This window comes from Sus scrofa, chromosome 5 (assembly GCF_000003025.6).
Source record: "Sus scrofa isolate TJ Tabasco breed Duroc chromosome 5, Sscrofa11.1, whole genome shotgun sequence".
Lineage (NCBI taxonomy): Eukaryota > Metazoa > Chordata > Mammalia > Artiodactyla > Suidae > Sus > Sus scrofa.
The window spans coordinates 73479148-73979032 of record NC_010447.5 but is presented as its reverse complement, the minus strand read 5'-3'; the positions used below and the strand labels follow the sequence as shown (position 1 = coordinate 73979032).

The 499885-nt window shown below is 41.0% G+C and overlaps 4 protein-coding genes and 3 long non-coding RNA genes across 32 annotated transcripts in view; 3 read left to right on the top strand and 4 right to left on the bottom strand.

Annotated features, from left to right (window-relative positions):
* LOC110260766 lies at positions 31770–60857 on the bottom strand. The gene is made up of 3 exons (XR_002344169.1): positions 60583–60857; positions 46927–47046; positions 31770–32922 (listed from the first exon to the last, which is right to left on the bottom strand). It is a non-coding gene; the product is annotated as an uncharacterized LOC110260766 (long non-coding RNA).
* LOC110260765 lies at positions 69460–80807 on the bottom strand. The gene is made up of 3 exons (XR_002344168.1): positions 80574–80807; positions 78879–78911; positions 69460–69624 (listed from the first exon to the last, which is right to left on the bottom strand). It is a non-coding gene; the product is annotated as an uncharacterized LOC110260765 (long non-coding RNA).
* Positions 152504–272007, top strand: PRICKLE1 (prickle planar cell polarity protein 1). 7 transcript variants are annotated; one of them, XM_021092560.1, is made up of 8 exons: positions 152504–152750; positions 259405–259586; positions 261499–261612; positions 262194–262331; positions 262877–263080; positions 264586–264772; positions 266148–267011; positions 269664–272007. In XM_021092560.1, exons 2-8 carry the CDS (start codon positions 259467–259469, stop codon positions 270524–270526), a joined length of 2490 nt encoding a protein of 829 aa, XP_020948219.1. In that variant the 5' UTR covers positions 152504–152750; positions 259405–259466; the 3' UTR covers positions 270527–272007. The 7 variants fall into 7 exon arrangements, with proteins under 7 accessions (XP_020948219.1, XP_020948218.1, XP_020948217.1 ...); XM_021092559.1 differs by having other exon boundaries at positions 259402–259586; XM_021092558.1 differs by lacking the exon at positions 152504–152750 and adding an exon at positions 243838–248197.
* LOC102162736 lies at positions 271999–278937 on the bottom strand. 3 transcript variants are annotated; one of them, XR_002344167.1, is made up of 5 exons: positions 277881–278937; positions 276398–276478; positions 275892–276046; positions 272619–272776; positions 271999–272130 (listed from the first exon to the last, which is right to left on the bottom strand). It is a non-coding gene; the product is annotated as an uncharacterized LOC102162736 (long non-coding RNA). The 3 variants fall into 3 exon arrangements; XR_002344165.1 differs by having other exon boundaries at positions 275892–276478; XR_002344166.1 differs by having other exon boundaries at positions 272129–272215; positions 275892–276478.
* PPHLN1 (periphilin 1) lies at positions 282630–422828 on the bottom strand. 11 transcript variants are annotated; one of them, XM_021092548.1, is made up of 11 exons: positions 422678–422764; positions 421756–422034; positions 406243–406334; positions 392740–392901; positions 389476–389537; positions 358962–359173; positions 347595–347651; positions 344545–344624; positions 336257–336376; positions 325973–326113; positions 282630–284994 (listed from the first exon to the last, which is right to left on the bottom strand). In XM_021092548.1, the coding sequence occupies exons 2-11, from the start codon at positions 421793–421795 to the stop codon at positions 284800–284802; spliced, it is 1161 nt and encodes a 386-aa protein (XP_020948207.1). In that variant the 5' UTR covers positions 421796–422034; positions 422678–422764; the 3' UTR covers positions 282630–284799. The 11 variants fall into 11 exon arrangements, with proteins under 11 accessions (XP_020948207.1, XP_013853401.1, XP_020948208.1 ...); XM_013997947.2 differs by lacking the exon at positions 421756–422034 and having other exon boundaries at positions 422678–422827; XM_021092549.1 differs by lacking the exon at positions 347595–347651.
* ZCRB1 (zinc finger CCHC-type and RNA binding motif containing 1) lies at positions 422793–440051 on the top strand. Its single transcript, XM_021092556.1, has 8 exons — positions 422793–422979; positions 424225–424310; positions 426776–426804; positions 433456–433567; positions 433923–434030; positions 438250–438362; positions 438461–438536; positions 439411–440051. Exons 2-8 carry the CDS (start codon positions 424227–424229, stop codon positions 439540–439542), a joined length of 654 nt encoding a protein of 217 aa, XP_020948215.1. The 5' UTR covers positions 422793–422979; positions 424225–424226; the 3' UTR covers positions 439543–440051.
* The window catches only part of YAF2 (YY1 associated factor 2), an 86319-nt gene continuing 68119 nt past the window's right edge, over positions 481686–499885 (top strand). For 3 of the 8 annotated variants that reach the window (XR_002344163.1, XR_002344162.1, XR_002344164.1), the window contains exons 1-3: positions 481686–481972; positions 482388–482513; positions 484069–484446. Coding sequence is in view for 4 of the 8 variants with exons in the window: in XM_021092547.1 (XP_020948206.1) it covers positions 481947–481972; positions 482388–482513; positions 484069–484270 (354 nt within the window). In the remaining 4 variants the exon portion in view is untranslated. Of the gene's footprint in view, positions 481973–482387; positions 482514–484068; positions 484452–497305; positions 497662–499885 lie in introns of those variants that run through there. The other 5 variants (XM_021092544.1, XM_021092540.1, XM_021092541.1 and 2 more) reach the window with 3 other exon arrangements.

Genomic DNA, 499885 nt, shown 5'->3' with positions numbered 1-499885 from the left:
AAGGACACCACATAATGATTAAGGGATCAAACTAAGAAGAAGATGTAATAATTCAGCTTCAGACTGTGCATTAGCTGGACTTGAGCCAAGTTGCAAGCTGTGTTCATATCTATCCTGCCTCTGTTTATCCTGGGCCTAGCTCAAAAGGACAAGAGCAATTGAGGGCATGTTTCTATCACAGCAGATAACCAGAATACAAAAGAGGAAACCCAACTGCACAAATTCCAAGCTTCTGCTCACATAATATCCATCAGCCAAAGAAAGTAGTAGAGTTCAGCCCAATGTCAAGTTATGGCTCTATCCTTCATCCACCAAGAAGCCACTGCAGTGGTGAGGATATATAATTCAATTACTAGGAAGTAAATAATTCAGAACGTCTAGTCAATTTTGTTTTCCAAGGTCCTTTTCTCAGCCCTTTTACCTTCTCATCTCTTCCTGGGGTCTTAATAGCTGTTACATGTTAATAATCTCTAAATCTGTAGAGATTCAATCCAGAGTTTTCTGCTGATCTCCAGATCTATATGACAGTGGCTAGTAGGAAGTCCAACAGGCATCTGAAACCTTGAGGAAAACATGTCCTGTGACCAGCACTAACCAAAAACCTTACAGGGAAGGGAGTTCCAGGAAATGTGGTTCTGGAGTAGCTACCTGGACACAGTACAAAAGCCATCACCATGTGTTTAATATATATATATATATATATATATATATATATATATGACCATAATATGACTTAAATGTAATCTGAATGGTGTGTAAAATTTGTATAAACCTATCATTGAGAGAATTCACACAAAAGGAAAAAAATACGTAATAATTTATTATGGTAAGTAGTCTGGCCTAGCTTTAGAGGCCTACCTTTAAAAAAAAAAGTTTGATTAATAATACAGTTGCCTGTTTAAAGACTTACAAAGATTTTTGTGGAAACCAATTAAATGATGCTGATAAATCAATATACAGGTCCAAAGTGTTAAGTTTTTGTCTTCTCGTTTGGGTTTTTGTTTTTTTGGGGTTTTTTTTTTTTTTTTTTTTTTTGGCTTTTTAGGGCCGTACCTGTGGCATGTGGAGGTTCCTGGGCCAGGGGTTGAATTGGAGCTACAGCTGCCAGCCTATGCCACAGCCACAGCAATGCCAGATCTGAGCCATGTCTGTGACCTACACCACAGCTCATGGCAACACCAGATCCTTAACCCACTGACCAAGGCCAGGGATCAAACCCTCAACCTCATGGTTCCTAGTGGAATTCGTTTCTGCTGTGCCACAACAGGCACTCCCAAAGTGTTAAGTATTTTAACTATTTTAAGGAAAAATACTTCACAAAGAGACCCCATTCTTCACATGTATAAGAATTTCAGGCCACTCTGTGGCCATTTATTGCTCTGCAGAAGTAACTTGGTGGTGACCTAAAAACATGAACGCAACAACCCCTAATGCTTGCTGACTAACTTACGTCACTGGAATTACTCCCTGGAAACATCTGGCTCATCACTTTTGCTATAGTTTCCGCACATATTCCGAAGAAGGTGTCAATCACTTGACTATCTGGGTAAAACTGACATAATTTAAAACAGATGTCACATCTCCAGAATGGAAAGAAGGTTCTGTGTGGAGAACTGCTGAAGGGTACAGGAAATGCTTGCAGCTGGCAGGCCCTGAGGCAGATCCCATAGGCATGACCATTGCTCCTACGTCTTAGCAAAGTCTGCAAGTAGAAGATGACCTAGAGTGTAACCAAACATCCACTTTCTTACCCTTTTTCCCTTTGCCCTCTCTCTCATCATCTGCTCATCATTCTCTCTGGATTTAAGGAAAGAAGCCAATAAACTAATTCACACTAAGGTGTAAAAACCTGATAAGACAGCTATGGGATATTAACAAGGTCAGAAGCCAAAGGGAAAAAAATCCTAGCAGTGAGATTTGAGGGAATCTTGAGCCAAGAAGGGAGGAAATAATCTAGCTCAGATTCCCTCAAACTAATCCATCTCCTCATTTCGAGCCTGCCTTATCCCCTGTCTGTCACAGTGGATTCACAGATGGTAAGAATGAGGCCTGGTTTTCCTCAGCCTAGTGTGTCCCCACGGACTCCAGATGTAGGGAAAACTTCAGCCCGCCATTTGTGCTTGTTTCTTACAAGCAATTTAGGTCTTCTAACGAATAACAGGCCAGCATTATCCTGTCCAGTATACTGCTTTTTCCACTGACTGAAACCCGTAAGCAGTATGCTCAAAATGGCTTTCTTGACATCTTTCTCTCACTACTGAAATCTCTCTCTGAAATCAAATGACAGAATGGTTGGATACAGAGAGAGAGATAAAAACCTATCATTAAAGGGGAAATATGAATTTTCAAACAAGAGAACAAAAGGAAACGAAATACAAAGTAGCCTGAAAATATTTCCTTTACTGAGAGTGTTGGAAAGGCTTTCAAACCAATGCTGGCATTTACACACTGCAGAACTGCACTTGTAGCCCTGCAGATTCCTAAAGAAGCATCCTTAATGCTCTAGCCTTGAATGGTCCTACCTTGTTGTCTGCCCTCCCCACTGTGCCAGGCCTCCATATCCCCAGCCCTTAAGCAGCTCAGACCCATTTTATTGCCAAGAGCGCACTGTATGGGGGCCCCAATTTACTGGAGCCAAGGGCAAAAATAAAGCTATGAGGCTGTTTGTGAGGGCTTAAAATAACTAGTCTGGCAATGCTAAGCTACACTTTGAAAGAGACAGCAGAGCGGCAGAAGAGAGAATTCTAACCATCCCGCTGCCCATAAATGACCTCCCTGCTCTGCCCAGCAGTGCACTTCCTCCCTATGAGAACATCTCCCCCAAGGCAGTGACCATCATTCAGCTTTTTATCTTTCACCCACATCTCATCTTTCCAAATGTCTACTGAATACTAAAAGACCAGTGGCAGTGAGAGAAGGGCTCTTAATGTAATTTAATATGACTTCAGAAACCACAGCCAGGAGACAAATACATCATAGACGTATTTTTCTTTTAGAATGACCAAAATTTACTCATCATGAAATCCTCTGTTGTAAGCAGGTCCCAAAGGATTGCAAAACAAAAGCTAGATTCACCGGCTTCTTCCTTGCTAAACAGGACTCGCCCTGTCCCTTGGGGCAACCAGCAACCAAAAAGAATTTGCAACCCTGCCCCATAGGGAAAGCAATTGAGAGCAAGAAGAAGCCTAAAAAGAGGAAGTGTGGGCAGAGGAGGTCCTGATCTCACCTGCACCATCCAGGGCACTGGACCACATCATTTGGATGGAGGTACAGCAATTGCACGCACATTAATGAAGAGCAACCTTGGAGTTTCTCTGTAGCAGGCACAAAGCCAACGCGAAGCACCAGCAGGCACACAGACACTTGCCTTCTTGCCAAACCCTCGGGCAAGCTGGATCCGGTCTCCATTATCTAATTTGATTCTGGGCCTCTGGCTACAATGGTGGATGAGGTCCAAGCCCTAGTAAATCCTCATGCCCAGAATGGTTCCCAGGAACTCAGGTCAGTCCTGGCATCTCCTTGAGGTTGATGCTCAGACAGCATACCCTCCCCTTCTCGGCTAGCAAACAGGCAGCTTCCCTGGAGACTTGCAAACTGGAGGGAGCCAGGAATCAGACACGATATTCTCAAGCAAATATTAGCAGAAACTGGCCTTAGCACCAAGCCAGGATTTCTGAAGTTCAAGGAGGCACAGCAGGTTCCTGAAAATGCTGACTTCCAGACTGAAGACCCAAGTTTCAAAGTTTAATATCTTCCTCAAATGTTGTTATTACAGATGAAACATGTCCTAAATAAATTTCGTCGGTAGCAATCACAAGTCACAAGACATTTTTTATCCTAACTCTGGCTATCTGATAAATTGAAGGGGGCTTATAATCAATTTTTGGTTCACATTCGTATCCCCAGAACCTGGCATTGAGTCTGGCACACAACGCGTAAGCAGAAAAACTTCACTGAACTGAATTACCTTCGCTGGCAATATGGTCCATACCACAGATCACATACGCCCTTGGGGTCAACTTACTTGTGGATTACATTTATTTGTATACCATCTTATAAGCCTGCAGAGGACTGGAGACATCAGAGCTGACCAATACATATGAGTTCATCAAAACACTAAAATCAGAGAAACTGTGAATTTGTCAAAACTATGAAATTTTTTAAAAAGTTAGGCTTATTATTTCAAAACTATCTACCACGAGTTTTTTAACCCCCATTGCTAAAATGTTGCAGAGAGATATGTGTGATATGTGTTGTCTTTAACCACTTCGTCTAATCAATACTCTAATGGAGAGAGAGAGACATCCCTCCAAAGCCAAACATTTAAAGAGAAGAATCCTTATTGCCTGGTGAATTGAGTGTTTTCTGTACTAGCAGAGTTACTTAGCAAGCTCACTGCAAAGGGGAAGGTTTTGGTGCTTTTGGTGGTCTCTGCATGTCAGCACCTGGTCTCTGGGCTTGCTGCCCAGCACTTTGGAGCTGGGGGCAGACACATCTCAAAGCAACTTTTTCTCTCTCAAACACATTAAATATTTAGCTAAGCTGGGCCAAATGGTTCCCATGGATACTCCTCATATCAAAAATTGTCGGATATCTCTATGCTATTTGGTTAACACATTTTCAGTGTTAATAAATTCACATTGGTAAATCTTTCTAGAAAGTAGGAAATTCCTAAGTGAAGGTAAACATTTGATGCAAATCCACTTCCTATGTGTTACAGATTATGATGCAATTCATTAAAATGAAATAGTACATTTCAGAGGGTCTAGAAAAATAGAACCTGGATGACATGTTAAATATACACCATTCTAATTTTACCCAAGCTAAATAATTGTATGTTATTATAATAATACACACTATTACTAGGTAATAATAGGGTTGCATTCATATACTAAGCACTTTACAAACTACAAGTACAATGGTATTTGCAGTAATGGTTCCCATCAAGTTTGATAAAGGCTTGCTGCCTCCATTTTCACGTGGTCACGTGTACAACTGAATTTTTCAAAATCCTTAGAAAAGTCACAAAAGGATAACTGAGGAGAAGAGAAAGGTGAGGGAGGTTTGATGTTTGCAAAAGGATCATGGTTTATGAAAAAGAACATGGATTTAGGGGTCAGATTGATCTGTATTTGAATCCGGGCTCTTTACAAGCTCTGCAACCTTGAGCAAGTGATTTCCTCATCACTAAGAATGGCGATAATAACACCCTAAGAAAACTGATGCAAAGATTAAGTCCGGGTAATATATGTGAAAATACTTCACATCACACTCAGAAAATAGTACTTGCTCATAATTATCTAGTATTCTTCTGGACGGGATTAAGATGGCAGAATAGAAGGAGTGGAGCTCAACATCTCTCCTAAAAACAACAAAATTCACAACTAAAGGCTGAGCAGTCTCCACCCAACTGGACTGGAAACCTTAAAAAAGACATCCTACTCCAGAAGACAAAGAGGAGGCCACATCAAGAGGTAGGAGGGGCGATTTCGAGACATAAGCAACCCCATACCTCCCGGGTGGGAAGCCCCACAGACTGGAAAGTAACTGGTTCACAGAGACTCACCTACATGAGTGAGAGGTCTGAGCCCCACCTCAAACCCCCACACGTGGGGATCTGGCACTGGGAGCAAGAGTCCCCAGAGCATCTGGCATGGCAGGCCAGTGGGGCTTGTGTGCAGGAGCTCCAGGGGACTGGGGGAAACGGAGACCCCATTCTTAAAAGGCCCACACAGACTTTCCCCTGCACTGGGTCCCAGGGCAAAGCAGGGTCTCGGTGGGAATCTGGGTTCGACGTGCCTGCAGTTCTTGGAGGACCTCCTGGGAAAGCAGTGGTGAATATGGCTTGTTGTGGGGAAAGGACATTGGAAGCAAAGCTCTCAGGAATCTTCCTCAGCTGCGGGTCCCTGGAGGCGGCCATTTTGGGAAAATCTGGCCCCGCCCATCAGCGCTGAGAAGCCCCAGGGCAAACAGCAATCCAGGTGGGATCACAGCCCTGCCTGCAGTAAACAGGCTGCCTAAAGACCCCCCAGGCACACAGCCGCCTCTAATCCCATCCAGAGACAAAGCCCCACCCACCAGAAGGATAGGAATCGCCTGCACCTACCAGTGGGCAGGCATCAGCCCCTCCCAGCAAGAAGCCTACAGCAAGCCCCTACCAACTTCAACCACAAGGGGGGCAGACGCCAAAAGTAAGAGAGGCTACAACTCTATTATCTGTAAAGAGGTCACCACACCAAAAACCTATAAAAATGAAAAGACGGAGAACTATAACTCAGATAAGGGAGAAAGGAAAAACCCCAGAAAAACAGCTAAGCAAGGAGGAGATTCTTAGCCTCCAGGAAAAAGACTTTCGACTGTTGATGCTGAAGATGATGCAATACTTTGGAAATAAACTGTAGGCAAAGAGGAGTTCCCGTCATGGCACAGTGGTTAATGAATCTGACTAGAAACCATGAGGTTGCAGGTTCAATCCCTGGCCTTGCTCAGTGGGTTAAGGATCCGGCGTTGTCGTGAGCTGTGGTGTAGGTTGCAGATGCGGCTCGGATCCTGCGTTGCTGTGGCCCTGCAGCTCCGATTAGACCCCTAGCCTGGGAATCTCCATATGCCTCGGCAGCGGCCCTAGAAAAGGCAAAAAAAAAGAAACTGGAGGCAAAGATGGACAACTTGCAGGAAACACTGAGCAAAGAGAGACAAGATATAAAACTTAAAGAAGAGATGCAAAATATAATAACTGAAATATCTAGTATTCTTCTTCCAGAAGAATGAATACTTCACTTAAAATGCACAGCTGACCCTGGGGAACTTGGATCACTCTGCACCCTTCCCCTCTGTTCTTACCTTCTCCCAGTGATCCAGGCTCATGCTCATATTTCTGCCCTCCGTTCTCTTATTCTTTGGGTCGAATAAAAACTTGATCTCAGATAACAGAGATTTGGGGAGTTAAAAGGGGATATCTTTCTACAGATTGGTGACTTTAGGAGAGTCTAGATTTTTAGGTTTAGTCTAGGTTTCACCCTGGTATTCTAAAGCAACTTCAGGTGGAAGAAGTGATCTGTGAGGTCTTTAATCTAGGAAAAATAAAACACAAGCTGAAAAATGAGTTTCTCTGCTCTGGAGACAGGAAAATATTGTCTGTTAACCTAACGAGATAATTGCAAAGGTGCCTTCCTTGCCGGGAACCCAGAGCCCTTTCATATCAAAAGTTCCGCTTGTGCTGAAAATATATTTGCCCTACTTTAGAAGCTCTGGAACTCTCTCAGGCCGCTGAAGGGAACGAAATTTTAAAACTGAAAGCTCTTCATGTGGTTTCCTTTTAGGGGAATTTATTTAGTTCAATACATGAAACGTAATTTACTTGAGAGATTTATTATGCATTACTAAAACATAGACGTTCACTCTCTCCTCATCAGCAGGATTGGGCACAATCGTGTCATTAACCTTCCAAACATTCCTTTTGGATGGTGGTGAATTTCCTAATGACCATTATGGTCAAGCTGAGGTCAGAGGTCAACAAAAGGTTAAGTATCACAGAGTCGAGGGTCATATAACTTCAGAGGCAAAAGCCGTGATTGGAATCTAGGTTCTCTGGCTAATTACCTCACTGCCATCCTGGCTGGTGTGTTTCTTCCAGGGCCTACAGAGACCTTTAGTTCCTGATGTTCGCAGATCAAGACGAAAGCTCCAAGGACATGGAAACATGGTCAAGTGACCACGGACAGAAGGAAGGTCTCCTTAGACTCTTTCATCGTGGTTATGGCCTGCTTAGTAGGAACACAGCATACACAGCCAGAGCTTCCTAGAGAAAAATCTACTCAAACAAGTGCATATATTTGACATGGCAACCAATGTGAAGCCAAGCATCACCAACCAGAGCAGAGAAAAAGAGGGCTTCTTGTGGCTGAACTTTTTCCTGCTCTCTACTTAGAAAATGAGCAGAAAATTCCCTTCCTCTCATTATGGGAATTACCCAGTTTGCAGCTCAGACCCAAAGTTTACAAACTTGAAATAACTGAAATTTTCTGAAACTCTCTTGCACGTGATATACTGTGGTGGATGTTTTATACCCATTTTTAATTTAATCTTTGTATTAAAGAAAATGGTCAAACCATTCCTCTCTCTCGCTAGACCATTCACCTATAACTTTAATGTTATACTTGCTAGAAACATAACAAAATCATAAAACAAGCATGTCCCCTGTCACGTCCTCCTCTTGCTGCTTGTATCCTTCCACCCCTGCTTTGGAACCTGCCCCTTGTCTCTACAATCTGAAGAATCTAGAGCAGAGTTTCTCAGCCTCTCCGCTGTCGACATTTGGGGCTGGATAATTCTTTGTTGGGGTAAAGGGAAGTCAGGCTGTCTATTGTGGAATATTTAGTAGCATTCCTGGGCTCTACACAATAGATGCAATAGCCACGTCCCTCCCCTGTCATGAAAATCAAACATGCCTCAAGGTGTTGCTATATGTCCCCTAGAGGATAAAATTGCCCCAGTTAAGAATCACTGCTCTTAATCATGCACCTGGTTACCCCCAAACTGCATGAAGCTCTAAATAGAGTGTTATTATACATCTTGAGATCATTTTCAAGAAACGACAGTACTTGCTCATGTTAAAGGCGATATTCTAGACTCAAAAGGACAGTGTCATTGCCAGAGTAAAGACGTTCTGAACTTAGAGAATTGTACAGGAAGTAGCCATCCACCCATTTTCTAGGTAAGTGGACCAAAAGTGAAACAAAACAAAGCTCTAGGATGAAAAGGATCACCATGTACATTAAAATGTGTGTTTATGTGTGTGCATTTTCAATGGAATATGAATTATGAATTCATAATTATGAATATAGAATTGTATTTATTCTATTCAATTGAATAAAATAAATTATGTGATTGAGAAAACACAATTTCTCATTTCTACTCATAATGGATACTTTTTTCGAGGCAAATAAATCAGAGAAAAAAAAACTTGAAGGTATTCAAATGGCTTCCCAAAGAAATAACATAAGAAACAACTTTCTGAAAAGTGTGAAGGAAATATCTATTGAGTCTTACAGAACTGTTTTAACTCTGCAAAGTTTTTGCTTTTATTGCTTGGCTTTAATAAAATTATAAAATGAGGAGATAGCCAAGAAATATAGAAATTTTTTTTTTTTTTTTTTTTTTTTTTTTTTTTTTTTTTTGGTCTTTTTGCTATTTCTTGGGCCGCTCCCGCAGCATATGGAGGTTCCTAGGCTAGGGGTCTAATCGGAGCTGTAGCCGCTGGCCTATGCCAGAGCCACAGCAACACGGGATCCGATCCGCGTCTGCAACCTACACCGCAGCTCACAGCAACGCCAGATCATTAACCCACTGAGCAAGGGCAGGGACCGAACCCGCAACCTCATGGTTCCCAGTCGGATTCGTTAACCACTGCGCCATGACGGGAACTCCAGAAATATTGATTTAGGTATGTTTGATCTTATTTTTCACCTTTGTCCATTTTAATTTTTTTTAATCTAGCTTGAATCAGTTACTCCAAGGATTAATCAACGAAGCCTTTGTTTGTGTGTTAGATTTGTCTGTAACTAAACATGATGTTATGGGTGAAATACAAGCAAATATCTCCGTGCATTTTAATGCAGAGCCAGAAGTAGGAGGGAAGGTTTGGGAGGGCCTGGAAATGAAATGATTTAAGGTAATAGGGCACACAAACGATCTAACCAACAAAGGAGTCATTGTTAAAATGAAGACAGAATGGAGTTCCATCGTGGCACAGTGGTTAATGAACCCAACTAGGAACTGTGAGGTTGCGGGTTCGTTCAATCCCTGGCCTTGCTCAGGGGGTTAAGGATCCGGCGTTGCTGTGAACTGTGGTGTAGGTCGCAGATGCGGCTCGGATCTGGCGTTGCTGTGGCACTGGTGTAGGCCAGCGGCTACAGCTCCGATTTGACCCCTAGCCTGGGAACCTCCATATGCCGAGGGAGCAGCCCTAGAAAAGGCAAAAAAGACAAAAACAAAAAAAGACAGAATGTTCTAAATTCTTGGAAAGGGTTCAGAGGAAAGCAATATACATAGATATAAATATACATGCAGATAATGGTTAAATCCGCACAACCCCAAGAGATAGATACTGTAATTACCCACATTTTTTCTGATGAGAAACTGAGGCACAAAAAAGATTAACTAGTTCAAAGTCAGTTAGTAAGTGTCAGAGCTGGGATTTGAACCCTGAGTCTGACTTCCAAACTCACACTCAATGATGGCACAGAACTGCCTCTTTAAGGGAACTATTCCTAACATCTTGAGATAGCACATGATGGAAGATAGTGTGAGAAAAATAATGGATATATATGTGTGACAGGGTCACTACGCTATACTGCAGCAATTGGCACAACAATGTAAATCAATTATACTTTAATTAAAAAAAATTGGAAGCAAGAAACTGGGAAGGAACTATTTGTCCCAAAGAGGTAATAGATCATTTGAAGGCTGCCGCATTGAAGGAAGACCTGGCAATTGCCCTGTTAATTTTCTATCTGTAGACAGAAGTTCCTTTGGAGATAGGAGAAAGGGGACTGAAACGCCCGCTCTGCTACCTATACTCATCAACTTAACCATGTAATTGTCAAATGCCAAATCCACTTGGTAGATAGAGCCATTCTTTAAAGATAAATTGTTTTGTCAACAAGCATCTTCCCACTCCTACCCCCACTGATGACTAAAAAGCACCTCTGTGTGGGATGCGGAGTAATTACTTAGGATCTGGAGTGAGGGACTCCAAACCCATGAAAAGACTCATGCTGGTTACCTCAAAAGTACTGCCAGGGAGTTCCCGTCGTGGCGCAGTGGTTAACGAATCCGACCAGGAACTATGAGGTTGCGGGTTTGGTCCCTGCCCTTGCTCAGTGGGTTAACGATCCGGCGTTGCCGTGAGCTGTGGTGTAGGTTGCAGACGCGGCTCGGATCCTGCGCTGCTGTGGCTCTGGCGTAGGCCGGTGGCTACAGCTCCGATTCGACCCCTAGCCTGGGAACCTCCATATGCCGTGGGAGCGGCCTAAGAAATAGAAAAAAGACAAAAAAAAAAAAGTACTGCCAGGCATCGGAAAAGCCCTGCCCCCACCCGCTGCTACCATTTCTCTTTCCCCCAGTCTTGGAAGTGGCCTTGCTCCGCCACTCTCTCCTCAGGCTCCCCTGCTTCCATCTGCCCTCTCAACATGTATATTCCCAAGGCTCTGGCCCTCAGCCGTCATGGATCCATCCATCTCTTACAAAGCGGTTCTATGTATGAGCCTCCCGCCAGAACCCTCCCCTGACTTCCAGACCCCTATTCCTCACTTCCTACTGGACAGTCCCTTCATTTGTATAAAACAGGACTCATATGCTTCCTGCCTCAAAGAAAGAAAAGTCCCCCTGTCAGAGAGGATAACAGCCACCATCTCTGTCACCCAGTCCTCCCTGGACTTCCTAGCATGCTCCAACATTTACACAATGCTAATTTCAAGGTCGGTCACTTTTGCGCCCTTCTTCCCTTCATATTTGCAGCCTCACTAGACTTCTAGCTCCCAGTAAGTCACCCTACCTTTAGAACTGTGCTGACCAACGCTGCAGCAATGAGCCATACGCAGCCATGGCCTCCTTGAAATTTGCCTCATCTGAAATGAGACATGCTGTTACTACAAAGGCATGCTGCATTTGAAGACTCCATAGGAAAGAATATAAAAGATCTCATGAATAACTTGTATATATAACTTATATATTGATCACAGGTAGAAATTGTTATATTTGTAATATACTGGGTTAAAATATTAAATTATTTCACCAGTTTCATTTTACATATTTTAATGTGGCCGAATAATGGCCTCCTAAAGACATCAACATCCCTGGAACTTTGTATTTACCTACAGAGCAAAAGGGACTTTGGGGATGTGATTAAGTTAAGGGTTTGAGGTGGGAGATTATCTTGGATCATCCTAGAAGAACTAATGTAATCACAGAGGTCCTTATTAGAGGGAGCTAGAGGAAGAGCTATGAAAGAAGCTGCAGTACTAGCTTTGAATACAGAGGAAGGGGCCATGACCCAAGGAATGTAGGTGGTCTCTAAAGGCCAGAGTTGTCAGGGCAACGGATCCTCACTCAAAGACTCCAGAAGGAAAACAGCCCAGCCAACACCTACAGACCTGCATAACTGTAAGAGAATAAATTTGTGTTGCTTGAGGCCACTAAGTGTATGGTAACTCATTACAGTAGCAATAGAAAACAAATGCATGTGGCTACAAGGACATTTAACATTACACATGCGGGAGTTCCCTTTGAAGTGCAACAGAAATGAATCCAACTAGTATCCATGAGGATGCAGGTTCAATCCCTGGCCTTGCTCAGCGGGTCAGAGATCTGGCATTGCCCTGAGCTGTGGTATAGGTCCCAGACATGGCTCAGCTCTCACATTGCTGTGGCTGCGGTTTAGACCAGCAGCTACAACTCTGATTTGACTCTTAGCCTGGGAACTTCCATATGCCACGGGTGCAGCCCTAAAAAGCCCTAAATAAATAAATAAATAAACAAACAAAATTACGTGTGACCTTGTAGCTCACCTGGTATTTCCGCAGGGGAGCACTGCTCTAGAATCTTTTCCCCGTCGGTCTTTTGCCCTGCTAGAGTGATCTCGTGCTGTGGCTCCTCTGCCAAACATGGTCAAAGGCGACACAGGTGAATGAAACAAACCCAAATTCCTGTTTGCCTTTTGAGGGTCTCTCCTGCACTTCACATTTTCCAGACAGTGCTGTTGCATCGGCACTATACCCCCTATACATCTTATCTTTCAACCAATCTGGCTTACTTCAGTTGAGACAAGTTTTCCTAGTTTTCACGTTCTTGTTCCCTTTTCTTAAATGTTCCCTCTACCTTAAATCCATTTTATTGTCACTTATGCCCATTGAAATCCCTTCCCTCCTTCAAATTTCGGTTGAAATCCTGATTCTTCTAGGTAGCCAGCCTTCCACAGCTCCAACAGGAGGTAATTCAGCTTTACTCTTTGTCTCCTGTTGCATCATGTTATCACCTGGATCAGAGCATTATTGAAATCTGACTTGGAGTAGAGGTGCTCCTGCACTGGGCCACTTCCCAAGGAAGGACCCCGCCTAACCCATCCAGGTTCTGTGTTCATTCATGGTGTCCTCTCTGTGCCAGTGACATCAGGGCAGAATTGTCAGGCTTGAGTCTCAAGGAGTAACAGCTAGTTTCTGTTCCACTGCCTGTCTGGGTGCTAATGATTGATTTGTGGGCACTGTGGAACTATCTGAAGAGGGGCTTCCAGGAAAAAAAAAAGTGAGAGTTCTCTGTGAACTGGTGGTGACTCAAAGCTGGTGAGATTTGAAATTAATGCCTCATTAGTACTCAAATGTCAATGAAAGCTAGGATATACTGCAGATCAGAAATAGCCAAAAGAATCTGTGATACCAAATTAAACACTAAACAGGAAAGATGTGCTTCCTGAAGGGCTATTATTTCTGCCAACCTCCTTATTTATAACAGAGCCACAACCACATTCCGGTCTCAAGGCTCCTTATTTATCATCAATCCCAGCAGTCACCTCACACAGTCATTTTTCTATAGTGAGAACTGTGAAGAGTTTTCATTTTCGTAAACAAAATATTTCAATAAGCATTAATTTCAATCTTTGTTCACTTAAAAATACATGCAAGGGAAAAAGGGCCAGAGAAAAACTACAAGTCCAACAATAAAGGTCCTAGAAATTTTTCGTTCGTGGTGACAGTTCTCTGTTCTTAGTTCAAGTGACACCACCGTGTGAATTCTGAAACATTTCCCCCAAAGATCAAAGGGTTAAATTATGCCACTTTCACCGCCTTGTGAGGTCACCCAGGGTTCGTGACCTAAAATGTCTGCCTTCAGATGGATCAGGTTTGAAATTGTGCACCAACTTAAGAAAAGCATCTTACATCCGTAGAGTGATATACAGGCTGTATCATTTTGTTGGACCCACGTAGTAACTATGGAATGTGGGTAAAACATATAGTTCCATCCCTATTTTATAGCAGAGGAAGTTTAAAGCTGGGTTGTGGTGGAGGGGAAATTCAAACACATGCTCTCACACCCATGATCACGAAACATAGCTTTGGATGTTAACAATTCAGAGACTGTTAAAAAGAAGTCAAGAAATTGTCTTGTACAATACCTTGGTTTTACGGGTAGAGCTAAGACTGGGAAATGCTGGCTTCCTCTCATCACAGTGCCTTTGGGCTTGCTGATCCCTCTTCGAACAAACACTCTGCCAGCTGTCCCTAGCTCCAGTGCAAATCCTTACAGAGAGGCTTATTCTCAACCAGGAAGCCTTGCCCGACCTCCCTGACTAAGCCGCATTCTCCTATTCAAGGCTCTGCTGGAGCCACTCTCTTCTCCGCAGCACCTATCACTCCAATAATTTTACATGTATTCAAGTAGCATTTTATTACTCAAGATTGCACAATCGATTTTAACGTCTATCTTTCCCATTCATTTATAAACTTCATGAAGGCACCACTGCATCCAAAGCATCCCACAGAATGCTCAATTTGAATAAATATTTACTAGATAGAGTCATTTATCTTGAACTCACGTCTCCTGACTCTAGTCTAATTCTTGTTATCTATTTCACTATGGAAACCTGAGCTAATTCTTCTCTATTTACATTCGTGTATTGGTCAGAATCTTAAGGGAGGATTCTGTTCTAAATAGACTTTCTTCATTAAGAGAAAGTAAAAACTCCACATGCAAACTGAAAGATAATTTATCCCCTCTCCTACAGCCCTAGGCCCCTATACCTAATAGCACCTGCCTGTTGAGAGAATCTGGTTCAATAATCTTGTTATCCTAGATGTAGCTGAAGATCTCAGGCTTCACTAAACGCTGACTACAGATAGATCCATGCCAGTATTAATAGCAATTGTCTTAGACTCCAAAAGCTGTGGAAGCTTTTAGAAAATGTCCCTTCAGCCACAAATATGTGAAGGAATCTTCAGGAAGAAGATTTGTAAGACCCTTTGTAAACCAAATCAGGAAAATGTAACCATAAGGAGAACGGCCACCCCAGCTCCAGTCCCTACAGCTTCCACCCTGTTTGGGTTAGAGTGGAGAACTAACGCTCCAGGTTTTAGAGACACTTGAAAAGATAACTAGAATAGTAGGAAATATCACAAGATCGGCAACAAGAGAGACTTTACTTAAATTCCAGCTCCATCATTTACTATCTAAATTACCTGGGGCAAATTTCTTAACTTGAGGCCTCAATGTCTTTATCCATCAAATGGGGATCCAAATACTTGTCTCAAATGGTTGGTGAGAATATTTAAAAACAAAATAGTATATGTAAAATGGTCTGGACAGAAAGGGAAACAGATGTAACTATCCTATCGCCTTCCTTCCAAAGGCATTGAGACTAGAACAAACAGAGGGAAAGAATGGATGTAAAAGAACAGAGTAAGAGGCTAGAACCCAACACTAGTGTCCATAGGTTTACACAGTATAAGACTTAATTTCCAAAAAGTATTCAAATCTCTCCAACAATTTGCCATCCATGCCTCCCTAGGGATTGGTTGATGTAACTACTGCTATCAACCCATTCTTAAGAAAATTGAGTGGGTTCCCATCGTGGCGAAGCAGAAACGAATCTGACTAGGAACTGTGAGGTTGCGGTTCGATCCCTGGCCTCGCTCTGTGTGTTAAGGATCGGGCATTGCCGTGAGCAGTGGTGTAGGTTCCAGACACAGCTCGGGTCTGGCATTGCTGTGGCTCTGGCATAGGCCAGCGGCTACAGCTCCGATTGGACCCCTAGCCTGGGAACATCCATATGCTGCGAGTGCAGGCCTCAAAAGACAAAAAAAGAAAAGAAAAAAAAAAGAAAATTGAGGCACCAAGGAAGTGAACTTCCAGGTTCTCCGTGTAAAGTCAAATCAAATTAACCATAAGGTAAGAGAGAAAACATCAACAGGAGCTATATTTTCAAGAGTTCCAATTGTGGCTCAGCAAGTTAAGAACCCAACATAGTGTCCATGAAGATGCAAGTTTGATCCCTGGCTTCACTCGGTGGGTTAAGGATCAGTGGTTGCCTCAAGCCGTGGTGTAGATCATAGATTCGGCTTGGATCCCTGTGTTGCCGTGGCTGTGGCATGGGCTGCAGCAGCAGCTCTGAGTCAACCCCTGGCCCAGGAACTTCCATATGCCATGGGTGCAGCCCTAAAAAGAAAAAAAAAAATACAAATAAATAAACAGGAGCTGTATTTTCAGACTTCCTGGTATTTTAGGAGACCAGTCTAATAGCTTCTCTTTACTCAGAGTCTACTGCATGTTAGCCACTCTGCTGCATGTATTAGGCAATATTTTCTTCAACAAATATTTGTGGAGCATTACCCAATAAGCCAGACACTTTACAACATACAGACAATATAAATAATAAGTAGAAGAAATATGGCCTCTGTTCTCATGGAGTCCTGTACAGGAGCTGAACATCAACCAAATAGACACACAAGTAAGTGAATAATTACACACTGTGCTAAGCACTATGAAGAAAAGTTTTACAGTGTGAACAGAGAGTACAATGGTGACAGTGTATAAGGAAGCTTCCCAACAGAAGTGTCATTCGAGCCAAAGTCTAAAGGGTGAGCAAGTGAACGAAGAAGAAAATAAATGTCCAGGCAGAGGAAACAGCAAGTACAAAGATCCTGGGGCTGGATGGAGCATACATTACTCAAGAAACTAGGTCTATCATAGCTTGTTCACAGACAGAGAGGGAAGAATGAGGTCAAATGAATCTAAAGAGACCTTGCAAGGACTAGTATCATATGTTGGAAACTTTATGCTTTATCCTAAAAGCAACAAGAAGTCATTAAATCAGTAATTAACCTACCAAGTGTTTCAGAATTGTTCTGGGATATCACCACACCATTAATATCTAGATAATATTCAGTGTAGAATACAAATCCACTATTCCATTGTATATATGTACCACATCATCTGTATTCATTCATTTGTGATGGACATTTAAGTTGTTTCTATGTCTTGGCTATTGTGAATAATGCTACAATGAACATACACGTATCCTTTTGAATGAAAGTTTTGTCTGGATGTAAAGTAAGTCAGAAAGAGAAAGACAAGTACCATATGATATCATTTATATATGGAATCTAAAATATGGCACAAATGAACCTATCTGCAAAACAGAAACAGATCACAGACATAGATTACAGACTTGTGGTTGCCAAGGGGGAGGAGGGCAGAAGTGGGATGGATGGGGAGTTTGGGATTAGGAGACACAAACTATTACATTTAGAATGGATAAGCAATGAGGTCCTACTGTATAGCACAGGGAACTATATCCAGTCTCTTGAGATAGACCATGATAGAAGATAATATGAGAAAAAGAATATGTGTGTGTGTGAGAGAGAGAGAGAGAGAGAGAGAGATTGGGTCACTACGCTGTACAGCAGAAATTGATACAACACTATAAATAAACTATACTTTAAAAAAAATTCTAAAGAATTCCATTAGACTACTAAATAAATAACTTTCTGCATCTGATTCACAATCCAATAGCCTTTGTGATTCAACAGCTGCCAAGAAGCCTAAATGTTTTTATCCACAAACTCTAGTGCAGACTTTTAGAATCAAACAGGCATGACATTAACTATGCTCTGCCACTCAACACATAGGTTCAGTAGTGATGGAAAACTTACTCATGATACTAAGACAGATCACTGCCTCTCATATATGTTATTATAAAAGTAAGACATGTGGAGGTAAAAGCTGGATTTTGGCTTCAAACGTTCTCAAGACAGCTACATCTGCACTGCTCGACATAAGCAATCTGGAAGTTCACATGGTGAAAATTAAGCATTTCTCACTCAGTATAAACTGTGAAATGTACCCGAAAATAGAATTTTCTACTAAAATTAGCATTTTTTTTTCATACCTGGCCAGCAACCACCATCTTGTTACAAAGTCATATAATTTACAGCAAGAAGCTGATTGAGATAGGCTGGTACCCTGATGGCCACGAGCTGTCACAGGCTTAGGAAGGCACATCAAGGGAGAACAAGTTCTTCTGGCTCTCAATACAATGATGAGATGGTGTGAGATCAGAAGACTGCTTTGTACGAGGTGGGGAAAGTAGAAATGCAAGCCAAGTAAAGTTTCCCGGTGCAAGCAATGGCCCAGTGAATCCATGATTTCTCAGAGCTTCTCATCTTCCACCCCCTATGCCAGGGACTGTAAATATTTTCAGTGTTTCCAAACCTGGTTGTCATTTGTTGTCTGTAGCAATATTTTTCTTTTCCTCTCAATTTACTTATTTTCATTTATCTTTACATTATGGGGGCATACCACTTTTTAAATTAAAATGAGTTGAAAGTTTTCTATTTTGGAGTTCCAGCTGTGGCACAGTGGGTTAAGAATCTGACTGCAGCAGCTCAGGTCACTGCAAAGGTACAAGTTCGATCCCTGGCCCAGCACAGTGGGCTAAAAGATTCAGTGTGGCCTAAGTCACAGCTGCAACACAGATTCAATTCTTGGCCTGGGAACTTCTATAAGCCACAGGTGCAGCCATTAAAAAAAAAAAAAAAAAAAAAAGTTTTCTATTCCAAGAATTTTTATATACCCTTAAGGTAAGCAAAAATACTGTAGGGGTTTTTTTTTTTGCCAGAGATAAGTAATCACTGTTTTTTGTTTGTCTATTTGTTTTTGTTGGGGTTTTTTCGTTTGTTTTGTTTTGTTTTTGTCTTTTTGCCTTTTCTAGGGCTGCTCCCACGGCATATGGAGGTTCCCAGGCTAGGGGTCTAATCGGAGCTGTAGCCGCTGGCCTTCTCCAGAGCCACAGCAATGCGGGATCCGAGCCACATCTGCGACCCACACCACAGCTCACGGCAACACCGGATCCTTAACCCACTGACCGAGGCCAGGGACCGAACCCTCAACCTCATGGTTCCTTGTCAGATTCGTTCACCACTGCACCACGACGAGAACTCCCCAAGTAATCACTGTTCTTTATCTTGGTCAGATTAAGGACCCTGAAAAAATATATAAAACTTACAAAAGATGGAGGAGGAAAAATTTCTGTGCCAAATATTCAGGGTCAATTGTTTTCAGGATCCTAAGTGTATGAGTTCCTATATAAAATACATGTCTTTGTTTGATAAATTTCTAATTTCTGAACTGGCAGCTCATCCAGGTCTCGTCTTTATTTTCTCCCTTTTGACAATTATGATGATTATTACTATATCTCTCAGAATGTTGATAAGGGAAAGGAAATCACTAAAATGGAAAAAATCTCCATGGTATCTAGTTAGCAAGTCTTGCAACAGTTTAATCAGATAGGATACAAACACTCCTATTGAAGGAGATGCCTCCTTCATCTGAGGACAGTCTGTTTTCATGCTCTCCCCATCCGTTTTTTGTTTTTTTTTTTTTTTTTTTTGTCTTTTTGTCTTTGTTGTTGTTGTTGTTGTTGTTGTTGTTGCTATTTCTTGGGCCGCTCCCGCGGCATATGGAGGTTCCCAGGCTAGGGGTTGAATCAGAGCTGTAGCCACTGGCCTAAGCCAGAGCCACAGCAACGCGGGATCCGAGCCATGTCTGCAGCCTACACCACAGCTCATGGCAACGCCGGATCGTTAACCCACTGAGCAAGGTCAGGGATAGAACCCGCAACCTCATGGTTCCTAGTCGGATTCGTTAACCACTGCGCCATGACGGGAACTCCCCATCCGTTATTAACATACCTCGCCAAGACCTTGACCTGAATCTCCTTGGGGATTGGAGCAGACACAACAGCACAAGAAACGTTAACAGCCAGCATACACATGAACTGTACAACACAACCCAACCTAAAACGTTGTGTGGTGGTGTGGAAAGAGCACTGTCTTTGAGTCAGGAATGCTGCTGGGTCTGCGGCTCTGCCTCTGCTGGGAGATTGACTCATGATCTTTGATAAGTGAAAATTCAGGACAAATCTCATCCACGTTTCACAGCCAACCCAAGTAGAATGAGACCTTCTCCATACTTCTCAAGCACTGTTTCCGTATCTAACGTTGGGTCAATAGTACTGGCTTGTAATCAGACAGATGCCTTTTATTCACCTCCCCCCCCGCCCCCCCACAACCACCGTTAGTTTCCTTGGGAGCAGAAATAAATCATTCATTTGTATCTTCGTAGTGACTTGAGTGGTGCTTGACACACTGAAGGCCTTCAACAAATATTCACTGCAGACACGATGGTTTTGCGTTCTCACGTCTATTTTATCCAATAATGACTTCTTTTTCCTTTCTAAATATCCCTGGGGCTCCTTCAGGACTTATTTTTCTATAAATAGTGTTCTGGTTGTTACTGGATAATAAGTTGACTCATTGTGGCTGCCTTAAACTAGTAGAAAATTAAGCACTAAATTTGAAATATCCAATTCCTTTCAACCACTTAACAAAGATGGGTTCTTAAATGAACTTGGCTCAATGAATTCTCACTCCCCCGCTGAATAAGTGTAGCAAGAAGCTACGGCAATTATTTCTTACCCCACATGCTCATCCGGAAACTTGCCTGCCTCTTTCAAAAAGTAGATCTATGTTTTCCCCCTTGAAGCTGGTAGGGCTTTGTGACTATTTTGAATAAAGGGTAAAGGGGCACTCTGCGATTTCCAAGTTCATGTATAAAAGGGAATACAGCTTCCAACAGGCTCTCTCTTAGGGCACTTGCTCTTTGGATCCAGCCATCATTCTGTGAGGCACCCCAGACCCATACGGAGGCCATGTGGGAAGGAAAAAAAAGCCCCCCATCCTCAGTCCCAGCCAAGCTCCCAGCCAACAACCAGTGCCTACCTGCCGAGCATGAGTCATCTTGGAAGCAAACCTCTGCCATCAGTCAAGTCGACACTGCGTGGAGCAGAGGCAAGCTCTCCTCGCCAAACTCTGCCCAAATCACAAATTCATGAGCAAAATAAAATGATAGTGATTGGAAGCCACTAAGTTTTAGGGTGGTTTGTTACATAACAAAATGTACTACGGTGATAGCAAACCAGGATGGCTACTTTTGCTTTCCAATTGCTTTAAAGGGAAACTTAGAATGTGCATGCATTCGAACACTTCCCATCTCAAAAATGTTTGTGATGATAAAAAATAAACATTTTTAAATAAAAATAAATAAACCCACCTGAGTACCGATTCATCTCTGAATAGAGTCTTTGGCCTGCAAGTTTTCCTGTCTTATTTCCTAGTTTTGGAGTCCTAAAGTAGTAAACTTTTCCAATTCTACCAATCTTTGTATTTTTGAAACTTTCATCTCATTTGTTAAGACTTTTTAACTACAGCCAGTAATAAACAGTACGTGCTACCTACTATTCTGGCTTCTAACCACTTCTCTAAGAGGCAGAGGCTGCATGGGCACTAGGTCTGCCTTCTGAGTTATTATAAATAATGGTTTTACCAAATGTTTTGCCACTGTATAATGTGAGTCATTGCTTTTCCAGTCTCTGATATCCATTTCCCTGATGTCCAGCGCTTGCCAACCTCCACACAACCACAAAGTCAACTTCACATCTCTTAGGATTTGTTAAAGAACATCACTTTGAATAGCAACATATATATACATTCATTATGATAATGCTAACTGTATACAAATAAAATCCCAGTGTTTTAATCAGTGGTGTGTTAGTAAAATGACCCCCAAATAAAAGCTCTAGTTTGTGGCATTTGCCAGCTTCTGTGTTGTAAATGCCCCAATCACGATGATTTCAAGCCATCAACTTGATGTTGACTAGTTTACAAAATTCCTAAAATTTAGCGATCAGCTCTTGCCAGCCAGTACAAGCCCAAGACAGCACACCAATGGATTTAACCCAATGCATGAAATCCAATCAACAGTGGGAACAGCTGAGGAGTTTCCTTCACAAGGACCAGGGTAATGAAGACTCTGCCAGGTTCCCCACATAGCTCCCAAGATCATCTTGATACCCACATCCGGGCAGCAGACAGGGAAGCAGGAGAGGTGAGGATTCCAAGAAGGACTTTAGGGGTCCAGTGTGGAAGTGATATACACACTCCTGGTCACATTCCATTGGCCAAAATTCAGTTCACGGTTATACTTCCCTGCAAAGGAGGTGGGGGGTGTTGTCTACCTGTATGAACTAGTGGAAGAGAAAACAGGTTTGGCAAACACCTAGCCTGTCTCTGGCACATTTCCTTAGACCCAAGTTCCAGCTCATCAGTAGTTTTATTAATGTCTTATCAACAGTCACTTGACAACTCCATTTCATTACCCACAGAGAAGAAAATTATGGTGACCTTGGGGTAAAGGACGGCCTAAGGCAGTCAAAAATTATGCAATAATTGTCACCGCAGGCACTGAGCAAATGTATCTCTCATTGGCACTGGCAAGAGAGGTATACAGAATACCCTGTGTGGCTAGTGTTCTACCGGGTTCCTGGTAGAGGTTACTTGTCTAAATTACAGTAACAGAATCACTAGTTTTCTTATCTGTTCATGCAACCTTGGACACCCAGGATGACAAGAAAAACCCTGAACTTGGAATGCAGAGGGAGCTTTATCCTGAATCCACATCTTTTTTTTGGGGGGGGGTTCTTTTTTTGCATTTATTAATTTTTTTATTATTTTTAATAGTTATTCCCCCGATACAATTTTTTTCTACTGTGCAGCATGGTGGCCCAGTTACACGTACATGTACACATTCTATCTTCTCACATTATCATGCTCCATCATAAGGGACTAGACATAGTTCCCAGTGCTACACAGCAGGATCTCATTGCTCATCCATTCCAAAGGCAATAGTTTGCATCTATTAACCCCAAGCTCCCCAACCAACCCACTCCCTTCTCCCCCTTGGCAACCACAAGTCTATTCTGCAAGTCCACGATTTTCTTTTCTGTGTAAAGGTTCATTTGTGCCTTATATTAGATTCCAGATATAAGTGATATCATATGGTATGTATCTTTCTGACTTACTTCACTCAGTATGAAATTCTCTAGTTCCATCTATGTTGCTGCAAATGGCATTATTTCATTCTTTTTTACGGCTGAGTAGTTTGAATCCACATCTTTAAAAAGAGAAAGCATTCAAGGGGTCTGCTATTCTCATCCCACCTTTGTCACCGTCAAGCTCTCTGTGACTCAAGTTCTTTATGTGAAGATAGAATAAGTACACTAGTTCATAGAGTAGTGATGATTACATTAATTATTACAAAATACTGGCACATAATAAGTACCTGCTAAGTGTTATTTCTCCTTCCCCTCCCTACCCAATAGGGGGCACTCTTGGCCACATTCTCATAGGCGAGATTGGATGCCCATGCTCTTGTTAGCACGTCCACCTCTTGCCATGATCTGTCGTATGTTCTGAAATTTCTGTTTCTTCTCTTCCCAAAGAAAATCTTGGTGGCCTTTCCACCTGGGTCATGCATGGCTCTCTACTAATCCCAGTAATATGTTTAGAAGCCTTGAACATTCTGGAGACATTGTTGTTGCCAAGCTAACTGGGGAGAGAAGGTCAGAGATGCTCAACATCCTGCAATACTCAGGAAATTCCCCACAACAAGAAATGATCCCGCTGTCATGTCAAGAGGGCTTCTCAAAGGAGTTATGTGAGAGCAGAAATTTCAAAATGCGTTATGAAGGAGACTTTTCTTAGAATGTCATGGCCACTCTTCTGCCCCCATGTAGCCTTCAACTGGTCCATCTCCCTGACATGTTTCTGAAAGAGAGAAAGCCTTATATGCCCACCTTCCCCCATGGAACTGGGTCATATTCCACCCCATCCCGACCCTGGAGTACTCTGCCTTCCCTCTACATCTGATCTCATGGTCTAACTACATATAATAAACTCTGTGGGAAACATCCCAGGGGTAAAGGTCATTTCTTTCCACTTATAATGGTGATGATTGGAGTTCCTGTTGTGGCATAGCAGAAATGAATCCGACTAGCAACCACAAGGTTGCAGGTTCGATCCCTGACATCGCTTAGTGGGTTAAGGATCCAGTGTTGCCATGAGCTGTGTTGTAGGTCACAGACACGGCTCGGATCGGGCATTGCTGTGACTGCAGCATAGGCTGGCTGCTGTAGCTCTAACTGGACCTCTAGCCTGGGAACCTCCATATGCCATGGGTATGGCCCTAAAAAGGCAAAAGTTAAAAAATTAAAAAATAAAATGATGATGATTGACCTGGGAAGCAATGATTAACCCTGGGTATAGACAAACAATAGGCCAACTTGCACAACCAAATTCCTCATTACAACCTGGTCAAAGTTAAAACTAATGACAAGTTGTGTCAAAAATGGTGACACGCACAAAACCCCCTTGCTCAAGTGTGTTTAGTTCAAAGACAGTCACTTCTAAGACAAAACAGGCCTCCTATTCATTTGGACGGCAGGAAATTATAAAGTTTTTGCTGCCTAATTTGGAAAACTCTTAGCTGATGCATATTTATATTCCTGTTTAAAAACGAGAGTGTTAAATCTTTTCCCCTAAAGAGATGTGGAGTTGATCAAAGATACAGGATTGTCCTAATTCTTTTCAAATGTAGACCATCTTTAAAAAGTTAGAGCAGGAAACATGTCTATGATTAAATGAAATGAAAACTCTTATGATGCTTGTAATTTACGATTTCTATCTTTTTGATGGGACTAAATCTCTAAGCGTTTTACTACTGGGTCAAGTCCCTGTTCTGGTAACATAGGTTCTGTGCCTGGAACCCAGCGGGTCACAGGTTTGCCTACAATTTATGGAATAAAACTCCTCCAAGGCTGAGCTAGAAAAGCACGGGAGGTTCTTGAGAGCGGCAGTCTGCCTTAAATCCTGTGTATTCGCAGACTCTGGGCATCTGGCCCTCTGGCTCCAAACCAAGGAAGTTGCTTCAGAACGAGCTGGTTCATCCCTGGGGTCTATAACTTTCACTCCTCAGCCAGAGCTTGTTTAAGTGTTTGCCTCTTCAGATCCAGGTTTTGGCCCCCTTGTTCTTGAGGGGCTCCCTCAACCTCTTGCTTCGTGTCTTACAACCCACAGAGGACCCCTCTGATTAGAATGGAAGAAGCAGATGAAGCTGCACTAAGCACTTTTCCATGAGCCTGAAATCTCTACTGACATCTCTGCCTTTCAGCCAGGACATTTTGAATCAGTCAGAACTGATCTGATTTCCCCATTTGATGGGATTACCTGAATATAGTGCATCAGGAGGGCTCCGCAAGCTGCTTGTGAACTAAAACTCTTTAATCTTTAAGATTAAAAGATATATGCTAATTCTGCTACCCAAAGCCCAAAGCATCAAATTTATCTCAATGCTGACTTCTCCCAAATTGGAAAGGAACTGTCATTAAAATTTTTTAAAAAAAAAATTTTTTTTAAACAAAACCTTATTAAAGATACTCTATTTCCAGGTGAGGCCCAACAATCCCTAAGTCAGATACCATTGCTCTCCTGCCTCCTAAAGATCGGTCTTTGGAGTCTGACAGCTTCTCCAGGGAGAGGGTCATATTCTCACTGGGTCCTCTCCTGACATACGTCCCTCACCATGATGCTGCTTAGAGAATGGCTGGCAAATACCAGTCTTCTCCACCGATGCCTTGAAGGTGGGGATCACTCTCAAACCTTCTCTCCCGTGTGCCTCTCATCTACGAGATCCACGTCACTTCCTCCATTGCACACGTGAGAAAAATGCGGTCTGGCTTCCATAAGTGACCAAGGGTCCAAGGGAAAGGCGAACGGAGCTCAGACTAGGACCCACGTGGTCTGGCTCCAAGACCCATGCTCCTGCACCACCCTGCAGCTGGCTCCTCTCCTGCCTCCCCTTCTGGCAGCAGTAAAGGACCCTCTCTCTGCCTGAGTTCTTGTTTACCAAGTCGGGCTGGCGGGTTGACTGCAAGAGGCCAGCAAGCGTTAACTTGCAGCTAGTGTGGGTCTCATCGGCTTTGTATACGAGTCTTTTAATCGGGGGGATCTAAGTAGAACACTAGTGTGGGTTTTTATTTTAATTCAGCCTCCAGACCACAACCGGAGAGCATGTCACTGCTGGTTCTTAGTGGGTCAATTAGTGGGTAAATACTGACATCCTCCAGGAACACTATCTTGCTTAATGATACTCAGTCTACACATACACCTTAAAATGATAGGAACTGAAACATAACATCTTACATACACAGGCTCACACAATCAAAGGGAACCACCTGAATGATATCCCATCAAGAATGGCTCAACTTGGTCCTGAATTGTTTAAGTAATTCAGTGCCAACTAAAGCTGCCTGTCAGACCTACCCAGTAGCTTGTGATTTTCTGTGCTCTGTACACAAGCCCTATAAACCTAAGTCATTCTTTTGTGTACCTTATATACTTTTCTATATGTCTATCTTTACAGTTTTATATGAGTTTTCCTATTTTACAGGCTCAGTTATTTCCTTGGCTATTTCCAGTCTGGAATCAAGGAGTGATTTCACAAACCACAATTTCAGCAGTTAGAAGATAAATTCTCTAAAGACAGAAGGGCGCTGCTTGAAAGCAAGTTGACAATTTACTCTTCTGTCTGGGTATTAACGACAGGCACAGCCAGCAGCCTGTGCAGAGTAAAAACAGCACAGAGGGGAGACCCTAACTGCTCTTTCCGTAGCCTCTGTCCTTCATCTCATATCGTTATTCTCGCCACCAAGTTCGATTTCTTCCTTTCCCTGAAACTAAATCATTCCAAAGAAATCATTCTCTAGGACACAGATACCATTTACCTCCATTGGATGGGTGAACTATAATAAGCTAAAAGTGAGTGGACCAGTTCTTTCTCCCTATATGAAAGTAACAATGGACTGGCTCAGTGTTATTCTCAGACTCTTTCATTGTCATTTTTCCCGCCTCTAATCACTTTTCCTTTTGCTGTTTGCAGCTGAATAGACAGCTGGAAGTCAGCTGCAGAGCATCTAGTTTAATAGGTTTTTAAATATTTCCCTTCCCATTAATTGTGTAACAGAGTCCCTCATTCTGTTTTGTGAATGGACTGGGGATGTATGCTGGAGCTAAGCAGACAGCTCAGCAATTCGCCACCCTGGCTTTTCAAGACCAGCAAACTCCCTGGAATCAAGGTTAGGAAACCAGGAAGGGAGTTCCCGTCGTGGCGCAGTGGTTAACGAATCCGACCAGGAACTATGAGCTTGCGGGTTCGGTCCCTGCCCTTGCTCAGTGGGTTGACGATTCCGGCGTTGCCGTGAGCTGTGGTGTAGGTTGCAGACGCGGCTCGGATCCCGCGTTGCTGTGGCTCTGGCGTAGGCTGGTGGCTGCAGCTCCGATTCGACCCCTAGCCTGGGAACCTACATATGCCGCAGGAGCGGCCCAAAGAAATAGCAAAAAGACAAAAAAAAAAAAAAAAAAAAGGAAACCAGGAAGAAGGGAGTTAGGACAGTTCTAAGTTTAAGGACCTCCCAATGCTGAAGTTCCTACTGGGACACCACTGGTCCCAAAACCAAGGTCCACTCATCCTCGTTAATAGTTTTGGTCACCCACATGAAGTCTTTTTATTGCTGGGGGGGGTGGGGGTGGGGCCTCTGTTTTTATGATTTTATAACACTGTCATTAGAAATGTTTGAAACAGCATTCCGCACTCAGGTTGCATTGTGTGGTTATGAACTTCATTTGATCACTGCTCCATCAATTTGACGTTAACTGCTGCAATTTACAAGCGCTCCAGCTTTCTACCTAGTGTTGTAGAGCATGGAAAAAGAGAAAGAAAAAGAGGGGGCAGGGAGAGACCTCTGCCGCCCAGGGGAAATTTAAAAGAATGTGATGTCTTGTTAAAACCTGAAGGGGCACTGAACGGGGGAAGGGGGATCTCTGAAGACGACAAACCCAAGGCTGGTAATGAATAACGCCTCGCTCCCGCTGTGAGCATCCGTGACCCCGCGTGTCCTGCATGGCCTGGAGTGAATTATTCACCTCACGAGTCATAGGCTTCCCGACCCTTCGGCCGCAGCTTTGCTTTGTCGCACAAATATGTTCTTCCACAGAATCAGCCTTGACAGGCAGGTTCGCTGGAGAAATGCTTAAACAAAAGCCTTGTGTGATGGAAAGAGCACCTTGTGATTTTGGCACCGGGCTCCCAGCTCTGAGATTCCCTGGGAGCGCTTGGCGTGTTAATAAATCCGCGCGCATCAAAGCAAAAGGTAATCAAAAGCGGAACAGGGCAGACGACGCCAGGCTGAGTTCGTGTCTGATGCAAGTGTGAGGGAGTCAGACAAGAATCCGTTTTCACACCACATGCAAATTGAAGGCACAATTCATTGTCTCACTTGGAGCCACAAAATGAGGAAAGTAGAGTGCAGCCAGGAGGCCCCGGTGACTTTTTGACCTTGATCCTTGCAATTTAATTTTAAATAAAAAAAGAAAATTCTATTTCTCTTTGAATGAAAAACCAGAAAGTGAGGGAGATTGTTTGGTTGAATTTGCCCTTGTTGGTGGCTTGAAAGTCGACGTAGAGGGTGATGTGGTGACCAAGGCAATTGGGGTGTTCTCTTAGATTTGGGGAAAAGGAAGTTTCCATGTTATGCCAAAGAATAAGATGGTCTGAGTCCTCAGCTCCTCTTTTTCCTGTAAGGGGACCAGGTCGCAGCGGTGAAGAGATGAATGAAACAAGTTAGAGCTGACCTCCAGGAAGACTTCAGATTGACTTTGGTTCCTGATGGGCCCCTTTCTGCTGGTCTGAGAAAGTGAAGTCATAGACACTTGGAAAAGACAGAGAGGCTGACCCCAGCAAGCGTCTGACACCCCCTTCCTAGAGAGCAAGATTTCTGCAGCTTGGCTGATTTAAATTTATACATTGGCTAGAATCTCGAGGACTAAGTTCAAAAGAAATGTTGACTAGGGCATCCTTGAATTCTAACTTGAATGTACACTATTAGAAGATCTCACTGTTAAATATATTAACTGTGAAATTTTAAAATTTAATACACCTTGAGACTCTACAGTATCACTTTATTGAGGAGAGGGAATTCCTTTATTCCTATTTTATAATAGTTATCATTGAGAATAGTTATTAAATTACATCAAATGCTTTTTCTGTATCTTTTGAGATAGTTTTTATATTAAATTTAATAATTTATATACCTTTTAATAGATTTTTAGATAATAAATGATCCTTATATTCCTGGCCAATGTCTTGGTTGCTTTTTTTTTTTTTTTTTTTAGGGCCGCACCCATGGCCTATGGAGGTTCCTAGGCTAGGCGTCCAATTGGAGCTACAGTTGCCAGCTTACACCACAGTCACAGCAACGCAGGATCTGAGACAGGTCTGCAACCTATACCATAGCTCACGGCAATGCCGGATCCATAATCCACTGAGCAAGGCCAGGGATCAAACCCACAACCTCATGGTTACTAGTTGGATTCATTTTCTCTGCACCATGAAGAGAGCTCCTATTTTTCTTTTTCTTTTTTTTTTTTTTTTTACTCAGCGAATTTAATTTCATTTATAGTTGTACAATGATCATCTCAACCCAATTTTATAGCATTTCCATCCCCAAATCTCCAGCACATCCCCCCACTTCCCAGCCTGTCTCATTTGGAAACCAAAAGTTTTTCAAAGCCTGTGAGTATCTGTTCTGCAAAGAAGTTCATTGTGTCCTTTTTTTAGATTCCACATATAAGTGAGAGCATTTGATGTTGGTGTCTCACTGTCTGACTGACTTCACTTAGCATGATAATTTCTAGGTCCATCCATGTTGCTGCAAATGCCATTATTTCTTTCCTTTTAATGGCTGAGTAATATTCCATCATGTATATGTACCACATCTTCTTTATCCACTCCTCTGTCGATGGACATTTAGGTTGTTTCCATGGCTTGGCTATTGTATATAATGCTTCAGTGAACATTGGAGTATGTGTATCTTTTCTAGTTATAGTTTTCTCTGGATAGATGCCCAGGAGTGGGGCTGGGGGGGTGTCTTGGTTTAATTTTTAACTGCTTAAATCCCCTTGTTTAAGCCCCCCCTTTTTTCAAATTTTATATATAAGTAAAGCTGATCTAAATTTTTTTTCCTGCTGCTCTTATTCTGTCTTAAGTGTCAAAATTCTCCTAATGTTATAACACAAGTTAAGCAGGTTTCCTAGGCTTTTTTTAATTCTTTGAAATTGTTTATATAACATAAAAATTATCTGTTCTTGAACAAGTTATTTTAAATTGTCAGTAAAATCATCTGAGCCTATTTAGTTTGGAGAAGAGAAGGCTTTTTGACTTGGCATTAAATAGCTGTCATCATTGAAATAATCAGGTTTTCTGTTTCCTTCTGTGTCAAGGTTAATAATTCATATTTTTCTAGAAAGTACAAATTGCATCTAAGTTTTCCAATTTATTAACACCAACTTGTTCATATGTCTTCATTATTTTTTAAAACTGTAGCTACAGTTATGTCCCTGTTTGTTCCTAATAGCATAATGATTGAAAGTATAGGGGCTGAGGTCAGACGGTCTGAAAGCAAAGGCTAGCCCTAGCACTTAGTTTTTCAGCCTTGACAAAATTATCTAACTTACCTATGCTTCCTTTTTAACAATATTCTAGCTTCATTTTATTTATTCATTTATTGCTTTTTAGGCCACACCCGCGGCATATAGAGATTTCCAGGCTAGGTGTCTAATCCGAGCTACAGCTGCTGGCTTGTGCCACAGCCACAGCCACAGCCAGATCTGAGCCATGTCTGTGACCTACACCACAGCTCATGGCAACAGCAGGTCCTTAACCCACTGAGTGAAGCCAGGGATCGAACCTGCAACCTCATGGTTCCTAGTCGGATTCATTTCCCCTGTGCCATGACAGGAACTCCATCTAGCTTCATTTTAAATCAGACAATTACTCTCCCTTCACAGGCAATGGAAGTCTTTGTTCCCTTTTCCTCTGTTATCTATTGTGGCTGAGATAAAGTCTGATGGCCACTCCTTTCTCATGGGGCATCTTAAGATTTTGTTCCTTATTCTTATGCTACACATTGAGCTGTATGCTCCTCAAAATTCATATTGTTGAAGCTCAACATTTAGTACCTCAGAATGTGACTGTATTTAGAGGTAGAGCCATTCATGGTGTCCTTATAAGAAGGACATGAGGACACAGATAGGCACTGAGCAAAGATGGAAGGAAGACAGTGAGAAGGCCATTTGCAAGCTAAGGAGGGAAACCTCAGAAGAAACCCACCCTGCTGACACCTTAGTCTGGTTTCTAGCCTCTAGAATAGTGAAGCTTTTCTTGTGAGGTTTTTTTTTTTTTCCTTTTTTTGGTTTTTGTTTGCTTGTTTATTTTTTGATTGGTTGTGAAATTTCTCCTGTGTAAGCCACCTAAACCTGTGGGACTTGGTTATGGCAGCCCCAGCAAATTAATACACCTTGAGACTCTACAGTATCACTGTCATTCATCTACTTATGAATTTATTTTTATTTGACTTATTTTTCATTCTGGAATTGGTACTCAGAGTACTCAAAAACTGATCTTCAATTCTGGTACATTTTTTAAATCATCATCTTTCAAAATATTGATTCTCCACCCTTACTTCTGTTTCATTTTTACTGAATTTCTATGAAAGATATTTTGGAGTATTGTCATTGATTCTCCATTTTTCCCAACTGTTTTTTTTTTTTTCCTTAAACTTTTTTTCATTTTTACCAGCCTTTGTTTCATAATTTCCTGTTCTTTTTAATGAAAATCCTTCTCCCATTTATCTTGTTGAGCACTCCATGTTAAAGAATAAAGGCTACTTCATGGCGTAAACTCATGTTCAGTTTGGTTTTTCAGAACCATATTACTGAATTTTTGATCTCTTTATTTCTTTTGGAAATTTGGTTTGCAATCTCCTTTTCACTGAGTGGATATCTCCCCGCCCACTCTCCTCACTGTTATCCAGTAAAGAGTGCATGTAGCAAAGCTTCACTGCATTTGAGTTCCTAAAATAAATTTATACAAATAGAATACATTTTAACCAGTTACATATTAGAGTTCTGTATAAGTTTCTATGCCTAAAAGAAGTATCTTTCAAAAAAATTTTTAAAATAAAAATAAATAAAAACCACAAAGTTTGAAAGCACCTACAGTCTACTAGAATTTTCAGCCCCAGGGAACACAACTTTCCTCAGCGAACTCTGTCTAAGAAGCTGTAATGAATGTTTGAGGCACCTTTCAGCTACTGGGAGAAGCTCAAGGTTTCTCCCGTCTGAGCTATTTCCTGAGAAGGGAGCATCCTAGCACCATGCTGAGAAGGTTCTATACCAAACAAAGTCCAGCATGAAAGCTGGAGATTCCATAAGGCCTGTCTCACTTTTCTCATCCATAAGCATCACATTCTCTCGCTTTCACATCTGACTTTAGGACTATGCTTTATTGCTTCTTATTCATATTTAGACTTATTTGACCTTGAACTTATCATTAGGCTTTTCGTCTTCCACCTGAATTTAGACAGGCAAAGGGCATGCTCACAGCTGACACATGCTCCAAACTAGCTCAGCTCAACCACAGAGATTTGAGACCAAAGCCCCATAACAACAAACAGGATACATTTGCCCAGACTGTTTCCTCTGTTCTCTTCTCTTTAGCACCCATTGTAGCGATCATGAAAGAGTTGAACTTTAGGGTCTAGGATTAAGGGTTCCATTTTCCACTCCAACTATCTTACAGAAGTCTTAGCACTTAACAATGCATGTGCCTTGGAAATGGAGTCGAAAGTCACTGAGCAATTCCCTGCCCTGCCACCTCCTCCATAAGAGACCTAGGAGAACCCCCGAGGGACACGGGTCCAGACCTTCCCCCAATCCAGGAGAACCCGCCGGGCAGGTTGTGGCAAGGCCACTGCAGAGACGTGATGATGGGCAGGTCCTGGGGCTCCCCGCCACTCGGTTCCTCACTCTCAGGTCAAGGAGTTGCTAAGAGCTTCCAGTCCTTTGCAGGTGTCCTCAGGGATTCGTCCTGGGAAGAGAGCCAAGCAAGTTATTTTCACAAATTTTTTCTGTTTTCATTAACATTATCCCACGATGCTCACTATTCCTTCATTTCTCTCTGGATTCTAAAGATCTTTTCCCCAGAAACTATCCAGGAGGTAGACACTCTTCTGTAATGACACTGCCAAGAATATCCTACATTCTTCCAAAACATCGAAAGCCTCTTACAGTCTCCCCAAAGACTGTCCCTGCCCCTGTCCCCTGATCTCCTCTTGCATGAAAACCCCCAAGACACACTGCAGAACTACAGTGGCACCTCAAGCAAACGCAAAAGCACTGTAGGACGTGGTCAGACGTGGTCTCTAAGAAGCAAGAGAGGAAAAATACTCCCTGAGCCCCAAACTAGTCATTACCCCAAACCTGTAATGATATGATGGTCTCTTTAGGATCCTTGAAAGCACTAAGTAAATAATGGAAGTGCTTGCTTAGCAGTGAGGCTGAAGCAGAGAAGGGGCTCCAAAAACGGTCTTATTTTCATTCCACCCACAACAGGAGCTCTTTGCCCATATAGTGGAATGAAAGACCAGACTTTTTTTTTGTTTTTTTCCCTGTCTTTTGAGGACCACACCCACAGCATATGGAAGTTGCCAGGCTAGGGGTTGAATTGGAGCCGCAGCTGCTGTTCTACACCACAGCCACAGCCATGCCAGATCCATGCCTCATCTGTGACCTACACCACAGCTCACAGCAATAATGGATCCTTAACTCACTGAGCAAGGCCAGGGATCAAACCCATATCTTCAGGGTTTCTAGTCGAGTTCATTACTGCTGAGACACAATGGAAACTCTAAGAGACCAGACAATTCTTAAACAAGAATTACTTGTCCATAATGGAAAGAACGCTTAGCCTGTACTAAACACTCTTTTAAGCACTTTGCAAAAGTGGTCATTCTATGCCACTTAACCACCAAGTCCCAGAGGCCTGGAGTGTTTATCCAAGTTACCTGAAGTCTCCCAGCTAGAAACTGCCGAGACAGGTCAAGGTTAAGAGAATGGGATGCAGATGCCAGAGAAAATAAAATTATATGCAGAAGGTTAGGAAAGTATAACTAGATAAGGGGCTAAAATTCATTTGGGGACAGAGAGGAATTAGGTGTGGGGAATGGCCTAAATGGTATGGGGCTGACATAGATGACTTAGATATTTTGGTCAAAAATCAAACATTTTAGGAATACATGTAGACCCAGAAAGGCAGCTGGGAATGTGGACACAGGACTACACTTAAGTACAATGTTATGTAGCATCAGTAATGAACCAAGAGTTCAGTTGTAAGTCATTCTGGGCTAAATTTCCTGCAAATCTAAAAGACAAGGGATGATCTTTACCACAGGTAAGCTGAAAAAAATGCAAGTTTTGCAGACCAATTAACATTTTTACAATATAATCACTTCTGAAAGATGTATGAAGTTACCCCTGAATATTTATAAAAGATCTCTGGAAGTTGCATTCCTGAACTTTAAAAGTTACATCACAGATTTTAATTTCTTCCCAAAACATAAATAAACTCTTCATATTGTTTAAGGTGTGGGTTTTTTCCCTCCATGCAATCAATCAAAATGCTGGTCTCCAGTGAAACCCCCACCTCTTTCCTCAATACCCAGTTAAATCCCTAGCAAGCTGTGTATCAGACCAGGGACCTGGTTGCATCAACAGCAGCAAACAGGGAAGACTCAGTGGAGCTGGACTGAAAGGGGCCCTGCCAGGGGAGGTGAGCAGTCACTCTGCTGCATGTGATGGGGAGACACGCATGGCAGGAAGCAGAGCACAGTGTCCAAAGCACTGGGCCGTAGACAATAGGTGAGGTCCAAGAGAGCTGCCAGTATCAAGAGGCCTCATCAGGGAACACAACATGGCATCTAGACATCCCAACAGGAGACAGGGCAGAGCTACGGGGAATTTTGGAGGGGGCAGCCCTTAGCAATCAAGGCAGGCATTGAACATTAGAAAGGTCTGTCTTCACCTAACAGAAGAGTGTCATAGCTAAGAGCTGAGATCCAGATGTGACTGCATTCGAATCTGAGCAATGACCTCCAGGTTCTTGGGCAGTTACTCAGCCTCTTTGGGCTTCAGTTTATCTACTTATCAATGGGGACATTAATATTATCTACTTGCTAAAATGTTTATAAAGATTAAGCAAGATGATGTGTTGAGTGATGAGTGATGAGTGCTGAGCACTGTGCTTAATATACGTTAGCCCTCATCATCACGATCATCGTCATTATTAATCCTGGTTTCTGTCATTTGTCTGTGATGAGTAAGGCTCCAGGCATTGGAAAGTAAGCCAGTCCATCAGCAGAGGAACAGATAAAGAAGATGTGGTACATATATACAATGGAATATTACTCAGCCATAAAAAATGAAATCATGCCGTTTGCAACAACATGGATAGACCTAGAGATTATCATACTGAGTGAAATAAGTAAAAGACAAACATCATATGAGATCACTTATATGTAGGATCTAGTAAAAATGACATAAAAGAACTTATAAAACTCACAGGTTTCAAAACCAATCTTATGGTTACCATAAGTGAAAATGCTGGAGGGGGAGGGAAGAATTCATAGGATGAAAATAACACATACACACTACTGTATAAAATAGATGATTACCAAGAACCTACTGTATAGCACAGGCATATCTACACAACAGTTTGTAATGACCTATATGGGAAAAAAGAATGGAGATATATATATATATATATATATATATATATATATATATACACATATATATATATACACATACACACACATATATACACACACACACGCACATGTATATACATATACTTATATATGTGTGTGTATATATATAACTGATTCACTTTGATGTACACCTGAAACTAAAACAACAACTGTAAGTCAACTGTACACCAAATAAAATTGTGAAGGAAAGAAGGAAGAAAGAAAAAAAGAAGAGAAAGAAAGAAGTAAGAAAAAACCAGCAGAAGCAGAAGAGGACTCGGCTTTAAAGGGACCAGGACTCTTGGAGACACTGATCAGGAGTCAGGCACAGAGGAGCAAAACAGAGCAGAAACAGGGTTTTCAGAGCTGGGACACAGATCTAAGCCAGACCAGCAGAAACGGTGACTTGCCACAGAGCCGAGTCTGGGATGAATGCCCTTCAGGCCTCTGCCTAGGGTCAGGTTGAGCTGTAGAAACCAGGTCAGGGCTGAGCTGCTAGGGAGGAGGAGCTAGAGAAGACGGCGGAGGGCAGAGGTCAGGCCAGAGGGGATGCTAGGGAATACTGAGCAAGGCACGCATGCTCTCTGGGCTATTGTTTCCTCTTTTGCACAAGGCACGTGCAACTGGATTCGATTATCCACGATTGATAGAACAACGGAGTTTGGTATTTTTCCCCCGGGGACATGTATCACAGGTTTCAGATCAAGTTTTACAACAGTGAAACAACCATGAAAATGTATTTGTCCCAGATCTCTGCTCTGCGAAAAAATATTATGTCTTCCAGACATGATCTGTTTATGAGTGGACATCAGAAGTTCATTTTAAATGTGTATTTACTTGGTTCTGGACCCAGAGGAAAGCCTGCAATTAGCTTAAAGTGAAAAGTTTTAAGGAGTTCCAAGGACACAGCATTTCTCTGAGAAGGGCCTGTGTCTATAATGGAGTGGGTTTGCAAACAGCCCCAGGCAGATGCCAAGTCCGCCAGTGTCACAAGACTTTCCTTATGAAGCGTCAGCCTGATTGGGTCAAGTCCTCAAGACAAGACATAATTATCTCTAGCATGATGCTGCTTCATACCAATACCATATATAGCTTTGGGTTTAGGCGTAGGAGAGGGAACACAACCGGTCTGGGGCTCAAGAAGAGTGTATGATTACAGAGACCACTCCCTTACACCTTTTAATTTTTTTACGATTCCCCCAGAAAAACCTTATAGTGGTTTGCTGGCTGTCTAGCAAGAAACCTGGTGCCCCTTAAGCTGTCCTGGCACAGCCTCTGAAAATTTTTAAGATGAGCTGAAATCAAGGAAAAACCGATCTGGGTAATTAAAAGACACATAAACAAAAGATCACGTACCAAGATGACTTGAAACCCTTTAGTAAAACCATTGTAAATTGTGCTTTGGGGAGAACAAAACCGTAAAATGGCATTGCGAGTAAACACATTATTGTATTAAATGTAATCTCAGGGCCATGGACTTTCCTGAGTCTGCTTCTATAATTTTCTATAATCTTTGCTATTTTTTCCTTGGCAAAAGCCCTGAGAAGCCAGCCTTTGAAACAATGATCTTTGTTACTGGGGGGAGGGGGAGACAGTTGACATAACGCAGGTTTGAATGTGATCCACAGCAAAATCCAGGGCGGGACCCGTCTTTGTTGCACATGTAACACACACACAAAACCTCCCCACCTTTGTCCACTGAGCCAAGTGCATTGGTTGGGCAAACAGGCTAAGTTCTCCAGCAGGAAGGAAGGGTGTGCTCTTTACAGAACGGAGGAGGCAGCTGCCATGTGACGAGCGAGAACAGCAAGAAGGAATGAGAGGGCACAGCTCACATACCCTATCAGCAAAGGAAGGACACACAAAACCCTTTCACCCTCACCCCCTTCGAGGGCCCCTCACAGGCCATGGGCCTGGAAAAAACCAACCTTTGGATCCAACACTGCCCAGGATCACCACTGGCTTTTAATTCACTATTGGGTAGACCAAAGCCAACCCAAAATTCAGAAGGGCGAGGCCATGTGGACCTCACGGCTAGTATAAAGACAGAAATAACCAAATTGGGGTGGTTTGCAAGAGGAAAATAAAACCAGTACTTGCTGAGACCCTGAGCCATGGGCTGTGCTGGTGCTTTCTATGGCTATACTATTCAATGACTACGTTATTCATGGTTATATAATTTAACTCTGAAGAAGAGAACAGATCCCTGGCTTCTACTAGAAAATTACACAAAAAATTCAGATTTCCTCCAGGGTAGGCCAACTCCAAACCCTGCTCAGGAAATGCCACGTCTGCAACCTATACCACAGCTCACAGCAACACCGGATTCTTAACCCACTGAGCGAGGCCAGGGATCGAACCTGCATCCTCATAGATCTAGTTGGGTTCATTACCTCTGAGCCACGAAGGGAACTCCCCAACCCGATAACATATCGACAGTCAAGTCACGTGCCAAAATTCCCTACACGCGGGTTACGTGTTCTCTATCTTCCTTTGTGGGGTCAGAACTCAATATTATATGTTAGATCATGTTCAGGTCAAGAAATGCCTACTACCATCAATTTAAAGAACCAGACTTGCAAGTTGCCATCATGGCTCAGAAGTAACAAACCCAACTAGCATCCATGAGGACAAGGGGTCAATCCCCGGCCTCACTCAGTGGGTTAAGGATGTGGTGTTGCTGTGAGTAGTGGTGCAGGCTGGCAGGTCCAGCTCCAGTTCGACCCCTAGCCTGGGAAATTCCATGTGCCATGGGTGCAGCTCTAAAAAAAAAAAAAAAAAAAAAAAAAAAAGACTTCCCAGAATGGAATTATAATAATTCCTTATATCACATTATGCAGTCATTATTCAATAACATTTACAGAGCAGGATACACAAGGGAGAAAAACATCCCCCTGCCCCTTCCACAGCTAAGAGCTTGATGTGGATTGTCACAGACAAGCAAGCAGCACACCACAGTGCAACAGAGGAAGGAGAGGCTGCTGGGAAAGGACACTGGCAGGTACCCAACCCAGCTTCCCAAAGGGCTCCCTCTGAACTTCCCAACACCCTTTAGCACCAGGTGTCACTGTCAGTTCTATAGATGAGGACACCAAGAGTTAGGAAATCTAAGTGTCTTGCCCAAGTCAGACATGCATATTCATAAAGCAAGTCTTGGTCACATCTAGGCATGAAATTTTTTTATTCCCCAAAGCAATAATTTATCAAACAGGACAGAGGATGCAGCTTTACTGGAATGGGCTGATGCAGCTTTCAAAGGTCCCAAACTTAATCTCAGGGACCGGTGTTCAAACTGGAGGAATCTGACGTGTAAGTCTCTATTTTAGCCTTACCTTTTAACCCCACGAAATTATGAGCCTGGTTCAAAGTCCCTTGAGAGAGACCACTGGAGACTCTACCTCCTTATCTGCAGATCTTTTCTATTAATACAAACTGCAGTTGACCCTTAACATTCACAGAGACTAACGTCATGAGAAATTTTGAATACTCAATATTTGTAAGTGCCTCTGCAACATATAATTTTCTCTATAAAATGTAGTCTTTCATTCACTCCTTCATTTAAGAAACAGCTTATTGAAATTTTGCTACAGGCAGGCAATAAAATAAAACCAAACAATTCAAGTGACCCCTTTAAAGAAAACAGCACATCTGGGTTAAGATGAGATACGAAACAGTCAGCGAGGCTCATTCACCAGGGAACTGACTCATCTCAATGGAACAACCTCGCCCACTCACATTCAAATCCCTATTTCAGCAAAATTATAAATACTGCATGTCATGGATTTTAGGTCATGGGTAGGTAATTGAAACGACAAGTGTTAAATCTATAAATGTCATAGGTTCCTATACCAGATGCTGGAAACTTAGATTCTAGTACAGTTTGGCTGTGTGGCACTTGGGTCAATCACTTGACTTCTCTGTGCCTTCATCAGAAAGACAAGAGGTGAAATAAATCATCTTCACAATTGTTCCTGGCTCTAAATACTAGCTCTATGAAGTGTTCTATTAAGGGCAGTTTGTAACCGTGTTAATTTTAAGGGCTTTGTCTCTTCAGGTTTCTATAGAAAAATGCCATTGACCAAGTGGGATGTAAACAACAGAAATTTATTTCTCACTGTTCTGCAGGCAGAACGTCCAAGTTCAAGGCACACATTTGGTGTCTGGTGAGGCCCTTCTTCCTGGCTCACAGATGGCCATCTTTGCACTGTGCCCTCACATGGGGGACTGGGTGAGAGACCTCTTAGGGGCCTCTTGTATAAAGGCACAAATCCCACACATGACAGTTGCTTTCTTATGACCCAATCACCTCCCGGATGCCCCACCTCCAAATACCAACATATCTATGTCCTTCCATGTTGCTGCAAATGTCATTATTTCACTCTTTTTATGGCTGAGTACTTTTCATTACACGTATGTACCCCACCTTCTTTATCCATTCCTCTGTCGACAGACATTTAGGTTGCGCCCATGTCTTGGCTATTGTAAAAAACAGGGCTGCAATGAACACCGAGGGGCACGTATCTTTTTGAATCATGGTTTTCTCTGGAGAGACACCCAGGAGTGGGATTGCTGGATCATATGACAGTTCTATTTTTAGTTTTTTGAGGAATATCCATACTGTTTTCCATAGGGGTTGCACCAATTTACATTTCCACCAAGAGTGTAAGAGGGTTCCCATTTCTCCACACCCTCTCCAGCATTTATTGTTTGTGGATTTTTGGTGATGGCCATTCTGGCTGGTACAAGGTGGTACCTCATTATAGTTTTGATTTGCATTTATCTAATAATTAGTGATGGGGAGCATCTTTTCATGTGTTTTTTGGCCATCTGTATGTCTTCTTTGGAGAAATGTCTATTTATATCTTCTGCCTTTTTTATTGGGTTGGTTTTTTTTGATACTAAATGAAGTTAGTCAAACAATGAAAAACAAACATCATATGATATCACTTATATAGGAATCTTAAAAAAAAGGTTGCAAAAGAACTTATTGAACTTATTTTCAGAATAGAAACAGACTCAGAGACTTTGAAAAAGTTATAAAAAGAAAAAAAAGGTGGGGGGGGGGAGTTCCCGTAGTGGCTCAGCGGAAACAAAGTGGAAACAAAGCTGACTCACATCCATGAGGATGCAGGTTTGATCCCTGGCCTCGCTCAATGGGTTAAGGAGCTGGCATTGCTGTGAGCTGTGTTATAGCTGGCAGGTGTGGCTCATATCTGGCGTTGCTGTGGCTATGGTGTAGGCTGGAGGCTACAGCTCTGATTAGACCCCTAGCCTGGGAATTTCCATATGCTACGTGTATAGCCCTAATAAAAAGACAAAAGGCCAAAAAAAAGAAAAGGTTATGTTTACCCAAAGGGACATGTGGGGGGGATACTGGGAGTGATGGACTGGAGGATTGGGATTGGCATATGCACACTGAAATACATGGCATGATTGACCCACAGAGACCTGCTGTGTAGCACAGAGAACTCTACCTCATATTCTGTGATAATCTATGTGGGAAAGAATCTGAAAAAGAATGGATATGTACGACTGGGTCCCTTTGTTGTAGAGCAGAAATTATCACAACCTTGTAACTCAACTATACGTCAATAAAACTTGAAAAATAAGAAAAAAGATCTCCACATTAGGAATATTAAAAAAAAAAAAACTACCATCTGAATTTCGAGAGAATACAAACTTTTAGTCTCTATCGAGGGCATTTATTTGTTAGGACTAATGTACACCTTATCACATCAATTCATTCTCGTAAAAGAATATTTGTATTCCCTTCAGGGATTAATCTCTTCAACTTTGTCCCCACACTTTTAAAATCTGGAAAGCCAGTGCTAATGATTATGATTCTAGAGAAGCAGCAGCTGCAGCAGCACTACCAATCAAGTAAATAAACATTTCATGGTTTCCGTGAAACCAAGTAGCCAGAATATGTATTTTTATAATCAACTGAACTAAGTCGTGATGGAAGGCAAGGAACTCGGGTCTTCCATCCACAGAAATTATTTTAAAATACTCAGCCTTTGGACCTCCTTGTTATCAAATTTCTTTCTCATGGCTTATAATTGCTTTTAGGTGTGTGAGTGGAATCTCTTTCTAGATGATCCTTTTCCAAAGCAGTCCCACAAATTACTGTTGCAGGTTTGCCACCATGTCTTTCTCAAGCTTGCATAATGGTGGTGATAAAACTGCTGTTAATGATTAATATTCTTGGGCTGCCCACAATATGTCTCCAAAACCATATGTGCAGCTCGAGCCTTCCAGCATGGTGGACTCAGACGCAATATGTTTCCCATGGCAGGATAGTCAACTGCAAATGCAGGGATCACATTCAAAGGTGCATTTGAAGCATTAGTCACAAACTGGGCTTTCTGGGAAGAAGACTTCAGCTCTTAGATGTGGGCTTTTAAAGTTCATGTGTGTGTTTGTTTTTCACTTAGTTGCCGACACTTAAAAACATTCTAAAAATCTGAATTTCTTGTTTAGATGAGTTGGCAACTACAAGGCCCATGTTTCTACCTGGTAACAGTGGCCTGGAATTGACTGACCCCCAGATGGGCTTCTCCCCTTTCCCACTCGTTCATGTACAAGATTGTTCTGATAGACATCGTTTTCAACCCCATTTACACCTATTTTTAAATAATCTATTGGGAAGAAATATGGACATCCTGGCCTAAGTTAACGTGGAGTCCACATGTGGTTCATGGTCCATGCCTGGCACAGAGCAGGCATGCAGAAATATTTGTTGGACTAAATTGAATGCAATACTCAGGAGGGAAACTGGATACAGGGTTTAGCATTTTTGTTACCTCTGGAAAAATTGGAAACAACCAATTTCAATCAGATTGTAACCGTGGGTACGGGCTTTTTGCCATGCTGGCATCGGGGGACAGTTTCCTGTTGCCCCTGCCCCTACATGCTGTGCACTCAAGGGCCTGGATACCACACCCAGAACAGAATACTCTTTTTTTTTTTTTTTGGCTTTTTAGGGCCTCAGGTTAGGGTTGAATCGGAGCTGCAGCTGCAGGCCTACACCACAGCCACAGCGATGCAGGATCTGAGCCATGTCTGTGACCTACACCACAGCTCACAGCAACGCTGGATCCTTAACCCACTGAGCCAGGCCAGGAATCAAACCTGCATCCTCATGGATGCTAGTCAGATTCGTTTCCTCTGAGCCAGGACAGGAACTCCAGGACACTCTAACGGCCTCACCCAAACATCCAGAGGTCTTCAATCTCACATCAGAGTATCAAAGTCACACTGGTGGCAATAGGGGCCACGGGAATTGGGATTGTATTTATCTTCTGATCCCTACAGCAAGTAGCACCTGCCAAGTTAGGAAGTGCTCTAAGCACTGTCCCTTCAGCTACTAGGGGACCAAACTGATCCCCTAGTTCTACATGGCTCCCACACTTTAACACAAGCAGCACATGGGTGCCCACACACCTCCACATACACAAGCCCACATACTGTGGTTGTGTGCTTGCAAGAGTAGAACAATGGCAAACAGACACTTCGTTCATGGCTCTCCAGCCAAGAAGTTTCCCCCAGAATGATGCATTTGTTCCATACTGGCTTCACAAGAATTCCAAGCCTGGGTAAAACCTCTTTATTTGCAAGCTATGTCGAATTAAGATGCACAGAACTTTGGGCCTCTAGTTTCTTACTTGTAAGAAGAAAGGTTCAGCGGTTCTCAAATATTTTAGTAGGAAAAATGGCACAACACTGCTTTCCCTAAAGAAATCCTACTCAGAACCACAGTACGTAAAACAAAAGCTGACCTGTTCTTGGTGAAAGGGATCGAGACTTCCTTTCTGTCCCCTTTCCCAACACCCATACCCTGGGGAAACTGTGAAATCCACTCTGCAAAATAATCTCAAAGGCTCTGCCCAGCCTTGACCTTCTCTGAGTCTCTAAGTCCTGTATATGGTTATGTGTACCTGTAACTCCTGTACTATGGGATACAGTAAACTGGGCAGTAGCACCTTTTGGATATTTTAGTCTTTGGCTCAGTGGAGTGTATGTTTCAGCAGATCACAATCCTTCCCATCACCAGTGCCAGAGAAGGAGGTACTCAGATCACGGGAGCCTCAGCTCCACCAAGCACAGGAGAGGGAATGAGGGGACAGGGCAGAATGAGTCACACAGGGACAGTACACCATGCCAAACACTGCTTTACCAAGACGCCTTTATCTGCACCACTCACACGTATACATAGTTCTCACTAAGGTGCTATGAGGAGCATCCACAGCATAGACTTGATGTTCAATAAATAGCATTACAGTCTGATTTTCCCACCTTTGGAGTCTGGATAGAGGTACCACACTTTCACTTTCACATGATAACCTAAAAATGATGGCATCTGTTTACTCAGCCATATGAAGAATCAAAGGTCAGCTGAGCATACCACATTAGCATAAAGATTCGAATTTATTTTTTCTACAAATGGAAAAATTACTCTTGAAATATCACCAAATACTCCCTTTTTCTGACAGTAGCTTGGACATGAAAACAATGGTAGCTGAATACATTCTTTTTGAGAGTACATTTGGGTAGAGACCTTTAAATATAAAGCCATCTTCAAGTCAAAAGTGGATTCTGCATAAAATATTCATTCCACCTTCTGAAATGTATTAGAAATGCAAAGTGGAATATTTTTAAGTAATTGTGTTCCGGCTATTTCTTTTTATACTCAGATACTCTCTTTTTTGAGATCGCATTTAATCAGAAGAAAACCAAAATGGGAATTCTAAAGGTGAAAATGCTGGAATATAATTCGTGCTCTCATTTAAAATATGCTTTGTTTAAACTCTCAAAATGAAGAAAAACATAAATTGTACTGTATTTTACAGTGGAGCAGTAATCCAAACAATTTAGCTGCAAGTATTGTCATTAAAGTAACAACAGATTATCCCATCCAGAAACTGCATTGTCTTCTTTGCAACACTGCTCTGTTTATCTCCTTAATAAGAATTCCTATTCATTCACTTGGAAATGCTTCACTTTAAAAGAATAACAAATGGAGAATATCATTAATGATGACAAGAAAAGAGGGAAATTTTGAAGATGTTGCCTGGCTTTCGTGTATAATTGCAAAGAGCTTGCAAAGTAATAACATTAGTTTTATGAAGACTACTGGGCAGTTAATTCTTACTCTCTTTTCCTCTATTTTAATTCAACTACTTTTACTTCTTCTAAAATTTGACAGAATTTTCAAAAAGTTGCCTAACATAGGTTCGAGTGCTAAGATTTTCCAGATTACAGATTTAGATGGCCACCCTAGGCATGTGGCTTAGAACTTGGAAACTGTTAGCACAGTCAGCAGACTGGAGACAGCAGTCTCCTGTTCTACTCTTCCAGTCTCAATGGCTTATAACCGTATGAAACATCCCTGCTAAAGGTACTCACTATTAAAAGAAGGCTTCAGACGCACAAAAAATAACATTATGGAACCTAGTGTCCAGAAACAATTGTTCCACCTTCTCCAGTACAACTGGATGGAAAGCAATACACATGTCTAGCATAAATGGTGAGTTGTCTGGAGCAATTCCTGGGAACGGAGGGTTGATGACACTTGGTTGGAGTTAATGCTGTGAATCCCTCCCAGCAGGTCGCTTATCCTTAGGAAATGTCCTGATCCTCTATCACCTCTTCCTAAATCTTGCAATCGATCTCTCTTGGAATCTTGGAGCTGTCAAGACATGGAGGGCTTTACGTGGTTCCCAGATGTAGGGAAATCTGTGGTTCCTCCTCCAGGCTTGCTGGCACCAACCAAGATTCACAGCAATCTCATCAGTCCTAATTGATCGATAACTCCAAAAAAAATGTGACCTGTCTAATAATAATTTATTTCTAGTTTGTTGGTGTTCTCGCTTTTTGTTGGGGTTTGTTGGTTTGTTTGTTTGTTTTTGCCAAGGTGATTGATCACGTAGACCTTACTGTCAACAACTGGTAGAGTTTTCCTTACTCGCGACACATGTTGTGGTGAGACTTACCGTCCCACAGGATAATGTCAGAGAGGTTTCTGAATTTGTACCGCTTCTAACAACTGACTTAACAAGAAACCATTTGGGGATGGGGTTGGGGGGGATTCACGATCCCAAAAAAGAGATTAAAGAAAATTTCAGAAAGAATAAGTTAAGACTTTCTTAGGATGCCTGAAAACAAATCAAATGTAGTTTTACTTCAGAAAACTTGACAACCGCTGCTCTGTAATTTTTAAAATATTTACTATAAACAGCATTCAGAGTAGACTTCTCTCCTTTTTCTCCTTTGAGACACTCTGGGTTGTTGGGGTTTTTGTTGTTGTTGTTGTTTGGTTTTTTGGTAAATGTCACTAGCACCCACTGGCATATCCTCTTACTAAGGGTGCTTAGCTGCTGGGGGGTTAGGGTTTGAGAATATGGAGAAGATGGACTTCCAGAAAATCAATAAATAGTTTAGAAAAAAATAACCACAGAGTTGTTCCCTGGTGGCTCAGTGGGTTAAGGATCAACATGGTCACAGCCTTGGCTTAGGTCACAGCTGTCACGCATGTTCCATCCCCGGAACTTCCGCATACCAGAAAATGACCATAACACCATCCCTGGAGTGGATTCCATTAGGAAATCCCACTGAAGCACCCCGCTCACTACTAATTCTATTCAAATTTTACTTATTCTCATTGGGTGCGATCTGTCCTGCAGATCTGGCCCAGATATGGAAAATAAACCTTGGCCCTATTTCATAGAAATCCCTTAGTTTTTATTTCCATACACATTTGTTTGCATGTCACATAGGCCTGTGCTGTTTCCTTTGCTCTCTACATGCTGCCTCATCCTGATCCCCACCTTCTCCAGAGAGGGAAGCTGCAGACCCTCTCCCTCCCCGTCCCCCAAACCCAAGCAAGGAAGAACAGCTTTCCCCGAGGAGCAGGCAGCCCACAGAATCACCAGGAAAAAAAAATGCGCCTTCGGAAACGTCCTCAGAAGAGCCCAAACATGAAGTTCGGAAACATACACATGTTCATCGAATGACCCTGGTGTGAATTCCCACGTACAGCTCTCCAGCCCTTCTGCACAACAGGACCGGCCACCAGGAGAGAAAGCCCCAGAAAAGCTGTTCCCAAGCGATCAGGCATCTTCCCTGAGCCCCGGAATAAACCCGATGCCGATTAGCTCCTCTGATCTTGGGCCAGCTTCGTCTGCCACAGCACACGCTGGGGCTGCCTGTCGCATGGGGGAAGAGGGCTGTTCCGTTCACTGAGTACATTCTTGGAGCCACTGCAGCCAAGAGGTAACGTGTCAGAATACCTTCCCAAAATAGACGGTGCTCCTGCCAAGGATAAATGCGGACGAAGGGGAGGCTGCGGCATTCCGGTTCGAGATAGTTGGTGGAGGCATCTGCTTGCATCTCAAAGAGGAATATCAATCCTGCAGAGTGTGAAGGTTCTGGTGAGTCAACCTATGACAGGAGCCTACAAGTTAATTATAGTTATCAGAGATTATTCCCTATGAACACGGCAGTAAACCTGTTCAGCCATCTTTAGCTCTTCCATTAACAGGAAAAGGAGTCCCTTTGTGAATTAGGGTGAGATGAGCACCTTGAAGCTTGCCAAAAAGATTTGAAAGGAAAAAAAAAAAAAAAAGTCATGGCATGAAGCTCATTGATTTTTTTTTTTTTTTTTTAATATCTGCTGCCGAAGATTTCAACAAAGCCTGGACTAAGAAAAGATTGTGTTCAAAGTTGCAATTTGGAAACCCAAAGAGGAGATACATCAGACAATTTAAGAGAATCGAGAGTTCTCTTGCGTCACGGTGGGTTAAGGAGCCATCATTTGTCACTGCAGCGGCTTGGGTTGCTGCTGTGGCATGGGTTCAATCCCGGGCCCAGGAACTTCCAGCCAAATTCTTTCCAGATTCTAGGTGCAGCCAAAAAAAATTTTCTTTAAAGAATCAATGGAAACCTTTTTAACCAAGTATCACAGCATTGCAATCAGAGCCTGAGAGGCCAAGTCTAGAATCTGAATTCACTGCAAAGATTGCCACAATGATTTAAAAATAAGGATGGAAACCACACATTAGTGTGCAAAAATATGACAACAGTGACACAGTGGGACAGTTTGTAGGAGACAAAAGTCACCTTTAAGAAAAAATAATCAAGAAGTTCCTGTTGTGGCTCAGCAGGTTAAAAATCTGACTTAGTGTCCATGAGGATGCAGGTTTGATCCCTGGCCTCACTCAGTGGGTTAAGGATCCAGCATTGCCTCAAGCTACAGCATAGGTCACAGATATGGCTCAGATCTGGTGTTGCCATGACTGTGGTGTAGGCCTGCAGCTGCAGCTCCTATTTGACCCCGAGCCCAGGAACTTTCACATGCCACAGGTGCAGTCCTAAAATGAAAAAGAAAAATAATCATGGTCGGAAGGATGCAGAGGAGTCAGCTAGTGCAGCCTCCCATCCCCCACCCTTCACCTCTGACCTCACCTTGCAAATGTGGAAACTGAGGCCTGAAGAGACAAGGGAATCTGTCCACTGTCCCACAGCTAGAACCAGAGCCCAAGGCAGCTGATCTGCTAGTTTACTGATTTTTCCAACCTCCACACATAAGAGATGCCAGCTATAAATCCCTAGCTTTTTCAAAAACTTCAACTATGCTGTGAAATATTACATAAACCTAGTTTTAATCCTTTTTGGACAATGAACAGTTTTAATGCATGCAATATGAATAGCTAGTTACATATAATTAGTCTGGATAGAAAAGAAGATGGGAGCTCCTGCTGTGGCTCAGCAGGTTAAGGAAACAACATAACATCCATAAGGATGCAGGTTTGATTCCTGGCCTCACTCAGTGGGTTGAGGATCCAGTAATTGCCCTGGCTGTGGTGTAGGCCAGCAGCTGCAGCTCTGATTCAACCCCTCGCCTTGTAACTTCCATATGCCGCAGGTGCAGCCATAAAAAGAAAACACAAGAAAACCAAACACGAATGATAAAAGGTGTTTTCATACCAAAGTCCAAGACTAAGGTGAAGCTAAAAGCCACTCTTTGAATGCATAAGATCCCACCACTTTTCCAGATTTAAGTTTGAAACAATAATAGCGACTTCAAAACGTGTAACCAGTTGACAGATGCTAATATCACACTGGGAGGGACCTGAAAATTTAGGGTTGGTGGGTAGAGAATCTCTACTTTTTCTCCCCAGCTCAATTCAACTCAACCCCAAATCACAAGGAATGAAACCATCTCCCACTAATCCCAACCCAAATCAACACAGAGGTGAAGGGAATGGGGCCAGGTCATCCCCCAAATGTAGTCCCATCCAAGCCACAGCACAGCCCAAGCAGAACGAGTCCAAAACTCTAAAAGTAGTAGATTTGCCAGCAATGGGACAAGTCTCAGATTTTAACCTCTATTGAAAAGCAAAGCAACAACATGTTATAATAAATCAGGTATTCACTGCCATCCGATGCCATCACTGCTGTTACATAGAGACCTATAATAAAGACTGGGGCCATTGTTGTGGTGTTTTTGTTGATTCAATATGAACTAGCAGAAAGGAGCACACTGGGAAAAATGCCGAAGTTTACTTTCCTTCTCCAGCCACCCTCCAGTCCCAGGAGCCTCCATCCTTTCCTGGGGAATCGCAATCCTGGGAGTCTCCATCTTCCCATCCAGCCCCATTTTTCAGAGTCTTTTCTATGACATCACTCTCCAAACCTGCCACAGTCTCAGGACCAGACAGGCAGCCTCCTCCCATCACAACCTAGATCTTCTGTGCCCTGTTTTCGGCAACCCCTTACCTATGGAAAAAAGGATGACAGACAAACCCATACTGGCTTGTTAATGATTGAAGGTAATTTAACGCTAGATTGAAAGTACATTCACCTAAAGATTTTTAAAAGGTGGCATACTCTCCTGTGACACAACCAGGTACTTGCAAATAATGGCTAACCCTCGGAAGTCAGCATAGGAGAGGAAAAGCATGGAGGTTCTGTAACAGGTGTCCCAAAAAGTGAGAAAAGGAAGTCACAGGCATTGGGAACCTGGCCAGATGAAAAAAGACTAGGGTGGGATTAGGGGGAGGTTAATTATTTTGAGCTGTATCATGTGTGTGTCCAAGGTCTTTGCCCAGACCTTAGCTCCTTTCATTAGAGAAGCAGAGGCAAGAGAATATCATTCTTCCACTTACCAACTGAGGGATTTTTGACCAAATTGCTTAACCACTCTAAACCCCAATTTTGTCACCTGAATCCCAAAGGTTTATTCTAAGGATTGCAAGAGTCAACAAATATATGATGTTTTGCACAGTGCCTTGCACAGAGTAGAGGCTCAGCGGTGTTAAATCATCACTATTATGTGGGGGTTTTTTTCTTAATAGGGCCGCACCTGCAGCATATGGAAGTTCCCAGGCTAGGAGTCAAATGCGAGCTGCAGTTGCAGGTCTGTACCACAGTCACAGCAACACAGGATCAGAGCTGCATCTGTGACCTATGCCACAGCTTGTGTAATACTGGATCCTAAACCTTCTGAGTGAAGTCAGAAGAATTGAACACACACCTTCATGGAGAGTAGTTGGATTCTTTTTTTTTTTTTTTTTTTTTTTTTTTGGTCTTTTGTCTTTTTAGGGTGGCACCCACGGCACATGGAGGTTCCCGGGCTAGGCGTCCAATCGGAGCTACAGCTGCCTGCCTATTCCACAGCCACAGCAATGCAAGGCCTGAGCTGCATCTGCAACCTACACCACAGCTCACAGCAATGCCAGATCCTTAACCCACTGAGCAAGGCCAGGGATTGAACCCACAACCTCATGCTTCCTAGTCGGATTTGTTTCTGCTGTACCATGATGGCAACTCCAATAGTAGTTGGATTCTTAACCCACTGAGCCACAACAGGAACTCCATACTATTGTATGTTTTTAATATTAGCCATCCTCATTGTCATAATAAGCCTGTGCACTCTATTTCATCATGCTCCCTCTGCAGTCAGCAGGAGCAGCCTTGCACCATGATAATGGGAAGCTGTGTAGCACCAAAAAGGACAAGCTTTGCCATCACACAGAGCTAAGTTTAATGGTCCAATCTGCCATGACTGGTTTGACCGGAACAAAACACTTAACATCCCTGTCGCCTCAGTTTCTTCATCTGCAAGTGGGAGTAATAACATCAGTCTCCTAGGCATTCTGCCAAGATCGAACAAAATAGAGCACAAAAAAATGTTTTTAACACGTGGAGTTCCCACTGTGGCTCAGAAGTTTAAAGACCTCACATAGTCTCAATGAAGATGTGAGTTGGAGCCCTAGCCTCGGTCAGTGGGTTAGGGGTCCGGCATTGCCCTAAGCTGTGGTATAAGTTACAGTCTCGGTTCAGATCTGGGGTTGCCGTGGCTGTGGCGCAGGCTGGCAGCTGCAGCGCCACTTCGACCCCCAGCCTGGGAACTTCTGTGTGCCTCAAGTAGGGCTCTCCAAAGAAAACAAAAACATGTTTAACACAAACCCCAGTCCGATGCACAGGAAATGCTCAGTAAGTAATAACTATCGTGATTATCATCACCCTCCTCATCACCATCACAGTCATCATCCCCAGCATCACTATCATCACCACCCTCACCACCACCCTCACCACCACCCTCATCACCCCCCTCATCACCACCACCCTCATCACCCTCCTCACCACCATCCTCACCACCACCCTCACCACCACCTTCCTCATCACCATGACATCTTGGGCATGTGTGCTTCAAATGACTCATCAATCTGCCCCAGTTGCAGACATGACCCAAAAGACGTTCATCCATCAATTCTCAGCTGAAATGCCACCTCATCCTTTAAAGTCAATCCCTTCACACAGTACTTTGTTTATTTACCTCCTTGTGGTGGTCGCAATCTGTAATTAACTTGGGGATCTTGGTTTACTTGTTTATTTTCCTTTTCTCCTTGCTGAAACGTGAACTCTATAAGAGGGGAGGCTTTTTGTCTGTCTTGTAAAAACAATAGAACACAATCTGGCTAACAGAAGATACCGCAAAATATATGAGGAATAAAAAAAGGGAAATGAAGAGAAAATGGTGATGAAGGGACTATTTGCAGATTCTTTAAGTTTTACAATCCAGAGGTGGAGACTGTTTCAGTCCATCTCCCCATCATATACCTATACCTAGCAGAGTAAGATCATGATTAATGTTTGTTAAATGAATGCATGTACAAATTCTACTCTTAGGCCCAGCCTGCTGGTCCCTATGGCCCTCAGAGACTTAACCCGAGGGTATCTTAGGAATGTCAGTGGGAAGCAGTTCAAGCCAGACATCATATATCTTCCTTGTGCCTATGAGGCTGCAGTCCTCAAATTTAGTGTGCATAGGCATCACCAGGGGAAAGGATTGTTGCAATCCCTGTTCTCGGTCCTCACTGTAGGCAATACAGGATTAGTAAGATGGGTGGGGCCTTAGAATCTGCATGTTTAGTTAGACTTTCTAGATATCCTTCATATGGGATATTGAGGACCACACTTTGAGAAACTCCCATTAAAGTCTTCACCTTGAGAAAATATGGTTAAGAGTTAGTCTCTTCCCACAAGCTGAAATATGACAATCTGATTGAAGAGATAGGACAGTAAATTCTGAGGGGTCCAAATCAAGATAGTAAAGTAGGAAGATCCTGAGGTGCCCTCTCCCATGGACACACCAAAACTACATCTAAATATAGAACGACTATCTCTAAGACATGAGGATTAGCAGAACAGATTTTCTACAATTAAAGATATAAAGAAAAGGCCACATCAACACAGGTAGGCGGGACAAAGATGCAATTTGGTCAGAACCAATACCCATGGTAGAGCAACTCACAAGTGGGAGGGATGTCACAAGCATGGAGGCCATCCTTCAGGAGAAAGGGGTCCAAGGCCCACATCCAACTCCCAGCCTGAGTTACCTGCACTAGGAAGACAAGACACCATGGTGAATGTCTCTGAAAACTAGTGGTGCTTACATCCAGGAGAGCCAGAAATCTGCACAAATGACTCTGCTCTTGCAGTTCTTGAACACAAACTCACTTGCTCCAAATTCCAGCATGGAGGCAGCAGGTTGAAAAGTGCCTATATCATATGAGAAGGAAATTTATTGACTAATTATAGGGCATGTGCCAGAGGGCAGGGATATGCTAGAACTTTCTCTCTGAGCAAAAGCACTGAAGGGTGCCATTTATTTTACTCTCCTTCCACCTAACTAATACCATGTGCACTGCTCCAGCATCTCTTGAGAACCAGTCCCACCCAACCCACTTGCTGTGGTTGGCCCCACCAAAGCAGTTCCAACCCCACCCCGCCTGGCAAGCTGTGTCACTCTGCACTGATGCCCCTCTAAAGTGGCATCACATGCCAGCATGCCTGCAATAGTTGCAGCCAGGCCTCACAGCCAGTCATGCTAGGAGCAAGCCCTTCACATCAGCATGCCTGCGACAGTCACAGCCAGACTGCTCAGCCAGCTGGCCTGACAAGGGCACTCACAACAAACAGACCCAATCACAACAGGAGGGTGCACGAAGCCCACAGAGGGGATTCCACCTGGAACACCTGGCTCTGGTGACCACAGGGATGGCTACACTGAGCCCCACAGAACACCTTCCTCATAAGGTCACTCTTTCAAGACTGGAAGCTATAGCTAAAGTACCTAATACAAAGAAACAAATACAAAGAGTTATGCAAAATGAGTAGAAAAAGGAAGACCTTCCAAATGAAAGAATGAGATAAAGCCTTAGAGAAAGAGAACTGAAAAAAAAAAAAAAAAGCAGATAAATATTTCAAAGGTATAGTCATAAAAATGCCAACCAAACTGGAGAGAAGAATGAATGAATTCAGTAAGACCTTCAACAAAGAAATATAAAATATAAAAAAGCAATTATAATGGAAAAATACCACAGTAGAAATGAAAAATATAATAAAGGGATCAATAGCAGATTAAAGGATGTGAAAGAACAGATCAGGAATCTGAAGACCTAGTAGTATAAATCATCTAGTCAGGATAGCAAAAAAAAAAATAATAATAATAATAATAATAATAATTAAAAAAAATGATAGTTTAAGGGACCTCAAGCATACTAGTATTCTAATATTCACATTATAGGGGACCCAGAAGGAGAAGAGTGATAGAAAGGGTCAGAGAATTTATTTGAAGACATAAACCTGAAAATATCCTTAACCTAGTAAAGGAAACAGACATTTGGTCCAGGAATCAAAGAGAGGTGTACACAAGATGCACCCCAAGAAACCCATGCCAAGGCACATTATAATTAAAATGTCAAAGGTTAAAAATAAAACGAGAATCTTAAAAGCACCAAGAAAAAACAACTAGTTATGTACAAGGGGATCTCCATAAGACTACCAGATTCTTTTTCAGCAGAAACTTTGCAGGCCCGAAGGGAGTGGCATGATATACCCAAGGTGCTAAAAGTACAACCAAGAATACCTACCCAACAAGGTCATTATTAAGAATTGAAGGAGAGATGAAGAGTTTCCCAGATAAACAAAAGCTAAAACAGTTCGCTACCACTAAACCACTTTTACAAGAAATTTAAAGGATTTCTTTAAATGGAAAAGGAAAGGTCACTACAAGAAATAGGAAAACTATGAAAGAAAAAAATCTCACTGATAAAGGCAAACATAAAGCTATTGTGAGGTTTTCTTAAAAATAGTAAAATTTTGTGTGTGTACAATAGGAAGTTGAGACTTCCAAAATTAAAAGATGTAACGTAAAATGTCAAAAACATAAAACATGGAGGTGGGAATAAAATTTAAGACTTTTAGAGTGTATTTGGACTTAAGACATCATAAACTTAAAATAGACACTTATATATATAGGATATAACATATGAACCGCACAGTAGCCAAAAATCTATAATAGATATACAAAAAATAAAGAGAAAGGAATCTAAACATAACACTAAAAATAGTCATCAAATCATATGAGAGCAAAGACAGCAATGTAGAAGAACTACAAAAACAACTAGGAAATAATTTTTTAAATGGCAATAAGAACACACCTATCAATAATTATTTTAAATGTAATAAACTAAATGCTTTAATCAAAAGGGTTAGAGTGGCTGAGTGGATAGAAAAACAAGACCCATCTACATGCTACCTACAAGAGACTCGTTTCACAACTAAAGACATACACAAACTGAAAGTGAGGAATTGGGAAAAGTATTTCAGGCAAGTGGGGGAAAAAAAAGAAAGCTGTGGTTGCAAGATTTGTATCAGAAAAAATGACTGTAACAAGAAAAAAAATAACATAATGATAAAAGGATCAATCCAATAAGAGTATATAATATTTGTAAATACACATGCACCCACCAAATAAGCACCTAAATTCATGAAGCGAATATTATGCTTTTGTTCTGCTTGATGGACCTAGAGTGCATGATTCTAAGTGAAATAAGTCAGACAGAGAAAGATAAATACCATACGATTTCACTTATACAAGGAACCTAAAAAACAAAACAAATGAATAAACATAACAAAACATAAATAGACTCAAGATACAGAAAACAAACTGGTAGTTGCCAGAGAACTGGGGGAGGAGGGGGAGGAGAGGAGTGAAATAGGTGATGGAGATTAAGAGGTACCAACTTCCAGTTAATAAAATAAATAAGTCATAGGGATATAGGGAATATAGTCAATAATATAGTCAATAACAATATAGGGAATATAGTCAATAATATTGTAATAATTTTGTATGGTGACAGCTGGTTACTAGACTTGACCTGATGACCAATTTGTGTGTATAAAAATGTTGAATCAGTACCTTGTACACTCGAGACTAATATAACTTTGTATGTCAACTACAATTTTAAAAATTTAATAAAGTGAAAAAATACAGTCCACCCTGAGACAGAAGCACAAGACCCATCTAAGGGTTGAAGTGAACATGGAAACTCTTGAGCCCTTTGGCAGTGCATCAGATGGAGAAATCTAAGTGGGCTCTGGGGCAACCGTTCATCTTCGAGCTTGGTATGAAGAAAGGAAAAGGCCATTCCCTTGTTGGTGCCAGAAAACTGGAACTAAAATTTCCCCTACTTATCAAGCCATTTGGCTAAGCAGTGAGTTACCAAGACTGCTGATATCATCGACATCTCAGAAAAAAATGTGTCCTGATTTCAAAAGTCTGACCTCTACCCGTGGCCATGACCCAGCCAACAAAGGCACTGCTAAAAGACATTTCTGGATAAATGAATTGATTTTTTTTCAAGTTGTTCTTTAAAAACAAATGTGATGGAGCTAAACAACTTCAAAAATCCCATTTCTATTTTTTTAGCTTGTTTTCAAGAGCTACATGAATGTGGGAGAAATGAAATCAGGATGGATCCTTAAGAATTACATAAAAAGTAGATGACAGATTTGAGGGGGAGAAGTTAACAAGTTCTTACTTCATTAGAAGAAAAATCGTCTATTCAATTAGTATTTATTTCATTTCTGCATGATGGAAGGGCATTTTTCTATGCAACAAAATACTGAAGATCTTATTTCATAAATTAAATAAATGCAAGCTAATTAGCAATCATGTTCACTTCCTTCCAAAGCTGCCTCATTCTATGGCACAAAAATATGTAACGAAATATGTTATATTCCACAATTGGAAAGTCCCTTATCAGCTCCAAGATTATGTTACCACCCAAGCTCTACATTTTTTACTTAGGGGGAAAATTCATTTAAAAAAATCATATTCAAAATGTTTTCTCTATGTTAACCATTTTACTTCATTTTGCGCACTTGCTTAAAATTAGAGCCATGACTAGGATGAGACAGTTTTTCTCTGATACAGTTTTCCAGCAGGTTTTTCTAAAGATAATTTAATCCATAAGAAAGAAAGGAAATAGACAATGTTGAAAGTTTGCCTGGTCAATGTGACGTGCTGGCAAAATTCCACTTTCTGCTCTGCAGGATTCTAAAAAGATGAGCTCATGTATTTAGAGTAGGATTTAACTCTCACTTCTGGCCCCTCAGGGATTCTTCCATTCATGGAGTTCCTTCTGAAATCAGGACAGCAGATGAGTTTGGGCAACAATATCAAAGAATGTATGATGGTGAAGGTGGGTGGTATTTGAATAATCCGATTACCAAGTATTCTCAGAATTGTACTAAAGCTAGTGAAGTCTGACTGGAGGGAAGAGTAGTTTAAAACAGGTCAGTTTAGACATTTTCATGTAGTTGCCCTCACATCTACAAATATTGTCAATCTCTTGGCTGGATGCTTAAAAGGTAGAGGTGGGAATAGGTGGATTTGCTGCTTTCTATGTGATTCTAATCAAGAAGGCAGGACTGGTTAGGGATATGGAAGTGACTGAACCTTGGAAGGGAGTGATGGTGTTTCTTGAAGGCGAACAAAAACAAAGAAAGAAGGAATTTTCCCCCCAGACTCTGCATAGAATATTTTAAAATCAAGGGGGGAAAAAGACCTTGTGGAGGAAAGAAACTATAAAAAGAAACACATCTTAAGAAACTCTAAAAATTGAAATTCCCACTTTAAAAAAAAATCGAGGGATCTTGGAGAGAAAGAAGAAGCACAGAATTAATGACTGTGCTTGCATAGGCTGCTCTCAGAGAAGCCACAGTTTTAGAAGAAGCTGAATGAGAACAGCCCTGATGACTCCACAGCCAAGCTCAGGCTTCCCTGGCCAGAATGCCTCTTCCCCCTACAACACAGTTAAGGGCTATGATTTATTGAGCCTTTACTATGTACCAAGGAAAAGATATCCAACTGTTCTTTACCTAGCATTTAATCCTCACCACAACTCTGCAAAGTAAGGATTATCTCTAGTCTAAAGGTGAGACAAATGAAGGTCAAAAAAATTGACTACAATCCCTTAAATCACACAGCTAATGAGCAGCAGAATTGGGATTCCTATAAGTGGGTTTATATTGTACTTTTAAATAATTTATGAGGAAAGCATAATGGAAAGGTGGGAAGATGCCATAATGTTCACAGGGGACAATAATGGTGAGAATAAGGATGCACTTACTCTAATGCATCATCTCTGTAGAGCTATTCTACATGTATTATCTCACTTATTATTTTTCCTGTCTCCCTGCATATATTATCTCACTTAATCTTCTCAACAACCTACTATAGGAACTTATTACCCAATTTTACATTGGAGGAAACAAATTAAATAACCTGCCAAAGGTTACACAGACAGGATTTTGAACCTATGTTCTGAAGCATTAGGTCATTGTTCCTTGCAAAAAGAGACCGCATTGGTCAATTCTTTAACTTCAATTAGCTATTCAACAAATATTTGAATCAAATACGATCATTGAGCAGAGGATTTCCCAATGTGGGTGACATTGGTGACCTCAACAAAAGCAGTGTTGGTGAACTGGGGTAGCGAAAACTTGAACAGAATCATGAAGAGCTCAGGTACAGACAACACATCCAAGAATTTTTTTCCCACAAAAGGAAACAGAAAAATGAAGCAGTAACTGAAGAGGGAAATGGAGCCTCCAGAGACTCCACTGGACTATGACTATGAGAGGGAGTTGCTGGTGTAGGACAGAGGACAAGATAATTGGAGAAAAAGTCAAGAATCCTCTACGTGTCTATTCAAATTGCCAACAATCAAAAAAGAGTGATGAGGGAATGGCAGTGAACCAAAGCTAATGTCGTCAAGAAGTCAGGTGATCCAAGTTGTGCCAATCGGATTTGGGGCCAGGGTTGATTCAGCTGATCTGGCCAGTTAGGTGAGTGTCCCCTTCCTCCCTCATCGCTCCATGTGCATCCCTCCAGAAGCTGCATGCTTGGTCGAAGAGGATGACCATCCCCAACAGAGGAGAACCATTCTTTGGTCAAGGGGATACAAGTAGCTGCACTCCCCCGCTAGAACCTCCAAACAGGCTCTCGGTTGGAGGGTTTTCCTCCTTTCCCAGTGGGTTTCCCTGACCACAACAAGGGAGTGAGGACTAGTGGGTGAATTAAGCTGATCACATGAGATGCATAGCTGAGTGATTTTAGTGGAAGAGAGAGTATGAGCCAGTGGTGGACATGAGGAATAGAAGACTTCACCTACCTCACCTCCAGCTCCGGCAGTGCGACAGAAAAGGAAGAGAAAACAGGGACCTCCTGAGAGGGCAGCAGGGAATCAATGTCTTAGGGAGAACAAGGAGGTGGAGAGAAGATTCCACGAAGCCTTGAGGATGCAGGGGATTATGCTGACAACTGGTCTTAAATTCCAAAGGGCCAGTGAACTCCTTTAACAAGGAGACATAGACCCATAGGGGAATTAGTGGCTACAGATGAAGACAGCCAGGCATTATGTCACATGTGCGATGAGTGACATGATGAGAGTAGCCCTGGTGGTCCCAAGGCAGCAGAGGAGGTAAAGAAGGTATGCGTTGGTGGGGAAGGAGAGCGAGGTAGTTATAGACAGCTGAAGAGGTCTACAGAACTCTTTGGACTTCTACTGATGGAGACCTACAGGCCAGCATGGGGTGATACTAACACTCTCTGACCATCTAAGCCAGTGTTGTTCAATAGAGCCTCTTGTAATGATGGAAATGCTCTGTATCTGTCCTGTCTGAGAAGTAGCCCGTAGCCACATAGAGCATATGGGAGAGCACAGCTCTAACCCCCATCCATGTTGCCAATCTTGTTGACTAGTCTCTTCACTGCTGACAGAAGACTTTCTCCTTATTTAGCCACCCAGGAAAATCTTCTTCAAATTAGAAAGCATAGCGTGAACTACATAAAACAGACCAAAACCCAAGGGAGCTAGTCACTATTCCTTTTGAATAAATTGAAGTCTACTGTTCCAGAGAAATTATTAGAGGTGATAATTAAAAATGCACACACATTATCATAAAGCTTCAGCTTAAGAAAGTTCTAGAATAGATTATGACGGAACTCATCTCTGACACCTACTGAAGGATGGTCACCAGAAGCCGGCCTGGGCTCACTAAGAAAATGTCATGGGAAGCTCGCCATGGACCATTTTACATCACCCAGTAAATATTCTCTGCTGATGATGACAGCACACTTTCACCCCAGCCATGCAGCCTGATGTCCAAGGGGATCACAAGAGAGGAAGAGTGAACCGCACCTGGGCAACTAGCAGAAGAACAGCACATGAATTAAGTACCTCCAGACTCAGTGAGCAAAACATGGAAGCGCATCAAAATAGATTAGGAAAAATTCAGTTGGGAACATCAAGTGGAATAATTTCCATTCCCATCACTGCATACATGGGCCACCAGAGATGGAGGAGAGGAAATAAACCAGTTATTTTAAATGCTTCATTTGAAAGACAGAATAGCATTGTTTTTTCCTCCTTTCCCAGTGGGTTTCATTAAGGTCCCAGCAGTGGCCACAGCAGCACTGCCTCTAAGCTGCTCACTGTTGTAGATGCTGGATGTGAGTGGTTCTCTTTAGCAAATAGAGAGATGAAAGATGGAAAGAGAACAGGATCAAATTTGAGACCTCCTACCAAAAAGCCACACAGAAAAAAAAGCAAAGGCTTTTCTTTTCTAATCCTTTAAAAAAATACGTATTTTTTCCCCTCATTTCCAGGGAACCATGGCCATCCAAGGATGACATGTGTGTTGTCTCACTTGTCTTTCTTTCAAAGGCAACATCTCCCTTTGTAAAGCTCTGGTGATGGCTATTTGCTGAGGTTAACACAAGTTTTGCCACCACTGACCCCCAGGCGGACACAGTTTAATGAGTCAATAAGGGTTAACCTTTAACAGCTATTAAGTCCCAGAAAGGGGAAGCTGAGAAACATCTGTCTCCTCTGCTTGACAATGGTGTCATCTATGGTACATGTTTTCCTGGCTCTCAGAGTTAACCATGCAGCTAATAAGCTGAATTCCACTGAAAGAGAAATCTGTGGGCCGCTGATAGGACTTGCTCTCTTTCTGTCATTCAGTCACAGTGTTATACACTTGACCAGAAAAAAAAAAAAAAAAAGCAAGTATTCTGGAAAACTTACCAGTTATCATTTTCAGCTGCAAATTGGCAGTGTTTTGTGGGCACATCCTTGTGAATCTTCCTCTTAAAATAATTAAAATCATGGCTACTCTACTGAGTACTGACTGTGGATTCAGGAGGAACCAAAACAAGCAACAGATGCCCTTTCTCCCATCATCCTCACACCATCTCATATTCTTGATACCATTCAAATGATGAACTGAGTGTCTGAGGTTTCAGCTTCAGTTTGGTGGCGAGAGGACCTCGGTCCTTTTCTTCCTGGGAGAAGGAATTCAGCAAGGAGAACAAGACTGTGAAGCAAGTGCAAAGATAATTAACAGCACAGTATGTGAGAAAGAACACACAGGGGATCTTGCAGAATGAGCTGCATGCAATAAGGCATGGCTTAGACTGCTTTTAGCGGGGCGGGCAGTAGTCCAGGTTGTCAGGGTTGGGGGTTATCGCTAGCCGACTGTCTTGTTTGTGCCCATATTTGTTCTGACTTAGGGACCTTCCCGATGGGCACATATGTCTTTTAGCCAAGATAGATTTCAGCATGAAAGTTTCTGGGTGATTGGCAGGATATATTACGGGCTGGCGACCGTCTCTCCTTAGACTCCCTCCCTAGACAGAGGACCTTCTGTCTGCGTGTTTTAGATTGGAGGATCCCTCTCATCCAAAGTTGGGTGGTGGTGGGGACTGTAGTTACCTTGTCTCTCACCTGGCCAGGGCCTAATGTTCCTACAGGTGTCTTATTTGAAATATCAAGGAGCAGGTGGCAGCTGCTCAACCTGGGATCCAGCTAATCTCCTACCTTAAGCTATAACCTTAACCAAGTCGGTAAATGGTGGAATCAGGGAAGTCAGACTCCAGAAGCTCTTACTCAAGTGGTGCTGTTGGATAACAATGTCCAAGGTGAAGGCAACAATCAGCCACCACACCCTAAGCAGCAACCCCTGCATCCCACTGAATGTTCTGCAGTCTAACCTAATAAAAAGTATCCTGTATGGTCTTCAATTTCTGTACATCTAATTTTTTAAAAAAACCTATTGTCTAACTTCTAAGTTTGACTCAGTTTTTATGGAGTCCAATTAGCCTTCCCTCTCCCCCACACCCAATGAATGAGGTTATTTGTATTTGTCACTAGGCTAATCTAGGGCTCTGCAGGAAATTATTATTGCATTCAACTGCTACTTCAAACAAGTCTCCAGGCTCATTTCAAGATCACTGCCAACTAATCCTTTAAAAATCTTCAAAAATGAGAAAACTCCAGAAAGCCAAAGATAAGAAAAAATTGTAACTCTGATAATGAAAATTCAGTCTTTGTGGTATCTAGTGGATATGCTAGAGAAAAGAAATAACACGTTAAATAAATGACATTAAATGCTTAGCATTCGTCTGACACTGTGATAAAATTTTTACATAATTTATCTTACTTATCCCTCTCTGCAACTCTAGTAGATAGATATTTTACGATTGATGAAACTGAGGTTCAGAGAGGTTCTATAACTTTCCCAAGGTTGGCATGCTAATCAGTGAAGAGCTTCAAATTGGGTGGTGATTTCAAACTCTGACTTGTAGGAAGAATCAACTGGTTGAATCCAAAAGCCAAAGAGTGTTGATTATTAGATGGGTAAAATCTCAGAGCAAAATCTGTGGTGGGTGCTGGAGAGTGCTAACTTTGCCTTTTTTTATTCAGTTTATGCTTATCAAGATTACTGATGGCACAAATACATCTAACTGGCAAATTCAAAATTACATCAGAGGGTGGATGAGCTGAAGTTATTTAAAATGAATTCATGGGGTTCCCGAAATGGCTCAGTGAAAATAAACCTGACTAGGCTCCACGAGGACGCAGGTTCGATTCCTGGCCTCACTCAGTTAAGGATCTGGCGTTGCTGTGTGCTCTGGTGTAGATCACAGACATGGCTTAGATCTGGCATTACTGTGACTGTGGCTGTGGCACAGGCCAGCGGCTACAGCTCTGATTTGACTCTTAGCCTGGGAACCTCCATATGCCATGGGTGCAGCCCTAAAAAGACAAAAAAAAAGAAAAAGAAAACGAATTAATATAAATAGTTGCATGCAGGCTCACAAAGCCAGATGCATAACTATGGGGTGGGAGGATGCCGGGTGGATAATGGCACTTATATAAATTTTCCTTTGAAAGTTAAGGGTCTTAGGTTATACTAGTAGATGTAGAGCATCAAGGGGACTCATTCTACATGTGGTATGTTGAAACTAAATCTTTATGCCAAATTTTAAAAAGGAGATTCCCAGACTGAGATTCTTCTCAAGAAAAAGCAATCAGGATGGCAGAGAGTGAGGAACTCATGCCATATACATTGAATGATCTGAATCTGGACCAATGAGTCTGAAAAGGAAACTATTTAGGAAGATAACATATGCCATGAAATATATAAAATAGAGATTTGACTTGTCTTTTTGCAAAACCTGAGTAAGAATCACCAGATGGAATCTGTTTGGGTGGATTTCTGGTGCTGTCTGATAGGACAAGTAGTGTAGTCCCCATGACTGGCCTCATCCAGTGAGTGACAGAGTGAATGAAGGAATTAAATATTCAAGCAGAAGCTCAATGACTCTCTCGCAAGGAAGAGTGTCGAAAGAATCCTGAATTGGGTGAAAAACTGGATTTTCTTAGAATGCATAGGGCTTGTTCAGGCAACTGTCCAGTTGCTACGTGCTAAGGGTCATTCTCAGGAGCTAGGCTCCTTTTACTACTTATAAGGACAAGGACTCTTGCAACCCCACACTCATGCCTGCATTCTGTTCTAAGGTTCATCTCTTCCTGGGTGAGATGTCTTTGACCCTCACAAGCCCAGCCTATTAGGGAAAGACCATTTCTTATCATTCTCTAGCGCCCATAGCACTCAGCCTAAGGCCACATCAACCCCCGACTAAGGAACAGGCTGGAGACTGACACCAAAGGCCATACGTTCCAAGAGCAAAGTCAGAAAGTCACAAACATGTGGAAGCTAGAAAGTCCCTGCTGATGCTGGGAATGCGCTCCAATGGCCCCAGTTACCCTCCACCCCACCCAGGAGGAGGACTTGGCATTGGAAAGAAAGTCTGGAGCAGCACCGCAGATGTCCCATGTCCCAGGTTGTATTCCACATACAAATGATATCTCATGGAATTCTCCTATCAACACCCCTTCTACAGACTAGAAAACTGAGGCCAAAGGAGAGCAGACAACTTCCCCAAGATCACACAAAGAGTAAGCAATAGAAACAGGATTAGAAGGCAGCCCTGGAGTTCCCATCGTGGTGCAGCGGAAACAAATCTGACTAGGAACCATGAGTTTGTGGGTTTGATCCCTGGCCTGGCTCAGTGGGCTGAGGATCCAGCAACGCAGTGAGCCATGGTGTAGGTCACAGTCATGGCTCAGACCCTGCATTGCTGTGGCTGTTGTGTAGGCCATAGGCCAGCAGCTATTGCTCCAATCTGACCTCTAGCCTGGGAACCTCCATATGCCTCAGGTGCAGCCTTAAAAGCAAAAAAGAAGAAAAAGAAGAAGAAGGCAGCCCTGCCTTGGGTTCCTCACCAAGCTCTTTACTGTTTACTAAGCTGGGAGTTTGTACCCACCTCTCCTCTTCTCAAGATGAAACTCCTTTCAGATAGCTTCTGGCATTGAGCACATAACATGTGCTCCACACAATATTGCTGAATTCAATTCATACTTGAAATTACCTGGAATGTGCTTGCTGCTGGTGACCAGGGTATTCACGACTAAAGGTGCCCAGATGCATCCTCTGGCTGAAGTTTAATCCCTGGCATAATATCTGCTTGTTCTCCACATGCCACATTGACTTTATAGTTTTTATATTACTGGCATGTTATTATGATTTAGCTTGGGTCTCACAGGTATGTATTTGGGCTTAGGTAAATCAAAGATAAACGTGGATCCTAAGGTGCTAGCCCTCTGTTGCTGATTGATTTATTTTAAAAAAATGCAGAAAACTTTAATCTAAGCTTGTCAATTGGTAACTCAGTAAGGAAAGTAACTTCCTTTACCAGAAAGGACAGAATTTCTTTAATATCTACTTAAGTCTTCCTTTGTGACCAGGCTTAACCCTCAAAGCAGTGTTTGAGACTTCAGTTGAAAGCCCCAAATTTCAAAAATCTCAGTTTTCAAAACTTCAAGGTTGTGGAGACCTGAGAATTTCATCAGAAAGATCTGGACTATATATTAGCTTCGACATATAGGTGATATCATATGGTTTGTGTCTTTCTCCTCCTGACTTCACTTTGAATCTCTAGTTGCATCCATGTTGCTGTAAATGGCATTATTTCATTCTTTTTATGACACAAATGAGCCCATCTACAAAGCAGAAACAGACTCACAGACATAGAGAACAGACTTGTGGTTGCCAAGGTGAGGGGGAGGGAGTGGGCTGGACTGGTAGTTAGGGATTAGTAGATGAAAACTATTCCATTTAGAGTGGATAAGAATGAGGAACTATATCCAGTCTCTTGGAATAGATCATGATGGAAGATAATTTAAGATAGGGAATATATATATATGTATATGACTGGGTCACTTTGCTGTATAGTAGAAATTGGCACAACATAGTAAGTCAACTATACTTTAAGATGAAATTTTTAAAAAAGAAAGAAAGGTCTGGACCAGAAAGGCCCACCCCTGTGCCTTCACCTAGCTGGGGTTGGGCCTGAGATTTGGTGTAGTATGGTTACAGCAGCCTCAGCAGAACAGCTGGTGGATGTCCTAGGGAAGCTGGAGTGGACTTCACAGGAATCCTCACAGCCCTGGCTCTCAGTCCAGCTGGCTCCCAGTTGTAACAAGGCAGATTCCACAAGCTGAATGACCTCTAGCAGCTGTGGTCGCCTAGAGGCCCCATCCTGTACAATTCATCAGGCAGCTGGCCAGTTCTGAGCCAACTGCTTTCTGTGTGATGAATCAGCCCTGACCCTCAAAAGGGAGATATGTCAACACATATGGGGTCTCTAGAATGTTCATGTCCCTTCATGCAATCATCCCATTTTAACCTCACCAAGAATGCCCACTGAGATTTCATTAGTGGACAAACAAGTCAAAACACTTGCTCTTAGAGCAGTTATATTTGGAATCCATGCTAAAGAAATGATCAGAAATATAAACCAAAAATTAGCACAGAGTATTATTACAGTAGCAAAATGCTGGAAACAATCTAAATAACCAACAATGGTAGACTGGTTAAATGAGGTGTAAGACAACCATTTAAAGTCACACAAATAACTATTTAAAAATCACATTATATAAGAATACTCAGGAAAATTAAAGAGGATTCAAAGAAATGGAAAGATATTCCATGCTCCTGTGTTGGAAAAATTAATATTGTAAAAATGGTCATACTACCCAAAGCAATCTACAGATTCAATGCCATCCCTATCAAATTACCATGACATTTTTCACAGAACTGGAACAAACAATCCAAAAATTTATATGGAACTACAAAAGACCCAGAATTGCCAAAGCAATCCTGAGGTACAAAAACTAAGCAGGAGCCATAACTCTCCCAGACTTCAGGCAATATTACAAAGCCACAGTAATCAAGACAGTGTGATACTGGTACCAAAACAGACATGCAGACCAATGGAACAGAATAGAGAACCCAGAAATAAACCCTGACACCTGTGGTCAATTAATCTTTGACAAAGGAGGCAGGAAAATAAAATGGGAAAAAGACAGTCTTTTCAGTAAGTGGTGCTGGGAAAACTGGACAGCTGCATGTAAATCAATGAAACTGGAACACACCCTCACACCATGCACAAAAATAAACTCAAAATGGCTGAAAGACTTAAATATAAGACAAGACACCATCAAATTCCTGAAAGAAAACATAGGCAAAACATTCTCTGACATCAACATTATGAATATTTTCTCAGGTCAGTCTCTCAAAGGAACAGAAATAAGAGCAAAAATAAACCAATGGGGCCTAATCAAACTGAAAAGCTTTTGCACAGCAAAGGAAACCAAAAAGAAAACAAAAAGACAACTTACAAAATGGGGGAAAATAGTCTCAAATGATACAACTGACAAGGACTTAATCTCTAAAATATACAAACAACTTACACAACTCAACAGAAAAAAGCTAACAACCCAAGTGAAAAATGGGCAAAAGACCTGAAAAGACATTTCCCCAAAGAAGATATATAGATGGCCAACAAGCACATGAAAAATTGCTCAACGTCCCTGATTATTAGAGAAATGCAAATCAAAACTACTATGAGGTACCACCTCACACCAGTCAGAATGGCCATCATTAATTAAGTCCACAAATAACAAATGCTGGAGAGGGTGTAGAGAAAAGGGAACCCTCCTGCATTGTTGATGGGAATGTAAGCTGGTACAGCCACAATGGAGAACAGTATGGAGGTACCTTAGAAAACTAAATATGGAACTACTATGTGACCCAGCAATCCCACTCCTGGGCATATATCCAAACAAAACTTTCCTTGAAAAAGACACATGTTCCCACATGTTCATTGCAGCACTATTTGCGATAGCCAAGACATGGAAGCAACCTAAATGTCCATCAACAGATGAACGGATTAAGAAGATGTGGTATATATTCACAATGGAATATTACTCAGCCATAAAAAAGAACAAAATAATGCCATCTGCAGCAACATGGATGGAACCAGAGATTCGCATACTAAGTGAAGTAAGTCAGAAAGAGAAAGACAAATACCATATCATATCGCTTATAGCTGGAATCTAATACATGGCACAAATGAACTTTTCCACTGAAAAGAAAATCACGGACACAAAGAATAGACTTGTCGTTGCCAAGGGGGAGGGGGAGGAAGTGGGATGGACTGGGAATTTGGGGTTAGTAGATGCAAACTATTGCCTTTGAAATGGATAAGCAATGAGATCCTGCTGTATAGCCCTGGGAACTATATCCAGTCACTTATGATGGAGCATGATAATGTAAGAAAAAAGAATATATATATGTATGTGTGAGTGGGTCACCTTGCTGTATAGTAGAAAATTGACAGAATACTGTGAACTAGCTATAATAGAAAAAAATAAAAGTCATTAAAAAAAATAAAGAATACCTAGGAGTTCCCTGGGGCTTAGCAGGTTAAGGATTTGATGTTGTCACTGCTGTGGCTCAAGACACAGCTGTGGTGCAATTTTCATCCTTGGCCCAGGAATTTCCACATGCCACAGGAGCAGCCAAAAAAAAAAAAAAAGGAATATCTAATATACCTAATGATTGAGACAAATGTTTTCAATAGATTAAATGGAAAAAAGATTACAAAGAGTACAGTGTGACTCCAAAATTGTGAAAGAAAAAAATGCATATATGCATATGAAAACAAACTAGACGATTACACCTCAAAATATTAACCACAGTTATCTTTGCCTGGTGAGGTTAGTGATGACTTCATATTCTTTGTTGTATTTGCTGCAAAATTCTCCTTTGGCCAAATTTCTACAATAAATATGTGTCCCTGTCAAGGCCCGCCTAGGAAAATAGCCCACACCAGGTAGTTCAATATTAGGAATTTAATATGGGAAATAGATGCAAAGGTTTTATAAGAGATGAAAGATACATAAGGAAGAGGGAGCCCAGCAATTAGCGGCATCAATAAGTGAAAGGAGAAGGGAGGAGGTGGTGTTACCCTCCGCAGCATCCAGAGCCACTCAGCGGCTCCTAGAGCAGAAGACAAGGGCTCTCCTGGAACACCATTTGAACCAAAGATAGAGAAGTGGAAATATCCTGGTTCTTCTGCATTTACACCCTCTAAGCCTCTGCAGAGTTTCACACCAGCTGAGCCTGAGTTAGTTGCAAGGGAGCCTGAGAAATGTAGTGTGTAGAGGAAGCCACCTGTAATATGAAGAGTCCCAGGGAAGGATGGGATATGAATCTTAGAGCAAGGATAATAATAGATTTTTCCACAAACCTATTATTTATGAAAAATAGATGCTATATTTTTAAAGAGAAGTAAACATTAGAGCACATTTCCAAATGTCTTCTTACTTCCTCTTGCAATTCAAGAACTTGAGGTTCAATGAAGTCCTTGTGTGTAGGCCATACGGGGGCATGTACAATGTCAAAATAAGGCAAGTCAGAATGCTGGAGGTGTTAGGCTCCCCCTTCTTGCTTTTCAGATGCTCACCTCCTCCTTGCAGGCACCTGTCAGCTGAGTACACTCAGCAGCCCCAGGTTTCCAATATGGTGCCCACATGGGCAAACTCCACCCCAGTCTCTCTCCTTCCCCCAAACTCTGGCGCAATCTCTACCTGTTCTATGATCCACACCATCTAGGTCCCATTTGCTGCCAGACAGTAAACACCACTTTGAGAGATTTAGTGTTAAGGTTAGGGGAAACGTGTATGTGAAACAATCAACTAGCTATTTAATCATCCCATAGGGTGTATGTTTAGAGGCTTCAGATCTTTCAATTAATTTTTTTTTTGGTCTTTTCAGGGATGCACCTGTGGCATATGGAATTTCCTAGGCTAGGGGTTGAATCGAAGCTGTACCTGCTGGTCTGTGCCACAGCCACAGCAATTCGGGATCTGAGCCATATCTGCAACCTACACAACTCAAAGCCACGCCGGATCCTTAACCCACTGAGCAAGGCCAGGGATGCAACCCGTGTCCTCATGAATACACATCAGGTTCATTACCACTGAGCCACTCGAGAACTCTGCTTTCAATTAAATTTAAATAGTTTCTATGGAAAGCTTGAAATTCACCCCAAATATACAAAGAAACATACAAAGAAAAGTAAAATCAGTTCCTTAAGGACAGAAGAAGTTTTGCCATTGCTCAGGCCAATTTTGGAGTCTTCCTTGCATCATCTGTCAGGAAATTTTTCTGGCTCCATCCTCAAGACAGATCCAGAGTCTGACTAATTGTTCACCTTCTCCATTGACACAGAGACGATACGGTGGCTCTCCCAAGCCACTGCCAATCCTTACTATTGCCGTAGCTCCTTAGAGGGTCTTCTTGCTGCCACGTTTGTCTCAACTTCCATCCTCGCTGGAGTCTCTTCTCAACACCACAGCCAGAATCATCCTTCTAAACTATAAGAGAACAATGTACTGGAAGACAGAGTTATCGAACAATATCCTCCACACCGAGAAGGAACTCGGAGACTGAAAAATGAAGCCAGCAACTCCATAAAGTGCAATTATGAAGTTTACTGTGGGTAACTTCCCTACAGGCAGGATGGAGCAGACAACAATCCAGAGGCATTCACAGCTCTCTGCACCCCTGAAAGGGGAGGGGAAGAGTTGAGGGGCCAAAGCTGAAAATAGAGTCTGACTACCCAGTGCGAAGCATGTCATCAGACATCAACAGGAACAGGTGTGTTTTCTTCCCTCTGGGGGTCTCTTGACCAGTAAGCATCTGTGTCAGCAAAAGACATTCTTCCAGGTTTCATATCAGATGAAGGCAAGGGTAAGAGTCGATAGGAAACTTTCCTGGCTTGGGCACATTCCTTGAAAGTTAGGCTAAAACTCAGTCACACAGAAAGGGTGGAGGGTAGGGCTGTGTGCCTAAGACAGAGCTGACAAAATGGAGCCAGCGTGGCTCCGCCACACACGACGTTGCTCGTCTGCTCAAAATCTTCCAGGGATTTCCTGTCTCACTCCTAATAAGGGCCAACACTTTAAAACGATAGAAAAAGCCCTAAATGACCTGTCACCCCACACCAGCATCTCTCAGACCTCACCTCCCACGACCCGCCACCCAGTAACTCAGGGCGGCCAGGCCTGCTCCCTCAGGGCGTTTGCAATCACCGTTGCTCTGCCTGGAATATTCTTCTTCCAAACATCTGCACAATTCCTTCTTACCTCCTTCCATGAGTTTGCGCACACCTCTACCTCTTCAGGGAGGCCCCCTCTTCCTCCCCAAGCACTTTCCTTCCTGCTTCTGCTTTATTGGTTTCCTAAGCCCTTACCAACTTTTAATGTGCTAACTTGCTCCGGTATTTTATTATCTGAGAGTGTAAACTCAAGAGCTGGGACTTTAGTATGTTTTGAACACAAATGTGTCTCCAGCATTTCAAAAAAAAGGCTCGCACATAGTATGTACTCAATCAGCTCCATGTTCTTTTTTTCTTTCTTGACTGCGTCCATGGCATACAAAACTTCCTGGGCCAGGGATCAAACCTGCACGGAGCTCTCCATATTCTGTCCTGTCCTATCTCTCTGTGCCCTTGTCATCAATCCTCCCTCTCTCCCCAGCTTCACTCTTTGTTGCTTTTCTCAAGCCCTAGTGAACTTCTTGCAATTTCCCATAGTAACAGGCTCTCTGTTACATCCGTCTGGACTGCCCACCCCACCTCATCAAGTGCCTAACAGTTATGACATCAGGCCCTGGAGTGATTCAGCCTGTATTTGGTACCTGGATCCACCACTTACTAGCTCTGTTACTTTGGGAAAACTGCTTAATTTCCCCGTGCCTCAGTTTCCTTATCTGTAAAATGGAGGTTATAATAACAGTGCTTATATCATAGTTATATCATGTATACACACACACACACACACATAAATACAATACACTTAGAATAGGTCCTGACACATACCAATACTGTACACATGGTGGTAGTTGTAGTTGTTGTCATCAATATTTCTTCACCTGATTATCTATTATTTGCCACTGCCTCTAGAAAGATTTTTCTGAGCCCTTAGGTCTAGGTCAGGGGCTTTCAAACTAACACTGGTAGAGGCCAACTATTCCATTTAGGATGGATAAGCGGGAGTTCCCATCATGGCGCAGTGGTTAACGAATCTGACTAGGAACCATGAGGTTGCGGGTTCCATCCCTGGCCTTGCTCAGTGGGTTAAAGATCCTGCGCTGCCTTGAGCCGTGGTGTAGGTCGCAGACGCAGCTCAGATCCTGCGTTGCTGTGGCTCTGGCGTAGGTGGGCAGCTACAGCTCCGATTAGACCCCTAGCCTGGGAACCTCCATATGCCGCAGTAGCGGCCTTGGAAAAGGCAATAAGACAAAAAAATAATAATAGAATGGACAAGCAATGGGGTCCTACTGTACAGTACAGGGAATTATATCCAATGTCTTGGGATAGAATATGATGAAGATCATATAAGAATATATATATATACACACACATACACACACGTGTATGTGTATTACTGAGTCACTTTGCTGTACAGCAGAAAGTTACACAACACTGTAAATCAACTATACTCTAATAAATAAATAGTTCATTTTAAAGAAGAAACAGCCTGCAGGTGGTGGGGAGGCTTCAAGGTCATCAAGAACCAGGCTCTCTTCTTCCTTCAGCTCCATCATCTAATATGTGGTGGGCAGAATTCTAAGATGTTCCCCAAGATTCCTGCCTCTGGGGTGACATGCCCAGAATAACCCCCTCGATATGAGTATGGGCAGAATTGTGCATCTGACAGGTCTCACTATCACAATTAGGTTACATTATATGACGCAGGTGAAAAGATGTTGCAGAGGCAGCTAAAGTCCCAAATCAGTTGACTGAGGAGACGGGATTAAGATGGTGGAATAGGAGGACTGGAGCTCAACGTCTCTCCTAAAAACAACAAAATTCACAACTAAAGGCTGAGCAGTCTCCACCCAACTGGACTGGAAACCTTAAAAAAGACATCCTACTCCAGAAGACAAAGAGGAGGCCACATCAAGAGGTAGGAGGGGCGATTTCGCGACATAAACAACCCCATACCTCCCGGGTGGGAAGCTCCACAGACTGGAAGGTAACTGGTTCACTGAGACTCACCTACAGGAGTTAGAGTTCTGAGCCCCACCTCAAACCCCCACACGTGGGGATCTGGCACTGGGAGAAAGAGCCCCCGGAGCATCTGGCATGGCAGGCCGGTGGGGCTTGTGTGCAGGAACTCCACGGGACTGGGGAAGCGGAGACCCCATTCTTGGAAGGCGCACACAGGCTTTCCCCTGCACTGGGTCCCAAGGGCAAAGCAGGGTCTCGGTGGGAATCTGGGTTCGACGTGCCTGCAGTTCTTGGAGGACCTCCTGGGAAAGCAGGAGTGAATGTGGCTTGTTGTGGGGGAAGGACGTTGGAAGCAAAGCTCTCAGGAATCTTCATCAGCTGCGGGTCCCTGGAGGCGGCCATTTTGGGAAAATCTGGCCCCGCCCATCAGGGCTGAGAAGCCCCAGGGCATACAGCAATCCGGGTGGGATCACAGCCCTGCCCTGCAGTAAACGGGCTGCCTAAAGACCCCCCAGGCACACAGCCGCCTCTAATCCCATCCAGAGACAAAGCCCCACCCACCAGAGGGATAGGAATCACCTGCACTTACCAGTGGGCAGGCATCAGTCCCTCCCAGCAGGAAGCCTACAGCAAGCCCCCATACTGACTTCAGCCATAAGGTGGGCAGCCACCAAAAGTAAGAGAGGCTACAACTCTATTATCTGTCAAAAGGTCACCACACCAAATCAGTTGACTGACTTAATCAGAAAGGAGGTTAGTCTGGTGGGCCTGACCTAGCGAGGTGAAGCCTTCAAAAGTACTGGGCTCTTCCCAAAGGAAGCTATTCCAAGCTAATTTGTAAACCTCTCTGGGTCAGTTTCATGAGCTGGTCTTTAAGAAAAAAGCTGCCATGTGTGGGAGGGCCATGTGGCTAGGACCTGCAAGCAGCCTCTAGGAGCTGGGCAAGGAAGCAAGATGTCAGTCCCACAGCCTCGAGGAACTGAATTCTGCCGAAAGGACGCAGAGCTTGGAAAAGGAGCCCAAGTTCCAGAAGAAAACACAGCCCAGCTGACACCTTGACCTCAGCCTCACGAGACCTTGAGCAGAAAATCCAGCTGGCTCCAACCCAGCCCTCAGACCCAGAGAAACTGTAAGACAATAAACTTGTGTTGCTTCAAGCTACTAAATCTGTGATAATTTGTTACAGAGGGGTAGAAAACTAACATTACGAGGCACACCTTCTATTCCCAAGCACCTCGGGATGCACGTTGGCTGTTGAAATTCTAACATCTGCATGCCAGGTAGCAGGAATGAAGAGAGGAAAGGAAAAAAGAGAGCCCCTCCGCACTGAATTACCTCCTACGTGAAAGGATAAGTACTATAAGTCCTATACGGAACTTCACTGAGATCTCCCTAAGCCTCAGTTTCTTCATCTATAAAATGGGTGTAGGAGTTCCTGTCGGGGCTCAGCAGAAACAAATCTGACTAATATCCATGAGGACGCAGGTTCGATGTCTGGCCTCACTCAGTGGGTTAAGGATCCGGCGTTGCCATGAGCTGTGGTGTAGGTCACAGACACAGCTTGGACCTGGTGTCGCTATGGTTGTGGTGTAGCTCCAATTCCACCCCTAGCTTGGGAACGTCCATATGCCACAGGTGTGGCCCTAAAAAGCAAAAATAAATAAAACAAAAGTGGGTATAATTATAGTATCTACCTCATAAAGGTATTATTGTGAGAATTAAATGAGACTGCATTTCAAGCCCTTACCACAATGCCTGGCCTTTATTCCCAAGGAGGCTGGGAATTACACTCCTTTATTGAGGCAATTTGTCACCTCCAATAACAAGGGAGATCAGCCACCAGGGAGGCGTCTCATTTAGAGAATCTGAAGCCCTGAAACATTGTGACTGACTTGCCCAAGGCTTCAAGCCCTCTCTTGGCCGGGGCTACATGGCCTGACTCTGGCATCACATGCCAGGTTCTGGGAGCAGGCCCTTTGTGGGAGCCAGAGGCGTTGACCAACGCCTGGAGCCAGCACGTCACCCACCCTCCTGGTGTCTTTGCCTATTGCTTTGTCTTTCCTTTGCCTCCTGTGACCCCAAGCACACATGCGGCTCACACTGGGCCCACTTACACTCATTCACACCCTCCTTAGAAAGAAAAGCATCTCTTTACCGGTTCCTAGCAGGATTTTTTTTTTTTTTTCCACTGATCAGAAGTTATAGAGACCAAGGTGGGAGGATGAACACAGGGGGGATGGGACAGGGGCGGGGGGGGGGTCATGACCCTTTAGAAAACGAGGAGACGTAGAGCTGTTGGATCTAAGAGGTGAAAAGGAGAGAGTGGGAGGAGATTTTAGAAGTGTCACGGAGGTAAAAGTCCCTAGATAAGCCAGCCATCAGGGACAGAGGGCACAAGGGACTTAGAGCAGAACTGACCTTAAGACAAAGTTCTTATCAGACGAGGACGAAGGCGTTCTGCCCACAAAGACCAGGCAACTGGGTGCGAGAAACAACTGAGGGGAAAATCAGTTGTGCTCAGCAGAAGCCAAATCCACTTCATCAGGCAGAGACATTACAGAGGCAGCTGGAAATGAGGGAACGATAGGGAAACTGGGGGAGAAAGGGTAGATCTGGGAGTTGTTCACATAGAGAAATAGGAACCGTGTCTGGGGTGCCGTCAGAGCTAATTACTCGATCACTCTGTGGAGTGAAACATTTTGCAAACGGAAGAGGATTATCATTGTTCTATCTGTGCCTCATTTCCCTCACCACTAATGAGAACTCCGAGTGAGTTTCTCAAGCTTTGCTACATTTCCCGTCTTTGGTGATCTCGTAACACCAGATCTTTCCTTCACCCCAGGCATTTCCTTCAGAAAATTCCTTTCATATAACCAAATCGGTCCTGGTATGTATGACAGGATAAAAAGATGCCACTGTTGCATGCGTCTGGAGTGGTATGCTGTAAAATTTTCCAAAATTAGGAGTTCCCTGGTGGCCTAGTGGTTAAGGATCCAGTGTTGTCACTGCAGTGACTCAAGTTTGATCCCTGGTCTGGGAACTTCCATATGCTACAGATGTGGCCAAAAAAATAATAATTAAATAGCCAGATGATGTCGCTTTGCGTTGTCTTCATAAAAACTATTATTCTTCTGAAGGCACACATCACTTGGCAGGCACCAGTAGGGAAGAGGAACTGCAAACTAATAAATTCAATATTTATAAGAATCATATGACAACTCCCTACATGATCACAACCCCCACTACACAAGCAACAGCTAAGAGAGAGGCAGCCAGTGGGTGTTTAAATACAGGTTCTGGGGTCAGGGAACTCAGGTTTGAGCCCAGTTCCAGGGCTTAGTCACCTAATTTAGCAATTTGGCTCATTGTTTAAACTCTCTAGGCCTCAATTTCTTCATCTATTAAATGGGTGTAGTAATAGTATCTGCCTCATAAAGGTATTATTGGGAGGATTAAATGAGAATGCACGCCAAGCCCTTAGCACAATGCCTGGCTTAATAAATACTAGCTATTATTATTTAGAGAATTGCTCCAACTCTCTGTTTTTCTGTCTCTTAAGTACTAACCTTTCACTCCAATCTGCTCACTTCCATCCACCTCCAAGCCACAGCAATATCCATCAATCCACATCTATTTCTGGAACCAGAAGGCATCTCGTGAGTTGTGTAACCAGTCAAGGATGCCCACTAAGGACATGCCAGACCTTCTGGACACCAGTGGTGTTGAAAAATCACACCTCATTGAGAACAACAGACCCACTCTAAACGTCTCGTGTCCCAGAAGAGCAAACGGAGGCCCAGAAAGGCGAAGCATCTTTGGGGCCATAACACCGTTCTCAAGGCCTGATTATGGACAGACCTGGCTCAGGCCTGAGAATGGCTGCCAAGTGTCTTGACTCTGATTGCACAATTTTGGCACCACTTCAGGCTGCCTTATGGAATTCAACAAGCATTTCCTGAGAAACCACAGGAAGGGTCATGAAGGCGAACAAGATGGTGACCCTGCCAAGAATGGTACTGAAACCTAATCAGGGAAACAGGCATTGGCAGTGTTAAGAATTCTAAGAGAAGTGCCAACAAAGTGCTAAGCAGTTTTAAGTGCTGCCTCTAACTCATGAAACGCTCATGAAACAGGTAAATTTCTACGAGACTTTAAAGGCTAGGGGGTAAAAGGAGCCATTCTTGGTAGAATAAATCATTTGCGCTCTAGAGAGAGGTTATCATATTCTTGAACAGGGAGCTGCCTGGCAGCAGAGAGGAAGCAAATCCGATTAGTATCCATGAGGATGTGGGTTCGATCCCTGGCCTCGCTCAGTGGGTTAAGGATCTGGCATTGCCGTGCGCTGTGGTATAGTTCACAGACATAGCTCTCACCCCGTGTTGCTGAGGCTGTGGTGTGGAGGCTGGCAGGTACATCTCCAATTCTACCCCTAGCCTAGGAATTTCCATATGCCACGAGTGCGGCCCTAAGAAGCAAACAAACAAAAAAATATTCTATTGAACAGATGAAGGAGATGAACTATAGAACGGAAACAGCGGGGTCTAGGAAAAGCCAATTGTCCAAGACGCAAAGAGGATAAAGCCCTTCTATTCTCTCCCCGTGAGCTGAGGTGTAGGTTGCAGATGCGGCTCAGATCCCTCGTTGTTGCGGCTCTGGCTTAGGCCGGCGGCTACAGCTCCGATTGGACCTCTAGCCTGGGAACCTCCACATGCCATGCGTGCGGCCCTAAAAAGACAAAAAGACCCCCCTAAAAAAAATAGAAATAGAAATACAAACATATACATACAAAATTTGAAACTGGGATTTATGGATAATAGTTGCAATCGTAGAGCAGCCTCAGCACCAAATTTGTTTATGTATTGTTTTGATTGTGCAGAATCAAGAAAAATTCTAATTGAGAAAACTAAGGAGTAGGTTCCTGCTGTGGTGCAGAGGAAATGAATCTGATTAGTATCCATGAAGATGCAGGTTCCATCCTTGGCCTTGATCAGAGGGTAGGGGATCTGGCATTGCCGCAAGCTGTGGTGTAGGTCTCAGACAAGGCTCGGATTATAGGCCAGCAGCTATAGGTCTGATGTGACCCCTAGCCTGGGAACTTCCATATGCTGCACGTATGATGACCCGAAAAAGAAAAAGAAGGAACTTCAGGGTTGCTTTTGTTTTGGGTTTGGTTTGGTTTGAACCTACAAGATTTCCTGAGATACACAGATCCTGAAGGCTTTGTATAAATTTTATTTCAAATTTGAACAGGTAAGTCATACACTTATCACAAATATAGATCCAAAGGCTGCCTTCTTTTTTTTTTCAATTGAAGGATAATTTCCAATATTATGTTAGTTTCAAGTATACAGCAAAGTGATTCAGTTATACACATACACACACTTGCATATATATATAAATATATATTTTCTTTGTCAGGTTCTTATCCATTATAGGTTATTACAAGATATTGAGTACAGTTCCTGGTACTATACTGTAGGTCCTTGTTTTTTATTATTTTGTGTATAGCAGTGTGTATCTGTTAATCCAAAACTCCTAATTTATCTCCCCCGCCCCTGCTCTCCCTTTTAGTAACACTGTTTTCCAGGTCTGTGAGTCTATTTCTGTTTTGTAAATAAGTGCATTTGTATCATTGTTTTAGATTCCACAGACAAGTGATACCATATGATATTTGTCTTTCTCTGCAAAGGCTACCTTCTCACACAGATTTAAGTTGCTTCTAAATTAAAATTTCCCTTTTAAGCTCTCCCTTTTATTTTAAGTTATCCCTTTTAAACTGTGTGTGTGTGTGTTTAGGTGGCATGGTCTAAAGAAGACTGGCTGCCACCACCTTCATCCCTCTGACTCAGCACCATGGAAAGTGATCAGCAGCCTTTCAAGTAGATTGGTTCTAAGAGCAGAAAAGGAAGGAGTTACCATTGTGGTGCAGCAGAAACAAATCCGACTAGGAACCATGAGGTTAGGGTTCGATCCCTGGCCTCGCTCAGCGGGTTAAGGATCTGGCGTTGCCGTGACCTGTGGTGTGGGTCACAGGCTCGGTTCGGATCTGGCGTTGCTATGCCTGTGGCGTAAGCCAGTAGCTGTAGCTCCGATTAGAACCCTAGCCTGGCAACCTCCATATGCTGCAGGTGCGGCCCTAAAAAGCAAAATAAATAAATAAATAAAAGAGCAGAAGAGGAAAGAGGGAACGTGAGGGGGTAGGAGAGAAGTGGTTAATGGAGAAGGAAGGTGGGAAGAAGACTCTTCCTTCTAGCGGCATGCCAATTCATAACATGTCAGCATATGGTGGACATGGAAAGTCACCATTTTTTGTAACCATCATAGCAAAGACTGGCTTAATCAAAAGTCATTCATGAGTGCTCAATCTAGTAGAGAAAGTTGGATGAGGAGCCATATATGTACATGTTGTTCAAATGTCTTCCCAAGGACTGCAAGGGAAAAATAGTAACTCTACACCCAGTGAAGAAACTGGGCAACACCGTGACCAGATGATCCGAATCAACCTCACAAGCCCTGGGATGTGATGCCCTGAGAAAGACACAGCATCCTTTTGATAGTATCCATGCTGGAAACGTACAACTGAATCCAACCACAGCGAAGTATTGTAAAACTCACGTTGAGAAATCCTCTTTTGAACAGGCCACTGTCCTGAAAAAAAAAAGAAAGCTGAGGAACGAGTCTGAAGTACCAGACTAAAGAAACATGACCTCCCCCCCACACGCAAATGCAGTATATGGTCCTAGGTGCTGTACTGGAGGGAAAAACATTCTGCAAAATACACTACTAAGACAATTGAAGAAAATGGCATATAGGCTACAGATTAGTTAACATATTAAATATACAATTTCCTAGATCTAATAATTGCCCCATGATTACATAAGAGAACGTTCTTGATCTTAAGAAATACACATGGAAGTATTAAGGAGTAAGAGAAAAGGATACTTGCAGCCTCATATTCTCCAGTGACTAGGAGGGGAAAAAGCGTAATCCTGTGGATGTAGATTTGTGTGTATGTGTGCTGAAAAGTCAAGTCAAAAGAATAGCCAAAAATGGATTAATCAAATACTATTATAATTGTATTGTTTATATGGAACCCAGGTACTAAAAGAACAGAAGAGCTAAGAGTGTAAAATGGTTTCCTCTGAGGAAGGAAGAAGTAAGGCAAAGATTTGTTGCTTTTCTGTCCCATGTGATTTTTTTTAACCATTTAACAAAAAAGAATTTAAAGAAAATAACATTGGCTGTTCTGATTATTGACATCAGACAGACTACAAGCCAACGAAAGGTGAGCAGACTGTATTTTAGGCATAAGCCCCTGGGTGCGTATGGAGAATGGAACTGACAGAGACAGTTTGCTGGCGTTAGAAAGCTTTAATGATTATTCTTCACAGTTGTGTTGTATTTTATAACCAACTCTCTCCATTATCGAATCTGAATCCTCCCCATTAAAAAGGCAATAATTAGACATCAGGTTGCAGGGAAACAAGCATGTAAGTGAGGGATCAGACAAAGAAAACCTCACAAACCTGACCCTCCCTTAAAACCTACAATAAAAATACCAACAGTGTACAGCTGCCAGGAAGCTCTGAGGCACTTAATGTCATCATAAGATCTGTACTGAACTATATTTTCATTGTATCTATTCTGCCCTCTTTCCTCAAGGTCTTTTGATACTTTGTTCTTATTGGAAAAAAATCTTGCCATTGTCCCCCGAATGTTAATTGGTTGTCCTATGTTTATCTTCAAGCTACCACACCCCAGCATTCCTATCTCCCACATTTGTACCCAAAAGACCAAATGGTTCCTGGTGGCTTAGACAGAGGAGTTCTCTATTCCCCAGGATATTTTTAAATCCTTTCCTATTTATCACTCTAGGTGGAAGGAAAGGAAGAAAGAAAGGAAGGAAGGAAGGAAGGAAGGAAGGAAGAAAGAAAGAAAGAAAGAAAGAAAGAAAGAAAGAAAGAAAGAAAGAAAGAGGCAAGCCAGCAAAGGGAAGGGAAGGAGAGCATTGGCAGAAGATTTGCCCCAACCTGGAATATTGGTCCCACTCAGGCTACACCAGTCCCTGCCCACCCCTTCTGAGCTCAGAAGAGAAACATCGATTGTGATGGAGAAGCTCTGTCTGGCCTTGGAAAGAGCACTTTACCCACACAGTTTCAGCCCTGTGGGATGAATACTGTCGTCCTCGCCCCTCAGCTGTGTAGAAAACAAAGCTCAGAGTGACCTAGTAGCCAGCTAAGTCCACATGGCTAGTCAGTAGCAAAGCTAGCGTTCAAACTCAGGATGGGTAACTCCAAAAGTTTTGCTTACTCCGGGTGATGAACGAAGCACTGTTCTTGGGTGGTCTCCCAGGCCAAGTGCCCTTCATTCCTCTAGCTTTCACTTAAAGCAGAGAAGGGGGTCTTTGTGAAGGCACTGAAGGCACCAGGCCTCAGGACGCTTTGCTTCTAGTGAAACCCGGGAGGAATATCCTGCTCTTCTCATCGCAGTCACTTGAATGCACGAACTCATTCCCGGGTTTTCACTGGTGTATAAAAACGGGCCTATTCCTGAAATGCTATGAAGCATCTGAGTCAGATTAAACCAGAGCATGTGCTGGGCTATTTTTAGAACAGGGCTCTATATAGGACATAGTTTTCTGGTTATGTCACAATCTCGCAGGTGTGCTTTCTATTCACATTTTGGATAAAAATAGATACATGTATTGGTGATATAAAGAAACAGGCAATGCAGTTTCTGCCCTTGAAGAATCCCAAGGCTAGTCACAGGGACAGAAAAAGTAGAAATCAGGCAAAAGAATGTTAAGGGGCGGGGGGAGGGGGGCATAATGGAGGCAGAGGAGCACAGAGAGTAGGAATTGAAGACACCTTAGTTCCCTACTTCATTTGTGCAGCAGACTTTGTTGGGTGCAGCACTGAAAAGACAAAGATACGCAAAAGCAGACACAGCCCCCGCTCCCAGGACACTTCCATCTTTCTGGTCACACTGCAGCCCAACAGCAGAGTATGAGATGCTGAGAGCAGTGCTGGGAGGGAAAGCCATGTTGTCTTGGAAGACTCGTGACAAAGGACTTGACTTGGGCAGGAACTGGGACAAGATGCTCTGATTGGGAGATGATTCCTGAGCTGAGCCCTGAGGAAAGAGGAGGCCAGTGGTGGAGACCAGAACAGAGAGAGGCATTCATGGGCCAAGGCCATATGATAAGAGAAAGCAGAGCCTTCCCAAGACATTGCAAGAAACTCATGTGATACAAGTGCAGAGAGCAAGGGGAGAGGGGCTCAAGACATGGAGATCAATGCTAGGGACTTGGCCAGTGATGGTAAGGACAGCGGTTAGGGAGCTATACCTTCAATTTACCTCTTGGGTACCGTGCCATTTAGGCAGCTGCCCTTCAATAGCCACACGCAGGAATCAAAGTATCACAGACTAACGTTCAGACAGGCCATGGAACCTCTTTGTTTCATCAATTAATAGAAATCAACATTTCAGCCAAGGTAAAAGTTTTAAAATCTTTTCAATTATGTGAAATATTTTTGCTTCATCTAAAATTTCTCAGACCTTCCTCCCTGCCAAAGGTTCATAGTACTTTTACTCAATACCAATTGAAGAAATATAATGATAAATAGCTACTATACTTTCAGTCCAGATTCTACATGAATCTTAACAAAGTGAATCCTAGTAGCAGCTGAAAAATATAATTCAGGTACACATGCCAGATGTGTGCTTTCTTTCACCTACAGGGCAGACGGGATTAAGATGGCGGAATAGAAGGACTGGAGCTCAACGTCTCTCCTAAAAACAACAAAATTCACAACTAAAGGCTGAGCAGTCTCCACCCAACTGGACTGGAAACCTTAAAAAAGACATCCTACTCCAGAAGACAAAGAGGAGGACACATCAAGAGGTAGGAGGGGCGATTTTGCGACATAAACAACCCCATACCTCCCGGGTGGGAAGCTCCACAGACCGGAAGGTAACTGGTTCACTGAGCCCCACCTCAAACCCCCACACGTGGGGATCTGGCACTGGGAGCAAGAGCCCCCGGAGCATCTGGCATTGCAGGCCAGTGGGGCTTGTGTGCAGGAGCTCCAGGGGACTGGGGAAGCGGAGACCCCATTCTTAAAAGGCACACACAGACTTTCACGTGTACTGGGTCCCAGGGCAAAGCAAAGTCTCCATAGGAATCTGAGTCAAACCTGAGTTCTTGGAGGACTGCCTGGGAAAACAGGGGTGAATGTGGCTTGTTGTGGGGGAAGGACACTGGAAGCAAAGCTCTCGGGAATCTTCAGCATATTCAGCAGTGGGCCTTTCTCTGGAGGTGGCCATTTTGGGACAATCTGGCCCCACCCATCAGGGCTGAGAAGCCCCAGGGCAAACAACAATCCAGGTGGGATCACAGCCCCGCCCCTCAGTAAACAGGCTCCCTAAAGACACCCCCAGTCACACAGCAGCCTCTAATCCCATCCGGAGACTAAGTCCCACCCACCAGAGGGATAGGAATCAGCTCCACCTACCAATGGGCAGGCATCAGGCCCTCCCATCAGGAAGCCTACAGCAAGCCCCCCATACCGACTTCAGCCACAAGGGGGGCAGCCAGAGAGGCTACAACTCTATTATCTGTAAAAAGTTCACCCACAGGGCAAAGTTTGTGACATATATGGATATAAAGACCACTTGTAAAACCTCCATGGGCCGTAGCTTGGAAACCACCAGTTTAGATAAATTCTAAGGTCCCCTTCAGCTCTGAGATTCTGATTCTCATAATTTTCAATGAGTAGTCTTAATCCTTCTATGTAATGGAGCAAATGGCAGAAATAACTTCTTCGGCTGACGCTGCATCTAAACGCTTCTTTGGGAACATGAAACCGATTGGGAAAATCTGCTTCAGTTGACCATGATTGAGAGAGATTCTAAACATGTGTGCTCTGCAGCTGATTAACAACTCCCTTTAATGTGTTTTTTAAGCTTCCTGAACTTCTTAACCTCAGCTGTTCTGAACCCTGATGTCATCAGCCTTGATCTCTCTGTGTTCAAATTTTCTCTGTGGGCTTTGCTTCTAGACCGGCCCCTTCCACGTAATGGCTCCAACAGTTCTGTGCTGGCAACCTCCAGCAATGTAATTCTAGAGAAAAACTGGCTTCTTGGTTCCAATAGTTCCTATAAAAATCCCCAAACTGAGTCTCTTGGACATGGATTATACCTTGTGCCAGTCCCTGAACCAACCATTGTAGCCAAGAAGATGGAATTTACCAATTGTCCAAGGCAAGTACCACCACCCTTGGCCTTAAGAGTGGAGATGTGTGTGGGCTCCAAAAACAAAGCCGGGGGCAGGACGGGAAGCAGGTGATATGGATGCTCAGTAGCCAAAACAGCATCTTTTACATCTTTCTGGACATAGGTTTCTGTTGCACATGACAGAAACCAAATTTCTCTAGTTTCACCAAAAGACAGTCTTAATTGCTCACAGACATAGAGAACAGACTTGTGGTTTCCAAAGGGGAGGGGGAAGGGAGTGGGCTGGACTGCGAGTTAGGGGTTAGATACAAACTATTGCATTTAGAATGGATGAGCAATGAGGTCCTACTGAACAGCACAGGGAACTATATCCAGTCTCTTGGGATAGAACGTGATGGAAGATAATATAAAAAAAGACATGGATATCTATGAAGGACTGGGTCGCTTTGCTGTACAGCAGAATCTGACACAACACTGTAAATTGACTATACTTTAATTTAAAAAGTAAATAAATAAAAAGTCTTAGTTGGCTCATATAACTAAAACTTCTAAGAGTAGTTTGGTTTCTGGCATGGCTAGCATCAGGGATTCAAATAATGACAGAATTCTCTCCCTCTCTTTCTCTTTCTCTCCCTTCCTCCTGCTTTCTCCAAATGAAAGTCTAAGTCCTCCCCAGTAACACCTCCTAAACTTTCCAAAGGAGAATGGGCCTCTCTTTCCCTCTGTATCCAGCTTCAGGAAGACCTCAAATAATGCAGCTGCGGTCACACATCCACCCAGTGACAAGTCACCTTGACCAGGCAGGGCATGAGCTACTCTGGCCAGAAAGCTGAGAGTTCTTACGGTAGTAGCAATCCGAGCAAACACTCCCTCAGCACTTACCAGCACCAAACACTATTCTAAACAGTGTAATAAGATGTCTCTCAGTTGAAACCACAGCATGTAAGGCAGGTGCTCCCATTTAGCCGCATTTGACAAATGAGAAACCGAGGCACAGAGAAGCTATCACTTTCCCAAGGTCACATAGGACATGGTGGATTCTGGGATTCAGAGCAGGCATCTCAATCCAGAATCAATGGACTGACTCATAAACTACAATTTATAGGCAAACGATTTCAGACAGTAACAAGATAAGGAAAAAGTCAAAGAAGTTGGTGTGAGCATGTGCAGAGAGGCTGCCTTAGACTGGAGGTCAGGAGAGGCCTTTCTGAGGAGGTGATACTAGAATTGGGACTGGGAGGATGAGGTTTAGAGGAACAGTGTTCAGGCAGATGGAACAGAGAGTGCAGAGACCTCAGGTGGGACTGAACTTAGCATATTTGAGGACCAGCAGGACAGTCAGACAGGCTGCATAATAAACAAGGGGGGCTGGGCCTCAAATCCAAGATCAGCCAGGGGGCCAGGACCATGTAGGGACATAGTGTGGGTTTTATTATGCGTGGACAGGAAGTCACTGGGGCCCTTGGAGGGACTTCAGTCATCCCATAGTGACTGAGTCGACCACAGGCAGGGGGTGGGAGTCTGCGGGGTGTCCCACGGGAACCGATAGAATCTGCTCTCCAGTGTTTATAAACAAATTGCATGAGTGAGAGTCCTCTTGGGGGCTAACATGTTTCAAAAAAAGCAGTTTTAATAACCCCTTTTCTAGGGAATTCCTGTCGTGGCTCAGCAGTAACGAGCCCAATTAGGATCCATGAGGATGTGAGTTCAATCCCTGGCCTTGATCAGTGGGTTAAGGATCCAGAGTTGCCATGATCTGTGGTGTAGGTTGCAGACATTGCTATGGCTGTGGGGCAGGCCTGCAGCTGTAGCTCTGACTTGACCCCTAGCCTGGGAAACTCTCTATGCCATGGATATGGACCTAAAACGCAAAATAAAGATGAAAATATTTTGTTCTTTCTTATGGCAGAGTAGTATTCCATTGTGTATACATACCACATCTTCCTAATCCAATGTGAGAAAAAAGAATGTATACATGTATGTGTAATTGGGTCACCATGCTGTACAGTAAGAAAAAAAAAACAATGTGTTGGGGAAATAAAAAAATAAAAATAAAGTGACTGGGGAGAAATAAAAATAAATAAATAAATAAAAATACAAAATAACCCAGTTTCCAATAGCTAGACTTTCTAAACCTGTCAGTTGGGGTTTATTGTAAGGCTGAGTGACACAGACATGGTATTTATGTTTATGCAAATGAATTGGGCTCACATGGCCACTTTTCCCCTTTTAGGGAACTGTCTTCAATGATGGTAGCTCTTGTGGCCTCTACTGATTTCCCTAAGTCTCCCTTACCTAGGGGCCTCCCTTCTTCCAGCTTTCTCCTCCCCCATTCTGCCAGCAAATGCAGAAGCTCTGTGTGCTGTTTTCCCAGAATGCTCTGAATCTTCTTCATCTGAGAACCTCTTTCTTGCTAAGGCGTTAGTGGAGTCTTTTCCCTAGTTAATATTCGAATAACACAATGAGGACAACCCACTTTAAGTCCTGGGAGCGGGGGCGCTCTAACACTAACAATTTCAAGAATTATGGGTGTTACCCTTGTGGCTCAGTGGAAACAAATCCAACTAGTATCCATGAGGATGAAGGTTCAATCCCTGGCCTCACTCATTGGGTTAAGGATCTGGCATTGCTGTGAGCTGTGTTGCTATGAGCTATGGTGCAGGTTGCAGATGGGGCTCAGATCTGGAGTGGCTGTGGCTGTGGCTGTGGCTGTGACTGTGGCCAGCAGCTGCAGTTCCATTCAACCCCTAGCTCAGGAACTTCCATATGCTACAGGTGCAGCTCTAAAAAGCAAAAGAAAAGAATTATGGCAAGATAAGGAGGGGGGATAGGAGCAGTCATTGGAGCAGTCACACTGCGTGGCTTCTGTCTACATCCAGAAGCACGGCAATGACCCTCAACCTGTTCCAAGAGCCCCTGGAGTGTTGGTCATGCTGGAGTCCATTGATCCCTGTATTCCAAGTTCCTTCCCTGAGCTGCTGCTACGGCTGATGTGTGTGTGTGTTTACTAAATTCACAAATAGAAAAATTGATTTTTTTTTTTTTTTTGGTGTACCATCCTACAGGTTTAACACTTGGGTTTTGACACCACAGTCAGGCTATAGACTCGTCCCATCACTCTCTGTCAATCCTCTCCTCTCACACCTAATTCCTGGCAAACAAGGATCCATTTTCTGTTGCTATAGTGAGAAATACATAGTTTTGAAAATGTCATAGAAATGGAATCATACTCTGAGACTGGCTTCTTTCATTCAGCATACTGCTGTTAGCATTTATCTTAGTTGCCGCATGTATCAATAGCTTGTTCCTTTTTATTGCTAAGTGGTTGCATTTACTGTCACCCACTGAAGGGCATTTGGATTGTCCCTCTTATTGGGTGATTATGAATGGAGATGTTTCCTTCTATTGTGTGAATAAAAGTTTTATCATGGGTAAATATCTAAAAGTGGGACGGCTGGGTCCTAGGATAAATATATCAAATAATAAAAATAATTGTAAGAAATCACCAAACCATTTTCCATTACCCCAGAATAAGTGATGCTATAGAAATGGCTCTTCTGGTGCCTCAGAGCTCACCCACCTAAAAGCAAAGCAAAGGAGTATTCTTTTCTAAAAGAAGCAGCCATTGATAATTTGTCTTACTCAATGTTTATCCCTACTCACTCACTGCTCTGAGAATTCACCCCCAGGGGGAAAGCAAGCACTCTGTGTCTCTTTATGCCAAAGTGGGCTGGATTTATGTTGAGCTTAGATACAGCTTAGGCTGGGGCACTGTCTGGGTCCACAGAATCAAGCAAAGCCTGGAATGAACTAAGCAGGAGTGGTGGGAGACTGGCATGCTTACTGCCTAAGTTCAAAGGAAGAAAGCAAGCGTGAGGTCAGCAGCATAGCCCTGGGTGACTGTGAAGCAATCAGCAGGATCAATGCCTGAACTGGTCTTCCAAATAGTATCATAAAAAAAGAAGCAGAGACTGACAAACATCTAGCACTTCTTCCTGTTGGTTGTCTTTTCTTCTGATGGGTCCGAATGCCTGGAACAGTTCCTACAGCCTGAATTGCCGGGAATTCAGATCGGCTAGTAGCATCCTACCACCCTTCTCATGGAATCCATCAGTGACTGCACTCAGCAAGAGTTTAAGCAAATCTTAAGAAAAAAAGCTAATCCCAGAAAAAAAATCACTCTTTGCTTACATTTTAACACCTCCCACTGTGTTAAACCCAGCGCAATGAATCAGAGAAAGTTATACAAAGGATATACATACATTTCAGAGGTAACATGTTGGCAACATTTTCTAAATTTATTTTTCTGATTTAAATTATGTAATAGCACCATTTGAAATCACTCTTAGGATAATTATTAAATCGAAAAATTGATGTATGTGTACAGGACATAATGGATCAAGGATCGTATCAGACAAACCTATTAATTACAAGAATTGTGGTGAATGATAAGTAGCAATTGGAGAACCTCAGAAGGCTTTCTGGCTAGTCCTGGATGAGTACCCAAAAGTTTTCATCTCTGCAGGCTGGAAAACCCAGACTGGAACTCTGAGGAGAAGAGGGATTTCCTCTTTCTCTCAGGATATTTAGCACTTCTTCTGTAGGCCCTTTCAGAAATCAGAGGTTCAGGAGTTCCCGTCGTGGCGCAGTGGTTAACAAGTCCGATTAGGAACCATGAGGTTGCGGGTTCAATCCCTGGCCTTGCTCAGTGGGTTAAGGATCTGGCATTGCCCTGAGCTGTGGTGTAGGTCACAGACTCGGCTCGGATACTGTGCTGCTATGCCTGTGATGTAGGCCGGCAGCCGTAGCTCTGATTAGACCCCTAGCCTGGGAACCTCCATATGCCATGGGTGCGGCCCTAAAAAGCCAAAAAAAAAAAAAAAAAAAAAATCACAACCCAACAATGAAATATAATCAGTTGCTGGTCCCTTTTCTCTCCCTCAAAATGTCCACACACAGCTACCTCGCTTTCCCGAAGTTTCCCCCCACACTTCCTAGGTTGCTTGCACCTTGCTCTTGTATGAAAAGGAATCAGGGCTCAGAGTTCCACCTTTCTTTCTGTAATTTTAAATTATCTAGAAGGCAAACAGTACATGGGTATTTGTGGTCACCCTAACTTGAAATGCTCCCTCTTCCCCTGAAGGCCAAGCATCCTGGCATCCCATGTTTGGGTACCACTCCTGTATTATTCAACCCTCACTGGCCTGTATTCTAATTAGATCTTTTTTTTTTTTTTTTTCCTTTTTACAGCCGCACCTGTGGTATATGGAAGTTCCCCAGGCTAGAGGTCAAATCAGAGCTACAGCTGGGGCCTGTGCTACAGCAACAGCAGATCCGAGCCTCATCTGCAACCTATGCTCCCATTTGTGGTAGCACCGGATACTTAATCCACTGAGCGAGGCCATGCTTGGAACCCACATCCTCACAGAGATAATGTTGGGTTCTTAACCCACTGAGTCACACGGGAACTCCTAATTAGATCTTTTTTTTCCTCTGAGAGACCAACGTTATCACAGATCTGGGCACGTTCATCCAGTGTTTGCCTCTCCCTTAATGGCTAGAACTGTCTTAGAATGAATAGACAAGAAATAAGCATTGAAGATTGAATTTGTTCGTTAATTTAATAAATATTTAGGGAGCACTTGTTTGCCAGGTCCTATTACTCTAGACACAGAGGAGGCCAGAAACAAAGCATGGAAATTAGACTTCTGTCCTCAAAGAGCTTATACGCCAGTGAAGGAGAACTCTCAGCTCTCCTGACTTGCATACATCACACATCAAAATTATTATTTTGTCCCAATCCATCATATTCAGCCTCTGGTGCCATCTCAGTCCTACACAATAGATATAATTGAGGAGTAGTGAAGGGTGTGTATTTTTTCTCTTTATTGTGTATGTATCATTCTAAATAAAGCAGTACCAACCTTGGCAGAGTCCCAGCTAAGAACCACATATAGCCCCACCTGAATCCTTGGGTAGATTTTATTCTATCTTTAGGTCTCTGTGACTTCTTAAATATCCAAAATTGATGTGGATTACTCATTGAAATTTGAAATGGTAATTTTTAGTCACCGAATAGGAATGAAAAATGAAAATGATTGCTTCAAGATCCTGCAAGATGTTTTGCTGTAATTACATACCAGGTTTAATAATGGTCGAGTCTGACACACACATTCCAGCATCCTGGTGAAATTAATTGAGGTAAAATGTTTGTGGATCTTGTCCCTCTTTTCTTCTCTCAAAATTTATAATTCAAAAGAATAAAAGGCCCCTGATTGCTAACTAAAGAGAGTTCACTAGGTTGCCTTTTTCAGTTTGGGCTTTTTGTTTTTGTGAAAGCTGCATAGCCACAAATTACTGTTACAATGAGGAACAAGTAACCTGTCTCTCTACCTTTGGTAACAAAACCTGGTGATCAAGTTGCACAGAGAGACGCTATTTTGGTATAATGCCTTAGAGCATATGCATGGAAGATTTTCACATCTGACATTACGAAACATAAACGCACTGGAACTAGTTCCAAATGAATCTTTTCATTTAACGAATTTCTAAAGAATTCATCTTTTGCATGTACCAGTTGTCTTGTACAGTGGGACAATGGCAATCCTCAGAGGTCACTGTGTGTCCTATTGCACCACAAAAATAGCAGTGCAATGGTCTAGAGCCGTTCGGTGTCTTATTTCCCTTATATGCCTTCTTTCTGGTGTAAAAGCATTAAGGCATTTGGACATCATGATAAGCTGCTATTTGAAGTTCTCACTTGTGAGACTGGAATGCAGAGCATTCAGAAGAAATGTACATGCTGTGCATTCACGCTGGGTGAGAGCCCACCATAGAGAGCATCGTTTAAAAGGTGAAAACCATTCACCTTTAAAACGTCTATGACTTTGAGCACAACTCTTGACTATGGAGTTGATTATCAGAAAAATTTGATAATATCGTGACGCTGCTTTGACAGTCTTATAGGAAGCAAAATAATGCTGGTGATAACGAAAAACATTTTATGGCTACCCAGATGTTTTGTTCTGGTTAATGCCAAACATCTGGATGTTAAGAAACATTGCTTTTAAAGTTGTTTCTTAACGTGAACTTATGCTGGCCAGCATGTGGTCATAGCTGCACAGTCAACGTCAGAACATGACTGTTTCGGAGTTTTATATCATAACATTAGAAGAAAAAGTATATCTGGAAGAGATTTCTTTCCCAGGTAGAATCCTCCTTGATTTCTGAAGAAATTGCAGCCAGTTGTAGGAGATGTTTATAAGAAAAATACATAGATGAGTGATCATTATCCAATTAAGCTGATGTTTTACAGCAGGGACCTCCAAAGCTAGGGTTACACATCAAGATGGAATCGAAGGAAAACTTAATTTCAACTCAAGGAACTGGAAAGGGATCCAGAGGGTTATAAAGAGTCATAGGCTAACCCCAACACCTCCGACAAGCAACACAATCTCTTGTAGGGCAATAGGGACCCTTAGTGATGACTGACACCTGGGTTGAAATTTTCACTAAGGGAAATCACTATACAAATTAATGAAAAGTATTGATCTCCTTGTGAGTAAAGCTGTATTTGATCGAAAGGTATACTAAACAAATAGAATCAAATAGAATTTTGACGCAATTACGAGATGTTAGAACTCTGTCAAAAGATATTTGATCTTTCATGCTTAAACGAAACAGTTGATAAGGATAGAGGAAATTTTCCCCATTTATTTTGTGTCCTTCCTCAGTTCTCTGGAGCGTTTTTATCCCTCCTAGATACGCAGTTAAGTGCTTGTTTCTTCTAAAAATATCCAAAACTAAACAGCCAAGATCTTAACACTGTAATTTATGATTGCCTATAAAGAAAGATAAAATATCTCCATTCTGTATTCTAAATGCCTCCAGGTACTTTTTTTCAAAGTTTGTACTATCTAGGCCAAAAATTAGTACAAGTCAACAAAAGCTTCCAAAAGTTCCTCTTTCACTTAATCATTTACTCAACATATATTTGATAAATATTTACCACAAGCAAAACTCCTTGCTGTGTATGGAAGGGACACAAAAAGGCAAAGGGCAAGGGGTGGGATGAGAGACCATGTCCCCAAGCACAGTGCCAAAGAGTTTGTACCTGTGGGGCTATTTGAAGACGTGATTACTGCCTTCAGCAAGTTTTCAATACAGTAAAAAGGCTAGAATCATGGGTTCTGTACCCATGATTCAAGGTAGAATGTGAGCAGCACTACAATAAATGCACAAACTACAGTATATAGAGAGCAGAGAGGAAGAGACAAGTTTCAACTGGGGAGGTCAAGAAATCCTACTCCTGAAAATGGGCCAGAAGTTCAACAGGAGGAGATGGTGCTGGTGGGTAGAAGTTGAGGAAATTAGAGGTCAGTATATGAAGATACATGATGCGAAGTGTAGAACAGGAAACGAGTGGGAAATGCTTGAGCAAAAAGAAACACAGTTGAGCGGGTGTATAAGGTACATTAGTGCCTCCCAAAGACAGCAGAGCAAAAGAATTACCTGTGTGTGTGTGCGCGCGTGCGTGTGGACCGATGGAAATAGGAATTGATTCCTCGGCCCCATCTAAATGTGTTGATTCAGAATCTCCAGAATACATTTGTGGCAAACATTTTTCTTCTTTCAATAAGCATTCAAAATGATTGCTAATATTCTGTAAGTTTGGGGAACCCTGGAATGTGAGGCATCGAATTTGAAGAGCAAGTCTTTGCATTTTGTTTTTATTCAGGAGATAATCCATTTGCAAGTAATGATTCTCACTCCTTGGGTCAATAAGCAAAATATTTCTGAATTTTTTTTTTGGCTCTACCCCTTTGACTCTTAAATCACATTCTTGAAGACCTTTGAGAACCCAGGCCTATCGGGTAGATGCAACACTCACCCCTCCCACCCCACGGCCCCACAACCCCTCCAACACACACACACACACACACACACACGCACGCACGCTCGCCACAACAAGCCTACACTGAGCAGCTGAGAACCTGTGAAGCCTGGATCCCCACTGTCCAAGCTGAGGAGGCAGCTGCCGCATTAGATGTTTACATTGTGCTGAATCCGGCAGTGTGCTCAGCGGAAGGTTTAAATAGTCCACTGAAGGCAACTTAAAACAGTATTACCCATCCCACTCCAGAACACTGTACACCAGCTATAATGGAAAAAAAATAAGAATCATTACATTTAAAAAAAAAAAAAAAAGTGTTATATTGCTCACGCCTGCATCTGGGTTGCCCCGCTTGCAGGGTTGGGACCTGTATTGAGTGGACGGGGAATGCCAATCTATCTCTAATATTTAAGCAGTGAAAACACAGGAGCTGTTGAAGAGCGGAGAGACAAAATGAAAACACTGGTGTTGGATTCCAGTCGTTTTCATTTTATGAACAAATGCTGTCCCGTCTGTGCTGCAATGCTAACACCATGTTCTTTATTAAAATGATGTTTTTATTGCACACTGCCGAGGACCACAGGGGCTCGATGCCATTTTGAATGCCTAGGGAAAGGACCTTCTCATTTCCACTTGTCCCTTTTATTTTATTATTATTTTGATTATTATTATTGTTTTGTCTTTCTATTTGATCTTTCTAGACCCAGACCCCATTTTCTAAACTCATCTCTCCTTGGCTCTGCCTCCGAGGACCCGCTCCTCCACGCCCCCTTCAGTCCTGCGTGCCGCCCCTTCCTGCGGTTCCTACTCCTCATGGGCTGAATTCATTCTCACACCTCCTCAACTCTCCCAACCTCCTGCTTTTCATTCCTGCCCATCAACACCATCAGCCCATCACTAGCTTCTCCCTTCTTCACTCTGTCCCTTCCTTTTGTCCTCTGGTCCATTGTCATCCCTCCTGCCCCCACGGTACCTTCGATCTCTGCTCTGTCTCTTCTCATCTGCTCTTTGACAGCTCTTGATCTGCCTAAAGCTGTGATAATAGCATTGAGTTGTGCTCAGAGGTGGGACTGAAGGGTGGTTAGAAACAGAGGTTAGGAGTTCCCGTCGTGTTGCAATGGTTAACGAATCCGACTAGAAACCATGAGGTTGCGGGTTCGGTCCCTGCACTTGCTCAGTGGGTTAACGATCCGGCGTTGCCGTGAGCTGTGGTGTAGGTTGCAGACGCAGCTCGGATCCTGCGTTGCTGTGCTCTGGCGTAGGCCAGAGACTACAGCTCCGACTGGACCCCTAGCCTGGGAACCTCCATATGCCGCGGGAGCGGTCCAAGAAATAGCAAAAAAAAAGACAAAAAAAAAAAAAGAAACAGAGGTTAAAGGAGGGGATGGTTAAGAGCAGAGGTTCTTGGGCTCGACTGCCTAGCTTCAAAGCCGGACTGTGTGATTCTTGGGAATTTGGTGCCCCCTCAGTGTCTCATCCTCATCTTTTTTTTTAATTGAAGTAAATTTGATGTACAATGTTGTGTTAATTGCTGTACAGCAAAGTGATTCAGTTATGTGTGTGTGTGTGTATATATATATTCTTTCTCATATTCTTTTCCATTCTGGTGTATCACAAGATACTGAATATAGCTCCCTGTGCTGTACAGTAGGACCTTGTTGTTTATTTGTCCTATATATATAGCTTGCATCTGCTAATCCCAAACTTCCAACCTCCCAACCTCTCCTTCTCCCACCCCTCCACTGGCAACCACAAGTCTGTTCTCCCTGTCTGTGAGTCTGTTTCTGCTTCATAGATAAGTTCATTTGTGTCATATTTTGGATTCCACATATAAGTGATATCATACAATATATGTCTTTCTCTGTATGACTTACTTCACTTACTATGATAATCTCTAGGTCCATGCATGTTGCTGCAAATGACCTTATTTCATTTCTTTTTATGGCTGAGTAGTATTCCATTGTGTGTATGTACCACATCTTCTGTATCCACTCATCTGTTGATGGACATTTAGGTTTTTTCCATGTCTTGGCTACTGTGAATAGCGCTGCTGTGAACATATGGGTGCATGCATCTTTTTGAATTATGGTGTTGTCTGTATATATGCCCAGGAGTGGGCCCTCTTCCTCATCTTTAAGGTGGGCCTGCTAGCAGTATGTAGCTCACAGGGCCATTGTGAGGAGTAAGTAAATTCATATAAGCCAAGCACTTAGAACAGGACCTGGCATGTAAATACCATGTAAAAGTTCATTGCTGTTTTTTTCTTTGCTCCAGACCTGTAACCAATGATGTCTTTTTCCTTCACACTGACCATGTCTCTGCACCTTTGCCCAAGTTAAAACACTAGCATAATATTTGTGTAAAAAAAAAATATATTTTTAAAATGTGGTGAAGAAAAGGGAACCCTTCTACACCATTGACGAGACTGTAAATTGGTAGAAACACTATGGAAAACAGTATGACATTTCTTCAGAAAATTCAATATAGAACTACCATACAATCCAGCAATCCCACTCCTGGGCATATATGTAGACAAAACTACAATTCAAAAAGATGCAGGTACCCACATGTTTATAGCAGCACTATTCCCAATAGCCAAAACATGGAAGCAACTTAAATGTCCATCAACAAAGGAATGGATTATGGGAGCTCCCACTGTGGTGCAGTGGAAACAAACCTGACTGGTATCTATGAGGACTCAGGTTCAATCCCTGACCTCACTCAGTGGGTCAAAGGATCTGGTGTTGCCATGACTTGTGGTGTAGGTCACAGACACAGCTCCTCGGATCCCACGTTGCTGTGGCTGTGGTGCAGGATGGCAGCTAAATCTCTGATTTGACCCATAGCCTAGGAACTTCTACGCTACTGGTGTGGCCCTAAAAAACAAAAACAAACAAGCAAACAAAAGATGCCACACATATTTACAATGGAATACTACTCAGCCATAAAAAGAATAAAATATGTATTTTCAGCAACATGGATACAACTAGAGATTATTATACCAAGTAAAGTAAGTCAGAAAGAGAAAAACAAATACCATATGATATCACTTATATTTGGAATCTAAAACATGGCATAAATAAACTTATCTGCAGAACAGAAACAGACTCACAAACATAGAGAACAGACTTGCCATTGCCAAGGAGAAGGGAAGAGGGAGTGGGATAGACTGGGAGTTAGGGGTTAGTAGATGCAAACTATTACATTTAAAATGGATAAGCAGGAGTTTCCGTCATGGCGCAGTGTTTAGCGAACCCGACTAGGAACCATGAGGTTGCGGGTTTGATCCCTGGCCTTGCTCAGTGGGTTAAGGATCTGGCGTTGCCGTGAGCTGTGGTGTAGGTTGCAGACACAGCTCAGATCCTGCGTTGCTCTGGCTCTGGTGTAGGCCGGTGGCTACAGCTCCGATTAGACCCCCTAGCCTGGGAACCTCCATATGCCGCGGCTGCGCCCCTAGAAAAGACAAAAAAAAATTTTTTTTAAATAAATAAATAAATAAAATGGATAAGCAGTGAGGTCCTACTATATAACACAGAGAGCTATTTTATATCCTCGGATAGGCCATGATGGACGATAACATGAGAAAAAGAATGTATATTTATATAAGACTGGGTCACTTTGCTGTACAGCAGAAATCGGCACAGCATTGCAAATCAACTATACTTTAATTTTTAAAATGACAAAAAAAAAAAAAAGATTGGATAGACAATGAGGTCCTATTGTAGCACAGGGAACTATATCCAGTCTCCCTGGGATAGACCATGATGGAAAAGAATATTTAAAAGAATGTATATATATATATATGTATAACTGAGTCGCTTTGCTGTACTTCAGAAATTGGCACAACATTGTAAATCAACCATATTTTAATTCAAACAAAAAAAGAAAAGAAAGAAAAAGGAGTCCATCCTGCTGATGCCTTAGTTTCAGAGTGAGGGACAGCCTTTGGAACAATAACAACAGTTTTATTGTTTTTTAAATAAAATACAAGTGTATTATTCTTTCATTTCAGATGGGAAACTAAAGTTTGATTCCTACACTGTTTGCATGTCTCTGTGTCTGTGTAAAGTATTGTCAGCTAAAGACTGTGCAATCCTTTCTTTGATAAATGTCTGCTCAGATAAATGACCGATGAATTTTTGTGAGCAGGCAGTTCACAAGCTGAAGTTTGGATTGATTCAAGTGATTTCTCCTTGCTAATATACGCCGAGAACTAGTAAGCGGTTCTTTTTATTGCTTCAAGCTATGTTCATTGACCCACGCCTTGACTGGTTGTGTAATGCTCAGGGGCTGCAGATCAAAATTACAGAAAACGAGGAAGAAGGAATAGAAAGAAAGGAAGCTTTTTTTTTTTTTTTTTTTGGTCTTTTTAGGGCCAAATCTGAGGCTTATAGAAGTATCAAGGCAACGCCAGATCCAAACCACATCTGCGATCTACACCACAACTCACGGCACTGCCGGATCCTTAACCCACTGAGAGAGGCCGGGGATTGAACCCAAGTCCTCATGGATACTAGTGTGGTTTGTTACCACTGAGCCACATTGGGAACTCCATAGCAAGGAAGCTTCTTACAAATTGCTAAAAGATAAGCATCAGCACCTTACTTTAAACGAAGCAATGGATCACATGATAGGAAGGATCCATCATCCTCTAGAACAAAAGTCCTGAAAAATGTCCTGCATCAGATTCACCTGGAAGGTTCTAGCCTCAGAATTTCTGACAAGGGTTTTGGGGGTGGGGTTAAAGCAAGAGAAATATTACCATGAGATTTCCCCCGGGAGTGTGCGGAGCCGGGAAGAAGATAGGAAAACCACAGGGTCAGGAGTCAAATGCTGAGTAACAGATGTGAGAGGTGTCCAGGTGCATGTTAGGTGAGGACTGTAACAGACACCTGTCACTTCTGCTTTCCTAGCACCCCCCTCCCTCCTCCTGGTACAGCATCTGACTTTAAAAAGCTATTTCTCTTACACTCTGTGGGCTGGTCATTTAGGGCCTCAGCGTCCTCATTATTCCATCACAAGAATATAAGCGCAGTGGGTGTAAAGAGCTGAACTGTTTCTTCATTCTGCCCGGCATCTAGAACTGCGGCAGCACGTAGTAGGCAAGTATTTATTGAGCAAGTGTAGGAAATGTTCTATGAATATGTGCACAAATGCTCGAGTTGCCATGGAATTCTGCAGCGCTGCCAGCAATTACATGGAGCCTGGATGTTATAGGATCAAAAATAAAAACCATTCCTTCTGCCCCCAAAAGTTATTAATTAATTAAATAAATAAAATCAGCCCCAGCTGCAGGGAATATGGACTATGCAGAACTGGTCCCATAATTTAAACCTGACTAATATCCACTTCCTCGAGGACAAGACCTGTTTATTTCAGTGTCGCTGTAATTCCTATGCTCCCAGAAAACTAAAAAATGCCTACTAGTTTTTATTTTATTTTATTTTATTATTATTTTTTTTCTTTTTGGGGCCGAACTTGTGGCATATGGAAGTTCCCAAGCTAGGGGGTCAAATCGGAGCTGTATCTGCCAGCCTACACCACAGCAACACAGGATGCAAGCTGCGTTTGCAAACTACACCACAGCTCTCAGCAATGCTGGATCCTTAACCCACTGAACGAGGTCAGGGATAGAACCCACAACCTCATGGATAGTAGTCAAGTTTGTAACCCACTGAGCCACAACAGGAACTCCCCCTACTAGGGTTTGGGGGGGGAGAGATTTTTTGGTTTGGTTTGGTTTGGTTTTTTGGGTTTTTAGGGGCGGCACCTATGGCATATGGAAATTCCCATGCTAGGGGTCGAATCGGAGTTGTAGCTGCCGACCACAGCCACAGCCACACCAGATCTGAACCACACTTGTGACCTACACCGCAGCTCGCAGCAACACTGGATCCTTAACCCACTGAATAAGGCCAAAGATTGAACTCAAGACCTCATGGTTACTAGGCTGGTTTGTTACCGCTGAGCCACAATGGGAACTCCCCTCTACTCGTTTTTTAAATAAATGGAATGTATGAATGAATATGCAAGGGTTAATAAGACATTCAAGAGTTCCCATCGTGGCTCAGCGGAAATGAATCCGACTAGGAACCATGAGGTTTCGGTTCCATCCCTGGCCTTACTCAGTGGGTTAAGGATCCAGCATTGCCATGAGCTGTGGTGTAGGTTGCAGACACGGCTTTGATCCCGCGGTTGCTGTGGCTCTGGCGTAGGCCAGCAGCTACAGCTCTGATTAGACCCCTAGCCTGGCAACATCCATATGCTGCAGGTATGGCCCTAAAATGACAAAAAAGACAATCTGGAGCTCCCTATGCAGCAAAACGGGATTGGCAGTGTCTTGGGAGTGCTGGAACCCAGGTTTGATCCCCAGTCCAGTAAAGAGGGTGAAGGATCTGGCGTTGCCACAGCTGTGGCTTAGGTCAAGACTGCAGCTTGGATCTGATCCCTGACCCGGAAACTTCACATGCCACAGGGCAGCCAAAAATGAAAAGAAAAAAAAAAAAAACATTCAGACTGATCGATAAGAACGCTTTTATATCAACTATATGTCAATGAAATGAAAAATTAAAAAAATAAAACAGAACACTTTAACCAAATCCCCTTCCAAGTTTCTCTTTCCCACTTTCCAGCCTGAAACCCTTGGGTTCATAATCCAAATCCACAGACTTTGTCAGGGTAGAAATACTGCCTTAGAACCACATAAGTATCTCCCTCTGTGTTTACAGAGGCAGATGAAAGAAACAAGGTAGTATCACGTATTTCTCTCCCTGGTCGAGGCCATTTTTAATTCATGGCATTATCCTCTCCACCTGTCTTACACTCTCCTGGTCACCGCCTCTGTCCACCGTGTTGGAAATCCACCTAACTCTTCTCCAATCACTTTCCCCTCCACTGGAGAGTAGACAGGTCAGGGGCTACATTTCTAGAACGTACTCTCAAAAGCCACTCAGATCCTGTCTAAATGTGTTGACTGTCTAAAGGTTGAGGTGGATAATTAGACATAGGTTTCATTTCCTCTCTTCTAAAATGAGCATTTTTTAAAACGTCACAACCAAGAATTCCCTCTGTGGCTCAGCAGGTTCAGAACCCACTATGATCCATGAGAATGCAGATTTGATCCCTGACCTCACTCCGTGGGTTAAGGATCTGGCATTGCCACAAGCTGTAGCATAGGTCACCGATGAGGCTCAGATCTGGTGTTGCTGTGGCTGTGGTGTAGGCCAGTAGCTGCAGCTCCGATTCAACCCCTAGCCTGGGAACTTCCATATGCTGCAGGTACAGCCATGAAAAGAAAAATTAAATAAATAAGTAAATAAACTCCCCAACCACACATTAGTCTTCTTTCTTTCCTCCTTTTTTTTTTAACTTTGACATCAAAATATTCACTCAATTTTTTATATAAATGTACCAATCACATTACAGGCAATTTTCAAACATTTTAGTAAGGAAGTAATTACAGAATTATACCTCAAAAAAGTATTACCTGGGTGATTTTTAGTATGAGGAACTATCCATTTTTACAAAAATTACCTTTTTTTCATGAATGTAACTCTTTCTCTCTCTCTCACACACACACACACACACACACATACACACACGCACACACATGAACTTGTGATTCTGTTTGAAGACTAAACTGGTATTGGCTTCAGTCACATAGTATCTCTTTTCATTAAAACAGAACTTTTTTTCAGTAAGAGCATGGCAAGACCTGAAGGAGGTCCAGCCTTTTGGCACAGAGTGCAGACACAGCCCTACTGTTCAACATTGAAATGCTCTTTATTAGATAAACATTACATTGAAATAGCCAAAGAACACACAAGGCTATTACACGAGAGGACTTTTTTTTGCCCACCACTTCTTTCTTTTCATGTTATCTCCTTAAAGAAGGACTTTCATACCAGAGCAACCTTGGGGAAAATGAGACCACAAAAAAGGCTTTCATGGTGGTGATTTTCTAGACCCTCCATTCTATTATTTTGGATATTTCCTTTTAAACATGGGCTCTCTTTCCCACAGCTATGCTTGGCCTCCCTGTTTGCAATGACGTTATGTCTGTGTTGGTGACTTCCCAAACTGCCACAAGAAAAATTAGTGCCACAAATGTCACATAAGAAGCTAAATTCGAGCCTCCGTTGTTTCATTCTAATTCAAGGATTCTTTGACTATAAATGGAGTCTGAATGTGGGGGTTCTTTTTTTTTTTTTTTTTTTTTTTTTTCACCATTTATGGGGATGGAAGAGAAAATAAAGGTAAAACTAAAATCCATATGCCAGATACTTATCATCAGCATTGCATACAACTCCTCCCAGCTCTGTCTCATTTATCAGGTACCTTCTGTGTGAGAGACAACAAACAAAATTCCCTAGAAGCTATGAAGAAAAATAAGAAACAATGTTAATTTGAAAGAATTTACAGTCTGGTAGGAATACCAAGGAGAAAATATCCACTACACACACTCCTAGATGTGTACCAAATGAGAACAACAAATCAATGGAAATGTAAAGAGAAGACATTACCTTGGGAACAGAATTAAGAAAGTAAATTAAAGAGGCGTTCATGAAGGAAAATGATTTGAACTGGGTCTTACAAAATGATCGAAAGTTCAGAGAGCTGAAACTGGAAAAAATGGATGAAAAGGCATGTGCAGATGTCAGAAACAAGCAACCGTGGTGCCTGTTAGAACAGTGAATAGTCCCGTTGTGTGGCTGTGACCTGTCTAGGCAGCATTTCTATGCTTTGTGATGGCAACACCTCCCACATAATGCTTCGGTGTGGTTCTTTCTCTCCTCCACATGGCTCTCTAGAATCAGCTCACGAAAACCAGGTTTGTAAGGGGAGGGTTGACTCTGATTATAATTATCATGGCCCTAGAGAGCCAAGACCAGAAAGGAATGAGGTTGGACCTAATTCTAATCTAAAGGATTAGAAGATAAATTCCATGAATATTTCTAAATATGAATAAGAAATGTCAGGAGTTCCCTGGCGGCCTCACAGTGAAAGATTCAGTGTTGTCATTGCTGTGGCATGGGTTCGATTCTTGCCATGGAACTTCTGCATGTCATGGGCACAGCCAAAAAAGAAAGAAAGAAAGAAACCTCAGACCTTTTTTTTCTTTTTAGGGCCATGCCTGCGGCATAGGGAAGTTTCCAGGCTAGGGGTCGAATCAGAGTTGCAGCTGCTGGCCTACACCACAGCCACCACTACATAGGATCTGAGCCATATCTGTGAACTGCACCACAGCTTGGGGCAACGCTGGATCCTTAACCCACTGAGCGAGGCCAGGGATCAAACCCACATCCTGCTGGACACTATGTTGGGTTTTTAACTTGTAATGGGAACTCTGGAACTTCACACCCTTAATACTCAAAACCATTAGCTGTAGAAGTAAGTACAGCTCCATAAATATCCTTTTGAAAAAAATGAATGAACAAGAAGAGCAAGAAAGTTGATCAAATTTTTGCAGGTTGCTAAAGTTATTAGCAAATTGTTAGATTTTGGTCATTCTGTCTGGAAAGGCTATTCTTTCAAATTTGCCATCTTTTTGTTAACATAAATGCATTTAAAATACAGTCTATTGATTCGAGATTTTTCATATTTCAATTTTTACATTTCCTTCGGCATATTCATCTTCTGCCAGATCACGCTTCCATAGCTCAAATGGGAAGAAATTCATGAAGTAGCCCCACATTTGATTTGAGAGTTGTTGACAATCAAGTATACTTTTTTTCTCACTCTATTCTCAGACCCTCACTTTTCAAACCAGAAAACTATGACAGTATTTATGTTTATAATTTTCTAACATGACCAAGCAAGATAGAAAATGTAAGGCCAAAAAGATCAATTGCTGCTGAAAATGCAACCCTAGCACAATTTATCTTAAAAGCCTAGGACTAATGAAAAAGAGTTCAATCTATTTGTTTTTAAGGAAACGCTTTCCTCAGTTCAGCTTTAGGAGATGATTAATTGCAGTGAATTTCTCATGTGTTCCACTGATCTCACTGGACTGCCTTCCCTGAATGCAAGTGGCAGTTGGGGCTGAATAGTTTTATATCTTCTGTATCACATGTACCGCTTCAAATGTAATTACAAGTTTCTAGAAGCTAAATATAAAGAACTCATTTAGAGCAGCTATTCAGGTTGTTTACTATATGCCATGCATACAGTTATTCAGAACTGTAAACTCATTCAGTTCCTAATAGGTGCTTTTTTTCCCCCAGAATGAATAAACCTCTTGAAACGGGGAGGTTTTACTTTAATCAGTACCTCAATGTAAAAATTTTGCTGTTAAACCGAAGTCTAAAACTGGGGTTTGGTTTTATGCCATTACTGTGTAAATCGTTCATCAGTCTGTTACCACAATGGCCTGGTTCTCTGATGCTCAGTGAGCAGCCTCGGCATCTGAAAACCAGAAAAAGGAAGTGCCTGTATCTGCGAAGGAAAAATGATGGTTATCAACCTGGAACTTGAGCCATAGAGAGGAAAGAGGAACAGCTCGTGGTTCATTCTATAGTTCTATTTTTTTTTATTTTATTGAGGTATGGTTGATTTGAATGTCATGTTAATTTCTGCTGTACAGCAAAGTGACTCAGTTATACATATTATTTTTCATGTGCTTTTCCATTCTGGTTTATCACAGGATACTGAATATAGTCCCCTATGCTGTATAGTAGGACCTTCTTGTTTATCCATCCTATATACACTAATTTGCGTCTACCAATCCCAAACTCCCAGTCCTTCCCTCCCCCCTTGACAACCATAAGTCTGTTCTCTACATCTGTGAGTCTGTTTGGGTTTCATAGATATGTTCCTTTGTGTCATATTTTAGATTCCACATCTAAGTGATATCCTATGGTATTTGTCTTTTTCTGACTTACTTTGCTTAGTATGTTAATCTCTAGGTCCATCCAGGTTGCTGCAAATGGCATTATTTCATTCCTTTTCATGGCTGAGTAGTACTTCTTTGTACATATGTGCCATGTCTTCTTTACACATCCATCTGTCTGTGGACATTTAGGTTGTTGACATGTCTTAGCTATTGTGACTAGTGCTGTTATGAAAATTAGGGGGAATGCATGTTTTCTTTTTTGAACATTTTTTAAATTACAGTTTATCTATGTGCCAATTTCTGCTGTTTAGCAAAGTGACCCGTACGTATATATACATTCCTTTTCTTATATTATTTTTCCATCACGGTCTATCTCAAGAGATTGGATGGTTCCCTGTGCTATATAATAGAGTCTTATTGTTTATCCTTTTTAAATATAGTAGTTTGCATCTACTAACCCCAAACTCCCAGTCCATCCCATTCCCTCCCTCCTCCCTCTTGGCAATCAGAAACTTGTGGTTTCTGTTTTGTAGGTAGGTTCATATGTGCCATATTTTAGATTATTATGTTTTGGACATTGAGATTGCTTCCATGTCTTGGCTATTGTGTATAGTGCTTCAGTGAACACAGGGGTGCATGTATCTTTTTGAATTATAGTTTTGTCCAGATATATGTCCAGGAGCAGGATTGTTGGATCATATGGCAACTCTCTTTTTAGTTTTTTGAGGAAACTCCATACTTTTTCCATAATGGCAGCACCAATTTACATTCCCACCATTCTTTAGTTTTAAAGAAAAATAACCCCAGGAAAGTTCTAATTAGCAAATTGGTACCTCGGTATTTTTAGTTTGCTCTGTGTTGTCATTTTGTGCTTTATTTGTATTATCAACATTTTGTCCCTTGCTTTATCTTCTGCTTCTTTTTAACCAAAAAAAAAAAATGGATTTTTATATTTTCTGCGCTGTTTCAGGAGCTGAAGACTCCTATGGCACATTTAATAAGTGTGAAGAGTATCCTGTCACATGGTGGAGGGCTTCCGTTTCTGTGAAGTAGTAATAATATTACCTAAATTAACCACCATTAGAATTTTCATGAAATTTTAATCATCTTTAATAAGATCTTTTCTGAAATATTAGCAGATTGATCTGTCCTGTTGCAGTCAGCCTCATTTTTCTTCCCAGGAGTAAAATCGATTATCATGGGTCTTTATTTCACCTGGTAGCTCTTAGATTGTCGTTCACCCATGCCAGCAACAAAATTATGAAAGATCATCAGTCTTTACAATACAATAGATCCATCTGAAATTGTGAGACCAGCCAGCCTGACTGGTAAAGGATTGGCAAGATTGGATTAGTTATACCATAAATGGAATTTCCACTGCTTTTAATCCTCTGCCATATGTATGTCCCTGAGGATATGAGGTCCTCAGCATAATGGGAAAAAAATGTTCAAATAATCATATTCCTCAGCTACTGCTGCGAGAGGGTGTTAAATGGGGTGACGAGAGATGCTTGGCATCCACGTTGCTGCATCTATTTTCAGCTCTGACTCCCCACACAGAGTAGCTTTCCCTACCATGACATACAGAATGGTGATTCTTCCTTCTGTGTATCTACAGCACATTCTTTTCCTCCCATTATCCTCCATCATGTTCCATCACAAGTGACTAGATATAGTTCCCTGTGCTATACAGCAGGTGTACCACATCTTCTTAATCCATTAGTTTGTGGATGGACATTTAGGTTGCTTCTTTGTCTCGGCTATTGTGTTGTTGCCAATAATTTTTAAGTGGCTTATGTATGGTGCCGATTTGGTATATAGCTTTATATGTGTTTCTGTGTTCTTTTGAAATCATTGACACATAATAATGGTGAATTAGTTCTTATGTATTTTTATTAGTCTTTTTTTATGGCCACACCTGCAGCATATGGAATTTCCCAAGCTAGGGGCAGAATCAGAGTGCAGCTGCCAGACTACACCATAGCCATGGCAACACCAGATCTGAGCTGCATGTACAAGCTACACTGCAACTTGGGCCAACACCGCATCCTTAACCCACTGAGCAAGGCCAGGGATCAAACCCACAACCTCACAGAAACAATGTCAGGTCCTTAACCCACTGAGCCACAACAGGAACTGCTTATGTCATAGTCTTATCACGAGGATTTTATTAGGCCCTAGCACAGTGTCTAAAATTGCGTAGGCACTCAAAGTGACAGCTATTATTGAAAGTGAGCCCTAGATCCCAGTCAGAAGCAATGTTCCGTTTAACTACGTACAAAGAGGAAACTTCCCCAAAACAAGCCTTCTCCAGACACTCCCTCAACTAACTGCAGAGAAGCTCGGGAGGTGAGAAACTATACACTTACTGCTTTTTGAACACGGTGAGGAGACAAACTTGCTCTGTTGACTGGGATCCTGTGGGACCAGGGTGGCCAGGGCTGGAGGATCGCTGGCCCCGCGAGGGAAGAGCAGCCCTTCCCCTGCCTCACACCCACTGCCCCTGACCCCACTGCCCGGCCTTTCTGCGTCCCCCACCTTCCAAGGCTGCCTTTCTGTGCAGCGCTCCGGCATGAGCCCCTGTGTGTGATCCTCACGTAATAGGACTAAAAGTAAATAAAAGGGAGCAAGGGAGAGAGCTTTTTTCCTCTCCTAGTTGCCAGAAACAAAAGCCCTCAGAAAACTCCAGAAGGGCTTTGGCTTGGGCGAACAACCATATATTTTATTCCACAGTGAGCAAGTAAGGATAGAAGGCTGTTGTTGAGACCAGTGGAGGCAGCTGAAAAGAAGTAGGTGAGCCAACCATTTAGGTCCCTGAGAGAGAGAAGAGAAAGGAGAGACCCCGAATTCTCCTCAGATATCTCCCAGAGGTTTAACTTATACCAGGACAATTCCCACACCGCCTCCCCTCAAAGATGGTAGTTCCTCAGCTGCCCTTCACCTCCCAGCCCCCACCCTGCTCAAGCCCACACCACAGACCCTGCAGCCACCACCTATAACCCAGAAACTGAGTCCTCCGCTCACAATTTCCAAACATATGAGGAAAAAGGAGAGGCAATGATGAGGATAAAGGGGTGGGAAGGCTGAGAAGACAGGGGAAGGGCATCCTCTTGAGAAATCTGAACACGTTTTTCTAAAAAACATGTCATTCATGGGTTTTGTGTCAAATAGTCTCATTAGTGCTTTTAATTTTTTTTTTTTTTTTTTTGGTCTTTTTGCTATTTCTTGGGCCGCTCCTGTGGCATATGGAGGTTCCCAGGCTAGGGGTCTAATCAGAGATGTAGCCACTGGCCTACGCCAGAGCCACAGCAACAGCTTCTGCGACCTATACCACAGCTCACGGCAACGCCGGATCTTTAGCCCACTGAGTAAGGGCAGGGACCGAACCCGCCACCTCATGGTTCCTAGTCGGATTCGTTAACCACAGCGCCACGACGGGAACTCCCTCATTAGCGCTTTTAGACGGCAGCACTAAAAGAACAAAACCTGGGGAGTCCCTGTTGTGGCGCAGTAGAAACAAACCCAACTAGTCTCCGTGAGGATATGGGGTTGATCCCTGGCCTTGTTCAGCGGCTTAAGGATCCGGTGTGGCTGTGGCTGCGGTGTAGGCCGGCGGCTGTAGCTCCACACAGCCCCTAGCCTGGGAACCTCCATGTGCCACGGGTGCGGCCCTAAAAAGCAAAAAAAAAAAAAAAAAAAAAAAAAAAAAAAGAGCAAAGGCTGTTGTATTGGGGGTCACATGAGATCGAATGTCTAGCCTGGAAGCGGCGTGGTATTGCTTCTGTTGGAAAGTGGTAAGTGCAGTATGAGTTCAGAGGGGATTCGATGCGCTTTTACAAAACCATTTGTTATCCTGACCACTTGAGGTCAGCAGAATAATGATCCGCCCCCAAATACAGTCATGTCCTACTTCCCAGAACCTGGGAAGATGTTATTCTCATCTGGTGAAAGGGACTTTGCTGATGTGCTTAAGGTTAAGGACCTTGAAATGGGGAGCTTATCCTGGATTCCTCAAGTAAATCGGTTCGAATCATAAGGATCTTTAAAAGCAGAGCATCTTTCCCAGTTGAAGCCAGTCAGTGGGAGATGCGACCATGGAGGAATGTCAGAGACATGGAAGAATGTCAGAGACATGGAACATCGCTGTGGTTGAAGACGAAGGAAGGGGTCACAAGCCAAGAAATGCAAGTGGCCTTTAAAAGTGGAAGAGAGGTGAGGAAATGAATTTCCCTCAATGCCTCCAGAAAGGAAAGCAGCCCTGTTGACATCTTGATTTTAAGCCAGTGAAACTCATGTTTGACTCCTCACCCACAGATCCATAAAATGATACATGTGTGTGTGTTTTTAAAGCCATTGAGTCTGTCATAAGTTTTTATGGCAGCAATATAAAACTAATACACCACTTAAGTACTGTGTGCTTATCTCAGGCTTTTTGGAAATTTGGGAAAAGATTTTAAAAGGAAACGAAAATCACCCAGAATTCTACTACCCTGTAATATCCATTATTAACTATTCGGGGTATAGACATCCAGGCTTTTCTTACAAAATTAGAGCACACCTTTAACCAAACTACTTTTAAAAGCATAAATATAGTACAGCAGAAATTGACAGAATATTGTAATTCAACTATACCTTAATAAATATGTTTTAAATAAAAATAAATACCATATGATATCACATATCTGGAATCTAATATAGGTCACAAATGAACATTTCCATAGAAAAGAAAATCATGGACTTGGAGAATAGACTTGTGGTTACCAAGGGGGAGGGGGAGGGAGTGGGTTGGTTGGGGAGCTTGGGGTTAATAGATGCAAACTATTGCCTTTGGAATGGATGAGCAAGGAGATCCTGCTGTGTAGCCCTGAGAACTATGTCTAGGCACTTATGGTGGAGCCTGATAATGGGAGAAAAAAGAATGTGTACATGCATGTGTAACTGGGTCACCATGCTGTACAGTAGGGAAAAAATTGTATTGGGGAAATAACAACAAAAAAATTTTTAATTAAAAAAATAAGTAAATAATAACGAATATAGGCTTTTCCCAATTAAAGGTAGAATCACACTTCACCTTTTATGATTTACTTTTCTTCTGTATTGGGTGAATATTCTCACATGTTATTATATATTTTCCATAGCAGTGTTGTTTAAGCTACAGCATCGTCCATCTTCTAATTGTAATATCAAGATTATGTTTAAAATTCTTTTAAAATTGACCACATTGCATTCACTTATAAAGTTATAACTACAGATTATTTATGAATACGTTCATGCAATATAATGCAACTGTAATGTATTCACTTATAAACTGGTACCAGTATATGTTACCACTGGTTATTTTCCCATCACCTTGAAAATATCAAGGTTATTTTTCTATCACCTTGCCTTTGCAGTTCCCACTCAAAGACCTTTCTATTAAGGAGGTGCAGATGTATCATCATGACCTGTGACCAGTCAAGTGTCGGCCAGCAGGTGTCAGGATAGAAAAGGTCAAAAGGTTTATGGGCTACCTCAATACAGGCACACATATTGTACTATTGAGCTTAGCTATATCTGGAAGGGAGAGTTAGTTCAATTTTCCATCTAAGATAGGAATCCATTGAATTCCATCTCTTGCAGAGGGCAATGCAGCCTTTGCCCAAATTGTCCCAGTGACTGAAAGCACTCTGTAGCATTAAACACCTGATTCATGTCAGGGAAGCTCTTATTGATAGAAAATATAACCTCCTACCAAGCCCAGGATGGCCCCCCTCTAATTTCTACCCACCAGTACAGTTGACCTTCAGAAGCAGGACACAGTCATGCTGTATCTAGTCTTCTCCATGGCAGTTCTTCAAATATTTGAAGAGAGCATTTATAAGCTTCACATGGGTGAATCTCCTGAAGGAATGCTGGGACTTTGAGATACAAGTGAATGGCAGTTATAGCTCTACCATTTCTCTTAAACTCAAGCTGTACGAACATTCTGTGGCCAATCTTTGGAGGAATGTCAAGTAATTCACTTATAACTCAGAAAGCCACAAATGAAACACTTTCTTCTCTCTCCCGTGGCTTCATTCTCTTATATCTAAATTTTGAAGTGCCAGAGGGTCAAAATATTTCAAGAAAGTTAGGGTTAAAAACCATTTCCTCCTCATGGAGGAAGACCAGGCCTATGCAGAGAACTATCCTTCTAGAAGATCACAGACTAAAACGGGATTGAGAAAAATGGGCAAGGCTGTCTAGTTTTACATTATTCTGTTTCCATTCTGCTATTCACATAGCCTTGATTGCAGTCCTAATAAAACATTCCAATCTTGTCTCCACTGTCACATGGGTATTCAAATAAGGGTCATAAAACCCCTTCGGTGGTTGAAGGGCAGAATTACCCTCCTGGCAGCAGTACTTAGCAAAAGAGCTTTAAGGTGGGGATTGCAAAGAGGTAATCTTTAATGCCAACACTGATCAATTAGTAGTGGCTGCCCGGAGCACTGGTGAGAAAGAGTCTGAGGCCATTACCACTTTCAACAGAAAAGAATGCTTTGATCAATTACAGCTATAGATCATGAGTATGACAGAGGGAGCAGCAACATAGATGAATGATGAATATCATCCTTGCCCTAAAGGAAGCTGCACACCAAGGAACAAGGGTTACAACCTTGGAGGATCTAAGTTTTCTTTAATTAAGAAAGAAAACTTTAATAAAAAAGAAAAGTTACTAAGGAAGCCGACGCATACCTTACAATTTCACACCATAATTTTTCTAAGACATTGGCCTCCATTTCCTTCAAATGTTCATCACTCAACAGGATTGTCAGATCTTTTGACATTCATGTTAAACCTCCATGGGGGTACCTCCGAAAATGTTATGCTCAGAACTCCGTGAAAAGCAGTTGGGGTAGGAAAGAGCACAGCCAAATAGCCGAAGAGCACCCCCCAAATACTAGAAACAAAGAAATAGAATTAGAACCACAAAACAGCAAAATGAGCCTCAAACACATTTATCAAATCCATGAAAAGCCTAACAAGCATGGCACCTCTGAAAAAGAGCAGGTAAAAAGTTTGAGGACAATAACCCCAGTGGCAGAAGTTCCAGTACAAGGAAAGACACATTCTAATTCCGTGGTTTTTCTTTTAACATTGATAATTTAACAATTACTGCAGAAATAGTAGGTGAAATACTTCATTAAGTAATATTTCAGAAATAGGACATAATTATAGACAAACATAAAAGTAGAGTTTATAGGAGTTCCCGTCGTGGCGCAGTGGTGAATGAATCCGACTAGGAACCATGAGGTTGCAGGTTCAATCCCTGGCCTTGCTCAGTGGGCTAAAGATCCGGCATTGCCGTGAGCTGTGGTGTAGGTCGCAGACGCGGCTCGGATCCTGCGTTGCTGTGGCTCTGGCGTAGGCTGGCAGCTACAGCTCCGATTCGACCCCTAGCCTGGGAACCCCCATATGCCACGGGTGCGGCCCTAGAAAAGGCAAAAAGACAAAAAAAAAAAGTAGAGTATATATATATATATATATATATATATATATATATATATAAAGTAAAAGGATCAAGGCCAAAACACAACTATAAGTGTTCAACATATTCTCAGACTATTCTAAATTTTTTTGTCTACATAACTGATTTACTTTTCAAATGTACATGAAACCAAAAGTCACGGGATCGAACAAAGTTCAGCAATGTCTACTCTTCCTTTGGAGAACTATGAGGACTCTAATTAAAAATTTTGCGTTAAAAAAAAATAGAGTGATCCAGCAATCCCACTCTTGGGCATATATCCAGAAAAAGCTTTCCTTGAAAAAGACACATTCATTGCAGCACTATTCACAGTAGCCAACACATGGAAACAACCTAAATATCCATCAACAGATGAATGGATTAGGAAGATATGGTACATATACACAATGGACTACTACTCAGCCATAAAAAAAGAATGAAATAATGGCATTTGCAGCAACATGGATGCAACTAGAGACTCTCATATTAAGTGAAGTAAGTCAGAAAGAGAAAGACAAATACCATATGATATCACACACCTGGAATCTAATATACGGCACAAATGAAACTTTCCACGGAAAAGAAAACCATGGACTTGGAGAACAGACTTGTGGTTGCTAAGGGGGAGGGGGAGGGAGTGGGATGGACTTAGCACTGGGAACTATATCTAGCCACTTATGATGGAGCATGATAATGTGAGAAAAAGGAATGTATATGTGTATGTGTGACTGGGTCACCTTGCTGTACAGTGGAAAATTTACAGAACACTGTAAACCAGCTATAATGGAAAGAAAAAAATAAAAATAATTTAAGAAATTAAAAAGAAATACAAACTAAAAAAAAAAAAACTCATGCAGTCCTTGAGTTCCGACTGTGACTCCTCAGGTTAAGGTCCTTGAGGATGCAAGTTGCCTAGCTCAGTGGGTTAAGGATTCAGCATTGCTGCAAGCTACAGCGTAGGTCACAGATGCAACTCAGATCCAGTGTTGCTGTGGCTCTGGCAGAGGCCTGCAACTGCGTCTCTGATTTGACTCCCAGCTTTGGAACTTTCACATGCTACAGGTGCAGCCATAAAAAGAAAACAAAAACCGTGAGGTCCAGAGACCTCATGGTCCCAGGAGTGGCTCTCCTGGCTGCACACTGCAGACACCTGGTGACTCACGGAGTTTTGTGCTTGATGTTTATCTTGTTTGCTGTTTTTATTAATTCCAAAATTTGGCTGATAAAATCAAGCTCTGGGGAGGGGGCAGAGGACCTCTCTAGAGGACACTAATACAAAGCCAGGTTGAGTCCTAGCTGAATTCTATTAAGTGTAACCCGCCACCATAATCTCCAACCACTACTCAGCCTGGTATACCAGCTGGCAGGGTGAAAATTGACCATAAGCTGGGAAAATTAAATTCTTCCTGTGCTTCTTTCATGAGGTAACTTCTCTCCATTCACAATTCATGCAGGACTCAGTACCTTCTCATTTGTGCAAATTGTAGGTTGAAACTAGGAGGCCATAAGAAAAGCAAGGTGCCAAGTAAAGACAGGGCCGGTCAAACGCATCTGTAATGAAAGCATCTTTTCAGTCATGTTCATCAGTTCCAAAGCTGTGAAGACTTGGTTCCAAGAGTGCAGATGTTTTTCCATAAAGTAAGAGCATTTGGTACATTTTTGGCAGATGGCAAGATAAAGTCCATTTGCTTAAGAAGCCAGTCCTTCTTTGATGTGGGTAATTATGACCTCTTGGGGTACATACCAACCTTATCAAAATCCATCTGGGCAGTGTTCTGCTCCCTCCTGTAAAAATGCCTCCTGTTGCTTTACTATTAGTCTTGCTTTCATGCCAACCGTGTTCCTGACACTCTGTAAGCCCAGGAAGACAGAGTTCTGCACCAGTGACTTGAAAGACATCAAGACCCAGACATGGAGACATAAATCTACAGGTGAGAATGTGGAGAATCTGAAGATTGCAAATGTCATCTTCATGTTTCTTCATCTTTCCTTGTGTTATCCATTAATCCATGTGGTAGGTTTTTTTCTCATTTTTTTTTCTCCCATTTTACAGAATAAACCTTTTGACTGTAAGGGGGAGATTTTTTTCCCAGAAATACCAGGGTACATTTAAAAAAATCGAAAGGTCTTTCTCACCGTTCCAGCGCTAACAAGTGAGGTGTGTGTTATTTCAGACTTTTTTCCTATGTATATACTATACATGACTTTCAGTGTTGCTTTAAAAAAAAAAAGTTAGGAGTTCCCGTCGTGGCGAGTGGTTAATGAATCTGACTAAGAACCATGAGGTTGCGGGTTCAATCCCTGGCCTTGCTCAGGGGGTTAAGGATCCAGCGTTGCTGTGAGCTGTGGTGTAGATCGCAGACGCGGCTCGGATCCCGTGTTGCTGTGGCTCTGGTGTAGGCTGGTGGCTACAGCTCTGATTGGAGCCCTAGCCTGGAAACCTCCATATGCCGCAGGAGCAGCCCAAGAAATGGCAAAAAGACAACAACAACAAAAAATTAAACTGTTTTACACAGAAACAGTCCCACAAAATGAGTTCTATAAAGATTTTTAGGACAGAAGTTTTAAGTCAGCTTGGTACGTTCAGAGGAAAAAGAACCAGTATGGGCAGTAGGAATAGAGAACAGGAAACCAGGAGATGAGAAAAGAGTTTTAAGCCATCAATAAACACAGAATTAAAGGAAGACTTCACTGTGGCCCGGAGAATTAAACAGAGGCAGAAAGAAAAAAAAAAGAAAGAAAAAGAGGAATGATGTCTATTTTATTCTCAGTGGTATACCTAGGGCCTAGCATAGTAGGTGCTTAATAAATATTTGTTGGCTAAATGAATACCCTAAATGTCACTTCCGTTGCGTAGCCTAGATGAAATGAGAACCCAGCAAGGCAGGGGCACGTTGATGACAGTTAAGAAGATTAGAAATTGGCTCAAGAAAAGCATTTCGCTCATGAAACAGAGTTGACATTTGATACTGGCTTTGATATGTGGAAGAGGAAGAAGATAAAATTATATGAAAAAGGCAACATAGATCAAATAGAGTTGGTGCCGGGGGCAGACACAGAGGGAATCTGCTCCGCACTCGTTAGAGAGGATGAACGGGGAAGCCTGGGGGGATGAATGGACCTGTGTGGAGCCCCAGCCTGGGACAAACTCTTTCGACCAGGTTTTCTCCGCCATCTTCAACCCCGAGAGGGAGGGATTAATGGTGCCCATCTAAGATGGGAAACTGAGGCTCAGAAAATTCAGTGTCCCACATCTCTCAGCTCATGGGTAACAGAATCTATTTGCAAACCCAGGCCTTCATCCTCCAAGCCCGAGCCTCATTCCCAGAGACCGGGGCTGCCTCCGGAGCAGCCTGTTGTGGGAATGAGCCTATCAGAGTGACACACAATAGGGTGGCATCTTGCTTTTCAGAGCACAACATAGGGACCATCAGCATTGGTATCACCTGGAAACAGTCTTGGGTCCCACCCCAGAATGACTGACCCAGCATCTGCCTGAGAATGGATCACTAGGTTATCCATACAGGTCTTCGAGTTTGAGAAGCACTCCTGCAGACCATTGTATTACCTGGCACTCGGCACCAGCTCTTTGGGGGAATCTCAAGAAGTCCCGACAACTGAAAAGCCTGTAAATAGTGATCAGCTCCTTTCCAGTTGGTCCCTGGCACGTTGCCTACAGTACCCTCTTCAATCGTTTCATCCCTGTTCTGTGTATTTCAGATCATTTGATGGCCACGATTGCTCTGATTTGGCCTAGATTGGACAATGTTCCCCAGTAGCATCCACTGAAAAGGCAATTTTCCACCCAAGTTCATGCCTTTTCTTCCTATCCAAACACAGGCAACAGCTACTTTTAGCTCTCTCTCCACTGCTTAGACCTCAAAAACAACCCCTCACAGGCTGTGCCTGTCATGAGGGGATGGGAAAGGGTTTGCTACCAACTTCCAGGGCTTAGGTTACCAAGACCCAGAAGAGCGAGGACTTCATCCTAGTGTGTCCCCTCCCACCCTCTTGCCCCCGAGATGCAGCTGGCTCTGGACACAGGAGGCACAGAGCTCTCCAGGCTTCTGAGCTCTGTCATCAGCTACCCAGTGGCCTTGAGAAAGCCACTTGTCCTTTCCATGCCTCACTCTTCTCACCTGTAAAATGGGCCTCACCTAGTTCACAGGAACACTGGGAGAATTAATTAGTGTTTGTAAAGCTTTAGATTCCCTAGATGAAAGTGGCTATATATGTGTAAATCATTATTATTATTATTATTACATAAAGTATGGATGACAGCTTGAGCATGGGATTATATGTTGATTTCTGGATAAACAACAAGTGCTACAGACTGTCATTATCCACCCGCCTTTCCCATGTCTGTTCAGAGACGCACCATCAAGTTTGCTAGGCTGATAATGCAGAAAGAAGTCTTCCTTGATTCACTAGTAAAATGGAAATGACTGCAGACTAGAGAATCCCTTGTGCTGTATGTCTCCAGGATCAAGCCCATCCTGCTACCCAGGTGGATCGTAATCATCTGACGAATGGATATGGAGACAATTCCGAACGTTGTATACCACCGAACCAAATGACCGAGTCAGTCCAACTAAAAGTTTGCATTTTCCTCTCAGACATACTATAAAGTATAAATAAATGCTAAGAGAGGTCTAAATCTGCCCCAGATGATCTTACCACACAACAAAGTTAAGGAAATCTGTGGGGGATTAAGGCCACTTCTGTTCACTCTGAATAAAATTGAATCAGCCTCATAGCATATATTTGGTCCTGTCCATGTGCTAGGACCCGGCCCCGGGGGGTGAGGTAGGGGAGCCGTATCTGTATAACAGGGCTGGAAGTCCCAGATGCCAGCCTACATGAGGAAAGTAGGAACTTTGGGGGGGAGTGGCTAAATAAGAGGTGCTAATGTGGGGTCCCACATTCCTTGGGGCCTGGGGGTCTGTAAGGTCCCTGAAATAGCCTGAAGGTTCTTAGGTCTGTGTGAATTTTTCCGGGGAGAAGGGTCACTCTTTTCAGAGATTTTTCAACAACTGCTGTGACCTAAAAGGATTAGGATCCAAACATCTTTCTCCCGTTTATTTCACTCTTCTTGGACATACACAATTTTAGTTCCCCTGAAACCCTAATTCACACCACTTTCCGATATGGAGGTGATAACTGCCTCTGACATCATGGTTTTCCCAGCAATTTCTCTACCAGCTGATCATTTTTAGGAAGGAGTTTGATAAAGTCAACATGAGCCCCACAACCTGAATCTGATTCTGATTTTTGTTTAGTTAGGGTGGCTTTGCTGTTCCAAACATTTCTCCATTTGGAATCATGTTTGCGCTCTGCTCTCCACATTTTGAACCAAACTTATAATGCTTATGCCGTTCACTTAACTGCCCTTTCACTGTGTTAAAACGACTGAGAAAGTATGAATCTTTATTTTATTTCAGATAAGTTCCTGGAAAATGTACATATTTTCCAAAGCAATCAGTCAGAATGCACTTGGCAACTAAAGCCATCCCACAGGCTCCAGTTCTCTCATGTGATTTATGAGAACTTCTCTCTCCAATAACATTGAGAGGACCTGAACTGAGGTTCTCACCCAGCAGGATTTAACTGGAGCTTCCAAGCTAAGCCAGGAATCAGAGGAGCACAATGGGATGCAAAAATTCAAGGAGTGGGGAAAAAAAGAGCTGGGACAAATTCTACTTGGAGAAAGAATGTGCACCTTAAATCTCTTTCCAGCTCGAGGAGTCGGCATTTTGGAGTTTCCCTTGTGGCTCAGTGGGTTAAGAACCCGACACAGTGTCTGTGAGAATGCAGGCCTTGCTCAGGTTAAGGATTCGGCATTGCCACAAACGGTGATGTAGTCCAGAGGTGTGGTTCGGATCCAGTGTTGCTGTGGCTGCAGCATAAGCCAGCAGCTGCAGCTCAGTTTGACCCCTAGCCCAGAGCTTCCATATGCCACAGGTGTGGCTGTAGAAGGAAAAAAGAAAAAAAAAAAAAAAAACGCATTCTGCATTTTTCACTGGTGCAAATATTAATTTACATACTGGTTTATGACATAATTCAGCCAAGGTCCTGATATTATTGGGTCGTGTAAGAAATTTTTTTCTGTAATTACACAAACCACCTTGGGGTGGTCAAAAGAACATCGGATTGGGAGCTAGAGGACTTGAGTCCTAGGCCACCACTCGCTTCCTGCCGGAACTATCACTTTCTTATTTGTAAAACCAGGAGAATCTACTAGACGGGCCTCTGGTTCTAAAATTCTACATCCAGGGAACTCTAGATAAATACCCTGGAGACTGTTTAGGGGCACTCTATTCAGGTTTCCGAGCCCCTGGCCACCACAAAGAAACATTTATTGAAATGCTGTTGGATGCGAGGCGCTGAGCCTGGTACCAGACAGTCAAGATGAAAGGAGACAGTAGCCCTGCCCTCAAGGAGCTCCAGATCCAACTACTTACCATTAATATAATATTACGGGATTACGTTGGCAGAATCAGCAAAATCCCATGAACACAGAGTGGGAGAGGAAAAGGCCAGGGATTTGAAACCAAGAAGGGGACATGTGCAAAGTCACCAGGATGTGAAGTACCTGTTCAGGGGACAGAATGTGCTCAGAACCTTGCCTCCTCCTCTACCCCAGCGAACCACCCAGGCAATGGAAAAGGAAACCCCCAGCTCTTTCTCCCGCCCTCCTTCCTTCCGGACCTGTCTCTGCGCCCTCTACGTCTAGAACCCAGCAAAAGGCAGCCCCGCCCCAGAGAGAAGGACCCACTGAAGTCTCCCAAGTTCACCCTCGTGTATCATTTCTTTACTCCCTGCACCTTCCCTGGCTCTGTGTTGTCTGTGCCTCAGGGGAGAAGGCTGGAATGCAAGACCGGGGTCCCCATTCTCCCTTTCTGCTACAGTAGGTGAAGAATGATTTCACTTCCACCCGACTTCCCAGTCTAATGTATTTTTCCCCATTGTTCAACTTGCTTGGCATTTCTAGAATAGCTCCTTTCTCCTCTATCCATATCTGCCGTTGTAAATTAGTAACCAGCTTCCCTGGGTACATAGAGTGAGGTGATAGAATGTCTGGGCAAAGTACATTCCCACCAAGTATTCACGGGTGGTTGTTGTCCTTCATAAAAGCTGGCAGTACCAAAGGGCCTTTTTGTTTAAATCAGTTTTCTAACAATGGTTCTGAGTTGGTACTAACTCATGTTTTTATTTTATTGTATTTTATTTTCCTTTTTGGTTGTGGCAGGCGGAAGTTCCAGGGCCAGGATCGAATCCACACCATAGCACCGACCTGAGCCACTGCAGTGACAACACCAGATCCTTAATCTGCTGAACCAGCAGGGGAACTCCTAGTAATTCATGTTTTTAAATCATCTCCCTTGGGATGAAGGAACATTAATGGTCAGCAACTGAGCCAACAGTACCAAATCCAGGATTCACACACACGTCTTCCCATGCAATGCTCATACTGAGATACCACATTCATTCATTTTTATCAAACTAGCAAGCACCTGCAGCAGTCTACAATTCTTTTTTTTTTTTTTTTTTTTTTGTCTTTTTGTCTTTTGTTGTTGTTGTTGTTGCTATTTCTTGGGCCGCTCCCGTGGCATATGGAGGTCCCCAGGCTAGGGGTTGAATCGGAGCTGTAGCCCCCGGCCTACGCCAGAGGCACAGCAACGCAGGATCCGAGCCGCGTCTGCAACCTACACCACAGCTCACGGCAACGCCGGATCGTTAACCCACTGAGCAAGGGCAGGGACCGAACCCGCAACCTCATGGTTCCTAGTCAGATTCGTTAACCACTGCGCCATGACGGGAACTCCCAGTCTACAATTCTTATGCTATTGGTTAAACATTCCCAATAGTATTTGGTCAAACAGCAGATATCCTCCCCAAAGAGTTTTATAATCAAATAATTTGAGGAAATCTTGGGTTTCAAAAGTTACCCAGTGGCCCTACTATAGGATTCCTCAGAGCCTTTACTATGTGATTTTGGTTTGTAAATCTTCAAGAAAGTGGTTCACAAGTTTATTAGACCCTTTATTCCCAGAGGATGTATGAATCACTCTGAGGAGCTATTAAAAATCTAGATTGCCAAGGAGTTCCCATCATGACTCAGTGGTTAATGAACCTGACTAGTATCCACGAGGATGCGAATTTGGTCCTTGGCCTCACTCAGTGGGTTAAGGATCCAGCGTTGCCATGAGCTATGGTGTAGGTCGCAGACGCAGCTTGGATCTGGCATTGCTGTGGCTCTGGCGTAGGCCAGCGGCTACAGCTTCCATTCAACCCCTGGCCTGGGAATCTCCATATGCTGCGGGTGCGACCCTAAAAAGACAAAAAAAAAAATCTAGATTGCCAAGCCCTAGAGTGTCCAAGAGAATGGGAGTGCATCCCAGATCTAGAGGCAATATTTTAACGGGCACCCCACATGGCTCAAATGCAGATGACCAGCACATTGAGAAACACTGAACTGGATTATTTCCCTCACTAGACTCCTCAGAATACACTTTAAGTAGTGCAAATACTGGTGTAGAGAATTTACTCGAGGTCAGGCAGAAAGAGAGCTACTTTGTTGCGCTACTCCATGGTCCTGTCCACACTGAACACAGTTTTTGTTACAGCAGCAAGATAAGACCTCCTGAATGAAAAGAAGGCCAAGGAGCAATAGAATTGAGAGCAGGCAGCCAACTACTGGCAACCAGACCCCAAGGCTTTAGCATCCAAAAGCAATTCTAGCAGAGCTACGAGTACCAGTGTCGAGAGTTTCATTGTTTGGTTTATTTTTAAATGTGATCATCCAAATCTAAACAGACTTTCTTCAACATCTTTTAAAAAGCAGAGAAGGGACCATTATATTGGGAGGGGCGGGGAAATTTAAACCCTCTTAGTACTTGGCACATTATCGGATTTAGTCCCAAGGTTTTTGTGAACGGGGACATTAACCACTAACACCTCCGAGTTATCAATAGTCACGTACCCGAAAGTAAACATACCAATGGGATTTTGATTCTCTTGAACCAACAGAATGTGAAATGGGTCATAGCTGCAGCGAGCCAGGAAAAAAAGTGTTAAATACACACTGGAGTAGTGTCAAATTGGAGAGTATTCCCAATACTTCAGTAGGACCTCCTCTGGACTCAGTTGCTAATTAAGAAATAGTACCTCAGGGTACACATGGGCAGGCAGGGCTTTGGTAAAATGGAATCAATAATTCAAAGAGGGAGGGGCAGTGTTCTGCGAGTGCAGAGTAACTACATTCTGACCGGTTTTCTGGAAACAGTGCTATGATTGAACACAGGTCAGCCTCATTATCTGGGGATAATTAAAAGTCGGCTTTTAAAATTCTTTTAAAGTGAATCAACTTAAAAGAAACACAGTCTTTCAATTTTAAAGGAAATAGCAAACGTTTGTAGAATGAACTGAAATTATTAGCGTGGGTTTATTTCATCTATCTTATGACTTTAAAATTCAGTTCTAAGGCTTTTAATGCTCACATTATATAGAATGGAATATTTGCATGAGGACAGATTAGGTGAGCTCACCAGGGACTATTTTTATTTGACTTTTTTCAAATAAAGTGACTATGGGCACTCAAATATTTCACTAAGGAGTTCTCCTTTTATGTAGTTTTAGAGTCATATATTATTAAATGTATCATTAAGGCTATGTGGGGTGGAGGGGGGAGTTAGAGACCATGGGATATATTATCAAAGGACTTTCATTCAAAAGTTACAGAAAACTAACATGGTTTGAGCTTGTTTCTGTATTCACCTTGATGTAAAATCAGTTTAAATTTTTCTCCTGGAGATGGATCCACCATGTGGCAAAAATAAAAGGAATGAGAAGTGTTAAAAACATAATTCAAAGAAAATCGGTATGTAAACATTCAGTAAAAGAAGTCTGATTTCTCTGGTCTGCAAACGCTACAGTTTGCAACTCTATACTGACTTTTCCACAATTGTTCTAATTTTATTTTTTTGGAATGGATAGGCATTTTGGAGTTTTTGGGGATGCTAACTGTTATATTTGGAATGAATGGGCAGTGGGATCCTGCTGTACAGCACAGGGAACTGTGTATGTGATTGGGTCACTTTGTTATACAATGGAACTTGATGAAACATTGTATATCAACTATATTTTAATAATAATAAAAAATAAATAGACTGCCTACTTTGGGAAACTTTTGTAAAACAGCAGAAGTAGACGTCAACTCAGATTATTTCCAAGACTCTTCTGTTTCCCATGTAAAGGATGACTTTAGAGACCCATGGGCTTTTAAAAAGCCAACAAAGACTTCACTGAGGTGTGAGAAAATCTTACAGTTCAGAAAAGAGTCAAAAGATCAAATATTGAATTCATTTAACCAGAGGAAATTGAAGAAATAAAATTAACTGAAGGATACGAAACATGGGGGGAAGATTATGGTAAATGAATCTCTTTAAATTCAAAGTTTGTGAATGCACATTTTAAAGCACACAAATATACTTTTCTTTTGCAAGCCACAATGAATTTTTAGGCTACCACACTCACCTAATTGAAGATAAGATATCCAGCAACACAAATGGCAAGGAATCCCCAAAGGTAGAAATCCATTTATTTATTTTGCAATTAAATAGTAAGTGAAGAAGTGGAAAAAGAAACAGGATGAACACGGCTACAGAAATGTTAGCTTCAGGGCCTAGATTTTAAGGTTAAAGCTATTGATTGCATCAGAAAGAGGACTATACTTGAAGACTGAAAATAGGAGTTTGGGTCCTGGCTTTGCAGTTTACCAGCTGTATTACCTTCTGAGGAATACTGAGGGAAAAATAACTTCACCTCAATATTTCAATCTTAATATATGGATAAAATGATAGCAACTATACAGGTGTTACAAGCCCAATGACTGGTGCATATTGGATGCTCAATAAGTACTGGTTAAATGAATCAAGGGTGTTTGCGAGATTACGTTGCAAACTGGGTAGACGACAGTACTTCCATAGCTCCTGACCCAATAGCATGTATTACTTATTTATTTCTTATTTTCTGCCTTCCCCAACTAAATGCAAGCTCTATGAAAGCAGGAAAGTATTATGCCTTTTCTGACTTTGCTTCTCAGTTGTTTTCACTTTTTTCTTCTTCTTCTTCTTTTTTTGTCACTCCTGCGGCATTTGGAAGTTCCCAGGCCAGGGATGGATTCTAAGCCATAGTTGTGACCTACACCACAGCTGCAGCAATGCCAGATCCTTAACCCCCTGTGTGGGGCCAGGGATCAAACCCTCAGCTCAGCAGAGACAACACCGGGTCCTTAACCCACTGCACCACAGTGGGAACCCCTCATCTTTACATTTAAATTTAGAACAAGAACCTCAGGGCAGAGAAGTACAAGTACCCATGGAAAGGTCTGTGTTTCAGGCCCTCTGTTCTCATGTACCCTTGATGACCAGACTAATACATCTGTAGCAGAAAGAACTCTTGGGGAATTCTCTTGTGGAGCAGTAGGTTAAGGAGCTGGCACTGTCACTGCAGCAGCTTGGGCCGCTGCCGTGGCACAGTTTCCATCCTTGGCCTAGAAACGTCCACATGCCGCAGGTGCAGCCGAAGAAATAAAAGAGATTTTGGCTCCAAATTACCCATGCCTGAACACAGTGAATGCGATTTTCTTTTAATAAGAATTCTGTCCTGGGGGAGTTACCACCGTGGCTCAGTGGTTAACGAATCTGACTAGGAACCATGAGGTTGTGGGTTCGATCCTTGCTCTTGCTCAGTGGGTTAAGGATCCGGCGTTGCCATGAGCTGTGGTGTAGGTCGCAGACGCATCTCCGATCTGGCGTTGCTGTGGCTTGGGCATAGGCCGGCAGCTACAGCTCCGTTTAGACCTCTAGCCTGGGAACCTCCATATGCTGTGGGAGCGGCCCTAGAAATGGCAAACAGACAAAAAAAAAGAATTCTGTCCTGGAAATTCCCTGGTGGACTGAAGGTTAAAGATTCAGCATTGGCACTGCTGCCACAAGCACAGTCCAAAAAAAAAGAGACGGTTTTGTCCCAATCTTGGTAAAGTGTGTCTGAACCTCACTGGTACACATTACACATCTTGGATGAGAAAGCTTGAGAAGATTTAAGGGAGACCAAGTTATATTTTCAATAAGAAGCTGCTATTTCAGAATACAAAGCTGCCCTTGGACGGTGGAAAGACAAGTCTAGGCCATGAGCCTGGAGTCTGAGAAATAATGACCATAATTTTTTTCCCCCCCTGGCCGTGCCTGTGGCAGGCAGAAGTTCCCAAGCCAGGGACCAAACCCTTGCACCATAGCAGTGACCCTTGCCACAGCAGTGACGTCAGCACATCCATAACCCACGGAGCCCCTGGGGAACTCTAACAATGCTCGTAACCTTAACAGAGCAGGATAGAGACAGAGGCAAACTGAGGGCAAGGAAAGGAAAACACTGGTGCGGATCTGAGGGGAAGAAAATTCCTCTCTGGCTTGGCTGATCTTCCCTTAGATCAGCCAAGCCAGAGAGAAGCCTGAAGCTGACGGAACTGTGTTACATTACAGTTCCTAACCCAAGGTCCACACATTAAAAAAAAAAGAAATCAGCCAGAAGAATGAACTTGGTTTTTGTCATGTGAGAGGCAGCTACGTAAAATCGTCAACCTCTCTTCAAATAATTTGCTCCTGGTCACCTGGAAGAATTACAACAGAGAGAAAATGGACTAAAATCAATTTTCCCCACTTAATGCCTTAAAGCAGCTTCAGTGTTAGCTATTTCACAGGAATTCACCAGAAAATGCATTCCTTTATTCTCTCAGACAAGTTCAGTTGTCTCAACGCTTTCTTCATGTGCGTTCGAACTTTGACAGTTAATTAAAGAGCCGTTGGGAAACTGCACCCACGGAAGAGGCAAGGTACCTTTTAAAACCTCTTATAGTGATCTGAAAAGCCTCTCTCACCTCCAAAGTTGTGGTTTCCTCAGTTTCCCTAATTGATGACACCTCAGTGAGGTGATTCAAGTTAGTGCAGCTCTGTGTGCTCTTCCCCAAATCCAGTGTTCCTTTCAGACTAGATGGGCGTGTGTAAAAAGAAGAGAAAGTGGTCTTTCCTTTTAAAATAGGCACAACACAGGGAAATTTACTCAGTACTGCGTGGTAACTTGTATGGGAAAAGAATCTGAAAAGGGATGGATATATGTATGTGTGAAACTGATTTACTTTGCTGTATGCCTGAAATTAACACAACTGTGTAAGTCAACTACACTCCCAATAAAATTAAAAAGAAAAAAAAAAAAAAAAAAACAGGTGCAACAGACTCCTAGTAAAGGCCCACAGAGATGGCCTATAAAGCAAGGAGCTGTGAAAAGTCCCAGTGTCCTGCCACAAACAGTGACACAGATTAAAATAAAGACCTAAGATGCCTCTTGTAAACTAACGTGTGCTGCAGGTGGTGGTCAGTGCTGTAGACTTGGGAAAGTTTCTTTCAACTTTCTGAACTTTCTTGAAGCAACTCCTCAGTTTTCTTCAGACATAGGCAGGAATGCACTTGGCAAGCTTTCTAGAAAAAAAAAGGGGGGGGGGAGAATTCAGCTTTGAAAGTACTTGGCATGATGTAATGGGACCTTCAGCCAGAGAGAATGGAAACAGCTAGCCAGAGCTCACTGGGCATCTCTGCAGGGTGACCCTGAGTTCCACATCACCTTGAACCATTGTTGGTGGAGCGAACAGGTTTGAGACACCTGTAAATGACAAGTCCAGAGGGTGATGGCCGCATAAGCCAGGATGTCACCCAACAGACATTCCTACTTGAGGCTCTCTAAAGCCAGTTACAGTCCTCGGCGAGTCCTACTGTCCAAACTACCAGCATCTTTTTTTTATTTTATTTGTTTATTTATTTTTGGCTGCACCCAGGGCATTTGGAAACTCCTGGGCCAGGGATGGAACCTAACCCAATCCAGTGGCGACACTGGATCCTTAACCTGCTGCATCAAAAGAGAACTCTAGCAGCTTTCTAATATTCAACAAAACTCATACTGGTCTTGAAAAGGGGAGCCCAAAAAACCTCACACAATAAAATGGAGGACTTAACCTCCAAGATTGTGTTATCAAGTCAAATGTTCTCCTAGAAACTACTTTTAACAATTAGATAGTCTATCAGAAGATACTGCATGTTAACTGTACATGATCTTTGGGAGAGAAAAAAAAAGACCATAATTACTGAAATATCCCTCGGTTTTGAGAGGAGTCAAGGCTACAGGAAAAGGGCCAGTGTGGCGTTGTTGGCTGTCACCGTCCTGGATCTGGACTCTTCAGGTAGACATTTTGTATAATGGCAACTTGGAGCTGCAGTTGGTTCGTTCACCTTTTAATTACATTGTTGTTTAATTGTAAAACTTGTAACTTGAAAGGAAATGGTTGGTATGAAACCCTACAGTAATGGTTTTATTTTATTCTTTCCATAGATTGTTCTCTCACAATTACAATGATGAATAATTGATTTCTTGTCACAAGTCTGTGATGAATAATCAATCAGTTGGTTTAGTGGTTTTATTTTGCAATTTACATCTAAATAAAAATGGGTGAGGGTATTCTCCCAAGTGGTTGTTCTTTTTTTTTTTTTTTATTCCTAATGAGTCTTACTTATATGACTTTTAAAAGAAAACACAAAAGGACTAAAATAAGTCAAAGTGACATCTTCTACTCCATTTTCACTGATGATTTTGCAATGCCTGGGGACACGGGTAGGTAGTGACATGAAAAAATGGTGTGGAAAAAGAAAGAAGAAAGAATTTCATAAAAACAGATTATTCCTATACTTGAATTTAGCCAGTTTATCTTCCTGATATTCTGACCTTTAGGTTTATGCAAAGATTTTCTTAGAGGCGGCTGAGGTATGCTGGAAGGAACTCTGTAAGCAAATCCTTTAAAAAAAAAAAAAAAAAAAAAAAAAAAGGTATGAATTTGGCTGCTGGTTACCTGTGTGATCAATGTGGAACTTCAAGGAGATTGAACCCAAGACCTCTGGCAGGGACAAGAATCACCAGACCTTTATCATCGCCCTACCCCGCGCATTGTAATGCCCCTCTCCAACCTGAGCAATCTGGCCTGTTCCTTCCTACCCCTACTAGGAAGGGTATGTGGCCCACTCCTCACCCCTCTCTTATAGGGGCCTTATATGCCCCCAACCAACCAGCGACTGCATCTTAGGACCCTCTTTCCTGAACCAATCAGCGGTTAGCAGGTGTATCCTAAGACCTCTACTCTCTCTGGGCTATAAAATCAGACGTGACCATGAACTCGGAATGGGCTCTCCCTGGTTATCAGGAGGTCATCCTGCTGCGCCAGCAGCATCACTTATCTCAATATTTATCTTTCTCTTCACCCTGCTATGAGTCTGGAAAATTTGTTTTTCAGAAATAAAACCTGCATGCACGGACCATGACAATCAAGTCACAACCTCATATTGTAATACATTAATATTACATATGTAATATGGGGCCAATAATTCAAACTTTTCATTGCATGTTGAGGAGTCAATAAAATAATCCATATGAAAATGGTTAAGTACAAATTATCTGTGGTTGGATGTTAAGTTCTAAATGAGGGTCCCATCCGGTTGCAGAAAGCCTAGACTATAGCAGCCAGCACCTTACTTCCTGTAGCCTAGTCTGGAGACCTCTGAGTCTCTCAAAAAACTGGGGGGTTCTGGGGAGTTCCCATTGTGTCTCAGCAGTAACAAACTAGTATCCATGAGGACTCAGATTCGATCCCTGGCCTCACTCAGTGGGTTAAAGGATCTGGTGTTGTCATGAGCTGTGGTGTAGGTCAAAGATGCGGCTTGAATCCCGAGTTGCTGTGGCTGTGGTGTAGGCCAGAGGCTACAGCTCTGATTCAACCCCTAGCCTGGACATTTCCATATGTTGAGGGTACAGCCCTAAAAAGACAAAAAAAAAAAAAAAAAAAGGTGGGGGGTTCTGTTGGCTGCAGGGCAGATGAACAGCAGTGCTCAGCACAGAACCCAGGGCAGTGTCCTGGGGTTGTCTTATAAACCAAAAACCTATTAGGCGTTTGCTATGTACCTACCATGCACTTTTAAAAGCATTTCACATACTTTAACCTACTTATACCTGACAACAACCCTCTAAAGGAGAGATACCATCATGATCATCCTCATTTTGCATGTGGAACAGCTGAGACAAAGAGGAAAACACGAAGAGACTCAAGGCCACATGACTCCACAGACCCAGAATGCAAACCCAAGCCTGAGGCTTAAGAGCTTGGGTTCCTTTTCTTTTTTTTTAATTGTATTTTTATAATGATGTTTACTTTTTCCATTATAGCTGATAAGAATATTATTTTATTTTTTCCACTGTACAGCATGGGGACCAAGTTACACTTACATGTATACATTTTTTTTCCCTCCCCTTGTTCTGTTGCGATATAAGTATCTAGACATAGTTCTCAATGCTACACAGCAGGATCTCATTGCAAATCCATTCCAAGAGCAATAGTTTGCATATGTTAACCCCATGCTCCCAATCCCTCCCACTCCCTCCCTTCCCCCCCCCCCCCCCCGGGCAGCCACAAGTCTATTCTCCAAGTCCATGATTATCTTTCCTGTGGAAAGGTTCATTTGTGCTGTATATTAGCTTCCAATTATAAGTGATATCATATGGTATTTATCTTTGTCTTTCTGACTTATTTCACTCAGTATGAGAGTCTAGTTCTATCCATGTTACTGCAAATGGCATTATGTCATTCTTTTGTATGGCTGAGTAGTATTCCATTGTGTATATATACCACATCTTCCGAATCCAATCATCTGTCGATGGACATTTAAGTTGTTTCCATGTCCTGGCTATTGTGAATAGTGCTGTAATGAACATGCGGGTGCATGTGTCTCTTTTAAGTAGAGTTTTGTCCGGATAGATGCCCAAGAGTGGGATTGTGGGGTCATATGGAAGTTCTAAGGTATCTCCAAACTGTTCTCCATAGTGGCTGTACCAGTTTACATTCCCACCAACAGTGCAGGAGGGTTCCCTTTTCTCCACACCCCCTCCAGCACTTGTTATTTGTGGACTTATTAATGATGGCCCTTCTGGCTGGTGTGAGGTGGTATCTCATGGTAGTTTTGATTTGCATTTAAGAGCTTAGGTTCTTAATGCCTCTCACACCCCCTCCAGCAAGCGGAGAACAAGTCTCCATGCCCTAGCAGTACTGAGAGAAACTGGGTCTAAGAGCCGCAGGCTGCTGGGTGTGGGATCCTGGGGCCTGGAGGCCATCGTAAGGCCAGTGGTTATCAGCGGTGGTGACCAGATTCAAGTGCAGAAGAGGAAAAACTGCATCAGGGCCACACTGCATTAACCTCAGCAGACAGAGCAAGGACAGAGGCTGATCAAGGCAGGACCAGATATTTCCCTGGATTTGAAGCAAGCACCATGCTGTGTAGATGAGGTGAGAGGAGCCCCTAGTAGAAGATAAGGAGGAACCACTGCAATAAGGCATTTACTGAAAGCAGAAGAGATTCCAACATTCTTCATCAGCAAATCAAGTGTTTCCTTCCCTGAGGGAGTGGGGAGCCTAAAGGCCAAGATCCATTCATGTGGGGAAAAAAAACCCCAAGGTCTTCTGTTCACTGTTCCCTCTACCTGGGCTGCTCTTCCTGGGATCCTAACAGTCTTTCTTTCACTTGGTTCGGGTGTCTGTCCAAATGTCACCCTGGGGAGCGCTCTGCATTACATCCCATGCACCAGCTGTGATCGCTTTATCATCTTTCCTTCACCTAGAACATTGAAGCATAAGGACTTGTCTCCTTTCCTGCTTTATTCTCCATGCCTATAGTTGCACCTAGTGCATAAGAGATGCTCAGTAATATTTGTTGACTGATTGAATGAGTCAGAGTGTGTTCAGGTCAACCCCAACCCAAACATATTCAGGATAACAGAACTAGGAGGGAGCTTAAAGGTCAATCTGATGAGTTCCACACATTTTTTTTCTTTTAATCAGCAGAATGCCATTTTTAAAGACTAAGACATAAGTAGGAAAAGCCCTAATAGCTCTGCTTGTACCCTAGAAGTGAGGGAGAGGCACTTTCTAGGAAGAATTGTAGAGAACTGTTTGGAGAATGCTTATTTAGACCAAATGCTTCATTTTTGATTGAGGAAATTGAAGCCCAGAGAGGTTATATAATTTGCTGAAAGTCATTACGTCCACAAGTTAGCTTTCATGACCTCCAGTCTAAATGAATACCATATTTGTGAGTTACCTGTTTTGTGCTGGGCAGAGCGATGGCTCTGGTTCCAGAAGTAAGCCCCTTGTTTAGATTTTCTGCGATGGTTACTCTGCTGGCAGACTCCATGAGTCATGGAATTTCTTGACTATTGTAAACCCAGGCTCTGGGTACAGAGTTCCATTTCTCTTCTGTTGTTGTTCTAATGACCAAAATTTGGCAAACGCTGCTAACGGCACGACGTGAGTTTGTCCTGTCTTTTTAATATCCGATTCCCTCCCCAAGCCCTCCCCAGCATACCCAGGATCTGAGCTGCTTCTCTTTTTTGCAGCTCGGCTGATGTCCCCCACCCCACCCCCTGGCCTCCCCTCCTCCGTGCAAAGTTGGGCCACACATGTTCCACATCTGTCAAAATGCCCTCCAGCAGCTACACACTCTGAAACACTTACATACACAATTCCTCCTGAGTACGCGCATGTGGCTCGTGCTCCCCCCCCACCCCCCCCCACCCTCACGCTCTCCTTTTGCTGCTCCTTGTGTTTATCATAGCTTTCACAAATAAGTTCTGGGGGTCTTTTTTGGGGGGTTTTCCCTTTTTGAACTGTATGCTGGCTTATTTAAGTGATTACTTTGCAATTGTGAGTTCCTCCATCCTGTATCTTCTTACTTCTTTCCTACTTAGAGGAGACCTTTCAATATTTCTTTGAGGATAGGTTTAGTATGGCTGCATTCTTTCTCTCATGCTCTCTTCTCTCTCCGTCTCCTTCCTTTGTCTCTCCCTCTCACCCTGTCTCCTCCCCCCCCCACAACCCTGCTCAGCTCCTGCTGGGACAGGCTCTTCCTTCAGGTCTCTGCAATCCAAGCCTCCCCCCACCTTGGTGCATCTTCCTTCTCCCTCCCCCTCCCCGCTGGGCCAGCCCTGACTCGTTGGCCACTTTCCTGCATCCCAAGGTTCCCTGCAGATAGCAGGGGGTGGTGGGACCGCTGGCCATGAGTACCGGGTGATCTGTTATTATGGAACATTCTTCTCTAAATGAAACTCAGCCATCTGGCACACTGTGTAGCAAGGGGAAACCAAAGCAAGAAAGAAAAAAATCCATGAAACATTTGCTCATTTCAGGTTGGGAAGGAAAATAAAAATGGAAGAGGATCTTCTCCAATCCATCTTCTTCACTTGGAACATAAAGTAGAACAGCCTAGACTAGAGATAGACACACCCCTATTCCAGTCTCGGGTCCGTAATGTTGAAATTCAAGATCTGACATTAAGATTCATCAAGAGAAATCTATGGTAGGCAACACTTTGACAAACAAAGTTAGGTGGGGAGAAAATTTGCCCCTCTGCCTGAAATGCTCTGTAAATAACATGTCTTTGCCTTGAGCTTCCTAAGTGAGAGTAAAAACTGTCCTATGGAAGATTTTTCTTTACGTCTTTGGTTAACTCTTTAAAATATGTTAATGTCAAAATGAAAAATTACCTAACATTTCTTTTATGTCCATATTCTAAACCCTCTCTCTGATTTTTAAGAGTTCTACTCGTGTAAACTTAAATCAGAACAGAAGGTCAAAGGATAGAGTTAGAATCATCATATATTCCTTCTCATAAAAAGCTATACATCAACCACAATGAAGATTTTTCCACTTTATTTTCCACTGAGACAGGATTTTGGCATGAAGCAGAGAAAGAATGTGCTTTATGAAAAACAGACAATGCTGACTTTTCCATAACTTGGCTCTATCAAGGAGAAAGTTATTTTCTAGTAATGAAAATATACGACTATTTATGTTTGAATATAAAATTATATGTGAATCAGCCACATCCTAATTGGGATATAAATGATCTACATCCAATGTGGGAAAAGGGAGTGGTACTTATCTAAACAACTTTCAAGGCTCTCTTGGTGCCCCTGGAATGCAAATGAGATGACAATATGCAAATTTCAAAACATCCCAATCAGGTCTTCAAGAACAAATCCTTCTTCCTGCGGAGGGAACCAAGGGTCAACATTTGATCTGCCCAAGAGGACCAGGCCTCTTCTGTCAGGCACACATTCCACGTATGGGAAACTTCAGACTCAGAGCCTGTCTTTCCAAATGGTATTTCCTTACTGACCAGAGCTGCATCATGCTCTGTGTCATTTGTTGCCACAAGCTCTCGGCTCCAACCTCCAAGTTCGCCTTAGGATAGAGTCTACGACAGTGATGAAACAAGGAAGAAAACCTCCCATTTCCCAACCTGATGATGAACTATTTGTTTATTTCGTCCTCACTTCCTCATTCTTTATCTGCAACCTGGAGTAGTCGCAGTGCCAAATGAAATAGTGACTTGGTAAATAGGGACTAGTTAAGAGTCTTTTGGATTAGAAAACCTCACACTTGCTCAAGCCAAAAAAAAAGGAGGAGATTTATCATAATGATACAGAGGTGATTCACACACACCCCCAGGACAGGAATGCAGCCAGGCTTCAGGAAGACTGGGACAGAAGTGGAAAGAGGTCAAGCGTTTCTCCACCTCTCCTCCAGATTCTTCTGCCTCATCCTTCTTAACCTGGTGCTACTCTGTTCAACGGGGTGAATATAAAAAAGACACTTAGAGAGTCTCAAGGCAGCTCAGTGGGTTAAGGACCTGACATAGTCTCCATGAGGATGCAGGTTCAATCTCTGGCCTCACTCAGTGGGTTAAGGATCCAGCATTGCTGTAAGCTGCAGCACAGGTGGCAGATGTGGCTCAGATCTGGTATTGCCATGTGGTATAGGCCTCAGCTGCAGTTCAGATAGAACCCCTAGCCAGGGAACTTCCATATATCACAGAAACAGCCATCAAGAGAAAGAGGGAGAGAGAGAGGGAGAAGGAGAGGGTGAGGGAGAGGGGAGAGAGAGAGAGAGAGAGAAAGAGAGAGAGAGAGAAAGGAAGGAAGGAAGGAAGGAAGGAAGGAAGGAAGAAAGAAAGAGAAAATGGACACCCATAACTCTTGAGTTCAAATATTTAAGCTTCAGTATCTCAGAAAAACAGACTCTTCCTCAGAATCCCACAAAAAGTTCTACTCGGCTTCACTGGGCACCCTTGACCTAATGAATGGACGGGGGTGCAGTCATCTTTCCATAGAGCTGCTGGGGGCCTCCTGTTCAGACGGGCTGAATCACTGGCAACTTGCTGGGCAGACACAAAATAAGTCACTTCCCAGGGACTAAACCAAAGAAACTAAACAGAAAGTGGAGTCGAGGTGACAGGAAAGTGAAACCGACTCTTTTAGCCATCAGAAAAAAATATATTTGTGACAGACAGGGCTTAAATAAGTGCCAACCACATAGACTCCATCATAACAGAGATTAAACGTGTTCCTTGGGTGACCTCAGAGGAAGCGTTTCTCATCTCTTCTCAGAACCCCCAGGAAAATGAGCCCCAGAGTTGTCGTTGACATAGAGTCAGGCCTCCTAGATGTTCTTGACCATTTTCTTTTTAAACTCTGAGGGAGAGTTGGGGTCACAGCAGAGGAAGATGAGAGCACGGGAGGACAGCTTGAGAAGAGCGTGTTTGCCAGACGTGCACCAGAGCTCCTCTCTGCTGTGACCGGAGACCAGGGGAGCCGGGGCTTCTGCTCAGGGCCTTGGGAAAGCTGTCAGCAGCAGTCAGCTCCACCTCTGTCTGCTTCTTTGGCGTCTGTCCCTTCAGCCCAAAGCACAGTTCGAAACCAGAGATAGCTCCTGCCACTTCACATCTCCCAGACTCAGAATGCAGTGCACTGGGTGTTGTGAGTTCCTGCGTGTCCATCACATGTCACCTTGCCAGCGTCTTCCCAGATATAAAGGGGATGCTGAGATCATGAAGCGTCTTTGCAGAGGGGGAGGACGCACAATGTACCACACAGGGCTGTCACCTCCTCATCCCATTCCCTAAGTGACCCTCCCAGACTTAAAGGCCAAAACCCAGATGTGAATAAGGGCAGGGCCTGTGGGTAGACCTTTTTTTTAAAGGTATAAGTGGCCTTAGGATGTCTCTGGGGACCAGTGTGAAATCTAACAATGTGTTCACAATCTAGTGCCTATCAACGAGAGTCCACCCTGCAACACCCACGTCTAACTCAGAGCAGTGAAAGTGAAAGCAGCAACCAGCCAACAGTGAGAAGAGCGTAGCTGCGAGCAGGCTGCCGTATCGCCCACATCAACTGCAGCCCACTCCCGGGACTCAGGGACGCTGATGTGTCACCCTCCTCCCATCTGTCCCAGCGGAACACTCTTCCTCCAGGAGAAAGATGCAAGTCTCAACAGAGCCTCACCCTCTCTGCTTCTCCTCTCCCCTATTAGAAGCTTCAAATCACACAGGAAATGTTATTTGAGACAATGGGAGAGGAAAGAAAGGAACCATGGGGACCAGGGCGAACATGAGCCCATTGAAAATAAAAGAAGGGTGTTGCTGACTTTTAATTCCCAAATGACATTGGTAATGAGATACATGCTAATGAGTTTATAAATTCCCTGTGAAAGAAGTTGAACTTCATGGGCTTACTTGACTTCTTGCCAAAGAGTTTTCCAAAGACCCTAGGACCATTTATTCCAAAGGGATTACTGGTGGCAGGGCCTTGATACAAACTTAGAACATCTGAGCTTCTGTCACCCTCCTCCTTCTGAAGAGTATCATCGGAGTCACTGAAATCCAAATGAGCTCTTTGTCTGAAAAACTTAACTCCCTCCATCCGTCAGCCAGTCTTTCATTAACTCATCAAATACCTTTCTCTCTCTTATCTACTCTGTCCCAGGCACTGCACTAGATGCTGGAGATAAAACAGTGAATCAGACATGGACACAGTTCTTAAGGGGGTGTCAGTGGGGGGAGGGAAAAACCGTGATAGAAACAATATGAAAAATTCCTTCCTGGAATCCCTTAGTATTTCCAATCCCGCCCAAGGGTCCTGACCCTATTTGAACAGCGTGTGGCCCATTTCGACCCACAGTCAAATAGTTTCAGTGCTGGAGAAGAGGCTATTGTCTGATCATGGAGAAGTACCAACGATCAAGATAAAGTACCAGCCAACATTTGAAGAAAATCTAGTAGAGAAAAGTAAGTAAGTTGCCATCTTCAGAAAGAAGGGCCAGGCTACGTAGGCACCAAAAAATGACACAAAATGTCTCTAGATGAAATGTGTAAGGTAGAAAGAGTAGGTTTCAGCCATCACACGTGTGCCTAAGATCCTAAACGCCAAGAGTAGGGTGGAGTTGAGTTCATCAAACATATTGTCCCAAACCATAAATTGGACCCCTCTACTGCCTTCCCTAGAGACCTCCCTTGGGTGATGGTAACCATCTCACAATATATAAATGTATCAAATCAACATGTTGAACACCTTAAAATTACATAAGGTTTTACGTCAATTACATCTCAGTAAAGCTAGAGAAAAAGAAAGCTAGAGATCTCTCCGTGCATTGTTGCTCACTTAACAAAATCTTAGTGCATAAGTGAAGTCAGAAGGAGAAGGACAAATACCATATGACTTCACTTATATCTGGAATCTAATATATGGCACAAAGGGATTACTGGTGGCAGGGCCTTCCACAGAAAAGAAAATCATGGACTTGGAGAACAGACTTGTGGTTGCCAAGATGGGGGGGGGAGGGAGTGGGAGGGCCTGGGAATTTGGGGATAATAGATGCAAACTATTGCCTTTGGAATGGATAAGCCATGGGATCCTGCTGTATAGCAGTGGGAACCATGTCTGGTCGCTTGTGATAGAGCATGATAATGGGGAAAAAAAGAATGTATACATGTATGTGTGGCTGGGTCACCTCGTTGTGCAGTAGAAAATTGACAGAACACTGTAAATCAGCTGTAATGGAAAAAATAAAAATCACTATTAAAAAAAATCTTAGTATACATTCTTCTATGAATAGATCTTTCATTCATTCCTTAAGCAGAACCTAAAACATGATGTGTAACATTCTAGGCCACGGGAACACAAGGCCATGATCCCCACACGAAAGACTCTCAGTCCACGGGGGTTTGTCTAGGCACATGCACACTGAGGCATATGGAATGACTGGCCGGTGGGGACCTGCCGCATAGCACAGGGAACTGTACCCGGTATTCTGTCATCACCTCTGTGGGAAAAGAATCGGAAAGAGAATGGATGCGTGTGCTTGTATAACTGAATCGCTTTGTTGTACAGCATAAACGATCACAACCTCATAAATCAATGGCACTTCAATAAAGCTTTAAAAAAATGGAAAAAAAAAAAAGAATCTCAGTCCAATGAGAACACAGATTTTAAAAAGAGCTGCAATATAAAGCCCTCAGAGCCATATCATCCTATGTGCAAAGTGTCTTGGGAGCACCAAGAACAGACAGCTGAATTCCTTCCCAGGGCAAAGGGGAAATAAGAGAAGGTTTAGACGGAATAGATTTTCAAATGGCGACTTGAAGAGTAAATGGGAATTCTTTAAGAGGTAGAGGAAGAAAAGGCAACACAGCTAATTAGTCAACGCAAAGGGACTGAAGCACAATTTCCCTTATTCTTTTCTGTGGAATTATCCAGTCGTTGATGGATCAGCCATGCACTCAGTCAAGGTGATTAGGCCTCTATTCACAGCCTGTACCATGCAGACATAACTCTGGCCTTTAAGAAATGCGAATGTTTCTAGGAATATTTTTATATTCGAGCCCTTTATCTGCTTGGAGAAGATTTCTCAAAAGTATTTGATGCGAGAGCAGATGACTTTATGTTTACCGCTGAAAATCAAGTTCTATATGCCTGTTCAGACTTTATCACTGTATTGTTTTGTTGCTTTTTTTAATCTAAAAATCAAGGATACTTTTAGTAAAAAAGCGAAAGGAAAAGTTGGGACTTATCCAGGTAATTTGATACATCGAGATAATTTTTATTGCATGAGCAGAAGGAAATAATCTGGCAATAACGTAATTTAGGCCAAGTACGCATCTGAATGATGAGATGTATTTACTTTAAACGTCTCCTAGGAGTTCCCACTGTGGCACGGTGGGTTAAGACTCCAGCTGCAGCAGCTCAGGAGGAGGTGCAGTTTTGATCCCCGGCGTGGTGCCATGGGTTAAAAGGATCCAGCATTGCCGCAGCTGCAGCATAATTTGTATTTGTGACTCGGATTCAGTTCCTGGCCCAGGAATTTCCATATGCCACTGGTGCGGCCATTAAAAGCAAAAAAAGTCTTCGAGGTGTGAGATTTGATGCTAAATCATTGAAAAGACACAGCCCTCCCTCAGATGGCATACATTCCAGCGGGAAAGACAGACCATAGATAGGAGTCTGAGTGTAAGAGGTCATGAAAGTTGGCACACATGATGGGAGGGATACTCAGGCTGGTGTTCCAGCCAGGCAGCTGCTCTCTTCTGGGGCAGTGCTACTTTGGCAGAGACCTGAAGTGAGATTGAAGAACTGTACTTTTAGAGCTCATGTTTCACTGGAGTTTCTACATGGATTAAATTAGTACTCGTTGTGTGAAAGGGAAAAGAATGCACTTTGGAGCCGGATACACAGAATTGGCTGCTTTGGGCAAGTCACTTCTCATTTCTGGGCATCTGCTTTCTCCTCTGCAATTTGGCCAAAATAATACCCATCTAGCCGAGCCATGGAACTAAACAGGGAAATACACTAATGGGTCAGAAACACATTTCTGTACTGAAAGTCATTTCTATCACCCAGCACCCCTAGAAAGGAGGGTTATTAGCCCCATTTTACTGAGGGCTGAGGACTGAGCATCCCTAAGGTAGAAGTGGGTTTTGAATGAGGACGGTTGGACCACAAATTCCATGCTTTTTAAATACTGTTATGCTGCATCCCCTCACCCCACCCCCGCTCCCATATTAGTACCTAGCAGCCAGGGCTTGGTTAGTCTTCTTCCCTTCAATGTGGGTAAATATAATTTTAGAAAACAGCAATTGCTTTACAAGTTTTTCCTGTGCAAATAATGGACAAGCACGAAGAGGTAGCTAAAGAATGTTCACCACCACTCAAAGCCCATTTACAAAATTTTTTTAAACGTTTATGTCCAGCAAATGTATCATACAGCCATAAAAGAAGGGTTATGAAATGATATGAAATGACAGGGAGAAATGTTCATTATCCATGAACAGAAAGACAAGTTCTACTTGTCCAATGTGATCAATTTTTGCAATAACGGTATGCCTAGGGGAAAATAAGACCGGAAGATACATTTTCTTGTGCTTTTCTCTATTTTGCAAACTTCTGATAATGAGTATGTTTGTTCAGTCGAAGAGAAACAATAGAATGGAAGTTCTCTAAACACTTCTTTTTAAATAGCTGATTCATCTTTGTGCATTCATGTAATATTTTTCCTAGTGAAATAATACCTCCATTAAAGAGGAGAAAGCATTCCAAGCATATATTGCATTCTCGGAAGTTTAAAGACTGGGGGCGGACAAATATAGACTCAGCCCCGACATTGTCTCCTAGTCTGCCGGCAACAGAGCCCCTCCCCCCCCCCCCGGAGGCTCCTCTCTCCAAGTTCATTGCTTGCACCACAAAGGATCTTCACCCGTCTCTCCAGGCAACAAAAGGGGCAGGCCGACTGTGCCTGTGTTTCCCCAGTGGAGAGGAGGCGCCTCTGGTTCCTGCTCCTTAAAACAATTAAAAGCTTTAATGTGGAACAGTGCTAATGAATGGGTTGTGGGAATGAGACAGGTTAATGTAACGGCCACTCTGCCAGGGTAAGGAAATGGGCCCTCATTTGATCTGAATTTCCCTGGAAATCTCATCAGCATTCTTCTGACCACAACTACACATGATACCTTTATGGCTGGAGAGCTCTAGAGCACACTAACCTATAAAACAGATGAATTAGAGGAAGCATGTCTGCATCACCCAGAAAGATGCTATGCTTTACAAAAGATTCACCTCAGGGTTTTTTTTAATATAGAGACTCCTGTGAACTGCTGTTTATTTGTTTACAGGTCATTAACTCTTTGGCTGAAAGAGGAGTTGAGGCCAGGGTGGGCTGAAGAGCCTGTGCTACCCTGAACTAGAGATCAATTAAACCTGGAAACAGAGCTTGCTGGTGGAGAATCCTATGCTTTTTTTGCCAGCCTGGTGTCTGGAAAGGAATTGTTAGGGAGCCAGGAAAAGACAGGCAGACTAGCAAGAAAGTATGTGACTTTCCTGTACTTTTGAGAAAGCTGGGTTCACACATAGCTGGGGAGGAGAGACAGGGAGGGCTGCCTACAGACCTCAGTGGGGAGCCTGGCCCTTAGACTGTCCTTGGTGGCTAGGGCTGTGTTGTCACAGGACTGTGATGGGCAGAACTGTGACTTCCAGATCCCTGGCAAGCTGCTGCAGCTTTGGGACAAAGGCTCTTGTTTTGCCTCCAGCACACTCGCTGAGCCACATCTTAAACCAGAGAAGGGTCTCTCCCCTGGGTGCCCTTGGACCTCTACTGCAATGAACGAGTCTGATTTTTGAAGAAATCTGTACCCCCGTTAACCAGATAGGCCCAAAGACTACTCCAAATAAAAATAAGACCCAGAGCTCCCATTGCCGCTCAGAGGTAACGAATCCGAATAGTATCCATGAGGATGTGGGTTTAAACCCTGGCCTCACTCAGTGGCTTAAGGATCCAGTGTTGCTGTGGCTGTGGTATAGGCCAGCAGCTGTAGCTCCCATTCGACCCCTAGCCTGAGACCTTCCATAAGCCACAGGTGCAGCCCTAAAAAGCAAAAAAAAAAAAAAAAAAAGAAAGAAAGAAAGAAAGAAAAAAGACCCAATTCACCTCCTCTCGTTTCTTCAGAATTCTAAGCCAATTCTCCTCAACAAAGTCCAGACCTGGGTCTCTCCCTCTCTCATCCCCCCACCCCCATGAAAGCAGGCTGGTTTTAGGTTTACCTGTTCAACCGTTGCTTTCTGTTTCACTTAATGAACAATTTTATTTTTCAGGCAAATATTGATCTGGTGTCAGTCCTTCATTCTCCAGGCAATGATTTATGGCCAGATTACATAATGTGCATTGATCCAAGGCTTTGAATAGCCCTTTACCAAGTTTATGTTCCTCCTCGTCTTGGAATCAGAGGATTCAGGAGTTCCCGTCGTGGCGCAGTGGTTAACGAATCCGACTAGGAACCATGAGGTTGCGGGTTCGGTCCCTGCCCTTGCTCAGTGGGTTAACGATCCGGCGTTGCCGTGAGCTGTGGTGTAGGTTGCAGACGCGGCTCGGATCCCGCGTTGCTGTGACTCTGGTGTAGGCCGGTGGCTACAGCTCCGATTGGACCCCTAGCCTGGGAACCTCCATATGCCGCGGGAGGGGCCCAAGAAATAGCAACAACAACAACAACAAAAAGACAAAAGACAAAAAAAAAAAAAAAAAAAAAAAAAGAATCAGAGGATTCACTTTCTGGCAACTGCAGCATCCTTTCAGCGGTACATGCAGAGGGCCGCCACAACTCCCTCTGAGTTTACCTGGCACCTGGGCTATTTGGCACCAGCCCCAAAGGTACCTACCTTGACCAACAGAAGAAAAGGACCTTTTTCATGGTGGTCACATGGGGCCACTTTCACATTCCAAGAGTGGCCTCTAAAAGCAGTAGAACCTGTTCACCAATAACTGCTTAGGAGAACAGCTACATAGTAATTATGTCAAACCAAACTCTTTTATCAGTTGCACCATCTCATATACATGGATAACACTCAACAATTTTAGCCAAAAGACGATTCCCCATTCAGTTATACAAGGCTTCAGTTGGGGGCTGAAATGTTGGAATCAAATCAGATTGTAGTCCTTTTCAAAAGGAAGCATAATTCAGAAGTTAAGATTCCCCGAAGGCAGAAATCAATGAGGTTTAGGGGGCAACTTCTTCCCTCAAAATACTCCAGGCCAAAATCTGCTCTTCTTGCTTTTTTTAATGGGACATAATTTGGAGAATTCAACTCAGTATTTCTTTAAATTCTGAAACATATAATGTGTTTAGAAACGAAAAAATCCTGTACATTGTATCACTGAGTTTATTTTCCATGATTTTACTTAAGAACCTTTGTTGTATAGATATCCTTTTGAAAATTTTCTTTGTTGTTGTTGTTGTTTTGTCTTTCTTTTTTTTGTCTTTTTAGGGCCACACCGGCAGCATACAGAGGTTCCCAAGCTAGGGGTGAAATCGGAGCTGTAGCTGCCAGCCTACACCACAGCCAAGCTGCTTCTGCAACCTACACCACAGCTCACGACAATGCTGGATCCTTAACCCACTGAGCAAGGCCGGGGATTGAGCGCTCATCCTCATGGATCCTAGTCGGGTTTGTTGACCACTGAGCCATTATGGGAACTCCTGAAAATTTTCTTTAAGAGCTTGAAATTCTTGCGGTTCCTGTTGTGACTCTGTGCATTAAGGACCTGATGCCTTGTCTCTATTAGGATGCAGGTTCTGTCCCTGGCTTCATTCAGTAGGTTAAGTATCTGGCATTGCTACAGGCTGTGGTGTAGGATGCAGATGCTGCTCAGATCTGGTGCTGCCATTGCTGTGGTCTTAATTGCAGCTCTGATTCCACCTCTGGCCCAGGAACACCCGTAAAAAGAAAAATGAAGGGAAACAAGAATTCAACATTCTCCTCCCCCTCCCCAAAAAAGGGGGGAGAGCCTTTCTTTTATGATAAATCTTGATTCTTGAGGGCTTTGCAAATTGTCCTAGTTCCTACCTTATCTTGGCAGCTGGAGAGTATAGTGTCTGCCTGGAGGGAGAAAGCCTGGGTGGCTAGGAGAAAGGGTGAGACAGAAGCTTTTATCATATGCATTTTTTTACCTTTCAAATTTTGAAAATTATGCACGTATTATCTATTAAAAATTTAATAAGATTTAAGTAAGATAGCGTGTTGGCAACTCAGAAGACTGTTCCTTATTCTGCTATTATTCCCTTCCTTGATTTTGGTAAGAATCAATAGGTTGTTTTACCTTGCTTCGCTTATTTCTATAATAACTTTATTTAGCAAAATGAAACATTAGCGACCCTGTGCCATCCCTCTCCACTCTGTACTACTTGACGTCTGTCTTCTAAGTTTGAGATTTTGACTCTTATTGAATCAGTACCTTTTATTCTCAGTTGTCTAGTGTTCTCATTGGAATTAGGCTTGATTTAAATACGCAGATATGTACACACAGAAAGCCATGTCAAATGCATACACCAGTGACACTCTCTAATCCTCATGCCAAAAGATCCCTGGAAAGCTCCTTTTCACCGCCCCTGACCTGATGAATGAGGAAGAAGGAACAGGGGAGTCCCACCATCCCCCCTTCATTGTGACCCTATACCCAGAACCCAGGTCTCACAATTCCCAGTCCATTGCCCTCTCCATTAAATCCAAAAAATACATTTCCAGTCAATAATAGACATGATTTGCTTTCTAAAAGTACAATTTCATAATTGAAAAGCTTAATAATTGCAAAAGCAAAAGGTATCTCCAAGAACTAATTTTCATCCTTAGGAAAATGAAATGAGCCCAGATTTATTCTTCTCTTGGGCAGAGCTATTTATATTCGGCCACATGTGTAACTTTGAGCAAAAGGACATTAGTACAGTTGGTTTCTACTCTGCTGGTTCTTTCCCCCCCATCACCGTGAGCTGAAATATAAACTCCTTAGCACGGCATCCGGTGCCCTTTCGATTTCTACTTTCCTGCCTCATCTTTCGGCTCCCCTCCCCACCACTCTGCGCTTTCCACCATCCCAAACTACCTCTGGGTGCCTCATGTTTTCCTGCATCTACACATGCTGCCCCCTCCACCAGGGCCATCTCGCTTCTACCAAAACTCTTCCATCAAGACTCTATATCGGAGTTCCCATTGTGATGCAGTGGGTGAAGAACCTGAGTAGTATCCATGAGGGCACAAGTTCAATCCCTGCCCTCGCTCGGTGGGTTAAGGATCAGTGTTGCTGTGGCTACGATGTAGGCCAGCAGCTGCAGCTCCAATTCGACCCCTAGGCTGGGAACGTCCATATGCCACAGGTGCAGCCCTAAAAAGAAAAAACAAAGAAGACTCGATGTCACTTCCTGGAAAACACTCACCTGGGCTCACAGAGGTTAGTAGCTGCCCCTTCCTTCTTGGTGCAATTAACGCTGCCAGATGCTTCCTTGAGTGCTGGGTGAATATTGATGGCTTTTGTCTCCATAATCATCCCAGGTGCTCCAGAGCAAGGACAGCTGGCTTTTTCATAACTGTCTCCCTGACATCATGCTCAGCATATAGCAGCTGATTAAGGAATGTTCTCAGAAGGAAGGAGGGAGGAAAGGAGGCCATTATTTAGGATGCAAACAGAAAAAAATGCATTCCTATATGTTTGCATTTGGATGGTGGTTGAAGAAAAGAATGTTTTCCCTGCGGCCTGTGGCCCAGAAATAGCTGTTTAAAAAGAACCTTTATAGAAAAGCATGCAGCCTAGGCCTGGGGTAAGAAAGCCAGCAGGCACACTCTTGGCTGCCACATTCTCTCGTTCTCTCCAGGCTCATGCCTGCGAGCTACTGCCTACTGGAACATTCTCTTTGCCCTCCATCAAGGCAGAGAAGCATTTCCAATAGCCCTGGGTCCTGAGTGACCTGCAGAACGCCCTGGGCTCTACTTGCCTATCAGCCACCACACGCAAAGCTGAGAACAACGCCTTACCAGCCAGGACTTGTGCCACGCATTCGCTTTACCCCCAGCCCCTGCCCCTGGTCTCTCGAACTTCATTCAACGTTACTCAGGGGCAGCATTTTCTCCAACTGGGAAGGAACGAGAGGAAGAAGAAGTCTGACCACTGAGTTCTAATCCCTACCAGACCCTGTGCCTGTGAGCACATTTTTTTTTCCTCTGTCTTCTGAGTTTCTTTTTCTATAAAATGAATCTCTCAGAGTTCCCATCATGGCACAGCGGAAACGAATCCGACTAGGAACCAGGAGGTTGCGGGTTCCATCCCCGGCCTCGCTCCGTGGGTTAAGGATTGGGCGTTGCCATGAGCTGTGGTGAAGGTCAAAGACGCGGCTCAGATCCTGTGTTGCTGTGGCTGTGGGGTAGGCAGGCAACTACAGCTCCGACTGGACCCCTAGCCTGAGAACCTCCATATGCCGCGGGTGCGGCCCTAAAAAAGCAATAAATAAATAAATAAAATGAGTCTCTCACAGCTTTTCCATAATTCTGTGCTCAGAGCATACAGATAATGTGAAAATACACAATAAGAATAATCAGCCAACATGTGTTGCTCTCCGATGACATGCAGACAGAGTTCTACATGCATGGGTCTATCCTAGGGATAGAAAGTCTGTAGGAAATGACTCTTGCCCTCAACCTAATGGGTGGAGATTTAAAGTGTTCCAACCTTGCCAAATGATAGGAAAGCAGATGCGCCAAGTGCCAGATGAAAGAGAGATGGTAAAAAAAAAAAAAAAAACCAACTTTACCACCACATAGCTGCTATGTTAGCAGTCCTCACTTATCAACAGAATAAGGAGAAAATGAACCACTTAATAATGACAATAACACACCAAACTTTCCCCATCTTTATGACGCATATAAATCAGTGAATAATCTACATTTTTTGGTTAAGACATTTTAAATCAATTTCAGTATCAAATCTTAAAAGTGAGAGGAAAACGCCATCCTCCAGTATTAACCTCCAAGACCCTAATAAAAATGTCAACAATGGAGTTCCCTGGTGGCTCGGTGGGTTAAGTATCCATCTTGCCACTCCTGTGGCGTGGGTTTGATCCCTGGCCCAGGAAATTGCACATGCTGCAGACACAGCCAAAATAATAACAATAATAATATTAATAATAATAATGTCAATAAGAGTAGCAATAACTTGCCCAGTGCTTGTCACTGAGTCCATTGATGGGCTTCTGCACAATGAGAAATCGAATGAATTAGATCTGTTTCCAGGACTTTGCTCCCCTGGAAAGCGCTTCCCTAACAGGCGCATCCACCTCAATTGTGGGGAAAAAACAGCCTCAACGTATTCCTGCCATGGTTGTGACAAGCGCTTCATTGCTTTCAGCTTTGTTTTGAGAGCTGCCCCTCCTTTTTCTTCCTTTTCCTCCTTACTCTTGTCACCCACACACCTTTGTGGATTCTGGCAGAGAAAAATCAATGAGCAGAAACATAAACTTTCCTACTGTCTTCACACTTCTCTCAGGCCCTGCTGACAGGCCAGCCTGCCTGTTCTAAGCTATTTAACGAGATAGTAAGAGAATTATCGCTGCTTACAGGCAAACGCAACTCTCAGACAAGACGAGAATTCGTGTAACTTGTAAATATAAGCACCACCCAGGAGCACAGGCTGGAGTCTCCCCATCTCCAGCCATTCATTCAGGAAAATTCACTGATTTCATTTTCGGCTCCTTTCTCTGTAGGGCTTGAGGGTGTTTTTTTGTTTTCTGTTTCTTCTATCGACTTATTCTGCTTTGGTGGCCAGAATAGTACTTCCTAGCAGGAGTGGGTTGTAACTCAGAGACTCTATAAAGAGAACTGAGCATGTTGATTTGCTGGGCACCCTCATTTCCTGTGTCTCTATTAGGCTCCTTCGACTTCATTATTTCGCCATGCAGACAGTTAAATTAAAAGAGAAACACCCTGTCGGAGAACTAATTCTAAAAATTAAAATATTACCATTTGATTATTGTTTCACTCTCCCACTTGCCTTTTAACCTAATGGAGTTAGTAAACTCATTTCCTTTATACATTTTGCTCAATCATATCGTGGATGACAGGTTATTTCGCTAATGCCTTAGACAGTAATAGAGTCACACGGTCGGCACACTAACATAAAAGGCTAATTTCTAGGCCCATCAATGGTTCTCACTCACAGAAAACCACATCCTGGTGGAGGGTGCTGGCCTGGGAGCCAGTTCCCAGGGGACCAGAAAGGCTGCTCCAAGCCGATCCCACCCTCTTCCTACCCCTGTGGCTTGTGTCTGGGGTTTCTGAGTTGGTAAGCAAAGCCGACAGTTCCTTTTTTTTTTGGCTCACGAAATGGCACACAGCCAGCATCCCACAATCTCCCCCTCCCCATCTTAAATGCCAGAGGAAAATGGGTGGAAATCTAGCCATCTCTACTTGAAAGTTGCTCCGTTTTTACACTTGTAGTCCATAACCACACCACTAAGCATGCTATTTTTTTTTTTCTTACGCTTGCTTGAGCTTCGTTTTACTTTACTGCCCCAGGAATCCTGGGCTCAGGGTGGGTGTTGTTGGGGTGTGGGGTGGAAGTATGACCAGGAGTCATGGAATTATTTAAACTCCGACATCTGGGAACTTTTGTCTCACTAGTGAAGGCAAAAGCTAATTCAGACATTGCAGGTCATATTTGAAGATATGCATGGAACGCCATGCTCTATCTCCAGGAGTTCTTCAAGCCCGGGGCCAAAAGTATAGACAGCATTCTGAAGCAGGAGTTGTTACTTTTTATAAAAAGGCGAGATTATATAGTAAAATCTAAGATCTACAGTTTGAGAGGCAACAAGTTGATTTGATTTTAGTCTTCCTTCAGGGATTCAACCACAAGTTTGAAAGCTCCTTTTAGGGGGCTCCCCTTGTGGCTCAGCAGGTTACGAACCCAACTGGTGTTCATAGGGGTGTGGGTTTGATCCCTGGCCTCGATCAGTGGGTTGGGAATCCCACGTTGCTGGCAGCTGCAGCTCTGATTGGACCACTAACCTGAGAGCTTCCAGATGCCTGGGGTGCAGCCCTAAAAAGAAAATAAATAATAAATAAATAAATAAATGTTCCTTTTAGATGAGAGAGAGAATAAAGCACCATTTAACCCAGGCGATTTCCAGAAAGGTCATTAGAAGCCATCATGCCACTGTCTTAAATTTTGTAAGCTGTCACAGTGATGGATTTGTCTTGGTGTCTCCACATAGCACAAAGATTTAAAATAAAATAGAAAGGGTTAATAGCTGTGAGCAAAAGGACACTTCTTTCTCTCATACTCACAGATACGTGAAATTGAATTTACCTGGTTTTAAGTACAAATAAAGAAGCGGAATCAGAGACCAAAATAAAACACCAATCAAATTCTCCAGTTCAGCATCCCATTTTGTCCTTAGGGGTCTGGAATGCATCTTGTTCTCCCAAATTGGGGATCAGCTCTGCAGTTTCTCCAAGCAACAGCTGTGTGCCTAGTACATGCAGACGCTGCTTTCTAATTTGGCCACCAGGACACTGGTCCATTCTTGAACCTCAGTTCCTTTGGTTGAACAATGACCACCTGACACTCCATCTTCCTAGGACCTTCCTCTGTCCCTAAACCCCGATCGCTGCTTCACCTAGCCCACTGCCTCCCCATCTACAGGCTCCCTAGTGTTCAAAGGCCTGGCCTCAAGTGCCTTTAGACTCTGGACCACACTAGGTCCTTGGTAGATCACCTGAGGGCCAGGCTGACCAGCCCTACCTGCCCTCACCTCACTCCCTCTTCCCCAGCATCTCTCCACTGAGGTCACAGTATTCACTTATCAATCTGTGTATATTAAGCACCTACTCTGCTCTGGTCACTCTGCCAAGCACTGGAGTCACGACATTGAAACGGGCAATTCTCTGCCTTCAAGGAACAGACCAGTGGAAGAGAAAGAAAATCAAAAGCCACAAAGATTGCTGTGACAGAGTGGACACTGACCCAGTGTCTTCCACTCACTTTTGAAATGGCCTTCAATTCTCACATATGTCCTGAGTGGGCACAGTTTTCACAAGAAATAAATAATTGGCTCAATTGGCTGTTAAAACATTTAACTCCTTTTAAAATGAGCGACAGGGAATAGTTCAGTATTCCCCAGGGATTATAGCCTCAAGATTATGGCTGGCCAAACTCCCAAAAGCCTGGTGCACATTTATTTAAGCAGGGTTGCCTGAAGGATGTGCAGATTAGCTGGTCCACTTTAGGGATGTACAATAAACTGCTGAATCCCCTGGAGGCCCTAGGACCCACCCATCAGGCCCTCTGAAGGGCCTCCATCAAATCTCTTAGGGGCTTAATAGAACACAGAACTCAGTGGAACACAGTTTGCTCTGGACAGTCTAAAATTTAGGGAGTTCCTGCTGTGGCACAGTGGGTTAGGAATCCAACATCAGTGGCTTGGGTCACCGTAGAGGCACAGGTTCGATCCCTGGCCCAGGAACTTCCATACGCTGTGGCTACAGCCATAAAAAATAAAATAAAACTTAGCAGAAAGAGGTAGATACTCCCTTCTTGAACTACTCTCCTCTTTTGAATTCTCTGAATTCACCACTTTCTCCCTAGCTGCTTCCTCTTGCTTTAACTTCTTCTTAGTCCATATTGAAGGTTACTTTCTCTTGTCTTCCAAAGCTGAACCTTCCCCACCAAACGTGTCCCTGCTTTTAAGCGCATTCATGACCCAGCCTTTGCCCATCTCTTGAGGCTCATCCAAGCCTCTACCCCCGCTCTCCCCCTGTCTCTCAGACTGCAGCCCGATGGGACAGGCTTCAGTTTCTCAGAATTGCCTTGATGGCCATCACCGCTTACAGGTGATTTCCCCCTTGCCTAAAATACTTGAACATGTGTGTGTGCGGGCGCACACACACACTAGGTTAGCTAACTAGGTTTCCCTGGTTAGCTCATCTTTCAGGTGCCTCTTCTTCCAGAAGCCTTCCCTGACTCCCGCCAACTGTGCTGTTTGCCCCACTGTGCCCTACCAAAGCACTCTGGACCACTTGGTTTATTGTCATTGCCATGCACTCTGTGAAGCACCTGTCGCAAAGCTGCATGAATTAAATTGCTCCTTCTGAAACATGGATTTTCTGAAACATGGATTGAGGAATGCTCAGAGAAACACATCATTGTGTGCTGCTGTGAGGCTTTTGATGAGGACATGGTTTATTATTCTTCCAGAGCTTTCTTCATGAAGATCTGGGAGGAGGGTGCTCCTTTCGGCTCTTTGATTTAGCAATAGTTGTGCTTCTCCTAATAGGAACATTTTTATCTTCAATACATTTCCAATTGTGTAAGAATTACATAAACCTTTAATATAGTGACTGCTAGAAACCTAAAAGCAAAATTTTGTCCCATTCTTTATGTGGTGAGTTTTATGAATTTGTCTCGTTGCTGTTTCACATTTCATACCTACTTTCAAAGTACTATTTCATGCTAACTCGCTGCATGTTAGTGTTGCATAATTGTTAGTAGACCTAAATCTCTTTTGGAGGAAGGACAGATTTAATTAAGCAAAACGATGAAGTGATAAAGGAGTAGAAAGTTGAACAGAGAAAAGTGGTGTCTAAATGGCGGAGGGAGGTACCAGTTAGTATTCAGGTCACTTAAACCCCTTACTGGCTTAAACAACAAGTTAATTTAATCTGACTAGTTCAGTGGTAGTTGTTTTCAGGTAGAGTTTGTTCCAGGGGCTCAAAGAGGACCCATACAGTAGAGGCTTTGGTTGGTTTACTGCTGAGTTTCCGGCAAAAAATGTGGCTGGTATATCAGTATATCATTTGTTGAGTTTGCTTTTGTGGAATTCTTCAAAGCTCATGCACAAATCCCAGGACCTGGAATTCCTGCTGTGGTGCATCAGAAATGAATCTGACTAGTATCTATGAGTATGTGGGTTTGATTCTCGGCCTCACTCAGTTGGTTAAGGATCTGGCATTGCCATGAGCTGTGGTATAGTTTGTAGATGCGGCTCAGGTCAGGCATTGCTGTGGCTCTGACAGGCCAGCAGCTGCAGCTCCAATTGGGCCCCTAGCCTGGGAACTTCCATATGCCTCAGGTGTGGCCCATAAAAAAAAAAGAAAAGAAAAAAAAAAAAAAATCCCAGGACCTGACCTGGATCACATACACTTCCCTGAACCAATCTTTTGATCAAAGGATCCAGAGCTCTCACTTTCCAGGTGATGTGAGCACAACAGCAAAACGAGGGATGAGTCTCCAATGAGATCTTGTGCCCTCATAGTGAAAATGTTTGAGTTGAATTTTAAAGGATAAGCAGGAGTTAATTAATAACAAGGGCCTTCATCAGTGGGTAACGTAGGTGTGTTCAAAGCAGAGGCATAAAATAGCTTGATGCTTTCGAGGAATGGTAAATAGCTTAATTTGATAAGAGCAAACAAGGGTAGAGTGGTAGGAAAATAAACTAGAGAGATAGCAGAGTGTAAATATGAAGTGCCCTTTAGGCTAATCAAATAGGGTGCACTCCATCCACAAAGCTCTGGGAAGTCTATGTAGAATTCCTCAAATTAGAGCTTTCTGCAGATATGTGCCCAGGAGTGGGCTTGTAGGATCATATGGTAACTCTATTTTTTTTCTTCTTCTTCTTTTTAGGGCCGCATCTGTGGCTTATGGAAGTTTCCAGGCTATGGGTCGAAACGGAGCTGTAGCTGCCAGCCTATGCTACAGCCACAGCCACAGCAATTCAGGATCCAAGCTGTGTCTGCGACCTATACCACAGCTCATGGCAACACCAGATCCTTAACCCACTGATGGAAGCCAGGGATAGAACCTGCAACCTCATGGTTCCTGGTCGGATTCATTTCCGCTGAGCCACGATGGGAACTTCTATTTTTCATTTGTTTAAGGAATCCCTATACTGTTCTCCACGGTGGCTGCACCAATTTACCATTCCAAGCCTCTTGCCTAGCTTCGGGTGGTTCCTTGGCTTATCTTTAAGGCACATCACCCTGACCTCTGCCTTCTTCACATGGTTTTCTCCCTGAGTGCGTGTCTGTTATGCTCTTTCTAGAACACCAGGCATACTGGATCAGATCTCACCCAGTGACCTCATTTTAACTTGCTTATCTTGTAAAGAGCCTATCTCCAAATAAGGCGACATTCTGAGGTACTGGAAGAAGCGGAGATGTCAACACACGAATATTTGGAGGATACACTTCATTGCATAAGGTATCATTTTTAAAATTATACATTCATTATCAAAACTTTAAAAGTAGACATTCTCAAAGGGAATTGATTTATTTCTAAAAGATTTGGCACCATGTTGGTTTGTAAAGATCCAGAAAGTAACACTATTGACATAAAAGACCTGGAAGCAGAAGAATAGTCCACAATGACAAATGCCTTTTCAGACTAAGTTCAAAAGAGTTCTTTCCTAATTTGTAGGACTTTGCAGGGAGGCTGGAGTAGAGAAAGGTGCTATGAGACAAGACCTTAGACACTGGCATTATATAAACTTTCCACCTATTGAGTCTTCTCTGCACACCTACCATTCATCCTCCTAGCAGCTCTCTGAGATGGATCTTATTATCCTCACTTACAAATAAAGATGCTAAGCACCGCTTCCAGGCTATCTGAATGACTCTAGGTTGCCTTTGGTAAGCAGTTGGGCTGACATTTGAATCCAGTCATCTCTGACCACAGATTATCACATATACCATCCAAAATAATTCTGCGAGTGCTGGTCGAAGACCAAGTGTTCACCTTTGAAATGGGTCCAAAAGATGCTGGCCAGTGCACTGTCCAAAGAAGCAACAATCCTCTTCGGGGAGAACTGTGAAAACCCTACAGTGCCTGATATGTTTGCTACCAAACAGCAGGTGCTCAACAGACAAAACCTTTGTGAGGTCACTGCAGAGCTGTAATTCCTCCGATACCAGATTCATTTCTTACCGTAAGAAAGTAGCATTGTCTCCAATTGATAGGGAGGTTCAAGTGCAGGTTCCGTAAATATCCTCCTCTTGAACTTCTCCATACTCAACTCTGCCTGCTACAAATGCCCACTGGTCCATCAAAGAGTACTTTCCCATGAAGATGCAGCTACAGAACTTCAGCGATACTGTTTTGCATTCCAGCCTCCACAAATTCTCTTCCACTGTGTCATTCAGTTTGTTGGGAAACTGCTTTCATTTGAAGGTCTCCATTGAGACAACAGACAGCCGCCCATAGATGCTAAGAGGAGAGTGGACTCTGCCCTTAAAAGCACTGATTTTCATGACCTCCATGGGTGGATAAATCATTTTGTTGGTCTTCCCAGAAGTTCTGGATTTTAGGTAAAGCCAAAATTTTACAGCTTAATAGAAGCATTTGTTACCCTGGCAAGATATACAGACCTAACTTAAAAGGGCAACTGCAATAAAATGCTGAGGACCAAGACAGCCTAGGTTGTTTCCCCCAGATTCCCATCAGTTACAAACACCAGGAACAAGTGGAATTATTTCATCTTTCCTGAGGGCTCTGTGATCAGAGGTTTAGAAACTCAGCCCTGAATCTAGAGGGGAGAAAGTTTCTACAGTGCAGGGAGATCTGAATCAGACTTGGAATTACAGAGCCCAGGGCTGAGGCCAAACATTCCCCAAGATTTGTAACATTTCCCCTTCCTCTGCCTTTAGATGTTATTGCTTTAATCCTTTTTTTACATCAACTCTGAATCTGTCGAGAATTCCCTTATTTTATTCCCAATGATAACTGAAACTCGTTATTCTGAAAATTTTTGAAATTGACTCTTTTGATTTTTCTTAAAGAAATAGAAAATGCATCAATCCCCTCTGCCCCTCCCACACATCCTCATCTTTTTGGAAGATGTTACAGTGTCCTAGAGGGTTGTGGAAGGGATTGAGAGGTCAATGAAGCCCCAGCTTTGCAGAGACACCTGTCAAGCTGGGCTCAGCGGCTGCCGCAGAGATGTGCCCTCTGTAACCCCAGGGGACACGGTACCCACACGGTGTGAGACTCCACTGATCTGAAGCTGGAAAGAGCGAGGGGTTTTGAGGTTCTAAGATGACACAGATGTCAGGGTAGAACTTTCAAACAAGCTAAGCCCCAATTCACCCTGAGCGACTTTGCCTGAGAGCCCAGCCCAGGAAACTGGGCAGACTGAAAACATGGAGAGCAGTCAGGCCGATGAAAAATGATCCTCGAGATCAAATTAATGCTTTAAACACGACCTGAAGTGCGCCACGCTAATTTGGATCGGGCCAGGGACATGGCGATGGGCTGAGGTTCTCCTGTGCAGTACCCAGACTTTGAGATTTCGATATGACCAGCACCGTCTAGGAGGGAAGGGAACGGACTAAAAGCCAAATCTTTGGTTGCTTGCTCCGAGGTGGAGACAGCCCAGAGGGGGGTTACACAAGGTAGGATCGAGTCCAAGCGGGCCCCCAGCAAGGCGAGGCGCGCGCCGGAAGGAATCTAAGTAAGAGTTTAATTAACTCTCCCCGCCCCCGCCCAAGTCAAAGGAAAAGAAACCCAAAGAGGCAACCCCCAAATCGTTTGATCAGAGGAAATTGGGTTTGTCTTTTCCCCCCCTTTCACCCTTCCTGTCTTTCCATCCATCAGAATGGTTTGTTTAAAAAAAAAAAAAAAAAGAAGAAGCCTTTAAAAGGGGGGGGGCGGGGCAGAGGAGACGACCCAACAGCACTTGAGAATCTGGGTTGTGCCCTTGCGAACTTCGTGCAACAGATCCCTGGCGCCCAGCTCAGCCCTCCCGCTGCGCCAAGCAAGTCCTGCACGCCCGGCCTCCCCGCGCCCTCTGCAGCAGGAGCCGGGAGCAGATCTTGCCTCTCGTGGCCGAGCAGGGGGCGCGTGGGCGCGCGAGCGTCCCGGATCCCGCGGCGGCATCCGCGCTCCGCGTTTTCGCTCGCGCCGGGCCCGCGGCCGAGGACGGGGTGCGCGGTGGCGCGGCGCGGGCTGGGCTGCGGGGCGCACTCTGCCTGCAACCCAGCGAGCGCCGCCTCCCGCGGCCGCCGCGCCCGACAGCGCGCCCCGGAGCGTGCCCGCCTCGCGCTGCCTGCACTGACCTCCGCGGGGGCGCCGCGGCCGCCCCAGCCACGTCCCGGGCTCCGGATGGTTCGCGTCCTGCCCACCCTCGCCCGCCCCTGACTCCGTGGACCGCAGCTCCGCAGACCCGCCGCGGCGCCGACGACCGTCTAGCCGAGTCCGGCTCCCTCGCCCGGGTGAGTGGGCTCCGCAGAAGGGCTACGGGTGCGGCGGTGGGGGGCGAGCGCGCAGGGGAAGGGCCGGGCAAGGTCCGCGTCATTGCGGGGGGTCATTGGCACCCAGGCTGGGTTGGTGTCGCAGAAAATGGGGGAGATGGGTATAATTGGTTTGTTGGGTTGTGTAGACAGCGAAAGCAGATACTGGGGCTGCAGTACCAAGAGGGCTTCGGATAGGCTGCACGCACGGCTCCGGTTTGCTGCATCACAACCAACTCTTGATTCTCTCCTGCGGGGAAACCCGCTCAGTGGCCCCAGAGTTAGGGCTCTGCGGGACGCAACGAGGCCAGGAAGGTTGGCCTGTGTCCGCCGCTTAGGATCGCCTGTCACCTACTGGCGTCCGCGGGGAGGGTGCGGATTCTCTCCTAAGGCTCTGGGGGAAAGGACCGATTGCTTTTTGGCTGGGGTGCACCAGCTCCCCGCTCCCCTCCCGCCCCAGCAGTGGTGTTTTCTGAATGTAACACGGATATGGGAAAGAATGGGAGCGTCTTCTTCCCTTTAGGGAGAAAAAGTTGAAGAAATCAGGCATGTTAATAATTAGCAGGACCGGGACTCAGGATGCAGCAGAAAGCTGTTAAATTTACATTGCCCTCTAAGAAAAACAAACGGCATCGCCGGCGACTATTGGCAGTGCGGTGTTATTCTGGGGACTTTGGGAAAATTGTCCACAGATTGTCTTGGGGAGGCTGAAGAAGGAGGTGGGGGTGGGGGAAGGATGGCTGGCTCCGCAGAGTTCCAGCTTGCCTAAGGAGGACTCAGAATCACAAGCCAAACACGTTTGGTTGCTGATTTTGAAGAGTATGGGAAGCAGCTGTTGTGGCCCTGAGCAAGGTGAGGAAGCCAGCACGGGAACTGCCTAAAGGAGAAGAGCCTGTGAGGCTCCTGCCTCTCCGGAGGAGTTCAGATGCATCTGTGCTATAAAAAGCGTGGGTATATATGTGGCTTTTCCTATGGCTTTTATGAAGGACAGGGTGTAGGTAATGAAATTCTGTGTGTGCCTGCGGTACAGTTTTGCCGACCTCCCAATTTGAATCAGTACTTCGGAAGGCAGTGTCTGCAGCCGACGTTACATAATTGATGTGGTTCCCCATCAGATATATTTTTTAATATGCTTCTGGAGTAAAAGGAACGTCCATCTGTTACTTCAGACAGACCCAAGGTGTAGACCGGTGAGGGTCGCTGCATGTTTGCCCGGTCTGGCTCCAGATGTGTGAGCTCAGCTGTTGCCTGTCACTTAGGTGACAACTGGCCTTTTCCCACTAAGCCTTTGCTGTCTCCATTATCCTGAGTGAAGTGTCAGTGTTCAGCCGCCTTCTATTATCGGAGTGGACTCTAACCCCTTGGGAGGCGGCAGCCTTGTTTGACCATCCCCAACAATATGTCTGTTTTCAGACTTGGAAGGGAAAAGAAAAAAAAAAAAAAATCCCATGACAGCAAGATCGATACATTTGGAATTGAGCACCAACTTAATCCAAAGATTCTGTTTTAATCAAGACAGTTCTGGAAGGATGACGCAATATTTGTCAAGGCTTTTTCTCTGGAACAATATTTACTCCCACCAGGGGATTTTAAACTTAAACAGCAGCCATTTATCTTGCTGTCTGGTGGGGCCCGGTTCGGCTTGCCTCCATGTGGTCCTAGCCTAGGTGGCTGGGCCTGGCCTGGGATGGGAATCTGTCATTGTAACCCAGCTGGAGCCTGAAGAAAGCAAAATACAGCACCTGCTGGTACCAGGGGGTTTCTAAATGCCATCATCTGGTGAGTCAGGAAACACACAAGATATTTTACAAGCTCTTCCAGAGATGTTTATACAAAGGATTTAAAGGTTAACAATGCATTGCTCTCCGTATTAAAACAGAAAGGTGCTGGAAATAAATGGACGTTACTCACAGTTGAAAGTTAGCACACTTGCTGATGAACTTGAAAATCTGTGTTTTGATAAGCCATGGCTAACAATAGTGACTCTTTCTTGTGAATAAGCCTAGGCAGGAAGGAGGTGGGGGCAGTTTTGTTGGAGGACTCGTGGCCTGGGTGGGACATAGGGGTAGCCATATTGACGTAAGCGACTGGGTCCTGTAAATTAAGTTTTCCACCCTTAATTTGGTACTAATTAGTGGTTTATCACCGAGTGAGCCTGTTGGTTCACAGGTTTTTAAAAGAAAAGAGATGTATTTCACTCAAGTGGCAGATTCAATCAGTTCTGCCAGCAATGCCAATGAAATCTAAAAAGTTTAATCATGTTTTGAAAATCAAGGATTTGTCTGTATAATAAAGGAGATTGCAGTGAGTCAGCTTGGGTCACCCAAATAAAATCTAATATCAGCTGGGGCGGCAGGGGAAGGCCCTTATAGGGTTCAGGGCTAAACTATGGTTGAGAGTTAGATGTGGGTAAAAGTCTGGTTATTCCTAATGTCCTGTCCTGTAATAACTCTGAAAAGACATAAAAGAAGAGAGGTTACAATTTAAAATTTCTTAAGCTAGAATTTTAAAAAGGAAGCTGAAATCTAAGGTTCAAAAAGTGACATTGTCAGATACAACCTTTTGTTATTACCTGAAAACCAGAGAGGGTGTTACAAGTGATTTTTCATAATACTCATAAAATGGAACAAGAATTTTGAAAATGGTTTCCCAGTAGATAAGTAACTCTTTTAGTGATGTATACCTATAGTTTGGGCTTTTCATTTTACAGGAAGCAGTTTTCAGGAAAGATTGTCGTTAGTAGTGTTCTAGTTACTGCAGTTAATTTTCTGGTTAAAGTAGTTTACAAAGAGCAAAAATGTCCTTTTAACGAAGGAAAGTAGTTAAAAAGTCAAAGTGATTCTCATATGTGCATGAAATTTTAAATATGCCAATAGACCACCATAGACTCCTTTCCCTTGGGGGGAAAAAAAACCTATCATTTTTCCTCCAGTGTTGCATAAAATAATGGTAACTGCTTAACTCTTAAGTGTGAGACTCTTCAGTTTTCTTAAATGCAGGTATGATTATTTCACAAGAAGGAGTTGGGAAAATGAAGCGTTGTGTTGCTTGGTTGGTTGGTTGGTTGGTCGGTAGGTGTTTTCGAGGAGCCATTCCTGCCTTTCCTTCTGGTCACAGGATAACTGTGCACTAATATCGTGCCTGGATTGTGCACTAATGTCCTAAAAAGGTTGGTGTGAGCGAACAAGCTGGATGAAGAAAGTCTAGCAGTCCTGGCACCAAGTCCTGCATTGGTGCAGTTCCTCGAAACCTCAGGCAGCATGTGGAGCCAGAGCTGAGTGCCAGGACCTTCCGGGCTCTTCCACCTCTGGACACACACAAGGGTTGCACCTGAGCACCACCAGGAACCAGTACCCAACCTTCTCGTTCATGGCCCTGCAGAACTCATGTCACAGAGGTTAACTGTGTGTGTTGGTAGAGGAACGTCTTGCAAGAGCGGAAGAGGCCTGGCTGGAACATGCAGAGGGACCCACCTGCCTCCCTGTTCCCCTCACGCCCTCTCTCCTGAAGGAGGGCTGGTGGGAAGAGACAGGCTTTACAAGTTGGAGCACGCTGATGTCATGACACTTCTGGCGAGGAGACAGGACAGGATAATCGGATCCTTTTCCTGAGTGCCAGAATGACACGATTTTTCCAAGAACCATTCCTGAGCCAGGGGTCCACTGACTCGGACTATTTCCAGGTCCCTCGGGGGTGGGGGAGGAGGGATCAGACCTCTCAAAGAGAACGTAATATTTCTTCCTGTAGTCTCTGTTGCGTGCGCTTGTTTAGACTAAACTTTAAATGCATTGTGGTCACATTTGAAGGGACCTCTCTAGGAACAAGAACAATTGCCCAGCCTGAACTGATTAGACCTTTCCAGATTCATTTCCCCGGGAAAAGAGATTTTCAGTGTAAAAATGACAATAAAAATGGCAGCAAGGCAGAAGCCAGTGGAAACATTTTAAAACTTAGAGCTGTAAACTAGCAAGCAGCTGTCATTTGCCTTGACTTTGTCCCACCTGTCCCTAATTTGGTCCTAAGAAATCCTAAAAAACAACTGATCAATTCACCCGCACTTGCCTTTTTCTCGCTGGTAGGCTTTGGGCAAACTCTCCGGAGAGAAGCCTTTCATTTCTGGTGGATTACACACTTGGGGGTGGGGGAGAGTGCGGACTGTGTTATTTCAGTTGTTAGAGTACTGAAGTCAGGGACTCCTTTCTAAGAGTTTTGTCCCAGTTGCTGAGTGGTGGCACCCACCAGCTTTTGCTCTGTGCGCGCCTTGCTCTGTTTGCTTCTTGTCCCATTGGGCCTCCGGAAAGAAGAGTTGTCAATAATCCACTGAAAATATTGTAGTCAGATGCGGCCGGTAAGGGGACCCCTCGATGCAGCATGCTCTCACTCAGCTGCCCTGCTTTTATCCCAGGCGAGATCCCACAGCTCGCAATTAAGGTCTTTGACTTGGGTAACAATTCTGTTTGAAATGTTTCCAATTACACACAATATTGGCGGCATGTAGCAGCTGCATGCCAAAAAGCTTTTCCAAGTGTGTTCCAAGAATCAGGCTGTGATTGCTTTTAATTTAAATAAAGGCTATTTGGTTTCCTGTGAAGTTTTTTATAACCACCTTCCACCACCACCACCCCCCTTTTGTCACCTTTCAAAAAAAAAAAAAAGTTGATATGAAGTAGCCACCACTTAATGTGATACAATATTGGCCCTGGTTTCCTAGGATGGCTGGCTTTGCCCAAGCATGAGGACTATTCCATAAAGGAGAACTTAGAGAACCGTTGTGCAGCAGTTTGGGTTTCCCCAAAGAAGAAAAGAAGGAAGGATGATCTGATAGGCTATTTTAAGTAGCCAATGTTTCCGAATCTTTTCCCCTCCTTCTTTAGGGATCTGTCCTTATAATTATCTTTTTTGGTCACCGAAGATTTGATATGGTGTCTTTCCTTCACATCTTCTATTTTTCTTTTTGTCTGCCTGTGAACATGTGTTAAAGACACATTAAAAGCATAGAGAAAATTCAGTACAAATATCCTTAAAGCAGAAGAGTTTGGGGTGGGGTGCAGTTGCAGGGAGCCAGTGAAATAATTTCACCATTCTACAGTAGCCAAGCCCTCCAGATTGCCCCCTCTGTGGGCTTGAAATCTCTCAACACTGAAACCTTTGAAAAACGGTAGTGGCTTAAATCTTTTAATAGCTACCAGATATACTTATTAAATCTGAAAATAAAATATACACTCTCAGGACTCCGAGTTACAGGGATTAGTTACAGGACTGAGGTCGGGGTGGGAGGAGGTTCTGTTTCCAGGATGATTTGTTGGCCCATTTGAAATATAACACCTAGAGCTAGAGGGTATCCAGTAGCTGAGGTGCTAAGATGGTCCTAATTAAGGCGTTTTCACATAGGCCCTTTCAATCCTGGCAAACACAGCCTATAGAATCTAGTGCTTCTTTGGGTCACACAGTAGTCGACTTGCATAAACGCCAACGTCTCTTCTGGCATTTGTGGAAGTCTTCCATCAGGTAATAAATAGCACTATATAATCCAAATTTGTAAATGCCATGTTTCATGTAGCCCCAGTAGAGACAGCTGAAATTAACCCGGGCTGCCAGGGATCTTTGAGATCTGGAGGTTCGGTTACTGCCTCAATGCAAAAGACTACCACCAATGAATGTTGGCCTTTGAGCCAAGCTAGAAGGGGAAGGTTAGCCTTAGGAAAGCAGCAGACCTTAAGAACTGCCCACCAGCCATCCCTCGGATTTGCCCTTTCTCCCTGGAAACTTTCAATCAAGCAAACCTTCTTAGAGGAAGTTTGCTCATTTCGACATAAAATGAGGTTTATCTTGCCTTACCAGGCGAGCACCCCGGCCTGCCCATTGTGGTAGTGACACAACCCACTATGGTCACCATGGTTCAAGTAGAAATTCTATTAAAACCTGCTTCTGTGTTGGCCAGGTCCTCTGCCCCGATTGAAATACTGTCTTCCGGATCCACACACACACACTCACCCCTCGCGTACTCCTTCAGCCTAATAATAGCAAACGGATTTAAACCATGTCAGAGTTGCAGCAAAGGCATTTGTACTTCTTTTTTTCGTTCTTTCATCTTTGTGATAGAAAGCCAATCTTTGTGATAGAATGCCAATAATATGGCATTCTTCTGAAGACATTCATAACTTGTTAACTGTAATGGATGTTTCTAACTATGTTATTTACATGCTTGAAGACTCTAAGTTCCTTCATTAGGACCTGAAAAAGAGCCAGATAGCGTGGCATTTTGCTTTGCTCTAAAACAGCGCTGCCGAACAATTTAAGGAACTGTTAGATCTTATGTAAGAAGACTGCTTAGTGCTCTTGTTTTTTTTTAATTTTTTGTCTTTTTGCCATTTCTTGGGCCACTCCCCCAGCATATGGAGGTTCCCAGGCTAGGGGTCCATTCGGAGCTGTAGCCACCGGCCGCGTCTGCAACCTACACCACAGCTCACGGCAATGCCAGATTGTCAACCCACTGAGCAAGGGCAGGGACCGAACCCGCAACCTCATGGTTCCTAGTCGGATTGGTTAACCACTGCGCCACAACGGGAACTCCTGCTTAGTGCTCTTGTGTTGCAATACTTTGTTATAATGTGTGTCCAAAGGAGACAGGCATTTGAAATTCTTCTGTGACTATGTAATTAGTAAGTATGTTCGGTGCTTGAAGTATATGCATGTTACATAATTTTTAGAAAGAGATAAAGTTAAGGCTGAAGTGCATTAGAGAATCACAGATGTTTCTTGTAAGAAACTACATATGCTTCATAGGAATTTCGAACTCCTTTCTGATGCTTAGCTTTGTTCATTGCAAGGATCACATGAATAATTTCTTTTGAGTTGCCATGGTTCTTATTTACACAAGCCTTGAGAAAGGAGCTGAAGTGATAAATAACTTGCCCCCCTCACCCAGTTAGTTCTGAAATGCTTTAGCCTTTAATGTTTTTGTGAATGTGAAGGGAGGGAATAAAATACACAGAGAAGATGTTTGTGTTTAACTGACTTAATCATATAAGTTCCCTTTGTGGGTCTTCTATAAGCTTAAACAGCTTGTCAGGCTAATAGCCAAAAACATGTCCTCAAGTCCTGCCAAACGTGTTAAAAGCAGACCAGGCTTTCTTCATATTGAGGTATTGGAAACATATTTTTAACCTTCTGAATTTGAGGAATAAACCAGAAAAATCATCCTCTTCTTCTAATCCACAAAACCCCAAAATGATTATTCATGGCAGTGCCAAAATGAGAAACTGATAGGCATAAGGATGTTTGAATGGGAGCAGCTTGACTTGGCTGTTGAAGCAGGAAGGAACCGGGTTACTATGGTACGTGATGGCTCTTTGTTTGTTGTTTGTGTTGCCCGTACACACTGGCTTTTTTACTTTGGTTCCGTAACTTTTGGTTGAGGAGTTGTCCTGACCAAAGCACTTATCCTGTTTCTTGAGTAGAGATTCAAGAATCATCAGTAGTGATGTGGCAGAAGAGTGCAGAACTGGATAGTTTTTCTACCATCATTTTTCTGTAAATCAGAAAATTTGGAACACAGTCCAATAACTGTGCGATTTTGGGTCAGCCACTCAGCCTCTCTGGGCCTTGGTTCCCTCATATATAAAGTGAGGGAACTGAGCCAGATCAGTGCATATTAACCAAAGGTTTGAGCCATAAACACCTATGGAGCTTTTTCAAAATGAAAATACACAGAGATTTTTAAGGCAGGAGGCTTGGGGTGGAGTCTTGCACATTTAACTTGGAAACGCTCCTCAAGTAATTTGATGCACAGCTGTGGTTAAGAGCCACTAAATTAGATGATCTCTGAGATTTCCTTCCAGTTCTAAAATTTTATGTTTCTAATCCTACTAGGCTGAACATTTTTCCTTCCTTCCTTTCTCTTTTGTTCATTCATTCATTGATTCTTCATAGCGAATGTTGCCATCAAGAAATAGACGTCATTTTAACCCAGGTCCAGGAAATTGTGTGTTCTCCTCCTGTGAGTGGACGGTGATAGATGTGAGCCAGGAACCATGTTAGTTCCCCGTTGCACACCCAACGCCTAACACAGTGCCGGACTCACAGTGCGCATGGCAACTTCAGAGAGCCCCCCAGAGTCAGGAAACTTTGAAAATGTGATGTTAGTGATTTTAAAATACTATTGTTAGCCTTCCGTAGTGTAAGGAGCATCAATATAATGTTGTCTGCATGAAACTTATATAATGTTGCAAGCCAATGTTACCTCAATAAAAGATAAATTAAAAATAAAGTAAAATAGGAGCTCCCATGGCAGCGCAGCAGAAACGAATCCAACTAGGAATCATGAGGTTGCAAGTTCGACCCCTGACCTGGTTCGGTGGGTTGAGGATCCGGCGTTGCTATGAGCTGTGGTGTAGGTCGCAGACTCGGCTTGGATCTGGTGTTGCTGTGGCTGTGGTGTAGCCACAGCTGCAACTCCGATTCGACCCCTAGTCTGGGAACCTCCCATCTGCTCCATAGCTCTAAATAGCAAAAAAAAATTTTTAAAAGTAAAATAAAACAGTATGCTCAATATGTTTTGTCAACTTCCAGACACCTTTCAGGTAAAGTACCTCCAGATTTCAAAGAATAGGTATAATTGTTCATCTGAAAAGCAGCATAATAAATTCATTCTATCTCTTATGTTTCCAGATCTTCGAGGTACTCTATCATGTTTTGTTTTTGTTTTTGTTTTTTTTTTTTGTCTTTTTGCTATTTCTTGGGCTACTCTTGCAGCATATGGAGGTTCCCAGGCTAGGGGTTGAATCGGAGCTGTAGCCACCGGCCTACGCCAGAGCCACAGCAACACGGGATCCGAGCCGCGTCTGCAACCTACACCACAGGTCATGGCAACGCCGGATCGTTAACCCACTGAGCAAGGGCAGGGACCGAACCGGCAACCTCATGGTTCCTAGTCGGATTTGTTAACCACTGCGCCACGACGGGAACTCCCTCTATCATGTATTGATTGTATTTTTTTGCAAGTTACCAGTTGGTCTCGTTGCTTTCAATGTGAAAGTACTTCACCTGAAAAAGTATCTGGAGGTTGACCAAAAAAAAAAAAAAAAAAGATACCAAGCTTATTACTTGAAAATATAACTAATATAGTATGAAAAACTAACATAGTTTATCCTATGAAAACTATAGTTTGTCAGACGTTTCCTTATCTCTTGGGCTCCTGCATTTGTGGAATAAATGATTGACCGGTCTTCTGCTATCACCTTTGTGTGTCACTTTAAGAAGTATAACCCAACCAAATCACTATACAGGTTTCAGAGCTTATCTGACAAATTTACAGTGTCATTACAATTTTAAGTCTTATTTCAAAATATTTTAAATTACAAAGGTCAAACAATTTAAAGAGATCTTTATTAATACAAATTTCTTAATAAAGTGTGCTTGTGTGTAATTAAGCTCTTTGTTCATTTTCAACAAAAGAAATGCCAGTTTGCATTTTTTTTTAGATTCATGAAGTAATCTTTAAACTAGCTAATTATAATTATTTTTTATAGCTAGCAATTATGTTGGATCCTTTGACAGACAAGATTGCACATCATGTATTTCATAACATATAAAGTGCTTTAAAACGGTCTATATCCACAGCGTGTGTGTATATGTACGTGTGTAGGTATTTATCTTCTAGGTAAGATAAATCAGAATATCTCAGTCAAATAGGAGAAGCACATACTCAGTTTTTCTCATCATAGCTATGGTGCATCTGAAAGTTTTCTTGGCAAGTGCAGGAAATTTCTTGGGTGCATCATTTTGTGGAAATTGATTAAAAGAGCTCGCTGCCCATCTTGTTTCTGTGCTTTCTTCCTTGTCTTTCCTGTCATTACTGTAGAACATAGACTAAATAAAAAGAACTTAACGCAGTCCGTTTTTCTGCTGGCTGTGTCCACATAGTAGGGACAGAAAGGAGAAATTTGATACGTAGCTGGGTTCCTTGATTTTTGTTGTCGTATGTTGCCAGGCTGAGGCGAGGAAGTGTGGTGTTTTCTTTCAGAAGAGCTTTAAAAACTCACCGTTCTAAAACCTGGATAACTGTCCAGTTTCCCTTGAACTTTTTCACTGTTTAGGCACGGACAGTAGCAAAATCAGCCCGTGTCAGCCTTTTTTCCTACTGTATGCCCATTGCCCATTGCCCATTCAGCGAACAGGGCCTCGGAATGGACACTGGCACCTGAATTACCTGCTTGCGTTGTTTGCACAATGTAACTGGAAAACTCTCTCTTAGTCATGACATGAAGAGAGACGGCTGTGAGGCATGTCCGTCAGGAAAAATTAAGTAGTCACCAAGCAGGGTTTCGGGATCATTGGTGAGAAACTGAAGTCTGGTGTAAGCCTTACAGTTTGCAGGTGCCACTTCCCTGAACTTTCATAGCTCATCTCCTTGGTGGTTCTGGACTTCAGGCTAATAGAAAAAGACACGTGTCAGTTTTTCCAGGTCGGCTCATGCCTTTCTCCAGCCTTTCAGGTCTCAGCTCAAAAGTCACCTGATAGCAGGAAGTCCTCCTTGATCACCTTCCGTAAAAGAGCAGCACCTTCGCCTTCCCCAGCCACCACCCAGCACTCCAGAAACCCCCTTCCCTGCCTCGCTTTTCTCCATAGCACTTGCCACTACTGGGCAGGTATTTGCCTATTGTAGCTACTTATTCCATGTAGAAATCTCAAGGCCGTTTTGTCTATTACCTTATCCCCAATCTTAGAGTCATGCACATAGTAGGTGCTTAATAAGTACCTGCAGAATGAATGACTGCCAAAATTTAGGGAGCTTCTAACTGGAACGCCCCCTCCCCAGTCTAAGAATACATATAATAATATGCATAAACAAGTTGGAGTTTTATACTTATGTTCTTATTCTTAGCCTGGGACTCTAGAGTTAGCAAATGACCACCCACCCTCGTTTCACAGGGTGGGCATTTGTGGACCATTTAACTGTTACATAGAAGAGAAAAGCAGAAATCAATATTCTGATTTGTGTTTTTTGCTTTTTGTTTTGGCTTTTTTAGGGCCATACCTGCAGCATATGGAAGTTCCCAGGCTAGGGGTTGAATGGGAGCTACAGCTGCTGGCCTACGCCACAGCCACAGCCACAGCAACGTGGGATCTGAGCCCTGTCTACAACCTACACAACAGCTCATGACAACACTGGATCCTTAACCCACTGATCGAGGCCAGGGATTGAACCTGCGTCCTCATGAGTACTAGTTGGGTTTGTTACCACTGAGCCACAGCGGGAACTCCCAAAACAGGTTTTTTTTTTTTTTTTTTTTTTTGATGTGTTTTTTCTTTTCTTTTTTTTTCTTGGTTGGTGGGGAGTGGGGATTGGCAGCTACAGGGGAGTTTCCTCCTGTATCTGAATAAAGCCAGAGAAACTAAGTGTGAGGAAAGAAACTGATCACATAGGCCTCTCTTCTCTCTACCACAAAGTGGTCAATGATATGTAACGGCATAGCCATATTAATGGAAGTAAGATTAAATATTCGTAACAAAGAGGCTATGTGACTGCCCTCTTCACAGTGCATGCATGCTCTTCTGTAACTTTAAAAAAACACATTGAGGCAGTATCTTCAGACAGACTTGCAGTGTTGCCTTTTAGGTTGAAATAAGAAGGATGGTGGACTGTCTTTCACTTGAGAAATCTTGACAAATTCCAGAGGTGGAAAGCTAATCCTCTAAGTGATTTCAGCCAGCTTAGTAGAAAACCTCGTTGCTTGAAATTATTATTTTAATGTCTCATTTTCCAGGGCCAAATTGGCAGTGAGTCAGCTTTCCTATTACGGAGCTGCGCTAACTTATTTGTCCAGAAATGATCAGGTTTTAACTTGGGGCTTCTGGACTAATAATAAGGCTAATACCTCTGAAGTACACAAAGTATTTTGGGATTCATCTCATTTAGCTCTGCAGCATCTTTATGTAGAGGTCTAACCAAGGTTATCCCCAGTTTAGGGTTTTTTTTAATTTGCTTTTTTAAATTAAGGTATAGTTGATTTACGGTGTTGTGCCAATTTCTGCTATACAGCAAAATGACCCAGTCTCTCTCTCTCTCACACGCACACACACATTCATTTTCTCATATTATTCCCTATCATATTCTGTCCCAAGAGACTGGACACAGTTCCCTGTGCTCTATAGGAGGCCCTTATTGCCCATCCATCCTAATTATAGTAGTTTGCATCTATTAGCCCCAAACTCCCAGTCCATCTCACTTCCTCCCCTCTCCCCCTTGACATCCACAACTCTGTTCTCCATGTCTGTGAGTTTGTTTCTTTTCTATAGATAGGTTCATTTTTTGCCATTTTTAGATTCCAGATATAAATGATATCATATGGTATTTGTCTTTCTCTTTCTTACTTAGTCTGAGAATCTCTAGTTGCATCCATGTTGCTACAAATGGCATTATTTCATTCTTTTTTAAGGCTGAGTAGTATTCCATTGTATATATGTACCACATCTTCTTAATCCATTCATCTATCAATGGACATTTAGATTGTTTCCATGTCTTGGCTATTGTGAATAGTGCTACAGTGAACATAAGGGTGCATGTATCTTTTTGAATGAAAGTTTTGTCCAGATATATGCCCAGAGTGGCATTGCTGGATCATATGGGTAGTTCTATATTTAGTTTTCTGAAGAACCTCCATACTGTTCTCCATGGTGTTTATAACTAAGGCAAGGAGGAGGAGGAAAGAGGTGCCACCCCTGCCCTGACCGGTCTCCTGTCACTCCAGTTTAGTTTTTAACAGGAGAAGCTGCCTGTTGGGTCAAGATGCACCCTCCTAAGGAGCTTTGGTTTGGTGGTTCCTTAATAAATCCATGAGGATCGGGTTTGATCCCTGGCCTCACTTAGTGGGTTAAGGATCTGGTGTTGCTGTGGCTGTGGTGTAGGCCAGCAGCTGCACCTCCGATTCGACCCCTAGCCTGGGAACTTCCATATGCCACAGGTGTGACCCTAAAAAAGAAAAAAATATTTTTTAAATTAACATTTTATGGTTCAATTTTTTGAAGGAAAGAGAGAAAAGAAAGAGGAAAATTAGCAAGCACTTGTAATTTATCTAAAATTTTTTGATGTTTTATTGTTTTGTAACTATCACTGTTTATATTTGTCTCATATTAAATGCATTTAGATAATTATAGCCTCAACTACCAACTGGCATGCAATCTTAAATAAGTCATTTAATTTCTGGACTTCTTCCTCACTCTGGGCCTTAGTTTCCTAAATGATAAAGTGAGAGACCTGATGACCTTTTAGGCTCAAAATTTCCTTGACTCTAAAACACTGGATTTGGAGGCTCTAACTTCAGGGGGATTGGTAATAAATGGAGTTGACGTTATCATCATCAGCATCACCTGAGTCTTTGACTAGACTTACTTGACAATCTATTCAAGGAGATCCCTTCATGGCTCAGCGGTTAACGAACCCCACTAGGATCCATGAGGATGTGAGTCTGATCCCTGGTTTTGTTCAGTGGGTTGGGGACCCATCATTGCCATGAGCTGTGGTATAGGTCGCAGACATGGCTCGGATCCTGCATTGCTGTGGCTGTGGCATAGGCTGGCACTCGTAGCTCCAATTTGACCCCTAGCCTGGGAACTTCCATATGCTGTGGTGTGGCCTAAAAAGCAAAAAAAAAAAAAAAAATTAAAAAAAAAAAACCCAGTCTATTCAAAATTATTCATGTTCGCTAGATGCAACTCTTTAAAATGATCTCTTTATTCATAATTCAGTGTGGCCAATTCAAAATTCAACAGTAGCTGTCTTTTAAAGACCTAAAAAGAGTATACATTTCCCGTTACTAAAGTCTGGTTTAGTAAGTTACATTATAATTAATATGAGAAGGTTAAAAAATGCAGTAATCTTAAGAGCAAATGATTAATCTGATTTAGTTACAACCATGGCATATTTATATTCATTCTAAAAGTTACAAATGTGAGTACAATGTTTATACATGGGAAATGTGGAAATTTTATAGAAAACTCAAAGTAGTATGTTCACTTATGTAATCACATGTGATTATAATTTTGTTTAAAGTTTGTATGTCCATTGACCAAATTGGAATTAACTGGGGGAGGTTTAGCGATGGTTTGCTGGAAAACAAGAGTAGCCCACCATCCATTTTAGTTGCCTTCCTAATATTTTTGAAAACCGTAATAATGTCTCCCCCACTCTCCCAATAAAATTGGTGTAAATACTCAGTAAATGGTGAAACTCTCTGTGTATTCATCTTAATACATATTGGCTTATGTCACCACACCTACTGGCCTGGGTGTTCCATTTTTGTAACTCTCTGATTAATTAAGTCAATAACTTTTAAGCAAATGCCCAGGCCCTTGGATCGTAATCACATCTGATGGGGCTGGGCCCGAAGCTGCAGACAGCCCATGGGGAAGGAGGGTACCGTTTGTATTCTATCTCAGAAGCTGGAGTTTGTGAGCTCTTCACAGCCCTGAGCCGTGGCCCATCTCCCAGCACAGTCGCCAGTGACTCTAAGTGCTGTTCCACTAGGAAGACTCTATAAATGTGGCATTAATAAGCACCAGTTTGAATCTGGGTCACCTCAGGCATGCCTCAAAGATCAAACGCTATCACATGGTAGTGCGGGGTGTGAACCGTTCCCAGGGAAGGCAGTCCATCTCTTAATGACACCTTTGTGGGCCTCCTCAGCAGCCCGGTAGAGGGGGGCATAAAAAGAAAGTCACATCTGCTCCTTGGTGTGGAGGCCAGCCCTCCAGGTTCCAGTTGGCATACTTTTGCAGAGAGGTTTTAGGAACGGGTCACAGCGGTTTCTGTTGTTCTGGCTCCTTAGATGGATATACAGAACCTTTCATCTTTTGCCTCTTTTCCCCACCATTTATTGACTTCAAAGTGACAGTACCTATCCATTGCCACCTTTCCTCTCCTCTGAAGAATAAGAAGAAATTGCGCGTACAGAAGCGTGTTAACCATTTCGTGTTCAACCTCCCCATTTTTATTTCAGTTTGGGGGCATCATTTTCACTTCAGCACACGTTCATTGAACCCTGAGGTTCACCAGGCACTGTGTTAGGCTCTGGGAATACAGACATCTAATACAAGTGGTTCCTGGCTCTGAAGAGCTCACCGTTTTGTTGGGAAGGAAAGCTGTAAGCACTAAGCTGTGAAATCCTGTGAGAGAGGCAGGCCTAGAGAAATGCACTGGACATGGTAGTGGCACAGAGCCAATGGTGGGAGTCATTTGTTCTGTAAATTGTTACGGAAGGCCCCTCCCAGAGAGGAGTCAATGGTCAGCTTGGGTCTTAACGATTGAATAGGAGTTGGCTAAGCCATGAGAATTGGGCAGTGGCTCATTTTATACAGAAGGAAAACTGTGCTGAGGCAGGAAACATAAACATGATGCTCGCTGAATTTCAGATCTTTATGTGTGGTTCTAAGATTAATTATGCTCTTAGTCATGGACTTATTGCCACCTTTCTAATAGCTCGGTGTCAGTCAGAAGTAAAAGATGAATTTTGACAACTGTAATTGTGACCCTGTCTTTTTGACTGTAGTTGACTTTAAGCATCTGAATAAGGGCTCTCTAGTCTCCTCAAATATTGCATTAACCTGGCCGACCCACCAGGTATTTATTTACACTTGTGACTTTTCATTGTTATGTTGGTACAATCTAAATTTATTTACGCTTCAGTTTCCCTGCCAGGTTTCAATTTCAGCCTCAAGTGTTTAGACAACATTATACAATAAGTATACATTACCCTTTTATGACATCTGCTTCAGTACTGGAAGAGCCTGCCATGAAAGCTCGTGGTTGGATAAAAACGAAGCCTGAATGTCACCAAGTGGCCTCCAGATGTGTTTTATTATGTTGGTATCTCCATTTTGTTTTCATAAAACTTTTTTTTAAGTTTAAAAAACCTTACCTAGCAGGAACAGCGGACAGTAGACTCAGAAGAGATGAACTCTTTTCTTCATTTCCTGATTGTTATTTCTTGATCTCCTGTTAAAACTGTGATTCAGCTGGAAAAAACAACAACAACAAAAAAAAACCCCATAACAACATAAAGTATCCTACTTTTTTTTTTCTTTCCATTTTTGGCTGCCCCACAGCATATGGAATTCCCAGGCCAGGGATCAGATCTGAGCCTCAGTTGCAACCTAAGCCACAGCTGTGGCAACACAGGATCCTTAACCCGCTGGGCAGGGTCGAGGATCGAACCCGTGTCCGTCCCAGCGCTCCCAAGATGCCACCAATCCCGTTGCACCACAGTAGGAACCCCTAAAGTCCCCTACTTTTAAAAAGCAAATCAGGAGTTCCCGTCGTGGCGCAGTGGTTAACGAATCCGACTAGGAACCATGAGGTTGCGGGTTCGGTCCCTGCCCTTGCTCAGTGGGTTAACGATCCGGCGTTGCCGTGAGCTGTGGTGTAGGTTGCAGACGCGGCTCGGATCCCACGTTGCTGTGGCTCTGTCGTAGGCCGGTGGCTACAGCTCCGATTCGACCCCTAGCCTGGGAACCTCCATATGCCACGGAAGTGGCCCAAGAAATAGCAACAACAACAAAAGACAAAAATAAATAAATAAATAAAAAGCAAGTCACGTGTGTTTGTTTTTCAAAGATAAGTTCACTTCTTAAGTCGGAAGGCCCCGCTGCGTTTCAATACGTGATTCTTCAGTGTGGCAGTATCAAGATTATGATTAAATATCTCTCAGAGTTTCTGCCGTCTAATTGTTCACTGAGCAGTCAGTCTGTTTTCAGGCAGTCTGGCGTGTGATAAATATTTTGTAGCATATGCAGCTGAACATGCCAATTTCAAAGGGCTTTACAAGCTTTAATTAATTTTCACAACAACCAGATGCACTCTGCTTTATTGATGAGCAGCCCACAGACAGTGGAGTTCAGAACGTGGCCCAGATTCCCCCAGCAAAGTGATTTATAAAATTTTGTGGGTAGCTGAACACCTTTCTCAAACACAAGCTCACACGGAACTCCAGCATGTCAAGTAGGACGGCTCGTGTTAAGAGGAAGAAAGGGATTTCATTGTAGGGCTTCCAGATTTAGCAAAATAAAAAATAAAAACAGAAAAACACCCAGGATGCCCAGTGAATTTGAATTTCGGATAAACAATGAATAGTTTTTAGTGTAGGTGTGGCTCAAATATCGCATGCCCCTAAGAAAATGATTTGCGGCTTATCTGAAGATCACCTGTAACCCTGCATCCTCTATTATACCTGACAACTCAACGTTTGTGTTCATAGCCCTGCCCTTTCAGTGCCCTTGTCTCTTCCCAGCCAGGGGAGGGTCCTGGTTCTTGCACACAGTTTGAAAACCACAGATAGAAGAAATCTGTCCAGATGCTGAGAGAGGTAACAATGCATTTTTCTTTTCCGTCCCAGTTTCAGAAATATCACCACCTCCTTGGCTGTGTTAAAGAATCTCCGTGGTCATGTGTTCACTGCTACCCATGATCAAGGTCAAGAATGAGTGCCTTGCTTTGCCTTTCTTACTTCTTAGGAAAAAATACTTGAGTTTCTCCATCTGTGGGAACAATGTTTTTCAAGTCACCTGCTTGTAGAAGTCAGCAATTGAGGAGGAAGGAGAACTGATGGTAAATTAGGAGTGCACACTGGCCAATCAGAAGTGCAGAGTCCAGGAGTTCTGTCGTGGTGCAGTGGTTAATCTGACTAGGAACCATGAAGTTGCGGGTTCGATCCCTGGCCTTGCTCAGTGGGTTAAGGATCCGGCGTTGCCGTGAGCTGTGGTGTAGGTCGAAGATGTGGCTCGGATCCCACGATGCTGTGGCTCTGGTGTAGGCCAGTGGCTACAGCTCTGATTAGACCCCTAGGCTGGGAACTTCCATATGCCATGGGAAGTGGCCCTAGAAAAGGCAAAAAAAAAAAAGTGCAGAGTCCAAACATACAGAGAAAAATGGATGGGAGCTTGTGTGCCTCATACTAAGGCATCCCAAGGGAGAGGTGTCTGGCACGGGCCCATCCTTGTCTTTTGGTCTCCTTGGCATGTACATCTTTTAGTGGTGCCGGCTTGAGGATAACACCCATTAAAGTAATTCCATTACTTTGCTCCATTATTTTAGAGCAGCCCTCAGGTTATTACTCTCATTTCTCAAGCTGACTCCTTTGTGGAATATTCTTACTTATTTGGCCATTATATTTCTCCCTGAAACTGAGTACAGTCTGATTAGCCATTTAGTCAGAAGCCATGAAACGTGTTTAGGGTGAAACAGTCCTGCAATGCTCTAAAAACTCTCTGGATTAACTGATGAAAAATCTTTTAAAAACATGCAAGAAATAGAGGACCTTGTCCCAGACCTATGGGCTGCCAGGTGCCTTGAGTTGGATGTCCTGCTTGGGTGCCTTGCCAACTCTACCTGAAGTTTTTGTATCAGCAGAATGCTGATATTGGTTTATTTCCTGATGGGTAGATTAGGAATGAATACGTTTTGGGGTATTTTTGGTCTTCTTTTCATTTTTTCCAAAGTTTGTGCTATAAGTGTGTTACTTTTATATTAAAAAAAAGTGTTAGTGATATATTTTAAACATTTCTTGGGGGGAGCTCATAAATGTGTGTTTAAATGTTCTAAGTATAGATGATTACATTTAGAATGGATGAACGGTAAGGTCCTACTTACAGCACAGGGGACTATATCCAGTCTCCTGGGATAGATCATGATGGAAAATCATATTAATAAAAGGAATATATCTACCTGTATGACTGAGTCACCTTCCTGTACAGCAGAAATTGGCACAACATTGTAAAGTATGAAGTTTTATATTTTAAAAAATGGTTATCAAGTACAGATGAAGATCATCTAGAATATAATGTTTATTTGCTAATGTTTATGTATCTTTGAAGGTTAGTTGTAATATGAAATCTACCCACGTCGTTCACACTTAAAATTTACCTCTCATTCATCCATCTCTTTTATTCATTCAACAAACACTTATTGAAGAACTATAGACATATTCTTATATAACACAAGAAGGGAGGTGATGAGTGGAAGCAGAAGGAAAGGGGGATCCAAAGATGTGACCCACCCACTCCATCCTTCTGGTGGATCTGGGCTGGGCAATGCGCTGATGCAGAGGAAAGATACTTGGGCTCCGATGCTCAGTGAGCAAAAGTGAATTTTACGAGGCTGTTTGTCATGTCCGTACCTAAAGACCCGAGTCATCTGAGTCCTGCTAGGGGTTCATAATCTTGCACCATGAAAACAAGGGCAAGCTCCTATCCCAGAAGCTGGGTGTGCAAAGCCACCAGAATCCTTGCTTGGTTCCACACACAAGGCCTGGGATCCCAGAGTTCATCTGCTTCTCACCACTTGCTTTAACTGCAGGCTGGGTTTGTGCTGGATGGTTTCACCCTCCCCTTGGCTGGTTTTAGGGATTTGGATTTTGATCAACTATATGGTGTAAGCTACATGGACATTTTCTTTGTTCTTCTAGCTGCTTTTTGAATTTTCTTGGAGGAGGAAATAGCCTCTTCATAAAATCCCTTTCACTGGTCTTTTTTGTCGATGCTGAAACTTCTATACCAAATCTATTATGTGGAGAAACCCAAAATATTTGTTAGTTTTCTTTTCTAATATTAACACATGCAGAAAGGACCTTTTCATGACCTTGTTTCGCAGTTCAAATAGGCTATATTTTACTGTGCATTTTTCAGTGGCTTGAGGAAGGTAGAATATGACCGGGGATTTGCATGATGAAACCTAGGAAATGAAAGATTTCGTATTTGCTAAGACAACTTTGGGGTCAGGGTTAAATTCACACAAACTATTGTATATTAAGTTAATCTAGTTATTGTTGTCATTAGCATGTGAATGCTTGTGAAAACACTCTCCCAAATATACAGGATAGTTGCTTTTCAAAATAAAGCTAAATATTTTCTTCTTGAAATTCCTGTTGTGATGCAGAGGAAACTAATCTGACTAGGAACCATGAGGTTGCGGGTTTGATCCCTGGCCTCGCTCAGTGGGCTAAGGATCTGGCATTGCCGTGAGCTGTGGTGTAGGTCGCGGACATGGCTCGGATCTGGTGTTGCTGTGACTGTGGTAGACGCTGGCAGCTGCAGCTCCGTTTCGACCCCTAGCCTGGGAACTTCCATATGCCACAGGTGCGGCCCTAAAAAAAAAAAAAAATTCTTCTTTATTTTGACTATATTTTTTAAAGTTTATATAATAATTTCCAAGAACTCACTGAATATGGAATTCTTAAGATTGCACATTTGGATTTGGAAAGCCACTGAAATAAATATGAAAGAACTTCTTAAAGATTTATTTTACTTATGAGTGAACTAAGTGTTTTCTAGAAAGAGAAATATGGGTGCCATTCAGAATTGCTTAATCGTAATTCTGTGAGCTGTTGACATCAACTCAATGTCCCGATCAGTTGAGCTGCTAGATGGAATTTTATCTAAAACCAGTCCACTTTGTTCATACCTTAGGACTCCCGTGAATTTTGTCACAAACTCGCTTCATACCCCATTTGGAAGGCAGCCACTCAAGCATGGAATATGAGAGTCGTTTAACAGTGCATGGTAAAACTTAAATAATTTATGACTATGGAAGGGAACTGTGTCCAATCGAAACCTCCAGGGTAATTCAGGTAGGTGGACATAACCACCCAGGTGTCTTGGAACTCTTCCAGTTCCCACTGGCTCATGAGCTCATAATGCTGAGCTCTTTGCCATGTGCCCCCCGCCCGAGTTTACTTGTCCATAAGCACAGTGCCACCGAACATCCTGCTGGGACATTGATTTCACATCGATTCACAGAGGAAAGTCTGGGGTTACCCAGCGACTGTCGGGTCCATAGCAGGTGTCTCTGTGAGTCTCTGATTTTGGAATCTGTGCTCCTCAGCTCCTGATGTAACCTTTCAGCTGTACCAGCCCAAACAGAATTTCCAGCGCCATCATCATCGTAAACATGAAACTTGCTGAGGTTACATGTTTCCATTATTGATCCATCTGTTCTGGGGATGACATCACCGCAAAGGAGTTCGTCTGTCTTGTGTTGGAAGGTCACGTTTAATTCCCTAGGTCAGCAGAGGGTAATAAATGACTGCTTTTTACTTCACGTCCTGTGCCTTACTTTTTCTCGAAGACGGCTGAGCAGTAGTTTCCTTAATCTTACGGCACTGCTGGTGCCATAAGAATGCCATACGAGCTGAAAACGCTTCCTGCTGTCTATCGAAAATCTGAGTTAACCAGTCCAGTAAGTTAAATGTTTCTCCTCCGTAAACTGACTTGCTCACAGAAAGCCTCTGCATCCAATAGGAAGGAAGGAGGCACTAGATGGCAGTCTTAAACAAACTTGAAGTGACCTTCCTCTTAAAACAGATGCATCACCTAAAAGCAGTTGCTTCTGACAGACAGAAACAGACTCACAGACATAGAGAACAGACTGGCTGCCGAGGGGGAGGGGGGAGGAGTGGGATGGACAGAGAGTTAGGGGTTAGTAGATGCAAGCTACTCCATTTAGAAGGGATAAGCAATGAGGTCCCACTGTACAGCACAGGGAACTATATCCAGTCTCTTGGGATAGAACATGATGGAAGATAATATGAGAAAAAGAATGCATATATTTATTTATGACTGGGTCACTTTGCTATACAGCAGAAATTGGCCCAGCATTGTAAATCAACTATCTTTTAATAAAATAAAATAAAAGCAGTCACTTCTGTTCCCAGTGAACACAGACTTGAACTCTGCTTTATAAAAATTACACATCTAAGGGTATTATGAGGTTTGTTATCACACTCTAAAATCTTGCTTTTGATAGGAAAAAGCATTCCATATACAGATCTTCCTCACCCTAAGGGTTATGTCCCGATAAACCCATTTTAAATTAACAAGACCATTACATTGAAAATGCATTTAGTACACTTACCCTACTGGTCATTGTAGCTTACTTAGCCTGGCCTGCCTTAAATGTGCTCAGGACACTTAGCCTACACTTGGGCAAAATCAGCTAACACTATGCCTGTTTTATAATCAATCACGTTTTGAATATCTCAGGTAATTTAGTGAATCCTGTACTGAAAGTGAAAAAACAGGATGGCCCTCTGGGTACAGATTGGTGGTTGTGAGTGTTTCTCTAATTGACAGCCCCCCCACCCCATCACAGGGCTGACTGGGAGCTGAGGCTGCTGCTCCCCCAGCACCACGAGACAGGATCCTCCTGCATATCACTAGCCCAGGAAAAAAAATCAAAATTCAAAACTCCAAGCACAGTGTTTACTATATGCGTATTGCTTTTACACTGTTGTAAAGTTGAGTAATTAAGTTGAACCATCTTTAGTTGGGGTAGCTGGGGACTGTCCGTACACTTTAAAGATCTACTGCTGAACAGATTTATTTACTGAGTTATCTTAAGGCTTTTTTTTTTTTTTTTTTTTTTTTTTGGTCTTTTTAGGGCCGAAATGGGGGCATATGGAGGTTTGCAAGCTAGGGGTCCAATTGGAGCTGTAGCCGCTGGCCTATGCCACAGCAACAGCAATGCGGGATCCGAGCCGAGTCTGCAACCTACACCACAGCTCACATCAATGCCAGATCCTTAACCCACTGAGCAAGGCCAGGAATCAAACCTGCATCCTCATGGATACTAGTCAGATTTGTTTCTGCTGAGCCACGATGGGAACTCCCTTAAGGCCTTTTTTAACTTTACATGTTAAAATGCTGCTAGAGAGCTTTTTACGTTTGAAAAACTAGAAAAGAATGATATGTTCATAAAGTGGAAAATAATGCAACTGTTAAAAGTAGAGATACAGGGGTAAGTCATGGAAAAGGCAAATTATAAAATAGTAAGTAGGATTTGATCATTCTCTGGGGGAGAACGGTCTGCTTTTACCTGTTAGTCTGTTTGTGTGCCTGCGTTGGTCTCTGGGAGATGGGGCTATGGATCTCTTTTCTTTCTGCTCATTATTTTTCTCCCCAAACTACATTTCTTCTGCATTACAGTAGTTTTTTTAAATGCGCACAGTAGAGTAAAACTGCCTTCCTGATTTAAGATGAGCTTCTTGAAAATACAGCTTACTGTCATTTCACTTTTCCCATCAGGTACATTTGCCACCTTACCTTGTGTGCTTTTCCATGTCGTAGAGTTAGTATTTATGCTGTGGGATCTTCATCATCTAAAATAATACGGGAAGTGTTATGCTCCAAAGTAGAGTGAAGATGATACTATACATATTAGCAACTTCCACATAGATGCCGAAGGACAATTTGTATATTTATATTGGACCAGATTCCATTTGTAATGAACACTAATTAAACACCAGAGATGCACACATCACTTATTATCAGACATTATAGATACTGGGTTGTAAGTTTGGAGATGAAGCTTTGGCAGGGGTTGTTAAGTGCTATTCCTCGTCACTGTGTGTTTAAAGAGGATGCACAGCTCACCTAAAGATGACAGCATTTTGGGAGTTCCCGTCGTGGCGCAGTGGTTAACGAATCCGACTAGGAACCATGAGGTTGCGGGTTCGGTCCCTGCCCTTGCTCGGTGGGTTAACGATCCGGCGTTGCCGTGAGCTGTGGTGTAGGTCGCAGACGCGGCTCGGATCCCGCGTTGCTGTGGCTCTGGCGTAGGCCGGTGGCTACAGCTCCGATTCGACCCCTAGCCTGGGAACCTCCATATGCCGCAGGAGCGGCCCAAGAAATAGCAACAACAGCAACAACAACAACAACAGACAAAAAGACAAAAAGACAAAAACAAACAAACAAAAAAAGATGACAGCATTTTTACGTCTTTCCTTTCTGTCTTGGACAGTGATTTCATGGGGAATTAATGTTCTATTATGAGGTGGAGAAAAGTGTGATTAAAAAAGAATAATTAAAGTATTTTTTAATTAACAAAAACACACCAGATGTTTAACTCCTTCTGGGAAATACCCCAGAAATTGTCTGGCAAGACTAAAAATTTCTATACTAGACTGTCCCCCAATAGCTTTCTATAGTGAAAGCTCACAGAATGCCATTCCCTTCAAAAGGGGTCAGTGTAGACGTTGGCGAGACATTACAGATCATTAAAGAGTCTGTCCTGTGCTTGGTAGGATGTTTGGCACAAAACGTATTTTCCATACACACTTGTTCATCAATTGACTGTCTATCAAGAGCTTTTTTTTTTTGCTTTTCAGGGTTGCACCCATGGCATATGGAGGTTCCCGGGCTAGGGGTCCAATCAAAGCTACAGCTGCCGGCCTACACCACAGCCACAGCAACTGGGGATCCGAGCCACATCTGCAACCCACACCACAGTTCACTGAGCAAGACCAGGGATGGTACCCGCATCCTCATGGATACTAGTCGGGTTCGTTAACCGCTGAGCCAGGATGAGAACTCCAAGAGCCTTCTTAGTTCACAACAGATCATTCGGATCGATGACTTCTACATACCCAATGTAACAAGCTTCAGAGAAGGGCTTCGGTATGGTCCACGTCTGCTGGACATTTCGTCTTGTTGATTCCCTCACAGAGCCAGTTAGTTCATTGCAAATAATTATTTTAAATAGTGAAAAAAATCTTTTGCCCCCTTATGTACAGAAACTAGAATAGTAAGGGGATCAGCTAATAACCCTTCGGCAAAGGTGGCGTGCAAATTCATCCCATTCATCCAGCACTGAACACATATTATAATTCGTCTGTTTATATTTGATCTTCTGCACCCTGAACTTTGAGGCCCTTAAGAATACAGTTGTCCATTACTTGTGTTTCTATTGTTAGAATAAGTGAATAACTGGGGGCTCAAAATTTTTTTCTTCACGCGTCAATACATGTTTCTCAAGTGGAAAGCCAAGTTTTGAGACATCAGATGGTGATGACTCTATCAGCCCCTTTGAGATCTCTGTCCTCATCTGTATCTCTGGTGCCAGGCTGAAAAAAGTACCAAATGCATCTGGGCATGGGGGCCAGGGGGGAGGAATTCTTAAATTAAAGCTTTAGAGTTGAAAATGCTTTTACACACAGTCTCATTTAATCCTAGTAACAAATTGTAAGTCTGTTAATCTCATTTGATAGGTGAAAAATCAGGTTCCAAATGGTTGAGGGCATACCCTGGGTCACACAGCTATGAAATGTTACCACCAGACCAGAAACCAGGTCTGCTTACATGAGTCCAGTACACTCTGCCCCAGTTTGCTTGAGATGGATACGTGGAGTTTTCAAACCAAGACACCACTGTCACCTCCTGGGCCAGCCGCTCTGCTCACCATTGGCCATCCTCAAACTTCCCCACCATCTATAGATGTCCTTCTAAGTTAGTAGCTTTGGAAACCTCCTGTTTACCCAAGTTAGAAACCTGGATGTTGTCCTTGACCCATTTTCTCATGCCTTCAACCACTTGTCCCATCTAGTTTACCTCCTAGATGGTTCTGGGACCAGCCCTCCTCTTCTCTCCAAGGCTCAATCTTTCATCTTTGTTCACTCATCCATTGTCCAGGCTTCTGGCCTCCAGTCCTGCTCCATTCACACTGCAGAGTGATCTTTCCTAAATGAAAATTTGTGCCACTTCTTCCATCAGCTTGTGCTCTTCCCACGAACCCTCCATGGTCTGGTGCTTGAGCCCAACCTGACAAGCATCTCCCTCAAGTCTCTCCTTTGTGTTTAACCATCTGGCAGAACAGGTAGACAGAGAACCCCCATATCTGGCTTAGGTTGTCTCTTCCCAGGGTAGAACCTCATTTTCCTCCCTCCCCTCACCCCCATTGTATGTGAGTATAGAAGCCCCAGGCTCAGATCTCAAAGCCGGAGACTTGGAGTTCCCCTTGTGGTTCAGCGGGTTAGGGACATAGACATAGCGAGGATGCAGGTTCAATCCCTGGCCTCGCTCAGTCGGTTAAGGACCTGGCCACAGGCTGGGGTGCAGTTCACAGATGTGGCTCAGATGCGGTGTTGCTAAGGCTGTGGCGTAGGCTGGCAACTGCAGCTCTGATTTGACCCCTAGCCTGAGAACTTCCATATGCTGCAGGTGCGGCCATAAAAAGAAAACGAAAACAAACCAGAGACTTGGAGGAAAGCTGTTCGTCTTCCATCAGCTACTTTTAGTTCGGTTCTTCTCCAGACCCTCCCCTTACCAGCCTCCAGGATCATGAGGTCAGCCCTGGTTTCAAAAGAAAAAAGGAAGCTCAGGAAACTGGCTCTGGGTGAAGAGCAGCTAGTAAAAAAAACAGATGCAAACAAATACACAGAACACATGGATGAAACTGCAGGATTGGCCAGGCTGCTCCATTAAAGAGGAGGTGCTGCTTTGGTAATTGGGGAGGGTGAACCCATAGAGAACTTCCTTTTTGTTTACCTCTTCCTCTGTGTCCCCCCCACCCCACCCCCTGAATATTCCATCCCCTATTCCATGCTTTCCATGCACTTTCTTTAATGGCAGTTCATCAGTGGGTTTTTTTGTTTGTTTGTTTGTTTTGTTTGTTTGTTTTTTAAATTTTATGGCCAGGCACGTGGAAGTTCCTGGGCCAGGGATTGAATCTGAGCTGCAACTGGGACCTGCAGTATAGCTGCAGCAACACTGAATCCTTAAACCCACTGTACCAGACTGAGGAATCAAACCTGTGCCTCCGCAGCAACCCAAGCCACTGCAGGCAGATTCTTAACCCACTTTGCCACAGCAGGAACTCCCATCAGAATCTTTATAGCCTCTGGAAAAGCACCACCTTGGAGATGGGGGTTGTGGGGTGGGGGCGGGGTGGAGGGGGTTGAAGTAAGACAGTTGTTTCCCACGCCCCTGCTCCCACTCTCCCGCTCCCCAGAACACACCCCTTCTAGATAGGGGTACTTCCTGAAGCCTCTTGGCTCTTAAAGTGACACCACTCACTGGTTTCCTTCTCCCTACTGCTCTGGCCCCTCTCTCCAACTTGCCAGGCTCGTAGGAGTTTAGAAGAACCCCCTGTTTTAAAACTTTCAGAGCTGATGGCCCCTCACTTCAGGCATCGCCTACAGCACAGTCCTGCTGCTTGAATGCTGCTCAGTATAGAGAGCCGCTGTTCCCCGGAGGCTGGTAATATCCACTGGCAACCTAGATGTCCGGGAATCTGGGGACCCCAATTAAGGTATTAATGTTGGTATTTGACCTTGACCGAACTGACTCAGACATTTAGGAATGATAGTTTCAAACATGTGGTATCCATGTTAACTCCTTTTAGGATTCTTTGTTTACTTTCAGCTTGCTCGGGCTAGGGTTCTTACCCCAAATAAAATGTATTTAAATAAATTCAAATGAAATGCAAGCTCATCCTTTTTGCAGTAATTGAATTATTGTTCTTTATTACCAGTGACACTGAGCTCTACATCTGGATACACTATGGTAAATGTATCCTTTTGCTTTTGTTTACATTCCACTAAGACTTTGGAATCCAAATGATTCTGAAACGGACCCCCCAAATTAAATCCTTTTAACAAGGAATCTTCCAAGAATATTTCTTTGACTCCTTCAGTCAAGTTTGGGAAATGTTAGTACTCTTACATTTTCAGATAGGACCTCTTGAAAGATTTCACTAGTGTTTTGGAAAGGAACATTTTTTGTAGTGGGAGGAGGGTAGGGTGATGAGTTCAGTTTTCTTGATGTTATTTCACTTCAGAATTGCGTGATATTTAGGGTGACTCTACATCCTGCTTGATGTTTATTGTCCCAACATTGTTATTAATTGAACTCAAAAATTGTTCTGGTTTGCCTGGTAGATTAATTATATGTTCTCCCGACTATTCTATTCAGTTATCAAACAATTGATCAGGATATTTGCTTGTCTATAATTAAGCCTTGCAAAGAAATGCAAAAAAAAAAAATTATTGGGCTTTTAAAAACTTCAATATTTATGTAGTTTGAGAAGAAAGTAGCCAGGATTCTTACTCAGCCCTCTTGAACTTGGCTTGCCACAGACAAGTTTCTCTTTATGGCAGTAATTTAGCTCTTTATTTTCCAGAGCTGTGAAATGGGCCTGATCATAATTTTCTAATTATAATTAAACCTGCTGAAATTTGAATGCCAGCTCTGTCTTTGTTGGTGGTCTAGTGTTTCTGGCCAGTGACCTCCATCTACTGTCTTAGCGGCAAAGTTTCTTCCGCCTTTATATCATTGATTTTTTTCTCTTTTCCAATTGTGCTTTAGAGTGCTGAAGCCAGTCTTTCTCCAGGAAGACTGTTCTCCACATTGTGAATTGATATTTCAATTTTTTCTGCAGGTATTGGCCTGCTTTGGTTCTTTCTCATCTGTTTGCTAGTGAATCCTTGTACCTTTGGTTTTTCTTGCATATATTCATTCCTTTATTCATTTCTCACCTCTTTCTTGCTAGTTCTCATTTTTTCTCTTTAATTTTTTTTTTTTTTTTTTTTTTTGTCTTTTTAGGGCCAAACCCACAGCATATGGAGGTTCCCAGGCTAGGGGTCTAATGGGAGCTACAGCTGCTCGCCTACACCACAGCCATAGCAACGTCAGATCTGAGCTGCGTCTGCAACCTACACAGCTCACAGCAACGCCGGATCCTTAACGAACTGAGCGAGGCCAGGGATCGAACCGCAACCTTATGGTTCCTAGTTGGATTCTCTTCTGCTGTGCCACAACGGGAACTCCTTTCATTTTTTTTTTTTAATTTTAAAAAAAATTTTTTTAATTATTTACCCAATACGATTTTTTTTTTCTACTGTACAGCATGGTGACCCAGTAACACATAAATGTACACATTCTATTTTCTCACATTATCAGGCTCCATCATAAGTGACTACACATAGTTCCCAGTGCTACAGAGCAGGATCTCCTGGCTCATCCATTCCAAAGGCAATAGTTTGTATCTATTAACCCCAAGCTCCCCATCCACCCCACTCCCTCTCCCTCCCCCTTGGCAACCACAAGTCTATTCTCCAAATCCTTGATTTTCTTTTCTGTGGAAAGGTTCATTTGTGCCCTATATTAGATTCCAGGTATAAGTGATACTTTCATTTATTTAAGGTATCTTCCAGTGGTGCTTTATTTCAGAGTTCACTTAAGCTAATTTCAAGGATATTTCAAGTACATTAGCAACTTTTCTCAATTGTCTTTAGCTCTATTGTGTTTATAATGTGCTTTGAGTCTGCTATCGATGTCTTTTACATCTTCAAATGGCATTTTACTCTTTTACACAATCTCTAGTGAGGTTCCTTCCCCTCCTAATCTTTCCCTTTGTAATCGTACCATGTTAGCACATATATTTTAATTTTCTAATACAGTAAATGAGATAAGATATCTTTGTCTTTGGATTGATTTGAAAGTAGAAGGTGAGACATTACGTTTTCACCTGTTTGTCTTGCAGCAGCCTTTCAATGGCTGACAGATTCCCCACAGTGATTTTGAATTAGCAATATATCTTGCCCATTCTTAGAGATGACTTTCCATGGTTACTGTTACATAAACATGAGTCCTTTTCATTAAACATGGCCATCTAAAATGGAAAAAAAGATAAATTACATTGTACACCCTGATAAAATCTCTAGTGAGGATTTGTAACGTATGCATTTGCCTGCAGCTGAAAACCATTTATGGGCTTCTAAAAGTACGGGCCTTTAAGTTTAAACCAAATTAGTTCATTTCATTCTCGGATGGGATAGAGTTAACTTTCTACCGCAAATAACGCTTTTGAAAACATGTCTTCACTGAAGAGAGATGCCATCAGTAAGCTATTCTGTGACTGCGTTTTACAAAATCTGTGAGTCGAATCGCATAGAAAAAAATTGTATTCAGGAGAAGAACTTGGGTGGAGTAACAGGAAAGTTTAGTCGAAAAAACAAGGTCGGAGAAGTGGCTGGGAGTGGTTAGAAAGGGCTTTCATAATGAAAAATGCCTTCGTCGGCTGGAGAGTTTTCTATTGTGTTATTATTTTTTTAATAGCTCTTTCCCTCACGAACACACACAAAAGAAACACAGAATAAAGGTTATTACTAAATATATGGTTCCCTTGTTGCCTCAATGTCCACCATGTTGCTATAGCAGATGAGGGTGTGATATTGGTGGGAGGCATTTGAAGGATGCTGGTTTGATAAAGTATAACCCCTAAGCCACTTCCCTAACATGATCTTTCTAATGTCTTCAAGAAGTGTCTGAGGCTTATCTGGTTCTAATCTTGTCTGGCAATGTGACAAATGCCTCAGGGAAGTGGGAAGGATATAACCTGTCTTCAGAGATTTATAGCGTTTCAGGCATCACAAATCCTGCAAGACATTTTCATTCTTTTGGGGGATTGGAGTCTATTAATATTTTTGATGCCATTAACACCCGTTAGCAGTGGTATTACTGGTTCTCAGAACGGCCAGGAGCACCAGTGTTTTTTGCATGAAGATTAGGGCTTTTGGTCAAGATTAAGGGATATTTTTTTCCACAACCAGATACCCATCTACGCTTGCCTACCGTTCTCTGCCAACAGTCGTGCCCATGTGTAAGATGACTCTCCAGGGCTGGGCTCCTGGCTTCAGCCACAGCAAAGCGCAGGTATAACTAAATAACTGCCTAGTCCAGAATAAAATGTGGAGTCATAAATGCCTTTCATGGAAAATTGAATCCCTTCTTCTCTCTCCCCCAGACTCTCTGTCTCTGACATTATTCCCACACCCTCTAACAAATAGTCTCAGACCATAGACGTGGTCTAATGAGTCTGAATCCGGAGTTCAAAGACGAAGAACATCTAAATAATGAATGATTGCCCCTGTTATCCTTGGTGTCTAAAAAAATGTAATTCTCTGCTTTGTTTGAAGAACTCGTTCCTGTTTATTTCTTTTCCAGTGTGTATTGAGCTACTGGTTAGCACATTAATTTTGTGAAGTAATGTTTAGGGAGCACGGCGAGCGTTGTCTTACTTGCCATCGATTCGTGTATTGTAGAAAGGCTTTCAGCATGGGCTCCAGACTTTGCACCTGGAATGTACTTGCCCCCCACTGCGAGCATGTGGGAAAGACCTGTTTAACTGTGGTCCGTCCAATCAGGTAGAATCAATATTGGAGTCAAGGACAGGTTGGTTGGCAGCATGTATCTAAGGGAAGAGAGACTGGGATGTCCCCCTTCACAGGGAAAGTCCTAAGTAGGGTAATTTTTTTTTTTTAATTAAAAACAATTTTTTGGGCGTTTCTGTCATGGCTCAGCAGTTAACGAACCCAAATAGTATCCATGAGGACACAGCTTCCATCCCTGGCCTTGATCAGTGGGCTAAGGATCCAGGTGTAGGTGGCAGACCTGGCTCAGATCCCGAGTTGCCGTAGCTGTGGTGTAGGCCGGCAGCTACAGCTCTAATTCGACCCCTAGTCTGGGAACCTCCATATGCCACCGGTGCAGCCCTAAAAAAAAAAAAAAAAAAAAAAGACAAAACTTTTTTTATTAAAGTATAGTTGGTTTACAATGTCATGTTAATTTCAGGTGTCTAGCATAGTGATTGAGTTTTATATATATATACACACACACATACACTTATATGTATAACTATAATATGTTCTATATAAAAGACTATATATATATTTTTTAAGAATCGTTTGCCTTATAGGTTATTACAAAATATTGAGCGTAGTTCCCTGTGCTATACAGTAGGTCCTTGATAGTTATCTATTTTATATATCATCCTGTGTATACCTTAATCCCAATCTCCTAATTTTGTCCCTCCCCCCCACCCTCCTTAAGTAGGTTTTATTTTGGTACATTTCATTATTTATTTATTTATTTATTTTTGCTTTTTAGGGCTACACCTGTGGCATATGGAGGTTCCCAGGCTAGGGGTCCAGTCTGAGCTGTAGCTGCTGGCCTACACCAAAGTCACAGCAATGCAGGATCCGAGCCACATCTGCAACCTACATCACAGCTCACAGCAACACCAGGACCTTAACCCACTGAGCAAGGCCAGGGATCAAACCTGCGTCCTCATGGATGCTAGTCAGATTTGTTAACCGCTGAGCCATGACGGGAGCTCCTATTTTGGTACATTTTAATGAGGAAGGAGCATTTAAAACACCTCAGACATCACGGTAACTCTTCTGAATAAAAGATCTATTTCAGCTAAATGGATTATGTAGGTTAACGTCATTTTCTCAAAGCTGCCAGGAAACAGTTGGAAATGAGGTATGATGAAGGTGACGAAGAAGAAAAGGGGGTTTCTTTGTAGGAGTTTCAGTCCATGTCTCGCACTTCACAGAAGCCTGAACTCCTTGTCCTTTGGTTTTCTTTTTTTCAAACTCCTTCCTTTTCCCAATTTCTCAATTTTCTACAGAAATTTGTCCTCTACACTGCAACCTAAAAGCTAGAACTTCTTACAAATGAAAAAAAAAATGTGTAAAAAGTTAGATTTTTAAAAATTTTTCCTTTCTATTTGCTAGCTATTTGACTACCTAAGAAAATGAACGAATCAATATAATTAATTTTCAGTTACTGTATATAGTTATGTCATAGTTCACTTCCAACCGTGTGTTCTGCCATCTCAGCACAGCCTCCCTTGGCTGTGGTTCTTACTGTATCACCCATATAGATCAGCTCTGGCTGCTCTAGGAGAAAATGAAGTTCTTTAAAAGACTATTAGGTCATAAAAGCCAAGAAACAGCACTTTAGTGCTTTCCATAAGAAGACTTTTCAAACAGAGCATTTCTTTGTAGCTTGGGGACCCAAAGGCCGCGGTGATGCTCATCCGGCCAGCCTGTGGTCCAGCGCCCACTCCCGGCTGGCATCTGCTGGCCCAGGGACAGCCGCTGGGGACCCAGACAAGCCGTGTCCTGTTGGAGACCTTCCCTGCATTTTCCACAACAGCATCGGAATTTTCCTAAGGCACTTTCACATCTGGAATTTTAAAGAAAGTTTGCCCTTCAATAAAATGGCAGTAAATCTTAGGAAACATTGTGCCTTTTTTGCTTTAATTAACCTGGCATTTCTCTCCTAAACCATTAACAAATTATTGGTTGTTCCCTTCCTTTTTCACCCTTAATGGTAACAATGGACAAAGGGAGGACTTTTGAAATGCTCTTTTGTACACGCTGCATTTGAGTTAAGGTGGCATAAGTATTTAGTAGAGTGTCTTTTCCATTTCTTACATAAGACTCTATATATGCACTAGTCAAAAGTATCAATATCACCCTTTATGCAAAAAAATCATTATTTTATTGTGAAGATGTAGCATTTGTATGGTTAAACAAGACGGAAGCACATTTCTAATGGGTGGCTTGTGTGTGACACGCCTTTAGCACCGTCTTTCTTGGAAGCTTGATGCGGAGACTGTCCTTGCTACAGTATGCCGCTTCCTAAGCATGTGATGTCTCTCTCTAAAATCTAATTTTAAGGACTCCAGCCTGCTATGAGAAGAGTTGAATCAAATTCTGAAAGCGACAGTCTCTTATTTTAAAATGTCAGCGCTGCTCACTTTTTTTGATTGAAAAAATTGTGATGCTTTTAGGATAAGTATTTCAGTGTCTGAGGAGCAGTTTCTAATGGAGAGAGAAACACCTTGCATAGTTACATAGAACAATCGTGAAACCTAGAATTTTGATTTGCCAGTTTTGCACAAACAAAGTGACTCCCACAGAAACCTCAGAATTGTAATAGCTCAGGTATTCCATGAATTGTGCGTGACAGGTGAAAGAAGAAAGGATCCCACTCTTTGAGTTCCTAAAGCAACTTTTAAGCATTTGCAGAAAGGGAGACAGGGTGGTGTGTGAATAGGTGATAAAAAATCTAGAGTTCCATTTGCTATTTTGATTATTGATTTGCCACCCCCCCCCAGTCTTAGGCGAAGCATATGTGGGGGGCAAAGCTGCAAGTTACGCATGCTTCTCTCCTTCTCTAATGTAATGAGAGACCCCAACTACATGAGCTTGCGAATTGAGGGAAAATTCGAAATGTGTTTTTTCAGACAGTGTGACCAGTCACAGTTGGCTTCACAGTAGGCTTGCTTCCTTTTTTTGTCCCTTCCTTTATCCATTTAACAAACAGTACTTGAGTTTCTCCTCAGGCCAGGCACTGCCCCAGGCCAGCTCACAAAAAGTTAAAGCAGAATGAATGTGTGTTGAATAAACTGGCTTTATTTATAAAGCATTCACTATTGTCTTGAACCCACCCCAGGGCTTAGCTCTGTGCAGCTAAGGAGCTAAGGATGAGATTTTCTGTGGCTGAATATCACCCCGGAGTCTCCACTCTGGTAGAAATTGATGGCCCCTTCTTAGTCTGGTCCCTGCTCTTTGGAGGCAGGACAGTATCTCCTTTTACCCTGGGAGCCTGGCGTATTGGAGAGGCCCTGAAATACTTCTGAACAAATTTCTGCATCGTCTATATAAATCCTCCTTTGGAAACTCAGAATGCTGATATGTATAGTAGAAAATGAAGGAATCAGGATTGACTGTATAAAATTCGTGCCTAATTGTAGAAGTTGTTTGTTCGGTCATTTAATAAAGATTTATTGAGGCTCTACCTTGAGACAGACCCTATCTCTGAATAAGGATCAAGATGCAAGAGCTCAGACCTGGAGCCGTACCTCGCTTGTGTAAACCAGCCTCCCGTGCTTCCATCTCAGGAAGGTCATTGTCAAAGGTCATTGTGACTCTTCTGTACAGTGGGGGTGGTAATAGTCCCTCCTCTAAAGGGTTGTAGTAAGGATGAAATTGACGGTTTGATATACACTGCTTATTAGGTCCTGTGGGTGTAGTTATTACTGTTGGTGGTTATTAGAAAGAGCAAAGATGAGCATGATCTGAGATGAAACTGGACAGGTAGGAGGCCTCCCAGTTTGGGGCCTCATCCTCTGCTCCAGGAAGCCATCGAAAGCTTTAAAGCTGGGGAAGGGTAGTGCTGAAGTCTGCCGGTAGCTTTGTGTCACTGCCAAGGCCAGAAAACCTCATTCAGTGAATTCAGTAAGCACTTGCTTAAGGCACCCTTGTAAGTGGCCACTTGAACGTAATCAACAGGGCTTTATGTCTGAACCACAGAAGAGAATATGGATTGTATTTAGGAACCAAGTGAGGTAGTAAATGTTTGCTTACCTTCAAAGTGGAATTAAGAGATACATAATATTACAGACCTGCCTTCAGGCTATTTGTAAAGAAAATCAAATTTGGTGATTAAATACTGAAAGGTGTAATTCTTTTTCCTCCCTGGGTTCCTTGGAATAATGAAAGGTTTATATGCACTGGGAATAAGAGTACAGTTGTTGCTAATTCTGAGTAACCAGGTAACACATAAAGAAAATACTGTGTAGAAATAACGGTTCTCCTAGAAGGATTCCAGAGGGATGATTTTTGAAAGCTGTTCTTTAATAAATAACCTTTATTTCTTATTGTTAACATTTAGAGTGTATATAACATACACATATCCATTTGTCATATTTCAAAATTATGTGTTAAACCATAAAAAAAAATGAGAAAAATTTCAATCCTGGAGCTCTTGTGTCATTTAAAACTTGAAACTACATTGGGAGTAATTATTCTTACACATTCTTATTTTAAAAATTAATTATATACATGTAGTCCTCAGGTAACCCTCTCTATGTTGTGAAAGATTTTAAACTGTAGAGGTGGGGATAAAGCAAAGCAAAGCGAAGAAACATCACTGAACTGATTTTATACTCGCACAGAAAGATGATTGTTTTCCACATATTTAAACACAATAGTACTATTTAAACTCCACGAAAATGCTTGGGCTAAATTTATTCTATTTTCCTTTGTAGTCTAACAGATTTGTGTATTCTAAAAGAGTTTGAAGGGTTTTGTTTGTTTGTTTTGTCCGCACCCATGGCATATGGAAGTTCCTGGGCCAGGAGTTGAATCTGAGCCACAGGTGCAGCAACACTGGATCCTTAACCCACTGCATGAGGCCGGGGATTGAACCCATGCCATGGCGGAGACAATGCCGGATCCTTAATCCGCTATGCCAGGGAACTCCTGAAGATTTTTTTAAAGCTACCTACCCGCAGCGATACTCAAGGGAACCATCCCATTTCATTGTCTATATTGCACTACTTGGTATGGTGCTCTGGGTTAAAAAAACAAAACAAAACGAAACAGGTCTAGGTCCATTCTATTCCATGTGATTAGACTAGAGGAATTTTCCGATGAATACCCATTATTGCCCAGTGCACTTGGGAATGAGTCGATGAAGGGAACTTGAACCAGGGTTTTAGGGGGAAAGTTCCATGCTTTAAAACCTCCACCTGGAATATAACTTGGATTTGCTGGCATTAACAAGTGCTTTCCCCTTTCTTCTCTTGGGTTTGGCTGAGTCCTTTTGAACTTGAACCTTGCCCTTTTCAGTAGGTTTTTGCCTCACTTCCTGTCATGCTTTTGCTGTCGCCTGGGTTTCTCGTTCCTCCATCACATACCTTGTAAATGGCTAATGAGTGCAAAGGGAAATACAGAAGTCCTCTCCCACCTCTGGACCATCCCATTCCAGACTCCTTTTTAAGGGATAATTAGGGGAATAAATTTCCATAGTGTTCTTGGCTGTAGTGGTCTTTCTCCACCTACAACCCTGGTCATTTTTTAGAGTATCTTACTTGGTTTTAAAGTTTCCATTTAGGCGTTCCCATTGTGGCTCAGCAGAAACGAACCTGACTCGTATCCATGAGGAAGCAGGTTTGATCCCTAGCCTCGCTCAGTGGGTTAAGGACCCAGCATTGCCTCAAGCTGTGGTGTGGGTTGCCGATGCAGCTTGGATCCAGCATTGCCTCAAGCTGTGGTGTGGGTTGCCGATGCAGCTTGGATCCAGCATTGCCTCAAGCTGTGGTGTGGGTTGCCGATGCAGCTTGGATCCTGCATTGCTGTGGCTGTGGCGTGGACCAGCAGCTGCAGCTCCAATTCGACCCCTGGCCTGGAAACTTCCATATGCCACAGATGCAGCCCTAAAAAGACTAAATAAATAAATAGAAAAGGACGTAAATAAATACATAAATAAAAGTTTCCATTTAAATACTGTTATTTTACTTTTTTTCGTTTTTGCTCATTTGCGTCTCCTGACTTCTCTACAGTAAGAATGACAGGGACCGTGTAATGAGCACTTAATACATGCAAGGTGTACATGCATTCTCTTTTAATCTTCTCCACTGTAAGCAAAATGAATGAATGGGTTCTAGGATCCATTGCAGTATTAATTAACTTACTTCAGGCTTCCAAGACTTGATGAGTATTTTTATTACTCTAAGTAGGAAGCAGACCTCCAGTGATCTGCCCCAGGTCACCTAGGATAAGCAGCAGAACCATGCTTGAACCCAGATGGTCCAGTTGTATGGCCCACACTCTTTAATGGCTGTACTGTGGTTCCTGTCCCACTGTCACAGTCAGGTTGCCTGTTATTATCTGTATTTTACAGGTGAGAAAATGGGAGCTGAGAGAGGTTAAGTAGCTTGCCCAAGGTGACCACACAGTGGTAAATGGGGAGGCACCCTGGTCCCTCTTATTCTAGAGCCCATATATATATACCTTTCAGAAACAATGAACATATTTGTTTGCAGTTTGTTTTTAAAGAACCTGATGGTAGCATACAAATATTCATATTCTAAAACGCCGTCACCCTGCTTGTCAGATTTATTGTTTATTCAACTTTAAAATAGGGTCGTGGGAGTTCCCGTTGTGGCTCAGCGATAACGAACCTGACTAGTATCCATGAGGATGCGGGTTTAATCCCTGGCCTTGCTCAGTGGGTTAAGGATCTGATGTTGCTGTGAGCTGTGGAATAGGTTGGATCCCGCAATGCTGTAGCTGTGGTGAAGGCCCGCAGCTGTAGCTCCAGTTGAACCCCTGGCCTGATGAACTTACAGATGCCACGGGTGCAGCCCTAAAAAGGCATAAATAAAATAAAAAAAAGCATAATAGGGTCTTTATAGGAGTTCCCACTGTGGTGCAATGGGTTAAGGATCTGGCATTGCTGCAGCTGTGGCATAGGTCACAGCTGTGGCTCAGAAGCAGTCCCTGGCCCAGGGACTTCCATATGCCCCAGGGGCAGCCAAAAAAGAAAAGAAAAAGAAAATTAAAAAAATAAAATAGGGTCTTTATATACATTTCTGGTAGAACGGCTGTACTGCTCATAGCTACCTAAGCACAGCTGTTTTAACTTCCTCCCTGGGTTCCTTTTCAAAAGGAGAGGATCCCTTCTTCCTGGCAGTGATGCCCCTGGCAGGGGTGACCCTCAGGAATCTTGATGATTCTTGACGTTTTCCTGCTAGTTTCTACCAGGAGGTTGGCCAACATGATAATAAGAATAAAAACAATAAATTTCAAGTCGCATTTGTGGGGCTCTTTTTCTGTTCCGGACCCTGACCTCAGTGCTCTTCGTACTTTATCTTCTTTGACTTTTCCCAGCCCTCCATGGTAGATACAGTCATTTTCTCCATTCTACAGAAATAGAAAACAAGGTATAAAGATGTTAAGTAACTTTCTGGAATGGATACAGGTAGTGACTGAATGGCTAATGGAGATTTCAGTCAGTATCTGTCATCCTTTGCAAAACCCATCTTCTTAACCCCTCTGCTGTCCCATAGATTAAGGGTCATAATCAAAGCTAGTTAAATAGGGCAGAACCAAAGTGGGCTCTTGGGGTGGGCCGGGGCGGTGAGGATCAGCTGCTTCTTAGCAACTGGTTTTAAAAATTCAAAATCCTTCATTATGTTGGTTAGAAACCGGAGGGTCTCTGCCTATGAAATTAACTGGGCTCTGGCACTGGACCCATTCAAAAGCAGACAGTCCGCTGGCTCCTTTTCGGAAGGGAGGATGCCCAAATGAGCATCCCGTCCTCCCCTGGACCACACACACAGAGGAGGAACTGGCTTGGACCTCTTGGCCTGACGAGTGTGTTTCTCTCTCCTCTGTTCTGCTCCTTCTTTCTTTATTTGCCACCATACAGAGATGGCACCCTTATTCTTTACAGGTGGTTCAATATTTACAGCCACTCAGAGGAGACGTTGGCTCTTCCCCCCACCTCTGTAGGCTGTCATGGAACAAAAGCTGCCTGTTTTCCTTCGCATCTGCTGGCAGAACTGTAGTGAGAATTAGCAGAAGCTTCAAGAGATGGCTCGTTCAAAAGAATTTTGTTTCGAGCACCTCCTAGCTGTTTTCCCGTTTGCTCAGAAAGAAAAGGAACCCCGCTACACAGGGGTAGGAGACCCAGAAGGCAGCTCTAGTTCAGAGTGGACAGGTATTCCTCATCTTCATTTATTCTCAGGATCACCTCAGCATTCTGAGGTGTGATCACAACCATTGGTACAATTATAGTTATTTAACTTACCGTCAGTTTAGAATTGAGGGTTGCATAGGTGCGTATTAACAAGGGCGGTGCTGATAGATAAAAAGTAGAGGCAGCTGATCGTAAGAGCATTTTCAAATTAATGAATGTGATTGGCTTTAATTATAAAAGAAATACATATGTCTAGCAGGCTTCCTCAACAAGCCTTTTTTACACTGACTGCAGCACATTTTTCCTCAAATAATTGCAGAGCTCAGCTTTATCATTAGGCAGATGGTCTCTATTAATTCCCAAGGAAAGTAAATGATTGCAATTAACCAAATCGCAAAACTTGAAGATGTTCGAGTTGTCCCATGACTTCCGGCTTGCGTCTGTTTTGTCACTCTTTTCTTCAAGGGACGCAAGACCAGTTTCCCATCTTATAGGGGGCTTTGAAAGTGACTTTGAGCATTCTCAGCGCTGAGTTGGTGCTAAATCCTGGTTGCCTGGATGGTTCTAGATTTTTGTGGTGTCTTTGATCTATTTTTGTTGTTTTGGTTGTGGATTAGGGGTTGAAAATATTTTCGATAAACTTGAGTACCAGCAGAAGAGAGTTCCAAGCTCTAAATTCAGGTGGTACCATAGAGGTCCTTTCTTTTCAACAAAAGCTCTTTTGGTTCTTTGCCCTATGGTACAGCCTGTGTGCGTCTGTTTCATTGGCAGTTTCAAAGAAAAGATAAACTGATGGAGGATAAGCCCATGCAAGTCCACTCCCATTAAGTGAACTAACGTTTGCAGTGGATTTCTTCAAACTTGCCCATTTTAACTAAATAATATTGATTCCTCCCTCCCTTCTTCATTTTAAAATTCAGTTGTAAGGAGTTTCTGTTGTGGCTCATTGGGTTAAGAACCTGACATGGTGGCTATGAGGATGTAAGTTCCATCCCTGGCCTCGCTCATTGGGTTAAGGATCCGGCGTTGCTGCAATCTGCAGCATAGGTCACAGATGCAGCTCAGATCCAGTGTTGCTGTGGCTTCAGTGTAGGGTGGCAGCTGCAGCTCTGATGAGACCCATAGCCCAGGAACTTCCATGTGCTACAGGAGTGGCCATAAAAAAAGAAAAGAAAATTCAGTCATTTTCGCTCAATAAACGTTTGGAAGGATGCTGTCTGCACGATGCCAGAGCTGGAAGGAAAAAGGCTTTTGTTGCTGGTTTCAAGGAGCTTATGCAGGAGGTACAAAGACAGACACTGTGCATTATCACATTTCTAGGAGAAACATGGAAGGGGGCACCTCAGCACATGGGCAGGTGTCCAGAAAGAATCAGGGCAGAGATAGAAGTTGAGCTAAGGCTGGAAGAATGAGTAGAAATGTTCTAGGTTGTCAGCGTGGTGGGAGGGAAGAGCAGGCACAGCCCAGGGAGGCCCCAAAGCAGGGGGGTTCTGGGACCTTTCAGGATAATTAGATGTTACCAGGATGCAAATTTCAAGGGAAGAGTATTGGAAGCTCAGGCCAGACTGGTTGGCTGGGGCCAGATAATGATGCCCTTTTCTGCCTGCTAAAGAGAAGTTAAGATTTTATCCTGCAGGTGATACTCTTGATGATAGCAGTCTGGAAAAGAGGTGAATTAGAGGAGGTGAGAGCAGACCAGGGAGATAAGTGAGCAGTCCCTTGCAGAGTCTAGGGAGGGGGCAGAAGTCCCTGGGGACCTTCAGGTTCCTGCTTCAGCCCGCTGTTGGGAGGAGGCATGCACATCCTGTGAGACAGGACCCACGCAAGGAGGAAGGAGAGGTGCCTTGGATCCTCCAAGTGGAGATGGTCCGTGTGCAAGGTGGGTGGAGGCTGAGAGCCTTGCAGGGTCCGAGGGCCAAAAAAGGACATGTGGCCTCGTCACAGTAGGCCCTAGCCTGACAATGCTGCATGTGACTCCTGAAACCATGTCCAGATAAGCTTAACAGGGACAGGTATTTTCACCTGTCTCCCCTTGAGTTTCTTACACTCTTTATTTGTATTCTCCCGAAGCCCCTTCGGTGTGGATTCTGTCGTAGCTTGTCTTACCCGGATGCAGCTTCGGCAGAACCACTTGATGCTGCAGGGGGCTGAGGACACTGGGGAATAAGTACCAATTGTTCACTAATGTTACTCCTTAATACTTTTTTTTTTTTTTTTTTTTTAATGGCCACCACTGCCGAATATGGAGATTCCCAGACCAGCGGGTCAAATTGGAGCCACAGCTGCCAGCCTACGACACAGCTACCGCAGCGCTAGATCTGAGCCGCATCTGTGATCTACACCACAGCTCACGGCAGTGCTGGATCCTCTACCCAACGGAGCAAGGCCAGGGCTGGAACCCGTATCCTCAAAGAGACTGTGTAGGGGCTTTAACCTCCTGAGCCACAGCAGGAACTCCAATTCCCTAATACTTTCATTTGAGCTTCCTGCGGGGAGGGGCCTCTTTAACTAGAAAGCTCGAGGCCCACAAGTTCTCTCCCTCCTTCTTACATCAAATTGCAGAACCTTCTGAGACCCTTTGCAGCTTTATCACTAGTTTAAATTGTGAGTGGAGGTTGGCCAGGGCAGCACATTCTTTCCATCTGAAATAAAGACCTTCTTCGGCCGCACCTCCTCCCTGAATCCCCACCTCTAAGACCCAGCTCGGACTCCACCTCCTCCCCCCTTGACCACACCTCCTGGAAGTGAGCCAGCCCTGCTCCTTGGAACTTTCTATTTAGGGACATCGACTCGCCGCTCAGCTTATGCAGCCTTGTGTAGCTGCCTTGTGCTCCTGGATGGAACGCTCCTCATGGGAGCATCCCGGATTGTCCTCTTTCTCTCCTATACATGCCTATGCTTGCAAAGCACTGGGAGTTCCCTGGTAGCCCAGTGGGTTAAGGACCCGGCCTTGTCACCTCTCTAACTTTGGTTACTGCTGTGGCAAAGCTTTGATCGCTGGCCTGGGAACTTATATATATGCTGTGGGCACGGCCAATAAAAAAGGAAAGAAAGAAAGCACAAATACCTATTTGTGTGTTAATATATTAGGGGGATTTAAGGATATGGGATTTTTCCGACTACTTAGACTGTGAATGTGTAACCTTGATTTTCTGCTAAAGTGAAACTGTCGGTTATCAACATAGCTGCTTCTATTAGGTACATAATAATGTTAATCTGAGAACCTTGAACAGGAGTTTATCCAGTTCCCAGTTTTTAATCTGCATGGTTTTAGTAATGGTATCTCATGCTAATTGAGTTTGACACTCTTTATACCACTTAGTTTTTAAAAATAACCTCCCAAATTAGGTGTCATTGTCTCCATTTGACAGAGGGGGAAGTTGGGCCTTAGAGGAAAGAAGTAACCTATCCCAAGACACACAGCTCCCTATCCTGTGAAGCCACAAAGCTCCAACCCCACATCCTGGGTTTTGTCCATTGTGTTGCGCTCCATTGTATTGCATGCGCTGTATTGTGTGTGTTAGGTAAACTGCCCAAGGGCTTCCTGGATATCGTTATAAGCCTGGGTTAGCCATGGTTAAAGCTCTCTGGCTCCCAATCCCTTGCTCTTTGAACCACCACACACCACTTCTTCTCGTCAGCACTCTCAGGAAGATGCCCCCGATGCCTCAGGTGGAGATTGAAGGTGGCTCACTCTTAAGAGCCTCCCCCTTCTAAGACTCAGCATTATAAAGGCTAGACGTATAAGGGAAATAATATATGGGTAGAAATGATTCCAGCTACAGAAAGTAATTTCAAATCTGCTCCAGATTGCTCCTGTTAGTAATAATACATGAATACTTGGAGCCTGCAGCTAATTACACACACACACACACACACACACACACACACACGCAAAACCCCAAAAGTAAGGGTATGTTTTGTCAGAACTATTAACAAGTATCAAAATGACTGGTTTGCATTCCTTTCCTTTCCCTTCTTGCCACAGAGTTGAAACGCAATGAAAGCAAAAGGCTCAAAGATACACAACAACAACAACAAAACACAGAGAGAGAGCCCTCAGAAAATTCACAAAGCTACATAATACAGCCAGTACACTTAAGAGTGGCATTGCCTTGCTAGAAAATCTGATGCTCATTGATATCAGCTTGGGAAATTCTTGAGTACTAAATGGAAGATTCGCCACCTTAAAAGGGTTCCCATGAGTCCCCTTGTGGCAAAGAGGGGTAAGGATCTGGTGTTGTCACTGCTATAGCTCAGGTTGCTGCTGTGGCGCAGGTTCACTCCCTGGCCCCCAAGTTTCTACATGCCATGGGTGAGGCCAAAAAAGTAAATAAAAGGGTTCCAAGTGAAGAAGAATATTTGTCTTCCATCAGACTCCCCTTGGACGATAAAACTGTAGCCCACCAGATCCTCGGGGCAGAGCCTCCTTGCCTGCCTGCTTGCATCTCTCACAGCGTCCTATTCTAATAAATCTATTTCTTGCCTATCATCAGTTTGCTTCAGAGAGCCCTGAAAGCTGGATAGAATAAAGAGGCAGCAGCAAGTCAGGTGAAAAGTTTCTTCCATTCTATGAATCTGTTTTCATTTAGCTTTTATTAATGTCCACTACTCCCATTTTGTCTCTGTATAACATAATTTTGTCTGTGATTGATTACCAGTCCATTTCAAATTTATGTGTACTGTGATTTAATTAGCTTTACCCTTAAGCAATGTGTTTTGAGACATATTAATGAGGTGGGAGTCTTTGCCGAGTATTCATAATTTATACTTTTTTTGGCTGAGCATCAAACTTTGAAATTCTCTGAGGCAAAGGGCTGAAATCTCAGCCCACGTGACTCCAGGGAAGGTCTCCCGTATATTTTCAAAAGCATGTTTGCTCATCATTGCTTAGAAAAGATTACTTTCTGGCATCTAAATTCTTCTTTTCTCTACTGCCAATTAAAATTTTACTTGGGGGAAAAAAAAATCTTTAGACTGCGGAGACTTTTTTTTTACTGAGTCTTCTCAGTTAGTTTCATGACTTTCTTCTTTTCAAGATATTTTAATGTGTTGAATGTTATTGTTTTCTAAGAACATGCTAAAACAAGATACAAGTGACCAATTTAATGCCTGTGACTTTGGGAGAGCATGTATGTCTCCTACGTTCTGCTCAGCACGTATTTGCTCTGAGAAACCGCAGAATGCATCCTGGCCCTATGTGTTTGGGTATCCGTGTCACTCATCCAAGAACATTGAGCAGGACTTTTAAGACCTGCTATGTGTTAGTTACTGTCAGAATTCACTTCAGTCCACCTAGAAGGTCATGTTCACTTCTCCAAAGCCAGATCTAGGACAAGCAGCTGATCCTCATCTGCTCTTAACAGGACATCAGAGGTAATGACTACAGTTTTTAAATTAAATGTAATTCTTCTACATATTATTTAGAAACATGGAGGCAAGTATCAGAAGAAATAACTACACGAGTTAAAAATGATTGACTCTGGTGGCCAGATGACTGCTGTTTCTGTTGTAAGCCTATTAGCACTGGTTTTTTTTTTTTTTTGGGGGGGGGGGTCATTTTTAGGACCACACCCTCACCATATGGAAGTTCCCAGGCTAGGGGTCCAATCAGAGCTGCAGCTACCGGCTCACGCCACAGCCACAGCCACACCAGATCCAAGCCGCGTCTGCCACCTACACCACAGCTCACAGCAACACTGGATCCTTTAACCCACTGAGCGAGGCCGGGAATCAAACACGCATCCTCATGGATACTAGTCAGGTTTGTTACCATTGAGCCACAAGGGGAACTCCAGCACTGTTTTACTTTTAGGAAGTGTGTGTGTGTGTGTGTGTGTGTGTGTGTGTGTGTGTGTGTGTGTAAAACTTTCATAAGATAATTTGAAAAAGCGTAACTAATTTTACCAGTTGGTTAGCATTATTGAGAGTTTGGGGTAGAGCGTGAAGTCTGTCCCTGTTCTGATCAGCTCTCCTGTCCTGCGGAGAGAAAGGCCCACTGTCTTTACTTGGCAGGTGGAAGAAAAAGGCCTGGACCCGTGTTTGGGCCCATGAACCTAACACTGGGAGACGGGGAGCAGGAGCCATTTGGCCTCCCCAGATTTCCAGCCCAAATAATGAATGTTGCAGGAGGATTTTAATTGGCGAAACATGACAGCTTTACAAACATAACATAGAAATGAGCTACAGAAATTGAGAAGTTGTTGAGGATACCCACACAGTACCAAAAAATTACATGTGCATTGACAGAAACAAAAGCCACTTTATAACGGAGAAATACGGTGCTCACCAACTTAACCTAACAATCACTCCGAAATTCAGCCCCAGTGGGCAGTCTGCTGTGCTTCTCGATGTGAGACGATACAAAGTACACATCACCCATGCCATCTCCTTTCCAAGAATTTTAAACTTGAGTCCAGTCAAACCTGACACAGTTTACAGGAAATAGAGGGGCTAACAGAATCTGTTAAAAGATAGTATAAGGAGGAGTTAAGGTTGGGGCTCAGTGGAAAGGAATCTGACTAGTATCCATGAGGACGAAGGTTCGATCCCTGGCCTCGCTCAGTGGGTTAAGGATCCAGCTAGTGTGGCTGTGAGCTGTGGTGTAGGTCGCAGACTCAGCTCAGATCCCACGTTGCTGTGACTGTGGTATAGGCCGGCGCCACAGCTCCAGTTCACCCCCTAGCCAGGGAACTTCTATATGCCATGGGTGCAGCCCTAAAAAGACAAAAAAATTCCAAAAAAAAAAAGAAGGACAGTATAAGGAAACACCCAAACCCAGAATGGGGCCTCTACAAGATAGCAGTTGTGACTTTTCAAAGAGCCAATGAAATATTTTAAAAATGAGGACACTATTCTAGGCTGAAAAGACTAAAGAGAAGACCTCCTCGTGGCTCAGCAGGTTAAGGATTTGACATTGTCACTGCCATGGCACAGGTTTGATCCCTGGTCCAGGAACTTCCCCATGCTGTGGGTGTGGCCAAAAATAAAATAAAAGAAAGACACATAGGAACCAAACGCAGTGTTACCTCCTTGATTGGATCCGGATGAGGTAGAGGGAAAATCTGCTATTAAAATATTTTTAAAACAAGATGAAATATTGGATGGTATTGTGAAAAAATGATATTAAAAACTCTAGTTTTATGACCTCACTTGCTTTGACAGTATAGAGAAATAAAACCAAAGGCCACAAGGACTGTCCCTCTGTGAAATCTAATGCTGTCCCAGCCACGCTCTCCATGCTTCACTCTCCGTAACTCTTTTCTCTCCCTCTGCCCCTGGAATGACACGGATGGAGTTCCCACCTGTGCCACTTAGGCCGTTGCTGGTGTTCCTGGGCATGTGCCATCTTCCCCTCAGAGCTTGCTTGCTTGCTTTTCTTTCTTTCTTTTCTTGTTTGGCCTCCCTATAGCGTAGGGAGTTCCGAGCCAAGGATCAGATGGGAGCCACAATTGCAACCTGTGCCTCAGCTGCAGCAACACCAGATCTTTAACCCACTGTGCCAGGCCAGGGATCACACCTGTGCCCTGGCGCTGCAGAGACGCCACCAATCCCATTGTGTCACAGCAGGAACTGCAGAGCTTCATGTCTTGATAAGATAAGGTAACTGTACCAACCTCGTGAGGACTGTGGCCAAGCTAGGACCTGGTAGACGGGAAGTGCTGTCCACACATCCAGGGTCAAGCCTGTTTCTCTTTGCTCTCGGCTCCCCTCACCCTGTGATTGGAGGGGCTGGAGTCTGTTACTGATTAGCAGTGTCATACACCCCTTCGACGAAAATGCGTGCACCACGGTCTCGAGAGAAAGGTCAGCCTGACACAGGGAGTGCGCACATCGGACCCCCTCTCTCCTGACTGTGCTGATACTCAAGTCCTTTGGCTGATGATGGGCATCTGGCCAGCCTTGGTGATTGTCGCTGGGATCACTTGCCCTTGTTCCTGATAAGGAAAGCAGTTCTTGCTCTGCCTCAGTCAGTTGTGCTCAGAAAAAGAGGAGGTAGCATGATTCTTGTGTAGGCCACACCCAAGCTAGATAATGACGGACAAAAGCAATCCTCTTTGTGCACTGAATACATAGATGTTCGCTCTATGCAATATGAATTATATATGTAATGGCCAACTTCTACTTTGTTCTGGGCTATCTGGACCTCACTTCAGTAACCACATGACTGAGCGTTTTCTCCTGGAATGCTGGATCCAATGTTATTGCCTTAATTTGGATATGTTTCTTAAGACTGTACGTCAGTGTCTTTGAATCATTTTCTCTCTTAACGGGGCTATAGAGCAGTTCCAGGTGAGCAGATTACATACTTGTTTTCTTTTTTTTGGTCTTTTTAGGGGTGCACTCACAGCACATGGAGGTTCCCAGGCGAGGGGTCGAATCGGAGCTGTAGCCGCCGGCCTATGCCACAGCCACAGCAACGCAGGATCCGAGCCGCGTCTGCGACCTACACCACAGCTCACGGCAACACGGGACCCTTAACCCACTGAGCAGGGCCAGGGATCAAACCCGCAACCTCATGGTTCCTAGTCAGATTTGTTAACCACTGAGCCACGACGGGAACTTCCCCTTTTGTTTCTCTTATAAGTAGATATTTTGTATGTCTTAAGGGAAGATTTCTGAATACAGACACAAAGTAAGGAACTTGATGAGAGTGAAGGAAAATATTTCATGGCCTCTGAGCTATGATAAATCCCTTTCAGATCTAATAAAAATAGTTACCATTCATTTAAAGCTCACCATGTGCTAAATGCTTATTTACTATGTTAAGTGCCATATGATCAGTATTGCATTAAATGCTCCCAGCAGTCCTATTCTCATTCCCATTTTACAGATGTAGAAACTGAGTCTTAAAAAGGCAGCTATGTTTAAAAATGTTTCTGAGGCCAACATGAAGAGTGGAGAATTTGTACACAGGCAGTGACTCCAAACAAACTCTCAGCCATCCCACTGCTGCCATCATCTTTGTCAGAGCAGCCTGCTCGCTTTCTGGAGCCGGGGGTGGGTACATGCTGTCATTTAGCTCGCCCTCCCCAAAGCAAAGTGGGAGTTTTAGGAATCTTAGCAAAAACTTTTATTGGCTTAGGTTGCATGGCATAAATAAGTGTATTTTTGATTTAACTCACAAAGGATTTCCACCTCTTAATGTGTCCAAGATCTTAAACCAAACCTGGGAGATTCATGACGTCCACACAGTGTCATTCCTGATTAACTTGACAAGGTGGCATGATTTTATGCTGTACTCATCGCAGTTGGTTTTCTTAAGCCAGCTCGAATGCCAGCTGGAAGAGATATCAAATATTCTTCTCTGGGACATTGGATTGTAATTAAAGGGCTTTTCTGTTCGACTGCTTCTTTTACTTTCTCTGAAGTTCAAAATCAAAACCAGAACTTGAGCATACTTGACATTTCTTTCAGTCTTGTGCATTAATAAAACTTTTTCTGGTTGCTTTATAAGGAATACATTTAGAAGGGCACAAAGGACTCATTTCTTTAAAGGCTTAAGGCATTTTTAGATACAAAAAAAATGACTGAACCCTTAAACCTAACTGCAAAGGTCCTAATTAATAACGTAATAACTGACTCTAGCATATACTAATCACTGACATGTCTAGGAAAATGGAAATTGCTGATGGAAAGCTATGATAAGAATTATAGAGCTGCCTGCTCATACCAAGACAGCTGTCAGCTGTCCCATTAAGAAAGGGTGCTCTCTGTTTCCAGGGTAGGAAATAAGGTCACAGTAGTATAAAGACAGATAAAATTTGATTTGGTGTTATTTTTGTAAATATTTTAACCACTGTCCAATTTTGGACAGAGCTAGGATGTTCAGATGTATGTACTTTCAGGAGGCTATTGAGCATCCATTTAGCTATCAAATATACCTTATATATTTTTCTTAATTAAAAATTATATTAAGTATATGTATTTTAGAACAATTTACAATTCTTTTTAAAGGCATTAGGTAGAATTAATTACCATGTATTTTCTTGAAGCTGATATAGTACAGCTACCAGTATTTCAATTTGGGGACATCAGAGGCAATGAATGATTAAGTCAAAGAACTAGTGTCTTTTAAAAAGAAAAAGAGGAGTTCCCATCGAGGCTCAGTGGTTAGCGAACCTGACTAGCATCCATGAGGACACAGGTTCGATCCCTGGCCTCACTCAGGGGGTTAAGGATCCTGTGTTGCTATGAGCTGTGGTGTAGGTGGCAGATGCAGCTTCAATCTGGTGTTGCTCTGGCTCTGGCATAGGCTGGCGGCTGCAGCTCTGGTTCGACCCCTAGCCTGGGAACCTCCATATGCCATGGGTGCAGACCTAAAAAGACAAAAAACAGTTTCTTTTTTCTTTTTTCTTTCTTTCTTTCTTTTTTTTTTTTAGGGCCCACCCACAGTACATGAAGATTCCCAGGCTAGGGGTCCAATCAGAGCTGCAGCTGCCAGCCTGCGCCAGAGCCACACCAATGTGGGATCCAAGACACGTCTTCGATCTACACCACAGCTCATGGCAACGCAGGATCCTTAACCCACTGAGCAAGGACAGGGATCAAGCCTGCAACCTCATGGATACTAGTCAGGTTCATTTCTGCTGAGCCACAACAGGAACTCCCAGAAACTGTTTCTGTGTGCATTGTGTGGTTATTTGCACGAAATGTAGTGCATTTATAGGTAGGAAAACCTACTCCTGATAAATCCAACACTGTGCAGTTGTGATGAGGGCTAGGAAGAATAAGATGTGGTGCTCTATCTAGAGGAGTTTACAATCTCATTAGAAAGACAAAAGCATCATTAAATTATTCGGACACTAACCCTGGCGGTATTAACTTTGGTACTGAGCGAGAATCTTGACACTCCAGACTCCGGGTGTGGTCCTCAGACCCAGCACAGTTCTGTGGCTGGAAGCTTATGCAGACTGTAGAATCTCAAGCCCCATCCTGACCCAGTGTATCAGAATCAGCATTTTTACAAGATCCCCAGGTGGATACTATGCCTGTTAAAGCTTGAGAAATGCTGAGCCGGGTAAATGCAAGTAGTGTGTTTTAGACCCCACAGCATGGTCCACTGAACTTTCTGCACTGATGGAAATAGTCTGTCTTCTTTGCTGTCCAGTATGAGATCCACTAGCTCATGTGGCTGTGGGTACTGGAAATGGAGGTAGTGCATCCGAGGGGCTGAATTTTTTAATTCTGAATTTAAGTTCAGCCTGTAGCTTGTGGCTATAGTACTGGACAGTGCGGGAAAGGAAAGAGCCCTGGATTAAGAATCAAGAGTTCTGGCACTTTGCATCATGGCTCAGCGGTTAACGAACTTACTAGCATCCGTGAGGACGTGGGTTCGATCCCTGGCCTTGCTCAGTGGGTTAAGGATCTGGCCTTGCTGTGAGCTGTGGTGTAGGTCGCAGACACAGCTCGGATCCTACGTTGTTGTGGCCGTGGCATAGGTTGGCGGCTACAGGTCTGACTCGACCCCAGCCTAGGAACCTCTATGTGCCATGGGTGCGGCCCTAAAAAAGACAAAAAAAAAAAAAAAAAAAATCAAAAATTCTGGAGTTCCCGTTGTGGCTCAGTGGAAATGAATCTGACTAGTATTCATAAGGATACAGGTTCGAACCCCGGCCTCACTCAGTTTGTTAAGGATCTGGCATTGCTATGGCTATCGCGTAGGCCAGTGCCTATAGCTCTGATTCGACTGCTAGCTTAGGGACCTCCGTATGCTGTGGGTGTGGCCCTAAAAAGACCCAAAAAAAGAGGGTTTTTTTGGCGGGAATGAGTGGCATTTTTATTTTTTCATTTTTTATAATGCTTTTTATTTTTTTCATTGCAGTTAGTTGACAGTGTTCTGTCAATTTTCTGTGCTACAGCAAAGTGACCCAGTCTCTCTCTCTCTCTCTCTCTCTCTCTCTCTCTCTCTCTCTCACACACACACACACACACACACACACACACACACACACACACACACACACACACACACACACACACACACACACACACATTCTTCTCACATCATCCTCCATCATGTTCCATCACAAGTTTTAGTACTTGTTTTAACACTAGCTGTATGAACCGCCTTAGAGAAGTACTGCTCTTACCTTCCCTTTGCCTCAATGTGGTCACCTGTAGATGATGGCTCAATTAGATGATCTTAAAGGTTTTGTGGGGGTTTTTTTTTAGCATTGCTATTATAAGACTGCTTTTGGAGTTCCCGTCGTGGCGCAGTGGTTAACGAATCCGACTAGGAACCATGAGGTTTCGGGTTCGGTCCCTGCCCTTGCTCAGTGCTTTAACGATCTGGCGTTGCCGTGAGCTGTGGTGTAGGTTGCAGACGCAGCTCGGATCCCGCGTTGCTGTGGCTCTGGCGTAGGCCGGTGGCTACAGCTCCGATTCGACCCCTAGCCTGGGAACCTCCATATGCCGCGGGAGCGGCCCAAGAAATAGCAACAATAACAACAACAACAACAACAAAAAAGAGACAAAAAGGCAAAAAAAAAAAAAAAAAAAAAAGACTGCTTTTATCAGAGTTCCCATTGTGACTCAGCGGGTTAAGAACCCAGCAGAATATCCATGAGGATGTGGGTTCGATCCCTGGCCTCACTCAGTGGGTTACATATCCCCTGTGGCCACAAGCTGCAGTGTAGGTCACAGGTGTGGCTCGGATCCAGTGTTGCTGTGGCCTAGGCTGGCAGCTGCAGCTCCAATTCGACCCCTAGCTGGGGACCTTCCATATGCCACAGGCATGGCCCTAAAAAGAAGAAGAGAAAGAGACTGCTTTTGTTGAACAAAATGCTTCTTTGAACACCCGAGTCTTGAAGTGGACATGCCACACGAAGAGCATGTCCTGGGCCGTCATCAAAGCAGGCAGGAAAGTTGGCTTTATCAAGTGGTGGTTCCACAAAGGAGGAGAGCATAGTTTGGTGCTTGGCACATGCAAACTATTCAGAAAATGTCTTATTCCTGCTTTATCCCCAAAGCCTGTCACTGTCTAGTACATGAATGACTCAATGTGGTGCTTAAATGAATACTCACATGGTCAGAGTTGGTATCCAAGTCTGTGACTTGGTGCACATTGCTGGGTTTTGCTTTTTTGTTCCTTGGTGCATTTATTCAAGAAGAGTCTCAGCTCAGGCCCCAGTTAAGGCAAAAGCCGATCATTCAGGAGGCATGTTTGTGTTGAGTGAGGTGTTTTAATGTAGCAACACCTAGCTAGCATCTTTCTGTTGAGAGGTTGTAAACAGAAGAATAGAGAAACAGCTCTGGAGGTGGATTCCGTGTATTTTTACCAAACAGTGTTAAGAACATCCACCCCCACTAAATATGGATGAAATCCAGGATTTAGTCATGAAACTTAATGAGTCTTCACAGCACATAGGGCAAAAACCCTACACACCTGCACAACAGGTGAGGCGGAGGCCCCCCCGTTTGAAGGCTGGGCACACCCCAGAAGCAGGGAGCCCTTGGTTGGTTCTGGGGCCCTGGATCCCACGTTTGGCAGGCAGTTCATGCCCACCCCTCACTAAAGAGGGAGCCGGATGTCGAACTCATCCGGGGAAATACGGTAATGCGCCAGGAAGAGAGAGGAGCTGCCGGGAACAAGAGTGGTAAAAGGCCAGGAAGATTGCACAGGGCGCTTTCGCTTTGTAGCAGCTGGGGGTATTTTTAACCTTGAGGTGTCCTCCCCGCCCCCTGACATGCTGTCCTCAGGTTCTGGATGGATGCCTTTCTTTAGCGACTTAATTTCTGGAAGCAGACCAGAGTCCACTCGGATCCCTGCAGTTCTGCTTCTAAGCCTTGCTGCCCATCGGTGCTGTGTTCCCAGTGCCGTCTCTCATCTCAGGGGTCTCCCTGTCTTTGAGCCTCCGCACGGCTGAGCCTTACTTTATGCAGTTCAGAGGAAGGTGGTCATGTCTAGACCGGAGAACCGAGACTTTCTTTAATCAGGCGCTGCTCTTACTGCGCTGAGTTCAGTGTGTAGGTCAATCATGATGCCGCAAAGCTCATCCGGGCTTCCTCCCTTTTACCCCCAGAGTAGCCGTGAATTCCAAGGGGGAAAGGGACCGTGTCTGGTACATTCGCATATTTCTGCACCTTCACCTGGAGTCTGGCACACCTTAAGTGGCCAAGAACTCTTTACTGGCTGCTGGCCGTTTGCACCTGCATCTCAAAGTTGCTCTTTCCACTTTGTTCGCTGCCTGCCACCCAGGAGGAGGAGCAAGTTTTACTCCAGCCACCCAACTGTCTCAGGTTTCTCAGGGGTCACATAATTGAGGCGCTCTCAGACCACTGAGCTGCCCTTTTGACTAATACTGGCCTTACTTTGGCCTCCATTTCTTTTCTTTCTTTCTTTTTTTTTTTTCTTTGCAGCTGCACCTGCAGCATATGGTAGCTCCAGGGCTAGGGGTCGAATCTGAGCTGCAGCTGAGGCCTATGCCACAGCCACACTGGATCTAAGCTGCATTTGTGACCTACACCACAGCTTAACCCTCTGAGCTACACAGGGAACTCCTGGCCCTCATTTCTATACCATCTGATCTGACTCTGATCCACACTAGGTCTCTTTTTGGTTCAAAAATTCAACTCTAAATGGCTTCTCCTGGAGTTCCCGTCTTGGCGCAGTGGTTAACGAATCCGACTAGGAACCATGAGGTTGCGGGTTCGGTCCCTGCCCTTGCTCAGTGGTTTAACGATCTGGCGTTGCCGTGAGCTGTGGTGTAGGTTGCAGACGCGGCTCGGATCCCGTGTTGCTGTGGCTCTGGCGTAGGCTGACGGCTACAACTCCGATTCGACCCCTAGCCTGGGAACCTCCATATGCCTCGGGAGCGGCCCAAAGAAATAGCAAAAAGACAAAATAAATAAATAAATAAATAAATGGCTTCTCCGCAAAAGAGACCTCGTGAGTTCATTCACTGGAAAGTGTTGGCTGCTAGTTTGTTTGAATCCACATGTTCCGTGATTCATAAGGATGCTACCTCTGCATCGCCAGGCACGTTTTTCTCTGGACTGGCATCACTCGCAGGCAGATCCCCCAGCATGGAGGCGGGGTGCACACCGGCCGCTGTGACTATCTTTCTCAGGCATTCAGGAAAGTCCTACATTGAGTTCAGATGCCCTCAGCTAGATACCATCTCTGAGCCAGATACTGGCCAAGGGGATGGAATGTTCCAGTTACCTGAGTTTGAAGGGTCCTGTGCTCAGCCCTAAAGCCAGGGCTAGGTCTGCCCCTCCAAAACCACTTTGGCCTGAGAGTCGGGGAGGGATTGTTGCCCAAAGAAAGCAGTCTTTACCCAGAAAAAAAAAAAAAAAAAAGGCATGTCAGGAAGACGAAACCTGTAGATCTCTAGTACGGCTACACATGTTTTTCTTTGTCCTTTCTTCCTTTAGACGTGAGCAAATGTGGCCTTTAGTGTCCACAAGATAGGTTTATCCTTCTAGGAACATAAATCTCAGTTTCTTTGTATTTTTTTTCCAGTATCTTCTTTTAAAAAACGATTCCTTTAAAGGACAGACGGAACTTCTTTGCAGAACAGATGCTGACTCACAGACATTGAGAAACTTACAGTCCCTGGAGGAGACAGTTTGGGGGGGTGGGGGAATGTGCTTGGGCTATGGGATGGAAATCCTGTGAAATCAGATTATGATGATCATTATACAACTACAGATGTGCTAAATTCAAAATAATAACTAAAAATTTTTTTCAACAAAAGGGTTTCTTTCCTCCCTAAAAAAAATAAATAAATAAAGGTTCCTTTTGCCTCCAGTGCTGGGAGCCGTGGACATCAGGGTGCAAAACTTGGAAGGAGAGGCTGTTCACCAAAGAGGTGCTCTATTAGCAGATCCCTGCTCTGCCATTTACAAGTCATATCCCCTCAGATAAGGTACTGACCTCCCAGGGGCTCCATCACCCCCACCTCAAAGAGCTTCTCTAGGAATGAATCCATGATTGGGTGTAAAGCTCTTAGCACATACCTGGCTCATCAGAAATGCCGAATGCATTTTATCTATTGCTGTTCTTATTAATAAAAACAGTGAGAGTTTCCGGGTGGCTCAGCAGGTTAAGGATCCAGTGTTGTTGCAGTTGTAGCTTGGGTTTGATTTCTGACCTAGGCACTTCAGCATGCCATGGGCATGGCCAAAAATAATAATAATGGTAATAACAGCGACCGTGCTTACGCACTGTTGCTGGCCTCTCTGTGAGACTCCCACAGGCAAAGAGGCTCCAGGATTCTTCCCCTCCCTCCCACAGCCCAGCCAACCTTGGACTTGCTGAGTGCACCTGACCCCCCCCACCTCACCCCGCCACCATCCATCCGGGGTCAGGACACACTTCTCCGCAAGAAGGCACTTCTCTCCCCTTTCTCACCTTCATCCATCAGGTCTGAGCATCAATGGCTTTGTCCTCTGTCATTGGAGAGGGCTTTCCTGACCACCGCTCCCCTCCAGCCCCCATCTATTCATTTCTTTCTTTCATAGCACTCTCTTCTTTCCCTTCCCATCATTTAAAATTATTTTTGGTTTTTTAAAATGTGTTGGGGTCTTTCTCTTAACTGATGCAAGCCCCACTGTGGGAAGTAAGCAGGAGCTCAGGAAATATTTCTCAAAAATGTCAAGGGTTTTCGGAACCTACCTAAGGGTCATGGGCATTTTGTGGCATACAGTGAGCGGTGCCAGAGGGCCACACAGTGCAGAGCTCAGGAGGCGGTATATTGAGGGAGATGGTTGAGGAGGAAACACGGGCTAGTTTTGTCCTAAGAGCCTTTTCGGGGGGGCAGGGGATCCAATACAGGGAAGAGGGTCAAGAGAACAAGCTCTCTGCTCCAGGAAAGTGGATGCTAAGCATGCAACCTTCATTTCAGCTTAGCCTCACTTTTTCAAAGTGGACTTTGTGTTTCACATATTTGGCAATTTTATGTATTTTCTCTTTTTTGTGTACGTGGTTTGGGGGTACAAGGAGGTGTTGATCTCATTGCCTCTTTATTATACAATTCCCCAAGTACTTTGAATGGAAACTTTATAAATAATGGCTATTTATAACTGTTGTCTAGACTTAACAAATGGTTATTTAACAGGCAATGAAATCATTTACTCACAGTGCTTATACTGTAATTACACACACCACATTGAAGGGGCACATGTTAGGGCTCCTGCTCAAAATATAAGTCTTGTTCATAGTGGTGAATTACTCTCTATGGACAATGAAATTTGTATTTCACTCGTATGAAATACAAAACAAAGACAAATACAGTTACTTTTTGTTTTTCTTTTTTTTTTTCTGTTTTTCTTTTCTTTTTAGGGCCACCCCTGCAGATATGGAAGTTCCCAGACTAGGGGTTGAATCGGATCTACAGATGCCAGCCTACGCCACAGCCACGCAGGATTTGAGCCACATCTGTGACCTTCACCACAGCTCACGGCAACGGCGGATCCCTAACCCACTGAGCAAGAGCAGGGATGGAACCCGCATTGTCATGGATACGAGTGAGGTTCATTACTGCTGAGCCACAGTGGGAACACCCACAGTTACTTTTAAGGGATCAAATTCTTAGAGTCCAATATCTAAGGTCATCGTACATCTGGTCAGTGTGGATTGGAACATATTAACAGCAACATTTATTAACTTAGTAATAATACAGGTTTATTGTAAACGTTTAGAAAATACAGAAGAGAAAAAAGAAAATAAGAAAACAACTATAATCCTGCTTCCTAGAATAACTCTGTAAACAAAACATTTTGGCATGTACTGTCCTCTGCTTTTTTTCTCCTATTCATGAATTTTTAAAGCTTATAATTAGAATCATTCTGTACTTATGTCATATAATTAGTTTTAAAATTGTCTTGTATTGTGAATGACCTTTGGGTCTAAACATTGTCTGAAACTGCACTGTTCAGTACTGTCACACAACAGCATGGGCTGTCGATCATGAGACCTGTGGCCAGTTGAAATTAATATGTGCTGTAACTGCAAAAAACATCAAATTCCAGAGCCAGGACAAAAAAAGGGAAGATGCCTCATTATTCATTTTTATATTGATTACATGTTGAAATATTGAGTTAAGTAAAACATTCATAAAAATTAATTTCACTTTTTTGAAAACTTTTTTTCATGAGCCTACTGGAAAATTGAAAGTTACAGATATTGTTCATATTCTGTTTGCATTGGACAGCGCTGGTCCTATGGCATCATTTTAGAGCTGCAAAATTTTATGCCACATGAATATAATTATTTAACCAATTCTTAGTCCCATCATGTTGCAGCTTCAGGGTACTTCTTATTTTTCAGGATTTTGTTTTGTTTTGTTTTGTCTTTTCAGGGCTGCACCCATGGCATATGGAGATTCCCGGGCTAGGGGTCCAATCTGCGCTCTGGCCACCAGCCTACGCCACATCCACAGCAACACCAGATCAGAGCCGTGTCTGAGACCTACACCACAGCTCACAGCAACACCAGATCCTTAACCCACTGAGCAAGGCCAGGGATCAAACCCGTGTCCTCATGGATATTAGTTAGGTTCATTAACCACTGAGCCATGACGGGAACTCCCTTATTTTTCAGTATTAAAAACTGCTCTTGGAAGATCCCCCTGCAGAAATCTTTTTGAACATCCCAGATTTATAGCTAGAAATAGAAATACTGGGAGAATAGAAATTTTTAAATGAGAAATAATGTTATAAGTAAATGAAGTAAAAAAAACAACACATATTTGTTTCTCATTTATCATTCTCCTTTTAGAGAAAGATATGCTCTGATCATTAGCAACTGCTCATTTTACATTAAATCAAAACACCATGTCAGCTGTATTCAAAATTAGCTATGACTAGTTATCTTTGAAAAATCTGCCCTGAACTATTATGTTTTATGTGAGTTGCAAAAGGTTAAGGATTGAACTCAGCATTATTCTTCATCCTGAATTAAAACACATATACTTTCTCAGGTGTTGATTGTAGGCAAATATGAAATGGAAAATATTAACAGTATATAGAACAGTGGAATACTACTCAGCCATAACAAAGAGTAAAATAATGCCATTTGCAGCAACATGGATAGAACCTAGAGATTATCATACTAAGTCAGACAGAGACAAATACTGTATTATATCACTTATATGTGGAATCTAAAAAAAAAATTATACAAATTGCACAACAGAAACAGACTTACAGGCATAGAAAACAAACTTATGGTTACCAAAGGGGAAAGTTGGGGAGGGTATAAATTACGAATTTGAGAGTAACAGTATATTTCAACAGTATATTAATTGTACCTTTAAAAAAAGTATTAAAGGCAAAACAAACAAAAAACCCCACAAAGCAGAGTTCACGTGGTGGTGCAGCAGAAAGGAGTCCGACTAGGAACCACAAGGTTGTGGGTTCGATCCCTGGCCTCACTCAGTGGGTTAAGGATCTGGTGTTGCCATGCACTGTGGTGTAGGTCACAGATGTGGCTCAGATCCTGCGTTGCTGTGGCTGTGGTATAGACCACAGCAGCTGTAGCTCTGATTGGACCCCTAGCCTGGAAACCTCCAGACATCACAGGTACAGCCCTAAAAAGCAAAAAAGCAAAAAAAACCCACAAAAACACAAAAACAAAACAACACAAAGCCTTAAGAGGAGTTTCCATTGTGGCTCAGCAGGTTAAGAACCCCACATAGTGTCCATGAAGATGCACGTACAATTCCTGGCCTTGCTTAGTGTGTTAAGGATCTGATGTTGCCACAAGCTATTATGGTGTAGGTCTCAGATGCAGCTTGGATCTGGCATGGCTGTTGCTGTGGCCTGCAGCTGTAGCTCCAGTTTAACCCCTAGCCTGGGAACTCCATATGCTGCAAGTGCAGCCTAAAAAAAAAAAAAAAGCAACAACTACAAAACCATAGGATATTTAGCAATAAGGCATATATTCAATAGATGAAGTTGTGCTTTTCTTGTAATATAAACTGGACAAAATACACTGAACTTTTTGCATCACGTGGCCAATAGATCCTCTGTAAGACCTTCCTTCCTTCCTTAAGGTTTTTGCACTTTGTACTTTTCTCTAGTGTCGCAGGGATTCTTAGGAAAAATGTCAGGAACCTTCAGGAGTTGCTGAATGCTTGTTCGTTTCCCCTGGGGAGTATTAAAGAAAATGCCAATTCAAGAAAGAGCTTATGTTTGACTCGGCAAGTTAGCATTATTGAGGATTTATTGGACTAAACAGTGACTTGCATATAATTTAAGGGGGAGTGATTCATGGCATTTCTAACGTATAAAATAAAGAGTTTCAGGTTCTCTGTCAGTGTTTCATTTACAATAAGGGATTAAATTGTCTACCAATGGAAGAAGCAGAAATGAAAATCCATCATTTAATCCAACTTGGCAAATTCTTCCTTTGTCCTAACTTTATTTTTTTTAATTTTATAGAAGTGTAGTTGATTTACAATGTTGTGATAGTGTCTGCTATGCAGCAGAGTGACTCAGTTATACATATATATTCTTTTTCATATTCTTTTCCATTATTGTTTATCACTTATTGAATATAGTTCCCTGTGCTATACAGTATGTCCTAAGTTTTTTTAAATTTTTTATTATTGTTGGTTTACAGTGTTCTGTCATTTTCTTCTGTACAGCAGTGACCAAGTTATACACATATATATATATATTCTTTTTCTCACATTATCCTCCATCATGTTCCATCACAAGTGATTAGATGTAGTTCCCTGTGCTATACAGCAGAAGCTCATTGCTTAGCCACTCCAAGTGCAATAGCTTGCATCTACTAACCCCAAACTCCCAGTCTATCCTACTCCCTCCCCCTCCCCCTTGGCAGCCACACATCTCTTCTCCATGTCCGTGAGTTTGCTGCTGTTCTGGAGATAGGTTCATTTGTGCCGTACATTAGATCCCAGATGTAAGTGATACCATATGGTATTTGTCTGTCTCTTTCTGACTTACTTCGCTTAGTATGAGAGTCTCTAGTTCCATCCATGTTGCTGTGAATGGCATTGTTTTGTTCTTTTTATGGCTGAGTAGTATTCCACTGTGTATATGTACCTATCTTCTTACTCCATTCATCTGTCGATGGACACTTAGGTTGTCTCTGGGTCTTGGCTACTGTGAATAGTGCTGCAGTGAACAGAGGGGTGCATGTATCTTTTTCAATGACAGTTTTGTCTGGATATATGCCCCGTAGTGGGATTGCTGGATCATATGGTAGGTCCATATTTATTTTTCGGAGGAACTTCCATACTGTTTTCCATAGTGGTTATGCTAATTTACATTCCCACCAACAGGGCAGGAGAGTTCCCTTTTCTCCACATCCTCTCTAGCGTTTGTTGTTTGTAGACTTACTAATGATGGTCATTCTGTATGTCCTAACTTTTAATCTGAAGAGTTTGAAGAATCAACCCTACCTCCATGAAGCAGATACTCCAAACTAGATGTTTCTCCTTATAAGTGAGGGGAGAAGAAAAGACTGGCGTTCAATAGGGCAGTATTCAGAACTACAAAAAAGAATTTTTACTTCCTAAAGATAATGTTTTCTAAGTCTCTACCATCTATACATTTTGATGATTATTTAGTTGCTTTATCTTCCCTCCAGAGTAGGTAATCATCCAAGATAAAAATATTCACATAGCTCTTCTATTTCTAATTTGCAGTAAACCTTTCCCATCTTTGCCATCCTATTGCAAAAGAGAGTTTCTCCATTTATTCATTTAAAAATGAGTCTTGGGCTTCTCATTGTGGCTCATGGGTTAAGAACCTGACATGGTGTCTGTGATGATGTGGGTTCCATCCCTGGCCTCGCTCAATGGGTTAAGGATCCAGCGTTGCTGCAAGCTGGGGCGAAAGTCGCAGATGTGGCTCAGATCCAATGTGGCCGTGGTGGACCACAGCTGCAGCTCTGATGTGACCCCTAGCCCAGGAACGTCCATATGCTGCAGGTGCAGCCCTAAAAATACATACATATATGCCTACATACAGACATAAACAAAAATGAGTCTTCAGTGAAAACCATCTTTTACAGACTTCCCTGTGTGCTTCTCAGCAAATGTATGCGAAAGCTTGGGATAGTTACCAGTTTTGGATCAGATAGAGTGGCAAGAGATCTGAGATGACAAGACTTCTCTAGGAATCACATTTGTATCCTATGGTGGCATTTGCAGTAAAGGGCTAGTATTTTATTTCATATAAACAAGTAGCAAAGTACAAGCACTTCATCCTTACTCTGACTCTAGCTTGATTTTTCTGTCTCCCAGGTAAGTGGCCAAGCAGCTACCATTTCGCCAATTAGAAGTATGAAAAAACTTTTTAAAGGTCATTCATTTAGATTTCTTTTTACTTGTGTATATAATTAACAGCTTAGTTTAATTCCATATTAAATCTTTGCCATCTGCAGGATTATCATGCCATAGTGACATAAAAGTCCCTTGGGAATGTATTTAATTGAGTAATTAAGAGTACAGAAAATGCTTCGAGAAATATTTTGATTACAAAGAAACTCAAAGTAAAATATAGAGTTTTAAAGGACTAGAAACTTTTCCTAATTAAAAAAAAAAAAAACACCTTTTTTTTAGTGTAATTTTATAAGTGTTCCCATGTGTAATGCCACAGAGCAGAAGGTCTAAATTTGACACATTCATTCATTAAAAACAAAAATCGCAGAGGAAGAGGAGCTGTTTTCGGGGGAAGCTTCTCTTAGTGGAGGTGCTTTAGAGGCAAAGAGCTGCCTGTTGGTTTTCACATGAAGGTTTATTTGAGATGCTACATGGACTATTTTCTAACTATGATGATAGAGAAGCAGCTGTCAGTCCTCTTGGAAAATGAGCAAGCACAGCTCACGCATGTGTTCACCATATAGATTTCACGTACATCATAGGTACGTGATTATTATTTCTTGATTTTATTCACACTCAATGGATTTTTTTAAAAAAATGATGTTTCAGAGCAGCTTTAGCTTCATAGCACAATCAAGAGGAAGGTACAGAGATTTCCTACATACTCGCTGCTCCCACACATGCATAGCCTCTCCTGTTAGCAGCATCCTGGCTGGAGTGCTACATTAGTTACAATTAAGGAGCCTCTAGGGACACAGCATAATCCCCCAGAGCCCCTCATTTACATTACAGGTCCCTCTGGGTGTTGTACACTGTATCGGGTGCAACGACGTGTGTTTATTATTACAGGAGACAGGGTATAGTCTCTGCCCTCAAGATCCTCTGTGCTCTGCTCTCCCCCAGGTCCTGGCAGCCGCTGATCTGTTTACCGTCTCTGTAGGTTTGTCTTTTCTAGAATGCTGTATTGTTGGAATCGTACAGTATATAGCCTTTTCTGATTGGCTTTGTTCACTTAGTAATAATGCCTTTTAAGTGTCCTTTCCATCTTTGCATGGCTTCGTCGCTCCTTTCTTTTTGTGCTGAATCATATTCTACTCTCTAGATGTACCACAGTTTATCCATTTACCTATGGAAGAACATTTTAGTTGTTTTCAAGTTTTGGCAGTTATGGATAAAACTGCTGTAAACATGCATTTGTATATAGTTCTCAACTCCTTTTGGTAACTACCAAGGAGTGTGATTGCTGGATCACATGATGGGAGAATATTTAGTCTTGTAAAAAACCAGCCCACGATCCAGATTCTTCTATCCATGATTTTGTACTTGAATTCTCTGCTTCTCAACCACATAACCTCTCGCTACTCTTTAGGCAGGAAGATAGATGCCTGGATTTCTTGGGAAGAGGCATTTATCCTCTCCTTGTCCTTTGTGGGTGTTTGTTTGTTTGTTTGTTTGTTTTTTTAGGGCTGCATCCACAGCATATGGAGGTTCCCAGGCTAGGGGTCTAATCGGAGCGGGTGCTACCGGCCTACGCCAGAGCCACAGCAACGCCAGATCCTTAACCCACTGAGCGAGGCCAAGGATTGAACCTGCAACCTCATGGTTCCTAGTCGGATTTGTTACCACTGCGCCACGATGGGAACTCCCCTCCTCGTCCTTTGTGATGGACTTTGGTCCATTGATAGTAGTGACATTTAACATCTGTTGAGCACATACTGTGTAGCAGGCATGGTGCTTTACATAAATTATAGTTTTTATTGGTATTGAAATAGGTGCCATTATTGTCCCAGTTTTACAGAATAGGAAATGGAGCCCCGGGGAGGTGGCACAGCTAGTAACTGACAGAGCTGCCATGTGAACCAGGTCTTGATAGTTCTAGAGCCCATGTCTATAACCACTATCTTCCAAACAAACATCCCTTCTAAAAAGGATCATGAATGGATGTAGAACTTTCAGATACATGTAAAAAATTTTAAACAGTAATTGTTACTAATGATTTTTACCTGCTAATTTAACTTTAGTTGTTGTTTTGTTCAGGAAAACTTTAACCCTACCGTTGGATTAGTAAGACAAATTAATTTAAAAAAGGATCACATAGAAGTTCCCGTCATGGCTCAGTGGTTAACGAATCTGACTAGGAACCATGAGGTTGCCGGTTCAATCCCTGCCCTTGCTCAGTGGGTTAAGGACCCGGCGTTGCTGTGAGCTGTGGTGTAGATTGCAGACACGGCTTGGATCCTGTGTTGCTGTGGCGGTGGTGTAGGCAGGCAACTACAGCTCCAGTTAGACCCCTAGCCTGGGAACCTCCATATGCCATAGGAGCAGCCCTAGAAAAGGTAAAAAGACAAAAAATAAATAAATTAATAAATAAGGGTTTCATAGCTAACATCCAGGTGCTTGCACTTAGCTGGCCCTTTGTTTTCTATAATTTGTGGTGTTTCAGAATAGCCTTGATTTTTATAATCACATATTCCCTACAAAACATGTTGTAGAGCTGCTATGTTAGAGATGCACTTGCTATTTCAAATTACCTGTGTTGCATAGGCCTTTTTTTAGTGGAAATAAAATTAGCTTGAAGATAGGAAGTGCCTCTTATTAGCTCATCGAAGCCATGGTCAATTCAATTAAAGTGTTAAAATATATTTCAGAAGAATGTTTAGGGTCATAAATTAATTCCACACAGTTTTTCCTAAGCACTTCCTGTTTACCTGGGACTGGGTATTGTGTTTGGCACTTTGAAGATAAATGTTATTTACCAAATGCCTAGTGAATAAAAACTTGCTTTAGAATGCTGTGTTTGACATCAAAGATCTTTATCCTGAACTTTGTGGCTGACAAGGTTTAATTTCATTTAAGTATGGGATAGGAAAGTCTTAGAGGTTCAGTTGGATAGGAGTTGCAGGTTTATACAAACCGCTTGTTTCGACTGTGTTTCTAGATGCATTTCTGCCTATACTACGTAATATGACCCCCAGATTTTTACCCTTTGATACACCAAGAGAAGTTGTATTTGTAATTGGGCATTCCTTGAGTCGTCTGAAACCCCGTGCATGTGAAAATCCATTGCTTCTAACCATCTTTCTTTCCTTTCTTGGTTGTTTGAAGACTCAAGAAAGGAGGTTAGTAGCAACTTATTATTTCAAACAAGGTTGGGAACAGATGCACTAGTGTGAAAAGAAGTTTATTGAAATATTTACCAGGTGACCTCTTTGTAAAGTAGCCGTGAAAAGGAGTTCCCGTCGTGGCGCAGTGGTTAACAAATCTGACTAGGGACCATGAGGTTGTGGGTTCGATCCCTGCCCTTGCTCAGTGGGTTAAGGATCCGGCATTGCCGTGAGCTGTGGTGTAGGTTGCAGACACGGCTCGGATCCCGCGTTGCTGTGGCTCTGGCGTAGGCTTGGCAGCTACAGCTCTGATTCGACCCCTAGCCCGGGAACCTCCAAATGCCACGGGAGCGGCCCAAGAAATGGCAAAAAGACAAAAAAAAAAAAGTAGCCGTGAAAAGACCTAGTTCCCTGTGTCTAGTTCACAATTCGGGAGTTGCCTCTGCATAAATTGGGCTAGAGGGAAAGTCAGAAAATGGGCATCTCACTTAACCTTTGAATGCCTGTTCCAAGTTTAAAAGGGGCTTTAAAAAAAAAAAAGCTTTCTTGGAGTTCCCTTATGGCACAGTGGGTTAAGGATCTGGCATTGGCACTGCAGCGGCTCGGATCGCTGCTGTGGTACAGGTTGGATCCCTGGCCCAGGAATTTCCACATGCAGGAAGGAAAAAAAAAAAAAGGCCTACTTTTAAAATCACCTTTCAGCTAACACAAATTGCTTTGGGTCATGGGCAGTCTTTGTATTAAAGTGGGTAAGGATAAAATGGATGGAGTAGTACAAAGCTTGCTTTCTTTATGAGAATTCACTGAAAATTCCTAGGTCACTTAAGATCAAATTTATGTAATATATCCACTTAAAAATAACTTGGCCAGTTTCTTGTCTTAAAGAAAGATTCGTTTGCTAATGGGGAAAACAAAGCTTTGTTCTGCCACCAAAATAATATTTGGTGCTGTGGTGGGTTTCCCATGGCAAAGTGCCCTATGGGGTACAGAGGAAAGGAGCATTAATACGGCCGGGACCCTAATCCTGCCACATGTACATGGCTCTCTTTTTCAGATTTTTAGGGCATTTTTTACACTGTTAAATTTATTAAAACAAGATACCTATCAGATAAGTGTACTTTCTCTTGTCACGTTAGGTGGTAATTCTGTGGCCCCTGCTGTGATACCATTTAGAAACCAGGTTTACAATGCCAGACTTGGAAATTTCAAGGCCAAAATATAGCCTGAATCATCTAAGTACAACACAGTAAAATTCGCCCTGCTTTGATCCAGTTCTATTGCAGATGGACGGTCGTCATTTAATTCCACGTTTTTCTAGTGGGACAGAGAAAGTAGAAAGTGGAAGTCCTAAAAACCAAAACAAACCTGATTTCACTTGAAATATTTAGGTAATTAGAGCCAAATTAGATTGTTCTGAGGGTAGTCGTCTCATTCTTTACTGTTGGCTTATAGAGGCAATGGCTTCGTAGCAGACATGCTCAGTGCTGGGAGAAATGCGGCAGATTGCAGATTCTTTCTTCTGAATGTTAGCTGGTTGGTTAACTTCTACTGGTAATCCTTCTTTTAAAAAGTTTATTTCATTTTATTTTTATTAGAGTATAATTGATATACAGCGTTGTGTCAACTTCTGCTGTACAGCATAGTGGCCTAGTCATATATCTATATATATACACATACATACACATTCTTTTTTTTCTCATATTACCTTCCACGTGGTCTTTCCCAAGGGATTGGATATAGTTCCCTGTGCTTACAGTAGGGCCTCCTTGCCCATCCGTTCTAAATATACGAGTTTGCATCTACTAACCCCAAACTCCAGTCCATCCCACCTCCTCCCCCTTGGCAACCACAAATTTGTTCTCTATGTCTGTGAGTCTGTTTCTATTCTGTAGATAGGTTCATTTTTGCCATTTTTAGATTCCAGATATAAGTGATATCATATGGTATTTGTCATTCTCTTTCTGACTTACTTCACATAGTATGAGAATCTCTAGTTGCATCCATGTTGTTGCAAATGGCATTATTTTGTTCTTTTTTATGGCTGAGTAGTATTCTATTGTATATATGTACCACATCTTCTTAATCCATTCCTCTGTCGATGGACATTTAGGTTGTTTCCATGCCTTAGTTACTGTGAGTAGTGCTGCAGTGAACATATGGGTGCAAGTATCCTTTTGTATGAAAGCTTTGTCTGGACAGATGTGTGGGAGCAGGATTGCGAGATCATATGGAGTTTTATGTTTAGTTTTCTGAGGAACCTCCATACTGTTTTCCATAGTGGTTGGACCAATGTATGTTCTCCTACTGGTAATCCCTCCTAACTGCAGTCCATCCCCAAGCATTCTGAATTACATTGTCATTTTAAAAGTCTTCTTCTTCATCCGTTAACTGTCTACCTAATAAGGAAAGGCAATGTTCCTCAAAATAAGGTTTGAAAGGATTTTTGCCGTCATTCTTTTGACTTTCAATTATATCATCAGTATCTGTATTAATACCATATAAATTGCTTAGATTATAAGGAATGTCTTTAGCTCATTTATCCTTCTCTCAATAGCTACAAGCCTATACGACCACATCGTGGCATTATATGTGACTCCAGTTGCACACATATGGAAATTTCTCTGACGCTTATGTTCAGACTTGCCAGCTGAAACCAATCAACGGTTTGATGCTCTGCCTAAATTAAAGAACTTTTTTTTTTTCCCTAAGTTACAAACCTTTTGAATTGCAGGTGTATTGTTAGGTTAACGTACTTACTAACACATAAAGTGCAGCCTCAATCCAATTAAAGCAATATAAAGGATTATTTGGCCTGGATCCTGTTCACAGCATCTCCCCAACTGTGCTAAGCACTTTTCACGCATCATCTCATTTAATCCCCAGCACAACTCGGTGAAAGGAATTGTACGTTTCCATTGCGTAGTGGAGGCAAATGAGGCCGAGAGAGAATGAGATGGCCTGCCCCCCATCACGGAGTTACTAAATGGGAGAGCCAGCCCTCTAACTCAGGGCTGCCCTTCTGCAGCATCCACTCTGTTACTATTCTTGTACATTGTCCACCAAGGCCCCGTGTATTAGGTTATGTTGGAAAAGGCACAGAGAGGTTCAGTTGCCAGTGTGACTTGGGGGCTGACCCGTCTATGGCCCTGTGGAGATTCCATGTGACTCTCTCAGCGCCAACAGCTCCAGATCCACCACAGAGCTGGTTACCTGTGGATATATGTTGACCTTATATTTTGTCCAAACCTAAACACTTGAAAGGATGAAAGAGAGTGTTGTCAATAACTTTATGTGGAAAGGAGGCATGAAGTAAGATTTTCCAAATTCAGACGGGGCGTGCGGTTAGCTTACAGAAGCAGGGGTTGTGGGGAGGGCACACGCCGTAACAGAAATTCAGGGGAAAGGCACCATCCTGGGTACTGCTACTGATCGGTAAGAAGATTGAAAAATTCTGCTTTAGATCCGTACTTCTCAGCTGTTTGGGGGTGGGGGTGGGAGCAAGGGGACATACCCCCAGAAGGCAAAGATTCCCAGGCCAGGGATCCAACCCATAACACAGCAGTGACAACGCCAGATACTTAACCTGCTGAGCCACTAGGGAACTCCCCTCAGCTGTTTTGAAAAGCACATGCCTTTGTTTCTAAACACATAGGTGTTCCTTTCATGTTATTTGAATTGCTAAGTAAACATTGGACAAAAACCCTCAAAGCCACAGGAGAGTTCTGCTTTGTTTCCAAACTGCCCGACTCCACGTTACTCCTTGTGGCCACTTCACGAGGTGTGTCCTCACCTTCCCCATCAGGGGCCTAGCGTTGTGTAAAGCAGGCTGGTGTAAGGGTTCATCCAGCCGCGGATTAAGCAACAGGATAGGCCCTTTTCCTAAGTCTAGGAATGCAGTTTTATTACCCTCCCCAGCCCTGATCAATAGTCACTCACCAAGATCAAAGGGCTCAAGTTGATCAAGTGCATTAAGCCACAAAAGTCTGAAGGATCCCTGTCTCTTTGGTGAAAGTCTCAAGCTCATGTTAAAAATTCAGTAAATGCCTCTCAACCACCTAATGGAGGTAGTAGTTTCGTTCCCCGAAGGCTATTTAAGAATTGGTCATGTTAAAGACATTTTTCATTTTTAAACATGGTAATGATTACTACTGAGGGTTATATACGTGAGAGAGAAAGAAGTTAATCCTTCTTTCAGCATTTCAGGGAGGACCTTCCAAAATAAAGCAGAGAGTTAGCAATTATGAAGCCACCGTGCATCTCGTGGCAAGCCTACTGCTTTATATGAGTGATCATTTTTTGCTGTTTACGCCAGTACCGTTATGCTGTCGGGGCTATTACTGCCCCCCTTTCAGAGACGAGGAAGTCGGGGCACAAGGAGGTGGCACTACTGGTGAGGGGCTAGGCTGCCATGTGAACCAAGGCCCCAAGATTATCTTGTTAATGAGTACAGTTTATAGTTTTTTGGAAGACTGTAGGGATAGCATTGCTAGTTTTTTGAGAAATACAAGATTACTCCTGCCTCCACCAGTGCATGTTGCCAAATATATTTCGGGATCGTTTAACTGGATGCTAATCTTGAATGCGGTTCAGCTTTAAATAAAAATGGGATTAAAATTCATCTTACAGCTTTTATATAGGTGAATTCAATCATGTTTGCATTTTAAAACTGGAAGACAGATGCGAGGGCAAATTTAGAAAAATTAAGGACCACTGAACTATTTTTAACACTTTCAAAATAAGTTGGCAGCTGTTGCGTCGACACTTAAATAACTTTGCTTGGTTAAAAAATAAATCCACAACATATGGATTTCAGCATGTTGTATATTTATCGTTAGCTCTTATTAGGGAAAGGCACATCAGTAAAAAAAAAAAAAGAAAAAGAAAAATTCTCCAAGGTGTAAAAAGTTGTCCTTGTTAATGGGCAAGCTATCATGATATCAAATCTGCCCTCAAAAACGTCTGATGCTTTTCATTTAACTAACTTTTTTTTTTCTTTTTTTTTTTTGGGCCTTTTTTTAAATTTTTTGGGCCGTTCCCATGGCATATGGAGGTTGCCAGGCTAGGGGTCCAATCGGAGCTGTAGCCACTGGCCTACGCCAGAGCCACAGCAACTCCAGATCCGAGCCACATCTACAATCTACACCACAGCTCATGGCAATATCAGATCCTTAACCCACTGAACAAGGCCAGGGATCAAACCAGCAACCTCATGGTTCCTAGTTAGATTCGTTAACCACTGAGCCACGACGAGAACTCCTCATTTAACTAGCTTTTACAGTAAGACCAGTTTTCTGGCTAATGGAAGGAAGGTACCTTATTAGGCTGGGTTTTAAATTCTCTTATTTTTAGAATTACAAACTCTAATGGAGAAGAGACATTGTGAGACCTTTTTATTCCCCTTTCATGCTCCAGAAAGTCACGTCTATTCAGTGTGTAGAAAGAAACCCATCTATTATGTAGAAAAAACATCTTTCAGGCTACCGAAGTCCCCACTCTCCTTGTTAAGTGTCCAGTGAGGTATTTAAGGACACATTTGCCTCTTATTAACTGCAGTTTCTTTCTTTTTCCTTTCAACTCAGACCTCCAGAGCTGCAAGGTGACCTTGCGCGAGGAGGAGACAGTGAGGCTGGTATTTGAGGATGACCTTAAAAAGGAATCTATAGAAAAAATGCAACAGGAACCACTCATTAAAGATGGCAGATGAGGAGTTCCCATTGTGGCGCAGTGGTTAACGAATCTGACTAGGAACCATGAGGTTGTGGGTTCGGTCCCTGCCCTTGCTCAGTGGGTTAACGATCCGGCGTTGCCATGAGCTGTGGTGTAGGTTGCAGATGCAGCTCAGATCCCACATGGCTGTGGCTCTGGCGTAGGCTGGTGGCTCCAGCTCCAATTTGACCCCTAGCCTGGGAACCTCCATATGCCACAGGAGCGGCCCAAAGAAATAGCAAAAAGACAAAAAAAAAAGATGGCAGATGAAACATACTTTTATCCCTGTATTCTTTCAGAATTTCACTAAAATGACAGTCAATAAATTATTTTTTGAAAGGAGATAACCTGGGAAGTTCCCTGGTGGCTTCACAAGTTAAGGCTCTGGCATCGTTACTGCTGGGGCTCAGGACACTGCTGTGGCGCTGGTTTGATCCCTAGCCCCAGAACTTCCATATGTTGTGGGCATAGCCAAAAATTTTTTTTAATTTAAATTAAAAAAAATAAAAATAAAAAATGAAATAACCCACAAAGATGAGAATGGGAAAGAAGAAAATAACACATTTTGGAGGCTGGAGGCAAAAGCTGCAGTCACCCTCATATCCCTGGGTTCTGCATCCTCAGAAACAGAAGGCTGATTATAAGGGACTTGAGTATTCTTGGATTTTGGATTTGTGGGGGGGGGGTGTCCCGGAACCAATTCTCCGTGGACACCTAGGATGGACAGTAATTGGTAACTGACTTCAAAGTCCCAAGTAGACCGATCCTGATCTAAAAGTGGAGAAAATTGAGATGCAACCTCTGTTATGCTCCAGACCTCCCAAAGGCTCAAGAAGGTTTATCCTTGGGTGAGAGTAGAACCGAGGCTCTCTAGCTTGTAACATACCAGGCATGGCAGAGGGAGGAGCCCTCACCAAAACCAGAGGATTCAGGTAATGCACCTCAACTTCCCTTCTCCATCATTCAGCCAGGTATCATCCTGTAGGCAGGAGCTGCGGAGTCTTCCATGGAGAATCTGGTTTGCCAGAGGGGGAAACAAAACGAGAGATACTGACTTTGGGCTTTCCTTTATTATCTTAGTCTAGAGTGAAGACAGAGTCGAGAAGCTCCCCTCCCCTGTCCCCATTCTCCCAAATACAGATGGTGTCTAATCAGCCTTTTAGTGTCTCACTCTAAACTTATGAATGGGTTGCCAAGGATCATCAGACATTGGAAGAAATACCTACTGTGAAAGGAACAGAGAGAAAGAAGAGATAGAACAGGTACTACCCAGGGAGAAGAACATAAGAAACAAAAAACCATTCACCAGAAATCTTGGAAGCTGCAATAATAGAAAAATCTCTTAGAAAGTAAAATAAAAACACTAAGAAATGCAAAGTAGAAGGGAAAAGATAGGAAAATTAGAAGCCAGGTCCGGGGAGCCAACCTCTAAATAGGATGTAAAAACCGAGAAAAGAGTGTCATCAAAGAAATAATTCCATAAATTGTCCTGAACTAAAGGACATGAATTTATGGCCTGAAAGTCCCACCATATACTCCACACAGTGTGTAAAAATAGATTAAACATGAGAGACATTTTCAAGTAGTCATTATTAGAATGCTAGGAATATAAAAGGTCCTAAAACTTTTCAGGGAGGAAAAAAAAAAACACAGGTTTCAAGGATAAAAAATCAGAATGACACCACTGGAAGCTAGAAGACGGCAGAGCAGTGCCTTCAAAATTCTAGGGAAGGGACTTGCGGTTTGGCACAGCAGAAACGAACCCAACTAGGATCCATGAGGATAAGGGTTTGATCCCTGGCCTGGCTCAGTGGGTCAGGGGTCCAGCATTGCCATGAGCTGTGGTGTAGATCACAGATGTGGCTCAGGTCGTGTGTTGCTGTGGCTGTGGTGTAGGCTGACGGCTGTAGCTCTGATTGGACCACTAGCCTGGGAGGAACTTCCATATGCCACGGGCACAGCCCTAGAAAGCAAAAAATAAAATAAAATAAAAATTCTGGAGTTCCTGTCTTGGTGCAGTGGAAACAAATCTGACTAGGAACCATGAGGTTGCTGGTTTGATCCCTGGCCTTGCTCAGTGGGTTAAGGATCCGGCGCTGCCATGAGCTGTGGTGTGGGTCGCAGACGTGGCCCGGATCTGGCGTTGTGGCTCTGGTGTAGGCCAGCGGCTATAGCTCCGCTTGGACCCCTAGCCTGGGAACCTCCATATGCCATGGGTGCAGCCCTAAAAAATAAATAAATAAATAAATTCTAAGGAGAAATCAGTTTGGGCTTAAAATTCAGTAGTCCATCAAAGTATCATTTGAAGTTAACTGTAGGTAATGGTAACATCAGGCATGCAAGGTTTCGCCAGTTTTCCTTCCCATGAAAGGATGCATGATGTAGAGTGAGAGTAGAAGTTAATAGGTAATATGTTTTTAAAAAAAATGAAAAGAACTCAAAGTAGTAATAATCTCTGTGCTATCTAGAAAAGTGGAGATCAGTAGTGAAAGAAACAGTAAAGAGATGAACTTGGTTGCCCTTGGGAAGCAGGTACCAGGAAAGAGAGGGGACTGCTATTTTTTTTCCAAAGAAAGGCAGCAGGGATGGGGGAGAGGCATTTAGAATTGTTAGGTTTTTCAGTTCTGTGCTTAATTTCAATGAAATGAAATTTTTAAAAAGAAACGTGGGAGTTTCCTAGTGGCCTAGCAGTTAAGGACTTGGTGTTGTCACTGCTGTGGCTCAGGTTACTGCCACAGCTTGGGTTCAGTCCCTGGCCTGGGAACTTCTATAACAAAAAAAAAAAAAAATTAGAATTAAAAAGCAAAAATAGGGAGTTCCCATTGTGTTGCAGCAGAAATGAATCTGACTAGGAACCATGAGGTTGCGGTTCGACCCTGGCCTTGCTCAGTGGGTTAAGGATCCAGCGTTGCCGTGAGCTGTGGTGTAGGTTGCAGATGTGGCTCGGATCCCCGAATTGCTGTGGCTCTGGTGTAGGCTGGCGGCTACAGCTCTGATTCGACCCCTAGCCTGGGAACCTCCAGGGCCGCAGGAGTGGCCCCGAAAAGCAAAAACAAACAAACAAAAAAACCTTGAAAAGTGGAGCAGCCCAGGATGGGCAGAGAAATGGTTTTCATTTTACTTTGGTGCTGTGGATCTTTCATTTTGACAATGCATAATGGAAAAATTGTTCAAATTTAATGTGAGCTCCTGAGCCCTTGAGTTTCCCAAGGCATTTCTGGTGCTCTGCCTGCATTTGTTTGCAATAATAGCTCAGCCGTATTTGGATCTCTTTCTTATAAGAACACTGGCAAGAAATTTAGGAAAAAATAGACAAGCATCATTCGTCTTCCACCGAAGAACCATGAGATAAGAGATCTATCTGGTGGGGGATTTCAGCGTTTTTTGGCGCACACACAGAGGAAAATATGAAATACAGAAAATAAAAGGATCTGAAATCCCAGAACAGAAGACATAGTTTCAGTTGCTGCACCCTGAAACGAATTGCTTTTATTAGATCATTAATGTTTCATGATTTGGGGATATATTTGAATACTGTACGACTGTTTGACAATTTTATTGCCATGAAGATGCCTCACAGGATTTTTAAGAGCCACAAATGTATATTGGAATGGTTATAGTTTTGGGGCTACCGAATATACTAAATGGAATAACTTCCTCTAATATACAGTGAGATTAGATCCATGTTTTATTGTGTGATAATTTTTTTAAAAAGACACACTAAAGCTTTAAGAGAGACCAGAAATGAGGGAAGGCTTGACCCTACATTTTATATAAATACCACGAGTAGATAGTGAGTCACTTTAGGGCAAAGCTCAACTCTTGTTCCACTTTAAATGCTCTTGTCCAGCACAGTTCTTGTATCCACTTATGTAATGGATATGAATTGAGTACCTACTATGCAAAAGGTCCTGGAGCTACATCAGTGAGCAAAATGGAGAGAAATCCTTGCCCCGTAGAGCTTACATTCTAGAGGTGTTGGGAGCAGGGACTGAGACAGGGGTCAAATGAAAGGATTATGTCACATACATAGCAGCCTGCCAGATGGAGGTAGGTGCTGTGAAGATAAACAACTCAGGAGAAATAGACAAGAGGCGTGGGGCAGAGAGTGGGCAGGGTGCAGCTTTAAAGAGGGTGGGTTGGGAGTTCCCGTCGTGGCGCAGTGGTTAACGAATCCAACTAGGAACCATGAGGTTGCGGGTTCGGTCCCTGCCCTTGCTCAGTGGGTTAAGGATCTGGCGTTGCTGTGAGCTGTGGTGTAGGTTGCAGACGCTGCTCGGATCCTATGTTGCTGTGGCTCTGGTCGGATCCTATGTTGCTGTGGCTCTGGTGTAGGCCGGTGGCTATAGCTCCGATTCGACCCCTAGCCTGGGAATCTCCATGTGCCGAGGGAGCAGCCCAAGAAATAGCAAAAAGACAAAAAATAAAATAAAAAATAAAAAATAAAGAGGGTGGGTACATGACAGGCACACTGAAATGCCTGATGGAACGATTTCCTGATGAAACCGAATCTGCCCATCTGTCTGAGAACCTTGTCTGAACATTTTTTTTTTTTTTTTTTGGTTGATTAGTAGGACTAACCTATTGGGCCATTCACGCCCCCTCCTTGGGAGTGAAGCAAAGACAGGAGCCTGAAAAGAACCAGGGTGAGGTTGCTTGAATAGCACAACCCCAGCAGGGGCAGAGTGATGGCATAAAGGAGGCTCAGATGCAGATCCCAGCTGCCCAGACCTGCTCTTACCATCCTGTTGGTCTTTGGCAAGGCCACCAAGCTCTTTGTGAAGTACAGAGGTTCCCTATAATAACGGGAGGTTGTTTGCTTGCTTTTTGGTGGTTTTTGGTTTTTTTTTTTGTTTTTTGTTTTTTTTTTTAATCCTTGATAGCCCAGAATCTCCAAAGCACAGGCTTTGAGAAATAAAAAAACCTTATAACAATGTTTGATGTCAACACGATCAAGCTGTTCCTTATTTGGCCTCCTGCTTCCAGTAGCTAAGTGCCCGGGTTTCTTTGAAAGCATTCTATTTATACACGTCTCTAATACAGATCTAAGAAGGGGCTGGGAACCCTCAAAGTTAGTTTTTCAGTCTAACTCTCTTCCGGCGGAGCTCTTTCGGCCACTGACCCAAGTTAAGTTTTTCAATCATTCCCATACCCCTTCTCCAGTGGAACTTGATTTGGGGAAGTTGGTGATCCCTGGCCTCACTCAGTGGGTTAAGGATTTGGTGTTGCTGTGAGCTGTGGAGTATTTGGTTTTGATCTTCAGGGATGTTAAGCAGGGCCAACATATCAGAGCCCTCATCACGGGCCAAGGCCAGATAGTCAGAAGGAATTCAGTACATTTTTTTTTTTCCTGTTAACCTCATACCTGTAGGCTTTTCTCTTTGCCTCCTGCAAAGCCAGTATAGATATTTTTTATTATTTTTATCCACATCTGCACATTTCATGTGGATACCTGCAGGTGATTCTGGTTTATCTGCAGACATATTTCTCCCTCCCTCTCTCTGCACTCCCTCCCTCGCTCTCTCTTTCTCTCCCTCCCTCCCTAACGACTTGCCCCCCTGAAACTGACTTCCATCCCTTGGTACCTTCCTCACCCTACTAAGATAATGAGATTCCCTGGCTTTTGAGAGTACGCGGTGTTGACCCTGAAGTTTCCCCAGCTGTGTTGGTGAAGACGAGAGTCGTTGGCTACTCTGCAGGCGCAATGCCCTTGACTGTCCCCCTGGCCCGTTGTTGTGCGGATGAGCTGTTGGAACGTGTGTGTAAACATCGCCCTGAGGGGCAAACTCAGGGCATCCTCCGTGCAGCACCTGCTCCTTTTGAAGTGTGTGATTGTACCATTGTCATGCCAGTTGGAGGAATCCTCTGGTTTACAATGGCACGGTTCTGAAGAGGCAGCTGATAAGACTTGGGACCCTGGTGTGAAACTGACCCTTTGAACTAGGAAGACTCTTTAAGATAAGCAAGCCTTGGAATTTTTATCACACTTTATTAGAGCTCTGAATGGAGCAGGTTAGCGTCGTTGCTAGGCAGGTAAATAAAGGTTTCTCAGGCTCTTTAGTAGAGGACACAGACTGGGACCTGGGCTCCTCTTTAACAGAGACCCACCTTCCAATTGCCTGTCATCATGAAGATCTTTGGGAAAACAGCAGGCATCTGGGGGGGGGTCGGTGTGTTTACTCCTAATGAAACGATTGACTGTAGCAGGAATAAAAAACAGATGAAATCCAGTTAAAGACATTTTCAAGAAAATGTTATGCTCTCTGACTCAAAAATGATCTTTATTTTTCAGACCAAACGGTGTGAATTCTTTCTTAATAAAGGTCATTGGTAGAACAGGAAATAGAAAAATTAGATACATGGTAATCGTGTTTTCATTGACATTTTAACATCCCCAGTGGTCCACACCTGGGAGAGTCTCATAAAATGAATGGCATTCATCCTTCAGCCATTCAGTCATTCAACCAACGTTTGTCTGTTGCGCCAGTGTGATGGGTGGGCATCAGGCTTGTGCTCAGAGGCAGTGCTGAGCAAGGCGGCCTCGATCTCCACCTGCACAAGGCTTCCCTCCCAACAGAGACCTCAGGCATCATCACACAGACGATTAAAGCATGAACCGAACACGGCGGGGAAGTGGCAGGAGCTGGGGTGATATTCTTCTGAAGTCCCCTAGAACTTTATTCTGGGGTGCCCCTTATAGGAAGAATCTCATTTTCCTTTTTCAACATTTCCTTGAGCGTTTCTGCGTTTCATGTCTGAGTTTGCATTCCAGCTTTTCCTTCATGGTCGCCTAAATGCATCTCCGGATGGCTTCCCAAAATGGAATTTTCCGTTTCAGACTAAGGAGCTGCAGGTGAGATGGGGAATTTAGGGTCCATGCCTGGGAACTTTCATTTGAAGTTTTGTACCTTCTAAACCCCAAAGAGACAAGAAGGGTCCATGTGGCTGCTCAGATGCTCAGGCCTATCACTCCACCCGGGCCTTCCCTGTAGGGAAGTGCGGGCAGAGGGTCTGCTTCATGCTACAGTGTGGCAACAAACGCTGAAAACCGCTTTTGGTTCAAGGGGTCCCTGTGTATACAGCTAACCTCCATTCCTAGTTGTTCTAGACTGAAGAAATTAGAGAATCATAAGATTTCACAGCCTCAGAGACCATTTTGGTTTTTTTTTTGTTTGTTTGTTTTAGGATTGGTTGGTTTGTTTTTTGTATTTTGGGGGCCACACCTGTGGCATATGGAAGTTCCCAGGCTAGGGGTCGAATCAGAGCTGCAGCTGCCTGCCTACACCACAGCCCCAGCACCACAGGATCCGAGCTGCATCTGCGACCTACACCACAACTCACAGCAACCCTAAATCCTTAACCCACTGAGGGAGGCCAGGGGTCAAACCCGCATCCTCATGGATACCAGTCAGGTTCATTACCACTGAGCCACAGCGCGAACTCCTCATCTACCCTTTCGTGGATGAGCATCTGAGGCTTAGGTGGTAAACCTCTCCCAGCCGGTAACTGACAGAAGCAGAAGTACGGTGACAAGCCCTGCTCTCTGCTCCATCCCAGACTCGGAGTGGAGCACCTCACCCTCCAAGAACCTGGAAAGTGCCCCCCCCCATCACTCATTTTTCCTTTTCACTGCTTCTGGGCCCTTTCTGCCCATCTGTGTTTAAAGCCAGGCAGTCATGAGCTATTGCCCACATTTGACGTAACCCACACGTCTCTCCATATTGTTCTTTCTTTAAACAAACAACGCGATACTAATGCTACTCCTACTAGCTCTCTAAGTCATAAATAAATAAAGCTCTCCAGGATAAAGCTGTTTATTCAGCAGTTCTTTATCAGTGAGGTCCACGGATGCATTTCTCACTGGGGCTGTGTTACATACTGAGGTATGAAACTATTGAGCCCAGACCCACAAAGGTGATCCAGAAAACTGCAGTAGGAATTTACACATGTGTCACCACTTGCCTTTCCCCCCCCCCCAAAACAGGAGCTCATTTGTGGGACTTACATTGCACGTTATGATCAGGCCCACTGCAGTTCCAAGCCAGAAAAGTCCCTGGCCCAGGATATTCTAACAGGAAAGTACGTTGTGCTAGAATTATTGCCATATGATAAAGTTCCTCATGCCCTTAAGTAGCCTGAGTGTGGAGGATCCTTTGTGCAAATACTCGGTCCAGGACAGACATTCCACCCCTCCCCCTTTCCTGCTCCCTCCCTCCTCCTTGGAGCCACTTTCTCCAGACTTGTCATTTTCTGCTCTAGCCGTTACAAAAGAAGGATTATTATCTTTTCATGATTTTTAAAAAAACGTAAAAGCAGTGTCCCCAGTCATTGAAATACATTTTCACTTATGTTTGTTGATACCGTGAACATTTATAAAACCCCCACGTGACAAATCGATGGATTAATTCAGATAAGATTGACGTGCTTGCGTTTCATACCCTGATAAAAATCACACAGGAACAGGCGTTGTAATCCTGTCCTACCCCATCCCCATCCTCAGATATGTATTTATCTTGTTCTCTGGCTAATGAGGAAAAATTAATCCTGTCAGTACTTCGATTCAGCCCCTTGAGGAGCTGATATGTTGTCTGTCACATGACTAGCCAGAGTCATCTTGTTTCGCTGCATTAAATCAGCACAGATGCATGGGTTTTGGACACGTCTGTCTGCTTAGCGCAGTGCCCGCCTTCATTGATGGTATGATGGGGCTTTACTGGAGCTTAGTTCCTCCCGAAGAATCCTTCCTTACGGTAATACTCAGAGTGTTTGGAGGAAAAAAAATGCTTCCATGCAATCCAGCACACTGGAAGATTGAGCAAGAGAAAAGCTGGTGCAGGAAGAAAGGGAATATACTATAGCAGAGAAGAGTGAGGGAGACACAGTCGTGAACTGATAGACTCATTCGCTGTTGTCACTTTGGGACAGACAGCAAGTTGTGGGAAAGGGGGAGCCTTTTCTATCCTCTGCCAAGACAGTACTCGCCTAGTGAAATAGGTTGTTTAGTTCAAATGGGTTCAGACACAACTTCCCAGCTTATGTCTATAAGGGTCATGTGACTGATGAGTTTTCCGCCTTGGCTACACACCGTGATCTTAGTATTTTCGGTAAATAATCCCCTGTCCCAGAAATGCTATGTGATCGGCTTGCTGTGTGTCCCAGTTCTGGGAAGCTAATGACCATCCGAACTCAGGGGACAGCAGCTGCCCAGCAGCCTTCGAGTTTCAGCAGCCTTCCCCAGCAGGACAGCAGTTAATTGTCATCCATGGGAGCCCCCCTTGCCTCAAGAGCATCATGGAAGCAGAGCGTTTGCATAGCAAACATGCTGCAATTGCAGAAACGGTGCATAATCAAAATCCAGCATTGCATTGTCCCCCAAATAATGGGTTTAAATATTAGCTATTAAAGGGCTTTAATTGCTAAATTTCTCATTTCATGCTTTTTAAAAAAAAAACCCGTTCTAACGTTCATGAGAAACCATAGTTTGCAAAGATTTTGTGGATTACAACCCGTGCTGCAAGCCACGTCAAAAGAATAGTTTCGCCCAATAAAGTAAAAAGAAGTTACCTTTCACTTAAGAAAGCCATCTTAACAAAGGTGGGCTGGGTCCCTAAAATGACATTGATCCCTTCAGCACTTTTCATGAATTAGATCTGAGGTTTACTCATCAACATACCTGCTTCAGGAGTTCCCATCGTGGCTCAGTGGTTGGCGAATCCGACTAGGAACCATGAGGTTGCGGGTTTGATCCCTGGCCTTGCTCAGTGGGTTGAGGATCCGGCGTTGCCGTGAGCTGTGGTGTAGGTTGCAGACGCGGCTTGGATCCCGCGTTGCTGTGGCTCTGGCGTAGGCCGGTCGCTACAGCTCCGATTAGACCCCTAGCCTGGGAACCTCCATATGCCGTGGAAGCGGCCCTAGAAATGGGGAAAAAAAATAATAATAATAACTGCTTCATAAGCAGTACTGAAGACCTTGCATTGTCTGGTGGAATTTTGCTTTGACCAACTAGTCAGTGAGAACTTGATGTCGCTCTTCTTTGGCCTTCTACAAACTTACCAGTGTCTCAGGAGAGCTAGTAACTGAAGTGAACAGACCACATGCATGGTTTCTAAACCCAGTTGCACATTGCAGTTACCTGGGGAGACTACAGGACATGCACATTTCCGGGTCCTAACTCAGACTTACTGAATCACAGTCTATAAGGATATGGTTCAGCCTTTTATATATATTTTTAGATTTCCAAGGGGATTCTTACACTGCCAGCCAGCTCAGCCTCAACTGCTGTTGGCTCCCCATTAGAGACAACTTGATAGCCATCCATAATATCTAATTGCAAGGACTCTTGCCCCATTCTACAAACAGAATATTAAAATCCATTTCACAGACATTTTTGCAGTATCCGTGCAAGACAAAACAATTCCACCTTCACTGGGCATTACTGTCTTGCAGCTCATAAAGCACCCATGCCCAAATCTGAATGCTCCTATCCACGTGGATACATGATGATGCCAGATTCCATGCCCAGACCTGGGAGGCACTGGTTTTTAACCTTACTGATCAAGAAGCTACAGAGTCCTGTCTGCAAGGAGAGAAGCACAAAGTGTTATCCAGAAAGAAAGAGACAGAAGCCTGGAGGAAAAAGGAATACTGTCTAGATTTCTCAGGGTTTCTCTTTCTGAGTCGCAGTCATTTTTGAAAGTCCACTGACATTCCTGCCCTGGGTTGCCCGAGACACCTCTCTATCCTTCCAGTAAATGACCCCACCCCACCCCCTTTTCCCTTAAATTCATCTGGTTTCTCTGACTTACCAAAAGTTCTAACTCACATAAACCTCATTATTTTCAACACAGCCCTGTGTGTACTAGTTCCCGAATGTACTCTCCAAGCTGCGATGCCACCAAAAGGGAGAGGTGGCCCCTCTGTGCAATCAGTTCATAGTGACCCACATTCCATTCAGATTTTCTGCCCAAATGTGTTCATTTGAGAGGCAGGTATGCTTTTGTTCATCAGAGTAGTCTCCTTAAAGACCCTTGAATTATAACTGGGAGTTCCCTGGTGGTACAGCAGGTGAAGGATCCAGTGTTGTCACTGCAGCAGCTTGGGTTGCTGCTGTGGTGCATGTCTGATCCCTGCCCCAGGAACTTCCACATGTCGTGGGTATAGCCACCAAAAAAAACGAAAAAGACCCTTGAATTATAACTAAGCAATTTTCCTGTCCTCTGCCCACCAAATTTCCCTGAACAAGAAGTTCCCTTTCCTGGCACCACTCCCAGGACTCCTGGTCCAGGAGAGCAGCCTCTGAGCTTCCTCTGGCTCTGTTCTCAGAAGACTGCATTCAACTTTTAATATCCCCTGCTTTTTAAGTACCTCGTTTTATGATATAGCTTTTCTTTGAAACTCATTCCCCCTTTTCTTTGAAACTCATTCCCCCCCTTTTAAAAACCATCAACAGAATTGATACTCCAGTGTGATCATCATTTAGAACTTCTAAAATCCATATGTGAGTTTCATGAGGAGTGGGGTTTGGTGTGTATTTTTGCCCCAGATGCAAAATGTACATTAGTTTGTCTCAAAACTCTTTGTCCCAAGCATCCCCTTTGCCACTTAAATAACCAGAACCAACCCCCATCCCCGCTTTTGAATTACATGGCGATTGGTGATGGGAGGACCACAGGGAGGGGTTTGTGGACAGTGTAGGAATCTCAGACTTGACCTAGGCTTCATCCTTTTATTATGTAAGATGAGTTAGGAAAGGAAGGAGGTGGGGGGGGCGTAATCAGAGATTCCTACAGCTTATTCTGATGAGAATTTATTCTGGACATTCACATCTCCTATGACTGTAACACCCAGAAGAAAAATTAGCTTTCAGGAGTTCCCATCATGGTTCAGCAGTTAATGAACCCGACTAGTATCCGTGAGGACACGGGTTCGATCCCTGGCCTTGCTCAGTGGGTTAAGCATCCGGCGTTGCCATGAGCTGTGGTGTAGGCTGGCAGCTGTAGCTCCAATTCAACCCCTAGCCTGGGAACCTCCATATGCTGCAGGTGTGGCCCCAAAAAAGACAAGAAAAAAGAAAAAAAAATTAGCTTTCCAAATTTCTCTTACTGGTTTGGTTTGGTTTGGATGGTGCTTTCCTTAAAACAGATACTGAAGGCCTTGATTATTGCCTTCATCGTTGTGTTTTATGTGAATGTGTTACATGGACGAGCTCTTAACAGACCGTCTCTCGTGACGGGTTTGTAAGGTCTGTGCTCTTTTCTGGGGTTACTTCAGTTAAGATCTGTATTGTGATAGTCTCTTTGGGAGAATTCCAGAGATTTTAGTGTGTGTCTTAATTTCTTTACTACCTAGCCCTGCAAAGCATCCATCCCCTCGTGTACAGTGAATGTGAGGAAAGTCTGGACATGCTCATCCAGGGGGAGTCACTAAGCCCAGGACGTCCCTAGATAAGTAGCAGGTGTGAAGTGGTGTCAAAAGGCTCTTCGCTTTGACAGCTGAATTGAACCATAACATGTTTGAATAATTTATGCAAGTCTGTGGAAGCCCAGGTAGAGAAATCCTTACAGGTAATTGTGTGTGTGTGTATGTCTCTTGTCTTTGGCCTAGGTGAAAATATTCAGATTGCCCCATAAATCAGAATGAATTTTGTAAAGTATCATCCATGGTCTTAACATCTTCTGTTTGCCTCTAAATATAAGCAGAGCTTACCATAATCGTATGCTTTAATTTATATTTTAAAATATTACAAGATGGTCGAGACTGAAGTTAAGAAACCTTTCAAACCTCTTTAATTTCAATGAACTGCTAAGTTCGCATACTCTTCTTGTAAATTGGATTTTTCCTCCTCCTCAAAAAAAAAAAAAAAAAAAAAAAAGGCAACGCAACATGTGGCTTGGTATATTCCCGGCTCTTCTTAGCCTGTTTTGCATTAGGAGGTTATGGAAATCTAAGACTGAAAGCTCCATAAAGAAAACTTTACAGTGAAGGAAAGAAGTAAAGAGACCTCTGAAACTTGGCCCTTTTTCCTCACCTGCCTTAAAAATACATTCCAGTATAAAATGTGGGTCTCTGATAGTTGGAAGAATAAAGGAGAAGTGAGTATTTAAAAAAGAAAAAAATCATACCTGTGAAGTACCTTGGCTAAGTAGCCCCCAATTTCCCCCTTTGAGAACGATCTAAAACACAAAACCATCTGGGAAAAAAACAGAACCATAAATGTCCATTCATTCCCAAGCCATTCTGTAACGGTCAGTTCCTCCCCCACTCAAAACAAAAACTGCTACAAGAATCTACCAGGGAGGAGCTCCCTTTGGGCCTCAGCGGTTAACAAGCCCTACTAGGATCCATGAGGATGCGGGTTCAATCCCTGGCCTCACTCAGTGGGCTAAGGATCCAGCGTTGCCGTGAACTATGGTGTAGCTCTAGCCTAGGAACTTCCATATGCTTCGGGTGTGGCCCTAAAAAAAAAAAAAAAAAAAAAAAAAAGACTCTACCCAGGGAGGCTCATAGCTGCCATGAATGCAGCATGGCAGGCCTCGGGCAGGAACATGGCAGAGGCCCCCAGCTCTCTTCTTCCTAGTTCGTCCCAGCATTAGTAATGGTGACAGTGAATATTTTCCTTATACTGTTAAAATGTGTGGTCTAGTAAGCATACTAGTGGTCATTTTGAATTTTTTCTCCTAATATTTCCACTACAAATTAAATGTGTTATTACACAAAATCAGCATTAGAATGCCTAGGGGTTGCTGTTACAGGCTTTCAGTGGTCCCAAATATTTGTGTGTGGGAACATGATATTTATTCTCCCTAAGAACTCTCTTAGCCAGGGCATGAGAAACATTTTTCTGTAGAGCGACAAGCATTTTTCCATAGACTGAAATTTGCCTAATTGTGTCACAAACACACACACACACACACACACACACACACACACGCAAATTGTTGCACGTCATGAAAGGTGTTCTTAGGATTCAGTTGCATGTTCAGGAAAGTCATTGTAAGGATTTTCAGAAAGACAAGAAGGTGATCAGAAATGTTGCCTGGGCAGGAATGGGCCCTCCGCTGTTATCTTTTGAATGGTGGCTCTGTTTGAAGAGGTTATCTAACCATGGGATTGGATTCTTTAAAAAAAAAAATTTTTTTTTTGACTCTTTAGATCCTAAAAGCATGATATGTCATAAATCTCTTTTTCTAAGGATACTTTCAGTCTTCACTAAATTGCTCCTGCCTCCCAAACATACTTTTCCAAAAGGTGGGGAGAAAAGCATTTCAGAGATTCCTGGAATCTTGTTAGACTATATTGAAAGAGAAGCTAAAAACTTCAGAAACAATTGATAATGGAAATGTGGTTTGGTCTGTTACGCAAACAGCAATGCAGTCGGCAGCCCTAAAATGGAACGAGAGTTTGTATTAAGTAAAAAATGTGTGCCTTTCAGTAAGAAGCAGATTGTTTTTACAAGCCTGGGTGGTATTATATGAGTCTTAGTGGCATCCTATTATTTGAACTCATCTGCAACAAATTTTTGTTGGGGGACACGTTGGCAATTAGAATTGCCAGCAAAGGCTGTCAGAGAGATTATTCATTCTATTGTCTTTTTTTTTTCCCCATTTGCAACTGAACTGAAAGACCTTAGTAAAATAATAATAATAAGACATTATGGTCCTGGGAGTTGGGCTGTAACCGGTTTTGTCTGACAGGTTTATGAATGGCTGTGTTATTACTTCAGTGCCTTTTCGCTGTCAGGATGTCATGTGAGATGCGTTCAGTAGAATAGGTTACGCCAAGCTATACACCGAAGTGTCCTCATGGTTTGCCCTTTGTTCGTCATGATCTGCCTTTAAGTTAAGAGCTGGTGGTTGGGCTTCTGAACGCATCCAAGAGTGGTACCCTTATTTGAGTGAGCGCTTAGTACGCCCTGATACTGTCATGACTAAGAGTTGCAACAGAGCAGCTATTATATACATGAGCTGCACATGCAAGCCAGTTTTGTTGTATTTGGACAATAAAATGATTTTGTATGGAGAGAAATGAAAATGTGGTGCAGTGAACTGCTTCAAGAAGCTCAGAGCCTCGCTTGTCTGAGGAGCCTTGGGATTGAGGGCTGCGGGGGAGCCCCCTCTGAGCTGCACACATTTTGATCCTAGAGGTCCGCCAAGCCAGTGGGGTTGTCACTGGGACCTCTCCGTGAGACTGACAGTCACGTCTTCATTTCCAGCTAAAATCGTACAGCATGAAACTTGTAGAGTTGCTCTTCCAACTTTCTGGTGACGTTGCTGAGGGACAAGTTGGAGAAAGCAAAGCATTTTATTTTGCTGTTTGTAAGAAGCTGGGCGTTGAAAGCAAATAACAGTGGTTTCAGACTCTAGGCTTCGATCTCAGACTTGGTGTGGAATCTAGCCTCTTGCACTAATTAGCTGATGATGAGATGACTGAGCAATGTACTTTTCTCATTTGTAAAATGAGGAATATAAGATCTACCTGACCATGTTGTTAAGTGTTTTTTTAGAGCCGCACCCATGGCATATGCAAGTTCCTGGGCCAGGGATCGAACCCTCACCTCTGCAGTGGCCTGGGCTGCTGTAGTCAGATTCCCTAGCCCGTGGTGCCACAGTGGGAACTCCTATAAGGATTTTTTTTTTTTAGTGTACAAGATTTGGCACAAGGCCCAGCATACAAGTATTTCATAAGTTATAGCTGCTTGATGATGATGATAATAATAATAATAAAACAGGTTCACTTGGCATCGTTATGTTCTTAGTATATCACCAAAAAAGATGCAGTAACATCGTACTCTATGTCCAGAATGAGGCTCAATTCTAATACATACTTGACCCCTCATTCTGTACTGATCCCGTCTCTGTCTTGAGGTCATGGAATATTCACTGAAACGAAGGCCCTGTACCCGGTATCCAATGGACTGCTAGGAGGCAGGGCTCCCCTTCCCCAGAGGGCACCACGGATGTTTGTAGCCTCCAGATCCACCCAGACCACGCTCTGAACTTCCTCCCCATGCTTATCATCAGACGATGTTATGGCATTTTGTTTGGGAAAGCTCTTTGCAGGAACTAGAAACACCAGAAGGCCTCTTTCGCCAACATACATCTCTTCCACTCATTAATATTAACCAAAATAGTGACTAGGGCACTTCCTTACTGGTTCAGCTGCTGAGTGGACCAACCTTATCAGTGCAGCCTCTGAGTTATCCCAAAGCTCTGTGCACATGTAGGAAGAGAAGTGCAGCACTTCAGTTCACAGAGTCTCTAGTTGACAAAGCGCAGGGATATTGACGGAGGGACTGGCCTAGATAAGACGGGAGTCTTGGGACCGATGGAGGGCCTTGGAGCAATGGAAGCGCAGCCTAGACACCTCTGGTCTCAGGGAGCCTTGGGGAACATTTCCCAGACCCATCCCATGTCAGGTCCAACAGCAAGCATTAGCCAGGCACATACAAGCAAGTGACTAGACAGTCGCAAGTAGAGGAAACAGCAGGGTTAGGCAGAGAGTCGGAGAACACGTGCTGTGCCTGGAAGCCACCAGTTCCGGAGCCCGAGTGAGGGACAAGGGTTAGAGAGGGATCAATAGGGGTGGAAGTAGAGGGCCTCCATTTATCCCATGGAGGTGTCAGGGGAGCTAAAGAAGGAATTTTTTTTTTTTTTAAGTTTTTATTTATTTATTTATTTTTATTTATTTATTTTTTTTGTCTTTTTGCCATTTCTTGGGCCACTCCCCCAGCATATGGAGGTTCCCAGGCTAGGGGTCCATTTGGAGCTGTAGTCACCGGCCTACGCCAGAGCCACAGCAACGCTGGATCCGAGCCTCGTCTGCAACCTACACCACAGCTCACGGCAACGCTGGATCCTTAACCCACTGAGCAAGGGCAGGGATCAAACCCGCAACCTCATGGTTCCTAGTCAGATTCGTTAACCACTGCGCCACGACGGGAACTCCAAAGAAGGAATTTTAAAGCAGGAGCCTGACATAGACTTGTGGTCGGTGAAGTGAAGGGGAATGGGTACCGGGGAGAGGAGACCTGGGGTGATGCTAGGCTGCTGTGGATCCCAGGATGGGGAAGGGGCAGGAGAGGGATACAGATCAATAGAGAAAACTGAAAAGATGCAGGATCTGTTAAGTAACTGAGGGAGGGCAGGCAAGAAGGAGGGCACCTATGATGATCTGGTGTCTGGCTCACTGGGAGCACTGGTGGTTCCCTACACAGCCTGGGAATATAGGAGGAAGGAGGCTGTTGGTCTGGAGGTGGGTGGAGCGCATGGTTTAGCAGTTCGAGTTTTCTAAAGAGATTTCATTTCAGCCAGTTGGTTTCAGTTCATATCCAATCTTTTTGTTTGTATGTTTGCTTTTTAGGGCTGAGCCTGAGGCATGTGGGGGTTCCCAGGCTAGGGGTCAATTTGGAGCTGCAGCTGCCAGCCACAGCCACAGCCACAGCAATATGGGATCTGAGCCACGTCTGTGACCTACACCACAGCTCACGGCAATGCTGCCAGATCCTTAGCCCACTGAGCGAGGCCAGGGATGGAACCCACGTCCTCATGGATGCTGGTCAGGTTTGTTACCACTGAGTCAGGACGGGAACTCTGATATCCAGTTTTATATGCCACAAAGAAAAAGTGACTTCAGTGATACTTTTGATCAGATTCCTTTAAATATTACAATTGGAAAACCAAAGCCTAAATTTATTGACTTGCTTTTTTTTTTTTAATCCAAAAAAACCAAATCCGTGCATTGATAATTGAGAGTGTTTAACAACATCTGAGTCATGGTCTGTGGTCAGTCAGATGTGACCCAGAAAATTATTCACAAATCACCACTGAGAATCCTCTTCTCTCTGGCAACGTACCTAACAGTCCTGTGTATCTAAGCCCTTGGGCTAGAACTATCCCCATACAAAAACAAGCAAGAGGCCTGCCCTTAGCCCCGCTACAATTCAATGCAAATGTGATGCTGAAGAGCCTCAAGCTCCAAGCAGAAAGCAGAAAGGAAATATTAAAAGTAACTTGCATCAAAAGACCGTTACGCAATTCAAGCCAGCAGAACAATTTGAGTGCTAAGGCTAGAATTCTGGCACAGTCCAATTAAAGCTTGTAAGCCAGTCCCCACTGCAAAATCACTTTATTTAAATTCCCACAGTTGCAGAAAGGACCTTGGGATCTTAGATAAGATAAAGAAAGGTTATAGAAAGCTTTGCTGACCTTTTTCTTTTTTTGGCAAGAGGCTGCTTGAAATAACTCTTTGCTGACACCTCCGCAGGAACCGCACTGGGTAGTTATTGTCCATGGTAACAGGGTTAAAGCTGGCCCGCCTTGGCTGGCCTGGATTTTGCCTCGTGGAGAATCCACCACCTTAGGTTGTGGAGAGTTTAAAGAGCCTTGAGAAAATACACAGGTGAGCAAAATAGCTTTGAGCATGTAGTTCATGAAGTGAAACAGCAAATATTTTGTAACTTTAAAATTTAAGACACAGCCCTACTTATGTTTTGAGATTTTTGCACAAAACCCTAACTGCAGGCTGTAAGACCCCACGTTAACATACTACCTTTCCTCTTCTTCCCTGCAGCGGGGCTTGCTTGGGCAGTTCTTCTGTATAGACGATCTTCCAACCCGAAGGTCATGAGCCTGTTTCCTTCATAATGATGGACGCTGAGCTCTTGAAGGATGCTGGCCCTATGTGTTAAGGGAGGATGGAGGCTATGGGGGCTGTGCTGCAAGGGTTCGATGGTGGATGCCATGCCATGGCATCAGGTGAAGGATGCCAGTGCTATATTTTAAGGGTGAATTTCAACAGAAAGATAAAGTTTGAGCTTTTTCAGTGTAAACACTGGAGTGTCTGTTGTGGCTCAGCCGTAATGAAGCCGACTAGTAGTATCCATGAGGATGTGGGCTCCATCCCTGGCCTCGCTCAGTGGGCTAAGGATCTGGCGTTGCTGTGAGTTGTGGTGTAGGTCACAGGTGCGGCACAGATCCCATGTTGCTGTGGCTGTGGTGTAGGCCGGTGGCTACAGCTCCGATTTGACCCCTAGCCTGGGAACCTCCATGTGCTGTGGGTACAGCCTGACAAAGACTGAAAAAAAAAAATTAAATACTTGGAGTTACCTCGAGTTTGTCTCCCTCAGGCACTGGGAAATATCCACAGTTTTGGAGTTCCCGTTGTTGCTCAGTGGGATAAGAACCTGACCTAGTGCTGGTGAGGATGTGGGTTGGATCCCTGGCCTTACTCAGTGGGTTAAACATCTGGCATTGCCATGAGCTGTGGCCTAGGCTACACATGGGGCTCAGATCCTGGGTTGCAGAGCCTGTGGTATAGAACACAGCTGTGACTCTGATTCGGCCCCTAGCCTGGGAACTTCCTCATGCCGCTGGTGTGGCTGTAAAAAGAAAAAAAGTTTAAAAAAAAAAAAAATATATATATATATATATAGCCACAGTTTCAAGCTGGAGCTCACATCAGGGCCAACCATTCAAGTAAACTGTGGGAAGGAGGACTCCTTCAGAAATGTCAGCCCCCATCTGCCACCCTCCCATCCTCACCATCCATCCTGCGCCACCACAGTCCAGGCTCTTTGCCCTCATACACACTGTCTCGTGTTTGCTGCCACTGACTCCTGGAGCAACTTCTGGGCGCATCCCATCTGGTTTCCCTTTGCTGTGCTCTCTGCGTTCCCTCTAATGAGGGCAGAGATACCGTCCTGCCACTCTTCTAGGGCTCCCCGTAGAGCCTGGAATAGCTGAGCATCTTGGCAGCACTGCCTGCATAGCCATTCCCAGCCTGGTCCTGCCTTCCGCCTGTGCTCCTGTCTTCCATCGCATCACCTGGGGTTTAGTAAGGGCTGCACACTCCGTGGGCCGTCAAGCTTTAACTGCCTCAAGCCGGGCCCTGGTTGCTACCCCCACCCCCCACCCCTTCCACAGTCCCACTCCCTCAACTGCCCTGATCAACTCCTTTGACTCCTTAAAGGCCCAGCTCACATGTCACCCCACCTTCCACGATTCTCCCCTTCTAACCAGAACTGATAGACCAGTGCTTCCTCCTAGTCCCATGCTAGAATTTTCACCACGCCTCAGCCGTAGTGTCATCACAGCCTAGCGGAGTGTAGCGTGTATTTTGGAGAATTAGTTGGGTATTTTCCTCACTCATCTTGGATGTTTTTCGGGGCTTTCTGTCTTATGAATAGAATGTGAAATTTAAACCTGAAGTCCTAAGGGGAGGGTCTAGGTCTAAGAGTGCTGCCCCTCAACACGTATCTTTGGATTCAGCCAAAGAACACATCAGTAGCTCAGTGGATGGAGGCATCGGCCAGGGCTGCTCTGGTTCCATAGTGTCTGGCTCCAGGGCCATGTGCGACTGGTGCCATCCTGTTCCCCAAGTGTTATAAATAATGCAGCAGAGATTTCACCCTTGAAGTTTGTGACTGAAACGAAGATAGCGGGGCGAGGAATTATCTATTCATGTATCTTCCCAGGTCAACTTGCATCAAGAAAGTCGCTTTCTGCTTCCAAGCTTTTCTTCCTTGTATTAATTTTGTAGGATATTTATTGTTTCTTCAACCATGTATAGAAGTTGTAGATGATCATTATAAAAAGAAAAAGGTTACAGGGAGTTCCCTTCATAGCTCAGTGGTTAACAAACCTGACTAGGATCCATGAGGATGCAGGTTCAATTCCTGGCCTTGCTCAGTGGGTTAAGGATCCATCGTTGCCATGAGCTGTGGTGTAGGTCGCAGACACCGCTCGGATCTGGCGTGGCTGTGGCTGTGGCGTAGGCTGGCAGCTACAGCTCTGATTGGACCCCTAGCCTGGGAGCCTCCCTGTGTCACGGAGGCAGCCCTAAAAAGGAAAAAAAAAAAAAAAAAAAAAAAAGAAAAGAGAGACAGGAAAAGAAAGAAAGGTTATAAATAATGTGAAAGTACAAAAATACATCAATTTTAGGAATATACAGTTGACCCTTGAACAACACAGATTCGAACTGTGCAGGTGCATGTCTGCTGGGATGTTTCTCAGCTGTAAATGCTACAGTTCTGCGCTGTGGTTGATGGAATCGGCAGATACAGAGGAATTAAAGGAATGGAAGGAAGAGAGGGCCGACTACAAGTTAGACTTGGATTTACCCCCATGGAGCTCAGGGGGTCAACTGTTAATTCAAAAGTGATAGTCTCCTATCATCTGCCCTCCCCTAGAGATCATATGAATGGTTTGGTATTTATATTCCTCTAAATAGTGGTGCTGTGCATATACCAGCCCATGTCTGTTTAGTTATAACTGTGTGATCATACTGTGTAAGGGGAATTGCATCTGAATATTATCTTGGACATCTTTCCATGTACAGACCTCTCAATATTTACTGGGAGATTTAGTCTTCATTTCCTAACATCCTGGCCGTTTTTCAGCAATGAGATTTTTAAGTACGTTTGTGTGAACTCACTGATATACACAAGCGTTGAGAAAGTTGAAGAACTTAAGGTAAAGGGCCTGAATACTGGTTTAATTATCTGTCCATGGAAAGGAACAAGCTGAGAGTGGTGGGTGGGGTGTTCACAGATGGTCCCCTGTTTATACTAGAAGTTATAATCCTGAGCCAGAGTCAAATGAAAGGCCCTTACCCCCCCCCCATCCTCCCACTCAGCCTGGGCTGTAGACTCCAGACACTGCCTGGTGTTAGAGTCACACCCAACTAGCAAATGCTAAGAGACTCAAGAGTATTGGAGCCTGGTGGGGCCTCTGGGAGCATCAAGTTTGGGATGGAGGAACCTGAGGTCCCGCTGGAAGAGAGGATTTGGGGAAGTCGCCATGGGAGGGGTTTGGGGAGAAAGTCACCTGGACTTCAGCAGAGCAGGTTTACTTTCATCTGTTTCTATATTAAGATTCCTCTTTTAGTTGAAAAGTGGCCTGTGTTCCCTCCTCAAAAGTTCTAACCATGGACCTAGCCTAAACTCTGGCATTTTTCAAAATGAAAAAAGACCTGAATACCTTAGAGAAGTGATTTATCCCAGTGTCGCAGAGCTAGTAATTGACAGAAAATCGACTTTGAAGCCTCCTAATTCCCAACCCAGTGCATGCGGGTACTTTGCAGGGAGGATTACCTCATTCACACAGGCTCTAGGAGTTGGGGGAGGGACCAGATGGCTAGGAGGCCTGGACTGGGTGTAGAAAATGTTAACGAACCAGTGCTCTCTAATCACATTGCTTTAAATATAATCAAAGGGGGAAAGAGAGTAATTGGAGGCCTAGAGAGACTTGCAACCTATTATGAAACACCATCAAGCCTGTTAAATCTTTGCCGGGCTGATATCTGCCTACGAGCCCTGCCCTGGGTGTGCTCCAGACTCAGTGAATGGTCCAGGATGTGTAAATGTTCAGTGACCTGCCAGGATGTGCTGCCCAATCAGAGATGCAACACAAATGTTTAAAATGAACAATGAAGTAAAAGAGTTTACATAAGCTTGTAGGGGTAACCAACGGGGTAACAAGCACGAAGAATTACCGTCCTTCCTGGTTATTCTTCTGGATCTGGCTTTTTTCTTTTCTGGATAAGAAATAGGACCCTACAGGTTGTCAGCTCTAACATTATTTGAGTTTGTGATTCTTTTTTTGAGCCATTTTATTCTCAAGAGTCAGAAAAACCAAACTGCGGTCCTGAAGACTAAAACTGTCACCCTGCTTACTTAACATTCCATATGCCAACTGCCCCCCCCATTTAGTGAGTGAAATGTCACTTGATGAATTGCAGAGTCCTTGATCTCTCTTTTCTATTCAGAAACTTAAAGATGTCCAAATCCTTCTAAATGTCTGAGACCAAGAGCAAAACTAGAAAATCAAAACCAAAACGCGGGTCTGTTGTACAAATGAAAAAAAATAGAGGTAAGGAGCAGAAAAGACCTCAAGGTCACCACGTACCAATCACAGAAGAACCAAGAACCCAGGTGCGCTTTTATATTCTGTACTTATCTCTTTCTTCCAGACCCAGAAAAGTTGGCTGGCATTTGACAACCAAAGGGTTCCCTCTTTATTTCTCTGCCCCTGGCGTTTTTCTATCATAGTCTCCTCCATTAGGACACTGGAGTTGAGTTGAGTTTTAGGTTAGGACCATTTACTTGGATGGGTGTGATACAGTGACAGTCCAAAAATGATTCATTCATTGAACGCTTGTTTATGGAACTTGACTTGCTAAGTGCCAGGCATGATTCGAGGTGCTGAGAATACAGTAAGGAACCCCCAAAGCCCCCACCTTCTAGGAGAGAAGAAAGCAACCATGATCAAATATGCATACTGTCAAGCGAAGCTAAGTGATGTGGAGATGGCAGCACAACTAAGAGGGAGGGGGGATGTTTGGGATGGGCAGTTAGAAAAGGCCTCTGTGAGTGAGAGGACAGAGACGGAGATTGGGAGAGAACCGAGTCCTGTGAATTTCGGGGCTTCCTCTCTCAGCCTCCCAGAGAAAGTGTGATCTGCAGGCAATGAATATTCCACCTGGCTGAAACAAAAGGATGCTGGTTGGGGGCCTTGCTCCCCATTCTGCATAAGTTCACCCTTGACCATAACAATGCCTTTCAGACCAGACTAAAGTCTGTTGCATTCAGATTGATTGAACTTTAGTGGGAAGCTTTTACCTCCAAACTGCTTCATCACTGAAAACACTTACAATAGGCAATAAAGCTGACAGTACCTGTTGAAAATGTAACAAACAGTATTTACAAGTAACTGTGTGAGAGGAAGCACATTTACAATGGCTGTCATTTAATACTGGTGAGTGTTGCTAAGGCTGGCAGTTGGGAGGGTTCTGTGGCCTTGGCTAATGTGTAGCTTCCATTAAAAGCCTTTTCAAAATGGATCCACCTGGCGTCCAGCACTGGCCTGCCGATAGTCCTTTTATTATAATGAAATGATAGTTCAGGGCTTGATTTAAATCAGTAATGGGCTGCACACTATCAGGTGACAACTTCTCTGAGAAAGGCCAAGCGGAATGAAATAGGAAAAGGGAAATGTGACTTAGGTGTTCATGGTTAATTTCATAGCTCCACAGAGGAAAGTGGTCACCTTTGAAATCCGCCCCCCTCCCCAAATCCCCAGGCCACCTGAAGGCTAGAGAGCTCCGCATTAGAACTGTTTAGGAACCGACTTCAGAACAGAATGGAGATTTGCCAGCAGAATCTATTTAAATCACAAATCCTGTTGTCTAAATCAGTGTTCCAAGCTAGTCTACCAGCCAAGCCATGCCCTTTTTTTCTTTTTTCTTTCTTTTTTTTTTTGTCTCTGCCACTTTAAAAAGTAACTTCTCAACTGCTTTGCTTTGCAGCAGAGATAACAGAAATTGGCCACAGAGTCATTTACTTGGGCAGAGTTATTTATGGCAACTTGTTTGTGTATTTTTAAATCAGTTACAATGGGCTATTGTTCATTTGTATACTGTTCATATATGTTGCAAATCCTCATGGAATACGAATTCCTTAAGGAATCCTCATGGTATAAGAATTTTTTTCTAACCTCAGGAATTCAGTGACCATTTTAAGTTTCTTTTACTTACTAAGCACCTTATACACTGATAAAGCTTTTATTAAATATTGCACTGTTTATTTTGGCATTTTATCACCTCGTGATGAGGCTAAGGTGGAAATTAAAATTTGTAGTTCCAAAGAGATTCAGACCTCTGCGGGGGATTATCAGTCTGTCCTTTCTCTCTGGGCTAGCTTTCTCGCTTTTGCTTCTCTTCATCCTTTCTGTAGACAACCAAAGCCAAACTTCACTCTTAGTGTACCTAGATACAGCTCAGAAACAAGATTAGCCTTGAGTATGAGCATCTCTGATGTTTGAATAATGATACTCACTTAACCTATTTATAAAAACTCTTATTCGTGTACTCAAGTGTATCCTGTGACTCGGTTCCTTTTCTTTTGCTGTTGTTTACTGATAAAAATAAATCTCCTGCGCTAAGCAGTAGGAATCTCTCCGAAATGCAAGACAGGTCCTAAGAGGAGAATTCATATGTTAATGAGCCCTTCCAAGTGAGAACTTGGTTAAACGTGCCATTTGCTGACATCATTGTTATGGGCAGAGTGAAGATGATTTCTTTAAGAGGTGGCCTTGCATATGCTCCCAGCGTTTTGTGGCCCGCGCGTGCACCTGCGGGAGGGGGACGTTTACATAAGCCTCCTGGGGTATTCGCAGCTAGCTGCTCCATTCTCTAGGGCTCCTGGGAATGAAGCCGGCTGACCGAGGTAAGTGCTCGAGCCACAAAGCTGGCCAACTTTTCGAGGAACTGCGTGCGCGCGGGACCTCGTGGAGACCTGCCAGGGGCACGGTCAGCAGTGACAGTTCCTGGAAAGCGGGTGGCAGCGAGATCAGGTCGGGCGGGCGCCTCCTGCGGACGGGAGCCCGGAGCCGAGCAGGGCGGGGATCGCAAGCGGAGCCGCCAGTCGGCAGCGCTCCGAGGTGGGTGGGACCGTCAGGAAGCGAAATGGTTACTTTTTCTTTAAATGAGGGCTCTGGTTTCTTTTGAAGATCGCCGGCCCCGGGGCAGGCTCCCGACGCAGAGGGGAGACGGATTTTGTTTTTTTTTTTCCTCTGCGTAGTGGAGGATCCTGGAGAGACCCAGTGCTGGGGCGTGGGGGATGCGGTGGCTTGGGCGAGGCTCCTCCAACCCGGGGAAGCAGAGTCGGCGACGCCAGCGGGGACAGAGGGTCTCCGGGGAGTTGGAGGACTTTCTGACCGCTCCGCCTCGGCTGGTTAGCTGCAGCCGCGGGTGAGAATCGCCGCGTTGCACCGAAAGGGGGGCTTGCGGAGGACCGGTCCGTGGAGAGCGCGTCACTGTGGGGCGGTGGCGACCACTTGCCCGCCGGGCGGGGCCTGCACTGCACCGCGACGGGCCCCCCACCCCCCGAGCTGGCTGCCCCCGCCCCTCGGTCCCGCCCCGCTAGGGTCTCCTCCGGAAATGGGTGGGCGCGGGTGACCCGCAGGGCATCCAGCCCTGTTTTCCTCCGGGAGCCACCCGCGCCGGGCCACCAGCCTCGGCCGATCGCAGAGAGGGGGGCGGCGAGTGCGCTCCGAGGGCTCCAAGGAGGGGCTGCAGGCCGCGTTCATCCCCGCTGTCCGCGGCCGCAGGTGGGGAGCTGCGGTCTGGGAACCGGAGTTCGATGGCAGCCGGGCGGCGGGGGCTGAACGCTGAGATTGCGGGGAGGGCTTGGCGTCGGAAGCTGGGGTAGACGCGTGGATCTGCGGCCACGCGGTGCCGCCGTCCAGCAGGGGGTCAAATACCGTCCCGTGAGGTGACGCTGCACCGTGAGCGGCGCCGGGCTCCTCTGGAGGTGGGTGAGGGGGGTCTGGAAGGCTCCGGGGGTCGGGGGGCTGCCGTCGGGGGCCTCCTGCCGGCGCAGAGGAGGGTTTCGCTCTCGGCTGCTGGGTCTGGCGCTCGGCGTCTGGGTGCGGGAGGCCGCGGGGGCAGAGGAGCAGAAGCCAGAGTCCGACCCGCTGCCCGGGCGCCCCCTTGCGGCCCGAGTGTCCAGCGCGGCGTGGAGGGTGGGCGCGCGGGGGCGCGGGCGCGGGCCCGGAGCATCTTGCGGATGCGGCCCAGGAGGAGCCGGCGGACCCCGCCGCGGTCACCCACGGCGCATATCCAAGTAGCCCGCGGGATTTGCCCCAAGGACGGTGACTTCCTTTTCTCCGGCTCCCCTCCCGCGACCTTTTTAACAAGCTCGGGTTTTCACATTAGTCCGTGTCAGTATAAGCCAGGTTATGTGTGGAATTTGTTTTTACAACTCGAGTCTTGTGACTTCTCAAACACTTTCTTGAAGTGTTTTCTCTGGAAACTTGTTTCAAATGAGGGCTGTAAGCTTCACAAAGAGGAGTGTTGTTCGGGAGCCAACAGGTGACGGGGTGAAACCTGAGTCTGTGTGTACATTGGAGTCAAGTCTGGCTGCCGTTTCCTTGGGCCGCCGTTGAAAATAGAAATTCAGAAAATCAATAGGAGGCTTGAACACGATTTGGAGAAAACATCTGCGCCCCGCCCCGCATTATGGAAAATAGTAAGTTCCTTAGTGCCTCGCGTGGCCCGCCTCACATCATGGGCATGCGTTTCGGATTTTGTCTTTACGGCCAGGGTTGCCGCCAAATACCCAGACCTGCAAAGCGCCGCTCTGGCACAGGACCCCGCTTTGTCATCATGTTTCCTCCTTTTGTTAAGCAGTCTGTCTTACTGTCGTGGAATGTATTTGTGCATGAAATTAGAATGCTTTGAAACCCTGCAGAGTTGCACATTTCCTCTTGGAAAAATGGATAGCTTCTTGGCAACGGGAGGGTGCCTGACGGGCCACTCAGCTGTCGGAAAATGTACAAGCTGGATGGAGGTTTACCTGGAAAATACAGAAAATGCCAAAGGGCACATGGCCTAATGCCACTAATTGCCAGTATGAAGTCCTTTTAAATAAAGGAATGTTTCAGAAGCAGTATCTTTGGATACCTTTGTGATGTTTTTATTTTAGATATATCATAACAGTTCATTTCAGTATAAGTGAAATTGGATTGGGCTCTGTTGGCAATGACTTTTCTATTGTCTTTAGTGGACAATAGGCGTGAGGGCTCTTTGAGTGTGAAAACTTTAACTCCTACTGTTTAGTGTCATAAAAATCACATCTCGATTGTACTAGCTTTGAGACCTTTGGCTTTTATAGGCCTCTGACTTTTTTTTCTTTTTTTTTAGGACCGCACCCACAGCATATGAGGTTCCCAGGCAAGGGGTCAAATCAGAGCTGTATCCCCTGACCTACACCACAGCCACAGCAATGCCAGATCCGAGCCGTATCTGCAGCCTACACCATTATAGCTCATGGCAATGCCAGATCCTTAACCCACTGAGCGAGGCCAGGAATCAAACCTGCGTCTTCATGGGTCCTAGTCAGATTCGTTTCTGCTGAGGCACGAGGGGAACTCCCCTCTGACTTCTTTAAGTTTAAACTAAGGACACCATAAAACTAAGATTCTACACACACACACACACACACACACACACACTATATACTTAAGATTTGTATATTTTGTGTCTTGAAAAGCGTGGAAATGTTACAGCGATCTCTACTACCAAATTAGTCTGTAGTTAAATTTAATTCACCTGCATATTTAGCCCTGCGGAATTAGAGTAGTTCTTGAATGGGTGCGTGTGCTCTGCATCTTCTATGTACAAAGGACTTGTTAACAAGCAGTTTAACAAAGAAGTTGTTAAGCAGTTTGTGGCCCACAGGATGGCACTTAGCAGCAGGGGACACGTAGGGAATGTGAGCCCTACTGACTTCACAAATTGATATCTGTTCTGGGTTTTGGTGATCAAAGGACCTCTAACTTCCCCGGGTGTGTTCACATAGGACAATACTTTTTCATGGGGGATCCTGCAATGCTACGGTAGTCTTCTCATAGGAACTAGAGTGGCATTTCATTGGGAAAAGTATTCGTAATTAGGGCTGTGACCTTGGACTTCATTATTCAGTGGCAGGCACATGAAAATTATTGTTTTCTATTTGCATGATTTTGATTGGATCTGGTGAGTTGGTCCAAGAAAATGATGAATCATAGGGACCATACCAGAACCAATGTACAGCTATAACCTCAGTCTGAACCTGGCTGAACTTACTTTCCTCAATGCTCTCAAATCCTCACTCCCCCCCCCCTTTTTTTTTGTCTTTGCCAAGGCTGCACCCTCGGCATATGGAGGTTCCCAGGCTAGGGGTCTAATCAGAGCTGTAGCCACCGGCCTACACCAGAGCCACAGCTGCGCGGGATCCGAGCCGTGTCTGAGACCTACACCACAGCTCACAGCAACACCAGATCCTTAACCCACTGAGCAAGGCCAGGGATGGAACCCACAACCTCATGGTTCCTAATCGGATTCATTAACCACTGAGCCACGACGGGAACTCCCCTCACTCCCCTTCTGATTTGTCCAGGTCGTGTTTCCATGTTGGTGCATCATCTTTCAATCACCCAGGACTCAAACCTTTGACCCCATTTTCACCTTTCTTTTTGGTTGCTTTAACGCTCCCCAAGCCACCAGGTTTAGGTTCTCTTGATGACAGTGGGCTAATAGGCGCCTCCCAGTTTCCTGTTCACGTCTCTGACCATTGCTCTGATATCAGTGTTAAGACCAGGAGCGGCACCCCTGTACTCCAAGGCCTTTTGTTCTTTCCCATTGACTGCAGGGTTAAGTCCGAAGTCTTCTGCTTAAGATGTATAGTTCTTGAAAATGTTAGTTACTGCTGCCATTGTCCTCTATTGCTGCTTCTTTGGAAGAGTATGTCTTCCGGTGAAATGTTGACTCTTGACTGCCTCTAGACCTTCATATTATTAAGCTTTTTAGGGAAAAGCAGTAAAGTCTCCTTTATGTATATGTCAAGGCCAATCAGAATAATAATCCTTCACTGTCCAAGATGCAGCATACAGCCCAGTAGAAACTCCAAATGGCCAGAATAACACAGCAAAATAATAACACAGCTTTTTAGTTTGAGTAACACCTTCACATTCTCTGTTATCTTACTTAACCAGTGATCACTGTACCTCTGGGAAAAATGCTAAAACCCTTGTCCACTACATAATTATTCTGTGCACTTTTCAACAAACGTTTCAAGCTGTAGTCGCCTAATTTATAGAATATTGAAAACAACAAATTAAAGTCACATGTCTGGAGCCATGCAGTGCTGGACATCAGCTCTGCATCTTGAGATAACCCTCAACTGCTGTGTTCCCAGGTCCTTCCCAGCCACATGGATAATTGAGAGCTCCTGTTGCTTGAATCCTGAAGCAGTGTTCTTTAATTGTTCATTTTCTACTCAAAATGAAAAAGCAGTGATCAGCCAAAGGCTAAATCACATACAGTTTACACACCTCCCAGCATTAAAGAAAGCAGGGACATTCCAAATGGAATTTGGAAACATTTTTATCATGATGGAAACTTTTTTTTTTTAAGTTTTAAGTTCTAGCTTTTAATGGAAAATTGTCAGTTGCCTTTTTTTTTTTTTTTTTTTTGCTACTTTCAAGAACCTCTCAGTAATGGTCTTTAAGGATGCATGTCTGAGTGGATGAATCTAGAAAGTCAGTTTCACAAGGAACCCTCCTCCTTCAATGAATGCATTTAGTCAATGAGTGCTGCCCCCTCACAGCCGGTTATATACTGGGTGCTCCCAGTTGTTGCTCCACCTACAACACCTGGAAAGACCCTGCCATGCTCCACTGACCACCACGAATTGGTGCGCATGTGTTTCTGTGTCCACAAGCTGTGTGCGCTGGTGTCAGAGATTTTATGTAGGGATTGGTTAGGAGCTGACTCCAAGGGAACTGGGAAGGGTGGCCGATAGTTTACCAGAATTATTGGCCCTTCAGAACAGAGGCTAGAGCCTCTCGAACTCAAAAAGAAGCTGAACCTCTTCTGTCAGCATTCGGTCTTGTTATTCCAAATGTTACCGGTCAGCTTCAAGAAAATGTGCATAATCAGAGCAGAAGTAACAGTGCCAATGGCACATGTCCATGATAGCTTTAATTCTTTATATTCATATAATTATTCTTTAAAATTTTCGCATCCTTAGACCATCTTTGGAGGGAAAATAGTTGCTGTTTTAAAGAACCAGGCTCCTTGGGTTCCCATCATGGCTCCGTGGTTAACGAGCCTAACTAGTAACCATGAGGATGCAGGTTTCATCCCTGGCCTCACTTAATGGGTTAAGAATCTGGTGTTGCCATGAGCTGTGGTGTAGGTCGCAGACATGGTTCGGATTTGGCGTGGCTGTGGCTGTGGCATAGGTCGGTGGCTACAGCTCCGATTAGACCCCTAGCCTGGGAACCTCCATATGCCTCTGGTGCAGCCCTAAAAAGACAAAAGAAAAAAAAAATTAAAGAACCAGGCCCCACGATGTTTGGTGACTTGTCAAAGGTCTGAAGACTTCAGGGCTGAGCCTGCTGAGTGCTGAGAGCGCCAGATTGTGTCCCCAGTGCCCTGTGCCTGTCCCTTGGGTCAGCTGTTTTCTTGACAAGTATATGATGATTGAGAAGTCATACATCTGCGAGCTGTTTGTCTCTGAGTCCTTTTAAATGGTGAGAAGGAGCTCTTTAACTGTTTGGAAGGAAGAAGGGAAAGGAAGGACAAAGAGGGGGAGTGGGACTCTTCCACTTTGTTGCATGGTTTGCACGGAGCACTCCCACCAGAATCCCCATCTTTCTAGGAAAAATAGCGCATTTCTCATTACCCAGCCTCTGGCCTCTTTGACGGTGTTACTAGCTCTTAATGATGTTGCTTCCCCTGCATGTTTCCTTCAAGGTCAGACTCTGTTTCAAACCTGAACAAGCCCATTCCTGAAAACTGTTTTATATCATTTCCCTGCCTTATGAGACTTATTTACATTCAGAATCATAAAGACGTCGGAGAGGTGGGACCCCTGCCGATGCATTTCCTTAACAGAGAGGGGCAAACCTGGCACAGAAGGGTTCATGCATGCGTGGCATTCATGTGTTAGGTTCACCCCATTTATGACAGCATTTCAAGACCAGGACAATAGACCTGCCTTTAGAATAAGCACCAGATACTGATGGTTTGAGCTCTTTTGGCTTTTTATTCTGTTTCTCTCCAGCATCTAACTACCTTGCACCTAGTTTTATTTTTTTAATAAACTCTTTTTAAAGATACCATGTTTAATTTAAATGTGGTTAGATTAGAGAACGTAAAAAAATACTTTCAAATGGTTCCCACAAAAGTGTGTGTGTGTGTGGAGGAGGAAGATAAAGTAAATGAAACAAATTGTAAAGAGGTGATGAGTCTGGGCTAAAGGCTTTTGAAGAGTTTCTTGCTCTTCTTACAGCTTTGCTGAAGTTTGAAATTATGTCAAAATAGAAATTTATATAAATAAGCAAATAACATTCAAAATAGGTAAAGGAGGAGGCACAGGACAGGGCCACTCTTGTCCATCTGTGTGGTTCTGCCAAAAAATTCTTGAAAAACTATTTCACTCTGTATCAGCCCCCAACTTCAAATAATGCTCTTTCCATTATTATTCAACTGATTTGCAGACCTGATTGGTGACCCTGTTTCACATGATCAACCCTAAGAGACAACACCTGGAAATGGCATGAGTGGAATTTTCCTATTGTGATTCACCCGAGCTTTTGTGTTTGGCCTTAAAAGGTGGTATTTTGGCAAAGCAAACAACCACCACGTGTAGCTGTCATTAGGAAAAGCCCTCATCACCAGCCAGAGCATAAGGAATGGCCAGGCTGCCCTCTTGTGCTGCAAAGCAGATACCATATAGTGTATGTTCTTGCATGTGCAAGAACCATGCTCAGCAGTCAGCTGCCTTCATACAAAGTGGTCTGAGACAGTGACATACTGAACAGTATACTCTGTGGGTCTGCTGCTGACGAGCACAGGTGATTTTTAAGAAGAAGGAACAAAGAAAAAATCCAGCTTCAAGTTCTCATGTTATCAGGTAGAGAAAAAGGAGCCAGCGTTCGTGTAGGGTCTGTGCCATTCACTGCCTGGTAAGTGGAGGCCGTGCTATGTAACTTGTATTTTTTTTTTTTTTTTTTTTTTTTTTTTTTGGTCTTTTTGCTATTTCTTGGTCTTGGGCCGCTCCCACGGCATATGGAGGTTCCCAGGCTAGGGGTCCAATCGGAGCTGTAGCCACCGGCCTACACCAGAGCCACAGCAACGCGGGATCCAAGCTGGGTCTGCAACCTACACCACAGCTCACGGCAACGCCGGATCGTTAATCCACTGAGCGAGGGCACGGATCGAACCCGCAACCTCATGGTTCCTAGTCGGATTCGTTAACCACTGCGCCACGATGGGAACTCCTATTTTTTTTAATGTTAATTTTTTGGCCAGCTCTTAGAACCTGTTCTTAGAACCTACTGATGCATGTAATGTGTTGTCTCTTTAAGGACTTAGCCTCTGATATAAAGGAAAAAGAGAGGGTTTCTCCAAATTAAAAACTCTGAAGCCACAGCTCATGAGGCCACAGAATTTTTGTAATCCTTCTTGACTGTATGTTCTCCTTAAAATGCCCTCTCTTGATGAAGCGGATTATCCCCTGTCCAGTTGTGTCATTGTGAGTGTCTGCAGTGTAGCAGCAAAGAAAAGGTTCCACCAGGGAGGCAGTGCAGAGTTGAGGGGGTTGAGAGGTCACAGATGAGCCGGGTTCTGAGGCCACTGCCCTTGGCCAGCTGACCTGCGGTGGATCACGCTGAGGCTCAGCTCTCTCCTGATTTAAGCAAGACACATCCTGGTGGGGTTGGTTGATGTGCTGATCAGAGGTCCTAACACCAGTCACACCAGGCCAGGCACAGAGGAGTTGGCTGTCAGAGCGCCCACAAGGGACCCTCAGAGCCTCGTCCGTGTCTTTCATGTTGTATTCGTCACTTGTAACAGCTCCCAGCGCAGTTTAAGGCGACGCTGGCACGGACTGACGTGGGGGTTGCAGGCTGGAGACGTGGCAACCCGTCCCGGTGATGGAGAGGATGGGGCCATGGCATGTAGTGCTAAAGTGATTTACCTCAATGAGGCTGGTCGTTTACTCTCCATTTCCCAGAAAATGCTCATCAGGGAATACAGCTGAAGTCGGCTCATTGGCCGTCTACATCTTTGTGCTAGCTTGGAAAATGCACAGTTTATCTTAATGTGTGGCGTTACCCTTGTTTTAAAATAGTGGCATTCAATTCTTAGGTTCTACTTAATATTTATGTTCTTAGTCTCTGCAAGGATGGCATCTCCATCCTCAGCCAGATTTGGCAAGGAACACATGTGCATATTTCATGATTCAGATTAAATTGCATTGAAGGCCGGCATTGTGGTGGGGGTGTGTGAGTTCCTAATTAAATTCTTAACCTCTCGTTCTCTTCCTTGGACATGTAGGAATTTTTTTTGGGGGGGGGCATAGCACGCAGCAGGTTTATGTGGGATCTCAGTTCCTAGACCAGGGGTTGGACCCAGGTTGCAGTGTTTCAGGTGAAAGTGCCAAGTCCTAACTACTAGGCCACCAGGGAGCTCCTAACACATCCTTTATTTATTGAGGCGTAAAAGAAACGCGCAGATGATCAGGAACCCTTTCCTAAGTGGGGAATGAATGAACGGCACCTGTGAGATGATACCCTGTTTAAAAGGTCGGACCCTCCCAGTGCTGAGGCAGAAAACGGGGTCGTCTTTACTTTTGGTTCCAGGTGAATGAAAGGTAAAAGTAATAATTGGATTAATAGCTGCTGTGTGGCCTTATTCCTACATCTAGTAGAGACTGTAGCCAGTGGATGCTTAGCCTCCCATTTGTGTGCTGTTAACATTTTAATTTTTTAGCATCCTTTGATTGATAAAAGAATCCCAGGTTTTAACACTCATGGGTTTGAATAGGTAACACTCTCACACAAGTATTTCAAGGTACATTGAGAGAGATTCGGACAAGCGGCTGAGTCTCAGGCTGACAGCGTTTAGGTTCCACTGTTTTTCCCACTTGTAGAAACAGATGAGAGACTTTTCCAGCAGAGGAATGTCTGGAAGTCGATGTGTCAGGCACGCGGTGTGACTAGATTGGCTTTTAGCTTCGTGACCCTGGGCAAGTCACGTCCCTTCCCTGTGCCGTGTTTTCTTTTTTTTTTTTTTTTCTTTCTTTGTCTTTTTTTTGCTATTTCTTTGGGCCGTTCCCGCAGCATATGGAGGTTCCCAGGCCAGGGGTCCAATCGGAGCTGTAGCCACCGGCCTACGCCAGAGCCACAGCAACGCGGGATCCGAGCCGCGTCTGCAACCTACACCACAGCTCACGGCAACGCCGGATCGTTAACCCACTGAGCAAGGGCAGGGACCGAACCCGCAACCTCATGGTTCCTAGTCGGATTCGTTAACCACTGCGCCACGACGGGAACTCCCGTGTTTTCTTTAAAATTGGGCTGGGTTGCGTACCCTTCGATAACTCCGCTGGTAAAGTGGAGGACTATAGACCAGACATATATAAAACTGGATTGGGCTAATTATCGAGAACTTTCTTTTTTGGTGGCGGGAAAGGGGCAGGTATTAAAAAGCTGCATCTGATTCTAGGAGTTCCCGTCATGGTGCGGTGGAAACAAATCTGACGAGGAACCATGAGCTTTTGGGTTCGATTCCTGGCCTTGCTTAGTGGGTTAAGGATCCAGCGTTGCTGTGAGCTGTGGTGTAGGTCGCAGACGCAGCTCAGCTCTGGCGTTGGCTGGGCTGTGGCTGTGGCCGGTGCCTACAACTCTGATCTGAACCCTAGTCTGGGAACCCCCACATCCCATGGGAGTGACCCTAAAAAGACAAAAGACAAAAAAAAAAAAGCAAAACAAAAACTGCACTTGATTCTAAAAGGCTTATATCTTTTTTTCTTCTTAGTGCCTGGGGATGAGGGCTAATTTTTAAGAACCATTAGAAAGATAGACGGGACGTACATGGCGATTTCTAAGTGCCTGCTGGGTTTTAGGTCAGGGGCTGGTGTCTTTAGAGGCCTTCATCTGAGGAGCGTGTCAGAGCCGGCAGCCGGCTGATAGCATGTCACACACGGTAGGTGCTGCAGAGCTTGTCAGTGAAAGCCTGATGGTAACAGATCAACACTAACAGTCACCAAGCTGGATTTTAATTTAACCTGGTACTCCGAGTCCATGCCTTTCTGTTGAAGGAACTCATCAGTCGATGTCTGGCTGACTTTACCCCGTAGATAGTAAAGGCGTGTGGATTCAATGTGCTGGGTAAGGATTTAACTGTGCCTTTTCCTCTCTATGAGTCAACTCAAGTTCACTGCCTCTCAAACTATACTGGAAACCTGAAACCTTAGCACAGCGGCCCAGTGGACCCACTCTGTGCAGGCACCCTGCTTCTCTTGGGAAACTGGATGAGGAAATGGGGTGACTGGAGCCAGTCTTCATGGCACACAGTAGTGGGCAGGGCGAGAGACCCAACCTGACTTCCGTCTACACCTCCTGGGGCTTCGCAGGGATTTCATTTGTGGGAAGTTAAGTCAGCAAAGCAGTTTTCTTGAGAACCTTTGTAAAGTTTAGAGAAGCACCTTTTAAAGGCATCTGGAAATAAACTAGTTTGGGTGGCATTTTCTGAAATGCTGAGCTGGTAAGGGGCCTCTTTCCAACCGGGGCAGCCCTAGGTTCTGAGGTCCCGGGGCCGGGGTTGGCGACACTAGTAACTTGGTCCCTTTCTCTGGGCCCCGCTGTGTGGGAGCGAGCACCAGTGAAAACTCTCGGAGGGCGGGGTTCCCGGTGGCTCAGCAGGAGCAGACGGGGGAGCTGAGCGTGGTTGCTGCTGTGGCTCCAGGGACAGCTGGGGTGCGGGTTTGATGGGAACGTCCGCATGCTGTGGGTGTGCCCCCCCCCCCAAAAAAAGCTTTGGGAGGGTAAGAGCGTGCCTTCAGGTGCCTCTCTTTCATTTTTGCACTGTTGTCCCCAGCAGCCGTTGTTGGATGTCCCGTGACTGAGAAGCCGTCGTGGGACTCGGTGGTCCTGCCTCTGGAGATGGAGCCCAAGATGAGCAAACTCGCCTTCGCGTGCCAGCGGAGCTCCACGTCGGACGACGACTCGGGCTGTGCGCTGGAGGAGTACGCCTGGGTGCCTCCGGGCCTTAGGCCAGAGCAGGTACCAGGCTAGCCACCCGCCTTCCTGGCTTCCCACGTGATCTAATGTTTTAAAGAGTTTTCGTTTATTCTTTCTGCCATTTCTAGGGCCAGACCCATGGCATATAGAGGTTCCCAGGCTAGGATCTAATCAGAGCTGTAGCTGCCGGCCCACGCCAGAGCCACAGCAACACGGGATGCAAGCATGTCTGCAACCTACACCACAGCTCACGGCAACGCAGGATCCCTAACCCACTGAGCAAGGCCAGGGACTGAACCCACAACCTCATGGTTCCTAGTCGGATTCATTAACGACTGCACCACAGCAGGAACTCCCGGCCTCACTCTCTTTTAGATGGTTTTAAGTGGTTGCTTTTTAAGGTCACACTTAGTTTCTCAATGCAGGTTTTCAATCCCTTTTGTACGCTTGGACCCAGAAGCCCTGTAGGGATGCTGTTTTTGCCCTAATGAGTAAAATCCAGAGTCCTGCCTGTGCATTTGTCATCTGGATTTCTGGGGAGACCCTTTGGAGGGTGAGGGAGGAATTTAACCTTTTTAAGAACTTCAGTAACAACAAAAAGGTAGTAAAAGGTAAGAGGAAAGTTTCCATGCTGGCTCTCAGCAGCGCCCTTGCTTTGGAGGAGAGGAGATGCAGAAGCTGTAAGAGACCATCTGAAGGGTTATTGCTCGGGATTTGACCTTTGATAACTTTACACATGAAGGATTCTGTCTCACAGTATGAACTAGGAAAAAAATTAAAGAGCTAATTTTGTGTCTTGCTGTATTATTTTTAGGAAGATGAGAACAGTCTGTGTACCTGTTTCTAGCTTCCCAGTATCCTTACAAAGATGAACTTGTTAAAAATTACTCATGGTGGATATAAGGGCCAAGATAGTTTGAAATCCAAGGATCCGGTTGGGCATATGTTTGCTTCTGAATTGTGGTTGTGTTGCCCGATTGGTGGGAACTCCTTTGAGAAGAGGGCTTCTTGCTTCATCTGGGGCCAGCACGATTCTTGGCTACACCTGTAGCTTGTATTCAGTGTTTACAACTGTACAAGCTCCTGTGACTGATACAGTAGGAGAGGGCAGAGAGCTGTGCTCCAGGCAGGAAAGCAATGTTTTGACAAACTCCTTATTGAGAGAGAATCCTTCTTGCGGCTTAGAGTGAGGAGGTTTTAGGAGATAAACTAAGATTGAAGCCAGCAGGCCCTCACTTCCCTAGTGTCCTGTTTTTTTGCCTTGAAATTTTCTTCATTCTTCCTCAGCACTGCCGTATCCTTTGCAGTACTCCGGAAGGGATGTTTCTTTAGATACAATAGGAAAAAAATCGACTGAGTTCTCCTTTCAAAATGAACTAAGTACAGCTTAATATGGCTTCCCTCTAGTGTCTTTGGGGAAGCTGACTCCGGGTATTTAGAAAAGGGCACCCATGGAAGCAAAGAAAGCTGAAGCTTGAGAAAAACCTGATAAGGGAGCATTTACCAAGTTTAACAGAACAGCTTTTGTCTTTGTATCGTGGCACATTTGGAGAGCAGATTCCGTGTGTTTGTGTAGCAGCTGGATCTTGCACAGTGTCACACGGCCTGTGTGGTCATGTCCTATAGTCATGCAGAACTCTCCTGGCTGACCCTGGGGCGATCACCTACGCAGAGTAGCCTGAAGCATGCGTGTTTTATGGTGCATAATTAAGGATGCCCCTAATTGTCACTCCAGATCACATTCCCGAAGAGCAATTGAGCAGCTGGATGCCGGCTCTCCGGAGGGTGTGCAGGGCTGCTGAGTGGGCTCAGCTGGTCTTCTCATTAGCTCCAAGAAGCCAAATCCTGTCAGAGGCCAAACCCAGACCCTGAGAGGCCAGGTATCTTTTTAAGGTGGAATGAGCTAATGTGTTTGCTTCCCATGGGCTGACGTGTCCTCTCCTCTCTCCCTCAGATCCAGCTCTATTTTGCTTGCTTACCAGAGGAAAAGGTTCCCTATGTTAACAGCCCTGGAGAGAAACACCGGATCAAACAGCTTTTGTACCAGTTGCCACCACATGATAATGAGGTAAAAGAACAGGAAGAAGGCTAATTAGGAAAAAAAAAAAAATCCACCCTAAGCATGGAGATGCCTCCCATAAACCCCAGCTCCTCCTCCCTGGCTAGGGTTCTTTGGTAAAGAGTACCGCTCTCCATTCTTTAAGAGAGGGTGTCAGTGCAATAAACTTAACACAAGTTGGTTTTTATAGTGTTTGCAGCCACCCACTGATTATCAGGAGCCTGCAAGTGCCCGCAATTTCCCTGCCTCTTCACCCGGAGTCCCTGCTTTATGGTGGTTCAGGCCCACAGATGCTTTGAATGCCACTCGAGAATGAAAGTGGCCGTTAACACGTTGTATTGTAACCTTTTGGGGAAAGGTTGATGTCTTACCTTTTCTTAGTGTCTTTGCTGGTAAGAGTTTAAACCTTGCATATTTTCTTTTTTTAAAAACTCTTCCTTCATTTTGCATTTCCGTTTTGCTAGAGAGGCTGCAAGAGCTGATGTCTTTTTAAAGGCCCGGGGTCATTTTAAACTGGAGGTCCGTGGGGACAGGCCATCCACCCTTGCCGTTTTATTTCCTGACACTCTCTTCGTTTCCTTTCTGCGAAGGTGCGGTATTGCCAGACTTTGAGTGAAGAGGAGAAAAAAGAGCTGCAAGTATTCAGTGCTCAGCGGAAGAAAGAGGCACTCGGAAGAGGAACGATTAAACTTCTGTCCAGAGCCGTGATGCATGCTGTGTGCGAGCAGGTAGCCTGTTCTGGGAGGAGGAGCTCGTGAGCGGGTCAGCTGGAGGTCGGGGGCAGAGCCAGCACGGGCCTGGGCCTTAAAAGCCTCCTGAAACTAAGAGACAGAAAGACAATCTAGCTTTTTTATTAAATGGGGATTGATGCTGACAACGGGCTGTCCTGTTTGGGGGAGGCAACCTCCCCTTATGTAAACAGCGGGCGAAATCCTGCCTTTCGGGGGGTCCTGGCGTGGAGGGTGGTGCTGGGGTACACCCAGTGTTCCAAAAATGCAGGGACAGAATGAAGACATTCCCAGGGCAGGGAGACATCCACCAGGGGGCTGTTCTTAGAAACAGTCCAGTGTGGTAGTTCTATCGGAGGCATGTTTATTCCAGTGGAGCATCACATATAATCCAGCATCAAAGAGCTATGCAATCCCTAGCAGGAGAGGACAAAAATTAAAGTTTCCCCAACACATTTCAGATGTCATATAAAATAGGAAAGGCTGAGAATCCAGTCTTAAAATTTAAAAAGGGTTATTTCAAAGCCCCGTCCTCTTGTTTTTAGTGTGGGTTGAAGATAAATGGAGGTGAAATTGCTGTGTTCGCCTCCCGAGCGGGCCCCGGAGTGTGCTGGCACCCATCCTGTTTTGTCTGCTTCACGTGCAACGAGCTGCTGGTCGACCTCATCTATTTTTATCAGGATGGAAAAATTCACTGTGGCAGGCACCACGCCGAACTGCTCAAACCCCGGTGTTCAGCATGTGATGAGGTAAAAGAGTTCACCCCTTAACACTGGAAACAATAAGCTTCGAGCAAGCCAATATTCCACTGCTCTTCCCCAAGCAAAACATCATTCTCTCCTGCCTGTGAATTATGGGTACATTGTTAAGATACCCCTGTAGAGGAATAAGATGCAGCTAATAAAGGGAAGGTAGCAGGTGTCTTTGTGCCTTGAGAAGTAGGATGTCCCCGATGGGTTGTGAGACAAAAGCAAGTTGCAAGAAGAGTAGGTAGCAATGGATCTTATTTTTTTTGTTAAACAGTGTGGGGCGGGAGGGCAGGATTGTATACGTTTTTGTAAACCCTCAGAAAGGATATTTGTGAAGGCAAACAGTAAGTGAGCAGTGCTTACTCCTGGGGCATGCAGGAAGGGCTGGTGGTGTGAAAGGAAAATTTTGTCCTTAAGCTTTTTTTAAAGTAATTTTAGATTTATGGAAGGGTTGCAAAGATATTACACAGAGTCCCTGAGTACCCTTCTCCCAGCTTTCCTGTTGCTAATATCTTAATGTAAACATGGTATATGCATCAAAACTAAGCAGTTCACTTTGGCATAATACCGTTCACTAAACTACAGACTTTAGGTTGCCTCAGGTTTTCTGCTCATGTCTCTTTCCTATTCCATAATCCGCTCCAGGATACCTCTTTGCATTTAGTCACTGTATCGCCCTAGTCTACTTCAATTGGTGACAGTAAACTTTCAGTTTTTACTTTTATATGCTGATTTTTAAGTGTTTTCAGAGTTGTGCTACTTGAAAAATTTTTGAAACCAAAAAATATTAAAAAATTTAAAAGTCCTTAACCTGGAGATGGCCAACAGGTCAAAGGAGTGTTATCTACACAAGTGTGCTTCACACAATCCAGCATCCAGATGCCATACGTGTGTTGACTCCACAAGCCATTTTAATGAGTTTTCTGTTAAGACATGCACACAAAATTATTTTAATATTCATGTATTCTTTGCCAGAGTAAAACTATGACCAAGTGAGTTATCTCCAATGTAGAATTCTCTTTTCTTGTTTAAAGTATAAGCATGCACTTAGTTTCTCTTTTTCAACATTTTCTTTTGTGTGAGTGAGTGTTTTGCTTTTTAGGGCTGCACCTGCGGCCTATGGAGGTTCCCAGGCTAGGAGTCTGAGTAGAGCTGTAGCTGCCAGCCTACCCCACAGCTCACGGCAACGCCAGATCCTTAACCCACTGAGCGAGGCCAGAGATCGAACCCTCAACCTCCTGGTTCCTAGTCAGATTCATTTCTGCTGCACCGCGACAGAAACTCCTCTTTTTGAACTTTTTCAGTCTCTGTTTTTGTTTCATAGCTGAATCAAGTTAGATTTAAACTGGAGGCTGTAAGAAAAGAAAGTTTGCTAAGTTGCCTTTTTGAAGAGTCAGTGCCCAGTGTCTGTCAACTGCCCAGAAAACAGGCAGTTACCGACTAGGGTTTTTAAATGGCTCAGAGTGATTGTCTTTCTTCTTCTGGTTTCGTGTTTCTTTTTAAAGATAATTTTTGCTGATGAGTGCACAGAAGCCGAGGGTCGCCACTGGCACATGAAACACTTCTGCTGCCTGGAGTGTGAGACGGTCCTAGGGGGACAGAGGTACATCATGAAGGATGGCCGCCCGTTCTGCTGTGGCTGCTTCGAGTCCCTGTATGCAGAGTACTGCGAGACCTGCGGGGAGCATATTGGTGCGTCCATGGCCCGGCCTGCTGGCTCTGTCACCTGTCCGTTAGTCTGTCTCGCATTTTCCAGGCTTCTTTTTCGTTTAGTTTACATACAGTGAAATGCAGAGATTTTAAATATTTCGGTTTGATGAGCTTTGATAAGCGGGCAAACACTCATTCCCATCCCTTGTGGTGCTTCTGTCCTGTAAACTCGCCGTGAAGACTGAAGCAGCCGATACTGAGCCATCGCCGCCAGGGAACATGGGTTAGGTTCCTGCGAGCCTCCGATCACAACATGGTCAACAACCAATCTGTATGTAATCGTATATCAGGTGTGTTTAGGTTTAAAGACACCTTATTTAATATACATCGTTGACTCATTAACATTAAACTGGAGCCAGCAGCTCCGTCACTCCTATCTGAACAAAGCTAATCTAACACGTAGATCAAGTTTTCTTCTGGCGCAGTGACTTAAGATCTGGTGTTATCACTGCAGCGGCTTGGGTTGCTCCTGTAGCTCAGGTTCGATCCTGGGCCCAGGACCTTCCACAAGCTCATCAAACTGAAATATTTAAAACCTCTGCATTTCACTTTATGTAAACCCCCCCAAAACCCCACCAAACCCATGAATCACCCCTGTAAGGCACTTCATAGCCTTCTTGCGCTGAAGAACTCTAGCCAGCAGTTCAGCACTATGCTTGGGCCATTTCCAACAGCAAAATCCCCAACAGAAGGCATAAAGATGCGGGGGGCAGAAACATGTTCCTAAATCAGCCACTTGTGTAAAAGGGTGAGCGCTGAAGCAAAAGCTGGTTGAGTGCCCTTGGACCTTGGCTGGGACATGTGCATGTTTTGACTCTAATTTTTTGCCCCTCTGCACATGTTCGTGGGTGCCCTTGAAAGCTCTGGTTTTATTTATATATGTAATCTTTTTTTAGGGTTGCACCCACAGCACATGGAGTTTCCCAGGCTAGGGGTCCAATTGGAGCTACAGCTGCCGACTTAACACCACAGCCACAGTAACGCGGGATCTGAGCCGCATCTGTGACCTATGCCACAGCTCAGGGCAACCCCAGATCCTTAACCCACTGAGCGAGGCCGGGGACTGAACCCGCTTCCTCATGGATACTAGCTGGGTTTGTTTCTACTGAGCCACAGCAGGAACTCCAGTACTGATTTTAGAACTACAAATACAGTTTAGCACACAGGCAAGTTGATAAACACGGAATCTGCAGGTAGTGAGAATTAACTGCACTGTGTCCCTCACGGCCCTCTTGAGATCCAGGACATTCCATCACCCCCGAGCATTCCCTCCTGGCCACCGTGTGTCTTTTCTCTGTCTCCTTCCTTTGTTTCAAGATGGAACTCTAACCCCTTATTTCATCCCTTTTCGGGACAGGGGTGGACCACGCGCAGATGACCTACGACGGGCAGCACTGGCACGCCACGGAGGCCTGCTTTTCCTGCGCCCAGTGCAAAGCCTCTCTCTTGGGATGTCCTTTCCTTCCCAAACAAGGGCAGATTTACTGCTCGAAGACGTGCAGCCTCGGTGAAGACGTGCATGCCTCGGATTCTTCCGACTCTGCCTTCCAGTCGGCTCGATCCAGAGACTCCAGAAGGAGTGTCCGGATGGGCAAAAGCAGCCGGTCAGCAGATCAGTGTCGACAGTCTCTCCTCTTATCCCCTGCCCTGAACTACAAGTTTCCTGGCCTTTCCGGCAATGCTGATGACACCCTTTCTCGGAAACTGGACGACCTGAGTCTTTCCAGGCAAGGAGCAGGTTTTGTCAACGAGGAGTTCTGGAAAGGCAGAGTAGAGCACGAAACCCCAGAGGACCCCGAAGAATGGGCTGAGCATGAAGATTATATGACCCAGCTCCTCCTCAAGTTTGGTGATAAAAGCCTCTTTCAGCAGCAGCCCGGTGAGCTGGACATGCGAGCTGGTGAGCACTGGTTATCTGATAACATGGTTAAAAATAAGACCGAGTTGAAGCAAAATAACCAGAGCCTTGCAAGTAAAAAATACCAATCTGATATGTATTGGGCACAGTCACAAGATGGACTGGGCGATTCTGCTTATGGCAGCCACCCGGGCCCTGCAAGCAGTCGGAGGCTCCAGGAACTGGATCTGGACCACGGGGCTTCGGGATACAATCATGATCAAACACAGTGGTATGAAGATTCCCTGGAGTGTCTGTCAGACTTGAAACCAGAGCAAAGTGTTCGCGATTCAATGGATTCTTTGGCTTTGTCTAATATCACAGGTATGTAATTTGGGGATTATGGGGTATTTGCAAAGGAGCCACTAAAAAGTGTATTCCAAAAATGACAGTTCAACTCCAGAAGGGGCTGTGTTATTTAAAACTGTCGACCGAGGGGAGGAAGGAGTTTCAGTGACATGCCAAATGCTATAGCGAAACAAACACCTGTGTACATGTAAAATATATGTTCAGTACAGTCTTTGGGGATAGGTTTTATTATCCCTTGTTGGAAGAGCAGTGGAGTTATTGAGACCATGGAGTCTGCATCTGTATCTGAAAAACATTAGACTCTCTGGATGATACTATATGAATTTCAAGATATTAAAATCAGCACGTGTAACTTTATAAGCACATAGCATTTTCTGGTATTTTCTTGAATTGCTCTGTGGCAATAGACAGCTCAAAAATAGCTGATTTCGGATTTCCTGCTGGCTCAGTGGGTTAGGATTCCAGCTGCAGTGGTTCGAGTCACTGTGGAGGCTCAGGCTCAGTCCCCAGCCTGGTGCAATTTCAGTGGGTTAAAGGATCTGACATTGCCACGGCTGTGCTAGCCTGAGTCAATCCATAGCCCAGGAAACTTCCATATGCTGCGGGTGTGGCCATTTAATTTAAAGGGTTTTTTTTCCTAAAAGTTTTTTGTTTTTTTTTAACCCAGATTATGAAATAATTCACTCAGTGTTTTCAAAGCACATTCATATCAGTTATCTACATTTTTCCTTACAATAACCCTGAGCTGTATAGAGTAGATATTATTGCATTTTACAAATGAGGAGACTTGAATTAGCAAGAGGCTAAATGCCCAACTTTAAATAGGTGTTTAAAGGCAAGACTGAACCTGGAACCTAGCGCTCCTGAATCTTATATTTGCCGTAAGTCTTTGGATGCAGACATATGGCTGTTAGGTGGCTAGTGTCACAGTCAAACAAATGACATCCAGTCCTTTCTTAAAGGTTATGGTACATTGTGACATAGATAGAAAAGGCTGCCGGGAGGGCCCCTGTGTCAGGGCTGCGGGGGTAAGGAGGGAGGGGACAGCTACCCCTGGCTTCGGTTGGACTTGTCAGAGTCAAGGCCGACAGCAAAGGGGAATGGTGGGTAAGACCAAATTATGAAGCACCTCCTATTTGCTCGGCCTTAGGATAGGTGTTTTAACATTTACTATCAAACAGACATCATTTGGTATACAGCAGGTGTCAGTGTGGACATTTCTTGTCGGTAATGGGCTGAAAAACAGGCTTCCTTTGGAAAGTAGGAGCTGTGTAGCCTCCATTGGACAACAATTCATACAACTCCTATTGTGAGTTATAGTCAGCTGGGTTATGTCCATTTCTCCTAACTTGCCTGAGCCCTGTTACAACAGGGGAGCAATAGCAAGTTTGAGAAAAGGTTGGTTTTTGTTTTGTTTTGTTTGCCTTTTTAGGGCCTCACTTGTGCCATATGGAAGTTCCCATGTTAGGGGTCGAGTCAGAGCTGCAGCTCCCAGCCTACGCCACAGCCACAGCAATGCCCGATCCAAGCCTCATCTCTGACCTATACCACAGCTCACTGCAACACTGGATCCTTAACCCAACCCACTGTGAACCCACGTCCTTATGGATACTAGTCAGGTTCGTAACCTGCTGAGCCACAATGGGAACTGCCAATCAAGTTTGAGAAGAATTTCAAAATGAGATTCATCTGCAAGTGGCATATTATTTTATGGTTGAAAGGGCAGAAGCCTGGATGGAGGGTCTGGGTCAGAGGTTGGCAGACTTTTTCAGTAAAAGGCTAGGTGGTACTCTTACAGTCTCTGTTACAGCTACTCAGCTTTGTCACTGTGCAGAGCAACCACAGACAGCAAGTAGGTGTAGCTGTGTTCCAGTGCAACTTCATCCACAAATAGGCTGTGGCCCTTGGGCCATGCAACCATTAGTCCGGGTAGAAGGTGAGGAAGATGAGCCTGGGTATGAGAAGAGGCCATAGTGGTGGCTCTGTGGGTACAAAGGAAAGGACTGGATTTGAGAGATGTTCGCGTGAAGCAGGCTGGCCTTAGTGACTGGAGAGGCAGAAGCTGCATGTGAGTAGCTTCAGCATGTTACTAAACGGATGGCAGGACATTTATGAAGAGCTTGTAAAGATCGGCTGCTCATTCCATGGGCTGTCACTAGCGTTTGTCTCCAAAAGAACTAGGCTCTTAAGAGATGCTGTAGTGCCTTGTTTCAGTAGCAAAATTCCTATCGCTTCTTAAGTGTATATGCACGTTGGTTTTGCCTAGTAATTTCTTTTTTGTTTTGTTTTGCCTTTCCCTAGAAAGGGCTACACCCACTGCACATGGAAGTTCCCAGGCTAGGGGGTCAAATCGGAGCTGTAAACGCCTGCTTACACCAGAGCCACAACACCTCAGGGATCCAAGCCACATCTAATCTACGCCACAGCTCAGGGCAACACCGGATCCTTAACCCACTGAGCGAGGCCAGGGATTGAACCCGCAACCTCCTGGTTCCTAGTTGGATTCGTTAACCACTGAGCCACGACGGGAACTCCATGTCTAGTAATTCTTAACCAGATGTTGAGATTTGCGAGACTTCTCTTTGAAATGCTTCCTTTCAGTAACTTGCTGGTTAGTAACTGTCAGGATTAGAGTTACTGAGAATCACATCTTGGCTTTTCTTTCAGGGGCCTCAGTGGATGGAGAAAGCAAACCAAGGCCATCATTATATTCTCTGCAAAACTTTGAGGAAATGGAGACAGAAGATTGTGAGAAAATGAGCAACATGGGGACTCTGAACTCTTCCATGCTGCACAGGAGCACAGAATCCTTGAAGAGCCTCAGTTCGGAGCTGTGTCCAGAAAAAATCCTGCCCGAGGAGAAACCAGTCCACCTGCCGGTGCTCAGAAGGTCCAAGTCTCAATCCAGACCCCAGCAGGTCAAGTTTTCAGATGACGTCATCGACAACGGAAGCTACGAGAACATCGAGGTCCGGCAGCCGCCGATGAGCGAGAGGACCCGGCGGCGGGTGTACCACTTTGACGAGAGGGGCTCCAGGCCTCACCATCATCGCCGCCGGAGAAGCCGCAAGTCCCGCTCGGACAATGCCCTGAACCTGGTGGCGGAGAGGAAATACTCTCCCAGGGCCAGGCTGCGGCTTTACACCCCCGACAACTACGAGAAGTTCATCCAGAGCAAGAGCGCGCGCGAGATCCAGGCTTACATCCGGGGCGCGGAGCTCTGCGGCCCCTACGCCCACGCCACTTCCGACTACGCGCTGCAGCCCCCCGGGGGCCCCCGCTTCCTGGGGCTCTACGGGGAGGACGACGACTCGTGGTGCTCCTCGTCCACCTCCTCCTCCTCCGACTCGGAAGAGGAGGGCTATTTTCTCGGACAACCGATTCCTCAACCCCGGCCGCAGAGATACGCCTACTACACAGACGACCTTTCCAGTCCGACGTCGGCCCTCCCTGCGCCTCAGTTGGGTCAGAGGACAACCAAATCCAAGAAGAAAAAGGGACACAAGGGCAAAAACTGCATCATTTCTTAACCGGGTCGCCGTGGAGCTCATATTTAAACTTCACCATTTAACCATCTTCAATCATATCTTTTTTTTTTTTTTTTTCTTCCATAGGAAAGTTGCTAAAATAGATTAAAGTGCTTTGCCCATGTACATGAGACCCCGACTGCTGTTTACAGTGTCCGATTAACATTTGGCAGGTGTGATGTCTCCGTTTGCCCTCCTTGGATGGTGCCAGGTGGACGTGACCTCTTGTGCCGGTCCGGGGCATCTCGGTTTGGTTTTTTTATGCGGCTGCTTTGGTCTCCCCGCCGGCAAGAGAGCCTCAGGAAGCTGTTGAGAAGGGGATTGGATGGGTGTGTTGATTTTAGACAATGGAGAACTCGAGCCACCTTTGTAAAGCAATAGCGTCTTTCAGCTGCACCAGGTTGGCCCAGGTCCAGAAGGCCTGACCTGTCGTGCGGGCATGCACGTGGTCACGTGACCCAGCCAACACCGTGCGTGCATCCCATCTGCGAGGCCACCGGGTCCCCTTTCAACCCTCATTAGCCAGGTAAACATTATATTGTATTAGCTCCAGCTACAGATTGGGAAAAAAAAAAATACCGCTATTTATAATGTAGTATTTCATAGACTTAAGTGTATTCCTAATTTAACGGTGCAAATATTAATGTACATACTGTACAGTTCAGATTTTAAAGCTCATATTTTTATACCCCGGAAATGTAAGATGTTTGTTACATTGCAGTGCTAGGTTTGCTAGGGAGCCAGGAACAGCATTTATGGATGAAATGATTGCTTGTATTTTAGTCAGGGTTTATAAGTTTAGATGGTCAGATTTATATTGCCTAGTGATGGGAAGTTCAACTTTTTTGATTTTTTTTCAATATTAAAAAGGCTCTGTATGCATGGTGGGGCTATGTAAATACTCTTTAAAACTATGGCCCTAGTAATCTTACAAGTGTTATTTATGGGTCAAGCAATGTAAACTGTATAAATGTAAAAATAAACAAAAAAATCCCCACACATAACCCCGGGAATATATGGTAAAAAACAAGTAGAAGCTGTTCGGGTGAGTATTTTTTTCCCCTTGGGGATGGCAGAGGGTGTCTTTCCCATTTTCAGCAAGCTGGTGATTAATCTCATGGGAAGAGACCAAAAAACTACAAGGACCTGCTTTCTGTGGCAGAGGATTTTGTAGATTTATTCCTTTTCATCCCTCCTTTCCAGCTACTTTGTTGGCTTTTAACAGCAATCTTGAAAACTGGGCTTTCTGGTTATGTTTTTCTTTGAAAGTCTTTAAATTAGAGGGTGCTGTGCCCCTGGTCACTGCAAGTTAATATGGGGTTCTGTTTCAAGGGGAAATTACGTCGGCTTTGAACTGATGCGCTAATACTTTGATATGTGCCATTCTTGCACATACGTTTCAATCCTAACTCAGTGTTCTAGTGGTATCTCAGACCTTTGGGAAGATATTTAATAAACGCTTAATAAATAACTACCTTTCTGAACACAGATCTCTGCAGAAGTATTCAAATCCCTTCCATCTTGCTCCTTTGCTCAGGCATGATTTATCTTGCTCTTCTCCAACCGTACAGACCCACGTTCGACTTCTTCGTGTCCACTTGTCCCTCCTAGTCGGTGTGAAATAGAACAGAGGCAATGTTGTCCATATTTACTGGTCTTGGGGAGAAGCTGTTAGGCCTTGGGAGGACAGACCTGAATCCAACAGAAAACCAGCAGTCACGAGCACCCCCTGTACCCATCCGTGGGTGGAGCAAGGCTTGGCAGAGGGACTAGACAGAACCCCTTCAGAAACACACCAGTGATGGGAGAGTGCCTTTCCTCAATAACTATATCATCATTGCCCAGGTCTGGTTCATTTTTGAAAACGCAGCAGTGAAAGTGTAACAAAGTGCATGCACGTGGTTAAAAACAAACAACACAAGACAGTGAAGCATCTCCTTTACATTCTTCATCCCTAGTCCCTCAGTTCCCCTCCCTAGAATTAACCACTGTTAAGTTTTCTACTTTTTTCTACTGTATCCTTCAGATGTTCAAAGCATGCTTATGTTAACATAGCTTTTAAAAATGACAGCAAACTGGAGAAGCCAAGACTTACTTTTTTCACTTTATATGTGGACATTTGACATCAGCGCATGTAGGTCTACCTCATTCTGTGCTTTGAACGACGGCATAATCGTCTACTTTTGGACACACCATGATTTACTGAACCAGTCCCTCAGTGATGGGCTTGAATTTCCTCATGGATGCTTTATCCTGCACGGGCACATCAGCACATAAATCCTTAGAAGTGTAATTACTGGGTCAAAGGTTATGCATTAAAAATTTTGATGGATAGCATCCATCTTCCTCCAGAAAGAATTGCTCCATGTTTCCACCACCAAGGTATGCGAGTGCTTGTTCCCTCACAACCTCAGATGACACAGGAGATTTCCCGATTTTAAAGACCTTTTCAAAACTATGCTGGAGTTCCCGTTGTGGCTCAGCAGAAACAAATCTGACTAGTATCCATAGGACACAGGTTCAATCCCTGGCCTCGCTCAGTGAGTTAAGGATCCAGAATTGCCATGAGTTGTGGTGTAGGCCACAGATGCAGCTCGGATCTGGCGTTGCTGTGGCTCTGGCGTAGGTGGGCAGCTACAACTCTGATTTGACCATTAGCCCGGGAACCTCCATGTGCTGCAGGAACGGCCCTTAAAAAAAAAAAAAAAGACCAAAAATTAAAAACTGCTGCAAACAGTGGGCAACCTTATAGAAAAGACTGCTGTGATGTATAAAGGATGGATAACAAATAGTAAATGGGTGATATTCAGCTTTCCTTGGTCTGGAGAAAGGCAGGTATAAATTTTGTCACCTTCTGAAGTAGTCTTGGTCAAACACCTTGAGAATTTTCAAGTCATAGTTGCTTGAACTTTTGGCAACAATCACCCTATTCATTTTTTCACTTCCTTACATAAGGGTTATATACATTGCCAAAGGTTTAAGGGAATGCAGAAACATTTATTCACAATAATAATGTAACCTTTAAAGCTTTTAAATCTTGGTTAATTAGCAATAACAACACAACCTACACAGGAAAAAAGGGGAGCAAGTGCCTTGCAATTCTTTAGAATTAGGCAAGAAATGCAGGCCGAGAGTTGGCTCAAAGGTGTTCATAAATTTAGTTAATAGACTATCTGATCAGTCACTAAATTCTCAAACTTGGTCCCAAGTTAAATATCAAATGTTAAAACACTACCTCTGGGAGTTCCCGTCGTGGAGCAGTGGTTAACAAATCCGACTAGGAACCATGAGGTTGCGGGTTCAATCCCTGGCCTTGCTCAGTGGGTTAAGGATCCGGCGTTGCCCTGAGGTGTGGTGTAGGTCGCAGATGCGGCTCAGATCCCGCGTTGCTATGGCTCTGGCGTAGGCCGGTGGCTACAGCTCCCATCAGACCCCTAGCCTGGGCCCTAGAAAAGGCAAAAAGACCAAAACAAACAAACCAAAAAAACCACTACCTCTGATCTCTACATGAGTGAAGCAGTTGCATTTTCCTCGCTTCAAATTGGAGAATGTTTTGCTTAGGGCCCATGGAGGGAGGCTGAAAAAATATCAATGGGAACTCCCTCCAGCACTCAGTAAAAAAAAATGATTCACTTGTGTAAGCATTTGCTGGAATTTTTTTTTTTTTTTGGCGGCGGGGGTAGGGTGGGGGGAGCTGTGCCTGCAGCAGTGTGGAAATCCCTGAGCCAGGGATCGAGCCCCTGCTGTGGCAGGGACCCACACTGCTGCAATGACAACACTAGGTCCTTAACTCACTGAGCCGCATGGGAACTCCATGCATTTGCTATTCTTGACACTTTGCTTTCTAGTTCCTGAGTTAAAAAGAACCCAAAGTGAAAGGAGATCTCATTTGCTGTCCTGACTTTAGACACAAACCATGGGCCATCTTTAAAGGTAGCAAAACTGGAATGGGCTCCCAGACTGCTCAGGTGATGGGCCAGCAATCCTAGGTGCGGAGGTGTTCCAGGAGTGCCCAGGATATCGGCACAGGCACCATTCATGTGTATGGGCAGCCTCTGGTTTAGTGAGCCACTCTCTTGTAAAGTGCATTCGACTGCTGCTGTCACAGCTGCAGCAGGGTTACAGGGCCTTCCAAAAGGAACCAGGAATTTGAACTTCTGTGAAATCTCCTAGCTTCTCAATGCTAGCAGCTAATTCAAACATTTCTGAAACCCTTTGAACAAAATGAGCTTGCCATCAGCCAGTCACCTGGCATGGGGTTATAAATTTAAGAGTTTGAAGCTGTCCCCTAGAGCTGTCTAGAGGAGGCACAACTAATTGCTGTTTATAGAAGTACATGGGACCTTCTTTTGATGTGCAAAATAAAAATTACTGGGATTTTTAAAAAATTCCCAGTAAGAGCCTTATTATCAACTTAATGTTAGTAACACAACTATAAAAAAAAAACCTTTTTAATTAGTAAAATGAGAAAATTGCTAATTACCTAGTTCAATTCTCTAGGCATCTTTGGAACTGTCTATAAAACAAAGACCTTCTCCTATGCAGTCACATGGGTTTTCTACTCCCTCTCAAGAACATGAGGAAGGCTGAAGATAAACTGGAGAAAAAAAGCAGGAGCAACTGAATTTCGCATCTCAGAGCTCACAGTTTGCCCAAGTCATAGTAACTTTACCAGGGGAAGAGAGCTGAAGGGTGACTTTCAGGAAGGAAGTATGGAGGAAAAGTAAGACATTGGATGTGTGTATAGACTTGGTCAAGAGTTGGCGTCAATCTGTTCTTTTGGACAGACCCAACTGGCTAGCCACGTGATCCCAAGGGCCAGTTTTAGCCACAGCTTTTCTTTCTGCAAAAGAAATTTCACGTCTCTACTGCTGGATGTGCTCTAGGTGCTGTTAGGGGAACTTTAGAAGTAAGTTGCAGCCCATTCTCTGGAAGTATTTGATTCTAGACAATACAAACAGTATGAATATGAAAGCAGTGCTTGTTAATGCTAATACTTGTTTTAGCCTTTTTTTTTTTTTTTTTTTTTGTCTTTTTGTCTTTTCTAGGGCCACACCCATGGCATATGGAGGTTCCCAGGCTAGGGGTCTAATCCGAGCTATAGCCGCAGGCCTACGCCACAACCACAGCAATGCTGGATTCGAGCCACGTCTGCGACCTACACCACAGCTCACGGCAATGCCAGATCCTTAACCCACTGAGCAAGGCCAGGGATTGAACCCGCAACTTCATGGTCCCTAGTGGGATTTGTTTCTGCTGTGCCATGACGGGAACTCCCTGTTTTAGCATTTTAAATAAATGAACCAAGCAATGGTTCTTGATGTTGGACAAGATGACTAGTGAAATAAAAACCTACTGCACAGCTGACCTTGACATGGTACAAAGCCTCCAGGATTCAGGCGATCTGAGTTAGGACATGCATCTCTTATTAACGCAAACAGGTTAAGTGCTCTAACCCAGTTTCCACTTCTGTAAAGTGAGAGTGCTCAGCCATCTCAAAGGTTTCCTTCCAGCTTCAGTATTCTGTGGAGAAGGAACGGAATTCATTGGGTCAGCCAACAGAAAACTCTCCCCGCTCAGGATAAAGTGTTTCTCTTTTCTGAGTCTTTCATTTAGCAACAGATTCGTCTGGCAAGGATTGCTAAAAGGGACGATTGTTCCAGAGACCACAGCTTACAGGAGCTGGGAACTCTAAAGAGGGTCGGTGCTTTTTTATATAAGTGTTTGGGACTCTGAACGGGCAAGAGGCTAAACGGAATCATGAAGCAGCTTGGGGATGGTTATTTCTATCTGCATATGCTTCCCACTGGCTTTATCCTTCCGAAGTAGACAGGAGATTGCTTAGAGTGTGTGACAAACAAGGTGTGCTCCTACCTCATGTTATTTCTCCCCAGTTACCAGGATGGAAAGATTTTCTTCTACATTGCCACTGGCAGCAATCTTCATCTGGAATCTCTGAACATACAGTAAACAAAGCTGAGAAAGTGTTAACTCTGTTTATTAATCTTGGTTCTTAGGAGAGTTGAATTACCAGGTTCACGCCACTTAAATGGCTCTTCTCAAACTCCACTGCGGGTCCAGGTACCACAGCCAAAGAGCTCAGTTCTGGGCTGCTGCATGGCTGTGGGGGCTGGGCTGTAACTCTCTATGCTGCCTACCCCTTACCAACTACCTCTTATGAACCGCAAAGCTATTTCCTTTTTCTTTTTGTCTTTTTGCCATTTCTTGCGCCACTGCCGTAACATATGGAGGTTCCCAGGCTAGGGGTCTAATTGGAGCTGTAGCTGCCAGCCTACACCACTGCCATAGCAATGCGGGAGCCGAGCCACGTCTGCAACCTACACCATAGCTCACTGCAACGCCGGATCCTGAACCCACAGAGCAGGCCAGGGATCGAACCCACAACCTTATGGTGCCTAGTCAGATTTGTTAACCACTGAGCCACGACAGAACTCCCAGGTGTTTTCTAAAATAACTCCAAAGTAGAAGTCAGGGGAACCCGTTTGGAAGGGAATAGTGACAGAGGATAGTGAAAAACAGAAAAAAATTTACTGAGCTAGTATTTGAATTCTAGCCAAAGTTTTTGGTAAAGTTATTTTTATATGTTACCCATTACAATTATATTACACATTAACTGCACATACCAACACCAGTGTGTCCTGGAGTTCAGATATGAACCTATTTCTGAAGGGCCACCAAACTTCCAACTTCTTTCAAGAATACTGAGCTTAGAGTTGACAGACTTGGCCAAAATCCTGGTTCTGGCCCTTCCCAGCTATATGACCTTAGGCAGTTTATACTCATTCGTTTATAATGTGAAAGTGTGTATGACTCTAAAAACACTAGAATAGTCATTCTAACCTTGTTCACATAATCAAATAAATGAAAACATAGTGCTCCTCAGAATCCTTTAGAGAATTTGATATATTTAACCTGAAATGTATTTTAAGCTACATCCAATTTGGCGCACTAGATTCTACTCTACGAAAGTAGCAGAATACAAAGGTCTTAAAAATTGGAAATTTGGAGTTTCCATCGTGGTGCAGCGGAAAGGAATCCGACTAGGAACCATGAGGTTGTGGGTTCGATCCCTGGCCTTGCTCAGTGGGTTAAGGATCTGATGTTGCTGTGAGCTGTGGTGTAGGTTGCAGACGTGGCTCGGATCCCTCGTTGCTGTGGCTCTGGCATAGGCCGCAGCTACAGCTCTGATTAGACCCCTAGCCTGGAACCTCCGTATGCGGTGGGTGCGGACCTAAAAAAAAATGACAAAAGACAAAAAAAAAAAAAAAAAAAATTGGAAACGCCTACAAATCGGGACTGGTCCCACACCCTCCCTCTCCTTACTAAACATTCCCACCTCAGACAGGGCCAGGCCACGGGCTTTGCAGAGGTCGAGCTGCCCCAGGGGATGAAGCATTGAGAAAGTGGTGTCTCTTCTCTTGGCCCCTGAGGTGGACCAGACTGCTCCTGTGTGGGAAAGGAAAGGTGACTTTGAACAAGACTCACCTCTCAGTGGAGTAAACCCAGCAGGGTTCAGCAGAACCCCACCCACTGTGATGACGGCTGTGGTGGTGGAAGGCCACGCGGGCCGCACCCACGTCATGGCTAACATTCAATCCTGTCTAGGAAGGAAAAGGGCAGTCAAAAGGCTTGAGCACAAAACAGACCTTGGCCTGGGAAGCTGCAGTTCCGCTGGATTGTATCTTCTCCCTTCCCTCCCCCAGCCCTCCACACACTCTCTCTCTCACACACACAGACACAGCCCCGTGTGCTGGGGGTGACCTCCTTCAAGCCTCACAGTGTGTGGGCACACCAGCTGAGTGGAGCTGGGCCACTTGAAGGCATCATGTTCATTTGGCCAATATGTCTTGCTCAGGGGCTTGGTCACAAAGGGCACAGGGAAGGCACCTGTGTCTTGCTGGTCCCTGGGTTCTCTCCCCTTCCTCAGGCAGATGGCCTAGCCTCAACCTCTCAGTGAACCCTTGTTGCCCTCAAAGACAAGAGGGTCTCAGCCTGAAAGTCCAGAAGAGTGGGCACTAGCAAGAGCCCCCAGAACAGGGCACTGAGCCAGAGGAGCTTCCCCCGAAGGTACAGTCCTGATGGCCCTGTGGCAGCTAGGGCAGCTCCGTCCTCTCCTCTTCCCCGCCTCACAAGTGCTCTAACCAGGAGAGACATGACAGCACACAGGTAGCCCAGGCAGTGGATAAATACCTCAGACATCCTCTTGCAGCAAGTGTTTGTATATGCCGTGGTTATTTTCTCTTATATGTCTTCAAATATTTCTATCTCAATAAACCTCAACCTTTTCAGACACACAAAGAGGGAAAAGGTTAGAAACCTTATATAGGAGTTCCCGTCATGGCGCAGTGGTTAACGAATCCGACTGGGAACCATGAGGTTGCGGGTTCGGTCCCTGCCCTTGCTCAGTGGGTTAACAATCCAGCGTTGCCGTGAGCTCTGGTGTAGGTTGCAGACATGGCTCGGATCCAGCCGTTGCTGTGGCTCTGGCCTAGGCTGGTGGCTACAGCTCCGATTCAACCCCTAGCCTGGGAACCTCCATATGCTGCGGGAGTGGCCCAAGAAATAGCAAAAAAAAGACAAAAAGAAAAAAAAAGAAACCTTATATAATTTTAAATAAGCATTGGCAAGGATGTGGAGAAAAAGGAAACTTCATACACTGTTGGTGGGAATATAAATTGCTGCACTCACTATGGAAAACAGTAATGGAGAGACCTCCTCAAAAAAAATGAAGAACTACGATATGACCCAGTCATCCCACTTTTGGGTATTTATTCAATAAATATGAAAACTCTAATATCTTTGAAGATATATGAACCCCATTGTTCATCACGGCATCATTTAGCCACGATAGGAAAACAACCTAAATGCCCATCGTCCAATAGATGGATAAAGAAGATGTGGCACATACATGGTAGTAGAGTAGTATAGAATACTACCCAGCCATTAAAAAAGAATGAAACTTTGCCATCTGCAACAACATGGACAGACTCTGAGGCTATCATGCTAAGTGAAATAAGTTAGACGGAGAAAGACAAATACTGTATGATTTCACTAATATGTGAAATATAAAAACCAAAAAACAGGAGTTCCCATTGTGGCGCAGTGGTTAACGAATCTGACTAGGAACCATGAGGTTGCGGGTTCGGTCCCTGCCCTTGCTCAGTGGGTTAACGATCTGGCGTTGCTGTGAGCTGTGGTGTAGGTCGCAGACGCGGCTCGGATCCCCCGTTGCTGTGGCTCTGGTGTAGGCAGGTGGCTACAGCTCTGATTCGACCCCTAGCCTGGGAACCTCCATATGCCGCAGGAGCGGCTCAAAGAAATGGCAAAAAGACAAAAAAAAAAAAAAAAAAAAAAAAAAAACCAAAAAACAAATGAGCAAACCAAGCAAAAACAAACATGTGAATACAGAATAGAGCCGTGGTTGCCAGAGGTGTGGCTGCGGGAGAGGGTGAAATGGATAATGGGATCAACTGTATGGTGACTGATAGACTCTAAATTTTTGGTGGTAAGCATATTGTAATGTATACAGAAGCAGAAACATAAGGTTTTACATATGAAATATATGAACAAATGTTACCTCAATAAAAAATAAATTAAAAAACAACCCCCCCCAAAACCCTAAACAATTTCAGTGATAATGGTGTAACATTAGAACACCATTCACCTATGGGAACAGAGCTCAAAAACAACATGCTATAAAAACCAGGTTGTCTCTACTTCTATGCAGATGTGCATGCAGCTTTATCAGTATTTGTCATCATGACTTTTTTTTTTAATTTTTTTTTTCTTTTTAAGACCACACCCATGACATTTGGGAGTTTCTAGGCTAGGGGTCCAACTGGAGTTGCAGCTGCTGGCCTACACCATAGCCACGGCACTGCCAGATTCGAGCTGCAAATGCGACCTACACCACAGCTCATGGCAATACTGGATCCTTAACCTACTGAGTGAGGCCAGGGATCAAACCCGCATCCTCATGGGTACTCGTCTCGTTCTTTACCACTGAGCCACAACAGTGACACTGTGGCCACAACTCCCTCAAGTGACTTTTTTTTTTTTTTTGGTCTTTTTGCCATTTCTTGGGCCGCTCCCGCTGCATATAGAGGTTCCCAGGCTAGGGGTCTAATTGGAGCTGTAGCTACGCCGGAGCCACAGCAATGCGGGATCTGAGCCGCGTCTGCAACCCACGCCACAGCTCACGGCAACGCCAGATCGTTAACCCACTGAGCAAGGGCAGGGATCGAACCCACAACCTCATCGTTCCTAGTCGGATTCGTTAACCACTGCACCACGACGGGAACTCCTCAAGTGACATTTTAAATGCAACTTGAAGTAAACTCAGTAGACTGGCAAAGCCTTTTATATAATCGGTCCCCATTTCTCCAAGATCAATTGCTACAATGGAAATGCAGGGCTGGTGCAGCCTGCTGAAGACCAACTTCAGTGAAGCTAATCCTCAAATATCATTTGTATTAATTCAAGCAAAAAGTGAGCTGCTAACCAGAATCCAATAATGCAACTTGAACAATACACACATTGGTTCCTCTTTCATATTGCAGTTCAGTACTCCATCCATGTGGTCACACAGGGATCCAGGCACCTCCCAGCTTGTGGCTCTGCAACTAATCAAGGCTGAGTTGTTATTTCTACTACTTTAGGGGAAGGGATAAAAGAGCATGAAGGAGGAGGTACATATCCTGTCCTAAGGGTCTTAGCCCAGAGGTACAGTACTTCCACAGAAAGCTTAGTCACTTAATCATACCTGTGACAAGGGGGACAAATATAGTCCTAACTGGGCAGTCCATGTGACTCAATTTCAATTTCATTACCATGAATAAAGGGGAGAATGGATTCTGCTAACTACCTGAGTTACTAGCCAACCCTGCCCTGCCACTTTCTCTTTTTCACTGCATTGAGTAACATCAGTGCTCTCAAGAGAACGGACAGGAAGGAGGTGGAAAATGTGCCATGCCCACCCACAAACCTTGGTCTGACAAGCAGTGTGTGGCCATTACTCACTGGAGCTCCAGGTGCCAGCCTGAGCAGTGTTAGAGATGTCATGCCACTGTGTGGCTGGCTGCCCAGAACACCGAATATTGTCCACCATGAGTATTTCAGGATGACCAGATCCCCATCTCCAAAGTTGTTGCCAAAGAACTGTCAGAGCTTCCCTTGGAGTTTAGGATCCCTTGGAGGAAAGTGAAATGAAGTTGAAACCACCATACAGTATCTTGGCAGTGTAGCAGAGTCCTAAGAAAGGGAACTCTCCTTCCTTCATGAGGTTCCAAGTCTATGAACTTGCTCAGGGCTGGGAAGTGGCTGAGGGATGTGAGAAATCATTAGTTTTGGCAAGAATAAATACAAACGTAATTATTTAGAAGGAGAGAGGAGAGAAAGGATTCACAGTTCTTCATAGCCTGCTCTCAATCTACCCTTTCCTACATTCGTCTCCTATTGTCTTCCCCAGCATGAAGCTGTAATACTGCTCCATCCCTCCTTGAATAAGTCCTATTCCCTCAAGATCCAGATATCGAATGTCATGTCTTACATGAAGCATCAAAAAATATGAGGACCTACAATGTTCCAAATTCTTCTAGGAACTGGGGTCATGATGACAACTTCTGTCCTGTCCTCCAGAAATTACTATGAGGATGTTATGATTTTAATCCTATAATTCTCTGAAACTTAGATTCATAATTACACAATTATTGAGCACTACTGTATACTCAATTATCTCATTTAAGTACTTTCTCAGATATGGAGACTCCCCAAGCCACCAAAGTTTATAGTTCTCAATTCTCAAACTTCCTCCAGCCTGCTGCTGAGTAGGTGAACTGAATACTGAGGAGCAATCTTGCAGCAGAGAGCAATAAAAGTCTACATTTCAGCAAAACACTCTAAGCCTGTTGAAAGAAAGAAAGAAAGAAAGAAAGAAAGAAAGAGAGAAAGAAAGAGAGAAAGAAAGAAAGAAAGGAAGAAGGAAGGAAGGAAGGAAGGAAGGAAGGAAAGAAGGAAGGAAGAAAGAAAGAAAGAAAGGGAGAGAGATAAAAAGAAAGAAAGAAAAAGAAAAAAAAGGACAATTTAATTATTTAAATCTGGTTGCTTTATTTTGCACTTTTAAAATTCACAAAAAGGCTTCACAATATTTGCTTTCCCCCTGTTGATCATCAAGGCTTTATGGTAAGACAATGAAAATTTCATCACATCAATTGGGGCATACTCAAAAACAATGGATAATTCACAAATATTTTTAATCAAGACCATTTTGCAACATACATACTCGTACATATTTGAATTCATCTATCCTAAAATTAGACTTTAAAAATTTTAAGCTTTAAAAATAAAACGGACAGATTTAACACTGCCAAGCCTACCAGAATAATGTTGATGGCAAGCTATAAACAGTTCTAAATGTTGAATATAATTTGGGGAAAAGGGAAAGAAATTATCTGCTGAACCTATATTTAAATGCGTCTGTGAATAAAACTTTTCAATTTAATGAATTTCAACAAAGTGAACAACTCCTTTGCCTCAAGGCAGTTGAGTCTCAAGTTTTATTTTTAATCTTGTGACATCCTGACTTGAGGAAATGAATCCTGGAATTAGAATATTTAAGAAGAAAAACCTGGGTGCAGGGAGGAAATAAGATCAGTACTTTCTTAGTCTTTCTAGTGGATAACAATAAAACCACTGTTAATAATGGGGAAGCATACCAAAGATGATATATAGAGTTTAGTTTTGGCATATGTACAATATCTAAATTTAAGGTGGTCTCATATAGGAAACTTAAGAAAATAACTGTTGCCTTCAATTAGTTTTTAAATTTGTGGAATGGCATAATATATATTTTGAGGCACCCTTTATAGGATCCACTAAAATTATTTATACTGCTCTTTCCACTTTTAATATACTTTTTATCTGCTCTTTAATCAACAGAGGCCACTAAAAATAATGCCAGAATTCAAGTGAGAAGAGAGTGGAAATGGAAAGAGGATGGGAGGATAATGAAACTGGGTGGTAATAACAAACATGATCTTTAAAGGGTTCCTAACCCAGGCACAAAGGTACATATGTTGGCTAAATGCCATTGGGCAGCTGGAAGGGATCAGGAAATGAGTGGAATATCCTATACGTCCCAGTTAGATTCTTAACTAAGCCATGACTTGGATGGCTCGCTCATGAAGGAGCGTTTACATGGGCTGCTTGGTGAAGGGTGGCTGTCCTAGGCTTACTCTGCTGTTTCTTTCAAGAACACTTTGAGAGGGCTCTGAATCCCTAAAAAGGGCAGCAGAACAAAGAGTGTGTGTGTTAAGACTACAAACAGAGGTTAACAAAGGGATCATCTGTAAATGCTTTAATGATGGATTTGTTATCAATCACATTCTTTCTTGAGTTGGAGAATATGGGCCTATGGAAAAATGAAACTCCATTACAGCCTCATATTCTAAATTTTTCTCTTCTGGTTAGAAAGTTTTAAAGAAATCTCAACTTTAAAACAGTCCTCATTGAACAGCTCAAACTGCCCCTTCTCTTAGTCTTCTATATGATTAGACTCACACATCAGCGAGACTAGGGGAGTCAGGAGTTTCAGGATTATTTTAATAGAAGACATTGAGTTCATTTACTTGGAAAACAGGATTTTATTATGAGGTGTCTTTTAGAGACTTAAGTGCTCTATTTTATTACAATGAGAATTATTCTCAAAGCAAATATTCTATAAGATATTTTATTTGGATAATATACTTAAACACCTTAGAAGCTACAAAGCCTAAGATAAGCAAGCAACAAGTCAATAAAACCACAACTCAGAATTCTAACATTTTCATATGGTATCATTGATTATGAAATGCAAAAAGACTATAAATGTTTAAGTGGAATGATCTCTAACCTATAAATTACACTAGTATAACCAAACATATGATCACATACCGTGGAAGACTACAGGATATGAGTAAGCAAAGAAAACTGCTCTCCAGGACTGCTTTTTCAAGAAAGCTTGAAAAATTAATTGACCCAACATTTTAGGATGGAAAAAAAAAGTTAAGTAGGGGTTAGGAGGCTCTACATGTAGATAAAAAAAAAAAAAAAATTCTAATTAAAATATCTTAGACTATTTTAGATGTTTATTTGATATTGGAAATATGGTCAACTATCATAAAGTATTTCTCTTCATCACAAAAATTCCATATATTAAGGATTTATACAATCCAGGAAAAAATCTAGAAACATTTTTTTTTGCCTGAGCAAGTAATCTTTTAAAAAGGCTCTCCAAAATCTTGACTAGAGGTGTCATATTCTGCAATAAAATGCTTGAGTTCTTCAACACATCGCTCACCTATTTCATGTAAATTCTGTCTCAATGCAAACTGTATAGACTTTTCTAATGAAGGATCTTTTTCAATCAGCATTTTCACAACCATCCCAAAAGTTTCACAGTCTTGTCGGTAAACCTAGAAAGATGAAATACATCGTGGTTAGCTAAGAATAGTGAGCCAAACTTTGAGCTGATTCAGTTGGCAGAATTAATGTTAAAATCTAAAAGGGAGGAGTTCCCATCGTGGCACAGTGGAAAAGAATCCGACTAGGAACCATGAGGTTGCAGGTTTGATCCCTGGACTTGCTCAGTGGGTTAAGGATCCAGCGTTGCTGTGAGCTGTGAGCTGTGGTGTAAGTCACAGACGCGGCTCAGATCTGATGTTGCTGTGGCTGTGGTGTAGGCCAGCAGCTGTACTCTGATTTTACCCCTAACCTGGGAACCTCCATATGCCATGGGCGTGGCCCTAAAAAGCACACACACACACAAAAATAAATAAATAAAATAAAAAATTTTAAAAGGCGACACTACAATACAATGAACCTCTCTTGACTCTGAGTACACACAACTGCCAAAGGCCACTGAACTCTGTCTTTGAGATTTGCTGAAAGCTGAATGAGCAGAAAATACCATATCACTGTCTAAAGAAGTTAGTCATGGCATTTGTCAAGCATAAGGCAGTTTACTAACAGGACCTCAGACTAGAGTTGAGAAGAAATGAGAACAAATGCCAACCAGGTAAGGCCTGCTGATTGCTTTATGCATTTACTTCTTTGGAAGAAATAAGTTTGTGAGCCCCTAACTTGAGATTATTTGTTTGAATCATGACCTAGATGACAAATTCAAAATTCTGTTTAGTATACAACAAACAACTATAAGAAGGCTGAAAGTATCTATTTGAAAAAAGCTTTTGAATTATAAATATTGAACCATAATTAAAACCACCCAAGGCAGGGTTAAGATCAAAACAGTATGTTATATCCACATATATTCATGCATGCATGTATGTATACATATATGTATATATAGAGACACACACACATATATACATGTGTATCTATATATTTTTTACCTCAATGTAAATATTTTACTTCTATATGCATATAATTTTTATTAGTGACAATCAGGTATTTCCTGTCCAAAAATTGCTACATTTTCTCCACACTGTCATTTTCCTTTGTTTGTACTCACAAAATGCATTTTAGACTTCTATGCTATTTTTCATACTCTGTAATTCTTGTATGTAAAGAAAATTAGTTAGGCCCCCATGAAAATTAAGTAAAATACAAATGTGATTTTAAAAAACTGTTATATTAACTTTAATTTTTCTAAATTTACAAAACCTATCAACATAACATGTTTATTCTCTGAAAAAGGATTTTGTTTACGTTTAAAAACTTTAGAAAGAAGTGATTCGAGACTCTGCTTCACTTATGATAGTTTTTATTCCTCAAATGATCACTACTAGTTGTGGTAGTTGCTGCTGTATTTTTTAAATGTCTGTGATTTTTTTTTTAATCCCTTAAAACAGCTATTTAAAGAAGAATATTTATTTTTGACTCTCAGTATTAGATTGTTATACTAAATTCAATTCCTTGCTCTTGAAAACCATTCACAAGCCCCAAAGAAATTAAAACAAGTTCTTCAATGACCCAGAAATTAAAGTATATAAAATTCTCAGCTGCTTTCTGCCATCTCAGCACTAATACACACACGTTTTCTAAAGTTATGAAATTTACCCTTAATACCCCTGAAGTTTCATTCAACTATTTAAGCCAAACATTTATTCCAATTTGTCTTTTAGGTTTACATGACCCCAACTTGATATTACTAACTACTCTAATAAACCAACTTAGGAAACAGTATCTCATCCACGTGATATTACATAGGATGTCAAGGCAACAGAGCACAGGAACTTGTCTAACAAACTCAGTGTACCTGAGTCAAGCCCACGCCGTCCCCGTGGGGAAAGTCACAACCATGATGTTTCACAGTCTTAGTGGAGGTAAATTCCTCACCAAACCAGTCAACCCACATAATAACAGCATTCTAACATCAACCACAGGCCTCAGCAGACCACACGGTGGGTGGCCTAAATTTTATAGGCTTCTTTAGAGCAGATGTACTAGACGAGGATAAGGTTACACTGTGAATTAACCTGCACATTCTTTAATGTAAATCTGCTGTCTTACCTAAACTGTTTCTCTTCCCTTAGCATATTTACAGAAGAGAAATGTGCTACAGATTTGCATATCAAAAGTAAAACCATATTAAAATGTGTTCATACACTTATTTAAACTGTAAACTACCTGTCACTCTGGAGACAAGATAATATAAGCATTTAAAGGTTGTGTTTTATTTTTTCATTGTAAGAAATTTTTGAATTATTCATTAAAATAACAAATTTTTATACATTACCCAACAAAAACAACCAGAACTGCCCAAAGCAACATAATTATCTACTACGGGGCGAATTTTCTAAAAAGACTGCTCATAGTGCACTGGTTGGGCATTAGACAGGAAATCATTAATTTTTTGTTAAAGGAAGAACCTCACCCTCCAACATTTTATAAATAAAACTCACAACGGTCAGAAACATTATTTCCGAAACGTGTTTCACAGTAAACTCAATCCCAAACAGGAAGGGTGTAGTTATCTGTGGAAGAGTTTGTTTGCTTATGGTCCCAAGCTGGAAATGCATTAATATTCTTCAGACCTGATATCTACAGGCCACACAGGAAGATTTTTTTCTTGTTGCTTTTTCCCTTGATTGGACCTCAGCAAAAAGGGAAACAGGTTAAAGTTTGGGTGGAGGTCACATACACTGCATAGAAACATAGTTAAATTTACTAACATAATGAAAATCCTATCCAAATGTGGTTTCCACACAGTCCTTTATTATAGTAGACCTTGTTAACAGTTACACTCTCACCAAGTACTTCTGGGAATAAAGGGATATGATAAACTAGCAAGCTGTCTGTGTTTGTTTGTTTGTTTTTTAACTATTAATTATGCTGCCTAGTGACTGAAAGAAGAATATCTGGCAAAACAACCTCCTCACTGGCAAGTCCTTTCTATCTAAAATGCTTCTAATGACATACAACTCCTCTAAAATAGGTATCATTTCTGTCCTTACCTCTGTTCCCACAAAAAGAAAAACCAAAAATTAAGGCAAAATGAGTTATTAGGATTTTCATTTTCAGACAAACCATCTTTAACATGTACATTACAGTTCTGTAAGAGCAGTCTGGTGGAATGATAGCGATTACCCAGATGTGCTACCTAATACAGTAGCCACTAGCCACAGCAGGCTACTTAAATTGAGGTACATAGGCATATACTTCTCTCAATATTTCATTTATAATTAATACTTGGAAGCAAATGAATAACTACAAAAGTGAGACATGCATACAGGCTTAAAGGACTGAGCAATCAAATAAAAACAATTATTTTCTCTATTGTTGATGTCTCAACATTTCATATAATTTCTTTTATCTGAACTCATTTCCAATGCTATGAGTCCTATCTCAGGAAAGTCACATCCTAGTGAGAAAGGTAAACAGAGACAATTAAAACACAGCATAAAGGAGATATTTAGATGTGGAAGGTGATAGGGAAGCCAGAAAGAGCAGAGATGTGGCTCCAAGAGCAGGCCTGTTGCGTTCAAATCCTGACTGTGGTGGGCTGAATAATGTCCTTCACCCCCACACCCAAGAGGTCCATGTCCTAAATCCTAGAAACTGGGAGTATGTTACCTTACATGGTACAAGAGACTTTGCAGATATGTTTATCTTAAGGATTTTGAGACGGGGAGATTATCCTGGATTATATTAGGTGAATAAAAGGTTAATACAAAAGTCAATTGCTTCCCTATATATTAGAAACTAACAACTGCAATTTGAAATTAAAAACACGGCAGAGCACCAAAAAAAATTTAGTATAAATCTACCAAAACATGTTAAGAGTTTTGGTAGACTGTATCCATATCACACACAGAAACAGAGGCTGATTGATGACTTTTAAAGATGGAGTAAGGAGCTACCAGCCAAGGAATACAGGCAGCCTCTAGAAATGGGCAAAGGCTCCTTAGAGCCCCCAGAGTAAGTACAGCCCTTGCAGACAGCTTGAATTGGAACTGGTGAAAACCTTTTAGGCTTTACACATTCTTCAGGCTCACATGGAGCATGCACCAAGATAGAACACATTCTAGGCCACAAAACATACCTAAGCAAATTTATGACAACAGAAATCATACAAAGAATATCTCAGACTACAATGGAATTAAATTAGAAACCAAAAAGAAAGATAGCTAGAAAAACCCCAGAATATTTGGAGGTTAAACAACATACTTCTAAATAACACAGAGATCAAGAAAGTCTCAACAGAAATTTTAAAATATTTTGAACTAAATGAAAATACAACTTATCAAAATTTGTGAGATGCAGCAAAAGTAGTGCTTAGAGAGAAATTTATAGCATTAAATGAATATGTTAGAAAATAAGATATAAAATAAATAAATACCTAGAATCCTAGAAAAAGAGCTAATTAAATGCAAAGAAAGCAGGAGAAAAGATTAAAAGTTAGAGTAGAAATTAATGAAATTGAGAAAAGAAATGCCATTTGGGGGAAATTCAATTGGCTTGGCATAGCTCAAAGTAGATATGAAGAACTTTGTTTCAACTCATAAATTAAAAATTAGCGAATGGGTAAAAAGCTACAAGCAGGAAGTTGGTCCTTTTTAAGTATCAAGGAGAGAATGGCTAGGAATCAATGCTATAGGGTCCTGAGAGCTGGAATAATAAATGTGATGTAATGTGTTTAAAATGAGATTAGAGGCTTAATTTAGAGTAATTAAGAAGCAACATAGACATGATAATGTAAAGAATAATGGGTGGAAGGTTTTTAATTTAATGCAAGGCGAGGGTATTAGGAATGGGAGATAAGTTTAGTAACTAATATGTAATCGAGGCACCTGTAAAAAAGGAGTACTGAGTCCAGACTTCAGGAGAAAGAAACAGAGGAAGAGGGAGCGAGAGAGATCTTGACATCTTTAGCACTAATGCCAACTGAGGCCATTGGGAGAAGTTCCTTGAAGGAGGGGATAAGTTCTTTCTAGCTCCAGTTATCTGGTAAAGTAGATACCAAGTAAATGTTGAATGAATAGCTGAAGTCAGCTCTGACACAATTGTAACGTAAGAACAAAAGACAGCCAAAAGCGGATATCTAAAAACATCAATATCAGCCTAGAAGAGACAATAAGGAAGTCTAAGAACCAGGAGAGAGTGAAGCGAAGTTTGAAAATAAGGACACAGTCAATCAAATGCCTGAAAAATAAAAGAAGCTGACAAATACAACGCACTGATCCGATTTGGAAATAAGGGAGTAACTGGTTAACTGTAACAGTAGTTTATAGGGATGGTAATTATAGACTGGTGCTACTCAATACAGTAGCCAGTAGCCACATGTGACTATTTAAATTCAAATTTTTATTAATTAAATCAAAATTTCAGTTCCTCAGTTGCACTTTAGTGGCTTCCACACTGGACAGTGCAAATATAAAACATTTCTATCATCTCAGAAAATTCTACTAAGCAGTGTTATCACTGAAGATTGAGGAGTGAAAAAGAGGTAAAGTCACAAGTGATGACCTGGTAAATTAATTAATATATATTTGTAACTATTTTACCATTAAAGTAGAAATGAAAGCTTGCCACTTTAAAGGAGTATTGTGAAATACAATTAATACCTGTGAAATATTCTACAACCTTTTGATAAATACATATAAAAATGTAAGTTAAAAAAAGTAACTCCAATTGAGGCTTAATATACAAGGGAACATTCATAATGTCAAACGTGTTGATGAGGTCAGGAAAACGGTGACAGCATACTGATGTTAAATACTGGAGACAAATTTAAACCCTTTAATTTGGGTCTGTAATAATGCAGAAAGTGCCAAAACTACTGTAATTACATTGCTCCTTGCGCTATATTAAAAGAAAAAAAAAAAAAGCTTTGAAATGTCCTCCTCAAAGCTGCAGCCCCACTGGCTCTTAAAAACACAGCTCCTAAAAAGAACACTGATGGTTGCTAAGAAATGCATTATGCGCACATGGATTAGATCTCAACCACCTACATTAAATACATGGGTATAATTATCACGGCCACATAAAAAAGTCCACAATTAATGATAAAATGGTAAATGCTAAAAAAAAATCTTAGCAATCAATGTTTGTAAAATTCTCATCTATAAATACAGACCAATTTATAAATTCACAGGATTCAGTCAAAGATTAATATTTAAATGACTTCCGTTTCACCCTTTTCAGATTATTGGTTCTTTCAATTAAATATACTTAATAGACAAAAATAAATAAAATAATTCCAAAGAGTCTACAAAATCTTTCACTGATGCCAAAACCAGGTCCCACTGAGGTTAAATACAGGAACTAGACAAATCTCAAATTAATACTTAGTAAAAAAAAGTTGCAAAGGAAATTAAAGATACCATTTATATATGTTTAAAAGTTATTTAATTCAGGGATACATACATACATACTAAAACTACAATGACAACTCTGAGAAGGGAGGGAGCCAGCAGGGAGCTGAGAAGGGCTTTATCTGTATCTGTAATATTTTACTTCTTTACAAATGGTGGGGGCAACAAATATTAAACTCTAACATCATACAAGCTAAAGTATTTAGAAGTGAGGTTTACTGATATTTGCAATATACTTTGACATGTATCAAGAAATAAGATGAGGAGTTCCTGTCATGGCTCAGCGGAAACAAACACAGGTTAGATCCCTGGCCTCGCTCAGTGGGTCAAGGATCTGGCATTGCCGTGAGGTGTGGTGTAGGTAGTAGATGCGGCTTGGATCTGGGGTTGCTGTGGCTGTAGTGTAGGCCAGCGGCTACAGTTCTGATTTGACCCCTAGCCTGGGAACTTCTATAAGCCGTGGGTGTGGCCCTAAAAAGACACACAAAAAAAGATGAATTAATGAATACAAAAATGGATAGATATGTCAAAGCAAATAACAACAAAATGTTAGAGAATCTAGGTGATCAGTATATGGGTGTGCACTGTATAATTCCTAATGTTCAAACATTTTTATAATAAAATACTAAAGGGAAAGAGAGATCTAAAGCAAAATAAGGCCCAGTGACTAGTATATGGGTCTGGTCATCTCAGCTTACAAATGAAGATGGATCCCTGTTTTGCTTGGACTCTGGGTAATGAACTTTGCATCTTCTCAATGTGGGCTGAGAGTTATAGATATTAACGACTATAAATGCAGATATAAATTTGAATGACAGATAACATGGCTGTCAGACAACTGCCAGGCACTGGAATTTATTAGTAATATACTACACCCTGCCCAAGGAAATGAGATTCTAGTAAGAAGAATGATACATTTAAGATAACCAAAACGCAAGGCAAAATACAGGCATACTTGAGAGATACTGTAGGTTCAGTTTCAGACCACCATAACAAAGCATATATCACATAATTTTTTTTGGCATATTAAAGTTATGTCAGACAACCTACAGACTAGGAGAAAATGATGAGACTGACAAGGGATTAATTTCCAAAATATACAAACAGCTCATACAACTTAATATCAAAAAAAAAAAAAAAAAACCCAATCAAAAAAAACAGACAGAAGACCCAAATAGAGAAATGTAAATCAAAACTACAACTATGTATCACACTGGTCAGAATGGCCATCATCAAAGGTCTATAAATAATAATTAATAAATGCTAGAGAGGGCGTGGAGAAAAGAGAACCTTCCTATACTTTTGCTGGGAAGGTAAACTGGTGTAGCCACTCCAGAAAACACTATGGAGGTTCTTTTAAAAACTAAAATTAGAGCTACCATATGATTCAGCAATCCCGCTTGTGGGGATGTATCTGGAAAAGATGAAATCTCTAATTTGAAAAGATACATGCACCCCAGTGTTCACAGAAGCACTATGTATAATAGGCAAGACATGGAAACAACTTAAGTGTCCATCCAACAGATAAATGGATAAAGATGCACACACATATGCTGGAATATTACTCAGCCATGAAGAATGGAACAATGTCATTTGCAGCAACATGGATGGACCTGGAAATTATCACATTAACTGAGGTCAGACAAAGATAACTATCATATGATATCACTTATAAATGTGGAATCTAAAACATGATACAAATGAACTTATTTACAAAACCAAATGGACTCACAGAGAGAAAAACTTATGATTACGAAAGGGAATAGTTGGGGGGGGTTAGAATCAGGAGTTTGGGATTAACATATACACACTACTATAATATAACAGTAAACAACAAGGACCTACTTATAGCACAGGGATCCCCAGTATCTTTTAATAACTTATAATAGAAAATAATCTGAAAAAGAATATATATATACCGCTCTTCCAATCCCAGGGACTTTGAGATCTTCAGGCCCCAATGCAGACATGGCCAAGTCCAAGAACCATGCCACACACAAGCAACCCTGAAAATGGCACAGAAACAGCATCAAAAAACCCTATCACAATGATATGTCTCTCTTAGATAGACCCCAAGTTCCTGAGGAACATGTGTTTTGCCAAGAAGCACAACAAGAGGGGCCTTAAGAAGATGCAGGCCAACAATGCCAAGGTCATGAGTGCACATGCTAAGGCTATCAAGGCTCTTATAAAGCCCTAGGAAGTCAAGCCCAAGACCCGAAAGGGTGGCAGCCGGAAGCTCAACTTGCCCACATTGCTCACCCAAGCTCAGGAAATGTGCCAGTACCTGCATTACCAAGGGTCTCAGACTGTGACAGCCAAAGTCCCAGGCTGAGGCTCAGACCAAGGCTAACTCCAGCTCTGGCTCAGGCTCCCAAAGGTGCCCAGGCCTCCACAAAGGTTCCATAGTAAAGGGCTTTATCTGTGAATGTGAGGACAGAAGGAGTGGTGTGACCCCTGGGCTGCTGCCTGCATGGGACGGATGTCCTCCTGTGTTATTTGTACAAATAAACTTGAGGCAGGAAAAGAAATATATATATATATTATATTTGTATGTGTACATATACACACACACACATATTATTTTGCTCTACACACAAATTATTTCTGAAAAAAATGCTAACCCTCATCTGAGCTTTCATTAAGATGTAATCTTTTTGCCACGGTGATATCAAAGATCACCATAACAAGTGTAATAATAACAAAAATGTTTGAAATATATAACAATTAGTAAAATGTGACACAGAGACAAAATGCAAGCAAGTGCTGTTGGAAAAATGGCATTGGTAGACTTGCTAGATGCAGATTGCCACAAACCTTCAATTTGTAAAAAATGCAATATCTGTGAGGCCCAATAAAGTGAAGCACAATAAAACCAAGTAGGCCTATACAGTAAAAAACATAAGATAAATGCAAAACATTATGATAATTCCAAAGAAAAGACTACAATGGGCAGGGTAGGGTAGGATTAAAAGCACTTAAGAATGTTGGCTATTCCAGGCACCCTGGAAGATTGCAAACAAAAAAAAGCACAGTATGCTTAAAGAAGAATGAAATCTGGAATCCAGGGGAAGTTTGGAAAAGATAGCTAATGGATAGACTGGAATCAAAATGGAGCTAGATACGAACAGGTTAGAGTTTAAATAACTTACAGTTGGCCTTAGGGCTTAACTCCTCCTTGAACTAAAAATAACTTATACTGTAGACATGTGTTTTCTTACTCAACAGACAACAAATAAACTACTGAAGACTGCTGTTTAGAGGAAAATGAATGTATTCATTACTCAATATCTGCCTTTTAAATATGATTCAGTAGGCCAGGAAAAGTAATTTGGTGCCCAATGTCAGTTACTGGTTTGAGAAAATAAATTCCAAGATTCAAAACATATAAAAAGGCCAAATCAAAACAAAAAGTTATAATGAAAATAAGATAAAAGGCAATTAAATACATTATAAAATAGGCTTAAAAACTCTAAGTTTCTGAGAAAATAGTTAAGGATTTTGCAAAATGACAAAATTTTTTAATATTTTTATTCCGAGAACTATAAAAATTATTTAATAATGGCAGAAAGGGGTATGCTCAATTAGAGATACTTTCTCAAGTTAATGTATAAAAAATACCAAAACTTAATATTTTCATTCTGAAAACTATAAAAATTACTTAATAATGGCAGAAAAGGGAGTTCCCATCGTGGCACAGTGGTTAACGAATCCGACTAGGAACCAGGAGGTTGCGGGTTTGATCCCTGGCCTTGCTCAGTGGGTTAACAATCTGGTGTTGCCGGTGAGGTCACAGACGTGGCTCGGATCCTATGTTGCTGTGGCTCTGGCGTAGGCTGGCAGCTCCAGCTCCGATTCAACCCCTAGCCTGGGAACCTCCCTATGCCACGGGAGTGGCCCTAGAAAAGACAAAAAGACAAAAAGACAAAAAAAAAAAAAAAAAAAAAAAAGCAAAAAGGGGTATGCTCAATTTAGACACCTTCTCAAGTTAATGTTCATTCATCACAATGAAACAGATCACAGATTAAAATGGCAAGTTAGCTATTTAAAAGATATTTTGTCACTTAGAACTTCTTTTGAATAAAAAATACAAGTTACAAGGTTAAATTTCTCATGTATATATTGAACTGATTTTTTACATATAGCTATTCATTATAAAATAAATTATCATATTGGTTGAAAATTAATAAAGCTAATGAGTATACAACCAAAAGCAAAACCTAACTTACAGTTTAAGTTAGTTACCCAAAGAAAATGTCTTAAGATTAGTTCTGAATAAATCCTTTTTAGAAATTAACAGATTTTAAATTGTTCATGAGGTTGATCTAGTCCTCAAATGACTTAACATTATCAATCAAAAAAGCACACACTCCTGCCTCACAAAAGGTCACATCTTAGATTTGAATGAGGCTGGAAGTAAATATTAGCAACATCCTGTTCCATGAGTGAAAAATCTTACACTGGTTTGAGAGGTCTAAGAGGAGCAACCGCCATCTACCCAGCAACCCTCTGACAAGAGAAACTGTCAGGAGTGACCAGCAGAGAGCAGCTTAGCTACTTCGTGACCCATCCACCCCGCCTCTTCCTACTGGCTCATCTCTCACAAAGGACCTTGGTGAGAATCCACTTGGCGAGCATCCACAAGTAAGGTTGCTTTCACTGTGAAGATACAGAAGAATGGCTCAGAACCTTTTAAAAAGTACGAACAGCTACTGAGACCAATCAGCGAGTCGTCAGGAAGGGCTCACTACACAGGAAGACTTTTAAGTGAATACGGGGAGGAATTTTAGGCAAAAGTTTTTAATGACTAGAAATGGCTGTGGGTTACAAATCTAAAGGATTTTTTTGTTTAAAGATAATGACATTTAGAAATTATTGCATATTACAAACATTAAGTCACTAACAACATTTTCACATAGGCTTTTTACATAATTTTATACACACAACTATCCTCATTTTATAAAATTATTGAAGCAGAGAGATTAAAGGAGTTTAGTTGCAAGAAAAATGACTAACATTCACAGCCTAGGTTTCTAATTTACCCCTTAAAATACTGCTGCTATAAGCCACAAGAATTATTTAAACCAAAACAGAAATAATAAAGCCAGTCTAAGACTAAATCCTTGGCAAGAATAAATTAATTTGCTTGGTTTTGAAGAATGGTGCAAAGAAAGTGGCTTGGAGGGGCCTGGAAGGCAGGTCATCTGATCATGATTCCTAATTATCTTGAGACAATGAGACCTTATTTCTGTATGTGTGCTTCACGTCTAATACTTTATGTCACTGCTCTCATGAAATCTGAAACTTGTGCTATTTCTCCACACAGTTTCAGGGATGCCACTAAGATAAATTTATGAAAGATAAACAAGTCAGATCAGCCATCTCCCCCATGCTGGGAAAGAGCACTACTGTTCTGTCAACTACTTATACCATGGTTGGTTAAAAGAGCATTTTATGGCTGAAGTGGGTCATTCTCAACCAATTCTACAGGGAAAGTAAGTTCTTTAGCTTTTTTGCCAGGTGATTCGTGAACCAGGTACATTCACTTGATCATTCTATTTCCTTTAACATTAAAATTCTGTATTGTAAAGTTGATTTTACAGGAAATTACTTTACCTACTGTGAAATTTCTCCATGTCTCAAACTGAAAAACCAAGTCATGGTTTTAGCACACATGTGCTGCTGTAATACTTTTCCTCAGTTTTCTGTGACATTAGATTAAATATTTTGTATGCATTGCCGTTTAGAAAAACTTTCACTTTCTTACAGTATTGTGAATTTTAAGCTCAAGATAAAGAAATCCATGCTAATGAAACAGTTTTGGGAGACTTAAAATGCGTATCATTGTCTCTTTTTAGTGACGGCAATGGGAGTAAGGGTTTTGGTCAATGAACCAAAAGGTGCCAGTGAAGGGGTAAGAAATACTACAGGCGGTCAGGACTGATTATACCTCCAGAACATAGGCAGCTTTGGCAATTTCTGCTTAGATATCCCTTCCCCATCCTCACCTCCCATCCTGAGAGAAGCCTCCAGCAGCTAAATTTATATTACATTCCAATTGAAATATATATACAGAATTTAAAGGATTTTGGTGATAAAGACAAACCCCAGGGCTTACTAAATTATGAGTCGGGTTTATGACCTTACATTGCCAAGGAATAAAGGAAAAGTGGACAGCAGGTGGGCAGGGAGGCAAGGGGAGAAAGAAGGGAAATTAAGGAAGACATTCAGAAACTGCCTTATGGACTTCCAGTTTCAGGCTCGGAACCTGGTTTCTGTCCTGTGTTTCATGAGAGATCTGCATGAGCTTTCAATATTTTCCCCTTACTTGCTAAAGGTTGTCTGAGTAGGTTTTACAACTTGTAATCAAAAGGAACTTCCTCCAGATACCTGGCAGATAGCCTGCTACAGATGTTACCTGGCCTTCTGGGAACAGCACAGACCCATGCACTGCAGCGTATCTGCTCAGCAGCAGCACTTTCATACTGGCAGGAGCACCAAGGTGATGGCAGAGATAGATTTTCTCTTCAGTCCGATTGATTGCAAAATCATCAAAGGTGCTACATCAGGCTTTACCCAACAAAATTAAAGACACGCTACAGTTTTCCTTGGTGAAAGCTAAGCAACTGCCAATCTTCGCAGTTTCCAGTGAAAACACAGCTTTTGTTACTATTACTGAAAAAAATAAAGCTATGTATTTGCTTTCAACTCATCATATGCAAATTTAAGAAACAGAATATATCAGTCTACTTAATTATACTTCTATCAGAGAGAAGCTTTTCAATTAGATAACATAAAATATCACTCTGCATATATCTGAGATGTGTGTTTTTTTCTTTCCAGAAGAAAGGAATTATTCATAACTAACACAAATAGCACGGCTTCATTTTAAAAATAAGAACTGTAGTATCAAGTATATTAAAAGTAGGTTAAAATTAATGAATATTTAAAACAATTCATTATTTTACTCTTCCCTCTGAAGGTATATTATGCACAGTGAGAAAAATCCATAAATCCCATTACATATCAATGGAAATACATATTTTCAAGGCTTCTCTACAGATATATTCTAGTCCATGTGGTATATGATTTAAAATTAGTCTTGATGTGTTTACTTGACATTATAAATAAAACTACTAATGATACTGAAGTACCTTCCAAGAATCAGAGACACATTTTTAACAATATTGTGCACACAAATGAACAGACACATGGTAGAGTCATATCATTACATCAACCGATTATACTGCTACTTCCATCTTACGCTCAAGATAATGACCAACTGTTAATCACTAAGAATGATGTTATTAAATTTGTAAAAAAGATGTAAATCTGGTCCTCCAAAAGCCCTTTTGAAGATGGAATTTAGCTACAGCCAAGGATTTGAGACAGGAATCTAGTCAAATGAAATTTTTTTCTAATGTTTACAGATAATTTGGGGAAAACTGGTACTACAGAGTACCACTAAATATTTCTATTTATTTGAAATTATGAGGGCAAAAATGAAAGTACAATAACTGAATTCTACCGGAATCCTAAAGGTCTAAATGAATCTTACCATATATATTTTCAATATGCTATATTCTTATTAAAATGCTTTTTTAAAAAATTTGAGTTATTAGTTTAAAAATCTATACTTTCAATTAATAACTTTTTTGCCTGGCAAAATCACTAAGATTGGAGTGACTAGTATATTTTAGGTAAGAATAATGGGGAACACTGGAAATGAAACCTTTGTTTAGATTAGCAGCACTGAAAATGGAATTGCTTCAGATAAAATAAAGGCCAAAGGGTGGTCACCTTACTACAAGAGCCAAAAGAAACATTAGGCTGTGATTTCCCCTTTAACCTTGGCTCAAGATTATCACGTGCTCGCGTAGATACAACACAGAAATTTTTCATATAAACACATCCTGGAAAAATGCATTAAACCATTTCTTTCCTTATACATATTTTTCAGTGTCCTATGTCAATAAAAAGCCTAAGTATCAAAATGGGGGTTGGCTCGCTGAGGGTTCAGTGTGTTCCATGTTAAAGTACTTAAGAGGCCAGAAATTAATATTTATGGTTAGGACTATTTGCAGAAGAAAAAAAATGTAATCACCTGTAAAAATTAATTGCTGTTAAAAGATTCTACTGTTAAAAGAGACTGTCCACACACCTTCGGGGGTACCACGGTGCAGAAATCCGACTCTCTTGTATACCTTATTTCTTGGTTTTGCTCCTTTTAGAGTCACAATACTACTGTGGACCTAACCAATACAACCCTGTTATAACACAGTATGCTTCTTTCTAGGTGTTGTGTTCCTAGTCGTTTTTTTTCCTAAACTTTCCTGCTCACAGAAGTCATCATCCTAAAGGTGGAAAAACCCTTCTCAGAAACTTGTTGCTCTGACTTCCAAGATCCGACCCAATTAAATTCTTTAATAAAATCTCATCTACTAAAATATTCTCATTACCTACCAAATAATAGTCTCATCATCCACCATACATTTTTCAGTATTTTACCTACTCTCATATCCCATCTGGGTTGCTTTTCTACTTTAACTTATTCAAACTTTTTGTTGAAGACATATTTTACAAAGTTTTTCCAGATCAATTTTTTCTAGTTACTTGAAATATTTAAGCAGCATACGTTTCTTTCTGTCCATACACTATACTGAGGACAAATATAATTTATTTTGTTTCCTTTATTTCTGTCTCCCATTAGGTATAAGGCTGGGAATGAAATGGATTTTTAATTCTCTCTGATTAATTTAAAGGTTTAACATCATATATTCTGGCCTTGGCTCAAAACTTAATTAGACATTTTGGCAACCCTCTAGTCAATCCTATGTGCAAATTCCCTAAGATTAGTAAATGAATCTGTTCAAAGGGTTGTCAATAAATATTATTCCTTGATAAAGTAAATATCATAATTAAATTTTTAATTGCTTTAGCATTACAAGGAAGGTGTAACCAGTCCTACCCATGCCCACCAGCCTGGAGGCATTGGTACTGGGACACCTCAGGCCACCAAGCACATAACTGGGCCCCTGCACAGCCCCACCCACCAGCAGACAGGCTGACCCCCTGAATACACAGTCACCCTTGGACATGGCCCTGCCCACCCTAGGGTCCGGGAACCAGTCCCCCATACCAGTGTTCAGGTACTAAACCAGGGACCCCAGGGTCCTGCAGTCACGCCTCAGGACACAGCTGCACCCACCAGTGGGTAGGCACCAGGCCCAGAATCCCTAAGACTCTGACATAGCAGAAAGCCTGGTCTACCCCTGAGAAAAGCTTTACCCACTAGGAAGTAGACATCAGGCCCGGGACCAATGCAGCACTACAGCCTGCCAGCAGGCCAGTACCAGCCTTTGGACAAGATAGGCTATGGCCTTGCCAATCAGAAGACCAATGCAATCTTTAGGACACCCTAGACCACACAGTCAGCTGTGCCAAGAATGTGCAAAACACACCAGGGGTCTGACGCCAGCTCTAGGACCTCTGAGCCTTGCAGCCAGACCCCAAAACCTGGCTCTGCCCACAGTGGGCCAGCACTAGCCCCAAGGCACACACCATGTTTCTACAGCCAGCTGCCTCATGAGGCAGCTCTGCCACCAGCAGCGGGTAGCCTCCCCACAAGGTGGGGCCTGGAAAACAACTGGACTGGGGGCCAGCCACACCTTCTAAGACCACCTAGAATAGTCAGCCCACCAAAGATCCACACAGCACACATAGGGGTATCCCTAGAGCAGATAAATCTGGTGACCAGAAAGATGTCCACTACTGGGATACATAGTATCTCCTATAAAAGGTAATTTCTTCAAGGTCAGGAAATGTAACCAACTGACCAGATACACAGAAATAAAAATGGAAAACTAGGGAAAATGAGGCAACAGGGAAACATGTTCCAAGATAAAACCCCAGAAGAATAACTAAATGAACAGAGACAGGCAATCTACTGAAGAAAGAATATAAGGTAGCAATTGTAAATATGATCAACAAACTAGGGAGAAGAATGAGTGAACAGAGAGAGAAGTTAGAAGTTTCTAATGAAGAGTTAGAAAATATAAAGAGCAACCAGGGATGAAGAATATCACAACTGAGGAGTTCCCGTCGTGGCACAGTGGTTAACGAATCCAACTAGAAACCATGAGGTTGCGGGTTCGATCCCTGGCCTTGCTCAGTGGGTTGAGGATCCGGCATTGCTGTGAGCTGTGGTGCAGGTTGCAGACATGGCTCAGATCCGACGTTGCTGTGGCTCTGGCGTAGCCTGGTTGCTACAGCTTCGATTAGACCCCTAGCCTGGAAACCTCCATATGCTGCGGGAGCAGACCAAGAAATCGCAAAAAGACCAAAAAAAAAAAAAAAAAAAAAAAAAAGAATACCACGACTGAAATGAAAAATACACCAGGGGAGTTCCCGTCATGGCTCAGTGGTTAATGAATCTGACTAGGAACCATGAGGTTGCAGATTCGATCCCTGGCCTTGCTCAGTGGGTTAAGGATCCGGCATTGCCCTGAGCTGTGGTGTAGGTCGCGGAAGCAGTTCGGATCCCATGTTGCTGTGACTGTGGTGTAGGCCAGTGGCTACAGCTCCGACTGGACCCCTGGCCTGGGAACCTCCATATGCCATGGGTGCAGCCCTAGAAAAAGATCAAAAAACAAACAAACAAACAAAACACTAGAAGGAATCAATAGCAGAGTAATTGATACAGAAACAGATCAGTGAGCTGGAAGAGAGAGTAATGGAAATCATTAAGGGTGAATAACAACAACAAAAGAACAAAAAGAAATTAGGTAAGTTTAAGACACCACTGAAACAACACCAAGTGTACTAACATTCACATTATAGGCATTTCAGAGGAGAAGAGGCAAACAGAAAGGGCAGTGAACATATCTGTAGACATAACAGCCAAAAACTTTCATAACCTGGGAAAGGAAACACACATCCAAGTCTAAGTCCAGGAAGCACAGGAAATCCTAAACAGAATGAATCCCAAAAGGATCACACAAAGACACACTGTCATTAAATGGCAAAAATTAAAATAAAGAGAAAACATTAAAAGCAGCAAGAAGGGCGGCAATATTGGGGTGGTAGAGCAGGAGGCAGAAGCTTTAGGGTGGAAGATAAGCTTAAGGATGTATTGTACAACATGCAGAATATAGCTAATATTGTGTAGTAACTGTAAACAGAAAGTAATCTTTAAAAACTACATGAAAAAATTAAAAATTTAAAAATAAAAAAATAATAATAAAATGAAAGCAGCAAGGGAAAAGAAACAAGTAACATACAAGGGAACTTCCATAAGGCTATCAGTTGATTTTTCAGCAGAAACTCTGCAGGCCAAAAGGGAGTGGCACCATATCCTTAGACGATGAAAGGAAAAAAAACTACAACCAAGAATACTCTCATTCAGATTAAATGGAGAAGTAAAAAGTTTTATAGACAAGCAAAAAAGAGTTCAGCAGCACCAAACAGCTTTATAAGTAATGTTAAAGGGACTTCTCTGACCAAAAAATAAAATACCACAACTAGAAACATGAAAATTATGAAAGGAAAAAACTCATCAGTAAAGGTAAATTTACAGTAAAGGTAGTAAACCAAGGAATACACACAAAAAAATAGATGAAAAACATGATGTCAAAAATAGTAATCCTGAAGAGCAGAAAGTAAAAATGAGGATGTTATAACGTATTTGAAATTAAGAGATCAGCAAATTAAAATAATCACATATATACAGACTGCAATAGTTAAACCACATGGTACCCACAAGCCAAAAAACTAAAATAGATACACACTCACAAAAAGAGAAAGGAATCCAAACAAAACACTAAAGACAGTCATCAAATCATAACAGAAGAGAAAAAAAAGAAGAAACAAAAAAGAACCCTCTAAACAATGAACAAAATGGCAATAAGTACACAGATATCAATAATTACTTTAAATGTAAATGGACTAAAGGATCCATTCAAAAGATAAGAGTGCCTGAGGAGTTCCCATCGTGGCGTGGCGCAGTGGTTAACGAATCCGACTAGGAACCATGAGGTTGAGGGTTCGGTCCCTGCGCTTGCTCAGTAGGTTGACGATCCGGCGTTGCCGTGAGCTGTGGTGTAGGTTGCAGACGCGGCTTGGATCCCAGGTTGCTGTGGCCCTGACGTAGGCCCGCAGCTACAGCTCCGATTCAACCCCTAGCCTGGGAACCTCCATATGCCGCGGGAGCGGCCCAAGAAATAGCAAAAAGACAAAAACAAACAAACCAAAAAAAAAAAAAAAAAGAGTGCCTGAATGGATATAAAAACATAACCTGTATATATGCTGACTATAAGAGATTCACTTCATATCCAAAGACACAAACAGACTGAAAATGAGGATATGGACAAAGATATTCCATGCAAATGGAAATCAAAAGAAAAAAACCAGAGTAGCAACATATAAATCAGACAAAATACTTTAAAACAAAGATGTTACAAAAGACAAAGACATTACATAATGATTAAGGGATCAATCCAAGAAGACATAGTAATTGTGTGTGTGTGTGTGTACAACACCCAACATAGGACCACCTAAATACATAAAGCAAATATTAACAGACATAAAGAGCGAAATGGAAAGTAATACAATATTAGTAGGGGATTGTAACACCCTACTTACATCAATGGACATATATATCTTCCAGACAAAAAAAGTCAACAAGAAAACACTGGCCTCAAATGACACTACAGACCAGATGAACTTACATATACATAGAACATTCCATCCAAAAGCAGCAGAATAACATTTTTTTCAAGTCACATGGAACATTCTCCAGGACAAATCATATGCTTGGCCATAAAACAAGCCTCAGGACATTTTTAAAAACTGAAACAATACCAAGCATCTTTTTTGACCCCAATGCTGTGAGACTAGAAATCAACTATAGGAAAAAAGTTGCAGAAAACACAAACAATATGCTACTAAACAACCAATGGATCACTGAAGAAATCAAAGAGGAAATTTTAAAAATATCTAGAGTCAAATGAAAACAAAAGCACAATGATCTAAAACACATGGGATGAAGCAAAAGCAGTTTTAAGACTTTAAAGTGATACAAGCTTACCTCAGGAAACAAGAAAAATCCCAAATAACCTAAACTTACATCTAAAACAACTAGAGAAAATCCCAAATAACCTAAACTTACATCTAAAACAACTAGAGGAAAAATCCCAAATAACCTAAACTTACATCTAAAACAACTAGAGAAAACTTACATCTAAAACAACTAGAGAAAAAAAAAAAAACATCTAAAACAACTTAACAAAAATTAAGTTAGTAGAAGGAAAGAAATCATAAGGATCACAGCAGAAGTAAATGAAAAAGGGACTTTAAAAAAATAAAAAGATCAATGAAGATCAAAGTTGGTTCTTTGAAAAGATAAACATAATTGATAAACCTTTAGCCATCATCAAGAAAAAAAGGAAGAAAAAAAAGAAAGAAAAAAAGGAAGCAATAAAATCAGAAATGGAAAAGGAGACGTTACAACTGACACCACAGAAATACAAAGGATCATAAAAGACTACTATGAACAACTACATGCCAAAAAAATGGACAACCTAGAAGAAATGGACAGATTCCTGGAAATGTGCAATCTCCTAACACTGAACCAGGAGGAAATATGAATAGAATAGAAAACACGGACAGATCAATTACCAGTAATGAAACTGAATCAGTAATTTAAAAAAACTCCCAACAGACTAAAGTCCAGGACTAGATGGCCTCACAAGTAAATTCTACCAAACATTTAGAGCAGAATTAACATCCCTCCTTCTGAAGCCATGCCAAAAAACTGCAGAGGATGGAACACTTCCAAACTCATTCTAGGAAGCCAGCATTACCCTGATTCCAAAACCAGATGAAGATATCACCAAAAAAGAGGAAATTAAAGGCTAATAATATTCCTGATGAACATAGATCCAAAAATCATCAATCAAATATTAGCAAAAGGATTTCAATGATACTTTAAAAGGATCACACACTATGATTGAGTGACGTTTATCCTAAAATGCTTAGTGAAGTAAGTCTGAGAGAGAAATTCAAAATACTGCATGATATCACTTCGATGGGAAATCTAAAAAATGCAACAAACTAGTGAATACATAACAAAAAATAAACCAGTGGTTACTAGTGGGGAGAGGGAAGAGGGTAGAGACATGATAGGAATAGGGAATTAAGGGGTACAAACTACTATATAAAATAAATGACCCGTACAAGGATATACTGTACAACACAGGGAATATAGCCAATATTTTATGAATATAAATGGAAAATAACCTTTAAAAACTGTGAATCACTATGTTGTACATCTGAGACATATAATATTGTACATCAACTATACTTAAATTTAAGTTTTTTTCCCTATAAGGCAATTATACTGTAGAAAGCTAATAAAATTCAATTAAAAACACTGTGCTTCACTGTACATTTTTTTCACTAAACCTGAATACCAAAGGAGAAAGAAATTGTAAAAAATGTAAAACAAGACTGTTATGCCATACAGTTTCAAAATGTCTAAAAATGTATTTATATATTTATATTGTCTTCTGCAAAACATAAAACCAAATACGCACAAACACTCATACACCAAACAACAAGAACAACCACAAAACCCACAACAAAACTCATCCAGAAATGGTACTATTCAGCACAACAATATCTAAGATGTCAAAAGAATTACATATTACTAAGATGAAGCAATAATTAATATGCAAACATATTGCATGTAAAACAAAGGACAAGTTTCCAGTTCTGTCTCTGTCTCTTTTGTGTGGGTAGAACCGGAAAGCTCTAAATTTTTTCCTCAAACACTGAATCATCTCCAGTGATTCAAAGCCAGTATTTATCTCATATAATTCAATTGTGTAGCAGCTGCATTCAGTATTTTTTTTTAAATAGCACTTAAGTTATTTCAGTTTTAGAGACAAAAGAAACCACACTAAATTGCAACAACCAAAATACAACTCTAAGTCAAAAAAGTCAAATTTTGATTATAACATCCTATATCTCTCTCAAAAAAAGAGAACAATATACCATCCTCCTACCATGAACCATTCAATCTACCATCCTGAACACATTGTAACTATCCAAATGAAAATCAGATCAGCTATGTTTTCTTAGCCTTTAAGTCATCATATAAGGACATAATTACTCAGCTATAGCTTCAAACTGAAATCCTTTACACAGTAAAAATCAATTTGTTATGACCTCAGGAATGAGCCATTTACAGCCACAGGCATTCCAAAAAAGAAGGAAGAAAATGTAAAAAAAAAAATGCCATAGGTATAATTTCTTACTATTTTCTTTCTACACCAGAAGTAATTGTCCATTCATACTGAACATAAATGTAATTTAAATATAATTGAATATTCAACACTAAAAGAATAATCTTAGTCTCCAATCCTTTTAAAATTTCCCACAGATACCACTATTACATAGAGAAAGGTTGGCCCAAAAGCATTTTAAATGTCTAGCTTTATTTTGTCTTACTTTTAAAAATATGTGGGAAAGAATTCAAATTACTAATGGGATGGAAGGGGAATATGGCCGAATGATAGAGATAATGGATTTTAAGGTCATAGAGTCCCTAGGTTTGTGCTGTTGTAAGCCCCTGGGCAAATTACATAATTCTGTAAGCCCCAGCTGCCTTATTTGTAATATGGAGATTGTGGCAGGCATTAGGTAACAGGGCTTTTGTGAGTACTGAGTGATAGTACAAAGTACTTAATACTCAGAAATCATTCACTCAACAAACATCTGAGGGCCTACTAGCCAACAAATATTTGAACCGCCTACTATGTGTAGACCTGTACAAGTGGTGAACAAAAAAGTATATAGTCCCTATTCTCAGAAAGTTTTTTTTTGTGGGAAAGATACATAATAACATGTTATGAAAATACATAAGGGTATGCGTAATTGTTACAAAAGAAATAAAGTAGGGTCAGTGATGGAGGAATTACTTTGATTGGTCAGAGAGGTAAAGAAACGTTTTAGTGAAAGGGTAACACTCAAGCAGGGGGCCTGAAAGATGAGAAGTTAGCAAAAGCATTCCAAGCAAAAGTAAATGCATCAGCAAAGCCCACCCAAGAAGGGGTAAGGCATGTCCTAGGCCAGTATGACTAGAGCCTGGGGAAGCAGGAGGGTAATGGGAAAGTAATTTGGAGGGAGAGGGAGTACACAGAACTAGCAGATCTCTACAGCCATGGTAAAGATCTTGGATTTTTATTTTGAAATACTGTAATAGGAAGCCACTGGAGGGTTTCAAATGGGAAATCGTTATATTCGACAGGTTTAGAAGACAGGAAATAACCATAGCAACATTCCATCTGGCTAGAAGAAGATCGAGATTCAAAGCATTCTGGAGCATTGCAACCCACTTTTGTTTAAAACACTATTGCTTGTTCCTTTTAGATGGAAAAATTCTAAAATATATTAGCCATTTCCTGCCTTCGTTAAAAAAAAACACACCTCAAAAACATTACAAACTAGAGTACTTTCTTCTTTTCCCCCCTTATAAATGAATCGTGATCAACAGCTATAGTGAGTTATGAGCATAAGTTTACTTTTTACCACTTGCCTCTTTGGTCCTGAGTGACATAATACGTAGTTGCTCAAAGGCCTGGGCAACAGAACTGGTCAAACACCCTATATAAATAACTGAATCGAAGACTGAATGAGACTAAGTTTGTGTCTTCTTCCCCACCAAATAAAACCATCACCCTCAGCTTTTATCAGTGAGCATTTTTTGATTACTTAGTAATATTTAAGGTGTTCCTACCTGGCCAACTATGGATAAACAATCTAATTTGCCTTTTCTACTCGTTTTCAAAGGATGCTGTGAATTGTTGGAAAAAATCCAAAACTGCAACTATTTGATCCATTGCAAACTGCTTAATGTCTCTGTTGAGTTCCATATGACCACACACCTTGGGGATAGTCTAAGCCCTTTCCTGGCCCAGTTCAGGAACTCCAACTGCTGATAGGACTCTCTCCTCCCTATCCTATTTCCCCTTACCTTGAGCAAAACTGCCTCTCCTGAACTGATCTCCTTGCCACTTCAAAAATGCTGCCACTTTATTCTCCATTGTCCTAGTCCCGGAAAAGAAGTTTCTCTAAATTTGCAAAGTTAGTCTATCTGTGCTACTGATAGCCTCTCTTGTTTCATCAATTATTTTACCTGTTTTTTACCTTCACTCTCTCATTTTACCCTTATCCTTTCACAAGTGGTCAAACATAAGTAAGCAAATAAATAGGACACCAAGTTTGATAGTTCTCTTACCACATGCTCTCCTGAGTGCTCTCTTGTTCTCAAGTGCTGACTCTGCCAATCTAGTTCAGGATCTCATCATCCCTCACCTGAAGAGCAGCCAAACAGTTCTATAGAGCCAAACTCATCACAAAAAAATCCATCCTAATTCTCATGTACTTGAAATACATCCATAAACCATATTGCCCATCAACAGAATTTAGGCTTTTTTTCTGGCACTTAAATTTTTCACTAATCTGGCTCCGATTCACCTATACTCAGAAAATGATCTTGGGCTTGCTATCTACTATCTTTTCTGTAAAATTTCTGTAAAATACAGTCTATAATCACACTTTCTCACACTATCTTTGTTTTTCATCTTCTACTTGGGAACCATGCCTTTTAACTTGTGGGAGCTACACCAACTCTGAGTGCTTAATGCCAGAACTGAATTGTAGTACACCAGCTGCAGCTGAAACAGAATATACCTCCTTCCTGATTTGTACCCTTTATAATAAAACTGTAATCGCAAGTTTAGTTAGCACTTTCCCAAGTTCTGTCAGTTGTTTCAGCATATTTTGGATATAATGGGGTCATGGGAACCTCCAAATTTGTAGTCAATTAGTCAGAAGTGTAGACAGCCTAGGAACCTTCAGAGTACAGTCAGCTAATATCTGAAGTAAGGGCAGTCTTGTTGTGCCCTTTAGCTTTTGGGGTCTGCACTAACTCTGGATGGTTAGTGACAGAGCTGAACTGCACTACACCAGTTGGGGTTGAAACAAAATATTTCCTTCCAAAGCCTTTCCACCAAATCAAGACAAAATTTTCCTAAGCCCATTGGTTCAAGAGAATTCCAGATCCTTCAAATATGCACAGTCAATAAAATTCTATCAACGTCTATTCTATGAAATCATAGCAATAAACATTGTGGCTGGGGAGTAGAATAAAGGGTATGGGGGAGAGATTTGTAAAATATTCATATAAAATATGGTTTTACCCAAACTAAACTACTTGTAATTATTGATTATTCCCTATAGTTCCCTATTTTTCATCTTATGTTCATGCTATTCACCATTATTTAGAATCTTTTACCTTGTATCTTTACCTATGAGACATCTACCTGAATTTTAAGGGTCCAAGTAAATGCCACTTCTAAAATGAAACCTCTTTGGTTCTCCTAAATAAAACTGATTTTTTATATCCCAGTTTCAAGGCAAACAAGAATAACAGAAGCAATAAGTCACATTTCTATCATTTCCAGTATAGACGTGAAAAAGTCATTTAAGCTTTTTAAACATGTAAAATGAAGATAAGGCAAAACAACACACTATATTTCCCAGAAAACACTTCTGCCTTAAAAAACTCAGCAGAGCCTGGCAGGGAATGAGAGACATGACTTTTGGCCCTTTCACGATAGTTGGGTTTGACGCCTCTGTATAAAAAAACTAAGATCTTTATGAAAGGATGCATCAGAAAAAAAAAACAAAAATCATCTGTCAATGAAAGAAAATGACAGGGAAAACTTCTCTGCCATGGTTTGGGCTCTTGAGGTGAGGAGATGCAGTTTCCTCTGAGATTTATAAGCATAGTCTACCTTCATACACATTTGAAATTCTAAACATAATCTCACAACTCCAAACTACAAATTATATGAGGAAACATGCTACTATAAACAAGAGTCAGTAGAAATAACAGCTGGATTAAAGCCCTCAGACTTCAGATATTAATACTGTCAGTTACAGAAAATACGATGTTTAAAGAAATGAAAGAATGAAAACATGAGCAGTAAACAATCTATTTCTAGGCAGACTTACAAAACGAACCAAACTGAACTTCTAAAAATGTAAAATATTAAGTGAAATTAACAACTCAGGAGTTCCTGTCATGGCACAGTGGTTAATGAATCTGACTAGGAATCATGAGGTTGCAGGTTCGATCCCTGGCCTTGCTCACTGGGTTAAGGATCCTGCATTGCCGTGAGCTGCGATGTAGGTTGCAGATGCAGCTTGGATCCCGTGCTGCTGTGGCTCTGGTGTAGGCCGGCGGCTGCAGCTCCGATTGGACCCCTAGCCTGGGAACCTCCATATGCCATGGGAGCAGCCCTAGAAAAGGCAAAAAGATAAAAAAAAAACAACAAAAAAAAACAACAAAAAAACCCTCAATGGATAGGTTAAACAACAAATTAGATAGAACTGAAGATTTAGAGGGAGCCCTGGACAAAATCCCCATAATTTCAGACAGGAAATGATAGAAAAGACAAAAAAAATTTAAGAGAAATGAAAGATTGGATGAAAAAAATTTACCTATGTGCAACTAGAGTACATACAAATAGAAACAGAGAATACTCAAAATTCGAAGAGTTAGTAACAGTTTATAATTTTTCAGCTCTAATGAAAAATGTAAATTCTGAGAAAGCATGAATTCTCTTATACAGAATAAATTTTAAAACATCTTTTTTCAGGGGGTGGGAGGCACACTCTTGGCATGTGGAAGTGCCCAGGCCTGGGACCAAACCTGCGCCACAACAGCAAGCTGAGCCACTGCAGTGACAATGCCAGATCCTTAACCCACTGAGCCACAAGGGAACTCCTAAAACCTCCTTACCTAGACACATTATAATAAAACGGCATTTCAAAAATAAATAAACTTTAAAATAATTATCTCATTCTTGCCCCTTCTTAGGGTTGTAAAGATCTAATCTTTTACATGGATAACAATTTTTATATCAATCTTCTAATACATGTTTTAGTCACATGCAATGAATGGATGAGAAATTCTCTGCAAATCCTTATAGACTCTGAAAACCATTAAAATCTGGCTGTGTTTTTGTAGTAAGATGAATAAAGATAGTTTTGATTCTTCTTTTACTTCTCAATCCCCTGAAGCTAAAATGGCAGAGTAAAACTACATGGGACTGAATGTGCTGTGGACACTGCTTCTAGTTCCATTCATTCAACTGTTAAACACTGTGAGCTTATCAGAGGCAAGGAATTCCGAGTGATACAAAGATGATTAACTGGTAATTTTCCTTTTGGCCTATTAAAAAGGTAAATGGCAATGTAGTTGAACATATGCTTGCTATGAGTAGGAGGAAAGATGTTATTAACTTTTGGTTGTGCAGTTTTCATGGGCAAACAACAGTTGGCTGTGCAACTGATGAATTCTGTGAATAAAAAATTTTAGCATAAATAAAAACAAAGTTTAGAAAAGTAAACATGCAGCAAACAGCCTTCCCATCTTACCTGATGTCAATTAAATAATCCATTAATCTAATAATTTTTACACTTTTGCTTTACATGGGGCCCTGATCCCTTTCACAATCACAATCAAGAATGTACTACATTTTTTTTAAAAAATTGAATGAAAAAATATTTTTATGTAAGGACAAATTCTCAGCATCTATTTCTTCAAGCTTAGTTCCAATGATACCAAAAATTTTTACCAACATAGCTTATGATTAAATATTTAAGTAGACTAAATGAGTACTCTTTAAATCTCTAGGTTAAAAAGTCTTCGTTAGGAGTTCCCTGGTGGCCTAGCAATTAAAAAGACTTGGTATATATACACCCCTTTAATAAGCTGTTGAAGCTAATGCAAATAGATAAATAATCTTCAAAATTAGAAATATCCATCAAAGTCCCCTTAGTGGCTCAGTGGGTTAAGGGGTCTAGTGCTGTCATTGCTGTAGCTTGGGTAACTGCTGTGGCACAGGTTCAATCCCTGGCCCAAGAACTTCCACATGCCATAGGCAAGGCAAAAAAAAGAAGAAAAAAAGAAGTAACCTAAGGATAGAAATAAAAACAAATAACTTGAATTTGCATACCATAAATGACTTCAAAGTTACTTTGAAATAAAATAATAAAAAGACAAAAGCCCTACTCAAAATATAAAATTGCTTATTCCTCTTTAAAAGATACAGGTAGAAAAATTAAGTCCTACTATAGCCTCAATATAATCACTACAATTATAGGTTTAATGGACATGACAATATAGCATCATATCATCACATTCTACACCCGTCCGTTATTCAATATCTACTTTGCCTTTTACCTTTCACTTCTAGAAAGAGGAACTCACTAGATGAAAGTAACAGGAGGAGGCTTTTTTTTTTTTCCTCTCCTTGGTTTCAATAATGTTAAGTATAATTTCAACCCGTTTACAAAGATTATTTAAAATACCAACGGAATAGATTATTTTTCTGTATGACTTACATGTTACTTGGTCAGAGTTGGAGACCTTATTTTTTCCAAATTGGGATTCCAAACTAACCTACAAAAGACTTGTAAACACACAAGCCTTGTAAACATCTACCATGAAAGATAGTACAAAACAGTAAGAGCAGCCATGCTGAAATCGACAATAAAGGCAACTTAAATATACATCCCCATATAATTCTAACATTATTGTGAAGTGGTAGTGTTACCACTTCCATTAGAGTAGTGAGCAAAAAGCAAGGCTCAGAAAAGTTAAGTGATTTTCCCAAGGAAGCATAACAAGCGGCTAAACTGGGATTTAAGCTAAATCTCCTACCTCCAAAGTTCCTACACTGCTTATTCTAACTACCAAAATAATGCAGCAGCATTGTGATAATTCTCCATAAATCTTTCTACTGATTATATAGAATTCCACAGTGTGGATTCACTAGAATCTATTTAGTCACTGATTTTCATGTAGAAGAAAATGATCCTTGAGATGAAAGAATCAATGAAAATAACAAAAGGGTAAATATTTAAATAAACTAAATGAATATTAACTGTATAATGTATTATTGGTATCTTGTAGGGTTTAAAATACATATGGGAGTAAAACACAAGCTATAATAATAAATCAATCAAGACAAAGTTCAATGGAGTTAAAATGCTCTAAGATGCCTGCACTGATCATCAAGAAGTGAAAAGTACTAGTTTACATTAGACTTCAATAAGTCAAGCATGCATGGTGTAAAATAATGTATAACAACAAAGAAAATGTGGGTGTATGGGAAATAAATGATAAATTTTTAAATTCCAAAGAAAGAAAAAAGAAAAAGGACTACAAAGCAGGAAAAACAACTGAACATAAATATATCAGTAACTACATTAAATGTAAATGATTGAAGTAAAAGACAACACATCAAAATCGATTTTAAAAAAACAACTATATGCGGCTTATGAGAGAAATACCTTAAATGTGAGAATGAAAGTAAGGTGACAAAAGAAGACATCATGCTACAACTAACTTAGATAAATATGAGACAGCATTAGAGACTAAGAGGACTACTCCATAAAGATAGAAAATAATTTTAAATCCATATGCATTTTACATCATAGCCTCAATACATGAAAGTGGTAGAACCATTTAAAAGATACATGCAAATCCACAAACATATTTAAACATTTTAACAGAACTCTTTTAGGAACTGGAAAGACAAGCAAACAAAATCAATAAGGACATGGAAGATCTGATATGATAATAAAGTTTATGGACATACTAATATAGAACAATGTGCTCAACCAATAAAAGATACATCTTTTTTCAACTGTATAGAACACTTAGAAAAATTCACCATGTGTTGGGCTACAATGTAAGTTACAACTAATGTCACAGGACTAAAATCCTAAAGAGTATATTTTCTGACTGCAGTGCTTGTGAATTAGAAATTTATTTAAAAAAAAAACTACAAAATCCCCATGTGTTTGGAAATTTCGAAATACGCTAAATAACTCTAAATAAGAAATCCTATGAAAATGCTCTAAACTGAATGACAATAAAAATAACATCAGAATTTAGAAGATGCAGCAGCTAATGCCATACTGAGGGAATTTATACATTAAAAGGAGAGCTACAAATTAGTTAAGTATCTAGCGTATCTAGCTCAAAAATTTTTTCCACAACAGCAATTAAACCAAAATAATGTAGAAGGAAAGAAAACAATCAAGGCAGAATTTATATAAAGTCAAAACATGGAAAACACGAAAAGTACCAAAAGTTGGTTCTTTGAAAAATAATGAAGCTGGTAAATACAGGTTTAAACTGATCATGGGAGATGTGACAGCCAACCCCCCCAAGACAGCCCCCCATGATCCCTATGATTCCCATTTCCTGGTATTTTCATCCTTGTATAATCCTTTCCTATTAATTGTTGGCCGGGCTTTGTGACTCACTTCTAATGAGGTGATAGACAGTAGGTGACTCAGAGAATAGACCAAAAAAGGCAGCAAAGCACCGATCTTTCTCTCTCTTCCTCTGGTCACTAGCTGAAGGTGGGGTGGGGGTATGGGGCACATCATTAGCAATCCTGTGGAGACATCCACATGGCAAGGAACTGAGTCTAGTGCCAACAGCTACATCAGTGAGCTTGGAAGTGGATCTTCCAACTCCAGCCACATCTTCAGAACTATAGCCCTTGTTAACAGCTTGACTGCAAACTCTTCAGCGATCTGCGCCCAGATCCCAAAAGGCTTGGTTTGTTATACCTGAGAACTTGAGAAACTGATTCTAAAGTTTCTACAGAAATTCACTCTTCCAGGTACAGGTACCCTTGGGGGGAGTAGGAGGCAGACTAGTAGGGTAGGAATATTTGCTCTACTGGATATCAAAACTTACTATAAAGCTATAGTAATGAGGGCTTTTGGAAGAACCAACAGACCAAAGAAATAGAATATAGGCTAGAAACAGATTCATACCTATATGGACACCTGATTTATTACATAGGTGTCAATGCAGAGCAATAAGGAAAATACAGTCTTTCCAATAAATGGTGTAGGGTCAAATAGATATCCACATGGGAAAAAAATGAAACTTGATCCCAGCTATATTTAATACGCACTCTATATAAAGTCATTTTCAGATGGACTGTAACTCAATGTAAAGGACAGAGGAGAAAGACACACAAAAAAAAAAGTTTCCAGAAGATAATAAAAGAGAAAGATTTTCTTAAATATGAAACAAATAAAACTAATAAAGACTGAAAAGTCTAGACTACATTAAAAGTAAGAACTTTCATTCATCCAAAGACATAAAAGAATGAAAAAGCAGGCCACAAAGTGGGAAAGGGTATCTGCAACACATGCAACTAACAAAAGGCATGTAGTCAGATTATAGAAAGAACTCCTACAAATCATTTAAAAGACAAGACCAAAAGATCTCAATAGGAAAAGAGGCAAGAGTCTCAAGAGGAACTTTACAAAAGAGGATTATCTATGTGCCAATAACCATATGAAAAAAATCCTCAGCATCATTAGTAACCAAGGAAATGCAAATTAAAACCATAAGGAGCTATGATACATGTAACAATAACTCTCATAAACACAAAGTTGAACAAAAAAAGCTAGACACGAAATAATATATACTCCATGATTCTATTTCTGAAAAGCTCAAAAAAAAGACAAAACTACAAAATACAAAATTTGTAGGAGCTTCCATTGTGGCTCAGCAATAACAAACCCAACTAGTATCCATGAGGATGTGGGTTTGATCCCTGGCCTCCCTCAGTGGGTAAAGGATCTGGCATTGCTGTGAGCTGCAGTGTAGGTCACAGACGCTTGGATCTGGCGTAGCTGTGATGCATGTAGGTTAGCAGCTACAGCTCCAATTCAGCCCCTAGCCTGGGAATTTCCATATGCTGCAGGTGCAGCCCTGAAAAGCACAAAAATAAAAATAAAATAAAATACAAAAATACTACAATGTTAAGAATCAATGTAGTGGTTACTTTTGGAAAGGGGGTGCAGAGAGCAATAGGAAAGGCATATGAAGATACTCCTAGGGTACTGGTAATATTCTCTTTCTTGCCCTGAATGGTAGTTTTCACTAGTGTTTGTGAGAAATCCTTTAGGTTAACAACTATCTCTTGAACACTTTGTTCTTTATACGTGAAACATATCATTAAAGTGACTTCCTTAAAAAAGTAGAGCACAGTATCTATCAGAGCAGAGTTTAGCATAACTGAACATCAGCTAACCACAAGATTAAATGTGGCTGAACTGCTCATTTTCCCCCAAGTCCAGATAACTCAGGGATTAGAAATCTTAAGATTCAGCTCTGAGGCCGACCAAAAAAAATCTCCAAATAATCTCCTAGCTAATTTAAGTAAATAAATATTCTAAACAGAAATGATATATATTCCATCAATTTCCTGTAATAGTTTTTTAAAAAACAAAAATTTAAAAAAGGAAGAATAGATAACAATATGACTCCCAATATCAACTCGCTTCTAATGTTTAATTTCAAGTTACTTTTAAGTAGAAACATAAGATTTTTTCAGTGCAACTTTTAAAACACCTTCTAGAAATGAACTGAGAATATCAATTAACTCACACAGCAAATGAATGTATAAAAATCAGACATGTTTGTTTTCTCCTTGCACAACACCTGTATTAAATAACCATTAAGAGAAGACAGCAAATGTTATAGGACTGATCACATCTTAAAAATAACAAATCTCAAATGAAGGGGGAAACATGAGAACAATTTATGTTTTAGGAATGGGGAGGGAAAGCAGGGAATTCTAAGGAGAAGGAAGCATTAATCTTTCTATGGTACTTCTTATGTCTAAAAAAATAGATAAGAACTGGTGGGAGAAAAAAGCAAGCCAAACAGAAAATGTGAAAGAAAAATTACAAAGCCTCCCAAAATAAAATATTTCAATAATATTATTCTTACATTTCACTCTGAATGAATAAAGGGGAAAAAAACCTCCAAGAAAAAGAAACAGAAGGAAAAGGACAAGAGGTAAACAGGCCAAATCCTCATACTGATGAGAAAATGGCCTCTCAAGAGTTAAACTTACATAGGAAACTTGCTATAAAATATTCCTAAGAAGTAATCTGAAAGTAGTCAGTATTCCGAAGCTGCAAAGAAACAGGCAAAGTAATACTTAAGGTTACCATAACTACTTGTAGAGTGATTTTCAATATATAAAGGGCTTTCATATACAAGTTTGTTTAGTTCTGCAGGGAAACATGCAATTAACCCCATTTAACAAATGAGGAAAAGGCTGTAAGAAGTTAAGGCACTAAATGGAAGCATCCAGAGTTTTCTATGCCACACTATTTATAAATGTCCCTAATGTGAAGAATTCAGACTGAATAAAACTCAACTTATAAAAGGGGAACTGAATAGCAAGCAATAGTAATTTGGAGCCACTAGAGAAAATCCTTACCTAACACTGGTTGACAGGAAACAAAGAAAAGGGGTGAGAGAAGGCACCTGTGTGTGGGCTTATTGCCATGGGCACACGGGTACTGGGTACTTTTGTTTAAATGATGGCCTCATCTCTTCTGGTACTTGCAATATTTTAAGTATGGTTTTTAGAAGGCTTGGTATCTGTAATGTCCAAATTTTATATTTCATATAAAAACAGCATTTTAACAAAGTCCTCAATCTTCACACTTATGGGTTTTTTCACCAGGTATAAATAACTTAAGCATAAAAGTTGAGTCACCTGGGTCTGACACTGCAAATACGATACAAATTTACCTTATAAGACAGCTTTCAGATGAAACTCCCTTAAAATGAAAACTTCACACTTAGCATTTCACCAAGAAATTTCTATAAGAGCATGATCTGAATCTGACTGATAAATTGTAACTTTCCAAAATTTTGAAATTTAGCCAAAACAAATGATTTATTGTCAATGTGTTTTGGGAATAAAACTTTTTTTTCAGAGGTAAGTCTTATGTAAATATATTTCGCTGAACCTATATACATAAAGTCTGAATAAGTGATTGGTAATAATGGACTGTTAAATACAGAAGGGTAGACTTGATGTCTAGACAAGATAATGGTGAGAGCTGCACTTTCAAGAAGTTTGTCACTTGCTCTGATAAAAAAAAAAACAAAGAATGTCTCTATCATGAAGGGCTGGTGTAAAATGCTTCGATCATGCATGTACAACAACAGGGCTATCCCTACTTTGGAACAATTTCATTTTAATCCATCATGTGTAAAAAGTTGACTCTTCCAGGTCTCCAACTCAGTTAACATTTCAGGAAGATGGTACATTTGATTAATTTTCTAGTCTGCTCACTTTAAAAGTAAAACAAAAATATCCTATTTTATATTGAGAGAGAAAGAGCAAGAGCTAGTGACAGTGCAGGGAAGCATCAGGCTATACAGAGGGTGACTGAAACTAAACTCTGAGAAGAGAGAGGACCACAAGTAAAACAGTGATCAAATGTTAACATTTTGTTACTGAAGAAAACAGTTCTGCCACCATTCATTAGCTCAACAAACACTAATTATGGACTGATGCATAGCAATGACATATTTGAGTTTTTTAGAGGCATTTTAATAAGTACCCAGTGTCCTTATTAAGAGGATTAAAAAATCAACACTTAAATATTCTATGATTAAATCTGAAATTAGCTTCTTTATGTATATACCTAATAGTGTGTTCAGAACAAACAATATTTAGCTTTTAATTTTTAATGTGATTTATGCTAGAAAGAGATCTACAATTATTCAGTCTAACTTTATTTTGAGGAAAAAAATGAAGAAAAGCCAGTGAATAGCTTAAAATCGTCACAAAATGGTTAACGCGTAGAATTCAAATTAAAAGGAAATCATGTATTAAGTAGCATGATCTAATTTACAATAAAACTTTATTAACCTGTAGGACTAACGACTGAGGCAACAAAATGATTTCTGAAGTAACGTGACATTTATTAAGTAATTGGAGTAAGGAAAGCGGCTCCTACATGGCTAAGAAATAAAATCTTCTCAATAGAACAAGTCTAGAAAAGCTATGACTGACTATTGAAGAAAAAAAAAAAAAACTTTACTAAAACAAATGTATATTCAGTTCAAGTCTTTTGAAGTTAGATGGAAAAAAGAAAAATAAACAATCCCCTCTGTCAAGAGTCTCTGAGTACTCTCTCTGTTGTAAAACATTAGATCGGCACCTTCTCTGAATCTAAAATGACTCCTCTCTACATTTCAATTATCAGATAAATGTATAATCAACCATTCTGTTAACAGAGAGACTTACTTATAGGTAGAAATATCAGCTTTTTCATAAAAGTTTTATGTTATTAGGATAGTGTCCTGAAACAGCCAAAGAGGTTTTAAAAATGAATTTGCCTTCAGCAGGTTAAGGATATGGTGTTGTCCCTGCAGTGGTGATGGTTCAATCCCAAGCCTGGGATAGTAGGTTAAGGATCTGGTGTTGATGCAGCTGTGGTGTAGGTCATAGCTGCGGCTTGGATTCTCACCCTGGCCCCAGGAAGTTCCCTATGCTGCAGATGTGGCCAAAAAAAAAAAAAAAAAAAAAAGAATTTGCTTTCATGGTACTTGTTCCTTTTTTTAGATATATTCCACCAAATCAAAAGAAAGAAGAGGCGGACTTTCCTCCTGAAAATGATTAACTTTCTGTGATTTGAGGAATATAGTGGATAATGCATTTAAAGAATATTATCAGTTATATCCCCACAAATACACTGGTTCAGATTTGATTAACTGTTATCTACTAATATAATTTTAAGAAAGGCTGAGAAAGATTGGTTCAAGAAATTCAGGTTCTCATACATGGACTTAGAGAACAGACTTGAGGTTGCCAAGGGAAGGGGAGAGAGTGGGATCGACTGGGAGCTAGGGTTTAACAGATGTAAACTATTGCATTTGGAGTGGATAAGCAATGAGATCCTGTTGTATAGCACAGGGAACTATATATCTAGTCACTTGTGATGGAACATGATGGAGGATAATGTGAGAAAAAGAATGTATGTATATATGAGTGACTGGGTCACTTGGCTATACAGTAGAAAATTAACAGAACACTGTAAACCAACTATAATGGAAAAAATCAAAATCATTAATAATAAAAAAAGAAATTCAGGTTCTCTGCAAACCCATATATTCTAGTTATTCTCAAACTTGGTACGCTATTAGCACCATAAGGGGTAAATAGGAGCTCTGTGGATCTCCTATGCAGTTACTAAAACTTGCACAGCACCTCGCAAGACATAAATACAGGCAGCTGACACCCACGGTCTGGAACAAACTTCTCCTCCAAACTGTTGATTTTAAATGTAGTTTTTATTTTAAAAATACACATTTTTTTTAATGTAGTGAAATCAGAGGATCTATTCATTATACCATAATTCACAAGAGACAGAAATATCTATTAATTGGGGAGTAGTTAATATACTGATATAGAATAGTCTCTAAGGTATACTGAACAGGGCACACAGTATTCCATTGTACTTAAAGAAAAAGTAATAAAGACAGACCAACTCTTATCTCTACTCATTTGGGTCAGTTATGATCCAGATGAGTGTGTGTGTATATGCAGACACACGTGGTATGTATGTATGTATGTATACATGCACATATAAATACTGTATATAAACTCTGTGTATATACATATACATGTGTACCATCTATCAGTATATCTATATGATGGGGAAAGAAAATGGGCAGCTAAGAGTTATGGGTGAGAAGGAAACTTGTTTTTTCACTGCATAATCTCTTGTGCTTTTTGAATTTTATCCTTGTGTATTTTATCACTTAAAATACAGCCTTCAATGGATGGGTTGGCAGATATGTAACATTAACCAAATCAGAGCATATGCTTTTGAGATATGACCATGACTTTAGTTCCTAACTAAATCTTTATTACTGTCAGTATAATCAACTACATATCTGCAGTTTCATAAATATTTGTTTTGGGTGATATTTACAAAGTGTTACTATAGCAGTTACAAATCATCCAATTGAATAGTTAAAATCTATGCATTTTACTGCATATTAATTACACAATTTAAAAACAGATCACATAAAGCTTCTCTAATTTACATAAAAGTAAGATGGGAATAGTTTTCAATCTTTCAGCAAACCTTTTAGAAACTATAGAAGAACTTAAGAAAAACAGTCATCTCCTTTCAATTCCTTGTTACTCCAAATATGATACGTGGACTAGTAGGATCAGTGTAACTTGGGAGAATGTCAGACATTCCAGTTTAAGCCCCACTCAGATCTATGGAATCAAAATCTGTATTTTAACAAGATCCTCAAGTGATTTACATCCACATTAAAGTCTGAGAAGCTCTGATAATCTTACTTATCAGAAAACTTACGGCAGAAATCCAAGAAGCTCTACTTTTTAAAAGCCCCACAGATGTACAATAAAAGTAGAGGATCACAATATAAGCATTGTACCTTGAGAGTGAAGAGATGAAAGGCTCTTTTTTCCTGACGAGTTTGCATAACAAAATATCTTAATAAACCTCAGCTACTCACCAACTATAGTTGCTTCATTAGCACCTGCTTCTCTACAACTTCTTGTGTCTTTAGGAAGATTTTAGCCATCCTGATACTCTCTGTCATATGATCTGTTAGGCCGACCATGCATATGCATATTTTGTATATGTGTGTGTGTGTGTGTGTGTGTGTGTATGTATAGATAGGTAGATAGATATTCTATCTTCCTCTTTCTTCAGGTAATGAGTCCATCTAGGATATATATATCTTGACAGTGGGGAATTATGAAATAACTTTTAAATATCATTAGAAGCCAGGACCCCAAGAAAACAGAGGATCTCACTCATAAGCTATATCTAAACACAATTTTATCAAAGTATGAGGGACCTTGCAAATCTTAAAGAAGAGAGTTCCAAAGAGTTAAGGTAAATATTGCTTTATCCCTCCAGGCATACAATAGAGGGAACAAGGGTATGTAACAATGGAGGATTTCAATCTTTTTTTTTTGGCCTTTTCTAGGGCCGTACCCATAGCATATGGAGGTTCCCAGGCTAGGGCTGTAGCTGCCAGCCTACACCAGAGCCACAGCAACGCCAGATCCAAACCACGTCTGCAACCTACACCACAGCTCATGGCAATGCCGGATCCTTAACCCACTGAGCAAGGGCAGGGATCCAACCAGCAATCTCATGGTTCCTAGTCGAATTCGTTAACCACTGCGCCATGACGGGAACTCCTCAATTTGTGTGTTTTATTCAAAGTAACAATTTGCCGAAAGATAAGATTCTTCACTGGTAAAATAACAAGGAGTAGAATGCACATTCAAATCAAATAGTTCAGTAATGATAGGCATGTGAGGACTTGGGGGATTTCACAGTCAAGGAATGCCAAATGCCTGAACCAGAATATGAATCTCCTCTAATTTTGTGGGTGACGTCTCTCTAGGAATTAATATAATGATGGAAGAAATTCTAAAGTTTGCTTCTCTAAGCTCAGAAGCCACGAAGCTTAGTAAAATATCCTAGTAATTGAATATAAAAGATGGCCCAAAATGGGTAAGAGGGGTTAATCTGGGGAAATAAGGGGGAAAAGATACACCACAGAATCCAAAGCATAAGTAGGATATATGTGCTATACCAAGAAAATGAATCACATCCACTAATATATTCATGTAGAAGTGAGATGATTCAAATGCTCTCTAGCAATACAATATTCAGAGATGCAATCTGATGTCTTCTGGCTCAAGGATTCTCTGCCATTTAAGACTATAACCCAGCAGCTTTTGCAAAAGACACATGCACCTCAACTCTACTGAATTCATCTATGTCCAAGGATGAGAATGTAATAATATGGCAAAGAACATGAATCTGCTCTTATTAAGGTGCTTCTGATACAATCTATCTACATATATATGCCCTTAAATATCAAATAAGCTACAAACGTAGGCCCTTTGAATTTAATCAAATTCTGGTCTGGAGATTTAGTTTATTGTAACACTGCCTCAAGTTAATGACTTTCTTGGGATTCAAGAGCTGAAGGACCTAATTTATATAAACCTTCAAAAAATTAAATGTGGAAATTTGTCTTTATAAGATATCTAAACATACTGTGCTTGACCTAACAGGGAGAAAAAGCGACTTGGCTACAACATCAATGTTTACATCCCTACATTATTCTAAGCTTGATCTGTCGGCCTCATCTATAGAGGCCTTTTAAAAAATATCATGCAATACTTCAAACACATGGAAAAATAAAAAGAATAATCACTGGACAGCTGTGGAACTACCATCTAGCTTTCTCAAACCTTTATAATATTCCTATCTATCTGGTATTTAGTCCCAAAAAATACAATGTGCAAAAGTTGGAAATGGAAAAAATAGGGAAATTAGCTTAAAACTACATTTTTCACTTTCAAAAATCACTATGACATTTGGACATGATTTATAAAATAATTATATATTATTTACTAGCTTTCTGATATTTTGAGGAATTTTAGTACAATTTTTTTTTGCCAATATATGAAAACCAAAGTACACTAGGAAAAACACATTCTAGTATTTAACATCATTTAGTTTTCTATTTTATAATGGCTTTATTTCTCTAGTACATGAGAATACGGTAATGACCTTTTAGATTTATTTTTCTTCCTTCAGGTCATTTGCCTTTGCTCAGTACACTTTAGAGTTCTATTTTTCATGTATTTGAACACGGGCAGATGAAAACAGAGATATATTCATAAGTCAAACATTATAAGTGTCTGTAAAGTATTATATAAAAACTTGTTTCATACCAAATAATTTTATTTGTGTACTGCTAAGCTAGGCTCTACCTTCACCTTTTCAAGATCAAAGAGATCAACTGTGAATAATGACAAATATTAATAAATAACAACCCCAAATACTCTCTCCCAATAGAAGAGTCAGTGAAGTTTTCCTATCAGTTATATACTTAAGAAAACCTCTCCTTTAAAGAACTGCAATTTAAGTAGAAAAGAAAAAAAAAACATTAAATAATTTATTCATTTAATAATCACTTCTTGAGCACTTACTATTAAGTGCTCGGCCTATGCATTTCTGTTAAGTGTTCAGGTTAAGATGCAGTCTCTGATTTCAAGTGACTCAGAGACTATTCACACAACTATTTCTTCTGGGCCCACTGCATGCAAATCACTGTTCTGGGAAATGAAGATAAAGCAGTAAACAAAACAAAGTGCTCACTGTCATGAAACTTCCATTATGGTGAAGGGAGACAAGCAAACCAAAAACATGTCAAAAAAAAATTTTTTTTTAAAGCTACAAAGAAAAATAAGACAGAATAAAAAGACAGAAGGGCAGTGATTTTATATATCCATATTCATGTTGGAAGATACACCTAGCAAGCAAACCATTTACTGACATTCTCATGTAACTGCTGCTATCTTGAAGGGCACCAATCTGCCTTTCACGTCACCGAATTCGCAGGATTTTCTCAACCTCCATTTCCCTTATACTCCTCCCAGAATGTGACACTGCTGACTAACTCCATTTTGCAACTCTGCTGGCTTACATGACAAATCACCTATCCAGGTTCTTATCGTTTGCTATTGTAATGGCGTCAACATAAGCTGCGCAATCATATCTGGGATTTAATTAAGATCTTTTCCTATTTAACCAAGGGAAATAGATTTTAACTGATGTGGAAATGGACAGCACTTTAGTTTTTAAAAGATTATATAACAATGACATTTACTCAAGGCACTGGAGAGCAAATCAACATCAAAAACAAACAGCTGTGCAACACGTTACATTTTATAAAGCTCTTTCAAATTTTATTTACTTCATTTAATTCTCATGAAGTGTTAGTATCCTGAGGCATTTCCATATTGAAACACTTTAAATTTTTCTATGTATAATGAGCATATGTGAGGAGGATTAAGAGGAAATGACTGCTTTTTTTGGCCATGCCCTCTGCAGGTGGAAGTGTCCTGGCCAGGGATCAAACTTGTGCCACAGCAGCAACTTGAGCCACTGCAGTGACAATACTGGATACTTAACCTGCTGTGCCACAAGGGAACTTCAACTTTTTAAGTCTTAGTAAGATAAAGACTCTAATTTTATTCCATTCCAAAATTATTATTTCACACTGTATTAAGACACAGATAGAAGGTTTTGTCCTACAACTGTTCCTTAAGTAGTCTATTCAATCTGTTAAAAATAAGATCCTCACATTTCAGAATGACATTAAAATAAGCCTTAAATATCCTTTATTTTTTTCTATATTTGAAAAATGCTTAAAAGTATAATGAAAACCATTAAGAAACATCTGTAATCCCAGTTTTCAAAAATAACATTTGCTAACATTTTGGTATACTTAATATTTCTTTCAGTCCATCCCTATAAAGTTTAATAGTTTTTAATTGCTCCACACCTTAACTAGAATGTTAACATTCTCTAAAATAGAAGCTTGCTTTTTCTTTAAAAAACAACAAAAAAAGCAAGCAGAAGTGGGAGACTAAACTGATGAAAATTACTAGGAAATCAAATGAAACAACTTCTATAATTTTTTAAGTTGTAATTTAAGAGTCACAAATGGAAAAAGACAAAATGAAATGCATTTATTTCAATAAATATTTACTATAACTACTATGTGCAAAATGATAGAAACAAAAGATTATGTACTTTAAGCAGACTGGATTCTTACCTGTTCAATCTCTTTGGTTTTTGATGCTATTGCTTTAGAGCGACTGGTTAGCTGATTGCCTTCGAATAATTCTATGCCATCTGTTGCATTTGACTCAGGTTCTTCTGGTTGGTCTATGAATAATGGTGCTGTGGATCCTGCCTTTAAAAAGAATTAGAAATCTTTCATTACTTTCCTAAAGGACATTTAGTATTTCAGATGACTGCAAACAGGCACTAACTGGCAGATTATATCAAGAGAAAGTGCTGGAGTTCCCTTGTGGCTCAGTGGGTTAAGAACCCAACAAGTATCCAGGAGGGTACAGTTTCTATCCCTGGCCTTGCTCAGTGGGTTAAGGATCCATGGTTGCCACAAGCTGCAGTATAGGTCGCAGATGTGGCTCGGATCCTGTGTTGCAATGGCTGTGGTGTGCACTACAGCTGCAGCTCTGATTCGACCCCTAGCCCAGGAACTTCCATACACCGTAGATGTGTGGCCCTAAAAGAAAAGAAGAGAGAGAAAGTGCTAAATTGAACCCATTTTAATAAAAGAAACTCTTTTAATTTTGCTACGCACAATGAACATACGTGAGGAGGATTAAAGAGGAAATGATTGCTCCTTTTTAAATTTTAGGGAAGACAAAGGCCCTATGCTTATTCCATTCCAAAATTACATTTCATACTCTATTAAATTACAGCTAGAAGGTTTTGTTCTATAACTATTCCCGTAAGCAATCTACTGAGGAAACACTGAAGAGAAAAAAGTCCAATTAAAAGTGAGGGAGTTCCGGAGTTCCCATCGTGGCTCAGTGGTTAACAAATCCGACTAGGAACCATGAGGTTGCGGGTTCGATCCCTGGCCTTGCTCAGTGGGTTAAGGATTCGGCTTTGCCGTGAGCTGTGGTGTAGGTTGCAGACGTGGCTTGGATTTGGCGTTGCTGTGGCTCTGGCGTAGGCTAGCGGCTACAGCTCCGATTCAACTCCTAGCCTGGGAACCTCCATATGACACAGGAGTGGACCAAGAAATGATAAAAAGACAAAAAAAAAAAGTGAGGGAGTTCCCATTGTGGTGCAGCGGAAATTAATCCGGACCAGTATCCATGAGGATGCACGTTTGATCCCTGTCCTCCCTCAGTGGGTTAAGCATCCAGCATTGCCATGAGCAGTGGTGCAGGTCTCAGACCTGGCTTGGATCCCGCATTGTGGCTGTGGTGTAAGCCTGCAGCTACAGCTCCAATTCGACCCCTAGCCTGGTAACTTCCACATGTTGCAAGGGTGGACCTAATAAGCAAATAAAAAAAAAAGTGAGATGTGTGAGCACACATAAACAAATATATTAAACAGGACCACAGGAAAGAGCTCTACTTTCAGAAGTCTCCTTATCTCCTAAGACTTCATAGAAATAACTGAAAAGAAAACAATTCCAAATAGCAATAACAATCCCTTCAACAATACTGCAATAATTTATTAATGAATAAATAATACCATAAAAAGGTCACAGCCAATTATTTTACTTTCTAAAAATACTTTTAATGAAAAGACAAAAACTAAATAAATGAGGGAAAACTATTATTTAACCACATTCATTAATTTATTCAAAACTTTACAACAAATGCCAAACACTGCTCAGGGAATGCTGGATACATCAATGCACAGAACAGACAAAATTCTTACCTTTATGGAGCTTGCACTAAATAGTAACTTGGAAAGAGTAAACTGTGAGGTTTGAACTGATATATTTTACTACTGTATATTTTAGTTGGTGGAAGATGAGGGAGGAAATAAAAAACTTTTACTTATTATAAGTTTATAAAAAAACACTTCAGTAGCAGCAAAAAGGAGTATGTTTAGAGAAGTCACAACCTATCTACTGGTACTTTTCACCAGTAAGAGTGTTTGAGGTATTCCAACATCTAGTGTGTTGTATACTGCCAAAACCTCTTTAAGAGAAAAAATTAGCAGCTATTATCAAAATACACCACATGTCCCTTTCACCCAGCATGTTCACCTCTGGGAATTTAATCTACAGATACACACATAAGCCAAAAATGCTGATATATGGCTGCCATTAATAGAGAATGATTGAAAACAATCTAAATGTCCATCAAATAAATTATGCACTATGTAGAACCATGGACTACTAAGAGATCAATTAAAAGAATAAGATCAGTCTATGTATATAAGCATAATGTACCCTAATTTTTCTCCTGGCGAGTCCTAAAGGTCATTTCCCATTAAATAGACTGCCAACTGTGTCAAAAATTAAAGGGAAGAGAGAAGTATGGGTGCATATACGTATATGCATATATATGAATACACTATCTCTAGAAGGATATTATCTACGGGAAAAAGTAATAAAAGAGGTTGTTTAAATAAGGATAACTTAGAAGTAAGGAATAAAATGGAAAGGGGACACTGCACCCACTTCAGTGCCATTTAAATTTCAGAGATGCGCATGCATAATCTACTTCTTTGAAAAACCTGGTTTATACAAGTCTGAGTTACATATTTTAAGGGACTGAAATCAAAAAGTATATGAATCATTTAAGGGGAGAGGATTCTGGGAAGACAGCGAGTAGGAAGCACTAACAATCTGTCTCCCAACCTACACAAAAATTACATTGGCAGAATTTGTCTGATTTAACGATTGCAGAACTCTGGACTCTGATGAAGCCTTGTCCCTTCCAGAAGACATGGATGGTAACTGAGGTTAAATTCAGCTCTCATCACATGGGATGCCCATCTCCCACCTCTGGCAGGGAGCTGTGTACATGTTCCTGGAGCAGTTTGACTCCTACAGGAGTCAAGTTGGGCACAAAATTCTGTATCCTCCAAATAACAGGAGGATGGGCTACATTTTATAATAAAAAAGTACCCTATAAACTGACCACTGACTGCTACTCCTGATGAAAGGTGCAAAGAAGTAAAGAATCAGTATTGTACCTCCCACCATTGCTGCAAATTCCTCTTACTCTACCAAGTCTTATATTCCAGATAATTTAATAGGCTAATGCATTTAAAACAACTATTAGTTTATGTTCGGGGAGCACACAATGTATAAAGTTGTAATCTGGGAGCCTCAACAAATGAAGAGGTAGACAGAGCTGTAAAGGAGTACAGATTTTGTATGTTATTCAAGTTCAGCTGGTATATTTTCAAATTACTGTTACAACTTTAGTAAAATGTAATCCACACTATACCCACAAAGAAAACAGCTATAGAATGTACATAAAAGGAAACAAGAAAAAACTTTAAAACATTTCACTACAAAATACCAACTAAACAAAAGAAGAAACAGATACAGGAAATGAGGAACAAAAAAGCTATAAGATATATAAAACCAAGAGCACAATGACAGAATTTTCTCCTTCTCAGTAATTACTTTAAATGCAAACGGTTTAAATTCTCCAGCCCAGAAACAGAAACTAGCAGAATGGATAAAAACATATGACCCGACAATAAGCTATCTACAAGAGATTCACTTGAGACCCAAAGACATAAGCAGGTTGAACATAAAAGGATGGAAAATGATATTTCAAGCAATTCGTAACCAAGAGAGAGCAAAAGTGGCTATAATTATATCAGACAGACTTTAAATTTTAAAAAAAAGTTACAAGAGGTAAGGACATTATGTATTAATAAAAGGTTCAATAAAGCAAGAAAATATAGCAATTATAAACATGTATGCCAAAATATATGAAATAAAAACTGACAAAACTGATGGGAGAAATAAAGTTACACAATAGTTGGAGACTTTAATATATCCCACTCACAATAATGGATAGAACAACTAAGGAAGGAAGAAAATAAATAAGGGAAGAGAGGGCTTAAACAAAATAAATCAGCTACACTTAACAGACATATACAAAACACTCTATCCATCTACAGCAGAGCATACAATCTTCTCATGTGCTCATGGGACATCTTCCTATATTACGCCACAAATTAAGTCTCAATAGATTTTTTAAAAATCTGGGAAATTCACAAAATTGTTGAAATTAAACATGCACTTTTAAACAAAGAATGGATCAAAGAAGAAATCACAAGGTAAAGGAAAAAATATTTAGAGATGAATGAAAATGAAAACACCACATACCAATGAATGGATAAGCAAAATGTGGTACACCCACACCCAATGCAATATTATTGAGACTTAAAAAAAAAAAAAAGGAAATTCTGTAATATGCTACTACATGGATGAACCTTGAGGACACTATACTAAATAAAATAAGCTAGTCACAAAAGATAAACACTGTATGGTTCCACTTAAATGAAGTACTTAAAACAGTCAAAAATCACAAAGAGAGAAAGCAAAATGGTGACTGCCAGGGACTGGAGGAAAAGAAAAATAAACAGATAAAAATTTCTTAAGGCATTGTTTAATTGGTGTAGTTTTAGTTTTACAAGGTAAAAAGACTTAAGGGGGTGGATGGTGGTGATGGACTGCATAACAAAGTAAATGTATTTAATATCACTGAACTATATACTTAAAATGGTTAAAACAATAAATTTCATGCTATGTATATTATATGACAATAAAAAATACTTTAAGAAATAAATCACAATATCAGTATCCTGTGTCTAACACTACATAGATAACAGTTTTGGATGATGTCAAGGAAGATTATTTATATTAATAGTGTTCTGACTACCCCGAGATCCAAAATATCTTACTACTAGATTCCATTTTAGTTAGGTCAATGCAGAACAAACAAAACAAAAAATTACTAAAATAGGAATTTTAAGCTTCATCATAAACCTGGGCCTACACACAAAAATGTAAACTGATGAGTATAATAAATACATCAGAGCAGATATAAGTTTTTGGAAAAGGCAAGTAAAGAAGAGAAAAATAACTTAAATTGACATTAAAAGAGCTCATTAGCTACAGTGATCAAAATAGTATGATACCAGCATAGAAACAGATACATAGGCCAATGGAACAGAACTGAAGGCCCTGAAATAAATGCTTGCATATATGGTCAACTATTTGACAAAGGAGCCAAGTATACTCAATAGAGAAAAAAAGTCTCCTCATTAAATGGTGCTGGAGAAACTGGATTATTCACATGAAAAAGAAGGAAACTAGACACCTATTTTACACTATTCACAAAAATTAATTCAAAATGTACTAATGAATTAAATATAAAACTGGAAACTATAAAACTCCTAGAAGAAAACAGGTAAAAAAAACTTCCTTGACATGGGTCTTGGCCATGATTATACATGACATCTAAACTTCAAGAAACAAAAAATAAACAAGTGGGAGTATATCAAACTAAAAAGCTTCTCATGGCAAAAGAAATGATTAAAAAAATGAAAAGACAACCTACATAATGGGAAAAAAATCCCTAAGTCACACATCTGGATAAAGAGTTAATATCCAAAATAAAGAACTCATACAACTTAACAGCAAAGAAACCACAAAAACCACCAACAATTAAAAAAAAAAAACAACAAAAAACACACCAAATAATCCTATTTTAAAAAATGGACAAAGGACCTGAATATAAATTTTTCCAAAGATGATATATGAATAATCAACAGGTTCATGAAAAAGTGCTCCACATCATTTTAATCATTAGTGAAATGCAAATCAACACCACAATGAGATAGCTCTTAGGATGACCAGCCCTAAAATGACAAGAGTTAACAAATGTTGAGAGGATGTGAAGAAAAGGGAAAGTTTATGCACTGTTGGGATTGTAAATTGGTATAGCTACTATGGAAAACACTATAAAGTTAAAAAATTAAAAATAGAAATACCATATAATACAACAATTCCACATCTGGGTATATATTTGAAGAAAATGAAAACACTAACTCGAGCATATATGCACCCCAATGTTCACAACAGCATTATTTACAATAGGCAAGACACAGAAGCTACCTAAGCATCAACCAACTGATAAATGCATAAAGTTATATATATATATATATATATAATATTATTCAGCCATAAAAAAAGAAATTCTGCTATCTGCAATAACATGGATGAATCTTGAGGAAAGACATCATGGTAAGTGAAAGAAGCCAGAGAGAGACAAATATTTTATGATCACACTTATACATGGAACTTAAAAAAAAAAAGAAAGAAAGAAAATGAAAAAAAAAAAAAAACTCATAGAAAAAGCAATCATATCTGTGGTTACCAGAGGCAGGGTTGGAGAGTGGGGTGGGAATTGAATGAAGGTGGTCAAAGGTACAAATTTCCTGTGGTAGATAAATAAGTTCTGAGGATGTAATGTACAACATGATGACCGCAGTTAACAATGCTATGGTGTATTTGAAAGTTGCTAAGACAGTAAATCCTAAGACTTCTCATCAAAAGGAGAAATTTTTGTTTCTTTTTTTGTAGTGTAAATATGAGGCAATGCGTATTAACTAAACTTACTGTGATAATCACTTCACAACATATGTTAAGGCAAGTCATTATGCTGTACATCTTAAACTTACATAGCGCTGTATGTCGATTACATCTCAATAAAACTGGAAAAAAGCTTATTACTAATTAAATTTTGTTCAGTTCATTAGCTATATATTATCCCAAGTACTGGAGGGAAAACAGTATCTGTCTGTCTATCTACCTAATTATATCTATCTATATAACTAGACAAGTAAAAGAAAAAACTTTAATAAAGGGGTGTTCCCGTCCTGACACAGCGAAAATGAATCCAACTAAGAACCATGAGGTTGCAGGTTTGATCCCTGGCCTTGCTCAGTGGGTTAAGGATCTGGCATTGCCGTGAGCTGTGGTGTAGGTCGCAGATGTGGCTTGGATCTGGCGTTGCTGTGGCTCTGGCGTAGGCCAGAGGCTATAGGTCTGATTCGAGCCTTAGCCTGGGAACCTCCATACACCGTGGGTATGGCCCCAAAAAAGACGAAAAAAAAAAAAAATTAAGAAAGGTAATAGTGAAACAGAAAGTGGCATAAAATTTTACAATTAGGAAGGAAAGAAAAGTGGAATCAAGAAAGATCTTGAGTCTTACTCTCTCAAGCACTGCTGATTCAACTGGATGAATCTGAATTTGAAAGAGGGCCATGGAAGTGGGGCATACTCCACTAGGGACAGGGTGTGCAGAAAATAATATCTGATAATGTAGAAACAATAGGATTCACATTTAAATAAGAAACATGTTAAAATTTCCTACTGCAGCAAGAAGCAACCTGTTCTACTGGGACATTCAAATAACCTTCAAATAATCTGCTCTTCATTCTGATAGAAAAGCAAATCTTTCATGGCCATATGTTTATGGACAGCAAATTACATCTCCACAAAACTGGACTGCAAGCTCTCCAAAAGTTAGGATGGTATTTCTAATGCAGTGTTTGATACAAATAGACCCAGAATGAATATTTAGTGAATTTAAATAAACTATGAAAAAGTCAGAATAGTATTATTTTCTGAAAAGATATGCCTTAAAACACTAATCCTAAAATATGCACTACGAAAAAAATGTTAAGTCTGCAGTTTAATAAAGGGAGTTCCTGTTATGGCTCAGTGTAAATAAATCTGACTAGCATCCATGAGGACGCAGGTTTGTCCCTGGCCTTACTCAGTGGGTTAAGGATCTGATGTTGCCGTGAGCTGTGGTATAGGTCGCAGATGTGGCTCGATCTCCCATGGCTGTGGCTGTGGTGTAGGCCAGTGGCTGAAGCCCCGATTTGACCACTAGTCTGGGAACTTCCACATGCCATGGGTACAGCCCTAAAAAGACAGAAAGAAAGAAAGAAAAAAAAAAAAAAAAGATTCATCCTTCTTTCACAGACCACTGATATCTCTGACAATTCAGACTCAAGATTCAATCGAGCAATGAAAGAGTGTAAGTAAAATATTTAAAATCTGGAAGAGGGGGATAGTAGGTTGGTTATTTTTTTTTTTTAGTTAGGAGATACAAAAAATGATGGGAGAGAGAATAAACATATCTTAATAAAGTCTTGCTAACTGAAGATAAAGTAGTTAGCAAACAAATTATTTCTGAAAGTTTCTGGTTTTAAGTAATCAGAAAAATTATCAGATTCCTAAACGAGCAATTTTAAAGCACTTATTTCTATTATGAACATAAATATCATTACTCTAAAGTATTAAGGTAAATAGGCAAAGGAGCCCTTTTTAAATATAAAACTGTATTGTTCATGCTTTTAAATAGTGCTGGGAAGGTACCAGAGCAACAGCTTGATATTTCTGATATATTTACTTGAGAATATGCATAAATATCTACATTATAGCTACAGTAACATTGAGACCTTGAGCTATTTAAGAACAATTGCTATCTAAACGACAGATCAGTATTTTTTAAAAAAAAGGCTCTTTTTTTTTTTTTTTTTTTTTTTGTCTTTTTGCCATTTCTTGGGCCGCTCCCACGGCACATGGAGGTTCCCAGGCTAGGGGTTGAATCGGAACTGTAGTTGCCACAGCAATGCAGGATCTGAGCCGAGTCTGCGACCTACACCACAGTTCACGGCAACGCCGGATCCTTAACCCACTGAGCAAGGCCAGGGATCGAACCTGCAACCTCATGGTTCCTAGTCGGATTTGTTAACCACTGCGCCACGACAGGAACTCTAAAAAAGGCTCTACCTCTGTAGGTACTGATAGGGTTTGTACTGGTTTGTTCTTTCTATGAGCAGTGTACATTAGATACTTTGGAAAGGATGTATGAAGATGTACATGGGTGAAACGACTGGGAGAGGGAAGAACTGGGAAGGAACGAATAACATATATAGATTACCTATGAAATAATAATTAATGAGAACCTACTATATAGCCTAGGAAAATCTACTCAATAGTTTGTAAAAACCCATATGGGAAAAAAGAATGGCTATATTTATGACTGATTCACTTTGCTGTACAGGTGAAACTAACAAAACATTGTAAGTCAACTATGCTCCAAAATTTTTTAAAAAAGATTTTAACAATGAAATCTATGTCCCATCAAATTTCAATAAAAATCATAAAAGTAAAAAGGTATACAATTTGTACATCAAATTCTAATGCTTGAACTATTTATCAAAGGACCTTTGGTAAAAGGCATCCAAAAATATATTGAAAAGCCAGAAATCTCCTTCAAATATACATAATTTGTCATAGTAGAGAGATTTTTTTACCTTCTCTGCCTATGATGTCAAAATTATTCCCCTAGTACCAAATCTTTTTTTTTTTTTTGCCATTTCTTGGGCCGCTCCCACGGCATATGGAGGTTCCCAGGCTAGGGGTTGAATCGGAGCTGTAGCCACCAGCCTACACCAGAGCCACAGCAACACGGGATCCGAGCCGCATCTGCAACCTACACCACAGCTCTGGCAACACCGGATCCTTAACCCACTGAGCAAGGGCAGGGATCCGAACCCTCAACCTCATGGTTTCTAGTTGGATTCGTTAACCACTGTGCCACGATGGGAACTCCTAGTACCAAATCTTGTATCTAGAATCTTAACTTTGCCATGAAACATCGGTATTTCCATTTTAGGGATGTTACAGATTATAGCAAAATTTTTCAGTTCATTTTTGAATATTTTAATGCAAACATTTTATAAAGAGAATTCTAAAAAATGTTCTCCTTTTATAGGTTTGTGTGTGTGTGCGTGGCATATGGCACATGGCACAAATCAGAGCTGCAGCTGCAGGCCTACGCCACAGCCACACCAATACTGAATCTGAACCTCCTTTGAGACCAACACTGCAGCTTGCAGCAATGCCGGATCCTTAACCTACTGAGTGAGGCCAGGGATGGAATCTGCATCCTCATGGAGACTACACTGGGCTGTTAACGCAGTGAGCCACAATGGGAACTCCAAAAAACTGTTCTCATTTTCTGGTATTCAAGACTCATCAAAGGTCAAAGGTAGCAGCTCACAATGCATAATCGTGTTTCTTGAGATATTTATGAGATAATTTGCATAGAATATAATATGCAATATAAATATAGCCTAAGATCCAAGGTTTAATTAGACTTTTTTTCTTCTAAATTCACTGGTTTATGACTTGTGGCTTAGCATGATTTTTTTTTAACAGCAAAGCTCACGAAGAAGCATATAAACATTGCATTCTCCTTATACTCCACTTATACTATTCTTATACTTCTTAACTACTAGAGACATTCAGACACCATATAATTACTGAATTCAGAGTCATTCATATTCATACTATTACTGTGGGGGGTAAATTATAATAATGCATAATGCATGAGGACATTTTTCCCAAATATATTTTAAAACACTAGAACAAACCAAAATTTCCATCCATAATTTAAAATCCAGGCAAAACTCTCAAAAGTAAAAACATACAGAAGAAAGTTTGCCTTACCTCATATTCAGAAATTTCAGGTAAGTTACTTTCATCTGCCTTCTCTAGCTTTTCAGCAGCCCACTTGCTTGCAGCCTCAGCAAATTCCTTTTCAGTTAGCCTACTGGGTTTGTCCAACACCTAATAAAAACAAAACAGCACTTCTGTTACAATTCTCAAGGGCTTTTAAATTCCAAATATATCAAGAAGTACATCCCACTTAAAATCATATTAGCTTTCAAATTTACATAGAGAATAAGTACATTATTTCTTTTTTTCAAAAATATTCAACATAAAATTTCCTTAAGTAGCAATTTTGTGGGGACAAACACACTAGATCTAACTCCTAAATTTATATAAATCTTCAGAAATTCATCTAAAGGAACAAAAGACACTGAGAATTAACTAGTATGATAATAGTTTTTGGCATACAGAAGACATTATACTGATTCCAACTTTATCTTTAATTATAATCAATGAAATAAATAATTCCAAATGTCATCAAATTCCTAATTAAGGCAACACAAAGTCCGATATGCTACTTATAATTTATAATAGTTTATAGAAATCCTACTCCTTACACAAAATTTATTCACTTTAATTTTTTCATACTACTAGTATGATGATTTTATAGACATAACTTATGATACTGTGAGCCTTGGTTTCCTCATTTACAAAACAGGGATCAATAATATTCACTCTTGAACAAAGCAGTTGTGAGAATCCAGAGGGTAACAGACATTTGGTATTTTAATTTTGTTTCCATCTCTTATTTCTCTAAAGTAACAACACTGATTCTAAGTACACCTCCTTTGGATGACAGTATCAGTAAAAATCCCCATGTTATGGTATACTGTCATTTATAAAGTCCGTGCACATGCAAACTAAAAAAGAGGTATTTTAATTAAATGCAATTCCATGAAGGTGGCTCGGGTAGATTTTATTACCCCCTAACTTATAAACCAAAAAACTGAATGTCAAAAAGTAGTGATTTGTACACAGTTTCCAATACTTGCTGAGCTAAAACTTAAAACTAGGTCTTGTAGATAAGTAAGGCCCCGACCTCTTCATATAGCTTATTCAATTCACCAAAAAAAAAAAAAAAAAAAAAATGGTTTTCCACCCATGATATTTACTGGAAAATAATCATAATGTGTCTACATGCATGTTTGTTTCCATGGCCAATGAGAAGCTTTAATATCTTATTCCAAAAACTTACCCATACACAAAGTTTAACGGGTATAAGAAAGTCTTTATCATTACTTGGTAATAAGGTTTAAAAGTTTTTTAAAAAATAAGAAGAAACACACAGATGAATATATTTTTAAAGATGTAAACCTCACTGCTTTGTTCTCTTTTTTTTTTTTTTTTGGTTTGTTTTTTGGTACCTGTTTTAAAGAGGAAGTTATAGAACAAAAACAAAACATTATAAATTAGCTCTAGTAAAGGAAGCAAAATTTCTGTAACTGAATCCTTCTATTCATACATCATTACTTGAAAAACTGCATCTGAAACTAACTACTTTTTTTTTTCTTTTTGCCTTTTTAGGCCTGCACCGACGGCACATGGAAGTTTCCAGTCTAGGGGTCTAATCAGAGCTACAGCTGCTGGCCTACACCTCAGCCACAGCAACGCCAGATCCGAGTTGTGTCTGCAACCTACACCGCAGCTCAACCCCACTGAGCGAGGCCAAGGATTGAACCCACAACCTCCTGTTGGATCCGCTGTACCATGACGGGAACTCCCTGAAACTAACTTCTAACAGCAGAAAAACTCTGAAAAATTATGGTTGCTGTTATACTGGAATAATGTTTAAAAGAAAAAGTCCTTTAACAAATCAGGAAATCTAGGTAATAAAGTCGCCATGTAACCCTGGCAAAAAAGGACACAGGAAGCTACATTTTCCAAGCACATAAACTGATTCCATTTTAAGGCAAAAAATACAAACATATACATAAACTGTCAGATGAAAATAATCTAAAATCCATTATTGTTAGATTTCATAGTTTATATTTTAACATGTACCAAAAAGTCCTATGTTGCAATTTATATTCACATTGCATTACAGTTCAGAGGAAATAAATATTTCAAATATTATAATTTAAATATTCAATGTGACTCAGATGGGTAAGTGCTATTCACTCTTCATTCATTTTTACCTGACCTCCCCCCTCCACTCCCGCCCCCACCCTGCCACACCTCCCCACCAAAAAAAGTCAGTCTTTCAAAGTGTTATAGGCTTCAAGTTCCCTTCAAGGAGATTCAACCCAAAGCCTCTGGCCATGTCGCACTGTAACGCCCCTTCCCCCACCTTGAACAGCCTGGTAGGGAAGGAATGTAGCCCATTCCTCACCCTGCCTCTATAGAACCAGTTCCCCATGCAAATAAAGCATCCTGCCTGAGACCAATTAGATCAAATATGCCCTACACAGAGCTAAAGCAACATTCAGCCCTCAGGCACAGCCTAGGGGGCTGTGGGAGGAAAAACTGCGTCTCCACTCAGGTCTGCCTGGGGTGGGGTGAGGTATAAGAACAGACTGTAAAATGAGTCGGCCCCTCTTTATAACCTGCGCACAGGTAAGTTTTCTCTCTGAAAATGTACTTTCGCTTTAATAAATTTGTAAAACGTCTGCCCTTCCAATGCTTTGCTACATAATGCTTTCCTTGGGGACCAAGGAAACTGTGACCCTCTCAAAAGCACCCTTGATATGGTAAAAAAAGGAACCAAAAAATCCAATCCATCTTTCCTGTTCAAAATCCAGCATTCCAGCATCCTCAGACTTCAGGGAAAGCTCAGAAACACCTTTTTCTTTTTTTCATTTGAGGCAGAGAAGCAGCTCCCTCCAAACACCAGCACAGACTGCCAGTTGTTGCAGAAAGGACAAACATACCAATGATAGAAAACAAAAAGAAGCGAATAGAAGTAACAACAGCTATGGAAAGGGAGAAGAAGTGTGAAGTTGGTAAAGAAAATCTCAGCGACACCCCAAATTTTTAATTTTTGAAGATTAGAATCATGAATCATTTTTTCAACTTATTTTGGGATGCTGGGAAGGAAGGAATGATAAGAACTGATGCAGGGAAGAGCAGATATGTCCTAGAGAAATTATTTAACATCTAAGCCTTTTCTATAAAATGGATACATATGTACTTTTCTTAAACTGCAAAATAATCACAATCATACACTAGCTAACACCTGCATCATGTCACTTTGTTGTGGTGAGAACATTATAGCTCTCTTAGCAGAGACTTCAATTATACAACAGAATACTATTAACTATAGTCACTGTGTTATACATTAGAGCTCCAGAATTTATTCATCCTATAGCTTCAAGTTTACACTCTTTGACTAACATCTCCCCCTTTCTCCCATCTCCCAGACTCTGGTAACCACCCTTCTTTGTTTCTGTGAATTTGACTTTTTTAGATTCCACATATAAGTGAGATCGTACAATACTTGCCTCTCTCTGTCTGGTTTATTTCACTTACATAATGCCCTCAAGAGCCTTCCATGTTGTCACAAATGATAGGATGTCCTTCTTTCTCACAGTCGAATAACATTCCATTGTGCATATATATATATGTGTATATTACAGATATGCATAAATATATAATATTCCATTGTGTAATTTCTTTTTTGTTATTTTATTCATATGTTTACATCCAACTAAATGGGTTATATAAATAGTTGCAGCCAAGGTGTTTACCACACTGAGTGGTTCTGTATAATTTTAAAAATTTTTATTGAAATATAGTTGATATACAATATTGTATACAGCAAAGTGATTCAGTTATACACATTTAACTAAAAAAAATTCAGTTATAATAATAATAACTGAGTAACTATATAATAACTGAATAACTATAAAAGTAGGAAATCCTACTTCTTTGACTTGAGTGACTGTTCGCTTTCCCAGGTTATGAATTTTTCAGCCATTATGTCTTCAAATATGTTCTCCTCCCTGTTCTCTCTCTTCTTCTGGGGCCCTTGTAATACACATACTAGTGTGCCTGAAGTTGTCCAAGAGATTTTTTTCCTTTTTCGGGGGGGGGGGGTCTTTTTAGGCCATAACCACAGCATATGGAGGTTCCCAGGCTAGGGGTTGAATCAGAGCTTTAGCCAGTAGCCTACGTCATAGCCACAGCAACACCAGATCTGAGCTGTGTCTTCGACCTTAACCCACTGAGCAAGGCTAGGGATAGAACCTGAGTCCTCATGGGTGCTAGTCAGATTTGTTTCCGCTGAGACACAATGGGAACTCCTGTCCCAGAGGACCCTTAAATTATCCTCATTTTTTTTTTCATTCGTTTTCTTTTTTCTGTTCAGTGGCAGTGATTTCCACTACTTGGTCTTCCAGCTCTGTATCATTTAGTCTGCTATTGATCCCTTCTAGTGTATTCTCCATTTCAGTTATTGCATTCTTCATGTCTGTTTGGTTGTTTCTTCACATATTTCTCTTTGTTAAAAACTAACTTCTCATTTGGAGTTCCCGTCGTGGTGCAGTGGTTAACGAATCCGACTAGGAACCATGAGGGTGTGGGTTCGATCCCTGCCCTTGCTCAGTGGGTTAACGATCCGGCGTTGCCGTGAGCTGTGGTGTAGGTTGCAGACGCGGCTCGGATCCCGCGTTGCTGTGGCTCTGGCATAGGCTGGCGGCTACAGCTCCGATTAGACCCCTAGCCTGGGAAACTCCATATGCTGCGAGAGCGGCCCAAGAAATGGCAAAAAGACAAAAACAAAAAAACAAAAAAAACTAACTTCTCATTCTACACATCTATTCTCCTCCCGAATTCTTTGATCATATTTATGATCACTACTCTGAAATTTTTCAGACAGGGGACCTATTTCTACTTCACTTAGTTCTTCTTCTGGGGTTTTATCTTCTTCTATTGCCTGGAACATACTTCTCTGCTGTCTCATTTTGTCTAAGTTGCTATTTGTACTTTTTAGGTATGTGGTAGGTTAGCTGTATTTCTCCACCTTGGAGAAGTGGCCTTCTGTAGAATACATCCTATGCATCCCAGTAGGGCACTCCATTCACATCACCCAAGCTATACGCTCCAGGGGGTCCCCCAAGAGGGCTGTGTGGGGCCTTCTGTTGTGGTGGGCTGACTTTATGGGTAGTCTGGTAGGCTTGGTTGGCCTCTAGTACAAGTTGGTTGCCAGGCCCTGCCTTGTGTGGATGTTGTTGGCTGCTGTTTAGCAGGGTATGGTCATGATTGTGGCTGGCTGCAAAATCCTAGAGGTCCTGGAGCTAATGCTGGCTCACCAGTGTGCAGAGTCAGGGTCCCAAAGACTCTGGAACTGTTCCCCAACCACTGACAGGTAAAGCCAGATCCTGGGGTTAGTGCTGGACTAGTGGCAGACTCTGGTTCCCAGAGTCTGGATGCAGTATCCAGGAATACCAGAGCTCCTTTCAGATTGTTGGGTTGTGGGGAGGGGGGTGCTGGTTCCTGACACGGTTGTATATTTGTCCAAGTTGTCCCAAAGCTTGCACTGGCCTGTGAGTGGCCAGGGCCAGGGTCAGAGTCAAGCTGGTCCCAGGGTAAGGTCTTATTTATTGTTGGCAGGCTCAGTCTGCAGGTTGTGGGATCCTAGTTTTCTGCTTCTGGATCTGCCCCTTGGTGGGTGATGGTGGTCTAAAAGCTAGTGCAGGCTTCTTAGTGGGAAGGGCGAGTGCGTGTCCACTGGTGGGTAAAGTTGGGTCTTGGCCTTCTGGTGAGCAGGGCCACATCTAGCAGTGTGTCTAGAGGTGGCTGTGGGCTCAAGTCTTCAGACGGCTTGTCTGCTAATGGGTTGGGCTGTGCCCCCAACCCAGTTAGTTGTTTGGTCTGAGGTGTCCCAGTATTGGCACTGCAGGGTGTTGGGTAGGGCCAGGTCTTGGTGCTAATGAGACAAGATGATAGGGGCCAGCAACAGAGTTCACCTGTTTGAATATTCCCCAGTATGTCTCCACCAGTATCCACATCTCCAGGGTGAGCCACAGCTGGCCTCCTGCCCCCAACCAGCTGCCTCTCCAGGAGACTCTCCAAGACCAGCAGGTAGGTCTGGCCCAGACTCATATTAAATTACTGCTTTTGTCCTGGGTCTTGATGTGCACAAGGTTTTGTGTGCACTCTTTTTTTTTTTTTTTTGCTATTTCTTGGGCTGCTCCCGCGGCATATGGAGGTTCCCAGGCTAGGGGTCAAATCGGAGCTGTAGCCACCGGCCTACGCCAGAGTCACAGCAATGCGGGATCCGAGCCGCGTCTGCAACCTACACCACAGCTCACAGCAATGCCGGATCGTTAACCCACTGAGCAAGGGCAGGGACCAAACCTGCAACCTCATGGTTCCTAGTCGGATTCGTTAACCACTGCGCCACGACGGGAACTCCTGTGTGCACTCTTTAAGAGTGAAGTCTCTATTGCCTCCAGTCCTGTGGAGCTCCTGCAACTAAACCCTGAAGGCCTTCAAAGCAAAATGCTCTGGGGGCTCATCCTCCTGGTGCCCAACCACTGGGTTAGGGGACCCTGAGGTAGGGCTCAGAACTCTCTTGTGGAATAACCACTGTAATAAAATTGTATTCCAGTTTGTGAGTTGCCTACCTGAGGGGTATGGGATTTGATTATCTCATGAGTCTGCCCCTCCTACGTGCCTCATTGTGGTTCTTTATTTATGTCTTTAGTTATAGAAGATCTTTTCTGATAGGCCTCAGTCTTTTTCATCCATGACTATTCTATAGATAATTGTGATTTTAATATGCTCATGATAGGAGGTGAGCTCAGGGTCATTCTACTCCACCATCTTGGCTGTTCTCCTTAGTATGAGAAAGTGGTCAGACATGCAAATTGAGGCATCATGGTGGACTCTTTAGGGTGTTGGCATGTGGGCTGAGTTTTGTGGCCAATGAGAAGCAGTTTATGATAAAAGATGCTTAGGCAAGGCTATAGAAAAGGGTGCAAAGCTTCCTTTTCCTCTTCAAGTCAACATGCATTCGCCCTGTTTCCACATCATTTTTGCATATATACCTAGAAGTGGATGGCTGAATAATATGATAGCTCTATTTTATTTATTCTTTTGGAAGAATCCCCATACTGTTCTCCATATCATCTGTACCACTTTACATTCCCATCAACAGAACACACAAGGGTTCCCTTTTCTCCACATGCTCTTCAACATTTGTTATTTGCAGACTTTTTGATGACATCGCAACTGCAACCTTGTGCCACAGCTGTGACAACACCAGATCCTTAACCTGCTGTGCCACAAGGGAACTTCTACGTATAGATATTTTTTAATTATGGGAGACCTCACCAGTGAAATAATTTGAGAAAATTATTTAACTTATGAGCTTTGAATATAAAATGGAAATAGAGTAGTTCCTGGAGCTTGGTGGTAATAAAACTAACTAGTATCCATGAGGACACAAGTTCGATCCCTGGCCTTGCTCAGTGGATTAAGGATCTGGTGTTACCATAAGCTGTAGTGTAGGTTCCAGATGTGGCTCAGATCCCGCATTGCTGTGGCTGTGGTATAGGCCAGCAGCTACAGCTCCAATTCAACCCCTAGCCTGAGAACTTCCATATGCTGCAGGTGTGGCTCTAAAATAAAGCAAAAAATAAAAATAAATAAAATGGAAATACAAACTTACCTACATCGCAAAAATTTTATATGAATTAAAAACAGAAGAAAACACATAATATAGTATCTAGAATCAAACTGTCATACAATAAATGTTGGTCTCTGCCTATATACCCACTTCCAAAATAAAAGCATAGTTGCTCAAATATGCCCCATCTGAATATTTATTCCAACCTGGCTAGGGTCAAGATGAGGTGCATAGTAAGTACTAATTTTAGCATAACCTGTGGAAATAATCCTATGAGAAAACTCATTTACTCTGGTGGCTACTTTCAAGTTGTGGTTACTTAAAACTCAAGTTTTTGTCTTTTGTCCTTTTATAGGGCGGCACTCGCAGCATATGGCGGTTCCCAGGCCAGGGGTCTAATTGAAGCTGTAGCCGCCGGCCTACGCCAGAGCCACAGCAATGCCAGATCCGAGCCGCGTCTGCAACCTACACCACAGCTCACAGCAACACCGGATCCTTAATCTGCTGAGGGAGGCCATGGATTGAACCCGCAACCTCATGGTTCCTAGTTGGGTTTGTTTCCGCTGCGCCATGATGGGAACTCCAAAACTCAAGTTTTTGAATGCAGCATATTACCCCCATTAGGTATGACAGTAAAGAATAAAAGCATCTGTACTAGACAATATATCTCATTTACTTTGTAATTCCTCTTTAAATTGATTTTAGAAATGTAACAAACCTTTGATGAAGGAACTGCTGAAGAACTTGAGGGTGAAGTGTCTCTTGATGTTTTCAAAGACTGAACAGGTCTCTCTTTGCCTATACAAAATATATAAAATGCAATTTTCTAGCTCATTTGTTTTCAGAGTGATTTTATAATTGAATAAACATGGGATGGGGCCATATATTTACTAAAGTACTGAAATCTTTATTACATTATTAAATTAAATATGTTAATATCTAATTCCTATCTCTCTTGGAGGTTTGGGCACCATCAAAAATTTCAAATAACGTAGAACCAAAGGATAGCATACATGGCAACCTAAGTCACGTCAATGCCAATCAGGAAACACAGAATCACAGAGAAAACCTGAGAAAAGCCAAAAAACACTTTAAAATCATAAGTGCTTCCTTTTCCAAGTTTCTAAAAGCTAACTTTTAATATATCACACTAAAAATCCAATGGAGGTTATTATATGACACTACCAAAGAGAATCAGCTAATTAAGCAGTAGCTCAAAGAGAAAGGCATATATAGGAAATTTAGTAGGTATTTATGAAATAATCAGTTTAAAAAATAAAAATAAAAACTAGGAAACCATAATTCCGAGTACTAATCCAGTGCCTAATATGAATGAGTACCCAAATATTTGTTAAATGGCTAAAATAAATCCATATGAAATAAAGTCACTAACCTTTATCTTCAGTCACTGTAGACACTCACACAGTACTCTATGTATACTATTGTTTTTACAGAAATTTAAGGCAGAAAACATTTAAACATTACTTTAGCTGGTTCAACAATAACAAAAAAGAATTTAGTTAATCTTAAAAGTAATGGTGAACTGTTACTAACAGAAAAGCATTTCATAAAATCATCTGCATGCCAACTGTAACATAAATCCTCTGCTCTTGAGTGCTAGGAAAATTTTAATTATGGAAAAGAGGAAAAAGTAGCACCAAGTTTAGAGTGGCATGGAAACTGGTCAAGACTGGATAGTGGGTTAGGGTCAGAAAGCAGTCAAGAGCAAAAGCAGAGACAAACAACCTTGAAACTGAGGCAAAGCCAGCTTCAGTCAAAAAGCCTCTTAATGCTCTTCCTGCTTTGGTCCAGATGGCTAAGTAAGGGCCTGCAGGCTCAAGGGCTTCCAACCACCTGGGGAAGTAATAAATAACATCTCCTTCCAATGTCCTACAGACCTGGAAAGCTTTCTCACGACACCCCACACTCTGCACCCAACAACATTTGGCAATGTGTGAAGATTTTGACTGTCCCAAGTGGGTGAATGCCACTGGCACAGGTAAGTAGAAACAAGGGATGCTTGCTAAACATCCTGCAAATGCATAGGACAGCCCTCTACAACAAAGCCTCACATGTCAACAGCACTAAGATTGAAAACTCCTGCTCTAGGCATAGCATTCCAACTCTGAAGCCCCACTAGTCTTTAAAAGGACATAATCCTAGACTCTTTTAACTTGTGGTGCCATTAAGAGACTTTCACAGTAAGCAAGCTTAAAAGTCCTTACAGACCTTAAAAAACAAAAGTAAAACGAAGGGAGTTCCTACTGTGTCTCAGCGGTAAAGAAACTAACTAGTATCCATGAGGATGTGAGTTTGATTACTGGTCCCATTCAGTGGGGGTTAAGAATCCGGTGTTGCCGTGAGCTGTGGTACAGGTTGCAGACTCGATTCCAATCCTGTGTTCCTGTGGCTGTGGCAGAGGCAGCTGCAGCTCCTATTTGACCCCTAGCCTGGGAACTTCCATATGCTGCAGGTGCAGCCCTAAAAAGACAAAAAAAAAAAGAAAAAAGAAAAAAGTAAAACGAGGAGTTCCTATTGTGGCTCAGTGGTAACAATCCCTGGTCCCACTCAGTGGGTTAAGAACCCAGTGTTGCCATGAGCTGTGGTATAGGCTGAAGACACAGCTCAGATCTGGCGTTCCTGTGGCTATAGCATAGGCCAGCAGCTGCAGCTCTGATTCAAACCCTAGCCTGGGAACTTCCATATGCTGCAGGTGCGGCCCTAAAAAAAAAGACAAAAAAAAAGGCAAAATGATACCAACCATCACTACATCCCCAAAGGACTAAGAACATTGTTTATTTAGTAACCCCCTACTGTAATTCCACTACACATGGCAAATTCCACATGCTATTGGGATAGTGTCAGTCTATCCCACTGCACCAAAACCTCCTAGAGGAATATGTATCATAGTTCATTTTTGAATATCCAAGGCTTACCTAGTCAAGTCCTTTAAGAAAAGAGTAAGTATTCAAAAATTAGGTGAAAAGATGAATTATTTTTCTACCCTGAGGATGCAAAGGCTTCCCCCAGACTATTCTGATAAGTATTTCCTGGGAAAAGGATGAAGAGCTGGACCAGTCCACACAGCACACACTACGTTAATTAAAGGCATAATTATAGGCTTGATTCTGGCACATAGCAGCTGGACACAGCAAAACACCTTTCAAAGCAGCTGTTAATTTCTTACTTAGCATTTCCTTTCCAAATAAAGCATCAGCAATACAGGTATGACAAGTGTGTTGCCCAAGTGTAGTCTTGGGATCTTTCATGATTTCAGCTGTGTAAGGCTAATTTAAGCAGATTTCAACAAATCTCAGTGTGCAAAAGCAAAGGAACATGGAAGGACAGGGCAGGTGGTTTATCAAATATCAACATACATCCACATATACCAGGTTGCATGAAAGGAAGGGACAGGCAAGAAGCAAAAGACAAAGAAAAAAGATGATACAGACGGCAGCAGAAGGAGCACATAGAAGATAGAAATGCCCTGATCCTACTGTTGTTAGGTCCTATCTGGCAATGACTTGTCTATTCTACCCTACAGATCTCCACTTCCTATGAGGTGGCTGTTTCTGACCTGGAATGGCTAGCCTAGACACCAAACCTACCTATCTCCCCTAATCCTACTACCTGAGTCTCCTGTTGTTCAACTCTGGTTCTGACAGTAGACTAATGGAGCAGTTATACACTTTCCCCATTTCCATAACCTCTGTCGACTTAAGCCCCCACCCTTCACAACCCCAAATCAAAATCTAGCTCAAAACTCACCTCTTTCTGGCTTTCCTTCATTCTGCCGTTTGTAGGAGGCACCAGCACGCACGGACTCTAGGGAAAGGTGGGCAGGAAGGAATTAACACCAGCATCTATGTGTCCAGGAGGAACAAGAGAACCCAGAAGTAGGAGTAATGAGAACAGGAACTTCTGAGCATTTGCTGGTGATCCAAACTTTTTTCCTACTCTGCCTTCAAGGTGGGCTGTCTGAACAACCACTCCTGAAGAGAAATAAATAACAGAATAGGACAAAATCTCTAAGACCAGAAGCTAGTTAGATACAACAACAATGTATGAAGATGAGGCTAACCAAGGACAGCATGGGCAGAAAGTAATGAGAAAAGGATCCTATGAAAAGACATGGAAAGTTAAAGACAGAGATCACCCATCTTACTCATCATTGTAAGCATCTAAACTAATGTCCTCCACAGCGTCAACATCCAAAGGATTAAAGAATGACACCAAAAAAATCAAGAATGCAAGACGAATCATGACCGGAAAACAAGGGGTTTTCATGGCATAGCATATCAGTTCCCTGGGCATACAACGGCTACCTGAAAATAGTCTTTCTGTCTTATTCACAAGCAGCCTGTAACTAAATCTTGCTAATTCTCTCATATATGGATCTTCTTTATAAACAAATCCCCAGCTACTCTCTTGCTTGATCTCCTAATTATTCCAAATTTAGAATCTTGTAAATATTTTGTTAATTTCCTTACCTGCAAACTCTTAATGATGCAGATGGAATCAACTTTCTAAAAAGCCTAAATGAACTAGTTGGGTCTCTCAGCTATTTTTCCAATAAGCTTTCTTAGCATTTATTTCAAATTATTCTATTATAGATCCCAAATTGCCGATTTTCTTTTTTTCTGAAAAAATAACATGTTTTCTGAATTATTTTAGCATTGTCAACACCATGTATTAAAAAAAAAAGGTTTAGGGAGTTCCTCTCGTGGCTCAGTGGTTAACGAATCCGACTAGGAACCATGAGGTTGTGGGTTCGATCCCTGGCCTTGCTCAGTGGGTTAAGGATCCGGCGTTGCCGTGGGCTGTGGTGTAGGTTGCAGACGCAGTTCAGATTCCGTGTTGCTGTGGCTCTGGCATTGGCCGGAGGCCACAGCTCCAATTCAACCCCTAGCTTGGGAACCTCCATATGCTGCAAGAATGGCCCAGGAAATGGCAAAAAGACAACAACAACAAAAAAGTCTGGGAGTTCTCCTGCGGTGCAGTGGGTTAAGGATCAGGCATTGTCACTGCAGCAGCTTGGTCGGCTTCTGTGGCGCAGGTTCAGCCCCTGGCTTGGGAAGTTCCAGATGCCACAAGTGTGGCAAACAAAACAAAACAAACAAACAAAAGTTTCAAGAAATATCACACAAATATTGCCATTCTACTTGTTGTTGAAGATGTGGTATCCTTCTCTCACTACTGATCTGTCATCAGAAGAAGATTTGTTCCTCCGGAGCACCTGATTTGTTTTTATATAAGTTTCACTGTGAACGCTTATTTATTACCCATTTCCTCTTTGTTTTAGGCAAATCCTTAGTTCACTTACGGTAACTGTTGAGAGCCTTACCATAAGCATCTATTCTTTAACTACTAACTTTATTCTTTTATTACCATATTATTTCACTTTTATATAAAATTCTTTACCCAATTACCTACTCCTGTTTTATTAACTGTTTATTTTTGATAACCTGCCTCAAATTCTTTGTAGATGAAGAAGACTAGGACAATGATATTTTTCTACAGAAGTGTCTGGGGGCCTGGGCCTGTCTCACATTAGCTGGCGAGAATGAACTGCCTGTATCTCTTCAAAACTCTTAAGTTCAGTGACTCTACACTGGTAGCCTGAAAACAGCCATGGTGAAAGTATTCACTCTATGGAGAATGGCAAATGTCATGAGCAGGTGTTTTTCCCCTAAAAAGTCAGTTTACTAACACACCAGTGATACGGTATTGATTGAGTTTGATTCCAAATTTCAAAGACTCTGTACGAATTATGATATTTAACAACAGATTCCCATCCATGTTGCCCTCAACAGATCTGTCCTATTCCCCAGCTGAATCCAGCTCAAATTGCAAAATCATAAGTAAGTGGTTGGTTGTTTTAATCCACTAAGTTTTAGTTTTGTTTTTTGTTTTGTCTGTGTCTGCAGCATACAGAAGTTCCCAGGATCAAAACTGCATCAGAGAGGCAACCTGAGCCATAGCAGTGACAATGCCTGATCTAACCTGCTGAGCCACCAGGGAACTCCAGGGAGTAATTTTTCTTAACACAAGAGATTAACAGAAACAAGCCCACTGTGCTTAAACTCTTCATCTCAGAGTTTCCAATGATCTGCTTATATTAAAGTTAAAGGTCTTTCTTTTTGTCCTCTACTATAGCAGCTTAATGCTTTAAAAATAAGTGTTTCTTAATATTTTGCCATTTGCTTTTCATGCCTTTGTACTTCTCTGTCTTCCTACATCTTCCTCACTACACCCTTCTCCTTCTTTGTTGGTTATTGCTCCTTATAAATGAATGTTCCTCCTATCTTCAGATCTTTTTCTTGTTTTATTCCCATGTGGCTCCAACCAACTATGAAGACAAGTGTCTCTCAAATCCACTCCTTTCACTCACACTTCTATATTTCTAACTGACAGAATGCTATTTGGTCAGTACCTCAAATTCATCTCACGGGTGATCTTGGTAAGCAGACACAGACCCCTGCTTGAGAGGAGAGCAAAAATGCTCAACACATTCCTGCCTTTGCTGTGTCTTGCTAAAGAAAATGAGTTCTAAATTAGGATGAAGGAAAGAAACCAGGAAAGAAAAACCCTAAAGTTGGCAGTATGGAAATCAAAATCCAAGTCACTATATTGGTGAGTGAAAAAATAAATGAGGAGGAAGAAAATGAATAAGAAATTCAAATACTGGTTCCATAGACTAGGTATAAAGTGCTTCCCATGTAGGTGAAATAAAAGCTAGAGAAGCAGCTTAATGTTCCAACAGACATTTAAAAGTTCTACCCTGGCTAACTCTTTGAAATGATAGTTGAAATGAATGTCAATATAATATTTGATGACCCTTTGAATATAATAGCTGCAAATCTGATAAGATCTTTCAGAAATATACTTTTTTGGAGCTGTGTTCACTAATGAAGGCAATGATGAACTTAACCAGACTTGTCCAATCCTACCAAGTGTTACTAATTATTGATAACCCATGTAGAAGCAAAATACACTGCCAGGAGAAAAGAGAAGAAAAACAAAACAAAACAAAACACCTCGCTGGAGATAAAGTTAGGGGCTATGTCTCACAAACTATTAAATTCTTGGTACAGTGCCTGATATATAAAAGCAAAACCAGATACTTCTGAAAATTTTACCAATAAACAAACTTAACAGTACAGGTAGTACATTCATCTCTCCTTTAAGAGCTAAAGCTTTAAAAGAGAAATTAAGATATGAACAAATGAAGATGTGGTGGCTACAAAGATGCTAAGAAAATGATTTCTTTTTCTGGATTATGGATGAAGACATGCACATTGAGAGCTCCTGGTTAGGAAGAACATAATCTCTCAGAGACTTACTGGTTGATTCAAGATGGTATGAAACAGAAAAATGGAGGAGACACAAGAAAAATGAGACTTGTGGTAAGCATACCAAAAAATAACAGAAAAAACAACCAGACAATGGGTTATAAAAACTTTGTACCATCTCTGCTTCCCCAAAATAACCATCTTTAGGAGGTTACATATCCAACAAGTTGAAATAAAGGCATATTAACTATGAAGACATGAAAGTGTATTTTTTTTTTTTTTTTTTGTCTTTTTGCTATTTCTTGGGCCGCTCCCGTGGCATATGAAGGTTCCCAGGCTAGGGGTCTAATCGGAGCTGTAGCCACAGGCCTACGCCAGAGCCACAGCAACATGGGATCCGAGTCGCGTCTGCAACCTACACCACAGCTCATGGCAACGCCGGATCGTTAACCCACTGAGCAAGGGCAGGGACCGAACCCGCAACCTCATGGTTCCTAGTCGGATTCGTTAACCACTGCGCCACGACGGGAACTCCATGAAAGTGTATTTCTAAAGAAACTTTCCTCTACTACATCAGTTAAAACCACATGGGCTCACTTTTTAAAGTATACATAAAACATTACATCATCTGCATATTATGAATGTGTGCTGACAGAACATGGTAAGTCCTAAAACAGGGATGACATAAATGCCTACACATATGAAAATGTCATTGATTACTGTTTCAGAACCTCCATGATTCAGGTGCCAGAAAAGCTACAGCTGTACTCCTAGGGTTCACCCAGAAAACTCACAGCCAAAGCTGTCATGTGATTAAAGAACAGATTCTCACAACCAAAAGGAGTATGTTGTGGAATCTAATTCAGTAGCACATTAACAGTCAAGAACAATTAACAGTCCAACATTAAATCATATTTCATCCACTCCATATGAACTTTGCATCCCTCCACCAACTTCTGCCCCCTCTTAGATATCACCTAAATGTCTAGTGCCATGTAATGACTCATCTCCCTCACGAGGGCAAAGACTGGATCTGTCTCACTCGAACCACTTATGTGAAATATATTTTTACTGAATGACTGTATGAGTATTAAACATAAATACAGTAACTTTCAAACCAAAAAACACTAGTATTTTAGATTCTAATAAAATAGGTTCTTACTGTGTAGTAAACATGATCTGATGGTAAAGCCTTATTTCCATATTCCCATTATCACTCTACACCTGCACTGAAAAGCCTTTTTTCTAAAGGCACACTTAGCCTTCACTTTTATTGGAATTTCAGCTATAATCTAAAAATTCATGTGGACTTCCAAATTCATTCACAGCCAACAGGTCTTAAGACATGTGTCTTTTCTCATTACACTCAAGTTTAACAATAGAGTCTATCTTTCAAATACACTCTGCTGAAAACAGTATCTTTATTCTTCGGCTTTCAGTTATCTTCGAAGATGCACTTTCGAAGACAAAGATGAGTAAGTCTTTCTTAAAAATATCTTCTATTCTTAATAATGGCTGCTGATATCAAGAAAACAAAGGGAGGCTGGGCCCAAAGTCAAAGCTATAGAAAACGAGATACAAATCAACAAAAATAATAAACTTGCAAATCCACCATAGTAATGGTATTTCAAAAATTCAACTGAAATGTCACACAGTCTAATGTATATATGAACATCACTGATAATTTGACATTAATCAGTAGCATATATTTAGAATGAATTAACAAAGCGTTTGAAAGTATTTATTTAATCATCCCTTGGAGTTACACTAGATTAACAAAACAAAAGCAAGGCAATCATTGTTTCAACTCATTGTTTCATAGAAAAAATGCTTTATAATCCTCAAGTGGAAAGGAAAACAAGACGGGGAATCACAACTGGTTGAATAACAGCAATGAAGATAAATGATTGAGGTCAACAAAAGGAGAGGTCCAGAGATTTCTATATTGGGCTTTATGCTCCCCAACATAATTATTAATGATTAATATAAAACACATAAAGAATACTTCATTTCTAGATAAAACAAAGCTGTTTTTACCTGCTGCTAAATATATAGGATCATTAAAGAGATTTTAAAACCTCTGTGGAAGAGAATTGTAAGCTAAAGTTATTAGATGAAATTTAGCATTCCTAGAATTTGTTTTAATGCCTTAACGACACACAATTACACCTAAAAAAGTACAGCCTGCAGGGGTTTTTGTTTTACAGTAACGTATGGAAAAATGGCTTAGACTATACTTCAACAGGGCGAGTGATACAACGTGGCTGACAAAATAAAAATTCACTTCTGGCATCATAACTTGAAAAGAAGAAAAAGAAAATTGGGGGAGTTCCTGTTGTGGCACAGAGGAAATGAATCCGACTAGTACCCATGAGGATACGGGTTCAATCCTTGGCCTTGCTAAGTGGGTCGGGAATATGGCCTTGCCATGAGCTGTGTGGTGTGGGTGGCATATGCAGCTTGGATCCCATGTTGCTGTGGCGTAGGTGTAGGCAGGGAGCTTTAGCTCTGATTTGACCCCTAACCTGGGAACTTCGATATGCTGTGGGTGCGGCCCTAAAAAGAAAAAAGAAAATTAGGAAACAAAAGGTCTGAAAACTCCATCAAATAAAAGGAAAACTAGGAGTTCCCGTCGTGGCGCAGTGGTTAACGAATCCGACTAGGAACCATGAGGTTGCCGGTTCAGTCCCTGCCCTTGCTCAGCGGGTTAAGGATCCGGTGTTGCCGTGAGCTGTGGTGTAGGTTGCAGACGCGGCTCGGATCCCTCGTTGCTGTGGCTCTGGCGTAGGCCGGTGGCTACAGCTCTGATTGGACCCCTAGCCTGGGAACCTCCATATGCCGTGGGAGCGGCCCAGGAAATAGCAAAAAGACAAAAAATAAAAAAGTAAAAGGAAAACTAGGAGTTCCCGTCGTGGCTCAGTGGTTAACGAATCCGATTAGGAACGGGTTCGATCCCTGGCCTTGCTCTGTGGGTTAAGGATCCGGCGTTGCTGTGAGCTGTGGTGCAGGTCGCAGACGCGGCGTTGCTGTGAGCTGTGGTGTAGGTCGCAGACGCGGCTGGGGTCCCCCATTGCTGTGGCTCTGGCGTAGGCCGGCAGCTACAGCTCCAATTAGAACCCTAGCCTGGGAACTTCCCTATGCCTCGGGTGCAGCTCTAGAAAAACGCAAAAAGACAAAAAAAAAAAAAAAAAAAAAAAAAAAAAAAAGTGAAGACTTAAAGAAACTAAATATATTTAAACCTGGAAAAAAAATCTGAAAAGATTATGATGGTACTTTTCAAATACACAGAAGGTTACAACATAAAAAGAAATATCTTTGTGGATCTAAAATTAAAAAACCAGTATTAAGTAGATATTTTACAGTTAAAGATTTTAATTGTTTTTAAAAATGAGCTATACAAAAATGGAACTACTCGACTGCAATATATTAAACATCAAGTACCTTAACAAAAAGTCTCCCACACTGACAAGGGAGACTAAACAGAGTAATCCCTGGTGTCATTATTAGTGCTATTATTATACTAAAGAGAAGGTAAATTTAATAAGTATAAAACAGGATAACAATGGGATTCATTTGAGAGAGGGGAGGGAAGAAGGAAATAAATATCTACGAGTTGATAAATGGGGAGATGTTTGATTAGATTAATTAGAATGAAAATAAACTTCAAGTAAAAATATACAAGCTGTATATAACAAAACAATTCTGTCTATAACAGTATCATAATAAACACAGGGAAAAGAAATGAGGTTAATCAGGACAACCGACACTGTTAGCATGTAATTATGAACAACAATAAGGAATGAAACATAGTGGACAAGTGCACACAAGTGAGTGAGTGTGTAAGCACAAAATGAGAAAGATGAGTCAAAAAAGTAATAAAAACCATTCTGTGGCTTATAATTAAGCACATAAGAGATATATTAAATGCACAGACTATTAGTGATCATTTAAATAAGTAAAATTACTTGGAAAACTATGAACAAGAAGAAAAAAAAATAAAAATTAAAGAATTAGCAAGACAGCACTATTACAATAGCCAAGACATGAAAACAACCTAAATGTCCAATGACAGATGAATGTATTAAGAAGATGTGGGACATCTACACGATGGAATACTACTCAGCCACAAAAAGGGACAAAACAATGTCATTTGCAGCAACATGGATGGAACTGGAGACTCTCAGAGTGAGTGAAGTAAGTCAGAAAGAGATAAGATAAATACCATATGATATCACTTATATGTGGAATCTAAAATATGGCACAAATGATCTATCTACAAAACAGAAATAGATCATGGACATGGATGTTAGACTTGTGTTTGCCAGGAGGGAGGGGAAGGGAATGGGATGGATTGGGCATCTTGAATTAGAAGATGCTAATTGTTGCATCTGGAGCGGACAGGCAATGGGATCCTGCTGTATAGCACATGGAACTATAACCAATCACTTGTGATGGATCAGGATGGAGGATAATGTGAAAAAAAGAATGTATATATGTTAAGACTTGGTCACTTTGCTGTATGGCAGAAATTGGCAAAACATTGTAAATCAGTTACAGTAACAAATAAATAGATAACATTAAAAAAATTATATTTAAACCACATGTATTCAAAAATGCCACAGCAATAAAAATGAAGAATAACTTTAAAAATGTGGTATATACACACAATGGAATACTACTCAGCTATAAAAAGGACAAAATAATGCCATTTGCAGCAACATGGACACAACTCTCATACTAAGTGAAGTCAATCAGAAAGACACATATCACTTATATGTGAAATCTAAAATATGGCACAGATGAATCTATCTACAGAACAGAAAAAGCCTCAAAGAACAGAGAGCAGACTTGTGGTTGCTGAGGGTGAGGAGGGGGGTGGGATGGACTGGGATTTGGGAGTCAGTAGATATAAACTATTACATTAGAATGGATAAGCAATGAGGTTTTGCTCTACAACAAGGGAACTATATCCAATCACTTGTGATAGAATATGAAAGAAGATAATATGAGAAAAAGAATACATATATATGTATGACTGGGTCACTTTGCTATACAGCAGAAACTGACAGAACATTGTAAATCAACTGTAATAAAAAATTAAAAAAATAATTAGCAAAATGAGGGCACAAGGAATAAGAAAATTACTTTTATCTGTTACTTTAAGAAACATTTAAAATCTTTGTAAAAATTTCAGTTTACATTGGAAAACTAAATTAACCATTATTACTAATTAAGTTTATTGCTAATCAGTTTAAGTGACTGCTAACTAAAGGACCATATTTCTCCGTGCTTTTTTGAAGAAAAGCACTGTGCCATCAATGGTTGCAAGATTTAGATTTAAAGCAGAAACCAGTTATCAAAAATATGTAAAATAACAATTACTTTTTCCATTTATTGTTTAAAGACTTCTCTATTAACTTTCTGAAAGATGATCTTATGTAACTAATCTGAAAACTAAATGAAAGGAGGATAGAAAAACACTTTAACAGTTCAGCCCAAATAGCTAAGTAATCAAACCAAAGAAACCTGTAAAGAGAGTTTTCCCAGAACAAACTTTTTTTTTTTGTATTAAAGAACATTACTTTCAAAGCTGAATGACTTAAGAAAATAAACATGGAGGCATTAACAATGTCATACACTCTGTTTCATTCAATTTACACCAGATTTTAGTCGCCCAACTTACTGTTATCTTTCCATCACTCCAAGATATTTAAAGGTTTTAGAATCTCAGAGTATCAGGAAAGCATATTGGACTCATTAAGACAGGAGCATCACATTGTGGCTCCTCCATGTTTCATTCCAAGATTTTATAGTTTTGGCTACTAACTACCAGGCTGGAAGCAGATAGAAGATGCCTCCCTAGAAATCTGCTGTAGAGGAAAAAAATGTAAAAAAATAAGGCTAATTCACCAGGAACCATTATAAATAATGGTATCACTACAAGCTGTAAGGAAGGATCTCAAGCTTCCATTTTACTTGTTTTATTAACAACGCTTCAAAATCAGTTTCCAGAAACACTTTTCTTCCTCTTAACCAAATTATTAATACATCAGGATTTAAGTCATAGACATCTAAAAAAAATATGTTTTAGAAGGTATATAATTTGGGATATTTATGTCTGTGCACATGAGCATATGTTAGAGGCTATTTATCTACTTGAAGGGGGAGAGGAGAAGGAAGTGAGGCAAAGGAGAAAATACCAAATTTTTAACAGTGAACTCCACAGTAAAACTTTCAGTTACCTGGAAGTATTCCAAGAATATTTTAAGCAATCAGGCATGTGTAAGTGACTCTGTTTATTTTAAATCCTTCAAATAGTATTCTTACCTCTGCATAATCATTTACACACATATATCCAAAATACATTTTTTGGAAGCCCCACTCCACCTAACTCTGTACATAAATAAAGGTTTGTTAAAAACAGGAATCCAGCAATAGCTCCAATGGAGACAATCTACTGATCTTAAGTGATCTTCCGTCACTTTCAACATGCAGGAGGCAAAGACTGTTAAACTAAAAATCTCATTATTTGAAAAAAAAGCTAATAGGAAGGAAGTTAAAAACAGAAAGTATAAAAGGAAATATCCTAGACTTTTCTGGTTTCTGTGCCTTAGCCTACAATTCCTTCTACCTAGGAGTTCCCATCAGGGCTCAGACTAGTATCCATGGGGACCATGCGTTCCACCCCTGGCCTTGCTCAGTGGGTTAAGGATCTGGTGATGCCATAAGCTGTGGTGTAGGCTGCAGATGTGGCTTGGATCCTGTGTTGTGCTGCAGCTCTGTTTCGACCCCTAGCCTGAGAACTTCCATATGTTGCGGGTGAGGCCCTAAAGAGACAACAAACAAAACCAAAAATACTTCCTTCTACCTACAAGACACTTCACTGGCAGAAATAAGAAATAAAAGATGAGCCCAGATGATACTCCCCCATGACATGTTCTTTCATCCTCACAGCGAGTCTCCTATCTTGACCTGCTTATGTCATCTTAACTCATTTATGACATATCAAGTCTTGTATTAATGTTACATTTTGCATGTTATATTTACATATTGATAAAGTTGTTATTAGTTGGGGAAATACACATATATATTCTAGTTCTTTGGTAACAGGGACACCGTCCTAACTCAGTGCCCTGGATACAGAAGGCATACGGAAGTCTTTCGTAAATAAGGACGACTGCAGGTAGTAAGAGTTTAGAAGGAAAATACAAGAAAGCTTCACCTAGAAAAGTGGATTCTCTTATTTATTCCAATATACACCGAGCAACTCAGTCAGGATGACAGGCTGTGATGCCAGAGAATGCCATGCATGACCAGGCACTCCAAATTTAAAAAAAAAAAAAAAAAACATGGACGTTGGAAAAGAATGAACCTACGGCAGGTTTTAGCCTTGGTCCTATAAGGCACCTTATATTTAGGGGGAAATCTATCTCTATATTTCATGAAAGGTATTTGTGATTTCCCTTAGTGACAGAAAATGAAAGAGGTTGGACCGGCAGAGGAATTAGCAGAAAATATAGACTGTGTAACTTTCTGACATGATTACAAACATACCTCTTCCAAGCTGAAGAATGAGAAGAGAAATGCAACTTGCTCTGCAATCTGAAATGGATCCAAAGTGTGTGTGTGTGTGTGTGTGTGTGTGTGTGTGTGTGTGAGAGAGAGAGAGAGAGAGAGAGAGAGAGAGAGACATTCACTATACTGTTCTTTCAACTCTTCAATGAATTTGAAATTTTTCAAATAAAGTGTTTAAAATAATATAACACTAGAAGGCAATCTGACTCAGTACATTCTTAACAGTGGAAGTCGTGAAGAAAAAAAAGGCATCCTCAAAAATACATACTTCTCTGTTGAGGCTGATGGAAAGAGTACGTTTTGCTTCTTTCTGGAGAATAACTTCTACTGCTGACACTGGAGCCAGATCTGCTGTGTGGAGAATCCTTTCGGCCTACAGGTGATTCTCTGAAAAACGGTGTGTCTCTTTTATGAGGAGACCGGTCTCTCATGTAATGGGAAGAGTGGAAACTTTTTCTTCTAAAGCCATCTCTCATGTCCCTTTGAAGAAAAAATAAAATAAGTTAACTATATCCTGTACTCTAGATACATAGTACGAATGGCAAAAGCTCTGGTTACAAACTACTCTTTATGTTGTAATTTTTGTTCCCTTTTTCTACCACCACCTAACTTCTGAAGTCAGTCAATAAAGGGAAACGTTATCAGTGAGATACAATTTAGAATGCAGCATTTTCTTCAGTTTGGGGTAGAACCAGGTGGTTAAGTGCAAAAGTTGCTTCATTTTAAGCAAGCACAGAAATTTCAAAATGTGAAAAACATAGTCATATACTCTCTACTTCAGTTTGCCACTAACAACATACCACAGAACTACCACACTCTCAAAGACAACTAGAGAATGCCAAAAATTTCCCCAGTGAGACATGTCATGGCCTATTACCTCCTTCTACGTCTAGTACAGTTTTCATCTGGTGTGATTTTGCCCTCTCCCCTCCCCCAAAGATAATTTGGCAATGCCTACAAACATTTGTGTTGTTACAACTGGAGAGAAGAGAATGCCACTGGTGGTTAGGGGTAGGATGCTGCTAAAATCCTACGATGCCCAGGACAGCTCTCAGCCATATACACAGAAAAAGGAGAGTCAAAGTGGTAATAACACCAAGGTTGAGAAACCCTGGTAAACACCTATTAAATGCTTGCTCTCTGAATTTATGTCCTGAGTATACAGATTGTTGCCCATCTCTAAATAACAACTTTTTGTATCACCTCTATTTTTATAAATTAAATGTCCTTTTTTTTTTTTTTTTTTGCCTTTTATAGCCACGCCTGCAGCATTTGGAGGTTCCTAGGCTAGGGGTCAAATCAGAGCTGTAGCCGCCAGCCTACACCACAGCAACACAGGATCCGAGCCATGTCTGTAACCTACACCACAGCTCGCGGCAGCGCCAGATCGTTAACCCACTGAGCAAGGCCAGGGATCGAACCCGCAACCTCATGGTTCCTGGTCGGATTTGTTTCCACTGCGCCACAATGGGAACTCCTAAATGTCCCTATTAAGCATTATTATCAACTCAAAGCAGGAAGTAAAGCCAAACAATAAAACTTTACAAAGCAAAACTATCTTTAAAACAGCAAAGCAAATTAAAATTATTAAATAAAACTATCAAGACATGAGGTTCTATTTAAAAGAACACTTGGAGTCAAACAGGCTTAGTAGAAGATTTAACAAATGTATCTCCAAATCAAAATTAAAGAACATTAAACTTCAGACAGAAGAATGCTAAAGAGACAAAGCAAAGGCATGCAATTTCAAATACTCAGAAAATAATTTCAACATATTGACTGGTAGTTCCCAATATAAAAGTAGGTTGTTATCATTAACTGATTAATACCCAAAATATACTGCCTTTATGTATACAATTTTCTCAGTACAAAAGTAGAAAACTAAAACTCACTTATAATAAATGAACTCAGACAAAATACTAATACTGAAATAAAGTATTAAAGAAATTCCAATATATTCAAGTTCAATCACTAAAACTAGAGGAGTCACATCAATATCGCTGGGAGCTGGAGTGGCTATGTATATAATTTATATTAGACAGGTTTTAGGAACTGTACCAGACACTGGGCCCAATGGTGAACCAAATACGTGCAGTCCCCACCATTACAGAACTCTGAGGCTGGTGGGAGACACTGAGAGTAAACATATAAACAAAACATGTGAATGCAGCCAATAGTGCCTGCAGGGAGACGAATTAGGGGCCTATTAAACCAGACAAGAGAAACTGGTGGCTTAGATTAGATGGAAGCACACATTTAACATGCACGAGAATGTACTTGTGTAGACTCAATGGGACATGGCAAAAGTTTGACCAATGAGTGAGAGAGACAGTGGATGCCAAGCTGATACTCAGAATTCTGGCATGATGAATGACCAAAATGAGAAAAACAGGTCTGAGAAACAGGGATGGCATGGGAGGTCCACATTTAGACTCAATCATGCTATATTTGAGATGGTCATGTAACCTCTAAGCAGGTAACTACAGATACCGGTGACAAGACCAGAAGAGATTTTTGGCTATAGTTAGAAATGTTTCTGTAAATAGGCAGTATTTAAAGCCTTGGGTATATAGATAGATGAAAACAAAGAATAAACTATGCAGAGGGCCCAGAATCTAGAACTAGAAAATTACCACACTGAGAAGGAAATGGGCTGCCCGAGAAGAATGAAAGAAAGTGGCCACAGAAGGAGAAAAAGAGGTGATAAGTTACCAGGAACGGCAAGAAAAGACTGCTCCAAGGAGGAGAATAAAGGTTTCCTACAGTGAAATGAAATGAGCTCTTCCTGATAACTTACTCAGGAAATGGAGAAAAACAGGTCCACATTCAGAGGAAAGACTGCCTGTTTTCTCTGGAGGGAAAGGAAAGATGAAATGCTGAATTACAGTTTCCTAATGCTGACACCAGATGGCAGTAAAATCACAACAGCACAGTTCAGAGGGCTCAGAGGGGCTTGGAGTAGCTAGTTACACATGGAGGAGGTATGTGTCAGATTTTAACATCTCAGATCTGAGTAATGTCTCTCCTTTCCTTCACAGCAACCTCTCCTACTGCCTATCCAGATTAAGCAAAAACATCACAACAGGAATCATCTACCATAAGTATATGGTACTACTTTCATAAAGTGGTAATATTAGCCAAGCCATCCATTCATGTATGTATACATATTTTTTTCATATCTATATAACCTCTATCCCAAAGTATGAAAGGAGAATGACTGTGGAGAATCACTCTGGCTCTGAAGATGCTTAGTATCTATCTAACTGAGGGGATGGTAAGTAAATGTTTCAGAAGGCTAGTACTATATAGTTCAGAAGAGAAATATATATTAGCAGGTGAAAAACTGATCGAGAAGTCTTTAAGGAAAGGTGAAATTTATTATTTATTGCCTTTTTTTTTTTTTTTTTTTTTTTTTAGGTCCGCACTCACAGCATACAGAAGTTCCCAGGATAGGGGTTGAATAGGAGCTACAGCTGCTAGCCTACACCACAGCAACACTGGATCTGAGCCACGTCTGCAACTTACACCACAGCTCAGAGCAACTCCAGATCCTTGACCCACTGGGTGAGGCCAGGGATCAAACCTGTGTCCTCTTGAATACTAGTTAGGTTCATTACCACTGAGCCACAATGGAAACTACAGGAAAAGTGAAATTTAGATTAATGTTGTCTAAGAGAAATAAAATCAAGCCACAAATGATGTAGTCATGTTTCAAAAGTAAGGAAAAACAGGTTGAATTAATTTTAGCAATATTTTCTACTTAACCCAATATATCCAAAATACTACCAAAGGTAATCAATATTTTAAAATTTAGTGAGATATTTTATATTCTCTTTTTCATCTTAAATCTTGAAAATCCAGTGTGTATGTTATACTTACACAATATCTCTGTCTGAACTGGCCACATTTCAAGTGCTCAATAGGCACATTCAGCTAGTGGCTCCCATACTCAACAGCACAGATTTAGATGTTGGGAAAAGCATTCCAGGCTTCAAGAAAAAGCAGAGAAGGATTAAAGGATATTGTGCAAACAAGAACAGAAGTAGTCAGAACAGTGAAAACTTTAAAAAGCAGCAAGTAAAAAACAAAGGAAGAAATCTTTTAAAAGGGAAAAGACAGTTAATACCAAATTCTGCAGAGGCTGAAAGAGATCTTTATATCTAAAACCTAAGAGTCACATGACCAGTGTGGGCTGTTCAATCAAACTTTGGAAATCAAATTAGACTATTAGAAACTACAATATATGTACTAAAGGAGTTAAGCCATTACTTTTCTTCCAAAAAAAGTTTGGCAGAGGGAAGAAGGAAGAGAACTGGGACAGTATTCTGAAGAAAAGGGCTTATTCAGTCATATTTGGAAGTTGGGGGAGTGGGACTAATTTCCTAAAGAAGGAGAAACTGATCATCCAAGACACAGAAATGTTAACTGATAAAGAAACCAAAAATCAAAACAAGAAATAGGGACAAAGGAAGTAAATAGAAGAGAATGGCATTGAAGCAAAGAGGAGGAGAACATGAAAATGATAAAGAGGAAAATTCTCATTTCAAGAAGAGAATGTGAGAAATCTTTCTTCAGAAGGCCTTTACCTAATTAGGTAACATAATTCTACAAGTTATCAACAGAAAGTAAAGAAAGTAAGAACAAAAACAGAAGCTTAAGGCAGAGTATTTGTCCTTTTGGGGGAAAGTATTTTTTTACATTATTATTATTATTATTATTTTTGCCTTTTTTAGGGCTGCACCTGTGGTATATGGAAGTTCCCAGCTGCAGCTGCCAGCCTACACCACAGCCATAGCAACGCCAGGTCCAAGCCATGTCTGCATTCTTCACCACAGTTCATGGCAACACCAGATCCTTAACCCACTGAGTGACGCCAGGGATGGAACCTGAATCCTCATGGATACTAGCCACATTCTTAACCCACTAAGCCACAACAGGAACTCCCATTTGGGGGAAAAGTATTAATTAGAGCAGTGTTCCTCAAAATGCAAGTTCCCAGGCCTGTATCAGCATTACCTTGGGAAGATCATATTTCATGTTAAGGACATAAAAACCACACCTAATGAACCAAAATCTCTGGGAAGGAGACCAAGGAAGGATTCTGAGTTTTGCTTTTTGGCTGTGCCCACAGCATGTGGAATTTCCCGGACCAGGGTTCAAACCCATCCCACAAATGTAATCAGAGACACAGCAGTGACAACGCCAGATCCTTAACCCACCGAGTCATGAGGGAACTCCAAGATTCCAGGTTTTAACAAGGCTCTCCAGGGGATTCTAATGCACACAAAACTTTGAAAAGAACTGAATTAAACAACTTCACTAATGTGTAAGACGTGTATGCCTATAAATATGTTACTTCTAAATCAAAAGCAGAAATTCAGAGTTCATGATAGAGGCAAAATATTTCCCAGTGATGATGATTCTAAGGTCTGACCATGCCATTGGATAGCTAACAATAAGAGATGAAAAACAAGAAAATACTGGTGTTAAAAGTATCCTTAAATCAGGATAGAAAGGGATCAAGAAGACTGTATGCCAGAAAGAATCATCAAGGAATAAGGAATGGGGTCTTAGAAATGTATCAGAGTACAAAGATGAGGACATGATGGTATAAATGGAGAAGTTCAGAAATGACGCTGGAACAGGAGTTTGGAGGAAGTAATAAGGAGCAAGAACTATGCCCAGAACTCATCTCAAAAACCAACGAATTAGGAGACAAGTGGTTTCAATCCTTGAAAGTTAGGTTTCTGTTACAGAAAAGGAATGGAAAGAAGAGCAGAAATTATATTCACTCTATTTTGATACTCAAATACCAAATCTCTGCCCTCATGAGGCCTATATTCTAATGGAGAAGACATATAAACTCTACATTTCAAATGGACAGGTACTGTAAAGGAAGGTAGACGTGAGGGAGGTTTTGTTTTGGGGTTGGCCAGGGATAGAACCCATGCCACAGCAGTGACAATGCCAGATCCTTAATCTGTTGAGCCACCAGAGAACTCCTAGGGAGGTTAATTTAGACAGGATGGTCAGGAAGAACATCTCTGAGAAGGTAACATATGAGTACAGATGTAACAGAGGGGACAGAACCCACAAAGAATGAGGCAGTGGAGAGATGTGATTCACTCTACCTGCTCTGTGAAGGCATCAGATGTTGGTGCAAAGGACGTAAAGATGAGTCACAGCAGTTTATAGAATTACATGGCACCAAAGTTTCAAATATAATACTAGCCTGTGTATAGAGCTTAACAGAAACAAAACCAGCAGAGGAAGGAAAGGCCCTCAGTGAACTAGCCTCCTAAATACTAAGTCCTAAGCACTAAAATCCCCTCCCAAAGCAACCACTGACTCTATGACCTTGAGTAAATTCTTATGTCTTAATTTCTTCATCTATCAGGTAGGAATAACAACAGTATCTGCTTACAGGGTTGTGGCAAGAAATAAATGCAATAATACACATGAAGCGCTTAAAACAGGGCCTAGTACATAGACAGCACTCAATAGATGTTATTTCTATTGACAGTATTACTCTACTATGATTTCCATCAAATTGGTAAAAAGGCTTATGCAAGAAATTAGCTAAGCATGCCAATACAAATGCTTGATAGCTTTGTCATTCAGAAGGGCAAAACTATGGAATCTTGCCTATTTTTAAGAGATTAAAACCTACTCAAAATAATAAAGCCTTTAGAATAAGGCTTCGGCTTGACTTCCCAAGAAATCTGCTTTACAGGAGGAGCTGTGGATAATTCCATGTAAAGAACTGCAGTTATGGAGTTCTATACACAGGTGGAGCACATATAAAGTGGAGAGTAAGCAGAGAGGCCATTCACTAGACTAGGGGTCAACAAATATTTGCTTAAAGGGCCAATTATAAATATTTCAGGCTTTGTGGGCTATATGGACTCCATCATAACTCAACACTCCACTAAAACACAACAGCATTCAGACAATATGTAAACCAATGTGTGTGGCTGTGTTCCATTAAAACTTTATTTACATGGAGTTCCCATCGTGGTGCAGTGGTTAACGAATCCGACTAGGAACCATGAGGTTGCGGGTTCGATCCCTGCCCTTGCTCAGTGGGTTAACGATCCGGCATTGCCATGAACTGTAGTGTAGGTTGCAGATGCGGCTCGGGTCCTGTGTTGCTGTGGCTCTGGCGTAGGCCGGTGGCTACAGCTCCGATTGACCCCTAGCCTGGGAACCTCCATATGCCGAGGGAGTGGCCCAAGAAATAGCAAAAAGACAAAAAAAAAAACAAAAAAAAACTTTATTTACAAAAATAGATAGCTGGTCAGATTTTGGTTCATGAGTTATAATTTACTGACCCTGATCTAAATAATTATGTACTACTTGAAAGTTTCCCAACATAATTTATTAAAGAATAAAGAGGTTACCTGCAGCTTCATATTTCTCACAAATACAAAGAAAATTATGGGGATGTTTTTCACCCTACTCCATGCCAATATCTCAAGATTTTGTGCTTTAGAAGTTTGATTGTATTTTGGAAAGCAAATTAAGTACATAATGATAGAAATGTTTTGGTTAATTCATATCTTCTTTTCTACCAGAGACGTATCTTTATACATTTATAATGTAATTATAAATATACAAATTTAATGTTTATTTATAATGTAAAAATGCCTTTCTCAAAATATGTTCCACAGACTCCTAATCAACAGATGTCAGTCTTTTTTCATCTAAATAACTTTGGGAAACACTGAGTTTAATAAAATCAAATCCTTTATTTATGTGGCACTTCTCAAAGCATTATCTGAAGGAAGATACAGATTCAAAAATTAATTCATTTGTTTATGTATGACCTTTGACCTTGATTTTCTTAACCTCTGAGAACTTCATTTCCCTACCTTCTGCTGGTACAGCAACTTTGCAATGAATGGTATCTATTACTACAGTTTTAAGTTTTAGTCTTTTCATTATCAGTTATCTCATTTTTAATCTTCCCCCCAAAGACATGGTTATAAAATATTTTACCTAACTTTAAGATAATATGGGGAAGGGCATAATTGATCCCCTTCTTATAACACATACCGTGATAAATACAAGTTGACTAAAAAACTAAATATTTAGAAGGAAGGTATAGGAGAAAAGACCTCTATACACACACACACACATACATGTATACCCACATATATACATATATTTATGAATAAATACTAAATAACCATACACTTTTAAGAAACCACTGTGTATCAAAATACCAAGTTTAAACTACATATAAAAAGGGGATCTAAAACTGAAAATTTCATTAGATTTAAAGGAAATTTCCGATGAAGGGGAAAAATTCCAAAATCCAATGCAAAGTCTTAAGTACTAGCCTTTAATAATTTAATGCTGACAACACCATTGAAAGGTGAAAACAACAAAAAAAAATCAGTGAAAGACAAAAAAATGTTATCTCACTAAATAAATATTTAAGGTAACTCAAGTTATTTAAATTTTTCCCAACCAAATAGGTAAATGATACCATGTAGCAGTGAAAATTAGGGTGGGATACATAAGACTAATAAATAATACACAATCTGAGTTGGGCTGGAAATTGCCAGGGATTTATTATTCCTAAAAACAGAGTTAGACTTCAAGGTCCACACAGAGTGAATATTCCATAGGGCTGCAAATATCAGACTTTTATGACTGTCAAAATGCCTTTCTTATCTTTATTAACAAGTTTCCTTTCTCTCTTCCTCTATGTATCCGTACACATCTCACTTTTGCTAGGTTCAATTTAATGTTACAAAATGCTGCAGAATACTTTGAATTCCTTATTTTTCTTGGCATACCACCAGGTTAATGTAGCTTGCACTTACTTTCAAATGTCAGCCATGAGAGTTTCTATCTTTGAGGGGAAAAAAAAGTCACAATTATCAAAACAACCCATTAATACATAAATAAGATCGGTATCTTGATGTTTATCACTGTTGAATGTTCCTTTCATCACTAACAGAGGTGTACAGCTACCATGAATAATGGTGGGCTCTGTGTAGATGCTCGAAGGTGTTAAGTTTAGATATCTAAGGTACTAGGATCTTAGTTTTATGAAACAATTGAGCCCTAATTTTCTTAAATTTTTGCCTAATTTATGATAAATTTAGGTAAAAATGGAAGGCCTTTTAAGGGGTAGAATCAGCATGGCAGAGGATTAAGAGGTTTCATCCACCTTCTCCCACAAATACATCAAGAAAAAAAAAAATCTACATGTAGACAATTCACACAGAACATCTACTAGATGCTGGCAGAAGACCTTAAACCTCCAAAAAGAGCAAGCAAACTTCCACATAACTGGGTAAAACAAAAGGGAAAAAAAAAGAGGGAGAGAAAGCAATCAGGACAGGACTAGCACTCCTAAGAGGAAGCTGTGAAAGAGGAAAGGAACCCACACCCTGGGAAGCCACCTAACTGACAGGAAGATCAGCCGAGACTGAGGGACCTCAAAGCCTCAGAGAAAAGCGCAGCAGCTACACTGAAGGAAAAGCAGAGAGAGACCCACAAAGACCATTGGTACCACCTCCTGGGACACCACAGCCTGAGATGCTCGGGGTGGGGCTGGGCGCTGAGACCCAGGCTCTGCAGGTCAGCTCCAGGGAGAGGACTAAGAGTGGCTGCATGGGGACAGTCTGAAGGGCTAGGGAGTGGTGCACCAAGAGCTGGGGAGCAGAGCGCCACTGACAAGGGAACTCAAGAGGAGGTCTGGGCCTGCAGGAGAGGCAAGGCTTCATTGTTGGGGAGGGCAAGAGGAGAAGGGGAGGATCACCATAGGAACATCTTTCTCTGTGCACACGTGGACTTTCAGAGGGCAAGCCTATGAATGGGGAGGCGCCTCCTGCACAGGCTAAGCACAATGGGGTGACTCTCATGTGGTCTACAGGTGACGGGAGCAAACTCAGTCATCTCAGACTCCAGAGGTGGGGATGGCCTGCCACCACTATGGGTCCATGAACAGGCACCACCTACAGACCCAGTCACCTCAGATGTTGGCACGCACAGAAGAGGACACTGCAACCAAGAAGCACCAACTGTTGGTCTCACTCACCTGGGAACTCAGATGCCCTGCTACCGCCACTGCCACACACTCTGCGTGACTCCCATACCTGCCAGAGGGTCACTACCAGTTCCCAGGGCCCTGTGACTAGGAAGAGCCTGTACCACCTTTCCCATGGATCCTTGCCACTGTCAATGGCTCAGCAACCAGGCACTGGCTACTAGCCCTGCTGATTGCCTCCATCTCCCTGGAAGCATGAGCAGCACCCTATCAAGGGGATAACAGCCTGCACACACTGAAGAAAGAGACAGCAAGCATCCAAAAAAGCAGCCCTCACACTAAAAATAAATAGCAAGCCCTCACATAATACACAGGGGCACTCTGGCATACAAACAGTCCTCCAAGACTACAGCAGATGTTTTCCCTCACAGAGTAAGAAAAATATAAGCAAAACGAAGATGCTCAGAAGCCATTCCCAGTTAAAAGAACATGGGAATTCCCTGAAGAAGCAAACGATGAAACAGACGTCTGCAGTCTCACAGACACCAAGTTCAAAAACGAGATGTGAAAATACTGAAGGAATGAAAGATATGAAGGAATTAAGGGCAGATATGAACACTAATGCAGATTATTTTAGAAAGGAACTGGAAAATATCAAGAGAAGCCAAGAAAAATTAGAAAATTCATGTGCAGAGATGCAAGCTGAATTAAATGCACTAAAGAGCAGAATGAATAATGCAGAGGAAAGAATTAGTGACTTGGAAGAAAGAATAATGGAAATCAGCCAATCAGGACAGCAGACAGAAAATCAAATGAAAAATACATGAAAGCAATATAAGAGATCTATGGGATAATGCAAAATGGGCCAATCTACGCATAATAGGGATTCTAGAAGGAGAAGAAAAAGAAAAGGGGATTGAAAATGTATTTGAAAAAATTATGGCTGAAAACTTTCCAAATCTAAAAGAAACAGCTATCAAGAAACAGGAAGCAGAAAGGGCCCCAAACAAGTTGAACCCAAAGAGGCCCTCAACAACACATAGTATAACAAAAACGGCAAACGGTAAAGAGAGGATTTTAAAGGCAGCAGGAGAAACACAAAAGGTTAATTACAAGGGAACTTCCATAAGCTGATTTCTCTAAAGAAACACCACAGGCCAGAAGAAAGTGGCAAGATACATTCAAAGTTTTCTAAAAGGGAAAAATGTGCAGCCTAGAATACTGAATCCCACAAGGATATCATTTAAAACAGAAGCAAATACAGAATTTCTCCAACAAACAAAAACTGAAAGAGTACAGCAATACTGAACCCATTCTAAAAGAAATACTGAAAGGGAACCTCTAAATAAAAAAGAAGTAAGAAGAAAGAGGATGGAAGAAATCACAATTGGAAAGCAATCACTTAAATAAACCAGTATAAAGAATTAAAAGGAAAAGAAAAAACTACTGTAAAAGTGACGGTAAAAATGAGGAACAGCAAAAGGATAAACACAAAGACGTTAAAAAAGAGGACATCGAAATCATAAAATGTGAAGTTCCCATTGTGGCACAGTGGAAACAAATTTGACTAGTATCCATGAGGATGTGGGTTCAATCCCTGGCCTTGCTCAGTGGGTCGGGGATCCAACATTGCCATGAGCTGTGGTGTAGGCTGCAGACGCGGCTCGGATCTGGCATTGCTGTGGCAGTGATGTAGGATGGCAGCTGTAGCTCCAATTCGATCCCTACCCTGGGAACATCCATGTGCAACACATGCAGCCCTAAAAAGCAAAAATTAATTAATTAAATAAAATAAAATGTGGGGAAGAAAAGAAAATCTAGACTCTTGTTTTCTAGAATGTGTTTGAGCCTATATGACTATCGGGGTAAAGCAAGCAGGAAGGGGTTAACATACTTGAAAAACAGGACAATCACAAATAAAAGCAAACAATACATCCACAAAAACTAAAAAAGAAGAGGACACAACCATAAAAAAGAAGGAAATGTGCCATGGGTGTGGCCCTAAAAAAAAAAAAAGCAAAAAAATTAATTAATTAAATAAAATAAAAAAACACCACCATGAAAAACATATGGGATGCCACAAAAGTAGTTCTTAGAAGGAGGTTCATAGTAATACAGGTCTTCCTCAAAAGAAGAAAAATCTCAAACCAACAACTTAACCTATCACCTAAAAGAATCAGAAAAAGAAGAACAAAACCTAAAGTCAGCAGAAGGAAGGAAAGCAAAGATCAGAGAGGAAATCAATAAAATAGAGCTTCAAAAAAAAAAAAAAACAGAAAAAAAATTAATAAAACCAAGAGCTGGTTCTTTGAAAGGATAAACAAATTTGACAAACCTCTGGCCAGACTCACCAAGAAGAGGAGAGAAAGAACTCAAACAAAATAAGCAATGAAAAAGGAGAAATCTCAACAAGTACTGCAGAAATACCAAAAAAAAAAAAAAAGGCAATACTATGAATAATTATATGCCAACAAATTTGACAACCTAGAAGAAATGGACAGCTTTATAAAGACATATAGCCTGCCAAAACGGAATCAAGAAGAAACTGATTAAACAGACCGATCACTAGAAGTTAAATTTAATATGCAATAAAAACACTCCCTACAAACAAAAGTCCAGGACCAGATGGCTTCACAGGGGAATTCTACCAAACATACAAAGAAGAACTTATACCCATCTTTCTTAAATTTTTCCAAAAGGATGAAGAAGAAAACACTCCCAAAGACAATCTATGAAGCCACCATCCCCCTAATACCAAAACCAGACAACTATACTACCAAAAAAGAAAATTATAGGCCAATATCTTTGATGAATATAGACGCAAAAATTCTCAACAAAATCTTAGCCAACCAAATCCAACAATATATAACAAAGGTTGTGACCAAGCAGGATTCAGGCCAAGTTCACAAGGACAGTGCAACATACACAAATCAATCAACATCATACACCACCTTAACAAAAGAAAAGTCAAAAACAACATGATCATCTCAACAGACGCAGAAAAAGCATTTGACAAAATCCAGCACCCATTTATGATAAAACTTCTTACCAAAGTGGATTTAGAGGGAACATACCTTAATATAATAAAAGCCACTGATAACAAATCTACAGCCAATATACTCAAAGGAGAAAAGCTGAAAGCCTTCCCACTAAAATCTGGAATAAGACAAAGATGCCCACTCTCACCACTTTATTCAACATAGGATTGGAAGACCGAGCCACAGCAATCAGACAATCAAAAGAAAGGTATCCAAATTGGAAGAGAAGAGGAAAATTGACACTCTATGCAGAAGACATGATACTATATATAGAAAACCCTAAGGACTCCATACAAAAACTACTCAAACTGATCAATGAATTCAGCAAAGCGGCAGGATACAAGATTAACATTCAGAAATCGGTTGCATTTCTGTATATTAACAATGAAATATCAGAAAAGGAATATAAAAATATAAAACCTTTTAAAATCACACCCGAAAAAAAAAATACCTAGGAATAAACCTGACTAAGGAGGTGAAAGACCTCTCTGCTGAGAACTATAAAACATTAATCAAGGAAATTAAAGAGGATTCAAAGAAATGGAAAGATATTCCATGCTCCTGGATTGAAAGAATTACTATCATTAAAATGGCCAAAGCAATCTACAGATTCAGTTCAATTCCTATCAAATTAACCCATGACATTTTTCACAGAACTAGAACAAACAATCCAAAAGTTGATATGGAACCATAAAAGACCAAGAATTGCCAAAGCAATCCTGAGGAACAAAAGCCAAGCAGGAGGCATAACTCTTCCAGACTTCAGGCAATATTACAAAGCCAGAGTAATCAAGACAGTGTGGTACTGATACCAAAACAGATACACAGACCAATGGAACAGAACAGAGAACCCAGAAATAAACCCAGACACCTATGGTCAATTAACCTTCAACAAAGGAAGCAAGAAAATAAAATGGGAAAAAGTCTCTTCAGCAAGTGATGAGGGGAAAACTGGACAGCTGCATGTAAATCAATGAAACTAGAACACAGCCTCACGCCATGCAGAAAAATAAACTCAAAATGGCTTAAAGACTTAAACATAAGACAAGACACCTTTAAACTCCTACAAGAGAACATAGGCAAAACATTCTCGGATATCAACCTTACAAATGTATTCTTAGGTCAGTCTCCCAAGGCAACATAATAAAACAAAAATAAACCACTGGGATCTAATCAACTTACAAGCTTTTTCACAGCAAAGAAAACCATAAAAAAAAAAAAAAAAAAAAAAAAGCCTACAGAATGGGAGAAAACAGTTTCAAACAATGCAACTGACCAGGGCTTAATCTCCAAAATATGCAAACAACTTATACAACTTAACGGCAAAAAAATCAACAACACAATTGAAAAATGGGCGGGAGACCTGAACAGACATTTCTCCAAAGAAGATATACAGATGGCCAACAGGCACATGAACAAATGCTCAACATCTCTAATTATCAGAGAAATGCAAATCATAACTACAATGAGGTTCCACCTCACATCAGTCAGAATGGCCATCATAAATAAGTCAACAATAACAAATGCTGGAGAGGGTTGGAGACAGGGTACTCTGCTTCACTGCTGCTAGGAATGTAAATTGGTACAACCACTATGGAAAACAGTATGGAGGTACTTCAGAAAACTAAATACAGAACTACCATTTGACACAGCAGTCCCACTCCTGGGCATATATCTGGAAAAAACTTACATTGAAGAAGATACATGCACCCCTAAGTTCACTGCAGCAATATTTACAAGAGCCAAGACATGGAAACAACCTTAATGTCCACTGACAGATGAATGGATTAAGAAGATGTGGTGGTGTATACACACACAATGGAATACTACTCCGCCATAAAAAAGAACAAAATAATGCTACCAGCATTAACATGGAGGGACCTAGAGACTCATACTAATGAATAGTAAGTGATACCATATGATACCACTTATACCTGGAATCTAATATATGGCATAAATGAACCTACCTACAGAAAAGAAACAAATTCACAGACATGAAGAACAGATTTGTGGTTGCCAAGGGGGAGGGGGAGAGAGGAGGATGGACTGGGAGTTTGGGGTTAGTAGATGCAAGCTATTGCACTTGGAGTGGATAAGCAATGAGCTTCTGCTGTATAGCACAGGGAACTATATCTAATCACTTGTGATGGAACATGATGGAGGACAGTGTGAGAAAAAGTATATATGTGTGTGTGTATATATATGTGTGTGTATGTGAATATATATAAAAAACCGGGTCACTATGTTGTACAGCAGAAATTGACATAACATTGTAAATTAACGATATAAAAAAATTTTTTTTAAAAAAACAAAAGGATTAAAAACAAAGGCTTAGTTTTTGTTTTTGTTTTCCTTAATTAAGACAATATGGCGGAGTTCCCGTCGTGGCTCAGAGGTTAACGAATCTGACTAGGAACCATGAGGTTGCAAGTTTGATCCCTGGCCTTGCTCAGTGGGTTAAGGATCCGGCGTTGCCGTGAACTGTGATGTAATTTGTAGACACGGCTAGGATCTGGCATTGCTGTGGCTCTGGCATAGGCCGGTGGCTACAGCTCCGATTGGACCCCCAGCCTGGGAACCTCCATATGCCGCAGGGGTGGCCCTAGAAATGGCAAAAAGACCAAAAAAAAAAAAAAAAAAGACAATATGGCAAGGAGAAACTGATTAATCTTACATCTTTTTTTTTTTTTTTATGTACAGAGTTCCATTTTTAATATTTGGTTAAACCAAATACATCTTTTGTAAACAAACCCAGCACAAAGCCAACAAAAAACGGGAATAGGGAGTTCCCATCGTGGCACAGTAGTTAACGAATCCGACTAGGAACCATGAGGTTGCGGGTTCGATCCCTGCCCTTGCTCAGTTGGTTAAGGATCCTGTGCTGCGGTGAGCTGTGGTGTAGGTCACAGATGCGGCTCTTATCTGGCGTTGCTGTGGCTCTGGCGTAGGCTGGCAGCTACAGCTCTGATTCATCCCCTAGCCTGGGAACCTCCATGTGCCGCAGGAGCGGTCCAAGAAATGGCAAAAAACCAAAAAAAAAAAAAAAGGGAATAAAAGCAAGAAAAACAAAAAGTCTAGGGGTGCCCCTTACTGGGCTTTAGAGTCAGGCCTGCCCCCTTCCTTAAAGGAAGTGGGGCTTTTTGCCCTTGGCCATCAGCATAGGTCCCTGTTCCTAAGCACCAGAATTGGACATGAACAGAGAAACCAGCCCTGAAATGTTTAAGCGTCTTTGCATACCCCATTGGCTCGTGGTCCCCAAGTGCAGAGGGAGTCCTCTGAAGTGCCATTCGCACCGGCCCAAGCAGACACGTGGAGAGGACGTTCCTCCTCCCCCCCAGGAAATGGCTTACATCACTGACAAACCTTACATCTTTTTAAAAACAAAACCCTTTCATAGATTTACTTCTATCTCTCTGGCACAAAAAGTGACATGAGACTGCAATGAGTTTTTAAAGCATGTAATTCAACAGAAAATCAACAATGCTTTCATCTGTAAAATTATCCTAGTGAACTCAAGGATTTTTTTTTTCCTTTCTTTTCAGATGATTTCTGTAATGTGATTGCAGTACTTTCATAATGTTAAATTTTAAATATTTATTTTTTTACTTAGAATTTAGTTGTTGAGCTTTTTTTCCTTCCATTATTTAGTAAACCACTTTGATTATTATAAACAACTTTATATATAACTAAATATTTTCCAACATGTGAGTATTCTCTTAAGCTCTTTATTTTAGATTCTAAAAAGATAACTGGTCTTCCACCATTCAATGCCAGCTCCCTCCAACACCAACTTTTCAATCCAAAAAGAAATCTGAATGGCTAATATTCCCCACAGTAATTTCGTAGCTGTAATTATACTTCAGAGAGGAAAAGCAACCTATAGAAAGAGTTTATTGATACTTAACGTACCTAAGTGCCTAGTATAGCTATTATTACTGCTCAAGAGCCTCATACCCTAAATGCAAAAAAACCCTACTTATCCAAATTATGAAGATGAAAAAATACTCAAAATATACGCAAGAATTACAAAAAGATACTATTAATGAGACTTCTTAGTATATTTATGATTCTTAAGTGATGGTGATTTTGCTCCAAAGGGAGCATGTGGCAATATCTGAAGACATGAAATTTTTGACTGTCACAAGTGGGGGATACCGCTAGCATCTCATCTAGTGGGTAGAAGTCAGGGATGCTGCTAAACATCCTACAAGGCATCCTACAGCCCCCTGCAATAAAAAACTGACCAGCCCAAATTGCCAAGAGTGCCAAAGTTCAGAAATCCTGAGACAGACACACATGCACACACACACACACAAACTCTCATAAATTTAATCTGTCAGTTTGAGAAGTATGAATAAACATTCTAGAGCTTCCTTAGAACCACTTAATAATTCTAAAATATTTCCTTATAGCATACTTAACATCAAGTATTAAAATTTCTTCAATTCTCCAAAACATTCAAATGATAAGTTACATTTTCAAGCAAGGTATTTCCTACTCTGTTTCAATCTTTTTTTTATTTTTTTGTCTTTTGTCCTTTTAGGGGCCGCACCCACGGTATATGGAGGTTCCCAAGTTAGGGATCTAATCGGAGCTGTAGCCACCGGCCTACGCCAGAGCTACAGCAATGCCAGATTCAAGCCGTGTCTGCGACCTACACCACAGCTCATGGCAACGCCAGATCCTTAACCCACTGAGCGAGACCAGGGATCGAACCTGCAACCTCATGGTTCCTAGTTGGATTTGTTTCCTCTGCGCCACAACAGGAACTCCTTGTTTCAATCTTTTAATTTATACATAGTCCGGTAGTTAAGAGCACAAGCTCTGGAATAAGTCTACCAGCATTCAAAAACCCTGGCTCTATCATTTGGTTACCATGAGAGAGGTTTAAAAGTTAATTAATCTCTCTGTGCCTGTCTCCCCATCTATAAAATGCAAATAATGGATTAAGAGGAATAATGCCTACCAGTATACACAATAAGTATTTTTTTTTTATGGCTGCATGCATGGCATACAGAAGTTCCCAAAGTTCCTGCACAGGGATTGAATCCAAGCAGCAGCTGCGGCAACACTGGATTCTTTAACCCATTGAGTGGGGACAGAAATCAAACCCAAGCCTCTGCAGAGACCCAAGATGCTGCAGTTAGATTCTTAACCCACTGGACCATGAGAGGAACTCCTAAGTATTTTACATACTAACCCATTAACTCAAATTAAAAATAAAAATCCACTGATAATACCAAGTGTTACCCAAGATGTGAAACAACTGGAATTCACATACTTTGCTGATGGGAATAAAAATGGGTGCCAAGCTGCTAGCTCTCAGTCTATAAATCACATGACTAACAAATACACATGATCGTCAGTGACCAAACACATTACATTCTTCAAAGGCTTTTGGATTAGTCACTGTGCATTGACTCAGCTCACAGACAGCAAAATATGCTTTGTTGCCTTCCTCTTCCCAGTGATAAGCCCACGTGATATTTTACAAAAAAAACAGATAACTGAAAGAGAATTAGCCAACAAAGAAAAAAGTGCAGCCAAGAAACAAAAAAGTGATAATGGTAGGCGTGGAATTCAAACTGAACCTAAATGGAGTTACAGGAGGAATGGCTGAGCATGGGAATGTTGACAACGTTGCCTTCAAGAAACCCTAGATATGCACATACCTGAGAAAGTCAGTGAAGGCCAACTTATTAAGGCAAACAACAACAGTGACTGTGACAAGGATGAAAATGTCCTAGAGGAAGTAGGCTAACCAAAAAAGTGTATCAAAGGAACCATCAGAAGTATTTCACAACAATGAAAATGCAAAGGATGAAATGTTGGAAACTGATCGAAAGTTAAAATGGAGTATGGCAATTCACCAAGGCATAAAAAAAGATGCTTGCTCCATATCTTAAGTTACGTGACAAGAAGAATGAGTTCCTATTGTGGCTCAGTGGTAACGAACCCAACTAGTAACTGGCCTCGCTCAGTGGGTTAAGGATCTGACATTGCTGTAAGCTGCAGTGTAGGTCGCAGACATGGCTCAGATCCCACATTGCTGTGGCTATGGTGTAGGCCGGCAGCTCCAACAGACCACTACCCTGGGAACTTTGATATGCTTCACATGAGGCCCTAAAAGCAAAAAAAAATGAAAAATGAAAAAAAAAAAAAAGACAAGACAAACACTGTTTAAACTACTCTTCATAAGTGTTTTACAAACAAATAAAAACTCCTAAACTCTCAATGTTTCTGATGTTAAATTACAGTGTACTAAATGAATATTAGTTTTACCATTTATTTCATTTTCCTATACATTTCTAATTGACAGTTTAATTTACTATTTTGAGAAAAATTTTAAAAGTCACAACAACTGTAATTTTTCCCGTTGACTATTAAGATTGCTTTAGGAGTTCCCCTCGTGGCTCAGTGGTTAACGAATCCGACTAGGAACCATGAGGTTGCCGGTTCAGTCCCTGCCCTTGCTCAGTGGGTTAACGATCCTGCGTTGCCGTGAGCTGTGGTGTAGGTTGCCGACGCGGCTTGGATCCTGCGTTGCTATGGCTCTGGCGTAGGCCGGTGACTACAGCTCCGATTCGACCCCTAGCCTGGGAACCTCCATATGCCGCAGGAGCGGCCCAAGAAATGGCAAAAAAAAAAAAAAAAAAAAAAAGGACAAAAAAAAAAAAAAAATATATATATATATATATATCAGTAAGTATGGAAGTTCCTTTGTGGCTCATCGGTAATGAACCTGACTAGTATCCATGAGGGTGCGGCTTCCTTCCCTGGCCTCACTCAGTTGGTTAAGGATCTGGTGTTGCCATGAGCTGTGGTGTAGGTCATACATGCAGCTCAGATCCCATGTTGCTGTGGCTGTGGCATAGGCCGGCAGCTGCAGCTCCAATTCGACCCCTAGCCTGCGAACTTCCATATGCTGCAGGTGTGGTCCTAAAAAGCAAAAAAAAAAAAAAAAAAAAATTTAAATTAAATTAACAAAATATATATGTATGTATGTATGTATGAAATACTGAACTATGAAATCAAATTTTCCACATGTGAATACAGGGGGAAAAAAGTATTTAAAAATAAAGTATATCGACCACTTGACACTTTTGTTCCATAGTTTAAAATATATTTAATATTTAAAAAATCAGTTCCATCCTAAGTTTTATTCTAAGACCTCGTAACTACAAGGGGAAGAAAAGAGCCCTTAAAAAATAATCTCATTCTGTCCACATCAATGACCCCTGAATACAAAATGAAATAAATAAATCCTAACATATTCTGAATTTCACCTACAAGTGTATTTTGAACAAATAAATAATATAACCATTGAGTAAATACAGAACCAAGATTAGTAGGTGATGATAAACTTGAAATGCAGATTAAAAAAAAAAAAAGACAAGAAATATAGATAAATTTTCAGGTATGTGGCTCTATTAAATAAGAAAGTGATAACTTTCAGAGCAGAGACAGGCAAGGGAGAAGGGCTTGCATGAGGATCATAGAACTTGATATATTTCTTACTCTGTTAGCTATTATTCAATCCCATTGTTTCCAATGATTCCACACTCCCATTAACAAGACATATTTGACTATCAACTACTAACATATGCATGCTGCATTTATAAAGTACATAATATGCTATAATAGAAACACATAAAACAGAAAGTGAAAAGAGTAATTATAAACAGAACGTTCCACTATTGGTAACAGACCTGTGGAAGACGGTATAAAAGCAAGGCACCCCAGTAGCAGCCAGTGATGGCCATCTGCAAAAGGAAGGAGCTGGGGAGTGTGACAAGACAGACCCAGGGGGTCAGAAGACTCTACAGGAATGTAAGCAAATACAGTGAGCGTGCTGGTTTCAGGTCTGAGATCAGATTTTACAAGCTACTTACAAGCTAATGAGTCAGATTGTTACTATTTCATGGATGCCTCCAAAAGAAACAAGGCTTTGGGTCAGAGACAACGGACTTTAAATAGCATCAGCACAGCAAACAATTTAAGCATTGGCATGCTTGCATCAGTTACCCTGGGTCCTAGGTCCCAAGTCCCACAGCAACAGTGAGACATAAGCCCAGATGGATGCATGTGGTAGTTCTGATTCATAACTGAGAAACAGTGAACTTGGGGAACTCACTATTTTTATACCAAGCAATAAGCCAGATTGCTCTTTGACACAGAGGAGTTATTACCTTATCCTTCAAGACTGCTCACTACAAACTCAGCTCTGAGAAATAACATGGATAAAAAGCAGTCAGAGGAGTTTCCTTTGGGGCTCGGCAGTTAACAAACCCGACTAGGATCCATGAGGATAAGGGTTTGATCCCGGGCCTCACTCAGTGGATTAAGGATCTGGCGTTGCTGTGAGCTGTGATGTAGGTTTGCAGATGCAGCTTGGATCCCGAGTTGCTGTGGGTGTGGTACAGGACGGTGGCTACTGCTCCAATCCAACTCCTAACCTGGGAACTTCCATATGTCGTGGATGCAGCCCTAAAAAAAAAAAAAGAGTGATCAGGGGAGTTCCCCTTGTGGCTCAGAGGAAATGAATCTGACTAGTATCCATGAATATGCAGGTTCAATCCCTGGCCTTGCTCAGTGGGTTAAGGATCCGGCGTTGCCAGGGGCTGTGGTATAGGTCACAGACGTGGCTTGGATCCCACATTACTGTATGCCGGCAGCTACAGTTCCAATTCAATACCTAGCTCGGAACCTCCATATGCCATGGGTACAGCCCTAAAAAGACAAAAAAAAAAAAAAAAAAATGTTATCAGAGCCTTGCATTCCTGGTGTATCTTGGTAAGATGTGTAGGAGTGCAAGAGACTCATGGAAGACTGTCTCTCCCAATAACTGGGAGCCGGGTTTTTCAATGATGAAGAGGAGTAAAATATGGGAAAGATAAAAGGACACTGCCATGAACTCATGGTTTTCAATGTATGTGAATACTGTATAGAAATACAGATATTAAAGTTATATGTATGCACACTCTCCTGCATGTGCACACCTAGTGTCCAGATCTTGTTTATAAAAAAAAACAAAAACAAAAAAAAAACACTCTTCACTAAAGAGAACCTGTGCTCCTTACAGAAAATGCTGAATTTTTATTTTTTTTTTTTGTCTTTTGTCTTTTTTGTTGTTGTTTTGTTGTTGTTGTTGTTGCTATTTCTTGGGCCGCTCCCGCGGCATATGGAGGTTCCCAGGCTAGGGGTTGAATTGGAGCTGTAGCCACCGGCCTACGCCAGAGCCACAGCAACTCGGGATCCGAGCCACGTCTGCAACCTACACCACAGCTCACGGCAACGCCGGATCGTTAACCCACTGAGCAAGGGCAGGGACCGAACCCGCAACCTCATGGTTCCTAGTCGGATTCGTTAACCACTGCGCCACGACGGGAACTCCTGAAAATGCTGACTTTAGAGCCAAGGCAGAGACAATGTAAGAAAAATCTAGAACATCTTTCATCAGAAAGTAAAGAAATAATAAAAAATTGATAAAATTCAATGAGTTAAAACAACACAGATGACCTTAATTTGGCAATGGATTCTTATATGATACAAAAAGCATTAGCAACAAAAGGAAAAATAGATATATTAGATTTTATCAATTTTAAAATTTTATACAAAGGACTTTATCAATGAAAATGAAATTGACACTTTCATTAAAAAGTATCATACAGTGATATGAAAAGTGAAAAGACAATATAAGGAATGGGAGAAAATATTTCTAAGTCATATATCTGATTAGGATTTAACATCCAGAATATATAAAGAAACTCCTAAAACTCAACAACAAAAAGACAAACAACCCTCCTCAACAAAAGTAGTAGTAAGCCAAACCCAACAATACATTAAAAGGATCATACATCATGATCAAGCAGGATTTATCCCAGCAATGCAAGGATTTCTCAATATACACAAAAAAATGATACACCACATTAACAAACTGAAGAATAAAAACCATATGATGATCTCAATAGAAGGAGAAAAGGCTTCTGACAAAAACTCAACACCCACTTATGATAAGAACTCTCCAGAAAGTAGGCATAGAGGGACCCTGCCTCAACATAATAAAAGCCATAAATGACAAACCCATAGCTAACATTATACTCAACTGTGAAAGCATTGCCTCTAACATTAGGAACAAGGCAAGGATGCCCACTCCCTCCATTTTTCTTCAACATAGTTTTGGAAGTCCTAGCTGCAGCATCAAATAAGAAAAAGAAATTTAAAAAAAAAAATCCAAACTGGAAAAGAAGAAATAAAACTGTCACTATCCGCAAATGACATGATACTATACATAGAAAATCCTAAAGACACAACCAGAAAACTGCTGGAGTTCATCAATGAATTCAACAGAATTGCAGGATACAAAATTAATACACAGAAATCTCTTGCATTTCCATACACTAACAATAAAAGATAAGAAAGAGAAATTAAGGAAACACATCCCACTTACCATTGAATCGAAAAAAAAACCTAGGAATAAACTCACCTAAGGAGGCAAAGATCTATACTCTGAAAACTCTAAGATGTTGGTGAAAGAAATCAAAAATGACACAAAAGGATGGAAAGATATATCATGTTCTTTGATTGGAAGAATCAATATTGTTAAAATGACTATACTACCCAAGGCAATCCCTATCAAATTACCAATGGAATTTTTCACAGAATAGAACAATTTTTTTTTTTTTAATTTGTATGGAAACACGAAAGACCCCAAATAGCCAAAGCAATCCTGAGAAAGAAAAAACAAAGATGGAGGAACCAGGCTCCCTGACTTCAGACTATACTACAAAACTACCATCATCAAAATGGTATGGTACTGGCACAAAAACAAATGTAGATCAATGGAAGTAGATAGAAAGCCCAGAAACAAATGCACACACATAGGATCAATTAATCTATGACAAAGGAGGCAAGAATATACAATGAAGAAAAGATGGTCTCTTCAGTAAGTAGTGTTGGGAAAACCAGACAGCTACATATAAAAGAATGAAAGTAGAACATTCTCTTACACCATGCAGAAAAATAAACTCAAAATGGACTAAAGACCTAAATGTAAGGCTGGATACTATAAAATTCTTAGAGGAAAACACAAGCAGAATACTCTCTGACATAAATCACAGCAATAGTTTTGTGGATCACCTCCCAGAGTAATGAAAATAAAAACAAAAATCAACGAATGGAACCTAATTAAATTACCATATGATCCAGCAACCCCATTCCTGGACATCTATCCAAAGAAACCCATAATTCAAAGATACATGCACCCTATGGGAGTTCCTGTTGTTGCTCAGTGGTTGGCAAATCCAACTAGGTTTGATCCCTGGCCTTACTCAGTGGGTTGGGACTCCAGCATTAGCCGTGAGCTGTGGTGTAGGTTGTGGCTTGGATCCTGAGTTGCTGTGGCTCTGGCGTAGGCCAGCAGCTACAGCACCAATTAGACCCCTAGCCTGGGAACCTCCATATGCCACTGGAGAGGTCCAAGAATTGGCAAAAAGACAAAAAAAAAAAAAAAAAAAAAAAGATACATGCACCCTAATGTTCACTGCAGCACTACTTACAATAGCCAAGACATGGAAGCAACCTAAATGTCCATCAAAAGAGAAGTGGATAAAGAAAAGGTAGTACATATGTACAATGGAATATTACTCAGCCAAAAAAAAAACAAAAAAAGGGAATGAAATAATGTTATTTGCAGCAACACGGATGGACCTAGAGGTTATCATACTGGAGTTCCCGTTGTGGCGCAGTGGTTAATGAATTCAACTAGGAACCATGAGGTTGTGGGTTCAATCCCTGGCCTCGCTCAGTGGGTTAAGGATCTGGTGTTGCCGTGAGCTGTGGTCTAGGTTGTAGACTCGGCTTGGATCCCTCATTGCTGTGGTTCTGGCATAGGCCAGTGTCTACAGCTCCGATTAGACCTCTAGCCTGGGAACCTCCATATGCCACAGGAGCAGCCCTAGAAAAGGCAAAAAGACCAAAAAAAAAAAAAAAAAAAAAAAAAAAAAAAAAAAATTATCATACTAAGCGAGGTAAGTCACAGGAAGAGAAATATCATATAGCATCACTTATATGTGGAATCTTAAGAAATTATACAAATGAACGCATTTACAAAACAGAAACAAGACTTATAGACTTAGAAAGCAAATTTATGGTTACCAAAGGGGAAAGGTGGGGGGCAGGGATAAATCAGGAGTCTGGGATGTTAGTTAACAAGGACCTACTGAACAGCACAGGGAACTCTACTCAATATTCTGTAATAACCTATACGGTAAAAGAATCTGAAAAAAATGGATATATTTATATGTATAACTGAATCACTTTGCTGTACAACTGAACCTAGCAAAACATTGTAAATCAACTATACGCCAATATAAAATAAAATTAAATTAAAAAAAAAACTTTTAAATGGGCAGAAAAAACTGAATAGACATTTCTCCAAAGACATACAAACGGCCAACAGGCACACGAAATGTTGTCCATCATTACTAGCCATTAGGGAAATGCAAATCAAAGCCACAAGATACCACTTCACACTTACCAGGATGGCAGTAACAGTAGGAACAATAACGATGATGATAGTGATAGGAATACAACAAGTGTTGGTGAGGATGTAGAAAAACTGGAATTCTTATATATTGCCGGGGGAATGTAATTAATTGTACCAACAAATTGTACATTTGAAAATGGTTACAATAGCATATTTTATGACATATTAATTTTACCACAACAAATTTTTTTTTTTAAAGAAACGCAGAAGCAGAAGATCCCGTTGTGGCTCATTGGTAATGAGCCCAAGCATATCCATGAGGATGCAGGCTGGATTCCTGGCCTTGCTCAGTGGGTTAAGGATCCAGTGTTGCTGTGAGCTGTGATGCAGGTCACAGACACCACTCAGATTCTGAGTTGCTGTGGCTATGGCGTACGCCTGCAGCTGTAGCTCAAACGTGACCTCTAGACTGAGAACTTCCCATATGCTGCAAGTGCGGCCCTAAAAAAACAAACAAACAAAAAACAAAAAAGAAAAAGAAACAAGAAGCCACTCTGAAGGGATCTACACTGGCTAGATTTGGGCATCAAAATAATGATAGCAATGGATTATAACACATTGAACAAAATAGGAATCCATGAGTCCACACTGATATAAACAAAGTTTTTGTTTGTTCGTTTTCTAAAGGGGGTAATGGAGAGAAAAGAAACTCTTCTTCACAACAGAATGTCTGCATAATAAACATAGAAAGAGGCATCTAAATTACTCATTTAAAAGCATCTTATTAATAATTAACTCAGGCAAGAAAACATCAATGGCTGTTAAAACTAGGGAGTGAAAGTGGGACAAAGAATAGCATAATCACATAGATGCAAAGTATCTCCCCACAAAACACTAGTTTTAAGGGGGTAGGCTAACTTAACAGTAGAGAAATTTTGCAGACCCCATCTTAATCAGATGATAAAAGTCAATGAAGCCAATAAAGGGACAATTTAAAGACATGTGTAATCTAACAGAATGCAATAAAAAGAACACAACATCACTTCAGGGACTGTCCCAACAAAAAATGCATAACCTGGATCTAAGCATGAAGAAATATCAGACAAACCTAAATTGAGAAACAAAATGTGTTTTGTATTTATCTTGCCAGAAATGGCCATAAAAATCAGGGAAAGACTGAAGAACCCTTACAGATTTAGGGAGGTCTACAAAAATATGAGCTGTGAGATCAGATTAGATCTTTTTGCTGTAAAGCACATTACTGGGGCATTGCTGGAGACATTAATGGGGGTCTCTGGTGAAGGGTTATAGGAGTTCTTTGAGTTATTCTTCCAACTTTTCTATCAATTTTAAAAAGTTTCAAATAAAATGTTTTAAATGTTCTAACGTTTTCTTTGCATAATACAAAGAAGCATCATGTATACCCCACTGACAAAAACAGGAATACTGACCAGTCTCATTCTCCTAATTGTTCAAGACCTTACTCTTAGACAAAATTACATTACTCTTTGGTTTAGGATCCAGTGATTCCCCCCCCCCCAACCCAGTACAACAGATAATCTTCATTCATAAAATCTTCTGGGTAGGAACTCTTCACTGAGCCCACTGGATAGGGAACAACTTATAGACAGCCAAAAAGATGCTAGCTGCTAAAAGCTATAGCTTTTGTGATAGCGTAAGACTTGAGATGTTACTGAAGACATGTAGACATCACATGAAGGCACAGGAAGGGGCTGAAGTCAAGGCACTTTCTACTCTACTACCCTGCCCTGTTTTTCTTCATAAAAATCATGTGTCTTGTTTTTGATCTATTTATTATCTCTAATCCATACTAAAATGTAGGCTTCATGAAAGTAAGAACTTAATATCCCCAGAGCCTCGAAGAGTACATGACATATATGACACAAAATATTTATCAAATGAATAAACATACCATAGAGATGATCTCTATATCCTGAAAAGGGTATATTTTGTTTTTTTCATAATTAACATTAAAGGATTATTATGTGGCAGGCATGGTACAGTATGTGTTATATGTGTTAAATCATTTAATGCTTTTTTAAAAATTGAAGTATAGTTGATTTACAGTATGTTAGTTTCAGATGTACAGCATAGTGATTCATTATTTTTGCAGTTTGTATTCCATTATAGGTTACTACAAGATAATAGGTGTAATTCCCTGTGCCATATACAGTATATGACTGTTGCTTATCTATTTTATATATAGTGTATCTATTAATCCCATACCCCTAATTTGTTCCTCCCACCTTCCCTCTCCCCTTTGGTAACCACAGTTTTTTTTTCCCCCTTATCTGGGAATCTGTTTGTTTTGTACATATATTCATTTATATTATCTTTTAGATCCACATTTAAGTGAAATCATATAGTATTTGTCTTTCTCTGACTTATTTCACTATGCACAATATTCTCTAGGCTCATCAACCTTGCTGCAAATGGCAGTCTTTTGTTCTTTTTTATAGCTGAGTAATATTCCAGTTTATATTGTGTTTCTTTTAGGATTTTAAAAGGCAAACTGAAAACATCTATTAAAATTTAAATTATATATGCCTTTTGACCCAGAAATTCCACTACTGGCAATTGATCCCACAGCAACTAAAGTACAGTTTTTTAAAGATACTATGCACTCAGATTTACTGCAGCACTGATTTTTACTGGAAACAGCATGAATATTCATCAATAGGTGAACAGGTAAATTATCTGGCATATCCACATAATGGAATATTATTTGGCCATTAAAAAGATTCAAATTAAAGTTAAAACAATTAACAGATTTTCACAAGCCTCTGGAGAAAAGCAACTTTGAGAAAAGTGTGATCTCATGAACAAAATCAAATAGCCCAAAAGAATATAGAGGAAAGCAGAACATATACCAAATTATAAACATTGCTATTAAGACTGACATCTACATGTTTTCATTTCATTTATGTAAAGTTGTAAACATGTATAGGAAAAAAAACACTAAAAAAGACAAGAAGAAAATAAAGATACAAACACTCTTATTTTTTTTATTTTTATTTTTGTCTGTCTTTTTAGGTCCTCACCCATGGCATATAGAGGTTCTCAGGTTAGGGGTCGAATCAGAGCTGTAGTCGCCGGCCTACACCACAGTCATAGCAATGCCAGATCTGAGCCACATCTTCGATCTACACCATAGCTCACAGCAACACCACATCCTTAACCCACTGAGCAAGGCCAGGGAATCGAACCTGCTATCTCATGGCTCCTAGTTAGATTCATTAGCCACTAAGCCACAATGGGAACTCCATGACACTCTTATTTTAAAAGTTGAAAATCAGTAGAAAAAAAATAATTCAAGAGCTGTCACTTTGGCAGTAAATAAAACCATTGGCTAAGGTGGGGGGAGCGGGAAGTGGTAAATTTTGCTTTTCACAGTTGGGTCTCTATTACATCAGATTATTTATGTTGACATACTAGGCTTCCCACTTCACATTCCCCCCCCTCCTCAAATAGCACTTTGTCCCAGTACTATTTATTAAAAAGTTCATTCTTTCCCCATTTGATTTGCAATGCTCCTACTGCTATATCCCAGACTTTTAGACATAGGTAGGTTTGCTTTCAGACTCGCTATTTTGTTTCACATTACTACAACTTTATAGTTTTGATATATACTACCTTGAATCTTCACATCTTTTTCAAGACTATTTTTGCTATTTGGGCTTCTACTCTTCATATTAATTTTAGAACCAGCTTGGTAACTCCCATGCTTAAAAAAAAAAAAAAAAAAATCTAGGAATTTAGATGAACCACATCAAATTCACATCTGAATCTGAAATTATACATTTGTGAGATTGTCTTCTTCCCAGACAGTGATGTCATACGTTGCTACTTTTATTCAGGATATTAAAATGTTCTTTAGAAATGACTTATAATTTCACCCAAATAGGTCTCATATACTTCTGTTAAATTTATTCTTATGACTCCTTATAGTTTTATGCTACAGTGTTCACAATTTTTACAACTGATGCTGCTGGTAGTTTTTATTATACTGAACTGAGCCACGACAGGGACTCCTGCTATGAGTTCTGAACATCCTTGTACATTCCTGCCATTCATACCAAATTGAAAGAACTTTCCATGTTTTTGTAAAAGACAGTTCAAAAGGTTAAGGTAACCACAGCATAACTTCTTATGAGTGCTTACTGCCACAGAAAGGACTGGCCTGCTTCCTGATTGCAACAAAAGGTAACTAGTTTTTTAACTCTGGGTTCCTCAACTATACTGCATCCCACTGTGTGCACAGCCACCCTCCCAGCCCATCACATCAGCGTGTAGGACTTGGGGGCAGGGAACCAACACTGTCATGCCGATGCCCTTGCTGACTGCTGTACTGTGAGTAACAACTGCCATGCTTATCCACTGAATCCTTTTGTCCACCCCTTGCCATTCTCCATGAGTTTGGCATTCTTCTCTGGCAGTCCATAAAACATCTTTAAACAACAACAATAACTATCGGAGTTCCTGTTGTGGCTCAGAGGTTAACAAATCTGACTAGGAGCCATGAGGTTGCAGGTTCGATCCCTGGCCTTCTCTGTGGATTAAAGATCCCGTGTAGGCCAGCAGCTACAGCTCTGATTAGACCCCTAGCCTGGGAACCTCTATGTGCTGTGGGTATGGCTCTAGAAAAGACAAAAAGACCAAAAAACCCAGTAACAATAACTATCGACCTGGTTAAATCTCTCAAGCTTTTTTTTCTAACTATTCTATCAAATGCCTCTATAAGTAACAAAGCTAACAATGACTATAAGGCCTTTCCAAACTGTGTTTCCCAAACAGAACTTAGTTGATTGATATAAAGCAACTGAGAGATGCTTTACAATAGGAGACAATTTGTAATGACTCAAGTATTCTCAGGAAAGATACTTCTGGAAAAAAATGCCTTACTTTCTAATTAAGCAAATATTTATCTTACATTCCACACCACACATTAAGGATAATTTAATAATTAGTTGGAGAAAAATATAACAATAGCTTAAACATTTTTAAATATGTATTTTTGTATCAAGTACAAAATGCAAAGAGATGCAGAACACTAGCTATTAACACCATTAATATTGTATCATACAGTCACAAAAAGGATATAATTCTAGCAGCTTTCAAATTTTTAAATCCCACTAAGTATTTCTTCTATGTGCCTTGAGGTTATATTTCAATAGCAGACATCTCAGTGAGTCAAATATCAAAGTAGTTATATTACTACTTTTTATCTTTTTACCTGTATTCAGGCTGCCGGCTTGCAGAATGATCATCTCTTGTCCACCTATAGCCAGACTCATCCTATAACAGAAAAACATTAGATATTCCTTTACATTATTTTGGTCAAATACGTTATGTATATTTCTAACAGTACTAGTGGGAAACTAGTCTATAAAAGCCAAAATAACATGAGGTCAAAAACAATTCTCTAAATTTCTCTGAGCTTCAAAGGAAAAAGAAAAAAAGATACAAGTCATCCATTTCAACAACTAATCTAGCAGCCTGAGAACTGTGGTACCATTTATCTCAATTCAATCGCTTTAAGTATTTCTTTGATAGGCCTTTAGGCAAACAGCCTTATTGCCAAGACACACACCAAGATACACAACATAGAAAGTCTGTTCAGAACAAAGGTTCGATTTAAATTTAGTCAAGTTTTCTTTTCTCATCCTACCTCCCACTAAAAACCAGTTGGAAATAATGTAGTAAGAAATCAGCACTTACTGATAAGCTACATTAGAGCAAGATGTGGCACTAAGTTTAAAATTAATCAAAGAAAGCACACTTTGCCCTCTAAAACAGGCAAATTTGAAAAAGTGCATAAAAAGGAACCACACAGTAATCCACATTCAATTACTTTAAAATTATACATAAAAACAATGTAGAGTCAGCCCTCCAAATCCAAAGGATGCTGTGCATCAGCAGATTCAAGCAACCATGGATCAAAAATATTGTGGAAGGGGGGGATTTCCAGAAAGTTCCAAAAAGCAAAACTTGAATCTGCTGCATGCTATAAACTATTTACATAACATTATGTTGTATTAGGTATTACTAATAATCTAGCAATGATTTAAGGCATAGGGAGGATGTTCATAGCTTTATGCCAATACTATGCCACTTTCTATAAGGGACTTGAGCATGCTTGGGGGTTCTAGAACCAATGCCCTGCTGATACCAAGGGATGATTGTAAACATGTGCATTACCTACGATCAGAAACACTGATTCAGCTAAAATAAATACTGACTTCATCTTCCTCTTTAGCATTACATAATCATGATCATAACCATAAAATGTATTTGTCATTTTCTTTCCCATTTGTAAATTATGAACAAACAAAAACAAAAAAAAAAAACTCGGACATTCCCACGTGGTGCAAGTTAGGGATCCAGCATTGCCACAGCTGTGGTGCAGGTTGCACTGTGGCTCAGATTCAATCCCTGGCCTACGAACTTCCACATGCTGTGGGGATGGCCACAAAAAAAAAGAAAAAAGAAAAAAAACTCGACAGCTATAATAACATATTGCATCAAGTAAGTAGTTTGCTTTTGCTTTATAGTAATTGAACTCTAGGTAAGAATTAGTGTCACGAGAATCCTAAAGATCTCAAGTGGGCTTGCTTGTTTGAAGTAAATTTAAAGAGAAAATGTATATGTCTAAACACAATTTGTAATCATTATAAAAATATTATCAAGGCGGTATTAAGCTGCAAGGTTTTAGAAGAAAACCACTTCAAATACAAATTGGTCCAATGAGTAGTTCCCAACGTGGCTCAGTGGAAACAAATCTGACTAGCATCCATGAGGACACAGGTTTGACCCCGGCCTTGCTCAGTGGGTTAAAGATCCAATGTTGGCCTGAGTTGTGGTGTAGGTCACCGATGTGGCTTGAATCTGGTGTTGCTGTGTTGTGGTGCAGCCCGGCAGCTACAGCTCCAATTCGTCTCCTAGCCTGGGAACCTCCATATGCCGTGGGTGCGGCCCTAAAAAGCAAAAAAAGACAAATTGGTCCAATGAATCCAAAATCCCTGTCTATACTAAGTGGCCACATGGTTTTCTTAAGGAAGATAACTTTTTATGCAGAGGACAAATTGTTTCTCCTTGAGATTACTTGGAAGAATGGCTCTGATAGCAAAATCTAATTATTTCTGGAATAGAAATAATGCATAATGTTTACTTTTCAATACCAAACCTTTCTTCCTCAAGAACAGTATGACATTTAAAATTGAACAAAATAAAAATCAAGGAAGTAAGGAGAAGTAAGGAAGCTAATAATACCCTAAGCTTAAACACAAGAAAATATTGAATAGTCTCATTTCCACTTCAGAATCATCAAGGGTTGCTATAGTGTGGTAGTAAGAGAACTGGACTCCCATATACACCCACCCTGGGGAAATCACCTACCTCCATTTCTTCAAGTGTAAAGCATGGAAACTAACTCCAACAGCCAATGTGAGGTCAAATTTCATTAACAACAATGTCTGACTATGTACTGTCAATTATAATATTATACAGTAGGTAGGGGGAAAGGAGAAAATGTAGGAAATGGTCTAGCAGAGGAATGTTGTAAACATTCAAGCCAAGTCAAAGGAAGTGCACCAAGGAACGGTTACATCAAATTCAGTCATAGATTACCACAACATTAAATATATACTTCTAGATTATTAGAGATGATCAAGAAAAAAAAAAACATCATAGTAATAGCAATAATAGCTAACATTTAAAAAGTGCTTACTATACGACAGACAATGTTTTGAGGGCTTTCTAATCTGAGTTAGGAAGTAGACTTTAATAATAACTGTAAGGGAGTTCCTGTCGTGGCTCAGTGGTTAAGGAACCCGACTAGTATCCATGAGGTTTCGGGTTCGATCCCTGGCCTTGCTCAGTGGGTTAAGGATCCGGCGTTGCCGTGAGCTGTGGTGTAGGTCACAGACGAGGCTCGGATCCCACGTTGCTGTGGCTGTGGCGTAGGGCAGCAACTGTAGCTCCGATTGGACCCCTAGCCTGGGAACCTCCATATGCCGCTGGTGCAGCCGTAAAAAGACAAAAGACAAAATAATAATAACAACAACACAATAATACGAGACCAAGTCTCAACAACCCAACCTCACCCACAGCATTTCATGATGAAATAAAGTCATTATGAGTGAGCACACCCAGTAACAGATGATGACCACCTACTTATCACTTACAGAATACAAGAGCAATAGATAAGATTACCTTTATCTGGTTCTGCAAGTCCTCAACAATTTAGGGGTTAAAAAAGCAGACTAGTTGGGATTAATGTCATTTAGATAGAGCTACCAGAGGGCTTACCCACTTTTCCAGCACCCCAAGATTCTTGACTACCAGTTCCCATTTGACAGCTCCAGCAGGCAATTCAACAGAGCATCAAGCAGGAAGTGTTATTCAACTGCCTTCATGGCCAGTCACATAAATTCAAAAAAAATCACGATTTTTAAACTTATAAAAAGTAACAATTAGTATATGGGGGAAATTTACATACTCCTCTGTGAGATGGACCACTTCTTCGATCATGAGAAAAACTGCGGCCCTCGTCACATTCTCGGTTAACATGACCGTAATATCTATTGTAGTTTCCTTCACCAGGTCTGTCTAGCAGTGGTGGTTTCTTTGGCACAATATTAACTACTCTATGGTAGCCATCCTAAAACAGACAAAAAGAAATATATAAAAATCACTAATTCCTCTATTTGGTTTTGGAAAGGTTTTTAAAAAGCACAGGAGTTCTTATCCTTAATCAAATAGAGTAAATGTATAAACAAACAAAAATGCATTAATGAAATAACATGAATATAACTAATAGTAAGGTCTTGACATAAATTAAAGGAAACAAAACCATTCAATGAAGAAAGTCAGGTGTTTAAAGTAACATGCAGCAATGCAAAAAACCGATAAGTAAAAGAAAAATACAGTATTATTAATAAAAATAAACTACAGAAAGTGAGAGTGTTACGGTAGCTCTAATCCCTAATTGGCTAGGAATTTTAGAAAGAAAACCATTTAAGACAGCACAGATCTTTGTTCTACTGTGTTTGAAGTACATTGTTCAGAAGAAAAAAAGTTTTTTACACATAATCAGCAGCAAACAGGGAGGTAATACTGAGCTAGAAAGATCTAGAGGAAACATTTTGCTGTTTCTCCAGAAGCACCAGAGAAAGGAGAGCCCTTGACAGAAAATTTGAAATAATTTTCAAAGCAATATGTTAATGTGTTCAAGTTTTAACAGCTGAGTGAATGCTTAGTGGGAGTTGGGAAACTGGACAGAAGGAGAACACTTATCTTAGACTAGAAGCTGCTATGAAAGAACTAAGTAAAAATGATTGTCAATAAAAACTGGAGAGCTACAGAACATGTGTCTATAAATAATCTAGTTTTGAGCATTCATGTCAGTATCAAATGAGGTTATGTGAAAGAAATTGGCAAGCTATCCAAGACCAGGATGTGATCATTATGAGTTAATTCAACAAAATGAAAAACCAAAACATATTGCCCAACATTCGGGGCTGTTTATCTTACTAAGTCTCAGTTTCATTATCTGTAAAACAAGATTAATACTAATACCTACCTCATAGGGTTGTGAGGACTAAATAAAAACCAAACTGTAAAACATTTAGCACAGCAGGTTCTATAAAAATGATTGCTATTTTGATTACTATTTTTGCAACTCTAAGTGAACCAGTGAATTCCTCAAAGTGTCTATCCTTAAATTACTTCTTAGCAATAACTACAACTATGCAGTTATCAAATAACCATAATCAATTCAAATTTTCCAATGGGTAAGAAATTTGTCAACGTGCTAGGAAAAAACTAAGATCAATAGTTCACATCTATTTGACAGTTAAACCGATCTACTCAATTTTCCCCCCCAATGAGGATACAAGTGGTTTCCTTCTTTGGTATGTTAGATATTACATTAAATATATATTCTGTATGATTACATAAAATATAGTGCATAAATGAATTTACTGACTCTTCTAAATACTTTCACAGAAATTTTCAATTAAATCTAATAAGCAAATACTGAGCTTCTTTAAAAAAAAAAACTGGCAGTAAGCCAATTGGTAACATTATAATTTATTGCATTTTCTAATTCAAAATTTGTTATACATAAAATTAGAATCACCTGGAGTTCCCGTTGTGGCACAGCAGAAATGGATCCAAGTAGGAACCATGAGGTTGAGGGGTTCGATCCCTGGCCTTGTTCAGTGGGTTAAAGATCTGGTGGTGCCGTGAGCTGTGGTGTAGATCTAGGACGTGGCTCGGACCTGGCGTTGCTGTAGCTGCGGCAGAGGCTAGCAGCTATAGTGCCGATTGGACCCCTAGCCTTGGAACCTCCATATGCCACAGGTGCAGCCCTAAAAAACAAAAAGAAAAAAAAAAAACAAAAAACCTAGAATCACTGATTTCTCTTATTCTAAGAAACTATAAAATTCCATTCCACTATGTCCTTCTTTGTTTGCATATATCCTTATGTAAAGGTACTCTAAACACTTTTATGAATAGGGGACAGCTATTCCTTTACCAAGCAACCTGTTCCTTTGCTCAACATGCACCTCCCCCACTACCAATTACTACAAAGTTATCTCAGGTTTCAAACTGTATACAGTAAAACTTTTCAAAGAAGTAAAACTCGAATCACATTTAGTTATATATTTAACAAATTGTTTAACCAAATAACAATAAATGAAAATAATCATGCCAAAGTTGTTAATCAGCAAAAGGAAAAAAATCTCCTAATGACAGCTCTTGTACCCAGCAATGAAGATAGAACTGGCATTTTCTTTATTTTTTAAATTTTATTTTATTGGGGTATAGTTGATTTAAAGTGTTCTGTGTGTTATGTTTATATCAAAGTGGATACGTGTGTGTGTATGTATATCCACTCTTCCCCCACCATAGGTTATTACAGAGTATTGAGTAAACCTTCCTACACTATACAGTAGATTCTTGTTAGTTATCTCTTTTACATATAGTATTGTATGGATGTTAATCCCATCTTCCCCCCCACCATAATTCCCCTTTGGTAATCCTAAATTTAATTTTGAAATCTTTGAGTTTGTTTCTGACCTATAAATAAGTTATTTTTTTCATTTTTATTAGATTCCACATATAAGTGATACATATGATATCTGTCTTTGGCTTATTTCACTTAATAGGTCCATTCATTTTGCTGCAAATGGCATTTATTTCTTCTTATGGCTGAGTAATATTCCTCCTTTATGTTTTGAGAAAGTATTCAAATATAAGTAATTATACTATCTCCACTCTGTAGGCATCTAATCTTAAAAGAAAATTCCCTAGTCTTATGAAAGACTTCAGAAAATGAAGATGACTGTAGGAGTCTGTGACAAAGCAAGGCTGTATTTTCAGAGTTCACAGTTTATCCAGATATACCATTCAAGGGTTCTTTTTCTTTCCAATAAAATCCATGATAAGAGGCAAAAATTTCAGAATTTCTTTCAAAAGCTTTTAGTATTTAAAAAGTTCAAATATTATGTTATGTTACTTAACAATGCCAGATCGGAATGGAAATATCACTGTCAAAAATTCTTACACAAATCTTACATTAAGCTATAAATATGTAATTTTCCTTTCTAAATGCTAACAGAAGTACACAAGTCTTCAGATACTGTTATGTTTGGACCTTGCCTTTTAGAAACATATTAGAAAACTATGGAGCCATTATGTACAAGCCAGAAATAAAAATTACGACATAAAGAATATCTCAGAAAGTTAAGGATAACAGGATCATTTTCAATTAATTGAAAAATAAACTTAATGGAATGGAAACACTTCTATTATTTAAAATGCAGATGGATCTATCAAATTTGCTCCTCCTCCAAAGTTATTAATAGTATAATCAGTGAGCTCAAAAATAAAAAGTATTATATAGCTCATAAAAAAAGAAATTTAAAAGCCTATTTTACTTAATCATTTATCTACTCTGGCATGTGTGGAAAGCAAAAACATGCATATAAACTTAACCACTTTTTTGAAAAGTTACAGTTCCATGATTTTTTACATTCTCATATCTGTCATTATCTTAGAGGTGAGACCTACCACAAGGCCCTCTACATTTCTGAAATAAGGACTATTCAGTTTGTTTGTGCTAATAGAAATCAGATTAAGATACAAATCAGTTTTACAATTTTGAAATCTGAAATGGTGATAGTGTTTTGATACAAAACCACCTATTATTTCTTAATTTTCTATAAATTCCAATTTAATATAACTACCAGTTAAAAGCTTTTAGCTAAATAAAAGCATCAAGTCTGATATTTTGTTTGATTCAGTATGTACATGTGTATCAAATTTTCCACACTACTGTTTAGTCTCATTACTAACTGGGTACAAATTATAAGGATTACATTTCTTTTCCATTGTCATTAAAATATACTTTTGCACCCATTTTAACACAAAAAAAATTTATTTAAAATAAAAATTTTAATATATAAGCACCCCTCTTAAGCATCCTTATCTTTTAGAGACACATATTGAAATCTTTCCATTTGAAATAAGGTTTCTTAGATTTACTTAACCTAAATCTAAAGTGGTGAGGGAGGAAAAGTGGTGAAAGCATACACAAAAGTGGTGAAAGTGGTGAAAGCATACACAAAACAAGACTGACCACGCGTTAAAACTGCAATTGTATGATTTGTCCATGAAGAGTTCATTACATAATTTTTGTCTACTTTTACATACTTAATTTTCACCTTTATAAAAAGTCAAAAACAGAGTTCTCGTTGTGGCTCAGAAGAAACAAATCTCACTAGTATCCACGAGGACGCAGGTTCGATCCCTGCCCTTGCTCAGTGGGTTAAGATCCGTTGTTGCCATGAGGTGTGAGGTAGGTTGCAGATGTGGCTCGGATCTGGCGTTGCAGTGGCTGCGGTGGAGGCCGGGAGCTATAGCTCCGATTAAACCCCTAGCTTGGGAACCTCCACATGCCATAAGTGTGGCCCTAAAAAGACAAATAATAAATAAATAAAAAATCAAAAGCAATTGGAACATGCAAATCTACCAAAAAAGTGATTAAGTATTACGGCACATGTAAATATTCAATGCCATTACTTCCTGACACAATCACCCTTTTTGAATGCAAGTTTCATAGGTACAGAAACTTACTGGTCTTAGTCAACTGCTCTGTTCCCAGCACCTGGAACAGTACTTGGCACATAGCAAGCACCGCATACATAATAAATATTCCAGGAGTGTCCAACAGGGATCAGCAGAAACAGATCTGACTAGCATCCATCAGGAGGCAGGTTCGATCCCTGGCCTCACTCAGTGGGTTAAGAATCTGGCATTGCAGTGAGCTGTGGTGTAGGTCACAGACGTGGCTCTTATCTGGTATGGCTGTGGCGTAGGCCAGGCTGCTATAGCTCTGATTGAACCCCTAGCCTAGGTACCTTCCCATGCCATGGATGTGGCCCTAAAAAGACCAAAAAAAATTTTTTTAATAAGTAAATAAATAATCCACTTTGCTATCTCAATTTTATGTTACTGCTGGCATCGCAAGTTTTTTACAAGGGAAGAACCACATTTAACTAAAAAATTCTATTACCCATGAGGCTGGCAGACTTCTACTTTCAAAAGATTGATGTTTCCTCACTCTAATGCCTCAGGTTTTGTAGCACTTATTAGTTTAATTCACTCATTGAATTTCCAATGAAATTGGTATTTCTGAGTCATTTTAATGGTTTTGGGAATAATGGGTCAAATATCTAAAACGGGAACTGCCCCAGTAAATCAGAATGTAGACAAGAATTGATCATCTCTCTGGAAGTAATGACAACAAAAAAAAGTTAAGTTCACGCATCTGTCAGCCAAAAAAAGTTAAACACCTCCTGGGACAGCTTTATACAAGAAACATCACTAATCGAAACTCAGCAAATGCACACTTAAGATTTTGTATTTCATGTATGTAATTTTCACATTTAAAATAAACTATTAAAGTAGGTTAAGGATCAGCAGATGTTGTTATTGCCATGGCACAGGTTCAATCCCTGGCCCAGTACTTCTGCATGTAGCAGGGGTGGCCAAAAAAATAAAAACAAAAACAAAACGAACAAACAAAAAAACCACTGCATTTTAGCTAATGATATGCATGTTTAGGTAGGTAATGGGAAGAGTGCTGTTGTCCACAGTTTACTTTGAAATGCATCCCCACAATTTGACCGAATAAAGTGGATGCATAAAGACATGATAGATATATAAATGGATAAACACAACAAAGCAAGTTTAATAAAATGTTAATAGTTAAATATAAATGATGAGTAAGTGGATGTTTACTAGAAAATTCAACTTTGCTATAAGTTTGAAAACTTTCATTAACAAAATATTGGAAAAAGTTATATTTACATGGAAAAAGTCACATGAACACTGACTATATAAAACAAAAATAAAAAAGTGGGGCATAGGGAGTTACAATTGTGGCACAGCAGAAACAAATCTGACTAGTATCCATGAGGACATGAGTTCGATCCCTGGCCTTGCTCAGTGGGTTAAGGATCTGGCATTGCCGTGAGCTGTGGTGTAGGGTGCAGAAGTGGCTCAGATCTGGCATTGCTGTGGTGCAGGCCAGCAGCTGCAGCTCCGATTTAACCCTGAGCCTGGGAACTTCCACATGTTGCAGACGCAGCCCTAAAAAGAAAAAAAAAAGTGGGGCATAAAAGAAATTATGCATGTGCATAATAAAAGTATTTCATGAAACAAGAGTGGGAAGAAAAGGAATTATTTCCATGTTAATACACCTTAAACACTTTTATCCGGAATAGGTATATAATTGAATTGCTAAATTAAGGAGATTTGATTATTTCAAGTTGGATAAAAGATCTCTGGTTTCTATTTTGGGTACATTTAAATTTGAGAATATACAGAACAGATATATGCTCTGTATATTACCTACAAGGCCTTAGACGTTAATAAAATCATGTTCTAAATTCACTAAAAAATTCAGTTCTGATTGGCTAGACTCTCCAGGAGAGAGCAACAATCAATTGCAAGAATTATACAAACATTCAACTAACCCAAGGAAATATTAATATGTAACTATTATGAAATCTAATTATGTAACTCAAAATTAACTGAATGTGGTAGAAAAGTTTTAAAAAATTTTAGGAGTTCCCGTTGTGGCACATGGGAAACAAATCTGACTAGGAAGCATGAGGTTGTGGGTTCAATCCCAGGGCCCTGCCCAGTGGACTGGGGATCCGGCGTGGCCATGAGCTGTGGTATAGATTGCAGACCTGGCTTGGATCTGGTGTTGCTGTGGCTGTGATATAGGCCAGCAGCTGCAGCTCCGATTAGACCCCTAACCTGGGAACCTCCATGAGCCTTGAGTGTGGCCCTAAAAAGACCAAAAAAAAAAAAAAATTTTTTTTAAATGTTGCTGCTCCTGACATCACTACCCACAACCTTTACAATTCTCACTGCTACCAAGATTAGATAATCTTTTACTTCATATGTACTTGTTAAAGGAATAGAGGGTGGGCAGGTAGAAGCAGATAGGACTGCTTCAGCCCCAGTTATATTAGAGTGCCCAGAATATAAGCTGCTAGTGTTTTGATCTTTGTTTCCAAATCTTCACAACATTTAAAAATTCCAAAACTAAAACTTATCTCCCATTTTTAAATAAGCTGATGGAAAATGGACATTTTATGTTGCAACTCCATTAAAATGTCCCACATCACCTATCTGTTCTTCATTAGGCTAACAAAATGGACTTCCATAACTGAAAATTATGTACGTAAAAGCCATTCCATCAGAAAACTTGATAAAGGCTATAAAATCAGATAAACAAGCTCATAGAAATGATTGACTAGTGAAAACTGTGCTTTAAAAATAAAGGCCTTCGAGTTCCCTAGTGACTCACTCAGTGGTTAAGGACCAGGCATAGTCACTGCTGTGGCTTGGCTGACTGCTGTGGCAGGGGTTCAGTCCCTGGCCTGGGAACTTCTATGCGGGCAGCAAAAAAAAGAAAAAAGTTAAAATAAAGACTTTATAGACATCTAGAAGTTAAATGTAGATGTTCTATGATAATCAATGTCCTCCCAATAAAGGAACATGTATGCTTACATGCAGATTCTGTGCAGGGTACTTCTCTGGGCTTTGGTCTCCTATTTATCCACCCAAGTTTAAGACCAAAAAAAAAAAAAAAAAAAAAAAAGGTATGTGAAAGCACTTTAAATTATTATAGATACAGAAGAAATTTTTGAATGTTCTAAAGCACAAAGATAATAATTGATACATTTGTCAAGTTGTACGTGAGGATAGGCTTATTTGTATAATTTAACATCAGCACCAAGATATATGTATCTAATTGTCTTCCAGGTTTATCACAGCTAGAAGCTCACAAAACAGTTGCTTTATAACTGAGGTCTTACTAGTGCAGTAGGTACTTCTAAAGTTCTAAAGTTCCCACTTGATGTCATACTTTATGTCATATCCAGCAGTTCCTCAGACACCTTTCTGATGTATCAGAACTGGGAATGAATGGGACAAAGAGGGAAAAAGAGAAATGCAGTAAAATCTTTTCTGTTAGATAACAGAACTCAAAATAAAACACCAACTTCCTATTTCCCAGACACTAATGAGAGTGTGTTCTCACTTTTTGAAGGATTAGCTAAAAGTTTTATAATGGGGGGGGAGGGAATATTCTACCTTTTCAAGATTTTAGGTAAAGTTTTATTGTGGTATGATGTTCATATTTAAAGAAGTACAAAGCCTAAATATATTTCTGGATATATTTTTGCAAGGTAATCACATACATAAATATCACCCAGATCAAGAAAATGAACATTCTCAGCATGGCAAAAACCTTGTACCTCTTTTAGTCACTACTGTCTCCCAAAAGTAAATACTTTCCTGGCTAGTTCTGCCTGTTTGGAAACTTTATATAAAAGGAAACATACAGTATATGTACGTTTCAGGCTTGTTTGTGAGGTTCACACATGTTGTTGCCTCTGGCAGTAGGCCATGCTTTTTCATTGGTGTATAACTGCGCTATTAATTTATCCACTCTACTGGTGGACGTTTGGACTGTTGCCAGTTTGGAGCACTTATGAATAACGCTACTTATGAAAATTCTTGTACATGGCAATAAGATACACTAACACAGCTTTTAAAATAATCTTAGATGATCTCTGCTTTGTAAGCAAATATTTTTAAACTTTTAATTATGTTTTTATTAGATCCAAAGTCAGAATTACAACTTTAGTGATTTATATTTCTAGTTCTAGTGTCACTTAAACACTTTAACTCAAGGATTCAGTAGGTCCATGAAATCAAATGTGAATAAAAAATTATTTTCACCTAAATGTAGCAACAAACAACACAATAGCAACAGTAGTATCTGTGGCTTTGGCACTAACAGAAATCATGTTACAGCTTTGCAGTTAGCTCAAAATATCATTTACACTCATCACTATTTTGAAAATATAGCATTGAAACCCCCACCACTAGTTCTTGATATTTAATTACCTATTTTTAAAAAGTAGGTATAACAACTACACGACAAACTTGGTTTTGTTTTGTTTTGTTTTTTGTCTTTTTGCTTATTTCTTGGGCTGCTCCCGCGGCATATGGAGGTTCCCAGGCTAGGGGTCGAATCAGAGCTGTAGCCACTGGCCTATGCCAGAGCCATAGCAACGGGGGATCCGAGCCGCGTCTGCGAACCACACCACAGCTCACGGCAACGCCGGATCGTCAACCCACTGAGCAAGGGCAGGGACCGAACCCGCAACCTCATGGTTCCTAGTCAGATTCGTTAACCACTGCGCCACGACGGGAACTCCCAAACTTGGTTTTTAATAGTTTGATCATTAGATTCAAAATAAGTGGTCTCCTTTAATTCTGTGCATTTTATTTTTAAAAATGCTATTCTGAGAAGAGATCCATAGGCATCACCAGATTGTTACTGGGATCCATGGCACAAAAAAAGGATAAGAACCTATGCTTTAAAATGTAGGTGTAACATAAAAGGCAAAGGGATAACTTTCTTTGCCTTTTCTTTTTCTTTTTTTTTAACCTGCAGTATACGGAAGTTCCCAGGCTAGGGGTTCCCACGGTAGGAGCCGTGCCTGCCAACCTATGCCACAGCCACAGCAACGCCAGAACTGAGCTGCATCTAGACCCACAGTGCAGCTTGCGGCAATGCCAGCTCCTTAAACCACTGAGCAAGGCCAGGGTTGGAACCTGCATCCTCATGGATACTAGTCAGATTTTCAACACACTGAGCCACAATGGGAACACAAAGATAATTTTCTAAGAGCCATCAAAGGGGACAGGAAGGGAAAGCTTTAAAATACTAACCAAAATTAGGTAAGGCTCACCAGCAAAAAAAATGTAGTTTGAGGAGGAGGAATGTGGAAATACTGAAGGATTTATAAAGTAAGTCAAGTCAATTGGGGGATGGAGAAACCAATCTAATGGAATTAAAGAAGAAAGAGCAGAGAATGAACTGGACCAATGTTTGGGCATGTTCCATGGTCTCTAAAGGAGAAAAGCAATCCGGGCTTCTCCCCGTCTAAGAGGAACCTAAAAGCCAGAGAACTTAAGTGAGATTTATTAAGCACTTAGATAGAGTTGAGAACATCTAATCTGATTTTAACGGCATTTGTGGTATAAAACATTTCTTCTCATCTACTTACTGCTGATGAAATTATTTTACAAAGGAAAAATGCCTCTGTTCGGGTTTTAAGCACACACGAATGGTACAAAATGAAAATGTTTGTATTTGTTTAGATTTTATTACTACAACGTCCTCTTCATTGAGGACTTTCTTTACCTGTCATCTTTACCTCAGCTCCTGTCATCATCAGTGGCTTCACTGTTCAGCTACAATCTTCCCTTCTTAATTCCACATATAAGAATCACCCGCTAAACTTTAAAACAATACTGATATTCAGATCCTAACCACTGAGATTATAGTTAATTATCTGGGATAGGACAGGGCTTATTCATGATCATTGAAGAATCCTCTAGGTGAATCTAACATACAGTAAGGACTGGAGAGCCTCTAATCTAGATTACTGATCCAAAATCTAGCCTCAAAGTTTTGTTGCTCTCACCTCCAATAACCTTCACCTACCCTCATTCCCACCACCAAACACTGAACTTCAGTCACCCAGAACTTCTTGCTCCATCTTGGACATTCTACATTCCAAAATACCACTATATTATCTTTCCCCCATTCCCTGGCCTTCAACCTCACTAACCTCTTGTTCCTCAACTCGTTACTTCTTCCAATACACTGTCCTTTTCATCACCTGATTCCCTTTCCTAATCGGCCCATTCCACATCACCTCAATAATTCTCGTGTCAGAACCTTCAATATCCATATCTTCAGGGGTCCACCATTCATCTTGCAATCTTAAATCAACACAACTAGATTTCTCTACTCCTAACCTGGGTTACTTAGATAATGAAGCAGATAATCCTACAGATTGGTGTCCCTATAACATTTAAGGTATACAAGCTTACTACCCCTCAGCAAGAGTCTTCCTAAAGATCTCTGGTCAGGAGACATCTACAAGGGCTACTGCAAAACTTCAATGCTAGCCCCTCTCTCTCTACCACCTCAACTTCCAAGAGATGACAGTGCCACTTCTTACTTCAGAGAAAAATAAAGGCTATTAGATATGGACTTCCTCAAATCCATTCTCCCAGAGACAATGACCTCACTAGAGACCTGGAGGGCCCTACTTATTTGACTTTATGACACTGATAAACCAAGTATTCCCATCTTAAAACCAGTTGCCTTGCTCAGCAATAGCCTCTAGGCAGGTCTGATTCCAGTTTTAACAGTTTTTGAGGCCAACTCCCTCTGCAGTATGTTCTATCATACAAGCTGGCATGTACATATAAGACACTATAGTGTAGTAAAGATTTAATGTGATAACTATTCCCATCATTTTATCATGACTATTTCCCATTGTTGTCTAAAATTATATATCTATATACAAACCTCTGCCTACACTGTACGGCTTCTAAAACATTCTACTGAGTTCTATAAATGTTGTACCATTCAACACTCGGAAATTATTTTGAAGATTAGTAAGTTTATATACAAAACTCTACACTTAGAGTAAGCAGGCAATAGTTAAATGGATATTTACAATAAATTACCATTTAAAGTAAGTTATCCCTCCTCCAAACATACCTTATTTTATAATTTGGAGCCATGTAAATGTGTTACATTAACAATAGATAAGTATATAAATAAATAAACTAATTAGAAAAAAAAAGGAAACCCCCTAAATAAAGAACAAAGTAAAACAAACACAACTATATATTCAGTTAACAGCAAAACCACATAGAAAATTCTTTTAGGAGTTCCCATCGTGGCGCAGTGGTTAACGAATCCGACTAGGAACCATGAGGGTGCGGGTCCCTTCCCCGGCCTCACTCAGTGGGTTAAGGATCCGGCGTTGCCGTGAGCTGTGGTGTAGGTCACAGATGCAGCTCGGATCCTGCGTTGCTGTGGTTCTGGCGTAGGCTGGTGGCTACAGCTCCGATTAGACCCCTAGCCTGGGAACCTCCATATGCCACGGGAGTGGCCCAAGAAATGGCAAAAAAAAAGAAAAAAAAAAGAAAATTCTTTTAAGTATCCCAAATGTCTAATGAGAAATATCTTTGGGAGGGAAGGGGTCCTAAAAAATTAATTTAAAAAAAAGTCATTCATTTTCCCATCTCTTTATTAGAACTATATCTTATCACTTATTTAAGTAAATTATAAAATAATTTTATCAAGTTGAAAAAAGTTTTATTTATTTTTTTAAAGTATAGTTACTTTACAATGTTGTGCCAATTTCTGCTGTAAAGCAAGGTGACTCAGTCATACATATATATACATTTTTTTAATATTATTTTCCACCATGGTTTATCTCAGGAGACTGGATATATCTTCCTGTGCTATACAGTAGGACCTTGCTGTCTACCCATTCTAAATATAACAGTTTGCACCTACTAACCCCAAACTCCCAGTCCATCCCACTTCCTCCTGAAAAGAAATTGTAATTGAGATTTTCATTAGAAACATCAAGTCTATAAATTAACTTGGAAATTATTTGGAAATAATTAAGTCTGCCCATTCTGAAATATGGTAGGCCTCTTCATTTTTTCCATCTTAAATCATTTTAGATCTATCCTAACCTAAGCTGTGACCTAGGCCAAATGACAACCATGAAGATGATATTTATCTAAGTGGGTTGTGGGATTTACTTATGAAAGTAAAAACAACTAACATATAAACAAATATTTGTGCCCTTTGATGGTGTATAATGAAGCCATAATATCCACATACCACCACCATGAGCCCAATCCCCTGGTGCTTAAAATGGGTTTATGCAAAATTTAAGAGTGACAGCTTCTTGACCTTCCCCAAAGCCTTCCTTAGGTCTCCACAAAAGATTTTGAGGAGAGAGAGAGAGAGAGAGAGAGAATATATCCACTCAACAATAATGAGTTCCTACTATGTGCCAGGTACAAAACATAGTGCTGGAATACAATAATAAGCAAAACAATTACCTACTTGAGAAAAACAAAGGACTGGCTAAAAATTCTCAATTCCCAGAGCAACAAAAACACAAGCAGTAGAACAGCATACTAACAATGGCCTACCTACCTGTTCCAGAGCTGCCCCTACTTTAGAATTTCACATATCCAATCTGCAAATTTCTCTATTTTTAGGAATAAAGAAACAGGTGACAGCCAATAGTATGACCAGGGGCTCAAATACTTTGTCAACTGATGGGGTGAACTTTATCAAATCTCAAATTTTCTTCACAAATTCAATATAAATATTCCCTTTAATAAATTAAACAAGAAACATATAACAGATTTTTTGTATAAATAAAATGTCTTTTATTTTCAAACTTTTAACTTTTAAAAAATAAGTTTGATCTATCTACATTGCAAACAGCTTTAGTATACCAAATTCACGTAAGACAGTAGATTTTGAATTATTCTACATGTAACAACTTACACTGGGGTGATTTCGAGGAGGTACTCTTTCTCTTGGGAGTCTTTCATAGTCATATCGTCCTTCAGACCACATTTCATCTCTTCTGTAAGCCACTAAAGAATAAAAAAGAAACCAAAGAACGATGGGGTTTATGTTATTAGGAAATAACAAAGAAAAAAAGGACAAAGTAAACGATTAATTTCCAACACAAATATTTTCCAGAAATACTTAAGGAAAAAAAACAACCGCAAATGACCAAAAGGATAAAGAGATAGTTATGGCCAATTCTTCTTCTAAACAATTTTGAAATTTTCTTTTTATTATTATTATTATTTTTTTTTTTTTTTGTCTTTTGTTGTTGTTGTTGCTATTTCTTGGGCCGCTCCCGCGGCATATGGAGGTTCCCAGGCTAGGGGTTGAATCGGAGCTGGAGCTGTAGCCACCGGCCTACGCCAGAGCCACAGCAACGCAGGATCCGAGCCGCGTCTGCAACCTACACCACAGCTCCCGGCAACGCCGGATCGTTAACCCACTGAGCAAGGGCAGGGACCGAATCCGCAACCTCATGGTTCCTAGTCGGATTCGTTAACCACTGCGCCACGACGAGAACTCCAAGAAATTTTCTTTTTATTTTATGGCCACACCTGCAGCATATGGAAGTTGCCAGGTCAGGGACTGAATCTGAGCTATAGCAGTGTTGGATCCCTTAATCCATTACGCTGGGCCAGGATCAAATCCACACCTCCACAGCCATCAAACAAGCTGCAGTCAGATTCTTAACCCACTGCGTCACAGTGGGAACCCCTATAATTTTCTTTTTAAAAAAAAAAATACAGGAGTTCCCATCATGACGCAGCAGAAACGAATCCAAATAGGAACCATGAGGTTTCGGGTTTGAACCCTGGTCTCCCTCAGTGGGTTAAGGATTCGGCATTGCCGTGAGCTGTGGTGTAGGTCACAGACCCACCTCAGATTGGCATCACTGTGGTGTAGACCAGCAGCTACAACTCTGATTTGACCCCTAGCCTGGGAACCTCCGTGTGCCGCGAGTGTGGCCCTAAGAGACAAAAGACAAAAAAAAAAAAAAAAATACAGAAGTTCCTGTTGTGGCTCTGCACGTTAAGAACTTGATATAGTGTGTCCGTGAGGATGTGGGCTCAATCCCTGGCCTCACTCAGTGGGTTAAGAATCCAGCATTGCCACAAGCTGCAGTGTAGGTTGCAGGTGTGGCTCAGACCAGGTCTGCCATGGCTGTGGCGTAGGCCTGCAGCTGCAGCTCCAATTAAACCCCTAGCCCGGGGCACTTCCATATGCCACAGGGCAGCCATAAAATGAAAAGAATAAATAAATAAATAGAAAATAAATGAATAAAAAATAAAACAGAAAGCCCTACCTCTATTTCCAAAGCTATTTAAACTCCAAAGACCTTGTTATCATCAATTCTGGAAAGATCCCTAAGACTACAAATTTTTCATTCTCACAGAGTAAAAATTAGAAAAGATTCATTTTAATGAATAGTCTAAAAGGCTGATCAGGGAGTTCCCGTCGTGGCGCAGCAGAAATGAATCCAACTAGGAACCATGAGGTTTAGGGTCTGATCCCTGGCCTCGCTCATTGGGTTAAGGATCTGTGAGCTGTGGTGCACGTTGCAGATGCAGCTCAGATCCCATGTTGCTGTAGTGTAGGCCGGCAGCTGTAGCTCCAATTAGACCCCCAGCCTGGGAATCTCCATATGCCATGGGTACAGCCCTAAAAAGACAAAAGACAAAAAAAAGAAAAGAAAAGAAAAAAAGGCTGATCAGCAAAGCTCTCCAGGTGGATAGTTTGTACAGTAGCAGTTTTGCTTCTCTACACCCTTAAAGCTTAGAGTCTCTTTGTGTGTTGAAGTGATTTTAACTTTAAAAAGTCCTAAACAATGATTGGATTCGGAAGATGTAGTATATATACACAATGGAATACTACTCAGCCATAAAAAAGAATGACATAATGCCATTTGCAGCAACATGAATGGAACTAGAGAATCTCATACTGAGTGAAATGAGTCAGAAAGACAAAGACAAATACCATGTGATATCACTTATAACGGGAATCTAATATCCGGCACAAATGAACATCTCCTCAGAAAAGAAAATCATGGGAGTTCCCGTCGTGGCGCAGTGGTTAACGAATCTGACTAGGAACCATGAGGTCGTGGGTTCGGTCCCTGCCCTTGTTCAGTGGGTTAACGATCCGGCGTTGCCGGGAGCTGTGGTGTAGGTTGCAGATGCGGCTCAGATCCCGCGTTGCTGTGGCTCTGGCGTAGGCCGGTGGCTACAGCTCCGATTCAACCCCTAGCCTGGGAACCTCCACATGCGGCGGGAGCGGCCCAAGAAATAGCAACAACAACAAAAGACAAAAAGACAAAAAAAAAAAAAGAAAAAAGAAAAAAAAATCATGGACTTTGGAGAAAAGACTTGTGGCTGCCTGATGGGAGGGGGAGGGAGTGGGAGGGATCGGGAGCTTGGGCTTATCAGACACAACTTAGAACAGATTTACAAGGAGATCCTGCTGAGTAGCATTGAGAACTTTGTTTAGATACTCATGTTGCAACAGAACAAAGGGTGAGGGAAAAAAAATGTAATTGTAATGTATACATGTAAGGATAACTTGATCCCCTTGCTGTACAGTGGGAAAATAAAAAAATATATAATATATTAAAAATAAATAAATAAAAATAAAAAGTACTAAACAATCCTGTAAAAATACAACCTTGAAACAGACCACTCTTGATTTTGTTTTTAATGTTATAAACTATAAACTTATTTTAAATGCAAAGGCACCATTATAAAATTTGAAATTAAAATAAAAGTTCTGTGGGTAGTAACTAAAATCTTTGAAAACAGCCTCATGGTTCCCAGTAAAATTAATCATGCTCTTATCATACCACCTAGCAATTCCTAAGTACCCATGAAAAATAATTTAGGTTTCTCACAATGACTTCTGTGTGAATGTCCACAGCACTTTTATTCATAATAGCCAAAATCTGCAAACACCCAAATGTCTATCATCTGATGAATAAACAAACTGCCAAAATTCTTAAAAAAAATAAAAAGTCCTGTCAGCATTTTTCACATTTGGTATGCAGAGAGGCTTCCTACTTTGACAAAAAGAGCTGACACATTCTGAGTAGAAAGCTAATGCAGTGAGATACACAGGCCAGATGAAAAAGTATCTGTAAACTGGTAAACAAGGCAAATGAGAGAAGATGAAAACGGGGTGTAGAAAACAGCTCAAAAGTCATTTACATGAGATGGAAATACAGTGGTTGAGGGGTTCACAAACATTTTTTTTATAAAGGACCAAACAAATATTTTTGGTACTGCTGGTCACAAGTCTCCATCACCAAACTACTTGATGCTGCTATTATAACATGAAAGCATCCATAGGCAATATACATAAATATATGGGTATGGCTGTGTTCCAAAAAAACTGTATTTACAAAAATAAGCAGATGGCCCACAGGCAGCAGCTTGACAAGCCTTGGAATAGATGACAAACAGTTAACAGGGCGGAACCAGGAGAGGATGAAGTAATCAGGAAACAGGTCAGAACAATGAATCATTCTGATGTGCAGAAGGATGATCGTGAGTGAAAAGTAAAAATGGGACAGGTACCAAGTTAGGGGCTTTTAGTACACAGAAAATAAGGCAACTAGTACAGGTGCACAGTCCACAGACCTGTGAAAAAGAATAATCCTTTAGAGAAGACATATGTCAAGAGATTTTTGGTGGTTCTTTCTGCTTTAATAATAAGTGGGGGGAGTTCCCATCGTGGCTCAGTGGTTAACGAATCTGACTGGGAGACATGGGGTTGCAGGTTCGATCCCTGGCCTTGCTCAGTAGGTTGAGGATCCGGCATTGCTGTGGGCTGTGGTATGGACTTCGGACGCAGCTCAGATCCCGCACTGCTGTGGCTCCGGCCTGGGCCGGCGGCTGCAGCTGCAGTTGGACCCCTAGCCTGGGAACCTCCATATGCCATAGGTGCAGCCCTAGAAAAGACAAAAAAAGACCAAAAAAAAAAAAGTGGGGAGAAAAAGGAATGGACATCCTACTTTGGCAGCAAAGAGTTGTAATAGTTTAGGTTAATTTAGGCTAGGTAAATATAAAGGCTAGAAGATGAGAGTAATATTTTTGACGTTATCATAATTTTTGCTGCAAAAACAAGTCTATATTTTCTAATACAAACAGACCAAATAAAATGAACTAACTAACCAAAGATGCCTGAGGAAATTAAAATTAGCTTTTAACATTATGCATAAAGCAACCTGAATTCTTTGTCTTTTTTTTTTTTTGCGCCTTTTCTGGGGCCGCACCGGCAGCATATGGAGGTTCCCAGGCTAGGGGTTGAATCGGAGCTGTAGCCTACAACCCACTGAGCAAGGTCAGGGATCAAACCTGCAACCTCATGGTTCCTGGTCAGATTCATTAACCACTGTGCCACGATGGGAACTCCAAAGCAACCTGAATTCTAACTCTGCAGTCAGACGTCATTAACAATGTTATTTTAAAGTAACCAGTGTTTAGGTACAAGAACTGATGGAAGCTTAAAAGGAAAAGAAACTGTCAACATTACTTCTCCTGCTTGTCTTTACTGAATCCAGGTTTCAGTAAAAAGGTTTCAGTCTAAAGAATGAGTTAGATTTTATCCTACTTAAGATACAGTAGAGAGAAATAGTAACAGCAACAAACAAATCAAATCACAGGGAAAAAACCAACAACCCAAAAGAAAAATAAACATATGAAGTCAGTTCACAAAAAAGGAAATACAATGGCTCAATCTTTTGAAAAGATGCTCAACTTCCTTCAAAATAAAGATGAAAACTGAAGCTATAATGTAATACTAATTTTCACCCAAAGCTCTGCAGAAATCAAACCACTTCAGTAAGAGTAAGGAAAGCAACACTCTCATACATACATCACACTCTCATCATAGTACATTAATGAAGGAATAGACTGGAAACAATTTGACAGTATCTATTAAAAACTTAAATGCACATACACCTTGACCTGGCAATTCCACTTCTATGTATACTTGTACATATGCACAGGAAAGATTGAAAGCAACCTAAAAAAATCCCTCAGGAGGGTTCAGATTAAAGTGTTATACATTCATATAAAGGAATATTTATTTCAAATATTAAAAATAAACATTTCAAAGAAAAGTATAATCCCATATGTACCAATATAGAAAGATTGCCAAGATAAACTGCAAAGAACAAAGGGCAAATTAACATGTAAAGTATGCTGACCCTTTGGAAAGTAAAAAGGCAGGGTATTTAAAAACATGTATGTATAAGCAAGAGAATATAACTGTGCCTGTCCTCTGGGGAAAACAGGGTGGCTAGAGTATAGGAGGGTAAATATTTTCACTGCATGTTTTAGTATGTCCTATTATCTATTACAAAAATCAGTAACTTTTTGAAGGTCCTGGAATAGGTTTAATTTGTCAAGTGATGGCTAAAATTATGAATATAAATTAATGAACTAAAGGAGAAGATAAGTAAAAATAACATTCTGTAATTAATGAGAAAGAATAAACTGTAAGAATTCTAAAGAAATATCATATAATTTCCTAACGAGATAGAACACTAAAGATTGAAATCTACTGGATTCCCACAAAAAAAAGTATGAATAATTACTATACTACTTACTTGAGGTCTTTCAGGAATCAAATTTAAAGTTTTCTGTATATATCAATGGAGAAAAATAGTTAAGGCTTCATTAATGAAACTCTCAAAATAAAATATTTTGCAATTGATCTTAGTAATAAGCAAACCCCCCTTCAAACACCCCTTTTAAAATAGAAGATATTATTTTGACCACCAGAGGCCACCCAAGATTCACAAGAACAATATTATGTCAAGTCCTAATTTTGCCAGTTGAGCATACATCATCCTTTCTTTGAAAAGACTGTACTAGATGTTTAAGGTAATTTTTACCTAGAATATTAAGAACACTAGCTTTAAAATATCTTATATTGAAAGAAAATCTAGCATCCTTAGTTTGGAAATCCCTACAGTTTTCTACTGGCAAAAAAAAAAAAAAAAAAAAAAAAAATCCCATGTTCAAACGTTATCCCAATATCAAGCCAATATTAACATTAACTCACCAAAGAACACTAAACTTATTAGGTATAAGTTTGATGGAAAACTTTTAGTGACTTTCCCTCAAAAAATATAAAGTGCCTTGAGCAGGCTTAGGTAAAATCTTTTCTGAAAAAGGCATATGCAATTTATGATAGAAATTGCAAATATTTGAAATATTCTTACTTTTAAAAAAAAGTGCATCTAGCAATGAGATCCTGCTGTATAGCACTGGAAATATATCTAGTCACTTTTGATGGAGAAAGATAGAGAATAATGTGAGAAAAAGAATGTATATATGTATGTGTGACTGGATCACTTTGCTGTATAGTAGGAAATTGACACAACACTGTAAGTAAACCAAATAAATGGGAAAAAAATCATTTAAAAATAAATAAATTTAAAAAATTTAAAAAGTGAATATATCTATTGAAACTCTATCCACCACTTCAAGAAAATTCAAAGGTGGCTCTCTTAGAAAGATCAGGCTCACCTAACTGCTGCACAGATATTTCGAGAAATGCCTCACTAGCTAAAGGCAGAAATAAGACTGTATTTTTAGTCTTAAATTTATAGGTCACTCCTGATCTAGGGAGTGTTCACTAGATGAGTGATCTTATCTTTTTACGCCTGGCAGTTTGGAAGATAAATAAAAATTTCATTGCAATACCTCACGGTATTTCTATTTCAATCAATCCACAATTTACAGAAGCTTAAAAAAAGCAACAAATAAAAACATTTAACTTTGATGAAAATCTAGCTATTGGAAACAAAGCAGCTAGAACAAGGCAAAAAAGAGAAATAAAATCATAGAGAAATTCAAAATAGCATTTTGAATGTATCTAGAATATACATCATCAAGAGATCACTTGAGTGCTGGAGGGGTTGTGGAGAAAAGGGAACCCTCCTGCACTGTTGGTGGGAATGTAAACTGGTACAGCCACAATGGAGAACAGTTTGGAGATACCTTAGAAATCTATACATAGAACTTCCATATGACCCCGCAATCCCACTCTTGGGCATATATCTGGACAAAACTCTACTTAAAAGAGACACATGCACCCGCATGTTCATTACAGCACTATTCATAATAGCCAGGACATGGAAACTACCCAAATGTCCATCAACAGATGATTGGATTCGGAAGATGTGGTATATATACACAATGGAATACTACTCAGCCATAAAAAAAGAATGACATAATGCCATTTGCAGCAACATGGATGGAACTAGAGAATCTCATACTGAGTGAAATGAGTCAGAAAGACAAAGACAAATACCATGTGATATCACTTATAACGGGAATCTAATATCCAGCACAAATGAACATCTCCTCAGAAAAGAAAATCATGGACTTTGGAGAAAAGACTTGAGGCTGCCTGATGGGAGGGGGAGGGAGTGGGAGGGATCGGGAGCTTGGGCTTATCAGTCACAATTTAGAATAGATTTACAAGGAGATCCTGCTGAGTAGCATTGAGAACTTTGTTTAGATACTCATATTGCAACAGAACAAAGTGTGGGGGAAAAAATGTATACATGTAAGGATAACCTGATCCCCTTGCTGTAGAGTGGGAAAAAATAAATTAAAATAAATAAATAAAAATAAAATAAAATTGTGTACATTATGCAAAAAAAAAAAACAAAAAAGAGATCACTTGAAATCCATTTTTGCAAAAGCTAAACATGAGCAAATGAATCAGAGGTTTAAAATCCAGAGACACAGGAAAAAGTGAAATAAAAGCAAAATTATCCAATGAGAAATTATTGTATAATAGGTATGATGTTTCAGTTTGGGAAGATGAAAAGCATTGGATGGTGGTGATGGTTACACAGCAATGTGAATGTACTTAATACCACTGCATGTACACCTATATGGTTAAAACGGCAAATTTTATGCATATTTTACCACATTTATATATTTTTTTAATGTGAATTTATCTGACATTAAACTCCCCACTGAATCTGCTGTATGTAACAACCACTTCTATAGGGCATCAATCTGTATTTTGAACTTAATTCCTACTAGAAACAAATAGCATCCACAAAAGAGCTAGTCTATTACACTAGTGTTATCACAACCTCAATTCCTGCAGTGAATCCTATGACAGTTTTGGATATTTGACTCCACACCTAAAGATACTCCAATGGAATATTCACCTTACTAGGACCTATAAAAATTACAGTTTCAATTAAAATGTTTAGGAAATAAGGTAAATAAATTATCTTTACCTTAAAAAGTTTATAATTTCTAAAGCTCAATTTCAAATTCCAATTACTGTGCATATAGGCATAATTTTATAAATGGAAATTAGTTTCCTTTACAATTGACAATAAATTGCTTAAATGACTATATTACAATGATTAAATATAAACACTAGGTTATAAAGTAATGTGCAATCAATTACTTCATTTAAGTTCTTCCTTAATAGTGAGTATACCAAAATCTTAATGTCTTTACAGAATCTGTAGGTATTGTTTTTAAATGTATTCTTACCACACCTATACTGCTTTTACAAAACAGCAATAACCTAATATAATGCTTTATTGTTGTTTAAATTACTATGTATTTTCAGAGTAAGAACATGAAAATAGTAGAACACAATAGAATGATGAAATTAAATAGAGCTTAGTGTAGCAAAATAATTAGCACCCATTAATAGAAAATGCCTAAAAAAAAATTGACCAGCACTGCCAAATGATTAACTTCTTTTATCCTTAAGAAATCTATATAATTGAGAAAAGCAGGAATATAGGTGATTCCATAGGCAACCTTGTACTGTTAGTAAAACAAAATACAATGATTACATACCAAAGAAAAGAACATTAGGCTGTAAAGAAAACCAGCTTTAAGATAGATCTTTAATTAAAACAACAGAAAAGGTATATAAGAAAGGTACTTTGGGTAATAAGGGAAAAATATGCTAAAATCACCTTGAATTAAAATAACTCTTTTGTAATTTCAAAGGATTTAAGAATAACTGGGGAGTTCCTGGCACGACTCATTGGTAACAAACCCAACTAATATTCATGAAGATTCGGGTTAGATCCCTGGCCCCACTCAGTGGGTTAAGGATCTGGCTTGCTGTGGCTGTGGTGTAGGCCTGCAGCTACAGCTCTGATTCAACCCCTAGCCTGGGAACTTTCATATGCCACAAGTGTGGCACCAAAAAGACAAAAAAATAAAATAAAATAAAAAGAATAACTGATGATCTTCAACAGTGCTTAGACAAAGGGGGTGCACAGGGCAGGGGAAAAAAATAACTGATAAGTACTGCAACCTTCTGATTAGCAGTACATGTTTACGACATTATGCAGATTTAGGATATCGACCCATCCTGCACCTGAAGCCAATCAGCTAAATTTAAACAGAGATGCTCTGACTCCCAGCCAAGTGATCATGTTACTTACTGTCATCACTTCCCTGATCTCCCATTAGTGGAGTATCAGAAGTGCTCCAATAAATTTCCCAATCCAACAGCATATGAAAACTGAAGAATACAAATGAAAAATCCTAGGACCCCTCTACATCACAATTAAGCAAAGAAGAGAATTAGAATTCAGTTTGGGGAATGTAAGCTTCATTTAGAAGTTTGGTAATAACTGGTTCTAGACTATAAAAATCTCATTCTCTTATGCCATATTCAATAGAGTATGTTTAATATACCATCGTGGTATATTTATGTCCAGAAAGAAATAAGCCTTTCTTCGAGTTCCCACTGTGGTTCAGTGGTTAACATATCCAACTAATATCCATGAGGACTTGAGTTCAATTGCTGGCCTCCCTCAGTGGGTTAAGAATCTGGAGTTGCCGTGAGCTATGGTGTAGGTCGCAGACGTGACTCAGATCCCAAGTGGCTGTGGCTGTGGTGTAGGCCAGCAGCTACAGTTCCAATTCAGCTCCCAGCCTGGGAACCTCCATGTGCCAAGGGTGTGGCCTCAAAAAGACAAGAAAGGAAGGAAGGAAGGAGTCTTTCTTAGAGCACTGCATGGAGTTACCCAACTATTGCCAAACTAGCTTCAAATGAGGACTAAGATAACAGAAGGACTTGAACTGTTAGTGAGAGTAGCCTAGAAATTGAGAAACCAGAAACTCACAAGCAACATCCTTCTGTCAAACCATTCACACTCAGAATTAACAGGCCAGACAATAGAAAAAGATTAGTTTTTCATTTATCCAAAGGTTACGGTAGCATCTTAGGCTACAGAGGAACTCTGCACAAGGCTCTAGTCAGCTTCCAGTATTAAATACAGTCAGAATAAATAGCTTTCCCTCTTTCCCACATGCATTCCTTTTTTTTTTTTTTTTTTTTTTTTTTTTTTTTGCTTTTTAGGGCCTCACCCACGCATATGGAGGTTCCCAGGCTAGGTGACCAATTGGAGCTACAGCTGCCGGCCAACATCACAACCACAACCACGCAGGATCCAAGCAGCGTCAGCGACCTACACCACAGCTCACATCAACGCTGGATCCTTAACCCACTGAGCAAGGCCAAGGATCAAACCTGCAACCTCACGGTTCCTAGTCAGATGCATTTCTGCTGTGCCATAATGGGAGCTCCACCTTTCTCTCTTTATATTCATTCAATAACTATTTTTGACAGCCAACCATGGTTAGCAATTAGATGACATTTGACCTCACATTTTAGATGAGCAAAAGGCCTTTGCATCAGCAATTCCCCACCAAGCATGCTTTTCTCCAGGTATTTGTGTAGTTAACCCTTCAATGTAACCTTCATTTTTTGTCTTTTTGAGGCCACACCCATGGCATATGGAGGTTCCCAGGCCAGGGGTCAAATCAAAGCTGTAGCCGCTGGCCTACACCACAGCCACAGCAACACGGGATCCGAGTCAAGCTGCATCTGCAATCTACACCCCAGCTCACAGCAACGCTGGATCCTTAACCCACTGAGTGAGGACAGGGATCGAACCTGCGTCCTCATGGATGCTAGTCAGATTTACTTCTGCTGAGCCACAATGGGACTCCCACCTCCAGCGTTTTCTTAATGTCATTTTTCTACCGGATTCCCCTAATCTTGCTATTTTTTTTTCACAGCACTAACCATCTAAGATACTTTATAATTTTGATGCATATTATTAGTCCCTTGCTACTAGCAATATGAACTCTATGAAAGCAGGGATTTCTACATTGTTCATTGATTAATATTAAGCACCTAGAACATTTTGTACAATGTATGTGCTCAGTATTCATAGAGGAAGTCCATGAATGCTGGTCATATGCCCCCTCTAGAGAAAAGATTCTCACATCTCCACCTCCACCCCAACTCCTCTCAAAATGATTAACTCACAGCAACTCCAACTCAATATAGCAAAAAAATAGTTCTTCACACTTCTCAGAAACCGGCTACATCTCCTGTCTTCCCCATTTTGCTTAATGCCCCCATCAGATACTCAAGGGTACAAATCAGAAACCTGAGTCACACAAGACCCAAAACTTTTCATATCTAAATAACTAACCCCAGTTATTTCTATTGCCTCAATACATAAAGAACGTGTACCTCCGCTTCCCCATCCCTGCAACCAACACCTTTGTTCATATGCTCTTAATCTAGTACTGGACTCCCCAGTGGTAAAATGCTGGTCTCCCTGCTTCTGGTGTCACCTCCCCCACCCAGCAAACTGTAGCCAGAGTGTTTATTCTGATCATACACCTGATTCGAAAATCTCTCAGTGGCCCACCCATATCCTAAAGGATGAAGTCTAAACTTGAAAAAGGCTTGTTTATAACCTTGCTCTACCTTTCCAGCTTCATCTCCTACCAAATCCCTCATGGCCTCCAGAACCTCCAGTCATATCAAACTACACCTTGTCCTGCAACTGTGCCACTATTTCTCACTATCATATCATGGCACGCTTTTCTCTTCGTCTAGAATCTTTCTGCTACTTATCTGCCTTCACCCTCTACTCTTCCTTCAGAATTCAGCTCAAATGTAAGTTTTTCTTACATTCTCCAGAAAGAATAAAGTTCTTTCTTTGGGCCTCTCAAAGTACCCTGCAAAACTAGCACGATATAACATTATCTTCAATTTATTTTCCTTCCTCTTCTCCTCCCAAACTGAACACCACTGGAAAGGCAATGACTGTACTCCTCTTGCTTCATGGAGTAAATGTACTTATTAAATGTTGGCCAAATAAACATATTATTCATACGACCACCATACAAGCCATTCTGAGGAACCTAAATATTAGTTTGTGCCTTTTGGTTATTCAGAAAACTTCCAGAGTATGGCTCCTTTCACATTTCTCAACACTAACGCCACTTCATTTTTGAGCAAAAGGTGCCAATAAAAATTCTTTAGCTCTAGCACCTAAAGCAGTGATTCTCAGACCTGACTGTACATTAGAATCATCTAAAGAGCTTTAAAAAATATTAATACCTAGGCCCTGTCTTCTGAAATGCCTATATAACTGCCTGGGATTTTTTTTTTTTTTTTAATTTTAAACTTATTTCATCTTAGGATCAGACCCATTGATGTTAAAGCAAGGTAAATGTATTCTTGACATCTTAAATTAAAACAGGAAGTTTTTAAGGGTCAACTTGAATCTAAAAATTACATAATATTATTTCTGCTTGAAAATGTTTAAAATTCCAGACATCTAAAACAAAAAAAAAAAAAAAAAAAATGAATGTTATAATTAAAGTCCGTGGGGGGGAAAAAACCTAACATACATACCAATTAAAATGGTCAAAATAGGAGTTCTCATTGTGGTTCAGCAGTAACGAATCTGACTAGTATCCATGAGGACAGGGGTTCAATCCTCGGCCTTGCTCAGTGGGCTAAGGATCTGCTGCAAGCTGTGGTGTAGGTCGCAGACATGGCTCGGATCCGGCTTTGCTGTGGCTGCGGTGCAGGCTAGCAGCTGCCGCTGCCAACTAGACCCTTAGCCAGGGAACTTCCATATGCTGTAGGTGTGGCCCTAAAAAAACCAAAAAAAAAAAAAGTCAAAATAAAGCAAATAATCCACAGGAATTAATCATTGTTCAGTGCTCAGGGAGGGATAAACGCAAGCAATGGTAGTTAAGAATGCCAAGAAAATGTAAACAGAATCGAATCTTGAGAGACTGTTTAAATGCAGATGAACAATAGTAAATGGCAGAATCCAGGAAAACAGAAAGGAATTGGGGAAGATAAAATGTGCATGAGAAAGACAGAAAAGACCAGGGCAGAAGATTCGCATTGCAAAGGAGTGGGAAATGAGCCTGCATAGGTATTCAACAAGTTTTCATTAACTAACTCCCTTGAAGTATATATTATCCTTCCCATTTCACATAAAACATGGAGCCTCTGAAAAGCTCAAATTCCAGGGCCATATGGATCCTGGAATCAGACCAGGCCTTTATAACTTTAAAATCCAGCCCTTTCAACCCTATCACATTGCTACACAAAGCAAACGGCAAGGACAGAGAGAACAAATTCAAGGACACAACAAAGCAAAAAACTAAAGGAGTTCCCTGTAGGCTTTTAAACCTAGATATGAGATGAGGGGGAAAATGTCATTTCAGAAGATTCACCTGGCAGTATTCAAAACGGATTACAGGCAAAAGAGGCTAGAGGAAAGGAGATCATTGGCTGTTTCATAATGAGCAATTTAACTTAACTCAGTACTGTTAAAGCACAGTCTTCTCTACTAAGTTACATGGCTTCCTACATTACCTGGTTTCTCACTGCTTTAAGGAAACGTCTTTTAGAAGCCCCACTGTACTGTATTAAATACCTAGTAGTAGATTTCCTTTTTACAGCCACACCTGCGGCATATGGAGTTCCCAGGCTAGGGGTCGAACCTGAGCCGCATCTGCAACCTACGCCACAGCTTGCAGCAATACCAGATCCTCAATCCACTGAGTGAGGCCAGGGAATGAACCCACATACCCACAGACACTATGTCGGGTTCTTAACCCACTGAACCACAACAGGAACTCGAGTAGGAGACTCTTGATTGTTCAATAAGTGATCAAGTAACAGAAAGTACTGAAAGAGACAAAAATACTGGATGTTGACTATGTATAATATTTCCAAATCTAAATCTCTTTTCACCTCTGGATGGAGGTTACAGTCAACTAGTCAGCCACCTTCTAGTCTTTTACTCTCCGTTTCACCCTTTTTTAAAAAAGGATACTCAATTAATTTTGCTAATATGTCAGTCAGATCTGGTTTCCCTGATCAAGAACCCAAACAGTTTCTTATTAATTAACTGTAACAAATCCAAACTTCTCTGCCCTTCCTATGTGCCCTCTATCATCTCACCTAGCCTCCTGTTCTCTCCCAAAGAATCATTCATGCTGTGTCTCTTCTCTGTCCCATAAAGTAACAAACACTACTCTGGAGTTGTCTGACTTATTTCCCAAGCTGGAATACCTCTTTCCATTGTCTCAATTTTTGAACATCCATCTAGGCCCAGTTCAAAATCTATTATTCTCCACAAAGCCCATTTCTGAAACTTATAACAGATTCTAAACCAGTGAATAAGAAGTCACAACTTGTGTTTGGCCCAAGGTTTTTTTCTTAATAAAACTTTATTCCATTGACCATACTTTAAAACTGGGAGATAACACTTTAAGAAACTGTATTTCCAATTTTCCTTGAAAAAACTGGATGCTCCAGTAACACTGGGACCACACAATCAATTACACAGCCACAACCAGTTGTACCTGAATAGCAGCTGACGCCTTTTGAAAGATTTTTACATTTTAAAGTCCAGAGATGATACATCAACAGCCTAACTTCTGAGACTGTACCTGCAGCAACTGTAATAATTAAGAAATACTGGACTGCCTATTAGGCCCTGGAATTACAAAAGTAAACAAGACAGATATGGTCCCTTCTGAACAATCTAGCTCAGAAGCAAAAGAGATAAGCAATCGAGATATATCTGGTAAGTGCTACTATGAGGGAAGCAGAAGGCACTTAGCACTTGGTAAGAGTACCTAACTCTAAGAGAAGTCAGAGAAAGTGACTAAACTGAGATCTTTAGCAGGTGTACGAATTATCCAGAAAGAGGTAGGGTAGGGATCCGGAAAAATCAAATGCCACAGAGAAAAAAGAACTTTTGCAAAGACCCTCAGGGAAGAAAAAACTATTGAGAAAGTGATATGAGTTCAGTACCGCTAGAGACTTCGCCCAGCCTTAAATGCAGGTGTCAGAGAATGGGCTCAATTGAAAAGGCTAGAGGGAAAAAATAAGTGTCAGGAGAAGGAAGAAAATTCCATAAACAGGTGTAACATGTAAAAGAGTTTGTTAAGCAGAGAAGAAAGGTTTCAGAGGGCACAGATGTTTTGTCGAGGGGTGAAATGTGGAAGAAAAGGAGAAAGAAGCAGTGATAGCCTAAATCAAGGGAGAGGGAGCACAAAGCAGCACGGGGATGAGGATGTAGCAAAGAAGACCAAAGGGGCTTACATCTTGGGCGGTAACCAAGGATAACAGGGATGTGAAGCATAGTAGTTTTGGTGGGCCACAAGTTTGCCAAGAGAATTAGTCCCAGCGGTCCCCTGGTGGACGCGGAGGCATTCGGGCCTCTCAAAATCCTGCAGCGCCCTGGCTGGATTGCACTTCCGTCTCTCTAGAAGACATCAGCTTCGGTCTGGATTGACTGTGCAGGCTCCAGGAGAGGCTCTGAGTTCCAGGCTGCTGGCACGCAGGCTCCCGGGGAGTGGTTAGAGGCCTGGTCTGTGTGTGCTGGTGGGTAGAAGTTAAGTATAAACTACCTTGCATTATTTTCTGATTTTTCTGTAGGAAAGATGGGCCTGTTTACAGCCACTTAAGAGAAAAAGCAGTGTGTGCCCATTATAGATTTATAGGAGGAAAAAAAGTGCTAAGAAGTTTAACATTTGTCCATACCAATACTCAAGATGAGTCATTCTGTGAATCGGAGTCTCCCCCAAGTTGACCTTGTCTCCTCAACAAGACTGATATCCTGCAGCAAAAGGCCTCTTTTACACTTTTCTGTAGCTCCTTAAGTGCCTACAACCGAACTGGGTACGTCGAACACACTCAGTAAATTTACTGACTTCCTAACTGATCTCGAGTCATTGAACTCACCTAGATCAGTCCTCTTTTTACATATTATGGTGCTATACAGAAGCGAACCTATACCACAGACTCAACACTTTCTTTATTCCAAACTCCCACTAGTCTCTCCACCCTCAACCGCAGGGGCAGAACTGTTTGTTGCACGATTCAAATGCAGCGGGAGACTCCAGGTCCCGCCGCGGAAACGCCCACCCGCCCGCTCATTCCTTAGAGTTGTACCGGCCAACGACCCTGTACCGGCCCACGCGCCTGTCCCTGCCCACCTCTCAGAATGATAAAATCCGCTCACCGACTCTGAGCCTCCGGGAGACCCCGTAAATACAATCGTCCGCTCGTCGCCGCGCTCCCAGGCAGCACTTCCGGCGCGCATAAAGACGTCAGCAAAAGCACCCGCCCCTAGGCCCGCCTCCAGAGCGTGGGTCAAAGGGGAGCCGGGAAGAGGCGCTACTGCTGCTACTTTCTCATCTACGGAACCTGACCCCTCCCGGGACCCGTGATGCCAAGGCAGCTGCGAGGGGCAACGAACTGTCGGGCTTGAGCCCCAGCTGAGGCTCGCGCTTTTCGGGTCTCCTGGGCCCGCCCCACCTGAAGGTAAGCTCCTCCCCGGCTGCGGCCTTTCTCCCTACGGGCTCCTCCCCAGACCCAGCCGCCGGAATCACTTGTCCCTCTCTCCCTACACCTTTTTTTAATTACAGGACCTTTACCTTTGCCTGCCTTCCCCGTTCTAACCAGAACGGCTAACGTGCGAGGAGTTTCAGTTGGAAGCTTTTAAAAAGCGACCTATCGATGCTGAGTTCCTGAAGTTGTCTAAGTCCGGCGTGCCAAGCGAGCATCAGCGCGTTTTCCCATTACATCATTTTAGAATATTTTGTCGTTTGTGATCTTAAATACCCACCACACACGTTTTTAAAATCGAAAATTTGAGTTTGACTGAGTCCGATGTAATTCTCACAGATTATTACTGACTTTGTAATATATAGCATAGAAATGTATTACAGATTATATTTGTACACTTAAAATACATATACAAATCAATACCCTTCAGGGCACTGAAAACTATTCATATAATGTATCATTTCAAATTAGCAATAATGTGAAAATTAGTGATTTGAAAGTTTCTTTACATCATCGAAAGATGAGGCTAAAATTTCCTGGTAACACAACTCCAGAGAAAAATATTATGACAACCAAAAAGGTACCCAGCCAAATTAGCAAAAATCAATGGCTAAGGTTCCTTCTGAGCTCCTAGACACTTTCTAGCTGCTTAGGCAAGGTAATAAGCATATCTGAAAGCACTTTCTTGCTTTTAGCCTGAGGGGAGCTTAAGAGTGTCCTCAGTGTTTTTCCTTCATCTGTTAGAAACTCACCTCTCCATTCACACCATATTCATCACTGAAAGGATTAGTGTAATGAATCTACTAGGAAGAAGGACCAGGAGTTTCTTGTGACTTAGGGGTAATAAACCCAACTAGTGTCCATGAGGATGTGGGTTCGATCCTGGCCTCACTCAGCGGTTAAGGATCTGGCAATGCTGTGGCTGTGGTGTAGGCCAGCAGCTGCAGCTCCAATTCCACCCCAGCCTGAGAACTTCCATATGCCACAGGTGTGGCCATAAAAAAATAAATACAAGTAAGTAAATAAAAAGAAGGACCAGAAAACTCTAAGTAGTGTCTGGAGAAAAGAAGTTCCTTAATTCACCCAGCTGGAGTCATTGCTCCTAAGTATTACTAAGAAGTTAGGAAAGTATGTAAATTTAACATTTGCCAATAATATTGATTTTACTTGGAATGAAGAATACTTGGTTTTGATTGCTTTTGGGTTTGTTTGTTTTTTTAGAAATGAGTGGTGGATTAGCCCCAAGTAAAAGCACAGTGTATGTATCCAACTTGCCCTTTTCCCTGACCAACAATGACTTATATCGGGTAAGTTTTTGTATTAGTACTCTTACCTACTGAATCCTCTATTTGAGATACAAATGTAGTTGAACAGTTCTCTCTTAAGCAAAATTCTTAAGTACATTACAGTCACTTAAATCATTAATACTAAGGACCTCTGTTGAATATGTAAGTGAAAAAAAATTAGATACTTGTGATTTCCAAAGAAAATTCTCATTTATTTATAGAGAATAACAAGTTTTTTTTAATAAACACAGAAGATACCCCTAGCATAATCAAGTTGATTTTTCCGGCTGCTTACTTGGCTTTCGAAACTGGTAGTGGTAGGGTTCCCATCGTGGCTCAGAGGGTTAAGAACTCAGCATAGTGTCCATGAGGATGCATGTTCAATCCCTGGCCCCGCTCAGTAGATTAAAGATCAGGCATTGAGGTGAATGAGCTTTGCTGTAGGTCGCAGACATGGCTTGGATCTGGCATTGCTGTGACTGTGGCACAGGCTGGCAGCTCCAATTCTACCCTTAGCCTGGGAACTTCTATATGCCACAGGTGCCACCATAAAAAGAGAGAAATTGATAGTGGGATAGATGTTTTGGAGGAAAGAACCTCCAAATGGAAGCAAAACAGACCCCTTAACTAACCCTTTAAATTCTGCAAGTATAAAATTTGTTTTCAATTCAGGATTGGAGACATTGAAAGAGAAAAAAAAAATCACTTCCAACATCTTCTTTTACTGCTTTACCTTAGAGAGCAAAATTTCCTGCTGTACCTGTCCTGAAGATGAATGATTGAGAGGAACTGAAAGGAGTGACATGAATCCTTTCTTCCAAATGTGCTGTCTTCTCCCTGCTATTTTGAGTAGATGTTAAGTATAGTAGAGAGATGCTGCATACATGATAAATAGTACTTGATTTATTAATTAAGATAGGTTAAGTCTTGGAGTTCCCGTCGTGGCGCAGCAGTTAACAAATCGGACTAGGAACCATGAGGTTGTGGGTTTGATCCCTGGCCTTGCTCAGTGGGTTAAGGATCCAGCGTAGCCGTGAGCTGTGGTGTATGTCGCAGACTCAGCTCGGATCCCGCGTTGCTGTGGCTGTGGCGTAGGCCGGTGGCTACAGCTCCAATCCCAGCCTGGGAACCTCCATATGCCACAGGAGCGGCCCTAGAAAAGGCAAAAAGACAAGGAAAAAAAAAAAAAGATAGGTTAAGTCTGAAAGAACAAAGAAAATGAACTTTAGTTTCCATTCCTGTATCAGAGACATTTTTGTTTTTATTGAACACTTACTGTATGCTGAACACTCCTGTAGGTACTAGGAACACATCAATGAACAAAAAGATGAAGATCCCTTTTGGCACATACAATATAGCAAGAGAGAAAAATAATTTGAAATATAAAAATTTCAAATGATATTATTTGTTAAATACTAAGTTAATGCTAAGGTATTAGGTGCTATGGAGTCAAAATAAAGCAGGAAAGGAGAGTTATTAAATGTTAGGTTGGGAATGGGGGTGAAATTTTACTTTGAGAAAGTGACTTGAATAGAGACATGAAGGAAGTAAAAGGCAGCTATGCAGATGTCTGGTGGGGGCAGCATTTCAGGCAGAGTAAATCAGAAGAGGAAGGGCAGTCAGAGGTAACCCCATTCAAAGGTACCTTCTAGGGCTTGCATAGAAAATGGTGAGGACTCTAAGTGAAATGAGAAGCCATTCGAAAATGTTATATACAAGACTGTCTTTATTGGTCTTCAGAATTCAGTATTAGTAACACTGCAGTCCAGTTATACTATGTTCCAGGGTTATATAACTTAATCATAGAACTCAATAATGTATTATTATTGATCGCATGTACTAATGTATTCTGAAAGACTTCTACGAAGCATTATGTAGTAGATAGGAACTATTAGTAATACGGGTACTGGCTGAAACAGCAGAAATAGATGAGATTACTTAGAATGAAGGTGTAGCTGTAAAAGGGAAGAAAGAGCCAAGTATAACGTGCCACCTAAGTATCAGGGTGGACAGAAGGAGGGGACTAAGGGGATAAAAGCTTTTTTGTTTTCCAAGCAGTGTAAGTAAGGATCTGTCTTCTGACATAGTGATTGCTTGGTGGGGTGGAGGGCAGGCTCAGCATTGACAGTTGAGCTGTGGTGGGGTTGACAGTTGTCCTGGATATACCACAGGAACAGAGAAGCTGTGCAGTGTGTGTGCCTTTCATCCACCACACATGAAGAGTGTTGGGTTTTTTTTTTTCTCTGTACTCTTCTGTCAGAAATTTAGAAACTGAGGCAAATATCTGTAACATCAATAACCAAAAAAGAGTATTATTCTAGTCTCTAAAATACAAATATATTTTCTAGGGCCTGCTTTATAAACCAAAGGTAAAAATTTTCATAGACTCCAACAAAGAATGTGGTCAGTATATACAACCTGAAAATTTAAGGCTATTTAATGATTTTAAATAAAATTGTAAATTATTATGTGGTCTTTTGTTTCAGATATTTTCCAAGTATGGCAAAGTCGTAAAGTAAGTATATCAGATTTGAAACTTCATTATTGTCTTTTTTTTCCTTTTTAAGTCTGCACTCACAGCATATGGAGGTTCCCAGGCTGGGGGTCAAATCAGAGCTATAGCTGCTGGCCTACACCACAGCCACAGCCATAGCAACGCAGGATCTGAGCCACATCTGCAACCTACACAACGGCTCATGGCAACGCCAGATCCTTAACCCACTGAGCAAGGCCAGGGATTGAACCTGCATCCTCATGGATGCTAGTCAGATTCATTAATCACTGAGCCACAACAGGAACACCTGAATTTACTTCATTATTTTCTTAATGGAAGAGTATTTTACTATTTTTGATAAAATATGCTGATGTAAACATTTTATGTGTATTAAACAATGTGATTTTGTACCATATTACTAAGAACTAATATTGATTCTCTTACCCAATATGAAACATAGTTGTTGTTTTTTTTTAATTTTTGGATGCCCTGAGGCATATGGGGTCCTGAGCCAGGGATCTGATCCGAGCCACAGTCCGGACCCAAGCCACAGCTATAGGTAGCAACACTGGATCCTTAATCCACTGTGTGGCCAGGGATCAAACCCAGGTCCCAGTGCACCTAAGACACTGCCAATCCCATTGTGCCACAGCAGGAACTCCAATATGAGACATAAATTAAAGCCTCTGATTAAATATATATTTTAGATACTAGAAGGTGTGTTATCAAATATACTATAAATGGATCATTGTTGGTCAAACAAATAGAATGTAAAAACAAATACAGTTGACTCTTGAACAATTCAGTGTTAATGAGAGTATAAAGTAAAGGCAAGGTATTGTCATTCTATCTTATAAGCAATATATGGGGAGTTCCCGTTGTGGCGCAGTGGTTAACGAATCCGACTAGGAACTATGAGGTTGCGGATTCGGTCCCTGCCCTTGCTCAGTGGGTTAACGATCCGGCGTTGCCGTGAGCTGTGGTGTAGGTTGCAGACGCGGCTCGGATCCCGCATTGCTGTGGCTCTGGTGTAGGCCGGTGGCTACAGCTCCGATTCAACCCCTAGCCTGGGAACCTCCATATGCTGTGGAAGCGGCCCAAAGAAATAGCAAAAAAATAAATAAATAAATAAGCAATATATGTTCTGGTATAAATTTAAAATCATATTTTAAATCCCAAGAATTTAGAGCATATTTATCTTGACTAGTTGTTTTTCATGTAGCTTTTGATAAATGGATGTTTAAAAAAGCTGAAGTTCATCTACATTCTGAGATTAACTTCTTTTAAACTTAATTCTCTATTTAAAAAATCATCAGAAATGCTACTAGGTAAATTTTGGGGTCTTCAGAATTTCAGTCGTCATTATCCCTCAGAATGCTGATAATGTTGATAGGTAACACATAAATATGCTAGGCATTGTTCTAGTATCGTTATATAAATTATCTCATTAAATTCTCACAACCACCTTTTAAGGTAGATCCTGTTACTCTCTTGATATTAAAAATGACAAAACTGAGGCACACAGTAAATCTAAAATCATATTGCTAATTATGAGTGGATACAGTTTGATTCCAGAGCATAGTCCCTTAACCTTTACCTTTTCTTGATTTTTTTTCCTACCTCTCAGAATTGCTGAATGAATTTCCAAACAAATACATAATTGTAAGCAATGAGAATGCTTTGAAGTTAGACAGAGTTATAAACATCTAAAAGTAGGGAAGAACTGGGGTTCCTGTTGTGGCTCACTGGTTAATGAACGTGACTAGCATCCATGAGGACTCAGGTTAGATCCCTGGCCTCGCTCAGCAGGTTAAGGATCCCATGTTGCTGTGAGCTGTGGTGCAGGTCACAGACACGGCTCAGATGCTGCGTTGCTGTGGCCCTGGTATAGACCGGCAGCTAAAGCTCCGATTGGACCCCAGCCTGGGAACCTCCATATGCCGCAAGTGCAGCTCTAAAAGACAAAAAAAAAAAAAAAAAATAGAGAAGTCTTGATACAGTCTAGAGAGTCAGGGTAGATTTACCTAAGTTAGTATCCTTTGAGTTAAAACCTAAAGGCTAAGTAAAAGCTAGGTAGGTTAAAAAAATGGGAGGAACATTTCAGGTTAGAGGGAATTGCTTATGCAAAGGCCCTGTGGCAAGAGAAAATAAAGTGAGATCAAGAAATGGAAAGACCAATATGACTTGAGATGAGTGAGTAAGGGGGAGAAAGCACCAGGTAGGTCCAGAAATGGAACCAGCTTCCTAACCTTGCTTCTTGACCATGTTATAAGATACTTGATTTTCATCCTAAGAACACCAGGAATCCCTTAAATAATTTTAAATGAGGGGATGACATGATTTGAATTTTTAGAAGCTTATTCCAGCCAGCTTCAGTGTAGAGATTGTATTGACAGGGAATAAGAGCAGATGCAGGGAGATTAGTCAAAAGATATCGCAGCCCAGAGGAGAAGTTTGGATTAAGATGGTACAGGTGGACAGGTAGAGACTGGTCAGGTTTGAGAGGTCACTAGACAGGAAAATGGAGAATACTTAGTGATATACTTACTTTGTATTTAAGGGTTCAGTGACCAAGAAGGGTTGTGGGTGACACCCAGGTTTTCCAGAATAGTGTCTGCTTCACTTTATGTGCTTAAATGAGTACATCATATATCTTATATCAGCAAATGGTGCCATCACCTACCTTTTTTCCCATGCCAGAAACATGGGAATCACCCTAGGTTTGTGCTTTCAAATCCTTGATGTAATTATTTTTTTTCTGTTACCATAGAAGGTATCTCTATCAAAATAATATATTGTAACTAGTTTATAGTTATCTCTTTCTCTATACTCCAACCTTTTACTGAAGGTAAAAACCTTATCCTACTGCTGGTGCTTAGTGTCTGTGATTGAAGCTAATGGAAAGTCTGAATGGTCTCATGAATAAATAAATGGATGAACTCTTTTGAGAAACTGCTTTCCATCTTTTTTTTTTTTTTAACATATTGAGGTAGAATTAATAGGGGTTACAGAGACAACCACAAAGAAATTTTCATGTTAAAACAGGTAAAATGAAAGCAATATATTTTATAGGTAAAGCTTAAAGAGGAAGCTAGCAGGTAAGAGTGAAAATTCAACACATTCGTCCAAAACAAAGATTTGTTATTACTACAAAAAAAAAATTTTTTTAATAGGAGAGAAAAGGCATTGTTTACACATAGATTTTAGTAGAGACTAGCAGAAAGGAAGAGAAATTATTTCCAGTTAAAGAAATTAAAGAACTGATACATTCTAAACCCTGAAGAGTGAGTGAAATTTTAATGGGCAAAGATTGAGAGTTGAAAGAAGATAGAAGCCATGTTTACAGAGGCACCAGTTTAGGGGAAGTTCAGGCCGTGCTCCATGAACGTTCACTCAGTGGCTTGGTGTGGCTAGACCTCATAGTCTGGGAGTGAGAAGGAGCAGTGAAAGATGAGGGAAATGGAGCCATAATCACAAAGGATATTGATTGCTGGACCAAGGAATAGGCAATTTGAAGAACCAGAGATCACTGAGCAAAGGAATGATGCAATTTTATTTATTCCTTAAGTAGAAGACTCTTCCATTAGCATATGAGCAGAAATTAACATCAAGGAACCAGTAAGAATAGATTGTGGAAATAATGACTAAGAAAAAAAGCAGTGAGAAAGAGAGGACCAATGAGAGAGATCATTAAAAGTTAAAGCATCTGGAGGATAATGTGAGAAAAAGAATATATATATATATATGAATATATGACTGGGTCACTTTGCTGTACAGTAGAAATTGACAGAGCACTAAATCAACTGTAATGGAAAAAATAAAAATCATTAAAAAAACAAATTACAATAAAAAAGTTAAAGCAGCTATCTTATTTCATACTTCCTTCAAAATTGGTTAAAATTTTTCCTCTTTACCCTCAATAAGTAGTGTGGCTTTGAAAACAGCCAGTTTAAACTTGAGCTTCATCAAGTACTTCTCTTTCCTCCTTAGCTCTGAATAAACAGATGCACCCTTTTGAGAAACTGTCCATTTTATTTGCCCATTTTTTTCTGAATTAACTTATATTTCTTTTTTTAATGAAACACAACATCGCTTTTCCTAATATAGTGGTATCTTTTTACCAGTTTCATTGCAATGACTCTTTAAGTGCCTAAACCCATATCCAAATAAATTTTAGTATGTGAAGTACAGTGTTAAATAAAAGTTCTGTTTATTTCATGTCCTCTTGTCTGTTTTCCTGTTAATTCAGGTTTTAGAAAATTATTAAACTTTGTCTTAGATATTGTCACTTTTTTACTACTCGGAAAAAATCTCAATTTTATGTTACAAAAACAGAATAAAGAACACACAATACCCTTTATCCAGATTCATGTATTGTTAACATTTTACCCCATTTACTCTTATCATTTTCAGTCCCCATACATATGTACATGTATGGGTGTGCATATATGTGTGTGTGTATACAGATATACACACATACACACACATATATACTTGTGTCTATATGTGTGTGTATACACATACAGTTTGTTTCTGTGAGTAATTTGAGGATGATAATAAACCACATTTTCATCACCCTTTATGCCTAAATTCTTAATCATCACCCTTTACATAAAAATATTAATAATAATAAAAATAAATAATATAAATAAATGATAAATAATAAAAATACTAATCATCACCCTTTACACCTAAATTCTTCAGTGCGTACTTCCTAAAAATATAATAAGGTTATATATTATATAACCACAGTACAGGTACAAAACTCATAATTTTATACCGATACAATACCATTGTTGACTCGGTAGTCCATGTTCAGATTGTCAGCTGACCTAATAATGTTCCACATGGAATATTTTCCCCTAGTAACAAGATCCAGTCTAGAGTTAGATGTTGGTTTTAACTGTCCCTTAGCCTCCTTTAATTTGGAATATTTATAAATACTATAGCTTTTGTTTTTACATGATGTTGCCTCATGATTTTATAGGAGTTATGTAGTCTTGGCTGGTATACTCTGTAAGTGATATGTTGTGAGGGTATTCATACAGTATCCATTTGCCCCTCATAGGGATATCACCCAGACAAGGTGTTAACCAACTTCTCCACTATATAATCACTTCTTCCCCCTTTGCAACTAGTAAGCAGTCAGTGGAAGACGCTCTTAAGACAATGCACGTATCCTGTTACACATAAAAATTTCACTTTAGACATAGCATTTGTTGAATAATTCTTGCCTGAATTGTTGCAAACGGTGATTTCCCAACTCTCGTACTTGTCCTAGTACAGTTAATAGTCATCCCTTAGCATTCTGCTATAAGCAGTAGCTCTCCTCTCTCCCCCATGCATTTATTTATTATTGGTATGGCCTATGAATTCTTTTTTCTGTGGTTTATAATTCATTGCTATATTTTATTATTTTGGTGCTCAGATTGTCCTGGATTTGACCAATTGGCACTTCTTCCAACTTCTCTGTTCTTGGCCATGCCCCATCGTTTCTTTTCTTTTTTTAATTTTTTTTCTTTTCTTTTTTTTAAGTAGTTCTTTTCTGACATGACAAGATGTTCAAAGTTCATCTTGTATCTGCCCTATCCCAGCCTTGGAAGTCAGCCATTTCTCCAAAGAGCTCTGTTGAGTATTGTTTTTTTAAACTGTTTTTAATGACATATGATGAGCAAGGGCCACAGAACTAGGGATGTGTAAGGGGTCAAGAGAAGGAGCAGACTCTGTGCTCTAATCACCATTCCTATTACTTAAGTACCCTGGCTAAGAAGCACAGAACTGGAGATTCTTTAAAAGAGGGTCGCACTGAGAACTTTGTCTAGTCACGTATGATGGAGCATGATAATGTGAGAAAAAAGAATGTATACATGTATGTATAACTGGGTCACCATGCAATACAGTAGAAAAAAAATCATATTGGGGAAGTAGCAATTAAAAAAAAAGAATATTAAGAATATAGTTAGAAGAGTTCCCATTGTGGCACAGCAGAAACGAATCCGGTTAGGAACTATGAGGTTGCGGGTTCGATCCCTGGCCTTGTTCAGTGGGTTAAGGATCTGGTGTTGCTGTGAGCTATGGTGTAGGTCACAGACGCCACTCGGATTTGGTGTTACTGTGGTTGTGGTGTAGGCCAGCGGCTACAGCTCCAATTGGACCCCTAGCCTGGGAACCTCCATATGCTGCAGGTGTGGCCCTAAATAGACAAAGACAAAAAAAAAAAAAAAAAAAAAAAAAAAAAAACCTAGAAAAAATTAATTTGAAAAAAATCCCTCTACTTTTTGCGCAAAAGAGAATACCTCAGTTTTATTTTGTTTAATTTCTTCCTGCGGAGTAAGCGAGTCAGTGGAGAAAAGGAATTATACTTACTCTTCAAGATTCCATTGTCTCTGTAATCTCTTTACTTCACCCTTCAACCTCTGTTTAATGTTTGATTTATCAGATACTCCTAATTGCAGCTGTGTTCATTTGTGTAAAATCAGTATCACATTTCCTTATTTCCACTCTTCTTTATAACTCATAACTTGGAAGAAATATCTATTTGTTAAATATATTAATTTCTTTTACTCTGTAAATATTAACCTTTTTTGGACTTGAGTTTTTCAAGTATTTATTCATATGTTTTATTTATTGCTGCCTCATTATTTTTAACTGGCTATTTGTTTATACTTTAAGGGTTACTATAATGAAAGATAAAGATACCAGGAAGAGTAAAGGGGTTGCATTTATTTTATTTTTGGATAAAGACTCTGCACAAAACTGTACCAGGGCAATAAACAACAAACAGGTAAGCCTTTCATTCCCAATAAGGTTTTTAACCAAAAGCCTTTATGCTCATCCAGGCTAGAAATGTGGGCATGCAGTGGGATGGTTGAGTTGGATGGCTATCAGTAGATTCTAAGATTATAACTTATAGAAAAGAAAAATAGGGCAAAACTGTACTGGGTTCCCAAAACATTGGTAGATTATAGGGAATAAAAATCTGTTTTATAAGATAGAATTTGTCATACCTAAGTAGGCTATTGCTAAAATAATCTAAAAAATAAAAGGTAACTGAAGGTATAGGAAATGGGATCCAATAACTGTAATTTTAGGTTTCAGTGAAATATGTCCTTCTGCATTTACATTTTCCTCTGGTCTAGTTATTTGGTAGAGTAATAAAAGCAAGCATTGCTATTGACAATGGAAGAGCAGCTGAGTTCATCCGAAGACGAAACTACTTTGATAAATCCAAGTGTTATGAATGTGGGGTAAGTATAACTAAAACAATATAATTTTCCATAGTTTACTTGAAGGTATTTTTCACATAAATGTTTTGTGTTCTCCAGAACACAAACACTGGCTAGCTAAAAATGGGCGATGAAAGTTGTTTTACTTTGGGACTGTAGACTCTTATAAGTAAACTCAACTGAAATATAATATATAAAGATAACCTGGAGTTCTCGTCGTGGTTCAGCAGTAATAAACCCTGCTAGGATCCATGAGGACACAGGTTCAATCCCTGGCCTTGCTCAGTGGGTTAAGGATCCACCATTGCCATGAGCTGTGGTGTAGGTCATAGACACGGCTTGGATCCCACGTTACTGTGGCTGTGGTGTAGGTGTAGGCCAGCAGCCGTAAGTCCAATTCAACCCCCAGCTTGGGAACTTCCATATGCCATGGGTGCGGCCCTTAAAAAAAAGACAAAAAAAAGATAACCTGAATTGGGTAATACAGAGTGGTATTTTCTCTGGTTTCTAAATCTTTGAAAATTATTAGATTAAAAAGTAGTAAGACTAATTATTACATTACTGTCTGCAAGTTTTAGTGCTCTATAAATTTTTGTGTTTCTATAATATTTTGTCAGTGATTAAAGTTCATGGATCAGTAAAAACAGTATTCTATGACCTATCCACAATGGACTATTTTTTTGAAAAGTTTTTTTCCCCCTAATCATTTAGTAACTGAACTATACCCAAGTTTTCTATCTAGTTCTCATTATATGTTGTTATCCATTTAAACTTTAGGTGATTAGGAAAGGTGTATAGCCACAGAACAGTTTTGTACAAGGCCCATAATGGGCTCAAGAGAATTTTAGTCTAGGTCTCATTGCTGTCGATTTCAAAAATAGCTGTATCTATAGACAGATAAACAGACAGATACTAAAAAGCAAGGTATATATATAAATTCAGAGGTTAATGGAGAGTTATTTACTGAAGAGAGGATTACTAGGTTTGGTGAATGGATATAGGTGGATGGATGGGCAGAAAGAGAACAAGCAAGGCCTTGGGTACATTTTGTCAAATTTGATGATTCTGCTATCTAAGTTAATGTTTTAAAAACTGTTCCAGAGTCCTGAGTTTTGTTAAAAAAAAAAAAAAAAAAGATAGGAAGAAAGAGAGGTGTTGTTATGGTCAGATAAGAATATATCCACTTATTCACAGTAAATATTAAGTTATCTGAGAATTTCTGGATGAAGCTGATAATCTGTCTTTCAGCCTGTGGAGCCAGAGATTTTTTTACATTATACTCTGCACACTATATTTTTTAAAATTTTCCCTCACCAAAAGATCTGTTTACATTTATTTTAGCCTCGTTTTTCTAAAGCTATTTCATTATTAACCACCACCCCACCCCACCCCCACACCCACTTTTTTTTGTATGGAATACGTTAACAGTTTTTGGTATACCATTATTACAAAAACAATTTGGAAAATGGGTCTCTACATCCTGTTATTGTTAATGAGTTAACAATAACACTGGGGTTCAGTCAGGTCCCCAGGTATACAAAGTATACAGTCTACTTGATACTTTGTGAAATATACTTGAAAGGCATGATTATTTTTCTCTTCTATTGTTCTAATTCTGGCTCAGTCTCTCCCCACAGCCTCATTCTCACATATTACTTCTTAAAGGTATTTTTAGTAAGTTAATGCACAGATTCACTGTCTTGTTTTACAACTCAGATAGTGTTACGGCTCATTATAATGTTACGGTTAGTCCAGCACTGTCCATCACAAATATATGTAAGCCACAAATGTAATTTTTAATTTTCTAATAGCCACATTAAAAAAAGAAACAGGAGTTCCCATCATGGCTCAGTGGTTAACTAACCTGACTTGCATCCATGAGGACTCTGGGTTTGATCCCTGGCCTTGCTCCATGGGTTAAGGCTCTGGCGTTGCTGTAAGCTGTGGTGTAGGTCACAGAGGCCACTCAGATCCCACGTTGCTGTGGCTGTGGCATAGGCCGGTGGCTACAGCTCCAATTAGACTCCTAGCCTGGGAACCTCCATATACCACTGGTGCAGCCCTAAAAGACGAAAAGAAAGAAAGAAAGAAAGAAAGAAACAGGGTTAAAAATTAATATATTTTATTTAATCCAAAATATTATTATTTGAATTATGTAATTAATATTTTTAAATTATAGTATTTTACTTTTTTTCTTTTCTTTCCCTTCTTTCTTTTTTTTTTTTTTTTTTTTTTTTTTTTTGCTTTTTAGGGCTGCAACTGTGGCATATGGACATTCCCAGGCTAGGGGTCTAATCAAGCTACAGCTGCCAGCCTACACCACAGCCACAGCAGTGCTAGATCCCAGCCTCGTCTGCACCCTACACCACAGCTCACAGCAATGCCAGATCCTTAACCCACTGAGTGAGGCCAGGTTTTGAACCTGCATCCTCATGGATCTTAGTCAGATTCGTTTCTGCTGAGCCACGATGGGAATGCCCTACATTTTTTTTTTTTTTTTTTTCTCTTTTTGGTCTTTTTGCCTTTTCTAGGGCTGCTCCCGTGACATATGGAGGTTCCCAGGCTAGGGGTCTAATTGGAGCTGTAGCCACCGGCCTACGCCAGAGTCACAGCAATGTGGGATCTGAGCCGCGTCTGCGACCTACACCACAGCTCACGGCAACGCCGGGTCCTTAACCCAATGAGCAAGGGCGGGGATCGAACCTGCAACCTCATGGTTCTTAGTCGGATTCGTTAACCACTGCACCACGACGGGAACTCCCCCTACATTCTTTTTTATACTATCTTCACAATCCAGTGTGTACCAATTCAGACAGGTTCTCATAAACCCCAGGAGATTATAGCTAGTGGCTGCCGTAAGTGGACACTGCAGGTATAGTCTAGATATGAAAGAACAAAAGTGAAATTAATTTAGAGGAAAACATTAAGTTTTCCATTTGTTTTTAAAACAATGTTAAGTGACATATTGGAAGTTAGGAATAGTTTTGTCCACATTTTATCTTTTTTGTCTTTTTTTGTCTTTTGTTGTTGTTGTTGTTGCTATTTCTTGGGCCGCTCCCGCGGCATATGGAGGTTCCCAGGCTAGGGGTTGAATCGGAGCTGTAGCCACCGGCCTACGCCAGAGCCACAGCAACGCGGGATCCGAGCTGCGTCTGCAACCTACACCACAGCTCACGGCAACGCCGGATCGTTAACCCACTGAGCAAGGGCAGGGACCGAACCCACAACCTCATGGTTCCTAGTCGGATTCGTTAACCACTGCGCCACGACGGGGACTCCTGTCCACATTTTATCATAATAACTTAAAATTTTTACTTTTGGAGTTCCCACTGTGGCACAACAGGATCAGCAGCATAGCTGCAATGCCAGGTTCTATCCTCCACCCAGCATAGTGCGTTAAAGTTTCCAGCATTGCATCAGCTGTGGCATAGGTTGCAACTGCAGCTTGGCTCTGATCCCTGTTCCAGGAACTCTTATGTGCTGTAGGGCAGCCAAAAAAAGGAAAAAAAATTTTTTTTACATTTAAGGCAGAGGCCAATTTAAATTTTGAATTGTTTTATATCCTGAACCTTTTTTTTTTTTCCTTTTGTCTTTTTGTGCCACACCTGTGGCATATGGAATTTCCCCTTTTAGGGGTCGAGTCAGAGTTGTAGCTGCTGGCCTACAGCACAACCACAGCAACGCCAGATCCAAGCCATGTCTGTGACCTACACCACAGCTCACGGCATTGCTGGATCCTTAACCCACTGAGTGAGGCCAAGGATGGAACCTGCATCCTCATGGTTACTAGTCAGGTTCGTTTCTGCTGAGCCACAATGGGAACTCCCATATATCCTGAATCTTGACATTTAAAGTGTAAACACTGCATTGCTGTGGCTGTGGCATAGGCTTTACAGCTGTTGCTCCCATTTGACCCCTAGCCTGGGAACCTCCATATGCCGTGGGCATGGCCCTAAAAACCAAAAATAAAAAAATTTTAAAATAAAGTGTTTAAAGGAAGAACACCTCTTTTACTCTTAGTGTAACTACTAAAATACTTCCTTATTGGGAATTATAATATCATAATCTCTTCCTTCTAAATATTAAAATAATGTTTTAATTTCTTTGTGTATATTCCCAATCTGACAGTCTTCTTCTTAAGTTCTAAAACATTTTAGTCTTATGTAATAACCACCAAGTTTCTCTTAATAACACAACAAATGTAGTATTTCTTCCTTTCCTTTTTAATGGGAAACAAAAGGAAAGTGGACACTTAAGTTATGCCTGTCCTAAAAACATGCTTGGAGAACGTGAACCTCCAAAGAAGAAAGAGAAAAAGAAAAAAAAGAAAATTCCTGAACCAGAGGAAGAAATGTATGTATACTCACTCTTACCAAATAAATGATTGTGTTGTTCTGTCTTTTTACTGTTGTTTGAGCGCATTCTGATTTTTTTTTTTTTTAACATTTTAGTGAAGAAGTGGAAGAAAGTGATGATGAAGGGGAAGATCCTGCTCTTGACAGCCTCAGCCAGGCCATAGCTTTCCAGGTACTAAATAGTTCTTTTAGAAGACCCCATGCCATGGCTGTCTTTGAGTTAATAATGTCCCTTGCTTACTTTATTCATCATCTCCTCATGGAAACAACTTATCTCTTTATCAGATAGGTTCTTTCTTTAAGGTCTTTAGAACACTGTGGTGGAAAAGTTCCCATTGGTTCTTTCTAGATTTTAAGGGCCCCACAACCCATTTAATAGCTTAATCTGTTTTCCTTATAGAATTGAACAGAACTATTTGATTAAAGTAAGATTAGCCCAATGGAAAAGATTTTATTAAATGTAAGAAATTATTTTAAAAGAAGCGTCATTCTAGGGTTCCCTAGTGGCCTAGTAATTAAAGATTCAGCATTCTCACTGCTGTGGTACCAGTTTGATCCTTAGACTGGGAACTTCCACAGGCCACAAGCATGGCCCCCTGACAAAAGGTAGTTCCCACTGTGGCACAGCTGAAATGAACCTGACTAGTATCCATGAGGATGCAGGTTTGATGCCTGGCCTCGCTCAGTGGGTTAAGGATCTGGCTTTGCCATGAGCTGTCATGTAGGTTGCAGACACTGCTCAGATCCCGTATTGCTATGGCTGTGCACAGGCTGGTGGCCACAGCTACAATCTGACAAAAATGAAAAGCTTCATTTTAAAACAAAACTGAAAACATACCTAGAATAATTTTGAGTAACCTGTAAGACTGGGGCAGGGGAACAGTATCCTGATGGTATAGAATTGTATGCATGGGCTAGGTGGGTAGAGGGTGTTGCTGGAACTGGTGATGTGTTTTGCCATGTTTTGAATTAATGTACCATAAGTAACATATTAAATAGATTCCTGATTTTATTATTTTTTGTTTGTTTTCTGAACCACATTATAGCAAGCCAAAATTGAAGAAGAACAAAGAAAATGGAAACCCAGTTCAGGGGGTCCTTCAACATCAGATGATTCAAGACGTCCAAGGATAAAGAAAAGCACATACTTCAGTGACGAGGAGGAACTTAGTGATTAAACTTATATTTATTATGTAAATATCATTGAAAAAATTGTAAAGCTTGGAATACCAAGTTTGGTTGGGACTAAAGAATTACTTTTAGAATTTGAACATCAGAACACTTAGTACCAAATAGTTTTTTTACTTTAAAATAGTTTGTAGGAAATTGAAAAGTAATTTTAAAGTATCATGTTTCTATCTTGCATCAAGATTTGCTAATAACCATTAATCTTCAAAACAGTTCATTTGAATAAAAAAGAAAACATAAAACTATCATAATAATGCTGTTGGCATCCCAAGAAAAAAGACAGATATTAAAAAGATTTGTTTGAGAAGTTCATTATAAAAGTTTGCATCTGATTTGATTGGTTTACATAAGGACATTTGAAATAAATTTCATCTTTAAAACAAAAACTTCATAAAGGCTGGGAAAAGTTGAATGACTTTTTGTTATTAAATGTGGAGTTCCCGTTGTGGCTTGTCATTAAATGTTAATAAAATTTTCTCAAGAGAATTTTATTTTTAAATATAGGTGTTTTGTCATCTTATTTCTTTTAGCTTTATCTTCATTCATATACATTGTAATTACCCATAAAACATAAAGGAGCTCTCAAAGGCTTGTCACCAAACAGCAGTTATTTGCTCTTCCCTTGGCACCAAGTTCCACCTCCCAGAAGCAGCTAGCTTTTTAGTTGTTTCTTTCACATGTCCACACTAAATGCTAAATAAATAGACTCCTGCCTCTAACCCATAAAAGGATGAAGGAGGAGCTTTCAATCTCCTATACTACTCCCTCATCCATCTTTCCAATCGGGCCAGGTGAAATTTTTTGATGAAACCTATATTTATTGTCTGTATTTTATAACCATTGAAATACTGTTCCCTTCATTTTTTTCATGTATTATATTTCTTTATATTTATGACTAAATCTTCCTATAGTTATATGGGAATGGAATTATGGAGACTTTCTACTATTTCTGTATTATTGAATGCTTTTAAAAAGAAGACCTGTTTATTGGTTTATTTTTATTTATTTATTTATTTATTTTTGTCTTTTTGCTATTTCTTTGGGCCGCTCCCACAGCATATGGAGGTTCCCAGGCTAGGGGTCGAATCGGAGCTGTAGCCACTGGCCTACGTACACCAGAGCCACAGCAATGCGGGATCCCAGCCTCCCGCGTCTGCAACCTACGCCACAGCTCAAGGCAACGCCAGATCCTTAACCCACTGAGCAAGGCCAGGGACCGAACCCACAACCTCATGGTTCCTAGTCAGATTCGTTAACCACTGCGTCACGACGGGAACTCTGGTTTATTTTATTTTTATCTTTTTCTTTTTTGGCCACACACAATACATACAGATGTTCCTTGGTCAGAGAACAAACCCACACCACAGCATGATAATGCCAGATCCTTAACCATAAGCCACCAGGGAACTCTCTATCAGTTTCTTAATTACTAAAAGCAATAAAAAATATTTCCACTTTGAAAACCTCAAAGTCAGTGAAAGTGTTAACCTCTCAGCAACAAACATGTTTTTTTTTAACATCTGTCTCTGGAGCAATACATTCTTTTTTTTGGAAAAATGATTAAATGCTGGACCTCTTCCTGTTTTATCCATTAATTCATCAAATTTTTTTTTGTCTTTTTTTTTTTTTTTGCTATTTCTTGGGCCGATCCCACGGCATATGGAGGTTCCCAGGCTAGAGGTCGAATCGGAGCTGTAGCCACCGGCCTACGCCAGAGCCACAGCAACACGGGATCCGAGCCGCGTCTGCAATTTACACCACAGCTCCCGGCAACGCCGGATCGTTAACCCACTGAGCAAGGGCAGGGACCGAACCCACAACCTCATGGTTCCTAGTCGGATTCGTCAACCACTGCGCCACGACGGGAACTCCTAATTCATCAAATTTAAAGCAAAGAAAAAATTGAGAGCAAACATGCCACAAAATACAGAAAAGTTGATAGGAATATCTTAAAGCAGAATAGAAAATAAGAAATAGATAATTACATAGAAATAGGAAATTTTAAATAGTAAATGAAAAAATTTTTATCAAAGATTCCATTACAATCAATAGAACATTATTCTTATCTAATTAAAAAACTGGTGATGAAGATGACATAAGAATACTTGTATTATATATTGGCTAATTACTGAAGGGCAATTTTAGCAAGTATCAACTATTAAGGATGTTGTGGTTGTTTGAACCAGAAATAGTATTCTATTTTATCCTAGGCTTCTAGTGAGAACTACAGGTATTTATATACAAAGGCATATATTGTTATTTAAAAAAATTTAAAGCACAAATATCAACAAAAGATAAAGCATGATACAAACAAAATAATGATTAGGAAGCATCAAAATGGTGCGGAGAAAAAAAATGTTTCAGAGAGGTCCTAATGGAAAAACATTCTGGATTTAATGGCCCGTGCAAAATACCTGCTGTTCCTGGATATATATATATATATATGCACATGGATGGGAAAAGCTGACTGCTGGGGTAGCAATGGCATAGTAGTTAACTACAGTGTCTTGAGAAACATACCTGGGTTCCTGTGGCCATGTTTGCACTTTCCACTTACAGCAGATGGCCTTGGTCCATTTACTGAATCTGGGTTATTTGAAAAATAAAATGTATGAACACCACCAAAGGACAAATATTGTATAATTCTACTTATGTGAGGTACCTAGAAGAGTTAAATTATACAGAAAGTAGAACTGAGGTTACTAGGGCCTGAGAGGAAGGGGGCAGGGAGTGTTATGCTTAATGGGTGCAGAGTTTTGGTTGGGGATGATGAAAATGTTTTAGACATAGATGGTGATAGTTACACAATGTGAATGTACTTAATGCCACCAAATTGCATCCTTTAAATGGTTAAAATGGTAAATTTTATGTATATTTTTACCACACAATGTACAAACATAGCTGGTTAAAATTGTTGTGTAAAGAGCAGTTAGACTACCAAGATCCTCCCTGCCACCTCTCCATCATGCTGAACCATGATAGATACAGCCTCCTTCCCCTGCTGATGTCTAGAACACACTCAGATAGATTCATTTAACTTCAGACAAGAGACGGGGTGGGGTGGGGTCCTTCCCAGGAGAAAAGATACTGGAAAGTTGGGCCCTAAAAAAGTCAATTCAACAATGTAGTCCCTCAAGGTGGTGGGGGTGGTGGTGGTGATATACACTTCTGATCAGCATTTAAGCATTTCACATTCAAATATGAAGACAAACCAGCATCAAAAAATGTTTGAGGAAGACAAAAAAAAAAAAAAAAGAAAGAAAGAAAGAAAGGGAGTTCCCGTCGTGGCGCAGTGGTTAACGAATCCGACTAGGAACCATGAGGTTGCGGGTTCGATCCCTGCCCTTGCTCAGTGGGTTAACGAACCCGCGTTGCTGTGGCTCTGGTGTAGGCCGGCGGCTGCGGCTCCAATTCGACCCCTAGCCTGGGAACCTCCATATGCCGAGGGAGCGGCCCAAAGAAATAGCAAAAAAAGACAAAAAAAAAAAAAAAAGTTTGAGTAACGCCTCAAATACAGCAGAGATCTAAATGACCAGAATCACCCCCCCCAAAAAAAGGGGGGAGCCTAGTGGCACTAAGGAATTTCGGCTTTAAAAATCTATCTGGTTCCGTGGGTTTCAGAGAAAAGGACTGTGGACCTATAATAAACTGAGTGTTTTCTTTTTTCTTTTTATTTTCCTAAGGAATGTAGTTTTGGGGGAGGAATTCGCCCAAAACATGTGGAAGTTCCCAGGCCAGGGATTGAACTCATGCCACAGCAGTGACCCACGCTGCTGCAGCATCATTAGATCCTTAACCCACTGCACCACAAGTGAACTCCCGGATGATTTTTTTTTCTTTTTAGGGCCACATTCTCAGCATATGGAAGTTCCCAGGCTAGGGGTCCAATCGGATCCTTACCCACTGAGCAAGTCCAGGGATCAAAGCTGCATCCTTATGGATACTAGTCAGGTTCCTTACCACTGAGCCACGACGGGAACTCCCTGGGTGATTTCTAATATGAAAGCATTTGCCAATCAGAGAATGCCCATTTTGCTGGATATAAATTATGTTTTCTTTCCCTTTGCAACCATTTGCTTGCTCATTAGTTTGGGGTGGGGGAGGTTTTTTGACTAGGAACTGCTGGTTATAATTTTCAGACTAACACAAAAAAAAACAAAAACAGATGGCCACATATAATAGGACATATTAAATGTTAATTTCTTTGTTTTATACTCCTTAAGTGTGTATATATGTGGAACACAACAGTGATCATAAAATATTTAGGCATTAATATGTGTAAATAGTAAAATGTTGACTATCAAAGTACTTGAAAGCTTTACACAGGATATACCAGAGCTAGAGCAGAAATTTATTTATTTATTTATTTATTTATTTATTTATTTATTTGTCTTTTTGCTATTTCTTGGGCCGCTCCCACGGCATATGGAGGTTCCCAGGCTAGAGGTCGAATCGGAGCTGTAGCCACTGGCCTACGTACGCCAGAGCCACAGCAACGCGGGATCCGAGCCACGTCTGCAACCTACACCACAGCTCACGGCAACGTCAGATCGTTAACCCACTGAGCAAGGGCAGGGACCGAACCCGCAACCTCATGGTTCCTAGTCGGATTCGTTAACCACTGCGCCACGACGGGAACTCCGTAGAGCAGTAATTTACATCCAATTATTTATGAGTGAAGGTATCGCTTAAAAGGTGAGATGAAGAATTAGTGGATCACATAACTGAGACATTCAGCTTCAGAAATAGAGGAAGGGGAGTTCCCATTGTGGCACAGTGGTTAACGAATCCGACTAGGAACCGTGAGGTTGCGGGTTCGGTCCCTGGCCTTGCTCAGTGGGTTAACGATCTGGCATTGCTGTGAGCTGTGGTGTAGACTGCAGACGCAGCTCAGATCCCGAGTTGCTGTAGCTCTGGCATAGGCCGGTGGCTACAGCTCCGATTCAACCCCTAGCCTGGGAACCTCCATATGCCGCAGGAGCGGCCCAAGAAGTAGCAAAAAAAAAAAAAAAAAAAGAAAGAAAGAAAGAAATAGAGGAAGGGGTTAAAGTACAATTAGAAATCTGTTTTTCTTTGTCTCTTATCACCTCTCCTCTGTACTACCTTTGTTTTCCAAAAAACTTTTCCTCGTGAGACAGAGATGACCACCATTTATCTCTAAAGTGAGGAACCCTAATAATAAGAACTCTTCTTCCCTGGTGGTTCCAGCGAAAGTCCCAAGAAAAGTCTTGATGGACCAGGCCTGTGTCACAGTCTCCATTCCTGAAGGTGAGAAGTAGTCAGTTCCTCCCAAACCACACAGACTAAGGATGTTCCTATGTGATGTGGTATTTATTTTCAGTTGGGAATCAATGTGGAAGTTACTTATCTTGTCAAAAGTATTTTAAGCTCTTCCCTCATCACTGTCAAAGACAGAATACTGAGGCAGCTGAGCAGGATGCACAATGAAAACAGAGATGCAAAACCAAACAACAACAATGAAAAAGCCATTTCCTGTAATAAACAATTTCCACAGACTGCAAAACATATGGAAGAAGGGGAAAGGTTCTTTGGAAATCTGTTTGATTTACTTAAAGTTACTTAAAGTAACAATGTAAGAGACTAAATCCTTAAAGTCACAATGTAAGTTACTTAAAGTAACAATGTAGGAAACTTAAAGTTACAATGTAAGTAAAGTAACTTGAAGTACTTAAAGTAACAATGTAAGGGACTAAATCCTATGACCACAGAATAGGTTTAAATGCCTATTTTAGAAAAGATGAAAGGTATCAAATAAACAACCTATGCTTCCATCTTAAGAACCATAAAAATAAGAGCAAACCAAACCCAAAGCAAGCAGAGGAAAAGAACTAATAAAGGTCAAAGTGAAAGTCAATGAAATAGAATCAATGAAGCAAAGCACTTGAAAAGATCAGCAACACTGAGAAGCCTTTAGATATACAGACCAAGGCAGAAATAGAAAGATAAATAGAGATGGAAAGAGAGAGGGAGAATGAGAAAAAACGTACAAATTACCAAAATCAGGAATGGAAGAGAGAACGTCTCTACTAACCTTAAAGAGACTGAAAGGATTGTTAGGGAATACTATGAACAACTGTACACCAACAAATTGGACATATTAGATGAAATGGACAAATTCCTGGAAAGATACAAGTTTTAAAAACTAACTCAAGAAGAAATTAAAAAGATGAATAGTCTAAATATTCATGTTTCTACTGCTGCTGTAATAAATTACCTCAAATTTAGTGGCTTAAAATCCCACAGATTTATTATCTCATATTTCTGTATATTGGAAGTTCAGCTCCCTGAGGAAAGGTTATTAGTCTCACTGGGCTAGAATCCAAGTGACAGCAGGATTACATTCCCTTCTGGAGGCTCTAGGGGACAATCTGTTCCCTTGAATTTTCCAGTTTCTAGGGGGCACCTGCACTCCTTGGCTCATGCTCACCTTCTATCTTCAAAGCAAGCAATGGCAGGTGTGCTTTGCATATCACATTGTTCTGACTCTTCTCCTTTTCTCTTTGACTTTTAAGAACGCTCATCATTACATGGGACCCAACTAGATAATCCAGGCTATTGTCTCCATCGCAAAGTCCTTAATTTAAGAGACATTTGCAAAGTTTATTTTGCCATATAAAACAATACATTCACAGGCTCAGGGGATTAGGACACGAGTATCTTTAGGAGAGCCTACAACAAGTGGAAAAACCAAAGCAGTGTTTTAAAACCTTCCAACAAAGAAAACCCAAGGCTCAGATTGCTTTACTGGTACATCCTTTGAAATATTTAACAAAGAAATAATAGCAATCTTTTACAAATCCTCTCAGAAAAATGGAGGAGAAGGGAACACTTCTAAACTCATTCTATGAGGTCAGTATTACTCTAATATCAAAGCCAGACAACAACATTATTAAAAAAGAAAACTACAAAGTAGCATCACTTAAGAATATAGGCACAGGGAGTTCCCATCGTGGCTCAGTGGTTAACGAATCCGACTAGGAACCATGAGGTTGCGGGTTCGGTCCCTGCCCTTGCTCAGTGGGTTAACGATCTGACGTTGCCATGAGCTGTGGTGTAGGTTGCAGACGCGGCTTGGATCCTGAGTTGCTGTGGCTCTGGCGTAGGCCGGTGGCTACAGCTTCAATTAGACCCCTAGCCTGGGAACCTCCATATGCCGTGGGAGCAGCCCAAGAAATGGCAAAGAGACACACACAAAAAAGAATATAGGCACAAGCTGCGGGAGCGGCCCAAGAAATAGCAAAAAAAGACAAAAAAAAAAAAAAGAATATAGGCACAAAAAACCTCAATAAAATACTAGTAAGTCAAGTCCAATAACAAGTAAAAAAGATTATATACCATGACCAAATATTTCAGTGTGCCAGGTTAGTTTAACATACCAAAATCAATTAATATAATACATTTTAATAGAGCAAAAACATAACATCTTTTTTTTTGTGGCCACACCTGCAGTATATGGAAGTTCCCAGGCCAGAGACTGAATCTGAGCTGCAGCTGTAACCTACACTACAGCTACAGCAACACCGGATCCTTTAATCCACTGCATCTCGCTAGGGATTGAACCCATGCCTCCACAACCACCCAAGCTGTTACAGTTGCATTCTTACCCTACTGTGCGATAGTGGGAACTCCACATCATCTTAATACTCTCATAAAAATGTTTAACAATACCCGACACCCATTTATGATAAATAGGAACCTGGAATAGAAGGTAATTTTCTCAGCCTGATAAAGGCCATCTACAAAAACCTGCAGCTAGTATCATACTTAATGAAGAAATGCTGAAGGCTTTCCCTGTAATATTGAGAATAAGGCAAAGATCACTGCTTTTACCTTGCCTGTATTGTACTAGATATTCCAGCCAGTGCAATTTGGCAAGAAAAAAAAAAATTAAAAGTCTCCGGATTGGAAAGAAAGAAATTAAATTGGCTTTATTTGTAGACAATATAATCCTCTATGTAGAAAATCCTAAAAAAATTACCAAAAAATTATTAGAACTAAAAAATAAATTCAAAAAAAAATCACATAATTCAAGATCAATGTACAACAATCAACTGCATTCCTCTAGAAACAAACAATATGAAAATGAAAAGAAGAAAATTATTCACAATATAATCAGAGCAAAATGCTTAGGAATAAATTTAACAAAATATAAGACTTTGGTCACTGAAATAAAATAAAATATTGCTGAGAGAAATTTTAAAAGATTTAAATAAATAGGAAGATGTTGCATGTTCATAGATCAGAAGATTCAATATTATTAAGATGGCAGTGCTTCCTAAATTAATGTAGAAATTCAGTGCAATCCCTATAAAATGCCAGCAAGCTTATTTTTATGAAATTGTCACACTTATCCTAAAATGTATGTAGAAATGTAAAGAATCTAGAATAGCCAAACAATCTTGAAAAGAAGACCAAATCAGAAGACTTATACTACCTGATTTCAATACTTAATACAAAATAGCAGTAATTAAGACAGTGTAGTACTAGCATAAAGATAAGCATATGGAAAAAACGGAACACAATTTGAGTCTGGAAATAAATCTTTACAACTCATGGTCAACTGATTTCTGACAAAGATCCCATGGCAATCTAACAGGGAAAGGAGAGCTTTTTCCACACATATTGCTGTGACAATTGGATACCTACAAATTTAGACACCTCACACCGTAAAAGTTATAGAAATTTAGTGAACACCTTGAACTCAAGAAGGGTCAGGCCTTATGAATAAAGACCAAGTTCCTAGAGAAGAATAGGCCCTAGGACAAAATCCAAACAGATTCATTCTAAAGAAATCTATAACCAAGAAACCAACTCTAAAAGATCAGGATGATTCCCCAGTAATATAACAGCCTGCTAGAACGAAACTCAACACTCTTCAGAGGAAGAGTCTCCAATGTATCATCCACGATGTCAGCAAATGACCAAAAGAAAAAAATCACCAAACATGTGAAGAAATAAATAAAATTGCCTATGCCAGCCTTTTTTTTTTTTTTTTTTTTTTCTTAATGGCTGCAACCGTGGAAGTTCCCAGGCCAGGGACTGAATGCCAGCTGAAGCTCCTGAAACACTGGATCATTTTAACCCACTGCACCAAACCTAGGATTGAATCCCCACCTGTGCAGCAATCCCTGCAGTTGGATTTTTTTCCCCTCTCATTTTTGGCAAGACTTTCCCCTGTGGTGCAAGGGGATCAGTGGCATCTTGGGAGTGCTGGGAACTGGGTTTGATCCCCTGGCCAGCACAGTGGGGGTTTTTTGGTTTTGTTTTTCTCATTTTGGGGCGCCTCTTGGCCAGGGATCAGATCCCAACCTCAGTTGTGATGTAAGCCACAATTGCGGCAACGCCAGACTCTTTACCCATTGCACCAGGAATTGAACTTGCCTCCCAGAGCTCCCAAGACACTGCAGATACCCTTGCACCACAGCAGAAACTCATCCAGTCAGATTCTCAACCCACTCTGCCAAGGTGGGAACTCTAGTCTTTTTTTTTTTTTTTTTTTTAAATTACTGAATTTGACTCAAAGAGAAAAGGGTGAACAAAATTGCTAAGGCTACACTCCAGCCCTTTGGCTTCTTTTTTATCCCAAACAGGCCAATATTAATTCTTAAATGCTCAAGGTAAAAAACAGAAGAATGTTCAAGAATGAACTTCTTAAATTGTCTAAGTAAAAAGTGTTATTCGGATATCATGGAGTCTTTTATTGTTTGGCTCTGGATGCACTTATCAAAATGGATCCTATGGAGACTTCACTTTTTTTTTTTTAAACTGGAAAGAATAAATAGGAAATTCTGTAATAAATGATCTTGAATAAAGTCATTGTAAAATGATGGCAGTATTTTAAAGAAGCTGTCAGAGGATAGTTATTACCTACTAACACCACGTTGATTTCTGGAAACACGAAAAGGTTCTAAATGAGCATTACTGTTAGAATTAACATAGAACTTTCTAATAGTAAAATTTAAATAGCCTTTCTATTGTTAAATCAGGCAAAGTTACAGAGTGGGAGTAGGAACACCGTTATTATATTAATGAGGCTTTATATAGCCTAGAAAATCCATTATGTTTCATCTTGACTCATTAATTTGACATAATATGGCTAAAACTATCATTTCCGTTTTTCTACATGATCGGTCTACTTTCCTAGGAACTAAATAGTCTCCTACCACACCTTGATCACCATCTCCTTAGTTATTTTACTCACATTTAACACAGTATGATACCACCTCAAATAGAAGCAATTAGTTAAATAAAACAAAATAGCCTTATCACTTTGGTTCATAACTCAACCTCTTATTCCCTGAGGAAGGAAAGGGAAAATACTACACTAAATGCTGTTCATAATGCAAATAATTCAAGATACACAGGCAGAAAACTGGTCAGTGTATACTGGAGTAGCATGATCATAATTTTGTATTCAGGTCAGAATTATAGGAAAAAGTCTACATTCAAAGTTCATACATGGAGAAAAGATGAAATCAGAAGCAAAGTATTAACTTCACAGACAGAAGCTGAGGTTTAGGGTTCAAGCCATGTGCAAGGAAACAATTCATAAACAGAGAGATGAGCTCGCACCGTGGTGTAAGCCTGGACTAACTGCTCACTGCTCTAACCCTCAGTGGCTTAACAGATTGAACAGAGTATTTCCAACAAGTGTAAATAACTGTAAAACAAAACATGTTTCAGGAGGTTGCAGTGCTGTGTATTTGTGTAATTCTGAAAGGAAGTGACAAGGATCTTTTTTTAAAAATTGCATCTAATTCTCTTTATCTCTAATAATACTGAAAATAAGAATTCAAAGGTTTCTTCTAATTTGCAATTTTCTATATGTGAAAATTTTTTTACCAGGTATATAAGAAGACTCAGAAGCACATGCAGAATGAATATATGACCCTGCAATTCCACTCATGGAGCCCTTTAAGGGTTCCTATAGGCAGAGCTTATACAGCTAACAAAGAACTGTGGTTTGCAGAGTCCCAGAACCAGATCACGTAGTAAGTTTCAAGCTTAGACACAACAGCTTAATAGCCAGCACACTTTCTATCCTCACATATTTTATTTTTTCTTCCTCTTGCATTATTGCCCTGGCTAGGGCCTTCATTACAACACTGAATTGACGTGGTCATAGCAGACATCCTTGTCCTATTCCTGACATCAAAAGGAAAGCTGTCACAATTTCACCATTAAAATAGGATGCATACTATCACTTTTTGGTAGATTACAAAAATTCTCTTTCTATTCCTTGTAAGAAATGTTAAATTTTATCAGCAAATAGATATTGAACTTTATCAAATGTTATTTTTCTGCAGCTATTAAAAGGATCTTATCATTGTTCTTTTATTCTGATAATGCATGTTACATCACATTCCTTGAATAAATCCCATTTAGTTATAATGTATGCTATGGACTGAATATTTAAGTCCCCTCGAAATTCATATATTCAACTCCTAACACTTTGTGTAGTGGGGATGTGGCCTCTAAGATGACAACTGAGGTTAAATGAGGTCATAAGGGTGGGGTCCTGATCCCATAGAATTATTGTCCTTATAAGGAAAAGACATCAGACAGCTCCTGCTCTCAATTCATGGGCATTCGGAGGAAAGATCTCTGAGGACAAAGTGGCCATCTACAAGCCAGGAAGAGAGCTTCACCAGGAACCCAACCCAGCCAGAACCTTGATCTTAGACTTTCTAGCCTCCAAAACCATGAGATAATAAATTTCTGTTGTATCACGCCATATAGTCTGTGGTATTTTGCTATGGCAGCCCAAGCGAACTACTATGATTATGTTAATAAATTGTATTTGAGAATATTTTCTTCAGAATTTCTTTACCTACATTCTGAGGAGGTTTTATTTCTCATGAAATTCTTACAGGTTCATTTCTCATTATATCCTTGTTGAGTTTTGATATCAAGATTATGTTGGCCTCATCCTATAGCAGAGATTTTTTTTAAATTGCCATTTAGTTCTTAAATGTTGCATGAGAATATATAGGGGAACCATCTGGGCTTGCAGGTTTTCTTTGTGGAAATTAATTATAGACTCAATTTGTTTAATGGCTACAAGACTATTTTGATTTTCTAGTTTTCTTGTATCACATTAAACTGCATTTTCTAGGAATTTGACCTCTTTTTTCCTAAAAGTTCAAAAGTATTGGAGTAAAGTTGTTCACAATCAGCTTCTATTAACTTTCTAAATAGCTTAGAACAAACAGTTACTTGTGCTTTCTCTTTTATTATGTACATCTTATTAGAGGTTTATCAATTTTAGTTTTGTTGATTTAGCTTTCCACTGTATGTTAGTTATTTTATTAATTTCTACTCTTCACTATTTACTACTTTGACCTTTTGGAGTTTATTTTGTTGTACTTTTTCTAACTTTCTAAAATGAATGTTTAGATCATTGATATTCAGTCTTTTTAATTTCCTAATATACACATCTTTAGCCCAGTAATTAACCTCTAAGTACTATTTAGCTGCATCACACAAGTTTTAATAAGCTGTATTTTTATTATCATTCAACTCAAAATACTATGGAATTTCCATTGTGATTTCTCCTTTGATACATGAGTTACTTGGTAATATATTTATAAATGTCTTCAACGTATGAATATTTTCTAGTTTTTTGTTGTTGTTTTGTTTGTTTGTTTGTTTGTTTTGCTTTTTAGGGCCGCACCCTCAGCATATGGATGTTCCCAGGCTAGGGGCTGAATCAGAGCTGTAGCTGCCAGCCTACACTACAGCCACAGTAACGCCAGATCAGAGTTGCATCTGTGACCTACACCACAGCTCACTGCAGCGCAAGATCCTGAACCAACTGAGCAAGGCCAGGGATCAAACCTGAATCCTCATGGTTCCTAGTCAGATTCGTTTCCACTGAGCCACAACAGAAACTCCAATATTTTCTACTTTTATGATAAAATTCAACCTTAACTTCATTTTGATCAGAAAGCATGCTATATATAATTTCAATCATTTGAAATATATTTAGACTCTATCGTACAACAATGGTCAATTTTTACTAGTGTTCTTTTTATCTTTGAAAAATATAGGAAAAGAAAAAAACAAAATTAAAAAGTCCATATATTCTGCAGTTGCTGCATGAAATAAAATTGGGTTAATTATTTTTGTTCAAGGCTAGGACATGATCTTTTGACTTTCTATTAAAATCTCTCACTATAATTATTGATTTATTTATTCTTGTAGTTGTTTCCATATTTGCTTTGGTGGGGACAAGGGCTATTACAAGTCACCACAGGAATTTAGAATATTTTTACACTTTTTTCTGAATTAAGTTTTTTATCATTACAAAGGGCTCTTTTTATCTCTGCTAATTATTTTTGCCTTAATATCTATATCTGCTTTCCTTTGGCCTGTTATTTCATAGTATATATTTTTTCCATGTTTTTACTTTCAATCTTTCCTTATTCTTACACTTTAGCAAAATACATTTGGTTTTTGTTTTTTTTTTTCTTTTTAATGAGTCTTAACTTTTCTGTCTTTTACTTGGAAAGTTTAATCCATGTATCTGTCTAGGTTCACTCGGAAGAGACAAACAATGGTCATTTGAAGAGAAAATGTAATATAAAGAATTACCAACTATAGTAGGGCTTGGGGTAATAAAAGGATTAGTTAGTAAAAAGCAGAGAATTCTAATAAATACAGTAGATATAAGGAAGAGACACTGCTCTAGGGCTGAGATAGTATTCAAGAAAAAGTACACCTCCCACCCACCAACTTAAGGCTGAGAGATCAGAGCCAGGGCTCCACTGGATAGCAGAGAGGTCTCTGTGGAGCCACATGGGTGGAACTTTCTGGAAGTCTGCCTTCTGGAACTCACCAGAAATCCTCATTCCAGGATGCTGGGGAAAGCTGTTCATGGGGAGGCATCTCATAACACCACCCAAGAAATGGAAAGGGGCTGACCCCTGGATGTTGCCAGCCACCATGCTCACAGGCACATTGTGGTGGAGAATAGACACGTGCCTGAGGCTGGGGAAGCACGCACCACAGAACGTAGAGGCTGGAAAGCTGTGTGGGCTGCAGGAGCCTGAAGAGTGAGCACAGTAGAACCAGGAAGTAAAAACCATTTCTTTCTGTAATATTCCTCCAGCGCCCTCTACTGACAAAGCCTCTGTGCCACCTGGCAAAGGAGAAAATATTTAAAAGGCCCAGAACGATTTTCCCAGAACAGAAAAAAGGGTGAATTTGGAGCTGGGACAATAAGTCAAAAAATGGCACACAGACATAAATCGCAGCAATATCTTTTTTGATCCACCTCCTAGAGTAATAAAAGTAAAACCAAAAATAAACAAATGGGACCTAATTAAACTTAAAAGTTTTGCACGGAAAAGGAAAACATAAAAAATTAAAAAAAATTAAAACCTGAAAAGACAACCCACAGAATGGGAGAAAATATTTGCAAATTAAGCAATCAACAAGGGATTAATCTCCAAAATATACAAACAACTCATGCAGCTTTATATCAAAAAGCAAATAACCCAATCAAAAAATGGGCGGAAGATCTAAATAGACAATTCTCCAAAGAAGACAGACAGATGGCCAAAAAGTATGTGAAAAGATGCTCAACATTCCTAATTATTAGAGAAATGCAAATCGAAACTATAATGAGATATCACCTCATACCAGACAGAATGGCCATCATCAAAAAGTCTACAAACAGGAGTTCCCTTTGTGGCTCAGTGGTTAATGAATCTGACTAGGAACCATGAGGTTGTGGGTTCCATCCCTGGCCTTGCTCAGTGGGTTAAGGATTCGGCATTGCCATGAGCTGTGGTGTAGGTTGCAGACGTGGCTTGGATCCCGCGTTGCTGTGGCTGTGGCGTAGGCTGGTGGCTACAGCTCTGATTAGACCCCTAGCCTGGGAACCTCCATATGCCACAGGAGAGGCCCCAGAAAAGGCAAAAAGACAACAACAACAAAAAAAAGTCTACAAACAATAACTGCTGGAGAGGGTGTGGAGGAAAAGGTACCCTCCCACAGTGTTGGGAATGTAAATTGATGCAACCACTATGGAGAACAATGTGAAGTTTCCTTCAGAAACTAAATGTAGAACTACCATATGATCCAGCAATCCCATTCCTGGTCATCTATTCAGAGAAAACCGTAATTCAAAAAGATACATGCAACCCAATGTTCACTGCAGCCCTGTGTACAATAGCCAAGACATGGAAGCAATCTAAATGTCCATCAACAGAGGAATGGATGAGGAAAATGTGGCACATATATACAATGGAATATTACTCAGCCATAAAAAGAAGGAAATAGTGCCATATTCAGCAACATGAATGGACCTAGAAATTCTCATACTAAGTGATGTAAATCAGATAAAGACATACCATATGAGACCACTAATATCTGGAATCTAATAGAAAAATGATACAAAAGAAATTAATGGCAAAACAACAGACTCAAAGATTTCCAAACCAAATTTTAGGGAGTTCCTGTTGTTGTTCAGCAGTAACAAGCACAACTAGTATCCATGAACACGTGGGTTTGATCCCTGGCCCTGCCCAGTGGGTTAAGGATCCAGGGTTGCCATGAGCTGCAGTTAGCCACAGATGCAGCTCAGATCTGGCATTGCCATGGCTGAAGTTCAGGCCAGCAGTTGCAGCTCCAATTTGACCCCTAGCCTGGGAACTTCCACATGCTGCAGGTGCAGCCCTAAAAAGCAAACAAAACAAAACAAAACAACACACACACACACACACACACACACACACACACAAACCAAGCTTATGGTTACCAAAGGAGAAGAGGGAGAAATTAAAGTATCAAGCACCTGCTGTATAGAACAGAGAAATACACTCAATACTCTGTAGTGACCTATATGGGAAAAGAATCTGAAAAGAAATGGATGTATGTAAATGAGTAACCGATTCACTTTATTGTACACCTGAAACTAACACAACATTGTAAGTCAACTATATGCCAATTAAATTAAAAACAAAACGATGAAAAAAGCACACAGTCCATTTATACGTTAATGTTATTACTTGTACATCTGAGTTTAAAGACACCATCTCACAATGTGTTTGATATATGTCCACTTGTTTTTATGTTCCTCTTTGTCCCCTCCCCCCTTTTTTTTTTTGGTTAAGCCTTTTTTTTCTTTTGGCCCTACCTGCTGCATGTGGAAGTTCCTGGGTCAGGTCAGGGATTGAACCCACATCACAGCAGCAACCCGAGCCAAATCAGTGACAATGCCAGATCCTTAACCTGCTGAACTGCAAGAGAACTCCCAGTTAAATATTTCTAAAATTCTATTTCCCCTCCTCTAGTAGTTTAGAAAATATGCATTATTTTGCTCCTGTTTTAGAGGGAATTCTGATTATAAAACGTCATTTTACATACAAATTTTTAACAGCCTTATTGAGGTAAATTACCTAATAATTACTATAAAAGTAATTACCATAAAATTAACTCATTTTAAGTGTGCATTTAAGTTATTTTTTAGTAATTTTACAGAGTTGTGAAACCATCCCACAGTTCAGTTTTAGGACATTTATATTGCCCACAAAAGAAATCTTACAGCAGATTTGCAGTTACTGCCTTTCCCATCTCTTAGTCTTAGGCAAACACTGATCTTTTTCTCTCTATAGTTTTGCCTTTTCTAAAATTTCATATAAATCGGATGATACAAAATGTGGTCTTTTGTGTCTGGCTTCTTTCGCTTAGGATAACATTGCTACACTTCTTTTTATAGCCAAATGGTAATATATCTTATGTCTGCACTATATTTTGTTCACCCATTAGCCAGTTGATAGATATTTGAATTATTTCCGCTTTTTTAGCTATTATGAATAATGCTTCTATGACCATTTGTGTACAAGTCTTTGTATGGACATATATTTTCTCTTTGAAGGGATAAATACCAAAGGAAAGAAATGCTTGCGTTATGTGGTAAATTTAACATTTTAAGAAATTGCCGGAGTTCCCGTCGTGGCGCAGTGGTTAATGAATCCGACTAGGAGCCATGAGGTTTCAGGTTCCATCCCTGACCTTGCTCAGTGGGCTAAAGATCCGGCGTTGCCGTGAGCTGTGGTGTAGGTTGCAGACGTGGCTTGGATTTGGCGTCGCTGTGGCTATGGTGTAGGCCGTCGGCTATAGCTCCAATTCAGCCCCTAGCCTGGGAATATCCATATGCCATGGGAGCGGCCCTAGAAAAGGCAAAAAGACAAAAAGACAAAAAAAAAAAAAATTGCCAAAATATTTTCCAAATTGACTATAACATTTACAGTCCTGCTAGCAATGTATGAGGGTTCCAGCTTCTCTGTATCCTCAGCAACATTTGTTATTGTCTTTTTAATTATGATTGTTCTTGTGGGTGTGATGTGTTATTATAATTTTAATTTGCATTTAACTAATAACTAATGATATTGAGCATCTTTTCAATGTACCTATTGGCCATTCATATATCTTTCTTCGATGAAATGTCTATCCAAATCTTTCCCCTCTATTCTCTTGAGTTGTAAGTGTTCTTTACATATTATGGATAGAAGTCCCTTAACATATAAATGATTTACAAATATTTTTCAATCTGTGGCTTGTTTTTTCATTTTGTTATTATGTCTTCTGAAGGACAAAAGTTTTTAATTTTTATGAAGTCCAATATATCAATCTTTTCCTTTTATTACTTGTGTAATAAGTAATACACAAGTAATCTAAGAAATGCTCTTTATAGCTAAGAAAACTTTGCCTAACCCAAGACTATGACAATTTATCCCTATGTTTTCTTCTAGGATTTTCATACCACTAGTTCTTACATTTATATCAACGATCTATTTTGAGTTTATTTTTGTGTGTGCTATGAAGCAAGGATCTAAATCCATCATTGTGCATGTGGATATCTAATTGCTCCAGCACTTTGTTGAAAAAAATTATCCTTTCCTTCACTGAATTGTCTCAGCACCTTTGTTGAAACCTGATTTATAATAAATATAAGAATCTATATCTGGACTCAAAAATATATTCATGACTTGTGTGTGTCTTTTTTAGGGCCATACCTGAGGTATATGGAGGTTCCCAGGCTAGGGGTTGAATTGAGCTGCAGCTGCCAGCACATACCACAGCCACAGCAAAGCCAGATCTGAGCCGCATCTGTGACCGTACACCACAGCTCATGGCAACACCGGATCCTTAACCCATGAGAGAGGCCAGGGATTGATCCCACATCCTCATGCATACTAGTCGGATTCATTACCACTGAGCCACAATGAGAACTCCTGACTTGCTGAATTCTTTTTTTTTTTTTTTTTTTTTTTTTTTTTTTTTTTTTTTTTTTTTTTTTCTTGGTTTTTTTTGCTATTTCTTGGCCGCTCCTCGCATATGGAGGTTCCAGGCTAGGGTCTAATCGGAGCTGTAGCCACCAGCCTACGCCAGAGCCACAGCAACGCGTGATCTGAGCCGCGTCTGCACCTACACCACAGCTCACGCAACGCCAGATCGTTAACCCACTGAGCAAGGCCAGGGATCGAACCCGCAACCTCATGGTTCCTAGTCGGATTCGTTAACCACTGCGCCACGACGGAACTCCTGACTTGCTGAATTCTAATGATAGTAAATATTTTACTTTTTCCCCAAAGTACTTTAACTCTGTTTAACCTTCTCCATTGGTTTATATGCTAGTGTGATCATATTTCAGTTTCTATATATTTTGAACCCTGCCCCCAAATCCTAGTTATTATTTGATAGAGTCTCTGTTTATTCAGATTTACCCATACATTTTACCATTTTTGTGTTCTTCATTCCTTCTGGCATCTGGGAACTTCTACTTAGGACCATTTTCATTTTTTGCCTAGAGAACACCCATTGGTATTTCCTTTAATATGAGTCTACTGATGATGGATCATCTTAGTTTTTATTTGCGTGAGACATTTCTGAAGATTATTTGCCCTGGGTACAGAATTTTACATTGGTGACTATTTCCTTTCAGATCTTTGAAAAACTTATTCCATTATTTTACTTCCATTGTCTTTTTAAAAAATATCTTTATCTTTGAGATTTTACACTCTGAATATTCTCTTCCAGTTTTACCATCCGAATTGCTAATTATTTCTTACACTTTGTCAAAACTTCTGTGAGGCCTGCACACTGCATTCTTAATTTCATTCATAATGATTTTTATTTCTAGATTTTTTTCCAAATCTACGGTTGATTAAGGATAGTCCAAATTTTTTGTTACACTTCCTATTGAATCTTGAAATGCAATTCCTCCCTCTGAATCTGAGCTGATTTTAGGACTTGCTTGGCAGTAGAATGCATTGGAAGTGATGTTCTGGGATTTCCAAACTTAGTTCATAGGAAGTTTGGCAGCTTCACCTGAAACACTTGTTCTGGGTACATTTCACACTCAAGATACTCCCTTTGGGAATCCAGCCATCATGCTGGAAAAATCAAGCCACATGGAGAATGTGTCAACACTGCTCAGAAGTTCTAGCTGAGCTCTCAGCAAGCATCGACTTGTCTGCTAATATCCATGCAAACAAGTTGTCTTGGACATTCATCCCATTTAAGTCTTTCAATAACTGTAGCCCCAAAGACAATTCCAAACTTTTCAGTTAGACACAGGAACAGATGAGGATCAGCACTAGATTTAACTCAGTGCTCCTCTTTCACCTTTTTCATGCTATCCTTTCCCCATCTCTTTCTTACTATCCTTCAGAGTTTTGGAGACTCCATTTTTTTCTATTCTTTTTCCTGCCATTCTTTTATTCTTCTCTCTCTGGACAGAAAAGCATCTTTTTTTGGGGGGGGGCACATCTGCTGCATATGGAAGTTCCTGAGCTAGGAGTCCAATTGGAGCTGTAGATGCCAGCCGACGCCACAGCCACACCAATGCCAGATTTGACTTGTGTCTGCAACCTACACCGCAGCTCACACCAACACCTGATCCTTAACCCACTGATCAAAGCCAGGGATCAAGCCCACACCCTCATAGATATTAGTTGGGTTCTTAACCCGCTGAGCCACAATAGGAACTCTGAAAGTATCCATTTTAGACTATAAAGAAGTGATGGAAAATTGAGCTGAATGTTTAATAATACAATTAGAATTCAGGGAGAGAAAAAAATGTGCAGAATATTAAAAGAGTGATTTTTTTTAAGGCCAAACTTTATGAAGTTATTCTATAAAGTTGACTCAGAATTTGTACAAATCTGGAAAAACAATTATGCCAATTATACTGCAATAGTATGCTGGAAATTACTTGCTCAATGAGCTGAACACAAATATACAGAAATCCTGGGGTTAGTAAGAAAAATTAATGCCGTTTTTTTAGCCTAACATTATAATATGTGTTTTTCAGGGAAACATTTGACCATAGCTCCAAACAAAGTTATAAATTAATGAGATTTTGTTTATAAAGGGGTTTTAATATACTAATAATCTAAAAAACAATGGAAGGTTTTCTAGAAACCATCTGAATTCAGGGGAAAATTTTCTTAAAATAAAATGCATAGTGATAATAAGTACTACTTTATGTATTTTGTAATGACATATTACATATATTTTTGTTTCTTTTACTTAAGGGTGTGGTAATTATAATGTATTACTGAATGATTACTAAATATTAATTGTGCATTGGGTATTTTTAGTAAATTTTTATTTTTTATTGATTAGCAATTTTATTTTTTATTGATTGATAAAATATTTTCTCCAAATTTTAGGCAGGTAAATTCTAAAACAACCTGTCCTTTACATATTCTCATATTACCACATATTAAGCCATCATTTCCCACATGCAACTATTGCTAATGATAACATATATCCTATGCTGAATGCTTACTCTATGCTAAGAACGATTCTAAGTACTTTAAATGTATTTTCTATGTAATCTTCCCAAGAATGAAGGAGTAATGACCATTTTACAAATGAAGAAACCAAGTCACAAAGAAGTTAAGTAATCTACATGTTTCATCGCTATAATACTAGGTGATGCTTAAGTTTATGTAGAGTCAGTCTAAATAACACATCTTACTTAAATTTTATAAGTTAGATTGGGTTTTGTCTTACTATTCTCTTTTTCTAATACCTTTTAAAAAAATAACTCTTAAGGACACTACAGTCAACTTCAGTAGAATGCCAGATGCTAATATCCAGAGGTTAAATATTAAACTGACTTATTATGAAAGCTTAGCCAGCCAAAATTCCATTGTAAATGAAAAAAAATACATCTTTCTGGACTAGTCTTTTAAAACTCACATTTTCATCTCCATAGTAATGTCAGAAATTCTAAGGTTGGACTTAAATATTTTATGGCTGCAGTATTAGATGATGATCTCAGTATGAGCTCTTCCAACATTCTGCATTTGTCTTATACTGTCAAAAACTATGATAATTGGTCTTTAAAATCCTTGCTCAGAAATATATCTGTATTTTTATAAAAGTTCTCTAAATAATGGTTTAGCCCAGAAAATGTCAAGCCTCTTTTTAAATAGAACCTCTTCCTCCTTTTTAAAAATTGTCCTTGCATTCCTTCATTTAGTTCTCATCTGAAAAATCCAAACACGGAACTTTAGATAATGTATGCCCTTTCCACCATACCATTTGAAATTAAAGAATCAAATTGCAGAAACCTGTATCCATCAAATTATGAACTGCATCTTTAAAATATCATCTGAAAAATATCTTTACTTGAGTAAGCTAGAGAGATGATGATTCATGTCATAATTTTATCTCATGAAACTACAGCAAATCTCTTTTGGCTAACATCCCAGCCAAACTCTAAATGTGACTTAATCTAGATGGAACATAACTGGCAGACTCTGTACTCATTTTAAGCTTCTTAACTCTATACTCCCAAACTATATTTGACCACCTGTAGCCACCAATTACAGAAAAGACTGAAAATAAAATCACTCAATATATTAAGCCCCCTAAGAAGAGTTCTGGGAGGTGCAATAGATATATTAAGCCACTAGATAATTTTTGGCTTTTCATTCGGTTTTGTGTGCCTCTGTAACTAGCATAGAGAATTTTCTTAAATAATAATAATAGCAAAATGAAGCAAAGGAGTTACAATCTGAGGATCCACCCTGTAGCATGTATATTACATACATTATTGCCAACCAGCATTATGATCCTGGATGATAGGTGGTGCCTATAGGCAAAAGTGCTACTCATTGTCTCAGTCCACAAAGAGGAGTTTCCATGGTTTGGTTTGGTTTGATTTGGTTTGGTTTAAGGAACATTGCATTGGTCATGGCTAGTGGCTTGGTGAATGGCCCTTTATCAAATGTCCTACCAAGACTGGGATAGCAATAAGAGCTAAGAGCTAGTACTACACTTTTAAAATTGAGCAAGTTATTTACCTTCCTTTCAGTTCTGCCCCCATGAAGTTATGGAAGGTATACTCAGAACTTAGTAGAAACCTCAACCACCTTCCCTTTCTCTGCTCTCCATTTGTCTCTTTTTTTTTCCCAAATGACACAGTCAAGTTCACTGTCCTGCCCTGGCACAAGAAAGTCTGGGGTAGACAGAGCTATGCTCAGGGAAAATTTTCCTCTCTCATTGTCTCTTGTTCTCTACCTCAGACACATACCATTTTCATATCACTGAAATGGCAAATTTAAAGACTTGAGTGTGAATAAGGAATTGAGGTAGAAAGGAAAGAAAAGCCTTGCCATTTGGCTTGCTTTGGCCATTGGTTTTTGTAGCCTTCAAGCTAAAGAAGAGAAATTTTACTGTTCTGCTCTCTGGTGTTTGATGTTAGGGTTTAGAGGCAAAATTTAGCTAAAAAATGAAATATTACTTTGTCTTGTTTTGCCTCTGTTGTGCATATAGCTACCTCAACACTACCACAGAGATATGAGCCACAGCCCCAAGACCTAATTCAGATATTCCTGGCCAAATACTATCTAACACTATCTTGGTATGAATCTATTACTATAATTTCAATAAGTTATAGTAGCAAACATCTATCCTATATGTTAAGCTCTATTCTAAGTTATTTTATCCTTACAACAAACACAATGCCTTGGAAATAAAATCATTAAGAGTTGAAAAACACTCTATGCTGAATGTTTGCAGTAATGAAGAGTTAAAATACATGAAATGGCAACTTGTAGGGGTGCAAGCCTCCTTAGTACTGGTATGAACAGATTTAGCTCATAGCTGAGATGATCTAAAAATTATAGAAATCACTTAGATTCATATACAGTGTCATTAATTTCTTGAAGAAAAAACATTAAGATCTTTCTTTCCCATATTACTATTAATTAGTGGGGCTATTAATCTACATTCATTTTTAGGAACAATGGCTCCAAGTTATTTCTAAAGGCAAATGAAACACTTTCTCCTATGGATACTCAGCATTCATGTTATAAACAAAACGATGGGAATTGAGAGAAGAAATGTTACTTTCTATACATGCCCATCACAAGGTTCTTATTTAAAGGTCATAATCCAAGGTTGTAAACCAGCTTCAGCTAAAATGCTACAAATAAAATCATTTTAGAAGATGGGAGTTCACAGGGGCTGAGGAACAAGTTTACACTGTTCTAATATAGGCTCCATATGTTGTGTTGCACAATGGATCGAAGTCTCTACATACTGTTAGGGAAAAATTAAAGCAAAAGTCGCCAGACTTTTAAATCATAGAGAGGGCACAAGGATGTCAATGGGAACTGATGAAATTAAGCAAAAGCAGAATCAGAAATTGGCCAAGGACAAAAATCAAGTTGTCCAAATAACATGATAAAAACTAGTAGAGATAGCTAGAAAGAAGAGAGATCTAAAGATGCTCAACACTTAGATCTGCTTGCATGAAAAGAATCAAATCAAAAAGAGCAGGAAAAAAAAAGTCTTTGTGTGGATTATAGCAAAGATGTGCTGTTGCAACCTGAGCTAGAAAGCATAAGAACAAGTGTGAATCTTTGCTAATAAGAAACAGTTCAAGGAGTTCCCTTCATGACTCAGTGGTAATGAATCTGACTAGTATCCAAGAGGATGCGGGTTAAATCCCTGGCCTTGCTCAGTGGGTTAAGGATCCAGCATTGCTGTGAGCAGTCATGTAGGTGGCAGATACGGCTCAGATCTGGTGTTGCTGTGGCGTAGCCGGCAGCTGCAGCTCTGATTTGACCCCTAGCATGGGAACTTCTGTATGCTGCAGGTGTAGCCCTAAAAAGCAAAATTTTAAGAGAGAGAGAGAGAGAGAGAGAGAGAGAGAGAGAGAGAGAGAGAGAGAGAGAGGAAGGAAGGAAGGAAGGAAGGGAGGGAGGGAGGAAGAAACTCAAGGCACCTAACTCACCAGGATTAAATCAGAAGAGCCCTGTCTGTATCATGTTACTAGGAGAAGGAATTGGTCCACTTGCAACTGTTCTGCCAACTGGCTCTTTCTAAATGTGGAAAAACACTTATCACCATTCTTGGGGTCATTGGGATTATTGGCTCTGAATTCAGATAACCAGGATAAATAAACCTCAGCTCAAATGGAAGCTTCTTCTGCTACATTTCTCGACCCCAGGCTCTCAGAGATAATTTTGATTGAGAACTTCTAAAGGATTACCTCTGTTTGCCTAGTTGCTTTTCTTATGTGTCTATATCTTCACATACACCTTGTCTAATGGACAGCTGTGAAGAGTGTTGTCATTGAGGTGTTTCCTGATGACTAAATATTTGCCCTATTTTGGCAGGGTTAATTAGCTCACCTGCAGATAGGGTTGTCCAGGTGGATTTAGTTTTTGCTTTTGTTTTGGGCAAGGTCAAATAGTTTACAATGGGCCCTTTTTTAAAAGCATCAGTGATGTATTTGTTTAAAAGATATTCTCACTTAAGTTACTTTATATGGGGACAGGAGGGAAAAGTTATCTATATGCCAGTGGATAGGCTGATTTCAAATGATCTCTCCACTAAAAAGTATGACAGAGGAAATTTTAAAACATCGAGATTTTTCTCGAATTCTCTTTTCGGTTATACACATTGCCCTTCCCCTATCATTCTATATTCAAGACTGCCGTGATAGAAAATTAGGGTGGTAGAAAACAACTGAGGGTAAAGTGCAAGAAAATGGAATGAATGAGAGAGCCACTTAAAATTTGTTCAGATTTAAGGTTTTTGTTTGTTTGTTTTTTGTAAGACTGCACCCTCTGCATATGGAAGTTCCCGGACTAGGGGTTAAATCAGCCCACCAGCCTACACCACAGTCACAGCAACGTCAGATCCGAGCTACTTCTGCAACCTACACCGCAGCTTGTGGCAATGCTGGATCCTTAACCCACTGAACGAGGCCATGGATCAAAACCTGCATCCTCACGGATATTATGTCAGATTCTTAACTAACTGAGCCACAAGAGGAACTCCTAAGTACTGATTATTGATTTGCTAATAGGCCAGTTCCCCCATATGGAATACATATGCAGAACTGGCATATAATAATTGCCATATATTACCATACCTTTTTTATCTAAAAGATAGTTATACAAAAAACTCACCTCTGTAATATAACCAAGAAGCAGGAAATAAGGGGGAAAGCTGTGACACACCAAATCAGAAATTATAATTTTTGTCCACTAATGCTTATAAACTTCACTCAAGAAGACAATCATTTAGATTTTCAGTCAGTCTTTGTTTTCCTAGCCTATGGCATACAGATGTAACAAATTAGAAAGGAAGACAGGCAGGTAATAGCAAGCAAAATGATAACATAAGAAGGACACATGGACAGCTGGACAATGAGGGATGTCACAGAAAAAATGAAAAAGCAAATTGAAGATCTTAAAAAATCTAGGCATCTGACTATATCTTTTACATGTACAAATGAATCTACATATTTGAATAAGGGAATATCTTTTAAATGATACTAAGGAGTTAGGTAATGAGAAGTCATTAAAAATCTCTGTGTTAGAATACAGTCAGGGAGTTTCTGTTGTGGCTCAGTGGCTAATGAATCCGACTAGTAACCATGAGGTTGTGGGTTCGATCTCTGGCCTTGCTCAGTGGGTTAAGGATCTGGCGTTGCCGTGAGCTATGGTGTAGGTTGCAGAGATGGCTTGGATCCCACGTTGCTGTGGCTCTGGCATAGGCTGGTGGCTACAGCTCAGATTAGACCCTAGCCTGGGAACCTCCATATGTTAAGGGAGCAGCTCTAGAAAAGGCAAAAAAGACCAAAAAAAAAAAATACAGTCAGATATAAATTTTAGTTTTAATCAGTCAGACAAGGAATATTTAGCAAGAATCAAACCTGGGCTAGTGAAGGTCAACAGGGTATACTCCCTGTTCTCACGTGGTTTACAATGTGGAAAGAAATGATAGAAGGAGTCAAATGTGTGAGACCAGGAGGAGGAATGGCTAAAATCCAGAAGATGTTAAAGAGATGAAAGCAACAAGATTTAGATGTGGATGTGGAAGGTTACAAGGAGCCAAGATTATGAGTCCAATGTGGAAATCAGGACGCATAACTTGGCTCCTTGTAACCTTCCACGGCCATGTCCAAGTCTTGTTGCTTTCATCTCTTTAATATCTTCTATATTTTAGGATATGAAAAACAAGAGAAAAAAACTGTATTTGGGGGGAAGGATGAGTTCAGGTTTGAGATGTTTATGGGATAGCCAGAAGTCAGAAATACTGTTTTGAAGTTCCAAGGAAAATCCTTTGTCATTATCATTCATGGTTAATTTTATATGTCAACTTGACAGAGCTAAGGGCTGCCCACATTGCTAGTAAAACATTATTTCTGGGTGTATCTGTGAGGATGTTTCTGGAAGAGAATAGAATTTGAATCAGTAGACTGAATAAAGATCTGCCTTCACCAGTGTGGGCAGGCATCATGCGATTCATCAAGGGTCTAAATGGAACAGAAAGGTGGAGGAAGAGCAAATTCTCTCTCTTCTGGAGCTGGGATATCCACCCGCTCCTGCCCTCAGACATCAGAACTGTTTTTTGGGCCTTTAGGCTCTGGTGCTTGCACCAGTGGTCCCCTGATTCTGAGGTCTTTGCTCTCAGGCTGCAAGTTATGCCATTATCTCTCCTGGTTCTCAGACCTTCACACTTAGTCTGAATGGAGGTATCCCTGGCTTTCCTGGTTCTCTAGCTTGAAGATGGCTCATAATAGCATATCTCAGCCTTTAAAAGTGCATTAGCCAATTCCCATAATAAATCTACTCATGAATATGTCTCCTATTGGTTCTGTTTCTCTGGAGAACCCTGACTAATACAATCGTGTATATGTGATGATGGGAGCAATGGGTGAAGATGAGAATATTGCATATTAGAGTGAAAAGAAAATGAAGTCCAGGAACTTACAAAACATCAATATTTTAAATATGCATAGGAGTTCCCATTGTGGCTCAGCTGATTAAGAACCTGACAATGTTGGTGAGGATGCAGGTTAAGGATCCAGCATTGCTGTAAGCTGTGGTATAGGTCTGGCCCAGATCCACTGTTGCCATGGCTATGGCATAGGCATGCAGCTGCAGCTCTGATTCAAACCCTAGCTGGGGAACTTTTATATGCTGCAGGTGCAGCCCTAAAAAGAAGAAAGAAAGAAAGAGAGAGAGAGAGAGAGAGAGACAGAGAGAGAGACAGAAAGGAAGGAAGGAAGAAGGGAAACAATCCCATTTACAATCACATCAAAAAGATAAAACAGCAAGAAATCAAATCTATCTAAGGAGGTAAAATACCTGTCCTGAGAAAACCATAATAAGCTTCTGAAGGAAACTGAATACAACACAAACAAATGGGAAGATATACCATCTTCATGGAGTGGAAGAATTAATATTGTTAAAATATACTACTCAGAGTAATCTACATATTCAATGCAATTCTTTCTTTCTTTTTTTTTTGTCTTTTTGCCTTTTCTAGGGCCACTCCCACGGCATATGGAGGTTCCCAGGCTAGGGGTCGAATCAGAGCTGTAGCTGCCGGCCTATGCCAGAGCCACAGCAACTTGGGATCTGAGGCGCATCTGCAACCTACACCACAGCTCATGGCAACACCAGATCTTTAACCCACTGAGCAAGGCCAGGGACTGAACCTGCAACCTCCTGGTTCCTAGTCAGATTCATTAACCACTGTGCCACGACATGAACTCCTCAAAGCAATTCTTATCAAAACACTTACGGCATGTTTTTTTTTTTTTTTTTTTTTTTTTTTTTTGTAAAACTAGACAAATAATTCTAAAGTTTGTGCAGAAACACAAAAGGCACCAAATAGCCGAAATAAGCTTGAGATAGAAAAAGCTAGAGGTATTATGATCCGTCATTTCAAAATATTCTACAATGAGACAGTAATCAAAACAGTATGGTACTGGCACAAAAACAAACACATAGATCAATGGAATAGAATAGTGAGCCCAGAAATGAACCCACACACTTACATGGGCAATTGATCTACAACAAAGGAGCAGAAATATACCATGGAGAAAATACAGGCTCTTTAATAAACAGTGTTGAGAAAACTGGACTGCTACATGCAAAAGAATCAAGGTGGACTACTTCCTCACACCTATACACAAAAATTAACTCAGAATGGATTGGAGATGTAAATGTAAGACCTGAAAGCATAAAACTTCCAGAAGGAAACAAGTATGCCCTTTGACATTCGTCTTAGTGATATTTGTTTGTTTGTTTTTTTTAATATGCCCTTCCAGACAAGGAAAACAAGATCAAAAGTAAAAATGGAACTACATTACATCAAACTAAAAAGCTCTTGCACAGTGAAGGAAACTATTGACAAAATAGAAAGTCCACTTACTGAAAGGGAGGACATATTTGCAAATGATATACTGGATAAAAGGGTGATAACCAAAAATATACAAAGCACCCATACAGCTCAACATCAAAAAAAAAAAAAAATTAAAAAACGGTTAAAAAAAAAAAAAAAAGAAGGAGTTCCCATCGTGGCACAGTGGTTAATGAATCCGACTAGGAACCATGAGGTTGCAGGTTCAGTCCCTGGCCCCGCTCAGTGGGTTGAGGATCTGGTGTTGCCGTGAGCTGTGGTGTAGGTTGCAGACGTGGCTCAGATCCGGTGTTGCTGTGGCTCTAGCGTAGCTGGTGGCTACAGCTCCAATTTGACCCCTAGCCTGGGAACCTCCATATGCCGTGGGAGTGGCCCTAGAAAAGGCAAAAGACAAAAAAAAAAAAAAAAAGTTCCTGTTGTGGCTCAGCGGAAATGAATCCAACTAGTGACCATGAGGTTGTGGGATCAATCACTGGCCTCGCTCAGTGGGTTAAGGATCCGGTATTGCCGTGAGCTGTGGTGTAGGTTGCAGATGTGGCTCAGATCTGGTGTTGCTGTGGCTGTGGTGTAGGCTGGCATCTAGAGCTCTGCTTAGATCCCTAGCCTGGGAACCTCTATATGCCGTGGGTGTGGCCCTAAAAAGACAAAAGACAACCACAAAAAAAGGTCAGAGAACATGAAGAGACATTTTTCCAAAGAAGAAATACAGATGGCTAACAGACACATGAAAAGTTGCTCAACATCATTCATCATCAGGCAAATGCAAATGCAGGCAAATGCACAATGAGATATCACCTCACTTCTGTCAGAATGGTTATTATTAAAAAGACAACGAATAACAAGTGTTGGCAAGGATGTGGAGAAAAGGGAATCTCTGTACACTGTTAGTAGAAATGTAAATTGGTGTAGCCATTATGGAAAACAGCAAGGAGGTTTCTCAAAAAATTAAAGGTATAACCACCATATAATCCAGCAATTCCATGTTTGGGTATTGATTTGGAAAAAACAAAAATACTAATTGAAAAAGATACATGTACCCTAATACTCACAGCAACATTATTTAGAGTGGCCAAGATAGAGAAGCAACCTAAGTGGCTATCAACAGATGAGTAGATAAAGAAAATGAAATCCTGGGAGTTCCCGTTGTGGCGCAGTGGTTAACGAATCTGACTAGGAACCATGAGGTTACAGGTTCTGTCCCTGCCCTTGCTCAGTGGGTTAACGTGAGCTGTGGTGTAGGTCGCAGAGGTGGCTCGGATCCTGCGTTGCTGTGGCTCTGGCATAGGCTGGCGGCTATAGCTCCGATTAGACCCCTAGCCTGGGAACCTCCCATATGCCGCTGGAGCGGCCCAAGAAATGGCAAAAAGAAAAAGAAAAAAAAAAAAGAAATGAAATCCTGTATGATTTCACTTATATATGGAGTCTAAAAAATAAAACACATGGATGAACAAATATAACTTAACAGAAAAAGACACAGAACAAACAGGTAGTTGCTAGAGAAGAAGGCAGTGGAAGGAAGAGAGAAATAGTGAGGAAGACTAAGTGGTACAAACTCCCAGTTACAAAATAAGTGAAATGTGGGAAGTGCAGAGTGTAGGGAATACAGTGAACAATTATGTAATATTTTTGTATGGTGACAGATGATAACTAGCGTTACCATGTTGATAATTTTGAAATGTACAGAAATATCAAAAACCTATGTTGTATACCAGGAACTACCACTGTGTTGTGGGTCAATCGTACTTCTAAAACAAACAAACAAATAAACAGTCCTATAGAAAAAAAGATCAGATTTGTATTTACCAGAGGTGAGGAGGGTTGGGGAGAGGCAGAATTGAATGAAGGCAGTCAAAAGGCACAAATACAGAATTACAAGATAATAAGCAGCAGGGATGTAAGGTACAACATGATATGTATCATTAACACTGCTGTATGTTATACATGAATGTTGTTAGTAAATACTAAGAATTCTCATCACAAGGAAACATTTCTTCTATTTCTTTAACTTTGTATCTATATGAGATGATGGATGTGCACAAAACTTATTGAGGTAATCATTTCATGATGTATGAAGTCAAATCATTTTGTTGTATACTTTATAGTGCTGTACAATCATGTCTCAGTAAAACTTGAAAAAAAAATAGTCCTGTAGATCAACTGAGGTAATTAGTGAAACAATGAGTACATGTTCAAGAAACAAAAAATATCAACACAGATACTGCACAGCATGTGAAGAGATGAGCTAATGTAAACATTATGCCAGGCATGATAATGATAAGGTGATTTTGCAATATTTTGCACCAAAAATTGTCTTTCAAATATGCATTGATAAATGGATTACTATATTACTGAAATGATAAACCCAAGCCATATTTTAAAGAAATCCATAAAAAAAAGAAATCCATAGACTTAACCAGTACATGACATACATGAGACATAACATTAGATGAACAAATTTTGCCAACAGATTAGTCACCTTGCTATCTGATAAAACTAAAAAGGCAGTAGAGGAAAATGCCTTGCTATTAAGAAATCAGAAATTTACCTCAGGGTGCGGGGCTACAGTATGTTCCCTTAGCAGAGGAGCTGAAAGCAAATGTGGAAACTCAAAACCATCAAAGAGGAAAGCTGTTTATCCTCTGAGCAACTGGCATGACTTCATATACAAGAAATCTTACTTGGACATCTTATCACATAGAAACACTTTGATGTCACCTTAGAATCAAGGACTTCTATATGCTTGCTAAATAACCAGAGGTTTCTATCTCTATAAATTGTTACAAAGTTCTGGTTAAAATAAGACAAGACCATATTGACTTTACAAATGATCACATCTAGCATTTGTAAATGTACTAACTGTGTGGACATATTTTACATATGATATACTCATTTATATATTACATATTGCTTATATTATTTATATATATTTATGCAAAGATATAGTTTTTTAAACAAAATTTATGCTTGGATTTGTAAGGACTTTTGAAACTTTCAATCTTATAAAATTCTGTTATTACAAAGTACTGCAGGTGTTTTACAGCAATTTAGTCATGGAAATACCTATCATTATAAACATTCCATTTACCTTGGTACTTTTTCTCCATAATAACAAGAAAGTATAGGATTTGTAGAGACCTACAGTTTAGGCAGCTGCCACCAATAGTGAGTGGTTTTTGAACTATGGATTTGTCTCAAGTAGCAACTATGATTCCATCTCTCTCTCAGACCACACTATGTGGATAGAAGGCTAGAGTTTCAGAATTTTATACCTGGAAGGGACAGGAGAGATTTATGAGTACAATCCTCTCATCTTACAAGTGAGAAAATAGGACGATAGAAGCTAAATGATAAATACTTTGACATATATTTAGATACCAAAGAAATCAGATAAAAAGCAGTTCCAGAGTAGGAAAATCAGAGCCAACTCAAATGTTACAAACCTTCAGCTGATTCTATACCTCTCTCCTTGTTTTACTCTAAAAGATAAATTCTTTTAACTATTTGTAAACTTCTAGTTGCCTGGAAGGGCAGAGGAAACCCTGAGCAGAAGAAATCCCGGTGTTTGGCCTGGATACCACATATTTAGTGGGTCAGGGAGGATGGGCTGCCTAAAAATTCTAAGTTTTTAGGGCTTTCAAAACTCCTTGGCATTCAGGATAAGGGCTGCTGGTCAAAGCAAATGTTTATATAGAGTTTACTATGTACCAACCACTGTACTTTAGGTACAACAATCCACAGTAATTCTATGAAGCAAGTATTAGCATCATTCCATTTTATAGATGAGGAGAATGAGGTATAAAAATGTTAAATAACTTGCCCAATATTATTCAGGCAGTAAATTGTACAGCTGGGATTAGTCTGGCTTTAGTCATTCTGTTGAGCTACCTCAGAAAAACCCATAATTTCTAAAGGTTTTAGGAGTTCCCATCGTGGCCTAGTGGAAATGAATCTGACTAGTAACCATGAGGATGCAGGTTCAATCCTTGGCGTCGCTCAGTGGGTCAAGGATCTGGTGTTGCTGTGCCTGTAGTGTAGGCTGGCAGCTACAGCTCCAATTTGAACACTAGACGGAAACCTCCATATGCTGTGGGTGTGGCCCTAAAAAGACAAAAAAAAAAAAAATTCTAAAGGCTTAACATGTATCAACTTGTTTAACCTCACAATAATCCCATAAATACCTAATATTATTAGTCCCATTTCATGGATGTGAAAGCTGAGGCATAGGTTAGGTAATTTACCCAAGGCAACACAGTAAGTTTCAGAGCCAGAATGTGAATCTAAGCAACCTGGCTATAGATAATGCCCTTAACCATTGGTTAAGCAGTTTGTTTGCTTGTTGCCAAAATTAATCATGTTAAAATTTTAAAACATATTTAATCTGAGAAACATCAAATAGTAAATAACATGTAAATGTTACTTAAGTATATTGCTGATACAAAATGTGTTTGTTTAGAGAATATAATATATTAATGAAATGTATTATGTAAGTGGCACTGTGTTTGCTGCAAGAAATCCTTTCAGGAACTATTGGACTTATAATATACTAGTAAAAACTAATGCTAGTTCAATCATTTTCTTCTGAAGATGTATATGATAACAGATTGAAATTTCTCCTTAAACATCTGTCTCCATGATTATGTCTCAGGGAAATATTACTTTCACTAGTGAGAAATTTGACATTGCAGTTGTGTGTGTTTGTGCTACTGGCAAAAAGAGTTTGGGTACTTACACATTTTCAGATATGTTACAGTAGACTTTTCTGGGTCAAACATGTTAATATAAAAATGTTTAAGGAGTTCCCGTCGTGGTGCAGCAGTTAACGAATCCGACTAGGAACCATGAGGTTGCGGGTTCGATCCCTGCCCCTGCTCAGTGGGTTAACGATCCGGCGTTGCCGTGAGCTGTGGTGTAGGTTGCAGACGCGGCTCGGATCCCGTGTTGCTGTGGCTCTGGCGTAGGCCAGTGGCTACAGCTCCGATTAGACCCCTAGCCTGGGAACCTCCATATGCCATGGGAGTGGCCCCCAAAAATAGCAAAAAGACAAAAAAAATGTTTAAAATATAATTAACTTTGTAAGGGGTTCTAAGTATAGCAACAGTATTTATCTTTTATATGAGAAGTATACATAATTACTTAGTATATGATTGTGCATGAAATCTTTTACAACTATGGAGTTTATTAAATGCTTTTTATAATAAATACAACACCATTAGCTTACTTGGCTATAGCATACGCACACAGAGTAGCTTTTCTAGAACTCCTCTAATGTTGAAGATGCAGAGGTGTGAGGGCACCTAAAAGAGTTAGTGATGCAGCATAGTTGCAGTGAACAAAGACTATTTTAGTTCTGAATCCTCTGATTTCTAGGAATATCAAAATTATGACTTTCTCCACAACTAATTCAACCACATTATATTAAATATTTTCATGGACTAAGTTTTTCCATTGAATTTCTATAAGATGTATAAAGATAAATATAAAAAATGATCATTAAAATGGTGCTAATAAGAACTAGTAGAAATGAAACAGAACTAATAAGAAAATACAGAGATAAAAGTGGAGTTGAGAAAGAATAGGAAAGCTAAGGAAAAGAAAATGCGTCAAATAGAAAACTAAAACAAAAGAGGAAAACTTGGAAAAGAGCAGTCAAAAAGGTAACGTCTGTAGAAAACAAGTAAGGAAAATATAAGGGAAAAATACAATAAGAATGTGAAGCTAATGAGAACAATAGAATATTGAAGAAGACCAGTAGATCAAGTAACACATTTTTAACAAAAGAAGTTAACAAGAAAAAATATCCGTAAGGATGGTGATACCAACACTCAAATAGCTGTACATACGAAATATTTACTCTATTATGTAATAAGCAGGTGTCCTTTGAACCAAAGGAAAATCACAATGCAGACTGCTAGGGCTTTGCAGAAAAATCCATGTTCTCTTCTTCAGATAATCATTTTCCTTTTTAGAAAGAGTTCCTATCTTGCTATTTAGCCCTGGGTAGAGACTGAATGCCTAACCACGGGACATCAAATGACCCTACTGAGCTTCCTTTTATGCAATGGGTGCTATCTGGATCACTCAATGATAAGGTTGAGTGTGCTTGGCAGCAATCTATTATCAGGTGGAAATGGTATATAAGATATTGGCTTTAAGCAAAAATGGAAGGCACAAGTAATACAAGAAGAGTCCTTCAACAGTGACTGTTCTTCTCCTTCCATCTATATTTATGGCTTTATAAGAACTTGCTTTTAACTGGCTTATTAAGGGGGAAGATAAAATATCCAAGGGCTGGTTTTCTTCATAATACACTGGCCCCAAGGAGAGGTGAACAGTTGTAGCACCACAGTTTCAATGAAGAAGTGGTCCTGGAGAGTAGCTATGGATGGAAAATTCTCCTAATGAGCATAATTTAGGACAACACATTTGACTGCCGACCTTGTCTAGACTGAAACATACTGATCAGAAGTATGGATCTACAGTGATTCATGGGCACTTGTTAACATCTAGATGGGATTGTCGGGGACTCAGAAAAGATTGCAGAATTAATATAAGAAGGTCTGTGGAAGAAGTACATGGATGGACCTCTCAGAATAGGCCCAGGCTGTGAAGATATTTATGTTCTATGCAAATATTCATTGAAGGGCATCATTTGAAGAGGAGTCTTTCAATAATCAAGTGGATAAAATGATGCTCTCTTGATGTCCATTAATCATTGTTCCCAGCTTTCTAATGGACCCCTGGGCAATGTGGCCATGTGTTTGGAATGGAGGTTCTGCACGGGCTCAGCAATATTATGTGCTCACCAAGGCTGACCCTGTAGTCTCGCTGTTTTTCTACTGCTGAAAGCCTAACTAGCCAACATCACAGACTGACACACTGGGTCTTCTATTTGGCACCCTCCCTTGAAAGGACAAACCTGCTGGTTGGTTGATTATATTGGACCACTTCCCTCGTGGAAGAGGACAGAGATCTTTTCACTGGGATGCATACATATTTTGGGTACAGATTCGCCCTCCCTGCCCATAATTCATCTGCTGGCACTATCATCCATGGATTCATAAAATGCCTTCTTCATTTTTGTTATTTTCTGTACAACATTGCTTTTGACTAAGGATCTCATCTCACCGCAAAAGGAATGCAGCGATGGGCTCATATTCATAAAATTCACCATTCATACCACATGCTACATTACCCAGAAGCACCTGGCTGAATAGAATAGCTTACTCAAGATTCAGTCAGTTTAAAGACAACATCCAGAAAGAATGTGATTTTATCTCACATCTTACATCATTCATATATTATATTTTAAAATGCAGTATTTGCTTTGAATCAGAGACCAGTATGTGGTATGTGTCATCTCCATAGCCAGAATAAATACAGGAATAAAAATACAGAAGTGGGAATAGCCCTTCTCACTATTATACCAAAAATTTTGATTTCATAAATTTTTTTGGGTCTTTTTTTGTCTTTTTCTAGGGCCGCACCCACAGCATATGGAGGTGCTCAGGCTAGGGCTCGAATTGGAGCTGTAGCTGCTGGCCTACACCACAGCCACAGCAACACCAGATCCAAGCCACATCTGTGACCTACACCACAGCTCACAGCAACGCTGGATCCTTAACCCACTGAGCAAGGCCAGGGATCGAACCCGCAACCTCATGGTTCTTAGTCGGATTCGCTAACCACCGAGCCACGACGGGAACTCCTGATTTCAGAATTTTTGCTTTCTATCCCCATAACATCAAACTCTACTGATCTGGAGATCTTGATTCTCAGGGTAGGAACGCTTCCAACAGGGGCCACAGCAGTGGTTCTTCTATGGGATTGAAAGATGACACTGCAAGTTGGACATTTTGTGCTCCTCATGCTACTAAATCAACAGATAAATTATGGAGTAGCTTTTCTTGGATGGAGAGATTGATCTTGATGACAAAGGGAAAACTGGTTGCTGGTACAATGTGAGGGTAAGAAGGACTATAACCCAGGATATTCTTGAGAGCATCTCTTAGTACTTCAATGTCCAAAAGTAAAAGTTCATACAAATTTCAGCAACTAGATCAAGGCGGGACTACTGAACATCCAGGAATGAAAAGTTGGGTCACCTTTTCAATTTGAGTACATCCTCAAATTCTTCCAGGTCTGCAATCCTTTTTGTGTGTGTATGTATGCTTTTTAGGGCTGCACCTGCAGCATATGGAAGTTCCCAGGCTAGGGATCAAATAGGAACTGTAGCTGCCGGCCTATACCGCAGCCATAGCAATGTCAGATCTGAACCACATCTGTGACCTACACAGCGGTTCACGGCAATGCCAGATCTTTAACTCACTAATCAAGGCCAGGGATCACACCTGTCTCCTCATGGATACTAGTTAGATTCTTAACGTGCTGAGCCACAACAGGAACTCCCCAGATTCGCAATCTTTTATCCACAATTCTGTAATCAAAAAGCACTGAACATTGGAAGCATTTTCACATTTTACCTGATTTGTAATCACTTAGCAGTAAAATCTGAGTATAACTGAATAGTTTATTTAGGGTGAATATTTGTATGTTTTGCAGAAATATTAATGCATTTGATTATCAGTCACTGCTTCAGAAGCCATGTAGAGTGTTAGGTAATTATGCAGTATTTGTACCATACTGCTTTTTGAAAATCCCAAATGTCTTCCTTATGAAACATATCTAGCCTTATGGGTAGAGACGTATGGGTAGAGGAGGATTGTGAACTTGTACCAGTAGTGTTACAAGAATGTGCCAGAGGGAGTTCCCATCGTGGCGCAGTGGTTAACGAATCCGACTAGGAACCATGAGGTTGCGGGTTCGATCCCTGGCCTTGCTCAGTGGGTAAACGATCTGGCGTTGCTGTGAGCTGTGGTGTAGGTTGCAGACGCGGCTCAGATCCCATGTTGCTGTGGCTCTGGCGTAGGCTGGTGGCTACAGCTCTGATTCGACCCCTAACCTGGGAACCTCCCTATGCCATGGGAGTGGCCCTAGAAAAGGCAAAAAGACAAAAAAAAAAAAAATGTGCAGGATGTGTAAATTTAAAAAAAAAGTAAAATATGTAAATTGAAAAATCTTTGCTGAAATTTTTCACTGGTGCTTTCAGATGAATTTTGTTCTCCCACCCCCCACCCCAATTCATGTTGAAGTACTAACCCCTCGTGCCTTATAAATGTGACTGTACTTGGACATTGGGTCTTCGAAAAGGAATTAAGATGAAATGAGATGCTTCAGATCATCTAGACAGAAAATCAACAAGGAAACACAGGTTTTAAACAACGCATTAGACCAGATGGACTTAATAAACATTTATAGAACATTCCATCTGAAAGCAGCAGAATGCACATTCTTCTCAAGTATACATGGAACATTCTCTAGGAAAGAACATATTCTGGGCCACAAATCAAGCTTTAGTAAACTTAAGAAAATTGATATCATATGAAGCATCTTTTCCAACCATAATGCGATAAGACTAAACCAACAAGAAAAAACTGCAAAAAACACAAACACATGGAGACTAAACAGTATGCTACTAAACAACCAATGGATCACAGAAATCAAAGAGGAGGGATGGATGGGGGTTGGGGCTGACAGAGGAAACGCTATCCAATATTCTACGATAATCTATGTGGGAAAAGAATCTGAAAAAGAATGGATGTGTGCACATGTATAACTGAATCACTTTGTTGTATAGCAGAAATTATCACAACATTGTAAATAAACTTCAATAAACTTCTAAAAAATGGAAAAAAAAAGATGAAATGAAATCCTTAGGTTAGGCCCTACTCCAATACAACAGTGTCCTTAGAAGAAGATAAGGTAGGACACAGACACACACAGAGGCAAGACCACATGAAGATACAGAGAGGAGGCGGCATCTAAGCCAAGGAGCGAGGCCTCAGAAGAAACCAACCCTGCTGAGACTTCACTCTTGGACTTTCAGCCTCCAGAATTGTGAGAAAATAAGTTTCTATTGCTTAAGCCAGTCAGTCTGTGGTATTTTGTTTGGGCGCCCTAGAAGCTAATACAATAGGTAACATTTAACTTTTATGACCAACAAAGATCAACAGAGGTATCTTCAGTTTGCAAAAATAAAACAAAATACCAAACAACTAAACAATAACCAGTCAACCTTTTAAAATGTGATTGGTTTTTACAACTATAGCTTATCATTGTCATACTTTGAGTTCTTTGGGGGAAGCTTATTTCTGCCTCATTCATGCCATTTTTCCTCAAATTCCAGTAAACAAGATGGTACTCCTCAATTCAGGTACAGGGTCTAGTCCCTAAAAACTATATACAAAACTTTAATACATAGTTTTTATTGCTGTTGTATTGGCCTTGTTGATATAAACTCAGGACTAATCAGACCAGCCTGAAGTCTCTAGGATTGAAGGTTAATTTCTTGATCTAAGACAGGCACACTCAATCTTTTCATCCACCTCCACAGAGAACAGAATCGTATGAACAAGATCCCCTGAAGAGTTCCAATAACTTCAGTCTCTACCATTCTGGGAAGCACGTCAGAATGGAAAGGAATATTACTTCAATGGCTTAGGGATTATTTTAATTTTTAAAAGGTACAACATTAGAAAACTTCAACAATTTATTGTTAAATCGTTAAAACTCTTGTTAACCCTAGTGAACTGCATGTCTAAAGTATTGAACTCTGGAGTTTCTTGTGGTCTAGTGGTTAAGCCATTGTCCCTGCTGTGGCTTAGGTTACTGCTGTGGCTTGTGTTCAATCCCTGGCCTGGGAACTTCTGCATGCCATATGCCAAAAATAAATAAAGTACTGAACTCTGTTAATATATTGAAAGGACACCTGAGTGGGTAAGAAACTTAGTCACTCCAAAAATCCCCAATGCTGGAGTACCCATCATGGCTCAGTGGTTAACAAACCCGACTAGTATCCATGAGGACATGGGTTTGATCCCTGGGTTAAGGACTGGGTGTTGCCGTGACCTGTGGTGTAGACCTGCAGCTACAGCTCCGATTTGACCCCTAGCCTGGAACCTCCATATGCCGTATCCCCCTTAAAAAAAAAAAAAAAATGGACGGAAAAAAAAAAATTCCCAATGCTGCAAATCACCATTCTCCACCAGCTGCTCTTCCAGATAGGTAAGAAACACTTCAGAATAAAGGTCTGACTTTCATGGCGATTTAGATGTAGCTCCTGTGTTACTATCTTCATGGAAGCCTACCCCTTACAGGAAGGGGTTTTTCTAAAAGAACCTGCAAATGGGAAGCAGCTGGTAGAGGGCAAGGGCATGTGCTTTGGTGCTTCCAAGAAAAAGGGGTTTCTGGTTCTTCTACAAGGACTACTTTGCAGAGTTGTAAAGTACAGTTTGAAGGGCTGTTGTAAATTTTAGCATTGATTGATGATACACTGCATGCCATAAGCTTAACAGGCTGTAAATTCTGGTATAAAAAAATAACTCATTGTAGAATTGTGACACAGGAGAATGTATTCATTCTCAGACTATTTATTGACTGTGTACTATGTGTCAGACTATTCTAGGGGCTGGAGATGCAGTGATGAAAACAAAACAAAAAATTCCTGCCCTTCTTTAGTTTATGGTTCAGAGCCGCAGCTTACTTTCTAGTGGTGGGTTTTATATTCTAGAGAAATGGTGACTTGCAGCATTAGGGATTTTTAGAGTGCTCCCTTTGCTTTTCTTTTGATTTAAAAATAGTTTGTTGCCATCGCTTTTGCAAGTAAACCAGTTTTTGTTAATCTCCATGATAATCCATCCAGCTGAGAAATTAAAAAATATCACAATACCTTAGACTTGGAAGGGATCTGAATTGAGATAATATTTTTAACTCCTTTATTTTACAGATGGAAAAAAAAAAAAGACACTGACATTTACCTACTGCATTACTGAGAGATTGAAGACTAGGCCTTAGATCTCTTCTCTTAATTGCTTTCCTTAATCACATTCCTCATGGTTTCTGGGTCTCTCAATCGAGGTCTGAGTCGTAAGAAGTGATGCTTGCAAAAAATACAGATGGTGCACTGAGTTCAGAAAGAGCTGTAAATTGTAAATTGATATGGTTAATTAGAAAACAGGGACTGAAAACAGAAATAGACTAACAGAGAGAAAAAAACAAACTTGTGGTTACCAAAGGGGAGAGGAAAGCAGGACAGACAAATTAGAAGTGAAGGATTAACAGACACAAAGGACTATGTCTAAAATAGATAAGCAACAAGGATAAACTGTACAGCACAGGGAATTATAGCCATTGTTATAATGTAAAGTGGAGTATAATCTGCAAAAATACTGAATCGCTATGCTGTACCTGAAACTTAATATTGTAAATCAACTATACTTCAGTTTAAAAAATAAAAAAGGAAGAGCGGCTTGCAGAAAGACTGACAGCATATCTGAGCTCTAAACCTAGCCAACTCATTTAACCTGGTCCCTATATTCCTTGTCTTTCAAATGAAGGGATAGGCTACTTGATGGGAATATTTGCACAGCACTTTGAGCCCTTTTAAAAACACGCATTGTGTAAAGAGACTTACAAAGTGCCAGCATAGAGTGCTAAAAAGTGTTAGTAGGCTTAAGAGTCCAGGAGCTTTAACCAAAGTTCTTGATCAGCGTGGTGACATAACGTTACCAGCATTTTATTATTAATCTGGTTGCGAATTACTGCTAAGATTGGGAAGGTGAGGCTGGAACTTCAGAGAGAGAGAGAGACCAGTAGGATGGCTGTTGCTAGAGTCTAGTAGAAGATGAGGGCATCCAGTACATTGCGGTAATGAAACCTGCTAGGAACGTGTTCTTAACAGGGCACACGCAAACTCGTTATTTAAAAGGAAGGGAAAAGGTCTTTTGAGTGTTTGGTTTTTTTTTTTTGCTGTTGTTGCTGTTTTCGTTTGTTTGTTTTTAAAGCAGCTACTGTAGAGGCTTGAGAGGCGAGGAGAGCTCATTTGGAATTAAAACAGTTAGATTCCTGGCTTCACCACCTCTAATTATGTAATATAGAGGAAGTCGCCTAACCTCTCTTGAACCTGGGTTTCGTTTTCTCCAAATTAAGGAGACAATCCCTACTTGGCCAGCATTTCTATGCACAAAACTAGGCAAGTGGCTTAGGGCACCTAGCAATGGCGCTGACGGGTGGCTCCCGCCTTCCCCCGGGTATCCTTAGGGCTAGAGCTGAGGAGCCAAGGACCGCTCAGGCCCGGAAAGCGGTTCCACCTGGAGACGGCGGCCGCGCACTCTGGTCCGGGGCCGGGCTGACCTCTGAACGCTGGCCCCACTTTGGACCAGGCTTCGCGCGGGAGGACGGCGCCTCCCCCGCCAGAGGGGCTCCGCGGACGCCGAGAGGGAGCGGGCGGCACCGGGCGAGAGACGGTGACGGCGCGGGAGGCTGGGATGGCCACCCCCACGCCGCCGCCCGCGAACTCGCCGGGAGTGCTGGGCCGCGCTGGCCGCGTTTGAAGTCTCCGGCGCGGCCGCTGGTTGGCTCGCGTGGGTCACGTGGCCCAGGCAGGAGTTTCCCCGACAGCTGGAGGCTGCGTGGGATCCGGCGGCGGCTCCGGAGCTCAGCGGTGCGGCCTTCCCCGCCCCCTCCCTCCTCCCCCGCCCGCTTCCGCCCGGCTTATTATCCTCCTTATTGACAAACAGAGCGGCCGCGGCGGCGACTCTCGGCGTGCGTTTGTGGCCAAGCCATGGGAGACAAGAAGAGCCCTACCAGGTAACAGCGCCCGGGCCCCCGGGCCCGGACTGTACAGGCGACGGGGCTCTCGCGGCGGGCTTCGGGCACTCGTCTCGCTCGCCGCCGGGGCAACGGGGCTAGAACGGGGGCGGCACCGCTGCTGCGCGAGCGCTGCCGCGTGAGGGGCCGGCGCCGGCCGCCCCACAATGGAGCCGCGATGGCGGAGGCCGGCGCGGCAGGCCGGGGTGTCCGAGCGGAGGCGGCGGCTGCGACCGCGCTCGCGCCCTCGCCTTCCTGACTCCCCTCCCCCTCTGAGCCCGAGGCGGGCGCGCCGGGCGCTGGCGGGGCGGGGGTCGCGGGCCTGGGGCGGGGGGCGGGGCGGGCGCGGCCGCGGGGCCCGGGCGCGGCCTGCTGGTGACCCCGCGCCGCGTCGTGTCCGGGTTGTGTCCTGCAGGCCGAAGCGGCAGCCGAAGCCGTCCTCGGATGAGGGTTACTGGGACTGTAGCGTCTGCACCTTCCGGAACAGCGCCGAGGCCTTCAAGTGCATGATGTGCGATGTGCGGAAGGGCACCTCCACCCGGTGAGTCCCGCGCCTGCCCTGCGCGCCGCCAGCCGGCGGGGTCGAGGCGCCGAGGACGCCCCTGCGGCTGCCGTCCCCTCCCGCGACACTCGCCCACCCGTCGGGCGGAGGCGAGACTGAGGTGGTGTCCGCGATAGGAACTGGGTCACGTTGATCGCGACCCTAGCGCTCGTTTGCGGTGAAGGGAAATTGAAGAGGCTGTAACGTTTCTTGCTGCCAAGAGAGAATAAATTATTAAAGAGAGGCATTAGCCACTGCGATTTAATGATTTAATTCATATCGCTGGGTGTAATGCCGCATCCCCCTTTCCCCAGCACACATTCCGGATGTAAGAACGTAGGCTGCATTGTTGTGTTAGTGTGTAGGAATCAAAGAAGCACCATGCAATCCTCTTTAGAAGCAAAAGATGTAATTTAATTTCCTTCCTCAAAAAAGTATCTGATTATAGAATACATAGTAGATTAAGCTTTTTTTTAATATAAACGTCTAGAAGGGTCAGATCAGGGTTTTGTGTAGTGTCTTTACCCCAGTTCTCTAACATTTTATAAATAGTTGAGGTGAGCCCAGTCACAGGGACACATTTTTACTGCAAGTATCTGACTTTATTTTGTTTGATTAAACGGCACTCTTATTAGACTATATGAATGAGATAAAATTAATCTTTGCGTATTTTCAGCCTTTATTTCATTGCAAGCTTACAGTATGATAACAGTCTTTAAAAAAAAACACTTAAGTGAATTAAGTGGATAAAGAAAATCATTCAGGAAATTTAAAGTCATGGGCATTCTTGATCTGCCAGCACGTAGTTACTGTGATTTATACCCTGGTATTTAGATGACATATTTTTGATTAAAGTCAATTAGAAAGTAAATTGTCACACCTATACTGATACAATAAACTGTTTTTTTTAAAGGATTATATAGTATTAATATATATTCAGTAGAAGTTAGATTTCTGAAAATGAGATATCCAGATTTTAAAACACTATTTACAGCATTTTATTAAATTTTTAAAATGTAGAGACAGAAATAGTTGTCAAAAACTTGAAATTTGTAGATTTGCTCAGTGAAGCTGGCTACTTTTGACATAACCTTTTTGTAAGTCATAATTCACTTTTGGTATATTCTCATTTACATTGGATAAAATATGTTGAGTATTTTCATGATGTCTTAAAAGGCAAACTTTCAAACATCTATTAAATTCAAGGGAATATAACAGAACATGCTAAAAGGAAAAAAATTTTGCTAAAATGAATGTGGACCCGTGATTAAACTATTTTTGAAAGCAGAGTATCTTTACATCTTTATGTCTATATAAGGTTGGATTTGGTCTAGATTATATTTGTATATCTATGTTAGTACTTTGTATTTTTTTAAATGCTCAATAAGCAATTTTCAGAAAATCTGGTTTTTGGAGGCAGGAAGTTTAATGTGGAGACAATTATTATAATCTTAACCTCTGGTTCAATATTGTTGCTTTTTGTTGTTCCCTCTCTATTTTCTTATAGCCATTAGAAAAATACTGAAACTAGAAGAGCTTATATGTTTATTTGCAGGGACAGCAAGGAAGGGGGGAAGCTGGTGTCCTACTCCACAGCCAGTCTTGGGGTTAGAGGAACCCTGAGAAATAGAGTAGGTGGTGGCAGCTCAGAAGAGAAGAAACAGGCCGAATACCTGGCACCTGGAAGAAGAAGGAATATAGTGCACAGGGGAGTTGGCCCAGGACAGAGAAGTGGGCCTAGTTTAAAAGAGGCTTGAGGCCCACATGGGGGCCCCTGACATTTTTTACCAGTACATCTGAGCTCTTATAGATCCAATTTTTAGTGGTGGAAACATTACTTGAGGAGGACTCAGAGAAGCATTGTCATTTGGATTGAAACTGAAGAGGCTCTGGGCAACTCACCAGAAGTCTAAGGGACACTCTGTTCCTAAAAGTAAGTGTTCGACACTACGACCCTCTCAGCTTCTTCCTTCCTCTCTCTGAATTTGTCTCTTCTCTTTTGATTTTGGCCCTAAGTTAAACCTAAGAGCTCTAATTTCTCTGTTATCTGTTATTTTTCTCCCGCTGTTTCTGTAATTTAGAGTGGAATCTGTTTGGGTAGAACAATGGAACAGGGCATTGTTAATAGGGCAGATACTGATTGCACCACAAAATATTTGCCTCTCTGGTAATGTTAGAAAAACAGAATTAAAGGACTGCTTGAGAAGCACAAGTTTCAATAGCTGGAAGAAATAATTCTCCATGGCTGACATGTTAATTAGCAGTTAGGGTAATTTCAAGAACAAGGTTGACAATTTCCAAAGCAGGGACTGGAGAGCTGCAGAGCAGAAGCATGCATTTTGCTTATGATTTTTTTGCATGACTAACAGATGGGACTTGGATCCCTTGGATCTGACTGACCTTTGAACTGATTCTGTCTTAGTCACCAAATGTGAGGCCAAGTCTAAGCCAATCCCAGATATTTGAAAAATCTTTTCTTTTTAAATCTCCAGAGAAGATGGAGTCCATGATTTTCCTTTAAAGTCTTTCCGACAGTCTTTTTTTGTTTAAAGGATATCTAGTTCAAATCCTTTATATTACAATGGAAGATCTTTTCCTTTAGCAGTATCCCTGGTAGGTCATGCTTTTCTGCAGAATACCTGTGTGGAATGAAATGATGTTATTATATGTATAGCAGTATTTCAGAATGAAATGTGATTTGACGTGGCTTCACTTCCTAAATTGATAAACTATATTCTTTGCATGTTTGCCATTTCTGCAATTGAATTTGGGTTTTGAATTTGCTGGCCTTAATTTAAATTTGATTAATCTTTCTTAAAATCCAGAATCTAGATAATTAGTTCAAGTACTAGAAGTTTTCTACATTATGTTTTTGTGAGATAATCAGTGATAAATGTCAAACTGACAGGAAAAATGTGAAAAAGTTATGGTGACAATTATTATCAGAGGTACTACACAATATCCTTCATCTTTTTATTTCATATTCTTTTAAACCAATAAGTGTATCGAAGTAAACCTAAGAAGCTTTTAAGATTCGTTCTGAATCATCAGAGAAGAAAAAATGTTTAGTATAGTGCCTGTGAGGGTAGTACAATCAGTGAATGATAATTGAGTCAGGGTAGTATCGTATTGCCACTTCTTCATATGGAAATGGAAATTACTGCTTAATTCAGATTGCAGATATTTAAAAACAAAAATGTTAGAGCTGTTTGTTTTGGTTTTGAACTGTGATGTAAATAAGGACCTATAAAATACCAGGCTTTCAAGTGTAATTTCAAGTGTCACAGGTACTGTTTTATTTTCTCAGGGTAAATTAGTAGTTCCTTTAGGTTTCTCAGGGATGTTATAGAGAGATGAGAAAGATGACACGTATTAGCAAGAGCACTAGGTGTTAGAGTAAGAGTGTGGCAACAGGTTCTTATCTCATTCTAACAACTGCTTTAGCGTTCAGCAGTGTTCATTGAACATCTTATTTTGTATGAGGCCTTAGCTAGGTACTGGACATAAAATGGTGAGCAAAATAGGTATTTGTTTCTTCTGTAGCATTTTAGGATTTTTCTGTCAATTCAGAAACACTTTGAACTGTACCAAATTCTACACAAGAGGTAGTAAAATCTTTTATGTGTAAGCTGAAGAGTTGAAATTTTCTTATTAAAAAATAGTGTAATTGAATGCAGTGTTGATTAGGATCTAACTGTTGGTAAAAAGAATGAATTATTTTAGCTTCTATAAAATGGAGGTAAATGATATAAAATTCACATTTTGAGTAACCCTAAGGCAGTTATCCAGTAAAAATCTTTTCAGTGTCATTGTTGTTTTATCATACCTGCTTTTTATTTTCTAATTGGTGGTTTAGCACAGATTCTCCTAGACTCTTGGTGTGGGAATGTCAGAAAAAAAATTGAGGACCGTCTCAATCATTTTGCAGAAATGCAGACTTCTGAGCCTCCTTAGCCTGAGGAGCCTTTCCAGCTACTACACAGTTGTTCAGAGACTCCTTATTCTAGGAGGTCGGTTGGTTGGTTTTTCTCTCTATATTGTAGGTTAGAGTAGTCACATAGATTTGTTGTTTACAGAGAAATTTTGGAAGTGATTAGTGTTTGGAGAGTAGTGGTTTTCAAAGTGTGATCTGATGAACCCCAAGGGTCCCTGAGGCCCTTTCAGGGAGTCTGTAAAGTCCAGTTGATTTTCATAATCATACGAAGATGTTATTTGCCTTTTCAACTGTGTTGACACTTGTGGTGCAGAGGCGATGTGGGTTAAACTGCTGGCTCTTTAGCCTGAATCAAAGCAGTGGCACCAAATTGCTATATTCATCATAATCTTTGCTACCATGCACATGCATTAAAAATAATGCCAGTCTCACTTAAGAATATCCTTCATGAAGCAGTAAAAATGACTAATTTTAGAAAGTCTCCTGTCTTTTTTAATATTCTGTCTGATGAACTGGGAAGTACAAGTAGAGCACTCCTGCTGCATACCAAAGTAGACTGGTTGATTTGATCCAAAGCATTTTTGTAATTGTTTTGAGTTTCAAGCAGAACTAGCTTTTTAAAATAAAACATTATTTTTATTTGAAAGAATGCCTGGCAAACTATGGTTATTCATACTTGGATATTTAGCAGATATTTTCTCAAAAATAAACACAGTAAGTCTGTCATTTCAAGGAAAATAATTGATAGTATTTGTTGCCAATGGTAAAAATAGAGCTTTCAGATGAAAATTAGAATTTTTGAAAACTTGTAATTACCACTGCAGTGAGCTTAAGAGCATCCTATTAGTTTAAAGATGAGATCGGATGGTTATATCAATAAATGTAATTTCTGATATTTTATCATGAAGTTTGTCAATAATTGGAAGATCTGAATAACTCAGTCAATCAGTATTTCCCAGTAACCAATGTATAATGTTACAAAACATTGCATGGATAATCCATTCGAAGTATAAAATAAATCAGTGGCTTTTAAGCAAATACATCATGAAAAGTTTGTTGATGTGGTTCCAGATTTCACATGCAGCTAACCTTTGAGAAACAACTTCTTGTGCTGTGAAGTAGTATCAAAGAAGATTATCCACAAATACCTGAAAAGGCTATAAAATACTCCTCCCTTGTCCCACTACATATTTGTGAGAGTCGATATTTTCTTTATATTCTTGAAATGAAATAGCACATTGCAAAAAATTGAATGCAGAACTAGATATGACAATCCAGATGTCTTCTAATAGGCCAGAGAGTAGAGTACCATTGAAAATATACAAGTACCACTCTTCACACAAAATTATCTTTGTTTTGGAGATTATAGGTTTTTTTTTCCCATAAAACTATTGTTTATATTAAAATATGGTCTATTTTATTTTTAAATGAAGTAATATATATTTAATTATTTTAATTTTCAATATAGTAATTTGTTCCTTGATATAAATAAGACCTAGGTAAACAAAAGCTCTTCTAACTTTTGAGAGTATGAAGAGATCCTGATACCAAAAAGTTTATGTACTGCTGACCTAGAGTTTTACTAGCTTGGGTTTCTGTATACAACAGATTTACTTTAGCAGGCATTCTTTCCCTTTCCTTTATCCTTTGTTGAGTGAGAGCTCTCTGATATAACCTAGTAACCTAGTTCCTAAACTCAGAGGCCTAATCTCAGTCTTCTTTCCGTGTCATCGCAGCAGTATTTGATGTTGGTAGCCTTTTGTATAAATTAAAATTCTCCTTCCTTGACATCTCCCACACTTTTTTCCTAGTTTTCTTTCTAAATCTCTGAAATCAATTTCTGCCTACCCAAACTTGACTTCTCTCTATTCCTTATTTTGTATGGGGCATAAACTTTCTGGAACCTAAGCTAGAAACTATCATTGTCTCAACTTTGAGTCTAACTCATCGTTATCCCTCATGTCCAGTCTTTTGGCTTCTCTCTCAGATCTGTCCTTTTTCCGTTTTATGTTACTATAGTTTAGAAGCCCGTATCATTTCTCTCTTGAGTTATTGGATAAATGGATCGCTTCTTCAGAATGCCATTTACATTATCTTTAGTATTTTTTTGAAACTGTGTGATTATGTTGGCCTCCCTATTAAAAAAAAAAATGAGACCTTTCCGGTGGTTACTGAATAAAGGTGGAACATTTAAGCGTGGCATTCAAGGCCATAATAATTTACGCCTAGATTACTTTGCCAGCTTTAGTTCTTGCTGGGTGTCCCAACCAACCTTATGCTGCCTTAGCACCCAAGTATTTCTGTCAGATGGTTCTTCTTCTTTTTTTTTTTTTTTTTTTGTCTTTTGTCTTTTTTGTTGTTGTTTTGTTGTTGTTGTTGTTGCTATTTCTTGGGCCGCTCCTGCGGCATACGGAGGTTCCCAGGCTAGGGGTTGAATCGGAGCCATAGCCACCGGCCTACGCCAGAGCCACAGCAACGCGGGATCCGAGCCGCATCTGCAACCTACACCACAGCTACGGCAACGCCGGATCGTTAACCCACTGAGCAAGGGCAGGGACCGAACCCACAACCTCATGGTTCCTAGTCGGATTCGTTAACCACTGCGCCACGACGGGAACTCCCAGATGGTTCTTCTTAAAAGAAATCTTCTGGGATTGCAACCATTCCTGCAACTACCTCTACTATCATATTGATCAATGTATCTGTCTATGTATATATGTATATAATTATAGCTGTCTAGATGTTCTTCTGCTCTCAGGGCAGGGACTGTATTACAGTGATATCCCTAGAAGCTAGGAAGGTACCTGGGACTCTTTAGGCATTTAAACTTTGTCAATTAATAGTCTTTTAAATTTGACTATTGCTATTTGCCACCTAGCATTGCTTTTCCAAAACTTTTAAGACTTTGTAAAAATATTATCAGATTATTTTGTTCATTATTTGTAGGTATATATTAATTCTTTCAAAATTATTTTCACAATTTTGCTTTATATTTTGATGTTGTGTTATTTGATTAAAAGCACAATTTTTACAAGTAGATAAGTAAGATGAGTCTTTATTTAAACATGAGGATATTTTTATGACAATATTTGGATATTTTGAAGATTAAATAGAACATACTTATAGAATGTAGTGCATGTCATTTCTATGACCATATTTTATTCTTATCGTTACACATTCTTAAAAGCATGAAAGTGTGCAGGAGAAAATACAACTTCTCAGTTTTAGAACATTTTTAGCTTTATCATTTCTTTATTGAGATATAACATGTTTCATGTCTTAACATTATTTCAAGGATGATATTGTACATGAATACCTTAGCATTTTAAGGTACAACTTGGGAAAGATGCACATTTATTATCTCACAACCTCTTAGGTCTTGCTATTCAGATTTTTGAAATTTACATGGTATAGCCAAAAATGTTTTTTTTCTTTTTTCTTTTCTAGGGCCGCACCTGCACCATATGGAGGTTCCCAGGCTAGGGGTCTAATCAGAGCTGTAGCCACCGCCTACGCCAGAGCTGCAGCAACGTGGGATCCGTGCCGCGTCTGCAACCTACACCACAGCTCATGGCAACGCCGGATTCTTAACCCACTGAGCGAGGCTAGGGATCGAGCCCACAACCTCATGGTTCCTAGTCCGATTCGTTAACCACTGAGCTACAATGGGAAAACTCCCGTATTTCTTGACCGAAGTAAACTAGTGAACTCATGAAAGAGTACAGCATGTTATGAAATGCGTTTTATTCCTTAATTAAATTGTAAGTTCTCTGTTGAATGGTATTTTAAGTTAAAATAGTTGATGTTGAGGGCCTATCAAAACCCAAAACATACTAAAGGTAGATTTGTAGTATTTAATTGAAAAATAGTTTTGAATTCAGATTTTGCATTTGTTAGAACTGTGCAAATCATTCCATTCCATCAGAGGAATGAATTTAATAATTAAAATGAAAGTGATTTTACTTTATGATTGAGATAGTATCGTTGTATCTATGAACATGTTACTTTTGAAGATAAATCAGTTGTACAAATTAGCAGATGTCTATAAAACTATAGAAGTTAGGCAAACATTTTTTAAAAATGGAATTTCCCTCATCTTGTGCTCCTTTACTATTTCTAATTGTCCAGAGTCAGACTGAAGGGATTAGTCATTGATACCTGTCTAGAATTTGTTATTTTGCCTGCCTTGTCAGCTGCTTATTCTTCAAGGACATTCTCCTAGGCCCATCCCAGAATTGCCTTGCTTTGTCCTCTGTTCATGCCTCTGATTGTGATCTCCAGCTAGCTTCAGTATTTCCTCAGAAATGCAGAATTGATTTTCTTTTTCTCATGAAGCTGAATGTTCTCTCTCAGTAGGAGGGAGGAGGATGGCCGTATTCTCTTTCTGGAATCTGAGCAGTCCATCAAAGTCAATTCATGATGCTTACCTTTCTTATCATTTAGCATACTCTAGTTCTATTACATGTATGTGTTTACTTTCTTGTTATGCTGTGAGTTTAAGAGAAATAAGAAACATTACCTTTTTCAAAGATGTTTAACGAAGTGTCTCGGTTATAGTAAATGTTCAGTAAAGGTTTATTGAAAGAAGAATATAGGTATTAGGAAAAGTTATTACTTTTTTTTTAAAATAAGCTTTGAAAAAATTGGAATTTTGATATGTCATTGAAGAAGAACCCTCTTTTTCACATGTGTGAATTATCAGAAATAAATGATCGAAAGTGAACAGAATTTTAGAATTCTGTATGTACGTGCTTATTGGACATGTGCCATAAGCCAGAAATCATGCTGGGACTGTAGACTTGGTGAGACCCACTTCTAGCCCCTGAGAGTTTGAATGCTAGCAAAGAAGATAGATAATACAATAGAAAGAATGTAAAATTAACTTTCCAGTATAGTCTTAGTTTTGGAGAAGTTCTGTGCTCTGGTTAAGTATGAAATCAGTTACTGTTGAGGCCATTATTAGTAAACCACTTTTGGTAAGGTATGGTTTAATATTTTAACATCATGACTAATTTCCAGTTTGATTGATTACCTTTCTCCTAAGAAGTTTCAACCGAATGAAGCTGCCACTTCTTTGCTGGGCCTTTTTTCCTTTGCGTATGTATGATGTACATGTGTATAAATATGTATTTTTTTAAAAAGAAATTGCTGTTTTTAGGAAAAGATTGTTATATAATTGAGGTAAGATTTCAGAAGACTAAGATGATTACTAGCCTCTGACAGATTTATATAGGATGGTATAGATTGTTTGTATGTATTTAGTACTTATCCCCAAAACCATCTTTTTCAAGAATAACATAATTAGTAATAGAACTTCATTATTAAACTTAATGACTTTTTTCAGCTATTACATTGGTGGCATTGGCAATGATCTTAAGTATACTGCTCAGGTTTTTTTTTTTTTTTAATTTTTCCTTTAAAAAGCATTATTGAGAAAATTAAATGAGTTAATTTCTGAGAAGCCCTTATCATAGCAGCCGGCACAAGTAAGTGCTCACTAAATGTTTTTGAAAGAATATCACTTATTGCTACCAAATTAATTTTTAGTTACTATAGGTTTTTTCTGTGGGTAGTAATTCATTAAATTCAGTATCTTTATTTATCTTTCCTGTAGTGCTTTATTGTGTTCAGCACTACTTTCCTTTATATTCTTCCATTTGCTCATCAAAGCACCCTGCACTGGGGAGAGGGAGACGGTCATCTAGCCATAGATTTAGTTATATATGATCTGTGATTGATAATCATCTGTTTAAAAAACTTTGTCAGGGATTTCATTCTGTAGTATTGTTATGGAAATTTACAAATTACGGAGACTTTTAGAGCTAGAAGGAACCTTTCAAGAGCTTCCATGGTGTTTAGTCATTTCCTGAGATCAGCTAGTTTTTATTTCTTGAAACCTTAATAGTAGAGAGATAACATAGTCTTCAGAGGGATGAACTTGATAGGTATGGGGTAGAAATGTTGGAATTAAAACTTTTGAAATTATTGAGGCCACCATTGTTTCCAAACCTGTTGGTTTGGAATTTTCAATTCCGTTTGGAAGATTCTTGTTGTGCTACAGTCTTAAGAGAACTGCCAGGTCACACGGGTAGCAATCTCCTGGGTGAGATCTTTTCTATTCATTGGAACTCCTGACTCTAGCTCAGTAGCAACTTGACAAATAAGAAAACAAACAGGCCTGGAAAGACTGTGACCTGTTAAGGTCAGTGGCTGGTTAATGCCAGATTCAAATATTTGGATTTCTAAGTCCTCTTTCTTACCTTCCTAGCAAGTAACTACTTCTTCCTCTTTTTTTTTTTTTTTTTCCAAAGTCTCAGGAACAGCATATGAAAGTTCCCAGGCTAGGGGTCAAATAAGAGCTATAGCTGCTGACCTACACCACAACCACAGCAACACCAGATCCAAGGCATGTCTGTGACCTACACCACAGTTGATGGGAGTGCCAGATCCTTAACCCACTGAGCAGGGCTGGGGATCAAACCACATCCAGAGAACCACATCCTCATCCCAAGTTTGCTAGCAAGTAACTTCTTAAGGATTTTTTCTTATAAATTTCCTTGTACCTAGATCTAGTGCTGTGTACATCTTGATAGCTTCTAACATTGAACCTACTGCTTTTAATAATAAAAGAACTTAGGTTAAAATATGGGCTAGCAGTATAGTGAATGAAGAACAAAATGACTATCAGTCGTTTTCCCTGTGTTAATATTTTTGAAGTTAAAATATGTTAAACTTCATTGTTATGTCTTTTATAATAAAACTTACTGTGCTGTATATTTTGACCTCTATGATACCGTAGTATTTCTTAGGAGAAAAACCCCGGTAAATGTTATTTCCCTCTTTTGTTTGTGATGTAAATACTTAGAAACACTAATAATATAACTAATAATCAGTTTGACTCTGTGTATATGAATGCGTGTGTTTGATGAAAAGTTTGTATAGCCCTCTGAAAGTTTTAAAAATGCGTTAAATCACTTCATCTTTTCATATTTTATTGTCTGCTCAAGGTTCTTTTACACAGTGTCATCCTTTATAGGGTATAATAGGGATGATCAACCTACAGCAGCAGTAAGGAGATGATACTCAATGCCGGAGAAGTCGTTGCCCAGGAAGTTGGGCTTTCAGAGTAGACAAAGTTGTTTGGGTCGTCTTTCATCTTTTCCCATCCTTTTTTGCTGTTTATCTTTTGTCTCCCAGGGCCCCAAACCTCCTTGATAATACTCATTTCTAGCCTACCTTCTAGAATGCTCTGATTCCTTTATTTTCTTTACTCCACCAGCAATTCTTCCTTTACTAGAAAAATCTTTTCTGTTTTATGTAAATATGAATAAAGTAATAGTTTCAAGTGCGAATGTAAATAACCCGAGTATGGGGAGTAGAACCGTTTTTTCCCTTAAGGTCGTAAGTCTCATTCTGATGATAAAAGTAGCACATGTTCATTGAGGATACTAAAGTCTAAGGAGGAAGATAGGAATGCCCTCACACCACCTCTCCAGATAGAAAGAGGTTAACCCCAGATGAGACGCACAGCCATCCCTTCCTACTCCTGCAACAGTCTTTTTGAAGCCAGCTTTGGGAAGCCTCCTGTGAGAGAGCAAGTTGCAGGAAGTAAGGGAGTAAAGAGGAGATGGGTTTGTTAGTTAGAATCAAATAACAGCTTTCTTGGTGTAGAGAGAGCTGACCTTCCTTTGGAATTGTGCTCTTTGGAACCCTTAGGTCTGAAATTGTCTCAGTGGCTGTCAGTAAGAACAAATAAGGTGGGGGGGCTGTGTTCCCCTGTGCCACTTCAGACAAATCATCTATGCTCTTATACATTTTATTAGGAGTTCTCTTAATTTGTATTTCCTAGATGTTATTTTGCTATCAAAGCATTTTTTTGAGAATCACTGCCCTGTTCCATCCACTTGGCCTTCTAATACTTAGATTCTGTTCAGCACAGGCTAGATTAATTGTGGCTGGACGTCTTAGGCTTACATTTCAAAGGGAAGAGCTAATACTGAGTTTTGAAGCTTTTGCCCATGAAAAGCCTTTTCTTCTTCTCTCCTTTTTTTCCCCCACTCATCTTCTTATACACTTTGCTCCTTTTTTTTTTTTTTTAGCATATGCTCTCTTTTTTTGAAGACCAAGGCTTGTAAGGCCCAGAGCTCCATAATAATTGATTAGATGAGTAATGAGTGGTTCGGTTTACAGTTGAACAATATGTTCAATTCATAATGTCATCATATTGAACTTTTTGATAAAATTTAATAAGACTATTATTGTCTGTATGAATGTGTTTATCAAATATGCTCCATATTCCCTTGTTGTCAATTTTCTGTAAACTTAATGTTTCTGATTCACACAGTATTTTTCTGTAATATCCCTCAGTAATTTACACTTTAATTGTAATCTTGCTGTTTTCTACCTATGTAGGATTTCATTATAGGAAAATATATCTAGTTTTTTTTTAACTGTATATTTTAAATTTTTATGTTTACTCATGATGATAATGGAAAACAAAAAAAAAAGAAAAGAATGTTGGTATTTATAAGTTGCTTGCAACTGTATAGTATAGTGATGAAGAGTTTGGATTCTGGAGCTCAACTGTTTGGTTTTATATATTGGTTTCACCACTTACTAGCTGTGTGAACTTGTGAAAGTTACTTAACTGTGAAGCTCAGTTTTTTCATTTGTAAAACAGAAGTGATAATAACAACCAAAGGTTGTTGTGAGGTTTAAATGAGGTAATTCTTACAAAATATATGGCACAGTGCCTGGTAGAAAGTCCTCAAAAAGTATTAACTGAAACAATCAAATACATGAGCAGTAATGTAATATTTCCATATAGGGATGTTAACAGTTCCTGTTGTCAAATGCTTGGGGTCTAGTTGGAGTGGGGTGACTGACAAAGCCAGAACATAAGAATAAGTGTTTTCTATTAAAAAAAAAATTTCCATAAATTGTTTCTGGGATATTTTCACCCAGTCGCCCTTCTTCCCTCCCTCCCTCTTCTCCTCTTTCTTCTCTTCCCTCTGTGTGTGTGTGTGTGTGTACACGTACCTGATGTGGACTGTCGCATAAACATTTAGGCCTTACCAGTAAAAGTTTTAACATCTGGAAAGTACTTTAGTAGTGTAATAGCTGTAAGCAGTGTATATATAGACTTAAGGAATGAATAGTTTATGTCTTTTTTTTTTTTTTGCTATTTCTTGGGCCGCTCCCGCGGCATATGGAGGTTCCCAGGCTAGGGGTCGAATCGGAGCTGTAGCCACCAGCCTATGCCAGAGCCACAGCAACGCGGGATCCGAGCCGCGTCTGCAACCTACACCACAGCTCGCGGCAACGCCGGATCGTTAACCCACTGAGCAAGGGCAGGGACCGAACCCGCAACCTCATGGTTCCTAGTCGGATTCGTTAACCACTGCGCCACGACGGGAACTCCGGAATGAATAGTTTAAAGCAGCATTTAAAATTTTTCTTTTTCTTACTTGTCATAGTAACTGTAAAGAGTAAGTTAAAGGCTAAGTCTGTTTTCAGGGTTGGATTGTCAGCATGGTCTGGCCTTTTTTAGACCAGTGTGTCTTATTTATTACATTACTTCCTCCGCTTCATTCTCTCCCATCCCTTACAGTTTCTTAGTCTTTATGTTTGCTCAAGGCATCATCTCTGTTGAGAAGCATTTCTTTATCTGTAGACCAGAATGAATGCCCTTTCAGTTACTCTTAAAGCATTTTATGCAAAACGTGATGATTGTATTTATACAGTGTATTGAAAATACTTAATTTTGCTTATCTCTTCTTCCCTGGACTTGTAATCTCCTTGAAAGTAGTGTGTCTGGTTCTGGAATCACATTTTAATTTAAATCCCCACCTTGTCATTTATGACCATATGACCATAGGGCTTTTTGGTGATGATTAAATGGGATAAATGATGTAAGGAACTTAACATAGTCTTTAGTTGAAAGTAGTGGTAATAATTTTAAGTAATATTGATAAAAATCCCAGTGTCTGTCATTGTGTCTTGCATTGGTACTGACAGTGCTTAACTGAACTGCAAAGGCTCTTTATTTGATTCTGTTGCTGCTTTAAACTATTCTCCATTTGTCATTTAAAGGAACATTTACATATTTCATTTCATGAACCTGTGAGTTGGGTGGAGTGTGTTTAGGGAGTTCCTGTTGTGGCTCAGTGGTAAGGAACCCAACTAGTATCCATGAGGACACGGGTTAGATCCTTGGCCTCACTCAGTGGGTTAAGGATCCAGCATTGCCATGAGCTGTGGTGTAGGTTGCAGACATGGCTTGGATCTGGTGTGGCTGTGGCATAGGCTGGAGGTTACAGCTCCAGTTCAACCCCTAGCTTGGAACTTCCATCTGCCTCAGGTGCAGCCCTTTAAAAAAAAAGGAAAAGAGAAACTAGGGCAGAAGCTTGAGAAATATCATGACTTCCTTGTGGTAGTAGTAGAAGAGCATCCCACAAAGAGGAAGACAGAAATGGAGGAGGAAGAAAAATTAAATAGGGAGTAAGAAGCCCAGGAGAATGTAATGCTACAGAATAGAGGGAAGAGATTGTTTTCAAAAGGAGGGGCTGTGGTTGACCATGGCAAACGACTTTTATTTTCATTAGAATCTTAATTTTTACCTTGCATTCTTTGTAGTGTTTATTATAACAGGTGTGACATTAAAGTTGTATTTGAATTCCCATTGTGGCTCAGATGGTTACAAACTTGACTAGTATCCATGAGAATGTGGGTTTGATCCCTGGCCTTGCTCAGTGGGTTAAGGATCTGGTGTTGCTGTGAGCTGTGGTGTAGATCACAGATGCTGCTCAGATCTGGCATTGCCGTGGCTGTGTTGTAGGCTGGCAGCCGCAGCTCTGATTCAAGCCCGAGCCTGGGAACATCCATATGCTGCGGGTGCAGCTGTAAAAAGAACAGAAGTATATATTTTAAATTTAACAAGAGTATATTCCTGCATAATGCTTGCACAAAGCTTTTCATGATAGTTAAAATATTTCTGAATTGTATCTATAGATTAAATAAAGGAGATTAATAATGGAAGTTAGTAGATGAGTAAAATTACGTTACTAACCCTTTCAAGGAAGAGTGTGCTAATTATCTGGTAAAATCTATCACTAAGCCTCTTCTTTTACAGGTAGCTCCTGATTGTAGCTATAGAAATTAATAGAATTAATTTAAAAAATTGGGTCCATGTTGGTATCAAGAATTTTTTAAGTGGTAAGTATGGTAACTTTGATTCTTTCTTGGAAAATTGCATAGTTAACTGTGGAGGAGTTGTAGTTTGAAGAAGTCCTTATCTTCAGCACACCAAGCAAATCACAGAACTTTTCATAAAACTATAGTATATTTGGTCTGTAAAGTGATAGTCGTTGAGGAGTATATTGGATTTGATGTGATCCATGATTCAGATTTTATGAGTCCTGAATAACAAAGCTGTTATTTAGAATATAGTCAGTAGGTTGAAACTATTATTAATGATCTCAGACTATTATTTAAAATTTATTAATATTAGAAAAATTTGCCATTGTTTTATAAAACCAGTTTTAAATTGGAAATATGCATGTATGCTTTAGAGATCATTATTAATAATTGAGTTGAAAACTAATGCAGAGCTTAGAGTCTGGTCAGGTTAATTTTAATGTTATAGTCAGAAAAGTTTAGAAAAAGAAATTGTGGAGTAAAGATCAGACTTTCTTATTGTGTTGACATAACTGTTGTCATTCAGAGTATTGTTAGCTCTTATTTTTGTGTATTTAACTTGATACTGGCTTCAGTTAGCTTATAATGCTCCTGACGTTTGGGACTAGTATCAGGAAAATGTTTCCTTGAATTTGAAACTGTTAAGAATAGATGATATTAACTTTCTGCAGAAGTATCCCACTTTAATATATGGTTTATAAAACGTAGTGCTTAATTAAGGACTTGGATATTTGTCAAATTAGGAAGATCAAAATATTGTTGAAGATCAATTAATGTGATTAAGATATTCTTAGGAAGAATGACTAAAACATAAAAGGATATTAAAAAAAACCCCACAGCAGTGGTCAGTGTTTAGCATAGTATGGAAGGTGGTAGGAAGTGAGAGATGCTGTTTAGCAGTCCCTAGATTGGTGCTTTATTCTGAGGTTGTAATAGGATAGGCTCCTAACTATATCTTAAAATTATTTTAAATATTTCAATTAAAAAGAGTAGCTTGTAGACATAGCAACCAGTGGCATATGGAAGTTAGCAGGCCAGGGTTGAATTGGAGCTATATCTGCCAGTCACAGCGACAGCCACAACAGATCTCAGCAGCTTCTTGCATTACAGCTTGCAGCAATGCCATATCCTTTACCTACTGAGAGAGGCCAGGGATTAAACCCCCATCCTCCTGGATACTAGTTGGGTTCTTAACCTGCTGAGCCACAGTGGAAACTCCTATAATGCTTCAGTTCTGTCCAGATTCTTTGATGTTAAGAGGGAAACAGTCTGGAGGGTGGCATGTGATTTATTAATCAGTTCGCTGAAGTTGGTTGGTATAATTCAGTTGAGTATTAATCTGCTTTAGCTTTAGGTTGAATTTTTAGACCCCCAAAGCAAGAACCAGATTCAGAAATGGGCTCCCACCCATGAACTCATAGGTGTTGTTTTCCTGTGATTTCCTTTTTAGGCAGCTAATTGATATTCACTTTGTCACTTTAGCTTAATTCTCATTTCTTTGTAATGCTTTCCATACTAGTTACTTATTGCTGTATAATAAATTACCCCGAAACTTACTGGCTGAAACCAATAAACATTTATTATCCCTCCTTCTTCCTTCATCTCTTCCTTCTCTTTTTCCTTGTCAAGAATTTAGAAGCAGTTTAGCAGGTGGTTCTGGCTCAGGATCTCTCAGGCTCGACTGAGGGAGGATTCCTGTCCAAGCTTACTGGTGTGGTTGTCAGTGGGCCTTAGAACACTTGCTTCCAAGTTATTCACACAGCTGTTGGCAGGCCTCAGGACTCTGGCTGCTGGCCAGGTACATCAATTTCTTGACCATGTGGGCCCCTTCTTGGCACTGCTCACAGCATAACAGCTTGCTTACCCCAAAGCAAGGTATCTAGGTGAAAGTCTATAAAGTGGGAGCTGCAGTCTTTTTATAACCTAATTTTTGGGAGTGACATCTATTACTTCTGCCAAATTCTGTTGCTTAGAAGTGAGTCACTAAGTCCACCCCATACTCAGAGCAAGGAGATTACAGAAGAGCATGTGTACCAGAAGCTGGGATCATTGTGCACGATCTTAAAGGCTGCCCATCACACTGACCTTTAAAGTTGAAAACTTTTTACTGTTGTTGCAGAATTCTTTCTTGAAAGGGAAGCTTCTAGGGGAAACCCACAATATAAAATTGATGAATGGGAAGCTGTTCTGTCCAGAGCAGAGGTTCTAGGGAACTGGAGCTTACCTGCTAGCATCCTCCCCT

What these genes read in the sequence shown, in the direction of transcription:
- PRICKLE1 (XM_021092557.1), top strand. An exon ending in TGCCACCACATGATAATGAG is followed by an intron (nt 261,613 to 262,193) that starts GTAAAAGAACAG and finishes CTTTCTGCGAAG; the next exon opens with GTGCGGTATTGCCAGACTTT. An exon ending in GGCTTTGTCTAATATCACAG is followed by an intron (nt 267,012 to 269,663) that starts GTATGTAATTTG and finishes CTTTTCTTTCAG; the next exon opens with GGGCCTCAGTGGATGGAGAA.
- PPHLN1 (XM_021092548.1), bottom strand. Translation starts at nt 421,795, where the DNA reads ATGCTTCACATCCCTGTTATCCTTGGTTACCGCCCAAGAT. An exon ending in CCTTGGTTACCGCCCAAGAT is followed by an intron (nt 406,335 to 421,755) that starts GTAAGCCCCTTT and finishes TTTATTCTTTAG; the next exon opens with TGGCTTACAGAAGAGATGAA. An exon ending in CTGAAATTTCTGAATATGAG is followed by an intron (nt 326,114 to 336,256) that starts GTAAGGCAAACT and finishes TTCTTTTTAAAG; the next exon opens with GCAGGATCCACAGCACCATT.
- ZCRB1 (XM_021092556.1), top strand. Translation starts at nt 424,227, where the DNA reads ATGAGTGGTGGATTAGCCCCAAGTAAAAGCACAGTGTATGTATCCAAC. An exon ending in CCAACAATGACTTATATCGG is followed by an intron (nt 424,311 to 426,775) that starts GTAAGTTTTTGT and finishes CTTTTGTTTCAG; the next exon opens with ATATTTTCCAAGTATGGCAA. An exon ending in GCCAGGCCATAGCTTTCCAG is followed by an intron (nt 438,537 to 439,410) that starts GTACTAAATAGT and finishes ACCACATTATAG; the next exon opens with CAAGCCAAAATTGAAGAAGA.